The sequence below is a fragment of the Netta rufina genome (assembly GCF_964035555.1).
Source record: "Netta rufina genome assembly, chromosome: 4".
NCBI lineage: Eukaryota > Metazoa > Chordata > Aves > Anseriformes > Anatidae > Netta > Netta rufina.
In genome coordinates this window covers 16,089,215-16,636,491 of record NC_140127.1, presented here as the reverse complement: position 1 = coordinate 16,636,491, position 547,277 = coordinate 16,089,215, and the positions used below count along the sequence as shown (strand labels likewise).

The 547,277-nt window shown below is 48.0% G+C and overlaps 22 protein-coding genes and 1 long non-coding RNA gene across 36 annotated transcripts; 8 read left to right on the top strand and 15 right to left on the bottom strand.

The window, feature by feature from the left end:
- Positions 1 to 4,930: 4,930 nt before the first annotated feature.
- Positions 4,931 to 15,416, bottom strand: SH2D4A (SH2 domain containing 4A; the record flags this gene model as incomplete). The annotated part of the gene is made up of 9 exons (XM_084285848.1): positions 4,931 to 5,046; positions 6,759 to 6,979; positions 7,444 to 7,574; positions 8,522 to 8,738; positions 10,701 to 10,836; positions 11,245 to 11,310; positions 13,460 to 13,619; positions 14,238 to 14,397; positions 15,233 to 15,416. 9 exons carry the CDS (start codon positions 15,414 to 15,416, stop codon positions 4,954 to 4,956), a joined length of 1,368 nt encoding a protein of 455 aa, XP_084141974.1. The 3' UTR covers positions 4,931 to 4,953.
- A 4,234-nt stretch (positions 15,417 to 19,650) lies between these two features.
- Positions 19,651 to 33,083, top strand: CDKL2 (cyclin dependent kinase like 2). The gene is made up of 13 exons (XM_084286180.1): positions 19,651 to 20,048; positions 23,955 to 24,149; positions 24,934 to 25,112; positions 25,949 to 26,061; positions 26,373 to 26,512; positions 27,306 to 27,394; positions 27,931 to 28,057; positions 28,935 to 29,209; positions 29,673 to 29,763; positions 30,542 to 30,653; positions 30,775 to 30,881; positions 31,602 to 31,694; positions 32,794 to 33,083. Exons 1-12 carry the CDS (start codon positions 19,881 to 19,883, stop codon positions 31,659 to 31,661), a joined length of 1,656 nt encoding a protein of 551 aa, XP_084142306.1. The 5' UTR covers positions 19,651 to 19,880; the 3' UTR covers positions 31,662 to 31,694; positions 32,794 to 33,083.
- Positions 33,084 to 34,097: 1,014 nt separating this feature from the next.
- On the top strand, positions 34,098 to 39,707 carry RCHY1 (ring finger and CHY zinc finger domain containing 1). Its single transcript, XM_084285511.1, has 9 exons — positions 34,098 to 34,178; positions 34,280 to 34,399; positions 34,526 to 34,641; positions 34,739 to 34,817; positions 35,321 to 35,365; positions 35,463 to 35,521; positions 36,814 to 36,840; positions 37,117 to 37,237; positions 38,206 to 39,707. Exons 1-9 carry the CDS (start codon positions 34,116 to 34,118, stop codon positions 38,326 to 38,328), a joined length of 753 nt encoding a protein of 250 aa, XP_084141637.1. The 5' UTR covers positions 34,098 to 34,115; the 3' UTR covers positions 38,329 to 39,707.
- A 7,566-nt stretch (positions 39,708 to 47,273) lies between these two features.
- PARM1 (prostate androgen-regulated mucin-like protein 1) lies at positions 47,274 to 53,800 on the bottom strand. The gene is made up of 4 exons (XM_084286249.1): positions 53,716 to 53,800; positions 48,801 to 49,466; positions 47,988 to 48,066; positions 47,274 to 47,458 (listed from the first exon to the last, which is right to left on the bottom strand). Exons 1-4 carry the CDS (start codon positions 53,765 to 53,767, stop codon positions 47,374 to 47,376), a joined length of 882 nt encoding a protein of 293 aa, XP_084142375.1. The 5' UTR covers positions 53,768 to 53,800; the 3' UTR covers positions 47,274 to 47,373.
- Positions 53,801 to 55,074: 1,274 nt separating this feature from the next.
- BTC (betacellulin) lies at positions 55,075 to 58,283 on the top strand. The gene is made up of 5 exons (XM_084286245.1): positions 55,075 to 55,199; positions 57,170 to 57,241; positions 57,435 to 57,552; positions 57,644 to 57,790; positions 58,005 to 58,283. The coding sequence occupies exons 1-5, from the start codon at positions 55,127 to 55,129 to the stop codon at positions 58,108 to 58,110; spliced, it is 516 nt and encodes a 171-aa protein (XP_084142371.1). The 5' UTR covers positions 55,075 to 55,126; the 3' UTR covers positions 58,111 to 58,283.
- Positions 58,284 to 61,400: 3,117 nt separating this feature from the next.
- On the bottom strand, positions 61,401 to 65,817 carry GSR (glutathione-disulfide reductase). Its single transcript, XM_084285883.1, has 13 exons — positions 65,670 to 65,817; positions 65,196 to 65,222; positions 64,610 to 64,698; positions 64,265 to 64,334; positions 64,008 to 64,155; positions 63,852 to 63,906; positions 63,468 to 63,567; positions 62,960 to 63,046; positions 62,685 to 62,846; positions 62,376 to 62,487; positions 62,171 to 62,302; positions 61,929 to 62,062; positions 61,401 to 61,767 (listed from the first exon to the last, which is right to left on the bottom strand). Exons 1-13 carry the CDS (start codon positions 65,796 to 65,798, stop codon positions 61,618 to 61,620), a joined length of 1,395 nt encoding a protein of 464 aa, XP_084142009.1. The 5' UTR covers positions 65,799 to 65,817; the 3' UTR covers positions 61,401 to 61,617.
- A 159-nt stretch (positions 65,818 to 65,976) lies between these two features.
- On the bottom strand, positions 65,977 to 78,853 carry PPP2CB (protein phosphatase 2 catalytic subunit beta). Its single transcript, XM_084286580.1, has 7 exons — positions 78,669 to 78,853; positions 71,145 to 71,354; positions 70,707 to 70,880; positions 69,848 to 69,937; positions 68,124 to 68,285; positions 67,157 to 67,275; positions 65,977 to 66,563 (listed from the first exon to the last, which is right to left on the bottom strand). Exons 1-7 carry the CDS (start codon positions 78,765 to 78,767, stop codon positions 66,491 to 66,493), a joined length of 927 nt encoding a protein of 308 aa, XP_084142706.1. The 5' UTR covers positions 78,768 to 78,853; the 3' UTR covers positions 65,977 to 66,490.
- A 28,679-nt stretch (positions 78,854 to 107,532) lies between these two features.
- On the bottom strand, positions 107,533 to 108,817 carry PURG (purine rich element binding protein G; the record flags this gene model as incomplete). The annotated part of the gene is made up of 1 exon (XM_084286311.1): positions 107,533 to 108,817. One exon carries the CDS (start codon positions 108,815 to 108,817, stop codon positions 107,792 to 107,794), a length of 1,026 nt encoding a protein of 341 aa, XP_084142437.1. The 3' UTR covers positions 107,533 to 107,791.
- Positions 108,818 to 110,235: 1,418 nt separating this feature from the next.
- Positions 110,236 to 150,973, top strand: WRN (WRN RecQ like helicase). 2 transcript variants are annotated; one of them, XM_084286308.1, is made up of 34 exons: positions 110,236 to 110,359; positions 110,473 to 110,579; positions 111,093 to 111,238; positions 113,432 to 113,580; positions 115,764 to 115,913; positions 117,898 to 117,970; positions 119,847 to 119,955; positions 120,533 to 120,950; positions 121,630 to 121,710; positions 122,506 to 122,653; positions 123,436 to 123,511; positions 124,082 to 124,149; positions 124,532 to 124,640; positions 126,306 to 126,374; positions 126,884 to 126,966; positions 127,867 to 127,973; positions 128,665 to 128,852; positions 129,956 to 130,133; positions 130,733 to 130,914; positions 132,167 to 132,268; positions 132,578 to 132,670; positions 133,977 to 134,118; positions 138,005 to 138,175; positions 138,264 to 138,358; positions 139,618 to 139,690; positions 139,858 to 139,931; positions 141,483 to 141,558; positions 141,842 to 141,954; positions 142,854 to 142,968; positions 144,149 to 144,262; positions 145,330 to 145,492; positions 146,547 to 146,761; positions 148,697 to 148,831; positions 150,814 to 150,973. In XM_084286308.1, exons 1-34 carry the CDS (start codon positions 110,279 to 110,281, stop codon positions 150,934 to 150,936), a joined length of 4,326 nt encoding a protein of 1,441 aa, XP_084142434.1. In that variant the 5' UTR covers positions 110,236 to 110,278; the 3' UTR covers positions 150,937 to 150,973. The 2 variants fall into 2 exon arrangements, with proteins under 2 accessions (XP_084142434.1, XP_084142435.1); XM_084286309.1 differs by lacking the exon at positions 126,306 to 126,374.
- A 278-nt stretch (positions 150,974 to 151,251) lies between these two features.
- Positions 151,252 to 175,101, top strand: GTF2E2 (general transcription factor IIE subunit 2). Of its 2 annotated transcripts, XM_084286316.1 has the most exons (8): positions 151,252 to 151,299; positions 151,500 to 151,666; positions 162,077 to 162,168; positions 162,705 to 162,812; positions 164,546 to 164,728; positions 165,188 to 165,281; positions 173,098 to 173,213; positions 174,242 to 175,101. In XM_084286316.1, exons 2-8 carry the CDS (start codon positions 151,504 to 151,506, stop codon positions 174,359 to 174,361), a joined length of 876 nt encoding a protein of 291 aa, XP_084142442.1. In that variant the 5' UTR covers positions 151,252 to 151,299; positions 151,500 to 151,503; the 3' UTR covers positions 174,362 to 175,101. The 2 variants fall into 2 exon arrangements, with proteins under 2 accessions (XP_084142442.1, XP_084142443.1); XM_084286317.1 differs by lacking the exon at positions 151,252 to 151,299 and having other exon boundaries at positions 151,419 to 151,666; positions 165,195 to 165,281; positions 174,242 to 174,378.
- Positions 156,105 to 156,398, bottom strand: SMIM18 (small integral membrane protein 18; the record flags this gene model as incomplete). The annotated part of the gene is made up of 1 exon (XM_084286321.1): positions 156,105 to 156,398. One exon carries the CDS (start codon positions 156,396 to 156,398, stop codon positions 156,105 to 156,107), a length of 294 nt encoding a protein of 97 aa, XP_084142447.1.
- Positions 175,102 to 181,989: 6,888 nt separating the features above from the next.
- Positions 181,990 to 186,905, bottom strand: RBPMS (RNA binding protein, mRNA processing factor). Of its 2 annotated transcripts, XM_084286318.1 has the most exons (9): positions 186,795 to 186,905; positions 184,303 to 184,380; positions 184,188 to 184,226; positions 183,997 to 184,059; positions 183,416 to 183,566; positions 183,178 to 183,308; positions 182,712 to 182,781; positions 182,466 to 182,567; positions 181,990 to 182,140 (listed from the first exon to the last, which is right to left on the bottom strand). In XM_084286318.1, the coding sequence occupies exons 1-7, from the start codon at positions 186,855 to 186,857 to the stop codon at positions 182,719 to 182,721; spliced, it is 588 nt and encodes a 195-aa protein (XP_084142444.1). In that variant the 5' UTR covers positions 186,858 to 186,905; the 3' UTR covers positions 181,990 to 182,140; positions 182,466 to 182,567; positions 182,712 to 182,718. The 2 variants fall into 2 exon arrangements, with proteins under 2 accessions (XP_084142444.1, XP_084142445.1); XM_084286319.1 differs by lacking the exons at positions 182,466 to 182,567; positions 182,712 to 182,781.
- A 518-nt stretch (positions 186,906 to 187,423) lies between these two features.
- Positions 187,424 to 189,763, bottom strand: DCTN6 (dynactin subunit 6). The gene is made up of 7 exons (XM_084286320.1): positions 189,721 to 189,763; positions 189,043 to 189,107; positions 188,850 to 188,955; positions 188,650 to 188,738; positions 188,463 to 188,510; positions 187,881 to 188,023; positions 187,424 to 187,773 (listed from the first exon to the last, which is right to left on the bottom strand). The coding sequence occupies exons 1-7, from the start codon at positions 189,741 to 189,743 to the stop codon at positions 187,675 to 187,677; spliced, it is 573 nt and encodes a 190-aa protein (XP_084142446.1). The 5' UTR covers positions 189,744 to 189,763; the 3' UTR covers positions 187,424 to 187,674.
- Positions 189,764 to 201,018: 11,255 nt separating this feature from the next.
- Positions 201,019 to 347,640, bottom strand: FRAS1 (Fraser extracellular matrix complex subunit 1; the record flags this gene model as incomplete). Its single annotated transcript, XM_084286307.1, has 73 exons — positions 201,019 to 202,098; positions 203,084 to 203,230; positions 203,886 to 204,091; positions 204,420 to 204,586; positions 205,027 to 205,143; positions 205,878 to 206,037; positions 206,381 to 206,488; positions 207,097 to 207,247; positions 208,961 to 209,175; positions 209,579 to 209,739; positions 210,078 to 210,310; positions 211,284 to 211,559; positions 211,745 to 211,932; positions 212,697 to 212,897; positions 213,085 to 213,241; positions 213,698 to 213,903; positions 214,792 to 214,939; positions 215,319 to 215,479; positions 215,776 to 216,120; positions 216,723 to 216,969; positions 218,249 to 218,411; positions 218,932 to 219,091; positions 220,002 to 220,152; positions 221,425 to 221,538; positions 221,827 to 222,054; positions 222,681 to 222,821; positions 223,497 to 223,621; positions 224,125 to 224,304; positions 224,751 to 224,870; positions 225,192 to 225,380; positions 226,208 to 226,471; positions 226,822 to 226,975; positions 227,394 to 227,584; positions 227,806 to 227,941; positions 228,718 to 228,880; positions 229,297 to 229,445; positions 230,764 to 231,011; positions 231,595 to 231,720; positions 232,412 to 232,543; positions 233,277 to 233,309; positions 234,088 to 234,225; positions 234,741 to 234,861; positions 238,072 to 238,188; positions 241,016 to 241,194; positions 244,913 to 245,066; positions 249,224 to 249,550; positions 251,670 to 251,754; positions 252,960 to 253,230; positions 253,532 to 253,672; positions 254,254 to 254,394; positions 254,616 to 254,756; positions 256,205 to 256,351; positions 259,756 to 259,902; positions 262,563 to 262,715; positions 269,120 to 269,263; positions 271,304 to 271,444; positions 273,964 to 274,137; positions 275,016 to 275,156; positions 275,588 to 275,728; positions 277,636 to 277,779; positions 284,272 to 284,406; positions 284,724 to 284,867; positions 287,634 to 287,781; positions 289,195 to 289,284; positions 292,776 to 292,967; positions 293,071 to 293,172; positions 293,813 to 293,896; positions 296,804 to 296,937; positions 297,523 to 297,682; positions 299,520 to 299,612; positions 302,574 to 302,681; positions 344,336 to 344,367; positions 347,574 to 347,640. 73 exons carry the CDS (start codon positions 347,638 to 347,640, stop codon positions 201,514 to 201,516), a joined length of 11,982 nt encoding a protein of 3,993 aa, XP_084142433.1. The 3' UTR covers positions 201,019 to 201,513.
- Positions 201,904 to 206,539, top strand: LOC311209141. Its single transcript, XR_014618375.1, has 4 exons — positions 201,904 to 202,005; positions 202,602 to 202,909; positions 204,509 to 204,613; positions 206,372 to 206,539. It is a non-coding gene; the product is annotated as an uncharacterized lncRNA (long non-coding RNA).
- Positions 347,641 to 356,311: 8,671 nt separating the features above from the next.
- Positions 356,312 to 376,329, bottom strand: MRPL1 (mitochondrial ribosomal protein L1). Of its 2 annotated transcripts, XR_014618374.1 has the most exons (10): positions 376,271 to 376,329; positions 376,037 to 376,121; positions 374,690 to 374,933; positions 372,870 to 372,953; positions 371,599 to 371,670; positions 371,261 to 371,372; positions 369,745 to 369,845; positions 362,951 to 363,032; positions 358,660 to 359,952; positions 356,312 to 356,685 (listed from the first exon to the last, which is right to left on the bottom strand). XR_014618374.1 is itself a non-coding variant. In XM_084286313.1 (9 exons), exons 1-9 carry the CDS (start codon positions 376,302 to 376,304, stop codon positions 359,789 to 359,791), a joined length of 978 nt encoding a protein of 325 aa, XP_084142439.1. In that variant the 5' UTR covers positions 376,305 to 376,329; the 3' UTR covers positions 356,312 to 359,788. The 2 variants fall into 2 exon arrangements, 1 of the variants encoding a protein (XP_084142439.1); XM_084286313.1 differs by having other exon boundaries at positions 356,312 to 359,952.
- Positions 376,330 to 380,339: 4,010 nt separating this feature from the next.
- On the top strand, positions 380,340 to 410,683 carry CNOT6L (CCR4-NOT transcription complex subunit 6 like). Its single transcript, XM_084286310.1, has 12 exons — positions 380,340 to 380,488; positions 399,099 to 399,220; positions 399,691 to 399,877; positions 400,426 to 400,511; positions 400,959 to 401,048; positions 402,001 to 402,069; positions 402,702 to 402,859; positions 403,860 to 404,014; positions 405,102 to 405,253; positions 406,609 to 406,833; positions 407,485 to 407,687; positions 408,048 to 410,683. Exons 2-12 carry the CDS (start codon positions 399,109 to 399,111, stop codon positions 408,258 to 408,260), a joined length of 1,650 nt encoding a protein of 549 aa, XP_084142436.1. The 5' UTR covers positions 380,340 to 380,488; positions 399,099 to 399,108; the 3' UTR covers positions 408,261 to 410,683.
- Positions 410,684 to 414,577: 3,894 nt separating this feature from the next.
- On the bottom strand, positions 414,578 to 415,632 carry LOC311208991 (C-X-C motif chemokine 2-like; the record flags this gene model as incomplete). Its single annotated transcript, XM_084286041.1, has 3 exons — positions 414,578 to 414,731; positions 414,943 to 415,078; positions 415,569 to 415,632. The coding sequence occupies 3 exons, from the start codon at positions 415,630 to 415,632 to the stop codon at positions 414,578 to 414,580; spliced, it is 354 nt and encodes a 117-aa protein (XP_084142167.1).
- A 519-nt stretch (positions 415,633 to 416,151) lies between these two features.
- On the bottom strand, positions 416,152 to 416,965 carry LOC311208990 (alveolar macrophage chemotactic factor-like; the record flags this gene model as incomplete). The annotated part of the gene is made up of 4 exons (XM_084286040.1): positions 416,152 to 416,176; positions 416,271 to 416,354; positions 416,513 to 416,642; positions 416,902 to 416,965. The coding sequence occupies 4 exons, from the start codon at positions 416,963 to 416,965 to the stop codon at positions 416,152 to 416,154; spliced, it is 303 nt and encodes a 100-aa protein (XP_084142166.1).
- Positions 416,966 to 418,556: 1,591 nt separating this feature from the next.
- Positions 418,557 to 419,618, bottom strand: LOC311208989 (growth-regulated alpha protein-like; the record flags this gene model as incomplete). The annotated part of the gene is made up of 3 exons (XM_084286039.1): positions 418,557 to 418,644; positions 419,195 to 419,324; positions 419,525 to 419,618. 3 exons carry the CDS (start codon positions 419,616 to 419,618, stop codon positions 418,557 to 418,559), a joined length of 312 nt encoding a protein of 103 aa, XP_084142165.1.
- Positions 419,619 to 446,197: 26,579 nt separating this feature from the next.
- Positions 446,198 to 452,866, bottom strand: CCNG2 (cyclin G2). The gene is made up of 7 exons (XM_084286312.1): positions 452,475 to 452,866; positions 451,767 to 451,904; positions 450,422 to 450,672; positions 450,169 to 450,247; positions 449,991 to 450,089; positions 448,827 to 449,032; positions 446,198 to 448,336 (listed from the first exon to the last, which is right to left on the bottom strand). The coding sequence occupies exons 1-7, from the start codon at positions 452,583 to 452,585 to the stop codon at positions 448,198 to 448,200; spliced, it is 1,023 nt and encodes a 340-aa protein (XP_084142438.1). The 5' UTR covers positions 452,586 to 452,866; the 3' UTR covers positions 446,198 to 448,197.
- Positions 452,867 to 467,766: 14,900 nt separating this feature from the next.
- On the top strand, positions 467,767 to 491,337 carry CCNI (cyclin I). The gene is made up of 7 exons (XM_084286433.1): positions 467,767 to 468,076; positions 476,743 to 476,899; positions 484,079 to 484,213; positions 487,857 to 487,931; positions 488,108 to 488,248; positions 489,054 to 489,284; positions 489,647 to 491,337. Exons 2-7 carry the CDS (start codon positions 476,786 to 476,788, stop codon positions 490,103 to 490,105), a joined length of 1,155 nt encoding a protein of 384 aa, XP_084142559.1. The 5' UTR covers positions 467,767 to 468,076; positions 476,743 to 476,785; the 3' UTR covers positions 490,106 to 491,337.
- A 2,915-nt stretch (positions 491,338 to 494,252) lies between these two features.
- On the bottom strand, positions 494,253 to 545,881 carry SEPTIN11 (septin 11). 10 transcript variants are annotated; one of them, XR_014618386.1, is made up of 11 exons: positions 545,792 to 545,881; positions 524,438 to 524,552; positions 520,697 to 520,892; positions 518,153 to 518,339; positions 516,000 to 516,161; positions 514,167 to 514,263; positions 512,342 to 512,510; positions 508,678 to 508,810; positions 507,483 to 507,670; positions 497,378 to 498,507; positions 494,253 to 495,523 (listed from the first exon to the last, which is right to left on the bottom strand). XR_014618386.1 is itself a non-coding variant. In XM_084286427.1 (11 exons), exons 1-10 carry the CDS (start codon positions 545,816 to 545,818, stop codon positions 497,421 to 497,423), a joined length of 1,299 nt encoding a protein of 432 aa, XP_084142553.1. In that variant the 5' UTR covers positions 545,819 to 545,881; the 3' UTR covers positions 494,253 to 495,523; positions 497,378 to 497,420. The 10 variants fall into 10 exon arrangements, 9 of the variants coding, with proteins under 9 accessions (XP_084142553.1, XP_084142556.1, XP_084142549.1 ...); XM_084286427.1 differs by having other exon boundaries at positions 497,378 to 497,445; XM_084286426.1 differs by lacking the exon at positions 494,253 to 495,523 and adding an exon at positions 495,979 to 496,506 and having other exon boundaries at positions 497,378 to 497,445.
- Between the last annotated feature and the right edge of the window lie 1,396 nt (positions 545,882 to 547,277).

Sequence of the window (547,277 nt, the reverse complement as noted above, 5' to 3'; positions counted from 1 at the left end):
CTTGCTCCTGGGGGAGACTTGAACACTTGATGAGATTCGAGGTCATGGAGACAATGAACATTACATGAATGCCAGTGTGCTACAATAACAAATGGATGTGCTTTTCTGTGGAAATGTTTGTAAGATGTGTGCAGTTGTTTAAAGGATTGACCCTTTGGTGAACCGATAATAACGAGTGATTTTCTACATGTCTGAAAAGGGCTGCTTTCAAAAAGAATGATTTTCTTTCCGAAAAGAAAGCCTGATTGTTAACGATGGTTAAGCTGGAGTGACCAAAAATCTTTTACCCTTACAGGGCTGGGATAGGGGAACAGCAGCAGTGCACTTACAGTTGATGCAGAGACAAGAAATCTCTCTGCTTTCTAAAATTCAGAAAGGGAAAGCCTTGCCAGTCAAGTGTGATGTTTCAAAAATGCTGCAGGTTAGCATTGATTCTATTTTGTGGGCAGGGAACCAAAAGCAACGAGCCATGTCTGTACCACGTGAATCAGATGGTGTATTCCTGAGTTACAGTGTTATAAGTATCTCAAGATTCATTTTTAAATGGAGTTGGTTTTGCTTGAGAATTATGTTGTTATACTTGCGGTTTTCTAATTCTAACCATACCAGGAAATAGTACAGCCTTCCAATGCTGGGAAAATGCTCTGCAGATCTGTTTTTCCTGTGAATGGGAGCTGGGTTCAGATAAGTGAGGTGATGTTACTACAGAACCTGAGTGCTGGACGAAGCTTTATGCTGGAGAAAAGGAAATGCGTCTCACCTTGCAGTACTGATTTAACAGGAGACTTTAAACTCTGAATGCCAGATACCAAAATTAATGAACGTTTTCTGCTTTTATACCAAAGTTTTCCTTCTAAACCAAATCTAGAATCTTGCCCAGGGCATAGCAAGGTTTTTTGTAATTAAGAAAATAAATTTTTTGGTGGATTACTGGACCCTGCAAATTATTTTATGGTAATTATAGGTGCATCCTAAAAATTAATTGTGTTAATAGATGTTTTTTTCAGTTGTCTAAAACTGTTGAAGGCATGAGTTATTGCTGTTGTCAAGCACTTTCTTTTAACGCTGTTTCTCATTTTAATATTTACTAGCCAACAAAAAAATGCATAGATTTGGCAATCCCATTTGGTTACCTAAATGCTGTTTCTCCCAGAGGTCTTTGTTTTATAGCTTCAGATTAATTCGGGGCAGTCTGAAACTAAGTTCTAATGTGTTCTTTGGCTTGTAAAAGCTGAGGGAGAAGGATACAAGATAACAATGAGCAATTAATAAAATGCCACTTGTCCTGCTGCTGAGCAGTAGGAAGAGTGTTTGTGAACCTCTCTAGAAAGCAGTGTGTGCAGAACCTGCAGAGAACGTGCCACTGTTAGTACTTCCTCCCTTGACGTATATTTACATGTCTTTGCCTTCTGTTAGATGCAAGTGATCTTCATTGCACTTCTCTTGCAAAACACCAAGCATGTCCCAAAACAGTGCAAAAATAGACAAGGGTCCGACGGAAAGAGAATTCTGTATGTTTACAAACAGCCCCCAGTGCATCACTTACCACAAAAACTTCAGCAATTACTCAAGCAGGTCCTCCAAAGAACAGTTTGGTCTCCAGCATGTATGACAAATTGTTTACAAATTAATCTGTTTTGATGGAGAAACCTTACAAATATTACTGTACTGGGAGGAGCCACATGTGGCTTGTTGAATGCATCTGAGAGCTGTGACAATGGAACTGTTGCAAGGTGACAGCTGTTCCTACACTCCCATTTAACCTGGATTTGAAACTGGATGATGCATATGGTAGAAATTTCATCGTAACTTGCCTTGAGCTTGGCCTTTCCTGTTTCCCATGACGTTTTCCGTTATCTTCCCTTAAGAAGAAGACCCCAAGACCTGAGCAATGTAGTGTAACTCTGTGGTAGGCCCCACTTGCAGAGCAGGGCTGGACCAGGTAATCTCCATAAGTCCCTTCAAACCTCTGTTAGTCTCTAATTCGAAGCACCGGGCGCCGATAAGTTCAGCACATCACTGCCCTGGATAGTTCATCGAACCCCTGTCAAAGTTTTACATTTTATGTTTCTAAGAGGTCTGTTGTGATTTTCTTGCGTGTCCTTTCCCACAGAGATGCCAGGAGTTAGACTGTCTGAGCAGTTCCTGTCCTTCGGCTGCAGAACCCAGTTTGGCAGGAGGCGGGATTGAGCCAGGGATGGAGAGAACCAGCCCCCAGTCATTGGCCACCCGAGTGAGAAGCACAGAAAAATCTAATCCCAGCAGAAGTCTGGTAGGGCTCACTTAAAGGTGGAGACTGCACTGACATGGGAAGGTGAAAAACAACAGGAGAAAGGGAGGAAGTTATTGTTATCCACACCTCTATGAGAAGTGTAGGAGCTGTGACGGATCTTTCAGGCCAGTTAGATGAAACAGAGTGTCCAACAGAATTGTTGTTTTTGTCAAGCAGCTCCCTACCTTCCTTGTCCTAGAAACAGACAGCTTGTGATCCTTCCCAGAATGGCAGCTTTGACTGAATGTGAGCTGGGGAGGGAACACAGGTCACCCTGCACAGTCAGAGAGGCCATGCGGGGGCTCCATGCTTTACTTTTGAAGACTGTGCATGCTCTGGCTACAGGCGCAGAGGTGTTGGGCAAAACAAATTGCCCCGTACTTCCAGGTGTCATGATTGCATGCACTCTTCAAATGCAATGACTCCTGGAATCCTTTCACAGTATCCCTTGAAGAAAGAGTCTGTAGAGAAGCACCCTAAGACGAGTAAAACCAGCATCCCTGATTCCTGACTGCTTCAAGTCATCCTGGCTCCACTCATTTTCAGGTTAACTAGCTTTCAGAACAGTGGAAGAGCCAGTCTTAGGGCACGTATTCTAGCAGGGATTGCTGCCCTTGCTGTCAGTACAATAATCTAAAGATGTGGGTATCAAACTTCAGGTTTCTTCCCTCACAGCAGACAAGTGAAGCTGTGAGTTAAAAGCTGAGGCATGATTTCTTCAAATGTGTAGGACGGATATGAACACTGATGGTGGCTTTTCTTGGGCCCTGCTGAGCCAGCACTTGCAAACAAGCAGTTAGAATATAAAAGTACACGAAGCTACTGGTCCACTAATCAGCTGTTCAAACACAGAGCTGGCCCACTGTAGATCTTATAGCTACAACTAGTGTCTGTAAGGTCCTGCTGTGTCTGTGCCAGATCAGCCTGCACCTGGTTTCTGCAGGTTAACACTGTGCCTCTCGAACTGTCTCTTTAAAGGAGACTCAGTCCCCTGTCTTTGCCAGCCCAGAGCTGTGCAAAACACTTCATGATTTGTCTCCAGCAGGACAACAGCTCTGCCATGCTCTTCACCTGAGAACATGAGAGAGCAGATGCTGACTTTTCTCGAGTGTTGCAGATCTCTGAATGACCTTTCATTTTGGCCATGTTTTTCAGAAGAAACACTTCATTAATGGGGAAGGAGGGCTTTTTTCCCCTATAAATAATCTAGTGTTCCTTCCCATGATCAATGCTGGTTATGTTGAAAATACCCATTTGATATATGGGATTACAGTGCTCAAGAAGCTCCATAAATCATTTGTCCTGCCACTGCCGTTGCTTTCAGAATCTCACTTTAAATTAAGACTTCATCTCTAGTTAAACATGCTGCAACTGGAGTGCAGGTTTTGCCCTCCATCCTTGCATGGAAATCACCATGCACAGCTGCAAATTTTAAGACCAGATGTTTACAAGAATTTCTTTTAATCTATGTTCTGCAAAATACAGGTTGATATAAGATGGAAGGTTTTGACTGCTGCTGCTTAGCAGAGTGGCCCTGATCCACCCAAAGGAAAGGAACAGGTAAACATCTGAGCACTTGCTCACTTGAGCGTCACATCTCTAACAAATGATGACGCTAGGAGATTTGCACAACCGTCAGCTGTACAGTTTGTCACATGCAGCAACTCAAATGGAGGCAGTCAGGGTAAGAATTAATTTGCTGTGTGATTCTGTCCAGTTTCTCCCCCAGTATTCTGAGTTGTGTTTTTCAAGAGCAGTTTAACAGATACGAAGAGAGAACATTATGTTGAAAGAAATAGTTCTGTGTTAAAGTTCACAACAGATGCAGTAATCCAGACACAACTTGTAATAAATAGCTCCACTTTGGAAAATAACATTCTTTACTGGCAAACATTTCTGTAAACTTTATTAATACTGATATGCCCTGTTTCTTACATTGTTTAGGCTCTGTGCATGTTTCTTGCAAACAAATTTCTGTATCCCTTCTCCTCTCTCCCTTTCAAAAGATTAGTCCCCCTCTATGCAGAAAGGCCAGCATGGGATATAGATACACATTAAAAGAGTGAGAGTCTATATTCAGAAGCTAAAGGAACTTTTAAAATGCATTTTTCATAAAAATCCCTCTACAGAGAACACGTCACTGAAAGGCACCAGGGGTTTGCTTGGATGTTTGGCTTGAACATCCTTGATTCCAAGGGCACAGCATTTTACAGGATTAAGCTTCACATTATACAAATTACTCTCAAGACCAATTCACTTCTCTGAGTTGTTTGCTGCCTTCAGGAAGCTATGATCTCATTCAATTGCAGATACCAATCTATTTCCCAGGCAGCACATAACCTTGCAGTCAAGAGCAAAAGGCAGCTTGAACATAGATGTCCCCGAGGAAATCTGCAGAAACCCAATGAAAATACATGGCAGTATCTCCCCGTGCAGCTGATACTTCATCATCCAATTCACTCCAATGTGCGTGATATTTCTGGGTGCTTTGTAGCTTGCTGGGCTGATGCATCCTGTTGAAATGAGAAGCCCACGACAGCACTTATCCTCCTACTGCTTTGTTGTGAAGGATTTAAAATAGAGGCACTTGAGGCAAGTTTCAGGTAAGCGTCAGCCAGCTCCAGTTTGAAGTGCGGTCTTTGTGAAAACAGGCTCGGGGCTACGTGATGAGACTGGGAGGTTCACTTAAAGAGGGAGATGTAATCTGGTTCGTGGTCCTCTTGACCACACGGGTAAAGCAACAGCTCCTTCCCCATGGAAGTGATGGCTTCTTCCTGTTGGCAGAGGATAAAGTTAAAACACTTTTCAAACAGACCAGGATACACCCGACCTATCACAGAGTCATGGAGTGAACAGCAGTCTCCCTGCCTCCGTTACTGCATGGACCTGTTTGTTCTGCTGTGCAGTACGACTCAGAGCCCTGGGAATTCAGGGGACAGATCCACAGGGCTGCCCTCTGCCTTCACAAAGCAATGTCAGTGCTTGATGCAATAACCCAGTGGTGTGATTCTGGTAGTTCTTGGAAACAGCACTGCTTGTCTCGTAGGTGACCACAGCTCCTACAGCATGCAGTGCTGTCCTGCCTGGAAAGAGCTGGAGCGAGGACTGTGCAGCATGCAGGTAAGCGGGACTACAAGCTCACTGCAGTCGTTCTAGTGCAGGCAGAGGTGCCCACGAGTGGGATCTGAGCTTCTGGCTCTGTTTGTGGGAGGGACAAGGGTGGATCCTGAAGTGAGCACGTGCCGTCTGCTTTGGCAAGCCCTTTTCTAACGAGAATTCCCTCGAAGCAGGGTTTCTGCTTCCTATCTTGTTCCCAACCCCAGCAACAGATGCGTGGTGGGAACTTGCCTTCTTTCATGGTCCCCCAGTGGAAGATAAGCAGAACCCACCAGAGCATTTCACCAGGGTAGATTCACCCTACTCCCACACACATCTGCTGTAGTGCAGTGGAGTCTGTAGGATTCTTTGCAGACTGTGGGTGTGATTCTAATATAGACATGCACAGCCAGGCTTTAAATTCTCCAGCTTTGGTACCAGTAGCTGTCTAGCTCCTGCTTTCAACAGATTCAGCCTGGACTGTGAAATCCACACAAAAGAAGCAGGTTGAAGCAGTCCAGAAAGAGCTCTAGCAAATAAGCATAGATATTTTCCCCATGTTCAATTTGGTTTAGCCATGTATGCATTATACTAGGCACTTACTGAAAAGAAACACAAAAAATAAATGAACCTTTAGGCAAAAAGATTGTCGTGTCCCTAGGCAGATCTTAAAATACATGAGTGCAGGCTTTGGTTGTTCTTGGAGCCTATGCAAGTGCAGTCAATGCTAGCAAACACTTGGTGTTACTGTTGCAAGAAGTCCTTCTTCCTTCCCTTCCCTTCCCTTCCCTTCCCTTCCCTTCCCTTCCCTTCCCTTCCCTTCCCTTCCCTTCCCTTCCCTTCCCTTCCCTTCCCTTCCCTTCCCTTCCCTTCCCTTCCCTTCCCTTCCCTTCCCTTCCCTTCCCTTCCCTTCCCTTCCCTTCCCTATTTGCTACTTTTGCTTAGTACAGCCCTTTGTCTGCTTGGAGATTATAAAGATACCTTGTTCTCTTTCTTTCCAGAGCTAGAGACCAGCAATTTTTCTGCTTACCTGACCTGTTGGGACTCTACAACAACGGACAAAATCAAAAATGCCTGAGTAAGTATGCTGCCTATCACCTTATCAGTATTTCTACTAAATAATATGTAGGACCTTGAGCTTTGTGCAAGGTCCTCTGCCCACTGCAGGAAGAGCAATTCAGGTCTAAGACATTTGAGACGTATTAGGTTGTCTGAGACATCCCTATGAGGCTGGCAAACCCTTCTGGAGCATCACAAAGGATACTCAATGGTAGCAAAAATGGGCCTACTTACCTACATTATGACAACTAAATCTGTTCCTTCTTATTTTGAAATGCCCTGAGGCAGCTACACAAACAAATAGCTAACGAGTGCCTTGCTAGAATTTCACCTTGTGGTAGTCGACAAGGTCAGCCAGTGTTGAATGTTGTAGCTGGTCCACTCCGAGGAAGCTGTAGGAATCGTTGGAGGCATCAATAAGGAAATGTTTACATCCCTCCACAGACCGATAGGAAAGCACGTAGCCTTTGATTTTCTCGCTGACCCGGACCAGAAAACTCCCTGGCACCATTTTGCTCAGAAGCTCCTCTGCTTTCTGAGAAGTCAGGATACCTGTTGGAAACCGAAACACAGAGCTGAAGAGAAAATAGCATTTGCAGAGGAGGGGATGGAACAATTTTCACAAGAAGTGTGCTTTGCCATTCTGAAACTAATTCACAGTGCTTCCATACCTGCATGTTTTCTTACTCACTAGTCCAGGAGCTGTATTGCCATTGCCAGTAGCTGGCCATGGTCTCATGCTAACTGTACTTCATGCTGTTTAATTCCTGGCATAGTAAGCTTGTTATCAACAGGCTATGAGAATTTGAGAAGATCTGGCCTCTGTTCTGAGACTTTAGCCTAGACTTTGTTGTAATACTAGAGGAATTTAAAGGAATCTAAGCTATTATACACATTTAAAATTGATAACTTAGCTATGCACCTTTGAAAAGCTCCTGGACCCAGCCTCTTGCAGCAGCCATGTTAGCAGTACCAGCTTAAAAGTTTGGGTGGGGGCAGAAATGCTCAGAACTCACCATGGAACCACGGTGCTATCGTGTCTGTGGTTTTCTGATAGCCAGCTCGGAGTGGGAATTGCTCCTCTTTGAACCACTTGATGATGCTTTCTTCAGTGGAACTGGAGATTGTCCTCTGGATTCCCTCTTTCCTGTTACAAAAGAAAGCGAATTTGTGCAAGTTCAAACAGCTTTTGAGTCCTTAGCAGAATTACCTTTTGTTCATTGTATTATGAACAGCCCTAAACAGCAGGCTTACGATAACAAAGCTGTCAGCATTATTGTGTGGTTTTCAGTGGACACCCAGCAAAGATGTACGTCCTCTGGGCTTTAGGATGTTCTGCTATATAAACCTGTCACTGAGTCTGACTTCACACATGGCAGGTAAGAGAACTTGACTCTGTCAGAAGAGGGTCTTTTTATGTCCAAAAGCTCCGTATAATGCAGAGGTTGGGCATTCTGGGAGGGGCAGAGACGAGAGAATGGGGGCCAGGAACAGGAGGCTGAGGGTTTGAACCTGAGGACACGCTGGTTAGCAGCTCCAGTGGCATTTCCCTCAGCTGGGCGAAAACACACAGTGCAACTTTTACACCATGACATGGATGCTGATCCTCAGCTGCTAAGCCCTCATCTTTGTTTTTAATAGTCCAAACCTGGATTTCTAGTGTTTTCAGTGGAGGTGGATCCCTTTGCAGTAAGCCACCACCTGTTCTTGTCTGTTACAACATGACAGAAGCAACTCCTGTCCAAGGAGCCTTGGGTGAACTGGAGTCACTGAAAATCACTTGAAGACTGAACAGAACTGTATGAGTGTCACAGGAACAAGGCTTCTGGTGTGGGAGCTTATCTAGGGAACAGGAATGTTGATGAGAATCCCAATCGGACAGTAAACCTCCCAGAGTGAACAAATACACCTCATCACTGTAATCAACAGCTCTGCCCCAATCCTCACACCCCAGGCTGGAATATTTTCTAGCCTGTTTTTCACAGTGGAGTGTCTCCTCCACACAAGGAGGACAGGTAACATTTCTCATCTCAGCCAGCCCTTGCCAGAGCAGAAGAATCTCATCCCTCAAGAGTGCAGAGGGATGTTTCTTACCTAACTGCTTTCCCGTTTGCCATCACAGAAGGTAGAAGTTTAGGCTTGGGTGGGAGAGGCGGGTACTGGAGCGGTCGTCGATCTCCTGCTGTGGCATTCTTGGATATATCTGCCTGCTTCCCTCTGCGGACACCCTGCAGCGAAAGCCTCCTGTAGTCGTCCCTGGCCTGTTGCGCAAGGGAGCGTCTCTTCTCGTCTGCCGCCTTGGCTTTCCGCACTGGAACAAAAAATGAGTCCTACAGGAGCGAACAAGCAGGCAAGTTTTAAGCTTGCTGCCCCTTGGTCATCTCCCTGCTTGCTGAAATTGCAGAATAACTCATTTCAGAGCATTTGGGTTCTCTCTGTGCTCCAGCCCTGGGCATAGGCAGTGTTACCATGGAGGGAGGGGTCTGTGGGACTAAGGTTCTCCCCATCCTGTGTTCTCAAGGAGGCGCTTGAGGTTGCCTAAGTTGGAAGCCATTCATCTTCCACAGAAGCTTGTAGTGGCTCAGCTACTCTGGCCACTGTCTGAAAGATGCACTCATTTGTAAGAACAAAAACAACTGCTGAAATGACCCCCAAATCAATCTTTTGAAGGATTTGAAAATCCTGATGGACTTTGAGGAGGGAAGGAAGTCTTGCTGTGATTGTTATGGGAAGTAGAGAACTTGGCTGGATTTTTAATTTTTTTTTCTGAAATACTGCTTTGATTCTGCAGGTTATAAGCATCCAGTAGCACATCCTGGAGTCTGCAGGAGTAACTGGCTCTCCAGTCTGAGATAGGCTAGTTTTCTCCTTGCTTTTGTAATCAACTGCATATTTATTTTATTAGTAAGAAAAATAGAACCCTTGGCCTGAAGTGAAAACAATTGGTAGTACTGCATTGCCATCTACTGAACAGCAGGGGAGGAATTGAGGAAAAAGAAAAAAAAAACACATCAAGTTCTCCGATATTCCTTCTTCCCAGGAGAGGAAGTATGAGGGGTAGAATTTGAAGCTGGGTGGAAACAAAGGCAAGCAGAGTGTGAGGATATTTCGTATATAACAAGCTTGTAACCCTTTGTTTCAGTCTCTGAGGAAGCTGGACAGCAAGACTCCATGAAAAGGAATCGAGTCAAAATGTCTCTTTAACTCTTTAGCTATTTTACAAAAATCACCCTTGAAGTATGCAGCTACTCTGGGAGATCTCTGAAGGAAATGTAGCTGTCATAGTGACTAAAGCAGAGAGTTCAGGAAGTACTTGGCAGCACAGACAGATGTCACTAGAAGTCTCATACTGTTTTGTCATTTTCCTTTCTATTGTTTGGATTTGTTATGTTAGAAGGTGCTCTGCTTAGATGGGATTTAAAAAAATTTTTTTTTTTTGCATGGTAAGGAAGCAGATGGGAGGACTGTGCCTTGAAGAAATGGTAAAAAGCAAGGAGATTTGGCCCCTTGTTCATATTTTATGTGGCCTTTTTTTTCAAGTTTTATATTATTTCCAAGGTCTTGGATCAGCCCACATCTCCACATTGTGGCTCAGTTGTGCACAAAGGAGTTTTGCTTTGGCCTTGTGCTGACCTTCTGCACAGAAATAAATTTTATGGAGCAGCAAAAGCCCTCCTTGCTCCCTTCTGAAGTCCAAAAAGGGCTCCTTTCACTCAGTGAAAGCAGTTTGCCATGAATAAAGTGCTTATGAAATTGCCCTCTTTAGTTTTTCCTCGCCACCCATTATCCTAGTCCACATGAGCAATGGTTACTGCAAAGTTCTACCAAAGGCAATCTCTGGTTTAAAATCAATTATCTTGGCTACACCTACGTGGCTGCTGTTTGTTGATTATTTTAATCAACAAATTTAAATTTATCTGAGCACTACCACATGCCAGCAGGACCCACTCTGCTTGGCACTGTTAGTGTTCAAAGCTATCAGATTTCAACTAAAAAGAAAATCAGCTTAAAATACAGAAAAGACTGAAATGAGGAAATGGTTCCAAATGGTGATTTTTCTGTAGGATACGTTTTCCATTTCCTGCCCAATTCTAGTCTCAGTGCTGTGTGGACTCAGAAAAATTTCTGATAATGCAGCAGCGTAGTTTCTGGCAGTACTCTCCAGCCGCTGACTGAGAAATACTCAGTTCCAGTTTTGCAGGAGAATGAGATGACCACATAGAGCCCTAAGATTTCTCAAGCCCCATAGGAAAAGGCCATCCTAAGATCTTACAGGATTCCTGCCATTCAGGCTCATTCTCATCAGGTTTCTGCAGCGTACTCTGGCTCTCTGAGCTTGTGTGGCTTTGTGGTATTGCCTTCAGTGGGGCTGCGGTTTCTTCTGAATTTCTCTTTGGTGCTTCCTTCGTCTGTGAAAGAAATAGTATGCTTAGTGCCTTGTCCCAGGCTCATTTTAGCCCTGCTTTTTAGCTAGCCTTGAACTACTGAGAACTCCATTCTTTTTTGTGAATCCCTTGTTTCAACAACATGCAGACCCTCTTCCTTTACTGCAGGTCACAACAGAGAAAATAGGGGAAAACAGTCTACCAGAAATCATCAGGAACATCGTCCCATGGTGTTGCCCAGTCTGCCAGGCTGGCCTGCCTTTTGGCCAGTCCGAATTGTAACACCACATTTGAGGAATATGGCAATGTTGGGTAAAACTGGTCCAAGAGGTGGGCATTTGTGGGTCAGGTGAGTCTCTGAGGCTGACTGGAACTCTAGGGTAAAGTCTGGGCCTGCCTCAATGTGTTTTTAGGTCCTAGATTGCAACTTACCTGCGGGAAGCCACCCTTCCTCATGTGGCAGTCCGCCAGCATCTGGTGAACATCCCTGGCTTCCTTCTGGACAGAGAAAAAGAGCAGTGAAAAATTAATGCAGCATCAGGACCTTTACTCTTTTGTAGAGTACGTGCTTGCAAATTTGGAGAATTTGCAGGTGGAGAGTACGGGTGCCGTGTAGCAGTGCTGGGCTGCCACAGCTGGAAAGCTGTGGGTGGGGGAGTGCCACGCGTTGTGCTCTGCAGGCTGCCCTCCTCTCACAGCCCTCCCCAGAGGCCCCAACAGGGCAGGCTGGAGCATTCTGCATTTTTAGAGCTGGTGCCAAGGAGAAGCTGCTCACTCCTTCTCACTTTTACGTGATACATGCCACAGGAGAAAGAGTCAGGGGTGTCGGGATTGTCCCAAGCCTGCCTGGATTTGCTAAGTGATGATCCCGAGTGGTCCCGGGAAGTGGACAACTTCCTTTCCTTCCCTCTCAAAATCTGCTAGAGCTTTACCTGCCTGTGCTCAGCTGCTGCTGTGTGCTGCAAACTGCTGCTTGTCAGACTGACCCAACAAGCTGCGTGTCTCTTCCCTAAAACCAGTCCAGCTACACTGGCAGAGGTTGGTATCCGAGACCTGTCTTTTGAGAAAAAGTTAGCCTTGTCTTTGAGCAAACACCCACCCACCTCCCTGTTTGACTCAGCCTGCCTCCCACAGCACAATGAGTAACGAGTTAACTGCGCTGCGCGGCTTACCAAGGACACGCTTTATCTTCTACAACGCTTAGTATGAACCTGTGCTTCCAACTTCCCTGTCCTAGACAGAAAGCTAGGAAGTTAAAATGTGAGCGAAGCAGCTCGTTTTCTTAGATCAAACCCCTCTCCCCTGCAGCAGGCAGAGCAGAATGCCCAGTTCCCTCAGGTACAGTTAAGTGGGAACTACATCGCAGGGGAAAAAAAAACGCTTTCTCCCCTCCCTTTCCACACCTAGAAAAGGAAACACTCTGCCGTCTGTATTCCTCCTACTAGCAAAAACATCAGAAACCTGGGAAAATTACCCATAACATAATGTCAGAAAACAAAAAGTAATATATATATATTAAAAAAAAAAAAAGAAGAAGAAGAAGAAGAAGAAAAAAGGAAGAAAAAAAAAAGAAGCCTCAGTTTCTTTTGAAACTTTGAAAGGGTTTTCCATTTTTTTGTGGTGGTGGGATTTTTGGTTGGCTGGATTTTGTTTTATTTATTTAGATAGCTCTGACTAATAACTTCCTTTAAAAGGGGGAGGGAAAAAAATCTCCCACATAGAGTTGCTCAACTTCAGCAAACAGTGCTGAGAAAAACCCAGTGTGATTCAGAGCCTTTTGATAAAGGAGTCAGCCACTGGATTCCCTTCAGTATTTTGGCAGCAGTGGGAGAGGCACTCTACCCAAATCCAGCTTTCAGTTATCATGCTTTTATACTGAGACATGGCATGGCTGGGTAATAAAAGAATATGCAGTCACACAAGTTAGCAGCAAAAGGCTGAATAAAAACTCGCTGAATGAGATTGGACTTTTCCCAGTGAGTCAACATGACATTTCCGTTCAACTTTGGTTGCACTGGTAGTTAATTGAATTTGCCCTCTTCTGTTTTCTGCAAATGGCTTTTTTTGGTAGCCAATTAAAAAGTAGAATGTATTTACTACTGGAGAAAAATATTACCTCAGTAAAGCTGTAGGTACTGGCACTGCTTACTTGCATTTGATGCTTTCCTATGTTGTAAAGGTCATAAGCTATTTTACCTGAAAATATGCATGTTAGAGGATACTGGTAAAACTATGCATCTGATCTCTTGTAAAAGTAGATCATTTGTCTGCACATGCAAGTTTATAGCCCTCAAATCCTGGGATGGGCTCTCTGGTCTTGCCCAGAAAGCAGTCCAGACTAGCCACTAAGCAGGAGGGAGAATACTCTGACCCTCATTTTATCCACAATGAACAGAAGCAGAGGATTTGAGAGTAGCTTGTCCAGTGCTACAGAGCAGATCTATCCCAGATGAGAATAGCACTCGGACCTCCCAAGTCCTAAGGAAGGATGTAACAGCACGGCTTCTTCTAGGAGTACAGCAAAGCCTTTCACAGGCAGCTGGCTTTCCTCTCACTCAAATTTGTGTCAATAGCAATCAGGATTTGCTGCATTTCCTAGATCTCAGGCAAATGAGGTTCGTTAGTATGGAGAAAAGGGTGGAAGTACCTTTTCTAGCTCCTTGCTTTTCCCCATTGTAGCAGCAGCAGTTTTTCTACCATCTTCTTTCTGCTCCTCCACAGTGCCTTTGTTGTTCCCCTGAACATCTGTCCCACCAAGGACTCCCAGCTGGGGATGCAGGGACGGCGTTACAGAACAGTTGGTGTCTCTGAAACAGGAGAGACAGGTCTTAGGAATCCCAGGGAGTCACTTTCTGCTCTCCAAGCATCTGAGAGGAAGTTACACATGAGCAGAACAGCACCACGATGGAGCACGTGCGTGCAGCTATCATATCTCCAGATCAGGTAGATGGAATAATTAATTTAATTACTCATTGGGAGCACCTGCTGCTGAATCGGTGCAAGCCAAACGCATCACCTGCTGCGGTGACAGAGCTGCCATTTCCTATGAACTGCTGCGGTGACCACAGCAGGGACATCACGGGAGGCTCCATGAGCTGGGGAGGGCTGGAGATGGTGTCCACCAGCACCATGCATACCCACAGAAAGCCGACCTTCACCTGAGCCTTTTGTCTGCAAGTAGAGTGTGACAGTCACACCCAGCCCAGCCCCAAGGTGGAAATCAAAGGAAAGAAAAAAGAGGTTTTATAAAGGGCTTGTGCTGCTTCCTGGTGGTGATGCTGGACTTGCCCGCCCACTTCCTTGCGAGAAGGAAAATTCACAAAACAGGGGGGGAGAGTCCCCAGAGAAGTGTCCAGCCTCCAATTTCTAGGAATGTCTTTTTCTCTGTGTCTGCCCACCAAGTCCCCCAGGTGAAGGGTGCTTACCTCACTTCCTTGCCTTGCTCGCTTGCTAACTGCTTTGCCCTTTGTGCCTGGATCTCTTCACAGATGGCTGCATACGATTTATCTGAAGGATGCTCGCCCATCACCCAGACCCAGACATCATTGTCAGCTCCCAGCTTCCATTTCACTGACTTCCCGCTGGCTGGAAGAGAAGTAGCTCTTTCGCAAACACTGTTTGCTCAGCGCTCTGTGCAGGGCCTGTGTCCCACGTGCTGCGTCCCCCGGCTGCTGCCGTTGGCAGAGCCTTTCCAAAAGTGGCTGGACATGGGGAAAGCTCGGCTGGGACACAGGACACACCTCCCATTTCATTTCACAATACTGCAGCCGGGACAGAGAAGGGGACATTTCTGAATGTGGGGACAAGGGATGCCAATATTTCCTTTCTTTCTCTAATTCCTCCCAACCCCCTTGACCAAGGCGTGGGTGAGGGTGAACTATCTGCAAATAGAGCAGGTGGGAGAGCGGTGATACCATGCTAGCATATAACATGCTGTGTAATCCAGGCAAAAAAAACTTCAGGTCTAAAAGCACAAGGGAAACTCCTGCAGATCTGGTGCCTCAGACAAGGTAAAGGGACTTTTTGAGCTCCCCTATGTTCCTGGCACCCCAGGACAGGTGTTTGAGTCCACGGTTATCTTATGGACAGGTTCAGAGGCTCCCATTCAGTGGGATACTTGATGAGCTGCATCTCCTGCTGCCGTGAGTAAGGAAGCCACAGCTTCCCAGGAAAGGGGGTTTAGGAACTTGGCAAAGGGCAAAGTATCTGGGTGAGGGAGTAAAACCATTGTATGCCAGGCCAAATTAAGCTTGGGAAGTGAGGTTAGTTACAGTTTGGCAATGCAGCTCTGATGCTTTTTTGCTCCCAGTCCCTGGAAGAAGAAATTGCCCTAGGGACACGCTACCTTCCGTTTGTGGGGAGCAGTTGAGTTGGTCTGGTCTGTGCCAGAGGGGGAAGCAGCTGGCAGGCCGAGACTTACCTTTTCTCAGCGGTGGCTTCTTTTGCTGCTTCTTTTCTTCCTTTTCTGCGTTAGCTTCTCTTTCTTTCCACCGTCTGATCTGCTCCTGCCTCATCTTGAAAAAGAGGATCTGTTTCTGCTCCTCGTTGAGTTCTGCCAGCAGGTCAGGATCAATGTACATGTCCGATAATATCTGTTTCAGCATGGCTGGAGGTTTCAGTTACGCGCGTTTGTGGCGATGATCTCCAGGGATCCGGTCCTCTTCCTGGCTCAAATGTGCCTGCACCGACAAGAAAGACGCCCTCCCCGCCTGAGCCCGGAGCAGGAATGCAGGCGTGCCAGGGTAATTATACTTCTATCTTTTTTTTTTTTTTTTAGCTCAGACTTCCTGCACAGACCAAAAAAAGTAAATAAGTAGCTTAAAACCTGCTATTAAAATTCCTTGAAATAGCAGGTGAGCTCAGCTCGGTCGCAGCCCCCGCACGCTCCACAGGGACTGCTGGCCAGAAGAGGGAGAGTTCTGGAGCGGGGAGGTTTTGTTTATATACCTTGATAAACCCAGCTGATAGTATATCAAAACAGAGAGCGCTCTGCCTGTTACAGTCATCAGAGGTGTGGCTTGTCCGTGCCGAGCAAACATTCCTGCTGGGCAGGGAATCAATGAACCCGTGAGCAGACGGCTCCTCCTTTGAAAAGGAAAACTTTGAGATGGGGCGGCTTGATTGTAACAAGTCCAGCCAGCCTCGCTTCACCAGTGAAAGATTGGGAGGGCTTTAGGCTCTGCTTCTGAGGTAGGGGCGGGAGACGCCCGGTGAGAATTCTGGTGTGCTCCCATCCATCAAAGGCAGCAGCGCAGCAAGTCGAGGAGTACAGGTAGCGCGGCTGGTTTCTCCAAAGCCAGGTCGTCAGCAGCGTACGAGCTGAGGCAGCTCCCGGTCTGACAGTTCTTGCTGAGGTGCCTTTCCCACGTGGCCAGCCTGACACCACGAATCCATGTTTATCTGGATGAAGGGGACAGGGAGAATCAGTGCCCCTCGTCCTGCCCAGGATCACGTCAACATACCTAACGCCCACACAGCTGTGCTTTGTGCCCATATATTTACACTTAAAGCAAAGTGTGGTTTTTTGTTTTTTGTTTTTTTGTTTTTTTTTTTTCTGAAAAAATTAGGAGCGCTCTGCTGGCAGGGGAGCAAGGAAATAGAAATGTGGACTAAAGACTTTGAAACCAGTTCTTTTCCCTATCTTATCTGGATAACCTCATGGATATCAGGAGGTTGGTTGATAGCACGTGCGATGACACTTGTACAACTCAGGTGTTGCTGAGGGAGGAGGAAGAGGACAGAGGAAGGCTGATAGCTATAGATGAAGTACTCCCAAGCGGGCTGCACGGCCAGGGGCAGCAAGGGGCTTCTGGGCAAGCTTTTGAGATATGAAGCCAGCAGGCTACAGAGAAAAGGCCAGCAGGGTTACTCATGTCCTTCTACACAAATCCTGGGAGTCTGAGGAACGAGCACACCAGGGCACAGTGCGGTAGGTGGGAGGGAGGTGGTTGGTGGGCCACAAACTGACAGAATGACCTGTGCCAGGGTGAAGCAGCAGTAAGTACTAAATCCTGCTGTCAAATCAATAAAGTTTCTTACAGTACAGGGTGTAGATCCCTAGGGACCCAAATTTGGGGTTGAGACAGGAAAAAAAGGTGTTGGAGCACCTTCAGATTCAAAGCATGACTGCTCAGATTCAGCCCAGAGTCTGCCTTTTTTTTTAATTATTATTTTTATTTTCATTTTGGAAAGGAGTAAAAGAATAGAGAAGGGAGTGTCAGAGAAACATAATACTGAAGTTTTCCAAAGGAACATGAACGCGATGCATTTAATTAGAGGAAATGGGGCAGCAAAACAGCAGCCTTTGTAAAGTCCAACTGGCAGGACAGTATCTGCTGGGTTTGTTCTGCTGCACTGGTGTTCCACCTTCCTCCATCTCACCCCCAGGCAGGCTTTTGGGGCAGGTCAGGGGGAGGTGTTCTTATCTGGGTAAGGTTTTTTAGTATCCCCCCAATAACAGAACGGTTCCAGCTCAGCGGACAAAGAAAGGAGCTCAGGCTGTCTGAGAGCCATGGAGGACTGCAGCTGCAGAGAATGAGCAGCTTTTTGTGGGGAGGGTGTTGGTGGGCAGTCCCCAATCCCTGGAGAAACCTGAGCTGTGTGTTAGGCTGCAAAACTGGAGCACGCTGCTGGGGGATTATTGTTTAAGATTCACTGCCTCCTGCTCCAAAGCACTGTCTGAAAGAGAAGCTATTTGCAAACAGGTCAGTGTCAGGACAGCACCCTTAGCCAGGATTGGGACCCTTAAGCTTTGGTTTGTTTGCTTGTTTTTAAAAGACCATTTCAACACAGTACAAATTGGAGTATGCAAAGTTTGAGGTTTATTTTAGCAAAAGTCACGTCTTCAGAGGGTACTTGATGTTGCTCTGATGTTAGAGAAAGTGACAAAACTTTTGTTTAAGCCCAAGGTGTTTTTTCTTTGGAGAAACAGCAACGGTTGAGTCCTCTGTGGATCTGAAACAGTAGCTGAAGCAGATGATAGCTTTGAGCGTGGTCTGAACCTGACGGTTGGGCCAACAGAAATCAATCACAAGGTCTAAAATTGAAGAGGCTTTTAATGTAACAGTCTCATTGCATGAAGAGAGGTGAAACGCTTTTATTCCCTTCAGGTGAGAAGGTATCATTTGTGGTTTGTGTGGGCCAAATGCTAAGTGGTTTGCTAAACAGAGGGCACTCAATATCTTGCCCGGGGGGACCGGGGGAAGGCATCCAGCTGGTCAGGTCTCCCAGCAGCTCTGCCTTCTGGCTCTGGGTCAGCAGAATTACTCTTCCCTGGAAGCTGTTCAGTAAAGGCACAGCTCACTAGCCAGCAGGGTGCTTGGAAAAGAGGATGGCCAAAAATGTTCCTGGAAAGGACGTCCTTGCTACAACTGAGACCCGTTCGTCTGTGACTGGACCTGACTGGAAGCACGAGCCCTGAGCTCAATTCCCCAGCTGGCTGCTGTCCTGCACCCTGCCTCTTTGTACAGCACTCTGCGTCACCTCTGTGTGGGCCCTTCTCACCACCTGGCTGCACAGGAGGCATCTGGTTTATGTTGCAGAATTAAAATGTGCAGCGAGCAGAGCTGCAGGGGCTGCAGTGCTGCTTTCCCCTTCCCTCCCAGTACTGCCCCCTGGTGCTGCAGGTGACCTTCCTCACTGGGATGTGCTTCTCTCTTCAGGTTCCTCACGCTCTGTGTCTAACCTGGCTCATTCTGCCCGCCTGGGTTATCTCCCCACGTGGGAGACAGCCCCTCACACATCTGTGACAGTCCAAATACCAGGTTTTACCTGGGACGCTTGCACAGATGGGTGAAGAATTCGGATGTTTGGTGGCGCCCATGTGAAGGAAGGTACTCTTCCCCTCTGCTGCCACAAAGTCTGCCTGAAGACAACCTGGAAATTCTCTCTGTTGTATTTAAGCAGCAGCTTGCTACTGTGTCTCACCTTGACTCAGGCTGAACTGCCACTGAAAGTACTGGAAACTTTCACTGCTTGAGGGAAACATACAACCCTTGAAAGAGCAAGGTCACGCAGCATTTAAGCTGCCTGCTGGAGTGCAGTCTCTTCCGTGCACCTGTAAATTATCTACCATGAATGGGGGAAATGTAAGTACATGAACACACAGATCACTCCATGTCACCCCCTGGCAGGCTCTTGGGACACCCCCTTCTGGCATCCTGTTGTTCCCTATTGTCACTGCCACGAAGGGAAAAGTTCTCCAGAAAAGCAGTAGGCAAACATACATAGATACACATTGGATATTCTCTAAAAATGAACTAGTGAACATATTGAATGGTGATCGTTGTACTGATTTTCTGAGGCAGCTTCTTCAAACTGCTGCATGTACCTCTACTGAAAATGTGACAGGAACTTTAAATTAAAAGTGACCCCAAGAGGCTCAAACACTGTGAGGGAAAAAAAAAAAAAAAAAAAAAAAAAGCTGTTACTGCTGATTTTTTATCAAAAAAACACTCTTTAGGAATGATAAGGAGATGACAGTTTCAAGGATCATAATGTAGCTGAACCTTAACTTTCAATGCAAGACATGACAGGGTCACATACTCTTCTGAATCACATCAGAAAACAATGCTACTTTTCTCGATGAGACCAGTAGTTAAGATGGTTTATCTCTGAGAAGGGCTTGCTGTCTTTGCTTTTTTGTGTTGTTGCCTTAGCTTTCCCAAGAGGTAAATTAGTGTATCTAAGACCTCAGCGAGGATTTGAAGACCTTGAAAAGCAGAGAAGAACAGACTGTCATTTCCTATCTTTGCTTCAAGGTGCTGGAGGTCTGTTCAGGACACCTTTCATCCGGGCACACCGTAAACACACTACAAGCTTGGGAAGGGGAAAAAAAAAAAAAAAAAAAAAAAAAAAAAAAAAAAAAAAAAAAAAAACACATTGCGGAGAAGGGCGGGAGGGGGCGCCCGCGGCAGCGGCCGTTGGCGGCCGTTGGGCGCTGCGGCAGGTGGCTGCCGTTGCCCCGGTGCCGCTGGGCCTTCGGGCCGTGCCCTGCGGGCAGCGTGAGGCGCCGGGCGGGGAGCCGCAGCGCTGCCCGGGGGCTGTGAAGGAAGGGGTGGGGGGTGGAGATGGAGAAGTACCAGGTCCTCGGCTTCCTCGGGAAAGGCAGCTACGGGGTGGTGACCAGGTGCCGGCACAAAGAGAGCGGGCGGGTGGTGGCCGTCAAGAAGTTCCTGGAGAGCGAGGATGACGCGATGGTGAGGAAGATCGCCGTGAGGGAAATCAAGCTGCTGAAGGTGAGCGGGGGGGAGCCCCGGGCGGCGAAGCTGCGTTTTAAAGAGGCGTCTTTTTGGTAGCTTTGGGGGTATATTCCTCATTAATGAATGCTGAGACGGGTGTTGAAGCGTTGTCGGGCTGAGTGCCTGCGATCAGGGCTCCCCTTGTGTTACGGGTGTTAGAGCTGACGAATGTGGGTGAGATCTTCCCATTGAGGCTACGTGGGGAAAAAATGCCTCTTGAGACTCCCTAATGTAAAGAGTGGTGTTTACCCAGGGAAGCTGGAGGGTGGGTGTGAATTTAAGGCACTCTGTCAGTTTCGACAGCTTTTTTAGAAGGGGTACACGGCACCACTGTACATCAGCTTATAAAGCACAAACAACAAAGCCAGGCTTGGTCGGGTCCTGCTCGTGCTCCCACGAGCAGCCAAGCCATGGTGGATTCATTTACCCCTTGAACCTTTCCCTCTGGCTAGCCCCGACTCGGTCAGAAGCTTGTTTATGTGCCCAGTATTCAGCAGGTAAAGGTAAAACGAAGGGACCCCAAGGTCTCCATATGCCTTCCTGGAAATAATTGCGTCCTCTCTGCCTTGGGTACCAAAAGACAGTACCTTCCTGCCATTGATTTGCTGAAAACAAGGCAAATGTCGAGCTTATAAAATCTGCAGGTAAATGGTGACCTGGATGTGTGACAGGGAGCCTGGCCAGGCTGGGTGCTAACATTATCTGATATGGAAATCTGCTGCTAGGAACACGGTGGGGTTTTTATGGCACTTTCCTGGCAGGCTTGAACTGCCTGCAAGAGGCTGCAGGAGGGCAAGCAGCAAACTCCTGAACCTTATCGGTCAACGGGTAGCCCCTAGGCTGAAGCCAGCTGGCACTGTGGCTCTTGCTGCCTGAGTGTGTGATTTGTCTGTTATCAACTGTGGACTCTTTATCCTCACATAAATGTCCATCTGCCTGTTGGCTTCTTATCAGCAGCGTTACGTGCTGGCAAGCTCTGTAGTCTCATTGTGTGGGTTAGTTCATTAAGGGTTCTCCATGGGCTGTAGATACTCCGGAAAAATACCCAGGAGCTTTAGATAAACAAGGGGTTTTTGTTTGCATGCTCTTCAGTGTTTCATCATGTGGTCTTCCTGCTCCCTGTTCTGGCTTTGTTCTTTATATGAAAGCTTTTGCAAGTTCCTAAGCTGCTTCACTGCAAGGTTTTTCTGCTGTGGTCCTTCATGAGTAGGCTGATAAGGATGCAGGTGGGATGCAGTGCCAGGACACACATCTGTTCCAGTTGTTTTTTTTACCACCTTCAGGCCCTGTATTCTCCACTGTAACCTCCAGCAGCAGTAGCAGCATTTTCCTTCTTCCCTGAGCTCCAGTGAAAGTGTGTGCTGCCCTGCCTTACTCCCCCCAGAGGTGTTAGGTACCTTGGTGTGTCTCAAAGGGGTGTGTACAGAAAAGTGTCTGTCCCTGTGCAAGGGCACACGTGGAAGTGTTAAGTGTTGGGATGTGGCTGAAGAAATTCTTTTGGTGAAGAAAGGAGAGTCTGATTAGAGTCGGGGTTTTCTAGGCTTCTCCTCAGAATGTGGGGTGTGCTGGAGGTGGGGATGTGTGCCAGCCTGCCACCTCTCCACTTGGCTTCCACAAGTCTCTTCCCAAGTCTGCCAGACTCAAGTCCCTGTGCTGAGGAGGGGAGAAAGTCATCTCTGCCATTGCTGCAAGAGCTGTAGGCACTTAGAGTTAATGGGAGTGTACTTGCTGAAGCTTGAGATGCAGCCAGCAGCTCAAAGCATTGTCCCTCAAACGCTTACAGCAAGTTTGCATGAGTCTGGATTGTACCTGGTCTGCTGGCACGCCTCGCTTAGTTACTGAGTCAAAGCACGTAGCACCTCCCAGGTGTGTTGGAAATTAACTTGTTTTCCTGGGTAAATGGGAACTTAGCAAGGGGGACTTTTCCATAAATAGCTCAGTAAACGGCCTCTCACAGTGAGAACAAATATCAAGAGATCTAATCTTGTAGTTTCTTCACTTGCTCATTCCCTGTGAACCTTTTATTTTATTTATTTATTTGTTTCTGTTCTGGTGTTTGGGCAGAAATGTAATTTTTACTGAAAGCAGCAAAATCTGTTCAGATCCCCTGTGCAGGGAGTAAATTATTCTGGAGAAAAGAGCTTGAGGAAACAGCTGAGAGGATTGAATTGCTGCAGCTTCTTCCAATTTGATTCTGAAATACAGTATTAAGAGTGTGACAGCACCAGTACAAACAGTCCACCTGCTGATGGCCTGTGCAGCGGTCCTCCCCAGCACAGCACCCCTCTACGTGGACATGGATGTGACCACAAAGGGCATAGAGGAACCCGTCGCTGCTGAGCCCTAGGATGGGAGCTACAGTCTCTCCCTCTTATTGTTAAGTTGCTCCACTGAGCCTACATTTTACTAGTCTTTTAAATCAGAAGTGTTTGCCAGATCTTAGCCCCTCAGCTGTTATTTGCCCCTGGCAAAGCCAGTAGCGTTTTGCCCTACCTCCAGTCATGTCGATGACACTGCGGAGAAGTGCCCACAGGACAGCACTCGATCTTGCAGCTGCCAGAGTCCAAGTCTTGGTGCTGGAAAAACTGACCTGAGGATGCTGGCCAGGGAGGGCAGAGCCTGGCTGGGTTTGGCTCAGCATTCAGGGCAGTGCTCATGCAGAGCAGCCCAGCTCCTGCACCCAGATGTCCTCCTGCATCTTCAGCCATGCAGACCTGCCTAGGCAGGGATGCTGGGCCAGGAGGTGTCAATACATAACAAGCAAATTCAGGTGCTGCCTTCAGATCAAAAAGATACGAAAAACAGCCCCCCACTCTCAATTTCTAACTGAGCATCATTTTACAAAATCTTCAGAAATTGGTCTGCGGTCCTTTTGCATCTTCCTTGGTCGTGGTCCCTGAGATCTGCAGCTTTCCCCTCTGCATAATAATAAATAAAGGACAAAAATCTTCAAATCCTTGGCTTGTCACTTTTCACTCAGAACCCACTAGAGACAGTTTAATCAAAGCTGTTTAATTGTTAACTGGAGTGTTTTAGGTAAGAATGCTGAACTTTATCCATTCGGTGTACTTGTATTCTGTCACCTTGCTTATTGTAAATGTGCTGGCAGTGCCAACAGAAATGCTTTGGGTATGGTAGGAGTGAAAAAGAAAAGTCTATGATCAGATCTGTAAGAAAAAATAAGATACAGATATTAAGTAGTTGGTGATGAACTGGCAGCTAGGTAGAACAGAGGTACTGCATCTGGTTTGGGAACTATTTGAAATGGGGATTTAAGAGATTTTTAAAAGGAAGTCCTAGAGAAAGGAATGAAAGAGAAGAAAAGTAAAATTGGAAATATGGGAGAAAAGAGATGAATCTGCTTTGGGTTATTGAGAGAGGCAAAGTTTTCTAAAATAAAACATTGAGAACTGTCTTCATCAATTCTTTGGGTGCTTTGAATCCTATCTGGAAGGAGTAGCTGGTGTTGAACCTTGTACTCTGCTTTGAGGGAGCTGGCAGGGTAGCGTAGAGTTACTTGGCCACCTGTATGAGAATGTCTCATAAATAAGCCTGAGTCTCAGACACAGCCCAACATTACAGCAACAAGCTGTGTTTATTGCTCCTTGAGCTGTTTGCAGCGGAAAGCAACGCCCTTAGTATTTTATTTATTTCTGGGTTCCAAATACAGGTATCTGCATATAGGGGGTGGTGGAAGTCCTCCAATTTACCTTAAAAAGTGGCAAAATAAAGCCTGTCTGAAATATCACTGAGCTGATTTTAAGAACAAATGAATGTGGGTGCTATGACAGGAAGAGCACTCTAGGGCAATGCATCTGCTGGGCTGTAGTTAAAAGTGTCTGGTCTTAGTTTACTCGTTAAATGTTTTCATGCTCTCACGAAATATTTCCTGTTTTATAACAGCAACTCAGGCATGAGAATCTCGTGAACCTGCTGGAAGTGTGTAAAAAGAAGAAACGGTGGTATCTGGTATTTGAATTCGTGGATCACACAGTGCTTGATGATCTTGAGGCATTTCCAAACGGACTAGACTACAGCAGGGTTCGGAAATACTTATTTCAGATTTTAAGAGGAGTAGCATTTTGTCACAGCCATAACGTAAGTATGCATGTGAAGTGCGCTCTGCACTTAACTTTGAATGGATAGATACAGAGATGTATATTTGGTTCTTACTAAAGCTTAGAGAAATAGAGCTTGGGCTGGAAGATGGAAGTTGAGCAGAAGGGCCTGACTGAGTTTCGCACTAAATGTCAGAGCTTGACATCAGCTAATCCAGTAGTCTGTCTGTGACTGACCTGTGACAGTTCTTCAAAGGAAGGCTCCAGAGGTCCAGAGGGTTCAAATGCTGGTGTTACCTCACTGAAAACTGACTTTCCTCTGGCAGAGGGATATCGTCTCTCTTCCAGAAGCTTTTTTTTTTTTCCTTCAACATTTTTAGGTTTTTCTTTTTGACTGATTTGTAACACAGGTTTGCCAATTTAATGGTGTTCTTGTAACTATGATGTATATATGTATATATTTCTTCTTATGCTTGGAGAAGCTGTCTCACATGTATTCCTAAAATACTCTTCATGTTTAACTGCAGGGTATGCGATGCTTACAACTTTTAAACTTGTGATTTTAAAGTATAATAAATTGTGCCGGTAAAATAGCTATGGTAAATACACACAGAGAGGTGCATAAAATTAACAATTCTGTACAAAACCTGGAGGTTTTATGCTCACCTGTGCACGTGAGTTGGCGCTTGATAAATAAACTGTGCATTTCCCATGCCTGCAGAAATGTAATTTTTTACCTGAACGTGATAAAGCTACTGTTTCTGGTGGGTCAGTCATTTTAGCATGGGGAAATAATTTGTCTTGACTTGCTTTTCTCTGTGCAGATAATACATCGGGATATTAAGCCAGAGAACATCCTAGTCTCCCAGTCGGGAGTTGTAAAACTGTGTGACTTTGGTTTTGCTCGCACATTGGCAGCTTCTGGGGAAGCTTACACGGACTATGTGGCAACCCGGTGGTACCGAGCCCCAGAGCTGCTGGTGGGAGATACCAAGTACGGCAGGTAGGAGACGGGCAGGGAGGCCGCAGAAGGGCTGCGGGACTGCGGGGTGCTCTGTTCTGGGGGGAGGCAGGGGGCTCTTGCTTGGCAAACAGGTTAAAGGAATGCTGGTTACTCGCTTGTAGATGCTGAAGCTTTTCTCTTTTCTCCTCCTCTCTGGAGCTAACTGCTGCCAGTGTTAGGCTTTCCTGGCTCAGAAGGAGAGGAGAAGGAGACACTGAGCCAGCCACGTTCCTAGTCTGTTGTCTGCAGGAACTTGTTGGTTGCCAGAGCTAGTAGCAGAGGAGGCTGCTTCCCCCCTGCACAGCTGGAGTGCTGGATGGGAGGCAGAGAAGGCCCTCTAGGCAATATGAGACAGACATTTCAGGAGGGAAGGGGTGGAAGGAATGAGATTTTTCTTACCTGGTTCTCCAGTGCTGCAAAAACATGTCAGAAGTTAAACTACCTTTCACAGGCCTGTTTGTCCAGCTCTTTACGTCCCTAACGTTCATTTCTGGTAAGTGCCCTGGCAGAAAGAAAATGGGCTTACTTTTGTGGTCTCCAAAGGGCAAAAATCTTCTTATGTATTACATTGCACTAGAATGTTTAAAGCGTTGGGGTTTGGAAATTGATTTCAGATTGGTCAGGCTTCTTCTAGTGTTTGCCTGCTTCAGGAGCTGAATCCTTGGCATTCGTCAGAGCACTTGTAAGCTTGGAAAACAGCCATCTTGCTGTTTATGGGGCCAAAGCTGCCCCTGGGGCTCATAACCTGCTTAAGACTTGCTGGGTGCTGGCCCAGCTCAGCCTTTAGCTCCAAGAGAGGAATGAAGCCATGCTGAGCTGGGATGTTTTTCTTGCAGGGCTGTGGATGTGTGGGCCATTGGCTGTCTGGTCACGGAAATGCTCACAGGAGAGCCCCTGTTCCCCGGAGATTCAGACATTGACCAGCTCTACCATATCACCAAGTGCCTGGGTGAGAACAGCCTGTCGGGCTGCTAGTGCCTGCTCACTAACAAAGGGGTTCAATAAGTCCTGATGGGAGAAGAGAGTGTGGGAAGAGACTTTGGTGTATGCTGAACTGTTTCTGAGAGCGTGATTTCTTAGTGTCTTTTATGAAGGGGGGCTAGGAGCTTGTGAGTACAGATGGCATCAAGTCATGGTGCATGAGCGGAAAGAGAGTGACCCACATTGTAGCCCTCTAATGCTGATCCAGTATTTTGGCCTCTTGAACATTCTGCAGGACTGCATTTCTTCCATGTGGTTGCTTTGGTTGTTTGATTCCAGGTAATTTAATTCTAAGACACCAAGAGTTATTCTATAAAAACCCCCACTTTGCTGGCATGAGGTTGCCTGAAGTGAAGGAGGTTGAATCTCTGGACAGACGATACCCCAAGCTCTCTGCTGCAGTGCTGAATTTAGCCAAGGTACGTAACTGATCATTTTGGAAGTTCCTTGGAGAGGTTCTGTCTAGAGTTTAGCACAAACGTTTCTCTGTTTACTTGTCCCTTGCCTTGGGGAACTGAATACAGCCTGCCAAAAGGACTTGTTAATCTGGCTTGCTTTCAACTACCCATGCAACGACGAACTGCTTGGGTTGGCAGGTCAGTGAGGACCATAAAGATGCTTCAGCTGCTGTCCTGCATGATGGGGGAGACTGAGCCAGTCATCCCAGAGCCAAAAGGATCACTGCATACCCTCTGAGGGAGGCTTGTAGCGTGCCTTGCACCTCTTCTGTGGATCATACACAGCTCCTTACGTTTTCCTTGCTCTCAGAGCTGTGCGTCTATTGTGTGGGATCTAGGAAGCATACAGCTTGTAACTGATCCTGAAGATTTTTTTCTTCCTTCACACGATAAACTGGAGCATTGATATGCTGGGTAACTAAAATAACCTAAAAAACCCTTGGTTGTGCTTGAAATGCCTCGTGAGCAAAACGGTTTCTAAAGCCTCGGCCAAGCAAATGTAGTTGAAAACAAGAGAGTTTTACTGGGATCTGTTTGTGTGGCAGGTATTACCTATGCAATCAGTCTTTGTGAGCCCTAGTGATTAGAATGGATGTAGCTGGCAAGAAGTGTATGTCTCTTGGGCCTATCTCAGCATAAGAGACCCCAGAAGTGGGAGCTTTGCAGCTGTTTTTTTTTACTTCATTTGGAAATGTTAATGCCTTTGTTTCATTTCTGAAGTATCTGCCTTCTAATGTTTACGTTGGTTTGACAGAGGTGTTTGCAGATTGACCCAGACAAAAGACCGTCTTGTGCTGAACTCTTGCAGTGCAATTTCTTTAACGAGGATGGATTTGCTGAAAGGTAAACAGTTCACCTCTTGCTCAAAATAGGACAAGATTAAAAGGAAATTAAGCAGTTGTGCTTGAAGACCGCATGCTGATTTTGCAGAGCTGATGGTTGCCAAGTGTTTTGGTTTTGTTTGGTTTTAGCCTTCCTGAAAAATGGGAGAACAGTTGAATGGGAGCACAGTGCAGTGGCATGTTTACCACATTACCTTGTCACAACATTAATTCATCAGTGTGCGCCCAGTGTCACAGCACTTTGGTTAGTGGGTAGTATTGTCTGACAGTGTATTTATTTAGTGTCCGCATCTATGCCAGACTGGGATACAACCTCCTTTATTACTGTGATGTGGAAAGTGTGCATGTGTAAGACTTTACTTATTTTAATGAATAAATTGTATTCAGTTGGCTTCTCGTTACTTAAAAAGACAAGGTTTGTTTGATTACTTGGATAGCTATAACAACAGCCTGGGCTGAGCACTAACTAATGATATTTAGAATAACAGAAGCCTTTTCTCTCCCCCTCCCTTCCTCTTTATGTGATATGTAATATAGATTTGCTCAGGAGCTTAAACTAAAGATTCAGAAAGATGCCAGAGACCATCAGTTACAAAAAAAATCAAAAACCAGCAGAAAGGATAAAGATGATGCTTTAGAAGAAAGAAAGATGCTTGGTGTCCAGGTTAGTTGATCTTTATTTTCCAAACCTGTATTTTTTTTGTTTTTTAAAATCACTATATAAGTAAGTATGTGCTGCAGTTTAATTGCATAGCAAAGATATAAGCATAATTTTACATTTCATTAAAAAAAAGACTAGATAACTGATGTGCCAGAGAAGCTCACCTCTTTAAGTCACTGCAAGTCTAAACAGTGCTGAAGATTTAGTCATTCAGTTCAAGGCATTACAGCAGTCCTGTGCCCCCGTAGCTCTGATACTCGGTGCAGTACAGCCTTCAGGCTGTTGCGTAGAAATTCTGTGCCTTTGGTGCTGACTGGCTGCTACAAGTTGCTCTGGTGCTTAGCTGGACAGTCTCCAGGTGGCTATTTGCTCAGTCCCTTGTCAGCGAAATGCATCGCGATGCAGTTCCTGGCAAATACAGAGCTGAAGGGAGAATCAGAAAGTGTAAGTCATGTTGGATGAGCAAAGCATATTTGTATGCATCTGTTTACCAGTGTTAAAGTCCCGTCTCCAAAACTGCATATTTTGCTTTCAATCAGATACAAAGGACTAGAGGCTTCAGAGTGACATTGAGGTGACATTGGGCTTGGTTCTTATTTCTTTGGAAGTGACACATGATACGGCTGTTCTTCCTCCATCACTTCCGATTACATTCCAAGGTGACTTATTTACAGAGGGTGCTGGAACCCTGACAAGTTTCCTCCTTCCAATTTTAATGGCAAACATGTTTTCTATCTCGCTACTAAAAACAATGACATCTCCATCAGATCCTTGCAGAGTTGTGCGGGTTTAGGCTTTTGACTTTTTCCTGCATGCGCAGCTCTAAGTTTCTTTTTAAACATAACTGTAAAAGAAGTATGATGCTTATCTTCCCAAACAGGATTTCAACATTGACCCAAAGAGCAGTGATGCAAAGCTGTTCAAAGCAAAGTGCTCTAAAGCTGATGGAGAGAAAGCAGAGCGATCTTCCAACCACAGCTCCCTGTATGACAGTGCAATCAACCCATTTAAAATAGGCCCTCAAACCAGCCTAAAAGATTCCAGCAGCAGCTTGGACTATGCCAAGAACACAGGCATAGTTATTCCTCCCATCAACCAGAACATTTCTCCCACTATTGTTGGGATGGGGCCTCTGCCTGGAAACCATAGCTACAGGTATGGGAACAGAGCTGGAGAAGCTTGTGTCTATTGACTCTGCTGCTGAGAAGCTGCAGTGTGCTGATGGAGGTGAAGGAGATGATGTGGGAGTGCGAGAAGGGGGTTTGGGACAGGATGCAGCTAGGAGCAGCTCTTGGGAGGAGGATTGTACATGAGTTAGAAAGCCTGGCTTCATCTCAAGCAGCTGTGAGGGTCCACGCAGCCAGGGGGTCTCTGTGTTTCTGCATTTGGCAAAGCACTGCTGCACAGCAACAGCTCACCAGCTGCTGTGATACTGGCCTTTCTCTGAGTCCTTTGGATGAAACTTTTTTTGTTAGCTGGGTCCGTGGAGAGTGTTATCCCTTTAAGCCTTTTTGCTTACTGTTTAATGTCAGTGGTTCTGGGTTTCTTACATTTGTTTGTATTTATATTTACCAGGTTACCCTGGTTAGTACAAAGTTTAGGTCATTTTTCATTACAGAGTTGATGAAAAGAGCAAAAAATACTTGAACCCATTTCTAAAGCAAAGGAAGCGTTCTCCAGCAGGCCATTATAGTGTAAGCCTGACATCGGTAAGTTGTGTCTTTCCCCCTTGACTAAGTAAAAAATAAAATTCTGAAGTATGTGCTTTATTGTCAAGAATCCCTTCTGTTGCAGCCTTCACCATAACTCTCAGCTAGAAATACTGTATTCTTCAGCCCTTTTTTCCAACAGTTGTGTCATTTGCTATTCTTTGTTAGTATTATCTTATATGAAACACATTTTGTGTTAGAGGACTTTTTAAAGGAAGCGAGGGAGCGGATACCTGGATTATATACCTGGTGCCATGGAATATACCCATGACATCTTGCCTGGACAGAAAGAGTGGACCTCTTTGTGTGTGCTGCACTGCTGAAGCAGAGCTTAGGATTTTGATTTAACTTTTTCAGGGCTTCATTTAGTCAGGTCACAAATGCATGTGAAGTTGCTAATGAAAACAAGTGAAATACAAAGTTCTCCATTGCACTCACTACCTAGATAATATTTTTCCATATTAGCAGGAATATCTGACTGTTTCCAGAGAACTAATCTGAGCCATTCTCAATTGTATTTTGTCTCTTTGAAAGCAGTCTCATTTAGATGATCAACATTGTTTTTGTTGGTGGTGGTTGTTTGTTTGTTCATTCTGTTGTGGCCATTCTGTTGTTTTTCAGTGTATAAACATAGAGCACACTCTTTTATTTTACTACTGTGCAAGTTCCAACTACAGCAGAACATAGCTGTGTTGATAAATTTTAAGTTTGAAACTTGAAAATAGCTTTGTTTTTTATATTCTGCACAAGCTGGCACTTATAATTCACTTCATTTCAGGTTTCTAATGACAAGAACATCCTTCAGGCAAACAAGAAAAAATGGGAGTTCTCCAAGACAGATGTGCGTTTGCCAGAACTAAATCCTCTCCCTGAACTGAGAGGAGTGGACGGTATGAGCTTTAATGTCCTCTACGTAAAACCTTGATCCTAAATCAGTGGCAGAAAGCAGTCTGCATGACAGCAGTCAGCTCTGGTTTCTTTAACACTGTATGCATTGGTTGTATTTTGCAGCATGGCATCCCAGATATCCCAAAAAGGAAAATAAAACAATTTCAGAGTCACGGGTCCCCTACCTTGCTGCTATTGATCTCCATAACCCAAGTCTGGCCTCACAGCAGGTAAAAAAGGAATAAAATAATTCTGGGTGCTGTGTTTTTCTTCGGTTCAGGATTTTCTGAACAGTGTGACCCACAAGGTTTCTGCCTGGCTCTTAACAGAAGAAAAACTTGTCTTGGTTTCTCAAGTGTCTAAGTAGAAACATCGGAGGCCTTGAGCTGGGGGGGAAGGAGAAGGGTCACAGATGAAACATAGGGCTCTGCTTTTCTCTCTGAGGTTAGCTAAATACTATGTTTTTTACTGGCAGTATGAATTGTTGCAATTTCATCTGGCTGGATTGAGGTAGAAGTAAACCCAATTTTCCAAAATTGAAGAAAAAACAGGAAGAACACATGTTTTGAGCAGAATTGTTCTGACTGTCCTATACATGGAGGGGAGGAGTGCAGTAGGGAGGGAGAAAGTGTAGGAGTCAGGCACAGGGAGAGAAAGAAGGGAAATATTTGCAACTCCTAGAGGTTCCTTCCCCAGTAACGCTGAAATACTGTGGGAGTTGTGTAATTCCCTAGGCTGCTGCCACTTTGGCAACCTTGCTTCCAGTTGAGGTTTGGCAGACTGTACTGGAGGGAGAAAAGGTGTATTCTTGGCACAATTTTTTGAAGCCAGATTTGATCAGAGAACAGTTGTGTGTTGGCATCGCATATGTACCTAGAAGGTGGTTTCTCGTTGTTCTCCCTATGTGATACTACACATGGAATTTGAAAAATTTCTTTCCCAATTGACAGATGTCAGGGAACTCGATGCCTGATGCATCAGAAGCCGGTTTCCCTAGAGTTGAGCACTAGCATTACAGAGAAGATCACACTTGCCTTTAAAAGGTAGGCTTTAATTTTTACAGGAGAGCCTCCTGGTGTCTTTCAAATGGGTTGTTTCATAAACACTTAACTAGCTGGGAGGTGTGATGGGAAAATCCTTTTACATTTCACACTCTGGGTGTGGAGACTGCTTACTGAGGACCGCATGCAGCTTTCTTTACAGATATTGAAATGGGCTGGGGCAGGTAAATCATTTCTTGGGCTGAAGTGCTGGGCGGTGGTGTTGGAAATTAATTCACTTGTTAATCTGGGAGTTGAAGCTGGTAGAGTAACAAAAAGGGAAATAGCAGCTTAATAATGATGTCATGCAATTTAACTTAATCTAAGTCTATTACTGTAGCTGTTGAGCAGTTCTCAAAGTGGTTCTGTCTGAAAAAAAAAAATAAAAGGTCGTGTTTTGTTTTGTTTACTTTTCTGTTTGTTTGTTGAGATATTGTTACCTCTTGTTGCTCAGCTTCTTCCTTGTATATAACAAAGTTTCTTTCATGTCTCTTGAAAGCAAGAACTCCAGCGGTTTGTGGAGGATTTTTACTCCTGGTGATCTCACTGAGGCTGGATGGAACAATTGCACCTTGCAAAGGGAGCAGAAGTTGGGGAGGAGAAAGGGGGGGAAGGAGGCAAGGTGCTCTGAAAGGCTCCTCAGAGGCTGTGCTCCAAAATCTTGCTGGCTTCATTGGAACCTTATGTCCTGCATAGACGGGCTTGTCATGGCAAGACTGTTAATGTGAGGGTGCAATCTGTGCATCTTAATTTTATAGTTTGGGCTCTGGTGTTTCCTTTTTGAGGCAGAGGAGCAACTGCTGACTCTGAAATGGGTTTTTAGTCTTGTGCACAAGTACTGCACGTGCTCTTAATCTAGGTGAGTGTATTTGGCACATACATGCATGCGATGTGATGGCTTAATGCCACTAGGAAGAAAGAAGAAGCAATCCTGATAATGTAAGTGGGGAAGAAGGAACCTTACTAAAGCTGTCTCATCTGTGAAACACAAAGGTGTAAGTGCACAGCTTGTAATGAATAAAAGTAAAGGAAGCCTGTCACCAGGGAATACCTCTGTGATGTTGTTTGCCTGCATCATCCTGCTTTTCTCCTCTTGATGCAGGTGGCTGACACAGTGGGAACAACCCACCCGAGTCTCCAGGTGCTAACACCAGGCGGTCTCTGGAGAAGAAAGGAGGACCTCTTACTCTCATGTTAGCCACTGGACTGCGATGGGAAGTGGCTTGGGTCCAGCCCGAGGACAGAGCTCTCACAGCCATTGCTGCTGGATTTCTTGCATGTGAAACAGCTCTCAAAATGCTGACTTCCTGGCTTAGAGCCAGGCTGCTCAGAAAGAAATAGTGGTTGTCAGTGTGTGATGGGCAGAAGCTGCTCTGGAGTATTTCAGAAGAGGCTGGGCTTGCTTTTGTCTTAACTACTGCCCTCACAATGTGGGGGGTTCTTTTTAAATGAGTGGTGACGAAAGCAGATACCTGCTGAATTTGGTATGTTTTGGTGGGCTACCTGCTCTGTACTGGAAAGCACCTTTGCCTTGGTAAAAATATCCACGAAAAAATTGTGCAAGAAATGTAAATGTGTAAATGTCCTAACTGTTCCTTTGAAACCCTCACTCTGCTCAGCAGCATGTGTGAAGCTGTGTTAGGTTCCTTTTCCCTCCGTGCTCTCTTCCCCCAGACTTCTGGGTGTTAAACTGGGCCTGTTGTCTGGCTGCACTGGATGAGCGTGTGTCTCCTGTTAATGGTGAAGGGAGAATATCGGCAAAAAATACTGAACTGCGATGCAGATGGCCTGTGGAAAGGTTGTTGTGAGTGCTCAGCAAATCACTTAGTCCTTTAGTCATAGTCCCTTAGGTCCCTTGGGGTAATGGGACTTGGAAGTATAAACCTCAGCAGCGGCTTGTGGGGAGGAAAAGAAGATCGCTTTTATCTTTGGACTGTTACGCACCCACTTTTGCTTTACCTGCTCCCAGCTGGCTTCGGGCAGTTCTGTGCTCTCCTCATGCTGCCCTCAGCCCATCACAGCTGTCGGTATTTTGGAGCTTGTTGCCCCTCCACAGAACAGGCTCAGTGATGTATCCCGGCAGGACGCACCGTGACCGTCATCATTCTTAGAGCTCTGTTGCTACGCAGTTTTGACAGGCGCGTTACACCTTTCCAATAAAAGGACAGTAAAAATCCAAACCTCTTGTCTCGAGTGTGTGACTGCACACGTAAAAGCTGCTTCACTGGGTGTAAACCTGGCGGTGTAGCTGTTCACGTACCTCGGTGGCACTGCCTGTGTTATAAAAACAAGACTCGGGGGGTGCTTATTAACAGCGCAAACCCCGTTTTGTGCCAGTTGCCTACCCGCACAGCCTCCTGCCCGGCCTCCCCCGGCGGAAGGGGCGGCGCAGCGCGGTGCCGGGCGTGGTGCCGGGCCGGGGCCATGGCGGCGGGCGGCGAGCAGGAGGGCGGCTGCGAGCACTACCGGCGGGGCTGCCTGCTCAGGGTCAGCTGGCGGCGGCGGCGGCGGGGTGGGCGCGGGGCCGGGGGGCTCGGGGCCGGGCACTGAGCCCTGAGCCGAGCCGAGCCGTGCTGTGCTGCTTGCAGGCGCCGTGCTGCGGGAAGCTCTACCCCTGCCGCCTGTGCCACGACGGCGCCGAGGAGCACCGGCTCGACCGCTTCCGCGTGGCCGAGGTGCAGTGCAGCCGCTGCCGCCTGCTGCAGAAGGTGGGCGCCGGGGCGGCATGGCGGGGGATGGGGATGGGGCTGGGGCTGGGGATGGGGGCGGCGGCGCCATCTTGAGCCGCGCACCTCACCCCCGCTCCCCCTCTCCCCGTGTGGCGGCCCCCGCAGGCCCAGCAGCGCTGCGAGGGCTGCCAGAGCCTCTTCGGCGAGTACTACTGCGGCGTGTGCCACCTCTTCGACCGCGACAAGAAGCAGTACCACTGCGACGACTGCGGCATCTGCAGGTGCGCGCCCCTCGGGATCGGCTTCTCGGCTCGGCTCGGGTCGGGGTGGGGTGGGGGGCGGCTGCTGCTGCTGCTGACCCGCCGCTCGTCTCCTCAGGATCGGCCCGAAGGAGGATTTCTTCCACTGCTCGAAATGCAACTTGTGTCTGAGCCTCAGCCTCCGAGGGAAGCACAAGGTGAGCGTGCAGCAGGTTGTGCCTTCCTTTGGGGAACAGCGCGGTTTCGCTGACAGGAGCTGGCTGCCAGGGCTTGGCCCCAGCACTCGCAAGCAGCAGGCTCAAGCCTTGCTCTGAGTGCACCTATCCCAAACAACACGCCTCTGGGCTGGCTTCGCCCACGGCTGAAGGAAAACACCCGTAGGAAACACGCCTTGGTCTCCTTCCACCCCTCTTCTGCAAGTTGCTGCTGAGTGCAGTCCCTGACGGTGTTTAAATCGGAGCTGCTGTCCCTGCTGCAGCACGGGGAGAGCTAGGCAAGGTTTGGAAGCCACTTCCCTGTGTATACTTCCAAGCTGTGTTTTATTATTGTTATGCTAAACCACCTGTTAATCTTCAGAACATCAAGCGTAAATGAAAACAATAGTGTTTCATACATCCTTATCTGTCTCTAGGAATTTCCATGTTTAAACCAATGTAAATAACCATATAGTAGATTAACCTTTTTCTTTGTCTTCACAAAGTGCATCGAAAATGTCTCCAGACAGGATTGTCCAATATGCTTGGAGGTGAGCTACTTCTTTTTGACTCTTGCAATTGGATGTATTGTTGGCTGTCCTTGAATTTAATACTTTTTTCTTTTGTCTAATACTTGTCTCAAAACAGGATATTCACACATCCCGTGTTGAAGCTCGTGTTCTGCCATGTGGTCATCTTCTGCACAAGTAAAGCACTGCAAATATTTGAGCATTAGAAATAACCTGCTGCCTAGTGTGCACTGCTTATTGCAGCGTGCCCAGAGAAGGGCAACGAAGCTGGTGAAGGGCCTGGAGCACAAGTCCTATGAGGAGCAGCTGAGGGAACTGGGGTTGTTTAGTCTGGAGAAGGGGAGGCTCAGGGAAGACCTCATTGCTCTCTACAAATGAAAGGAAAATGTGGGGAGCTGGGAGTCAGCCTTTTCTTGCAGATAACTAGTGATAGGACTAGGGAGAGTGGCCTCAAGTTGTGCCAGGGGAGGTTCGGGTTGGAAATGAGACATTTGTGCTCAGAAGGAGCAGTCAGGTGTTGGGACGGGTTGCCCAGGGAGGTGGTGGAGTCACCGTCCCCGGGGGTGTTCAAGGAAAGGTTGGATGTGGTGCTTGGGGACATGGCTTAGTGGGTGACATTGGCGGTAGGGGGATGGTTGGACCAGATGATCCTGGAGGGCTTTTCCAACCATAATTATTCTGTCATTCTGTTTAGCAGCACTACAGACCTTGTTGATGTACATGCCTGGTTTTGAAGGGAGTCGTGGTAGAGTGGCATTTTATCAGGAAGCACTTTCTTCAGAAAAGATGTCTTCCACAATCCACTGGATCTTGGTGGTGGTGGAGGATTCATTCTGTTATTTTTTTCCTCTGCTGAGTTTCCTTGGGCACATCCAAGGCATTGGAGTGCTTTGTTACACTACAAAGCCTGTCCACTCTATCGGGCATAATAAAAATTAGGTGTCCTTAGAAGAATGATTACAGCAGGGCCACCTGTTTCCTTCCCATCCTCGTAACCTTGAGATAGACACTTTCCCTTCCACATTTTTCTCTGTGTGTACAGTTAATGGCCTTCATGTTTGACAGAGGCCTCTCCAGATTGAATCTTCCCTCAGGTCCCATCTACCTTAAATTTACCTTGTGGTATGTCAGTCTGTTGGTTTTTTTTTGTTTTTTTTTTTAATTTTTTAGCAAAATCAAATGACGCAACCCGTGACATATTTTTGAATCTGTTCACTCATGTTACTTTAGAAGACCTTAGAATGGAATCACGTGTGCTTTATCTCTGCTTGTCTAGCTAAGTACCAAATGGTTTTGTGGGAGATCTTTCTTTTCACTTGGACTGAGGATATTTTTAATTTACAGTCTGGGGATAGCTGTGTGCCTTTTCCCTTTGTTCAGTCCAAACGTGTTGGGTTAGTAACCCAGATGTGTTACTGGTCAGTAGCTGCGTTCTTCTTACCAAGCCTCTCATTCTGTTTTCTTTTCAGAACATGTTATGAGGAGATGTTAAAGGAGTAAGTATTTATAAACCTCTCTTGTCTGTGCATGGCTTAATCCAAGCAGATGACTTGAAGGGGCAAAGATCATGGTGCCAGTACTCAGTAATTTCAGGGCAACTCCTAAAGGGAAAAGGGGCTTTTAATTTCCAGCTCTGTTTGCAAGAACTTTCAGTTTGTGGAGTTTCTCTCTGTAGAGTTTCTCTCTGACTTGTATGATGAGAAACTTGACCTTTTGTTGTTCCATGGCCCTTCTCCATCTTCTGAATTAGACTTTTTTCCCTTCTTTGCCAGAGGTTACAGGTGTCCTTTGTGCATGCACTCGGCTTTAGATATGAGGAGGTACTGGCGGCAGCTGGATGATGAAGTAGCACAGACACCTATGCCCACAGAGTATCAGAACATGATGGTGGAGGTAAGAGACCGGTGCATGCCTCTGCCTTTGGCAGATCTGCATCTCTCCCGTACTGGCGGTAGAGGGCAGTAGGAACTTGTCCTGGATCAGAAGCCAACCTGACTCAGGGAATGATAAAGAACTGTCGTGTGTCAGCTTACGGTGTGATCTATTGGGTTTATAAACAAAGGCACCCTCCGTGCCACTAGCAAAACAAACAAAAGAAAAAAAACCAACACATAACAACAACATAAAAACAGAAAATGCCATAATATCACACAGTGGAGAAATAGCTTGGTCTTCGGAAGTATCTTACTTTCTTCTGTAGCATTAGGTGCTGTCAAAGCAAAAAGCAGAAATATTTCATTTTTTTGTACATTGGAGCTTCATGTTCCATGTTTTTTGGTTTTTTGTTTGTTTGTTTTTTGTTCTTGCAAAAACACTCAGCTCTTGATTTGTGCAAGGCTGGCAAATACAAATTTCTGTTTCCTTTCAGTTACCTCAGAACTGTGAAACTGGGTGCTGCTTGCTAGTAAGACTGAATTAAACCACTCAGATCATTGATGTTCTGCTTGTGTCTGTTCTGGTTTAGGCAGCACATCTTACTGACTCTCTGAGTCAGAGCGTTATGGAAAATCTCCTCACTGCTCGTTTTGAGAAGAGCATTCACTTTGACTTATGTCTTACACAGCAGAGAAGCTAATGTTGGTAGCTGTTGTTAATCTGCTCTCATTTTGACTTGAGGTTTTCTCCGGTGTTCTGCTACATAAAGAGAAGAAGCTAAGGCATGTCTGTCCCTGTAGCTGCAAACTGAGAAGTTAAATCAGCCCAGTCTATTCTGCTGCTGCCCTTAACAAGAAAATATTTTTGGCATTGTGCCCTGACGGCAAGCCAGTTCTGTAGTTGCTAAAAGCATAGTTGTACTATGTTGCTGAGTGTCCTGTTGATGCTACAGCCTCTCTCTCTCTTCTTCTTTCCTATATACGTAGATCCTTTGTAATGATTGCAATGCCCGCTCTACAGTGCAGTTCCATCTCCTAGGCATGAAGTGTACAAACTGTGAATCGTATAATACTGCCCAAGATGGAAAATGCAAGCAGCCCGCGGAGTAGCGGTGACTAAGATACGTGCTGCATATGGCTGGACACAGAAGACCTTGCTGTGGAAGAGGCTATCTATCAAAAAATAATAATAATAAAATTTCAGTAAAAGTTAACTCAGAGTCGTCACACCGATGGTGAAGATTTTGTGCTGGTGCAAAGGAGTCCTGCAAGCAGCGTCCCCCTCCCTAACACCTGGGGCAGCAGGTGGTTGGGAAGCTCCCTGTCGAGCAGAGCGATAGCAGCGAGGGTCAGTCTCTGGAGGGAGTGGTTTACCCTGCCAGGGAGGAGGCAGCTCGGGAGCATGACCAGTGAGGTGCGGAATGGGAAGCTGCTGCGAGCAGCAGCTGTCGGAGCAGAGCGTGTTCTGGGGCAGCCGAAGGTTGTGAGCGTAGCGCGGGGTGGAGGTATAGCTGTTCTGGCTGCAGCTGCTGGGGGAAATTGAGAGCTTTAAGAGTGGCCTTTTACATAATGCTGACATCTGCAAAGCTTTGCATGAGAACATTTTGTTCTTTGAAATGATGTGTTTGTTCTAGGGCTTCAGAGCAATCGGTGCGAGCGGATGGAGGCTTGCAGAAATTGCATCCCTTTGATTTGTCGACGTGCACACATGCACAGTACAATCTTCATTTTAAAAGCAGCGCTGCTCTGTGTGGGTACACATGATGAATGGCCTAAAAATCATGCAGGGCTGCCCCTCTCCCAAGGGTCCACCCCACCTGGTGTCTCTTCATGCAGATTCCTTTGCCAGCTGCAGTTACATTCACACGGCTTTTGATCCTCAGTTGTTTTGTTCTCTTACAAAGCGCTTCAGGCAGGCAGGTAGCTGGATGTTTTGCTGGTTAGGTAACATTAAATGGAGCACATACCATTGTCTTGTCAGACTAACACTGGGCTGACTAATCCGTCTGAGCCTGGGCTGTTTGCTAAAGTAACAGCAGTTCAGAGAGGGGCTCTAGCACAGGCACCAGGTTTGTGATTTATTATTACTATTTTTTTTATGTGGCATCTTCATTGTGGTCAGAGAAGGTATGGTAGAGAAATGCTTTCTTCTGAAAAACAAAACCTCCCCCCCTTCTCTTCTGTGTGATATCCTGCCCGAAGTGTTTTGCAAACCAAGTATTACAGAAAGCTCTTCGTTTCTGAGAACTTCAGGCTGTGCAGTGTCCCAGTTGCATGAAATGCGCAGGGGAAAGTGACAACAGTTTGTCTTCACAGTACAACTACTCGTCTTTAACTTGCTCTATTGTAAAGCGACAGACTTGATCTGTCAGTGCCCCGTTATGTCTGAAGTATTAGGAATCGGATGATAGCATTACCATAGCTTGCTTACGTATCTCTTTCTGAAGCACTTTTCTCACTGCTATAAATGTAAAACAATGTCTATTAAACAAATTATGCCGTGTGCTGTGGTCTTTTACGTGCGTGCATTCTAGAAATTGCTGGGTAAACCAAGATCCAGTACCCTTCACCTGAGGGTGGTCGGGTAGTTTGGCAGGAGCATTTCTACATCGATGAAGTTTTTCACAGGGGAAAGCTGCCTCGCTCTTGCAGGTGGGTGTTTGCAGACAGCAGGCGTTTCACATCTCCGGAGTGGCGCTGCCTGCAGCCTGCCAGGGGAAAACTAAGTGAAATCACCCAGCAGCATCGCGGGAGGCCGCGGCAAGCAGATGTGGAGGGAGCGAGCGTCACCTCCTGAGTCATGGTGACTCCATCAAAACAAGCAGCAGCTGCTGCCAGGCGAGCAGCAAATTAACTGTGCCCTGCTTGGGGGAGATCTGATTAAAATGGAAACGAGAGCAGCTCGTGTCATCTGGCCAGCTGCAGCCGAGTTTGTGTGGGGCTGAGCCTGGTGTCCTTGCTTTCCTGCCCCAATCCTGGCCGTCCCCTCCCCTGTCCAAGCTAGGGTACGAGTGACGCTGTTGGACAACGCAGGTAATCCACGGGGTGGGATTTGGGTGGCGAGGGGAACAGGAGAGAGAGCGTGGAGAAGTGCTTGCGTGCTCAGGGCAGGCAGCATAGCTGGAAACGGAATAAAGAATGAATTCCTCATGCTGGTCAAAACCCAGTGACTGGAGCGAAGAGATATTTCACACCAAGGCAGGCTGCCACAGCAACTTGTCCCGTACACATCTTGAAGGGTTTGTGCTGGTGGGTGAGGAAAGGAGACCACGAGGGCTGGGCTTGCCCAAGCAAACCAGAGGCTGCTGCCTCCACCCATGTGCCTGTGAGAACGGGGACAAGGATGCTTCCACCCCACAGCTGCTGGAGATGGCTGGAAGCACCAATCCAGCCTTAACTCATAAAAAATCAACAACACCAAAGAACAGAAAGAATTAACCCTGCAAGCAACTGCCAGGAAGAAACAGATGCAGCAGCTTCTTCACTCACTCAGCGAAATGTGTATTTAAAGAGCTGCAGCGCGCCAGGGCTGCTGCTGGCTGAAGGAGGTGCAGAGGAAAGGGGGCACCGAAGGCGGAGGGCTTGGGCTGGGGCCGAAGGCTGCACTGCCTGCACCGCTACTGGCGAGCGCCGCGCGGGGGAAACGCGGGGTTGTGGCTTGCAAAGGTCAAGGCTGAATTTCCGTGCGTCTTCCAGCCATCATTTCCATAGCACTGTGCTCATTACCAGCAAATTGTTTCCTGTTTGTCTCTTTTTTTCTTTTTTTTTTCCCCTGCAAAAATTAGGAGGTAAATGAGCTGTCAGTATATCACAGCGCGGCTGCGAGGCGAGCATCAGGAAGCTCGGTCGCTACGTAGCCTTTGACTGTGTTGCTAAATCTAAAACCGTGCTGGTCAAGTCCACAAGCAGGCAGATTTTATGCTAAATTCTATGCTAATTTTGTCGCAGCTGGAAATATTCCTGTTCGGGTTTCAGTCACAAGACTGGGCTGAAAGAAAACCCTTAGTTCAGCTGAGCATTGGAGGAGCAGCTCCCTCCCCAGCTGTACGTTTGCATATGGCTGAGAACGAAAATGATAGAGGGGGTGGGCTCCAGCTGACTTTGACCTTTTCCTCTCTTGCTCTTGGTATTTGCTGCTCCTCTAGCGAGGGGTTTCTCTCTTTTTTAAGTCGGGCTGAGCCGTAAATGTGTTGCATTGGCACTGCTTTTTCCAGCAGGCAACGCACCTGCAGCAGCTCAGCGCCAAGGTGGAGGAGGTGAGGTGGAAAGCTGAAAGCTGGGGGAAAGCCCATCTCACACGGCTGCTGCTGGATGATGGGGCCGGGCTAAATCCCCCACCGGAGCTGGCCAGAGCGAGGGGCAGCAGCTGGGAAACCCGATAACAGGAGCTGGACTCCCGCGGTGCGCATCGGGCTTGGCACAGAGCCCTCGCTGCCTCCCACAGGGCCACGAAGTGCACGGCGCAGCAGAAAATGAATGGCTGGGAGATGGAGATAAATGCGGCGGATAAAGATGGGCAAGGAGCGCGTCTGGGACGGCAGGTGCTGCAGAGAGAGCTGCCCTCGCCTGTGGAGGTGCTGGATGCTGCCCTTTTTGGGGGGCAAGGAGAGCGGAGGCCTGGTGCACACGTGGTGGTGCAAAGCCTGCTTTGTTCCCACAGCCTTGGGTTCATCCCTTCCTCCCAGGGAAACTGAGGAAAGCAGGGGCAGGGTGATGGGCAAGGGCTTTGCATTGAAGCAGCCTCAGCAGCAATGCCCAAACCCGCTGCCCACCACCCGAGCCCAAGCCCCCTCTCTGGTGCACAGCAAGATGAGGAGCGGATGGGCTCGTTGCTGCCTGGTGGGAAAATCTCTGCATTCCAGCAGGCTGTGGATGCAAACAAGGTCAGAGGAGCTATTAATAAAGCCAAGGCTTGCTGAGGAATGCAAAACCCGGGGGGGGGGAGAGATGGCCCACAAGCAGAGGAGCACGGGGCTGTGGGCTTCTCCTGGAGCTGGCTGCTGGCAGCAACACTGCCCTGCCTGCACGAAGCCCTCTGCCTTCCTCCCCAGCTGGAACGAGCACAATTAGTGCAGTGCTCCTGGTGCCTTCCTCGGCTGGGCTCTATTTATAGCCGAGCCCTAGCAGAGCCTCTGCCTGTCCAGCTTGCAGCAGGGCTGGTGCAGGACCTCTGCACCCTCCCCCGATGGTGCAAAAAAAAAAAAAAAAAAAAAATGCTAAAAATAACAACGCACAAATACTTCTCTGACATCCAGGAGCGCAAGTTGGTTGGGCTGGAGGCCAAGGGTTTTTGTTGGAGGTGCTTGTGAGCGGTGAGAGCTGACGGAGAGGGCTTTCCTGGGCTTCCTCTTGCGTGTCAGCACCAGCGTGCTGCCAGTGGCCGTGCTCACGTGGGGACGGCTTGAGAAATGACCTTTAAAAATGAGTGGCAGCTGGGGATGACAGCACTCCAGTGGCACGTGCTAGACGGGCTGTGGGAAAAAGTTGGTGAGGCATGGTCCTTGTGTTGTGTATTTTCTAGTGTTTTGGGTTTTTTTTTGTTTTGTTTTGTTTTGTTTTGTTTTTGCGGGGGGTAGGAGTTAAAGTAACAGATGCTGGAGCTGTAGATCATTTAGCTATGAGTTGTAGAGATCGTTTTGGTGGCTGAACTTGATGGTCTCGATGGTCTTTTCCAACCCAGGTGATTCTATGCTTCTACACGTGGCAAAGTCGAGTCCTTCTCCCCAGGGAAGGCGAGGCAGGAGACCTGGAGCAGGACCGTGGCCTCGGCAGTGCTGCAGCCACGCTGTGCCACCAGCCCGGGGAACATGCTGTGCTGGGCACAGCTATGCGAGCTATGTTTTCTAATAAATAAAGTATCCCAGAGATGGGGGAATCTGGCCAAAAAGGGGGAGGGGAGGAGCTTTTGGAACAATCAGGAGGCTACCGCTCTTTTCTGTAAATAAAGCAAGCTTGTGGCATAGATATCCTGCTTCATTTATTTATTTGGGGTCGGGGGGGTGAGGAGGAGGCTTTTTAACATGCTTTTATTTTTAGTTTTGTCTTTTTCCCCCTTTGCATTGCCATCCTGCTGTGGGAGGAGGGAGATCCTTGGGAAAGCTGGAAGGACAGGGAGGGGTATGGGGCATCAGGGCGGAGGCAAGCGGCGCTGGAGGCCCCGGCCTCTACAGCAGCCCCTTGCAGAGGCTGTTCCCTGTGATGCACTCCCATCATCGAGTGCTTCTGCTGTGTCAGCCCGGGCCCCCATGGGTGTATAGCACCCTCGACGTGGCAGGTCACAGCCCCTGCTGCCTCCTCCAGGGAACCTTGCAGGGTTTGGCTGTGCTGAGCTGCTCTGGCGAGGCCAGAGGAAATGAAATAACGCGAAGACGGTAATTACCTTTCCTGTACATCATCGCCAAATCGAATCAATGCGGTCGCTGTTGAGTCATTTCTTTTATAGGGCCTTTATAACTGTGTGTAAAATATATATGAACATCTGAGTTAATGGGAGTCATTGGCGTGCCCGGTGGAAGCTCTGGGAGAGCTCTGGGCTTTACCTATGGACAGATGCGATAACTTGCAGCTACCTTTTCTTTGAAAAGAGGTGAATTTGACATCCTTGCACGGGCTGTTCAAGATGCCTCATGCAGCCCTTGCTTTTCCAAAGGGTGGGCAGAACAGGGACCCCAAAAGCCTTCATCCCAGAGCTGGGGGCACTCCACCATCACCACCACATCCTCCTTTGATAAGTGGACCCATCGGATGGCAAAGCTTGCTGTTAGCCCACTGCTTGTACCATCCCTCCGCCTGCTTTCTGGCAGGTGTAGCAGGCTGAGGTTGAGCTGGAACACCTGCCCTTCAGGAGGTGGCCACCGTCACCACACTGTGGTCCTGCAGTGCAGGTGGGTCTCCAGACCCACATCACCCAAGGGTTTTCACCAGCAGCACTGTTCCAGTTTGCTGCACCTGCTTCTGGTTTGGGTTTCTATCGATGCTACTGTTATTATTACTGCAAGGTGGTTTCGAGGCATGCAATATGCCTGGATGTATAGAGCCCAAGCCTGTGGCTAAAGGAAAGAATTATTTTAAGAAAATACAGGGCAGTAGTAATGAATGATATCCAAAGAGCAAGTCAGTGGTCCCTCTGTATCAGGGGTCAGAAATGTGCCATACTCACTGTTACGTACCCACCCCCTGAGCTGGAAGACAGTGACAGGGAGCAAGATGAAGCACCTATAACCCAGTGGGAAACTGCAGGTGACCTACTACAACATTTGAATGTTCACAAGCCTATGGGGCCAGATGGGATTTATCCATGAGTGCTGGTGGAAGCCACTTTCAATAATTTACCAGCAGTCTGGGCTAACTGGGGAGGTCCCAGCTGACTGGAGGTTGGCAGAAGTGACACTCATCTACAAGAAGGGCAGGAAGGAGGCCAGGGGAAAGCTGTCAGTCTGACCTTGGTGCTGGGGAAGGTTGTGAAGCACATCGTCCTGAGCACCATCACACCACATATATGGGACAGCCGAGTGATCAGACACAACTAACATGGGTTTGTGAAAGACAGGTCCTGCCTGACTAACCTGATCTCTTTCTGTGACAAGATGACCCGCTTAGGAGGTGAGGGAGAGCCTGTGGATGTTGCCTACCTGCATTTCGGCAAAGCATTTGAGGCCATTCCCCACAGCTTTCCCCAGGAGGAACTGGCTGCTCATGGTCTGGCTCACTGTTTAGTCCAGAGAAGAGGAGGCTGAGGGGAGACCTCACTGTGCTCCACAACCTGAAAGGAGGCTGCAGGGAGGAGGGTGACAGTGTTTTCTCAGGTGACAACTGGACACAAGGAAATGTCCTTGGTGTCCTCTCCCCTCCCTTCCCCAGCCTCCCCAAGCAGCTCGCTGGGGCCGATCGGGGATGCCGCAGGCTGCCCTCGTGCTTTCGGTCACAACCTGAAGCGAAACCATAAAACTTCTGTTCCACAATGTCTCTGCAGGAAACGATAACTCGGTGGCTGAGAAAGCTCCCTCGAGACATCTGTTTTCATCCGCGCATTGGTTTTTCACATCCTGACATGACGTGAGCAAGTTTTATCTCACACTGGCTGCTTTGCAAGCGTCCCCTCATCCTCAGGGCTGCTGGGGAAAAAGAAGGGAACCCTCATACTAAATACTGGGGAGCTTCAGCATCCCAGGAGGTATTTTGGTTTTCCACAGGTGGCCTCAGGTTCTGCCCCCTATCACTCGGTATGGGAAAGGAGTGCTCCCTCCTGGGGTATGCCTGCTAGGATGTATTTAAGCCCATAAACATAAGCCCAGAAGAGTCCTGGGGCCCACTGAAGCGTCATCAGTATAAGTAAATATATTATGTAAGAATAATAAAAGGAAATACAAGAAGAGAGATACCCTATCATAAAACTTGCCCTGTATATGCTGAAAACTTGTCTTTCCTCAGCTGGATAGGTGTGAAGGTGCTGTTATCAGTGCGTTTTTCTCCCATTAACCTGGTTTGTCCTAGAGCTGGCATGCTCCACCAAGGAGCCATAGGATTGACATGGACCCATTTCCCACCAGCCACAACAATGCTGGAAAAAGCAATATATGGGCAGTGCCCTCCCTGCACTGGTTGTGGTTTTAATTATCACATTTTCCTCTTCGCCCCTTGGTCATTCCCAGCACCTTGATTGCTTTTCTTGCCTGCTGTCACACCTGCTCCAAATCTGCAGTGCCCTTCAGCACAGGGCAGAGGAGACCCAGGTGCACACAGTATTTCAGATAAGGGCAAACCTTACGGCTGTGCAGTGCTTTAGCAGCATTCTCTTCTTTATTCACAGTTTCTACCTGGTTTGGACTAAAAGAGATTAAACAACCACTTGGTACCTGCAGCTCAGCCTTAGTGCCACCAAGCCCAGCAGTGGGATCTCCGCATTGAGGTGAACCTCAGCCACCCAGTGACAGCTCCCAAAAAACGATAAAGTTTTCTCCATGGGCCCACTGGTTTGGGGCTGCAAAGGTGCTGGAGGGACCCTGTTGTAGGGGCAGTGACCGGCCCCTTCCCAAAATAACCCCCTGCTCCAGTGCTCACCCAGTGTCACCCAGATGCTTGCACATCATGGCTAGAGGAGGGCTGGAGCTCCTGGTTTCAGGACACATGGGGCTTGCTCTGCCACAGCAGAGATGCAGTCCTGCACATCATAGCTGTCCCCTGAATGGGCAGCTTCAAGGTGCTGGTTCCACAAAAGTGACAAAAAGACCTTGCCAGCACACCTGCTCTGGTAGAAGCATGCATCTGCATTACAGCTTGTAAAGATGAGAACAGCCATAAATCACCCCTTTTTTTTTTTGTTGTTTTTTGTTTTTTGTCCAAGCAGGTATATGCATAAACTGGGGATTAAAGCAGCTTCAGTGTATTTTAGAGGAGAGGTATTTCAAGGATTAAAAGTAATGTTGTGAAGCAGATAGCTATGGGTGCAACAGTGAGTTGCTTCTCATCCCAGAAGTGCAGGTGGGAAGCACAGCTTTCCTGGGGGCTTCCACATGATATTTGGGAATATAAACATAAAAATTAAAAAGTAGGATTAAAAAGGAAATAAGTTTCTGTGCACACACACACACAAAAAGAAAAAAAGAAAAAAGAAAAAACAGGCAAAGGAGCAGTTGTAATGTCCTGTGACCCATGGCAAGCTACCACAGGTGAGGGAAGGCAGAGGATTTTGCAGTGGGGCAATGCAGGAAGGTGATTTGGGAGGGAGGGATGCACAAAGCAGTGGGACCCTCTTAGCTTCCCCCATGTTCCTTCCGAGGGCACCACGATGCAGTGTAAGCCTCCATCCTTCCCCCTCTCCTCCCCCAGGGAATTCGGGTTTATTGGGCTAAAAGCAAAGCTGCCAACCCCTCCCCTCCCCAGGACCCACTCGGCTGCTGAAGCCGAGGTGCGGCGGCATCCATCCCATATTATCAGAGAGCTTCCCACGCAAAGGGCCAACGCTCAGGTTTATTGTGGGTGCCACGCACCCGCCCTCCGGCCGCCTGTCCTCTGCTGGACCTGCCGTGGTCCTGCTCACGGTGGCTGCGGCTCGGTGCCCAGGCGCCTGCTCTGGCCGCGGCCCAGCACACACGGTGGGGGGGAAGCAGTGGGTGCCGTGCTGCAGAAGCGCTGATAAATAAGGATCTTCTCCTGCTAGGAGTCGTCGTAGAGGGGGTTGTTGTAGTTCCCCCAGGAGCCGTAGTCGTGGTCATCCAGCAGCCGGCCGTAGGAGGAGTGCCTGTGGGGAAGCATGCAGCGGGTCAGCCTGCAGAAGGCAAACGCGGCCAGGGAGGCCCACAGAGCAGCAAGCACACCGGCTGCCCTCCGGCACCTTGAAGCCCAAATTTATCCCTCATTTCCCTGTGGAAAGGCACCGGGACCTGCAGTGTGCAGTGACTCCCACCTCCCCATGGCCCACACAGTGTCCCACCCACACTGAGCCACGCCAGGGCATGGCCAGGAGTTAACACAAGACATTTGCTCATCCTGGCTGCCAGCAAAGCCTCGTGAGAGATGCTCAGTGCCTGGCCATGCTGCTGTTTATTGCAGGCGTCACGGAAAGCCCCGAGGCGAACACTTGCCCTGGGGATACATGGTGTGTATGGCTGTATGCTGAGCAGCAGCCCCGGCATTTAAGCGAGGGTGTTGTGAGGTGTTGAAGAAAGCTCTGCCTTTCGGTAGGGGCATGATACACAAGGCTGGGACTCGAAGCCTTGCCCCAAGGCATGGCCCTCATGGTTATCCCCGCTGCAAGCTGCTGGCCTTACCTGATCTTGAGGTACGCCGCCGCTGCGAAGACCAGCACCACCAGCACGATGACCGTCACTGTTATGGCCACGATGCTCCCTGCGGGCAGCAGCAGAGAGAGCAGTGCTCAGCCCTCAGCCCCATTGTCCACAGCAGCTCTGGGATGCAACCCTGCCGGCCATCTCCAGCACGGACACCCCCGTGGGGCTTCCCAAAGCCCCTTCTGAAGGCTGCTGGGCCATGCAGCAGTGCCAGGCACCCATATACTTTTGGGATCTCCACCTTCCCGTAACACAGTGCAGGTAGATTCAGGCTAAAACAAAACTGGGTTTCTCTCCAGGGCCCACAGGTCACAAAGTAATCACGGTGGGAGGCTTCTGCAGCCAGGTGATGGGTGGTTTCTCCATGGCTGTCGAGACAGAGGCCCCATTTCTTCCTTGACCAGGGTCTATTAAACAGCTAGCTCCAGCTTCATGGTGGCTCCAGATGGAGCATGTTTCTCCTCTCCCTTACTCCTAGCCCATCGTCAGGAAACTTCTTTCCTCCCCTCCGTGAGCTTTTAAGGACAACCATGAGGCTAAGGATTTTGCTCACAACTGAGCACCTAAGTTTGGGTATCTACAACCCCCTCCCTCCACAGGTGGAGCAGATGACACGGGCTCCTCCAGGGAGCACATCAAGAAAGCTCAGCCTTGCTCTCAGGGTTGACAACCAGGCTCTTGTGTCACTTCTGGGTGGAAAAACAACTAGAAAGGGAAGCCATAAATGGCAAGGGCAGGAAAAAAAAGTGGTGTGTGTGCCTGCATATGTGCACGGGGAGAGGAGCTGCTCACCTGCGCTCAAGGCACGTGGGACCTCTTCCATGGTGACTCCGGTGGAGGGGGTGCTTTTGCCGTCGGCTGTGTCCTCGGTGTGGCTGGCCACAGTCACTGAGGGGGACGTTGGCTCCGTGGCCAGGCTCGATGCCACGGCCATCGTCCCTGGGGAAGGGACAGCCTTCATCGGCATCGGTGACTGGGTGGTGCTGCTGGGGACGGTCGGTGGGGACAACACCGTCCCAGGGGATGAGTATGGGGTGCTGCTGCTTGGGGAGGAAGAGAAGGGTGCAGGTGTGCCCGTGGGGCTGGGAGGTGTCCCCAAATCCGTCGTCCCTCCCTCCACGCTGGCATTATACACTGTCCGAGAACCTGGGGCTGTCTCCGAGGCAGGTGGCACCGAGCTGAAGGCTACAGGGGGGTTGTCCGCTGCAGCGACAGTGCTCGTGGGGATGGAAGCAGGGGACAACATGGCCACAGTGCCCCCATTGGGGTCATCCACCTCAGCTGGCCCGGAGGACACCTCATCTCTGGTGGGTCCCGTGGCAGTCGGTGGTGCAGTCTGGTGGGGAGCTGCTGAAGGGACAGCTGTGCCCCCCGAGCCCGGCCCTGCTGCTGTCCCCACCACTTCTGGGGGGGTGCTGGCGGGGGCAAGGGGTGAAGCTGTGGGGTCATCACCAAGTCCTGGGAGGGAGAAAAATGAAGGTTAGTAAGGGAGACATCCTTGTGGCAGGTGGCATCTTGTGCGCTTGTCACAACTCCCAGGAACCCGAAGCCAGCTGAAATCCCCCATTAGGAGCAGACAGGGAGGAAAAGGAGGATTTCTTCCTGCTCTTGTTCCTGGGCCATGGGGTAGAGGGTCCCAGCACGCTGGGACTCCCCATCCCGTGCATCCCAACCCACCCCCCTGCAGGGCTCAGCACCCCCTAGCCCAGGCTGGCAGCCCCATCCCCACCACCCCTCCGGCAGGCACCACGCAGCTGGGAGCGATAACACAGGGCAGCTTTCTTCTCCCCCATTTCCTTGTGCATTCATTCATCACCATTTCTTCGCATGAAGATGAGTCATTCTTTCCCCTGTCCCCATCAGTGACTGCTATTTTTTCTCCCTCCTGCTCTCTCCAGAGAGAAGCTCAGCTCCAGGCTGTCCCCAGCAGCTCCCCGGGCACAGCCAGGCTGCGGGAAGGGCATGCCAACAACAAGTGACGTCGGGAGGAATTTCTATTCCCATGCACTCTTATGTACACCCCTGAGCACCTTGTCATGGGGCTATGTGAGAAAGGAGGAAAACAATCTCAGGCAACACCGATTTTCATTGCTGCCCTGAAAGTCACTTCCCCCAAAGCCCCTCGCTGGTGGCACCCAGGAGGGCAGGCTCCAAATCCCAGTGCTGAAGGGGAGGTGGGAGCACTTGGAGGCATGCTGAGGATTGATGTTGATTTTCCCTTTATAGCCTTTTTTTTTTCTTTTTTTTTTCTTTTTTTTTTTTTTTTTGGTTTGTTTTTGGTACAGGAACACTGCTATCCTCCATTTCTCCTCCCTTGACCAGGTTCAAGCACTCCCGCAGTCTTCCCAAGATTCACTTGGCGGGAGGAACATGAAGGAGATCAAAGGCGAGGGAAAGGAGGTGTTTTGGGGTGGCCTTTTCCTTATTTAACGGGAAGCAGGCACAGGTTCCAGGCAGGGGGCACCCGCAGCCCCCCGCTGCCTCCATGGGGAGCACTGAGCACCTCTCCCAGGCAGGCAGCAGGATGGCACCAGGAACTGTGCCACCACCAGGCCTCACCCCCCCAGTGCAGGCAGCGTTAACTCCAAACACAAAATCACACCAGCAGGCACCTAAACCTCTGCAAAGGGAAGTGCAGAGCTCGCACCCAGCATTTTGGGGGCCCAGGACGTAGAGGTGGCCACGCCAGGGCAGTAAGCAGCTCCGGGTGGACGTGCTGATGGCCTGCACCACGCGTCCTCCAGCCCTGGGGCTCTCGAGGTCAGGCTTGGCCCTGCACCTCAGTGGCTTTGAAGTAAGGCTGCCCTCGGACGTCCCGGGGCACGTCAGCCGGGTGTGACTGGCCCAGCAGGTTACAGGCCGTCACCACAGCCTTTAGCAGGGCGTCTTGCTGCTCCACCAGGTGTGGCAGGACCCCAGAGGGCTGCCAGACCTCTGCAAGACCTTGCTGACCCTCTGCGAAACCTCCCTGAGATCCCGTGCTGCCTGCTTGAAGCCTCACCCTAAATGTCCCAGCCCTGCACCACCATCGCCATGGGACCCTGAGCTCCAGCCTGGCCACTACCACCTCAAGTCACAACACATCAGGCTGTCCTCTCCTCCAGCCTAGAAAAGGGATCCCACCAGCAATACAGGCTGCTCCTGAGCCTCGGGTCCTGCGGGGACCCCGCAGAGCATCCCTGGCTGAGGGCCCCACGTGCCACCACGTCCTGCTCAGGACAGCCCATACCCACAGGTCTGGGAGGTCACCAGCAAGCCGGGTCCTCTACGAGCACATCTGAAAAGGTGAAGGACTGCTGAGGCAGTGGGTCCCTTGTCCTCACAGCACCTGGGCTGCGGCTGGGAGCAGTAGCCAGAAGAGTGCACTGGAACAAAAGATAGAAAAACACTAGAAATCTGCCTTCACGACCACATGACTTCAGGAGCTAGGAGGCAGGCAGGGTTGTCAAAGCAACTGAAGGACATCAGTTATCAAAGGATACCGAGCATAGTTCAGCACTGAAGAATGTGCCCATCTGATTCCCTTAGGGCCATCCTGCCCTGCTGGACCCGGCTGGGAGCAGGGCTAGATGCGGAGCTGCCGGGAGGAGGCACATCGCCTGGTGCCATCCCTTCTGCCCAGTTTACAGCCCCGTGGGGCCTTTGCACAGGTTGAAGATGGAAATGGGAGAGAAAAATCCAAATCCCTGTAGCACAGATATTCTCCCCTTCAAGAACATCAGACCCAGTCATCTGGGAAACCACGGGAACACCACCTAGTGCACGGAGCAGCTCCCTCTCCTGCAGGCATGCTGTTGTCCTGGTTCCTGCACGTCACATGAAGGTGACGTCTCACTTCCATGCCCTGCTTTGGGAACACATACCTGGCCTGGGCTGGGAGCTTCATTAGCAGCACATTGCTCAGAGCCACTCCAGAGGCAAGCGTGGCAAGCTGTTCGGCTGTTACGCCGGCTGAGAGGCAGCTCAAAAGAGAGGAGCTCTAGCCCAGGAAAACAGAGCTGGATGTGGCAGCTGTGCCACGGCAAGCAGGTAGACCTCACCTACGTGGGGAATACAGCAGTGCTCTCACCCTGGGTTAACCCCAGCGGTCCCCAGCCATCGCGTTTGCTGCGCGTCTCCTTCAGGAGACAAGTGAGAGCAGCGTAGGGAATGGTGCACCTTATCCTGACTCTGCCACCCTCCACATTTAACCTAGCCACCCCTTCTGAAGCCAGGAAACGCAGCAGTGAATGCTGGCCAGGTCAGCCCAGAGGAGAACCCGTGGCCGCTCAGCAAAGCTGGGTGCTGCTTCCCACCCCAGCCCAGCAGCTGCCTCTAGAAGCAGCATAGAGGTAAGAGCCATTTTCATGTCACGGGTCTGGGTTTTTGGAAGCAAAACCAAAGGGCAGCCTCATCTTCTGCCCAAAGGATCTACCCAGGGTGGTACCCAGCCTGGTGCCCAAGCTGCCCGAGGGGCCTGAGCACGGGGTGGAAGCCTCTGGGGCTGCTGCTGGTCTGCAGGTCCCCATCCCCTCGTGAGTCCCTTTGGCGGCATCACCTGGGTGCTGAGCCTCGCCTCGTTCGCAGACCTTGCCCTCTGCGTCAGCTGGGCCGTCAAGGCTGCGAGCACTCTAATTTGCCTCCTGAGCAAGAAGTCAGAGGTATGACAAACTTCCTCCTTCCTCTCAAACGCCGTGCAAGGGATGCTATTATTTCATTACAGGGCCAAGAAAAGCACGGAGTTATTCCTGCCAAGCTGCATCCTCTCTGTCATGAAGCCCTGAAGAATGAACATTTAAATCGTACATTTAAATGAATGTTTAAATCATTTAAATGCACATTTAAATCATACATTGATGCCAAAAGACTTTTTCTTGTAAATGCTGCTCCAGTGGAGAAAAATTATAGAAAACACCCAAAAGATCCAAGCCCTTGATGGAAGCATCCCAAAAGCTGCGGGGCCAAAATCCTAGGAAATATTCCTGGGTTCTTCCACGGGGGCCCTGCCGGTGCTGCAGAGCTGGGTGCTGGTGGGAATGGTGCCGGATCTGTCCTGGGCACTGGGAGAAACAGCTCCCAGTGGGCACGGGAGGGATGCTTGGCTGGGGGGAGATGTCCCAGGAGCAGCTGATGTGCTCTGAGCCCTCTGGTCCCCTCGCAGGTCTCCCTTTGCCGGGGATGCACGGCGCGCACAAATGGCTGAGAGCGCTCCTGTGCTTGTTTCCTCCCCCCTCACTTCCCAGCCATAAAAATAAACTAAAAGCCGGGCAAGCTGAACGCTTCTGAGGCTGAACCGGGGGCGATGTGCCCAAAACCTTGCACAGTGGGGTCCCCTCGTGCAGTGGGTGACTGCCCCGGATCCCACCGAGCGCGGCACAGCCTTTGGCCGCCTTTCTCCCTGCGTGGGGCTTGCCCACCGCACACCCTACACACACCCGGCTGCTTTTGGGCTGCCCCCAAATCTCCCCAGGAGGGCTTAGGGGCGCACCTGTGCCATGCAAGTGACAGGAGCGGCCAAACACCTTTGCTCACCCCACTGGCGGCCGCGGACACGCGTGGCTCCAGGCTGGGCGCATCCCCCCCATCCCGAGGACGCGCGGGTGGTGGTTTTATTTTTATTTTTTTTGGGGGGGGGGGAGGAGGTGTTATTTCCCACGGGGCCCCCCACCCCCACGGCAGAGGGGTACCCCCCCGCCTGCCCTTCCCACGCGTGTCCCCGGCCTCTCACCTGCCGGGAGGAGGAGGAGGAGGGCGAGGAGGAGGCGGCAGCAGCAGCCCATGGTCCCGGCGGCGCGGGCAGCCGCGGAGGGAGGGAGGGAAGCAGGGCAGGAGGAGGCGGGATGGGGAAGGCACCGCCAGCCCCGCTCCCCGCCCCGCTCCCCGCCCGCAGCAGCCCCGGGAGCGCAGCGGCACCTGCTGGCACCGGGACGGGGCCGGGAACCGGGACGGGAATAGGGTTGGGGTTGGGGTTGGGGCAGGGGGGCGGCTCCATCGCCCCCCTCCCCGGCCGGCTGCCCGCACACCCCCCGGCCGGGCGCAGCTCGGGGGGCCCGCTTTATATCCCCCCTGCTTAAGGGGTTCTCCGGCTCTGCTCCCAGCCCTCTCGCATCCTCCGCCGTTGTCCTGATGTTTTTGGGGTCTGGGAAAAGCTCCCCGGCGGAAAGCCCTTCCTGCTGCGGCAGGCGGGGGACAGCGACGCAGATTTTAGCCAGGCGGGGAGCGAGGACAGGGCTGGTTCTCGGACTCAACGAGGTGAAAGCAGACAGAAGGGGAAGAAGGCATCGAGGGGGCAAAGGACAAAGCGAGAGCGAGTTTGCTGAGCAGGAAGGGCAGCTGGGTTTGGGGCGTGCTGGAGGTAGCGGTGCACAAAAAGGGGGCGGGTGGGCAGAGCCGGGAGTCGCCCCAAGAGCGGTGCGGGGTCTGCTGCGACACCCGGGAGCGGGGTCTGGGACACCACGAGGGTCACGACACGGGGCAGACACGGGCACTTTTCCATACAGGTGGATGGGATTCTCCTAACGGAGCGGGGGCTGCGAGCTGACACCGGAGGATTTGGGGCGAGCAGGACGCTGAGTGGGGGGGCGCCTGGCGGGCTGCAGCATTGGGGTGACTTCAGCCTCACCCATCCCAGCGTGGCCAGGGGACAACCCACGGCCACCAGGGCCCCACGCGTGGGGTTTTGCTCTCCGGGGCTGCTGCAGGAGCTCGCTCAGCCCCGGCCGGCGGCCAAATGGGGCGGCTGCCAGGGCGCGCATCCATCGCTGCCATCCTGCGGTTTGAGGTCACCGCTCCCTTTCCAGCCCCTCTTTCCTCCGCCCGCAGGGACAGCGAGTGCAGGGGGGGGCCCACATTTGGGAGGACATTTGGGAGGGTGCGAAGGGTCCCGTCCCCTCTCCACCTTTCCGCAGCCCCCGATCATGGGGCCGGCGGGGAAACCCTCGCCGATGGGACCCCACCCGTGGGTTTCCACCCGCGGGGGGGAAGAAGAGGAGCAGGAGGAGGAGGAGGAGGAGGAGGAGGAGGGCAGAGGCAATGGGTGGCGGTGCTGGCAGCGGCCGCCCCCGTCCCGCCCCGTCCCGTCCCCGCCCCGCCGCGGCCGCCGGGCACCGGGCACCGGGCAGGCGGAGGCTGCGGCGCCCATGGAAGCGGCGGCGGCCCCGGTGCCGGGCGGCGGCCCCGGTCCCCTGCTGCTCTGCCTGGCCCTCGCCTCCGGTAAGCGGCGGCACCGGGGCGGCGAGGGGGGGGCCTGTCCCGTTACGGGGCTCGCACGGTCCTGGAGAGGGGTCCCCGCACCCTGAGCCCGCCCGGGGTGCTCCCGTCCCGCCCCGTCCCGTCCCGTCCCGGTGCTCGCCGTGCTCAGCCCGGTGTCCCGCACCTCTGTCCCGGTGCCACCTCTGGTCCCGTCCCCGGTGCCCCGCGGTGTCCCCCTGTCCCCTCCTGGTGGCCCCCGGTTGTGCCTGGCCGTGGGCGAGGGCTGCGCTCGGCTCTGAGCCCCTCGGGACTGAGCGGGGCTCTTCTGTCACCTGCACCGGGACCCTGCCCGCGGGTGGCCTTGGAGACAGTGGACGTGTGGACAGACGTGTGGACAGATTGTGGACAGACATGTGGATGTGTTTCGCTGTCCCAGACAGCACCCGGGATGGAGGATGCGGGCACAGCGAGCACCTCTCCAACAGGTGCACGCGTTGGCACAGGGACGGGGCACAACTTCGCGCTGTGGGGTGATCTCCTTGAGCACTAAAAGTGCACAAAAGGGGAAGGTCCCACCTCGGAGTGCTCCTTCCCACCTCCAGATGGGAGCAGCTGGGGCTCAGCCCTTTGGTGGGGCTGCTGCCGCGCTCTGCCCAACCCGCACCCACCCGGAGAATGGTGCCCGACCTGTTTTGGGGCTGCGGTGCCCGGCATGGGGCAGATGGAGAGCATCAGACCGGAGCCGCCGATGGGCAGGCTGAGACCCAGCTCCTGGGGACCCCGCGGTGCCACCAGCACCCGCAGCATCCCCGGTGCCACCACCCCGCGGAGGGGAGGCTGCCGGAGGGAGGCCTCGCGGAGGGCGGCTGCGGCAGCTGTTTGCAATAAGGCCGGGGGCACTGCCCTGCTTGGGGAGCTTCCCGAGCCGAGCCGAGCCGCACGCTTGGGGTGAAGTCAGCCCGCAGCTGGTGCCGGGGGGCCCGCCCTGGCCTCGTCCCTTCTGCTGGAGGCAGCGCAGGCTGAGCCCCGCTCTCTTGGCACCCGGTGGCTCGAGGCGTGCTGCTGCGGCGGCGGTGCCTATATATAGCCAGGAGGGACGCGGTGCTGGGAAAGGCCCCGCCACCAGCCAGGGGACACGGGAGGCTGCCCAAGCTGCCACCCCACTCGCTGGTGGCCCTGCCAGGCTTGCCCCTCGTGGGGAGGCCGTGCTGGCCTAGCAGGACGTCGCGCCCACCCCAGCTCTTCCCCGTGGCACGGGGACGTGCCCTGCTGTGCTGTGAGGCACCGTGCCGTGCCACCCCAGGGGAGACACCCGGCCCCGCTGGCAGGACCCGTCCCCAGCTCGGCCCCACGCCGCGGAGCCGTGCTGAGTCAGTGCTGGTATGCCGGCGATCCGGTTACCGCGCCGCTGCCTGCGAACGTCCCAGGGCGGCCGCCCCTTTCCTGGCTGAATCCCCGCAAAGTGCCAAACCCGGGGCGCTCGCCTCGGCTGGGCTCCCTGGCGGGCATCCCACGTCCTGCTGCGGCAGCAGGGTCACAGCAGGGGCTCGGCGTGGTGGCACTTGAAGCCTCCAGGAGGCTCTTCCAAAGGGTCCGCTTGGCTGCTGCATCCATCCCTGCCTGGGGCTCTACCGGCTGCCCCTGTGTCCCCCAAGCCCATGCCGACAGCACAAAAGGGATGGGGTGGTGGAGGAGGGTGGCTGGTGGCATGTGGGGCCAGGATGCCACCTGGCCAGGCACCTGCAGACAGGGAGCAGCTTCCCTTCCCTTCCCTTCCCTTCCCTTCCCTTCCCTTCCCTTCCCTTCCCTTCCCTTCCCTTCCCTTCCCTTCCCTTCCCTTCCCTTCCCTTCCCTTCCCTTCCCTTCCCTTCCCTTCCCTTCCCTTCCCTTCCCTTCCCTTCCCGCCCAGGGAAAAGCTGACGATGATGCTGCCAAGGGAAGGGGGTCCCCTCCCTGTGCCGCTCCCCTGAGCCATGCCTCCTCCTCTCCAGGCCTGGCTCTTTTCAGCTGCGTGGGCGCCGACACCAACGTGACCGAGGGGCTGCCCTGCGAGGGCTGTGCAGGTAACAGGGGGGCACCCAGCGGTGCGGGTGCCGGGGGTGTTTTGTCTGGCGCACTGCTTATCAGCGCCGTGTCCCCGAGCCGGCAGTAGCCAAGGACGCGTGCTGGCAGCCTGCCTGGCTTGGGCTCGCCACGGTTTGGGGAGCATCTCGGGGCGCTGCCACCCCCGGGGCCACCCTGTGCTCGTCCCCACAGGTAATGTGACGCAGCTGCGGCGGCGGGGCCACTTCTCGCGGTGCCCCGAGGAGTACCGGCACTACTGTGTCAAGGGCAGGTGCCGCTTCCTCGTGGCCGAGGCAGCGCCGGCGTGCGTGTAAGTCCTGGTGGAGAGGGCCCGGTGGCACAGGGGGATGGTGTGAGGTGGTGCCTGGACTCCTACCCTTGTCCCCTGTGCCGCGGGGCAGGTGCGAGCGGGGCTACACGGGGGCGCGGTGCGAGCTGGTGGACATCTTCCCCCTGCGGGGCGACCAGGGCCAGATCGTGGTCATCTCCCTCATCGCCGGCATCGTCGTCCTCATCATCTTCGTCGTCTGCACCTGCCTCTGCATACAGTACGTGGGGACGGGGTGCGGGGACGGGAGGTGTGGGAGTGGTGTTTGAGGGTGCTGTGGCATCGCCACGGGGCTGGGAGCCGTCCGCAGCCTCCGTGGGGTGGGATGAGAGGAGGGGGAAGGGGCAACAGTGTGGCAGCCTCCTTGGTGATGCCTCATCCTGATTATTTTTTTAATTATTATCCCCCCTACCCCAAAAAAAAAAAAAAAAAAGCCACTGTCGGAAGCAGCGCAGGAAGAGGAAGGAAGAGGAGATGGAGACGCTGAGCAAGAACCTGCCCTCCAAAAGCGAGGACGTGCTGGAGACGGACGTTGCGTGAAGGTGTAGGGGGCTGCAGGGAGTCGATGGGGACCTCCCCACCCCCTTTTGGGGGGGCTCTGACAGCTCCCCTGCTCTCCTCTCCCCGCAGCAGCTGCAGGAACCTGCAGGCGGGTCCCAGCGCCGGCTGGAGGGGTGAGGGGTCACGCTTGTCACGGTGCTAATAAAAGGGTGACCGCATGCCTGTGCCTGTCTGCGTGTTGCAAAGGGGACATGCTCCCTACCAGTGACCCCCACTCCACCCCAGCTACCCGTGACCCTGTTAATTACCTGTGACACCCCTTCTCCCACCCCAACACAACCCCATTTTCTGGGAGTTTCAGCTCAAACTCCTCCTTTTAAGTAAAAAACTGCTCCTGCAGGCACAGGGGCCCTGCACATCTGGCCACTTCAGGGTTTGCACCCTGGCTCCTGCCATCCTCCGAGTCCCATCGTTGGCACCAGCTGGACACAGGCAGCTCCTGCAGCCTCTTTGCTGATGGTTCCTCGCCAGGGATTTGCCTGTGCCAGCAGTGCCACAGGGCTGTGCTTGCTGGCACATGGAAGTGCTCGACCCTGGGAAGGAGCAGGGTCCTGGGGGAGGCTGGTGGGGAGGAGACACGTGGTGAGTGCCAGGGACAGCTGCGGGTGGCAGCAGGGCCCTTGGCTCCTGGTGGCAGTGCTGGGTCTGGTCTGGGTGCCACAGTCCCTGTGGGCACCACCTGCCCCGTGCCTCGTGGCTCCACTTGTGGCTGGGGACAGCCTGGCTCTGCACCTCAGGGGACGCAGCTCCTGCCCTGACATGTCCAGCTCCAGGTAACTGCAGCCCGTGGCTGTTGAAGCAGCCCAGGCTTTAGGCGAGGTCATAAACTACTTGCTGTTGTAATATGAACATTGGAAGTCACCGTTGTATGCTGTATGGATACTGTCTAACTAGTTTGCAATTACTGATTAGTTAGCCCTGGACTTCTCCAGCTCACTTGCAGCTCCAGCTTGTGGATGTCTCCAGACCTGGAAGTCTTCTGGACATCTCCAGCTCATTGTATCTCCAGTTTATTTGCACCTCTGGCTCTGTTTTGTCTCCAGCTCATGACAGTGTCCTTGTAAAAACAACCTGGGCTTTAGACAAGGTTGCAAAACATCACCGACAGAACTTGAATGTTAATATTGAATGTCATAGTTGTACATTGCATAGATACTAATTAGTTTGTACATACTAATTAAATGGCCCTGGACACCTCATACCTCATGGGGATCCCCAGCCCTGGATGCCTCCAGAGACACCTCCTGCTCATGGTGGCGTCGACTCATTCACACCTCCAGCTCGCGACAGCTTATGCTTGTTGTAACAGTCTGGGGTTTAGACAAGGCTGTACATCAATCACTGTCATAACTTCAATGCTGCATGTTGTGGTCGTGCAGCGTGAATTGGAGTATGGAGTAGTTTGTGTTTCTGGATCCCTGCCCCCTGTGTCTGCGATCCATGGATGCCTGCAGCCCCCAGTGTCTCCTGCATGTTTCCAGCTCACCACAGCTCCAGCTCATTTCTGACCCCAGGTAATTAAGGCTCATGCTTGTCCAGACAGCCTGGACTTTTCACAAGGTTGTAAATCAATTGCTGTTGCAATTTGAATATTAATACTGAATGTCACTGCTGTGCATTGTATAGATATTGGCTAATTTAGTTTGCATTTATTGACTAATTAGCCCTGGACATCTCCAGCTTGCCACCTCTCCGGTTCATGCACAGCTGGTGGACGTCTCCAGCGCTTAAAGCTCTGGGTAGTTAGAGCTGGTGCTTGTGAAAGCGATCTGAGCTTCAGACAAGGTCAGCAATCAATCATTGTCATAGCTTGAGTATTATTATTGAATGCTGTATAGTCGTGCATTGTAAAAATATTGACTAATTTAGTTTGCATTTATTTATTTATTAGTTCTGGCTGTCTCAAACTCATTATAGCACGTAATTGTTGCCGCGATCTGTGCTTTATACAAGGTCATAAATCAATCACATGTCATAACTCGACTACTGCATGCTGTGGTTGTGTGTTTTAATGCATAGACTATTCACTTTGTATTTCTCACTTCGTCAGCCCCGGGCATCCCCGGCTCCCTCTGCCTGCAGCTCGCGGCTCCCTCCAGCTGCAGTTACCCAAACACCGCACCAGTATCGCACAGCCCAGCCCACCCAGTGCCCCCCGGCCCCACACAGCCGCCACGGCCCCGGCTCCATCCCCCGGTCCCCCCCGGTCCCCCCCGGCACCGGGGCACCGTGAGGGAGGAGGGAAGATGGCGGCCGCGGGGCCCCGCCCCGCGCGGGCGTCCTGGGCTGTGGCCGTGTAATGGCGGCGCCGTGCGGGGCAGGTCCCCGCAGGGAGCTGAGCTCCGTGGGCTAGGCCCCGGTGGGCTTCACCGGGCTGTCCCCGTCCCTCTGCCGGTAGCCCTTCCTGGCGTCATCTGCCAGGTTGCAGAAGGTGTGCTCAGTCCCGCTGCCCACACTGTTAACAGAGATAACAAACAGCACTGGTCCCAGCACACCCAAGGGACAGCGCTCGTCCTTGGTCTCCACCGTGACACTAAGCCATGGACAGTGACTCTCTGGATGCAGCCATCCTGCCGATTCCCTGTCCACTGAATAGTCCATCTGTTAAATTTGTCTCTCTCCAGAGCAGGGATGGTGGGTGGGACCATGCCAAAGAGCTCACAGAAGGACAGGTATGTGATACCAGTAGCTCTTCCCATGTCCACCAGCACGGTCACTCCATGATTGAACGTCACCAGGCTGGTCAGGCACCACTGTCCTTGCTGAAGCCATGCTGGCTGGCTCAGGGCAGTGGTACAGTCCCCATCTCTGGAGGGATTTAAGAGATGTGGATGTGGCACTAAGGGACCGGGCTCAGTAGGTCAGGCTGATGGTTGGACTTGATGTTTTTGGAGGTCTTTTCCAACCTAGATGATTCTATGATTCTAATCTCCACTCTGCCCTCCATACATTTCCACATGGCTTCCAGGAGGATCCGCACCATGGTGTCATTGGGCGGAGAGGTGAGTGTGACTGCCCGGTGGTTTCCAGGGTCTTCCATTTCACCCTTTTCAACAACACGTGTGATGTTTCCCTATTATGGGCTTGGGTCATCATCCCCTTTCTGTGCCCCATGGACATGGTTCTGGCTCCCTGCCCTTATCCCCTGGGGTTGGGACAATGCCCCAGAGCCTACTCCTGCCTCGTGCAGCTCAGCAGGGCATGGGACCATAACTACTATGCACAAGGCAGCAGCTTTCCAGCATCACCGCATTTATTTTCCACTTTAAATCATACCACGCTGATTCTACTGATGCATTGCTCTCTGAGCACCTGGCTGAGATTTAGGCAATGTTTAAGACATTAAAAAAAAATCCCTACTACCCAGGAGAATTTCTGAGAGAAGGAGATGGCATTTGCTCATGTGATTGGCTTGCACAGAAGAGGTAGTGCCAAGAGGTGGCAGCTGACTCCTTTGCCTCAGCTGCCACCAGTCAGTCCCATGTTTCAGCGCATCGTCACCAGCTCCTCTGCTGAAGTAGGGTGAATGGCAACCGTGTTGTCAAAGTCGGCCTTGGTGGCTCCCATTTTGATAGCCACGGCGAAACCCTGCAGCATTTCATCGCAGCCCAGGCCTTGCATGTGCAGCCCCACCACCTTGCAGTAAGAAGCAAGAGGTCAGGCTCATGGCAAGGACACATGCCACCGCCACTGGTGGCCCACCGTGTGGACAGCCAGTGGTGTTCCCAGCAGTGAGGTCCTCACCAGGGGCCCCCACATCCCCCTAGGCAAGGACACCCAAGTCCCCCTCCACACACCTTCTCCTCCTTGCCGGCACACACCAGCTTCATCACACACTTCACCTTCCTCTGGGTGACTGCATGGTACAAGGGGGTGAAGGACGTGGTGTAGATCTTCACATTGTCCTTCCCATGTGCAGAGATGGCTTCATCTGCCAACAAAAGGCACCGTGCGTTGGTTTCCCCAGCCTGTTTCTCCACACAAGCACTGGAAGTGACTTAATGCCTGCAGGCCTCCCAGCAGCTCATCCCACCCTTACCTTCGGTGAGGCCCACAGTCCCGATGGGTGGGTGGCTGAAGACAACAGTGGGGATGTTGCTGTAGTCCAGATGGGCATCCTGCTGGCCCCCAAAGAGCCGGTGCGCCAGCTTCCTCCCAGCCGCGATGGCCACTGTGGAGAGGAACAGGGAGCCTGAGACCTGGCCTGGCTGGAGAACAAGGGGATGGGGGGCACCAGCACGCACCTGGGGTGAGGAGGGCTCTGCCGCAGACATCTCCAACAGCATAGACTCCCTTCCTGGAGGTGTTCTGGAACTTGTCCACCACCACATGGCCCTGAGCATCCACCTCCACGCCCTGCCAGAAGAACACCATCTGTGTTGGCACTTGGGACCCTGTGGTCCTCACAGCAACCTGAAGGTCTCCTGATGGAGGAACCAAGTCCAGCAGAGACGTGCAATGCTTTTCACGGTTCCACATGGCTCCGAGAAGCTCTGCCCACGCAGCCCAAGGACGGTGATGCCCAAGGGGAAGGACACACGTTCCCATCTCACCACACGGTCCAGGCACAGGTCCTTTGAGTTTGGCTCCCGCCCGACGGCCCATAGTAGGCAGTCCACATCCCGGATCACCTCCATCGTTGGCTTGTGGCCAGGCGCTGAGGATATCACCGTCACATCCAGCAAGCCACTGGGGGACTTGGTGACAGCCTGGACCTGCGGAAGCAACCCGAGGCCATGGTGAGAAGGTGCTGACAGGTTCGGTGAGCAGACACCCTCACTTGGGGTGCTGCCCTGCTGGCCCGCATTTCCCCGGCAAGCGTCCATACCCGTGAGTGCTTCCAGACATCGACCCCGGTGTTCTCCAGCTCCTGCGTGCAGTTTGTGCTGACCAGCGAGTCAAACGTCCTCAGGACCTGGGCAGGGACCACGCAGCCCTCTGAGATGATGGACCGCATGCTGGGGCACTGCCCCACAGCCCCCTCCACCCACATCCCCCTTCTGCCAGCACTCTTGCCCCACTCAGCCACAGATAAGTGATGCTTCCGCTTGATAACAAAGCTCTCCTTTGTTTACTTTTTTTTTTTTTTTTTTTAATATCATAATTATCTTTCTTTCTTCAGGCCATGACTCAGCACAAGGCTCAGGGAAGCAGGTGCCCTGGCATGCACTGCTGCAGAACCTCTCTGCACGCACTGTGGCTGCCGGGATGGGCTCGGCAGCACGCCTCCGCTCTGCCTTCTGCCCCGAGCCTTCCTGGCTGCCCCACCGCAGATCTGCAGCTGGCCAGGATGTAGCAACAACGGGAGGCACCGTGGGGCTGGCCAACAGTAGTACCTTATCCCGACGGATCAGCAAGGAGGACTTGGATCCCAGCGTGGAAAGGATCCCCGCGATTTCCACCGCGATGTACCCCGCGCCAACAATCACGCTGCGCCTGCGGAGAAGCAACGATGCCATAGGTGTGTATTTGGAGCCCAACAAGCACGTGCATCCAAAGGCTGGCAGCTTCTCCTGTGCCCAGACTAAGGATAGAGGTCCTGAGCAGCTCGTTTTGGGTGCCACAGCAGCGGAAGCCTTGCGAAACAGCAGCCTGCGCAACATCTGAGCACAGCCAAGGAGCTCTGGGTGACCACCAGCAGGAGTTCTGAATAAGCCACCGAGCACCAGTTCCACCTCCCTGCTCCATCCCCGGGCAGGCCGGGGGACGCCCCACCTTACCTGGGCAGCTCCTCCAGCTCGAAGAACCCATCGCTGGTTATGCCCAAGCTGGCTCCTGCAAAGCAGAGCAGTAGTTTTACCACAGAGGGGCTCTCCACAGCCCCGCAGCTGCATCATTTGCTTTCACAGCACCACCCGGGCCGTGCTGGGACTCACCGGGAACCTCGCTGTCTGGGGGCACCGAGGGGAACCCACCCGTGGCGATGAGGATGTGAGGAGCTGTGTATTTTTTACCATTGACCTCGATGGTGGGCTCCGGATCGGCGGTGAACTTGCCGTAGCCGTGGATGATGTCAATGTGAGCCTGTGGGGGGAACAGCAGGGAGCCCCATTGGTGCACAAGTAGCAGATATATACAGAAGACACACAGAAGGGACTGCGTCCAGGCCAGCAGGGAATACAGGTGCCCCCACCTTGTTTAAGTTATTTTCATAGATCTCGTTCAGGCGTCTCACGTAAGCATCACGCTTCTCTTTAATGGTTCTGGAACAAAGTGGAAGTTCATCACGGCTGCCAGCTAACAAAGCCACTGAGCTCAGCTGAAACGCTCTATCCCCTCAGTACGTGGCAAACGAGCCACAAAATAAACCAGCCTCGAGTTACACAGCAGGCAGTCACCTTCCCGCTGACACCCATGCTGTTCCCCGCCTTCCCTGCTGGGGCTGGCAGCCCCCTCCCGTCTTTTGGGGAGCCGTTCCCCGAGCCCCAGCCCCTTGTCCCCCTCCAGGTAACCGTGGGTGAAGCCACCGCCACCTCACCTCCAGTTAAACCTGACGCCGGACGTCTCGAAGCCGTAGTCGGGGTGGTCGTGGATGAACTCTGCGTGCACGGCGGCGTTCCACATCACCTGCTCGCACAGAGCCAGGCCCCGCTCAGCGCCCCTGCCCCGGGACGTGCCCGTTGCGCCAGGCAGGCTGGCGAGGTTTCAGGAAAACCACAAACACCGTGGGGCCCCCGAGGCCTGTCGCAGCAAGTGCCCAGCCTCTGCATGAAGGTAACGCAGCTCCCGCTGCCTCCCGAGCAGCCCTTTGCATGTGGGGTGATAAACCCTGGCTGTGCTGGCTTCATGCCACCAGGATTTTATCCCAGCTGCACATGTGCTGTGCTTCCTGATGCCTTGCCTCTGCCCGGGCCAGCCCACAGGACACAGGTCTGGGTGCCCCAGTTGCTCAACACTTTCCAAGCCCTGCTTCCTCCCCACGCCCTCCTCCCCGCCAGCTGTGCCCCAGCAATTCCTGGCATTTCCCTCAGGGAGAAACCCCAGGCACCGGGGGCTGTGCCCGGACCCGCAACAAACCCAGGGCAGGTAACACGTTACAAACAACCGCAAAAGCACTCGCTCACCTTTTTTGGCACACATCCAACGTTGACCTGCGAGGGAAGAAGAGCGAGTCTTAGTGCAGCACCTAATTTCTGTGAGGTGATGCTCCGGAGAGCACCTGCCCGGGGCCAGCAGCAAACACGGCACGGCTCCGTGCCCTGCCAGGCAGAGGCAGGCAGGGCAGCAGGCAGGGCAGCGCATTCCCGTCCGCAGCCACGAGCGGAGCCTTGAGGCCTCGTGGTTTATTCGTAGCCCTTCACTTCCTTGAGGGAGAATACGGAAGGTGCGCGCTGCTCGCCTGTAAGGTAGCGGCTCAGAGCGGATCCACCGGGAGCTCACCGCTCGCTGCCGCTTCCCCGCATTCGGGGAGGGGGAAGCCTGAGGCTGGCGTCACCCTGACAGGGGCACCTCATCCTCCCCACCACCCAAGTTAGCCCGTGCGAGGGATGGCGTGAGCTCCCCCCAGCCCCACAGGGGTCCCCCGGTCCCCAACTCACGCAGGTGCCCCCCAGGCGGCGCGGCTCCACCAGGGCGACGCGGGCACCCAGCTCTGCGGCTCGGCGAGCCCCAGCCAGCCCTCCTGATCCACCTCCCAGCACCAGCAGCTCGTAGGCGGCCGCCGCCATGGCTTGGCTCAGCTCTGCTCAGCTCAGCCCAGCGCCGCCCCTGGCCCGCCCCCCAGGAGCGCAGCACCACGGGTCAGGCTGAGTTTATTGCTCGGGTACAGGGAGCGGGTGGCAAAGGGCTTCCGTGATGAGCAAGGCGGAGCGGGGGCAGAGAAACGGGAGCGACACAGAACGGGAATCGAGCTAAAAAGGGAACGCTTTATTCCGGGTTATGACAACGTACTCCCAAAAGCAGGAATTGCTTCCTTTCTCCAGTTCGGCCCATCGTCTTTCAATAAAATAGAGTGGGGGGGAGGGGGTAAGAAGTTAGTGTGCATTTCCCTTAAAAATAAAACTCCAAAACGCTAATTCATGCCAGTTAAACACTAGAACTAAAAATTTACAAATAAGCATAAAAGGAGATGGAAGTGTTAGAGTTACCTTCTCTTCTCTGAACAGTCCAGAAAAAAAAAAAAAAGACTACAAATACAGCAGGCAAACTGACTGTTGGACTGATTGGTACAGGATATATAGAGTTGTAAGGAATTCAGTCTCAAGTTGTGCTAAATGCTCTTCATCCACAGTATGGCACATTTTGGTCCATGATAGGGATTGTAAATTGAGACGAACCCCGATTTCGTACAGAAACACGTAAATATTGTTGCTTTTTTAAAATGCCAGGTGTATTTCCTTCTACAAAGGTTAGGAGAGGTTTACAGGAAGTAGTCTGGGGTACGACGGGTAACATGAGGCTCTCCACGACGAGGTGCTGGGTCAAACTGAAGGCTGTGGAAAAGAAAAAGGGGTCACTTCCCTGCCTCCGCACAAGGCAGTTTTCAATACCACAAACACAAGACTCGCCCTCCTGCTGCTATCATTTTATTTTCCCAGTGGCTTCTGCATGAGGTGTCCCAGACCTCCCGCCACCCCAAATCTAAAGCTGAAGGACACATGAGGTCCTAAAACAAATGACCAGCAGGAGGCAAGCTCAGCCACCAGTAGAAATGGTGCTTGCAGAGTGAACATCACCAGGCCAGCAGTGCTTCAGCAGCCTGCTGCTGCTTTCATGGGAGGCTAGCCAAATGCAGAATCTCACCAACCTTTACAAAGGTTAGTGCTAACAAAAAAAAAAGAAAAAGCCATAGGTCCAAAGTTTCAGAGCCAGAAAAGAGAGAAAAAGAAGCACCTGAGAAAAGCTTTTAAGAGCCCAACTTGCTAGTTCCCCCCCATGCCTTCTTGCAGGTAGCGCATACCCTGTTAAAACCAGGGTGGTTTAAGCTTGCTTTTCATGAAAGAACCCCTTTGGAAAGGATCAGACTTTGCTCACAGTCCACACGGGTTAGGCAGGAAGAGAGAACAGTTCAAGACAGTTTACTCACAAGGAATATTTTAAAGTGTCATCTAGTTCCATGATAGCAGCCTGGTTCCCACAACGGTAACAGTAATTGGGTGCACTGAAAATGGTAACCACGTTTCGGTCGTGGCACCAGTTATAACCCTGCCAGAGAAAGAGAAGAGAGGTCTCTGTTAAACCTCCACCCTCAGTCCATCTGAATTTCCTCTTACCACCTGAAACGTTTTGAGGCATTTGTGAAACACTGTTTCTTCCATGTGTTTTCAATGGACTTGACTTTCATCTTAAAATTCCATTTCCAAAAAGCACTCCTCAGCATGAACAAGCTGCGTTTACCTGGATTTAACAGTTTCAGCCATTCAGAGAGAAGATAGCTGCGTGCCACTTGTGGATTTATTCATTTTGCATGCCAGTTACGGCTCATACAAGAAGGAAAGCTAGAGATTTTTAGAGAAGCCCTCAGCCTTCGTTCACCACGAACGAGAATTTGCCGGTTCACCTGCGAGGGACACGGCTACCTCCAGGATCTGCTTGAACTGGATTTAAAAATAAGCCTGCTCCACTGACCCACCTGGCGTTTTTCCACCAAGACATACCGGAATAGCCTATCAACAGCCAAAATTAGGGCTTAATCCCTGCTATATCTGAGTGCTGTGTGTTACAGGACAGTGTGTTTAACATACCAGCAGTCTAAGTAGAGCAGTCAGTGTGTAAGGAGATTATTGCTTCCACAAATGGGGTATGGCGGGGTCTCTTCGGCAATGTGTTCACAGAAGGGGAGGGAGAACACTCCCCTATTTACACAGCAGGTCAAAGTTCATCGGTTTACATTGCTTGTTGCCTTCACATGATTAAAATCCCTCTTAGGTGTTTACCTGCTTAGCCTTCAGATGTCAGCTCATGCAAACCCATCAGCAGATCTCGCAACATGGATAAGAATTTTCATCTACCTTCATTTTTTAGCTCCGTCTACCAGAAAGTGCTTGCCCTACCTCCATGACGAGTTGATGAGCACGGGAAACCAGTGTAAGACCATTGGCATGGTTAAATGTTTCGGAAATGTCTTGCCCAAATGTGTAGCCAGCACCACGTGGAGATATACCCCAGCCACCACGATCATCTGGATCCGACCATAACAGATCACACATTGGACCCTTGAAAGAGATAAGCTTCTTCGTTAGCTTTCCTTTCGCTAGCAAGATGGTTATAAAAACACACTTGTAAAACATAGTTTATTTACAGTAAAAAGACTGCCTGCGTGTTTTTCTCTGCACAAGCCACACACTTTTATCTGACATACCTCACATCATCACACTCACTGAATCAGACAACATCCTCTCACTCACAAGACAGGAACATGCCCACAGCTGAGAAAGGAACCCATGCTACCAGAAAACCGTTTCACCTCCTCCTCCATGCACACCGTTTACCATCTCAGACCTGCAAAGGCACGGAGAGCATCTGATACTCGCTCCTGACTCGTGGTGTAATAAAGGCCACATGAGAAGGTACGTGTGTCCAAGGACGCACAAAGGGTTCGTTAATGCCAGCCACTTTGCAATAAATTAAAGGAATGGAAATGACCCATGTGAGGTTGTGAACTGTTCAAGAGATTGATGGTAAATCTTCATCAGCCCTTCTGGCAGGGTACTAAGCATTTCATTTCCTCTCCTGAACTGTTGATTGTTGGACTTTACAAATTCAGAAGCACCCTGGAATACATCTAACAGGCACAAATGAAGCTCAGGGGCTTTTCTTGCTGAGCTATTTAGAAGCTGTGGGGCAGAAAGAACTCCCCAGTCCTTACCCAAGCCCGCTGCTGTCTCCCACCCACTGATCCCAGCTCTGTGGTAGGGATCACACATGGAGGTGCTCAGGAAAGTCAGATTTCAGCACACATATGCAGCATAAGACTATGGAAGCCCCAGAACAAGAAAACAATCATTTTAGCTCTCTACAGTCAGAAGCCCCAGCAGGCAGCATCCTAATTCTGGGAGTAATTTAAACAGCTTATTTCAGGTTTTTTGAAGGCTTAGGCAGACCTTGCTGCATTGTTCTTGCTCCTGTACCCACAACATTTCAGGATGAGTGATGTTGTTTTTTTTAAATCAGAAAGTAAATAAGACCATTTGCAAGCTCCAACCACCCAGACAACACAGTTATTTGCAAGCCTAGGAGCTCAGAAGGTGGTTCCTTTGGTCCAGCTGGCACCCCCTGGCTGCTCCATGCAGGACTCCTGTACATCAGCATATCCCACAGGCCCCCTCCAACTTTGTCAGGTCCCCAGAAAAACAGGGTAACAACAACCAAGGTGAAACAACACAGGAAGAGCTGGCTGGGAAGGAGGGGTGGTGACATGACACAGTTTCACATGGCGGTGGTTGGTTCACAAGGAAGTCTGCAACGAGGCTGAAGGCAGCAGGCACTTTCCCTTGCCAATACAACTCTGAGTCAGCATGACAGTCGAGAAAATCTGTGTTTCTGCAAAAAAACAGCTGTGAAAACCCCACAGCTCTCCTTTTACAGACTGCTACAATCAAAGCATATTGACTTGGGTGTGTTTTGCCCAAATGAATGTTCATCTGCTCTAGCTCTTATGGAGGCAATAATCTGCTGTGTAACAGCATCTCACTGTGCAAATGGATTTCCACATGACTACGTATTTGCATTTCCAGCAAACATATCTAAAATTACAATGGATCTCCTTTCCTGTTACCTCATGTGGCACTTCCTGCAGGCGGTCCAAAGCCCTGATATGATCCAGTGTATCTATGGATGGAGAAAGGCCACCGTGGAGACAGAATATCTACGGCAGGAAAAAAAGGAATAATCCGTTCAGTGCATCCATGCTGTGAAGCCTCATCTCAGAAATAGCTGGTTTTAACTTTATCATTCTTTTGCAATTACAGTGGCCTCACCCTCGCAGCAGGGAAACCAGATTTAATTCCCACAGACGGAAACAAAACCAAAAGGGTGCACATTGCATATAAATATCAGAGCTACAGAGATAACATGCCTTCAGTTTCAAGACTAGCTTGACTCATAGCAATACCTCGACTCACACAGCACATCACAAGATGACTCCCAGCTGTCAGGGAGTCCTTTCAGATAAACCCTACCTGCATTCCTTCAGCAGCAGGTACCAAGGCATTGCTGCTCCATCAACCTGTGTTACTACCATACCAAATTCTTCCCCAAATCCACAGTAAATCCACTGGCTTTAAAATAATTCTGGACACATGTTAAGAGAGCTTGTTTGAGACCGTTTGTGTACAGGTCAGACCACACAGCCTGTGCTGCACTAATGTGAGAGAAATCTCAAATAATTTTCTTCAGACAGGACCTTCTGTGAAGCTATTTTATTCACGATTGCAATGGCAGGCGTCCTGTCAGTCAGGAGCACATTTTAGTAAACAAATCAAAACTTTTTATTCCCTATTACCCAACGCCTGACTTTACTATGACTACACAACTGCCTTGGAATACAACAAATTTGTTCTCTACTGCAAAAACACAATCTTGTTCCTCACACTACAAAATGGGCAGTTTTCCTTATTCAAGGCACAAAAGCTTACCTGGCCATCTACTAGAGCTGTAAGTGGGAGATAATCAAACAGATCTGTGAAATACTTCCAGACATTGGCATTGCCGTACTTTCGCAGACATTCATCGTAAAAGCCATACACCTGTGTAATTTGTCTGCTTTCGTGGTTTCCCCTCAGTATCGTAATGCGTTTTGGGTAACGCACCTATTGAGAACAACAAAAAAATAACACAACCAACTTTTAACACAAGAATTGGACGATGAGTATGGAAAGAAATACTAAGAAGAGGTTTTGAGCAGCAGGTAAGCACTGAGCTCTGTTACATAAAGCGTTTTCCATTAACACATTCAACTTGCATCCATCGAGCTCTAGCCAACCGCAATGTCAATGAGGGGAGCAATTCTTCCACATCTCCCCAAAACCACAAGTTTGTCCAAGGTTACCGTAAAAAACGCTATCCAGCCATACCTTTAATGTTACTAGGAGAGTCACTGTTTCCACTGAGTAGTAGCCTCTGTCCACATAGTCTCCCATGAACAGGTAATTTGTGTCTGGCGACTTCCCACCGATTCGAAAGAGTTCCATAAGATCGTGGAATTGGCCATGGACATCCCCACAGACGGTGACCGGGCAGCATACCTCTTGCACATTTGATTCTTTTGTAAGAATTTCTTTTGCCTAGCAAGGAAAAAAAAATAAAATATACAGATCAAAAACAAAGGAAGTTCTTTCACAGGCAGGTGCAGAAGTTATTCCACTGCATTTGCATGGGAAATTCAATTTCCCTCTGGTGGCTCCCTTCCAGATGACCACCGGAAAAGCAGCTTGTTGAGTAAGCAAAGACAAAGGGCACGTTACAAATCACTGCGCAAGATGAGCAATTTTGCTCCTTCGAGGTCAGGTCATGTAGATTTTATTGTTTATTGGCACACTGAGGTACAAAGTCAAAGAAATACATTTTCTTCTTTCTCAGCCTGAAATTCAGGAGTGTGAACTTCAAGGCACGTGCTGCATATGACTTCCATCACTGACAGGGTTCATGCACAAATCCTCTCCAATTGTTTCTGAAGACTAATTGTCTTCTGAACACAGCAAGATGAAGCGTTATTCCAGTAACTTCCATCAGCATCACAGGCAGACAGCACCCTGAACACAACTCTTTTTTTAGAAACATACCGGTCCTGTGACAGATTTCTCCATCTACACCATCAAGAGAGCTCAGGTCAGCTCATTTCAACCACGTGAGCTACAGCAGCACTTGGCACTCTCGTCTGACTGCCAACGTCAAGCGCTGCTCAGCCTCATGACGCCTAAAAGTTTTTACCTCGAGAACCACAGCTGAATCACTGGCCAGCTCCCATCCTGTCAGCACGGGTTCAGTGTGAGAGCTGCGTGAAGAGGGGTCAGTCAATAATCTTGCTGTCTGGGCAGAAATACCAGAGGAGACCGTGCAGATCACCACCCAGGCAGCTATTATGTATTTTTTTTGAGCAACTTGATTTGCAAAAGCACACATAAAGCTAGATGCTATCTTATCCCTGCACTTGTTATAAAATCATGACCCCCTAGGCGTCCTCGAGATGCCAGCTGACTTACCACGACGTGCTCATGCTTGGGCTCCCTCCTGCCACCCCTCAGGCTGGCTACCACCCCGGCTGCTCAGCCGATCGCTCTCCGCCCCACACAGCCACCTGGAACCCCGCGCGTCGCCGCCTTCACTGGCAGCACAGCAGCAGGCTCCCGCAGCTCCTCTGCCAGCACTGCCAGCTGCTCCTCACTGCCCTCCTCCTCTGGCATCCCTCACGCTTCCCCCCGTCGCTGCACACCCAGAAACCCAGCGTGCTGTCCCAGGGCCAGGATTTCGCAGAGGCAGGTCTGCGCCATGGAAACAACACTGCAAGCAGCAGTGCCCCAGCGCCCCCAAAAACTCCATCTCCGTTGAAAGGGGCTGATGTCTTCTTGCTGAAGCCACCGAGGAAAGCGAGTGTTCCTGAAGTTACCTTTGCTACCCTGGCACAGAACCTCACGGCATAAGCGAGAGGCACTTCTCTAGCCCAGGGGGCTTTCTGCCTGCCAGGCTTGCCATCCTCTTCCAAGCACAACAGTTTAACAAATTTTTCTGACAGCAGGTCACATACAAGTGGAAGAGCAAACTCAGAGGCAATTGAAACCTACGGAGCTACCATCAGCTTCCCCAGCCACAACCAGCTGGCAACAAAATGACCACAGATGGAGGGAAGGCATCCCTGGATTTAGTCATCTCTTTCCCTGCATCCAGCAGTTCCGAGGCTAAATTACACGGCTGTAATTAGCAGATCTGCATTACCTTATTACGGTTACCAAATACCACATTTGTTTTGCTGCCTCCAGGCTCATCAGCTGATGTAGATCAGAGCTCCAGGCACAAGGGAGGCACAAGGAGCACCCGCAGGCAGGCTCCCTCAGATCTGGAGCAGAGGGATGAGGGATGAGCGTGCAGAACAGTCACCTGCAGGCGATGATCAGACCATTCCCCAAGTCCCTGCACTCAGGCTGATGTGGGTCCCACCAGCCGCTACCAGGAAGGAGCTGATTACTGAGGACATCCCCCACGAGCTCCCGAAGCACGCCTGTCCTCACACTGTTGCTCTTCACGGCCAGCTGCCTAGCCTCCTCTAAGAAAAGTGTATATTCACAAAGAGTCACTACATCCCAGGCAGTCAAGGGCTCTAGCAGCACCCAGCATGCCACCTGCATGGAAAGTAACCTGAAGGATGTGACCCTGACCCTGGAGTTTACCTTGCAGCTCTACCAGGACTGGAAACTGCTTAACGTGTTGCAGCCCTACTGGAATTCTCCCTGTTCACGTCTTTAAAAGCATCTTCAATGCCTCCCGAGAGCTTCTACCCTCTGTGAGAGAAGGATGCAAAACACAGTGACAAAACATTTGCTCAGCGTGTTCAGACATATGTTGCATGAAGCAGGAGATGGGGTTTCACTGCAAACTGGAGTGAACTTCACCACAAAAGGTGTTAGGGGTTTTCTGCCTTTTCGTATCACGCGTGCTGCTCCTTTCCTGGCTGCGTAAGAGCAAGCAGCCTTCCTTGAGGCTTCTGGGAACGAGATGCGGGTCACAACACAGACACAAAGCACACTCACCAGTGTCTCAACCCACATGTCCCAACCACACAGAGGTAAAGCAGCATGCAGGGAGCAGAGAAGAGCTCCTCTCGCACAGTACTGCGTCAAACAGGCTCCCGTTAAATGCGTTTTAGGAAGGTGGGCTAGCACATCTCCTGAAACATTGGTTACTAGGAGCATCTAGAAGTTTCCCTTCAGGGCAGAGGAGGAGCTGTTAGCTGAAGAGCAGCAGCTCCTTAAGCTGCCTACCAGCTGTTACTGGTTAGCCCGTTTTAGCTTACTCTGTGGACGTACACACGCATGAAAAATGAAGTTTGTCATTTTAATGCTGCAGAGATGGTTCAAATCAGGCTTGGGAACTGAGCTGACCACATGAGATCGTCCTCACGTGACTGTCTAAGGCAGAACAAGACCTTTAAAATCTTAAGCATCGTTAAAAACATCCCAGAAAAGCTGCAATTAATCAGCGCGCTCTGCTCGCACATTTCGCCATGCAGGGCTAAGACTACAGCAAAAAGGCTTAAAATAATAAGAGCACATTACAAAGCAAGGAAAGGAAGAAGCTTATGCGAGGAGAGCTGCCCTGCTCGACTGTTGTTTACTGACTTCCGATGGCTGTTCAGTAATTATTAAAGTCATATTTTAGCTACGTTTCTTTTAGACAACGGCGATTAACACATCGACTTCCTAAGCACGTTGCCTGTGTTTTGGATGGAAAACACCCCCCAGGTCACAATGAAAAGGAGGAGCTTTTAGCTATTCTTATCAAGTACGCCTCCATTAAGCACAACATTTACAAGGTCCACGCTCAGAATTACTCTGAAGAGTCCATTATTTTTGTGAGGAGTGCGCCTGTCAATCACCTTAGCCCCACTCCTGCCCAGCTTCAGACTCTGGGGGCAGGAACATGAGCCTGCACGCTGTCCCACCCTCAACCTGCACGGAGGGAGCCCCCGTATGTTACTGCATCATCATCCGTCCCCACAAGAGGAAACCGAGCGGTTTCAGGGCTTGGGCACAACCCCTTAATGCGCTGCTCCGAAAGCAGCGATGCTACGCGGGCTCTGAGACTACCAGCAGGATCACCAGGAGGCTAATCCCTCGGTGAGAGACTTAACAATCAAATCCACATCAAGCACTTGGCTGCTCAGATCTGTCTACGAGGCTGTGCAGGCCGACTCCATCGGTGAGGGGATTAACATCCAACCAGGAGGCAGATTTTCAGCTTCAGGCTTTCCCTAGAGAACAACAGACACCCCAGGCACCCGATCAGCACGTGAGATCCTTCGCGAGCACAGAGACTCGGCTCCTTCTGGAAGATTCATCGCCTGCATCACCACCTCAGCTTGATTTTTAAGAGGCTCTTACTTCAAGAAAGAGAGAAACCAGCTACGGAGTTCCACGTCGAAAATTCGTCAGCTGTGATCGATCAAACTACCGTGTCAACAGGCATGCTGAGGATGGAGAGTCTCGCAGGGTTTGCCCCAGGAGGCTGGCCTGCACGAGAAGCAGTCAGATTCTCCCCAGGCGGGGGAGCTGCCCTCCAGCAGCAAGGCAGCAGAGGACACCCCAAGAGTGACAGCGAGCACCAACGGGAGGCACACTCCTGGAGCCATCTGGGCCAGCGTACCCTAGGATGAACTCCGTTGCTGAAGAGATGAAATGCTGCTGGCCACGGCTCAACGCAACGCTCAGATGGCTTGAACAGCCGCCAGGATGCTACTTGGCTTCATCTCTCGCACTAATTCCACCAATTAGTGCAGAAGAGCCTACGAGCTCGCTCTAGCGAGATTATTCTTGGGTGAAATGATCTCGAAGGGCAGAAACATCACAGATACGTGCCAGTATCAGCAGTGCTCCCCGGAGCACCAACTGGCTCCTGCTGCCTGAAGAACCGGTGTACAGTCACCGTTCAACAACCGGATGAGAAGCGCAAGTCTTCGTTAGTGATCAGAGTCCTTCTCCTCCCACCCCTTCACAACACAAAGCTCCCAATCTGCTCACTGCAACGAGTCCGCAGCCCCCTCTTGAACATACAAAGACCAAGGATGCAAGAAAAAGGAAGCTAAGGAGAGGGTTGTTTGCCTGTGGTTAATTTAAGAAACAGCCTTTTACTTGCTTTCCTTTATGCCCCATCTTATTACTTCACTGAAAAACTGTTTTATTTCATTGTAAGTCGGGTGTCTCTCACCTCTTTGCTGACTTGAACCCTAAATCCAAAGAATTTAAAGCTTACTGTTTCCAAACTTGGAAGTGCTTCCTATGGAGCAAATCCACCTCCCTGGCCCTTCAGCCTGGCTCTAGGGGCCCAAAGTGCAGGTTCCGAGGGGCAGCAGTACCCGTGCCAGTTCACAGGCAGCTCAGCAAGCGCTACTCTCCCACCAGGGCCCAAGGGCAGGAGCTCAAAGCTAGCAGCACGGACACAAACCTGCCATTGCACCCGATGAAGCACCCAAGGCAGAGCTCAACAGATTTTTCACTGCCTATTTAATAGGAGCTGGAAAGGGTTTTTAACAACCTTCTTCTGCAAGGAGTCTACCACGATGAAGTTAAGCAGCGTGAGATGCAAGACATCTGATTCCCATATTCCCCCAACATGCTGGAACACTTCTCATGCCTACAAGCTCCAGTGGTGATAATTGTTTGTCCTTCTATCATCATTTAAAGTTTCAGAATGATTTTAGTTAGTTTTCACTTCAAAGAGGAGCAGAACAGCAAACAAGTGTTTTCATGTTGTCTTCAGATGACACCTTGCTTATCTGCATACGGGATATATGATGGATCAGTTGCCAAAATTATGTCGTAATCAGGCAGGTGGATTTACAGGTGCAAATTTCAAGAACTTCCTAACTTTCATACCCTCCATGAGCCTGGCTGTCTCCAATCTTTTCCTCAATTACTGTCCGTTAGGCCAGCAATTACACCAGGAACAAGCCACACAAGCAAGTCTGGGACATCCCCAGCCCGCCCCCACTTTCACATAAACCTTTCAGTTTTGTTTTGATATTACCAAAGCCTTTCACAGATTTAAACCCAAGGCAAGAGGTACCACTGTGTTTAACCTCTTCGAAATCAGTCGTGTGAAAGGGAGTACTTAAAAGTGAGAAAGTTGGTAAAGGTTTCTCCGATCGTTATCTCAGGGGCACCAAATAAGCTCTCAGGCAGAGCTGCTTCACACCAACAGCAAGACCACAAAACCCAGAGCTCCCTTCCCCTACCACCTAAACCATACAACCAGTCCTCAAAAGCTTAAGAACAAGCCAAGTATGACCACTGCATTTAATTCACATCCAAGCTATTTTGAACAGCTATCAGTATCCTTCCCGAAAAGCCAGGTGCTGTGATAGCTTGCATCTGTATCAAAGAAATCCCACCCTGCCCAAAGGCTCAGGCTCCTACCTGCTATTTGGATGGCTGACACCCCCTCACCTGCAACTCTCAACGTGCCATGCCAAGCTCCCTGCTTTTTGTGTGACCACTGACATGCAGCCAGTCTGCTAGCAGTATCCTCCAGCTTTGGAAAACACAGCAGCCACAGCTCCTTAATCAACCACACTACCTGAGAAGGGAAATGTGCAGTTCCGAACCAGCAAAGCTGGGAGCAAGGCACAGAACACACTAATAAATTCTTTCAGGCTTATTAGCTAGGCTTGACACAAGAGACAGCACAGCCACAACGAGCTCTTGCTCGCTCTTCAAGACATCTACTCCTCACGCAACTGCTGTTGCTCCCTGCTGCAGCACCAGCCCTCCTCACCACAGTCCCTCAGAGCTGACACAGCTCTGCAAGCAGAGAAAAAGCCTTTAAAGCAAATGGACAGTCCCAGCATGGGTAAAAAAGAAAAAAGGGAACAGGATAAAGGAAACAGAGGCTGGGAGGGCCAGCTAGAAGTCAGGACTGCTGGCAAAAGCATTTGCCAGGAAGCCACAGCCTGGAGTCCTACAGCATCTCTCTGCCTGTGACATTCAAACTGATCCCGCCTTTCCAAAGGGTACCCTGGTATGTTACCGGGTGGCGGCGTGGACCCTTTCTGCTGAGAAAGACCTGAGAAAAAGAAATACCTGCGTCTTCTGAAAGCTGGCACCAAGGTGTTCAGTCACTGGGCAAAGCGCATTGCCAAGAAGGAGCATCAGAAAAGATGATTTGCTTCTGAGAAAGCTGAACAAGATGCACAAGTAATGGCATGACAACACCAACCTCGCCATAAGCAACGTGATGCTAAAGGGAGCACTGAACTCACTGCTCTACCTCCTGCGCCTGACAGCTATTAGCTGGCCTGGGAAAGGCAGCAAAGAGGTTCTCTGGACCGCCGGGTGCGTGGCAGCAGTCTCTGTTGGTTGCTGCGACAGGAAGCAAACAGAAAGCACAATCTTTGCTCCCATATTGTGAAGAAGCCCACTTCACCTCTTCAGTCTTGCCACATTACCTAAGCCCAAAGAAAACCCTAACTTTGCCACGGACTGCAGCCCTGAGGGAGCGCACTCACACACGGGCATTTAACTTCTGAAGCTAAACCCATCGTGACCTGCCTCCTGACGGGCAAAATCACCTCCTGACAGCGTGCACCCCACCAGCAACCCGCCCAAAGCCTGTCCCAACCCGAACCACGTCCCTCTCCCCCCCCCAACACCGTGTTAGCCCGGCCAGCCCAGCAGCACGGCTCCGCTGCCCCCCCAGCCCCCCGCCAGGTGCCCGCAGCCCTCCTCCCGCCGTCAGGGGCTTCATGGCCGCCTCCTCAGCGCCCCTCCCGCCCCCATTTTCGGCCCCTTCGGCCTCGGCTGCCCCCTCCCTCCTCCTCCTCCTCCTCCTCCTCCTCCTCCTCCCCCTCCTTCCCGCCCCAACCCCCCTCCGCAGCCCTGCCCCCCGCTCACCTCCTCGCAGAGGCTGCGGACCTGGCTCTCGCTCAGCTGCCGGCACTCGTTGAGCTGGTCGATCCACTGGTCCAGCTCCTTGGTGAAGCTCCTCTCCATGGCGGCGCCGCTGCCCGCCGGGGGCCGGGGCCGGGGCCGCGGCCTGCTCGGCTCCCCGTAATGGCGGCCCCCCCGGCGCTGCGCACTTCCGGCCCACCGCCCCCTAATGGCACCGCCCCGTCATGGTGCCCGCCCTGTCATGGTGCCCGCCCCGTCATGGCGGCCGCCCGCATGACCAGAGGCCCCGGGGGGAGCCCCAGGGCTGTGGCCCCCGAGGGATAGCGAGCACCGTTGTCAGGGCTTCGTCCCTGTGCGCGGTGCCTGAGGAGCATGGCAGGTGCCCTCACGCTGTCACAAAGCCTTGGTGGCACTTGGGGTGTAATAAAAGCTTTCTGTAGTCCTGGCTCTGTGCGTTATTAATCTGCCTCACCGTGCTGAAATGTTGTGGAGTAGCGCGTTAAGCCTCCCATCTGCAGGCTGGCCCCAGTAAGGATTTAACCGCTCCGTGTATGCTACAGCAGCTGTATGTTGCGTCATACCATACGAGGGCATTTAAAACTAGCATGCATGTGCTATGATGTACCTAAAAGTCTTCTCCCAACATCTGCCTGTAGGCTGGGGCTTTATTTATCCATCTCACAGCCAGCCCTAAGTTGCTACCAAAGTGTGAACATTTCTATGTACTGCAACATACCAAAATCCTTCCCGGGTCTTCGGCATTTTTTAGGCACAAGTTTCTGCATTTTCATCCTGCCCCACAATGCTGATATATAATTTCCTGTGTTCCCACAGGATAAAACAACCAGGCTTGCTAGACTTCTCTTTCCCTTAGGTGAATTTGGAAATCAAAGGGTTCAAAACATCTTGTACCTTTAGTGAACTTTCCAACCCAAAACACATCGAGCAAAGCAAAAGGGAGCAATATATAAAAAATATTATTTTTTAATTACTCTTAAAGATCCTTTGCCATTTCTGTATCCACAAAAGACACCTTCCGGGAGCTGTTCACATCACCCATTCAGAGCAAAGAGCTTTTAGCTTGGAAAACCCAGCCAAGAGACTGCTTGGGGACTTGTTCTCCATCTCAACAGGTCACTACACAGAAATGGAAACCTCAGTGTGGTGTGAAGGTACACACTGACACACTGGCAGCTAGGTGACCTCTTTGCCCTGAGACAATGCCCAAAAGTGACAAAGAGAAAAACTCTGTAATTTTGTAAGTATTTGAGGCTGTAGCGTTAAGCTCTGTGCTCTTAATCCTGCAGTTATTTCACAGCATCCTTACAGAACTCAGGTTTCCTGATTTTCCAATTTTCATACACTTGGGTGTTTTGCTTGGTCATATCTTTTCAGAAGGTTATTTTTAACAGGATTGCCCGCATCTGTGGCACTGCAGAGGAGAACTTGCCAGTCCTATGATGAAGTTAAACCATCAGCCTGGAAGTGGGCTCCTGGGCTGCTGCACCACGACACTTTCCGTCTGAGAGCTACGTAGGGATAACATGAACTGCATGCACTCCAGAATAAAAGTGATGCCTATGTTAAAAATGGTGAAAGGGGCTTTTCCAAAGTGATAGAAAATAAAAAAAATAAATCACATTTTAGATCTCAGGTGACACAGCACTAAAGCGAATGCTGAGTCATTTTTATTTATGTCTCCTTAGTTGGCCAAGTTTTCAAGGTTTCCTCATCTTTTAATAAAAGGAAACAAAATCAGAAGACATAAAGAGTGTCAAATATCTCCCTGTGAGAAACAGCGGGTATTCTGGGGCTTGCAGTATAGTCAGATAACAAATTCACTGGTTGCTACCAAGGTGTGGTACGTAAAGTACATCATTATCCTGTTTTAGAGTATAAACAACCACTGGTAACTGTTTGCCAACCCCCTTTTCTCCCTCTAAATTAAGACATACATTTACATACCCATATGTATTTACACCTGCTCCCACCTGGTCCTGGGAAATGACACTGGGGCAGTTTAACTTGGCACCACTCCTACATGTGCAGTTCACCCCCAGCGTGATGCCCACCTCAAAGTCAAGGATGTTTTCAACCCAGGTGCACTGGCTTCATGCGGAATTGAGGGCAACGTTGATGTGCCAGAAGAGATACACCCCCGTGAGGAGGCTGCCCAGCTCCCCCATGGGGTCCTGCTGTTGCACGTCCCCCCTCAGCACACCCATATTCCCCCCGTACCCTCATGGCCTCACGGCATCACCCCCACACCCCATGTTGCACCAGTACCCCACCAGCAACCCCAGCACCCTGCCGCAACCCCAAGCACCTCTTCTGTGTTGTCTGCACCGAGTCCAGGCACCTTCATTGCAACAGTGGGAGAGGTGGCAACAGCAGGCTGCCAAAATTCAGCTGAGAAAGCAAATGCATGTTATTTGGGGCAATGGGAGGATGCTTGGCACTCCTGGGGACAAACCAGAGCCTACTTCCCCCCACTTGAGGCTAAAGGGAGGCAAAGGAGCATTTTGAGGTGCAGGATCAGTTCCCATGCAAACATTTAAGGAAGAATTAAATGCTCTGTCAGCACCCTGTTGATGCAGCTGCAGCCCTGGGGGGAGTAGGGTTTTCTGGCCAGCTCCCAAGGGCCTGCAGTTGCTTTGTGGGGGCACCTGGGCACTGGCAGCATCAGAGACCCGGCCCCAGGCTGCTCTGGGGGTGCCTGCGAGAAAGGGGGTGGCCAGAGCCACTGGGGTCACTGGTGGAGGATGAGAGGCACACGTTCCTGGCCGCACCACCAAAACACTGGCGTCGTCATTCACAGCTCCATTTTGAAGGGAATATAATTGACCGATGCAAACGTCCTGTTAATGCATTCAGTGCCTGTGGCACTGAAAGACCGAGGTGGTGTTGTGTCTGCCTCTCTGAGGAGAAAAGGTTTTGCTACTTCTCCCCTCACTAATGATGTCCACAGCTTTTGGTTGCTATTGCTTTCAGTGAACTCATTACAATAGATTGTTTCCTTCTCAAATGCAAAACACTGACATCAGAAATTACTTAACTTCAATAAATGTGTTAATAATAATTTAATCTCTTAACTGGTAAGTGGACTGAAACGCAGGAATTCCTCTGTCATGCACTTACCGTATAGAAGTGTCTAATGAGGAAAGACTGGCAAAAGAAGACGTAAAATTGAAAAGCCGCAGGGAGATGAATGTGAGATAACCAAGAGAGGAACATTTATATTCTGAGTCTTGGCTGAAGTTATTGCCCCTTCCAGGCAGATGCATTTCCCTCTTGCGCTCATGGAAAGCGCCCAAATGGGAGGTGCTGTAAGGGCAGATCTGAGTGACCGGGCCCCGAAACAGCCGCATGGTGAATCAGGCGACAAGAATCAGACCAGACAGTTCAGACTACACAAGTAAGCAAATTTATTTTAAGACAGAACAAATATTGTGGCAAACAACAATATGCAAATTCGGTTGGTAACAGGGGTAAATATCAGACTTTGTTTTCAAATAGATATAAAATATATTCAGATTCATATGTTTAGTCCAAAAAGCAGCTCACGTAGGGGGATTGGGATGGGTCTGTCCACACCATCCGACAGCCCACGGAGCCTCAGGACTGAGGGCGACTCCTCTGCCAGCCGGGCTGCGTGTGCTGGCTCTGCAGAGGAGCTCCAGCTCCCCTTCATTAATTCCCTCCTTTGCTTCTGCACCCCTCCTGGTAAAAAGCCAATTCTTGCCAGAAACCCCAGCTCTTGGTGGTGGAAGAGCTCGGGCAGCAGCTGTGGTGCTCACCTACCACCTACCTACAGATGGGGTGGTCCCCAAGGTGTCTTTTTTAGGCCTGGACAAGGTCCTGGAGAACCGGCAGGGGAGCAGCTCGCTGCAGAGGAGTCGCACCAAGTCCTGGCCCCGTGCTTGCCATGGAGAAAAGGGGACGGGATTGCACACCGGAGTATAGGGGCGCCCGCGAGCCAAGGGGGAGAGAGCTGCTTTCTGGAGAAGCCATCCCAAATAAAAGCACACATAGAAAACATTAGATTGTCAATGATGCTTTGAAACAAATTCAAGTTTATCATTTAGTGTGTGTGTGTTCACGTTGTACAAACAGAGGAGAAAGACTGTGAAACTTCAAGCTCTGGACAGCATGTCCTCAGTTAGTGTCCCCAGAAGCACCATCAGGTATGGGAGAGTTTAGCACCACAGAGTTGTAGGACCTAACTGATAACATGCGTCATTGGAAAACCTGGGGACATGGAGATCTGTGGGGGACATGGTACAGTCCATTAGAAACAATACAAGGCAATTTATGCGTCGTCATACAGTACAATACAGTCACTGACCCACCAACCCTTTCAGTACAGTACGGGACATGTAACACTTTGAACCATGTTAACACTAGGGGACTAGAGGCGCTCACCTTTTCCTTTCCTTCTGGCCAATCCTGGTACCAAAACACTGAAACACGCAGGAAGGTGTAAGAGGTTTGACCCCTTCCTGACACCTGAAGCCCTGACGTGCTTCACAGGGTCTGCACGTCAGGAGAGACAGGGTCCTGAAGGCCCCCAAAGCACTCCTTACCTCTGGCATAGTGAGAACAGGGTCCATTGGAAAAGTGCTAAATTACAGTACATTTGCATTTTTATATGTCAACTATTGAACAGCAAAACAGATCGTTTGAAAACAGAATCAGTATCGTACAGTAAGTTCACACTTAATTCTTCACCGTTTCTACACTTGTAACACATGCATTTTATTTCCATTAGTTTGATGCCAGTAGGACCAACATCCTTCAGAACAATGATCTAACATTAAACAAAACTCCCTAAGAAAAATATTAAGCATCACAGAAGTTCCAGAAAAACCTGTTAATCAGCATCACAATGTACTCAGATTTACATTTAGGGTTTCTCATGCCATGACTTTAAAACACCTTTTGGTTCGTATCCTGAAAATGAAACAAAATAACCCCCCCAAAATAAAAATTAAAAACAAAACAAAACAAAACAAACATAAAGAACAGTCAGGGAAAATAAATTCTCTACCTGTATGTATATGCACACACACACACACACATGCACATACCCGTGGAGAGGTGCATGGGTGTGTGTGCATTTGGAGACTGCTTCCTGCAATGCACGGTTTGTTTGATAAACTTGACTCATTTCAAGGTCATTCGCGTGGGTCGGGAGACACTTTTGGGAAAGAGCTCTAAACTATGGAAGGAAATTAAAAAGTCTCTGTTGGGGAGAAAGAAAAAGTCAGTAAAGCATCGTCCGCGTGCCATTATGATGCGCTTCCCTTGAGCTACCTCAAACCCAAACAACTAAAAACCCCTAAAAAGAACTGTCTTCCGCTTAAAAGGTCCTTCCCAAGAACGAGGTGCTGTGCTAGGGTTTACATTCGGGCCTCATGTGTGCCGTGCAGCAGAAAAAAGCTTAACTTTACCTTCCCGAAGGACAAGGTGCCAACACGGAGGGGCAAAAAACTACTCCTGCAGGAAAAAAAACACAGAGACCCGTTCCACATCCCCCTTCCTTGCCAGCTTCCTTTCCCAAAAAGGAAGGAGAGCGCTCAGCTCCCCAAGTTTTAAAGCTAGATTTGTGGGGTTCATTTGGCTGGGGGAGGAAAAGGTCTGGAATGTACGTACGTTCCCACTTCAAATCACACGATGGAGAATAGAAGAGCATAACACTGCTCAGGGCTCAGGGCTTGTTGCTTCTTAACCACCTTTGGTTCTGACTGAATACCCAAACCCATAAAGCTCTATCAGAGATGAAAGCTTAGACTGAACCCAGGCAAAGGCAGCCCCTAAAACCAGAGCTGGTCAGGACAATACTTCACCTGCTGAAACAAGCAAAACCAATATGCTTTTTTATTATTATTATTTTATTATTATCCTCTAGAGGTTATTTCCACCAAGAGCCGCTTGCTGGCAGTGAAGGAGAAGACCTAACTCGCTTCTCTCCATCCAAATCATGCAATTGACTGCTCTGGCAGTGGGGCTTATCCACCCCATATCCACGGGGAGAAAGTCCCATCAGGAAGCACTGCCAAGGAGGGACTCGGATGGACTCCCAGCTCGTCATCAGGGATGACTGGGGCTCCAGGGGTGGATACCTCCTGGGAGGGAACGGCAGCATCCTTGCCAGCACCATGGTTTATTGGTGGCTGTGGAAAACCTGTGAGGGCTTTCTGAGAAGCAAAATGCCGTCACTGGGTTGAGAGGGTGTGGTTTGGGATTTCAAGGCCTGGAATGTTCTGCATCCTGAGGATCATCAACCAGGTTGAGATCCTAGTGAATTATGACAGTCTTTGCCTTTTGGGACTAACTCTATCCCGGTGATTTCTTGCTGGAGAGGGAGCTCAGGTCCCACACCAGCCATACTGAAATATTGCAGGAATTTTACAAGGATAGGGAAGCACGTCGACATGGCTTCCTACCACGCGACCTGCTAAACTCCTAACAACACCCTAGAAACCCAACAAAAAGCCCAGTGGTTATTATGTTCCATCTTCTAAATCATCTGCAAGTCTTTCACTTAAGAACACCCTTTGTAGTTTCAGCCCACAATCAATCCCAACAGCACTCTCAGTACAGGCACAATGATGGCTTTTATTGCAATGGCTTGAGCGCCGTCACTATTGATACCCGCACCTGCGGGCAGATTTAACTTCGCTTCCTCACGGACCCAACCTGCCAGTGCAGATCAGGTTCTCGTGCCAAACCCGAGATTATCTCCCATACACTCCTAACTCCGGTTCCGCTTCACACCCTGCCGTCCACGCAAATCCAAGTGTAAATTACATCACCTTGCACTATCCCAATCCCTTTTGAGACTTCTCCTATATCTTTGGTGTTTTTAAAAGCCATGCGCTTGGTTCTCCGGATGACCTCAAAGTTTACAACAACCACGTCTGCCTGGGTGTCAGTGATTTAGATGTTCGGTCTATTAGGTACAAAAAGCTTTGACAGTTTCATTTCCCTAACTTACAAAATCGCTAAGAGATATGCAATGGAAATCAGGCACCAGACAGCGGTCACATACACCTCGAAATTATCTTCTGATGGCCCCTAAGTAATTAACACCGCGCGTGAGAGGCTAAATGGACTGGGGAAAATAAACGTTTCGAAACTCGGTGCTAATAGTACTTACAAAAGTGCAGTGCTCAGTATAGTCAGGAACAAAGTGACTACTAGTACTTAAAGTGCTAGCTTTAAAGTTGGTTTGGTTCGGTGTCCGAAACGTGGGTAGCATGTGTGTGTGAGAGCTGGGGATGAAATCAAAACCAGACGGCACTGCGACTGTACATGCCACACCAAAAGTGCTTCAAATCACACCATCTCAGAGATGCATAATGCTACTGGTCAGCTTGTGAACACAGACAGGCAAACGACTGACACCTTTTAGGTTACGATAAAGAACAGCTCCATTAACTCCATCACCACGAACCGATTCAGAAAGCAAATGGCCACAGCTTACAAAAAAAGAAAACCAAGAGTCTCTTAGAACATTTACGAGTCTTTGCAACTATGATACTCAAAGTCTAGCAAAAGCAACCCTGGGAAGCCTGCCGAGCGGCTGCAGCAGGCCTCGCCAACGCGATCATGCAGTTTACAGAGGAGTCACGCTGCAGACTGCCTCCTTTTACACGCTATCTTACAGTTAGCCTATTTACGTATTTCTCGGTGGGTCTGTTTTTGTTTTTGAGCTTTCTGACTGTGCATCAAGCCGTCTTTTTCTCCTAACCACCCTAGCAGTGAAAGGACAAGTAGTGCAAGGACAAGACAATGAAAGCCGCCTAGTGAATGCCGACGTTCCTAACGTCCCGTCTTCATTTCCATGAAGCAACCCCCCCGAGGAGGACTGTGCACAAGCAGGTATCACCTTCATACATCCAGCACGTCCTACCACAGAGCTGTGAGGATACGAGACATGCAGGAAGGAGCCTGGGCAAGCAGGGCTCTCCCTGACTGAGGTCAGGTGCTGCCCTTTCTTCTCTCGAGACACCCAAGACATGCTTTGTGCTGGCTGCTGCTTCTTCCCTTGCAGCTGTTGGCTTTTTTGTTCCCTGCGAATGACAGTGTGGGGCTGAAAGCCCAGACAACCTAGGGCAGACCGACAAGGACCCTCGGTAAAGCGAGGGAGGTAAGAGAGGAGGAGTGGGGAGCTGGAGCAGCAGGACCTCGGGAACATAAAGGATCTGCCAGCTTGGAGGATGCTGGAGGAGAGGGGAAGCTGTGGCAGCTCCGTGTCACCGTTGTCTGGCTCATCCTTGGGGTGGATAAGGAAGACTCGCAGGAGGACTCGGGCTAGGAGGGACACCTGGGGGTCTCCAGCCCAACCTCCTGCTCACAGGACCCGAGCTGCTCACCTCAGTATGGAATCGTCCTGATACACTTAATATCTTTGCAACAGGGAAAAAATCCTTACATGTATACTGTTAATAAGGAGGCAACAGCCCTACTCACTGGAGGCAAGCTCCCAGCTCAGCCCACGAGGTCTGCTTTGGTCCCAGTCTGTGCCATGGACTGGAGGTAGCTCCCAGTGAGCTGGGAAATGCTCACACAGTGCCCAATGCTCACAAAGTGCACAGCTTTTTATGGAGAAAGCTCTTTTGGAAGCAGAAGTATCCACTTTGCAGCCAGAAGCTACTGCCTGTGTCTGGCAGTACTTTCTGTGTTTTGCAAAACACTCCTGGGTCGTGAAAATGAGGGGAAACACAGCTTGCATCCATGGTGAGATGTTTCAGGTACAGCTGCAAACCTGTGATACTGTTTTCTGTACGTAGGTAGATGGATAATTTGCTTTCAGTAATGTTGATCTCAATGCTGGGACCAAAACTAAACATCATACGTACTGAAAATTTGCCAGCATGAAAAGTACAGTACCGAAATTGCTCCTTTGCTCCCTCTGAATTTCTTCTCTCTTCTGACTGTAAGGATTTTTGGCAGATGATGATCACTGGATAATAAATCTAAAGCAAGGAAACTGTGTCAAATCGGAGGGCAGTTTCCCACACTGCTCTCCCAAGGTTTTCATACCGTGTTGTATTGTTACTGCCTGGGAGAGAGATCCTTACCTAGGACTGTGACTCCTGGTGATTTCGCCTGCACTGGGATGGCAGCTGCATCTGATTTCTGACAAGCAAAGCTATTCCCTGTTTTCCCCGAGACAAGCAGCAGGCGGGCTGCCTGCTGGGCCCAGCTCACCGCTAACCTGACAGAGCAGCACCGCCGTCCTTCTGGGATCTCTGCAGGCAGGCAGGAAAGCAAACAGACTGCTGGGGCTTTTGGCACCGAGCTGGGGTGGCACAGGAGATTACGGCAGCCCACGGCCTTACCTGAGCCCAGACCTGGATGTTAAAGGCTTGAGCAGAATCATGCTATAGCCGGCGCGCTAGATTTTCATGCAAATTTTCTTGGCAACTTTTCCAGCCTCCAAAAACAACTCATTTGAAAGTTTATGAGAGGCAACGTTTTATTTTTGGAGGCAGAGGCTTTCGCTGCATCAAAGCCTGCAGATATCCGTATGCCACAATTAAATGCTGATTTTCAGCGGTGAATAAAGTGATTCCCAGACACAGCACACTGCAGAGCAAAACGCGATCCAAGATTGCTCAGTACCACAGGCATAATGCAGACCGAAGACATGGGGCCATTTTTAATTATATGCAAATTATCACAACAAAAAACAGATCCCGCAGCGGAAAACCAATTCCGGGAAGAAATAATCATCCATCTTTTGTAGTCCTAGTGGTGGTGCTCGCGAAGGAGCTTATTTACAAAATGGCATTCTCCATAAAAAGGCTGCGTTATCACCTCCCAAAAAAAAACACAGATGCAGATATGTACTACTACAGCTCCCTGGATCCTGTGCCTGGAAAATTCCCGGAGGCTCTGGGATGGTGCCCGAGGAACGAGATGTGCTGAAATGAGCCCGCACCAACCTGCATGGAAGTAACCTGATTCCAGCCCAAACGCTCTCTACCTTCACACCGGTGCTTGGAAAGCAAATGTTACAAGCCTCAGCTACAGGAAGCTGTGTCCAGTTCAACTCATACCAGCTGTGGGTCTAATGCAACCCACTGGACCATAAAAACACTTCCAAACTCATGCTTTGAAATGCATGCTTTTCAGCAGGAGAATCACACAACCTTTAAATTCTGTGCAAGTGAAAAAATGCTTTCAATAAAAGCATCGGTGATGTGTAAAACGAAACGATATTCCCAAACTGCAGCTGGCTTTTACACTTCCTGCTTTTTGCAGAAATTTTACTTAAATGTGGATGAGAAGCATCTTTTTCTTTCTCTGCATGAAAATACCCACTATGTGGGATGACAACAAACGTGCCCTTTTTTTGTGTACAGTGAAAGAAAAAAAAAACAAAACACAACGTATGTATGGAGCCATGAACGTTCAGTCGTTCAGAAAGGGGTGAAGAAAACCAAGCAGCAGGCATGCAGAGCAGTGGGAAACAAAGAACCTGTAGCCAAAATTTCATGGTGAGACAGTTGCACAGGGACAGGGACAAATTCAGGTCACTGCCAAGAAAGCCAGTCCTGCCCTGGCAGCGGCTGCTCCTCGACCACCAGGATGCTATCCTGACCACAGCCAAGGCTGGATGTGCACCCAGGGGAACGATACGTACGGGATAAATTCATTCACGGGGACCTCGTGGCCACAGCTGCTGTGGCTGGTACCTGGGTCCAGCACTATGAAACATGTTCCTGAGAAGCTGGGGGCAGCAGGAGACCGCTGGCATGCTGTGCTGGTGTAACCACGTGCCTGCCAGCAGGAACATTGCACCACCGGGACCGCACCATGAAAGCAAAGGGTTTTATTACCACCAGTTCAGGTCCGTAATGCATGCTTACGAGTAAGGTGGAGGTTGTATGGAAATTGCTTTGCTTGTTGGGCGGTGCGGAACTGCCAGGGGAAAAGAAAGGAGGATAAGGTACAGCTGGAACAGCGTGGGGTCAGTTGGCAGAGAATCCTTTTACTTGAAATTCAACCAGGAACCAATATTTATGTATATTTTGGTTTTTGTACAAAATGCCACAGCAGCTCTGACAACAGCTGGTGACCGAGGACTGCATCAAGAGCCAAGGACCCCCAAAACTCAGGTTCTCACCTAGTACCGACGTCGCAGCGCTGGCAGGATGCAGGAGAGCGCGAGGAGGTCCGGGGGTCTCTCCAGGCACGGACCGAGCCCCGGGGTGGCCAGGAAGGCAGCTTACAGCTCACACCTAACCCCAACGCTGTGTGCCTGCCTGGCTCCGCAAATGCTCGCCCGGTGTTGATTCAGATGTGTTTTGTTTTCCTTAGGTTTCCATGCAATATTTTTGGCATTAAATGTCATCCCAGGATGGTTACTAAAGAACGTAAATTTCTTCCAGCAAAAATCACACCTTCAATCTAAGACCAAAAATCTGTTTATCTTTCCTGGATGTCAGAGGTGACAAAAAAGCTATTCTGGACCATCTACTAAAGCATCCTTAATATAGTTTAATGGCACTAGCTTTTTCAGCCCAAATCAGTTTACCTTCCCAGCCAATCTTCTACAAGCAGCTTAAAATTGCATCAAAGTCTATCCAGAGGAACGCTTTGTTCTGATCTCTCCTTTCCTGATATTACAACTCTTTTTTCACATTAGTATCTGCATTCATACAAAATTCAAGGGAGAGGGAGAAAATTCCTACACTGCTAAAAGAGAACTCTAGGATTTGCTAGCACCCAACTATTGATTTTTCTTCTTAAAAAATAAAAATAAATTTTTAAAAAATCAGCTGTTTGGCTAGAAAGCTGGGATACCTTTGGTGGAAGGTCGAAGTACTGGCAAGCATGACAGCAGAACAGGTTCCTGGAAGACTAAAGTCCAGGAGAAGGCTGGTGCCTAAGCCTGAAGCAAGTGAAAAATACCCATGCTGTAGCCTCCTGCTTGTCCTCTCGTGCACAGCACCTTCAGCCTTGGCTTTGTGGAGGGGAAGAGGTTGGCACAGGGGTTGAACAGCTGCAGAGAGCAGCCCTGGGGCATGTGGCAACAGCTCAAGGGCTGCTGCAGGGTCTCAGCCTGGACAAAGAGCCAGGCTGTCACTGCATCTGCTGTGCTCACCTCAATGCCCAAATGCTGCAGTGGCAAACCCGCCTTCAGGTGTTAACCTGGTGCACCTCTCAGGCTCTGAAAGCAAGCGTGGCCATTTTTGCTAAGTTTTTCTGCATTTTTTCCCTCCATTTTAAGAGGAAGAGGAACCTCTAGTGAGCAGGTAAAAAAAGTCCATTGCGGTAAAAAACTAAAATTAATAGAGTCTAAAAAAACCATGACACACAGACAAGTTTGTGCTTTCTGTGTCACAGAAACTTGTGGACATAGAGTGTAATGTAGCAGCACAGAGGAGGGTGAACTTCACACTGTCGAGAGCCTACGAGGGCGAGGAGGGTGAGAGGATGCCCCGGGTCATGGTTTCTCTTCCTCATCCTGCGGCACTGAAGGGCCAGAAGAGCTGTGTCTCTCTTACCTCTTACCAATATTTCAAGAGCCTGCTCCTCTAGCTTTTCTGTTCCCCTTTGTGGGGCTAACACTTTGGACATGATGACATCTCCTTTATAGCTTAGCCTGCAAAAAATGACTGTTTCTATTTCCAGGTTTGGAGTTGCATTCCCTGCAGCACCTTCTCTCTCTTTTTTTTTTTTTTTTTTTTTTTTCTCCTTCTTTTTTTTAGTAAGACAGCCAGAAGAAACCTATCTCTTGTTAACTCAAAGGGTCACCCTCCATGGTGCTGAGGGATACCTGTGCCGGTGTAAGCAGGAAATGTTGTTACTGAGCACAGGGGATGCAGGAAGCCCATGCACTGGCTGCGTGCTGGCACACTCCAGTCCCAAGGACAGAAATATTCGTATGCTCTCCAGAGTGGCCGCCTTGACACAACCTTGTGTTTCAGGAGCACTTGCCTCCTGCTTTTTGTCCTGGTCACCAGCAGCAGGGCTGTTGGCAGAGGAGCTCACAAAATGCTGTGGTGAAGGGGCAGTCTCCTGTGAACGTACAGTGCAGCTCCTCCTTTGGTCCATTCTCACCTTTTATGCTCTTGAGCCCGGCCAGAACGCCTTCCCCTTGCTGCCATCTCGCCCCAGGTCCCACATGCAGGCTCTGAAGGTCCCTCATCCTGGTGGCTCCTTGCCTTGCCACCCGCTGCAGCAGCCAGAGCCAGAGCAGGACCAGGAGAGAGTGGACAGAAGGTTGGCAGATGCTCAGCTCTTATCTCGACGTCTTCACGCCCACTTTTCTGTGTGCTCATCCCACCTACCTGAATTTATTAACCCACACCAAACCTTCTGGCTGCTTCCCAAGCTGACGTGGAAGTGACTTGCTGTTCGGCACAGAGAAAGAAACAACTCCAGTGAGTCTGCGACCAATTTGAACGTCCAGGGGAGGACAAAATCCTGGCAATGTTCAGCTCAAAACACGTACTTCCAGACTGCAGCTACCTCTGCGTTCAGGGAAACAAAATTGTGGTTACGTATAACAGAGGATCGAGGTACAACATCAAGTTGTGGCAAGAAGCAATAGTTGAAGCTCACAGCAATACTTGTAGTAGACGCAGAAAGGCGCGTCCCTGGGGAAGCTGTTATATGCTGACTACAAGCAAGCTTCTGCAGGCTGGCAGTTGGGGAAGCAGGTAGTCTACAGCGAGTGCGTGATCAGATCTGCTGTAGGTAACTGCTCCGTGCAACCCTCCTCGAGATGGGAACAGTCACAGAGGGAATGTGCAAGGGTTGCTGTATGCCTAAGTAACCATTGCTTTGCTGCAGCATGGCCAAAAAGAAGAAAATGTCAGTGTAAAGGTTGTGCTCGGAGATGAGAGGAGCAAGGTTTGGTTCACCTTGTCACACGCAGTGCCTGTTCTCGGCGCCCTAAGCACAGGGTTGAGCCAAAAAGCCTTTTTCCTAATTCTGCCAGGTTGGGGGCCTTATGGGGCCTTCGGTATTTGGAGGTTAACATAAAAACCTGGCCTATAGTCTCTGGGCTGGCAGGAAATGGGACTTCCCCCACATGCAGCAGGTCACTACCACCCGCAGCAAGGGGCATGCAGTGCCCGGGATGGGCCCCGCAAAAGGCTTTCTCTCGGCAGCCTTTCATGTCTCAGAGAGAAAGCAAAGCGATCGCACGACAGGAGACACGCTGCGGCTTCAGAGGACTTGAAAATAAAATCACTTTTGATGATTAGGGGGGGAATGGGAGATGGATGTGCTAAATTCACACTGATTGACAACATTCACTTGCCAGAGAGTAGAAAATAAGCTAAAAACACCTAAGTGGTGCAGCTGAACACAGTTTTAGAGCTAGGCCTTGCGTTTCGCTCTTCCCCTGGCGTTTAGCACTGTAAATGTGCTCCTTTTGGAGCTCACAGGACCACGGCCATCAGCCCCAAACCCCTGCTGAGGAGTGCTGTGACGTGCAGCCTCCGGCCACACGGTACACACCGTGTGTCTGCCACCCACCTGTGTGGGAAGTCTAAAGGATAGCCTACAAACGGGGCCGCTCAGCACCTCCAGCTCAACCACACTAGCGTGCTGGGAACTGCAGGCACCGCCGTGTTGGTGCCATCAGCACGGTGACCGCAACTGTTAGGTGACATCCCGAGGCATGCGGTGTGGTGGCAGTTATGCAGAGGCATTAACGAATGCTGTTGGCTTTCAAGGTGCTCAGTAGTGGGAACTCACCAAACACAGGATATTCCTACTCACCTCGAGCACTGTGTGCGGTTCTGGGCACCACAGCACAAAAAGGACGTGAAACTGCTGGGGAGTGTCCAGAGAAGGGCTACAAAGATGATGAAGGGCCTAGTGGGGAAGGTGTACGAGGACACTGAGGTCACTTGGCCTGTTCAGCCTGGAAAAGAGGCTGAGGGGAGGCCTCATGGTGGCCTGCAGCTTCCTCACGAGGGGCAGGCGCCGATCTGTTCTCTGTAGTGCTATCCAGTGACAGGACCCGAGGGCATGGTGTCAGGCTGTGACAGGGCAGGGTCAGGCTGGACAGCAGGAAGAGGTTCTTCACTGAGAGGGTGGTCGAGCACTGGAACAGGCTCCCCAGGGACACAGTCACGGCACTGAGCCTGTTGGAGTTCAAGAAGCATTTGGACTGTGCTCTTAGTCTGAATTTTTGGGCAGACCTGTGTGGAGCCAGGAGTTGGACTCGATAATCCTCGTGGGTCCCTTCCAACTTGGGATATTCTGTGATTCTACTGCCTGCACCCGGGTAAGACTGTGGCAGAGGACACAGCATGGCTATGTGAGACCTGTCCCTTCAAAAAGCTCTTCACAGAGTTTTCCAGATGGGTCTATCTGAAAACCCGTAACTTCATGAGAACCCGAGCCAAACTGTTGTCTGGACCATGACAGCTCATCCCCACCACAAACTCTAGCTGGGAAAAACCCTTTGAAAGATGGCAGCAGCGCAATGCTACAGCTTTCAAACTCTTGAGTTTATCAGCACCTCACCAAACAGACTGTCCGCAGAGGCAGCTCAGTTCTGCTGCAAATATCTGTTCTGATCAGTGCTACAAATATCCTGGGAGTGTTCAAAAATCTGGAAGAAAAAAAATGTAACTATCGTGAATGCCTCTCCGCCAGAAATACATCTGTTGACTACGCAGTGAGTTTCATTTAATCCAGAGCAACTGTAAATGCTTGCTTCTGTCTATTTTTACCGCAGCAGTCCATAATTTTACTACCAAGCATTTTACACAAGGCTTCAAAATCTATTCCCTATTCCCTCTGGGCCCCAGGCAGCTCTTCTGGCTAACAACGCATGGGGCCGGGCTGAACGTTTAGATTTGCCCAAACAAAAAAAGTAAGATAGGAGTGGGTGAGGCACTGCCTTTCTGGATCTGAAAGGCTTCTCCGTGTTCCTGCTGCTAGGGGGACAAACTGCATCCCGCAACCATGTGGGAATGAGATCGCAAATCTTTACAGGAGCAATTCCAGTCTGACTCCACCTGCCTGAAAGGTGCATCCTTTTCTTGTCCCACCGTAAGAATCAGCGACACAAGGACTGACTCTCAGTTACCTCCATGGCTGGAAGATGGAGCGTGGCCCAAGAGATGGGCTAAGAAACCCATGCCCTTCACAGGGGAAAGCTCAGGGACTGGGATTCCCAGCAGCACGTTGCCCACGGACATCAGGACGTCTTTCCAGCCTGGCAGATGCCAGGACAAGGGGAAGTCTAGGAATTATTTCAAGCCCTCATCATAGATTATTTCCACGTTACGCACTGCAGCACAACATCACAACATCATAACTACATAATTATTGTCTAACAGGGTTTGCTGTCTGCTCTCTTGACTTCTTATATATGTCTCACATATACCACCACGTACGTACGATGTACTTACATGACAGTGGCAGGGCTGACTACAGATCACAACACGCAATTTTAAAAACTTTTCCGCTTGTCACATTCATCAACACAAGCGCAGTACTTGAAAACTCCTTAAAACTTCATGAGATGTGTGGGACAAAATGATGTTGCTACTCCTGGCAGAGATCAAGAAGCCACCAGTAAAGGTCAGGCCAGGAGACCAGAGGTGACTGAAAATGTATTTGGTGTGAGTGTAGAATAAAATGTCAAGAAAATGATAGGATGCCACCTGTCCCGCCTGCTAGAGCTGGTTTGTGGTATTAAGGTCTTATAAGGGAAGGGCAGCAAAAGTTGGGAGCTACTCTGACTTTATGGGCAAACATATAGGAAACAGCCTGTGAAATTTCAGGAAAGAATGAAGCCAGATTACATTTTAGACCACATTTATCAACAGAAACTTTCTCTAGAAGCACCAGGAGAAATGACCGTGACAACTTGAGCTGTGTATTCCAAACCCCAGGCTGGGGGCTCTGTGCCTGGCGGCTGGGAAAGGCTATTGCAGCACTAACTGCAACCAGGTTACAGTCCTAATAAATAAAACAAATAATACATAAAACAATAAAACAAGCCCTAACTAAACCAAGCCTAATAAAACAAGCCCTGCAAAATATTCAGCACCACCATCTGGGGTGGGCTGAGGCTGCTGCTCAACCTGCCAGCCTCCATCACCCCTCCTCTGCCTGAACCCACGGGCTGCCTCGGGCTCTGCATTTGCACTCAAAGCCCTCGGGAGGCGAGATGACCTTTCTGCATCAGATAGTTCCGAAACACAGAGCAACATAGCTAAATCCTCGACATTCCTTGACCTCCCTCAGCATTTAAAGCTGGTTGAAGACTGGTGAGGAAAGCTCTCCTCTGGTGCAACACAAGCCTTCGGTGCCAATGTCAAACGTGGCCACCCGGGAGCCCGAGAGTCCTCTGGTTTGCTCCCGGCCGCGATGCCATCAGGGCTGCTGCTGCTGGTGTGAGACGTGCTTCGGCTCACCCTGTAGGACATCATCGCCGAACAGCATGGATAATTAATTTATGTTCAAAATACCAGGGCTGCACTGGCAAATTCAGCCTTTCCCATAGGAAGAGGATGAAAGAAAGAACAACTGCGGTGTGACAGATGTTAGTCATATGCTTAAACGCGCTTCTGGAAGGCGCTCAGATACGTGTGTCAAGTGATTAGAGCAGTGCGGGAGCCTGCACGGAATGGGAGGCACTGCTTTATGGCTATACCTGCACCGAACTGTCAGATCACCTTGCAATAAAAACGTTACGAAGGAAAATCCAATTAACTTTCAACACAGATGAAGCTTCTGGGAGTTGGGAGAAAAAATTAAAACCCAGCACTTTTCAAGCAGTTATCTCGCATCGCTGGATGGGCACTGCTCGAAGCGCAGCTTGGAAAGAGGTGGCTGCACAACCACATTACAACAAGCTCGTGGAAAGGCTTTCTGAGCAGCCTGACACGTAGCCACTGCCCAAGAAATAAGAAAAGGTGCCTAAAACCGGTATGGAGAAAGCAGAAACAGCCCAGGTAGGAGACAGAGCTGTCTGAGAGTGAACATCAACATTGAATATCTTGCTAAATTCAAAAAAAAACAAACAAGTATTTCACCCATGGGGTACAAGATATTTCCATTGCCTACTCAAAGCAGTCGCAGTTGTTTGACACTCCTGACAATGCAAGGTGATTTGCAGCCAGATTTTCAAACACCTCGAAAGACAAAAACCCCATGGTCACACCTTTTCCATTAGAAACACTGATATAACATTGGTTTCTTTTTCAGATCCCGACGACGAACTGATGCTCCAAATCTGTTTAAAGCAGAACGAGTTCTTTGTGTGTTGAGTCTTTAACTGCTGAAAGGATCAGGGAAAACAGAAATTTGTGTTGTTGGCCGGTTTTGCTTTGAGACCCCAATTTTTAGGAAACAAATAGCAGCAATGCTAACATTACAGAAAACCAGAAGTCCCATCGATGTAAGGTGAGGAGGGAATGAGAGGACACAAGCGCAAACAAAAAATGGCAGGAGAAGCAGAAGGATCACAGATGAATGCCAATTTAAAACCAAATTTTCTTAAAATTGGCAGAATTCAGGTAAATATGTTGGTAACTATTTAAATTATTGCATGATGAAAATAATGTTTTACACTGTTATGCAACAATCCCTGGGAGGTTTGGGACGCAACACAAAGCCTGTATCTCAAACTAAATTGGCACAGGCAGCCACTAGGTGCATTTTTTAGTTTTGTGCCTAAACAGGTACCTTGTTAGTGCTGGAGGAGACCCTTACACCTTTAGTACCCCGGTTTATTCAGTATAATTTCTCCTTACAGTTAGACCACGAGCAGCTTCTGAGGCTGGTTTGCAGGAACACGTTTTTTCCTCTCCCTCACATACTCCTAGTTAACCCAAGCCTGTGGGTGCCTATGAGAAAGCCTACAGACAGGAACATATCTTGAGCTCGTGACCACTGAAGCAATCCAAATATAAATATTGTGAAGATGGGGAGGGTGTCAATGAAAATAACTTTTATATTTCGGAGGAAGCCTGTTGACAGGCTATTTTTTCTATGTCCTATTCAGAAATAAGCAAAGGCATGACTGTTAGCTGGTGTTCTGCCACCCTACCATGCACAAAAAAAAAAGATTGATATTGCAATGCTTTGTGGAAAATGTGTACTGTAGTATCTGGATTTTCTAGAGCTATTAAAGAAGGGCAAGAACTATTGTTTAGACTCTGTATAGCCTACTCAGGCTCAGAAAAAGCAGGGAGAAACAAAAGTCAGCAGCTGGAAAAAATCACAGCCTCGAGGAGGAGCAGGTTATGATTTCTACAATTAGCCTGTTTAATTAGTAACACAGTCAATCTGGTGGGATGTATCAACAGAGGTCCTGATGAGTTCTGCCTGCCCTAGGTACTGCTCTCTTCCACACGTGGATGGATGATTTGATGATGGGTAAGAACCAGTTAACCTGCAAACGGTGCGTCCCTGGGAAGGACCGTGAGCTCCAGGAGGAATGGGATTAGAACTGAAACTGATCTTGACAAGGTCACGAAATAATCTGAAAAGAAACGAAATGCAACTTGGTCAAGGCAAATGCAAGCTTCAGTGTTACAGCAGAAAAAAAGCTTCTGTACAGACGAAGGGTGAGAAATGAGTGCTTTTGTCTTAGCTCTGCGACCTGGGAGGACGCAGACTTACAAACAGGGCTCGAGTCAGCAAGTATGTTGTTGCAAAACCCAGCATGCTGGGTGTATAAAACCTTAAATTGTTTGTGCTCCTTCTGCTCGAGGCTGGTAAGATGGCAGCACGTGTATTTCTCCTGATTTTGGATTCTCTAATTCTGGGTTCAAGAAAGACAGACTAATCAGAAGGAGTTTAGAGAAAGCAGCAAAAATATGACAAGGGCTACAAACTACCCTTGCTGGAAGGCTCTGAATGTGCTTAGAAGAGGATGCAAAAGAGACCGGACAAGTCTTTAACTATGTAAAAGAGCTGCAAGTAAGGAAGGGAATGACCTGCTTCAATAACTCTTCTTGAGAATGTGGCCTGTAAGACAGACAGGGTCAGAGGAAGATGGTAGCACAGGAAACACAGGCTAGACAGGAGGGAAAGTATCTAAGAGCAAGCAGTGTGAACCATGGAAACCATGTCTAGGGAGGATGGTGAATATCCAGCACTGGAAGTTTAAGAGAGCAGATTTTTCCACATTGTTTAACTTGGAAGAAATACAGGTGGTTTTTGCTGCGTAGACCCTGAAACATACCATCAGAGGCAGCCCCACAACAGCAAAATTAAAGTTTAACGTCAGATCGATGCCATTCGGGACCAAAAAAAACCCCAAATCTATTTAACTACCAAGTGTCTTTTGCAAGAAGACAGTATACCGGTGTAGTTTCACACAAAACAGCAGAGGAAAAAAAAGTTGGAAAACTGAGCAGAAGTCAGGAAGTGCCAGAATTAAGGATTTTCTGAATAACCTTAATTCTGACCTTCAGACATGCATAGAGAGTTTAAATCTGCAATCTCTTACGACTGTCCCTTCTCCTCTAGATTATGGATTTCTTTTTGATTCACCGTTCTGCATGTACCCCAAGCCTTACCTACATGCACCTTCCAAACACTGCAGAGGTATCTACTCAGTGTGTTGCACCCAGAATTTCGTCTTTGCTTTTGGAGATCATCACTATTGACCACAAAAACTGCAATGCCAAATGAACTCAACTTTCTCATACCCTGGTGAGGTAGGGAGGTATCGTTCACCCCGTTTTATCAGTGGGGAACACAGGCACAGGCAGAATAAAGCCGAAGCTACCCAGTCTCACTACCAGGAGGCCAGCTTGCAATGCTGATAGATTTTGCGGAGTACCTGCAGTTATTGCAGCACGTCACTTGTTCAAAGCACAGCTCTCAACAGCCACAAACACTGCCTGCTCCTGTAGAGCAGACCTCTGAGTACCTACAGCAGTGTCTGGGAACAGAAAGTCTACACCGGTGGCAATCACCTGCAAAGAGCCTTGCTAAAAATGACACAAACCCTTTCACAAAGATGGAGCAGAACGCATTTCTGGAAAGCTGTTTTCTCAACAGGGCCATCCTTTCTTTCCCTCTTGTTCCCTCCAATCTTCCCCGCACCTTTCTTAGGCAGCGTGAACAAGCAGCTGCCCTAAAGGCAGCACCACGCTCCCTCACACAGCTCCCGCTGGCTCCTGCAGTGAGAAAAGCACACGCGATGCTGCAAAAACTGAGATGGCACGAGCAACCTTTGCAGGCAACCAACGCCTGTCTGTTCCCCTACGCTTCTGCATGTACTCCTGGCCGAGCCCAGGCTCCCTCCAGCATGGTAAAAATGAAGTTACCTGAGTCTGCAAACTGGGAAAGCAGCAATGTCCTCAGCTGGATCCGCTTGGCCCTGATGGGGTCTGTCGGTGAGACTCAGCGCTTCAAGTCCACAGTGCTGCATGGTCTTGGGCTGGCAGGTGACCCAGTGGCAGGCTGTTACTGCCGGACAGACATGCCCGAAGAGGAGCAAGACAGGGCCAAGGAGACCCAGCCTTGCCCCTGAGAGCAGAGACAGGGCTTGGGCTCCCTGCCTCTCCCCGAGTCGCTGCAGGAACACAGGCACTGGCACTACCACCTCTTCCCCTACTGCAGGCAGCACTCGTTGTGCTCTGTGACTCCCCGGAGCACGAATCCTGTCCCTGCTTCCCTCCACCCCCTCCTGCCTACTCATTCCTCTACCTTGGTGGGAAGCGCTCGTCTCTGCTCTCACTCCCCCTCTCCTGCTGCTTCTTGCCAACAAAATGTGCTGAGAACAACGACCAGATGGGAATACTTGCAGGAGCCTGAGGTTAACCCGTGCCTTTTATCCCACATCATCTCTGCTGTTCTGAAATGGAGATTCTATTGCATGCAATTTGTAGCGTAAAGATCTACCGTTAAGAGTGTGTTATGCTGATATTGCTTGCGAAATCTATCTCCCTGCTTGTATTGCACGTTGAACATATCGGATACTGATAACAGAACAGACGACAGCTGAAGTTTTAACATACCAAAAGTGAAGGACCTATTGGAAACAGGAAAAAAAATACTATTTTATATATTTATGCATATATATATATATATATAAAACACTCACCTCTCCCTTGCCTCTATGTTAAACAGTGTGTCACGTATATAAACTCACAGCACTGCGCCTGGTGGGGCTAGGCAGAGAGCCTTAGCTCCCACTGTCTTCCAGCAGCTGCCATGAAGGGTGATCGTTTCCTCAAATTAAATCTGTGCAGGGCAAATTATCAAGATTATAAAACAGCTAGACACAGAGTCCTTCTGCCTGCGGGAGGGACTTGCCCTGCAGTGTCTGAGCAACCTATCTAACTAGCACATCTCTGCCCAAGAGCTCGGATGCAGGAGCTGTTGCTCCTTCCTGTTCGATACCAGTGTGTAGCACAGGGCTGAACACCTGAAAGGCAGTGTAGGTCTCTGTAAAGAATTTACAGCAGCCACTTTCTAAAGAGCTACTGATTTCCACGTGCCGGGTGAAGCATTTCAAGGTAGCCTGTCGAGCAGGGAGATGAGCAGAAAGTCATTAGTGAGAGCTTCGTTGGGGTGGCAGGCAGGCGCCTCGACATGGGGTCAGTACTGCTGGAGACGGTACAAACACAAAACACGCACAGCACACACAGAAATATCAGAATGTAACACCAGCGTATGGATTTCTAGAAGTTAATGGCAAGAGAAGGCCCCCCGAGGCTGCGGGTTTACATTTCGCAGGGCACCTCGACAGGTGGCAGGAACAACCTAACCACATTCATCGCAGAAACGTCAACGCGCTGTCCAAGGCCTGAAACCTTGGCACATGCTTTGACATTTCTAGAAAACCAATTCTTAATCAATGCCTCCTATGACTTTCATTAACGTTATTAAAGAAAGAAAGAAAAAAGACCTAAGATTTCTCTGCGGAAGAAGCCAGAGGTCTGGCTTCTCCCGAAGCGCCGGCAAGAAAAGCTACCTGATAATTCCTGCCATTTGTTCCCCTGCCACGTCTCGTTAGGGGCACAGTGGTGGAAACGCGCCGCCGTGCTCTGCACGCTGCCTGCAACCATCGGGAATCCTCCCAGCTCTCTGTACCCACCGACGGCACCCCAGGGAGCTCCCGGCGTCTGATTTCAACATGATGCTTTAAAATAGTGTTGCCTTTGTGGAGATACAGGTGGGGAACCCGGCACGGGTGTGCCGAAATATCAGGAAGAACAACTCCGTTACAGTGACAACTGGTAGCACCAGGATTATCGTGTAAAAATTGGCGTCAGCTGATTAAAGCTTCCGTGGATTTTGGAGAAACAGAGCAGCAGCAGATGTGGCTTCAGTTGTTGTTTTTTTTTTTCCAAAATGCCCGAGCCCAGAAGCACCTCGTACTCTGTCAGGGCTGCTTTCTTGTTATCCTACAGATTTCAGCTGTTTTTAGGCAAGGCCGAACTACCATGAATGCCCACTGCTGTGTGTGCACAGCCCTGGCAGGCCGAGAGATGAGAAGCTACAAGCGTCTCGGGCACGGAGGGAAGCTGCAAAGCTACATGAGAACCAGGCCCCGTGTGGGTCTCGTGTCGGACTCCCACAAAAGAGAGCAAAGCATGTCTTGCTTCTCCAGCTACTCCCACCTGCTTGGTTTTGCAGCCACGCAATGGAAATTTCATGGCTCTGGATGAAAACACCAGGACAGTGGGGTCGACAAAAGACATCGCTAATGGTAGCGTGAATAATGTACAGGAGACAAAGCCACTACTGAACGGAGACGAGGCCCTACAGCCCTATCGGCAGAGAAACCATGAGGAAACGCCACGTGCACAGGTGACAAGGAGCACAGCTTCAGCCTGGGGACACTTCAGGCCTCTGCCAGTGTCCTTGTCCAAGGGGACACAGCCCCAGGTCCCAGCCCACAGCTAGGAAAGCATACCAGGCCCGCAGTGGTCTGGGTGCTGGATGTACTCACTACCATGTGCATGTAGCTCTGCCACTATGATATTTGCAAGATTTCTGCCAAAAGCATCCGTACAGAGGACTAAAAAGCAAGGAGCTTGTGCTATGGTCAGTGTAGCCTTTACTTCCAGTCTTACTTGGGTAAAGCAGGCATCTGAGATACAAGCTTTGTTTAAAAGAAGTGGACAGGCAAGAGGGGAAAGGCAGATTTTAGACAACACAACTTGTTAAATAATTAAAAATAAAGGACATTTTAATTTTGGAGGAAATAGCATAGAAAATTAAATGGAAAGTACATTTTTCTTTAAGAATTACTTTATAAATTGTATATATATACCTTATGTACAGCAAAAAGTATGAATGCAATGAAACTAAAACCTGCTTATTAATTAATTTTTCACAGGGTGCAAAGTCCGCACAATAAAAATACACGCTAATAACCCCTTTTCTGCTAGAAAAACTACTACACTTGGCTAAAAGGGCTGCAAGTCTAGCCAGCAGCAGGCTTCCTAGCGACTACCAGACACCTTCCCCACGAGCTCAGGTCACCCCAACAGGCCACGGGAGACAAATGGCATCACCGTTAGACAACAACATCAGGAAAAAAACAGATGCCAAAGCTGATTTTGGTAATTGCTTGGTGATTTTTGAGTCTTATAAGGGATGTTTTTTGAATACTTCCAACGGCCTATTTTATGAACACGATGATAATAATGGTTTGCGGTGGGTTTTAAAATGGCGCGACGTGGCCCGCAGCGCAGCAGCTGGCTGTTACCTGCAGCCCTTGCTCTGCCTGCACAAGGCCCCGCAGGAAGAGTTTTGCCTCCTTCAGCCTACGTTTCCCCTTGCAGCCTTGCTGGAAACCTAAGAGATGAGATGAGTGCTTAAGAGCAGAAATCTTAAAAGGGCCGTGATAAGCAGCAAAGAGCTCTCAGTGAAATAACGCGTTTATCCAAACCGCTAGTAGGAGACACTGCCTCTTGAGCCCCATCTTTTTAGTCTGTGTACTTCAGATAAATAGATTATTTCGCTACGAGCTACTACAGGCTAGGATATACTCACATAAATATATTAATGCCTACACGTGAATATGAACTTTTATATATCGGATACATATAAGGAACACGACGAAGAGCAGATTGCCGCCACCGCTGCCTCTCTCAGGGCGAAGTTCACGAGAGGTGATGCAGGGAGGCTGGGCCGGCTGCCTGGGTTTTTGTCACCTCCTCTGTAGTGCCACACAGGGAACCTGGCCACAGAAAGCCTTTCAGCCTCTGGCCAGCACGCTTGCCTGCTAGTCCTTCACTGAGAAAGGCCGCGGGCTGAGGCCAGCGGTGCAGGGGAAGCCCCCGCAGCCCCTTCCACCCAAAACAAACCCGTGAGGGACAGCACGAGTGTCTGCTCTGATGGAGGGGAAAGCCGAGCATGACAACTCGGCTTTGTAAAACTATCTCCATGAAAAGCTCCTTTTTTTAAGCCTTGGCATCAACGTTCAGGGCCAGGTTCAGAGCCGCCGGAGAGCCGCAGCAAGCGGCGGGGCCGCCACCAGCTGAGGATGCTCTGGAGCTCTGCAAACTGCACCTCAACGTCCCGCCTCGAGGGGCCGGGAGGGTCCGCACCGCCGTGCCTGTCCCTCTAACACGGGAACGGAGCTGGGCCAAGCGAGTACAACAGGTCCGTCCTAGACATGGGCATGTGGGGTGCGACCTCTTCCAGAATCAGACTACGCTGCTGAAGCACCCCCTGCCAGGCCAGTGGCAGAGACGCGCCCCTAGTATTTACACAATATAAAGTGCATTATGATTTCGTTATTGAACTGACAGACTTTCTGCCCGGACCACACAATTTTGAAACAGAGGTGAGGGCTTTAATAGGAAATTCTCTTGTGAGAAAAGAGGTGCAGACTGGTGCTCTTCACCCTGTCCTCCTAGAATTGTTTTTGGCCGTTCTTTCTAGTGCAAATAAGCTTGTGTTTTCTCAAGTTTAAGGGACATGGCAGTTTTAGGGCACAGAGCACAAGCACTTCAAATGCATGAGGAATTCAGCATTCCCAGCACTGCAATGGGCCCTTCGGCGCACAAGCAGCCTACGTTACTGCTGCTCTCGGAGGTCGAAAGCACACTGCCAAAAATAATGAGGAACCCGTTTCCAAATCTGACCGGTACAATCTTGCATTGCTACATTTTGAGTGAGTCTGTATTATCCTCCAATGACAATATCTGCAAGCATCAGTGCTATACATTTCCGTGGAAACCCGTCGTTAGTGGTTTACCCATTGGTAGTCGGCTGTGAACTTGGAGATCCCGATCCAGTTTCGGATACTAAGGTGCATCCCGCGCGGGGAGTACATGCATTAGTGAATCCCATGGGACCCAGCCCTGCCCCACAGCCAGCAGGCACCGAGTTCCTGGGTGCTATTCACAATACACTAATGCAATCAGAAGGCCAATTAATTAACACAGGAAAAAGGTTTAAAAAAAGAATGGTTTAAACACACGCTGATACCAGCCTAACTAAGACACAGCCAGCTGCACTTAGTTACCCTTTTGTCAAAGTGCCAAGTGGGCAGCAATAAGGAAAACCATTTTGCATCTTGCCATTATTTTTTTTTGTTTAACAGTGAAGAAAACAGGCCTTTTCAATCGCTTTGCCCGTTGTGACTCTTCTCCTCACTAACAGTAAAGGAACAGAAGGAATGCATGACCATCTACAACACACACCTAACCGAGGCAGATTCCAACACAGGAGCTTTCACGATGCGTGGAGGCAAACGGGGGCGCGGGCTGGAAGATGTCAAGCACGTAGGGGAGGAACGCCACACGGGCACGGGAAGGTGAGCGTAAAAGGGTTGTACATTCATAGCTCCAGGTGGCTGCAACCTGCGGCAAGTTCCTCCTTACTCCAGGCACTGTGACGGGCAGCAGCAGCCAGGGATGAGCTCATTTGCGCATCCGTGACTCTTTTGCTAAATTCTGGTTTCACACCAACACTAGGACATGAAGTTATTGTAATTTTTTTTTTTTTTTTTTAATGGGCCTGTTAAAAACATTGTGAGCAAAACCCTAAAAGCAAAGATGAACCAGCACCCCACATTGCCTCGAGCTGGTTCATCGTGGTCCACTAGCAGTTCCAGTGGTGGAATGAGAAAATCCCTTACAGACTTGAAAAAGTACCTGAAAGAGCAATCTGTGCAGAAACGGATGGTCACTGTGACACTAAGCCAAATGTTTGCTTGCTGTAACTGCAATATGTAGTTTACGTACAGGGGGAATCACCTAAAACAGTGAAATTAACTTTCTTACTTCCTGTCACAACTGTAACATTTCCTAAAGGTTCTTTGGTGACTTTGGTGCAAGCTTTTTTTTTTTTTTCTTTTTTTTTTCCTTTTCTTTTTTTTTAAAGTTAAAACAGATCAACTGTCGTTAGTACCCAAAGTAAAGTCCAGATTATCCTCTTAGTTCCCACCCCCACCTCCCCAGCTTTTCTTGCTATGGTTAATGTTGTAACAGGCAATAGCTTTTGGATTTAGCGCAGCCATGCAGCGTGCAGGTGGGTCCAGACGAAGAGTGAAAACGGTCTGGTTGCAGATAAATACCTTTCTGAACAAATTAAAAAAAAAAAAAAAAAAGAATAGTTGGGTTAGGAAACAGCTGGCCCACATGCACACTAGGCCACTCTGCAAAAAAAAAACAACAATTCAAATGATTACAAATATCTGACTAGTCAGAGCGACGCATTCTTCAAAAAAACCTTAAAGGTGGGCAATTTAAAGGACCTGGAGCTCAACCAAACACCCACTGCCTTCAGGAGGGAAGGAACCGGTCACCCAAGGGCTGAAAAAGACCCTAAAGTTACACGTGTTTTGAAGAAGTGACCAAGAATTTTCAAAGTCTTTCTTCAAGCCTGCTAAAGTGGTAACTCTGCGCACTTTCCCTCCAGGCAGAGGAGTACTCTTGCAGGGACTGCAAGGGTCAGGCCACAGGGCCACCAGTAGGACTTTGTGCTGCAAGGTGAGCAGCCAGACACCGAATTAACCCAGCTGTGACACGGGGTGGGAAGCGGGTGACGGGAGGGCACGGGTATTATCTTACGGTAATAACATCTGCAAAACCGAACTGACAGAAAACCTGACGCAGCCTTAACCACGGCTTTGAAAACGCGCTACAGATCAATATGACAGAGATGCATTTTTATAGGAATCAAGCGGTGCACCAAACCCCCCAAAGGCCTTTCTCTCGGCAGGAGGAGAGAAACGCCCAGCTGTCGTCCTCGTGCGTGTAACACCGACCGCGTTAATCTCACTTTTGGGAGGGAACCCTGGAACCTCGATCACAGCAGCCACCCAGCCTCAGAAAACCCGCTCCGCAGCCGCCTGCTGGAACCCACAACACCCCGCATACAAAAATAGCTCTCGAAATTTTGAGAAACGCGTTAAAAAAAAAAAAATCATCAGCCTCGCGTGGGCAGAGCACGTAGATGAAGAGTGGGTTATTACTCGTTGCCGTTAATTCGGAAGGCTTAGCACTCAAGCACAGCTTCGCTGTCCTGGGATACTCGGGTCACTTGGTTAGCACAGGACTATGAGGTTATGGACAAATCTTCCGCTCTCCACCAGCACATCATAAAGGTCTGACTGGTTATCGAGATTTCACCCATATCCTTTCAAACTCAGCAACCTGCAGGTCCCAATTTTCAAACGTCTACCTCTCCTCATACATGTATGAGCAATTAAAAGGGGGTTGGTTTTTGTACGAGGTGCCCTGTAGCTAAGCTGCTCAGCCTTTTGACTGAGTACGGACAGAACTCAGTTCCAGAAAACCTGTCATAAGCAGAAACTGATACATTTCAGCATGAGGGTGTTGTGTTTTTTTTTGCACCATGCTGAAGTGCAATACAAGCCTTATCTAGACTATTTAAAGGTCAGAATGCCGTTTTTTTTTTTTTTTTTTTTTTTGTGCTGATACGCATACTTCCATAGTCTTCCACACTCGAAGAAGCTGACTCATACAGACTCGGGAGGTTGTTACTTTCATGAGAAATACAGAGATGTTTTGGGCGTAATTTAGCACGATAACCAGACTCCCGCAATATTATGTACTGGAGTTAGTACGAGCTACCGGAAAGGGCTTTACAAAACAACGGGGCAACTTCAAATGACTACAGATCAGTCCCTCTCGCCAATTTCTGCTTTTTGTTTTGTTTATTTTGCCAGACGGCCAGTCCAATGCACTCTATTCGAGACCCTCTTGCTCTTCACCACTGTCCCCTCTGACATCCATCCTCTTTTCTTTATGGCTGTTGTAAATTCTCCTCATCTCCTCTTCATACTTGATAAAATTTTCCCCAAACCTTGTCCATGCTTTGTACGGGACCGTGATGGTGTTACGGTAGGGCGGCCTCACCTCACTTACCTTCAGAAAGATGCCATACCTGTTGGATCCCACATCAAAGTAGAACCGCTTGTTGTCCACCCGGAACGAGGTGCCCTCGGGGAGCTCGGGGGGGTCGTCGCCCCCGCCCCTGCGCTCGTCGATGTCCCCCTCGCCGTACTCTTCAATCAGCTGGACCAAAGCATCCCTGAACTCAATCATCCCTTGCGCCGGGAGGACAATAGTCTGCTCCTGTCCCAGGCCGTGGCCGAAATAACCGATCATGCCCGGTCCCCTGCTCATGGTTTGCCTAATCCGCAAGAAGCGCCCCCGCTGGTTCTCCTTCAGGTCGAGGTAATACTTTCTGTTGTCCCTCTCGATGTACTCCGTTTTGAGGACGCTGTGAGGGGGCTCTTCCGAGCCCACGGACCCCGGGGGCGAGGGCGGCGGGTGCTGCTGGCGCCGCCTCGAGTGCTGCTCCTTGCCATTGCTGTGCTCGTGCCTGTGGCCGCCCTTCAGGCCCAGGTGGGCGTAGTGCTCGATGAAGTCCCCCAGGCAGTCCTTCAGCTCGGCGGCCACCGACAGGGAGAGGGTCAGCTTGCTTTTCCTGATGTTGTCCTGCCGGCCTCGCCCTATCCACACCTCCGCGATCTTCAGGAAGCGGCCCCGGGAGCTCTGCTTCACGTCCAGGTAAAACCGCTTCTTCTGGATGTCCACCCTCTTGGAGGCCAGCTCCTGGATCTCCATGCAGCCCCCCTGCGAGGGGGCCGGGTAATGGTACTGCTGCTGGGACTGGGAGTACACGCTCCTGTGCAAGCTGGAGCCCCCCAGGTTCCTTCCTCCTCCTCCGCTGCCTCCTCCTCCTCCTCCTCCTCTCCCTCTTTCCATCTTTCCCAATCAGCTGGAAATAACACACAACAGACACACGGATGACAACAGCAGCACCAGGGGCCTGCTACGCTCCTCGCCGCCGCTCCGCTCACCGCTGCTCCCCCTACCAAGCCTCCCTCCCGGCACCCCCACCCTGCTCAGCCCCGTGCCCAGTGTCGGCGTCCCCCCGGAGCCCCGTCCCCACCAGGCTGCGTGTCCCCCCCCAGCGGCACCGAGCGCCCCGGGTCGGCCTCCCGGCACCTCCCGTGACCTCTCCACCTTGGTGCTGACGGGCACCCATAGGGGAGCCCCCACCCCGCTGCCCTGCGGACCCCCAGCCCACGCACAGCCTCCCCCCACGGACCCCACATCCCGCTCCCAGCCCATGCCCTCTGTGGGTGCCCCCGGGAGCCCCCCCAGCACCCCGTGGACCCCCTCCCTACCCCCCCGTGGGTGCTGCACCTCCTGCCCCCCCAGTGCTCCCCAGCACGGCCCCTTGCCCCCAGCACCGCATCTCCCCCCCTTAACCCCCCCACTGCCTCGCAGCGGAGCCTCTCTGCCCCCAGCACCCCAAATCCCCCCCAGGAGACCATCCCCAGCCCTCCGGCCCCACATTTCCCCCCGCGGTGCCCCCAGCAGAGCCTCCCACGACCCCCCAGTGCCCCCCAGCACCCCATTTCCCCCCCAGCATCCCCAATAAAGCTTCCCCTGCCCCCCCAGCACCCCATTTCCCCCCCTAGTACCCCCGGGGCTGCCCCCAGTACCCCCAGTACCCCCTCTCCTGCCCCTCCAGTGCCCCCCAGCACCGCATCTCCCCCGGGGCGGCTCTTCCCGTGCCCCCCAGCACCCCATTTCCCCCCCCAGTACCCCCAGCACAGCCTCCCCTGACCCCCCCCGCCCCCAGTTCCCCCCCAGTTCCCCCCCAGTGCTCCCAGTACCCCCCCCATTACCCCATTCCCCCCCCCCAGTGCCCCCAGCGCCCACCCCCACTCACCCCATAGCGCCCATCGCCGGCGCTGCCCTTCACCCGGCGGCCCCGCCGCCCCCCCCGCCGCGCCGAGCCCGGGGCTGCCGCACCCCCGCGGCCCCGCCCCGCCCCGACACGGCCCCGCCCGGCGGCGGGCGGCGAGCGGCGAACGGCGGCGGAGACACAGCGGTGGGCGCCGCCGGCCCGCCCGGCCGGCCCCCGGGACTACATTACCCACAGCGCCCCGCGCCCGCCGCCGCGACGCGCATGCGCGTCACCTCGGGTAACCCCCGAATGGGCCGAGGGAGGGGGGACGCGGGGATGGGGGGTTCGTGATGTGTGAGGCGCGCGCCGCGGCGTGACGTCACTGGGTGAGCCGGCAGTGGCGGGTGGTGGGGCTGAGGGTTGGGGGGTGCTCGCTGCGCGCTGGTTCGGGCCGTGAGGGGTTTTTGTCCTTTTTTTTGTCCTTTTTTTTTTTTTTTTTAAAGTGAAATGCGGGAGGAGTGAGCGCCATGGAGCCGCGGGGCGCCGCCGGGCGGGAGAAGTACCCGCAGTGGATGCATGCGCCCAGCAGCCAGGCGGGCGGCGCGGAGGTAGGCGGTGCGGGGCGAGCAGCCGGGGCGGGGGGCAGCAAAACCCCGCAGCACGGGCACGCAGCGCCCTCACAGCGCCTCTGCCAAAACCTCTGTGCAATTCTGTCGTGCAGCAGCACAGGAGCCTCCTGGAGGACGGGCTGCCCTTCCTGGAGTTCTGCGGCTCCATCGTGTACAGCCACGAGGCCAGCGACTGCTCCCTGCTCTCGGAGGATATCAGGTGCCAGCTCGTCCCCCTGTTTCCTTGGGGTGCCCCTTTCCTTGCTGGAAGGGAGCTGTGCTCCTCTGCCCGCTGCTCCTTGCTGGGTGCGTGCTGCGGCCTGATAAAACAGCCGGCCTGTTGTACGCGTCCTCCTTATCAGCTGCGAGCACAAAGCTATAATAAAACAAGCGAATTAAGTTAATTCGTAATTGGGAGTGTAAATTTGGGGGGGAGGAAGTAGTATTTTATCATGCAAATACATATATTTCTGCCCCATTCTTATTTAGCATTGCTCGTGTTACTGGGGGGGGGAAGAGCTCTGTACGGAACTTGCAGCGTAGCACCAGAAAGAAAGCAGCAGGAATTTCAAGCCTTAATATTAAAATGTTTTTTGTGCCTTATGCATATGAAAGGAAAAAAATGTGCTGGCTGCCATTCCCTTAATTATCCTTATGTGAGGTGACTCAATGCTGATATTCCAAGTGCTGGTAGGAGAGCAGTTAAACGTGAGGAATGTTGGTGTCTTTTCAGGCAAACTTTATCATGTGGGGCTGCTGTTGGATTTGATATTGAATGGCCACCGTCATACACCAAAGGAAAGATGGCAAAAATAGCTGTCATACAGCTGTGTGTAACGGAGGAAAAATGCTACTTGTTCCACATCTCTTCCATGTCAGGTACTGTACTTCTGCTCCTGCCAGGGCATGACCTGTCTTCTGTTTCTTGTGATTTGGTCTGAACTTTAGCCTTGAGCTGCAGCCTATTTCACTCTGATAGTTGGAAAAAAATGCATCCATCTTCTTCCCTGTGATGCTTACAATACAGGGGTTTATTTTATTCACTGAGCACTCCTCAGGTATTAAGGGGTCCTTAGGCCAAGGTTCGGGCGGTGTTCTAGCATGTGGCCCTGTGGCTTCTGAACAGGGTAAGAGAATTTTACCTAAGGATTATTATTATTTTTTGTTCTGGGAAAAAGTCTTAATACTGTTTTGAAAACTGCTCAGATAATGAGCTTTCTTCTTTTTGCTGCCAAAATAAACACCAAACCTAAATTTAGCTGGCTGTGTCTCTTCTTGATTTGACTCGAGTAACAAAATCCCTCAAAAACGATGGCCATCACACTTTCTTTCCTAATTTTGTGCATTTAGTTTTCAGGAAGAATACTGAATACATGTGTGATGCAGCTGTGCGGAGAGGGGGATGCATGTTCAACAGCATCTGAATTCATTGTGGATGTGAATAAAAGCTTCCAAATAAGAAAAATAAGAGGGGGGGGGGGGGGGAAGGAGGTTGCAATTTTATAACCTTTGGTTTGAATGCTGGGTTGAAACTATGCCTGTGAGATGCCTCTGATTTCCCTGGGGTGTGCATGCTGAGGTGTAATAGGGATAATTTAAATGTTGGTGTTCAGTCCTTTGTCATTTATAGCAAATGAGGTGGAAAATTTAATTGCCAGAGGCTATTCAATCCATGAGGCAGATATTTTCAACCTCACAAAGGTAAGATTTAAGAAAAAGAAGCCAGGGAAAGAAGAGACGTGAGGAGGAGCTGAAACACTTTTGGTTTTAGGGTGAAGCTGTGTGTTTGGATGTCGATCCCAGGCATGGTTGTATAGGTGCTACTGCTAACTATGAGCCTAACAGCAGAAGATGGTGTTTCTGCCTGAATTGTTTTCTAAAGCTTTTGTTCATGCCAAAGGGAGATGCACTTTGAACTGGGTAAGATGTCAGCACTCTGCCAAGAACCACAGCCAATTTTTGCTTATTCTGAATATTTGACTTTTTTAAAAAAAAAAAAAAAAAAAAGACTGCAGAATCATTGAGTTGGACAAGGCTTATTCTGTTGTTTTTGTTTTTGTTTAAAAAGAAACAAACTTTCTCCTGCGGGAAAACGAGAATGAAGAGTTGCTGGACTGTGTATAAACACATCCCGTAAAGGATGAAGTTTCAATATGTTTTGATCATGAAGGTTCTTGATAACTCTCCATTTTTTACCCTTTTTCCTTCTATGGAACATGTCCTACTTCTCACGTTGTAGCCTCTGGATAGTCTAGACCTAGACCGCTTAGGTTTATACAGTATTTTTTTTCTAGAAATGAGGTGGAAGAAATAGAGCAAAAGTCATCTACTGGGAAGTTGCCACCTTTTCAAGGTCTTCCTGATATTTTTAGGTAGGGGAAATCCCTCCTTCAGTAAGTCAGCTGCATATCTGGTGTGCCTGTGTTCAGGTCAGCTGGATTTTTCTCCTCTTCAGACGAATCTCCCCGTGTTTTTTTGAGGTGAAGCATCTCTGTATGTTTGCTCCTGTAGCAGACCAGGTAGTAGAGCTATGTGCCTTACTTGAGCCTGTGAAGTTGAAAATACCCTTTTATCCAGCGTTGCTGTGCAGTCAGCTTGGGCTGAATCAAAATATAATAAGTAAGCATGCACACAGATGCTAAGTAACTTCTTTCACTTACAAGACTGACCTGTCTGGCCTTGGTGGAGGATGTGGTTGGTTAATTCTGTTTTCCAAGTGCTAGGAAATAAAATCCTGTGGAAAACAGTAAGATAGCACTGCATTTGGTGTGAAAAGCATCCAGTTCTAAGGATTGAAATATTTTTTTCCTCTGCTAAAGGAGTTGCCTTTTTGTTGTTATGTAGTTTTAGGATCAGTAAGACGAGTGGAATAAGGTTGTCTCTTTTTTTTTTTTTTTCTTTCTCTAATTTGTTTTCAGATACAGAATGAATTTGCCTAGCAAGTTTTTGAGCTTTTCCTCCAAAAGCACAGGTTTCTGCAGGTGGCCTCTGTGCTAGATTTTGTCATTTCCGTTAGACTATCTGGCATCTTCCAGTATCTAGTTTCTCATGTTTGGGCTTAATCTATTTTAGGTTTTCCCAAGGGACTCAAAAGACTGCTCGAAGATGAAACAATTAAAAAGGTTGGCGTAGGAATTGAGGGAGATCAATGGAAGCTGATGAGTGACTTTGAAATCAAGCTGAAGAGCTTTGTGGAGCTGGCTGACGTTGCTAATGAGAAAGTAAAGCTTAAAACCTTTTTGTTGTGGGAGGGAATCTTGTTAATGTGCTGTATGAGAGATTTCCTTGTCTTCGCAGGAGTTAAATTCTGATACAAGCCTGTTCTGTAGAATAATGCGGAGAGGTGATGCAGCTTTAAAAAAATAAATAAATAAATCACGTTTCCAGAGAACTCAGCCTGCAGATTTAAGTATTGTATTTCAGTAAGCCAGAATGTTCTTAGTATTTTTCCTCTCCCAGGTCTGTTCGCTGTTTGCATTTCAGAGGCACAGCTCATTACATCCAGCTGCGGGTGCGTTTTTCTTACTTCTTAGTGACAGAGATCAGCAGGCTGTGTCAAACTGGGGGTGTGTTAGCGATGGCATATGTGTTCCAGTAGAGGCTGAACCCCTAGAACTGTGAAGGTCTGATGCCTGTTTGGAAGGAGGCTTCTGGAAGGAAGCCAGGTCTTCCATGAAGTCCTCCATCTGGAAGTGGAGCTCCAGAAGTATTTTCCTTTCTGTGCCTCAGAAGCTGGTGCTACCTCTGCTAACCTGGGGCCAGCTTCTGCTGTCTGACAACCCCCTGTTCAGAAGTAGCGTTGTGCCTGGCGTATCTCACATCATGCTGTAGCTAGGTGCTGCTTAGGTACCACCTGATGCAGGTAAATCTGCACTCGTGTTGGGGAAGGGAATGAAAAGTTCATTATCACCCAAATCATCCTGCCATTCTTCTTACTTTCATAGCCCTCAAAGTGTTTTTTTTTTGTCTTTTTTTTCTGTCTACAGTGTTTTTCTTCACCTGTAGTCTGCCTCTCCATGCCCTTCTATTTGCTTCTGTGTATTTTTTTGCACAGTAGGATAGCAGCCACAGTCACGGTTTCCTGGTGGAGCACAGATTTATGCCAAGGAATAGTCCTTCCACTACCTTTCTCTGATGCTGTGTATTCAAATCGTGGTGGAAGAGAGGGGCGTGTGATGTACCTTCAGCATTCAGGGCTGCGTTGCCTTGAGCTTTAGCTCCTTGTGGGCTGGAAGCTACGCAGAGTAAATTGTTTTGCTCAAGCGATAAAAGGAGCTGTTCCTTTTCAGATTTTGAGTTTCCAGAATTCATCCCCACACCTTATTCCCCACCCCCAGCACCCAGCCGTAGGATATTTTGTTATGAAGATAAGTGATGTGATCTTTAATAGCAGCTTTAAAGTCTTTTGCTGAAGAGAAAACAGTCCAAAAATAAATTTGAAAATGAAGCCTGAGAGAACAAAGAATAGCAGCTTATGTAATGGCACAGCACAAGGGGGAGAGGAGGGGGCACCTAAAATCAGCACTGGGTAGGCTTTTGATACCTGATTGAAGGGGTTGAACTGATAATGCCACGCTGCTGCAGGCACTGCTAGGCTCTGCAGGCTGCGTGCAAGGACTCTCAGTTAGCATAGCACGAGGCTGTGCCTGCAAGCCCTGGCTCCTTGGAGTCAGAAGGAAAGCTTCCCGAGCTCCCAGAGCCCGGCGAGGCAATGGGATGTAGCAGCTGTGACTGACAGCTAACATTATGGAAGCAATTGGAGACAGCAGCATGGCGGGCTGGTTTCTGGAGTCTTCCAGGAACTGCTTCACAGTGCAGTGAATAATGGCTAGCGTGGCATATCACTGCTCTTTGGCTCGCACTTGGTTTCTCAGGCTTGCAAAAGATGACAGAACAGTTACAAGCTGCCCCTGATACTCCCACGTTTCCATTAAATATATCCTGATCACTATTATTTTCAATAGCAAAATATTGTTGCCAAAATCCTGGGGGAGAGCGGGGCTGACAACTAAGTCTCTGGCTCTTGTCTCAGCCTGGTGACCGTTGTACAAGTTTCTCTTTTTTTTTTCTTTTTCTCCATAGTGTGACAGCACTGCCTCACAGTGCGTGGACTCACCCAGCCCTAATGCCTTCCCAGCTTGACAATGTAGGGATGTCCTACAGCAGTACAGGTTTAGGGGAGGAAAATAGGTGTTTCTAATGGCCAAATTATCTTTTAATATGATGACAGCAGAATTAGGCCTGAAGAACAATCGGTGCTTTGAGGAAGATAGTTTATTCTGCCTAATCTAGATCTCTGCTTCTAATGAAGTATTAAGTACGCTTTGCTGTTTCTGCAAATGCGTTTTGACAAGTGCAGTTGCTTTCTCCTTTAAACGAGTTTATTTTATTTATTTTTTTCCAGCTGAAGTGTAAGGAGTTATGGAGCCTAAATGGGCTGGTAAAACACCTTTTTGGGAAGCAGCTTCTGAAAGATAAGACTGTCCGCTGCAGCAACTGGGAAAAGTTTCCACTCAATGAGGAGCAGAAACTGTATGCAGCCACAGATGCATACGTACGTACAAGAAAAGATCTATAAATACCTCTTCTAATGTGCTGTTTGGTTTTAGCACCTTTCTGCGACAGAACTTGGTCAGCATTGGAAGACTTCATGGTCCAGTGTGGATATGGGGTGTTTCGAGGTGGAAATACCGCCATGCTGTTTACTCTCCTATTCCTTGTCTGTATTAAATTGCTTTTTGAGCTGCAGCATTCATGACAGATGGCACTGTCATGCCATCTATTTCTGCTGAAGGTGGTGCTGCTTGGACCTGACTCAGCATCGAGACAGGCAACTGAGGTCACTCGAAGAGCATGCTGCATTGGATGTTTCATGCAGAAAATTGAATGTAGACAGGAAAAAGAAACCAAATTTCACAGCATCCTTGAACCTCCTGTGAGGTCTTCACTTTTTTTTTTTTTTTAATGATGTTGCAAAATCTGCCTTTTCATTGAAGCCTGTTGCTGAAGCAGTTCTGGAAGCTCTGCCATGCTTTCAATGTGCCAAGTACTATGGGCATCGAGAAGTATGCCAGAGGAATCTCTATCCATTTGGACTGGCTTCAAGCTGTCACCTGAGGAAAGTGAATTTTGATGGAGCAATCATGTTGATTTTATCTTTATCTGTGTGAAGTCTTTCAGAGTTACTGTCCCACGTGTGGCACAGCTGATGCATAGTTCTTATGTGCAATAACCACTTATAGAAGTGAACCGTGGGTAATTTTTCCTGGGTTCCCTTGTTTGCAGGTATTTGCTGTAGCTTGGTAGTGTTTTCAACTGATTTTTTTTTGTTGTTGGGGGCTTTTTAGTCATCTTTGCTGAGCTGCTTATTGAGCAAAATCCAGTTTTCTCAGCTCCTGCAGAATATGATACACGAGTTAAAGTTAATGAGCAGCTCTGAAGAAGTGTAATCTTCTCTAGTGGCTAATGCAACTTGGTTCTGCTGTATATCAATTATTGTAGCTCTGGAGAAGTCTGTTTTTGTTGTGTGGGTTTTTTTTTTTTTTTTTTTTTTTTTCCATTTTGAAAGGAGAGAGCTTTTCCCTTGGTTCTGGATTCTGGCTTAGCCATGTGCAACTGGGTGCTACCTGCTTCCTGGGAGAAAATTCTTTTTTTTGGTGCTGCTTGAATATTGCACTTAATCTCTTCACCCCTCAGGATTGTAGTTCTGTGACTAGGTCGGATAGAGGAAGGGAAGCAGGACAGCACTCCCTGTTTTCTGATTTAGAAACATTGCATATTTTCTAGTTAATAATTAAGTTTTCTAGTTAATTATTAAGCTGTGGAGTGTTTAGCTCCTGTGGAGGTGCAGAACACAAAAAGGGGCTCTATTTTTGGTCCTCAGAGCTGCCTGGTGCGGCAGCTGTAACCAGCGTTTTCTAGGCAAAACCTCTTCCTTGCTGTGCTGCCTTCACCTGGCCTGCCTTTTGGAGCATCACAGGGAAACACGAGGGAGTAACTTGTTTCTTTCTTCTTTGAGATGCCTTGATTAACACGTGTAGCCTAATTAGCTCATTGCTGGCTTTAGGCTGCATTCTTCTGCTAGAACTTATTCACATCAAGGGAAATATAAAGCACGCAGAATCTTAGTAGATTGATAACTATTCTCTTGGAGCATTACATAAAATCTGAATGAGGTGGAGCAGATGGTGAGACTGGGAATGATGTACTTAGAGCTCTCTATCTGCAGCTAACTTTATAGAATAACTACACTGGGATCTAGTCACAAGTGTCCACTCTGATGCAGACCAAAGTCAGGACTCTGCCTTTTGTGAAACATTCTGTAAGCTGTAATGTGGTTGTGATTAACAAGGCAGTAAGGGAGACCATTGACTGTTGTATGACATGGCCTGAGAAGTCAGAATTTACAATGCTTGCAATGAATTAATGCCATGGCGTGCCAAACTAGTTCTTGGCAATTTTGTTTAGATAAAACGTGGTTTAAAATGTGGTTTCTCTGTGGAGTACTAAGTATTACTCTTTTTCCCTTTCCTTTGCAGGCTGGCTTCATCATTTATCAAAAACTGAAAAATATGAATAGCAACGACAGGAAATTATTTGGAGAAAGAAGAGGTAAATTACATGTTTCAGCATAAAGAATGTATTCCATTTCCCAATGGCTTTTTTTCATAGTATTTTAGTGTCACAATTTTCTGGCTTCTTGGAGGTTAGAGACAGCTTCCAGAGAGTGCAGATTGTAAAGGTTCTTCGGTGACCTGTGTTACCATACTCATACTATTCCACGCTGACGTGGGAGTGCAGCCTGGGTATGTCATTTGTTTCTGCAGCATGAGGAGATGCTAAGAATTCCTGCTGTCATTCCAGTTTGGTTTTGGAAACACTTCAGTGAGTTGCTGTCAATTCTGCTGACCCACGGAGGAAAATCTAATTTAAGAAGAAAAAAGACCACAAAATAAATACGTGTTATTAAGTAACACTTTTCTTGATGTATATAAATAGGGCCCTTTTTTTTTTTTTTTTTTCAGAACAACTCAGCTCTATTTACTTGATCAGAAAAATGATTCTAAAATCTTGGTTTTCCTTCAGTTATGTGATTCATAAGGAAGACTGAATATTGCATATAGTTTATGGCATAAAAAGGGAAAAAATTGTTTCCTTATTGTACTGTCTGAGTTCTTGTCTCTCAAAGACAGCAGTACTATTCCTTTTACGAGGTGCAATTTTTGGCTTCAGTTTAGTCAGCATGTCAGTGTTAGCTGCTTTAGTGGGACTGATATCTGAAACCTATGGGAAAAACTTTTCCATGAGAAAAGGGCCCAGGAGTGATGTTATACTAAACATCTGGATTCTTTTGTTACTGATATTGCAAGTCCTAAAATGCTCATGCAAAGGAAATAGCTATCTGTTCAACACAGATGCATCGCTTTTGTGAAAACAAAAGTGAACAAAAGCCCACAGGTGAACAACAAGAACACCAAACAAATTTATTTATGAGTCTCTGCTGATTTATGTGAGTAATGGTCTCTGACGCAATGTGACTGAGCTGCTCCCAGCTGCCTGATAGTGAAGGTCTAGTTGGGAGAAAAGGGGAGACTCGTGCAGTTTGTGTGTGAAAAATAGTGGCCCATGACTAGAGGGGTTGTACTGAGTTAATGTCTGTGCAAAAAAGTTGAGTTTCTTCATTTGAGAAGCTGTTAAGAGCTAGACTGTTATCTTATGTTAGCAGTCCTGAGGGTTGTCCACGCAGTCCAATTATTAAATTTCTGTCAGTAGGACAGTAGTTTCCAGCTGTGGAAAAGATGCATATTGAATAATTTGAACTGTGTCTTAAAAACACACCTAGTAGCCCTGTGCATTTCTGTGAACGCTGGCAGTCAGTAAGCAGAATGTGTCTGTGCATCCAGGGTTTGGCTGGGGGTGGAGAGAGGAGACTGAAGGTCTTCAACCAACCAACCAAAAACTCACCACAGTGAGTGATCTGTGGCTGATGGATGTGGTACGCTGAGTTACAGTTCCTTACAACTCCAACAGCCAAGAGGTTTCAGGTGAAAGTGCAGCTCAGGCGTGAGGAGTGTATCTCACATGCATACGCCGTGCTGTGGAAGTTGCAAAAGCGAAGAGTGCAAGCAGGTTCAGGAAGCAGCTAGCAGCTTTCGTGGAAGAAAGTTCAGACAGACTGATTCTTCCCCAGTGTGCCCTCCAGCTTCCAGAAAGCAGCAGCCAAGTGGGATGGAGCCTGAACAGTGATCAATTTATACGAGTCCTGTTCTGTGTCCTCTTTCCATCAGCATGTGTAGCAGGCTGCTGGAAGGGGCGTGCTGCTGAAGGACGTGGAAGCTTTGCCATGCCTCACTATACTACACTTTTAAGCACAGGAAACAGCTGTCTTGTTAGCTTGTGGAAGTACAGATGAGTTTGTTTGAGTACCTGTGTGTGTAGCTGTTAAACCTGAGTGACTGTGGACTAACTGTGCTGGTGCTTCCTGTAGGTAACGTGTCAGATGACGTGAAGGAGCACCTGGGCTCACTAGCTGAAGAGATGGTGTACCTGGCTTCTCGGATCCCTGACTCATCCGGACAACCTGGAAGCTTGCAGAGGTCAGGCTTCTGTCACCCCGACAGCTGTTTTGGGCTTGTATGCTGATGTTCAGTAAAACAAAATGTGTTGGCAGCTGTAGCTGTTAACTTTGCATCCTTTTTCAAGAAAAGAATGCAAAGCACAGTTCACTTGGTGGGAACATTTGCCTTTACATATAGACACAGCAGAGCACAGATGCTCCCTGATGTTTATTGCAATAGATTTGACATTGAACTTTGCTAATATGTTTATTTTCTTGCTGAAATGCACAGCAAGACATTTTTAATAGAAACTACAGCCTCTCACATGACTAATTATAAGTCTGAAGCCTTACTGCATGGCGATACTACAAACACTATGCGTAGAGAATTTTGTAGGCTTTCTTCTGTGTAAAGAAATTAGATCTTTCCTCTGAAAGTTGGATACCAGTTGCAGTTGTACGATGAGCTTTTGTAAGTGAAATTTTGGACATAATTTACCTGGAGAAACAATACTTTGGAATCTTCAGTTTTATTTGGTGGCTAGCATGTATTTTACCTCTTACCGTTTACCATTATCTTTACAATTTTGGTTTAATTTTCTTGTTTTAACTTCCAGGGCTGCGGAAATACTAGCTGACATTTCAGAGAACGTAAAAGCCTTACGAAGCACTCTGCTTGCTGCTTCATGTTCCCCTTCTGTACTGGAGAGGAACTGTGGTGAAGCTCCAACAAAACTTGAAGTGGAATCAGCAAGCGTTGAAGCACAAAAAGTTGAAATGCATGAACTTGCTAAAAAACTTGAAGGTGACATCAACATCTGCTCTGATGCTACGCTAGCTGGCCTCTGGGAGGGAGATATTGATGAAGGAGAAGCAGAGAGAGGTAACGCTGCTGTGGGAGACGGGGAGGAAGCAGCTGGCTCTATGGACAGAGCAGACAGAAATGACTTCATGTCGCTGGACATTACTGAGCAAGAACTTCAGATGTTGGAACATCAGGCTGCAGAAGAGTATCTCAGCAAAGCCATGCCTGAGGTAATGAGAGAGGACCTTGTTAATCATGGACACTCACCAGAGGAAGTGATCTCACTCTTCCTTTCCCACAAGACTTTTAAAAGTTCTTGCTGAGATGAGAGAAGATTAAAGTGGGCTAGTGGAAAGAAAATGTTTGTGGAGGTAGTCAAGCACCGAGCTCCCCTTTAGGCATGCAGTTGGGAGGATTAGTGCTGAATGCAGGAACTCTAGATGTTCTGATTAGCTTTCCTCTTGCTGGTGCCAGTAAAATATGATATGAAGTTCCTGCTGAGTGGGGACAGATTCTGCACTTCAACATCCCCACCTTGGTCATAAATAAAAAGCAGATCTTTAAGGGCCCTCTGAATGGCAGTCTTTCTAGTGACTGCTTAATGTGGATCGATGCCTCTTAATCTGATTACAATTTCGTTATGTTCCAAGTGTTCCCCACATCTGGTGATACTTCTGTTGCTTTTGTCTCTTACTACAGGGCCTTGTAGCATTCTAACACTTTTTTTCCAGACGTGCTTTATATAGACTGGGCTTCACAGCTAAAGATCAAGCTTATTTATTTTGTTAGTAAGAAGTAACAGCATACAGAGGAAGCTTGTAGTGTGTACAGAAGGTTGAGAAGATGTAGGTAAAAATAGCAATAACTTCGCTGATAGGAAAAAAAATAATACACGTGTTTTCTTCTTAGGAGGAATGTGCCACAGATAACAAACATAATATTTCCTGTGTCATTGAAAGTGATGAAGAACTGGAAATGGAGATGCTTAAGGTGAGTGCCTCAGCGTTTTGGGTTTTCCTTTCTTTTGTAATGATGATACTATGTCAGGTCATGGTGGAACATAGCATCAGTGAGGTGAGGGAATGAAGCAAATAGATACTGCTCAAAAAATTTGGGCAGAAGAATGTGTGGAAACCTGAAGAATTCAGTTTACCAGTGTAGGATCTCAGTATCCCATATATCCTGCTACAGCTTTGCTGTACCAGCTTCAATTTGACCCAACTGTTTCCCACACCTTTGTAGATCATCATTCATCACCTGTTTTGCTGTTGTGTTCAAACCCTCGTCTGAGAGTCTGATCTGAGAGAGTGGTTTGTGCTCTATAGATACTGCTAATCTGGGTAGTCAGACAGGCTGCTTCATCTCTGTATGTTTTGTAGGCCTCTTAAGTGTTTTACTTGTGTAATGTTGTTGTTTGTTTTTTTTTTTTTTTTTTTTCCTGAGATGGTGATTTAGGTATTTTGTCTCTTTCCACTGTTTCTTGTCCGCATCCCAAAGAGTTCATGTATTTCAAGTGAATTGATGAATTTCGTTAGAGCAGTCACAGGTGTTCATGAACTTAACACACATGCTAAGTAAGAAGAAAGATTCAAAGATATGGGGACAAAAATCATGAATTTCCATGTAGGGAAGGACTGAGTCTCTTTTAGATGTGTCTGTGCTGCATGTCCATCTTCTGTGCTGTAATTAGATTACAGTTCATGTGCCCCAATGTCTTATTACCTCAGGCACGCGTTGTGTCTTCCCTTTTGTGTACTGAATTAACTTATTCTTCCGAACTCTCAGTCTTTAGAAGATGTAGACAAATCTAAAGGGATTTTGACTGAAAATGAATCCAGCAGAGCCAGGAAAACTCCAGATGACCCAGAATTGAATGTTGCACCAGATGGAGATGAAGATGAAGGCATTGAAGAAGAGGAGGAGGAATGTTGGGGTATGTTTTAAATCACGGTGCGGGATTGAAGGGAGGAAAGAAAAAAAATCACTAGAGTCAGGTGTGTAATATTTTGTGCTTGATTTCTTGAAACAGAAAGTAAAAGCTGACCTGGATTATTAAAGGAATACTTGATGATGTTTCAAGATGAAAACTTAAAGGCATCCTTGTCGAAGCATAGATTTGTGCCGTGATCTGTAGGCTGTCTCTTCATCTCTCTAAACAATTGCCTGACAGACTGTTACAGGGGATGTGTGCCTGCCCAGCAAACAAATATGAGGTGGAAGAGTAATGCCTTCTACTGCTGAATATTAACCATAAATTCCAATGGACATTTTGAACATGTTTCTTCTCTGTTTGCTGTAAGATTAGGTTCTTCCCCATCTGACATCTTCAGACCATGACTTTGTTAGCAAATTGCAGCATCAGGTATTAAATAGCATGACTTCAGTGAGGTCTTAAAAGGGATGCCTAATAAAACATCTCTGTTACATCTTCGGAACACATTCCGAGTAATGTAGCAATGCCTTACAGTGTCTATTGCTTTATTATCTCATTAATAAAGCCGTATGCTCTCCTTCATGCCGGGTCTCTGAGCAATCTGTCTGTTTCTCTTTCAATCCTCTATTTTAGCCTGTAAATATCTTCAAACTTGCTATCTCTTTCTACTGGAATTTTCCAAATCTTAGGCCCTGGGCTCACTAACTGTGACCGTCTGTCAAGATAAAGTTTTGTCTCTTTAAAAGACAATCACATACAAGTCTTTGTTTCTCTCACTAAAGATCCGTTGCTGCCCGTACCTAGTGAAATCCAGGTCACATGTCTGAAGACTTATTTTGGGCATTCTTCTTTTAAACCGTAAGTATGTTTTCAATTTGCTTTCTTTCCTCTCTTTCAATTCAGAATAGCTTTTATTACTAATTTAAGAACCATTATCAAACTTGGACCTGTGCAAAATTCCTAGGAAAAGCAGTGTTTGCCACAGTGAAATATCAAACCAAGCTCATGGAATGCTAACTGAAGCACTGTACTTTCACAATAGGGGATGAGTTTCTTGACTATGCTGTTGGCAAACCTCTAGTGATCAAATGTTTTTGTACCAGGTCTAGCTCAGGTATTTCAAAGAACAAACACTGTAAGCTTGCACAGATGTTGTTCTCTGTATGATAAACATACTAAGGAAGTTTATCTTTGTGCGGTTCTAGTTAAGGAGGGATGGGTTTCTGTCTGTCTCTAATGCTGATTGTCCAAGTCTTATTAGAGATCCCCATTGTAACACTGGTGGAACCACCTGCAGTAGAATAAACACTGGTTGCAGCATGCAAAGAGGAAACTATCAGGCAGCTAAAAGGGTTTCTTCAACACAATTTACATGTAATGTAATGTGTGGTGGCAAAAGTAAAATATTCTTCTTCCATTAATTCAAAGGGTCCAGTGGAAAGTGATCAGTTCTGTTTTAGAAGACAAAAGAGATAATCTTGTTGTAATGGCAACTGGTAAGTTACTTCTGTGTCCTAAAAAGCAGTGAGAAATCTTTTTCTTTTAGGGGAGAATAGGACATTGGAACTTGGGGACTGTCCATGTGGCTCTTAGGAGCAGAGTGCCCAGGACTTGTGTGAGACTGCAAACTTTGGCCAGCTGTGCTGGCTGCTTGTAGTTGTCTATTTTTTTTCCCTGCTGGCCTTGAAGTAGAGAGGGACATTGAATGGATGCCAATAATATATATCTTGCATCTTTGTTTGTCTGCTAGGGGGACAAACATCAGCTTCATTTTTAGGGCTCAGGAAGGTGTCAGAGTTGTTTTATACTTTCTATACTGCTATAAAACATAGCTATGCGTTGTTTCACTTCTGCCTGTGTTTTTCTTTTTTCTTCAAGGATATGGGAAAAGTTTGTGCTACCAGTTCCCTCCTGTTTACACTGGATGTACTGGAATCGTCATCTGTCCTCTTATTTCCTTGATGGAAGACCAGGTACTGCAGCTGACGTAAGTAATTGCTGTATTTTCTGTGGAAACCCGTGGATTCTGCTCGTGGCATTTCTCAGTGTTTAAGGCTGCAGCTTTGTACAGCAAGCTGTTTGTGTTTCAGCTGTAAAACGTACGTTTCTCCAGGAATGCATGTAAACTAAATTAATTCAGGGATCTAAAGATCACTGGATTTGGCGACTACAGGATTTGGAGGCTGAATTTGCAAAGGACCTGTGCTGGTGGGTGGTTTCTGAAGGTAGATCCTTCTCAATTATTTCTGTATTCAGAGGCTCTGTTTATGCAGAACAAATGAATGGAGGAACTTCACGTATTGTCTGAGCCCATGAGAGCTCTGTCAGAATTTCACAGGGCTTCCTTTGGGTCCAAACAGTAAGAGCTGAACAATACAGAGCTGGAAGATGAAGGCCATTCAGATCAAGGTTATGACATAGATTTCTAAGATGGATGGTGAGATAGGTCTAACACCTGTTGTCTTCACTTTTAAATCCTGCCACAGACCTTTTAAGTAGGCAACACTGAGTCACTCTTACATGAACAGTTATAGGTGTGGGCAAAATCTTTGATTTTAATACCTGCTTTTTATACTTATTTGCTGTTATAACAGCTATTCACTGTTGATACCTTTATTTTAGCTACTGCCTGGGAGAGTCTGTTGGAATCACGCTGAGTTATCTAGTTCATTCCTGCCTTGTCACGCTTAGAAAGGGCATGTCTTTTGTGACAGAGGGGATATGAAGATTTTGAAGAAAGGAACATCAATTACGTGTGGTATTTTCTGCGGCAAATTCTGGCTTTGTGCAAATGAATAGCTGGAGAGCCTCAGCTGGCTGTATAGCCAGCTTCTGGCCCAAGTATTAATCAGCAGGGTGTCTATATGTATTCAGCCACTTCTTTGGCTTTTGTACTGTTTTCCTCAGTGTAAAGCGTTTATTCACTACCTTCTCAGTAGGTCATTGATTTTTTGAAGGCTGAAGAGAGTGAATTTCTGCAGCCTAATGCAATTCAGTGATTTGGCTGTCAGTCTGGGTGCAGTTCTACCAGGGAATGAAGAATGAGAGGGGGGAAAAAGCTATCAAAACATACTGCTGTATTAAAATGCAGCACATCACCAAGTTAAGGAGATGGGTTGCATTGTCCTGGAAGAGCTCAAATATAAATTAGCTGAGTTAGTAAGCATCATTATTGTATTAAACACTAAAAAGCAGCCACCTGATTGAAAACTAGCAGATGTAGCACCAGTAGCCTAGAAGAAATCATAGGGTGGGGCAAAAAATTAGCAGCTAGCAAGCTTTTATCTAAGTCTGATGAACTGCATAAGGTAATGAGAAAATGTACCTGCTATATTTTGTTCTTTTGGATGCTTTATTAGGGAACTTAACTCATGTGAAAGCAAATGATTTTAATCTGATTGCACTAGTGAAGTCTGTGTCTAGAGGGGACAACTGGACAGGGAATGGACAAGGATGTGGGTGTCAGGAATAGTGACTGTAGTGACTGATTGCTACTGTTTTCTGAAAGGCTTTTCCCATAAAGGGCCTTGGAAGGAAGTAGTCTCTGACCCCACAGCTTGAGCTTCCTTTACCAAGCGCTGGCATAGGCTGAAAACTGAGGTGGGAAGTGTTCATGAGTAAATCGATATGTGACTGTGCTTTTTTGCTGCAGCATGTCAGGGATTCCAGCATGCTTGCTTGGTTCGGCTCAGTCGAAAAACGTCAGAGATGGCATCAAAGCGTAAGTCCTGTTTATGCTGTTTGGGACTGCAGGCCCTAATGCATCTGTATTTGAGAGAGGTGAATTTGTCATCTTACAAACTCTCAGTCCTGGCTCAGGCCTTGAACCTGCAGTCAGTAATAGTGCTTACGTTTACCCACAATGAGCGTTTGGGAGGCATAGAGCCACCCTCCTGTGCCCTCTGCCTGGAGAGGGGGGTTATTGATTCAGCTTTGTGCCGTGGTTTGTACGGGAATCACAGGTCTTAAACCTGTATTTGTCGCAGAGTCAACACAGCAGCCCTTTCCAGCCCTGAAGGCTGGTAAATCTCTCTCCTGTCGCACTGTTTACTGCTTTGTTTTCCTACTGATCTGGAATGCTTTACACTATCTTCATTTCCTTCCTTCTGTTGCCCACTCAGAAGTCTGTCCGTGTTCTCATTTACATCTAGATAGCCACGATTTCATTTTGGTTGGTTGGGTTGTCTGGGGGGTCTCCTTCTGTGACCAAGTATTTTCTTGGTGTTGCAGGGGTCAATACAGAGTCATATACATGACACCCGAGTTCTGCTCAGGGAATTTGGACCTACTTCAGGATCTTGACCAAACTATTGGTAAGTTGGGGGTAAGGTTGAGGGGGCAGGCAGCTTCATTTCATGATTAACTTTTTTAATGGTGTGACAACTTCATGCCTGTTTCTCACCACTAGTGAGCTTGGAGGCTAGTGTATTGGCTGCCAACAGGCAGTGTCAGAAGATCCATTATAGTGTCTTAACTTGTCAGATTTTCTCAAAATACAGCAATAAAATTCTGTTTTGAAACACTATTGCATCTTGGTAAGTTCTGTCGAACAGAATGTTGCAGCTCGTGCATCATCATAACAGTGTAAATCCTAGGTAGATAACACAGAAAAAAAAAAGTCTTTGTTTAGGGAACTGAGTTTGTAGACCTGCAGACAAGTAATACTGTTCAGGAAGATGGTGAACAATCTGAATGTCTGGAGTTCTGGGAAGCTTACGCTTATGCTTGGCCTCTCTGACACCAGGGCACTTTGAACGTGTCGATTAGAATGCCGTATCTGGACTCAAGTAAAGGAGTTTTTTGATTTAGAAATGGCAAGGGTATTTTCCAGGCACGTCTTTTAACACTTCTCATCTGGTATTTTTCTGAACTTATATTTGGTTCCTCAATACAGTCCTGAGATTCTCAGGCTTTGTTTTACAATCCAGGAAACTGGTGATGTCTGTAAACAGTATTTTTGACAAGTAGTAAGGCAGTTTGGAAAGGGGGGGGAAAAAAAGGGCATAACCATCAGTAATGGTTTACAAATTTGACCCTTTGTAGGTGATGTGTTGGAGATTTGAAGCTTGGATAAGGAAGGAGAAGTGTATGGGGGGGGGGAGGATCTGTTAGAGCTGTTTCATCTAATTTGTACCAAAAAAAAGCCTATATAAAAATGGTGGTTTATTTGCCATGTAAGTATTGCATCCGTGCTGTGGTTCTGTCCCCACCAGGTATTGCCCTTATAGCTGTTGATGAAGCTCACTGCATTTCTGAATGGGGCCACGACTTCAGAAATTCCTTCAGAACCTTAGGCTCACTAAAGAAGACTCTGCCAATGGTAAGGTTTTCAGAGGTGTTTGATTTCCAATGTAAGAGGATACAACTTAATTTCACACAATAGCTTGACATTTTATCACTTTATGTTACTCTTTGGGAGTGCTTACCGTGCTGTTTTTGGGAGCTTGTGCAAGTCCTTGCTAGAGAGTGAACTTCATTGTGGTTTTGATCTTTTTTCCAAATCTTTAAATAGAGGATATTCTGAACCTGGACTGCCAAAACTTCTGAAAAATAATTACTTTTGTTGGATCCCTGTGTGCTGAAAGGTGTTGATCCTAAGCTCCTGGTTTACTTGCAAGGACAAACAGTTAAAACTTCCAAATGCGTTCCAAAAGCATTTATTGGATAAACTTCAAAACTTAGACCTGAACTTCAGATCCTATTCTTGAAAATTTTCCCTATGTGTTCCCTAACCTTAGCCAATCGCATCAGAAAATTGCTGCAGACTCACAGAGATGCAACTAAAGATAGGAATTAAGAAGATTCTGTACATTAAATGTTCTGTCAATGTCTACCCTCCTTAACAGTGCAGACCAGAGCTCCAGGAGGCGAAATATTAACTGTTTTCCAAATAGCTGAGCTGATCCAGTGAGCATAATCAGATTAAAGTGCCTGTTTACATGCTAATCAGTTTTGACTTATGATCTTAAATCACTGAGAGGTATTGGACTTTTGCTGTCTTTTTATTTCAGGTTCCCATTGTTGCTTTAACTGCCACTGCAAGTCCCTCGATTAGAGAGGACATAGTGAATTGCCTGAATCTGAAGAATCCCCTGGTCACATGTACAAGCTTTGACAGACCGAACCTGTACTTAGAAGTTGGACGACAGAGTGGAAATGTGATTAGGGATTTGAAGCAATTCCTTACTAGGAAAGGAAGGTAAGGATTTAAGCCTGTTTTGTGTTGTTCTGTCAGATATTAAAGTATTAAATACCAAGGTATCAGTAGGGTGTACTAAAAACTGTCACCAGTCTTCAAATGATCTGGTGAAGAGGTGCCTGGACTCTCTCCCTAGTCATTCATCATGTTCTCCCCCCTGCCCTTTATCTTCCTTCCCTAGTTTAAAAAAGGTTTTGAGGCAAAGAATTGTGGTATCCCACTGTTTGCATGTTGTTCACTGTAGGGTTTTCAGGATTGTTTTGTGCTCAGGAGACCTGCCAGCACTCCAGCGATTTGACTGAGAGTGATGTATTAGCTGGTGGGTTCCTTCCTAAACGATAGCGTGGGTTGATAACTAATCTAAAATATTTTTTTTTGTGGTATTTTTTTCTGAGAAGGCTGATCTAGCAGTCCTTTTCTGTTAGCAGACCCACCAGTATACCCACAAGAGTGGGTTTCCTGCCACTTTCATCTCCTTGTCACAAGCTACAGTGTGTGACTCTACAGCAATATAAATAAATCTCGTAGCTCATTTGTATGCTATTACATAAACGTAGACCTTTTAAGTGGCATCTGTAAAAGTTTGTTTCCAGATGACTTTCAGGGAACTGGGAGGCCTTATGCTGCTACTTCTCCAGCATGGACCAAAATAATCTGTGTTTTGCAAGACACAAGACTGCCAAGTCTGCTTTTCCAAAGGACAGACAACTTGTAAACAAGTACTACCTTTTTGTAAAAGGGGCGAAATGCCTCCTTTTTCTTGCTTTGCAAAGGGCTCTTCACATGCTGTGAAGTCTGGAGATCAGTCTCAAGCACTGAAAGCTGTGTGCAAGCAACCTAGGAGCACAAATATATTTGATCCAATAGCTCCGTGGGAAGATGCTAAGCTGGCTTTAATCTATGGTACTTCTGTATGTAGTGATGACATTTCATGCTAATCGTGGTATTATCTCTGCATAACATATTATCTGATCTGTTTAAATCTCCAAGATGATGAGTTGCTGCAGAAAGCTGTGTTGCTTTTTCAATTAGGGTCAAGCGGAGTTTTTGCCAAAGGGTCACTTCATCTGTTCTGCGTTTTAACATGTTGCTACTACTTTTAGCAGTTCTGAGTATGAGTTTGAAGGCCCTACCATCATCTACTGCCCTTCAAAAAAGACCACAGAAAAAGTTGTGTCTGAGCTGGCTAAACTGAATGTGCCCTGTGGCGCGTACCATGCTGGAATGGGAATTCAGAAAAGGAGAGAGACCCACCACCAGTTCATGCGGGATGAAATTCAGGTATCTAGAAAACTAAGTCTGTGTTTTCTTATTTATAATTGCAGGGTTTCCAGTAGGGGAAAGAATTTGGGAAGATCATTGTTTCCAATTTACTTTGTATATTCTCTGTTCTGGGCAAGAAATTGCTGGCCTGTGCTGCCAGCAGTATGTTTCCTGGCTTATGTTTCGAATTCCTCTAGTAAATCTCTTAAAATGCATAGCATGTAAGGAAGCTGGTGGTAACTGGAACAATGTCCTCCAACATCCTGTGAGCTGCTTTCATCCTGTAGCTGAGCAGGCAGAGAGCTATCCTGGGGCTTCTGTTGTTCTTCAGGACAAGTTTTGTCACCAGTTTGAGGATAACTACCTGAAAACACTCAGGCATTTGCCATCATGTAGCATTACTCACGACTGTAATCCAGTGCTCATGCTGTGACCCAGATCAGGCTCCTTGTTACCAGTGAAGTAGAAGTCAAATGAGAATTTGAAGCTGCTGTATTTTAGGCTGAATTTTGAGTCATGGCAAGAAGTTTTCACCAACAGTGCAAGCACTAGTAGCAACCCAAACATATTTTTGATGTTCTTTTCAAAACTTATGCTGTGTGGCTCCTGTTTTGTAGTGTGTTGTGGCTACAGTGGCATTTGGAATGGGCATCAATAAAGCAGATATCCGGATGGTTATTCATTACGGTGCCCCTAAGGAAATGGAATCCTATTATCAAGAAATTGGGAGAGCTGGTCGCGATGGGCTTCCTGCTTCTTGTCATGTCTTGTGGGCTGCAGCAGACTTGACTTTTAACAGGTAAGTGACTGAAGACAGCTGCTTCGGCATAGATAGCCAAAAAGTATCCAAAGAAAGAAGCAGGAGGGGTTTAGTTGAAATCATCATGAACTTGTTAGCATAATTCCAAGTATTTTTCTGCATACACTCAGTACTGGATACTAAGTATGTTGTATTTATTCTAGATAATGTTAACATTACCATACTTGTCTATTGAGTGTCCTTGTTCCCGTTCTGCTTCCTGAAGATGTATTGCAAGGCAGACAGTGATGAAACTTGGTCACTTGTTCTGTAAATCCTCTGCCTTGTTTATAGACCTCTCAGTGCCCGTTAGGAGTTTGGGAGCTGTAGAATTTTTTCCTTCTCTCCTCTCTCTCAGGAAATCCTGATAGTAGAGGTCTCTTGTTGATGTTGTTAGGCAGTGTAGGATTGCAGAAATGTCTTAGCTCAGTCTTTGGAACTTGTGTGACCAGACTGCCAGGCTGTGAAGCCATGTACTTCTCTGTTCTTCCTTTTCCAGGCAGGCAGAAGCTTGCCTCTTCCCAAGTTGAGCTGGAAGTGGTGTTGCTGCATTAATGTGAAGCCCAACGCCTGCAGTACTGGTTTGTTTTCCATGCCTTGTGTGACAGAGAGCATGGTGCAGGTGGTAGCTCAGGTTTGGCTCATGCAGCAGCTCAGAGCATGGGCAGAGTGAGTTCTCCATATGCCTATAAAGTACTCCCATGCTATTTTTTTTTCAGTTGGATGCTTCCAGTGACTATTGTAAAGGCTATTACTTTAGGCATTAGGTAGATGTGCCCTAGCATACTGCCACAGAATCCCTTAAAAGGAAGGTGGCTAATATACTAGCATGGCTTCTAATCTGGCAGTAGCATCAATTGCATCAATCAGAACTTAACAGATCTTATCTGGAAAATGAGAGGCTGAGTGAAATTGCCCTCTGCCTCTTCCTCCCTGCTCTGTGGCTTTCAACATGGATTTCTGAAGCTTAGTAGTTTGTGGTGCTATAAGAAGCTCAGTCTCTCCTTCTGCACAGTTTAGAATAATTGTCCTTGTAGAAAAGCATGAGCATGGTGTTCTGACTGTGCCCCATGCTGTAAGGATCCAGATTATAGAGAAACAGGCGGGTAGCTCGGGTCTGGCTTCAGGAGGATATTTTCTCCAGCTGTTTCCAGTGAACCTGGCTGAGACAGTCTGTGATACTTCATTGTTGGTATGGCAGGGGGGTAGTTGTCAATACTTACGGTTCTTCACTTTTTATTTTGACCGACAGACATCTTCTAACTGATATACGCAGTGAAAAGTTCCGATTGTATAAACTGAAGATGTTGGAAAAAATGGAGAAGTACCTTACCTCAAACAGCTGCAGGAGGAAGTGAGTACTGCACTTCATTGCATGTTTTGTATAGCTTCAGTCATTGTGACTCGGTCACAAGGGTAAACTGTGGCCATGAGGCCTCTTCAATATCAAGAAATACAGCCTTTGGCGTATTTATACAGATGTATCAAGTGTTCCTTATTTACTTCTCAAGGAAAAGAAATTCCTTTTCTTTAGAGGAATCAGGGCCAAGTAATTGGCTCCCCAGTGAATTAATTAATGATGCTGATTTCAGCTCTGTTTTCTGCGATGAATTTAATGTAAATTCTTGTTCTTTTATTTAATTCCCTACTTTCCCTTGGGTAGAATCATTCTGTCTCATTTTGAAGACAAACAGCTCCGAAAGGTCTCCTCCGGCATCATGGGCACGGATGACTGCTGTGATAACTGCAGGTGCAGGTAAGCATTCTTCCCTTAAGACTGATACAAGAGGTTATGTTCTCTCAGGCTGACTTACAAGGCAAATTACCTGAAAGAATTGACTTTTTATGCATTTGGTTTTGCAGATGTTCAGCCTGAAGCTTATCTTTGTTTGAACAGCTGTCCCTAACTTGCTACACAATAATTGAAGAAGCTGTGAGGCAGGTTATAAGCAATAAGTTATGCTGTGGGAAAGCCTGTAAATAAACTGTGGCCACAGTTCCCCAAGTGGTTTAAAGCAACTTTCTCAGGCTGTGAAATACACAGTGGTTCATCGCTTTGTAAGTCCTGTTGAGTAATTAATCCCAAAAGAAACGCCTTGAAAGCGGGATGTGGTGCCATGTGTCTAAGGTTAAATGGCCAGAGTGTTAAGGGAGCTGCTCTCCTCTTAACAGTGTGTGCTGACACACGTTCTTTCTGGTGCTGGTAATAATCTCGGATGTGCTGAAGGGAAGCCAGGGGGTCAGGAGTCAGTAGTCACACAGCTATGAGCAGAAACACTTTCCTCCAGCTGTGGTGTGTGTATACATGCTCGCTTTCCCTGAAGCTGTAATAAGTGATTCCTTGTTCTTACTGATAGCATAGTCCTTTATGATCAGAGATGAGATGTTACAGTGTGTTGCTCCTGGCAAAAAAAAGTTACAAGCTTGCTTACACTTCCTATATGCTCTAGGATTAAGGAAGTTTTGTCTGAGCCCTGCCAAAACTAACCAGTTTTGGACTAACCAGTAACACAGTGAATTTGTTACATAACTGAAATTATTTGGAATATAGAACATTGTCCTTCTCCATTTTTTGTAGTGATTTGTGCCAATAATTTTTTTTCCAGTCAGTAACACATGCAGTAACAAGCCATAGAAAAAAAAAAAGAGTTGCTGTTTCCTTCAGTTGTTTCCATTTTGTGTGTGTTTACTGGGGAGAGGAAAAAAATCTCTTGGCTATTAGATGCAACTAAACAAAGTCTGATGCCAAAGACAGTCCAAATATTTAAACACTGAATTTGGAAGATTGCTGAGATGACACTGTTCTGTTGCAGCAAGTACCATGAAGAACTGTTTAGTGTTTGGACATGCAATTGGGTTAACTGTGTGTGATCTTGGTTTTGGCTTCATCTCGCACTTTCAATCTTAGTTCTTTATGCTTAAAGGCATCTTTAGTTGCTCACATAAACGTAAACTGAGGTGTGTATTTTATTTGGTTACCACTTGCTAAATGATCTTTGAAAGAAAGGAGGGAGGACTTGGTTTGTATATGTATATATGTATATTTCCCTTGTGCCTTTCAGAACCTCCCGTCTTGTGACCTCCAGTGACTCAGAAGGAGGCTTACAGGACTTTGGACAGCAGGCCTATCAGCTGCTGTCTGCAGTGTGCGCCCTGGAAGAGAAGTTTGGAACTAAAGTTCCCATTTTGTTTCTACGAGGATCTGTAAGTGATATTAACAATCATGGTTTGTGCTCTGAGAGCAGAGAGGCCATTAAGGTGTCCAGACCATTTATTGATACACCAAACATCACATTGATGCACATTTATATTTTTAGTACCTTTTTCTCACAGTAGATAGATAACTGGAGAGAGGTAGGATAAATTTCCTGAAGCTGTCCAGCACCACTTCCCATGTAGCCTTTAAATGCAACAGGAATAAAAAAGCTGCAAACCTCCTAAGCATGTTGTACTTTCCTCTTGTGCAGCTACAACGAAGGAACGGCTGCTGTCTCCAAGCTTTTGCTGTCTTGGCTCTTTTTCTAAAAGGTATAACGTGCACCCTCATATGGCCCAAGAGCTTAGCTTAGAAACAGTGTGTTACTTGCACTGGACAGAGCTGTCCTGTGTTTTGTGGATTACTTGGAGTAGGTTATTGGCAGTTGACTATTAACCCAAACATTGGCAGAGGTTCTGAAGCTCTTCCTGTAAGTCTTCAGCCCTTATGCTCTTTATGGTGAGTTTAATGTCTTTGCAGAGACACTTAAGTGGCTTTTCTGTGGAGAATCATCCCTTCTGTTGTCCTGGAAGGAGTAACCTCTTCAGAGTTAGACCAAACAGGTCTCTGCTTGGTAATCTGTTGGTTTATGTTTGAATAAAGCACGCGCTGGCTTGTGTTCTGGCTTTGTACTGCTGACTGACTTGCAGCAGTGAAACAGGAAGTAGCGTATTAGAGGAGTATAAGTATAAATTATCTATGAATATCTTCACATGCAAAGCTTTTAAAATACTGGGGAAGAATGCACCAGACATGAAACATGGGCATAAGAACAAAATCACTTCAAATGTTTACAGCCCAGAAAAAAATCACCTGCAGTACCTGATAACACTCAGGGAATGATGTCACAGCAGCTTTTTTAATAAAAGTAATTGTCACGTAAGTGTGGCTAGGATAAAAATACATTGTTAACCATTTATAGTGGTTATATATATATATATATATATATATATATATATATATCACAGAATCACAGAATTTCTAGGTTGGAAGAGACCTCAAGATCATCGAGTCCAACCTCTGACCTAACGCTAACAGTCCCCACTAAACCATATCCCTAAGCTCTACATCTAAACGTCTTTTAAAGACCTCCAGGGATGGTGACTCCACCACTTCCCTGGGCAGCCTGTTCCTATGTCTAACAACCATTTCGGTTATATGTATATATATATAAAAACATAATATATATGTTAGTCATTTATAACACAGACTTTAACAATCCAAGCAACTTTAAATTATTAGACATTACTGGCAGAATTGACACTCATGCCAAATCGGCACTGCAAATATGGAATAACTTCTTATTGCTTACAAGAATACATTTTTTCTGGGCTAATATACATTTTTTAAGTGTTTTTCTTTGCTCTATTGCCTCAGTTTGGCCTCTAGAAGAAATGTATGAAATATTCTCTCAGTGCCACCATAAGTTAAACAGATCTGTCTGAAGATAATGGGTGTATTATTTTAAGAGATCACATAGCTTCTGGAGAATTGATGTGTTTTTTTGTTGTTTGTGTTTGTTGTTTTTTTTTGTTATAAGTTAGTGGTATCTTTTTCTACCAAATAAGTCCAGGTGACCTCCAACAGACTTCAGGTGGACCACAGGGGAGGCCAAGTTTCACTTAATATTTGAAAGCTGAGTAAGACTGAACAAGGTTTCCCCATGGGAAACCTTGAACTAGAAATACATTAATAGAAATATTATACTACCATTCTAAACCAAGAAGAATGTGATATTTAAAATGTGCATCATTTATCAGTGACCAGGAATTTATAGTTACGTCAGCAATGATTTTATTGTTATTAATAGGCTTCATGACTCATTGCAAATGGCTTTTAGTAGTAACTCTAACATTTAGTAATTTCTAAGTAGTTAAAATTGCAAGTGTGGCGTAGGACTGACTTGTCAGAAGCCAGAACACTATGACATTTGTCCCAAATATGGAAAAACGTTTATTGTTCTGCATCTTATTCCTTTTATAGAAATTTCTATTGTTAACTTGCTCTTAAAGTCAAAACTCCGTTCTGAAAACATGCAGCCATTGGAGTAATTAATGTAGCTGGCATAACTGAAAGGAACGTTTCCAGCTTTAAAATAATGCTTGTAATGAGTTGAATGAGGGCTGTCTAGACACGAGGATGCAGGACTTGGCTTTTTCTGCCTGCGGAGGAGGTGACTCCCTTGAGTTCAGTCAGGGCTTAGTGCCCTGGTCCCATGCAGCAGTGAGGTGAGTCTCTCTTCCACGTAGTTCCCATGCCCTGCTGCCAAAGGGGTGCCACAAGCCCTTCTTCCTGCTGGTCCACTCCTGCATGTGCTGGACAGGAGCTCCCTGGCTGCCTGAAATTCTCAAGAGTGCTCTTCCCTGCGGTCCCTGGAGATGTTAGGAAGCTCAGCAGGCCTTCCTTTTCTAACCACTGCCTTTCCTGCATCTCAGATTTGTCTTTCTCTGCTCCTCTGCATCAGCCTGTTCTGTTCTCCTTTGTAAAGCAAAATGGGCTCTTGAGGGTAGGAGACCTGTGTTTGTATGGCAGCTAACACAAAGATGATTCCAGAAAAAGTGCCAACAGGCATTTGGAAAGCCTACAAGAACGAGTCCTGTAAATGCAGAAGGCAAGCCTCCACACCACTGTCCCCTGTTGTCTGAGATTATAACGTAGTCATCTTGCATATCACAGTACACTTACTTGTAGCATACGTTTTTAAATCTTATGTGTGTTAGAAATAGCATGCTATATAATGTATGCAAATATTCGAGTCTTTGTATACACTAGAGCATATGTTTAGTGTAAATATATTTGTGTAATCCAAAAAATGTAGTTCTGTAGACCATGTATTCCTCCCTAGGGGAGGAGACACTCAGCAAAACTTCTTTGAGACTCTTTGACCTGCTATCACTTGATCCTCTGTTACTTCCTTCTTTCAGAAATGTTCTCAGCTTTTCAGACTGTCAGAGTTTCCCTTCCTCTGAAAGGGGCTTTAAGCCCTCTGCAGTCTGTTTGGGTCTTTGAGATCATGGGATGAGAACCTATTACAGAGGACCTCATTGGCTTTTTTCCCCCCAGTGTGGACCACTAGTAAGGGATGAGGAAATAGGCAACTTTGTCAAAACAAAAAAATCCTTGAAGTGAAGGCCAAAACATTACAACAGGGAGCTGAAGTAGAGGAGGAGCCATAGAGCAGTTATCTGTAGTCAGCTTGTTGCGGGCTCTTCACCCTCGTCACATCCTGGGATTTAAACAGGCTTTTTTTTTTTGTTGTTGTTGACCTATTTGCTTTTTCTTTAAGTTTTTAAATTAAAAATACAGGTAATAGCTTCTACTCAAACTCAATTCTTAGATATTCAAACATAGTGATGTATTAAATGGATCTGAGATTGCCCTGAACAGATTAAATATAAACTGCACTAATGTGTTGTTTTTTTTTCTTTGGTGCCTTGAGTGGCTGGGTTGTTCCTGTAACTTCCTCTATGTGCAGAAGTGGAGATATTTTAATAGTGTTATAACCTCAGTGTAGTTCTGTCTGGGGGCTTGCTTCAAAATGAGCTCACTGGTTGTGATCTTTTTCACAGCACAGAAGTGGGTTAGGTTAGCAAAGGTGAGAACGCTCTTCAAGCAAGATGGACAAGGCAATAGGAGCTGTTGTAAATGTGGTTACTGTGGGGAGTGTTATATAAACTTGAATAAATGTTTTTGGCTTGTGACTTCACAGGGAAGTTCTTCTGTGAAGGTATGTTCTTGGAGACACCGTCATATCTCAGGATATATCTCACTGGGTATATTGGAAACTTCCTTTCACAAAGGCTGGAGAAGCCTGACCAGTTCTCTCAATTTCAGAGTTCCCAGCGTCTGCCAGAGAGGTACCGAAAGCATCCTCTGTACGGTAGTGGGAAGGACTGGACAGAAAACTGGTGGAAGTCACTCTGCCAACAGTTGATAATGGAAGGATTCCTCAAAGAAGTCTCTGGGCATAACAAGTATATGACCACGTGTGGGCTTACCCAGAAGGTACTTCTTGGTGTGAGACTACCCATCAAAGACTTTTGAGAAATCTATAGCTAAGCCATACGTTTTTTTGTTTGTTTGTTTCTTACAGGGAAGAAATTGGCTTTTGAAATCTGGATCTACCTCAAATCCAAGTCTTCTGTTACAGTCCAATGAAGACTTAAACCTACAAAGACCTCCCAAAAGGTACTTACAGTATGCATGTCCTCTTGAGCACCTTACATTATTTTAACATCAGACTGGTCTCTGAAGCCTGCTTCTCAAGATGGCAAGTTTGACAGGAAATTGCTGCATTAGACTTTGCAGCCAAACCTTTTCCCATACGCAGTAACATAATATTTTAAAGTCAGTAAATCAGGTGAAGATAAGAAACATCAGAGGAAAATCTGCCAAGATTTACCTTTTTTTTAATGCTGATGAGTTATACCATGAGTCTTTAACTAGAGCAGCTAAGAGTTTTTTCTCTGTTTTGCACTTAACCTACATTTTCATAAAAGTTAGCTTTTCTGCTTCACATTCTTAGCCTAGGTAAGAATTGCTTCAACGTAAATGTGTAAGGGTTTGTCTGACTTTGTGTATTTTCTGAAATTTTAACTTTCAAAAATCTTGGTGAGTATATCTGCAAAAGCGCTGTGTGTTGTCAGTGGTGGTCAGCCGATTTGTCATCGGAGCGTATGGCTTCATGAAAATGGCATGTGAAGTTTTGCTTGTGATCTTCCACTTCACTGTGAAGTATAACTCATTTTGTTGGTCTTCTTAAATATGAATTTAGGCCAACTCTCTTTGAAGTGAAAGGTAAAGAACTGAAGGCAGCGGAGGCTTTGCTGTGACAACAAATACTGTTAGAATGAAGCTCTTCAGTGTTGGCCTTTGGACACGTCTTCAGATGTCTAGATTGTAATTACCTGATTGATTTACTTTTAAGCGACACATTGTCAAAGTGCCAGTTTTCTTTTGCCTTCTCTAATTTTCTATTGTGACTTTTTAGCTAGTCTACGGGTCTTTTAGAAGTATAGAAGCACTTGTTTGTTCATAAACAGTAAGAAGTGGCTAAAAGTATATGCTTAGTGCAAACCAGAAAGTTGATACTTGTATGTTTTCTCCAGAAATGGGATTTTTAAAATTGAATCTTTCTATCAAGACAGCATTGTCACAGAACTTTGATTTCTGCCATCAGAAATCCTTGTCTCTTCTGTAAGACAAGATTCTTGCTCCACATTAAAGTTTTAGTATTTTGCGCAGGCTTTGAGGTCCTTGGTGTTTCCCTGGAAATGATGTTTCTAATACCTTTAATAATGATAAGGAAGTGTGATCTATCAAAAAATTTAGCTGTACAAAGTTCCATTCAGTTTGCGTAGCAAAATAATAACTTTTTTCAAATGGCAGCATACAAACAATTCAGTCTGATTTGAGTAAGATAGAATTCTTTGTTTTTATTACAACAGTAAATCTTCACCTGTGGCATCGGCGCAGGTCTCCCAGAGCACAAAAGGAACAAAGCAGTCACCAGGCAAGCAGGTCAGTATGGGTACAACTCCTCTTGTGTTTTTACCCATCCTTGTTCATATTAAAAACCTTGCAAGTGTATCATGGCATCACAAATGTACACTTTGCTGCTTACAGCAACTTCATTTGAAATACTGTTAAATTAGCATTTGTCTGTCTTCTTCTTCTGTGTTTTATAGATGTCTTTGTATGAAATGTTTTCATATGAGAAAAAAGATGGAATGTCCCCAAGAAGGAATACCGTGCTTAACAGGTACACTATTCTAAACTAAAACAGAATTATGAAGTTCTGACTACATAATAGAAGTATTGTTGGTGATACGATCCTTAAAACCAGTACACTGCTTTGAAGTGACCATCAAAATGTTTTGACTGCAAGTAACTAGTATTTAAAAACAAACAAACAGGACTTTAAAAATGTCATTGTTTCAAAACATTGAGCTGCAACATGTAACGAGCTTTGCAGAATTTGTCAAGATGTGTTAAGCTTAAATACTTCTAGTGTGTCATAGGCAAAGCAAGTTTTATTAACTGTGAAATGTAAACTTTAACTGGTTTTACTTCAAATCCAATAGCAAGAAAAATAGAAAAATGTTAATTAAAATGGAGTGATTGCAGCTTTATATTAGATACTTTTACTGTGGCCATTTATTTTCAGTCAGTATTTTCTACGTGGTGGTTGAAACTGTAATTGATTTTAAATTGTGATTTAGACAAACTGAGAATAATTGGTTTCAATTAAATGCAATTAAGCTAAAACATGACAAGTTGTGGCACTGTCTTAAAACTGGCAGAACGGAACATGTGCCCTGTGCAGTCATTGTGAGCGAGCATATAGGTTTAGGTTTCTGCCCTTTTATTCACTTCTGAGATCAAGTTGAGGCTTTGTGAGGTTAAAGAATAAAACAAGCTTTTGCAAAGGGCAGACAAAGTAATTTGTTCTTGAGGATTGTGTAGCGCTTCAGGTCACACTGACCTTGCATTTTGGAGCAGTTCTGTTCTTTCAGACAAGCAGCCTGATGCTGGCAGAAAATGGGAGAACCAGATGTCATTTACGCTGAGAAACTGCCACTGTAGCCACATGGAGAAAAGTTTTCTAGGGACAGCTACAAACTAAAACAGGTTATTTTGCACTTTGCTTAGCAAAGCAAGGAAAAGACACTCTTGTTCTAGTTTGTCTACTTGCAGATACTGCACTGCAATGATGGCAGTCTAATTGGAGGTAATATTCCCCAAACACATGAGTCTGCTAGCTGTGATGCTGCTCTCTACACAGACATACCTAGTAGTAACAGTAGCTTATTTTGCTTACAGTATGGCAGCTGTGAGCTTGTCACTGATGCTTTTAAAGTTATTAGCTCTTTCTAGCAAAGATCAATATTACTGGGCGTGGGTAGAAATTCAAGTTACTTTGATGGGATGTGGTCAGAACAGTGTTATGAATGGACTGTAAGAATACACTTTTGCTAATAATACAGAAACCCAGGTGCAGGTCGGGACATAGGTAGCTTGCTCACTATTTGATTTTTGTGCAGCAAAAGATTATTTTTAAGTTATAGGACTAGCCGCTGAGGAATTCCGTTAAATTTGGCCTTGGGGTACTGCTAATTCTGCCCAAATTAGCTCAAGTCCTTTATCAGTGCACCTGCTAGCTTGAGGAGCTGGGCCACAGTCTGACTGTGCTGTCAAAGGGCAGGCCAAAAAAAAGTCAGGCTGCTGCTCTCTTACAGCCCAACATGCAAAGTTCATGAATAAATTAATAGAACACAAGGTCTGACTGCTCACTTCGTTATCTTTCTTTTAGTTTCCCAGAACACTCGCCTGTGAGATCTCCTTTGAAGTCCCGAGAACCTGTTTCATCTCCAGAAAAAGAACTACAGGTAAGTCTTTGGAAGAGAGGATATCTGTGAATTGCAATCAGCCTGAAGAGCACAGTCCCACTGAATTGAAGTAACTGGCTTGGGCAGCTTGTAATAGTACAAAAATGTCTTGAAAAGGAGCCCTGAAAGAGAATTTTCAGTAAGAAGATTGTTAATGGATTGTAGGCTTTTTGTGTATTAGTGGAAAGATGAGGGAAGCTTTAATTTTACCTCTCGTATTTGAACTATTCCTACGTGCCTGATCACAAGCTTCTTTCTGAGAATTTGTCTCTCTTCTTCACAGACTGCTCTGTATGGCAAGCTGTTGACTGCTAGACAGAAGGTGGCTAATGAGAAGGCAGTTCCGCCAGCTGTCTTGGCAACCAACAAGATCCTGGTGGAGATGGCCCGAATAAGGTAAAGCCAGCATGCACGCCTTTTAGATAAACTCAAAAAACAATTGCAAGCCAAATCACAATTTCTCTTTCTGCTTTTGGGAGTTTGCCTCATTGGTAAATGAGCAGCATTTTTCCTGAGAACTTTATCATAATACCCTTGTAAAACACTTACAGGTATAAGTTAAATAGCCATTAATGTTAAACTCTTCTCTTCATGATAGTTCTTATTTAAAAAAAAAAAAAAAGCCAACTTTGCATATGTCTCTGTAACTAAGCCTTCTGTCAGCTTGACGGTCATGGAGGGAAAGGTGCATGTTGTCTGATTGTTACTTGTCCAACTGCTCTCCAGTGTGTTTTAATCATTCTGCTGTGTTCATACCTGGTAAGGGTTACAAGAGTATTCAGGTCAGGAGCTGTCCCTTACTTTGCACAGGTAGCTCTGTAGCACAAAAGAAGAACCAAAATTTTGTGTTGCTCTTGACTACTGAAAGGAAAAGAAAGAAAAACACTTTCTTCATTGCAAGAGAGGGTATTGTGGGGCAGCTCGGTGTTTAATGCATCTGAAGAGCCCTCCCCAGCTGCTAAAAAGCATTAGGTAAACTGTTTGGAAGGGATATGTTCTTCCACGCATCTCTAGGCTTATATATTTTTAGGAGGTAAAAGCAAATAAATAACAGATGTAACTAACATCCTCTGAGGTATTAGGCAGCAAACCTGAAATTTTTGCTGTGGTCAAGCTTCAAGATACAGAAGTGCAAACAGTGAAACGAATTAGTTCCAGAGATGATAGTACAGTAAAAATATTTTTAAGTAGTGATTATTAGAGCTGCAGCTCTAGCACATATCATTCAGGCACTTAATGTTTCAAAGCATCAACATAGGATGGTTCCATGGCTTTTATTATTCATCCTGAACCAGGCCTACAACTGTTGAGAATGTGAAGAGGATTGAAGGTGTATCTGAAGCAAAATCAACCATGTTGGTCCCTCTCCTGGCTGAAATTAAGGACTTCTGCCAAGCGAATGGTTTGCAGGTATGATTTACTAAAGCGTCTCCTACCATGCAAGAGCACTAAAAGACAATTTGGTCTGCAGCTGTCAGATTTCTCCTTCAGGGTTTGTCCTTGTCACAGCTTTCCCATCCAAACAGAGCAGCCAAACTGTTAGCCTTGTTTGCAAATAGGCCTTCTACATCTGAACGTCCTACGTGGTGATAACGTGAGGATCTGGATGATAAGTGTAGTCATCTTGAAAGTCCAGGGTGTACTTGTAAAGACCACCCACCTAGCAGGGATGAATATCCAACCAGTGCCGTATTACTGAGAGCTTGCAGCTAGTTTAACGATTTTTGGGCTGGAGTCCAAAGGTTTAGGAAATGTTCCCTCACCAGTTTATTGCTTCAGTAGACTCTGAGGGCAGGACTCAAGTTTGCTTCTGTAAATTTCTCCTTAGGAGACTGACAGAGATAAGAAGCCTTCTGGCTTTCATGAATACTCTGCTCTGTTTTCATAGTTGGTTTTACTTCTGTCTGAGATTTTCTGTAAAGTGGCTCCTCATTGCTCTTGCCCTTGCAATGGCAAGAGACTCCGCTAGGAAGGGGCAGTGGAGCACAGGACTGGAGGAGCTGTGCAGCTGTTTAACTTTGGGGGGGTTGAATTTCCCTGTAAATCTACAGGTACGGGAATTTAGATGTCTAGAAAGCAGATAGAGCAGTAATACTGCTTCTCTGTGATGTGTGAGATAACTCCTTAGTACGCTAAACACCAACTCATCTTTTTCCTCAACAGCAAACTATTGGGTATGGGGACTGCAAGCATTCCTGTTTTTCATGAAATCTGTGATAAGCAAAAATTTAAAATAAATGGAGAAACTTCCTACACAAAACAGCAGACAGAATACTGTAGCTTGTCCTGATGGAATAATTTTACATATGTCGTAAGAACTAAGAAGTTTTGTGTTGATCTGGACACTTTTTGGGGGCTTTTTTGCACGTCTCTTGACCAGTTCCATGCTTTTTATTAAGATGGAGTATGTGGGTGTCCATCCTGATTCCATCTCTGCTTTCTTTTTGTGGAACATGGAATTGGGGTCAAAACCAACCTGCTCAGAGATGAAATTCTGAAGAAATAACAGAGTTATTCTTCAGAAAATGGCAGGGTAATTCATTGGTTGTTACTGAGATATAATCCTTTTACTCTTCTTTATCTTACTCAGATGGACGCGTTCCCTACAGATCAGAAAGAGGCATCTCACCGGAAGCATGCTAGAGCCCTTTCTCCCTCAGAACATGTCACATATGTCTTGTTCCAAGAAAAAAATCTCTCCGTGGTAAGTTTCTCCCTGTGGAGGTCTCTTCCTTTCTGAGAACTAATGGTGGGGATATTTTGTTGAGGTAAGGATTTTGCAAATGTTTTCTCTTAAATCCTCTGCTAGGTTTTAGTTCCACCTAGTTCTGTATCTTTGCCCTTAATACTTTGAGAAGAAAAAAAAGAACTTCCTGATCAGGTAGCCTGCTGGAAAGGGTAGTCATCAGCTTAAAGGGTGCCTAAGGACTAATTAACAAGAAGCAGTTGTATAATTCTTAATGGGTAACTTGATGCTCCTTATCCACCAATCCTCATGATAGTATATGTAGTGTCTGTATTGTCTGGGGGAGAAATCAGTAGACACATGAAACCTGTTCTTTCAAGGAAGACAAGTAACCAGTTTCAATTCTGTCATTGAAAAGTGCAAGTTTAGGTGGAGTAAATGTGAGATGTTTCTCTTTGCAAGTCTTGTAAGAGAATTCATTTAATATATTTGAAAAACGAGGGAATTTGTCTTGGTGCTGTTAAACATGTTCTGCTCTGATGTTGTAAATCATATGGATTACTGGGAGGTCAAGTGCATCCTAGCTACTGAACAGGAGATGTGTGAAGCTTTATCAGAGTACCACCTCATGAAGTTGGAGCTGGGTTGATGCTTAACTATGAGGCAAAAGCCTCCACTTCCCTTGTAGTAGAACATTCTGGGATTCAGCTGCCACAGGGTGGGAAGAGGGTGGTAGTGAGCCGTGACACAGGAACATGAGCTATAAAGCAGGTTGCAGTGAGCCTTCAAGGTGGCCACACAGCACCCTTGCTGACTAGGGCCTCTCCTCATCTGACATACAAGGTAAGACATTGCACTCAAGCTAAGAAGTAGCAGCCTTGAGAGAAAAATGCTTTTTACAGATGGAAAAGAAATGAGGGAAGCATTAGAAGTGATAAAGCGCTTGTGGGGTGAGGGGTTGTTGCACAGCTATGTGACAGTTCCCCTGTTGCTTTTTGGACATGGGACATTGCCAGGCTTTGAGCTTTCAGTTATATTTCAGAATGCTTCTGCCACCTTAATTCCTTCTGCCTTTGTTTCCTTAGAGGACTATAAGTGAGACCAGATCTCTTCCTCTCTCTGAGATTGGCACTCACCTGCTCCAGGCGATGAAAGCTGGCTATCCTGTCAACCTGGAGCGAGCAGGTTTGACTCCTGAAGTTAAAAAGATCATTTCTGATGTTATCCATAATCCTCCTATTGACTCAGGTGAGCATTACAGCCCTCATCTGAAGCTTCTCACAGCAGTGGTGTACTAATGAAGAGAATGCAAAATATCACAACTCTGGTACTCCTTTCACTAGCATCTATCACTTTTTTGGAAGACCCATGACAAAGCAGAGCATGGCAATGACAGTTGTTGCTTTCCTTCCAAGGTTGTGTTTCAAAATAGGGCAGTCAGGCCTCATTAAATATCAGAAGAGGGTATCACTCCACAGCATAGTGGAAGGATTTGTATTGCTCTTGAAAAGACCCAGGCACTGCTCTTAAATGTGTACTTACTCAAGTGGAAGTCAGGCAAGCTGAAAGAAATCAGCCTGGTGGTGTCTTCCCATGAGCAATGGCATCTGTGAACAATATGCTGAATAAGAGTAGTAGAATTTCCTTGGGGAAACAAGATGATGCTTATTTACGAGGATAAGGTTGGAAAATCACAGCGCCGTGAGCTGGTGCTGTTGGCTAATTCAGGGGCTCAAGACAGCCACGTACTTATGGCTCTGCTCGTGGGGGACTTAAAGTTCAGCCTTGCCCTCAGAGCTGAACTTGTTAAGCTGGCTGAACTTTCTGACTTTCTAGCTTTGTGACTCCTGTCCTATTGTGGGTGATCGTATTCTTTCAGCAGCAGTTACAGGCCCAGCCAGACTCTCTGCTTACTTTGTTAAACCTACTGCTCTGCAAGTTGTCGATTCCAGTATAACAGAAGATGGGAGGCCTGAGTTAAAACAGCCTTCCTCTCAAGAGAAAATAGTTGATAGGAGATGCAGGTTAGAAGCAGGCTGATTATAACATTTTAGACTAAATTTGAGGGTGGTAAGTTTGTGCAAATGTTAGGTCATGGGATAAATCTCCCCCTCATTCTGGTTTCTTATGATACAAACCTATGGATTAAGTTTCACTTCTTCTAGGGCTTTCCATGCCTTAATCTGTTTGTGCTTTTATGAGGGAAAACTGATACTTTACAACATAAAACTATGAATGAGAGAAAGGACAATTCTTTTTTTTTTTTTTTTAATAAATAAATTATATTTATATTTTTTCCAAGACACCACCAAAATTCAAGCAATTAGAACACTTGTTCCTGCAAATATTGAACTGTATCTCATCCAGATGGCTATTGCATTATTGGAGAAAGAGAATGGAAATAAGGCTCAGCGTGGTTCAGGTGCCAAAAGGGTGTTGGTGTGGTCGGATGGGCAGCAGGAAAAAAGAGGAGCAGATCAAGCATGCAAGGAAGATGCTTTGTGGAGTGAAAGAAAGGTTAGTAAAAGAAGCTACAAAAGCAGTTTTGTTTTTTTTAAAAAAAAAAAAGTTTTCCTTTCCATTGTAGGAGCAGGCCAAAAGCTGTTTGTTGCTGTTTGCAGTAGTGTTTGGCATTTGCATCTTCCCAATTCACCTTTTCCTGAGCTCTGGATAAGAGTCTTGCTCCCCTCTGAGACAGGACCAGAAAGTTCCTCCTGCAAAGTGTTGGCCTAGGAAGAGGGCTGTCTCTGTGCATCCCAGCTGTGGTCTGCTCAATGTCACTTCAGTTGATCTCTTCCTGTGTGGTACTCTTAGCTCACATCTGCTCTAGTAGGTACTGCATGTGCAACCTGAGAAAGATCAGATACCCGGTGGTCCCACTGCTGTAGACTGCCACAAGTGCAGCTTAATAATGGCCTCAGAATAAGGATGAACACTTCCTGCTATTGTTCAGCCCTTCAGAAAGTAGATACAAAAGGTTCCCTATAGAAACAAAGGATTTCTCAGTAGCTGGGACAGTGGAAGAAAACTAAATTCATATTTCTGCCTGGTATGAGAAACTTTGGTAATCTTGACCCTTTATAGACAGAGTCTATGTTCTGCTCTCACCTTGCTTCTAATGAATGACCCAATACCCAATGACTGATGTGATGTGGGAAAAGTGATCATTTGTTTAGAAAGCTCAAAGATACCAGGGGAGCTGAAACAGGAAAAAGCCAGGGGCAACACCTGCCAGAGTGGTTTGACAGCCCTTCATGGGCGCCTCTGTGTAGCTGTGATAACATGAAAAGTGTTGTGCCCTATGTCTGAGTCTTTGGGAGGAGTTTTCTCTAGGAGAAGGAAATACAGAGCTCTCTACTGCAGTTTGAAGAAGGCTAGACAAGCCTTCTCAGCCGTAGGGTGGTCTCTCAGCATTCCCACAAATCTCTGAAAGTCCAGCTCAGCACCTTGTACAAAAAGCTGCCCTCCACTGAGTAGCTCAAGGTGGGAACAGTAGAAAGAAATTCCTAACTGTAAATCCTCTTGCTGCTTGTACTAGGATTTCACGTCTGTTCCTTACAGGGTTTTGGGATGCCTTCTTTAACTTGGGCTCAAATAATTTTTGGAGCCTTGCCATTTTGCTGAATTGATTGCTTCTTGCCTTCCTGAGCACTATTTTGTTCCTAAAATACTAGTGTCTGAGCCTTTTTTTCCTCTGAAATTGATCTGGCAGTCCATTTGCATTAGCTGTAACTATACTTCATTTTCTGTTGCTGTTGGAGCTAATAACAGGAATGACATGCTATTAGAGATCAAATTAATATTGTGCCAATGAGTAGACTGCAAATCTAAATGCTAATCAAAACAGACTTCATTCCCTTCTCTTACAGAAGATATCCGTGTTCAGACGATATCCTTGTTCCAATAACTGTAGCAAACAGCTTTTAAAACTGCTAATGGGAGACAGATGTGCACTTGATGCAAAAATCTAAGCTTTAGCTTTTTTCAACCAGTGACCAACAGGTATTACAGAGAAATCAGGAGTTAATACTTCTGTGCCTTCAACCCCATTTTCACCTATCACCTTTGCTTGAAAACATATCTGAAAATACAGTACTTGAAATGGAAGTCCTTGGAGCCACTGGGACAGAGGAAGAATTCTTTTCCACTACAAGTGTCCTGGTCAAACCACAACAGGGAAAAAAAAAAAAACACCTAAGTAAAACTTCCAGTTCCTATAATTGAAATTAATGCATTTCACTTTTTCAAGTTTTATTTTGGTTAAATGGATAAATGGATAAGAAATAGTTACAGATCTCATTCAACAGAGGTGTTGAACTCCTGTTTATAATTACAGGCTAACTTATTTCCCCTTTAAAAAAAAAAAAAAAAAAAAAGACCCAGCCTTTCTATTGAATGTAGTTATTGCTTTAATGCATGTAACAGCCTGCTTCATTCCTATCGTATGCAAAGGCACAGAGCACAGATGACACCCAGCCAGGTGACAGGGGTGCAGCAGGCCACACGAAGCCCATCGCATTGGCCTCTTGGAACCAGCCAGCCCTCAATCCTGAGGAGGAGGAACTGTTTTCTGACTCTCAGCCAAAGGTGAGGTTGCTTTGTGCCAGAAACAAAGTCCAGATTTGGTAATTTTGTTGATTATCTTAAACCAAAATCCTGGCTTCTGTTTGGGTTCTTTCCTGTGCCTAGAACTGCAAACTTTTTTCTGCTAATATGCTTGACTTGGATGCTCCTTGAGTTGCCCTCGATGTGCCTGAATCCGATGTGCCTATGCACTTCTACAGCAGCAGTCTGCTTTAGGAATTTTTTTCCCTAGAAGATCTTGCTAGCCCTCTAGTGGCAGGTGCTCCCAATACCTCAGGAGGACATCTGGCTCCCTTTCTTCTACTAGGGTGCATGAGATGGGTTTCTGGCCACACTGACGATTTGTGTTGATGTTCATATGAACAAGCTTTATGATCATACAACTGCTGTTTCTCTGAAGGAAGGTCACATGGCTCTGAGCAGCACCACTTGCTGTACAATTTGCCTCAGTTTCTGGTCTGAGGCTGGAAAGTGGATGTGAACACACAACATGACGCAGAGAAATCCATTGTTGGTGGTCTGGTCAGTTTATCTCCATCTATGAGCTAAATTGTTAGGTAATTTGTAACAGTACAGCAGCATCTTATCTGAAGCACTAAACATATTAGAACATTATTTCTGTTTCCTGATCATGGCTTCAGAGAGCTTCAGGAACATCAATTCTGAGTAAATTGCCTTTGTTCTCAAGCAGGAACAGTGTAATGGTGTGTGTACCCTTCATTCTTCACCTGAGTGTGTGCTGAGAGCTCTGGTGTTGTGCATGCACCTCTTGTTCTAGGCTCTGCAGCAGCCTGTCTTCTGGCTGTAGATCAGTCCTCCTGGTGCATTTCCCAAGGGCAGCTCAGCAGCAGTCTTGAGATGAACATCTCAACAGTTTGGTCCTTCCATTATTTAAAAAATGAAGGGTGAGCAGAAACACATTTATCTCTTGGCTGAGAGCTATTACTGGAATTCATGCTTTATGTTGCTGTGGCATCTTTCCCATCACTGCAAGATGCCTCCTGCAGTCACAAAGTGCAGCGTGTTCACGCTGTCCTCCACGAGTTCTGTGGAGCTGATGACTTTCTTGTGGAGGAAAAGGAACCTTGCACAGCTAGTGGTGTTATAAATTAGACCACACAATTTACTGGTCTATTGAAATTATTTTATTAATCAAGTAAGCAGACACAAGCAAAACAGCGCTGGGCGGCTGGGGAGTCTCCGCTCCGCAACAGCACGCAACTTCCCCTTTCCAGTGTCGCTGTTTTATAGCATTGAAGTTCCGGCTTGTCGAGACTTGTCGAGACCTGTCGAGACCTGTTGACTTGTCGACTTGTCGAGACCTGTCCTGAGACTGCGCAGTCTGTTGTTGGGGGTCGTTATTCTTCCTCCAGTGATCATGCGTTGTGCTTGTGTTCAGGTGGGGGCAAAACAGGATGTCTTGCTTTGTCCCCTTGTTACAATGCCGTGAGTTGTGAAACCTTATCTCCTCAGTAGATTCTTTAAATTCTCAAGGACAATGAACAAACCCCTACTAATTTATCACAGTGGCAGGTGCCCACAGTGCCACTGGTGGCTTTCAGCCCCTTTTTCTCAAGCAGTCATTAGGGGAGGTAGCTGATACTGCTGATCTATCACCAATTTGGGGCACCCAGGTTTGTCGTCTTGGGTGTGTTTGACAGATTTTTGTTTAAAGGCAATTCCTGAGGATCAGGATAAACGTTCTACAGCTGTGCCAGCATGCTTTGGTCCAGGCCCAGTGGTTTTCTTGGGCCTGCCTAACATTTCCATGGCATGACTTGATTTATGACAAAGTTGAATATACACTTGAAAAAGGCTCTGGACATCAGGGCTACAGACATAAGCTGTCCTGGGCCAGGGTTAGGTGTTAATGTCTCCTGAATAGCATGGTTTGGGGTGCAGAACTGTAAGTTAGAATGACATGTAAAAAAAAAAAAAAAAAAAAGCTTTTTAATTTTTTTTTAACACCTTTTCCTTTTTTGCAGGGTTCACAGCCCCCTTGTAAGAGGAAAGTGCCTGCATGGTTTGAAGCCCCAGCAGCCCCGGTTGTGCCTGTGCCCCAGATCAAGAAACCCAAAGCGGACACAAGAAAAGGAATCTTTAACTGAAGCTTTTATTTTCTGTAACAAGTGTACGTGTACGAACGGTAGATGCACTGTGACAGAAATGACTCTATATGGAGCAATACTTTATATGTAGCACTTGGATCTATGCCTTTTTTTCACTGTGTGAAAGTCCTTTATTAAAAAAAAAAAAAGATTAAAAATAAAAGTCACGTGTGGGATACGAAGTAAAAAAAAAAAAAAAAAAAGGGAGGGGAAGGGGCCCGGTAATGGCCGCCACCGCGCGTGCGTCGCCATAGCAACGGGCGGCCGCCCCGCTTCCGGGGGGGGGTTGGCGCGGGGGCCGCCGGGAGGGCGGCGATGCCCAATAGGCGGCGAGCGGCCTGCGCCTCGCGCCGCGGCGGGCGGGTGAGGGAGCGCGCGGGGCGGCGGTGGGGCGGGGGGACAAAATGGCGGCTCCCCGCTGAGGGGGGCCTGAGGGGAGCGTGAGGGGAGCGGGGGCGAAGCCGGGGCACGGGGAGCGCGCTCGGGGCCGCCGGCAGCTGGCCGTGCCCCTGAACGCCGCGCTGAGCCCGCTGCCCGCGCCCCTTCCTCTCCCCGCCGAGCAGAGCGATGGATCCGAGCCTGCTGAGGGAGCGGGAGCTGTTCAAGAAGCGTGCCCTCTCCACGCCGGCGGTAGAGAAGCGCCCAGCGCCATCTTCCGACTCCGCGGCCTCCAAGAAGAAGAAGGCGAAGGTAGAGCAGAGCGGCTCGTCCAGCTCCAAGCAGAGCGCAGGTCGGTGCGAGTGGCCTGCGCCGCGCTGCTCTTGTGCTTTCGGCCTTTGTGCTGAGCGTCCTGACGGCTGTAATCAGCTTTTCTCCTAAATTGTCGCTTTTTTTTACCAAGAAATGCGGTTTCACGATGTGAAAAACAAACTTTGGCTGCGCGGGTCAGGCCTCCTCCTGCCAGCTGCTGTTCCAGAGCGTCGCTTTGTGCCACGCTGCGGGTGGCAGCGAATGCCAGGCCCCTGGGGCCTTCTGGCAAGGGGTCCTCCTGAAAACGTAATTCTGCCAGCCCCGAGTCAGGCTGCTGTGATGGGTCTTGTAATTTGCGCCGTGCCTGGCTGGCGTGCTGCGGCTAGCAGCCCGTCTCGTTTTACTCGGGAACTAATCTCGGCTCGCAAACACGGCTGTAGGTATCTGACTGCCCGAGGAGTTGGCTCGTTTCCCTGGGGTGGAGGTGCTGACAAAGTGCCTCTCGAAACCAAACGAGTTCATAAAGCAGCACCCAAAGAGTGTGAGCAACTGAGAGGCACAGCAGGGAGAGGGCTTGTGTTTGATTTTTTGGTGTGAGAAGAGTAATTTGGGGGGCTTGTGGATATTCCCTGCAAGCCCTGGCACAGTTCTCTGATGCACCCTATTGGGCAAAGGGGAGGTCGGGAGTTACTAAGATACAAAGTAATGCTGTTGTGTAACCCCCATTGCAGGCTTGTGTTTTGAGTGCCACCTGTGGCTCACTTATAAACTTTAAATGAAACAATACAACTAAAAAGAGCAGTGAAGAATGTCACTGAGAGGAGGAGTGGAGCATCTTCTGTCCAAGGGGAAGAGTAGCGAATTTTTCTGACTTTGGTTTTCAGAGCCCCTCAGGGCACCAAATAAAGTAATCAGCCAGACATTTAAAATAAATCAGAGCAGGCCAGGTTTCCACTGCCTCTTTGCCACACTGTCCTCTCCAAATAAAATCAAACTGTACGTTGGGATATCCTAAAGTGTGCATCCAGAGGGAGGGGGGTTTACTGGGAAAGAGTGATGGGCAGGCAGTCCAAGTGTGGCTCGTCTGGAGGATTTGGGTAGCTGTGTGACCAAGCAGCAGCACAAATAGAGAAAGTGTCGTTTTGTTTCTGTGGTTTTGTGGGGTGGGTATTTCTGAGAGTGCTTTTGCAGCTGTCAGATGATGAGCTTACACAGATAAGAACGTGTGGCTGTGAGGAAATGCACTTTGTTTTCATGGTGCTGGCTTCGTTCCAAACAGTATCAGAAAGCTTTCAAGATTTTTCTAACGTCTTTATGCACAATGAGTTCAGTCTCCTTTCAGTTTTCCCTGTGGAGTATTTACTAGCTGCTGCAGAAGCAACAAGGGTGGAAGAAAAGTACTGGAGAGTGAGCAAACCAGCTCTCTCCCTTCTGTTCTTAGGAGCTGGTTTAGAACAAGCATGCTGAAGGGCAAATGACAGAATGGGCCAGGCAGCCACAGGCAACACACGCGTTGCTCTGTGATGCTGCAAAGTCCTTTGCCTAAAACCCCATTTTTTATTTGAATTGCCAGAATGCTAGGGGCCTGTCGCGATATGCGTGTGGCAGAGGGGGGCCTTGGAGAGGTGGAGTAAAAAGTGATGTTGGAGAATCCCTGAACCCCTGAAGAAATTAAAATTAAGAGGGTCGTTTCCAGTTTTGTTGTGTGGTGGCCACAGAGATGATAAATAATGTTCCAGTGGTTGTGTGTGAGCATCGATAGCCCCTGGGTAGCAGAGCCTGCAAGTTCTCCATCATTCTATCATTCTAGGACTCAGAGAACCTGCCCTTGACTCTTTTTTGGGATGGAGGGGCACTGAGAGACCATGCTAATCCTTGAGTGACCACATGTGTAAATCTAGCACGTGTCTGTGGATTTGTTGTGAGCTTTCCAGTGAGAACAGTTGTTACCATAGTTGTCTGAAATTATGCGAACGAGTTACTTGACAAATTCAAAGCTGCCTTGTTTATTCAGTTCAGAATCGTAACAGGAAAATAAAGGAAATAGATCACATCTGTTTATTTCTTTTTATTGATCAACAGTTAAGTCTTTCTCTTGAGACCTTTGTGGCAGTGATCCTGGCCATCAAGAGCTGAAACCTCCGGGAGCTGTTTCGCAGCCTTGCCTCTCTGCCTTAGTTCGCGTGAGGGGAGGAATTCTCCTGAGGCTGGAGGGCTGCGCAAGGGGAGATCCTTGTCTTCTGCTCCTTGTGCAGACACCCAGCTTCCTGTGAAAACGCTTAGCTGGAGCAGGTCCTGAGACTTCTCCCCGTGTGTGCCTCCTGGGAGGGCACGAGGACACGAAGCCGGTGCAACCAGCTGCATGCAGGGCACTGGGCAGGGGAGCTGCCGGTGGAAAGCGGTCCTGTTGTGTTTGGAGCGGGTGCCTTCAGGAAAGAGGCGCGTTAGTCCAGCGTGTCCCAGCGGCTCCCCTTGCCTCTCGTGAGCAGGACAGCAGTCTGCCAAATGCGCAGCTCCCCGGTCCAGAGGACATCACGAACGGGACCTTCGGCGCGTGTCTGGGGGTGACTCCTCGATTGTCTCGTAGCTGGGGCATCAGCTTCTCTTAATTGTGCTTGTAGTTTGATCGTAGCTAGAAGCATTCTCTGCGTACGGGGCTGACGCCGTTCGGTCTTGCCAGTAGTTAGCGTGTGGGAGGTGAACGTTTGCAGTGGTAGTGGTGTCGTTTGTGACTGAGGAAGGGAGAGTGCTCTTCCAGATGAATCAACAGAGCTTCTCGGTCAGCAGTGGTCTGGGTACCCTCTGATGTGGGTCAAATCAGCAAGTCCTCTAGCGTGTGTGCCCACATCTTCTGTTGCTGAGGCATGTGAAACCTGAGAGGGATTTCATCAAAAAAAACTTTATCAGAAAAGTTTATCGTTACAGGTACTGGCCGTGGCACGGAGGTATTTCTGGCAGGGATAAAACTGCAGGACTGGTGTTGTAGCTTACTCGTTCATCTGGCCGTTAGGTGGGCTTTGTTTCCCTAATGCCAGGAGCATTATTTGGGTTTTATATAGTTCAATATCTTGTCCCACACCTAGCTTCGGTCTGGTTGGGACATTTCTCACTGGCTTGCTTTTCTCTGTGTGTCCAGCAGTGAGAGATTCGGGTCATACCGAGGGCTACGCATTTGGGTGTCATCATTACAGCTGTAATTTGTAAAGGCAAAACTTTCCTCTTTTAAAAGCTATAGGTGCCACGCAGCACAGAAGGATGATGTGGTGAACTAGAGGCAAAAGCCGATGGTGCAGGTTTTCTGTGGTCGGTTTGTGAGAAAGAGAGGCGTGAGGGGTCCAACTCTGGGATGCATCCGCAGGCTGATGGACTTCTCTGAGGGTCTCTTGTGCAAAACAAAGCCACGTCTTGCTGCTCATCCACCCCACCATCTCTAGTGCAGGGGTTATCGTGACGTGGCCTCCTCTGTGAAGCGTGTGGCCACCTGCAAGCTGCGTGCTGGCTGGGAGGGAATGTCCTCAGTGAGGGGAGATCTGCAGCCTGCGTTGCGTTGTGGCAAGAGCTCGGTCAGCTGCAGTTCAGCTTTGAAAAGTTGAGGTGGGACTGACACGTCCAGCACTTCTGGTTCCCTGTAGCGTCACAGGTGGCACAGCAGCCTGGGGACAGAAAGGTGACCCTGTTTCTTCTAGACCACAGTCCTAATTCAGTGTGCTTTTGGGGAAATAATGGGAGTTAGGGTAGTGCAGTGTCTTGACACCCAGAAGCTGTTAAACAGAATATGAAGGAAGAGGAGAGCACTTCTCTGGAACTGGAGAAGGGAGGGAGAAGGGGTCAAATTGTACCACAGGAGGCTAGCAAAGGCTATTTTAGGGATGGTTTTCATGCTGGCTTGATTTCCCCCCACCATCCTATTTTTTTTAGAGCAAGGAACCTGTAGTAAAAGCTGCCAAAGGCAAGAACTCACATGAGCCCCCCCTGTCTCATGGGATCTCTTGCCTTTAAACCCTGATGCCTCCTATCTCTCTTCCCCTCATCGCTTACATGTCTGTCTTGTCCCTGTATGGCTGGCCTCAGGGGGAGGCCAGTGCTGTGCCGTTGTGCTCTGTCTGATCACATTGCTGAGCATTTCTACAAATGATTTTTTCCAGTTAAGCAACATCGCTTTATGCGTGTTAAGCAGCATTTGTTCGTTCAGGTAGACAAGGACCTACTCTAGTAACTCAACATGAACAACAGAAATGCATTTAAAAACAAAGACATTTTCTTCCACCATTACATCGCAACAGATCATCCTTTTGCTAAGCACTCAGAACGCCTTTGCTAATTATTCAAGTTCACATCCAGAGATGAAATGGGAGCTGCTGCTATTACATTTAAGTCCAAAAGAAACGAAAAAACACATGGGACTTGCTCGTTGGTAAGGTACAAGAGGATTTGTTCAAGGTGTTAAACGTTGTTCAAGTGCTGATGATCAGTCCTTCCTACACCACCTCTGTTTCGCGCTTTCTGAAGCTGTTCATCATCGCTCTAACAGGGTTGGGCTCGTTCTCCAAGTCTTTCATAGTTTTGTTTTTCACACAGCAGCAACAGTCTAGCAGTTCGTAGAGGAATGCCAGCACCACCAGAGAGACGACAGTAAAGATGAATATGATCAGAATAACAAAGCAGGCAGTGTTCCAGTTATCGTGGAAGGGGTAAATTTTTTGCACTTGGAAGCCCAGGTACTGGTAGATGGAGGTGGTCTCGTTCCAGTGAGTGGCGTTGAGGGTTGCCATTTTCGCAGAGTTGCCTTAACGTATTCCCTGTCACAGATTTGGGGGCTGAAACAGAAAACAAAGCTGTTGAGGACTCTGTTGATCAAGAATATACTGTGATTTTTATGGCAAACTGGAAGAACTTTGTCTCAGACTGCGTCTCACACCGCCTACAATACATGGATTGTTGAATGGGCTTATTTGCTCACAAAAGTATCAGACCAAAATGTAAACTTTGTGACTTGTCTGGAACATTTGGTTCTGTGTTTCTGTTCCCCACATGCACAAAGTATGTAAGTTACTCTGAACTTAAACAGTGTTGTTGCTTTATTTCAAGTACCGACAAAGAGGTTACAAAGAGAATTTGAAGGTGTATAGTGGTTTCAACAACCTGTCTGCCCTTACTTCTGAGGCTTAGTACTTCATGCCATGAAAGCCTGCAGCCTTCTTTTGGCATTCCTGGAAAAACAGGAGATCCTTTTGCCATCTGCCATAGCTGAGTGCTTCGGGCAACTTTCTATATGTTAATATTGTTTGAGTTTGTCTGCTTGTTTTGTTGTTTGTTGTTGGTTGGTGGGTTCCCTATTTTGCATAGAGAAAGAAAGCTTTTTAAAGAACAGATATATGTAACTATCTTGGAGGATTTTTCCAGAGAACGGGGCTGAGCTGTCCCTTGTCCTTCTAGTTCACAAATACAATCCTGGTTTCTGAAAACTCAGTTTGGATTTGCCTGTTAGTGCAGACTCATTAACACTGCAAAACCTTTTTGACCTAAGAAGGCTGGCCTTGCTGAGGTGTTCATTCCCCAGCTGTGCCTGCTGTTGGTTATCTGGAAATCTCAGTCCATTCGTGGCCATTAGGAGAGGCAGAAGGAACGCCCAACCCAACCCTTCCTGAGCTCTGCCTTCTTATTCTCAGCTGCCTTCTCTGCTTAGCCACAAGGACAGGATCCTGTCTTTTGCCCAGCGCTGTGTGCTTGGACCAGGAGAAGACAAGGCTGCGTTATGGTGTGGGGGAGAGAAAGTGAGAAGTTGGTTTCAGCAAATACAGCTTTGGCATGAGTGGTATTGCCGTCAAGGCACGCAGTTTGGGAAGGGCCATTGCGTGGAAGTGTGGAAGCAAGCTGTGTCGCAGTAACCCGTGTGGTATTTCTAGAACACAACAAGCATTTGGTCTGTCTCTGGATTTCTCTGTGGGTTATGGCAGATGAGGTGTTTGGCAATATGAGCTTCACAGTTGTGTGTCTCTTTTTTGGTTTCCTTCTTTCTCTGGCTCTGTCTCCCAAAACAGAAGGAGCTTACACTACTTCTGGTGTATAGCCTGTGACGTAATAAAAAATATACCTGAGGAGCTACAGTAACTCCTGGTTATCTGGCCTAGCATACTGGGGGATGCTGTAGTGATCTTTGGGTCCCTCAGGCAACTATTTATTTCCAGAATCTTATTTCCATGCATCAATGAAAGATTTTTGCTTTGAACAGAAAGCAAAAAGTAAAAATTTTTCTATATTCGTTACAAAATAGTCCTGGCTACCCACATTTAGTTCAATTTCATTCAGTAATTAAAGCTACAGAACCAAGGGGCAACACCAGTGTTTTGTTTATTAAGCTGTGCTCACAGATAATGCTTTAATGAACCTTGCATAGCCCAGAAATAATTCTGCAATCAGCCTGTTTAGCAAGTGACAACCAGAAAATGCCTAAATAAACAAGAAGCAGCAAAGGAGAAGTGTTGATGGAGTCTGCTGAAAAAGGTTGCTTAAAGCAGTTCAATCACCTCTCCTTATTTAATAATAAAATAAATGGTGTTAATGAAAACCAGAACGATGCAGCCAAGCCAGCTTGCCATGCACATCTTATTTTAATCATTCAACTGCTGTACATTTTGCTCTTTATCCTTCCATCTCTTTATCCTTCCATCTTTGCTGGAGTTAATTGAAACAGACCAGCTTTGTCAGTGAAACTAGCATTTGATGTTTACTGGAGGAGTTGCAGCAATTTATCGTTTCTTCTGTTACATTTGTAATTGAATGCACAAATTTGTAAATGAGTGCACAAAGACTGAAATGGATAGAATGAATTAATCTTATTTTATATATATACACATGAAAGTTTGTAGAGCAAATGCAAGCTAAAAATATCAGTGAGTTGAGTTGGGTCTGGCTTTGAGAGGCAGGTTTGGTTTGGCCATGGCCTAGGCAGGATGCTCAGCTGGCATGTTTCACAGGGGATGGAGCTAAATTCAAGAGAGTTCTTGGATCAATGTATATTTTAAATGGCATGAGGATATCCTTGGAAGAATGGAGGGGATTTTTGTTTTGATCCTTTTGAACAGATATCTGAGATGGGATTTTGTTGGCATCATTACTGATAAATTCGCTCACTCTGTAAACACCAGGTACAACAATTATCTTTTTCTATTGATAAGAAATACCGTATTTTCAGCAGTATCAATGGAAATCAAGCTCTGGGACCACCGGAGGGGCTGGGCATGATGCCCAGCCACCGGCCCTGGAGGCGGGAGGAGAGGAGCTGCTCCTGCAGGGCTGGCTGCTGCCACCATTAGGGCTCTGCCTGTGTACCTGGGGAGGCTGCGCTGAACTGAACGGCTGAGCTGGTGCTCCTCCAGGATGGTGGTCAGCTCAGGCTTGGCTGGGGTGAGGCAGGCACGGAGCAGCTCCTGGCTGTCATCGCTGCTGCGCCAGACCGGAGTAGCGCGATTTAAATTCGTACTGTAAGCCAGGCTGATCTGCATGCGGTCGGGCTACCCAGAATTGAGTGAGTTAAATGTTTGATCAACTGGGTTCTCTAATATCTAGGTGAGGATTTAATGTAAAAGTATCCTCCTTCCCAGGTGCTGCAGGAAAGCAGCTTTATTTGAAATCATATTCATGGAGCAGAGGGAAATGACTGGCAAAAAATCATTTCAGTGCAGTACAGGGGAAGTCCTGTTCGAGAAACCACCAAATAGACATCTTGGGGTTATGGCATGTACAAATCAGCCGGATTATAACCTCTTTGTGTTGGATTGATCAGTGCTGTGATATTTACAATGCTAATAATACGCAAAGGGGTTTTCTTCCTACCCTAACAGAGCGGTTTCTGGAACACGTTTTTAGCACATCCATGCACACGCATCTGTTTTAGCCGGTGTAATTGATGAGGTTTACAGAATACCCTCCTGGGAGGTACATTCTCAGATTTCAGCTTTAACAGGCTATTTTAATTTTTTAAGGAACATCCTTTCTCTGTCGTTTCTGCAAGACCACACGGAATCAGTTATAAGGAAGTGAGGCTGCAGAAAACAAGCGGCCTCCCCAGTAAGCATCAAATCCATTTTGTTTACTGAATCTTGGCTCGTTGTGTTAGCTTTTCCGTAAGATGGAGCGGTCATCAATTTTCCATTAGCACACAGATGGTGAAAGTGCCTGCCTGATAGTGCAAGACGAGAGCTTCTCTGTGTTCAGCAGAATAAAATCCTGCTACATCTAGAGAAAAATCACCCTGATCCTAGGAAGCTTTTTACAGCCTTGCATGTTACAGGCATATTTTCCTGCAGTCATCAAGACAAACCGAAGACAACGTTAGAAAATGATGCACACCTACCTCTTGTCTGAAAGGATGCTGAAAGAGCGCCGTGCCGTTCCCTGTTTTAACGCAGCCTATGGCACAGCTAAGATGGAGCTTCCCTGCGATTGGCCAGCGCATGGTGCTGCTGACAACTTCCTTTGTGCTCATTTGCATCAAGCCCTCAACCCCGGGAGGAAATCATTCACAAATCCCACTTTTGCTGCCCAGATGAGGAAGCTGCCTCTCCCCGACTCGTTATTTTCGGGATGTTTTTGTGCGTGTCAGGCTCAGTAGCTGAGGAGCGCACGGGGGCGCGCTGCTGGCCGTGCCCCGCGCTGCTCTGCGCTGGAAGGCAGCCGGTCAGAGCGTGACGTTGGAAGTGCTCACATCCGCAGGCTCCAGCCTCGCAGCGTGCTGGACTGACTTGTCAGGAGCTGTGGCGTGCCGTAGCCAGGCCGATTAAACGGGATAATCTCCTTGATGCAATTGACAGAACAAATACGTGCTAAGTCGCCTTAGCTGTTTGTTCTGGCTCTTGATTTTTATTTTAGTTGCTTCAGACCTCCCGTTACACGTTGCAAAATTTCCTTCAGATGAATTTTTAATGTTAAAAGGGGATCCTGTGGGGAAAAATCCCCAAAGGCTAGACTTCTCGGGGAGCTGGCTTTTGTTCTTCTCATTTAATTTGGTAACCAGAATAAAATGTTCTTATGGAGCTGGAGTTATGCTGATTGTCCTGTGTTAATTTTAGAATTGCTACATGGCAGTGTAATGCCTCTAATACAGCGTCGTGTAATCACTTGGGAATTAGCAGTTGCCAAGTTTTAGATTTGACATGCTTTGCTTCTGCATTAGCCTTTTACTACACTAGCACCAGTTTCCATCTGAGCTTTCACCAAAATTACCAGAAGTAGACTTGTTTGAAAGCTGACTACATCCAAAATTCCCACTTCATGCTGCCTTATATTAACAGCTTACAGATCAACAAAGAAGAAGGCAGACATGCTGTGGGAGAGACATTAACAAAATTCAGCTGAACCATAGTGACTTTGGAAACCTAATTTGCAATTTCCTTGTAACTTAACAAGGGCATCTGCATTTAACCACAGCAAACAGCATGGCAAAGACTTTGCTTAGCAGCTCTGCCTGGCACCCACTGCAGCCTCTGTCTCAGCTAAGGCACTTCTACTGTTCTTCCTGTCCCTCAACCTATTTTTCACAGAAGTAACAGGAAATCAGTGTCTCAGAGATCTCTACTGTCCAGTCAAATTTAATTTGAAATCAACATGGATTTTAAAAACTCCTGTGGTGACAAAGAGGGGATTTTCCTTTTTCTGGAATAGTTGAAATTCTGAAAGGCTGTTGCTCTTAAGTTTGAGCAACATTATGCTGGTAATGGACCTGTGGCTTTTGGTAGTGGTTTGTGGATATTCCTATTTAATGTACCATGTTATGCAGTTAATAAAACTCATTAACTCTGCCTTGCAAGAATTTTTGAAACTTTATGCAGTAACAGATATGTTCGTGACATGTTCAGATCGAGCCAGACCTGGCAGCAGAGGGGATGCTGAATTGTTGTTTCAGTGGTGCAGCACACCAAGTGAAGCAATTGGAATTTATGATTTTTTGATAAGATCTCCCCTAGAGCTGCTTTCAAAATAAACAAACTGAAAACCAAGCCCATGACAGCAAACACAACCTTACTTTACTTGGGGTGTGCTAACTGAAATAAGTGAAGCTTTCTGCTCCTACTCAGCATTATGAAGCTATCAGCAGTGATAATTGTGGGGCACAGATGAAGTGCGTTACTTCAGCATGAATTAAGGTAGCATAAATGATTATGGTATGTTAAACCACAGAATTAAACGTGTGCTCTTAGGGTATTAACGCTGCTGTTGCTTGCTGTTTTCTTAAAGCTCAAGTCCCAGTACCTTCGTGTTTATGGAGGTCTGCTCAGAAGTGTTCCACACCCAGCGTGCTTACAACACTGAGCCCTCCACGGGTGACTGTGCCTGGAACATGTGTTTCTGTTCATTGCCGTGCTCCTGAGGGGCTGTGGAACTAGAGGGGGTCAGGGTGTTGTTGAAACCATCATTTTTATTTATTTATTTATTTATTCTCCTGTTGCAGATCACAGCAATGGATCATTTAACCTGAAAGCTCTTTCGGGAGGCTCTGGCTACAAGTTTGGAGTCCTTGCTAAGATAGTGAATTACATGAAGGTACAGCGGTTTGGTGTAAAACTATAATGTTTGGAAATGCTTTAGTTACTTATTCTCCTCTGGTAGCTAAATGATGCTGAATGTTTCAGTCCAAAATTCTTTTACTGAATTTCAAGAAACTAGTTTGTTAAATTTAAAACGCTCTCTGTAAAGAAAGTGTCCAGTATATTGTTTCCTTACTGGAATCCCAATTATTCCAGGTCAACTTAGAACCAGCAGTAAGGTTTTTATTTGCATTAGAAATAGGAATTGGAAGATGTTGCCAGCTTTTAGGAATCATGAGCTATTTATCAAAGTAACTTGTAATTTGGTGCTTGACAAATGATTTTGTCCTTGATCTCAGCTGGTACTAACAATCTTTTTCCTCATTCTCAAAAACCCTGCGTTATCCCACTTTTACAAAAGTTGTAAATTATACTTTTTATGTTTTTTAATGCCTTTTTAATGCTTTTTATGCCATTTTTTGTTACTTTATGATAGTTGAATTGCTGAATAAAGGAGTACAAATCACTGATAGAGGCTGTTGACTTTTCCAGACTCGGCACCAGCGTGGTGATACGCATCCATTAACCCTAGAAGAGATTTTGGATGAAACACAGCATTTAGATATTGGACTCAAACAGAAGCAATGGTTAATGAGCGAGGTAAAGAAAAGTTTAGATTTTAATGAGAGATCAAAGGATAATGATAAACCTGAACCATACAGATTTATTTAATTACAGACTGTATAAATATAGAAGTTCTTTTTTGAGAAACTGCATTGATTCACATTTCTGTCTTGTGCCTCCTGCTATTGAAATAACTTTGAAATGAAAGCTCTTCTGACATTTTTAATGAGCAGTTAGAATTACTGCACAAAGAGTAAGTTTTATGTCCAGTGATTTTATTCATTACTAATTTTATATACTCAAATTGCTTTTCTCAAGGAATTTCTTCATAACAAATCAAAGCAGAGAGTTCTTCCAGTGTCCAGGATGTTAAATTAACTGAACAAAAGGAGTTTGGCACAAAATTCATAGACTTTCAGTTCTTTGTGATTTACTGAAATGAAGAATTCTGATGTGAAATCCATGTTTGCAATTGAGGGATCGCAAAGTTCATTAGTCTCACAGTATATGCTAGGTGTCCTTCCTACAGAGTTGTAACGTGGCACTATGTCCTTCTTCATGCTTAATTGATCTGAATGTCTTCATGGGATTTCAAGACAAATAAATCAACAAAAATTACCATATTTGGCATTTATACTTAATTGGTGTATCTGGCTTTGCTTGTATATTTAAAATCCTTGCAACAAAGTAGTAAAGGCTGTTGGTACATGGGGAAGAAATTTCTGTGTATTGAAACTAGGCTGGTTTTAACTAATACAGCCTGTAGTGTTCCTTTGGTACCAGTGCTAATACTCTGGGGTACAGAAATCACCAATCCAGCAATGCTGTTACCATGAAAACTAGGCTTCGTCGTAAACTTTGAAGGGTAGCTCCAGGTTATTTCTGTAATTAATCAGGATATCAAGTCTGTACCAAAAAGCTCTTCCCAGGAAGTTTACATAAAATTACCACTGAGTTGCTACTGGGTAAGAAAAGGTGAACGAATATCCTGCAGTGCCATAGTTACCTTTTCTGTTACAGGCATTTTCTCCCTCCTTTCTTCTTTCTGTGTCTCTTCTCTTTCTCCTTTCAGGGTCAGGCTGGCATCTGCAGAAGAAACTAAGTAGAGTTGCCCTCTGTTACAGGTGAACTTCCATTATGGTACTGGCTGCACAGCAAAACTGATTCGGAGCATATCTTAAATCATTTCAATTGTCCATGAGCTTCTGGTCAGCTTCACTCAAGCTGGCATCATAAGTAAAATCCTGCTGTGCAGGAGGTCTGCTCTTCTCAATTTCTTCTACAGCTGCTGGTGCCAATTGACAGCAGTTGGGGAAGACTGACTCCTGTTTTGTTCATCCCAGGGTAATGCCTTTCACATTCATAACATGCATATGACATGATTCTGACATGCTGAGTTGTCTGTTTGCACTCTATATTCAGCCAAAGCACTTTTTTTTTTTGCATTCCATCCTTTTTTTTTTATTGTCCTTCCTTTCTCAAAAAGGAACACGTGCGGCTTTCTGCCATAAGAGGCTTCATGGACCTTCAATCCCAAGGGCACTAAGTGAATGATGCTAAGCCTCCTTTGGTGCTTTGTGCTTTACATTGCAGTGAATTACGCCTGGGCTGGATCTAAGATCCAGGGGTTTAAAATGTGTTTCAAACTCAAACCTCCGAACTGGCAGCTCTAACGTGACTGATGTGTTTGTAGCTGTTGAAAATCACACTAGAAAAATGTACTAGTGTGCACGCTTTCTCAGGTTTTAAAATTGATGTTCCTATTACAGGCTCTAGTCAACAATCCGAAAATAGAAGTTGTAGATGGGAAGTATGCTTTCAAACCCAAGTACAACTTGAAAGATAAAAAGGCTCTGCTCAGGCTCCTGGACAAGCATGACCAGCGAGGGCTGGGAGGAATCCTTTTAGAAGATATTGAGGAAGGGCTACCCAATGCACAGAAAGCCATAAAGGTGAGTGAACCTGCTCTACTTAGGTTCTCAGAGAGGACATGGAGGCTAAGAGAGAATTTTGTCACGAGTTATTTCTGTTCTTTAGATAACTCAAAACCTTTTTCAGAAGGTCGAATATTGTAGCTTTTTCTGGACATCATTCTTTACTTTCAGATTTGGCCTGATGTCTCAGCACAGCTGTCAAAGTTCTTTCCCCCAAAAGACGCTTGATCTCCCACAGTGCAACTGAAAGCATTTAGTGGTGCTTTTATCCCTTGATCTCAGCCCCCTGTATCTCATCTTTGCTTTATTAGTGCACTTATTGACAATGTCCCCTTTGGATGCTTTTTGTTGCAGGTTACTTTGCTGCTTCTCTGGTTGATCTTTTTGTAGCACAAATCTGGGTCTGTTGTTCATGCTGGAATCCCTGTGCTTAGAAATGAAGTGATTTTGAGTTCTTCTTTTGTGTTTGTTTTCGAGGCTTTAGGGGACCAGATCATCTTTGTTAATCGCCCCGATAAGAAGAAAATTCTCTTCTACAATGATAAGAGTTGTCAGTTTACTGTGGATGAAGGTAGGTGTTTATTTACATCTGTTTCCATGATAGTTGATTTGCATTCATCTTAGGCAGCTGTATGTATGTATAAGCAGTCTTTTAATGTCATAATCAAATCTTAGGTCTATCCAGATTCAGTCAGTAAAAGCGTTTATATTAACACAAGGCTAGCAAGACTAATGAGCAAGTGAGTTCAGAGGTAATAGCCTCTGTTTTATATTGGATCCATGGCAGCAGGAACCCAGCAATTCAAGTGTAAGTATGACAGAAAAGACCAAAAGTCACCTGCCTCTGACTTAAATGGCATCTAACATCTTGCTGTGTAAAGGGCAGCCAAAAAACAAAGGAATTCCTTCTGGGTTTGAGTTTGCTCTTTTTTTTAGCTTATAAATCATGTGTCTTTCGTTGGTGAATGCAGTGAGTTACCAGGAATGGAACAGAAGGAAAAAGCAGACGGGGAGGGGATGTGAGCAGAAGTACTGAGAAGGGGCAGCTGACAACTGGGAGGGCAGTGTAGGTGTGGGGTACTGCTGCTTCCTAGAGCTCGGAGTGGAAATTAATTACGCAAATTGGGATGTGTTGCAATAATGACATCAGATAGCTGTAAGTACAGAAGGGAGAAGGCAATCCCTGGTAAAAGACCAGGGATTTTAAATTTTAAACAATTCAAGGACACTGAACACTTACTGTTTTTCACTTGGACACATGCCACACAAAGCCATCTTATCGTAGAAGGAAAAAGAGTTGTAGAGACTTCGGCTGCTCTACTTGCAGGACCGTAGGAATGGAACATATAGGGACATATAGGAACAAAATATAAAGCTCTTCGTCTTTGAATAGCTCAGAGAGACCCTATTTTAACTAGAGTTAAGCAACTTATTTGTTACGTACCACATTTATACGCTCAGTAAGAATAGCTTTCTTCCACAAAGATAATTTAGTAGATGTCACCTACAGCACCTAAAAGTATAAAAATAGTTTCAAAATATTTAATTGAGTTTCTTTTAAACCATAATTTCTGGCATTTCTTCCTATTGGGAGTCCAAACTATATGTGAAATGCAGAATCGTAAGCCTCAATCTGCCTTTAGTGGGGGGAATTTGTAACCTGCCAAATGCCTGCAATTTTACCATTAACGCTGTCATCTTGTTCAGATTGGGTTTCTTCAGTCCAACAGCCCATGGCTTTTAGGGATCTTAGCTTTGCCAAAACCTTTAGAAATCAGTTCTATTGCAGTAGACAAAGCTTTTAAGTTTTTAGCAGCTACTGGTTGTATCACAGTCACAATTGCTGATCATTTCTTCTTTTGTACCTTTTCCAGATAATTGGCACCCAGCCAGTCTAAAAGGGTTAGCAGAGCAGATCTCTATTCTATTGCTCTTAGTTTGTAATAACTCCAAGATTAACTGTGAAATTTAATAAAAGAACCCGTTTTATTAAGAAGGAGCAAAGGAAATCTGCCAAACTCTGTCAGGGAGCCAGTAAAAATCCAAGGCTGTTTCTATACAATGTATTATATTTTAGCACATCCAGCACTGATCGATCGGTGGTTAGGAACAAGTGGTGCAGCCCATTGCTGAGAAAGAGAAGGAAAGGTTAAAAAGAAAAAAAAAAAAACACACGGCCAAAAAAATGAAACTCAATGTTTAAGCTGGCTGGCTCAGTCTCCCAGCGAGGATGGCATTAAAGTCTCTAGTGTCTAATGAAGGGACCACTAGTGTGCAATGTGCTCGTAGTTCAAGGTGGCCTTGCTTTCTTTCATCCGCAGGTGGCAGCATGTTCCCATCTGATCAGAAAGTGATTTTTTTTTGTTCTGTTCCTGCTGTTTTCTTGCTTTTCTTGTCACGCAGAAGATAATGCTTTGTTCTGAGAGGGGCAAAATCCTTTTTCTTTTGTGAACGTTGTGATCTGCCTGCGTATGCCACAACTCTTGAAACATCCCTGAGTGGGTTCACTTACTGACTGCAGCTGGAATGGGTCTTTTTTCCAACCATGTTATCCTGTGATGAGGAAGACCCATCCTTCCTGAGCAATTTCTCCCGGAGATTCTCTCCAGGGCACTACAGGCATGTCACTTAGGGAGTCCTTGGCAGAATTGCCTGCGTACGGGATGAGTTATGACATGTTCCCGCGCTAGCAGTGCTATTTCAGCTCATTATCTCCAGCAACGTTAAAACTGAGATTTTAGAAGACTGCGATATAAGCCTTGAAGTGTTGTCAAGGCTCTTTGATCTAGCAACTGATGACAGTTCAAAATATGTTTCTAGTTTAATGTTTATCCTTAGAAATAAGGCCTCTGCAGTGCTCAGTGCACGATTGTGCTGTGTGGCACACTCCAGTTTTGAATGCATGCTGGCTGCGATTACTGTCCTCTAAAAGTTCCTCTCCCCTCGCTGTCTGAGCTCCACCAGCCGTCAGCAGAGAAAAAGGAGCTGCTGGGGTAGTTTGGAGGTTGCTGTCTAAAGTAGTGAGAGAAACTATTTCCTGGCAGTGCTTGCCTCTGTCCTGACTGCAGTCATTTTAATGGCTGAACGAGCTTTTCTTTCTCCCCTTTGGGAAATAAATGCCAGTGTACTTCAGCAGCGGTGCAACACCTATATCGTGATCTCCAGGCTACTGGAGAAGGTATGTGTAGTGAGGAACAGCTTTTCTTCTTCCTTTTCTGTGATTAGCCAAAGAAGGTTCAGATTGCATGTGTTCCTCCATCGTGACTTCCTGACTAATTAATCTTCTGTCAGTAATGTGTAGCTGAACGGGTTTATAAAAGCCAGGCTGGATTTCAGGTGCTTCAGCCAAGTAAAGCACTGCCTTTTTGTGCTGGGGCTAAGCAAGCACTTTGCGTGTGAACCAAGCTTTTACCGTGGGGCTGACTACTGAAATGCCAGTCCGATTGCTTCACTGCTAGAGAGGATGTCTTTCACGTCTGAAGGCAATATAGGAAATACTGTAATGCCTGAAAATGTGGATACTTGGTAATTACACGTGTTGTTCTTCCTACGTGCCTTTGAGGAGATTTAAAGAGTGGCCAGAGCCTCTTCAATTTGACAGTACAGAAATTGCTGAGGATCAGCAAGGACTTATGGTTCTGGCTTTGGATTCCAAGACGGTCGATGGGCACCTCTTCTGCCTGGTACAGATCTAGTCCTGTACTCCCTGGGACTGCTGTGGAGCAGGACTCCATCTTCCCTGCTGCTCTTTGTTTCTTCCCTTCTGCCCTCTCCACAGAAATGTTGTCTGTTCTCATCCTGTGCTCAGGTTTGAGTTCAGCTCAGTGAAGACTTTCAAGCTGTTTCTGATCTCTGACAGATTTTATTACCGGTATGGTACAGAAGTTTATCTCCAGGAGCCATCTCAGCCTTTTTGCGAGAGCAGGTGAAGCAGTCAGAGCTGCAGGATAAACTACGCTGAAGTCACGGTGCAGCCACTTACCCATGACCCTGTTTCCCATATGTAAGCATTTATAGAGTGTTGGAGCAGAGTTGCTCAGGGAATGTTGGTGCAAACTGCTTTCATATACGAGGCCCCCGTACAGTAAAGTTGCAGGAACATCCTTACCCCTCAGGTATCTTTGCTTTGTGCTTGTTACACTGGTCCAAGCTCTTTGTTTTAAGCCTGTGTGTGCACACAGCTCCATGATAGAGATGTTAGCAAGCATCTGAATTGGCCTTTCAGTCAGCCTGCTGTGGTGCTTCAGGTCTCAGTCCCTCTTCTCCTTACTCAAAAGACCAGGAGTTAGTGACCTGGAGGAGCAAGGGAGCAGCCTGTGAGCTGTTCCCTTATATATTTTAGCGGTCAAATTGCAAGGTACTGCGTACAGGGTTTGTTCGTTCAGGGTACGGTGACCACAGCTTGCTGCCTGTGCTGGAAAAGTCTGCATTTCCATCAGGACTTAAGAGCTCTCTGCAGAAAACACATGTCTCCTTTAGGGATCACAGCACCTGCGTAGCTTTGGCCAGAAACTCTTTGGAAATTTCTCTCTAGGGGATTTTTTCTGGGCTCTGTCTTGTCATAACAGCCCAAGCGGCAGGAGGAATTGTCAGGCTGTCTTAATGCAGCCTGCTGTGGTCAGATGAAGCCTTACTGTCTCGACTGCTGGACAGCTTTGTCTTTCCATAGCTGTTACAGTCTTGTTCTGGCTCTAGCTGTAAAATGGTTTAGTGGATCCGAGTGACGAGTCTCCCGCTTCCATCATGCTCTGATGGTGTAAAGATCGCCTTGCGGTTCAGAGGATGTGGAGAAGGAATTGGATGTGCTCTGGGACTGGAATGGCTGTGTGCAGCTGATCCTGCTCTCCGTGCCTGGCCGAAGCAGGCCAGCGTGTGGTGAGCCTTCTGCTCCAGCAGTCCCTCCCTGCTCTCACACTGCGCCTTGTCACAGAGAGAAGAAAGTCATCGTGAAAAATGGATCTGGTGTTTTGAGGTCACCCTTCCATCACCGTTACGTTGCCTGCTCTTCAGGCACATCAGCTGAGCACAGCAGTTCTCTTTCTGCCTTCTGTCCTCCTAGAGACAGGCCAGCCCCCTGTGTCCTCCTGCCTGGCCAGCCATAAGCTCGGAGATGTGCTCCAAAGGCGGTGGAGGGCAGTAATCAGGTCCTTGGGTGCCATTTCCTCGTCACTGACCCCCCTCATGAGCTGCTGATTTTACAAGCTAGGAGCCGCAGGAAAGGCCAGGGGTGTGGTTTTTCAGATTCTCCTCAAAGAACGTGGAGAAACCTCATTCTCTCATGGGTTAAGGGTATGAATGCTTGGCCGGGAGGTGCAGAAATACCACAGCCACAATCGTGGAGCACTGTTTGCCGAGAGCTGTAGCTACTGCCAGCTTTTCCCATAGATTCTCGCATTTCAGAGAGGATGTCAACAATAATTCAGATAGTGTATTCCCAAGGTCTAAACTTTCACTAGCTGATAGGGGCACGGTCCTTGGAGACTTCTGAAGAAATCTGACAGGTAATGTGGAAATGGTTCAGCGCCAGCCAGCCAGCTGCTCACTCTCTTCAGTTCCTGCGTTTGGCTCAGTATCTGGTGTTACACTGAAACGGTTCTGTGATTAGATGAGGGACAGGTTTCCATTTCTCCTCAGATGGCACCCTAAATACACACCCCTAGTACGCGCAGCCGCCTGAACACTGCTCCACCTTCATCCTGTGCTTTTAGTTCCGAACCAACCCTCTGACACCGAGTGTTGCCAGGGGACAGCGTGATTGCGATTTCCCACTTTCCCCCGCATTAAAGTACTTCAGTGCTGTACACGGAGCTTCTGCATTGAAGTTATTTTGCAATTACCAGAGTCAAAACTACAGCACTGAAAGCAGCCTGATTTATGGAGGAGTTATTAAGTGGCGTTGCTGAATACTTTGTAGTGATTCTGGTGGGGCCAATTAGTAAATTAAACTGTCTGTACTTAAAGTCCATTTTAGCGTTGCGGTCTGGGTTCTTGGTGACTGTTCCATTCATATTTCTTGGACAAGTTTGAAAGGCAAATGTGAGGCTGTAATGATGGTATAACATCATTATGTTGCGTTACAAGAAATGCAAAATGCTGGGGTTAGGTATTAACTGTGCTCTGCGCTTCTGTACATTTTGATCCTTGAAGAGCTGGCCATTTATTTTCTACTGTTTAATTTTTCACTTCTGTTCTCCAGAAGAATGCAGGCTGGTTACCCTTAAGTAGCTATCCTCAGCTTTTTTTTTTTTTTTTTTTTTTTGCACCAAAGCATATTTGTCAGTGTATCGTGAGCTCTAATAAGAAGACAGATCGTTTGTGTTTGTAGCAGAACGTCTCAAGAAAAAGGCCACTGTCATATAAAAGCTGCTACCAGTTCTCTCTTCTGCTCCATCCGCTGTACACGTGCCTGTCACATACGTCTTAGAGAACTGCCGTGCATCTCTTCAGGTCTCACAGGACTCGGCTGTGCAGAGCCAAAGGCCGTATAGTGCAACGCAACCTGAAAGTATCTCTAAGTGGGATCTCTTTAATATTCATCTGTTTATGGGCAGCACTTCATGAATGAATCACATAAATGGGTGGTTTGGAGCACGGTTTCTCGCAGCGTGCGATACAGCATTTGCACAGCTAGCGTGGGATCGCTCTTTCCAACCACCACCAGGTCTCAGGGTCCTGCTCTGGCCTGTTTGGGTGCTCAAGACAAAGAGAGGGCACGAACAGAAGGGAAAAAGCTTGAAAGAGCTCGTGCTGCTCAGTACAGAGGACACACTGGGACCCTTGCTCAAGCTGCTGCTAAGGCTTTCATCTGAGAGCTCATCTCTGAGAAATGTCTCTTGTGTGTTCAGCTTTGATCACAACACAACCTTTTCCACCTGCTGCAACAGGATTAGGTGAGAGATGATCTGTGATAGCAGGCACCACAAGATATGCCAAAAGCCTGGAATCACACCCAAAACGGATGAGGAGACAGAGAATGTCTTGACTACAGCGTCGTCACTCCCTGCATTAAGTTATCTGAAGGTTGCTGTCTCAATGCTCCTGTTGTGCAGCCCAAATGGGAAAACACTATCTCCATGAAACCAAAAGCGGTGTTTTGACAGGATTCAGCTCTCTTCGAAAGCACTGGGTTACCAAAAATGAACGTTGTTGTTCTCCACTGGCAAAATTCCTTTCTTTTGTTTCCTGGGAAGCTTGAACAGCCCCTTGCTGTTGGTAATGGGAAGGGAAAGAACGAGCTGAGGCTAAAAGCATGTGCTTTCCTAGAAAAACAAGACGTGTTAGGAAGGGAACAGGTCCAAGCGCAGGAAGGAATTCTGTCGCTTACGCCTTCTTCACGGTGCTGTTCTGTTGCTGTGTGGCTAGAGCCAGTCTATCTGTGGCAGATCGTCGCTGGAGTGTTTCATTGCCTGCTGCACAGGACAACTTCTTACGCATGCAGAAGTTGTGGTTGTTTTGACAACTGTATACTAAATTTGTCTGGAAATAAAGGGAAAAATTTAGTCTTGCGTTGCTATGTGTGCCTCGTGTTTTATTTATAGTTTGTTAGCCAAACCTGCTGACAGGATATATCTAACTTACTGCCTGGGGAATGAGGGGAGGTAGGATTGTACCAGCCGCTGCCTGGAGAAGGCATTCCAGAGACTCTCTGAAACTTTACATGAGGCAGAGAGCGTTCAGGCAGATGGCAGCTGCTCTAATTAAGACTTACTGTCTCTGTCTTTTTTCCTGCTGCTGTGGTTTTTAAGGTATCTCTCTTCTTTTAACACCAGAGGAATTCTAGTAATTTATTATCTGTACGGCATGGTACGTATTAGATTACAGCGATAAAGGAGCTTAAAACCGCTGAAGTAAACGTCTTGAATCCTCAGTAAATTGGACTAGGAGATGTCAAGTCTCCCATGACAATGGCAGCGGAAAATGTGTCAATGGAGTTGCCGTTTATGGTTAGTTATTACCCTTCACCAAGACCGTTTGAACCGGGGCTTATAAAACATGCTGACAGTCTGCACGGCTACAGAGGTGCTGGGCAAAAAGGTAGAGGCTGCAGCGAATTACCATGAAAAGCATGCACTGCCAGTGGGTGCTCTGGATGCCGGCACGCTGGAGTGCAGTTAGCACAGACAAGAATTAGCTCATCTCCTTCCCTTAAGTGTCGGGGGCTTCTCTTTTTGTGCGTGTGTTGGCTTTTTTTGGAAGCGCATCCGGCATTTGGAGAGGGTAAAGGGCTGTGCTAATTGGGTGCCTGCTGGCAGCGACCGCTGCATCACAGGCTGATAGATCAGAGTCCTTCAATGTTTGAGCTCAAGTGTATTTCCCCCGCTTCGTGCAGGGCTTTGCCCAAGGTTTATTCACTGGGATATGAAATGAGGCTGTGTTTGGTCTTGCAGAGTTTCAGAAGCTGTGGAGGAGCATTCCCGTGGATTCTATGGATGAGGAGAAAATCGAAGAGTACCTGAAACGACAGGGTATTTCTTCCATGCAAGAAGCTGGACCAAAGAAAATAGTAAGAGATGCGAATTATAGATCTTCCTGAGACCCCCCCTTCCTGACCCTGCAGTGTTAATTCCAAAACACGTTGCTGAGCCTATGCACAGCTGCTTTGTGTAGCTCAGGGAATTGCGACCCGTTTTAAGAAGCTGCAAAACAACAATGCTGTAGCCAGCAGCCAGTGTTTTTATAACTTGTTTCAGCCAGCGTAATCCAAGCAGCATCAAGAAGAGGGCAAATGCCAAAAATCCCTCTGAGCTCCAAAGTGGAAGCTTCTGCTTAAAGCCGTACGATGCATTAGGAGCAAAAGAATAGCTACTCTTTGGGGAGAAGGTTTTCTCTTGCCTTTTCTTTTTCTTTTCTGCTAAGTAGCCTTGAAACCCCAATAGAAATAATCTAACCTGCCTCCCACCTCACATAATGCTGTTCCACAAAATGGGTGCAACATGCCCATGTTTTGCTGGGAGGCCAAAATGGCAACAAGGTCTCCAGAGATGCTTTCTTCCTAGCTTTTAACAAGCTTATTTTATTTTATTTTTTACATTTATTTGTATGTGACACACCGTATCTTTTCTCTTCTGCACTTGGCTTCGAGCTGTCCTTTCACAAGAGCCCTTCCACACAGGATTTGTTCTTGGTTTCTGCCAGTCACCGCAGTAGATGTTTTAATGCCTGCTGTCACGCAGGCATTTCTCGTGGATCTCTTGTATGCTAAATGGGTCTTTGAGCACGTAATATGGGCTCTGTATCCTTCTGTAGCTGCCTGAGAGTGTTTGGAAATCTCACTTAGAAACAAATGCCAGCTCTCCTACAGTGCATGAGATACCGGGAGGCTCTGCTATGTACCCTTTGCCAATTCCCTGCCTGGATTTGGACCGATTGCTGTTGTTTCTTCCTGCATAAAAAACCACCTTCCCCTCCTGCCCACCCCTTCTTCATGCACAGCTCTCCTTCACAGCAAGGCAGAGCCTGTGGACAGCACAACAGGTCAGGTGTCGCGGCTGGAGGGCAGATCTCTTGACTACTGTTTATTTCTTCTTGCAGGTTCCTATTCAGAGGAGAAAGAAACCCGCTTCTCAGAAGAAACGCCGATTTAAGACTCACAATGACCATTTGGCTGGAGTATTAAAAGATTACTCTGATGTCGTTCCTGGCAAACAGTGACCAGCTGAGTTCTGGAGCAAACAAGCGTTTTTATACAGGCTTTTTGCCACTCAGGCTCAGTGTCTGCTCGCAGAAAGACTGACTGTATATAGTAATGTGATGTGTTTCCCCATCCCAGCAACTGCCAAGATGGAACAGGTCAGTTTAAGAGCAAGTACGAACTACTAAATTTAGAGTTTAATTTAATTAGCTAATGGGAAATGTGTCTTTAAATGAGAGGTTCTCACAAGTTGCCTGTTGGCATGGAGTGATAAATGGTGCTCAGCATGTAATGCAGGAGTTCCTGTTCAGTGCTTAACTCTGTTTTTACATTGCTTAATGGGTATTTACCTGGAATTACTTAAGAGGGGCTTTCTAGTAGAATTGAATACAGTATTTGTTGTACCTATTTCAGGGAAACCTCCTAAAATCACTGCAAGCTAGTTTCTTTTCCCATCAAATACACCTACGGTTTTTCTGTTCCTTCCTATTGTGGGATTGAGCTTTACTGAACTGATACCTGAGGCTCAGACTCAGGAAAAATCCCTCTCCCGAGCTCCGAGCAGGCTGCAGGGCGGCAACGCAGCGGCTGCTCCCTAATGCTACCCAGAAATTGCTCTCGGCAATTTCTCTTCACTGTAATGGGTGCACCCGTGTTGCACAGTTCTATACTGTGGACTGGAGGGAAATAAAATGACAGTGTAATACTGAAACTTTTTTTTTTTTTTTTTTTTTTAAGTAATAAACTCACAATGCTGGTTTCCAGTGTTGCTTCCTTAAAGAACGAGAGAGCTTTCGTCTTTCACTCCAGTTGTGTTTTCCTTTTCGAGGAGGTAAAGGACTCTTTGCTGTGTTTTAATCTTCTCAATGACTTATTGTTCTGGGCTAACACTGTCATCTTTTATCATTCTTGTTTGGGGGAGGGGGAAAACCACCTTAAATGAAAGCTCCCTGTGGCTGCCTGATGTTCGTTGCCATACAGACTGCCTAACATGGAATGTGGCCAAATTACGTCCTCTTGATAGCTCATTTTGATGTACTGAACCGGAGTCAGTCAATGCTGATATTGTTTTCGCGGCACCGCAGCAGAGGGGCTGTTCCTCGGCCCTTCTGGGGTTAGGATCAAAGATAAACTAGGTGAGCCTGAGAGCCCGCCAGCAGCAGATTGCTGCCGCGCGCACAGGAGCTCTGCTCTTGCCTGACCTATCAGGGATCGAAGCAGAGGCTGCCTGATCTGGACCCAGGAGCAGATGAAGAATAAGGCTTTGTTGCTGGAGCACCAAACAAGTGACGTCTGCTTGGGAAAGTGCAGGAGGAGAAATAAACTTCTGTAAGTGTAGCATTGATCCTTCTGTATAATACACCTGGTTTTAAAGAGGGCTCTTTTGAGAAACAGACAATGCTTCGAGCATTACACGTGTCAGTCCCGTGTAAAGAGCTGCTGAACACCAGTAGGAGGTTTCTTTTCTATTTTTATGTATATAAATACATACATAAAAGCGTCACGCTGGCTTTGAAACTGTTTTTCTCTCCTGTATCTTCCAGGCCGGCACAAGCGATTCCTTTTGGAGCTTTTTACTTTTCTGTTACAGGTCTGCTATAAAGCACCCATGGCACACTTGCAAAACTGTTCTCTTCTGCCATTTCACTCAAAGACAAAGGTTCCCTTCCGTCTGCTGCGCTTTGAGCAGTGCCTTTTTTGGTGGTGGTGCTTGGACAAAAGCAGAGCTCAGAGCTCTGCATTGCCTCTCATACCTTTTGGGGTCTTACTGGGGTACCTTCCCATCATCTCACCTAGCACGAACCCCTGAAGCTTGCAAGGCAGACCGTAAGGCAGCTTAGCGTCTCTGCTGAAGTGATTAAGGTAGTAAGGAGACTAAAGAATATGTCTGGCTACTTTCAAAGACGAAAATTACATTAGGTCAAAAAATAAGGGAGCAGCAAAGGAAGATTAACTACCAGCTCTGCGCGCTGTGGTAGTGTTGTCAGGCTCCAGTGTGCAGAGGAACAAAATGGTCCAGCTGATGTCCGGTAGGAAGGACTGGGCTGGAAAGCTTTGTCTTGCTGGTGGAAGTCATCTCCTCTGTGCTAGCAGAGAGGGCAAAACAAGGCAGATTTTGCAGCTTGTTAGGGTACAGTCACAAAGCTTGAAAGTAGCTGAAAGGGTTCCCTCATTGGCCTCATTGGCCCCCTTGAGGCTACACAGTCATGAAGAAAACAAGCCCAGAAGATAAGAATGAGCTCCTCTCTTCAGTGTGGGTTTGAGGAGCCGGGTTTTGTTTCTCTATCTGCTCCCAGTGGCCCTTACGGTTGTTCTTTCTTTTTTTTTTTCTTCCCCAAGACCTCTTGAAAATCAAAAAACTTAAAAACATCTCAGATGGTATCAACGGGAGCCTGCTGAAAGCTTTTAGTAGCACTCCAGCCTGCTTCAGTCTCTTCATGGCACAACGTCCAAATTTTTTTTTTATTTTGCTGAAATTTAATGTAAGAGTTCACAGCTGCTAAAACCTTAAACTTCCTTTATCTTCCTCCAGGGTGTTCTCAACTATCCTGTGCCTGGCGAGATGGTTCTCACGGTGGCCAAAACCATCATGCCCTCAGCTTGCTTTCTTTGGCAAAATCTTTACTCCCTCAGTCTGGCAGCATGAAGGGCTGCTGAGAGGCATTGCGCTCTCTCTCGAGGACCATGGGAGCCTCTTCCTCTGCTTTTCTTTGCCTTCCCTGGCCACGTGTGCAGCTGACCAGCGAGGTGAGGGCACCTGGGCTGCCCTCGGCAGCGGGGAGAGGATCCGTTACCTCATGCATTGCAGGAGGGCTCCTTGGCAAGTCATTGAGATGAGTTTTTGCACAGTCTCTGCTTGTCCCTGCCAGGTGAGGACTCCTCCAATGTGCACAGGACAGAGCTTGCCACACAGCATCCAGCGTGCGTGTCCCTTTGGGAGTCCAGAGGCCTGGCAAGCTCCACACGGGTGCTTTCCGAGCGGGCCATGAGCTGCCCACACCCATGGGATGCAGCCTCAGCTGGGGCAGCCCCGCTGCAGCTGAAGGTGGCGTGTGTCCGCGCTGCTGCTGAAGGACTTGTGCACGCAGGGTGCTGGCCGAGCTGCTGCCTGACCTTGTCCGGGTTGGCCAGGCGCAGAGAGGCGTTCAGCCTCCCCTCCGTGATGCTGATGGACATATGGACAGGGCCCCGGGGGAGAGCGAGCTGTCTGGCAGTGACAGGAGCTCTCTGAGGTATGTCACTGCTGTCTGCCGTGTCCTTTTGCTCACACCGTGGCATCCTGAGCCTGTGGCTGTGAGGGAGCAGAGGGGAAGGAAGGAGGTGTTTCACCCTCTGTGCACACAGCTGAGAGCAGAAGTGGGTCAGAAGAGGCATGAGCTGAACCCGTCGGTGCGCACGAGCGAGGCTCCAGGTTTGAGGTGCTTGCTGGATGTGTGCCTGCTCCTCCTCGCCCCAAAGTAAAAGCACTTTGGGTGTTTTTTTTTCAAGATAGATAGCCCAGGGGTGTCACAGCTCTGAACACGGGTGTGTACTGGCTTCAGTTGTAAAAGTTGCTGTGGCTGAGGAGCTGTTCCTCCTCCTCCTCCATCACGGTGATCCTTCTGGAAGGGGCTGGAAAACAGCAGGGCTTTGCATGGTCGACTGAGAAAACTGACATGAGGCGGTTTGTGCCGGAGCTAATCTATAATTCATCGTGATCATTCCAGGCTTTTAGTGTGTGGGGCAGAGGGAGACTGGGGAGCCCTGAGGAGCGCTGTGAAGCCCCGGCACGCGGCCGTAGCCAGCGAGCGCTGTCACTTCGATGAGCACGGGCAGGTGCTGCTGGGCCACTGGGGAGAGCCGGGCCCCCGCTACCTGCTGACGAGGGGGGACGGCGAGCTGCGGATGGCTAGAAGCAGCCCCGGCGATGACATCTCATTATTTCCAGCTTTCTTGCTTGCTTTCCGGTCGCTGCTAATGCACCAGGCCCGAATTCCTGCCTGCGTTGCTGCCTCGGGGACCCCTGGAGGCTGCTTTGTCTGGGAAAGCGTGCCCGGGGGCTGGTTGAGATGGGCAAGGTGAGCGGCCGATAGCTGTCACTGGGAGAGGGGTCAGCCCCAAAACAGCCTTCCTGGCCGTGTCCCAGCATGAGGGCAGCTTCCACCTTGTGTAGCTCCACCTGCAGCAGTTTGGGTGTCCCCCTGCCCTGCTCAGGAGCGATGTGGGGACGCTGGGGAGGGCCTGGTTTGGGGCTGCTGGGATGGCTGGGGGCATGGGACTGAGGAGTACAGCCTGGTGGAGGGGAGAGAGGGGACAAAGGTGGCCCCTCCACCCCTGTGAGTCTGAGCCCTTACAGCTTGATCTAAGAGCAACTCTCCCGGCTTCTCGCTGGCCCCATCCTTGCTGTGGTGTGTGGCGTGTGCGGCGGGCCGGCAGCAAGCAGCCCTGACTGAAAACTGCGGTTGGGAGCCACGTGTTGGGCCCCGGCCGCCTCGTGGGTTGGTGTTGCGCAGAGCAGGGGAAAAGGCTGGTGAGGGCAGGAGGCCGTTCGTCCATTAAGTTAATTTTTTGGCTCTACCTGCGCTTCTGGGCTCACGTCCAAGGCCCGAAGTACTTGTGCGATTTCCTCCTGCCTCCATCGGTTACGTTGTCTTCTCGATTCCCTCCCGAGCTAGTTATTAATTATGGAGACCGCGGAGATGAAGTCCAGGCTCTGCTAATGGTTGACTTACCCATGTTTCAGAGGCAGCGTTTCGGGGCTCTGCTAATGGCATCTCTCGGCTTCACTTTCTACCCTCCACCATCGCCTCGGTTCCTAACCCGTGCCTGGCAGCGAGGCAGACAGCAGCGCTCAGGTGATCTCTGGGATTTGGGGTGCCCCTGCCTGCATCCCTCCCAGGGGGGATGCCTCTTTGTGGACATCTGCCTGGCCAGACCCTGGTGCCGCCTCATCTTTCCTCTCCCAGCCCTGTTTTTTTCCTTCCCCCCCTCTCCCAACCAGCACCGGCCCCGTCTGCCCTTTGCTCCCGGTGCCCCCGGTGCTGTGTTGCGTCTCTCCACTTTGGGATCCTGCTGGCCCCATCCCCACCTCGGGAAGGAGCTGCTCGCATCCCCCCACCCCGGCTCAGCCTTGCCGTGGGGGCTGGGGAGGGGAGGACTTGGGAGAAGCAGAAGCAAGGAGAGCACCTCTGCTGCTTCTGCTGCTTCCAGCTCCGCCTCTTCGTGCCCCCAGGACTCGCCTGGCACCGGCTGCCAGCCTTGTCCCGGGGCTCCCCGGCCGTGTTTTGCAACCGTCTGGTGTCCGCCAGCGGCGGGGCCTTCCCGACAGCCACAGGAGAGGAACGTGTCCCCGGCCCGCGTGGGGAAAGGTCAGCACGGGCAAAGGGGATGCTTGCTGCTCCCGCCCCGCCAGCACAGCGCCCAGCACGTTTGGCCTGGAGGAAACGAGCAGGCCAAGAGGTGACGCGTTCCCAGCTTCCTCTCGCGGGGTGGATGTCGCCCAGTCCGGCAGGAGGCGAGTGCTGGCGGTGGCTTTTGTCACTTCCTTGGCTGCAGGATGCTCGCGGTGTTGAACCCGCTCCCGAGAGTGCCTGTGTTCCTGGCCAACGGCGGTGTCAGCCAGGTACCGCGGTGCTCGCAGCAGTCGGGCCGAGCGATGTGTTCCTGCCCTGTCGCTGCCTTCCCCTCCGCGGCCCTGCCAGCAAACCTCCGGAGGTGGCTGGGAAAGAAAGCTGTGACTCGCAGCGGCCGCAGGAGGATTAGCAGCCGACCTTAGGGGCTTAACTCCGCTGCTCCGCCCTGCCAGCCGGGCATTTCGAGTGACACCGTGCCCCCTCCTTGCACCCCGAGCCGCTCGCAGCCTGTGCTCCTGCCCTTTAGCCGTGATTCTGGCACCTGGAGCGGTGTCGTAGGAGTGCGGCTGCTGGCGGGGGCTTGGGAAGCTGGCAGCGTTTGTTGGGGCAGGGGCAGAGCAGAGGAAGGAGGAGGAATTTGTAAGTTGGGCCGACGGGCCGGTTTTAGAAAACTCTCCGCATGTTAAAAAATAATAATCTGGCCCGTCGTCTCTAGGCTACATTTGCCTCTTCTGTGGCTGAGCTCATGGAAAATCGCAGCTTAGCTTCTGCGCTCGGTGCCAAGACGAGGAGGTTTAAAAACTAACTGATAACATCTTTGTAAACTTGGAGTCGTTTCTCCGAGCCTGCTGCTCCTTCCAGCCGGGGCTTTGCAGCTTTCCTAGAGGTCGAAGCGAGCCAGGCAGCCGGCAGCTGCGCGGCGGCAGTCGGGAGCATCGCTGCGAGCACCCCCAGGACGCCCGCAGGCTGCCTCGTCCCTGCTCCCCACCAGGTACACAGCACGCCACGCTCTGCCCGTAACTTATCGTAATCACTGGCTTTATTTTTAAAAAATTACAATAGAAAAGTACCTTTAAACATATTTCCAAAAGCGGAGTAGACAACGTGGGAAGCTCCTTTCCTCTCTTCTCCCCAGACCAAAGTACAGGAAACGGTTTGCTGCAGGAGCTACCAGGCCCTCGCCCGGGACCGCGGGCGCCGTTCCTCACGGAGCCGCCTGGCTCTCAAGTCCCAGCCCCAGCGCTCGCAGACAGCCCCAGCAGCAGTTTCCCATTTCCCCCCCATCTCGCCCCCACCCCGGACGGCTCCAGCAGCCGAATTCCCAGCCGTGGTGCTGCAGCCCGCCCACGAAACCCGAGGAAGGAGGAAAAGAGGCTGGGAATCCCACTCGGGGAGCAGGCGGTCTGAGGAGACGGGGCTTGCGCCTCCTTTTGCAAGAAACCGAAATCTGGTGGAGTTCTTGTTTTGTTTTGCTTTGCTCTTTCTTATCCAAATTCCTGCTGGAGCAAGGAGGAGGAGAGGCTAGCACGCCAAGCAGTCTCTTTGCTGGCTGGCTCGCCGTCCCGCGCGCTGCCTCCCTTCTTCTCTCTGCTCCTGCACGGACACACGGACGCTGAAGGCCCGGAGCAGCCCGGCGCCGTGGCACAACGGCAGGCACGTGCAGTCAGCTGGGGGAACGGAGAGTTCGGTGTCTCATACAGCAGTTTACGTTGCCCGTAACAACTTCAAGCAGCCGTGGCAGGAGGAGGAGAAGGAGGCGAATTCTCACCTTGCTCCACGTGTGGGCTCTCTCTGCCCATCCCTGATGCGAGCATTGTACCGTGCTCCCGGAGCTTTGCGCAGCGAGCTAGTAACACAGCCCTACGATAAAAAAAACGCCGTCGGAAGTTCCCGATTGTCCTGCCTGGTGGTGTTTGGTACGGCCGGGAGGAAAACCCTAATACTGTCAGTGCACACGGGGGCCGTGCTGACACAGCTGGAGCACGCCGATCCCCGGTGGGCCGCACCACGAGCCCCAGCGCCTCGAGCCACGCGCCTCGGCGCCCGCACGGGCCGCAACGTCACGCCTGCGCCGTGCAGCTGGCGGCGGGGGGCACGCTGCGAAGGACGCCGAGTCGGGAGTCGAGCACAAGAAGACGTGGTCCAACCCAGTGTAAGATTGTCCTGTTCGGAAGGTTTGGTACAAAAATACTTGCTCTCTCGCTTTCCTTTTTCGTAGTCTGCTTTCCTATGGTTGTTTGAAAATACTTTTCAAACGCTACAGCACTGCCTGTCAAACCATGCTTTCAGAAATAACACACTCTTTCTTACAAATATACAGTGTAAAAGAGGGAAATATTATTACTAGGTATGCTTTTCGCTTTCTTCTAGGAGAGCAGATGTGTGATAGAGGCTGTGGGAAAGTCTTGGAGGAATCCAAACTTGTGCGAGGATTTTTTTTTTGTCTTTCTTTTTCTTTTTTCAAGCCTGCAACAAGAGAGGCGGAGAGGTTACAAAAGCAGCCGGCCGGGAGGCGAAGCTGCGAAGAGGCAGCGGCGACTCTGCCCCGGGCTGCGGGCGCTGTCTAGGGGGCGAGGGGCGGCCGCTGGGCAGGGCAGAGTTAAGTCAAGTCTCTGCGCTTAGGAGGAATTCGGCCAGTGTTGATCCAAGGCAGGAAGCCGGAATGGCAGCGAGGGGAGATTACGGGGTGATTTAAAGCCGAGAGGCATTCCTGGGCTGCCCAAACTCCTACCCCGGACGAAAATGAGAGGTGCGGGAAGGGCCCCCCCGAGCCAAGCACCGCGTCCCTTACCAGCACACTGCGGTCGTGTGGAGAGCGCGCCCAGCAGCCGCGGCGGCAGGCTCCGTTCATACCCACAAGACTGACTGTCGGCCGCCATCACACACCTGAGACCTGCGGGAGGGCACGGCGGGGATGGGGCCCGGGCACGCGCGCTTTCGCACCCCTTTTCTTTTGGGGCCAGCCGAGCGGATTTGGCTCCCTGGGTCTCGCCGGCGCGGGTTGGGGATGCCCCGAGAGGAGCGAGGTGGCACTCACATGGCATTCAGCAGAACTGACGGGACTTCCAGCCCTGAGAACCAGCCTCGGAGGGAGGGAGCCAGCGCATCTGCAAGGCACGTGGGGCCAGGGCTGAGTGGGCGGCGTGGGGAGCGTCCCCACCTGCCCCGAGCCCGCGTGGGGAGGAAACACCGCGCCTAACGGGAGCGGGGCCGTGCCCAGGGGACAGCCGGGAGCGACGCCACGGCCGCTCGCGAGGAGCGCAGGTGCTGCCTGTCAGCGCTGCCTTGACAAGGGAAGTATGTGGCTGCAATAATATTTACCGCCGCTCTTCCTCCCGGCAGCTGGCGCTTGGTCCCAGCCGCTCAGAGCCCCCAGCGCTGCTCCCCCCCGGCGCCCTCCCTCGGGGCCCTGACCATGCCGAGGCGCTGCGGGGCGGCGGGGGGTGGTTTTGGGGTGCCGCGAGCCGGGCAGCGTGAGCGGTGCCGGGGCCGCGCCGCGTTACCTGGGCGTGCAGCGAAGCGGGGTAGGTGAAAGCAGGAGGAGGTAGAGCGGGCGCTAACTCCGCCGGGTACAGGGGGTACGGCCCCCACACTTCAGGGCTACTGGGGTAAAGTGCAGGCACTGTGAGCTCGTCTGCAAGAGAAGAAGAAGGAGAGTTAATCCCTCGTTCTCCCCCACAAGCAGCGGGGAGCGGGCGCAAGCAGTGGGGCCGGCACTGCCCCGAGCCGTGGCGCACTTACAGGGCTCTCTGGCGATGAACTGAGGTACGGCGTTGGGGAGGGGTGTGCTGGGGTTGGGGGTGCCCACCAGCTTGCTCTTGGCCATCTTGGTGTTGGCCTTGGCGAACTCCAGCCGCAGCGTCTGGGGGATCTCAGGGTCGAAGCGGATGCCCTGTGGGAGGGGAGAAGGCAGCGGGGTCGGCGGGCACCGGGCGAGCGCCGCGGGACCCCAAACCCCAGCGGGGACGGGTGCCGGTGGCATCGGGGCTGGCTGCTCGCTGAGGGGCCAGGCATCCCACGCTCCCCCCTCTCCGCCTCGGAAAGAGCCCTTTGGGGAAAAAAAAAAAAAAAAAAAAAAGAAAAAAAAACACTATTCCCAGCATCCCCGCAGGCCGCCGGGGCTGCCGTGACCTCATGCGCTTGGCAGCGAGCGCCGCGCGGCCCCGCGGCTCGCATTCCTGCGGCGTCCTCGGGCTCGGCACCATATTAGGCAGTCGGCGTCCCGCTCGGCCACGCTGCGCTCCGGGGGGACCCGCGAGGACGGGGAGCCGCCAGCCTTGCCCCCGCAGCCCCCCCAAAGGGACGCGCCCCCCGGCACTCACGTTCAGCGCGTTCTTGGCAGCCTCGGCCTCCGAGCGGCTGTCGAAGCTGACGAACCCCACGGGCTGCGGGGAGAGGAGGCGAAGGGGTGAGGGGTGCCCCCAGCCTTCCTTTTTTTTTTTTTTTTTCTTTTTTACAGGGATCCCTCCCTCCCCGTTCCCCGAGCCGTGGGGCGCGCCCCGCAGCCTCCTACCTGCTTGGAGGTGAGCTTTATGAGCGAGCCCTCGTAGCCCTGCGAGAGAAGAGAAAAGCGCCCGTCGCACCGGCCTCGCACCGGCCGCCCCTCGCCGCCCCGTGTCCCGCGGTACCTTGAAGGGCCTGAAGAGCAGGTAGAGCTCCCGGGGCTTGATGTCCAGGGGCAGGCCGCTGACGAAGAGGGTCCTCACCTGCAAGAGCAGAGCCTCAGCCACCCCCGAGGCTGCGGACGCCGCCCGAGAGGAGGCCTCCGGAGGCCTCCAGCCCACGCTGAGCCCCGAGTGAGCGGGGCCATGCTTGCAGGGAAGGGGAAAAACGCTTCCTGCAAGGGTCAAGGGCTTTCAGCGAGCGTGACGTCCCCTTGTTCCGGGACACGCAGTGAGGGAGGGGTGTCCGTCCGTCCGTCCGTCCCAAGGCCTCGCCTGCATTTTGTGCGCGGCCTCGAGAGAAAGCGCCCGCCGCCACTTCGCTGCCTTCCTGAAATCCAAACCCGCCCGAGCCTGACTTTCCGGATAATTTAGCCCCATGGCTGCACAGCAGATAGGAGAGATAAAGGCCCCGGAAAAAAAAAAAAAAAAAAAGAAAAAAAAGAAAAACTCCGAAATTAGGCCTCACAAAGACGCAGCTTCTCCGCGGTAATGACTTGTTTTCTTTGAAAGTTCAAACGCGGGTCGGCCAAGTCTCGAGCCGCAGAATTGCAGCGCGGCGCTCGCCGAGGACGGCGAAAAGCGCGGATTATGGAGAGGAAAAAAAAAATACAGCAAGGAAAAAAAAAAGAAAACATGCCTTTTCGGCTTTCCAGCCCCGAAAGGAGGGCACGGTTGGAGGCCTGTGGGGGAGGCCAGGCTGGGAGGGAGGACGCGGCGTCCCCAGAGCCATGGGGCAGAAGGAGAGGCTGCGTGGGGAGCTGCTGCCCGGCCCTCACGGGGAGTGGGAGCTGCTCCCGCAGGGCCTCGGGGCGGAGGCAGCCCGGAGCACTCAGCCTCCATCCTCTGCTCCTGGTGGCACTCCCGGGGCCGCATGGGGCAGGAGGTGGCAAAATCCCTTCCCAAAGGGTCTGGGGTGACTCGTGCAGGAAACCTGTCAGTGGCCACGGGGACTTGGAGTCCCTGTTGAGGCTGTGGGGAGGCTCCTGCAGCCCAAGCAGGACAGGCGAGGCATTTTGCCCCGATCCCGCTGCACCAACATCTGTTCAGCACCTCCACCGCCTGCAATCCGGGTCAGGAACAGCGACGCCGGCACCCCGCTCCACGGGCACGTGGTGGCAGATGCCCCCCACCTCTCCCCACAGGGACAGGGGCTGCGGGACCACCCAAAGCCCTTCTGCTCCTCCTGCTGCACCCCACAGCCGCTGGACAGACCAGGGCCACCACCACGCTCCCACTTTGTCCCCTCCAGGCTGTTGGTGTCCCGCAGAAGGTTTTCTCCTGGTCGCTGCTCCTCGCCCTGGGAAGCCAGCTCCAACCCAACTCCAGCACACCTCTCCCTGCGTCTGCGTCCCACCGCCGCCCCCTGCTTCTCCTAACACCCCGGCAATGCTTCGAGGGGCACCAGAGGGGACCCGATGGGCACCGCACGCACGCCCAGGGTGGATTTCATCACGCAAGCAGCGACCGGAGGCAGCCAGGCGACGTGCACGGCCAGCGCTCACCTCCCGGAGCACGGCGGCAGCGAGGGCAGCGCTGCCATCCTCGTCCGCCCCCGAGGGCACCGAGCGCCCCACGCGATGTCCGGCGCGGTCACGGTCCCCTGCCCCTGCGCAAACCTCCTCCGGTAAACTTTAACAGGAAGGGGAACGGCGGGGAGAGGCAGGAGGAGCCGGGTGACTCATTCACCAGGCATTTAATCACCTACTTCAACCCCGGCCGCCTCGCAGCCCCGCTCGCTTTAATTTTCTACCAGCGGATTAGCCGCTTGGCTGCCCGCTGTCGTGGGGGGACCTCCGCCACGCCGGACCCTCGCCCATGGGGTCGGACCCTCGCCCATGGGGCTGACCATGTGCCCGGGTGCCGTCCCCACGCTGGTTTGGTGCCGGCGGTGGGGCAGCGATGGGCGAGGAGTTGGCGCTGGGAAGGGTCCCACCGTGGCCGCCCTCCGTGTCCCCACTTCCCACCCTGGCTGTCCCCAGCCGGGGTCGAGCTGGCGAGGGCTGGGGACAAGGGCCACGAGCGGGGTGCACGGAGGCGCCGTGCTACCAAATAAGGCCTCCGTCCCCGTCCCTGTCCCTGTCCCTGTCCCTGCCCGCGCGTGCTGCTCTGCCCCGAGGATGCTCGGGGCGTCCCGTGGGGTGCTGCATCCCAGTGCCCCAGTGTCCCAGTGCCCCAATGTCCCAATGTCCCGGTGTCCCGGCATCCCTCACCACCCCTGCTCGCGGCTCGCCGGGCTGTGGGGTGCCCGTGCCCTGACCCGACACCCACCCCGCAGCTGGGATGTGCCGCCCCACTCTCCTGCTGCCCCTCTCCCTGCTGCCCCCCTCTCCCTGCTCAAGGTCACAGCCCCCGGGGGACCCCCAGGGGACCCCAAGGGGACCCCCAGGGAACCCCCAACCCCCTCCATTCCCGACCCCCTCCCCGGGCTGCCGGCCCCAAGACCCCGCTGCCGCTACCTCCTCCTCGGGCAGGCCGGGCTCGCCGGGGCCGCCCTCCCGCTCGCCGGGGCCGCCGCTCATGGTGCTGGGGCCGCTCCGGCACCCGCCCGCGGCACCTCCGCTGCGAGCGGCCGGCGGGGGGACGGGGAGGGGACGGGGAGGGACCGGGAGGGACCGGGGAGGGACCGGGGAGGGACTGGGAGGGACTGGGGAGGGACTGGGGAGGGAGGGGACGCGGGGCGGGGCGCGGGGAGGGAGGACAAACGGCTGGGGTTCGTGCGGAGGGGGTGGAGCAGCAGGGGGGGGAGCGGGGTGTGAGTTTGGGGACGTGGGGTTGGGGATCTCCGGTGGTGGAGACGCAGGACACAGGGCTGAGGAGGTGGGGTGAGGGACGGGTGTCTCAGGTTTGGGGACATGGCACCGCCAGGGCTGCCCACGGCAGGCAGAAGGTGACATCCCCACGGGGACCCACCGCCAGGCTGGCAGCAGGGCCGCACAGCACTGTCCCTGTCCCTGTCCCTGTCCCGCTGCCTCGGCCCTCACCCAGCTGCGGGGCTCGGTTGTCTTCCCAGCAGCTTTGATACAGCCCCCCAGGACTTTTATTAGCACCCCCCCAGCCAGGAAGGATCACAAAGCACGCTGCGAGGTGAGCCGGTTCTGGTTTATTCCCCAAGCAGCACGTGTGATGCTTGAGTTAGCGCGCGGGACAGACAACAGATCCACAGTGGGGCTGAGACGCTTAGCAGGCTATAAATAAAGGACACAAATAAGCGAGAAAAAAACATTTTTGTTTTCCAGAAGGGAATAAAGGACGCAGAGATCAGCGGCTTCCTGCGGTTGCGCAGTGCTCAAAAGGACGGGATGAAATCCCCGGTCAATGACCAACCACGGGAGGCTCTCAGCTCTTGACAGGTGTGGACGCGGTCTTCACGGTCTTCTTCAGGTGATGGTAATTGGGCAAGATCTTCATCAGGAAATCCAGCTGCAGCGTTTGGGGCTGGAAAGAAGTGGGCTGCGAATTAAGGCTCGGCCTCACTGCTGCCACGAGGGGAGCTGCGGGGGACAGGAGGCGGCGCTCGGCCTGGCTCCCCACGCGGCACCCACCTGCGGCCGCTCGGTCTGCACGCGGCGAAGGCAGTCGGCCCCGTAGATGACGGTGTTCTCGGGGATCACCTCGTAGGTGTTGACGTTGCAGCAGGCCCCGATGATGCAGCCGCTCGTCAGAATCACGTTCCTGCCGACAAATGCTGCAAGAGAGAGAACAAGAGAGGAGTCCCTGAAAGGGCTGAGCGCGGGCAGCCCCACTTGGAGCCACTCGGTGCTTCCCAACCCCTTGTCTCTGCCCTGCTTCCGTCAGCTTTTCGAACTCTGCCTCAGGCTTCTGGGCGCAGATCACAGCTGAGGTGACTCTGGAGCACTTCCTCAAGCAGCAGCACCACCGTGCCCACACACAAACCGCCCAGCGCTGCCAGCCAGACCCAGCTCCAGCCTAGGCGGCTTCTGCAGGCGCTCGTCAGTGCAAGTATAACTTCTGCAATGCAATCAGCTGCAGCATGGGCACATCTACCGCCAGGTGATTGATCCCCTCCTGCTCCCAGCACCGACAGGAGCAAAAATCTAAGCAGGGTGAGGACAGTGAGCCTAAACTCACCTTGACCGGGGCAAGGACAGTGAGCCTAAACTCACCTTTCGACTCAATGACATTGTTATCTCCCACTTTCATGGCCTGCGAATCTACAGGTTAGCGTTAAAGGAAAACGTAAAACATTTTGTTTTGATTTCACTAGGCAAGCCTCAACACCACTTTCAGAGCACGCCCCTGCCCCTTGCACAACACTGGGCTGGTGAACCCCCGGGAGCACGGCAAGGATACAGCACCCGACTTCAAAAACATTGTTGGTACCGATGACCATGGGCTTGGGCTCCATCTGTTCAGTTTCTGGCGTAATATTTTCTGGGTACCTGTGAGGTAACGTGAACAGATTTTAACTACCAGGCAGCTCAGTTTAGCCAGGGGCTGACGTCGGACCTGTCCCACCCGACCCCAGCCGGACTGGTGGGGTTGTCACTGACCCATTGATGATGAGCGCCTGCTCCTCTATCAGGTTGCCTTCCCCGATCACAATCGGTCCTGCCTCCGCGATGATCCTGGCCTTGGGGTGGATCACTGTCCTGGGCCCTGCGGGAACCACCCGGTGTCACCGGCGCCCTGGGACGCTGAGGTACCAGGGGCTGCCGGCCACGTCCTTACGTGTCCTGTCCTTACCGATGGTGACGTCCCCGCGGATCTCGCTCTCCACGCACACCACGGCCCCCGGCGCGATCTTCACGCTGTGAGGGGGACGCAGGGCTCAGGGGGTGCCTGCAGTGCCTGGGGGTGGCACCGACGGGGACAGTGCGGGGTGGTGGCCATGAGGGGAGCCCTTGGAGCATGGGGGGGGACATGGGGGGTGCTGGGGGACATGAGGGGGAGCATTGGGGGGCATAGGGGGGCTGCTGGGGGACATGGGGGCATGGGGGTGCTGTTACGGGACATGGGGGGGAGCACTGGGGGACATAGGGGGGCTGTTAGGGGACATGAGGAGACCATTGTAGATGGGGGGAGCATTGAGGGATGTGAGGGGTTTGTTGAGGGACGGGGGGGTCCAGTGGGACACGGGGAGGCTGTTGGGGGAGATGGGGGGACCACTGGGAGATGTGGGGAGCCACTGGGGGACACGGAGGGACCGTTGAGGGACACGGCGGGACCGTTGGGAGTTATGAGGGGGCTGTGGGGGACATGCGGCGACCGTTGGGAGCCGTTGGGATACGGGGGGGCACTGAGGCGCGGGGCTGAGGGCTGAGGCGCGCGGGGCGGGGCGGGGCCGTTGTGGCCGTTAGGACCGTTGGGGCGCGCGGGCTCTCGCCCTGAGGGGAGGCGCGGGGGGCAGCGGGCGGCGCTCACCTCTTCTGCGCCTTCTCCGCCATGTCGGCACCGCCTGCGCAGGCGCTGGGCTGGGGCTGGGGCTGGGCGGGCCCCGCTCGGCTCCTCCCGGCGGCCGGGGCCCTGCGACGGGTGAGCGGTGCCCGGGGGGTGGGAGCAGGGCGGGGAGCGGGTGTGTGGAGCCCCCCCGGGGGGGTGGGTCCGGTTGCGGTGGATCACCAAGGCCGGGACGCCGGCACGCACCAGGCCGAACAAAGTGAAGTGTTGGAGATGGTCTCTGGGAGAAAGGGTGCTCCTGCCCTTCCGCTGCTCCCTCGGTGTACCCGGTGCAGAATGGTCACCCCCGTAAGTGTGCAATATTTGGGCAATTGTGGCAGTTCGTATTAGTATTCGAGTTATGGCAGTGATTGATTTATAGCCTCGTCAAAAGAGCACTTTATTTTTTTATACAAGCGCAAGCTCTAAGGAGCTTGAGCCAGAAACAAGCTGGAGATAACCAGGAGACATCAAGGGCTGGAAACTGGAACAAGCTGGAGACAGCCAGGAGGTAACCAGGGCTGGAGCCCTCAGTGAACTGTAGGCACAAAGAGCTCATTAAGGAAATGAGCTCTCAACCAGCCTATGCTTTACACCATGCAAACACAACACGTGCAGTGTTACCGCTGTGACAGGGATTGATTTACAACCTTGTCTAAAGCCCACGTTGTTGCAACAAGCACAAGCTGGACGTGTCAAGGGCTGGACATGTCCACCAGCTATAGCGGTGTCCAGGACTAAGAGATCAGTACTGTTATAAGTTGCCCCCTTAATTAATTTTCAGAGAGCATTGCATTAACCATAGAAAGGAATTTATTGAGTAAGCAACAGCAAGCAAAACAGCGCTGGGTGGCTGGGGAGTCTCGGCTCCGCCAACAGCGCGCACCTCACCCTCGCCAGGGTCCCTTTTTATATCTTGGTAATTCTGGGATTACGCAGCACATCCTGGTATATTCTGTGGCTGCGCGCACTGTTGCTAGGGAGTCGTCTCTGTCCCTCTGGTGGTCGTGAAGATGAAGGCCGTAGTCTTCCTCAGCGTTGTGGTTCAGCTTCTTTTTTTATTTGGTCATGTTGGCCCAGCGTGAGGCAGGAAGGCAGGATGTTGATACACTAGGTTAGCAACTTATCAGGAGATGGTTACATGATCTTTGCAGCAGGGTCTTTGAACAAAAGAGGCAACTGAGATGCAGAAGGAGAGAAGGGGAGGGGATTCTCTTTTTTGTTACATTAAGCAAAAGAAGTTTCATAGTCTCTAGCCAAGCATTATACAGCTCCTTACTTCAGCAGGGAGCTTTCGCAACTCCTGCTCCTCAAACAGAACTCCTTGTTTTTATAATACAAAAGACAATGAGCAAACATTTATTGTATATTACAATCCCTCCTTTTTCTTTTAGTTACTCATTTTGTTCATTGAAGCTCTGCAATGCCTGGCTACTAAGAACTAATGTTTCCTCGATTCCTTCGCTGGTACTTATTGACTCGTATTTGGCATGTATGAGCATTAAATGTGCCGCTTCTAAACGTCCCTTTACAATCGCAATCAATTTATTAAAAATACATGGTCCAAAAGTTAGTGCTATTATTAATAACAACAAAGGTCCTGTTATTGTTGATAATAAAGTAGTAAGCCAAGGTGAATAATTAAACCAAGATTCATACCAGCTCTGTCGGGCTTCATTCTCCTGTTTCCTTTTTTTTTTTCAACCCTTCCCTGGGTCTTGCCATTGTAATCTCTTACCTCTCCAGTGTGATCAGCATACACACAGCATTCCTCTTTCAGGGCTGCACAGAGCCCGTCCTGTTGTAAAAAATACCAAATCTAATCCCCTACGATTTTGTAACACTACCTCTGAAAGCGACGTGATAGATTTTCCAGGGCCGAGATGGGTTGTTCAGTTTGGGTCAGGTCCTCGTCCACAGCAATGCGTAAGGAAGTAAATTCTTGATTTTGTTTAACCAATGAGGCTACCTTGGTCCCCACTCCAGCTCCTCCCAGGATTATTAGGGTGGCCAAAGTTAGAGCCATGAATGGTTCCCAGCTTTCCAGATGATGACTTGCCACTGTGTGCTGGGTATACGTACAATCCTCAGGGTGGTATAGAATCCTTGGTATAATTATCACCTGTATACAAAAATCATGAGACGCATTAAAGAGTTTTAGTGATAGACAAGGAGTTATGCCCACTGATGAACAAACCCACCTAGCGTTGTTTGCTGGGATTAGCCACTCGGTTGATTGTTTTCCATTCTCCATGGTATTACATAGGTGATGCTTCCCACTAGGAACTGTGCCCACACACCTACCACCTCCAGTGACTTGTGTTAGTGTTACCCTTATGTCTTTTCCCCAACTGCAATGTAGAAGGCTGTTCTCGTTTGTGCGGGTGGGCTCCCCAGGATTCCCGATAGCATCATAATATGAAGGCCTTATACTAAAGCATAATCAGCAGTGTTTTGTTACATTTGGGTTTGTTTTGTTTAATAATTGGTAGCTGGCATTCATGACCCCCCCATATGTTATTCTCAGCTATGTTATTCTCGGCTTTACCTGAGCTCGTAGGGCTGCCGAGGGTTGGCACTGTAGTATTTTCCACAGGCTGGATTCCCTGGACACTTTCTGACAATACCTCATTTGGTCCTACTGCCTGGGGCCTATCAGCATCCTCCTTTTTATTAGTATGAGTCCTCCCCTATCTGTTCTGTGTTTGTAAAATCTGACACCTCACATTTTTCCTAGTACCCAGCTAGTATCGTCCAAGTTTGTTATATTTATATATAGAACCTTGCAAATTTCTTTATTTCTGTGGAAGGTTCCTGTATACCCTATACCATGCCCTCGCCACCTGTAACGGGGATCTGCTTGTCAGTTACAACCTTGCGGCCCATATTCCACTTGTAAAAATTTATCCTGACCAGCCCCGAGTGTCCAGTCTGTAGCAATGGTTTCACACCCCCAGTATGCACAGTAATACGTGTTCTGGTAATTACAGTACACCTTTCCTGGGTTAGAACTTGGGCAGAAATAAAATCCTGATCGGTTAAAGCATGGCTGCACTGACACCAGGTCACATAATGTGATGCGGAAACAACAAAGCTGTTGTTGTTTGCTGGATGATGAATTGATCCTTCCATCTGATCAAGCTCCATTTAAAAGGCTGGTGGGAATGCGCAGACCCATAGCTGACCAAAACGATGATACTGACTCCCATGTATCGTAGGAGGTGGTCGGAGCCCATCTCTCCAGGGTGTTTTTAAATTGTCGGCCCCTCAGTCCCCCACCGTTTTCACTTCTCTGCCTTGCTTGTCAGTTCGGTTGCAGCGAACTACAAGGTATCGGTTCTTCTTGGCAGCAGCAGTGTTCTGCAGGGGAACCTACTAGGGAGCCTTCGAAACAGGGCCTCCTCCCCTTCCCACGATACACTGATAATACACAATACTTATTGAGTCCGTCTTAGTGTCAGCTTCAAGTCGTCAGGGCCTGGAGCTGCCTCCCATTTACCTTCCCGGATTGGTCCTTTCACTCGGCTGGCATGCGTCCATCCTTTCTCCGCAGTTCAAATAGCCGTTTCTGTGGTAAGCAAAACAACATAGGGGCCTTCCCCAGCGTGGTGTTAAAGAAGTCTCTTTCCAAGTCATAATTAGAATTGAGGGTGGTCAAGTGGCAATTCCAAGTCATAGGGCATACCATGTAGCATTTCAAAAGGAGAAATTCCTACATCGGTTCTGGGCTATGTCCATATGTTTAACAGTGCAAGAGGTAAGCATTTTACCCAAGAAGCCTTAGTTTCCAGCATAAGTTTTGTTAGTTGTTTCTTAATTTCACCATTCATTCGCTCTACCTTTCCAGCACTTTGGGGATGCCACAGAGTGTTGTATTCCCAACTTGTTCTTAGAGCTTTCATAGTCTCTTGAGACACTTTGGAGACAAAATGAGGGCCTCGGTCAGAGTCAATTGTTTCTATAATTCCATATCTAGGAATAATATTCTCAATTCCCAATTCAACCAGATTTTAGTATTTACTCAACCGATCATAATTTTCGGGATGATTAGGATCTCAGTGGGGTCGGTCAGGGGAATGCAATTGTCCACAGTTCCCTGAGCGGTCCAATCAGCAATCTGAGCTCGCACATGAACTCAGGTTGTTTTAAGAGTTAACTGCTTTTCTGTTTCCATAACAACTCTCTCTCGGTCCATCACGATCCCTTTGCCCCAGAGGGCTAACATCCCTGATTTTAGGATCTCAGCCTCGGGCTGAGGCGGAACTATTAACGTTCCTACATGCTCTTTCCCTGCTCATTCAACTTCGAATACCTTTAACACTTTCAACAAACCTTTTAACACTTCCTTTATCTTTCTCTAGCCTTTACTTTTCTAATGCCAACATCAAAGGCTCAGTCAGGGACCAACTTAATTCCGTACCTTTTCCCTCCAAGATGCTGAAACAACATCAATATACAACATTTCATCCTGTTTTCCTTCTCTCCACAAAAACAACATTGACTGTAATATGGCGTTATAATTAATAGTTCCATTTAGGGGCCACTCCTCTCCATCCTCTAGTTTATAAAGTGGCCACCACTGATTACAATATTTGATAAGAGTTCCATTACTTTCTGTACCCTCTCACCCCACTATATCCCTCCAATGTGTTAGTATACATCCTAGGGGGCTTTTCCTCGGGATTTCTTTGCTTTGAACTTTTCCTATTGTAATCTACAGTGGTTAATATTCCACCGTTTTCCTAGAAGCTCTTTACTAGTCAATCCCAATCCCCCCAAAATCCACAATATATAGATACACAAGTAAAATCAGACCACTGTAAATTAACTGCCTGTAGACAATTACACTGAGGACATTTAAACCTGATGAGCCGATAATATGCCTGGGCAAATTTTGTTCCCTTAGACATACACCTCAATGGCAGTTCTTTTATACATATGTTAATATGTAAATATGTAAATATAAGAAGTACAAACTAGGTTGATCCATGTCTGCACAATGTGCAACTGTGACATTCAATATTAATATTCAATGTATTGAATAATAATAATAATCATCATCATCATCAATTGAATATTAATATTCAAGGTACAAAAGTGATTGATGTATGACCTTGCTTAAAGCCCAGATTGGGTTAACAAGCACGAGCTGTGGTTATTTACCTGGAGCAGAAATCCAGCTGGAACCATCCACAAGGGGGAGACACAGATGTCCAGGGCTAATTAACCACTGAATACAATGCAAACCAATTAGTCAATACCTAGGCAATGTGCCACGGTGACATTAAATTCTCACATTTGCATTACTGATTGTTTATTCCTACGGTGCATAACTAGGACATTCAATATTAATACCTGGGTTATGACAGCAATAAATGAAAGACATAAATCAGGTTGCAAATTAACTGCCACCACCTGAAGCTGCCAAGCAGTGAACGCCCAACGACATAGCACAGGTGGAACCCACAGGGGTGTCCTCACCCCTCAGAGGGTCTCCAGGTGCTGCCCATTTCTGGCCTTGAACTTTTGTCAAGGTGTGTACTAACTAAGGGAGAACAGGACACAGCCCTCAGAGAAGCATGTCTCCGTTCTGCAAATGAGACAAAGATGTACAACCAACAGACTAGCATTGGTCTGCCTGAAGTGGGGTTAAGTGTAGAAACAATGTGGTTGCTCCCCTCTGAGCCTTGGTGAGCAAATAAAGCATCTTTCATTGTAAGACACAAAGGCAGGAACGAATGAACACCAAACAGCCGCTCCAGCCGCACTTCCAGTAGCAGCAGTCCTTCGTCTGTGCAGACCTGACAGCCTGGCTGCTTTTTTAATATGCTCCATTTTGACACATGATTAGAAGCATCGAGGACTTCCACGCCACTGAGACAGTCTCCCTGTAGCTGAAATCTCCTTTTCCAGGCTGTCCAGCATAATGTCACAACAGGGTAATGAAGGTCTAAAGGCTCTCAGATCGAAGTCGGCTGTTCTGAAATAGCCCCACGTCTGACATCCTGAACACACGCGTACACACACTGCTGAACTACCTGAACTTCTGGACTCACTTTGCTACATGTACCGCGTCCCCCCTTGCAGTTTCCTTTCAAAGTCTCATCTAATAAAAGATGGAGAGAAAGGGCAGTGAGGCCATGCAGAGTTTAAGAGCCGGCTGGTCCAGGTTTTGAAATGTCACTCACACAAACCTTTCCACTATGGGCTTTTTTTCTCACCTGCACGGCTCAGAGTCTATTTGCTGACACCCACTGAATATTCCTGTGCCACAATGGCTTCCTAAGAGTCTCACTTCGGGGTACTTTTGGCTTCTGTTCTTCCTACGGAAAAAACTAATTTCCTACTAAATTTGCTCATCGCCAGCTTATGCCTAACATGTACTTTTTCAATATTTTCTTGTAGGTAAATATCTTCGCTGTGTTTCCCACTATTTCCTTCTGAGACTGAAGAACACAGAAAACTGGGGTCGCGCCTCGGCACGTGCTGTACAGTCTGCACAACAGGGAGCTCCTTACAGTTTCTCTCCTACAAAGAGTGTCCTCATTCAGTCCTTCAGCTGTACCTCCGTGAGTTTGTTTGATTTCAAATTCACCTTTCCTGGATGTGTGGGTTGTCTTGGGGTGTTTTAGGTTGGATATTAGGAAGAACTTCTTTACTGAGAGGGTTGTTAGGCATTGGAACGGGCTGCCCAGGGAAGTGGTGGAGTCACCATCCCTGGAGGTCTTTAAAAGATGTTTAGATGTAGAGCTTAGGGATATGGTTTAGTGGGGACTGCTAGCGTTAGGTCAGGGGTTGGACTCGATGATCTTGAGGTCTCTTTCAACTTAGACAATTCTGTGATTCTGTGGTTTTGACTAAGACACACTATCCCACCTCAAGTCTTTCTGATATCCTGGGGAACTCTCAAAGCCACCACTTCCATCAGAAATACTGCCGGTCGTGCTGGTCTAAGATCCTGCTGAGTTAATAATCACTCCTGCTTTTGATGGGTCTGTAATCCCTGAGCTTCCTTAATCCCTGACATTTACCAAGTTAGGTGCATGTGTCGATCTGCTCGAGGGTAGGAAGGCTCTGCAGGAGGATCTGGATAGGCTGCACCGATGGGCTGAGGTCAACTGTATGAAGTTCAACAAGGCCAGGTGCCGGGTCTTCCACCTGGGATGCAATAACCTCAAGCAGAGCTACAGGCTGGGGGATGAGTGGTTGGAAAGCTGCCAGGCAGAGAAGGACCTGGGAGTATAGGTTGATAGTCGGCTGAATATGAGCCAGCAGTGTGCTCAGGTGGCCAAGAAGGCCAACGGCATCCTGGCTTGCATAAGAAGCAGTGTGGCCAGCAGGGCTAGGGAGGTGATCGTCCCCTTGTACTCAGCTCTGGTGAGGCTGCACCTCGAGTACTGTGTTCAGTTTTGGGCCCCTCGCTACAAGAAGGACATCGAGGTGCTTGAGCGGGTGCAGAGAAGGGCGACGAAGCTGGTGAGGGGCCTGGAGAACAAGTCCTACGAGGAGCGGCTGAGGGAGCTGGGCTTGTTCAGCCTGGAGAAGAGGAGGCTCAGGGGCGACCTTATCGCTCTTTACGGGTACCTTAAAGGAGGCTGTAGCGAGGTGGGGGTTGGTCTGTTCTCCCACGTGCCTGGTGACGGGACGAGGGGGAATGGGCTAAAGTTGCGGCAGGGGAGTTTTAGGTTGGATGTTAGGAAGAACTTCTTTACTGAAAGGGTTGTGAGGCATTGGAACAGGCTGCCCAGGGAAGTGGTGGAGTCACCATCCCTGGAGGTCTTTAAAAGACGTTTAGATGTTGAACTTAGTGACATGGTTTAGTGGAGGACTGGTTAATGTTAGGTCAGAGGTTGGACTCGATGATCTTGAGGTCTCTTCCAACCTAGACAATTCTGTGATTTCTCCCTGATGAGCACCCAGGCTAAGCAGTCACAAGTCACTGCTATAACTTAAATTATGGCCTCACATTCAGTATGAAGTTGGAAACCATTTTAATGATTTCATCTGCCAGCAACATCCCATCCTCTCAGCCATCCCTCACACAACATGTGCTGACTGCACACGTACCTGGGATGCTGTGCTGGAGGGGACGGGCAACCCCCTCTAACGGGTCTGGTGGCAGACAGAAAGCACTGAAGCTGAAGTGTGTGTGCACACAGTGGTATTGGGGGGAAAAAAAAAAGTACATACCCTTACTAAGTACTCAGGGAGATGTCAGAGCTGCTGGGCTGTGGCAGCTGATCCAGCCCTCACCCTGACGGCCTCACCTGGGGCCCCGCTGCCCACACACCTCCCCATTGGTCCCAGTGCTGTATTTAAGCTCTGGCTGGGGGTCTGGTGTCTCACTGCAGTAGGGAGTGTGCTGTGAGTGCTCTCTGCCTTGTCAGCAGGTATGTTGTGGTGCTGCTCTTCTCTTCTGCCTTAGTCTGAGCAACGTTGTTGGGCTGCCTTGAGTCCTTGTGTGGGTGCTACCCCTGGTGGTGGGAGCACTGCTTTTCTTTTGTCTTTAGGTTTAACCTCACTTTATTTTTGTCTTTTTGCAAACCGGTTTTGGTGTGTTCTGTCTTTGTTGGCTGAGTTTGTATTAGTATGTCACTGAATGCTCCCTTCCTTTCTTTCTCCTTGCTTGTCTCTGGGGGGCTTGCTCTAGGTGCTGTAGCTCAGCATGTAGAACAGGAGCCTGTGTGGTGCTGTGCTGGGGGGCGCTCAGTGCCTTGGGGATGGCTCTGGATTGCTGCTGCCCCCTCAGGTGTGATGGCTGGGCGTGGTAGAGTTAGGTCTGCTACCTGGGGAGATAACTGTTGGCCTCAGCTCTGCTAAAGAGCTTCCCGAAGGGAAAAGATGCTTAAAAAGAACAGCAGGAGGCTCTATAAGGAAGCATGTGCAAGAAGCACAGCCCTGAAGCAGGCACCCCCTCTGCCCCGGGGTAGCGATGGCTGCAGGTGACAGCCCCCTGGCCCCAGGACTCAGCAGCCTTGCTTTGGGCTGTTCCCTTCAGTCCCTCCTTCTCTCTCTGCCTCCTCCCTGCATCTACTGCTGGGGCTGTTCCCCTCTGCTCAGCTGGGGGCCGAGGTGGAGCTGCCAGTGCTGTGTTAGCAACAGGTCATGTGTGTGTGTGCAGGGGATCACTGATCCTGCTGCCTGAGGTGGGGACAGGGCTGTGTGGGGCTGCTGGTGGTGCCTGCCTGAGCTGGTCCCAGAGAAGGCAACGCAGCCATTCTGACCAGTCTGTACTGGTCAGCACTGGGACGCTGGGGTACAGGGCTTGGCGGTGGGTGTCTGACACCAACACCTCTGTGGCTCAAAAGGGAGGTGGGGGGCGCCCACACCACCCCCAGCAGGGATGGCTGGGCAGGGGGACATCGGTGTAGCTGCTGCTGGGGGTGTACACCTACGTGTGGCAGCTACTTAACCCTTGGGGTTAAGCACCCCTGTATTGGCAGCACCCCTGGGGAAGAAGGGCAGCAGCTGGAGCCATTTGTCTCACTGGACATGTTATTTTCCCTGCCTGTATATGACTGTCGGTTCTGAAGGGCTGAGAATATTTCACAGGGTGATTGTCAGTGCTGCTAGCTAACAATTGATGTGCCGAGTCTCGTCACTCTGGATACCAGGAATAAGAGGTACACTTCTTTTGCTGTGAATGAAGGTGTTGCATGCTTGCTATAATATATCAGAGCAAGCCTTCTGGTTGTTCTACTTGCATTTGTCCATGCTGCACTGCTGTCAGTGCTACTAGTGTAACTGCATTCAGAGTGAGTATCAGGTGTGCACAAGGATATGGAAAACTCGGTCTTTTTTGGGGGAGAAAAAACATTCTTTAACTCTGCCTTTTTACAGGTACAGATACTTTATTGTTTCGTAAAGCAGGAGCAGTTGTTGTCCTTCAGTTTCAGCTATCACTTCTTGAACAGAATTGCTTTAAGAGGTAGAGAGGACTCTTCCGGTATGGGAACTCCAGGTAATTCTGACAGGGCCCTCAGTGTACAGCTGCAAAACACAATCTACAAATGTAGAGCTTGAAAGGAGAACTCCAATCACCTGCATGATTAACTTGGGTTAGGTGTTTGTGGTGGTTTCCAGCATGGATTTTCACGGAGGTCTGATTTGTGGTCGTGTTCCAGAACAATGCTACATGTTAATTGGAGACAGGAGCATTAGGAAAGCAGGACATCTCACCTAACCACTGAAACTGTTGGGTGCATTCATGTCACTGGTGCTGTGTGCTGTTCTCCTCTAAGGTTGCAGCATAAGCAGCACAGGAAAGGGACACGGAGAAGTATGTGGGGAACAGTTTGTTAGGACAGAAAACCAACTCAAAATCCAGGGTTTGAACCCCACAGATTACTGAGGGGAAGTTAGGGTGTGAGTGTGAACTGCTTTCAGGACTGGATGGTGTAAACAAGTCTCACTTCAGAGACAATGCGCACCACTGAGCCAGCCAGGTGTCCCCACCAGGGTCTGGTTGGTCTGGGAGAGCTCACACCGAGTTCTTGCAGAGAAACTCTAAAGAGATGCTCCCTTCAGGTCGATCTTGTTACTTAGCTGTACCTTTCTGGTGTAGCTAAGTAACCGGGTGCACAGCAGCAGTTCCTGGCTCTGTTCATCGTCAGGGCCTCCACTGAGCTCTCCTGGCACATCTCTGATGTCCACAGAGCTCGGAGGCACCTGGCCAAGGAGATGGCCGCCTCTGCCAGGATTTTGCCTGAAATCACCTTCCTGGCTGCTCCCTGGGCAGGGACATGTGGCGGCCTTGTCACTGGCACAGCTGCAGCAGCTCCCAGCTCTGGGCATGGCTGGGGAGTGGCTTGGGGCAGGAAAGGGCCAAGGACACCCCCCCCCAGGTACCCATCACAGCCCCACCACCCCCCGGGATCCCCAGGGAGCTCCCCACCGACCACTCTGCTGCCACAGCCCTGTTGGACTGGATGCCATGGGCAGGGGTCTCCCCTGTGTGCTGCAGTGGGGAAAAGCGGAGGCCTAAGGCAGGGAGGCGCAGGGAAAGGACACCCCCGTCACGCTCTGAGAGGTTCATACTCAAACTTTACTCTGCAGTGCGGTGAGATGTGACAATTAACACCCCGTGTGACAATTCATGTCCCTGCCACCCCCCACACCCCCCGCCATGAGCACCACTGCTGCAAAACCTCCACAGGGCTGCAGCCAAGCTGCCAGTGCCTGAGGCTTAGGCAACACGAATCCCCAAATCCCAAAATACTGAGCACCATGTTTGCAAGTGGGTTTTCTGTCTAGTTTTGCCTCATTTTAAGAAGCAAAGCGAGTCACCTTGCCCCTGCTATTACACAAGGATAAGTTGCTTTTCTTGTTTTCGCCCCGAGGAAGGTGGAAACTGCTCCCATGTACTGGGATGCTTAAGGCTCAGCAACACAGTGCCACAAATGCATCAAGTTTCCCAGTGATAGCTGAAAGCGCCCCCAGGTCCCGCGTGGAACCACGGTCTCTTCCTTGTGAGGGCTGAACGAGGCCCTGCTGCAGATACAGGCCTCCTTCCCGGGGGTCTTCTGCCATGGCAGCATTTTCCCCTGCTCAGATACCAGCACAAACGAGCTGTGTGCGATGAGGAAGCTTGGTCGCAGGCAGAGGAGTGGGAGCCTGGACTGCTGCTCATCACACAGAGCCAGAGCCACTCCTTTTCTCACGAGAGTATAAAAATATCAGCATAGTTTTACTTACCTTTTGTTTTTCATTTTTGTGTTTGTCTTTTTTTTTTTTTTACAAGTTATAAAAAGCTTTTAGAAAACAAAAGTATGTGCTCCATTAAACTTCTGTTCCGTCGTGCAAGTTGTTGTGGACTTTGACTTCTAAGTTCACCTGCTTCACCTTCCTACCTTTCAGGCTGGAGACGCCCCCCGTTTCCCTCAATATGTTGATGTTCCTCACGGTGCAGTACTGGCTGTTCACCGCCTTCTCCGTGCCCTTGGGCAGCTCCACCTTGGTGTTCAGGGGATGCTCCTCCGGGGCAGCTCGGGCAGCCTCTCGCTTCCTCCGCAGCTTCCGACACCTCCTGGTGACGAGGCAGACTCCCAGAAGCACCAGCACCAGCAGCATGACGGCAGCGAACGCGCTCCCCAGGGACGCGCCCGTCTGCGATAAGGAGGCTGCGACCACGGCCTCCTCCATCTCCAGGACCAGTGACTTCATGTTGGTGCCGTTCTTGACCTGGTCGCCCTCGTTGTCGTAGATCAAGGAGTCATCCAGCACCAGCCTCCCGTCGCCGTCCACCACGTCTCTGCGGCTGCGCCTCACGCGGTGAGTGAGGGAGCGCTGAACGCGAGGCCCTGCGATGCTCTCCGGGCCGATGATGTAGATGACCTGAAGGTACCACTGGTGCCCAGCTTCCACCTGTGAGAAAGGGGAGATGCACACAGGAAGCCTTCGCTACAGGCTTTAGATGAAGCGATCTGGTTTGGTAAACATAGAACTTGATGTGTTCTTTCCCCATTTTTTTGATTCATGCAAATAGCTGCAAAAAATCTCAGTGTGCTTTAATAAGCACCAGCAATAATATTTATTGCCAGGTGAGGCATTCAGTCTTCTTGCCTGCTTTTGGCAACTACAGCAATTAATTCGGGAACATTTCTAAGGTGCCTTTTATGATCTTTTTTCCTGAGTCCTTTGAAAAAAGTCCTAACCACCAGAACAAACTCCCCATCTCCATTTTGAGCGTGGGAGTTTGCTTCTTAATTGGCTCCACTGTTAACTTACGGTGTGATCCTAGGAATGCCACAAAGTCGCTTAAGCTGACAATGGTCACCAGGTTAAAAAGAGGGCTGCTCTGGGGAGGGACCAAAAAGCCTCCATCTAGAATTCTGCTCTCTGTGGAGAGCTCCCTTTGTGTCCCACAGGTTTCTGCCCTGATCAGCCCGGATCCTCCGAGCCTTGTGCTAGGGCCAGCGTCCATGCACAGACCGGAATCGTGCCAGAGGTCACCTGCCCTCGTGAATCGGAAGGGGAACTGCGAGCTCGGAGCTCTGCCTGTCTCCAGAGACACGGACAGCACAGCTTATGTGCCCTGCAGCTGGGAGGAACTCTGATTTCTCACCTCATGTTTTGACTGAGGCAAATCAAGGAGAGGCCTACCACAATATGATCTATAAATGCAGATCACAACAAGTACGTGAGTCCGCATCGCTTCAGGGAGACCTTGCTGCAGGTGAGTGTGAGAGGAGAGCCAAGGCACTGTGTTGCAGGAGGCTGCCAGACCCACCCTAGCATTAATTTGGTTCTTCTAGATAGTGTCATGCCCTGAGCCTGTAATTCCCAAAGCATTTGGAAAGTCCTGGAGAGAGCAGTTAATTTTGGTGTCCCACCATCACTCAGTACATACCTTGTAGAGAGCATCCACCTTCAGAGTAAATCCGTCGACTCCGGGCATGCTGCTCACTGACTGAAACTCGGGCAGCTCAGAAGCGAAGTGGGCATCGAAAGGCACATCGTGGAAATACTTATCTGTCACCTCGGGCTGGTTGCGGTCCTGGGAAGCAGAGCGGGAGCACGTGCTGTCAGCATCACGCACTGAGACAGCCTTCAGGGGCTGCTTCAGTGGCAGTGTGAAGGAAAGCGATGTTAATTTGAAAGCATGCAATTAGAGCTGCATGCAGGCTGGGAGGGAGCTGTAGCTTTATGCAGTGGAGGAGAATTTCTGTGTAGCTGATAAATAGATCCTCTATATGCTGCCAGTCCTGTCAGTTCCAAGCCATGGTATAAACAGATCATGAGAATTTTTAAAAGCTTGGTATACCCATTTTTTCCTTCCTCATTTGTTTTTTCTTTAGACTAAGAAATACTCAGGGATAAAGACTGAGGAGAAGTTACCCAGTCTGTAAAGATAAGGTCATGTCTGCCTGGTACTACAAAAAAGCCACCTCATTTCCCTTATCATCCCTTTTTAGTCAGAATTTGTTTGTGATAGGGAAAAAAAAACACAAAGCAGAAGCAGAGGAGAGCTCTGCAAGCAAATTGTTTCAGTACGGACCCCTCACAGTGCTCCCTGCTGTGCAGCCCGTCCCCACAAGCCAGGCATGTCATTTTGCTCTCAGGTCCCTTAGGTGAGTGAGAGACAAGACTTATCCAGACACAATCACATGTAACGCTCCATGGTGTGGCTTTGTCCAGGGCAGAAAACTTACCAAGAGGAGAAATCTGTGTTTCAGGTGCTTGTTGGGTTGAATGCAGCCATACTGTGGCCCCTCGTTGTAGACGGTTCCCGTTGGGTCAAAGAAAGGCACGTAGCCATCCTTGCCCGTGCACAGGTAGACCTTCTCCAGCTGCAGCTTGTAAGCGGCGTTCAGGTTTTGTTCGGGGTTCCAGAGCACGCGGCCATACAGGATTTGCCCTGGGGAGGTTGGGAGAACAAGTCAGGTTAAACTCTCTAAGGGACATCAAGAAGGCGGTGACAAGAAGCTCCATGAGAGAAGCACTGTGACAGCCACACACATTGGGCTGCAGGTGGCTGTGGTTTTGCACATGTGCGTGTGCAGATGACAGAAGGCTCTGCCATGAGCACATTCTGGTCCTGGTATCACAGGGCTGTGGATGTGCCCAAATACCATCTGGTGCTGTAAAAGAGGCAAAGCCAAATCGGAGCTTTACCCTCCTCTGCCAGAGGAATGGAAGTTCTGAAAACAGCACCATGCCAGGAACAGGAATGAAAAAAATCCTACCCTTTGAAAAAGCCCCCTTGTAATCCATTTCCGCCAGAGACATTTCGGATTTGGTGGGATCCATCAGAAACACCTTCTCATTGTTACAGAGCTGAAACTCCGTGTTTAGGGAGTAGACGACAGGAACGGGGCGGTTCGTCTGCTGGAAGGCAATCGGGATCAAAAATCTGAAATTGGGACAGGAGAGGAAAAAGGTGAGGTTTGGTTTGGACACATCTGAAGTTATGTACTGGCGACTTGAAGTTACACCTACTTTACCTTTTTTCCATCCTGCTTTTACTCTTTATAGCCCAGCAGCCCATATGACACTGGTTTTCAACGCAAGCTTACCTGTTTCCCCTCACCCTGCCCCATTTCCCAGTGCCAGGCCCTGCCCAACCAGCTGAAGCCTTCTGACAATAGGTTTTGGTTGTAATTCCACCTAGAACAACCGAAGGCTACACAGGCTTCCGCAGCCCCATGGCTGAAAACCGCAGGCTGAGATGTGTGACAGTCCAAAGGGGAGGTTCCTGCCCTTGCCGTCCTGCTGTGACAGGCTGCCTGGGACCATGCCAACAACCCAAACCAGCTGCGACTGGGTCTGGAGGTGGCAATGGTGCCTCCTTACCTCTCAGGGGCATGAGCCGTGCAGGGCAGGGGCTTATCTCCGGGCTCTATCCACGGCTGCGTGGGCTGCACAGTACAGGGGATCAAGAATATTGTGTACTCTCCAGAGTAGTCCTTCCTGAGAACAGAGAGGAGACACTGCGGTTACCAAACCACAGACCAGGCTCCAAACCATTCACCCAGCTGATCTGTTTGCCCAACACCCATGGGTTTTGAATTAGGGAAAGTACGCAGGACATAACCCAACCCCAGAAACATTTGTGTATTCCAGCAAGTGTAGGAGGGATGAATTTGACTGACAGTGTTTAGTTTGACTCTCTGTGCAAGGAGCACAGATGAAAGAAGAAACAGTCACAGACAGAAATAATAACAAAAACAATTATTTTTTTTTTTAAAGTGAACCAACTATTTCTAGTTCTGGACATACCTCTCTCCTCCAAGGAGGTTAAGTTGGTTGGCACTAACGGTTAATTGGGTTGTGAATGTGAATCTGCTTTAACTTGCAGACTGCAAAAACAACCTTGAATATACTGTCACCCTGGTATTTACTTACACATTAGCTAATTCCTAGAAAAATGCCTTTACAAGATGCTTTTTTTCCCACTACTCACACAACTGACAGAGCAGCGTTTCCAGCCGTGACAGCAGCACCCTGTGTGCTCTAGCTCTGAACCCCTGCATAAAGCTGGCTCCTGGGCACTCCATGCTTGCTGTGTCTGTGGCTGCTGAAAGGGCAACAGGGATTGTGCTCTCCAGCCAGGATTTGAGATTGCTCTGCTGCTGCTAATTATGTGCATGCTGATTACTTAGGAAGAGTGTTAGGATTTGGGAAGCTGAGCCCGCTGTCCTCACCTGTTATAGGAGCTGGTTGCTCTCCAGAGCTGGTAGGGAGAGTCGAAAGTCTGAGCGCTCCACAGCAGCTGCAGGTCAAATTCGATTCCTCCCAGGTGGTCTGGAGTCACTAGAGACGACTTCACATCGGGCAGGCTGTGGTGCTCCATCACAAAGAGCCCTGTGGCGAGGACAAGGAGGTGACAGCTCAGGTGGGGCACTGGCAGACCTCATGCTGCGCACCTCAGCACAGGGGAACCCCAAGTGTCTCTCCAGGAGCGACTTTACAGCCTGCTCAGAGCAGCAGCTGCTGGTGCCTCCCTCCCATCCAGGTGCAGTTTTTAGCTTTCAGTAGTAGCAGACTGGCTAGAGGAAGTATTTCTAGGTCAAGAGGCTCCTACGAGGAACAGCAAACTGGCTCTTGGGCAGAAATACTCCCTTTGAACATGAACGCTGTCCTTAGTCGTGGCTTGTTTTCCTGCCTGAGTCTTCAGAACTGATCTGTATTTTCACAGTGCTCTCACCTCTGAACTTGGCCTGGGTCTTGAACTCGATAACCAGCCGGCCATCCTCGCGGATGTAGATCCTGATTATCTGCAGCCGGGCTGAAAGGACGCTGTCCGTCTGAATCCCTGTGTGGTGCAGCAAGAACAGAGTCACTGGAGAGGCCACGTGGCACAGCAAGTCCCCAGGTGAGGTCTGTCAGCCCTAGGTAGCTCCAGAAGCATTTGAGAGAGCTCCAGAAAAGCTCAGCTTGACTGGGAGCACCCCGCAGCGTGCCAGCTGTAATTTCCTCCATTGTCCGTGTTTCACTCAAGCCTTAAGGAAGCAAATTCATGAACTTCCCCTTACATGCCTTCAATGTGCCTTGTTTTACACCAGCTATACCCTGAGGTGGCTGTTGGGAATGACTGCTTCTGGGTGCTCCTGGCCATAGCCCCTGAGCGTCCCACCAGGACCAAATCCCTGCGTGTCCCTCCTCTGGGATACTCGGCATCACCACTGCCAGGGTGAAACCCAAGGTGCCAACAGGAGCAGCAATACCCCTCAGGGCTGCAGACACGGGTTCACAGCTCACAAGCTCCAGATATTGTGAGAAAGATAAATAAATTAATTCGGTATAGGGTATTGGGTATATTTGTAAATAAATCGGGACTGCAGTGGCCGTGCAGAAACTAAGAAAATGGAAAAACAGAACAAAGAAATTCTCCTGTGCTCCCCTCCAAAGCCTGGGACCTACCTGTCCTCCAGAGAACAGTGTCGTAGAAAAAGGAGAACTCCATCTCTGTGTGATGCTCAAGAGAAGCCCAACCTCTCGGTGCCGTCACATAAATATAGGACACGTAGAGAGGGACGTGGACGGTTAAGAAGGACTGAGCAGAGTCCCGTACCTGTCAGTAAAACCCAGTAAGTGGCTATACACTTTGCAAAGGAGAGACGCTGGCCTGGACTTACAGCACCCACTTCATTCATGTTCTGCTCTGCAAATAGGGAAAGCACGTAGATACAAGTTGTTTTGCGCCTTCCCCTTGGTGCCTAAACTATTCACTGCAGGAATAAAACACCTGCATCCACATTGCAGACTGCAGTGTACTGGGGTGAGACATGCATGGAGGAGAGCAGCACGGGTCACTGCATGCTGTTGCACCTCCAAGCATCCTCAGTACCCCTGCATCACACAGGCTTTGTGGCACAGGCACGAGCAGGCTGGGGAATGCTACTCTCCCATATCACACAACAGGAATAGATTTGTTAAAGGATGTTTTGAAAAACGAGTGACTTTTGTTTGCATTAACTGGATGATAAACAAGTAAGTAACATCCCTGACCAACAGAGAGCAGAATTTTGGAAAGGGCTCAAAGCAGCCCTCTTCTCCCTGCAGTAAAGAAAGTTCGCTGTGCCCACTGTGAACCTGAAGCTCAGTAAGTGATGGTGAAAGCCCCCACCGGGCTTCTCCAAAGAGGCAAGAAAGCTCAAGTTTGAGTCCAGGATCAGGTAAGAGTGTATGCATCACTCTAGACCCCTTAGCGTGTGGGTTTGAGTACCTGCAATGGACATAAATGAAGCTGCCTGCAGTCTCCTGGGGCATCCCAAACTCACCATAATGCAGCAATTTGCACTTTTCAGTAAGCTGATACACAAAAAGGTTATCACTGGCCTGTCATTAACACACCTGACAAAAGGAGCTGTGGTCACAACTTTAGCTCAAAATTTTTCCCCCTTAAAAATCAGCGATTCTGCTTGCTCAGAACCGCCCCTAGGAGCACCTGGAACGCCACAGCTCTCCAGCTGTGCATACAGCATTTATCTGTGGAGTGCAGCTGCACTCTGCAAGCCCCCGAGACAGCTCAAGAAGAGACATGCCAGAGGGGCTGGTGCCAGTCTCCACATACTAAATTATGCAGCTGCTTGGTTCAAGGAGCTTCTCTGGATCTGTGCAAATAATTGGAGCTATAAAGGGAAAGTTAGCAAACTATTTCAGACCGGCAGGAATTAAAATAGATTATGTTGGCCATAACATTCTGACTGGGAATTCAGTACAAGTATCTAATGCAGATGAGATGCTCGCTTGAGAGAGATGTACGCGCATAATCCAGCCACGAGAGGGCAGTGAGACACATCTTAGTAGCAAAAGCCACTGTTCATTACAAGAGAGCATTTCTGGCTTTTGGTCTGTCAGTTAGTTAATTAAGACATTACCTAAAAACTCCTATGACCGCTGGAACCCCACTGAGGAGTACAAACTGCTGGGCCTCTGCTCTGCTCTTTGCTCATTCATATTGGCTAAGGATACGGTCGAAGTTGTAAAAGAATAGAGCGCAGGTGTGAACGTTTTGTATTTCTAGCATACCCTTATGCTAACAAAAAATATTTTACAGGCTCTCTAAGAATAAAGCCCACATCACCCCAACCAAAACAAATTAATTAAGTGCATTTCACAGAGCAATGTTTTTCTCTTGCTAAAAGGGGAAAAACGTGCTTCAGTTGTACAGAGCAGAGCAGCAAATATACCCAGTAAATGTTCATGAACACGCAGTGGAGCTTTGCCTGAGAATGGACAAAGATCTGGATGACGTGAAAGAGCTGTGAATGTGCCATCTCACCTGGAAGTCAGCTGTCACAGAGCCTCCGCAGACATCAATTAATTCAGTCATGTCGTAATAAGCATCGAAGGTCCAAATGCAGCTCTTCAGGTTGAGGTGCTTGTAGAGCTGGATTGTCTTTGGCTCTCTCACCGTGGGGTCGAACTGGTAAGGGCGGTCATAGCCAGGGCCGAGAACGATGCTATCGTACGTTACTTCATCCAGGAACCCTGCCTCTGGGATTAAGAGACATCAGGACACCAATCAGTCCAGATTTTGAAGAGTTTGAGGCCATGTACTGAAGTCCCATTTTCAGTCTCAGGTCGTGTTGATGACTTTTAACACACTGGGGACTTCCTGGCTCCTCTCCATGACCCCCGTGGTCAAACAGAACACGTAGAGGTCTTCACAGCAATGCTGTTTAACCCCACTGTAATGTAACCATTCCTACGCACTGCATCTCATCTTCAGCAGGACAACTCTGCTCACTGCTGTTAGTACAGGAAGATTATTTGCTACAGGAAATATTATTTGCATCATGTCAGGAGAGCTCAGACGAAGACAGAGCCTACTCTGCGTTTCTTTACTGGTTCCTCCTCCTCCCCAGTTCAGAAAACAAAAGCCGGCTTTAAAACTTACCGGAGATGCCTTTAAGGTCTCTGATGGTGACCAGGTTCGAGCAGACGTGCTGGTGTCTGTAGATGGACTCAGAGAGCAGGAAATGCAGATTGTGCAGCGGCAGGGTGGAGATGAGGGGCAGCATGCCGTCCTGATGAGGGATCTGCACCGAGATGTGGATCCTGGAACAAACATCAAACATCATCCTGGATGAGGCAGCAGAAAGGACGGCCTGGGAGGCACGGGAGCCTCAGGCACTACCCCACGCCAGGCAGCAGCGCAGCACAGACAGCGCAAGCCTGGTACCGGCCATCTCATATTTAGGTACAGCCAGATTCCCCCATCTACACACCCGCCCCTCACGCTGTCCCACCAACTCCCATTTTCCCAGAGGAAGGGCACCCCTGTGGCAGGGCAGGGTGCATGGAAGAGAGCGGGAGCGCTTCCCTCAGCCCCTGCGCTGTTCGGGGGGCGCGCGAGGGACGTGGGGTCTCCTCGCTCCCCTTCTCCAGGTGCACACCTGTTGGGATGCTCCTTGTGTTTGACATCCAGGTACTTCAGAGTGGCAATGAACGACTGGGCCTGGAAACCTCGGGCTGTCCCCGCGACTACGGGAGTGTGGCAGATGGCACTGTCCGTCCCTATAGTGACCACGTTGCTCCTCAGGGGGGTGCCCACATGGCCGGCTTTGTCCACAGCCTTGGCCACGCAGCGCACGTGGAAGCGCCGGCTGAAATAAATGCTGTCCAGCACCTGCAGGGAGCAAGGGGAGAGAAAGGTGCACGTGGGTCAAACGCACCAGCATTACTGCTCTCAGCGTGGCAAAATCACGTTGTCCTGGTGTTTTGAGGCAAGGCAGACAACTGCACGTGCAAAATGGGAGCATGTGAGTGCCGGTGTCTGCCTGGCCAGAGGTTGCAGGTGTGACTGTCACCCGTGCTGAAAAAGATGCTCGAATCTGTTGGGTGCTTTACAGCTACTTAAGTCTGCCCACGTACTGATGGAAGGGGAAGAGGGAGCCTGAGCTCTTTATGACCTGCCAAGCTCCATCTGTCCCTTGCCACCAGGGATTTACTCAAGTGTCTGAGTGCTCACAGCTGCTTCCCACAGCGACAGAAGTAGTGCTTTCAGCAGGCTCAGTGAAACAGCACTAAGTTTTTGGAAGCCAAAAGAAAATAAATTTCCCCAAAGAGGCCCCCATGTCTTGTGCTCACTCCCAAATCTGAGGAGACTTTAGGTCTCAATCTCCGTGTAACCAAATTGTGCACCATCTGTTAGACATGGCTCAGACTCCTGCATGAGTGTGCATGGTGTAGAAACAGAGCTGGATGCCTGAGAAGAGCTGAGATGCCACAGCTGGGAGCACCTAGAGGAAAATAGCAGTTCCGATTGTGGGGCAGGACGTGAACATCCAGGGCCCAGGCCACACATGGAGCAAAGCAGCAAAATGACTGCCTGAAGGAACAGTGGCTCCTAAGTCGAGCGCAGCCCCTCCTGCAACCTGAGCAGGATGGAAAGGAAGCAGCCAACAGCACCGCCAAAAGCTGGCACTACAGCTCACAGCAGCATGTTGGGCTCCCCTTCAGGCACAGCCACTTTTTTTCAGTGCCAAATTTCCCATATGAGTGATCACACAACGCACAGCCCGACAGAGCTGCCCCAAGCCCTCTGCTGACTTTTGCCACGTGCTTCTGCAGCCTTTCCGTGCCAACACCCAGCCACGCACCTTATGGTTGACGCTGGTGAACGGCGTGTTGTCGGTGATTGTTTCAAAGGGTGACCTGGCCCCGTTCCCATCCGTGGGGGTTGCTACTTCCCAGCTGAACTGTATGGACGACTGGTTGATGCCAGCCTCGCCGCAGCGCTCCTTCGTGACTGTGTACTTGGGGAAGTGAGGGTCACAGGGAGTGACACAGATGAGCGGGTAGCCCGGGGAAGGGGACTTCTTGGCACCATCCTTGGTCGCTTCTTCCACGCGGTCATAATCAGCCAGGGTGACGACCTGGATAGAGGCAAGACAGCAGCACTCGCTCGGTGCTGAGGAGAGGAGCAGGAAACACAATCTTTCCCACATGCTCTAAGCCTGCCACATGATTGCAGCTCTTAGTTTTACTTTAGAAACCCACTGGAGTTTTCAGTCTGTACTCAAAGGGTACTAAACCATATCCACTGCAACAGGCAGCTTACCACTGGAGGTGCTGGTAGGATCAGGCTCCCCGACGCCTCTTGATCCAGAATAGTCACCGTGGCAGTGCTGGTGTCTCCAAGAACAGCTTCCACTGGGTCATCTGGACCCAGCACTAGAGAAAAGGACTCGTGCCATTCTCGGTCTTCATTGGACATGATCTCCACCTTAAATATGATGTGGTCCACACCTGTGAGAGGAAATGCAAGAGAAACAGAGAGAACTTGAACTTGATTCATCACTGGAAATTGCTCTGAAGTTCTCATTAAAAAAATGCACAGCTGGTCTATGCCACAACCACTGAAACATTATGATAAAATACACATTATAAATTTTATTTCCACTCATTGCTACTAATAATTCAGCCCTTTCCACACAGGAGTCTATACATAAAACTCCAACTATGACAACGGATCTGATTGATCAGGTGATAGATTTACTAGCAGATGCCATCTGGGGATTAATAATGCCTGTCTTATATTAGCTGTCTGTAGTAAAAATCTATGATCCGAAGTATATCCCACCTCTGCTGTGAGCAACAATGCTCTCTCTCACCAGCAGGCAGAACTGTTTTGTGATGGCTTCATGGTCTCAGCAGCATGGTGTACGCTCTTACAGGATCCTGAAAGATCTCTGCTGAATCTCTGAGGACCACCTTTCCCTCACCTGCCAAATACCAGGGCTTCTTCCTCTGTTCTGGGCACCCTTCACCTAGCTGTTCAGCCTCTTTGCCTCACAAAGTTATAGCTGGAGCAGAGCGTGCGGCTACAGCCCAAGGGAAAGTCACACTTAAAAAATACCACGTGGTAAGGCCTCGTGTAGTACATTTGAAAGACGTTACTAAAACAAAAAAAAAACAAAAACAAACAAACAAACAAAAAAAAAAAACCAACAACAACAAACGGAGGAAATACCACAAACAAAATAACTCTCTCCCCTCCAGGGACCCTTTACCTGGGCTGAATTTGAGCACTCGGCTCTTGGGGTAGTAATCCACTCCAGCCTGAGCTGAGCCATCCCGGGTGCTGCAGCGGACTTTCGAGGTCCTGTTCTGATCCCCTCTGCGGACCACCTTGATATTTAGAACAGCAACACCCTCCGGGCCCGGCGGCTCCCGCACTTGGTAGGCAGCTTCTTCGAACTCAATGGTGGGTGCTAGAGAGACAGCGGTGAAGAAAGAGCCCCAGGTTTGCACACCAGCTGACTGTTTGCACATGAACAGCATTCAGCAAGCGGGGTGAGCCAAGCCCAGCTCCTTTTAGACTGTATCTACACATCTGCAGAGCAAGGGGCTCGCAAGCAGGGGACAAAAGCTCCATCCTCATTGAGCTTCCTCGCTTACCATCTTCGTCGTTGGTGACGGTTATGGTTGCCACGTCCATCTTCCCAATCCTAGCTCCACTCCAATGGTTTCCAAGCGGGCTACCAAGGTAGACCTGGAACTGCTCCTCTGGTTCAAAGGCAGAGTCATCACTGATGTAAACACTGCAGTTTTTCACCTAGAGCCAAGCAAATGAGAGAACAGCAGACACTGATAAATTCCCTGGAGCTACCTTGTTTCCTCCCTGTCTAGGGTTGTTTGTCTGAGTACTGCCTGTCCTGGAAGAAGAGCCCTTCTGTTGTTAAGGCTACTTCTTCGGTGTGGTCAAATCACACGGTTACACAATGAAAGACAGCAGTGAAGACATCAGCTTGCACAAGCCCTTAGCTCTCTGCTACACCAATCCTGAGTCCTTCTGACACAGAGGATTGGCATTTTATGTTTTAACCAGTTTTATCATGAAACAAAGACCTCCACAGTCACGTCCTATTTCCAAGGATTTGTGACCTTGCGCATCTACGAACCCAGCTCTGACAGCCTCCGTCAGCTCCCCTGACAATGCAGAGTCAGGCAGGAGATCTGAACCTCTCCCACCAGTACTCCGCTCTCCCTATAAGCCAGGTTCACAGCTCACCTTCTCCCCTTTCAAGAAAGTGATGCGGGACTCCTCTGCATTTCTCCTCTCTGCAAAGTCCTCCATGACCTCTGCAGTCTGGCTCTGGGTGTAGCACCTGACAGAGGACTCGTAGCTCAGGTCACCAGTGCGGAAGATGGGGATGTGCAGAGTTCCCTCCTTCTCCTTCACCGTGAACGCATCCTTGGTGAACTGCATGCTTGGCACTGCAGAAGGCAATGAAGGGCGTCAGGCAGCATTGAATTTGCAGTGAGAAGAGCTGATCAAAGCACATACACCCTTGGAGAACTGCTGCATGGAGCCTGACAGCCAGAGAATGAAGCGGCAGTTTTGCTGTGCCTCAGAAGAGGATTTTGTTTCAGATAAACCAGCAATCGTGACTGCTATCAGCCCTCCAAAGAGCACAGGACTGGCAGACCCTGCAGCCCTGCAGAAGGAAGCTCTCTCTCTTCATCACCTCTTCGTCACCTGCTTTCAATGGCTGCTGAAACTTGTTCCTTCCCTGACATTTTGGTGCTGTTCCGATGTGCTGAAGAACAAGACAGGGCTGGTGGTGCAGGGAACGTGTGTTTGTGAGGCCTGGCGAGCAGGGACTGTGTGAGGACTCTACTGAAGTATGGGCTAGGTCTCAAAGCATTATCCTACTGTTTGTGGACAGACATGGAAGAAATTACTAGCTGCAAAGAGGACTACTACAAAGTTAAGATTACACAGTGTGTGCTTTCCTTAAGCAAGCAAACATGAGAGAGGTTAAAACACAACAGAAAGGCAACATGAGGTGAAACAATCTCACGTAGTAAGGGGAGTTCAGCCCACAAAAATCATGAATGGGGACTGAGCTCTGAGCAGAGGCCAAGAATGGCTAGAGGGGAGTGAACACTACAGGAGAGTTCATTCTGCACTTCCAAAGACTCCAGGGTCTTGTGGGCCGTGATGCATGGACAGAAACAGGGCAGCCAAATGCAATGGGAGAAACACAGGAAAACAGACTAAATCCAGCCTAGAATAACCTCACCTGGATGAGCCTCCTCCTGTGTGCAAGTGTTAAGGAAGAGGCTAGCACAGACTAGGCAGAGCCGCTGTGGATAACTTACCGTCCTGGAAGATGTCATTAATGGCTACAATTGCTTGGAAGGGTTTTGTTAGCTCTGCTCCATGGGGTGAGCTGAGATAAACAACAAATGTCTCCAGCCCTTCTATCACAGGGTACTGAGCATCGTCCAGGATTGTCAGAGTGCAGAACTAGGAGGAAAACAGAAGACCCTCTTTTAAAGATGGAAAGCTGTCATCCTTCCTAGCAATCACTTCTGGGTTTCTTATGTAAAGTCATTATGTCAGGTCTGTTCTAAGTTCACTGATCGATGGCAGCAATGCTGTAGATAAGTCCAGCATATCGTTTCACAGAAAAGGCAACAACCTTCATCTCAGGAGAGGTGGCCTGGCTGAATCTTCTCTGGCTGGAGCACTGATCTGATGCAAATGTGTGCCTAGCAGATTCATTAACAATTGGCCCTGAGAGGATTTTCAAAATACTCAAATAGCAAATACAGAGCGTGCACGTATATGAGCAAGAAATGTCCTCAGATGGGCAGACTCATCAGGAGACAAAGTGGGTCCTCACCTCTTCTGTCTTGCCTGGCCTGAATTCTATTTTTCTGGAGCTGGGGATATAATCGATTCCCGGGCTGGCAGACGGAGGGTCTGATGTCCGAGTGGCACACCACACTGAGACGGGGGTTGAGAGATCGGGTCCTTGCCGGAGGACTGGAATTTCAATGTTTCCTGCATCACCCATTGCACACAAATGAGAACCAAGATTAGAAAGCAGGCGCATATCACAAAACCATTTCTCTCCCTTCATTGCCGCACCTCACTGAGCACAGGCTGTTGAGGAGAACACCCTCACCCTCCCCCTCAGGGACAGAGGAAAGATTATAAACTCTCTGCAGATCTCCTGTGTTTCTGCTGTCGTGCCCTCAATCAGCCTTTCTAATACTTCAACCTGTTAGAAGCACGCTTCCACAGTAAGCACCCACGCGATGCAGAGCAGCCCTGGGGGAGCCCCTGCCACTCCTTACCTGCAGCCTCACTGACAGCAAAGGTAGCGTTCCCCAGGGACACCGTGGAGGCATCGTTGGGACCCGCGATGAAGACGCTGGCTGAAGCCCGGCTGCCAATGCGCGCGTTGTCCGAAGCATCGGCCAGCACGATCTCGAACTCCTCCTCCTCCTCGTATTCACTGTCATCGATCAGCGTGACATCACACGTCGACACGCTAACGCCCGGTCCAAAAACTATGCGGCTCTCATCCGTCATCCCCCTGGACTTGAAGTCGGAGCCGGATTCCAGCATATAGGGGCTGCTTCCCTTGGCGGATTTGGGGACGGTGTAGCAGACAGCAGACACGGTGCTGCCCGTATCCCCTAAGATGCAACAGGAAAAAAAACATGGCTTTATGGAAGTATTATTACTCCATCTGAAGTAATTATATGGAGACATTATACACCATTCACTTAGGCAATAACACAGCACTCACTAGAGAACCTGGGAAGAAACCATCCCTACTCCTAAACTTCCACCAAACTTGGCTTTGGTCTAACTTCTAACTTGAAAGAATATCTGGCACAGTGATGGGGTCCTCACAAAACACAGTATCTCGATCACAGAGAAGCAGCAAATAAATACAGGCTCATGCTGGGAGGAGAAACAGATCCAAAGACATGAAGCTTTAACATGTTTGGTGAATCTTAATGGCAGAGCTGAGGAAGAAAAAAAAATTAAGCCACCTTCCCTTGTTTCTTGTCATCTCAATTGTACCACAAAACTACTTCTGAAAAATCAAAGAATCGTCCCCAAAATCATGAACAAACAATCCCCCAGGGAACACCACTTGTTTTTTTTTGCGGGGGGCACTGTTTGCTTGCTGACAGGAAACTGTCACTTGCCTGAGCTTGGCAAGGGTATAATATGCTACTGCTGGCTCCTCATCCAGCCCCATGGCAGGGCGGGTTCGGACTCAACCCACCTTTTCTTTCAACAGGAGCAGAGAGAACGCCGGCACTCTCACTGACGTGGTACATCTTCCTGTCGAACTGCAGGGTGGGCTCATCCTCCACGTCAGTGATGGTGACCGTGGCCCGGGTGACGCTCCCCAGCAGCGCGTAGGCTGGCATGCTGAGCTCCACGGTGAAGCTCTCCGCGCTCTCAAAGACCTCGTCATCGTTAATGACGATGGTGCAGGCCTTGGTGTCCTCCCGCTCCTCAAACTGCACCTGCAAGGCAGAAAGCGGGCTGCTCTCTCTGGACCGGGGTCTGAAACTTTCTGTCCTTCCCGCACCACTCTGGCCTCAGTCACACCCTGTGCGTAGGCAGCTCCGTACACCGACCTTAACCAAGGACAAATGGCTAGCAGAGGCCAAAGGCAGCAGCAAATGCAGCGTGCAGGCCCCCACCCTTCTCATCTCAGTCATGTTTTAGGCTTTCACATGGTTGTGAGTGACATTCCTATCCAGGCAAGCCTGCCAAGCTTGTAATCTGTCACAACACTGCTGCAAAACATATCTGCCAACATGAAATCCTGATGGAAAAAGGGACCCTCTTCTGAAGGCAAATAAAACACATTTTTTTTAGAAAGGAAATAGTCTCCTGTTTTTATCAGCTTTACTGAGACTCTAAAATCACAGGCATCATACACTTTACCAGGCAACAGCGTTGCTAGCTCTTGTGCATGAACATTGTACTTTGCTCAAGGTCATAGGATCACAAAACCTACTTAAATTGAAAGAATTATTGCTCGAAGAAGAAGAAATATGCACCAAGTCATGTCAATACTTCTATCACATCAGCAACAGTTAGAAAAATCAGGGGTTAACACAGTACAGGTCAAGGCAGAAAAAGGGTTGATCACCATTAAAAGTGAGCTTTCTGGAAAAGTGTCAAGAGAGCCTTTGGGGAAAAAGATGTCACTGTGAATTCCCAGTGCTTTGTCGAGGACGATTAACACAGTCCTCAACTGCAGAGAGAAGGAAAGAAATGGAAGGATGGAGGTACCCAGATCCCATGCACAGTGCTGGGGAGACAGTGAAATTCTTCAGGAACTGCTGGTGTCTCTATGCTAAGGACTCTAAAGGAAGAAATGGCCAGGAACAGGGGAAAATCCTAACAATTACTTGTGCAACTACTGTGCAGTCAAATCTTCAAATAAAGGCAAAACGAGAGTAAGTTACTGCCTAAGAGTACCCTTCCTCTTGTGGACTTAAAAATTCCAGCTCAGATGCTTTTTATTGTAGACGTCACTATGTTTACATGCAGCCTAGCAATTTAGTTCTCTTGGCTGCACCACTTCTCAGCCTTCTAAGAAGCACAGAGGCCGTTCACTCTGCAGCATGCTCTGGCTCGGAGGTGCTGAGCCCTGCCTCCCCACCCTTCTCACCCTCAGGATGCATCAACCGCTCAACACGAGGGAGCTGCCAGGCCAGAAGAACACAACAGCAGCGCCCAGGCATCCCAGGTGAAAGCGTAACCTTCTGTCCCACGGCGCCCCCAGCCTACCTGCCCCGCGTACTCCACGTAGTCCTGCCCTCCAGGCTGCGACCCGGAGCTGGCGGTGGCCGTTCCCTGCTCGGTGCGGCACAGGACGATGGCGTACTGGTTGAGGTTCCCGAGCCGCCGCACAGCGACGCTCACGGAGCCCGCGCTCTCGCTGACGTTGTAGCTGGAAGCGCAGCAAGCAGAGACAAGTAACTGGCACCACTTAACCCGCAAGCCAAAGGCGCTGGAGTCCTACAGGGAACACGGGGATCAGGTCCTTCGGGCTGGGCAGCAAACCCCGTGTGTTTATATGGACACCAATAGACTCATGCTGGCTGCTGCCCCCACGGAAAATCTGAGGCATGCGAATAACCAGGGGCTCAGGCAGGCGTCAGCTATTCACAACCCTGCTCCACAGTTAACCCGGCAGGCAGCCCTCCTCACTCGCACACACGAGTTCCCAACTCCTGCTGCTGTTGGCTCCCTGGCACAGGCAGAAATCAGCAGCGTGACTGCTGGGTGTGCTGCTGAACCAAGACATCAGTCCTGAGGGGGTGCCAGGGAAACACAGGCACAAACAATGGCAATTGCCCCAGAATTTCATTTCTAAGTTGTAGGTCTATCACACGTGAGAGGGCTCAGCCTGCCTCGCTCCAGACCAGACCCATCTATTAGAGGAGTGCTGTAAGCCCCACGCCATTTACCTGGTGGAGGTGAAGCTGAGGAGGGACCACTGGATGTGGAAGACATTGCCACCGACCACGTTGGGTTTGCTGTCCTTCACTAGGAACTGAAAGCTGTCCATGGTCTCCTGAACCTTCTCCTCGTGCATCACGTACCGAACGAGGCCCTGGTTCACATCCTCTGCCGGGAGGAGACACCCAGTGAGCTACTGCAGAAGGTCAGCAGTACTTTTACAGGCGAGCAGTGCAGACACACACAGATCTGCACAGCCACAGGGATCAGGGCTGTGCAGCTCTGATGAGCATTTCAGCTCTGTTCTATCAGGTGGCACGTCCTAGCAGGGCTCCTTCTCGTTGCTGAGATTCAAATAATTTCGGTCTTTTCCATTTTTTTTCTGAGCACACAGGACGCCAGGCTTGGCTGGCAAGGCCTGATGCAAAGGGACAGGCAGAACTGCTGACTGCATTTGTACAGGACCTAACGGTGCGGTGCGAGGCTCTGCACACTGCAGCAGCAGAAATGCTGAAGACTGTGCTCCCACCTCACTCTCAGCCTGCCTGGGGCAATCTGGAGGCAGCAAGCAGAAAGAGCAGAGGGGCACCGGAAGCAGAGTTGCTGCCTCACCTCGTGTTGCTAATAGAGGGCCCCATGGTCCTGGAGGATTGAAGTTTCTACATGCTGATTACTCTGTGGTACTGGAGAAACATCTCCCAGACCTTAGGATTATTAGATCCACATGCAAAATCTGCACTGCTCTGTATTGTCCCAAGCCAAATCTCTAGCTCTAACAAGTCTGGAGAAACAGGGCACACAACAGGACACAGGTCGGCATCAAAAAAAGCCCTACAGGCTTTCTGCAATCAACAGTGAAGTTCACTTCTTACTTTGGGATGCACATTTGAGATTCCAAAAGAGCAACGCTCTCCTGACTGGGCAGTATAAGACTCCCCTGAAGTTAGGGAAGTTCTGGATAAGATTTTGCCCCTTGTCTTTGCTCCTCCCACCATTTTTCCCCCCTTCACACAGGCTACCTTAACACCATGAAGCAGCTGAAGGCAAAAAGCAACAAAATAAAGCTCATCTTCCGTACCCTGCGTAAAGGTGGTCACCGCTGTTCCTGGCTTCAGCTTGTTCTCCACATACCCATTTCTGGGACCGTTCATTATCTCATAGATCAGCTGTTTGTCCTCTGTGTCGGGATCTGTCGTTAATAATTCCTTCTTGGTGATCAGATTGGTGGCCTGGATTAAAGCCAAAATGAGGGAGTTAAACTCTGGAGATCCAGCGGTGCAAATCTGATTGATTATTCATCCCTAAACCCAACCACTCCTCTGCCACAGTCCCACGAGGGAGAAGCTGGGCTGTTGAAGAGCACGTGGCACAGAGTGGCCCTGTGAACACCCAGAGGCTGCGGGGACCGAGGTATGTCCCTCATCATGTTTGACAGCACGGGAAGGATTCAAATGCTGTCTCAGATATGGTTTAATTAAAAAAAGGGGGGGAGGAGAGGGGCTAAAAGAAAAGCAAATTCAGAGCACAGTGCTGAGCCCTACTTAGGTGGGGCAAGAAGATACGACAAACCTTTCAGTTTCACCTGGAAACCACTCCATGAACTGGGCTGATGCTCAGGTGAGCCCTGGCTTTGCCAAAATTTTTTGCAAACAGCCTGAAGTTTACGGTTGCACTCACAACAGTTCATGCTGCTTTAGTGAGCTTGTACTAATCCTCTTTCAAATGACCTCACACAGATGTGCCTCATTTCCACCCCATTTTTGCTTTCTCTCTAAAAAGAAAACATCTTTAAAAGTGGCAGAAAACGAGAAAAAGAATTAAACTGCCTGAGGCTGCAGGAGTGCTTTTTCCAAAGTCAGGAATTTGAGCTGAGGTAGCTACTTCTTAATACAATTTCTTAATACCGTGCTTTCCAAATCCTTTTTCTGGGGAAGAACCAAAGTACTTCTTTGCTGTTACTGCTGGGTCCTCAAAAATGAGCATGAGATATCACTCCCTGGGGTTTTGTTTAGACTTCAGCAAAACAAAGGCCTATCATGGCAAGAAAACCCTGTACCATGTTTCTTCGGGAGCCGTACATCTCTCCTGTGGCTGCTGCAGCACATAAGCAAGGCTTCTCTGCCATCAGCAAATCTGAAAACGCACTGCCTGGGGAAGGAGGGCAAGGGGCAGGACACCACTGTCCCACGAGGTGGGCAGGAGCTGTACTGAGCTGGAGAGCTCACTCAAGAGCCAAAAAGAGCCAGAATGGTGGTCCTGCTGATGGAAGGGAAGGAAGCAATTTTGTGCCCGGGAACCACGCTGCCTGGATTAGCTGAGCTGCAGTGCAGGCATCCCTGCACACCTCTGTCTTTTCCAAGATGCTCCATGAGCTCAAAGGGGCACCTGCGGTCTATTACAGAACTAAAAATGCTGAAGGATCACCCAGATTCATCCTATGAAGCCACTTCTTCTGAAACAGCCTGAGAAACAACCTAATCCAAACCCAGACAGCCAGTTACCTTGCCGTCCATGTACTCCAGCCACTGCAAACCCAGGTTGGTGACAACCCTGGGTGTCCCGTCATCCACAGGAAGAATGTCCACTTTGAAGCGCTGCGGTGCGGCTGTCACAACCTGAGCAAAGGTCAGAGAGATGGACGCTACTTTGGGAGTCAGAGCCTTGGCCACCACATTATCAGCCTTGCTCCTGTCAGATCTGTTAGGATCGAGGTCCTGGGGCAAGTTTGTAGGCATGAAGTTTGCCGTTACACCACTGACCAAGCACGTGGCATCACACAGCCAAGAATACTGAGCCCCTATCTTCAGTGGAGTGACAGCAGCCAAGTCTCCCTCCTCTGAGAGGAGGCAGCCTCCAACCACCTGGTTCCGTGGTCTCTCTCGCCTCCCTCTCTGTCCGCTTACCTTCTTCCCTCCTTCTTCCACAACGAAGAAGGGGTTGGTCCCGTCGGACACGGTGAAAGCGAAGCGATCCTTCAGCGAGTTGCTGCCGTCGTGACTGTAGCTGATGCGGCTCTGGTAGACGTCCTCCATGGTGAAGGTGGTGGTGGGGTGGTAGCGCTGCCCACTGCTGCTGCGCTCGATCAGGCCGTGGCGAGGGGGGTGCACGACCGTGAACGTAATTGACTCAGCCTGCACCAAGGAGACAGGGTGGCACAAGCTACAACTTCAGGACCAGGTCAGGAAGGTCCCTACAGCTTGAGAGCCCTGGGGAAGGACTCTCTGCACCCAGTCTTCCTAGCACTATGTTTCCAGTCAGGGGCTGGCAGGCAGCACTGCACACTGGATTGATTCACCATGAGCCCTGCCTGTCCTCGTCTCTCAAAAAAGCCAGACCCAGGAGGAGTAGGAGGAAATGCCATTTTCATCTGTGCCAAGCATAAACGCAGTATCAAGACCTCTGCTCAGGTCAAATCCAGTGTTCAGAGGGAAGGTGGGACGGGGCAAAGGTTTGCTCTGATGACAACTTCTAACCATTTTTCATGCAGATTTGTTGTTTGTGTGTCTCAGAGACATCCCAGATGAAGTACGTGTTTCTCAAGCCAGGGCTTTGCTTTGCTCAAACATTCGTTCATCTATTTATATACAAGCCAGGCCTCCCACAAGCGGTTTGTTTGAAGCTGTGATCAGACAGGGTATGTGCAGGGGGGGATGACACTCAGTATAATCTCTGTCTTTGAACACAAGCCCGTTTTTCTGATAGGCCAGATGTGCAACAGAAAAAGGGAGAGAGGAGACAAAGGGGAGTCCTGCCTTACCTCTGTGTCAGCATCTGTTGCTTTAAGCTCAAACTCTGTGATGGTTTTTCTCACACCTTCCTGTACTCTCATCCCCAGGCTTTGCACTACAGGTAAGGAGTCATCCACGGGGTTTATGGTGATGTCAAACGTCTGGCTCACCTGGGACAGGAGAAAAAGCCTCTCTCAGTGAATTCAGCCTACCAGAAGCACAACTCCACTGAAATGGTAACACTATAAGGAGACCACAGTGATCCGCTAAGCTTAGGTCACTTCATTTTGGACTTGTTTAGTAAATCAACAAGAGCTTCTAAGCTCAGATCCTGTAAATACGGCTCTTCTATCCTTCTGCACGAATTTCTTCTTCCTCTTTCTGGCACATTTATGGAAACGCACTTCTACCTCCACTGCTCACTCTACCTTGTTGTTACCTCTCTATTTGTAGCCATGATTTCTCCCTTTCAGAAGGCAGGAAGGAGACATTTCTGAAGGGTCTAACTGTACTCCTGGCACTGTATCAGTGCAGTGAATCAAAGCTGATCTCCAGGACCAATTAGTAAACAGATAAAAAACAAACACTGAAATCTTGGTAAACCAATCCCATGAGCCTACACCTCAGGTAGCTCCCCCTTCCCTGTGGTACATAACATCCCTGGCAGCAGGGGAAGTACAGGGTAACCACCTTCCAAATTACAAGCTGATATATGGCTTTTTTTCCTTTCCTTTGCTACATGTAGCTCTCCCTCGAAAGCAAAACTGAAGAAAACTGATTCCCAGCATATCCTATGGAATCAATAGCCTGCTCTGACTCAGGGGAAAAAACGTGCTGCGACCTACCTCGTTTGTCCCATCAGACACAGAAAAGGTGAAGGCATCTGCATGCTTTTCAACATCACTTGTGTGGACGTACTGGATGCTGCGAGAGGCCAAGTCTGCCTGGCTGAAAGAACTAATTCTTGTCCCTGGAAAAAAAGAACAGTAGGGGAAAATGGGTTACAGAAAGAAGAAAAATACAGGGAGCTGGACATGGCGAGCATAATCTAAATAAGAGGAGCATATGACATGGCAGTATAGAGTTAGACCAACTCAGAAGGGAGGAGTGCGACACTCATACTGCTAGTGGATAATGGGGCGTTCAAGGCAACTCTAAAAGTCAGATCACGTTTGCATGGAATTCTTTTCTGAATTTCACAGGATTGACCAAAAACCTTCTGAACTACCAGACTTCATCATCTAGCATATCCATCACACCACCACGTAGCTTCATTCTGTAACAACTCACTGGTTAGTCCCCTTCCTTTCTGCAAAGCCCAGCTGCGAGATAAGGCCGGAGTTTATCGATCAAGGGACACGGTGGCCAAGAGGGGGACTAGAAGTAACTCTTTACCAGGGTGGGTGGCTCAAAAGCCCTGCTGGAGCTTTGCTGCTAGGAGCACCCAGCCAAGCAAAATGCTCTCCTGCTAACCTGGGGAGGCCGCGTGCTCCAGGTGCCCCAGCTGCGGCTGCTTGGTGAGCCTGTACTGGAGCTGGGCCGGCTCGCTGTCCTGGTCGGTGGCAGAGAGCTGCAGGGTTGTGATCTTCTTTGCTGAGTTCTCATCCAAGACCAGCCCTTTGTTAGCAGTGATGGAAGGGGGGAATCTGTCCTCTGAAAGGGTTAAATGCAAAGCAGGCTGAGTTAGGAGATGGTCCCCCTCCTTCCCTTCGTGTTATTCCCACTGGGTATTTGTGCTCGAGCAAAAGACAACAGGTACACGAACGCCCTCCTCTGAAGGGAACCGTCCCAGACTGGAAATTCCAAAATGAGTATGCTGGGTCTTGTGATCAATGGAGAGGGCAGAAATGTCTTAAGACAATCTAGACAGTATGGGGGAATTTTTCTGTCTTTTTCAGCAAGTTTGTCAGAAGCCAAAGAGCTAATCTTTACAACCTCAAACTCTCCCCATACCCCAAGTTTCAAAGGCCTTGGAATTAACAGAGAGTAAATACCTTATCTCAAGAATTACATCTTAACTTGCTGTACATGTGGGATGGAAATCTACGAAGGCCTGAGCTTTGCAGCAATAATAACATAACTTCAGCACTATAATTTACCTAAAATATGAATATAAAAAACCTGGTCCATCAGTTTGTTGCCATCTGCATCGATCACATCAAAGGTGAAGGCAAAATTTCCACCAGGATCTCCCTTCTTGTGACTGTATACCACTTGCCCTGGAGAGAGAGACAGGAGAAAAGAGGTGGTTATTACAGGCAACTTCATTTAATTCCTAGTTTGGAACCAGGCTGGCACTGTAAGTCAAGAGACTTGCAGCTCCTGGACTTGGGTTTCATTACTTTTTCTCTTTATTTTTTTCTCTCCTGCTGAGAGAGATTTTTTAACACTTCCTTAGTGACGTGTTTCTCCTCTACCATAACAACTTTATCTTCTTACTTCTTGCCCTCTCCCTTCCCTGCTTCAAATCATCCTTCCCCTCTCAAGAAGATATGGCCACTTTTTACTTGCCATGATTATCTGAAGGCAGGCATCCTCACCTTTATTTATATCAGCCTGGGTGAAACTTTTGACAGGTCCTTTGACAGAGATCTGGACTGGATTATCAGTATTAGTCAGCTGCAGACGGCCCACGCTGGGGTCCTTCTTCATGACAAATCTGATCATTGTGTCATCTGGATAAGGAGCTGCTGCTTTCAAGTGCTGAGCTGTGAGGTGTGCTGCAGAGCCTGGGCCAGAGAAAGAAAAAGCTCACAAACAGCTCCAGCCAACCCAGCCGAGTGACTTGTCTAGACTGGACTAGATAGCCTATAAATAGTAGGTGAGGTCCTGTTTTACACAACCAAGGAAGTTGCACTTCCAGGGGGGAAAGGAGAACTCCACCACAAGTAAAAGAAGCAGTGGGCTCATCTCTGAGGATGTGGCTTGTCCAGAGTCTCCATCAGGGTGCTCAGTGTGGCACAGCAGCATTCAAGGCATGTGCCTTGCTCGTGCCTCCACTGCCTGCACACTAGGCATGCTGGGGAGTGCAGGACTAAAACCTGTGTGGGCATTTTACTGGCATGGCAGAGTGGTTTTCAACCTCGCATACTTCTTAACAGCCCTGCACAGAGCCATCACAGCTTACCTAGAGCTGCCACATTTTCAGAAATGTGAAATCAAGCTGAGTGCAGGGCAAGTTTCTGAGAGGTGAGCAGGCTCGGACAGCAGCTGTCTGTCAGGGCTGCGGTTAGGTGCTCTAACACGTGTCCCTTCCCAACTAACAGACAGAAAACCCTAGACTGTACATTTGTTTTGGGGAGGCAGTGCTTAACTACAGCATCCCCTCCTGCAATAACATGAAAATATCTCTGCCTATGATTATTTTTCCCCTGCCCACTTCCCTTGCAACAGACCATTGATCCTACGAGGAGAAGAACATTTTTAAAAGACCTTCCCAGTCAAATCAGAGGTAAAAGCACACACCTCCACCTTGAAATTACACTCAGTGGGAGATGACAAGTGTCTCCCAGGGGGCTGCCTGAACAAGCGATACCATTCTCCCCCCTCCCCATACCAGCAGGGAGCTGCAGGCCCCTGTTGACAGCCAGCGTGGGTAGCTGCTGCTTTGGCAGCTCCATGGAGAACTGCAGCCTCCCCGTCTGCGTGTAGAGGCCATCCGTGATGGAGAAGCCAAACTCGTCTGTCTGCGCTGCCGCACCGCTCTGAGTATAAACGATCAGCTCATCCAGAATGTCCTGGTAGGTGAAGGACGAGCCCAGAGGCAGCACACGGCCGTGCTCTGGGGGCTCTGTGGCAGTCTCCCTCCTGCGAAGATGACCTGACAAATGAGAGATGCACGAAAATCATGGAAGTGGATGTGGCCTTGCTGGAAGAACTGAGGAAACTGCTAAGAACTTGACTACATACGTGAGATCTGAAAAATGGCACACAGCCCCTGCTAGTTTAGCAAACAGGGTAACACAAAAGGGAACTTCCCAAGGAAATGGGTGCAGTCCCCCTTTTCCCTCTCAAATAGGAAAAACCCTCAAAGAACAGGTCTGCCCTGAAGCACTGACTAAACGTGCCTTATACAAACATGCCAGGCTTCTGTCTCACATCAGGGGTATTAGACACACACACAGATGCACAGACACGTCCCTGCTCCAACCCCACTGTGTCAGGACTTACCATGGTCAGGACTTTTGGTAACCACGATGACGAGCTCACTGTTCTGGGTGTCCAAGTCCTGCAGGTTGAGGGAGGCGTTGGTAACGACCACACCTGAGCTCTCGTGCACCCTGACAGGCTCCAGCACCATCTTTGGGGGCTCGTCGTTCTGCCGCTGCATAGATCCCAAGGGGACACAGTCAGAAAAGGGAAAGGGCCCAGGGGAAATGACTGCTGCCTACCTGAATGAAATACAAGCTCCTAAATGACAGTACTGCTGCTGGTACCAATGCGTGAACTACATAGGTCTTTCTGTATCTCTCCAGCACTGTGGAGGCTTCTAAGAGGGAGAAGGAAGCCGAGAAATAAGCCCTGGGGAAGAGGCTGCAATGCACAACTACTCTGTGGTGTGACAGGGGAATTATGGCCCTGTACTAGAGGAAGGAAACAGACAGGAGGAAGGAAACTCTCTTTAATCCACTTCCCATGCATTACAAAGGTGTGAGGAAAGCTCGCGGTTCGAGGGAGCTGCACTTTAAGAGACAAGTGTCTGTGTCAGAGAGGGCTCTGACGGCCAGAGAGCACGGGCACACCTGGATGGTGATGTTCATGCTGTGCACTTCAGACTGGCTGAAGCCATCGCTCACGTAGAAGCTGAAAACATCACTTGTCGGCTCGATGCTCTCATGGACGCTCTGGAAGTAGTAAATGCTGCTCTCTAGGACGTCTTGAACAGAAAAGGAGGCGTCTGTGGTCACAGCGCCCTGCGGCCCGAAACTCTCACCTGCACAACAGAATGCCTCTGGTGAAAGGACGTTCAGCTCACGGACAAACTAAAAATAAAAGCAGCAGCATTAAGAGAGGAGTGGCACACTGAAGGATGCAGAAGGTTCACTCCTATAACATGGTTTCCACTCATCTTGTGACCTTTGTAGCAGCAGTAGGTCCACCTGCTGCATTAGAGCAGACATTAGGAAAGCTGCAGTCCTCGGTGCCCCTGTTTACCTGTCTTGGTGTTTTCAATGTAGCCATACATGGGCAGAGTGATAACCGTGACCCTCAGGTCTTCCTTGGCAGCAGTATCATAATCTGCAGCTAAGTGGTGATGAGCCAGCAGCGGGACCCTGCCTCCCTCATCCACCTGGAAAACAAAAAGATACAACAGAAGTACAGCCACTGCGCACAGCACCACGCGAATCGTTACTGAACAAGCCTGCAGCATCACTCCGTGGAGGAGGCTTCCCTGGTCCTCACAGTGCTCTCGTTTCTCTGAAGTCTTGTCCCACCCTCCCCCAAATCTGTTAAGTATGAAATCTGCTGGGAGGTAAAGTGGGATGCGAAGAACAAAGCCTGCCTGGCCCTAAAGAGGAGCCTGTGAGTGCTTTATCAGGGGAAGAAGAGAACTGGCAGAGTCACGCTGACCTCTTGGAAGGCAAAATCTGCTTTTCTTGTTGAGAGGAACCTTTTGAAGGCAAGGGAGGTTGAATGCAAAGCTGAAAAAAGAGGGAAATGACTTCAAAAGGCTTTGATAAGGAGTCTGAAATGTTTTGCATCAGCCCAAAGCACCAGATGCTTTCAGACTCATCTTCTGCTCATCTTTTAAATACAAGCTGGTGAAAGAAGGGGCCAAATATTAAACAAGAGTAAGTCAGACTTGTTCCACTGTCATCAATAGGACACCCCAGGGAGAAGCTAGCTCCTGACTAGAACAGATGTGAGCAGGTGAGGTGCAGGGACACAGCAGTACTGTCAGTCCCCTCCAGCCTCCAGGTAATTTATTGACTCTTAGCACTCAAAGGACTGTGCGTGTAACACCACGTTTCTACAGTGATTTGCCTTCAGTCCAGGAGAACCGTTCAATTCCCCCCACAGAAGACATTCTTGTCACTGTTCCCAGTCCCCTGGGTGGCCACTTACAGTGATATGGTCAGCGAAGGCAATGAGCGACGGCACTGTCTGGGCTGAGGTGATAGTGATGGTAAACATCTGCCTGTCGAGCCGGTTATTGTCAGCATCAAAAACAACGAAGTGGAAGGTGTCGGTAACTGGCTGATTGCTGGTCTCAAATATGGTGGAGTAACTGGAAGCCAAAGCACAAGCTGTGTCAGGGCGTCTCGCTGACAGCCAGGTAAAAACGCCTCCTCCCTGCCTTTAGAGACGAATTCAAGAAGAGGCGGTAATCCAGTTCCCAACTTCACTCATTCCCTGAGCACTTTTAAACCACCATTTTTCATGTTGCCTACCCTAATTATCTCCATGACATTGAGACAAAAAAAAAATCCTAATTTAAAGGCACACCAACTACTGGCATTTCAGCCACACATAAATACCTAACTCTGTACACGAAAAGCTCTCATCTGGAGTCTCACAGGACACAATAGCCAAGAAGAAAAATCTTTGATATATTTTACTAGCATAACACAGCCCTGAGCTCCCTGTGAAAAGCCCATTGAGCTTTTAACTGGCGTGGCTTGAAGGACAATAGCTATTTGATACCTGATCCTCTGGTTGTTGATGTCTTCCATGGTGAAATTATAAACCTTAGACAGCTCTTCATCATGAGAGCCAGACGTCCGTAAGAGGGTGCCATATGTGGGCAGAGATATTAACTGGATTCTTATCGCTGAGTCAGGAGAATTGCTGTCCTAAAGATGAAGGAAAAATAACAAAGCCAACACAGAACTGGATTAGCTTTTGTTTCCCTCCACTAAAAACAGAAAGAAAATGGTTTTTAGGAAAATATATCAAGCAGTTTCCCAGAGATAAGCCCGATATTTTTATTTTCAAATTACCCTCCTAGTGGACTGGACCCTCTATGTAATATGCTTTCCCTGACTCCAGAAAAAGTGAGCCAGGATTTATCTGATACCTGGCAGAGGGAGTAACTGTTGCCCATCAATGCTTCAGACAGAGACACAGCTAAATTCAGTTCTTAGTAAAACAAAGGTTAACATGAAGTGACGTTGCAAAGGCCAATTTTGTATTAAACTAAAAGCTATTCTTGGCTCTTTCTAACTACACAGGATACAACCTCTCTATGATCTCATGGCTCAGGTGTCATCTTTCTTATCAAAGTTTTTTGTGGTTGCCTGAAAGAGAAGACCCAAGGCAGAAATGGTTTTCTCAGTATATGGATCAGGAATGAAATCCTCTTGCTTGTGACTGTTCTCTTCCGCAGATTAAACCTGAACAGCTCCCTTGTCAGCCTTCTGCCTACTAAGGAGAACAGGACAGACACCTGGCTTATACCCAGACACATCCTTTGGAAGAAAAGCATTCATTTGCCTTCTTATCCTACCTGACTCCCTGCAGATCCCTAACCATCTGGCTGACAGCCACTACATGAGGTCTCTCCAGCTTCACACGTGCACTGTCATCTCTCCAGCCTCCTCCGTAAGGAGAGCACATCTGCATACCCCAAATCCACTGCTGGTGTCTCTGCAGCTGCATCAGCCACAAGGAGAACACCTTTCCCTGAATTGCACCAGCAGGACGACTCTCGTACAACACACAAACACTGACTCAAACTCCAAGCTAACAAGGAGCACAGCATCTGGGGTTGCTCAAAAAAAACAAACCCTCAAGTGTGTGCAGAAAAAGCAGCAGGCAATTTCTGAAGGGGGTGAGAGGGCAGAAATTTTCAAGGGATTATCAACTAGCAAATCCATGTGTGTTGTTAGCAAGTCTGTTTGATACAAAAATCTGGGATTAACTCAGTTTTCATGTTAGCATGGCAGTTCACCTCTGTTCCAGTCAAACAGGGATAGTCTTAAAACCCTGATGGAAGAAAGAGTCTATTATCCCCGTTTTGGCAGCTGTAGTCAGGAGACAGTCAAAAACTTCAGCTCTTTGCCAAGAATCCACACTAAGGGCAGGGAGGTGTGGGTAGCAAGGGGTCTGTGGGGGGATTAGGAATGGGACGCTGCCAGCATTCACTGTGTTTAGAAATAGATGACAGCTTACAACATAAGCAAGGTGCGATCGAGAGAGAATCACGGAGCTTTTGCTAGCCACGGTGATTGCCAACAAGCAGCCCGGGGCCAGCTGCGGGCCGTTGTTATCTGGCAGGGACACTTCCACCCGCAGCACTGTGGTCACTGTGGTGACACCATCGGTGACAGAGATCTCCATGCTGTCCTCTGCGGCCGACGAGCCATCGTGCACGTACTGCAGAGCATTTCGAGTGACGTCCTCGTAGGTGAAGGTGTTGCCTTCCCAAAAAGAAATGCATGCGTCAGGAAGACCGTTCAGAGCACCAATCCAATTCAAATGGCGGAAGGCCCCAGTTCAGCAAAAGACTTAATCACGTGCTTACCTGGCATTTAATGCCAAACTTACTGAGCTGTGAGTTATGGAGACATCTATTAAGGACTTAGTATGTATGTAGGGCAGAGCAAAAGCTGTAACCTTAACTGTTTTCCAGACACTGTCACTCTTTGGGACTCTTTCAGTGACAGTTCCTCTGGAAGTGCACAGATCCTCCTTTCTTCCCAGCTGCTTTGTAAGCTCATGCCTGTCATAACTAGATAAGGCTTCCCTCTCCACATCTCTGTTTGCACTCCTTTCTTATAGACAATATTTGTTCATCTGATCACACACTGGAAAACTGCTGCCACCAAAATCAACAGTAAAACTCCACAGAAGTATTTGACTGCTTGAGCAGCGCAGCTGAACAACTGACACACTGAATTCTGTCAGAGGCACCCGTCTCCTCCTGCCCAACTGAACCAGCTGTGTGGACGGGCCCATGCTCACCTCCTCCCCTGCACTGAGGGGTATTTCTTCTCCACTCACCTGCTCCCATGTGCTCCTGCACACCTGCGCCCTGCTTGAGCAGAATGCCATGACGGGGAGGCTTCACCAGCTCAAAGAAGAGCCCCTCAGGAGCTGTATCTGTGTCGCTCACAGCCAACTGGATCCCTGTGCCAGGGAAAGAGAACACAGGCTTCAGCACCCTCAGATACTGCGCTGGCAATATTCCTTAGGTTTGGTGATCAGTTTTTGTGAATGGAGCCCAAAAGCTTTAATTTAATCAGTACCTGGAAAGTCAAGTAATTCTGGAGCACCTGTAGCCCAAGGGTTTACTGACTTCATGGAAAAAAGTAGTTCCCTGATAATGTTTAGATCAGGTGTTGTATCAAAGAACTTACTGCACACCTGAGTCACAGTATTGCCAGCATGACAGCTATAAAAACCCTCAGTTTATGAGATGTGCATGCATTCACATAGAAGGGAGCTATCTGTAAAAGCCTCAGAAAACCCCCTGACACCACAAGAAAGTGGCTTTTGACAAAGAAATCAGTGCAACAGCACTTAAGAGGGGAAAAATAAGGAAGCAGTATGTCCCTGATCATGCTCTCCAAGACTCAGCCGCAGAACGGACACACCACACACCAAGGAGCACTGCCTCATGCTCAGACACTTGTCTGAGGCACCACTGCACAGTTTTCTCAGTGGCTCCTGTCACACCTGCACTAGCACAGCTCCTTAGCTGAATGCACGGAGGTGCGTGAGACCAAAGCTCTCCCTTGCTCCATCCACGTGGCCTCCTGGAAGAAAATAGCGTGCCTCAGGCAGAGCTCTGCCACCTCACCCTTTCCACCCTACTCACCGATGGTGGCCTTGCCCCCCTGGCTGACCTCCAGGAACGGAGCTGTGATCTGGAAGACTGGAGGCTGCTGCTCTGCAGAGACCAAATGAATGACAAACACCATCTCCGGGGTCGTGTGTTCTCCATCAGACACTAGGCACAGACAGAAACCACGCCCGAGTGTAGGGATGTTCTTTCAGGGACTCACACTGGAAACTGACTGTTCTCTACACATCACCACCCCACATTGCTGACTTTCTTCCCATCCTGTCAATTCACACCTTTGTCTATGGACATAAAACATAATCCACACATATCCAGAAGTATTTTTTTTTATCTTTGTCCCTAACTCATCTTAGTATGATGATCGTAACTTGAATAAGCCTGTGCATGTGTACATACTATCTTCCATGTATGTATCAGGTGCACTTGTAAGTCAGAGCATGCACTTTTCTTTGCTAGTGGATCACTGCAAACCTGTGATAGGTAGTACATGGAAAGGGGAATATGTATTAAGTAAGCAAGCAGCTTATTAGTAGCAATTTAATTGTGGAAATGTTTCCATAGTACATTAAAGAAAAAAAAAAAAGCAGAGCAAACCACTGGGTGTTCACACTGGAGGAAAAATAGGAATGCATGAGGCTTTTAGGACACATTTGAGACAACTACTGAAAAAGGTTTGTCTACTGAACTGCATCTTGGCTTCTATAAAACACTTGGGGACATAGATAAGTGAGTATTCTCCAGGCACATGCACTTCCAGAAATTCCTACGGAGTGCCCATAGATGTGCCTGCAGGAGAGGAAAGGCCAAGGACTAACAGGCAATGTGAAGGGCACAAGGAGGAAAACTGCTGTGGCCAGGAAAGAACCACTGGTTTGCATACCTGTGAATCTGAAGTTCACCGACTCTGGAAGACCTGGCAGGATAAATATAGACACAGAGTAATTATGGCTAGAACATACCGATGTGAATTTAGACAACATTTGGAGAAAGCAAGTGCTGTTGTTCAACCAGACAGGAATCTTTCCTTACCAAGGGAAGCGCTCTTTTCCACTGCCTTCTCTCCAGGTACTGAGAGAAGGTGTTGTACGTTGCCCTCCTTCAGTCTGTGAAAAACCCTCTTGGTGCCAGTGGAGGGCATGGTGATGCATCGAACTGCATCATACAATCCTAGGTATCAACTGGTCAAACATGCTTGAGGTTTGTCACACTGTTTGCCCCTCTATCTCCTGCTCCAGGTTGTTATCCCTTTGATGGCAGAAATCTAATATCCTGGCTAAACTGATTCAGTTTGTATTCATCATTTCCTGTCTCAATCTCAAGAACTAAACACGCAGTGCAGCACAGATCTCAAGCACGGGAGGAGCAGTAATTCCAAACCACAAAGCACCAGATCAGCAGTTTGACCAGGGCAGCATCCAGTAGTAGTGTCAACAGTGCTAAATGCTGTAGTGAACACAGCCATATTCCAACAATTCACTGCATGTTTCTATACCGAACAAGAGGGAAAATCATGCTGAAGTCACAAGAATTGGGTGAACTTTTGGAATGTTCCCACAAAGCAGATTCCCATGTTCTTTATATCGTTCATGCCACAAGCCCTAGCGAGTATGGAAATAACCACAAAGTCATGCCAGGACTGAAGGAGGACCAGCAGCCTGACTTGGTGCTGCAAAGAACGTTCAACTCCTTACCTGCAAATGAGAAGGCAATGATCTCTCTCAAGTGTGGAGCTGCAGTGGGCGGACGATAAGCAATCTTGCCACGGTTTATATCTGCCTGAGTGAAATACCTGACTGGGGAGAGAGGCCTGTCTCTGTGCTCCACAATACCTACAGAAACAGAGGACTCAGTATTAATAGAAGGAATCAATTTTAATTTTAAAACCAAATACCAAAGGTTGTGGCTTCTATTTTTCTCCCTGATACTTCTTTTTACATCTTCAGTTGTTGCTGAATGAATTGGATGGCTGTGACTGCACCCAGTACGGGTTCTACCGACCAATACAGGACATAAGAAATTAAAACAGATTCCTCAGCCATTTCCTCAAATACCTCTCACTAGAGAGTCTAGAAGCAGAAAGCTATGGAGCGCAACATTCAATATATTCCAGACAATAGTAAGAAAAATGTCTCTGTGCTGCAGCTTACTCCTAAACAAGCTGGAGAAACTGGGTTAAGAAACAAGATGTTTGAAAGCTAATGAAGGAGGCTGAACAGCTTAGCAGATGCCTCCACAGAATGATACTCCAGGAAAAACAAAAACAACAACAACAAAAAAACATTAGACGTGCTCAGAAAGTATAACAATTAATTCAGCAGCAATCTGTCATGTTCTGAACAGCTACACTTGCCTTGTCCAGGAAGGAGAGGGACAGTCACGTTGAACAGGATTTTTTCACTGGGAATCTCCGGGTCTACAAAGGAGAGGTGATGGGGCTCAATCACTGTCACACGGTCCTCCAGCACCTCGATAAACACATTAGACCAAGAGCATCAGTGCCAGAGACATGAGAAGACTCAGCAAGAACTGCAACAAGTGAGAATTTGCTTTGCTATACTTCAATGTAAGACAGCCTTTGAATGTAAAGGTGTAGTTCTTAGACCTAAAACTGACAAGGAACAGATGGGCTGAACCTTTACCAAGTTTTCCAAACTCCTACAGGATAGGAACTAATTGGGATGAGATTGCAGAGGATAATAAAGCTTAATAATGAGTAAAATTTGCTTTTAGGAACCATCTAATCTCGCTTTCAACTCATCTATAAGCCAAACTGAATGTGCAGTGCAGAAGCTGAGCAGAGTACTATCATGCTCAACAGAAGACACCACTATACAGGCTCACCTCTGTTAAGTTCTTTTTGGAGAATTAGAAAGGGTCCATAACCTTTTGGAAAAAAAAAAAAAGAGACAAACAAGAACCTTCCTTGTTTGTCCCTCCTCCTCCTTCCTGTAACTCTGAGCTTACCCCCACACCTTCAGGCTGTCTGGAAAACTGGCGGTGTTATTAGCGCGCTCCGTACCCCGCAGATGCAGAACCTCCGCAGGTGGAGGAGTTTCATTATTCTGCCTACAGCAACTAAGAACAGATGAGGAAAAATCTGTTTTAATCAAAAACTCCCTGGCCCAGGATATAACTCATTGTCTAGCTAGTTCTCTGGTATAGTCTGAGGTAGCCAGACTGGATTCGCTTTTTAAAAAAGTCCTGAAAGCATCTTGGCCCTCTCCACAGGAATACAGAGGAACCAAAGCTTTCCCTTTATTTTTAATTCTGCCTAAAAATGTCCTGATCCTTCCATTATAAGGTTGTCATTAGTTGATGGTGGGCAATTTGTTACAAGAATTATGTTGCTGCATGAACAGACTTAAGTGGACACTGGTAATTTACTTGCATGGATTCGTGAACCTTCATCCTGGGGAATTAACAGCTAGGAGAAGTCACTGAATTAAACAGTTCAGCTGAATATGAAAAATATCCTAATCACTAACAAAATATGGGGAGTACAAGCTAAATTAGGGGTAAGGGCAATTAATTCATCAGGTTCAGAAGCAAATGGCAGGTTTCCACCCAGCACATCAGGCACAGCCCTCTGAATCCTGACGCCTTCACGCCTGTATGGCCACCCTGCCAAACCTGCGTCCCATCCTGCTGCTCCTGAGGCCCGGTCTGGCCACCAGAGGAAGGTTCCCCAACCACAGCTCGGTGCATCACAAGTGGCACCAAACCCTTCTTAGGTGTGCAAGAGTCACATATCTAACTGGAGTCAAGATACCAGCACCACTATATACAGCCTCTGTACAAAAAAGGCTTAAAATTAACAGTGGTGTTCCTTTCATGCAGCCACCTTGGGAAGGGAAGGGAGAAGAACTTTTTCCTGTGCTTACAACGTTGTCTCCTTCACAAACCCAGTCTCTTCGCATTCATCAAGTGCAAAAGCTCAGGCTCCTGCCATCAGTTGTATCACTATGGGGGAAACAGGTCACTTGAGGGAAGGAAAACCAGCACAGGTGTCTGCCCAGATTAACCACTGAAGCGTCACCAAACTTTCTCTGACCTTTCTTGGTAGGACACTCAAAGGCAGCGTTTAGAGGTGTGGGGAGGCTGCACATTTTGTGCTTGCTCTTCAGCTGAGAAGACAGTCTCGTTCTGAAGGAGTCTGAAGATGGATGAGCAGAACTCAATCACGCTGACGCCAGGAAAAGATTTAAGGTTATGGTTGCCTCACAGCTGCCTCCAAGGCCGATCTGTCTCTCCCAGAGGTAGGACCTGCAGGTTGTGAGGCGCCCCTCACTAAAACGTATTTTATGGCGCTATTGAATTTTGTGGTGTCTAATTAGCCATAAAATCCAGCACTACATGGCTTAGCCAGACACCTCTACCATCAATTCTGTCAATAATAGCAACAACAAAAAGTCAAGAGAAAGAAGACACATTGCTGCCTACTGCTCCAAGTAGCAGCCTGAGCATGTTTTATTACTGCCTGTGAAAGGTCACCACTATTTTAAACCCCGACAAGGCCCTTGTGTCAGGACTTTTCACTAAACTTTCTCACACTGCTTCCTTCAGTCTTTCCTGGCCCCACGCCTGGCAGGCTGTCCTGGCTTTGAGGTCCTTTGCGTCCCCTTAGGAGGCTTCTCCTGGGGACCCGTTGCCCCTGGGACACCCTCCTGCATCTCACAGGCCTCGCAGCGTGCTTTTGTCTGTCAGGGAGCGCCCGCGGGCACAGGCTTTCTGCTTGACAGTGCTGAGCGTACTGCTGGCACCTCACACGCTCTAAATAAATCACCAGGAGTGAGCGGTGCCAAAGATGACTGCATGCTCCAGTCAAGCCTGTAGCCCCAGCTCTGCCAGCACGCAGCTCCTGCCTGAAGGGTTGGCCTCAGCTCCGCACCCATTTCCTGCAGGTGCTTCTCTCTGCTTTCTCATCACAGCCTCCTCCGCCTCACTGAGGACGCACAGACAAGGCACGCACCAAAACTGGAGGGCTCACAAAACCAACTTCAAACTTTGAGGTCATCTTTTAAATTAACACAATCGGGGATGTAACTACGTTAGAGAGACCGCTGTTACCAACATGGCTGTTCCCAGAATCGATGCTGCAAGAAAAAATAGTTCAGTTTGTAACCTGTGTTCCTGGTGTTACAGTGATTGATGAAAGCTTCCTGATGTGGGCGGGCTACTGTTCCAATAAATAAAGTTTGCAGTGGAATTACTGGCAAGATGTCTCCTTAATCCAGTTTTTCTCTCTTGCCATTCCTAATGGCTTCACAGAAATCAGTATTTTGAAACTGCTAGGAATTCCATAAAAAATGTTTGAAGTTTTTCCCCATCCCTTCCAGTCTGTATATTCAGCACTTCTAATACTGATTTTTTTTTTTTTACCTTTTAATGTTTTTTATTTCTTGGTGTTTTTTTTTTCTTTTTTCTTCAACCACTTCCTCTTCCAAGCTATCTAGCTTTTCAAATTTTTTTTTTTTATTATTATTCTTTGTATTCTAGTTATCTATCTGGTGCATACACCCTGTTCCTTGGATTCTATCTTGAATGAAGCACAACTGCACAGACTACAGCAAGCAGAGAAATCAACATTTGGTGGTTACAGCTCAATGTGAGGCTTTGGTCAATGAGCACTGCAGAAGGAACACTGAAACCAGCAGTCAGTGATGTTTCACACTTACAGCCATGTGCAAAGAGGAGCCAAGGGAAAGCTGAGGAGCTCTGGGTGTCTGCGGGAGAACAGCAACATTGAAGACGTGGCTTTCCAGGCTGGCTTGCGGACTGGCAGAGCTGGACACCTGAGAACAGAAGGTCACATGAATAGAAACCTGACAGAGGACATCACTGCATTTCAAGACCAGTTTCATACTTTTCCTCGTCTCTTCTCCTAGCCTGTGAAGGCAAAGACACGTACCATTCCAGCAGACACCAACCCAATACACGTGTGGATGCCAACTGCTGGGCACTGAGGCCTCGAAACAGTAACCAGCTTCTCCATAATTGCCTGTACAGTCCATAAGCGGTTCACTTCTTTATTACCAATATGAAGGACGTCTGTCTGACAGTTCTCTACCCTCATGTATTCGTTCCCACCTCTGCCAGTCGCTGCCTCAGTTTTACTTCAATTGTCTGTATATTTTAGTGGAACTCTTCATCAAAAGAACAGAAAAGATAACTTGTCTTTAAACCTTCTTCTCACCCTTAAATGACAACCCATTATGCTGATAAGGTAAAAACAACTGGTTTTCTAACAACGGCAGCGACTCCCCGTGATCCCAACATCTCCCAAGACAGCCTGTGCTTCTATTTCAGAGAGACCCATAAAAGTTTCCCACATGGCACTCCAGCAGCAAAATTAAGTCAGCTGTATCTAAATTATAGCAGCAAACTCATATTAATGATATGTAAAGCAAGTACTATTCCACTGGCAAAAATTCAAAGGACCAAAACCATTCCATAGAGATACGCCTCCAAGTGTTCCCAGCAATCCTGAGAGGCAAGCCCCCACAGAAATACAGCCTCCTTCTTCGTTAGACTTGGTTACAGCTTCATCTGTCAGCAGAGATGAAAGTCCACACCTGACTTCAACGGGGAGAGCCCTCTGTCAGCCAGAACGGATTTCAGCCCACAATTTCAAGAAAATGCATTAAAAACGCTCTGCTGAACTGAATGGAATTATTTTAGCCATTTGCCGGACCGCTTCAGAGTTCCTGTCATCCAAACAGTGATTGTCAAAGTGATGGAAAACAACTTGTCAGCTTTTTCTGATGTGCCCCAAGCCACAGTTCAAGACTCAGACAGATGTGCTACGGTCTCCTGATGTCACCCGGCTAATCACAGCTTCCTTTCTCAGCAGGGCTCTCCGTACAATTAGCGCTACCTACTAAAACCAAACATTTAACTCATGCAAAATGCATACTCTATAAGAGGAACATGGCAATTAAGCTAAAGATTAGCTTGTTCAACATCAACACTCACAACTTCCTCATTATCACTTATGTTAATTACTTTAGAAATTACCTTAATTGCCTCACCGGTGCTACAGTTAACAGCTTCTGAGTTTTAAACCAGATGTAACAAACACTGCAAGCAAGTGTTCGTGTTGCCTTAGCATTATGGGATGCTGTTAAACCTTCCACTCAAACAGCGAGGACCTGTCTAAGGAATTTTATGGCCATTAAACCTGTGGGGAGGTGGGATTCATTTTAGTGTTACATCTGCTGGAGAATACTTGTACCTTTTTGTCTGCCTGCAAGAAGAACTACTCTACACCAAAAATTTAATTATTAGCTGAGAGACTGCAGAAATCAAGAGGGCTGTTTGGTTTTGGAGCTTGCAAAACAAACCACTTAAAAAAAGGCACTTAGAACACTTTCCACTTGGAGTAAATGTTACGGGTTTTAGGAAAGGGAGATGTATTTGCTGTGTAGTACCAAGGGGTGAAACCTACTGTCTGAAAAGGGACATCAAAACTGCCAGGATATGAGCTGCAGTAACACACTCTGCCTTTTCACTCAGGTCTGGATTTGCAGGGATGTCCTAGGAAAGTGTGAACCAGAGGACTTCAAGGATCTCCTCGAGCAGATTTTCTACCCAGCTGGAGGATCCCTGGGACAGCCACACACATGGCCGTCTGGACCCACATCCTGGCTTTTCCCTCGTCTCCTGCGATAAGCCTTATCTCAGAGGAAGCTAGGGGAAAGGGGACAGCAGCTGACAAGAAGGATGGGAGTTCTCTTGTTACCTGCTCTGTTACCTCTTCTAATGATTGGCAGGCAGAAAACTTTTCCTGTTCCCGTTTCTTCCCCAAAAGATGGTTCCTTTCACACCAACCCCAAGCATATCAATAGAGCAGGCATAGGACCATTGGAGAAGTGATCAACATCACAGAAACCATCAGTCTCTGGTTACACTGTCCCTCTGACAGGCTGCTATGAGCCTGCAGGTTTCCTCTCATGGTCAGTAGAAGTGCTCACCTGCTTGCTCATTCTCTCTGGGGACTCCTGCTCTGAGATCACCGTCCTGCCTACGAAAGCTAGTGGGTGCTAGGATAACAACACTCTTTTTCTACAAAACCCTTTTCTTCCTGAAATAGGATTATTCTATGGAAAGTCAGACCAGCTATTAGTTTAATATGTCAAATGTTAGATGCTATCTGAAAGACAGTTTTCTCCACATTTGCAATATGGCCTGTGACTTGACATCCAGAAGGTTAATGCCAGCGCACGAGGCTCAACACTGTGGGTAGCTGGCTGGCTCCACTGCTACAGATCAAACGTGGCGATTCACACAGTAAAAGCTTTCTTGGACATGAATGACAGTCTCCCAGGAATACAAAAAAGGAGTGCATCCACCCTGAGACATCAACACGTGGACATTCATTTACAGACAAAGTGCAACTACATACACATAAGTCTGCATGTAAATATGTATATATGTTATATTTAACTGGTCTGCGTGTAAATATGTATATATATTTACAGGCATATTTGTGTGTGTGTTTGTGTATACATGCACATATACATAAAAAGCTCATGTCAAAAGGCAGTGGGAATGGCAGACTAAATAATCTCAGAGACAAATGCCTCCAGAACTGCTCTGTGGGAATACGAAGGGGAGGAGTACCTGGAACTGGAAGGAGTCACTCTCTACTTGGGTTCCAGAGTGCCTGTACCACACAATGCCTTCGTTGATGTCCTGCTGGGTAAAAGAAGTTGTAGGAGAGGCTGCTCTTCCATCAGGCAAAAGCTGCCAGGAGTCTGCTGGGCCATCTGCTGGCATTGGGACCAGAAGCACCACTTCACCTGGGGAATGCAAGGATGAACAGCCAGGGCACAACTTGTGAGAAAACAAGGAAAAGATACTGCCTTTTCAACAACTAATGAGCATCCAAAGACAAATGCCCACCAGCTCTACATCTTTTTCCACCTAGTGAGCCAAGCAGATTCAGCGGTAGAGCTCCTATACACCACCAAAGGACCTCGTAACACCCCAGTGACACAGAGAAATTTTATTTCCCGTGTGCCAAGGCAAAGGGCAGATCAAACAGCTTGTACAAGGACACAGAAGAAATACATGGCCAAGCAAAAAAACAGGATCTGTGACTTCAAACGCCCAAAATGTATTTCTGCCCACCGACCAGCACACTGAAATTGTGCTGAAACCTTGAAATTTGCCCATCTGACAAACTGAGCAGAAGAGCAGGCACAAAGGACGTGCCTCGCTTTTTGCAGCTCCCATGGAAGGACAAGAGAGAAGTGAGACACAATCAGGGTTAAAGGCACTGCAGCAGACTATCCATCTTCCCCTCAAGGGTACAACTTAACTATCAGAATACAGCGCACTAATTTTTCAAGGTCAGCTATTTTCTAGCTCTTTTGGGCACTTATTACACCAAGAAGTATCCTCAACCGATTTCTCTGAACAGAAATCTTCAATTGAAGAAGAGCTCTTGAACAGACAGAGTAAAAACACCTCTGTATCATAGGTTGTACAGAAAGCCTGTATGCCCTGGCTCATAGCTCCTACTCCTAAGGGTATGTAACTTCTGTATCTCTAACATTTAGCTTATTCCTGGTTTTTGTACTGAGAAACAGGCTCTCAGCTGGACTGAAACGTCACTGGCTCCACTGCAGATGTGAGAGAGAAGAGCAGGATGCGAGCACGTCCCACTGTTTTTCAGCTTTCCTCATGTATGCCTGCAAGGTCTGAATTTAGATGTCACTAGTGATATTCAACAGACTTTATTCTAAAACCATTATTTCGACACAATTAATCAAAGAGCCACATGCTACCCACCAAGAGAAGGGTATCAAAACCTTGGTCATCAGTTTCCCCGAGACACACAAAATGTGAACATTTTTCCATCCACATACACAAAGGAAATAAAAACCTGACAAAGAACTATATTATCAAAATAAATGGCATATTTTTTTTCTATTTTACAATGTAATTTAATTGCTTGGGAGTTAACACAATCTGTGGAAAAAAAATATGTTTCCCCAATCTTTCCTACTCTTGGCTATATATAATTCAGCTGCTCTCTACGTAACTCGTTGGTTGTATATTGTACGTTTTTTACCCATCTTTGAACGTACCCCTCATGGCTACCAATTCAGAAGCCATATTTATTATAACTCACTCCAGCTCTCCCTACAGCATTAATCATTCTGTTATGCAAAATATCCAGCAGAAGTTCTCGCAGTTCGTTTCCCAAACCACCCTCCAATGGTGTAGTAAAAAGATAATTCAAACTGAAATCTCACACTTGTGTTTTATAATCCTCCTGTCTGCTAATATTCCCTTATCGGTGAAATCCACTGCCCTAATTACATTCCCAGTCTGATGCTTTTGCTCACGGGAGTTTCCCACCTGAATCTTTTGTGTGATTTATAAGCTGCTAATCACATACCCAAAGGAGTTAGGACCTGCAAGTTGTTTGCCCCTCCCAGAGGAAGAGAAGACAGGATGAGAACATACAGCAGCTTTAAGCAAGATGAACGCCTACATGTCTTATAAATCAGTATTTCACTCACTGAAAAGCACCTGCTGATGTGTTACACACATGAACGTACAGCTTGTGTACACGCAGGCAATTTCTTGAAATCCACTGAGACAGCTGCATTCCCAGGGCTGCCTAGAGGCTTCAGGCACGGAGGTCTCTTCTTTTAGGAGTGGACAAGTATCACTTTTCACTGGCTTTAAAAATTTCATCCTCTAAGAACGTACGCCACATGGAGCAGCTTAGGGTATTACAATGCCTACTCAGAGAAATAAGTATTTTTCAACTCACAGAGCTACGCTGAGGCATCCTGTGGGCTGGGAGAAGAGCCAGGGAGGACACCGGTTCTATTTCTATGGACAAAATGATGTTCAGCATAAAGAGATCCTTAGAAAGAGCAACTGTGCTCTGGCAAGCAACTGAGAAGTAACAAATCAAGCCCTGCAGATGGAGGAGGTCACATCCCTTCTGTTGGGTTTCTGGGTCTCAAAATAAAGGGCAGGAAGCATTCTTTGTACACGCACTTGTGCTACGGAAATGTGGGAGCTAACTCTGAAGTGGTTTATTTCCTACCTGAAAGCACGTGATACATTTCCTACAGGTATGAATTCCTGAATTTCCTACAGGTATGAATGATAAGCAGATAGGCCCTCCTTAATTAAGGACCCATTTTCAACATTTCTCTTATTTTTTTCCTCCCTTTCTGTGAAATAGCATTTTAGATAAAACTTTGAAGATCGTTGATTCCTACTGCATATTCCTCACTCGAAGCTACAAACCCATTTATGTTATTGCAATTAATTACAGCAGAGATAATTATGGTGATACAAATACAGGGTTATAAATTTTGGTTAGGGTTAGGCAGCGGGAGACAAACTCCTCAGGGAAAAAATCTAGTTTTCATGTAAATGCTTATTAAAAATGAGAAGATAGCTCTCCATCTGCAGAAAATGAAAGAGGGAATACAAATTAATTAGTTCTCTACTAAATTGCAAAAATAACATAATCTGTGTCTCTGTCAGGTACCAGCAGCTGTTATGGAAACCAGTCTATCCTTACAGCAAAAGGCAAAACCACAGCACTTACATTGCTGAAGTGACCCTTTCATTTTAGCTGGCCCAGCAAATTAAAATTCACTGTACCATTTCACTGAAGTACAAAATATGCTACTTAAAGACATGGTCCTAATGAAGAAAATGGGGATGCTGATGGTGAAAATAGTATTTTTCTTGTCTGTTCTCATTTTCTTCTCCTCCATGTACGACATCTTCTCTTTTCTATCCAGCTCCTTTGAATTTCTACCTCAGTCACAAATCCCAGCACCTTCCAGACTCCTCAGCCTGGGTCTGAAGGATGTTCTGAGAGCTGCAGTCCTTCCTACGCAAGGGGTCCTTTGAAAAGCCATTGCTGTGAGAGGTGAGATCAAAGCCTCTCAAAAGGAATTTGGAAACAAGAATTATAAATAGATGCAAATGTCACTGATTTCTGTTTGAGTCAACAACCTCTTCCATTAGTAGAAATTAAATGTCGTGGAGTTTAGGGAGTTCTCCAATTCTTCAAGGTAAACTTTTGCTCAGCAGTTTCTAGAGGCAGATATTACTCCGTGCTGCTCTGAAACCAGACATTAATTACGGGCTATTATCTTTTGGCAGTGAGTGAGATTCAGCTCTCGCAAAGCTGTAAATCCACCAGGATTTCACTACCCTTAGAGAAAAACAGCAGCAGAAGTTCAGGTAGACCAACAGTGCTTCATTGCTTCGCACACCCATCTGAACTAGAAAAAGATGAGGTTAGTGGCACTTCTTCAGCATAGTATTACAAAGAAATATTCCCTCAAATACTACTTCTTGTGGGCAAAATACCATAGAAGAATCGGCTCCGGGAAGTCTAAGAACATACTTTTCCCTGGAAGCAACCAGAAGCCTGCACGTTTATTTACTGGTTGAAGACTTTGAGACATGCAGGGTGAAAAGCAAGACCCTACAGCTGGTTTCTGATAATAAAACTCCAAAGAAATTTACCGTGTCTTGGCTGGTCCTTGATGATGTTGTAGGTTATCTCAGAGTCACGGGCACCGGGTACCTCAGCGTGCAGAATCGTCTTGGAGATCTGCAGCATGCCTCCCTGGGGCACCCAGACCAGGGAATTTGTCACCAGCCGAGGGCTTCTGTCACTCTGCATGTGAGGGGGACAGCAAGAAGAGGCTTTCCTGAACATCAGCAATGCCAGTGCAAACAGATTTTCAAGTGAAAAGGATGACACCGAGTATGTTGTAGTTTCCTAGCCGTTCAACCCTCGTCATCTTCTTCAAGGAAAGGACGTGCATCTTTCACCCGTAGCCCTCAGACACAATTCTCCCCCTGCAGAACCGACCTGGCCTTACAGTGTTTCTAATTGCTTGTCTCCAACTCTAAACCTTCCTGATGTCAGTCTCCCTCCATAATTCTGTCTTTCACCACCATCCTCACTTGACTTTTGACAAGTCTAGACAGAATTTATCTCCTTGGCACAGTGGAAAATTCACTGCCGTCGCCATTGGAAAAAAAATGTGTCCACTCAACTACAGCAGCTTTTGGATCCACCTTTCCTGTTACCTCTCCTCATTTTATTTCTAAAAATACATGCCTGTCAAGGGTGCTTATAGAACCACAGCTTCTTACCTGTTCAAATGAATCTCTTGGTGGCACCCTCCAGTATCTTTACACACACCCTTAACTGTTACTCTCTGCAAGCAAACCCAGCTTTTCTAACACCTCATTTTCTAAAACACCTCATTTTCTAAAACCTTATGCTTTTCTAACAGAAGGTGAGGAAAAATTAGTATCATTCAGCTTAAGAGTCTTCATTCAAGCTTTTTGAAACCTGGATGTCACAACTGGATGCAGTAATGGTTTCACTGCTGGCATATACTTCAGTAATACTGCTCTGGCTTTCAAGGACTGTATTAGCCCTTACTGGCTCTACATTACTTCGTTAGCTCATGCTTTGTTAGACAGGTCACCAAAATCCTTGTGACCTCTTCAGTGTCACAACTCTTTCTTATAAGCCCACTTGCTGTAAATGTGATTTCTGTTCTTGATGTCTGAGGATTCATCTTGAAACTGGCTATGGTGAATTGCATAATCAGTCAAAATGACAGCTCCATGTAAGCAATCATCTTCCTCCTCATTACTATTCCACATAATAATGGCTGACCCCAAGAACCGATAAAAAGCCTTTTTATTATTCTCTTCCAAATAAGCAGTGGAGACGCCAGAGAGGGCTAAAAGGATGCTTTCAAAAAAGAACCACATTGCAGGGGTCATTACCCATCTCCATTTTGACATCTGTCTGCTGAGCATTTTTCATCCATTTAATTTGTACTTCTTTTGAGGTGTTAATTTTTAAATTCCACATGATCTGGGACCAACAATTTCCCAGCGTGATGGTTGCTTTATTTTTACAGAGAACAGTGAAGAAGTACACCAGGCCCAGTGCCAGCCTAGAGAACCCTGCCAATACGTACGATAACTTTCCTCCGACCTTATTGATGCGACCACATCATGGCTCGTATAGGCCCAGCAAAGCCTAACTTTGGAAATGGAAACAAACAAGCTAGAAAGGCCAGAAAGGTCCCTGGATTTATTGTGTGAGGAGAGAAAAAAGGAACTGGCCACACTTCAAAGCATGACATGTGAAATGCACTGTTTGAAAATAAAATATTTTTAAGTAAATGCTAACTCAATACGAGGTGACAGTTTTGCTATAAACTTGGAACCCTTTGGCTTTTGGGGAACTAAATGATTGAGTGCTTCTTCGCTGGCCACATTAAACTAGTCAGGCATTTTGTAAAACCTTTTCCAGCTGGCTTTGATGTTGTGGATCTGCTGATTAATAAAAACACAGTCGTGAGACAGCTCTTTTTGCTTGGTAAGCTTTAAAAAAACATATCCAGTGACAAACTACTGCCTGATCACAGTGCTCACCTCACTCTGTGTTCAGCAAAACAGCTAAAATCACATTAGATTTTTTTTTTTTGCTGGTGCCTGCGTGGCAAAGTTTTATGAAGTGAACAGAGGCAGCGCATTCAACAAGTCCTAACATACACTCCTGTCCTTTTCCTGCATCCAGAAAGGAAAGGCTTCCATATCCCAGCAGCAGCAGGCAGACGACAAGAGCGTTGGTCTGACCTCGTCTGACTTACAGGACACAGCCTGCGGTCGCGTTGTGTAGGGCAGGGGCTCAGTGTTCCCCACTGGAGCACCACTGGTGGTGCTCTGCCAGAGATGCAGCACCAGCAGGTCTCCAATTAACTTCACAGAAGCTGTAACTGTTAAAGAACATCAACAGAAATACACAGCAGTGCAAATCATTACTAAGAGCTCTCAAAATAGAGGCCAGCTGCTCAGCCTGCAGTAGATGAAGTGCTGGGATAGGGGCAAATTAGGAAAAGCAGGCTGTTAGTAACCACAGGGACTGAAAAAAAGACCTTGCAGCAAACAAGGCACACCCGTTGTGAAGAAACAAAAGCCTCCAATTCATAACACTTTGAAGGTTATGTTGTCCTTTTATGTTTTCACATTTTCATCGCAGTGCTTCTATGGATTAATGTCTGAAAATTATACTGTCTGAGCCCATTGAATGGGAATCCTAGAAATGTCCTTTCACACCAGGACTTAGCATATAAAACCACCCAGCAGTATATTCTAATAAGCTCCATGTACTTAGACAAGTAGCGGGGCTTAAAAACCACCCCTCGAACTCCCACCCCTCCAGCCAGGGCCCTACCAGGCTCTTCAGCAATCTTTGGGTGTAAACCAAGGAAAGAGAGAAGTGTCTCTGCATGCCCGTCCTGACAGCACCTCAGCAACAAACCCTGCATCCCTCTCAGCTCCCAAGGCTACTCGACAAAGACAACAATTAGGATGAGGCAGGTGCTGGGTGTCTGCCAGCTCTCCCCTCCTACTAAAAGCTGCTCCACTCTCACCTCTGTCACCACCTTCATTCTTCTCTGCAGCCAAGTGCTGCATGGAGACTTGGAAAGATAATGAGAGACAAAGGAGCACAAAATCAGCTAATGAAAGAAACTGGAACTCAGCGATTCACCCTCACTGGCATTTACAACAAGGCCCCACTGAATCAATAGCAAAACAAAAACAAGAATAAAAAAAGTTACAAAAAACAGAGTGCTATCCAAGCATTTCACAGTCCTGATCTTCTGTGGCCTCTTCAGGGCCACGTAAGAGTAAAGAAAACACAGGCAGGGCTGCTCTTATGCTGGAAGTCTAAAAAGCCAGCACCAGCCTCGTAAGCAACCTTTTCTGATTTCCAGACTGATGTGTGAGTCGTGTCACTAATTACCATTAATTACTGCTTCAGACTTAGAAGCACCCGCAGGGTCCAAATGGGTTTGGTTCCTCCTCGTGCTAACTGCACACAGACACAAGTAGTGCTTGTAGACCTTCCTTGAAATTTGCATGCCCAAGGTGCTACCAGAGATGAGAGACGTCTAGTACAGCAGAGAGGAGGACAAAGGAAGGGTAACAGCATCTCCTCCTTGCTCCCTTTTATGGAGCACAAGCACAGAAAGATTGTGCAATTCTCGGATCCATACATAAAAAGACTGCAAACAGTAGACTTTTTTTTATTACTCTTTCACATTAACTAAGGGATAAGGAAGTTCTCAGCTTTTTTTTTTTTTACAGCACCACAATACCAGAACTGAAATGCTTGCGAGCCCTTCAGCAACTTTATTTTTAAAAGCCTTCACCCTACAAACGGTATACATTTCATGCTTTGGCTGAGGTTAATTTCAAAACCAAACAGATTAAAGCATGACTGTTTCTAATTTTACTGCCATAATCCCTGTAAAATTTAATACCCAGTGCCACTTCATGTCCAAACACGGAAGAGACAAACAGCTGTTTTTTTAATTATGAACCGCAATAAAAGTAAGAAACAAAAATACTTATGAATGTTTTCTGAATTTAGGTATCTATGTCTTCTCATTACAGAAGGATCAGATGAAAGATTTCAATGGAGAGAAGAGCAGAGATCCTGACACCACCACCACCAAAGTACCAAAGCCACACCCAGTTATCCAAGTCATTAAATTAACACATTTGTCGCTCCCATCAGCCCAGTGAGTGATCTGACTATCTCACCAGCCCTCTCTCCCTCCATCCACTCTAATTTATTGCCCTCACCATGGCAAAACTCTCACCTGTGACTCCAGATCTATTTACTTTCTCCTGTCTCTGAGCACAGCCTGACGGTAACGCAGGATTAGTGACACCTCGGGGACGCAGTACTACTTCTTATTTGCCTGGGAGATGTTATGTCACAGCACATACCTTGGGAGCAATCTTAATGAGGAACAGGATGTTCTGGAAGTGGTACCCATCATTCACTTGGAAAAGAACTGCATCATCCTGGCTGTCAGAGCCATCGTGAGCGTAGCGCAGCAGTCCACCAGCAAGGTCATCGAGGTGAAATATGTGGATTGCAGAATCTGACTTCCCAGAAGGTTTGATCAGCTGCCCGTGACGTGGAGGCTCTAAAACCATCAGCACAACGTCCTGAGGATTGTCACCATCTCTCATGCCAAGCAACAGGTCTGTTATGGTTCCAATCTCCCCTCTGCGGACCAAGAGAGCCTCATTTCTAAGCACGTATGGGGCCTGAAACATAAAAGCAGCTCTTAGCTGTTTGTTTCATCTTAGTGACTTGAAGGAAAGGAAAAAAAAAATGCAAAAGGTAAAAAACAGGGGGTTAAGGAAGTTAGCTTGCTTCACCTCTGGAAGCCTCCTGTATCTAAGCAGCAGAGGATCTCTCTCCACACTTTCCCCCTAGTGGGAAGATAGAATAATATCTAGCAATTTAGACTGATTTAATTACATTAAAATTGGATTCTCATGCCACAGCAAGCTTAGCAAGGAAAAATACTCGGGACATTTACATAGAAAGCAATTTAGTTATCAGCCAGAGTCTGTACTCCCTTGCTGCCTGCACGGATAGGAGACAAGGGACACAGCTTTGCTTTACTACCATCCATGGCAATTCAAAAGGAAACTTGGACCCCAACTATTTTGGAAGAGCTACACTTTATATGTACGTCAGCAGGCCCAACTGGAACACAGACACCTCGGATGCTGAAGATTTACATACGTGACTGAGAAGTTCAGGGTAGGAATGGAGACGTACCACATTTTTCCTGTGTATAACCTACAGCTTTGATAACTTTAATGTCTTTCAGAGTGCTAATGCTTGAAAATAAGACCCTGCACAATCTGTGTGCCCAGGTTAGCTGTTTAAAATGAGTAGCAGACAGGGAAAAAAAGAAAGAAGAATACCAACAGTGAGCCAAACTGACAGGCAGAGGCTTGAATTAACACTTCTAAGTAGAAATACATCCACCAGCTAACACTTAAGGATGTGCTTTTGCTTGTCTTGGACTGACTAAGTCCATCTCAAAGATAGCAAATCTGGGTGTCATCAGCATCATTACTTGTCTTTGAAGACCACACACAGCCTTATTCCTGCTAGAACGAAGACCAGCTAGAGCTCACATTCCTGCTGGTTCAAATTAGTTCCCTAGTTCTTCGCCATCAAGAAAGTTCAGATCTCTATTGATCACAATAAACAACATTTGCCATCAGTAATACCCTGCCTCGGGATGCGGGTGATCCTGCAGAGACAAAGTCAAAGCCTAGGCAATGCTCATCAGAGAGCTAACTGCTGCCATCTCACCTGAATACAACTTATCAGGGTTATTAACGATTGACAGGCAAAATTCCTATTATTAAACCTCACTTATGTATTCCGGGGCAGTGACTGCAGCTCTTATTTAGCTGGATTTCCTACTGAGGCAAACAAGAGATTAGACTGAGAAAAGATTTCAGCGCCAGCCAGAATCAATATACATGCAACAGGATCAAAATCCGCAGTTTTTCTTACACTAAAAGTCAAACTAGAACATTTCAGAAGTTATGGAATGACTCGTATGGAATGTGACGATTAAAAGCACCAAAATGCAATTTTTTATATATAGATAAATTCCTGACCATGAAGCTACCTTACAGGAAACAACTCAAGACATTTTGTGTTGAAACCTGGATCCCCCTGTAGCAAATGAGCCCCTGGGGAACTTCTGGCTCCCGTGACTAGCATCTCGCACACCTCTTCGTGCCTTGCCTTTTAGAGGGCCTACCTTTAGAAAACGAGTCATGCATATACTGCCTGTTCAGCACCTCTTGGGTGATGCCCCTCCACAATATCATGCTACAGATTTTAAACAGCAATAACGAGAGACCTGGACAGCTGACAGTACCATCAGCTTGAGCAGAAATGGAGAGTAGTTTAAGAGACACACTGTAAAAAGCTTATGCTCATTTAATTCCCACTGCTTTTAAGTAAATGCTCTTGACTGTCAAGACATCCCTACCATAGGGATCAATCATCATTCAATTGCCCTGCAGTAAGAGACTGAACTAGACCATCCGCAGATCCAAAGAATAATTTAAACAGTAGGGACTCCTTCGCCCTCCCTGATAATTGCTCTGTGACTGCTCTGCTGCAATTCCCTGCACAAACAAAACTAGATGGGCCAACTCCTTCGATCACTTACCCCTAAGTCCACTTCTTGTGTATAACTGTCTGCCTCTCAGCTGAGGGCTGTGTTTAATCTGCTTGACCTGAACACCAGCTTAAGTCCTGCCTAGCTGCTTCGTTATCACTGCCAGAAGCTAAGGCTCCAATTGGTACAAAAATTGAGGTTGCTTCCAAGCTTTGTTACATTACCTGTGTTGAAAATGCTTGAACGTTGACCACCAAGGGATGGGCAAAGAACTGTTGATTGTTGACCTTCAAGGAAAATTGTCCTTTCCTAAACAAGTCCCCAGAAAGCCAAAATACAGATAATATAAATGAAGTGATCTCGCAGGCCTCAATAATGGTATAAATATTACATATTCAGTAAAAATGATTAACCTAGCAACAGATACTTTATCTCAAGTTTTTCCAATTATGTTTTTATAGGACTTTTTCCTGAAGAGTCACAATAGTCACAGCATGTAATAAATACCTTTAACTATGTAATAATATCCCCTCATTTCCCATTAACTAATGTTCCCCACGTAGGGTGGTGCTTCCAAGATTAAGTACTGATTCTAAATGTCAGCTATTCCCTGCTGAAGAAAAATGTCACTTATCTGGCTCTGAGACAGAAGCTCCCACTCTTCAGCATTTTTGCTTCCTATTTACTCTTCAATAGTGCCACCCCACAGCCTTGTACATCAAGTAGCTACATTTCTCATGACAAGAACTTGATGTTTCATTGTGACTACCAAGTAGAAAAACAAAGTGTGATGCAGAAACTCATGCTGCTGCCTTGAAGGTGGGTGAACACGAGCTAACCCTTGGCATGGGAAGGACACCCCAAGAATCTTACTGTAAACAGCGGATCACAGAACACCCTGATATATACAGGCAGAAATTTCAAGCAACTCCACTGGTATCAGTCTGGGCCAAGGCTTTATGGTGATGTAAATCAAGTGTGAAATTTGGCAGGATGACTGGCTCACTGCCTGGCAGCAGGAGAAATCTGCCTCCTTGCAACATGCTTGCAGCGTGAGCATTGCCAGACGCTAATCACTGCTAATTGTGCCCGAACACTAACAGGGCTCATGTTGCAAGCAAAGTTTTAATGGATAAATGCCGTATACGCTGCAGAGCATGGTCAGTGGTGACATCATTTCAGCATCTTCCTGAGAGAAATTGTTGTAAGAGCCAGCACAGTACACCAGTTTTAAATACACATCAGAGTATGCTAAAAATCAGACAGACTCCTGCACCCCCAGAGCGCAGGAGGTTTGGCAAATGGATCACAGTGATCTCTTATACCACGAACAAAGGTTTTACACCATTTACAGTATGGCACAATATCGCCAAAACACAATGATAGTTTGTTTAGTAGCAGTGAGAAGCATGCTTCACTGTAAGAATGTTTCCAAGGGCCAAAGGATTCCCTGTTCTCAAGATATGTAAATTTTCTTCAGGCAAGAGCTAAGAAAAAAGTATCAGTGCAGTCACCTGGATTTCTCTTTGCTGTGCACAAAGCGAACTCTATTCTCCTGCACATCCTTGAAGCTGAAGTGGTCGCCTTTGCTCAGCTGCACTTCTTTCCCATTCACCACCATCACTAGCCGGCCGTTGGAAGGAGTGCTGTCGATATGGAACAACAGCTCTCCTGCGTCACCATCCAGATCACGCACACCCAGTAAGGAGAGGTCCAGGGGTTTTACCCCACCAATCCCTACTGTGAGGGTACTGTTCAGATGAAAGCTTGACGGATGCTTGCTAGCTAAAAAAACAACGAAAACAAACAAACAAAACAAAACAGTAAAAAAAAAAAAAAAAGAGAGAAGGTAAAAGTTTTACCAAATGAATGCTTTAAGTGAAAAAAAAAACTCACTTAGAAAACGACGTACATGCACATTTTATGAAAGAACATGTTGGAGAAAAACTAGCTGCCAACTTTCAACAGCCAACACAAAACTGCACAAAACTAAGCTCCAAATGTGCCACTCAATGAACATTACTTCTGACCTCAAAATCCGCTGGAAGCCTGCCAGCTCAGTTGCTTTCTCAGGAGAGACACTCACCTTCACACTCTCTGGTCCACTTGTTGCCAAAGAATCCCTGACCACAGGCAGGAACGCAGATCTTGTTCTTCAGAAAGGTGGTGCTGTCACAGAGGTGGCACAGGCCGTCACTTTCACAGTCCAAGCAACCAGGAGGACAAGCTGCATTGGAGGGAAAGCACAACTCCATTCAGACACTGCAAAAACAAAGCAGCTACTGGTGTGCAGAGCTGTCCCTCAGGTCAGGATGGAAACACCAGTGCTATTACTGTCTTACCTACTTGACAAAATCAAACAGAGAAGGCAAACAGTTCAGATAAAAGAGCTGTTAAGAAATTCCTTTCTAATTTAACCAGTGTTTTTCATACAGAGAACCTGACACAATCTTACAAGTGGAAGCTTTCAAGTAACTGTTGTACCTCTTTGAAAAAAAAAAAAACACTTTCAAATATAAATTGAAGTCCTACACAGCTTTTTAACCCACAAATACAACTGAAACATTTTTAACAATGTGTTTTTAATGCTGATTTTTTATGTACAGTGTGTTTACATTGAATCTCGTTCCTCCTGAATTAGACTTGTGTAAATGCAGATGAAGCCTGTTATTTAATTCTCAAGTTGCATGCACTACCTCAACAGTGAGTTTAACACGTCATCAAAGTGCCTTGCAGAGCACTATCAGTGTACAGAACACAGACAGCAACCCTGATCCCTCTCCACCACATCACGCTCACTTTGCTTACCTGTGCATTTTCGCTGTGCCTGGTCTGCGTGGTACCCCTTCCCACACCTGTGAACGCACTGAGTATCCAAGAGGAAAAACGGGGCTTCACAAAGGCTGCACTCGTTTGGTTGGTGACACTGAAGGCAGTGTTGATCACACCCTAAAAGTCACACGTAAAGAGTTGAGCTCAACACCACTTCCTATGGCTTCCTGCACGGTGCTGTAACACCCCAAGAACCCCAAGCTCTTGTGTGTGTGTGCTGGAGGGCAGTGAGACCTGCTGCTGTAGCGTGTTTTCTGAATGCAAGATGTGCTCAAACTGGAGACAGGCAGGGAATCACTGGTAGAAGTGATTAGAGGTACCACACAAGAAGGACTCACTCTGACATGTGTCTGATTCCTTGTAGAAGGCTGCAGGGCACTGTTCCACACAAGCTCCTTCATGGAGAACGTAGCCCTCCATACACTGCAGGCAGTCGGTCCTCCGGGGGCCTTTACAGGCATTGCAGCTCCAGTCACACTCTGGAAGAAAAAAAGTCCAGGTAGGGCAGCTCTCCCCAAGGTGAACAGCTCACCCTGTACAAGAGCTTAGCACAGTGGGATCTGTGAGCTGTGGGAATGTAAGTCCTAGGAGCAGAGAGCAAAGTAAAAACTTTTAGAGAGATGCTTTAAAAAAAACAAACAAGTACTGTCTTACTACAACATAAGATGTGTATTTTTTTGCCCTTCTTGGACCTGACATGTTCTAACTATGTCACATTTCAGCAGGCTTAGCCTCTTGCTCAGCATTCAGACCTGCTAACACTGGCATGGTTTTCTTGCCCATGAAGGATAAAGTCCAACTCTATCCTTTAAGTATCCAGGCTCTTCCTCTGCCAACAAGTTTGTTGCTCATAATTATCCACCCTGCTTCATCAGCCTCATCCTTTCAAGTGACTCTGACCAAAGGAAAATGCAATTGTTGTCCCTCACAGTCCAAATGCCCCACTGGAAAGCAGAAACACAGCAGATCCAGCTGGGATGAGATCTGCCCTCAGATGCCCTTGCATTATCTCTCTTTGGTCTTAAGCAGAGACCCAGCTGTGCAGCTGTGCTAAAGGACTGCTCGGGCTGCCAGCACTGCTGTTTGTACCCTGGTGGCAGTCAGGGGGCTCGTATCAGTAATTAATGACAGACAAACCCAGCTGATGAGACAGACAGACAGACAGGAAGCAGATATGAACAAAGACTCACCGAGGTGAGCCAATGCAGCATGCCCAAGGCAAAGCCAGCACAAGCTTCCTGCCTCACTCCAACCCGCTCAACACTAGGCAATGTCACCCCTCTGAAGAACTGCAGTGCTAAAGGGAGTGGCACCACTTAGTTAGGGCACATTCAGGTGTTGACAGAGCCAGTTAGAAATGGACACTGAGCTGCTGTTTGTGTTATATCTTCACGCGGTGGTGGTGGCACGCAATAAAGCCACGTTATCCTCACTTATTCCCATTATGGAATACTCTCCTTGGAAGTTTTGGAGATCTGTCATGCTATGTGTCTTTTAAATCACTCCAAAGTCTTGTTTCTGCAGTCAGCCAGTGATGCAGTATTTAATAAGACAGAGAGAAGCAGGTAAGCACACAAGGCCCTGTAAGCACTCTAAAAAAGATTTAGAGCAGCAAGCTCACTCGTTATTCAGCTGACCCATGACTAAATGAATTCCAGGACCTGACCTTTGAGAAGTTTGCTGGCTCACTTACTAAATCGTTTACAAGAGAAGGATTTGCAATAATCTTGTTTTTCACTGAAAGGCTGAAGTATGTGACAGATGACTGCTGAAAAAGAGGAAAACTGGAAAAACCTCACTGAGCATCTCCCCTCCCATACACACGTTTTAAAGCAGGCTACCTGTACAGATGGTGCTGCAATATAACGGATTATTGGTCAAGCTACTTGCGATTTTTTTTTCTTTAAGCCAGCAATGTGTTTTTCACCTCTGCAAGTCTTGGTGGAAAAATCCAGATAATACTGCTGAGCACAGCTCTCATACTGGCATTCTCCAAATAACAGGACCTTAGCTGGATCCCGGCAAGACGTACAGCCTGCAGCTGACTCACAGTTCAGGCACTGGCGATCGCAAGCTGTGGAAAGACAAAGGCAAAGAAAATAACTGCAATTACTGATGCACCAGCCAACTGTGCAAGTAAAAATGATACTATCCTGTAGCCTCTCTACTCAAGGTCCTCTTTGAGAGACACCTGTGGAGACCGAAAAACCTGGAGTTTTTTCTTATGTTCTTGCCCACAGCCTTCACAATGCAAAAAGCCCCCTTCTATTTGAAAAAAACTGGTATGTCCCCTCACAGAACTTCGCACTGTTTCGTTCTCTCCTCTGGGAAGGTCAGGGTAAAACAATGCCCTTGAATTCAAATCCCTAAATAAGAGCTTTCCCTGCCACTGTTTTACTTAGTCTCTTTCAGTAACCTTGTGTTTCACATAATTCCAGACTTAATTCATAAATGCACAAATTTAGAGACCATAATAGGTTCCTAGAGTTAGTTAGTAAACCAGGGTGGGACCAAAAACCTCTGTAATTTCATTTATTGCTTCCTACTTTTTATTTGAACAGTTTAAGATTTGGGAGCTCTAGGTTGCAAATGAAGACAACAGGAAAAAATAATTCAGGGATTTACTGAATCCAGGATCAAAGGTCAGAGGTTTAGAGTACTTTAGCTCACCTCTTTGATGTCCAGGGTCTAAACTTCTCAGGAGGTTGTACTAACAGCCAAGTGCACTCAACGCTGATATCACAGCTCCTAGCTAATTTACAGCAGAAGGTTTAACAGCAATGGACTCATGAACACCGACAAATATTTCCTACCCCTGGGCCTATACACAGAAAACCTTCTTGGATTCTGGTTAAGATCAAACTTTGCAAAAATAAGATGCAGAAAACTCATGGAGGTTCACGTGCCTGCTTTATACAAAGAACCGTAACTCCCCCTTAGCAAGTACAATGACAGCTTATGCAAAAGGCACTCTTAGGTTCCCAACCAACTACCCACGAGTGTCCCTAAACACATATGGAGTCAGGATCTTTGCCAAAGCTCAGTTCTGCACTTAAGATAAATCCAAAAAAAGCTCTGAAAACACAGCCCCAACTGTTTGAACTAAAGAAAAAAGCTTAGGTGATCATGTCTTAATGCCAAGAAGAAAAATACCCTCTCATAGGATTTAGGGCAATTACAGTTCAGGTGTCAAATACCAACTTGCTACTTGTGAAAATCCATTTTCATTTGCTTTTCAATCAAGGTGGATTTTTACAGCCACAAAAATTCAAGATACAGAAGCATATGTAAAAATATCCACATTGCTCTCATCGAAACGAGATCCAACATCCTTCAAAATAATTGCTTGTTCCATCTCATCTCAAAAATGTCACAAAAGGTCTCTATTTTGTCAAGGTGCAAATGAATTTCCAACAAAATGTTTATCTAAAGAATCCAGCAGCTATTTTCAGGTGCTCTGGTGCCAGTGCCATTTCACTTAATTTACGAACAATACATGGAATAATAATTATTTGTGAAGTGCTATGAAAAGCCAACTATTAAAAGTACAGCAAAACATTCCACACGAGGTCAAAATCTATTAAAAATCAGACTTTCCAAGTAAGCAAAAGTACATTAGAATGCAATTCTGCCTGTTGGTTGTATCAGAATTATTTTGCATCTGCATTTCTAAAGCCATGAAGAACTTGCTAAGCTTTGCACTGTTCTTTGGGCAGTATGTCACCGGGCTTAAGAGCATGTCAGAGAGCACATGCATGCATTCAGCATTTCTCTCAACTTCATTCCAAACCTGAGTTCCTCAAAAGTGCAATGCGACTAAAATAAACTTTGAAGAGAGACCAATTTTTCCCTGCCTAACTGCCAACCTCTGATTAAACAGTTTTCTTCACCTCTAAGTGTTAGTTTTGCAGCAGCCTGGGATAGTTGGTATCTACACGGCTTATCAGCAGCACTGCACTTGAAAAGGCACAAGTGACACTTGGAATGAAAAAAATCCAGTGCACCAACACACTGTGCCTTGAGTTTCCCGCCACAGGGATTACTTACACTTCTTAAAAAGCCCTTTGTAAGTGAAGAGATTAGAAATGTCTCATTGTAGCTGACTTTCCTTGCAAAAATCTATTTGCATTTGAGCAACTGAACCAAATTGAGGAAAGGCTCAGGCCTCAGGAACTTTCCACTTCTACCAAGGTGTCCAAAGTGAGGGGCCGCCAGCAGTAGGTAAGTTTTCATTAGGAAAGGACAGACCGTGAGAATCCCATCATTCCTTTTTTATTCCTCTTTTTTATTCCTTTCCTTTTTAAAAGAATTATTATGATTACTGAATAGCCTTTTTTTCTGTCAACTGAAGAATGGTACAAACTCTTCCAGCTATTTCTTTGAACTTATGTAAGGCATCTCCATTCCTGCTGGTAAGATGGAAATCATAGATTCAGGAGGAGCAGATATTTCAACAAAAGGCAGGTAAAACTGACAACCTTATCAGCTTCCTGCTACATGGCCTCATCAGTAAAGAAATTGGGTCTAGATAGGATGACACTGATACCTACGCTCATTGCAGTGCAAACAGAGTTATTCTATCACAAATCAGGATAATTTAAATCAAGGTGATAGAGGACTTAACAGATCTGAGTGTTCGGGTTCAGAGCAAACAAAACACTTAAGCACTCACTCATTTTGGTTTGTGTATATAGGGGGTCAATTCAGGTGGGGGTTTTAAACTATTTTTTTTTTTTATGTCTGTGGGCCATGTAATCTGGCATTTTGGAACATCAAGCCAATAGTTATGTGAGGAATAACTCAACTGACGTCAAGGCCAGAGTAAGCACAGAATAATAAAAAGAGAGAGGGGCCCTGAGAGATTCACGAGGGACAGCATGAGTAGAATAGAATATTACTGGACTTAACATCAGATCAGTTGCATCAGATCATCAGGAGGTACAAACGTCACGGCTCAACTAAGTCAGCTGGGGATTGCCTACAAAGCTGTACCTTGTTTCTGCTAAGGCTTCACATGTGGGGAAATGGGGCGTAAATGCTAAGGCTGTAACACAGATCCCAAGGCAGGTATTGGCAGATAGGGCATTGAGGAGGGGGTTGCCTTAGTAAGAACTGATTAGAAGTGGTCTAACCTTGCCAAGTTTTCACAATGCCCATAATCCACCAGCATGCCTGGCCACTTCTCTGTGTACCACCTAGAAAGCTTACCAAGGAAGCCTACATGAGCTCTGCTGGAGCTTTTTACCGTGGGACCCAAGAGCCTCCTGTCCTTGAAGTCAGTAACAAAACTGCGACTGATGTTCAAATTTAAACCATGCTGTAGGCTCTGTTTCTAAGGCAGCGAATCACTTTTGTCAACTCACATCTCATTTTTAGGCACTTGCAATCTTTTCCTGGCAATAGGAACAGTAACCAAAGGAGCAAGAAAAGACATGTCAGTGAACACACTGTGGAAAGGAGTTGAAGAGAGGCACTCACGTTTGCAGGTGTGGCTCTCATCCCTGTAGTATCCTGGGGAACAGGCAGGAACACACATGTTGGTGTGGGACAGAACCAGGCTGGCGTTGCAGGAAGAGCAGGAAAAAGGGCCCCCACCTCTGCAGGTTTTACACGAGGGGTGACACCCTGCAGGGACAGCAAGAGCAAACGTTTCTGTTCAGTGAAAGGCAGATCTCTGAGCAAGTTTCAAAACACTGAGGGCCAAACGCCCCTTCTGAGGCCTAAGCCCCTGCTGGTGCTCAGTGCTCAGGAGCAGAACCATAAACATCACAACTAGCTTGTGAAAGTTGGCTTAAATGGTTTTATTTTCGTTCTTAGCCATATACACTAGCTTTCTCCTCTCCTCTCAGTTCTTTCTCGTTTTACCCATTCCTCTTTTTTTCAGTCTTCCCTTCCCTTTCAGAACAACCCTATCATATCTGGCTAAGTCTTGCCTATCAGAGAACAGCAGGAACAGGGCAAGCACGTGTCAGTACACCCTGCTCATGCTTTTTCTCAACTACTTTCAGGTCAGATCCTCCTGAGCCTGATGTATTTTGTCTGTTTAGAATCCTCCCCCAGAAACCAAAAGTACTTTTCCGCCAGCTCCCTGAGGATTTATATCCATCCTTCAGCAGGAGTTGCACAGCCACTGCCAATTCCAAGCAGCGACACCGACAGAGCAAGAACAGTTCATTTCCATGCAATCCTCCTCCGTTTCACTAACAACTTTGTAGGCCTCTATCATATTCTCTCCTCCTAAGGTCTCCAGTTTCCCCAGTTGAAGTGCTGTGGTCTACATGGTTGTTCACGGCACCGAAGTCATCCAATCCCCGCACTCAGCCTTCCTGCCCTTCTATTTTGGGATGGGCAGAACTGCTCGCAGCACGCAGCAGCTACAGACAGCAGCAGAATGAATTCTAGCTCTTCCTTCCCTTCATGCTAGCTCCTATCATTTGATTTACTTTTTCAATATTGCTGAACATTGAGAGGGCATTTGCACAGACTTATTGATCATCGCTTCAAGGTCACAGCAAGGATGCCATCATTTTGTATGTGAGGCTAGAACCAGCCATCCCTCTGTGCATCATTACAACCCACCAAGCTTCCACCTCTTGCTTTACTGCCCAGACACTCAGCCTTACATGATCCTTCTGCTCCACAGCCAGCAAATCCACTGACTGTCTCGGGTATGGAAGTACATTACTACTTTTCTCCTTCCCTGCATTTTCAAAGAGATTTTATGTCACATTTGTTTTCTTGTTTCCTTCTCTTCCCTTCTTGTCCCACTTCTGCTTCTCACAGTCTGACTGAAGAGATTTAAAATACCATAGTGGAGGAGGCCAACAAATCCCACCAATTTCTCAGAAGGGTTACACATGCACAAAATTACATGTATTAGTCTGTTTCATTTCTTCATAGACCTTTACCTAAAGATCGATGCCACCATTAGAGCTATCAGGAAAAATTAATCACGAGTGAGAGCTGGCAAAAAAATCAGATTCACACCATGATGGAGATCTTAAATGCTAGCACAACCTGCAATATGAGCTTCGACACAGTTGGAATAATGCAAAACTTCTTTTAAATAAAACCTTTCTACCAAAGGGAAGAAATACTATCCCTGGACGTAAATTTCCAGGAAGGCAAAATATGTCTCTCAGGGGTTTTTCCCCATTAAATGATACCGAGTATATTTCATACCTCTCTGAAATTTCATTTGTCAAAAACCAAATAAATAAACACACAGCTCCCAGTGCGCTTGACAGGAGCATCAAAACATTAATCATGAATAGTTAGACTGGATTAGGAAATGCCACTTCCTGCAGAGGGAATAAGCTTGGCATCTACATCTTAGTTCTAATGTGCAGAATTTCTTATTTGATTTTTTTTCTCTTAAAATAAACTGCAATACTCTTTGCTCATTGTGTGACGCTTTAACATGTCTCTGTTGGCCACGTAGCAAGAAAAGCAGCCTACTTCCTTCTCAGAGTCCAAGAAATGTAAAGCAGCTCAAAGCCTGGAACATGAGAGCACAAACAACAAAATCTGGAGGAGATGCAGGGATAAGGTGAAGACACAGGAGGCTGGAGAACAAAATGTGCTATCAGTGCAGCTTCACCCACACAGCTGAGATGTTTCATCTGCCATGCCAGGCTAGGAGGCTGAACGAGACTGGCTTTCTGTGTCAGAGGCTGCTAGGCATGTTCACCTTTCAACCATTACATTTTTTTTCTTTTTGGCAGATTTGCGTGGTCCTTTGCAGCACACATCCACAAAGTATTTTCAAGTGTCGGTATCCCGTACCAATGCTGCTACCACACAAATTGGAGACTTGGTGACAGGCACGTGAAAGGTCTCTGAAGTTACCCCTGATTATGGCCAAGTAGCCCATCTTTTCACAGCAGCTACCTCAGGGCAGCTACCTCTACTATCTCAGGAAGGCCCTAGTGTCCTGTCACCCTGTTTCTGTGCCACTGCCTTGGAGAGGTGGAATTTCCCTGAGAGAAAAACTCACCTTCACCTCCTCCTCACAAACATACTGCTGCCTGGTACTCGTTACACTTACTAACCGTGTAATAGTGGGCTAGGTCCCACTAGCCTCAGTATGTGCTCAGGACAGCAGGGCACTGCCTGCCTCACGTAACTCACCCTGAAAACTTGAAGGAAACCCCCAGCTCCACGTGTGGTGTCCTGCCTGCTGGCTGGACCAAGCTCCCCTAGTGCAGAGGCGGCATTTCATGGCACACCTCGCGAGGATCCCTGCCACCTCGCTGCTGCTGGAGGTGTCTGGAGGGGCTACTCACTTTTGCAGGCACCGCTCTCGGCGTAGTATCCCCCCGGGCAGTCAGGAAGGCAGTGATCCCTCAGGAGCAAGTGCCGGGCGTTCTGGCACCTCACACAGATGCTGCCGGTGTCCCACAGGTTGGCCACGCACTGACGGCACAAAGGATGGCAGTCTGAAGGAAGTAGGGAATAACGGAGACCGTCAGCACAGCTGGACAAAGCAGAGCTGCTACGGGGAAACATCAATGAGAACTCAAGGAAGATATTGGGGCCTTCGTTTTCAGAGCCTCTTACTGTTATCTGGTGCACAAAGGCAGGGCTCGGATGCTAAATGCTGCACTCCCAGATGTTTGCAAGAGAGGTGAGCAGAAATTAGCATATTCAAGGAGCTCTCCGCTCCTCCTGCCCTCATCCCCACCTTGTGCTCTTCCCGAGCACCACAACATTTCCATTTTCCCACAGCAAACACATTCTCTGCATCTCTCCTCTCCCATCCGAGTACCCTCCATCCCACTAGGTGAGCTTAAGAAAGCTTTGTACAAAGCCAGATTAAAGCCCTTTGCTTCTCCCAAACCTTTCTCTTGATTTTAGGTGCTCCTATCGACAGATTCTTCTTTAACAACTCCCCCTGCTCCCACCCTCCAAGAAGGAAAAGCACGACCTGCACAGCTGCACGGCCTTCTCCCACAGTTCATCCCGTTCAGCCTTTCCCACACACACGAGGCATTTCTCCCACAAACGAGGTATTTCTCCCACACCCTGAGGAGGCCACCACAGGCCTCCAAGCCAAGCCAAGAGCAGCATTTAGAGTTTGCATGAGAACTCCTCAAAACCTTTCCCTTTTCTTCTTTTTCCCTCAGCAGCACACAAACCTGTGTCTCCTGACCTCTGCCTGAACTTGGGCGCTTCAAAAGGTTTTACAAGAGGCCTTCTGTGCGCACAATGGGGCAGTGTAAGGTAACCTGGAGGCCAAATTAATCCTCATCATGGTAATTCAGAAAATTATAAAGGAAATGACAATTGTCTTGAAAGAAATGTAATAACGAGGCTTGAGTCGAGTACCTGGCCTCCTGTCAGCTTTCTGCTGCAGGTTCAGCTTTCTGCCTTTTGTCTCCCGTGACAGCAGCACTACAGATCGTCGGGCAATCCAATTTTACAAGCTGAAGACAGGCTCACATGGGAATCCTGGAGATTGCTGCCTGCATACCTGCAAGTGTCTAATTGCAACTGGAAGCTAAGCCTAGCCCAATTTCTTCCCATACGTTGTGCACACACATGACTGTCACCAAGCACTGGTGGGAAAGCAGCGGTGCAGCACGGAATTGAACACAATCCTGCGTGCAAGCAGGATTCAAGCCCCTTAAAGCAGCTGCCTCTTTCCTCCTGACCTTGCACAGGGTGTACAGCCCCTCTGTCCTCTGCCCCGCGCTCCCGATTTGTAGATAGGAAGGGAGAGCCAGAGGGGAGGTCAGGGTGGCTGGGAAGAAAGAGTATGTTTAAGACAGTGACCCTTAAACTCTCAATCCACCCCCGGCAGGGCAGTGGTAAGAATCGCACCCCTCTAGCTTCATCTCTTGCTGGAAGCGCTGCTCTCTGTTAGAGAGCTTTGGCTGGGTGCGATACGTACCTCAACTCTGCAACAGTTTGTCAGGGATAGAGAACAAGAGACACCCGTGCACGGTCAAACAGGATCCAGACACAGGGAATAAAAATGAGACAGGAAAATCTTAGGGTGCCCAAAGAACCCGCATCCACTGTAAATAGGCAGACTCTCCCAAACTTATGCTTACAAAGCTGTGTGTCTACAAAACTAGGTGCTGCTGAAGCACAGTTTTCTCTTTATGGCCTCTGCTTGCTCCTGCCTGTTGAAAGAGATCTTTTTCTCAGCTACGGTTTTATGAGAAACCATCCTCATTACTCTCCTGTTCCTCTGTAAGCCTGGAGATGAAAGAGCACAAAACACCGAAGAAAAAAACACCGCCAACAAAAAAACCCCTGACGCTCGTGGTGAATTGGGGGACGCTGGAGAACCAGTGACAGAGTAAAGGAAGGAGTGAAGTCCTTGGCTTTGGAAAAGATTATTTAAATTTTTCACAGCAGGCTCCCTTAGAAATGAAGATGAAAAGAAGCAGAGCGTTTTCTTTATGCTTCTCAATAACACCTTGCATGAGACTGTATGTGTTTCTGCTGATTCTGCTTTCTCCTTGCTCACCCTCAGTCCCGCTCAGTTACAGGCAGGTTGTCCGAGTGCTTTGGGCTCCCAGAGGCTTCAGCTATCAGTGATCTTCTTATCGAGCAACATTCAATGTGAAGTGTAACACAGTTACTTACACAGGCTTCAATTTCCAGAGATGCTCTATTTCCACATCCTCTTTAGCTTTCTCTCAGCATGCAAACAAACCAAACAAACTAAACGCTGTCCTCCTCCTAGATGGAAAAGTGTCTGTTATGTACTGCTCCCTTGCCTGTAAACACACAGCCAAAGCATCTGAGGAGAAAAAAATGATCTCTGAAGTGTTTCTGAAGGCTCGTAAAGGAAAGCAGAGACATTTCTACCTCTCAGTTCCCTAATTTGCTAAGCAATCAACCACTTGTATTGTTTAAATATGCCTCCCCTCTTAAGGGCTCTTCAGAAAAAAAAAAAAAATCTCTGATGCAGGTTTAGTATTATACTCGAAGGGAAGGCATGAGGTTCACAACGGAGCACTGCCTTAAATCAGCACCTCAAACACCAGGTCACTTACAGGAGGGTCAGCACGCAAACCTTCTCTGGCACCTCAGAGTAAAGCCAGGAAGCCAATCGGTACGGTTGGTCCAGAAGGACACTCAGCAGTGACCAGGGGGGTTGGCTTGGTTTGTGGAAGGGTTTGCCTCTCCCATCGAAGACCTGAAGAGGGCTTTGTCACTGGGTGGTGGGAACTCCTGAAGTGCCACCAGGTCTGCAGGGAGCAGCCTGCATCTTCTGAGAGGGGTGGGAGCTGCTTTAGGCAGCATCACGTGGGGAAATCCAGCTGAAAGGTGCCTGGCACAAACAGACCCAGACCCGAGCAGGGAAACGATCTTCCATTTCCCTCGACTGCCAGCTCAGCTGCAAATTTCTATGGGAGGTTGCATGCCAGCGACTAAATGGAGCTAAGCTCCTCATTTCCCTCTTGCTTTGCTCAGAGAACCTGCAGCTCTTTGTGATGACATCAATGCCTCTCTCAGCGTACAGCTCATTAATTTTACAAGTAGCTGAGAGTATTTCTTGTTGTCAGTGTGTCCTTTCTGGAATTTTAAGAGCAAGGCAGGAAGGCTTGTTATAGGCACCCCCCCTGAGCAAGCTCTTTGGCTGATTCTTGTACATTTTCACAACTGTGCCCAACCTAAGCAATAAGGGCCTGAGGAGCTGAGCAAAGGAATTGGGAGCTGCATGGCAAGGAAGGTGCATTCAGAAGTTAAGCTAGGAGCTCGGAGGATGCTGTATCAGTGGGTGTTTTGACTTGCATTTCACACCAGCTGCCCTCTGCGCTAATTCTTGCAGGGAGCCCTTTCATCTGGTTCCATGTGAGCTGCGCAGGAGTCTGACAGCTCGCAGCCCTGGCTGTGAGCTCCTCGCTTTGGCCTCGGCACGGTCCCGCTGCCTTCTAACTGCCCTCGCACCGAGTCAGGAAAAGATCGATGAGGAAGCCTGAAGAGTGATGAGGAAGCCCCAAGACAGGCACGTAACTTATTCAAATCGGAAAAGTAACTGCGGGGTTTTATGAGCGGGCCAACAGCTTTAGCAATGGTGTTATTTTTTAGATTGGTGACTGCAACATTCCCAGAAGCTCAATCTGTCTTGGATAAGCAGCTGAGAGAGGGAGAGAAATCAAAGAGCATGTTCAAAGCAGGAAAACACAAAACACAAAAGCCCTGAGACTCAGTAGGGGACCGCAAAAGACACAAACATGTTTCTATACAACCACTTCAGCTATGAAATAAAATTTATGAATTGAGCATTCTTAAAGAAAATTAACACAAATTCAGTGTGCTCCAAGCAGAGCTTGGAAACTCACTGATCCTTTGAAACTTGAGGCCATTTTGTCTTTCCTCTGCTTACATTTGTAATGTTTATTTGGTAAACTGCTGAAAACAAGGTTCTGCTCCTATTAACGAGGCAAATATTCCAGTCCTCGCTTAGGTAACACGTACAATAATGACAGTAATTCACAGGCAATGGTTTCAAGTGACAGTTAGTTTTCTTCGTCCTCTATGAAAGATTTTCCCCTGCACGTCCATAAAGTATGACAAGTGGCTGTAATGCACAGCAGTCCCTGTACATCGTGCCACAGTTCTGCCTGGAGGGTCAGGAATTAGACAGAAATGGGAAGATAATAGTAAAAAAAAATACTGCTTTGGGAAGCAAAGAGAACAGCTTTGTTAGAGTCTGATGCAAATTATATATTATGCAAGTGTCATGGGTTTTAATGTTTTCTTTTATGGGACAGCTGCTCTTTAGCTGGTAATTAATAACTTGCAAGGGCAAATTTAGCATTTCAATCAGTGCTGAATGAGGAGAACAAGTGAAATTTAACAACCTGGATGTGCAGCTCTTTATTTGTAGCAGAACTGGCAACGTATATCTTTTGCTTAAACATCAGACACAAATTTGGCACAAAGAGCAACACACCTAGGACTGCAGATCCAAGACCAAAGCACAGCTTGGTTGTTTTTTTTTTAAGACAACAAATAACTGTGCTCCTCTACAAGCATTTTTAAAACTTCAGTTAGCTAAAGAAGCACCACTGCATCTACCTGCAAGACCGCATGGACATTAAGGGTCCACGTGTTGCAAAGACCAATGAGAACATGCAGTGGCCTCGTCAAGGCAGGAGTGACATTGGGGAGTCACAGAGCAAGACTCAAATCAGAGCTAGGAGGGAGAACGGTATCTCCTTACACTCTTACTATGTTGTACCTGCAAAGCCTTCAATCCTGTTTTGGGGGCACAGACCCAACCACTGCTGACACTCCATGATGCCAGGCACTACGAACCAAGTCTTGAAAACACCTTTCTCCTTTGAGAAGACAGCTCTCCAAGCAGGGGACCACTTTGAGGGCCTACAGAGCTCCAAAGCAAAGCTTGCTAGTTTGTAGGGAACAAACACATCACCGACTGCAATTGCTCTGGAGCCCAGGAAGCCAAGCGAGGTTCTCTGCAGATGATTCATCACTGTCAGTGTAATGAGGCTGGAGGTCAAACGATGCCCTGCACATTGCCTGAGCGACCCCACTGTTTCCAATTTCTTCTCCTCATTGTTGCCAGGCACCGTGATGTCTACCTAATCGTCTGGGAGCATGCTTATTGCTCCATGACACCAAACTTTCAGGAAGCAGTAGTCTAAAAGGGATAATTAAAGCACACAGCATGCATCAAGCAGCAGAAACCCTCCTCAGAAAGAATCCTGGTGTATGATAAATGGCACTATTTTGCAAATAAAACTGACATCTGGAAGACTACATTTCCAGTGGCTTTTTCCACAGGAAGCATAATGCAAATTAATGGGAAAATAAGGTGGAATATGCAAGGTGCACACAACTATAATGTTACATGACGTTAATGAGTATTGTTGCAGGGCCTGAAATTTTACAGGGCAGAAACAGCTTTTTACACTGAAATGCTAAATTATTTCAATACTGTAACTACTCGACTGTCTGAAACACCGTGACTCCCCAACCTAACTTCCGATATACCTAGAAGCTTTTGGGATCTTTTCCTAATCCTCAGATATTTTGTTCCCCCCTCCCTGTTCCCCCGTGCAGACTAAACAGTAACTGTTGTTTACAAGGCAGGTGAAGAAACAGTTTATAAAAGTAATCTGCTGAGAGGAAAGAAACAAGCCTGCCATTAAAAGCAAAACAAAAAACAAACACATATATCGTAAGCAAAAAGAAGTCCCTGGGAAAGGGAGCCATCTAGATTAAATTGAGAATGATAGCCTCTCAGTGGATGTATTTATTACATTTATTGCATTTTTCTCTTTTCTTAGGATTCTTTATATCATATGGAACTGTTCAACCTAGCTTAAGCCCCACACACTGTACCATTTTTTGATAACAAAAAAAAAAGACTTGATAAAGTTTAGAAATTGTTGGAGCTCTTCCCAGGATATGTTTATACATGTCTGCATGATGGATTAAAAATGATTTTTCTTTTTAAACAGGTAAATGCAATCAGTGGCTTCTGATGATAGGCTTAAGTGCAGGCACTTGAGCACCCAAGTATAACCCCTGTGTATAAATCCTAATATCTCTCAGAAATGCACACAGCAATCCGAGCTGTGCCAATTTTAATTTAGGGCCCCACAAATTGCTTCTCTGAATGACAAATGTTTCCTTATCTCACTTTGCTGAAGCTCTTTGCAGGACCCGAGCAGCTTTCCTGGCTGATCTCAAGTGATCTCAAGTCTCGGCACCAAACTAAGCAGCAACAAGCCTGGCCGAAGTGTGCCTTATCTCCCCCTCCCTTCTACCAACCTTACACAATTTGCAATTCACTTCAGGCAGCTCTGTGGAAGCTCTGTATGACCCCCTTCTGCCATTGCCTCTTACTTACCCACACAATATCCCACCATGTTGAGATACTGCTCTTCCTTGCAGCTAGTCCTGCACCTTCCCCCAGCCAGGGCTGCGTGGGGATGGCAGGTCAAGCACTCCGACTCAGAAGGGCCGTGGCACGTCTTGCATGATGGGTGACAGGCTGGGTAAGAAAATCAACACTCGTTATGCTCTCATTGCAGTCCAGCTTACACCCCTCCCTCCCCTGAAAAACAGCCCCTATCATCATCATTTACTCCTACAAAACGTGGACATAAATTGATGCTAATAGCACCAGCGGCTGGTGAGCTGTGGTTTGGAAGGCTCTTCCATCCTCACTTTGAATAAACAAGATGAAAAAAAGAGTTGAAGATTAAAGCAGTTGCATTTGTTCTCTGCATTCATCAAGGTAGAGATCTACACAAAATATAAACAGATTGAACCTTTTATTCTTCCCTCCAGCACATGCGGGTGCATATAAGAAGAGAGGGGGATTGTATAAAACCACAGTGGCATGAGCTTGATATTCATGAGTGAGGAATCAAGGAAATTATTTCTGCACAAACACCTTCTAAACTGAAACGAATAAAACCTGAGTGCTGTGCCAGCGCATTAGCTATTCTGTCTCCCAAAAGCTCAACAAAAGGATTGCAGAAGAAGCGATTAAGATTGCTCAAAACAATTTCACTCAGGCTGCTTTTGTTTCCTTCTACCTTTACAGCCAGATGCCATATTTCCATGAGTTCCAGGCTAGAACTGAGGGAGACAGAAATACTACAGCTAATGATCTGTAAAAACCTCTTAAAAACTACTTTAAAAACTCTTCCATGAATAAAAGCACACAACTTCAAAGTCTCCCACCTCAGGACTCCCCCAGGCAACATACAATTGCTCGCTCCCCACGTGGAAGCTGGGCTTTTCACAGCTGCCACAGCATAAGGCTCCAGTGTTTAAGATCCAATGCGTCGAGTCCCGCTTCCTTCCCAGCTTCTCAGAAATCACGCCCGTGAAATCAGTGTTCAAAAGGAAAAATCAATTTTCTAGATGCACCTATATTAACTGAGCCTCGCCGTTCAAAAACTGCAGGAGATCTAAGCTGGCAGCATACAGAAAGATGCCACTTCCCTGACACTGAAATTTTGTTTTTTAAGACATTTACATAAGGCTGGGGTATGGAACTGCGTAATGCAGCATTCAGCAGTTACCTCGGCTCGAAGGTGGCAGAGCACAACCTCAGAATTGATGAATCTTTACAATAGCCTGCCAACTAAAAGTATTTATAGAGTTGTTCCTTGGACGAATACATTGCATAAGCAGAGTGACAGACTGGGGAAGGGGTTCCTCTCTCTAAACCTGAGCCCTCGCAGGGAAGTGACTAATACAACTTCAGCAAATTTATCCTGCTGCCAGAACAGATGCAGGGACGCCTGTCCCAATGAATCTATTATAAACCACCAGACACCTTTCAGATGACCTTGAAGGGACTAACCAGCTTTCAAACGCCAGTATTTCCTCACCCATTGTACTCAGCCATTAATAATGAAAGACACACCCCAAAGGCTGGAATTTTCTGCGAGTGGCATACAGGAGTTAATTGATACAGTCACTTGGGAGGTCAGTAGTCACAGTCATCTGCTTAGATGGGATCAAACAACGTGACCACGAAAGCCACTTGCTGACCAGTGGGCAAAGCTGAGACACAAACAATGCTGTCCCCTCCACCAGTGAGGCATATCTGTAGAGGTAATGGCTTTTCTCCTGTATCTGCAGAATTCCTTCTTTCTAAGCCCAGCCCTATAGCCAGCAGTGGATTAAAAATAAAGCTGAAGCAAATTCAATATGCTTATCTAGTCTAATAAAAGCAGACCATGTTTCAGTGCTGTCCAATAAGACCTCTTTTGCCACAGTGCACTGGCTAAGAACATCATCCAAGCCTAGTGAAATGAAAAGCAAAATATTTTCAGGGAAGCTGTCCAGGGAAGCAAAACTGATTATAATTTATGATTCAGTGTGTGTGCCTCTCTCCCATTAGGAGGAGATTCCATTTTCTGAAATTGGACTATACTATTCTCCCCTGAAAATACTTAAATAGCCTCATATAAATCTGACAGCATCTCTAATTACATTGAGAAATGCTTTAGAAAACGTGCATGCAATGAAATTCAAACAGCATAAGCTGCAGGTGCCCGCACTGTGCACTCACGGGAGCAGCGATCTTCGTGGCTGAACAGCCCCTCTGGGCACTCGGAGAGGCAGCTGCCTTCCAGCAGGACTTGGGAAGACAGGCACGACGTACAGTCCCGGGAAGTGTTCCCCATGCAGCCTGCACAGGAGGAGTGGCACTCTGCAGGGAAGGGAAAAACAAGAAGATAGAGAGAAGGAAATTGGTTTCGAGCTTATCTGTGTTGTTACTGTCCTAGAGCACAGCTAGATTGCTTTGTCCCCCAAGACAACAGGAAGGCATTTCCTTTACAGATTTGTTTGCTCGTGAAAGGTAGAAAGGGCAGGAGTGCAAAAAGGCTGCACAGCACACTTCTTGAAGATAAGGGGCAACCACAGATAGCTGCATATTGAATGTCATTGCACCCACCCAATTCATTTCTGAAATTGCAAGCCAAGATGCACGACGGCGTGTAATACCCTTCTCCTCTGTAAGAGCCCCGAGTCTTGCAGACTTACAGAGTCTGAAATCATCCTCTGCTATCACCCCACAGTTATCCTAGGAAGGATTTTCTATCCAACACCAGTGCACGGTTTTCATCAGCCATTCTGGAGCAGTGAGAGCACGTGGACAGAGCTGGGCTGGCCACCGGACTTTCCAAGCTAGTGAAGTGCACGCTCATTAAAAGGACAATCCAGCAAGAATAAAGAGAGTGCAGTTAAAATGTCAGGCTTCTTCACCTTGGCCTTTAGTGGTACTGATCCTAAACAAGCAGCTTAAACTAAATAATCTGATCAAAGTAATATTTTAAAAACCACCACCTCTAGTCTTTATAAGAACAGGGACTTGAGGCCACGGGTTCCACTGTGTTAGCCCCTGTTAAGATACAAAGAGAGACTTCCTGCCCTCTGGGGAGACAAAACAGACGCAGGGCTGGAGAGAAGAAATGAAATACAAAGATTTATGCAAGTACGCTTAGCTGCCTGACTGTCAGAGAGCCAGAGAGAGAAATCAGGGATCCTCATCACAGATGTAATGTCTCCAGGACTATCTCCGGCTCAACTGACTCAAATCACATCAGAGAGAAATCCCGTACAGTTTCATCAGGGAAATCTCAAAGTATTCAAAGTCTGGGGAAAAGGAATATTTCTGTGCATTGATGAGAAATTTGCAACTACAGAGGTAAAACTTTCAAAATCAGCATTTTAACCTACATATGAACATGTTTTTTTTTCTGCACAGACAACGCAGACATACTCTATATCTATTGAGGGCTTACATTCTCAAAAAGGTGCCTCTATAAATTTTACATCAATATTTTAGACGGGTAGCTCAAAATCTCAGATTGTGAACATTCACAGCCTCCTGCAATAAATCAGAGGACTGTTCTAATGCCACCACTAATACGGCAGCGTTAATAAAGCGGGGCCGTGCCGGCATTCTTGCCCAGTGACATAACTCAGCACTGTCACCAAACTCTGCTCAGGCCTGTTTGTGCAGGTCTGCTCACCCACTTCAGGCAGGAGTATAGGGATTTCTTCATTTCGCTTTGATTCCATAACCTGGACTCAGCCAAGACAAGCCATTCCCTGCCAAGAGATGGACCCTGCTTGGATTGGAGGCTCTGCACTAATGCCTTCAGGAGCCAGCCCAAAGCACCAGGCCCTTTACAGCCTGTATATGTCACTGCTAAAGACAGAACCATTCTGTAAAAAAAAAGATTTCTTCCTTTTTAAAGAGCCCCTAAGGCAAAAAATGAGCCCACGGTCTCCTGTCAAGTTGCCATGAAGAGGCACAAGCAATATAAATTTATTTTAAATTATGTCCACCTCCAGCAAATATTTTGACCAGGAAGAAACAGCCATCACGAGCACTGCTGCTGCTGCTGGTTTTATTACTATTACATTACTTGAGTGCTGTAGAGGCACTGTCTCCGTGACTGCTCTTTCCACATAGGGAAAACATTTCCCTCTATGAAAGTATTGCTCCTTAGGATTAGCGTGGGCTGTGCTGCCACGAGACCTTCCAAATCCTTCAGCCTGTATCTCCATGCATTGTTTTCAAGACACTGCAGGCTGTTTGTTACACGGACATCCAGACTGGCTGCCACAAGCGCTGTACAACCCAACTGACTGACCTGCTGATCCGCCCAGAAGACATTCTTAGCTGAAGTCCACAGCAGCTTTGTCTCAGAGCAGTGGGAAACCATATAAATCCCCCAGGTACACTATCTAAGTCTCTCTTCCAAACCTTTTTGGGAATGCTTCCTGCTTGGTATTTCAGGAGCAGTGATCGCACTCGGGCTGCAGGGCATGTATCAGAAGAGCTTCCTCAAAAGAAAAGCCTGCTGTGGGATGTCTTGACCTGCTCCAGGGGCTAAATAAAGAAAAAGCTCAGTCTTTTCTGAAAAGGATTTAAGGATTGATCCTGCTTCAAAATAAGTCAGTGCTAAAAACTGTATGCTCAACTTCAATGAACAGAAAGCTAAGCTAAGATGGCCAGACTTGAACCCAGTCACTTAAAAAAAAAAAGAAGTAACTAAATCCTTTACTTACAAATTGTATATAGAGCATATTTTCCTCCAGAAGCATTACAGAGGAGCTCAAAGCACGTTACAAGCAAACACAGTACAAAGTCAGTACGAACACATCAAATCCAGCGCAGCCCTGTACCTCAAACAACTGCTCCCCTTCTCTACTCACGTTTGCAGACTCCTGTGACATCCAGGTAGAACCGGGCTTGGCAGCGAAAGAGGCAAAGTCCGTGCACGGCTCCTTCTGCGGGCTGTTGAGGCTGCAGCACCTCCTCTGGTGCCCAGCACCGCAGGCACTGCGAGGGCGCTGGGCCCAGACAGGTGCGGCAGGACGGGTGGCAACCTGCGAGCAGGTGAGGAGAGCATCAGAGCCGCAGCCTGAGGACAGCTGTCTCCCAGGGACAGGCAAGGCCCAATAACCACGCAAACCCGGGCATCTCATGAACATGAGAGGGGAGAATCACTGGGCTGAGCCCTCCTGTTCATCCCTCTTTGCGGTTTTGTATTGCTGTAGAAGGTCTGAAGCTCCAAGAGCAGACACCTTGAAGCAACTCGTGTGCTAAGGAATCTATTCCAGGAAGGGATGGAGTGCTGTGCTTCCTATCATGGAACAGCCACTTTGGAAAAAGGTATTGTTCACACCCCAAAATAACAGCTCTTTTCTCAAATAAAGTTGATGAAGTTGGAAGAAAACCGTGATACCGTGCTACAGGCACTCAAATTTCATTTAATTTCTGGAATTGCAGAGATGACCATAACCTCACTAGGACGGACAGCAGAAAAGGAAATTTGAAGGGCTTGTAGGAAGCTTAAATTAATCTCCTGAATTTTCAGGTTTTCCATCATTGCAAAACTGACCACAAGTCTTTGCAAGTGTACTAGGTGTGTGTACAACTCCATCCAGCTCTTAACCTGGCTCAAGAAAAATTTGGAAGTGCTAGCAATGGACATTTATTTCAATAGCACAGAGCAAATAAAAGTTCCCAATATCAGTAAATCCTGAGGACATGAAACCACAAAGTACTTGAAAAAATTTGATTTTTCTCAAAACGGGAAGCAATCAGTAGGCAAACATGGGAATTATTCATTCCTTGACCAGTTTCGCATAGAATAAAGGATCAGTGTCGTAACCGGGTGCACTCTGAGCGCCTTCCGACAAAAGCCAAGATAGATACGGTGACTTACAGCAGCTGAGGAACTGAACCAAAGTACATTGCTTACCCCTGCAGACGTCGTGATCCTGATAAAAACCCTCTCCACAGCCTCGCAGGCACTGGCCCTGGCGCAATGCCAGAGGAAGGGAACAGGAGGTACAGTGCGTGGCCAGAGGTCCCTCACAGGTGGAGCATGAATCGTGACAAGCTGATAAAGAAAGAGAGCACACTCAACTGAAAAATCCTCATTTTCCTCCTTGCAAACTGTGTTGCTGACTACAGTATCCTCCAGGCAACAATGAGAACTCCCAGCTGGCACGATATTCAGCTCTGTGAACTAATGAGAGCAGAAGTGCACAAGCATTAATAACCAGGAACACAATAATAATAACTCCCACTCACGCAGTGCTTTGAACATGTATCTCAGTATGTCTTCATATGCTTCACAAAGCAAAAAGGGTAATTTAAAATAATCCATCAAAAATGAACCAAAGAAAATGAAAAAATCAAATTCCCTATCCCCACTCGCAATTCTGCGCTCTTAAAATTCCTTCCCCAGAGGTAAACATTTGAGGAAAAGAAGACAACGTGTGGACAGTGCCTGGAGAGACTTAAGGTCCATGCATATATGTCTCTCACCTCTGCATCTTCCATGGCTGCCTGGGAAATATCCATCTGGGCACTCTGAAACGCATTTCCCGTTGTGTAACAGCTTATCTGAAGCACAGGTTAAACACTCGGGTTGGTCTGAATAGCATGTTTCACAGGCCTGGTCGCACACTGCCAAAGAAGGATAGCTTGTTAATGAAACTCACTCAATACGCAGACAAAATAAAGGAAAACAAACCGTGCCTTGTCCTTTCTTTGTCAGAAAGGCATCTTTTAAACGTTCCTCTCCAGCACAAGCAACCTTTCACACTTCCCTGGAATAAGCAGTGACATTCACAGGGGTAGACGTGTGAGTGCAGACACGTACTCACTGACCCGTATCATGTCCGGGACTCCTACGTACAAAAAGCCGGAACGGGGCTACAGCCACGCTACCTCCTCACATACGCAGCCCCCACGGGGCAAGGAAGACTCTCACAAATCCCACCAGTCTTCTGCTCTCCATAAGCAGCCATTTGGAGCAAAAGGTTTGCATCTCCATGCCTGACCCAACTGCTACCACTGCTGGTGCATGCAGACCAGACACTCTTCCATCTATCTTTTTGTTTCCTGATGAAAAGCTCAAACACCTATCCACTGAATCCAGAGACAGGTATACATGTCCCAGGACATACAACTGTAAAAAAACTTCCAGCTAATGTTTTCTGTTTGTTTGTTTTCCCATTCGCCAATGGTCTCACAAATAATCCATCTACACAGCTTTGTACAACAAACATCAGTGCTCAGACTGTGCAGGAAGTAAAAGGTGGGAGAAAAGTTGAGCTGAAAAAATTATTTCTCCCCCCTCTTTCCTTTTTCTTCAAATTAAAGTTGTAAGTGTGAAGATGCATCTAAAGTCGAGCATGATATCGTTTCTAATCAATTCCTGTGGTCTGTATTCTCCCAGGCAATCGGTTTTGAAGTTAAGTGACCTGTTGTTTAGGAGGAGCGCATGAAACTCCGCCTTCCCTAAGCCAGCAGAACTGCTGCTGTGTATTCAGAGGGGCCAAGCATTTTACTTAACCAGTTTTTGTTTCTTTTCACCAGTCAGCCTCTCTTAGAGCAGCTTACAGGTCTCCAGCTGGGTATCAAAATCAATGCACTTGGTGGAAGATGAAAGGCCTGAATCCTGGCGAGTGTGAGGAACAGCTATGCAGTTTTGAGGAATCACTGGCACTAAAATCACGAATATGGCCAAGCTGCACCAGAGTAAAATTTCACTTTAGGCTTACATGATTTCTAGCTACAGATGTAAGATTTCAGTTCTGCACACTGCAAAACACGGGTGTGTCAAATTTACTGGTGTAGACATCAACCAAACTGAAGGGGAACCCGGTCAAAGTGTGACTCATCCAGAAGTGGCCAGAATAGCAGCAATTTTGTCAACATGCTCCAGGTTTTAGGCTTTCTAGCTAGCTGTGTCTCAGGTAGGGCTGCATCAAGACAACCGACCCCTGCATCAACACTACCAGCTGTTCTGGAGAGTCCTTCAAAGCAGCTGGAGGTGGCTGCCACCAGAAACACAAGGAGGGCCTGAATGGTTGCAGGACATTTTAAAATCTTTGATTTTTTTCCCCTTCACGATCCGTTTGACTTAGGTCTTTAATTCCCTCCAGCCTTCTCTTCCCCTTCTTCTGAGAAAACCTTTCCAGCTCTCAAGCCTCATCTGTTGTGTAGGTATTAGTTACTGTGATGCTGAATTATAATCAAATTTATAGAAACCTGCTGGCAAGGGCCATTTTTCTTTCCGCAGACAAATGGATTTGTCAAGCCCCCAGAAACAACTCAGTCAGGCTTTCAAGCTGTTCAATGAAGGGAAAAAAACCTTAAACCTTTCAGCATCTGATTATCTTAAATGAATTAATAATCTTACAAACAAACATCAGCTTTCCTCATCCGATATTTATGCACGAGGTGCATCTGGCTTCTTAGACGTGAATAAAATCACAGCTGCTGCATGGCTAAATGAAATATTGATTTCTGTTTTGCAGAGCATTTCTCAAGCTTCTTGCAATTAGAGGAAGAAAACAGGCATTTACCACTACAGACTCCATCCTTCAGATAAAATCCCTGTCCACAGCTGGCCACACAGAGCCCTGCTTTTAGCACGTGTGACGTGTCTTTGCAGGACAAACAATTGTTGTCAGCAGGTCCCCAGCACGAGGAGCAGGACTCGTGACAAGCTGCAGGAAAGAAAGGTGAAAGATTAATGAACAATCGACTTCCAATCATCTTTTTAAGATGAAGAATTTGCAGCAATTCACTTATTTGCAATTTTGTACCTTAAATTCAGAGGCACTCACTGCTTCAGAAAAGGAAAAGAAGGCAAAGGATAACTGCTTTAGCTATGTTAGTATTTTCATCCAGGTCAACTCATCTCAGGGGTACGATTCACACCTTAGTTTTGTACACACAGTGTGACGTGTAACATGCATCAGCGCTGTCTCTGGAGCTGTAGTCAGACTGGGAGAACACTGGTAACACTGTCCAGTCCTGCTCGTCATGGTGCTGGGTGTTGCTTGAGCCCAAACGGAAGGGAAGTGGGAAGAGTCCCTGTCACATGCTACTGAGAAAACATTCCTGCAATCAAATCCTTGCAGCAACTACTGACGTTAAGCCAACTTCATGAGCAAACAGAATCAGACGGCAGGGCTGCAATGAAGATCCCACAAAATTAGAAACAAGATGGCCTGCATCTAAAAACAACTCCTCCTGCCCTGCCAGGACTCTGCACCCGTGCAGGAATAACTCAGTTCTGGCTGTTGGCTGACCCTTCTTGGGCAGGGCAGAAATTGTTGTGTGATCAGACTAAGTAATTCCTGGGGACATGGGGGCAGTGGGTCCCTGGTCCAGGCCAGTGTGCACTGCCTGTCTTTTCTCTGACACCACATACCTGAAGTACAGCACACGCCGGCAGTACAGGCAGTTAAAATGCCCCTTCAGGAACCTGGGCACAGGAACACGTAGGCAGAACAGTCATCCTCAACCCATGATGATGTCTTACAATTCAACTAATAGCTGTAGGGAGATCAATTCCGCCTCCCAAAGCAGCTGTTGAACGAGCTTTATTGAAATTTTTATTTGAATGAGTTTTATTTAAAGCTGTCCAAATTCAACTGTGAGGAAAATGCAGCGCACTGTGCTCCCCATTTATGGGATCTGTGCAGAAGATGCACACTAAATCCTGTCCTACCAGTGCTTGCACTAACAGTACAAATCACAGTTCCTTTAACCATTACTTTTTTTTCTCGATTACGCACAAATATGTACTGAAGATGTTCTTCAGTTTAGTCTTTCACAATGAGGCAGGTACGTGCTTGTGCTCCCAGACCACAGCAGGTGGAATAAAACTGCACCTTATGACACTTGCCCCATATCTAGGAACATGCCTGAAGTTGCAGCCACTCAAGAAAAGCTCGCCTATGAGTAAGCGTAAGGCAGGGACCAGCAGATGCAGCAGCAGCCGGTCAGCAAAAAATCTGGCACTCTCAGGGAAGTTTAATCCACACATCTAAGAGCACACGTATGTACAGAACAGTGACAAAAGCAAACACCTTCCTGCCAAAATAAACCCCTAAATGAGAGGCAATTCTTCCTGTCCCCAGGAGCAGGCGAGAGTGAAGTGTTTCCAGTCCAGGACCACATCTGATATTTCAGGGCAAGTGCAGAACGGCGAAGGAATGACTATGCAGCACAGCATGTAGCTGTAAATAAGTTTACGGCAAACAAGCAATCACCAACACTCCCCTCTCACTCCTGTTTTGCATGGGTTTTTTGCTTCTTCTGTCTGCTTGAGGCCATAATTGCTCTTGTGGCTTGTTAATTAACGAGCTGGAGCACCTATGTTTGTGCTTATATGAGTCACACTGCGCAGAAGACAAACACCCCATCTGCGTGGGTCTCATCGCTCCCCAAGGCAGGGAAGCGTTATCCTCTCCATCTCATAGGCAGGCAACCGGAGCCCAGAGAGCTGTGATGTGACATGTCTGGGGTTAGACAAAGGAGTACTTACGGGGCCAAGACACAGGACATTTGAGTACATGCCCAGCACTTGGTCCTTTGACCTTCTTGATTTTCTTTCTCCCTAATTCCACCTTTATTTATTTCACCTTTTCTCATCTTCCTCTTCTATTGCCCTGCAACTGGCTGCTCACTTTTCTCTCCTGCATTATTCCTCATCTCTCCAGAGCACCGTGGCTCTTCTATCTCCTGAATACTTCCATGTGAGGCGTCTCTCACAAGGATGCCGATCATCCTGCACCCGACAGGCTCTCCACCACTGACTCCTACGGCAAGGTAAACCAGCACATATGGCACGGCTATCACGTGCATCGAATCGTGGCTGAATCACAACACGACAAATAGCAGGCATCCTATCTCAAGGTAAAGATTGTGCACACTTCTCTGCTCCAGTTGCTAATTTCCCTTGCTGATAGAAAGCTGCATCTCATTCCAGCTTGGCTGATTCTCAGGGCACGTCTACACTTGCAAGTTAACTGCAGAGTATGAGTTCATGCTGTAAATTCCTACGGACTGAAATGTCCTCGCTTCACCTTCCAGCCACAACTGCTTTGCTCCTCTCTGAGCTCTCTCTAATTTTCAACATCTTTTGGAAAGGTTGGACAGCAGGACTCGAGCTCCTAATAATACATTTCCCACTGTGCAGCTTGACCTCCTCACTGTTGACCTGCCTAAATACATTGACACATCCCAAGTTACCCAGTTATTTCCAAAAATTCTCAAGTCCTATTTGTAGATACTGTCCCTTTCCAGGAAAGGCTTTTCCCTCATAGTTGCCTGGCCTCCAGACTCCATTCCAAACCAGACATCCTTGTGTACAGCTCTATTCAGAATGCCCTTTAATGAAAGCCAGGTCAGCTGGGCAACCGTGCTTGGGCTCTAAGTCCTCTCAGTGCTGCCTCGCTGCCCCCGTCTGCACGCAGCCATTCTTCAGGGCTGTCCTCACCCACGCCTGATTGTGGTTCCAACAACCCTCTCTCCCAGCTCACCTGCGCTGCTGGCTCTGGCCCTCGCAAGCCTTTTTGGCAGGGTATCAGAGCAGCTTTCAAGTGAGGCAGCTGTTGTGTTGAAATTGCAGGTCTTCCCAGGTGGAGGGTGACTTCTGTGGTGCTTCAGCTACAGTGAAAGAAATGAACTAGAACCTGCCAGAGGTCGTCAGACCCTCGGAGAAGGTGCAGTGAATTTGGCACAAAGCTAAGAAACGGATCCTCTGCATCCAGACTACTGGACAGAGTATCTTTCTCTGACATGCATCTTCTTTCAGCCAGAAAGGAAGGGGATTTAAGCAGTGGATTTGGAAGAAGGGAGGAAAAGGAAAGGACGCAACCTGATTTGTAGCAAGACAGGCCCATTTAGCATTTGGAAGCAGAGCAAATGACTCAAAGTACAAGATCAGTGACAATCTCCTCAAGGTGGGACAACAGACAAGTCTCTGGAGCAAGAGACCAAGCTCTGACACAATGCCCCAGATCCCAGCTCTGCTTTGCCAGCCCTCCCTGAGAACAAACCCCACAGAATCCTCCGACACACCCTGCCTGGAGAAGCTTTGGCTCTTTGTAGCACTGGATCACTTCCAGCCTTGACAGCTGCTCCTTGCCCCAGCAGCCAGTCTTCAGCTTCACTGAAAAAGCAGGGGGAAAATGGAAGCATTCAATGAGCCGCTGTCAGCTAAGGCATCTTTGCCTGCAGCAAGTGGCTGTGTGAAAACACATCAACAGGAGTGATGGCATTGCCAGGAAACTGTTTTCACCCTTCCTCGCTGTTTTCAGATCAGACTTGGTAGGAGCAACTTTGTGTTCCCTGTTGCCTTCAGTGTGGATATTGGACACACATGCGAAGTCCTGCACCGTAACCAGGTGCTGCTGCTGAAGGAAAGACATTGAGAAGAAGGTATTGGACCTTCCTCTTGCAGCATGATGCACAGCTCTCTGCCTTAGTTGATGCAATGGCATTCATGAAGCTGCAGTTCAGTATCCTCCCAGAAAATCAGTAGTAACCAGACAAAACTTCAGGGGTCAAATGGCACCCCAGCAACAGCACAAGGCAAAATTATCGTCTGGCTTTGGGAAAGTGCAGAAGGGTCCAGGCTCTGTGCTGCGTGGTACCAGCAACCACCTCTAGCCTGCCATCCTTCCTGTGGGCTGGGCAAGCTCAGCTGAGTCCCATCCGGTCACTTCCCCTCCAGGTGAGCCTCTGCAGGCAGGAAGCAGCAGAGGAAAACAACAGGTTGGGAACACAAATCCACGCGCTTTGCTGCAGAGAGAGCTGGGTCTGTTAGTGTCAAGTTACACGTTTCAACATCGGCTCTTTGGGAGATCAAAGCAGGAACATTTGTGTTCTGCCTTGGCTTTTGAATAATCTTGAAAACATAAATAATTAAGTTAGAAAAATGCAATGAGAGCACTGAGCACTGCAAGTCCTCTGAGCCCTTCTGTTCTACCAGGCAAACATCTTTTCTTTTTGCTTCCCTTTGCTTTGCCTTTGGTGGGGGGGGTTCTTAACTGTTTCCACAGCCTGTTTCTGACAGGGAAGACTGCATCTATTGCTCCACCACAAGCCCCATTCAAAGCGACCCATGACCTTTAAATACACCACTGCATATCTGAATCTACCACTTCTAACTCTCTACTTTCTCTTCCTGGTTTTAATACTTTACAGAAGCAGGTGTAGGAAGGGAGGCAGGAAACAAGCCTGGTGTAAGACTAAAACTGGGAAGAGATCAAACAACTGCTCTGCAAAATTTCAAATGGATTCAGTTAAACCAGATGTGATAAAACGTGAATAAAAGGAAAGACTAATTCCTTGTCTTTTGTTGCAACTCTGACAGCAGTGTGTCAGCAGCTGGACGGAGTAAGAAACCTGTTTTTACAGGCATTTTTCATCTCCAGAGTGAATTCCTCAAGAGAGAGTTTACTGGAGCCGTAACCATTAACAGAGGCCGGTTCATCCTTGTTACACTTTTGGAACGTGCTTATCGCCGATGGTAGAACGATTACGAGAAAATTATTCCTCAACAGCCTACGGCCTGTCTGGACAATCAGATCACAGACTGGTAAAAATGAAGAGGTTACAAAGAAAGAGTGAATGGAAACAAATTACTGACCGTATCTGAAACTTAAGACTTTCTCCACTGGTTTTACTTTATGCAGAAAATGCAGCCAGGCAGAACTAAAGCAAATTGGTTTAATTCCTCTGAGGAAACAGGAACAAATTTTCCCAGCAACTTTCAGCTACAAGCATGCGTGACTGCAAATTTGGATGGAATGTACAATCAGTAATCTACAAACCAGTAATAAAATGAAACATTAGCCTTTCCCTACTGCTCCAGCAGTACATGGGCACTGCCAATTAAAACACTGGGAGCAGGTGGAAAGGAAATGGTAAAATAAAACCAAATGAAGTAGAAGATTATTTGGTACTTAAGACTGTAAATTCTTTTGGACTGGGTCTCTCTTTTCTATTTATACATGCACAATGGGGTCCTAGTCTTCCAGTCTCTGCTGAAAGACACAGGTTTCTCAAATTTTCAGAACCTGAAACAAATAATCAGCTCTTCGAGGCAAACCACTTTAGAAAAGGAAGCTGAACTTGGAATCAAAAGCGTTTTCCCTTGAAACCTGCCCTAAGTCCTAAGCCTGTATTTAATTTTATGCAGTTGGGCCAGTCCCAAAGAAATTAAAATGATGGCTCAAGAAGTTAAGCATGTGCTTCACACTTCTGCTGAATTAGAGCTGTAGAAATTACAAGCTTTCTAAAAAGGCCAACGCCAAGAGGAAAAAAGCGTTAACTTAAGAGAAAACAAACTGTCATGATGAAAAAGCAACTGCTTTACAGTTTGGGAAAAACACAAATATTTAAAGGAGTGGAGAAAGCTCATAAAAACACTATCACAGATCTATCAAAGAGAAAACTGTAACATGCCAATCTTAATCTCAGTCTTCCTAATAATTAAGATGTAGGATTTAGACGTATCTCAGTGTTTTCTGGAATTACTAATTTACTTTGTAAATATTCTTCCCAAGAACAGCTAGCCCAAGAAACTTTCAGGAAGAGAGAGCACCATATGAAAGGAATAATTGTAACACAGGGTAAAACTTTTCCAAGAAGTGTTTTCTGTGTGTTTTTCTGGGTCCTATTGATCCCTCATTCCTCCAAGTAATTTTCCACCTCAGAGTACTGCCTCCTGAGAGGTTTGGCATCAGCAGCTGCAGCTTAGTCCACACTGAACTCAGAGAAAACCCTTATGGTGACCAGGTTGTCTGGCACGGTTCAGGGTGTTATATCCTCTGTAAAATTAATGTGTACACCTTGCTCTGAACCCTCAACACCACCAGTAACATTTCCAAAAGAGAATTCTGAATTGAAAGAGGACAGCGCTGAAAATCAGGAACTGACCTGTACAAAAGCACTGAGTTTTAGACCAACCAAACTCATCAGCCGAGGATTTTTAATGAGTAAACCACCCAGTAATCAATTTTACACTGTATGGCTTTGGTTCCTCTGTTCACTCCTGGCTTAACTCTAGGGTGAATATTAACACCTATGTCAACAGTACGTCCCTCAACAGAGAGTCTGTCTATCTGATAGTTTGGGTACAGCTTTTGTCTGCCGCTTTGCTATCACAAAGCACTGCAGTCTTTTTTGCTTTGGGTTACCTGCACAGAGAAGCTGCTCCTGGAAGTAGCCCTTCCCACACGAGGTCACGCACTGCCCGTTCTTCATTAGCAGGGACGTCCGGCACGAGGAGCACTCGAATCCGTTGGTGCAGGCTGCGCATGTTTCATTGCAGGCTTCCAAGGGAAAGCAAAGGAAAAGAAAGATGTATTAATTCTAAATGTCTTGATGCAGCAAGACACCCCTGCTCTGATTAAGAGATGATTTTGTCTCACGTTGGCAAAAGAATTTGAGAATTCACATTTTTCAGGGGCTTCCACCTGAAACCTTTGAAAGCCTTAAGCTCATGGGTACTGTTCAGGATGTGCCTGACTGCTTTGCCAAGCAGAGCCAGACAATCTGTTTATAGTAAGCCTGGGGGATCCTGCAGACAAAAGCACAGCGAGCCCCAGAAGAGTCATCTGACAGGGTATGTAACTCTGGCAGAGGTTACCTAAGCAAGCGCCCCCATCCTGGTAGAAGCCCGGTGCACAGCTCTCCACACAGCGCCCGTTCTGCAGCTGCTTCCTTGCATCACGGCAGGCGTTGCAGTGATCAAAGGAGTGAGAGCAGGTCAAACAGTCCGGGTGGCACTCAGCTAGCACAAGGAAAAGACACAAAGGCCAAAAAAAAAAAGTGTTTTCAGTCAGGAAGACACAACGCAATGCACACTGCAAAATCCAAGTAAAACTCTTCATTAGCTTCTGTTGTTGGTTCAAGGTGCGTTAGTTTTGGAGTGGTTTTCTTCCAAAAAGGCATGCAAGGGGCTAAATATGATATTTATTTATTTATTCTGATATGTGGGAGGTATTGTTGAGACTCTGGTTTCCTAGAATATCGATAAAAACAATGTTCATTGTCCACATTGTTGCTCAACAGTAAAAATCCCAGGTCACCAGGAATTAATGGCTCAAAACAACCTAAATCTGAATTTCCTTCAGCCAGACCCTGCAATAAGTCAAGACTGCACCCACGCCTGGTCAAAGTACAGGTGGCAGAGCACATCCCCTCCAGGGAAAAGCTTTGTGTCCCAGCACTGTAGCAAACACTGTTTGACGACAGGTTATTTTCTCAAAGGGCACGGCTGATCTCCCTGCAGAAGCCAGGAGGAAGACTATTTTTTCTTTACTACTGAGCTTCTTTTGCTCATTGGAAGAAAAGCTGTCTGCTCCTTCCTGACAGGTCAGCACAAAGGGACTCAATGCTGAAAACTCTCCTTCATTTACACTCAACAAACTGCAAGTTGCCAGGCAGCTGTACCTAAGGAAAGAATTGGGACTCAGGAGCTGCAGAAGGCAGACAGATGCAAGGTGAGGAGGAATCCAAAGTCAAAAAGCAAGAGAAATGAATGGAAAGCTCTGTCTCTATCTATTTCTTACCAGTAACTTCCCGAAGGTACATGCTGCCCCATCCTGACAGGCTGACAATGAACTGACTGCTCGGCGAGCCACAGAACAGGCAATTTTTCTCTAAGTACAAAAAATTCCCTCTGCTCCAACACCAATGTTCTCAGTAAGCTGGCATATTTGCTGTTTTTCACCAAACTATCATTGTGCTTAGGGCTAGATGCTCTACAGTGGCTGAAAACGAATAGCTTCTGCCTGCCTGCTTCCCCCAGCACATCTGTGAGGAGCAGCCATGAATTTTTACTGGCTTTAAAGATGCAGATGTGTTAGGAGCTGGTGCTCCTGGCTCACAGGTTGAACTGCTGCAGGCTGGGTTTTGCATTTGTTTCTCATCCGCTCCGATGCAAAAACAGAAAGAAAAAAAAAATGTAGGCTTTGGTAAGGGGAATTTCCATTTGCCTATCAGGACACAAAAATGCAGGTTCATCCAATGCCATGACTTCAAAGGATGCCTTTTCCAGAGCACTACCAGTGCAGAAGCTGAAGGAAGAGGCCTGATTTTCAAGGGTAACCAGCACACAGCGATACCTCTTGATAAGAAGCAGAACAGATGGGTGCTGAGAGCACTTTATAATCTGTCCTCTCCTTCATAGGAGTCTATGCAAGCGCTGTTCCCTTTTGAAAATCCAGGACAATTGTATCTGAACTGCCCAAAACCCATTTTCCTCACTTTTCAATTTGTAGTGCTTTGCATTTTTATTAGCATGCAGTAAATAACAAGCTTTAAAACATTAATATGGCAAATGTGCCAAGCCACTCCTGGAAATGACAGCATAATTAAACTGTGAAGCTATTTTCTTTTTACTCAGATAAACCATTAACTGGAGCACTCTGATAAAACCCAAGTTAGATGAATACAACAAGAACAGCTACCAATATGAAAAATTAGCAAACCACAGATAAAGCCTACCAACTAGGAAATGTAAAGCATACTAACTGTGAAGTGTAAATGAAGGGGAATGACAACATCCTGGAGAAAAATGAATTTATATGCAAAATGAACACATAGCTAAGGCTATTTTGATTTTTCCAAACAATTATTAACTGGCAGCCATCCAGCTCCAGGTGAGCTTGTGGCTTAACAGTGCAGGCAGGTTCCTTCTCCTTCCCACTCCTGAGAAATACTCAGGAGCCCATTAGCTCCAAAACACTTGCTAAGAGTTGCAAAGGTTCAGACCTCTGCCTTACAAAAATTGCTGTCTTGAAAATAAAGGAATAGACAAAACATTTTCAAAACACCATCCCATCTTTTGTCAGTGGAAAGCCATCATTTAAGGGAAGGGAAGTCAGCAGGATTGTCCGCCATCCTTTGGATGGAGCCCTAAGTCTCTCCAGAAACCCTAATTATGGAATCATTGAATCATAAAATGGCTGGAGTTGGACGGGACCTTAAAGATCATCTTACTCCAACCCCCCCGCCATGGGGAGGGATGCCACCCACTAGATCAGGTTGGTCATCCAGCCTGGCCTTCAACACCCCCGGGGATGGGGCATCCACAGGTTCTCTTGGCAACCTGTTCCAGTTCCTCATCATCTTTACAGTGAAGAAATTTCTCCTAATGTCTAATCTAAAAAAGTAAAGATTCCTTCTCCATCCCTTTTATAAGACCCCTTTAAATACTGAAAAGCCTCAATGAGGTTTCCCTGGAGCCTTCTCTTCTCCAGGCTGAACAGCCCCGGCTCTTTCTTCCAAGGAGAGGTGCTCCAAGCCCTCTGATCACCTTTGTGGTTCTCCTCTGGCCTCGCTCTAACAGGTCCAGAAACACGTGGAAAGCAGTCAATTTATGATTGCAAACTGAAGATAAGTTAAAATTCACTGCAGGTGCCAGACCAGCACGGGGGATGCAAGGGCAACCGGGATGCCAGGATATGCCCCGTCCTGCGTCCGAGGGGTGTGCGATGAGCGTGCTCCCCCCAACACGAGCGGCGGCGAGACCTGTGTGGTGCTGGCTGGGTACCTGGCTCGCAGCGCGGGCAGCAGTCGTCCTCCAGCCCAGCAGGCAGGCTGCCCGGCGGGCAGGGCGGGCAGGAGCGCCGCAAGCAGATCACCTCCGCGGCCCGGCACTCGCACTCGCTGCACGGCCCTTCTGCCCATTTCTCTCCATCCTGCAAAAGGTGACACCGAAGGGGCAGGGTTAGGACGAGCACCCCGCACCACGGGCACAGCTGCCGAGCTCTGCAGTCTGTAGCCTATTTCAAGGCTGCATCAGTGCTAGCAGTGAATTTAACATCTCAGGGGCTGCTTCAGGGGATGTGGGACTGTGCACCTCTGTAATGTTCACCCTCCAGATCAAGGCAATCTGCAAAGTGCTCACAAATTCCTAATTGCATTTCCTCTCAGCACTCCCACCCAAATCAGTGTTTTTTGCAGCTAGCAGTCTTCTCTGCGTCTGCACCTACCTTCATTTGCTCTAACTGAAGGCATTTTCTTGTGTTCCCACATCTTGCTGTCTCGCTTGTCCCCTTCTTTCTCACATCCTTTGAACCTGCTCTTTCTCTGAACAGACACCTGTAGTCTGTTCTGGGTGTGAATCTCTTCATTTACATAATGACCTTTTTGCCACAAGGTAAATTTCTAACTTCGGCACCATTTGACTTCCTCTCCTCCTCTCTTCTGTTGCCTTGTTCTCCTTTGCCCGCCTGCCGCTGCCTACTTTTACAAGTCAACAGAGGGGAGAGATCTCACACCCTCTGCAATCCCTGGGTCTGCTCAGAAGGTCACTGAAGCTGCCCTCGATGGCTGGGGCTCTGCTGGTACCAGGTGAGGAAGCCAAGAGGCAGAAAAGAGTCAGCAAGCCGCCTGCCCGTGAAGCTTTTGTGCCAGTTCCTCTCTTGAAAGGGATAAAGCAAAAATTGGAATAAACCTGGCATCTGAATATGCTTTACCTCACTTGGGTCAGAGAGAGAGATGTGACGAAGGAAAGGGATGGGTTACATTAAAAAAAAAAGAAAGAGCAGCATTAAACTTCTAATTTCTCACATCTGTTGGCAAACAGCAGCCGTTAGCTGCGGCCCTTGTCTGCCAGAGCAATGAAAAGCCCATTGCCGGTAAATTGCAACAAAGATCCTTAACCTGCTCCTTCCATCCAACTTCAGAAAGAACATTCCTTGAAAATATCAGAAAACAATGGACTCTTACAGAGAAAATCCTAACTGATGGAATAGGCAGAACGCTATACATTGCCTCTACTATGCAGCCTGTGCCAGATGGAAGTCAGGCATCTTTAACTCCACGAGATGTACAGGAAAGCAATGAGGATGTGTATTAAATATTAACAGGAGATGATTGATTATACCGCACAGAGGAAAGCAAGGCAAACTTAAACTCTGCAGCAGACGCACACATTATAAACAAGTGTTCTGTAAATTATAAAAGCAATCTGCAGATAGCATTAATGGATTATTTTTCTGCTATACTTGCAAATAATATCCTTCTTGGAACTGGAGAGGGAGAGTCAGTTCTCCAAAGCTCTAAAGCAGAATCCTCTATGATGTGCTCCGAAGTACCAGGATACTTACAGCTTTTCTATGTTCTTTGTAAACACAATAACTATTACTCGGAATACATTCAGGACAGCACTTCCCATCTAAGTGAATTAATTCTTCACCCTGTGAAGAGAAAGGTTGCAGCAATTCAAACAAAATCAGCAATACCAAAAATACTGTGGAATGCAGAGGCAGAACAGCTCTTGCCCTGGAATGCAATCTTCAGTATCTAATTTCACGTTATCTTCTCTCTATCCTACTTCATCTCTGTAGGTACAGTCTGAAAAATGTGCTTAATGAATATTGCAGTCACAGAAGAAACCTCGGAAAAGGCCAGGGAACTCAGTGATAAGGGTATTGCTTCATCCCTAAATCCTGCGAAGAGCCCCCCAGTAGAACCCAGTGCAAACACAGAGAAGAGGAATGCCATTATTCACCGTCCATCTCCAGCATTTTACTGGACCACTGTCAAGATTCAAATGCACAGAAGCTTACCTTCATTTTCAATGTGTTGTTTTTCTTTTTTTCCCCAAGAGAATTTCAAAGCACATGCTCTATTTATCCCAGATGGAAAAAGCCTGTTCTTTGTTACAAATGTGTAACTCCGCAGGGTTCACTTAAACAGCTCTGGTTTGAAGGTAAGAATTTAGCAGCAGGAGAAAGGAATGACATGCCCGGATTGGGCACAAGCCCTCGTGGAAGCTGAATATTTAATAAAGAGGGAGACTCCATCTTAAGGAACCAGGCCATGGATCAAAAGAAACAGCTTCGATTTCCTCTTCGAGGACCACCCACAGCCTGAATCTCCCCTGGTTCTATACATTTTTGCTGCTTAAATCATTATTTCAAATTGCCGGTGGCGATGGTTGCCTCTCATGTCACTGTTATGTGTTGTAAACCCTCCCAGCCCCAGCCCTACCCACATCCCCACCCACACGCAAACACAAACCACAGGAAAGCCGACAACAACCCAGCAGGGAACATGGCTCCCCTACACATCCCAAAAAACGCAACCCCACTGCTCTGCCAGAAAAGGGAGAGGATACGGAGATTTCTAGGCCACACATGGCTTTGCTGAAGAGATCGCTGAATATTTCAGGTTGGGAATGTTGAAAGGCTGTGTCGGGCTGGGAGGCAAGGAAGGGAACCTCCACCTCTACTTCTTCTAAATAGCAGGGTGCTGCTGGCAGCTTGCTGGCTGGGTTAGGCACACAGCACCCTGCAAGCTCTGCCTTACTGATCCTGTAGTTCTGGGGCTGCTAGGGCTGTTGGAAGTAACACTGAAGGTGGGCAACCCAGGCACCACCACCTCAGGTGGGCTGCAGCATCCCTGTGAGCACCTCAGGCACGTACCTGAACCTCCTCACCAAGTGTGCTTACTTAGCAGGGTGCTGGGAAGTGCTCCAGTGGGATTTTGTGATGCTGACAGCCTAAGTAGTTTTGGTTGAGTGCATCCACTTCAAGGTCCAAAGCTATCCCAGCCTGCCACATAACTTGTACCCACAGCTCGTCCGTAACCTGCTGAAAATGGCTTTTTGAAGATTAGGTCAGAACCACCGCAGACGCTTTCATTCGGCAGTTCTGCACAGGTTTATTTGAAAGGGTTTAAAAGCTAAGCCTCCACCCTACCTTCACATAATGCTGCTATACTACGTTGAGCTGTCTAGGATTTGCAGTTCATGTCTGTGGCCTCATTATGTTTTAAACAGAACGATGTGACCAGAAAATTAATAGTGCCTTAATGAAGAGACAAATCCAAATGCTCCTAGCTTCACATCAGCTCTGATTTATTAATGCAGGTGCCTAAAATCCAAACCTGTACCTCAAAAAAAAAAAAAAAGGAAAAAGGAAATAAAATATTTTATGTGCTTTTTGAGATAATATTTTATTGCAGTTAATTAATGGGCACCTTGCACTATTGAGATAAACTATGACTGCGCATAACTTGGGGAAGCTAGTTTATCTTGAGGGAAGCTATGCTGGATAGTAAATCCTTGGGCAAATATCTTTTATCAAGTGGGAACACAACTCTTGTCTACAACAAAGGACATTGCCTTCCTCCTTGCCATTGTCCTCCTCGCAATCATGCTTCATTCAATTTGAAAATGCAGCAGTTCACACTGATAAATTATATCATTTTTACTTGCTCTGGCTTTGAGCTCGGTAGTTACCTTTGAGAGCCTCCGTCTGAAATAGAGCTGCATGAGTGATAATGCTGCACACTTTTGAACCCTCCCTTTTGAAGCTCGTGTGTTAACAGCTCCAGCTATCGTCCTGTAAAATAGCCCCGGCTTTTCTGAATAATGGATTCTTTGTCAGAACCCAAGGTATGAGAATGAATATTAAATCATTTCCCTATTGAGCCATGACAGCATGCCATCATCATTAGTGTAAATGATCCAATTTACAGCCATAAGCATGCAGGAAGCTGTCTGAAACAGATGCAAGTGCTCAAGATTTTATGACAATCACGACTTTCCATCCAGAAAAATCTCTCCATGCAGTTTGAGGTCAGATGTTAATCATCAGCACTGCACCAGCAACAAGAGTTTGGGTCCCACACTCAGTGCAGTTTTGCTATTTAAAGGGCTGATCTCAGATGCAGAAGCGTACACTTTTATTCCTAGATGCATTCTCTCTGTGTGATGCATCGTTTGGGACCCTGTGTGTGGATCTAACTTTACTTTGAGCACACGTTAAAAAGATCTAATCTAGTGAACCCACTGTGTGCACTGTGCAGATTTTGTCTGGACTTCAAGCACAACACAAGGGTGCTACTACTCAAAATTTATTGTGCATGCGGAATCATCAGAAAAGCTTTGCCACTGCAAGAAACATCTCAGAAGGCCACAGTTCCTTTCCTTCTCTCCTCTTCCCCGACTCTGTGGAGTAGTTGGCATAATCAGGTATTAACCCACTGATTAAAACAGACGCAGTGAGAACAAACACAGAAGTCTTGCCGCAGTGCACGAAGGCAATCCAAAAAGGTGCGTGCGTGCACACGTGTATAAAAGACATTGAACTCTACCTAATGCATTTTCCACATCCATTATAGAGCAACTATAACATAACCTGTCGAGGCATTTAGACTAAACAACATTTGGAATAAAACATCTTTGAGCTTATGTGCTCAGAATGGCACGGACAAAATGGAGAAAAGTAGAACACAGTCTTCCATTTCCAACCACCTTACCAAAATCCACAGTTGCATAGAGAATGAAGACAAAAGGAACATTTCTTCAGCCGTTAACTATCTCTGACCTGTACATCTCTCCCCACGTTCAGCTCCTGGTAAAGCCAGTTTTTACTGAAACCAGATGTCTCTGACCCTCTATTAGCAGGCAGACAGCAGTGGTGAAGAAAATTCAAGTTAAATGAGCCACTGACTCAGACTAGCTAGCTTCACAGTGCAAGCCCCTCTGAGTAGTCAGCCTTGCATGGAAAATCCTAGGTTTTTACTCGCCTTTTCTGTGAAGTGCTTTCAAGGTAATTGCACCAAACAAGCCCAAAAGAAGGGCAACTTCTTTGTCTCAAAATGGCAGTTGAGAAAAAAGGGGGCAAAAAAATTCATAGGACTTGATGGATACCTTGTGAAAGAACAAAACCTTTCTTACCTTGGCACACTCCACTTTAGCACACTCTGCTTCGTGACATGTGACTTGACCTTCATCACACAGGCAGAATTCACAGCGAGTAATATTCCACATCTCCCTGTGGTACCTGATTGTGCCATCATACAAACAGCTTCCCTTGGAAGACACACACTCCTCACAGCACTTCCCAGCACGCTGCACTTTGTTCTCCCCCTACAAAACATCAACAACCATTGAGCAGGACTTTCTGAACCCTTTCACATGGGCAAAGTGACACCTGAAGTCTGGGCATCAGAGCTGAATGATTTTCAACTACCTTCTGACACGTAATGGAGTCACAGATCTCTCTCAGACATCTGACTTCTCCTCTGTGACAAGCACATGCAGTGCAGGCATTTTTTTTCCACTGTTCACCATGCTGTTTGAAAAGAACACAAGAGATGTACACAATTGTTAGAACACCCTTCATAAATAACCAAATTATTTCCAGAAATCTGTGTTGCCTATTAAATATGACAGCTTCTTCTGCATATCTGTATCCTATACCAATTTTTTTCTTTAGAGATGCTTATTTCTACATGAGCAGCAAACAGCAAGAAGAGGTATGAGGCTTAAATAAGGCTGGTGTGCACTTCTTGTTAATTGCAAGCTAGTGACACTGGGAGGCCTTCACAATCACTGTTAGCAAAAAAGTATTGTTAAAAGAAAACCCCACATATGTACATTCATTAAACAATGCATTGAATTAATTCTATACGATACAGTGAAAGCTATGAATACTTTTGACCTTCACTGGTGCGTTTTGCTTTCCTCCTTCAAGAAAGCGTGAAAAGAAAGTACCTAATCTGCTTCACCCTGCAAACTTTCTTCCTGCTTGCCAGCAAATTCTTATCTAGTTCTAATTTCTTTCAACTCTTCTGGCTTTCCAGGAAGAAAAAAAGCAATGGTTGTACTAAGCTATTAGTGCTGGCAGAAAGTCAGACGCAAGGGAGAAGGGAAAGAGGGATGTGCCAGAACTTGTGAACAGCTGGCTTTTGGCGTGGCTCATCAGCGCTTACCTGGTACACTCTTCCTGACACCGAGCAGGGCTTTGGAACACATTCTGGGCAACACTTTCCAGGAGACATAACCATAGCTTCATCCTAAATAGGAAGCAGGAGAGACAAGTAAAATAAGCGCAGGAATAGTTACCATGCAACTTCACATCACTGCCCGGAATTCCTGGCATGTCGTATCTGTGCGATAAGCCACAGTCACTCAAGGCTTGGTTTTGGCTCCAAACTCTGGGGCCCATCTTTGCAGTAGGAGATCAATGGAGAAGGCTAGAAATAAAAATATTTCCCCCTTCCCATTTTCTGGGCTTCTTTGGATAGCAATCAAAATCCAGATATCTAGATAGGTGTATAGGTACAGATAAAGATACATGCACAGTAGAAAAAAGTACTGACACATGCTCAGGTATATAGATAGAGAAAAAAACGTATATATGAAGTCATAGAGAAGCACACTGAAGTATGAGATGGAGGGATTTTTTTCTGGCACTGCTGTATTATTAGGCTCCGTGTGTGTGATTTATACTCCCCATCTCAGGAGTGCTGTACAGAGGCATTTTCTATGCTTTAGTTAAACTCATGCAGCCCAACTGACTGTGGAGTTGTAAAATTATGCTTAAAACTTAGAGTATTCTAACTTAATCTTTGTCATGACTGATTTAAATGATGTTGGGATAAGCTGGCACTTCACATCAATATAACAATTCCTTCAGGCCTCAAATTCCACCTGTTCAAAACGTGAAATCCCCCTGCTACAATGCCACGTACATGCAATGATTGGGAATGGGCACAGTACTGTTCACCAACACCTCCCTCCAGCCACATAGGACTTATTAAACCTTAGCAACCACAGGTTTGCCAGCAGAGTTAAAAGAACTCATTCATCGTGGGTTTTGTTGGGATAGCATAACGAAGGCCTTCTGTTTGGCTCTTCTTGGTGGCTTATCGGCCGGAGATAACTAGTGGCAAAGCTCCCTGCAGACAAGTACAGGCAGTGAGCTCAATCTGCCAGACATTCATTTTGCACTGGAAGCAAGAAGCGAGCTGGGTTGCACGTTCAGGGAGAACACATGCCCAGAAAGCATGTTCTTCACTCCTGACTTTTTTCATGTTGTCTTAGCACTGAGCTTAAAAGTTCGGGCTTGCCCTGCCCCACAAATCCTCTTCTCCTATGGTGGGACATACTCAGGTGCACACAGCAAGCATTTTTGAAGTTTCTCTCACTCAGCACTAAGGCACAACTTCTATCCCAACGATGCAAAATCAGTTTAATAACAGTCTCACCCTGTGGGGTGAAGTTATTTTTTCACTTTTGACAAGGAGTTGAGAAGGAAGAAAGGGAGAGGGATAAAAAACACATGCAAGAAAATGTTAGGCGTGATCGAGACCAGAACAGAACCCCCACACATTCTGTCAACGCTCCTTCCACTAGGCACGTTTCCTTGGCTGGAAACAACTGGAGCCCCATCAGAATTGGCTTTCTGCTACATTAACTTGTATGCTTTCAGCTGATTATTCTCAGATACATCACGGCAACAACACAGTAATTTCTGTTTCCACTAATTAAATCCTAATGATTAGCTGATTAAACATTAGTGCAATCAGTCAGCAGGCAACATCAGTCCATTTGGGGTGGGAAAGGGAGGAATGTAAAGCAGGCATAAATCTGTTTTAATGCACAGTACTTAGTCAACTAATAGTAATTGAATATCTCCAGACAAAGCAAAACAATTAGCATGCAGAGAAACAGGTGGGTTTTCCTTCTATCAAAAAAAAAAGTTAATTGCACAAACATCTGGTCCAGTAATAGTAATCTGGGTAAGCATCAATAGGAAAAAAAGGTTTATGACTACTGCTTTTTATTTTTTCCTTGGTGCTGTAAGGAAGTGCACTCAGCTGAAGCACACATTTGAAGGGAGCTTAACTTCTGGATTCAGCATTTAAGCGTGGCAATAGATAAAAACATTCGTGGGAAATGGCAGCCCCTATAAAACACAGTGAAGGTCAGAAGGAGGCACTCCCAGGGAGCCAGTTCCTACGTTTCCAAGAGGTTCTTAGCCTGGCATACTGTTGTAAGGGAGCACGCTGAGGTGCCCTAAAAGCCTGCTACAATGGGCTCAATGAAAAAGAAATCCAAAGAGCGTAACACGTCCTCAAGCACTTTCACTACGTAATATAATAAATGGAATTTAGAAAAAATCAAGGCAGTTTTATAGAGTGTATTGTGCTGTCTTTACTGACCACTGTGTTGGCACTGTGTATAATCCTGTGGTGTTTCAGTTGCTTTTATCATTGCCTAAGCGCTAAGAACTCATCATTTGTCCACAGCAAAGACCTCAGAGACAGAAATGTCCCAATTCTCTCATTTGGCCTAAAACAGAGAGTCACTATTTGAGCTTGGGTAAGTCATCTTACAGGTTTTAGTGGTTTTTTTAAGCACAAGCAGATGTAAGGAATAGTGCTCTAAGACTTCTGTTTCAGCTGAAATTGTCTTATTTCTAAGGGGAATTTTACCAGCATTTGACTTGTGAAATTTGACTGATGTTTTCAACTGTATTTCTACAGTTCTTGTAAAAAATAAAAGTCCAAAGCTGCAAGCCAAATACTAAAGTTTATGAAGATAAACTCCCGTTAAAATCTTGTGCTTTCATTCCTTCCCCCAGAGAAATAAAAACATTTTCTGATCCTTCCTACATCATTTTTTAATTATAAAACCAAAAGTGCAGTTTCTTTAGAGAGTATTTGTGCTCATTCAGCCAGCAAATGCGTGATAAGAGTAAATTGGTGGGGAAAGAATGTACAGGGGAGGAGATGGACAGCACATTTACACCGACAGATTATCCATCACTGCGCACACCAAAACTCCCTTTTTCAAATCTCCCACTTGTCACGCAGAAGATCTGCCCGCTAACTTGTACACCGGTGTGAGAAATGGATCTTGCCAAGGGAAGGAAGGCAGCCAGGAGCAGCGTCCCTGGAAGGCTGACCAGCCCTGACCTGGTTGCACAGCACAGGCTGGCAGGAAGCTGTGAAGCACTGCGTCGCGCCGTCCCTGCAGACACATTTGGAGCACTGACCGAGGCGCCAGTCCTCACCGTCCCGGAACAAGCGGCCATCAAAGTAGCAGGGCTCTAAGAGATAATAATAAAACATCGGGTCATTTTCTTTTTCAGTGTCCCTTAATCCCCTTCCATCACCCACAGTCAAAACACAGACTTTATGCAGCTCAGAATTCAAAGTTCTGTTCTGTCAAAGCAGAAAATAGAAGCAACAATTTCAACAGTTTCCAAGGGTTTTAGACTTGAGAATTAAGAGCTCTGGATGCACTTTGGCCACTGGATTTTAGCAAGAAGAGGTATCCAATAGCTCAGACATTTCTGGAACTTGCAGTCCAAGTCTGTAAGTGCCTGAAGTACCCTCCCTACATGGGAAATATCTGCATTCTTCTCCCTCAAACTGCAATAGCCATAATGAAGAGCTATTAGGCACATCTGCTCACTGCTGAAATCTTATCATTTGCTACTGGCCTGGGGGTGAAGCTGTTAAAAATGTAAACATGGTAGAAGAACAGAATGAGAATTAAGCGAAACACTTGACCCCGGTGTCTTCCCAACAGAATCGAATGCAAAAAGAAAAGCTTTCCCAATTTCCCAGCCAGGGAGATACTACTCGGGTCATTGCAGCCAGAGAGTGCCCTGCTCAGACGCGATACTCACCGCCAAGGCCCACACAGGTGGGACAGCAGGCTCCCTGAGCAGTGTACTGCAGCTCCCCTCTTCCACAAGCCAGGGCTGGGCAGCCCGTGCGGGTGCAGTTCACCTTCCCGTGGGCACAGGAGCACAGGACACATCCCGAGCTGGCCCACTGCGTGCCGTGCTGCAGCGCAGAACACAACCAAAGGCAGAGAAAATACCTCCATGAATCCAGCTGCCAACCAGACCTGTGAATACACCTCCTTTCTGAGCCCCCCCGTAATAGTATTTAGCTTCACTCTTCTGCCAGCCCAGTCAAGCTTTGTACATCGTAACCCTCACTTCTGGCAGCACTACCGGGGCAAAAAGTAGGTCAAAATTGGTGAAGTAGCAGCCCTGCAGACCAGCCTAAGCCCCAGAAGGGCAGAAGCATCCAGCAATAACCCCCTGCCTGTATCTCCTCTCCACTACAGCTTCTACAGGGTGGACTCTAAGTTTAGAGATGTTCTCTTTAGGAAAACATTCAGGAGATGCCCCAACACACACCTGACAACACTGAGCACCCCCTGCCCCATATACTTAAGCTCTTCACTACGAGTGAAATCTCATTAGCTTTGCTTATTCATTAATGCAGCAACAAAAACCTCTGCCCTGAGGCAGGGTGAGGAAAAACTGGCCCTAAGAAGAAAGATGTCAGCGTATTGTAATGCTCTCCAACAGGGAATGTTAATTTTTACAAAACACACAATATTAAATTAGGCAGGGAGAAAAAAGCTCTCGTTAGATAAAGGATACAGCTTTCCTTCGATGCAGCTTCCATCAGGGCCAGTGCTGCTAGCTAGACACATGCAGGATGAAGTCATAAGGCACTACGCTGGGCTAATGACAAAAGAGAAAACTTCTTCCTTCAGGCAATCCGTGCCAAACATCAGGACGAGACTTTGTACTGCCAAAAAACGTTGTGTGATGTTCCCCTCACACAGGAATTTGGGTGTGACATGTGGCATACATACAAATGTGCTGGCTGGGGTCCCCACGGGCATGCCTACTTGTTCTCCTGACTTGAGTCCCAAATGACAGACTTAAAAAGAGCCAAATGGTAAAAGCTGTATCTAGACTACAACAGAACAAAATGCAGCACCAGCAACAAGAAATACAGTGTAATATAACACATCATCACCCAAATCAGGGGCACAAAGAACTACGAGAAAAGGATGGGTGTGCTGAGTATTCCAGTCTTTGACTGGATTGCAACAGGTCCGTGCTGGTTGTGCCAGGTGCTGAAATAGTGTTCCGACTTCCATCTGAAACACAGACTGTAAGGTCCAGATACTCACATATATCTGGGCATTTCAGCATATTTCTTAAGATTTGGACCTGAAGTGCCTCTTATCAAACAAAAAGGTTTGTAAGAGACCAGACACAGAACTTGGGTTCACTGTCAAACAATTTTTTTTCTGTATGCCTATTGTTTAGCACAATTCATTAACTACTACCCACAAATCTTTATTTTTTTATTCTCTGTAGACACTTACTCTTATTGGTTTGGCCTTCCCGATCCCCTAGGTGAAACCACATGCTGCAAGCTGCTTCTTGAATAAGTTGGGATTACGAAATACATAAACCCAAGTTGCACGACAGTGATCAATCTTTATCAGCATACTTGGCTGCTAATAGAAAAGCCTTCCTTCAAGCTAGCTAATACACCAAGTTCAACATGTTTTCCTTCTCCTAACATAACTAATTTGTCTAAGTCATCCACAGAAACAGCAAAGGGAATGAACAAATGGGAAACTTTCTCCCGTTAAGCCAAGCAGGACACAATATTGCTCAGAGACACATCCCCTTCTTGCAAACCCTGCAGACCAAGCTCCTGTTTTATTACGTTATCTGATAGTAACAGAACACAGCCCAATAACCCATCCTTCATGTCGCCTAAGCATCCTTTGCTGTCATGAAACAGACTGAGAGCTGGAAACTGGGAAGAGTTTCCCTGCTGAGGAACGTGACAGAGCACTCACACTGTGGATCTGTCCTTCATGCTGGCAAAATCCTTCGGCTCTTGAGGCACAATCAGGGCAGCACTTGTTGGGGGCTATTTGAAGCACTTCTCCCTGAAAAGATCCAAGAATCCAATAAGCCATGCATGTAAAACAGAGTTCCAGATGAAGTGAAAGATATGGGGCCTGGCTGGACCCAATGCTCTCAGTTTAAAGAGGAAATACATTACTAGAGAAGACCCCTCATTGAGAGCCATCACATCATTTTGTGGTATTTGACATTCTGCCTTTAAAACAACAGGAGCAGAACTTACACTCCTAACAGTACAATTGGAAAATCCCCAGCAGGACTAGTTTTCAGATCAGAACAAAGAATAATAACTGGAAAGCACTTATCCAAGACAACAAATAGGATTATTCACCGACTGTTCTCTGAGAAACGTGGCGTAACCATAATTTTTTCAATAGACAGAAGTTTTCTAAATGTACAGAATGGATCTCAGGCTAACATTTTGCCATGCTGGAAGCTCAGCTGGCAGGCAGATCGACTAGGCATCCATCACCTGAACTTCTCTGGCTTACTAAGCACCACTCTTTTTATTAACACCATCTGAAAATGAACTGCAAACTACTGAGCACTTCCACGTCCAGCACAGCCCAGTGACACTGCTGCCACTCTGCTTTGCAAGCTTCAGGGGCTTAGCAAGCTGGCTGCCGGCTGCCCCCTGTTCAGCAGCAGGGAAAGAGATGATGCTGATGGAAGCAACTCATTGAACAAAGGGAACAACACATCAGTGAAGGCATCAGCCAGCATGAGGAAAGATCTTGGCTTCCTGTCCTTGAAACATTTCCACGGACTCTCCAAAGCAACGCTTTCATGTTCCTCCCAGCTGCACATTAAACCTTACTGAGCCACGGTGTCTGTCACTGATGGCAGCAGCATCTGAGGGCCCTGACACCGCCTTAGAGGTACTGCAGATCACAGCATTTTTCTCCCACAGCTAATAAAAAAAAAATCAAAGCAGCAGACAAGTCTACTGATGTGAGCACAGCAGCTGGAGAGGAAGAAAGCAAAACCAGAAACTAGAGAAGGTTCAGAAAGAGAACTGCAGAAATTTTTTTACCAATAAGACTGCCTCCTTCAAAATACTGCCAAAGTGTTTCCCAGGGCACAATCTCCATCATTCTTTCCCCAAGGTTAAGGCCACCCTTTAAGGGATTGCTTGTGCTCAGGAGGGATTCATTGTTTGCTTTGTTTTAACGAAAAACGAAGGCTGTGCAATGCCTCAAATTGTCTTACTTGTTACCTCCTCAGCTGTTTGATAAACACGAGCAGAATGATTTGAAATGTCCCAAGTTTTCACTGTTTTCTAAAAGAAACATTTGGATTTTTCTAACTGAGAAAAGTTTCTTAGTTCAAGATTTCCTTCAATGCCGTATCTCTAGGAGGTGGAACACAAAATTAAATACTTCATTTACCTTAAACCATTAACCATATTCAGCTGTGATCCTGGTGAGGGGAAACTGTTCTGGGTTGTTGGGGTGGTTTGGGTTCACAAAATGGAAATCGTTTTTGCTGCTTTTACGTCTGTTTGGAACATTCATTCTTTCAGCCTGCCCATGCGCAAAGAAGGTCGTACCCCCAGCAGAAGGCTGTACCTACACGTGTGTAGAACTCCACTTGGGTGTGCTCTTTGGAAATTTCCTTTTTTGTTTGTTTGTGGTTTTTTTTTGTTGTTGTTGTTGTTGGTTTTTTTGTATTACGCCTCGTTACAATATGAGCATAAATCTCATAATAAGCAGATAAGAAATAAACCACGGAGAGGGATGGCGATTTCTGACCTTGTTGATCAGTGGCCAGAATTTTCAAGGGTGATCAAGACTTCTGAGGGTTGATCCAATTCTTCTCCCGATTTAAGAGGCCAGACCTTTACCTAAGACTTAAAATTCTTCATCTTTAAGCTTACCAATATCGAGGAGTCTCAGAGATTCATTTCACACTGTAAATCAATTTCCCATTATCAGCACTACAGTTCCTACCTTTTCATTCATCTGTGTTGTTGTTTTTTTTTAAATGAACATCATCCTCTCTAGCCCACTCATTATTACCATGACAGCTTTCTTCTTTTTATTTCTCTGTTCTTTAGCAGAAAAATTCTTAAAACGTCAGTCTTGCCTTGATCACCACACAGTGATAATAATGGGGGAAAACAGTAAGGATGAAAATTATTTCCCCGTTAACGCTGTCATATTGAAAAACATTTCAACTAGGTTCGTAAAGCAATGCAATTATTATATTGGCAGTGCCTCTTTAAAACACTAATTTTTATTGTCATTCATGCGTGCTACCCCAGCCATCCAGATGCTAATGCAACACCAATTCCATGGCCAATTAGCTACAACCATTAATGAAGGCTCAGACAGAGGCAGATAAACAGGAGACAATGAAAGCTCAACAAGCAGCACAGGGCGCAAGAAGAGGGAAGACAATCTCAGCTCTGTTGTTGCTCATCAGAGTGGAAAGCGTCCGTCTGCCTGGGTGACAGCGACCCAGCTCGGCGTTCAAATGAAGGTGAGTGGAAGCTGGGCTCCTGCCGGGGGGTCCGAGCCCGCTTCAGGGGCTCCCTGCAGGGACCAGACCACCCCAAGCCTCTGGCTGGAGCGTGGTGATGCAGACAAAAGCTTCGCAGGCTGGATTTGCCTTCCATCGGGCTGTCCTCGATGAGGAGTGAACATGCACAAAGGCTGAGCCTGACCCTGCGCAGTCACACACACCCTGGGAGGGAAAGCATGATTTCACTGCTCCCTCTTGCTTCCCCTAAACCCTGCTGGGAATCAGATCCTCAGGCTCAAGGGAAGCTGCATGGAGGCAGCTGAGCACGAGTTGGATGCAGAAGTCCGATTGCCCCCGCCATACCTTTATGTGTAACACCCCGTGTGTGTGCCCACGTGAACATTTTAACATACAACTGTGCCAGGAGCTGAAAGCAGAAGGCTGGGAGCTCCAGAGTGAGCTGGCAGTGCTCCTACCAGCCAGAAGAGATCAGCTGGCAGCAGGATGGCTGCAGCCCTTACCTTCTGGAAGTCACACTGGGGGTGTCTGCAGACTGTAGGCTCACAGGTGATGACATTAGTACGGCAGCGGCACTCTTGGCACGAATCTGGCTTCCAAATGGTGTTATTCTGCAAACAAACATAGAGTTTTAAGTTAGACCCTCACTGCAGAAGGTGTGCATTACTTTCGGTGACAGCACAAGGCTCACGTAGCTCAAAACAGACGGGCTGGCAGAGTAAAGTCCGCAGTGGGCCACCCTCTCTCCTGCACGCTTATCAGTCACAACTTTGGTACCCGAGGTACCGGCCCCATGCTGCCACCAGGCTGTCATCAGCCCCCTCAGGCCCTTGCCCAGCTGTGTTGGCGCTTGCCAGACTTCTCCTCCCCTCCCATCAGTCTCTCCAAGGCCTGAGCAGCCTCTCGGGACTCGTTACTTCTGCTGAGAGGCTCGGAAAGCAAAGCTCGCCTTCCCCGTTCTCCTGAACGCTGGCTGCCAGCTCTCCTGACACCGCACGGCAACGCCAGCAGCCCACGTCTGCCTGCTCCTGCTTTCCTGTGAAAATGAGCCTGATGAAGAAGAAAACCTGCCTTGAGAGCCGGAGAAGCTTCCAGCATGCCCCGCGCCAGCTTTGGCAGAGAAAGGGGCTGCGGCTGGATTTGTGACAGAGGGAAAACAGCAGCACATCCTGGCACCGCCTCGGAGAGAGTGGGCTCCCTGCTGGCACGTGGGGCTCTCTGCTAGAGGAGACCACAGCTCCCGAGGCAGAAGGCTGAAGGCTGGCACCCTGGGCACCTCCAGAGCTGGCTGCAGAGAAGCAGAGCAGAATGACGTGCAGGCAGGGGCTCTGCTGGGCCTCCTCCCTCCTAGGCAGCAGTGGGTATCCCAGGGGAGGCAGGCAGCTGGGCCAGGTATTTCTGGCAAGGTTCAGCCTAGCAGAGCAGTGGAAGTCAGTCAGTGAGCACAACGGGAGGATCTCCCCGCCAGGAGTGCCGTGCCTTGCTACGGACAGCCAGCTGCTGGCATTCACATCGCTCTCAGGCCTCCTCAAAAGGTAATGACGATGGAAAAGAGCCCCTCGATCCTGCAGTGAGAAGGAGAGAAGCGAGGGCAGGAGCCTCTCTTCCACTTACCATCAGCAAGCCTTGAAGTTCCACGGCTAAATTTGCCTGTTCTTACTTACGGAGTCTCAGTGCCTCAGTAAGACATCTCCCAAAAGCAAGGGTTTGCTGTCGGGATGCTTACGGGGTAACCCACAGGGTGAGAGCTTTGCTGCCTTGGTTTCAGAGAGCTCTCCTCTTGCCTGCACTCAGCTCCTCCATGCCAGACACCCTTTCTCCAGCAGTTTACAAAAGCAGCTGGTAGCTACACACGAGGTATTACCAATGATGTGCTCTATCCGTATTTTATTACCTGCTTTTAAAAGCCTTAAGAAAACAGAAAGGGGAAGATCGGTTTCCTATACGAACAGCTCTTTTACGTTAGACAGCCCCTGTGTGCGTATCACACGATGCTCCCAAATGCTCCCAAAGGAACAGGGTGAGGAATTTTGGGAGATGCTCTGCTGAGGAAGGCGGCAGCACTCTCCCCAGGCACAGCAAGGATGGCAGCAAGCGTGCAGCCCCTCGGGGCAGGCTATCCACAGGCAGAGAGGAGGTTGGTTCTGCTCGGGTGATACAGCCGGGTGTCTCCTCCCCTAACGCAGCTGGGGCTGTAGGGCAGCCATCTAGAAGCCAGCTCTGCCAGCAGACTTACAGCACAGCTACAGAATAAATTCAGGTTAAGCTATGGACGTGCAAAACTCGGGCTAGCACACGCTGTGGTTAACTCTTCCAGCTCACTTTAGCAAACCCTCACCACGCTCAGATCCCCTTTAACACGACGATCACACTCATGACCCCTAACATCTTCCCACTGGCAAAAAGTGGCATTTAATCACCAAACGCGTGCAACAGACCGATGGATTTATCCATGCTCATTTGCTTCCAGCTGGAGGGGGAATCCGAGAACGGTGGGTGGCGAGGGAGAACATCTGTGCACGGAGGATGCCAGCGTTGAGAAGCAGTTTGCATTTCAGAACTGGCAGCTCGCTGCGGGGTGAGGCTGCTGGCACGCCACGGGGCTGGTGCTGGCCACAGGGGGAGGAAAGGGGGAGAGCAGGGGGAGCACCTCGTCACCTGGGGTGCACGTACCGCTGCTCACAAGGGGCAGCTGGGGCTCCAAGCCTTCACCCTGTAGCCTCTCGGTTTTCCTTTAAAAAAATAAGTAGTATTTCTGTGGAGGAACGGTGGCCAAAGGACTCATATGGCAAGTGATCAGCGTGGAGCCAGCCTTACACACAGTGAGATGCAAATGCTCAGGTTTCTGCTAAAAACAACTTATTCCTCTGACCTCTCCCTCCCTCATTTTCTATTGTTTCTATATTGCAATAGATTTCTATCTCTCTATTTCTACCCAGCAGGCTGGGTCTCCCTGGGGGCTCAATCAGCTTTTTCCCAAACCCACCGCAGGGGAGAACCTGAACTGGACCCTGGGGTACCCAGTACACGCCTGCAGCCACCCGCAGGTGTCAGTGACTTCCACTTGCTGGTGGCAGACCTACACCTGCACATCACCGCAGGGTTTTCAGGAATTTGGAGAACTACTGCCTGATTTTCCAGATATGAGCCTTCCCAGCAGCTCACAGATCTCACCGTTCAACGCTCAGCTTCGGATTGCTGGCTGCGGAGCACCAGACCTGAAATCAAATCTGAAAACCTGACTGCTGGCGACAATCCTCTGTGGGGAGGCAGGGGGTGTAATGCTACCAAATGTCTGAACGTTGCACCCATGGCAAACTGAGCACAACGCCACGTCCCAGCTACGAGCCACGTGAGGTGCAAGCCATGGCATCCTCTGGGATGGTTCAGAAGAGCAAGACGCCTCCTTCATATACTTCAATACAGAGAGGAGCTGGGAGGTTACTGCAAAGGTTGCTTTTGGGTGCTGGGGCTGGGTACTGACTGTTTTAGGACCACGTTTGAAGCTATTTTAACACGCTCCCTGCACACACCCAAGGGTGTTGCTAACAGCTGCTAATGCAGAGAAGCATAACACGATTTATTGGTGCCTACGCACAACTCTCCTGACCTGCAGACGCAGACTGTAACCTTCCACTGCCAGTATTCCCATTATTCTTTGTTTTTTTTCCCATTTCAAACATGCCTCGATGGTTAAGACGACCAAAGAGGGGCCAGCAACTTGTGTACGTTCTCCCCATTTTTGCCCCCAGCTAACCACGAGCGCCTGGCGAGCCCAGCCTGGATAATGTGCTCCGAGGGACACAAAGAAACTGGGAAGTTCCTAGATATTATCCACTTACAACAGGCAGCAAAACTTCATTCTGCAGACACTTACAGAAGAGCTGTAAATCCACGTTACATCTTCTCTAAGGCACCGAGCCTCAGTGGATAAAGGATGTGCTACAACTTCAGCACCACATCCCTATCCTGTTAGGAGTGTGCTTTTATCAGCGACAATTTAAGGGGCTTTTTCCTTACAAGTGCTAATATAATTAACAGTATAAATAATGAAACACTGTGCACAGAACACTTTGAAGATGGAAAGCGCTCCTTAAGCGCCGAGCAGTGCCATTAGGATTAATTAATTCTCTGGCTTTCCCTACATCAAAAGAAGAAGGGATCCCGACTCAGGCGGCCTTTCCACGCCAGGCTGCAAGGAGAGGGATGCGCGCTACCGGCTCGCTGTGCACAGCAGGGAGCACAACACGAGGTGTGCTCCCACGCCTCTAGAGCTGCAGGCACCCGGACACAACACAAATCAAACCCCGAGGCACTGGAGCACAGCACGAGCCCTCGGTGGCTTCGGAGAATACTGATGAGGAGAAAAAGGCTGGAGGGAAAGCCAAACAGCTGCACACGGAGGGAAGACTGAGAAGAGAGGGTGTCTCTTCCGAGAAGAGGGGGTAGGAGAAGCCATCAGCCTGGGCGAAGAGAGCAGCAGGTATCAGATGTCTCGGAGGAGGAATCCTGGGCTGCTTTGTTGAAACCTTGGGCAGAGCCCGGAGCAATTACACTTGTGGTAACAATTACCAGCATCAGCCACCAGCTGCCAAGTGAGGAGGCTTGGCAGCTCCATAATGCTGCTTTCATTTCTCATTTCCACTCCAATTAGCTGACAATGCCGGGCAATTGGCAGAAGAAACCCAGCCGGGGTGGATCCGTGAACGGAGCGATGAGGAGATGAAAGCAGCTCAGGCACATAAAGGATTCCTGGTGCCCGGTGAGGCTTAGACTTTGTGTTTTACCCTGTGTAACAGGCAGCAGTTGCCAATGCTGAGTGTGTTTGCAAATCTGGTACCTGATCATGTATAAAACCCCCTCACAATGGTCTTGCAGTGGGCTTATTACAGCATGCTCCTAGGGAGGAGGACGTGGACATGGCTTGGTCTCTAGAACCAAAAGGCAATTTGGCTGATCTCACTGAAGATCCCACTGCACCCCTAGGAGAGAACAGAGCAGTGAAGGCAGAGCCCACAGCTGGATTATCAACACGGCAGCAGGAGCACAAAGCTTCAGGAACTGGGACCTCTTTTCCCCTTCTCCCACTCAGGGAGTTCAAAAGCTACGCATTAAAGCAAGGCACTGTTTCCAAACACGGTTTCTACACCTTGTGGTCGAGGGTTACGTCTTTTACCAGATGCCCTGGCCTTCTAAAGATCAAGAGCCTACAAATACAACTTCCCAACAATCCCAAGTAGCTTCAGAGACAGGAGGAGGATGGAGCAGGTATTCTTCTATCACCCAGGTGCTGCTGCAGGCTCCATCCCGTCTTTCCTATGGACACAAAAGCTGTCACTTAGCTCTCAAGCCAACCGAATTCCCCGTGACCAAACAGCGTACGTGCATTAAAGCAAATTTTGTAAGTCGTCAGCTCTAATCATGATTTACATCTTTGTTCAGACCAACAAGCCAATTGTTTTTCTGCAGCAGTGCTCCTATGCAAAGGTTAATGCATTCTGATTGCTAACCATTACAGTATATTCATCCGCAGTCAAACACAGCCTTTATAACAAATACTGTGTATTTTTCCTCCCGTCTGGCAGAAACACTGCCGCCTTATTAATAATCACTTACCTGACTGAAGTTTACCCCACTTTTACTCTGATCCTTACACATTCATTCCCTGTTATCATCAATTCACGGCCGTACTTCTAAAATGACAAGTTAACAGCAGTGCTATTTCTAAAATGCTCTCTCTGAGTTCAACGATTTCCTCGGCGTTGAGGATGTAAGAAAAATAATTTTAGGGGAACTTTTTGCTTCTAAAAGCATTTAATCAGAAGTAACAGATGCATCCCACTGAGTTTTTAAGAACTGGTGGATCTCGGCCCAGATTTTAATGCTGAAAGGTATTTTTCCCCTGTGCTTTTTAACAGCCCAAGCCAGACAGGTGAGAACACGAAGCCAGACACTTGTGTTTCTTCCAAAAATGCCCTCCATGCAGTTCACAGTTCAGAGGCTTCCTAAGCCAGAAGTCGTGCTGCTGCATTTAACCACGCTTACGGCTTTCTCCCCTGTGCATTTGGCCACTCTCCCCTTGAATCCAGGCAAACTTTAAGCATCGACATTTCACAGCAAGGCTTTAGTGCTTAACCGCACAGGGAGCCAAAACAGCACCTCCCTGGTGGAGGGGCACAGCCTGCACCGAGCTGCTGTGAAGCTGGGGCAAAAACAGGGGTCAAGCAAATAAGTGACAGGATGATGCACTGGATCCTCGCAGACAGCAGGCATTTTCCCAGGACGGCAGCTGAGAATAGCTATGGGCAGGTAGGGAGCAACAAGGGGAATGAAGAGGAAAGCCTGGAAGACTCACACTGCAGTCCTACTTCTGCAGGTGGCTCCGGAGCTCTCAGGCAAGATCTTTCTCTCCACCCTTCCCATCCCGTGTCTATGCCCTATTTCCAGGTGCTTGGAGCAGTCTTTCTTATCCCTTCTCCAGCATTTGGCACTGCGTGCCCTGATCTCAAGGCCTGGAAAGGAGCCGGTGCCACGGTGTCTGAACCGGCCCAGCACAGAACTGGCAGTGCTGCCGATCCTTGCCTGCCCCCGGGGATGCCATGGGGCCCTGAACAAACCCCTCGCACACACACCTTCACCGCAGAGAGCTCGGAAAAGGCCCGTGGAGATACGACCACTAAGCAAGAAAGGCTTTTTCCATTTACTTTCCTCTTCTGCAACCTTTTTCCACGCCCAGTTGGGCGTTAGGTTTGATGAAGCACATGCCCCAGCAATTCTGCCCAGCATCCAGAAAAACATCTGGGCTCCTCCTGTTGTGGTTCCCCCTCCTCCTCTACTCCATATTTCTTAGCCTGCTGCCTGACAAATTTGGGACATCCTCCTACAGATGAGTTCTGAATGGATACCAAACCCAGAATATTGGATTGGGAAAAAAAAAAAAAGAGGTAAAGGACTGATTGAACCTAAGCTTGATCAGAGCTTTCATTACAGCATTTATTCGGGTATGATGGCTACCTCAGGAGCAGCAGAAGTCACATTCTCTGGCATATGTGCACAGCACAGGTGCACCTAAAGGCAAAGCGCAGCTTTACCTGTCCAAAAGCACGGAGGAGGTTTTATTCTACCCCCTAAAAATGCTGCTGCTTGTCTGAGAGCTGAACGCTGAAGGCCACAGAACCGCAGTCAGCTACTGCGCACAAAACCGCAACTCGCACAGAAAGGAAAAAAATCCCACGTTTGGAAATGGGCATTAAACCTCCTTAATCCAGTGCAGATATCACCAGAGATTCCGCACAGAGCACAGCCTTCCTATACTCTAGGAAACACTGCTGGCCTTTGGAGCACTTTTTTTTTTTAATGTTTTCAAAGGGAGGACTCTGTAGACCCAACAAAGCTGTGTCAAACGACGAAGTGATACTGCTGGCAGGATGCATAATTTCACATCCATCCTGTCGTGCTGCTGAAATGCAGGTGGTGCTGGGCCACATGCTGCAGTGTGAGCTGTACCTAGGCACGGCAGAATGAACGAGATAGAAGGATAAAAGGCTAAGCCTTTTATCCCATTTCTAACAAAAAAAACCATCAGGGTACAAAAATCGTTGCAGCTCAGCCAGCTGATTCAGCAGAGGAAGAAAATATCCTTCAGTAAAAGTCACCTGCAATCGGCCCTCGAAGTCCTGTACTGGGTATTTATTAATCTCCTGTACAGGAGATTAATAAACCACTTCTCTCTTTCCTTGAAAGGGGGCAGGGGACCCCCGCGACAGTCCTACAGCGCCATGGATCTGCCAACAGAGGTTTGGTTGCTGAACACAAGTGATTGGGGAAGGCCTGTAGGAAAAAGAGATTCCTTAGGCAGCCTTCATGTCCTCTCGGATTGTTTCAAGAGCCCCTGGTTCACCGGGAGCTGCCAAGGTTTAACGAGGTGGTAATTTTATGACTAAAGAAATTGAAATTAATGGCAGCAAAAGGTATGTAGCAGCGAACACCTAGGCTCCGTGGTGCCTATTGCTACCAATGATTAAACTAACTGACTTCAGCACGCAGAAGCTGCAGGCTCAGAAACAAAATCAGGCTTAAAATACCCTAAAAAAGGCAAAGATGATGTAAGTATTTGCGTGCTTCTTATAAGAAGGAAAGGGGTCTCTGTGCTAAGAGAGGCTAGTTTTGCAATGCTTCACACCACCCGTCCTTTGCCTCATTTCCTTTGTTTCATGCCAGGCTTTCTGCAGAGCAGTGTTTGGTGTTCCTCCACACCACTGCCCCGTGTCTTCACGGAAAAGCCCTGTCTGTTGCCAGCTCTGTGGAGGTCCAAGGGATGCACCAACAGCAGCTGTGCGATGAGCTGCTTGCTAGCTCCCTCGCACAGATACGGCCTGCACGAAAACCAGACCCCAAACCCACCGACTGGCACCTGCTAAAGCTGGGACTGAGGTGGAGGAAGGGCTGGAGATTTCTGGAAGGGAACACCGGGGTGGATGTGGGTGCTGTCTTACGGCACGTTGCTATCAGCACTCTCCACACACGCCGGGGAACCAGCAGCTCCTCCAGCAGTGCGTTTTTTTCTTACTGTTTGATTTAGGGATTATATCTGTCCAGTCGCTATCTGCATTATCAGCACATTCAACCGCCTGGAGAGCGTGCAGAAAAGCGTAACACGCAACCCATTTCACCTTGAGATATGCCAGAACTGGCTTCCTTCCCTGGCCGACTTATAAAAAACAAATCAGGTAGTGCTGAATATATATACGCATTAAAAATAAATAGAAAAAAAAATAAAAAGCCAACTCCCACTGTAATTTGAGATTGCAACTCCTGGCACAATTATCACTGGAAAGGAAGGGAAGACACAAAGAAAACTTTTCCTGTGCTTCTCCTTCTGCCTCTGTACCACAAAAGCACACACACCACCTAAAGGAAAAATCACATGTGCTATAACTGCAGCTCCAACTATTCCAGACGCTCCTTTGGCACTGGGGTGGTGAACGATTGCCGGGACAGATGAAGAGTGACAGGTCCTCTTACAGCACGGGAGGAAGGAAAGAAGAAGCTGTTGAGTTGAGCAGCATCATCCCTACCGTTCACCAGGTCACACGTGCCTGAGAATCATGATTCCTTGCAGTGACAGCTGAGTGCACCCCACGTGAAACAAGCTGCGGAGAGTTACAGTCAGTTACCTCTGGTTCGACAAGCAGAAATTCCATGGGTATAAGGCTACCCCGTCATTTGGTTGTCTTCATTTCTTCCACATACCCTCTGCTAATAGGAGGTTTTCCTGCTGAACCATAATGACAGGCAACCAGGCCCTGCTTGGGGAATTAACACGTTTTATTTCTCCATAGACTCTTTCCTTTTTCATAAATTACTCACTTTTCATGAACTTTTCTTTCTCTATTGCACCATGAATTAACAGGAGCACAGCCTCACACTCATGGCTGGTTGGAGCTAGAGAGAAAGCTGACCTCTGGGTGGCAAACTGCCGCCAGCAGTGGCAGCCTGAAAACAAACAAGATGCCTCTTACCCTCACGGACACCACTGCCGAGCACAAACTCTTTCATTCAGGCTAATATTAACCCGAAGTGAACCAGCTGGTTTTCAAGGAGGGCACGTTCAGCAGCAGAGAAGACACGACAGGCTCACAAGTCGGCAAGAAGCAGCTGAAGATGGGAGACGGTGAAGGCAAAATAGAAGAGGGGTGGGGAATGACAAAGATATCCTTAAAGAACTAAGAAGCAGAAGCAATACTACTGGTACTTTGTACGTGGCTTTAGATCAAATACCAACAGCACTGACAAGACCCTGCCAGGTCTATGTCCTCAGCTTCGGGCTGGCACCAGGAAAAGCAACGAGGGTTCAAGAGGAGGAGCACAGGCAAAAAGTTGTTCAGGATGCCTGCAAGGGATCAGTTTTGACAGCAGAGGGAAGAAATACTGACAGTCAGCTGAACCACGAGCCATTGCTTTTTGGGGAGGCAGGGACAAGAACCAGTCCTGTAAGGCGCTGAAGCCCTTAGCTCACGAGTCAGCTAAGGCAGAAGCAAAAATCAGGTCAGAGTTGGTGTTTGCAGGAGAAGCACCGTCGTGGCAACGAGCATGACTGGTTATTAGCCAGAAATAAATCACATTATGCATTGGTAAGCGGCAGCATTCAGCGAGAAGTGAATTGCAGATGTCTTTGGGCTCGTGCTGGAACGATTTGTTTTGCTTTTGTTATTCAGAAGCACTGCACAAAAGGCCATGGCAAAAAAAAATATTTCTTTAAAGTTAAAGCCCTATAATCCCACCTAAAGTACACTTATTTTTTCAATGCATAAGAATGAGTAACGCCACGATTCTGCGAATCGCTCTTCCCATATATCATGCCAGGCATATCAGGAGCTGCTCTGGCAATAAACACAATCAGTACTGCGCACATCTCCCCAGTTTGCTCACTTTACTACAGGTTTTCTGCTACTGAAAAGCCAATTTTACAAAACTTGACTGTCCAGAAGCGAAGCAAGCTAAGGGACAAAGATTACCATAACCTCCAAGGCTCATGCACATGAATTTTTCTCTCTTGCTCTCTTCTCAGTGCTTAAGATCTTGCTCAGAATAAATCTGCAGTAAAAGCCAAGGAACAGTTTATAGGGTGACCGGAGCAGTCAGGGTAAGAAAGAGCACAGGCATAAACACTTATTTAGACTCCTGAAAACAGACCAGGTGGTCCCTAAATCCCTTTGATGTTCACAGTTTGAAGAAGGGGCGGTTCTAGACCGAATCACTTCATTCCTTCAGCATAGTGCTGTCTTAATCTAGAGGAGCTGTTCTGCGGAGTATTTAGCAGGGGCAAAACCTTTGCATCCTTCCAGTACAGGCTGCAGCAAATGCATCTCCCCTCCATCCTCAAGTGTGCAAGACTGGGCTGAACATCATTGAAAATAACACCTGAAAATTTGGTTTCGTTAAACTTCTAGAAGCATTTTAATGCTGTTTCCTGAATAAGCTTCAATGAACGCTCGCTAATGTGCTTTTTCAAAGCGCATCTCTTGGGTAGAGGAAGCCCCAGGCTTCAATGTCCACATGCGTTCGGGGTCGAGAGACTACCAAAAGCTTTCACCACATCACTCTCGGCGCTGCCGGGGATATTCGCCAGCCTGAGGACCGCTCGCTGACACGGTGTGAGCTAATTCTTGTCGTGCTACTTCACGCTTGGCTAGGAGTAATTGCTGCCTCATTACAAATTTAATAATGACACTGTGATATGGGATCACTCTGCAATTTCCTTCTCTTCCAGTTTTTCTTTTTTCTTCTTCTTCTTCGAGAAGATATGAAACACCAACTGCTACAGAACTCCATTGATTTTAATTAATTTTTCTCCCCTCAAAAAAAAAAATAATAGCCCATTTGTCAAGGTTTTGCTCAGGTAGCGCTTACAGAGCTTTGGAAACATCTCCACAATGCTTTTAACCCCTGGTTCCTGCAGGACCCTGAAAAGGTTTCTAGTTCTCCTTCACCTGCGTCTACTCTGAGCAAGCGCACTGCCTGCCTGTACCCTTAAGGATGCACCGCTTCCCACGGGAACAAAGAGATTTAGGAAAAGGTGCACCAGAAAGCCTCTTTCAGGCCCTTTCCACCCAATGGGTTAGGAACAACAAGCGCAGCATTTCCCGTTTTGCTCTCACCTTACCCCCTCTAGGGAGAGCTGGATCTGAAATCCACCTTGTACCTCTATCCCAGGCAACTCCAGGCTGTAAAAGGGGCCCAAAGCAGAACAGCGATCACACTCACCCTCTTCTCGCTGCCAAAATGACAGCCTGCTGAGCACAGGCTGTGGGAGGGGGATGCTTCACTGCCGTCTCTTCCAAGCACATGCATGTGTAACACCATTTCAAGAGTCACAAGAAAAACTAAGCTTATTCCCACAGCCTCAGCATTGCATTCACCTTGCCATGACTCAGAATAAAAACTCTGGAAGTTTTGATTCACCCCAACACGCATCAAAAAATGATCTGCATTTACTTTGTCCCTCTTTCCAGCTTCCACCCAGCAGTAAGTGATACCCAGCGGGTGGATGTGGCATCGTTCCTTTGTAATCTGGGGACAATTATTTTCTGGAAGCTCTTAAATACTCTCTGAACAAAGCGCACCATGGAGACCACTCTCACTACAGTGAGAGGTTCCTCAGACACGCAGCGATGTCTGGAGAGATTATTTCACACCCTCACCTCCCCACCTTCCTCTCACCTGTTTTGCACTGTGCCATAAATGTAGCTGATGTAATCAGCAGCCTGCAGGCTCCCCAGAGCTATGGGAATCCCACATTCTCTGGAAGGGGAGAAACAAAGCCCTGCCACACCAGTAAGTGCTGATTTGAAGACCCAAGCCTGCTGGACTGAACAATGTCAAAACAAAAACTTACTCCAGGTTTCACTAAGGTGCACTGTAAAGGCAAAATAAGAAAGCACAGGCGAGAATGCGCAGAGCCCTAGAAGGAAAGAAACATATAATCAATGACCTCTACTATCACGAGGCACCTGGAAGCACATGCTGGGGACTGCAATTAAGACAGGCGAAGTGCTGCAGGGACAGCACAGGGCACGTGCGGATGCAGCGCTGCTCAAGCCCCTGGTACTGTGAAGGGAATAGCTGATGGGACTCCGGGGAGGAAGCCACACGATATTTATGATGATAGGGTTAGCTCAGGAGAAATAACTCTGTTTTACTGCAAATATCAGAGACAAGGAAGAAGACAAACTATCCTCTCCAGCACTGCTCTTCCACTCCTCTGCGCTGCAGGACTTTCAAGGAGGTCTGTGCACAACAGCGCGAGGGGGTTTCCAACCTGCTGCAAACACCGGCAGGCACCAGCTACCTCGTACAGGTGTAAGGACACGAGCTGTCCCTATAAACAGTCTCCCTCCTGAGCAGAACTCTCAGGGTTGCCATCTTTTGCCCAAGTCCAAGGAACTTTGCTTCTCTTGAGCTGCCCAGAGTAATCGGAGAGACTGTGGAAAGTGTATCCCAAGTCACAAGTTGTGCCTGATGCTTCCTCGTTGGATCCCTGAGGAAGGTTGTCTGAGGCTTTGGAGAGAAAGTGCCGTAACACAGGCACGGCCAGGCAGCCTGTTCTTCACTGGCTTGGGGCCATTAAGCATTTCAGTGCTCTGTTCTATGCTGCAGTAAATACTGTGCTTTAAATCCACCTGATAGGTGTTTAAGTCCTGTTGTTAATCTTACTTTCAGGTTCTGGGACCCAAAGTACAGGTTTATGGGTTTATTCCACAAGCTGGGAAAGCCTGAAAGAAGCTTCCATAGCTGCAACCCTCACCAACTGCTGAGCAGCAGCCTAAACATGAACATTCCTGTGTAGGGCACCCATATATGCGGTGTCCTTGCCATCATCTCCTTGCCAGAGTCCAAGCAAGCCGGAAAGCTGGAAAAAAACACAACTCACCACATCATACCTGAGAGTTGGATTTATGTTCAGTGCCTAGGGCTGCATACAACACAAGTTTGGAACCAGCAGGGTTTGGCATGAACGCTACGTGCACATCTGACAGCGTGGACTCACCACCTTCACCTCAGGAACATCTCCTATCTGCAGGAATGCCTGGTGCTCCTCGCACAAGCTCTGAAGTACTGAGCAGAGGTAGAGCAGTGAGACATGAGTGGAGAGCGGCTGCATTATCACCTTCCAGGACAAACATGTTAAAATAGCAGCTACAGCAAGTGGGAATTGCGCCTGTGAAGCCTGAAGGCAGCCATCTAGCATCTTCCCCCTGAAAAAAACACACCAGGCAGCTTCAAACCGGGAGAAGCTGCTCAAAATACAAAGGGTTACAAAAGCAAACCTGCCCACTAAAAATTCTTCAGCTTCCCCTCACCTTCAAAGGGACATCAGGCTTTTTGAAGCCTGCAAAGCGCAGCGTGTGGCTGAGGGAGGACGCCTGCCTGCAACACCACTTCTTGCAGTCGATGAAAGATGCCCAAGGAGGGCCTCGAGGAAGCCGGGGCTCTCCCTTCAAAAGCAGGCTGCACAGGGGAAAAGCCAAGTGCTCCACGCTCCTCTCCCCATCCCTTGCCAACCCTCATCAGGCTGAGATACTGAGGCAGCCAAGCCACCCTGTGCTTGAAAATGGAGATACAAACCTGCTCCTTGTCCCATTATTACTCTGCAGAGCTCTCCCATCCCCTCCAGACAAACAAAGAATACAAAACGTCAGAGTCTAGCTCAGTCTTGGCTCCAAAGCAAGCCAACGCAATGATTTTGTACCACCCTTACCTGAATGTTTAATCTCGTTAGCACTCCCACATCTGCAGACACAGTGTGCACCGAGAGCCAAGTGCCCATGAACTACGTGCACAAGTCAAATCGCATCCCCCACCCAGCTCCCTTCCCACCCCCCAGTTTGCACTGCGGTACCAGAGCTGTATAACACAGAGAGGCTCCCCTCTGCTTTTTCTTCCACAGCAGGCAGCCACACGTTATTACAGTTGTGTTCACACGCTGTACCTCCAAAATGAAAAATATGCCATCCAGGATGCCAGGAAAAGCTGGATTTTTGCTCTCATTGCCATGCTGAAGTGGGCACATCCAGCCCCAAGAACCTCCCCAGCCGAAGGGCAGAAGGACTGGGCAGAAGGAGAGCAGCCAGGCGCCCAGGTTCCCTGCTGGGCTGAAGAAAAGGGACTGCCACCTCTGATAATCTCCTCCAGCTGCTTCGCCTGCTAGGAATCATCACCACATGGTCCCCACCACACGCTCCGGGATAAGAAAGGTCACGGAGACTGTCCAAAACTGAGACCTGCCAGCAAGCCCTGCTGTGCATGCAGGAAGCAAACCCTAACTCAGATGCCTGACAAGGTGCTGCTTTGGAAAAAGGGATAATGTCCAAAATTATTGCAAATGCTTGGAGCCAGAATCTCCTAATTTGTATGTTTTTAAACTTTCCCAGAAAGCAAGATCACTCTAAAAGGAGAAGACATTTTAGCAGTGATTTGAAATACTTCTGAGGACAAGGAGAGTGAAGTATTCCACCAAAACATCCAGTTTCTTGAAAGTGATGTTTTTTTTCCCAAAACCTAACTGCTCAAAGGAAAATCATTTTGGACACTGCCACCGCATGACCTGACACTACTGGCAGCCGGTGACACTTAAAAGACCCAAGTGTAAGGCAGATCCAAGCCTGGCAGCTTTGCTGGCCTTAAACCCAAGGACTGCAAGCAGTCGTCTCTCTCAAGGAAGAGTCAGCAACCAGTGTAACACTAGAGGAAAAACTAAAGCTCAACCACTTAGGGCAAAAAAAAAAATAATATTACCTTTTCTCTCCAAAATGTCTCCTGTGGATGTTGAGCCCTGATTTTCAGCTGGACACATGCCCCATCCCAAGAGCTGAGATTCTGATTTGAGCAATGCCCATGTAATGTAAAACAACTTTAATATTTCAGGTGGCTGGGTCTGGCAAGTCCTTCTCAATGTCATTTAAATTTTATAGAGGCATATGAAAAGGGATTTATGCCAGATGGGAGCCCTAGCAGTGGCCCATCACACACAATTCTCATACTATGACCACTGTTCCAGTGTCACTGCAAATTGCACGAAGTAAGTGTCCCTTACATGACAGTTTCACCAAAATGGACAAAATCAGGTAAAATCTTAGAACGTGAACTGATCTTGGACCCCCACAAAGCACTTCCCTCAGAACTAAGCTATCCACAGGTGTTTTGTGCCCCCTGAAAGCATCTTTCTAAAGCCCAAAATACTAGGCAGCCATGACTTACTAGCACCCTGTTCCACATCTTGCTTGCTCTCTCCAGAATCTCCGAACTCTGTCTCCAGAGTTTGCACTCTTCTGCACAGTTTGCACAGTTTCTGGAGCAATCCAGAAATAAAGCCATCACTCCTCATTTTTTAACTAATGGAGTCCAACAAAGCCAGCAGAAAGGCATCCTTTGCTCCACTGGTTGATTTTTTCCTTCTCCCAGCCAAGCAATTATTTCATGTTGGTGTTCATCCAGGCAAGCTCTCCACCCTCAGCTTCCAGCTAATGAATCAAAAACAAAAGCTGCACTTAACCAAACCCACGTTTGACCCTGCATCAAAGCTGTACCTTGACCTGCTTTGATTCTCCCACAGATAAACAAAATTAAACAAGTCCCTGGCCTACAATTAGCTCATTTCATCCTGTCCTCCAGGCAAACTGAACTTCAGTCCTGCTAAGGATGGGGGCACCAGAAATACCCTTGTGCAAACACTTGGCTTGTCTTAATTACTTGATCTTTGTGCATTCAGCATTGTGCAGACACAGCAGCAAGTACAGGCTTCCCATCTTTTTTTTTTTTTTTGGTTTGTTTTTTCCCTTTTTTTTTCTCTACTCTTTCTCTCTTTGTATCTTGTTAAATTCAGGAAAATGAATCCTTCAGTTAAAAGCTGAGTTAAAGCACAATTGCAGGAAAAATGTGCAAAGTGTCTGCCCACGTCTCCAGCAAATGAGGGCACCGTTATCATCCATCCAGTTGTCACCAGGATTTGCATCATACGGTTAGGCCATTATGATTTAATTCTTTCCTATGGTATCTCACAGTCATTTACTCGCAAGAGCTTGCAGTTAAATGGACCACATCAGCCACGGCTGCACAAGGTGCAACACCCTTTATCACACCCCTCAGTACTGAAACAGGCGCCCGTCAACGTATTTGAGGAGGTGCTCAGCAGCTTATGCTGCAGAAAGGCACAGATCAGTTTGACCTGAAGTTGGTCAAACACCCATCAGGCAGCTGTGATCAGTAAGCCTCTGTGCAGCACCATCTCCTACTGACAGAAGCCTACCGAATATTTCTACCCAGCCTCTCCCCTGATGAGCTCCCTGTACTAACTGCAAAGTCCCCAAAATAACCTGGCTCTCCTTCTCCTGACAACTCCCGTGGTTCCGGGTGAGGAGTTATCTCACATGAGGCTGCAGTGGAGGGGCTTGCTCTGCAGCCACTGCTTTATTTCAAGTGGAATGGCAATTCCTGGGACTCCGGGGCTGCTTTCCTCTCCGTTCATGTGCAGCAGATACGGCTTGTGACCTCCCACCGAGAGGAGCTGTAAAAAAGGAAGACACAGCCAACAACAATTTCGCTGTTGCCCAAAGCAGCAAAATGTGTTCCAGTGGCTAACCGCATCCATCAGCCCCCTCCAGTTAGTCAGCCCCATGGAGCACGCATATAACAACCTCCACAGAAGTGCTAGTGTCAACACTGCACCAGAAAAAAAAAAAACAAAAAACTTCAACTGTTTCCTTTTTTTTTTAAACGTTCCCCTAATTAGAGACATTTTGAAGCTTCCCATAAACAAAGGCTTTTAAGAGGAATGCAAATAAAGACAAGGTTTACCAAGAAGACCAGAAAACCTTGACTACTTGAGTCTTCTTAAAGCAAGAAGAAAAGAACCTCCAAAATACCAGAGCGTCCTTTTGAGACTTTTTAGAGACCCTCCTGACGAATGCCATGTTTTACAGTTCTGTGGGGGCAGTGAGGCAGGGAGTATTTTGTCCTGTCCAGGATCTCATTTTCAGGCAGGATTCCTCCCAGCACCTTCCCCACTACCAGCACGTAAAGCTCTGCAAGCCGCCGTCTCCCCTCCTCTGTGTCTGTGAAATGAGGATCGCCATTTACTGCTGTCCTCCCCCTTCCAAACTTCAGCAGGACTTCTCGGATCAAAGCAAAGACAAATACTGGTGCTCATGCTCAGCACCACGTTGTGTTCCCTGTATATCCTCTGCGGTCAAAATAAAAGGCAAGACCTTAAGTGTCACAGCAGGCTTCCCTCTGGCGAGGAGCTGTAAGGTGTTTTTAACTGACAGAGCCACTGAACATCGCTGACTTCAGAGGAAGGATCTTTACAGACCTGTTTCTGGTAGGATTATAGATTTGAAGGTTCCTTGGCACTCGTCCATCTGAAAAGCATCGTGCAATAACATTACCTGGTTCGTCTAGGAGACTTCAGTACCATGCAGCACCTGCCTGTGCGTGGTACCAACAGCTACTCTGTAGAAGGATCTGTCCTTAAAAAAAAGAATAGCTGGAGAAAAATACGAAGTGGAAACACCAGCTGCAGGTGCAGAGACATCCAAGTCACAGCTGGTCACTACGTGTAACCTCTGCTACCATCTACTTCTTGCTACAGAACCACGCAAATTCCTTTTCTGCACAAAAGAGCCAAACATGAGGAAGGGGGCACCCCTTCTCCAGCCGAAATCCACCCCCGCACATTCCAGCTCCCATCTCACTTGCAACAGCTTTGTCTCATCTCACACTGTCAATTCAGGAGGATGGCTTCCAAAATGGAAGCTGATCTGGGTATTTGGGTTTGGAGCCTGCATACGAGGAGATCTGCACTTCTCCACTGAGAATCCCTAGAAACTCCAGGGAGAAAGAAACAGTTCCCAGCAGCACACCACGACACGACTGGATGCAGCTCTACAAAGACTCGAGAAACGGAAAGCAAAATAAGATATTTAACAGACACTTCGGGAAGAAAGAAATTTGAAAATACAGATACTCTAATGTAAAAAGCGCCTCTCAAGAAGCAAAGCAGCACGTGTAAGGTCTGCTAACAAAACAAGCCAGGAAACAAAGACTAACGACAAGAAAAGTGGAGTTTATTGCTACCAACTAAGATGATCTTTCAAGTGATGGCTTTGCCAAAGAAAAAGGCATACAGCAGTACCCAAATACACAAAACGGCTGCCCAGTGAGCAGAATGAATCCAACTCTCCTTGCAGGTTACTCCTACAGATGGTGGCCATGAAATATAGAGGCTTTCTGAAAACACCTCAGGACAGATATACAGACGTAGATGGACAGACAGATATCAATATATCCGTATCTGAGATGCTCTCCTGCTTTCTGCCCAGTCAAAACTGCAAAGGAGGCACAGGAACCTTAAAACAAACCTGACGAACAAAAATGTTGGTGAGTCCGATCTGCCCTTCAGGCACACAACATGAAAGTTTCCTTGATGATAAGGAGAACTTTAGATGTTGCGCTTCACAATCAGGCACATCCATTCTTTCAGCTAGGTTTCCTTTCAGTGCTCAGAGGGTTAGCTGTTGCAGGGAAATGTGGCAAGTCATGACTGAAAAAATAAGGCAAGCTATCCTGGATGCCTCAGTGCAAGCAGCTGTGCGTGGCAGCCTGCCCTTTTGGGTATGTTTGCCTGGATGAGAGAGCTGTACCTGTGCTCCCATTCACATTCTCAGTAAGAGCACGCTGCAGTCTGACCCAGAGCACAGTTTATGTCTCAGCTTGCCACTGAAGAGATGCCAATATCCGAAAGCTGACCCTCCGCCCTTCATTTCCTTCTGTCATCTGTTATTGCAGCAGACATTTTACACGTAAAGCACCTCCACGAAGAGCCAGCAACGCGCTGAACTTATCAGACACAAAGGCTCTGCACAAAGAGGAGTCTCCAAAAACATTCCTTGCTGCTCCTTCACCTAATCAAAGAACCAGATCTCCACACACACCAAATGGGCTGCTCGTATTGCACAGGACGCAGCTACTTCACACTTGGAGGGAAAAGGCCACATAGAGCAACTGGAAAAACCTAAGCGAGGTCTCTGCAAGAATCTTCTTTTACCCCAAATTCTCCTGAGATGAAGAAGCACTTGATAGGAGAATAAAAAGTTCTGCAATTCTTGTGAATAATTAACTTCAGTACAAGAAAATGTTCTTCTTGGAGACTGCTTTCCCGAGCAAGCACAATTCGCAGCGACGGAGATGAAGTAACAGGAAGGAGAAGGTGTTAAACAGGTGATGATAAACCAAAGATTTCTCCAGGAACGTTCCTTTCCAGTGCATCTGCAAAAAAAGTAAGTACTGGGACCTCGCATGCAAAACAAATACCTTGGCGAATGGGAAGACACCAGCGCTACTGCACGAGGCACCAGATCCAAGACTTGCAGCCCAAGGCAGCCCAGCCCTGGTCAGAACAAGCCCTTGATCTTGCAGCCCTACACGTGCCTGAACTTCATGAACAGGGCATATCAATAGGAACAGCGAAACGAGCTTGATCTTCGCAGGATGTAGCATGGGTTAATGTAATGTAGTTCTGCAAAAGCGTGCAGTAGACATAATTGTGCCTTTGCATACCATTAAAAAACTAGTTAATATAAAAATCTGCTTTTGGCACATGTTCAAGATTCCTAACAGTATGTGTAACACCGCACATTTTTAGTTTGTAATCGAGAGGTGGCTTACAAACACAGAGAAAAAGGCTAAGTGCAGAGCCACTTGCTGGCCCAGGTAGGAAACAAGGTGCCCTGAATATCAGGTAAGCCTGACACAGCTCAGCTGTCCTGATTTCATTTTGACAGATGTGAAACCGACTCAGGTTTGCGAATCCCCTCTGAGGACCTTGTGCAATTTAAAGAAATCTAACCAATGTTTTTGTTCTGAAAATATTTCTACAACTCACGGGACAGCTGGATTGACAGGGTTGGATTCTCTTCTACGGGCACAGCACAGAAGAAACACAGAAATTATGGCAGGTCTTGCACACGAGGGCTAATTCTGAGCTAGAGCTGCTGCTGAAAATCTATGGCTTGCTTTTGCAATGGAGCATGGGGGGGAGAGGCAAGGGAAGCAGTCTGGGGAAACCATGACACCTTGGTTACACATTCAGGATTATTCCTCTCAAAGGAGTTTGGGCTTTTTGACCAGCCCTGGAATTTTATACTCTTACTCCCCAGGTGCCGTGTATTTTTGGCCAGCCCTTACCTCTGGCACACTCAAGTGTTTCCAGGCACCAAAGCAAACGGCTGTTTTCTCCAGCAGCCACAGACACGGGCACAAATTCCACAAATCCCACAATAAATCACGCCACAGGGCTGAGACACGGGCCCACATTCAGAAAACTGAGATAAAACGCGCTTAGCTGACAGCAGGCGGGATGCAGGGAGAACATCTCCAGGCGGGCTGAACAACCCCGGACAGGGCTGGCACTCCTGAACTGTGAGAACAGTGTCCTTGTTTCCCTCATCTCTGCACCTTTTAGAAGTTCAGCTTTCTGTATCTGTTTCCTAAAGCTCCTAAAACAGAACCTGAAACTGCACCTAACTGGAAATCTGGAAAGCAATTCATTTGCCCATGTGCATGTAAAATGCTATGGCTTTTCCCCATAATGGCTTTAAGCACGTTTTAATTGCCTTCAGCTTTGCAATCCCATCTCTGGGATCTGCACCAGAGAACAGCTGGGTTTCAAAATCCCCCAACTTGTAAATAACGCGTGCCTCCCCCTGTGGGAGGTCAAGCTTCTTTATCTTTCTCCTACCAATTCACGCCCATAGCTTGACCCAGAAGATCTCCCTGTCCAGGAACCCTTCTGCCTTTCCCAGACCTACCCTGCCTGCTCACAGCGAGATGCAGCGCGGACTGCAGGCTGCAACAGGAAAGAATTAGCAAGGCCATTTTTAAATGGCAACAAAACAAAGTCCTGTTTGGGGACGCTTCTTTCCTGGGCAATCATGTTTCATGCTACTCCAATACAAAGGGCGATTTATTTGCTGAGACTTCATCAAACAACGCCACCGGCCCTGTAGGGAACAGAAAAACGTGCTCCTTTGAAAAAAAAAAAAAAAAAGAAATGGAATAAAGACCTTTCCCTCACTGCAGCCTCTGCAGAAACAGCTTAGAATTTTAAAGCAACACATTCAGAAAGCACAGCCAGAGTTTAAAAGTATTACTGTATTTACTGGAGCAGGAGTCTTGCTGTGAAAACACACGTCTTCCTGCAATTTGTGATTTTAGGTCCATTTAAAATTATTTTCCTCCCATAAAACAGCTTCTGCCCTTGATGCTTATTGAAGTCAAGTGCTAGCTGGTGTTTATATGGAAGAGAAAATATTTCAAGGCACTATTATCTCCTGCACTTGCAAACGAGGATTTTATTGTTTCTTAACCTCAGCAATGTACCATTTTATTTCAGCTTCGGAAGAAGTAATGATTACAAAGGGACAATCTCCGCCAGGCGAGAGCCTCGTTTAAGAGCAATCTGTCCTCCAGTTGTGCCTGGGGACCGCAGGCTAACACTGCAGAAGGCCCCTGTGCCGTGTGCCATAAAAACAAACAGAAGGTTTTGTAACCCCGCCAGCAGCCCACAAGACAGGAGGAAGGTAAAATCCCTCATTCCTTTGGGAAAAGAGCCCCCAGACTTTATCATTTCACGTGTGCGTGCAGAGAAACGACACGGCCATAAAAAGTCAGAGAGGAAAAGGCGAAGGAGATGTGCGTGAGGGCTGCAGAGCAGAGCAGATGTTGGAGGAGACGGGCTGGCAGCTCTGTCCCAGACCATAGCTCAGCAGCGCAGCACGGCTAAAACAGGGTGAGTGCCACCTTCGTACCGTGGTGGCAAACTGAGCGCAGACCACAGGGCTACCTGATTTTATAGGAAGGGCAAACGCCTTAACTTCCCATCTGCAAAAAGGCTCTGCCTGTCTGCAAGGGGAAATTCCTGCCCAACTGTGAGCACCTGTCCCAAAGCAGGCTCTGCAGGCGGTGTGTCACAGCAACGGCCACGGGATAAAAAAGCTAAAATCCTGGAAAGAAACAAACATCTTCACTTTGGCTAGAGCTCAAGACCAAAGCTGTTTGCAATTCGGCTGGGTTTGGACTTGCACTGCATTATTTTTTTTGGTACTCAACATGATTGGCAGCTTGCCTGCCTCACAGCCATGTCTCTGGCTGCCGAAAACCAGGCTAAGAGAGATGCCATTGATACGCCGCTCATCAGCTTTGCAGAACCGTGGAGTTTAATCACACGCAGGGAACAAAACACACACGGGCTTCCTGGGCTGCACCTGAGGAGAGGAGAACAAGGGAGGGAAGGAACAGGCACCGTGCAGTTGCTCCAACACCCAGGGTGCTGTACAAGCACAGCGCTGTTTCCTGCTGAAGGGATCAAGTGTAGCGGAACACTTTTAGAGCAGGACAGAAGATTTCCCCTCCGTGGAAGAGTTTCCAGAGGAAAAAGGAATTTTGCAGCATTTAACAACAGATTATTAAAATGCCAACACTTCCCCTTAAAACATGTGCTTGGCCTGCTGAGCACAGACACGGTACCAGGCTGATGGGGCCCAAAGGCCAAAATCTCTCTCCAGCTGCATCTAATCCGTGGGGAACCAGAACTGACTCCCATCAAGCACTTACACAGGCCTGTGCAGGGGCAGCCTTCTAGTCCTGGCTACATTAAAGGAAATTTTAAGGACAAAATTGCATTAATAAAAAAAAAAAAAAAAAAGATTTAACACCAATATGAAGGAATTTCATTGCCCCAAATTTACCTTTATTAAATGGTGCATCTTTTTTACTTGCTTCCAACATGGAAATAAACATTACGTGAGATCAGTTTCTCTTTCAAGCCCTCCCAAATTACAATTATGGTTTTAAAATCAGTGTTTTCCAAAACAGGTGTTTAAAGCCCACAGTCATGCAGCAAAATATTCAGTGCTGTTCTCCAAAAATATTGTATTCAGTTGGGCCTCCAGAAGCCAAGGGGAGCCACCACACAGTTAAAAAAGCAGCGAGAAGAATCAATACACGATCAGGGTTCCTAAATCTACCGCCTGGCTTCTGCCTCCTGATTTTGAAAGAGCTACACAAGTCATGATTTAAAGAGATGTCCACAGGCAAGGATTTGGGAGAGGAGGGAGAGAAGGCAGGGCAATTTGGGGGGAACATTTGGGAAAAAAATACCCCCTTTGGGTATTAGATATACTATAGCTCCTTAAGGACAAGCCATTATTAAGGACATTAAGGACAAGCACGTAATTCTTCAGAAGAGGCGAAGGGGCACAGCTCTGAGCATATATACTCAGAGAAGTCCAATACAGCGTCACTTTCTGACTTCAAAATAGGCAAAACACACCAAGACACAGCAGACTACAAGGAGAAGCAGCACTCTGAAATACAAGCTTGGCTTTTCCTCCTCGGTCAATCCTCCCTGCCTGGGAAGGGAAAGCCCAGTTAATTTCATCGGCCTTTTAATCGGCCCCTTACCACTGCAATGGGCAGCTTGCTCGGGGAGAGCTCAGGAGTTACAGCTGAACTAACCCAACGGGGGCCTCCATCGGGAACTCAAAGCCTCCTAAAACCCCTGCATTGTCATCAAACCCAGCAGCCAAGGGAAGTCGGCCTCCTGCGCTTTTTCCTCTCAGACTTCAACCAGCAAGAAAGAATTGACCAAACACATTTGGTTGCAGCATATCAGGAAGGATTTAGCACATCAGATACCACAGGACTTGCTGACTAACAGGAACTCAGCAGGCACTAGCAGAGTTTTCTTAACTCTTGCCGCATAAGAAGTTTAAAAGCTTGTGGTTTGAAACTCACCGCTGTAGGGTAAAAGGCAGAAGAAATTGCATCAGTGGATTTAGACACTGGAGAGATTTTTAAACGTCCCACAGAGTATTTTTGTTTTCTTCCCTCACCGTCCTATCCCATTTCTCAGAGATTCTAGCACCGCTACCGAGTTTGCTTAATGAGGTTTACACAACATTACAGGTACCTGATTTAGCTGTCACAGCTACCATCTGTAATTAATCCTCCCAGGAGCTAGATCGCTGCACAGCTTGTTCCTGCAAGATGCGTTTCTGATGCGGTGCAAGCTTACAACTCCCTAACTCTGCTCTCGCACCAGTTTTCTGCCATCGTAACTTCTCTGCATTCATTTGGCCACTCGCACCAGCCAGCGCAGAGCGAGACCCCCAGGAACAGGCTGTGCAGGAGCTGGATGTTAACAGTAACAGGACGAGGAGGGAGCCCTTTCCCTTCTTCCTTTCTCCTCCCTTTTCAGAGTGAGAACTAAAGGAGCACACAAGTGATTCGACCATCCACGTTTGGAGGCTATTTCTGCACAACATTCTGCACACAGCAAGTGTGATCAAGGCAGATCCTTTAAAGCTGAAACAGGTGCAGCTTACACACAAGAATTACCATAGTAAAAAGGCAAAGAGGTTATGGCACGTCAGCCTCCCCTTCACTGCTACATGAGAAAGCAGGGAGACCGATACTACACCTTCTCCACGACACCATCTCCGCTCCTGTACTTCCACAGACCTCGCCCCAAGATGGAGCTTGCCTTGTTTTAAGGCAAGGAGACCTGTGCTCATTGCCTTCACGGAATAAATGAATTCCTGATTCTGGTCCAAAAGCTGCAATTTAAGCATAGCGTATCTTTAAGGGAAAAAAGCCAACTATGATTTAAAGATTTCTAGCGATACAGAGTAATTCATAGCACACCTCAGGGAATTGTTCCAATCATTCCCTCCCTTCACAGTTAAAAGTCTACTTCATTTCTAAACCAAATTTATCTGGCTTTCAGCGTCTGGCTCCTCCAGTTCCTCATGGGTGGAAGAGTTTTATTTCTTAGAATTCCTGTTCCCTCTGTAGTCTTTCCACCCAGTGCCCAAATTACCGCTCAGCCTGCCCTTTGAGAAAGGAAAGGGCACCTTCTTGTCTGAGCATAGCAATCCTGCCGTGCCTCCCCACATCCCCATCAGGCAGTGCCCTCGTCCAAGTTACCAGCAAAACACCCAGCACACTTCAACTCCGTCAACAAGACCTGTAAATGAAGGCATCCCTGAAGCGTGTTACCTTCCCTTACTGGGGAAGAAATAAAGGAAAACAGATGGAGCAGTTTGTTCTTTGAGAAAAGTGAAGACTGACCAGATAGGAAATGGGCCAAACCCCAAATGCCTGAAGACCCCCTCAAGGTTTGTCCTCTCTATCCAATTTATCTCTGCCTGAAGCCAATTCTTCCGCAACAGAAACAAAAATGTGCAACTGGTCCTGGCTGCTGCTGCAAGGTAAGAAGAAATGAATGCTTCTGTGGTAGATTGTGCAGATAACCTGTTCTATGTGCCCGAAGGAGTCACGTGCAAATGCATCAATAAACACATGCAAAGTTCCTGCTTTCCAAGACAAACCCCACTCTGCATTTCCAGTTTGCAAGCTTGGTTCAGACAGTGAGTGGTGAGTGAGGAGCAACCCTTATGCTTCTGAACCTCTCTGTCATTCATTTGCTGCAATGAATTGGATTTCCTCTGCTTGGGGCTATCAAATGATCCCGTCCTGGACACGTGCTTGTTGTGAATGGCACACGGAGGCTTGGAGGCAAGCTGCTTTCAGCTATGTGGTCATTTCCAAACAGCTGAGCAGGTCTCGACAGCCACCCCAAAAGGAGCAGCTACTGCCCTCTGGAACCACTACGGGATGCCAAAACAGCAGCAAGCATGCGGGTAAGGGGCTTTGCCAGATCACACGGGGACAGGTGCATAAAAAAGCTTAAATGGGGAAAAAAAGAAGAAAAAACAACACGTTGTTTTGTGTCCCAGTCTAAAGGAACTAAGAAATGTCTAGAAAGACTTCCGTTCTGATAAAACTATCAAGGTGAGAAGGACAAAAATAAGCACCTCTGCTCACAACGAGCCCCTCAGCAACTTCTACAAATAATTCTTACAGGTTACAAACCAAGTCTGGGGGCCCAAACTGGCTCGGGGTCCCCAGCCTACGCGACCTGCACCAGCAGCCAGTGGCAGTTCACATGAGCACTGCAGAGATGAGCTAATGCTGAGAGAAAGAAAGGCAGTCCAGCTGGGAGAGGGGCAGGAACTTGTCCTGAGTTACTGGGGGGGGCAGTGACAGAGCCACAGCGCTGGCAGAAGCATTTGCTGCTCTCTACAGCACCTGCAGGCACAGCCCCAGTAAAAGCTGCCAATATGTTTACCAGAGCTGGTCAAAATACTGAACCAAAAGCTTTCCAATTAAAACCATTTTGAACACAAACAAAAAAATCTTTACACACAGCCTCTTTCATGTCAAAAAATCTGTGGGATTTTTTTTAAATGTTATTCCACAGAACTATCCGAAGTGTGAGTTTACCAACAAGCACATCTCAGACTTGGTATGCACAAACTAAGCTCGGCAAAAGCTCCGGTCAACAACAGATCTCTAGGAAACCCAAAGGCACAGAAATCCAATCACCCACCTTTTTGATCAGCTTCCAAGTTGCGCTTTTAAAGGGTACACACACCCCGCTCAGGAACCTGGCACCGGACGCACATACCTGCTTTTAACACATCAAAGGGTCGGGGTACTTGCCCCGACACAAGCCAGCTGCTCTGGATATCCCTGGGCGCTGGCTTTTGTCCACAGCAGAGCCGACCCACCCTCGTGGGAGCAGGGAGGACAAGAAACCTTTCAGCCCTTTGGATATCTGCAGAATGGGATTCGGGACCTGAGTGACAGGCACACCTTCGGCATCAGCAAGGCGCAGCAGAACAGCTTTACTGTCAAAATACTCCCCAGAAGCAGAAAATAAGAGCTGGATTAAAAACAAAGCAACAACAAAAAGAACATGCAGCAAAACTTGGCTTGGCCCCCCTAAAGGTTTCAACCTGCCTTGGTGGAAATACACTCTGAATTGAGTGGGATCTGGCATATAAATTACTTCAATTAATAGCCTTGGTTCAAAACAACAAATCAGGTAAATGCTTAAAAGAAATCCCCATCAGGAAAGATATCAAATATTTGCTTAATTTAAAAAACATTAAACAAAAACCTGTTCTTGCAATCTCTGAACTTCCTAACAGCACCAAAATCATAGCAGAGCTCTCAGAAACTTTTCAAAAAATGATGAGCTGCGGGTCCACAGATCACTCAGCAACGTGCAGCACACCATAAACCCTCGCTGGCTGTCCCCTGCTCGACAGCTCCTCTCTGTCAGTACTTTTCCCTGCCAATTACTTCCTTTCACCCCTCTTCCTGACCTGAAATAAACCTGAACATCATAAACTTGGACGTGGTGAAGTCCCTCACCTTAACCAATTTTTAGTATCCCACAACTACTATATTTTATTTTATTTTTAAGCTATCTGTCTTTCTGCCTACACACCAAAATCTCCCCCAGCAGCACATCCCATGAGGGATCTTGTGCTTTATCCTCCCGGCCCACTTTCACACGTTTGCACAATTCACACCCTTGGCTTAAAAATACCGCCGTGTTCTCTGCCGAATAAACCTCTGGGACATTTTTCTCAGTTTCCCCTGAGCAGGAAGGTCACAAGCGAGCAGTTCGGTCATCCAAGTACTCGCCACCCTGGCTGTTCATTTCCATCCTACCTGCAGAAACAGAGCCGGGACTCTGCAGAGGAACTCCTCCCACCTTCCCAGAGGAATTCAGAGCAAGCACTGCTACCGTGCTCTCTTGTTGGCCCAGCTTCTCTTAAACTCTGGCCTCCATCATCTAAGGCCCACAGCTAACGATGGAGAGGCTTTTTGCTGCCCTAAATCAGATAGAATTGGAAAGAGGCTCCTGTAAGTGCAGTTATTTAAATGTATTGTGCGAAAACACAGTGATGTCCACAGGAACTTTCATTTATTCACATACACACTCCTATTAAGAGGCCAGTGAGAAAGAGAGAGGGAGATGGAAAGGGTCCCAGGAACCTCCCTATGAACAAAACCTTGCCTGTGATCAATTTTTACATTCTCCTATGTGCTAAAGATAGCGAGAGGTTCCAGCACAACAGTTGTGCTGCACTGCTTTCATTTCAAGGTCAGAGTATGGACACTGTAGGCAATAAACTAGCAACTGGAACACAAGGAGGCCAAAAGTTGGTCAGAAAATCCTCTGGAAGTCTACATAAAAGGATGATTAAGAGTAAGGGGTGGGGAGAGGGAAATGCAGTTTTCGTTGGATTCCTAAAACAGCATCTCCCAATTCCTTCAGACACAAGGGGGTTGTCACTTCCTAGTGACCAAACCAGCTGTGCCAAGGAAAGAAACACACGGGGGCCAAGATGAGGAAAGAATATGGGCCAGAGAAGCCCAAATCTCTTACCAGTAAAGTTAGAAGGCAACCCCATGCTTACTAAACACGAACTGATAAACTGGTTCCCATTTCGCAGCCTTACTTCAAGTGCTAAATAAACTCGGTGGCTTGAAGGCTGACTGCCAGCGTTAGGGTCAAATGCTCAGCTGGTGAAACGTCCGGCTCCACGGACATCAAAGCAGCTGAAGCCAGTTACAGTAGCAGAGCACCCAGCCCTGTAGAGCAGAACAGTAGGGGAATTTGGGCTCACCAAAATAGAAATACTGATCGCGTTTCTGTAAGGCAATTCTGGCCTCACCTCTGGATTCCCTGCAGCACTGCAAAGTGGCAAGTCTGTAGTCACCACCTCCATCACACCGGCACCACCTTCCAGGGACTGAAAGATTAAGAAGGAGGTCAACTCTCCGGGCAGATAGGTCCTGGCTTTCCGACCAGCAATCCTCACACAACCCCCCCGCTCTGCCACACCACTCAGACGTTGCTGTCAGCACAGTTGCAGCGAGCTCAGAGAGCTTTCCGAACACAGATGCCAACAAATCCCAGCTGTGCCACTTCCACATTGTTTTGCAGTCAAGGGTCAGGGTAAGCCCTAACAAACACAGCCCAATTTCACACCGGGAGAGTCAGGATCAGAAAGCATCCCCCGCACACAACACTACAATGCCCTGAGGAGGAAAAAGAGCAATGGCCCACAAAGCTGAAGGGGAGAACCAAGCAAAGAACCACCCAGCCGTGCTGAACCCAGCCCACTTGTGGATTTACAAGAGGTTATAAGCAGAGCTGCCTGGAACTAGGTGTAAGCCGAACCGTGGCTCTGTTTTTCCAGCTCTCATAGCTGACTGCTGCTGTCTCCATCACAGAAAAGCACAGCAGTGACACTTATGGCACTCTAATTATATTAAATATCTAAAGCCTTTAAAATATTGGTGTATCATCTAAAGGGGGAAAGGCTCAATTACCGAGAGTATTTTTTCTATTTCATCTAACCGAGAATAACTGCTAAGAGGTTGTTGTACAAGATGTGATGGATTTAGCCAGATGCTCTCATCATTTCTACTGCAGAGCTTGAAAAAAATAGCTTCTATAAATATACTAAAAAGCCAATGAATTACAGAGGCATGAAATGACTTCAGCGAGGTTAAAAAATTGTTGGCATCATCCAGAAAGCACTGAAAATATTATGTTTAGAGACCTCGGCGTAGCTCTTCGAGACAGCACTGCTGATTTTAACAAGGAGGTTACTTATCGAAGCTGCACTATGAGCAACGCTCATCTCCTCGGCCTGAACGTGTGCATTTCTCAGCTTCTTCTAGAGGCTAAAGAAGGCATCTGGGTAAACAGGTCGCTGAGTGAAGGAAACGACCTCGAAGATCGGATCAGCCCCTTGCTGGTACCTGCAGAACATATCACAGCAGTGGCATGGCTCTAAGACGAAACACCTCTCGTAGCACAGAGGCTGGGTCCAGTTTCCAAATCAGAGCTGCCTGCACCCTGCGTATCCATAACAGAGCCACGAGCTCAAAAGCACCAAGTGTTACTCCATGCTGTCACTGGACAAGCCAGAGGATGCTAATCCTAGCAGAAAAAGCTGTTTAACTGCACAGCCCCCTCCTAGGATGCCAAATAGCCGGGATGATACCTTTTCCTAGGGATTTCAAGAGGCTTGTCTCTGATCTCTGATATTTCCTGCCCGAAGCTAGGAGAGGTGATACTCGTAGATCTTGACAGCTTAGATCTTGCCCTCAAAAAGAAAAGTATCTACGATAAGTCCAGCACACTGCTCTCCAACACCTGAGATCCTGAGGTCTCATGGTTCTTCTACAGTCAGCAAATCCTTCTGAAACTCACAGCAAAGGATCCCATGGTCTTGTGGGGTCAGGCTGTTGCTGTAATGACAAAGCGGGCTGGACAGGACAAATAGAAACCCTATGCTGCAATACCAAAGGACAGACCCGGGGCTGTCAAGCTGTCTGTTCAGCCATGTCTTCAAAAAGAAAAGGTCGATCAGTGCTGTGTTAAGTTGTACCTGATAAATCAAAATATTAACAGACCAGACAGACAGGAAAAAAGGAGCATTACAGAGGTGAATGCTGTTAAACTCAGTTCTACTTCTACCACGCCAATGTGTCACAGCTATCCCAGGCCACCATGGGTATGCCCTTAGTTTACCTGGTCAGTCACATGCTGTGCGCACGGGATCGCTTACTGGATTACAGTCAAACATTGGAAAACCTGCTAGGAAGTAGAATTACACTTCGTTTTTTATATACATATAGTAAAACAATACGTTGCAGTCATGCCCAAACCTCTGCAGTGGCAAGCTCTACTACTGCCTGATAACGGGGCTGATAGCTGCATTCATTGGGGCTACAACCACAGGGTCTTGACAGGAAACCTCCATCCATGTGATGTTACGCAGCGTGCTGCCACCTTCAACTTGCCCAGAGTATGCAGGAGCATGATGAGAGCTCTCTGCTTAGCCAGATACAGTGCAGACCGGTGCCAGGACACAGCAATCAAGTACAGAACATGCCTTTGATGAAACACTGCACAAAGAGACAAAGGTCTGCAGCTCTCCAGGACCACCCTTGCCTTCTCCCTCTCACTCAATTTCCTAACAGCAAAGCCAAGATGTCCCTGATAACGTTCACATTCTCAGAAGCCTGCAATGTAAGATCCCCCACTACCTCAGTCTGACACCACCAAGCTTTCCTGATGCCAACACAGCCCACGTGTGACGACAGACAAGTCACCTGCACTAAAGACACAAGCAAAGTGCTCGTGGGCAGAGGGAGCACATCCCAGGCCTGAAGGTTTCAGTCCCTCTTGCTCTGTAACACTGCATTTCGGTATTTCTCTGGACTGTAAGCAAGCTTTGTTGGTAGTAAGCACATAAAGAAATTTCACTTCATCTGCCTAGGCAATGTAAACTGAAAGTCTGGGACAAATTCTGTTCAATTTGTATTTGATTCTAACTCAATTATCTCATATTATCTCATAGGATGTCTCCAGATGTCTCTGAAAATAACGTGTTCGTCTTTGTTTTGTCCTAAGGATTTCATTACATTGTAAACAGATTCTCATTAGATTTCCTGTTTCATTCTAGGGAATCTGTGTAGTAAACAAAGTATTGAAAAGAGACTTAAGAATTACTCCTTGGTCACTCAAAGGAAGCACATAATTCACTTTTGTTTTGGAAAGTTTCCCACAGGAGGAGACTGGGGCACCGTCAGCTTCACTGAGGAGCTCAGGCAGAAAGGACTGAGCACAATTTCCAAGTGCATCTCAGTTAAGGTCCAACCCAGGTTTTCAAAATGGAGCATTTCTCAAATTCTGGTCCTTTAAATCACTTTAAAACACCCGGTAGAATAAAAATGTAGCAACTGATGTCTACTCTGTAATATGGAGAACTGTAAATTAACTCCTTAAATATTAAAGAAAATCAGGTCTTTACATATAGAGAAGAATCCATAAAACTGCTAGCAATGCGGAAAAGAGACTGCTAACAAGTTTGCTCATGTTTTCACTTGAAGCCGCTCTACCAGACCCAGTGCATGCCAGGATTTACTGCATCCACCAGCTCAGAACCGGCCATTAGCGCGTCAGTGGTGACAGCTCTGTCTAAATCAGGGCAGGCCTGAAGTTCCTAACGAAACAACTGACCCTGTACTTCCTCCGATATCCAGGAACCACAAAGACACAACCTACACCGTATGTGGTAGGTTACAACTTTGGTCTGGTGCTGGCTAAGCACCCAAAACCAACCCTTCCCACATGACTGCAACCACATCCATTAATGCAGAGCAGCAGCTGAGTTCTCAGAAAACAAAAAGGTTTTATTTTTCAGGGACACCACATTCCCATTAGAAATCTCCAGATTTCGAGTTTGATAACTAAGATAAATGGGCATGCATATAGCTGCAAGGTCCAAAAATCCTTATCTTTGTCATCTCGCTACAGTGCCTTAACTTCAGCTCCCACCAATGTCACTGGAAATTTATGTTCAATGTGAACTTCTATGGGTGAAAGAAATTACAATTTTCTAACGTTGAGCTTGCACGTGGTTTAATATTCACCTCTGGAACACACACAGAAAGCACATTATGAAACTTTTGGTTTCTCTTGAGCAAGGAAACACCTGATGCAAAATTCTTCAAATTAATACAGGAAGAAATATGTTTTTTGTTATTTTTCATCTGAGAGAGGAGGAGGGGCTTTTTTTTTTCTCACAGATCCTCAGAAATAGCTAAGCATCTCTGAAAATGCTGAGGCCTCTCCTTTAGGCACAGCACTCCAGCTGGTAATACCAAGATAGTTCTGATGCCAAGGCTCACAGGGAGAGAGGATTAATTACCGAATGATTCTGAAGTAGCTGTAATGATTGCAGAATAGAGTAAGCACTGAGTATTTTATTCTAATGGGCCGCCCTAATCTATGGCTCAACAATAAATCACAGCGTTAGGAGAACTACAGTGGTCTTCCAATGGAAGTTGGCTGCGTGTATTTGCAGGAGAAGCTATTTAATATGCATGGTAGAAATACAGACGTCCTAGCACCATAAACTTCAGTGCATTGTAGCATCACGTGGCTCTCTAAAGGTGTTTTCAAGGGTGACAGATCTAGATGTTGTTTAAGAAGAGTTCTCCATCTATTATATGGCCTCCTGAAAGCACCAAGGAATATCCTGGACTCCTTGTGAAACTCATCAGTTACAACAGCAACAGCTGGAGCACAACTGAAACGTTTCAGAGAATGTTTCATCCTGGACAGCTTGGAATTGATTTAACAAGCCTGCGGAACGACTACAATGACAAAGGGATCTCATACTGGCATTTCAGATGGAGACATGAGTTATTCACGGGGAGGAAGAGGAAATGGAGAAAACCAATGTGGAAGATAAAAAATTCAACACAGGACCACTGTCCAGACACAGCAGTCTGATTCTGCTTTAAGACTGATTAAGACACTAACAACTTATTTCCAACCACGGAGCAGACTTCACCAGTTCCTCGGAATTTCTTTGCCAAGGATGTTTTGAGTTTGAAGCACAAGGTCTCAAACCCAGCCTGAGCTGGCAAATGTGCAAGCACAGCCTGGCATCGGCACAGTGCAAAGCTGCCCGTCCCAGGAGCAATTTGACACGTGGCATGTAGGAGCAGACACAACTCCCACAAATTCCCCTATCAGCAGCCTTCCTCAACAGCTGTTTCTCTCAGCTGTCTCCCCAAAAGGACTAAGATATAGGATAAACATCTCCATGCTGTGCCAGGGCAAGTAGCTCTGATCTGACCCCCAAACTACAGAGAGCCAAATCTTGTTTTTCAGTACTGAACACCGATTTTTGCTCCCTACATGACTCGAGCGACCCAGGTGCAAACCTTGGCCTTAAATGATATGCGCAGCATTTTGGGAGTCAGTCAAAAAGATCACATCCCAACTACTTTTTATGTATTTGCTGTTACGTGGTGAAATACAGACACATCTAAACTGGGCTGGTCCATTTGTCTGACTCGCTCTTGTGCCAGCAGACAGATATCCTACTGCACAGCCGCAGAAACCTGTTTATACAGGAGAAATTCACTCTATACTAAGTTTCTTTTTCATTTATAAACAGTTCATTTTCAGTACATAAGGAGAAAGTTTCTTGCTGATATATATTAGTGGCTCCAACATTTCTACATTCTAAACTAAAACCAGGATTTTCCTATACTCTTGCAAGAGAAAGGTGCTCAACATCCACTCACCTTTCATCAGCTGTCTCACAGATTTCATCCAGCAGTTCTTTGGGGGTCACCAAAAACGTACAGCGCATTTCTGTTAGTTGGTGGCACTCATATCAAGTGCCAATTATTTTTCAAACTCCTAAAGAAATCCTAGCCCAAAAGAAAGTATGATGTTCAATGTCATTTAATAGAAAACTTTGGCCGTTGAGATACAAACCTGTGGTAACCAGTATTAAATAGAAATTAAAAGCATTACTGAATCCATGGCTGCTGGGGAAGAAGCACTCAGAGCTTTGAAAAATTGTGGTGGTGTTTCCAGCACTTTTTCCAGATTCTGGATCTGACAAGTCCCTCCGGCAGAAAACCACCATTAGAAGGAAGCAGCCCAAGTTCCCAGATCACGACAGCATTCAACGAGATTTGCCCACACGTATGGATACAGATATTTCCCTCCAATACAGGGCCTTTGTGTTTCTAACACAAACTCTTCCGATTTTTTTGCCCCAGCCTCACGCCTTCATTTCATCTCTCCTAAAGCTGCTGGTGCACGCACACACTCGTAGTGTCAACTCCGCCTCCGTAAAACCTTCCCTGGGAATAATCAAAACTATATTGACTTTCTAGTTAAGATCAAAGACCCCAACAAGTCATCTGATGAACATCAGCCTTGCGTCCCAGGGGAATGATTACAGACTCTTCAGTAGTCCATAAAACTGACGAGACGACTGCCTCCAGCACTGCGCCCCGCTGGGCTGGTGTCTGCAGCTCGGTCACTGCGCCGAAGAGAGGGGAAATCAGTTTTTCAGTGAGTTGTCCTTTATGATTCAGGGCAGAAAGATGAATATCAAGTGCTGATTGTTTAAAGTCACATTGCGGCCTGTTTGCCCACCGAATGATACAACAAAATCCTTTCTGGAGAAGCTACAACTCCTGACCTGAGCAGCCTCTGGTGTCTTCTGCCTGTGCCACACCTACCCCTGCTAACCCCAGCGAGCAGAAGCGCCCTGCTCCCACACCTCAGCCGCACACCGACAGCAAGCTGCCACCTTTCTGTAGCTACACTGCTGCGCACTGCCCACAGGCTTCCCCTTGTAATGCATTATGGCCTCATTCCACTGGCAGAAACTGATCTCTAGCATTTCTTGTACCAATTAACTGGAATCACAGCCCCCATCCTCTAAGGAAAAAAAGCACAGGAATCCTGACTGAGGTTTTGACAGGGTTGAGGAGAGAGAAGGAATGAGGAAACACAACCTGAATCAGTGACCTAGCAAAGAAAAACAGATTCTTTTCGCACGGGGAACTTAGGAAGGAAAAGTAAATGACAAATTACAAGGAATTACTTCCTAACCAAGGCTCTTGCGGTGCATACAGAGAGCTGGAGGACACAATGCTTTGTAAAATGTATAAATGCTGGGTAATTGTTGAATTGGTGTACTAGTGAACAAATCCACGAGCAACCCAATGCCTCCTGCCAAGGCTTTGGCGTACAGCTCCTGTAACTGTGACATTAAATGTTAATCATCTACTTGGGGCAGTGTTCGTGGACGAACAGCCGCTGTGCAGGAAGGGCACTGAGGTGGAAAACATGGAAGAGGGCAGCTCTGGTGAGGACCCCACTCTCCAAACCCAGCTGAGATCTCCTCCCACAACGTGGCACAGGGAGAGGAGCCCGGGTGGAGATGACAACAGGCAGCAGAGCCTCAGAGCTTCAAGGGAAAAAAAGACAAGCTGCAGAGAGTCACCGAGCCCCAGGACAACTCCCATGCAGCTGGTATCAAGGCTCACAGCCTCCAGGTTGCCATTTATTCACGTTGTGAAAGGACCTCCAGGTACAACTGGGGGCAGTTGCTGGTTTCTCTGCTGTTAGAAACCCAACGCCCAGCACGTCCCCAGCAGAGGTGTTTTTAATTGAGGGGATAATGATGGGAGAGGGTTGAGGCTCCACCTGATTTCTTCACAGAAATAAAAAAGAAAAAGCAACTGGAAAAGGAACTGATGGGCCAGCTATGCTGCTTGTCTTTATGCATGATGTACAACCCAATATATTGAGAGAAAAGTGATGTACGCCCAGTGTGAGGCTTTTCCTGTGTGGTGCTTAGTATTCAGAACGAGTTGAGTTTCAAGTGCCTACAAAAACAAACACAAAACATGATAATGCTGGAAGATAGCAGGGCTCAGCTATGCTGCTCGTGTTCGTTCCTTGTAAAATTGGTGTTTGCAGTCTTAGTCCCAAAAAAATGACTTTTACATGCCTTCTGAATGAGAACCACTACAATAGAAAAGAGTTATTACATAATACTAAGATGCGAGCCTTGATCCACCAAGTAATAACTCTTTACTGATTAAAAGACAAGATTTCACTACATCCTCAGGAGAATAATCATCTTTCATAAAAGCTTCTTTTACCTCGTGCCATAAAAGAGGAGCCTGCCCCCCTCCCCCCGCCTTATGCTATTATTTTAAGGAACACAGAGAACACAAACAGCATCTGTTTTATTCAAAAAAAAAAATCATGCAAATATTTGCCTTTTATTTTTGATCTTCAGTTGATCTCAGCTTTCTGGAAGTCATTTCCTATGTGCAAAGTGTCTCATCAATAAGCCTTAACGACGTACAAGTCATGTAAATCAAGAGGCTTATTTGCTATCACCTTGCACGCCCATTTGCAGCCATACAATGGGAGCACAAATTGGCATTAAGCACTACGCATAGGACATTGTGTTACGTGGTTGCACTAAGATGTGAGGCTGCACAATGGCACTGCAGGATCTGGCCCCTGCTACACCAAATTCACCCCCAAATTCCCCTGGCCTTTCCTTGGGTACCTGGGAGAGTCGCAATACTTTACTGTACCTGTTCAATAAACAAAACTCCTCATACAAGGGATGTCAGTCAGCTCTCAGAGCTACGTTTCCACCCTGCAACAGCAGGAAAAAGCTAGCTCAGTCTTGCAAGCCTCCACCACGTAGCTCATTACCTCCTGAACACCTTCCTCCTCCTTTGCAGAAGAGCAAAGCGAGCGCAGGCTGCTCAGAGGCACCCCCAGCAAAGTGGTCACGGGAACATTACACAGAAGGGAGATTCGTGCTGCGGTAAACTCGAGCTTACAGACACAAAATGTTATATGCCTGTTATAAAGAGGAGTTTATAGTTTGCTCCCTGGAGGAGCTGAGGGTGTAACCCCCAGGCTAAGTGGTAGCAATTAAATCACATTATTTATAGAAGACATTTTCACTATCTTGAAGGTAAGCAAAACCTTCACCTGAAATCATTCTGATCCCATTTTTTTTCAGTATTCTCTTTTATAACAAGATAACAAGAGATTGCTACTTCTTTGCCTCATTGTTACCCTAAGGTGTTATTTTCCCTATCCAGAAGTGCTCTGCACCTGCCAAGAATTAATTTTAATAGTCACTTAATTCATTTAAAATAGAAGCTATCCAGAGCAGGAACGTTTACTTCAAGTTTGAAGAAACATTACTTTTTATATTTCCCCATTCATTTTTGACTCAAAGTGCAGATGGAAACAGAAGAATTAAATTTAGAATGCATACAATGAGACCTCCTTTAGAGTTGAAACAATATACTCACATAACCTTGAGATTTCTAAGTCTGTAATTTTTTTTTAAATGATAAAAGAATAGTGTTTATTAACAAAGCAGATGTTATATGCAATCGGTCGTGCCAGATTTCTTCAAATTGTTTTATTGTCACAAACTTCCAAACTTTTCGCATTAACACCTTCATGAGCATTCCTTCCTTCAGCCACTAGCAGGTGAGAAAACACCAAGCAACAAGCCCCTCCCCTCCTCCAAACTTGAAAGCAGCACTTTGTTTCTCTACTCTGACTACACTAGCCACTGAAATGAATTAAATAACCCAAACATAATCCAGTTTCAAAAAAAAAAAAAAAAAAAAAAAAGCGCATACACTGGAGCTGAGCAAGAAGTGACCTCTTGCACAATACATCTCTACACCTCCACTTTTCTTTTTTTGATTCCCTCAACTTTTGCTAGTGTCCTCGCCTGTTGGTCCAGCTCCTTGAACACGTTTCCAGAAAGTTACAACTAAAGCATACATTGATCCCATGGTTTGATTTGAAATGCAGCTGATGGAAGTTGTATTTATACAACAGATTTTTTCTTTTTGTGACCTCTTCCATGACTGATTGCAGAGCAGAATTAGGAAGACGAAAAGCGTAGTTATCAGAAGAGATACAACATGGGGTTTTTAGCTTCGTGATACGGTTTAGTGGAGGACTTGTTAGTGTTAAGTCAGAGGCTGGACTGGGTGATTTGGAGGTCTCTTCCAACCTAGATGATTATGATTTTCTCTTTTCCAGAAGGGCCTGTTGCTCTTCTGACTGCTAAACCTAGGTCTCTTCTCTGCAGACATTCAAGTCAATTAAGCACTGGATTCTTTTTTCAGACAGTTCCAAAAGGAAAAAGGGAAGATAAATTTTTGGTAGAAGCACAAGTACAGTACATGTGAGGGTAAGGGTAGGGCTTTGTATTCCATCTAGCTTCATCCAAACTCCAAGATTAGAAACCTATTCTATTTCAAGAAGAGTTGCTTAGCTTCACTGCTGCTTTGTAACATTATAAAGCCATTGTATGCATCTCCAGATATTTCCAAACGAGCCTGTCACTCCCCAGATTCATTCCTGCATCTGTTACCACAAGTGTTGGAACAGACCACACCTGTGTTTTAACACAACCAAAAGAGAGTTTAGTGGAGATCACTCAGCTGGACTTGTCCTTCCCTCTTGCAAAGTCTATCAGACAGATAGTGTCATTTACCGAACCACACTTTCCATTTAATCCAACTCCCACCTTAACTCACAGCCCCATTCTTCTCCCATCCTCCCAGGGCTGAGAACTACTCTTGGTACAAGGCAGCTGGAAGAAAGATGCAGACACAGACTTTGCCAATACCTCCCCCGACCATTTACCTTCACTGGGGCGTGAAAGTCTCCCCACCCCACCTACGCTACCCTCCAGCTAAGAAAAGCAAGGAACATGCATTTTCTTCTTTGCTAAATAAAAGCAGCAGCCCTGGCTGTATGGACCTGAAAACTCCCTCAAAGGTGAAGGAAGAGGGAATAACACAAGCCTCCCCAGCACAGCTGGAAACGAAACAGAGATGTTTTCCCTCAGAGGAACTGCACGAACAGAAGCTGACCCTTGATACACAATCAGCTAAGTCAGCCAAGCAAGATGCAGAACGCTCTCCCCTGTGTCAACGATTCACGCAGCTCTGCAGCACTTGCATTCGCTGTTCTTGAGTGCCTGATTTATGCCCAGAGGATTTTTCAAGGGACTGAAGAGTTGGGGTTTGCAGCAGAAGCAAGGCAGCCAAGTGCCATAAAGCAAGACTCGCAGCAGCTAGCGTTCCTACAACACCCTAGGAACAGCTCACCTACAACTACTTGCACCCAACACACCAAGAAAAGCCCTGAATAGCACGAGACTGAAAAGAAAAGAAAAAAAAAAGCATGTCTAACCATAATTTTGGATGTAAGGAAATTTCTACAGACGTATTTGCAGGGAGGGGATGAACAGCTCTTTTAGAGCCAAGGACACATTGCAACGACAGCCATCAGGAGAGGCTGCAGAGTTTGGCCCGATGCCTTCTTGTCATTCAGAAAAGCTGCCTTCCCCGGGAGTAAATGGTTTGTACGCACAGGTACCCAGAAGGCACATTCCTCCTCTGCAACAGATTCTGTCGAGATAAGATCCCTGTCTGCAGGTCTGCCCTGCCACTGGGGTTTCTCCACTCAACATGTTTTTATATGCAGCTCCCCACAGTCATACACAAACACTAAAACCACAGAGTTATCCCCCAGCCTGCTCCTCCACTCCCCTCGGGGCATGCAGCAGCATCACCAGCGAGGAACCCCACAGCCACATTCTGCTGTCAGCCCCACCTGTGCTCTCACAAGTCAGCCCCCACTGGTGTAAGATTTGCTTTAACCCCTGATGCAGACAGCTCAGCTCCCCTCCAGCTGGGACACGGCCTGCCCTTGCTTTCCTCTGGCTTTCCAGAGCACAGGTGAAGGCACAGAGAGCTCCTCGGGTACAGACAAAGTCACTCGGGTCTACTCCTGCCACCCACACGCAGCTCAGCCACGAGGCAAATCCCTCACACGCTGCTCTGGCAGCGCTGCTCCTTCTAGAGGATAGGAGCTTGTTCTAAGAATGATAAGCTTGGGTCGTTCCAGTTTTACTCTATTATAAATGTCAGAGCCAAAATACTAATGCAGGTACCGAGCTGAGTTTTACTGCAGAGCAATTCTCTTGTGCAGCTAATGAAAACTTGTAATGGTTTCCTAATAAAAAATACTAACTTATTAAACAGAGATAAAGATGAAGTCAAGGATACGGGGAGCAAGTTCTTTAAACGGGACAGGTAATGTGAAATATCCCCACACGCAAAATTTATGTCAAGATATTGCCAAGACCTGTGCTAGCATTTCAGACGCAGCTGCAGGGGAAGCAGAGAAACAACAGCAAGGAAACAGAGAAAGCAAAAACAAATTGCAACTGGCATCAGTGAGAAGTGGTAACAGATTAAAACCCCTCATTTACCAACCTTTCAGCTCACTGAGCTGCAATGCTCAGAAGAGCGCAACCTGCCATACAACTCCTTCAAGTTGGAGCCCAGGCAAACTTCCCAATGGCTCCTAAAACACCGACTCTCCACAGTGCATTACGGAGAGAAGCAAACCCGTTCAGCCTGACGCAGCTTCTCCCCAAGCCACCCACCGGCAACATTCACCTCCAGCAATCTGCGCTACATTTCCCTCTTGGGGCAAAAAAACTTCCAAGAGCGAGGGTCCAGGTCAGAAGGCCAAAAGCTACAGGGGTGCCATGCTTCTCTCGCACACCACAAGCTTGGCTAAATTGCTGGAAGAGCAATGAACACCCAGGTTTTCCCTGGCTGCTGCGTGCTGCTTGCCAGACCACAGCAACAGATCCCTGAGCAAGTTGGCTGTGGGGTCAGAGGCAGGTACAGGAGCACTCCAGGACAGCAAGCTGCTCGGCCTTTCCCTCTCAGCCCAAAGCACCTAAGCAGTGCTACCAAGTGTTACAGAACAGAGCAGTTTGTACAAGAATCACAGATTTGGACTATTTATGAAGTTATTTGTGGAATACGTACACGTAAAGAGGAAGACACTAAAACAAAATACTTTGGATCAAGAAAGAAGCATCAAGGCACCCAGTACTTACCATAATCAATTGAGAAAATGTGTTCACTTTCTGCCACTAATACCTTATAAATTTAGGGGGAAAAAAAACAACACAGAACGTACCTAGCATCACTGAGACATTTTACAAAAGACTATTTTGTCCTGCCCAGGACTGCATATTTATGATTTCTATCTTCCAAGCTGTAAAATCTCACACATCTTTCACACGCTGGACAAATAAGGAGTCCCAATTAGAAGCAGGCAGAGCTGTACTGAGATGGAGAGTGGTTGGGTTCACAAAGGCCCAGGGAGAGTTGCTGACCTCCCTGAGGGCAATATTTATTTTGCTGCTGTTTTCCCCGCGGGCTGAAGGCTGCTCTGCAACCTGCTGGAAGATCAGCCATCTCCAGCAGAGGTGACAAAATCAGCAGTGAAAGTAAAGTCCAACAGCACCTCCTCGAACATTTTCCCCAACATAATACACTGAAGCTCACCTACCTCAAAAACCAAGCCTTGGTAGACACAGGCACCTGTGGGACAAAAAAAAAGGATGAATTAGAAGCAAAATAAAATAAAATAAAATAAATATATATATATATATACACACACAAACACACACACAATCACCAGTCACCTGCCTTATTTTATTTTGAACAGGCCAACCCATTCCCAGAAGCACCTTATACCCCCTTATGCCCCCTCAGATGGGTGACAGATTCCTGTGTTTGGTGCCTCCCATGCAAGGGGCACATCTTCTCTCCCTCCACTGCCACAGCTGTCTCCTCCAAGGAAAAAGGGCTCACAATATACACTTAAGATGAAGCTTACAACTCTATTTCTACTTTGATTCATGGCCCGATCTCTTGCTGAAATACAGGCAAGCCACTGCTATTCAATGGCAAAATACAACCCTTAAAAATGCAAGGTTACACAGCACTCAAATTGCATGCTAAAGAGCAGGCTCTTCTCTGTGCTCCTATAAATCCTTTTACCATTTACAGGAGAAACAAATAAGCACAGGAATATACACATAAAAATGCGATCACTGTGAGAAGAGCAACCATGAATTCCTGCCCCTAACTCACTCCACAGACAACATGTCACATCTCACATCTCCCCCGCTGACGGGCTCGTCAGCCTTCAGGCTTCCCACCTGATGCTGCTGGGAGAGGGAAAGCTTCTCCAGGCAAGTGACAGAGAGATGCGCACCCATTCAAGCACACTTGATATATTCTGCTTCAATAAGTCAAATAAGAGGTTAGAAAATAAAGCCATGAATAAGCTCAGTGACACTTCTTCCATTGATTTTCTGGGAAACAGCCCTTCTCAAACAACAGCACGTATCTGTCTACTGTGACAAGAATGTGAAATCAAAAGCAACCCAAGAAGCCCAAAGATTAAAAGCAAAGAACGGGAGAAAAGCTGCCTCGAGGGACCACCCAGAGAACTAAGAATTTCCTTGTCAAAGAGTGGTTTTTCCCATAAAAAGCAGATTAGACAAATTTGTACAGAAAACCTTGGAGCCGCACTGCTTGAGACTAAGAGCTCCTCCTTCAAGCTGGTCCTCAGCTCGGCTACAAGAGGCTGCAGAGGCACCAGCAGGAATCATTTTCCCCTGCCAAAAAGATGAGCCTTAAGAGCCCAGTTGTGTTTCTTTCATACTCTGTAGGTTCCTTTCTACTCATGCTGGCACTAGGACGATGACACGTGCAGACTGAGCATGGGAGAGGACAACATGCTGAAACGCCGGGTTTCACTCACATCCACACTGCATTTTCATGGTGGTGCCAAGGCACCCGAGTGCCACTAAGACTCAGGCTCTCAGCAATTACCTGATCATTAGTTTACTTGACTTCCATAGCAACCCAGGAAGGAAAAAAAAAAAAAAAAAAAAGATATTACTGTATCTAGACTTCATGATAGTGCATTTATTTTCATCAAATACCACTTATTCTCCTGCCCCTCACAACCCTTTCCTCCCCCCATACTCTTCTTTTGAGAGGAGAGAATAATTTCAAGGTTTCTCATTCTCCTGCTCCTCAAAATTCTGTACAAAACACTACAAGGTCATATATGGTTGGAAGGCACATGAAAAAATAATACTTAACACCAATTATTTAAAGCTGATACAGCTTGACCATTCACAGCTTGACCATTTTAATCCTGAAAAGGGCTCACTGCCCTTCCTTCTTTACTTAATGACTATAGTCCCTTAAAAGTACGGAAAAAATGACTTAACATCATAGAAGATGAATTATTGTGTCACAGCCTTCACTAAAGACTCGAAGCCCTTAAGAAAGGGGTGTGAGGGGGACACAAAAAAAATCAGCACCATTTCCTACCTCTGCTTCAAAGGGCTGTAATTACATCTGGGGCCCTTTGTGCCAGGCACTGTAAATACCTCGCGAGAGAGCGGTCGTGTGCCAAGGAACTCATCGCCAGGCAGGCATCGGCGGGGATGGGAGAGGCCTCTGAGTCTCTCTCAGCGCTACAGCCTGCACCTTGTGCACACAGGCTCACCCCAGGAGCAGCTACAAAGCAAACAGAGCTTTGCAGCACCCTGGCTTTCCACACAGCTCCAGGTCACCGGAGCGATAGGGGGCTGTTTGCAAAGCTCACCTGGAAGGGCTCCCTCCAAAGAGCACGGCACCTTGCATGCGCTGAGCGATCTGTGGAAGAACCCCCCTGGCTTTCTGTCTAGTTATTACTTGTGCCAGGCATACCCCATACAGGTGGTTGGTAGGGTGGCTGTCGGATTTTGTTCTTTTGGAAATGAATCCCTCTGCTCACCAGGTTAATATCCCCGTTCACACCCAGACACAGCCTCTAACTCCTGCTGTTCGTTAAGATGGCTAAAGCAAACGTGACACTTTACACTGGGCGCTGTACGTGGGGAGCCTGTCACTTCAGGAACCAACAGCCCACAGCCAAAGAGAAAGCCAGAAAACCACCTCAGAGCACAAGCGCAGCCCCGCTACGTTCCCAAAATCAAGCTATCGATAACCTTAGCCCCTGCACTGACAGCTGTAGTAAGATCACACAGAGCTTTAAGTCTCTCCAGAACACTTTTTTTTTTTTTTTTTTCCAATTCGAGTGACAGAAGCAGTCACTGGTCAATGCCTTCGCCGCACTCACAGCAACATCCCCACAACGTTAAGTTTACCTCAGAAATCTCTTAAATCGGTGCAAGGTGACGATTTAAGATCCTGCGCGTTTCCCAAAGACCCCGTTATCGCTGTTTTAGCACACCGCACAAGCAGAAACCCCATGGGCAATGATCTCTGCCCTCCCCACCGCCACCAACAGCGGTGACACGCGGGATGGGACGGGGGCACGAGGCTCTGCTCAGCCCCTTTCGCACCCAGGCACTGGCAACACACAATTTCTTAAAATAAAAAGGACCCTGGCTTCGGAAACCCCCACCCTCTTAGTGGATTTCAGCTGTCCCAAGCCCCCTGCTCACCCTCCCTCGCCCCAGGTGCCGTGCCTGAGGTGAAGCCCCCCGCCGGGCACCCCCCGCCCCTCAGCCGCCCGCGGTCCCCCCCGCGCCCATTTTGGGAGCGGGCACAGCCGGCCCGAGGCGGGGGGCAGCCAAAATGGCGGGGGGCGCCAGACGGACCCCCGGCCGGGGAGGGAGGGAGAGGAGGCGCCCCAAAACCTACAGGGACCGCCTGGGGGGGGCTTCTCCTCAGGGCACCGACCCTCCTCCTCCCCCCCTCGGGGCAGCTCCCGGGACGGGACTCACCTGAGGCGGCAGCAGCCAGCGCCGCGCTGAGGAGGCAGAGCGGCGCCCAGGCGCCCATGGCCCCGCGGCGGGCGCAGAGGAGCCCCGGCAGCCCTCGGCAGGTGCCGGGGCAGCTCCTCGGCCCCCGACCCCCCGCCAAAGTTTCCCCGCAGACAAAGCGGCCCCGCTCCGCGCCGCCAAAAATGCGCCGCAAGCCGCCCTCCCTCCGCCCGGCCCGGCCCCCGGCCGCGCCTCGCTACCCCCGCCCCCGGCAGCCGCGGCTGAGGAGGCAGAGCTGAGCCTCTCCTCCTCCTCCTCCTCCTCCTCTTCTTCCTCCTCCTCCTGCCTGCCCGCAGCTGAGCCCAGGGGCAGGGGGAGCTTTGGGGGCTGCTTGGGCGGCTCAGAAGGCGGCCCCGGGTGCAGGAGGCTTCTCCTTCATGCTGTTCGCGGCTCGCTTTTGCAGGGTCAAAGCCCAAGGGGCAGGTTGGCTGCTGAAGGGAGCGAGCCCTGACAGAGGTCCACGCTCAAAACATCTTCCCACCACCGAGTCCAGAGCTCAATACGCTTTGCTCCCCACCCGTTATATAATTTCCTCTAAAAAGGAGTAATTAACATCAGTGATTACAAACCAAGCAGTCAGAACTTCACAGAACCCACCAAGTGCACCATACGCCTCGAGTTCAACTCTTCCCCGTATATTTTCTTCTTTTAGGCACTTTCCCAACCTCCTGCCCACTCATTACAAACTCACTACTTCACATCTCCAGTGCCACATGCAATAGAAGAGACTGGTGCTAATTTCCCCACATGCTTTTGCAATATGAACATTGCTTTCTGCAATAAGTCATGGGATAAAACCTTGTGGCTGGTTTTCTTTAAACCATGGCCATTCAATAACTCTAAGCAAAAACTTAAAAAAGGTATGAGATATAAAATTGATCCTAGTTTTGTTAGGGTATGAACGTACTCCAGTTCGTGTCAATGGACATGCTTCATGGCAGTATCCTAATTAGCAGGTAGCAGATCCATCATTTGTACAACGCTGCACTGACAAAGTCTTTTCCTCTTGCTTGCTTTAAACAAAGCTTGTTTGATTAAATGCAAGTATGCCAGCAAATTTAATAGCAATTCCTCATAGTAATTCAATCTATTCAATTTTGATCACTTTCTAATGAACACTACTCTCCTGAACTCAGAGTTGGAGGTCATTTTTTTTCAGGACTGGATGCCATTAATTTCTGTAACAACTCTAGCAACAAATGGGAGAAATAAGATGTACAGCATGGCACCGATCCAAGTTTCAAACTGTAATTTGCATGATGAGTTTGTCACTGCTTTACCAAGTTATTACTCATTAGCTATTAGCAGGAGGTACTTTTTAAAAAAAAAAAAAAAAAAAAAACAGGAGCAGAGAGACATCGTAAGCACTGGTACACACACAAAAACACTAACCAAACAAATATTTCATGTTAATTTAGAATAGTGTAGAAATTATTAAGGGAATAAACACATGCGCCTTAATTCCCTCTTAGTTACTCAAATGAAAAATCAGGACAGCTCGACTGAACTCGAAGGAGCACTAGCTAGGCAAAGCAGGTGGAAGTCGTAAGCAGAACCAGGCATTCAGCATTCATTAACTTGATAGATGTGCAAAGCCCTAGAGATGCCTGCCATGTGGAGGCACTTTTATACCAGGTGCATGTTCAACAAAACAACCAAGTGGAACACTTCTGGTTGCTCGCTGGCCTTCTTTTTCTGTTAACCTGTGATATAAACTAGGCAACCAAAGATAATGCTGCCAATGTTTGCTCTCCCTACAACCATCTTCCCAAAATGCACAGCTTTTTTCAAATTACTGCTGTGGAGCAATCTAGTTGTTACCTTCAGATCATCCAAAGCCCTGCAGAAACACAGCCTTTGACATACAAGCATTTCAGTCAGTGCAGGAGAAAAGCACCAAGATGCAGTAGACTCTAGAAATAAGTCATTTTTGACTGGTACCACTCCACCTACCAGTTGAAAACAACACTTCATCACCTGCTCATGCCCTTGATGAGATTTTGATTCATACCAATCCATTAACGTGAGCAAAATGGGCCCATCCTTACTACATAATACAGAAAGAAATGGACAGAAAATAAGTGATTACTGAGGAATGGCAAAAGTATTTGAGAGATCAGTCTTGCTAGTCTTCTGATTTCACAACTATTTTTTCACTGCTGTGCTCAACTACATGCAAGACTTCTGTTCTGTTGTGTCCAGGGGGAAGATGGAGGGTATGCATACAAATGGAACAGAGAACAAGTTACTTACCTGCAGATTCTTCGATTATTGCATGTTGCCATCTGTCTTCCTCAATCATCCTCTGTCTTTTTACAGTTTGTTGCCCTTTTTCAGCTGCAGCCTCCCCTTCTCTATTTCTCCTACCTTCCTTTGTGCTGTTCTCAGTTTGATTCTCTTTCCCTCTTCCTTCTCTCCCCATCTCCAGTGCTGACCTGCTCATTGTTCCCATGCCACTATCTTGCTTTTGTTATTTCTCCAGCTTCCTTCCAACAGATCCTACAGGACAGCTCACAGTTGCTGACATCTGTGAAGTGACAAGTTTTTGCTCCTTTGGTAAAAAGGCTGTGGCTGTTCTCCATGCCCAAACTGTCACAGAAAAGAAATCAGGTGTAGGAAGGTCAGATCTGCCATGCTCCCTTGCACGCCATGTGTTACTAGTCATATCTGCCCATTCAACGGGGTCTCTCTGCTATCAGTGATGTCATCCCCTCTCTAAAACTCTCTCTTCCAGCTCTGACAAATTCCCACAATCTCCAGCCCTCCTCCTGTGAAGCATTTCGCTCCCTGCTATATCCTGGGTCCTCCTACTATATTAGAACCCTAAATCCTTAAAAAAAAAAAAAAAAAAATAAGAAGGAAATTCAGAATTCAAAGCCAACCAAGGCAGCTCTTTAAGGTGTGTAAGACCAGTCAGCAGGCAAGAGGAGCCAAAGATGCAAGCTGAGCAACAGAAGAAACGTGGTCCTTCAGGGAGTCCATTTCTACATAACACTACTTCACACTCTCTTACAAACTCTGGTACAACACAGAGGAACAGCAAAGATTCAAGGCAATTCCTTTTCATCACACCAATGTATCCAGAGTGAAGGAATACACTTTTTCGGCCAGTATCCATACCTTTCCAGCCACACCAGATCCAAATAACTGGATTTTCTACCACGTTATTTCACAATTCAGCTGTCAAGGCAGATAAGAGTTACAGGTTTTAACTCACTCAAGATTACCATGAAAGTAACTTACTTTAATATTAACACCATTCCAAAGAAGCTGTTAAAGTCAGTCACAGAACTCAAGATGCATAATTGACATGATTTCAAAAATTTAACCATTCCAGAGGGGAATATTCTTCATTAGTATCCTGGAAAAGACAACATATTTAAAAGAAAATGTACCAAATTTTGCACCAAGGCCTCAAACTGAAAGTTTTGTAAAGCCTTCTCCTTGACATCTTGTTTTTCAAGCCCTAATTCAATATAAAACCAGCATTTTTGAGTCTGTTTATGAGTTAACAGCAAACTAAATTACGGAATGAACTTCAGACTATCTAGAGAAATATGAGATTGCACTAAGACTGGAAGTATGCATCTTGCAAAGCAATAACTCAACTGTCAACCGCAGCCACATCTCAGAAATGGCAGGACAGAAAGTCATTGAGGTTGAAGGATTTTTATTTTTTTTAAAGCATACTATATCAAATCTCTAGGCTGAGGTCAATTCCCTGTGCATTTGTGTTTGGGCACTGTTTCTCGATTTGGCATGCAAGTCACTGGCTCAAGTGATTCGGATCAGTCATAACTTATGTCCACGGAAAGCTGGGCATGTGCTGGCACATACACACAGAATAGCTTAAGAAACACGTTTCTGAAAAGGATCCATCTCAATCCAGCACTGTTGGCTGAGGTCTCTTTTCAGGGTTTTTTTAAATTGCTTGGAATTTAGCCCACGTTGTCCAGACTAAGAAACCTACAGGCAAGGCTTTCCAACATTTGTGACCTCCATCTAGGAGCTCGTTAAATTGAATCAGACTCAGATGCAGTCTGAATCAAGTCTTCTAACAAGCCAGGTGCTTTCAGGAACAACTCAAGAAGACAATCATGAAGTGGATTTTTTTGTGAATTCCCCAATAACAGAAACCCTGGCACCAGTTCTTACAGTTAAAACTTCTCCCAAATGTTACCTAATATAACTACACATTCCTTCCTGTAAGGGTGCTAAATCTTACTGTCTCAGCAACTGCCTCAGTCTCATAAAAAGTTCCACAGAAATAAACATGTTATATATAAACATATTTGTATATTAATTACATTTAACCACATTGATTTTGTAACTTCTAGTCAAAACTAGTCAATGCTCGTGTGGAAAAAAATGAAAAGGCCAAGATCTACCCTCTGCACACCTTTTCCTTTCTCCTGCTGCTAAGACTTCCAGCCTGCCCTCTGAGCACAGTTTTGCCATACCTGATTTTTTTTTTTTTTTTGGCATCTTGGTCTATTTTTGCTCTGTCTTCTCTGAAGATACATTGACCTGATGAAGTCAGAGGTTGGTGTAATGAAGTGACCTTCTTCAACGAAGAACAGTCTCACTACTGCACTTGCACAGATCAGAACTTTTTAACATCTCCAGAAAAAAAAAGCAGCTGGCTTTCTCTGTATAGAAAATTGAGGAGATTTTTTTTTTTTTTTTTAACAGGTACAAACAACCCACAAACAATTAAATTACCTTGTACCTCCTTCCCTTCCCTGGAGTGAAACAACGCACATTGGATGCAACTCTCCTAACAAATATTAAATAGCAGACAATTCAGCTCTGATAACAGTGCTTTGCTGAATTCCAGGCAAACCCTGTCAAAACGGAATGAACATCTCAAGAAGTAGATATTTTTCTTGGCATAGAACAATAATGTGCCAGAGGCTGCATCTGTGCCCTAAGTAATTCACAGTTCTCATATGAAAAATAAACAAAAGTGGTATTATGTGGCATAAGCTTTTGGGGAGAGGACTTAAACTCATTCCCTAACATGTCAAGACACTGTCATTGACTAGAAGCTTTGCCTGACTTTAATGTGTTCAGGGTTGTTTACTGATGGTATTTTTTTTTACCCAGAAGGATGAAGGATTTACTACTTTAATTTAACAAAAAAGAAATAAAAAAAAAAATAAAATCTAACCTAAGCTTGAGATAAAGCACTGAAAGTGTTTTATCTGACCAAAGAGAAAACAACTTCCTTTCGTAATATTCTGATGCTGTAATAAAGCTAGGAGATGGAGCTTGCTGTCATGCAGCACGAAGCCTGATACACCCTCGCCATCTTTGACTCCTCTGTCTTGCATTTCAAGTCCCTCTCTTCTCAAAGGTCAGTAATATTGTTTAGTTGTCATTTTGCTTTTAATAAATACGTATATTTAGAGAGGACGGATGTAATTTTAACATGATGACTAAGTCTGTAGCCCACTACACTAGGATACAACGCCTATCCTTGGTTTTAGTTCTAAGATTACCAACTTCTTCTAGGTAGCACCTTTTCCCTTCAAAGACCTTTGGGAAATGATAGCTTGAAGGCCACTGTGACATGCTTTAAGAAGAATCCCTGATCCTGACAGCTGTATGTTTAGTGCACATTTCACCTCTTCACAGAATATCCAAGACCACAAATCACTACTGGAATAAAGAAAAATCCAGTCTTTTCCCAGTGTCCCTACATGGACAAGGAGTAAGAGGCTACCTCTGTGCACTATGCATAGCATAAAAGGTTTTATTAGTGAATATTTTAAAAATACATTGAGATTAGGTTATTAAAAGATAAAGTATGCATCTCAAACCGCTATTGATGCTGGATTTTTGAAGGGATTTACAAATATACTTTTAAAATATGTCTTTAAATAATGAAGAACTCGGGCTTTCATCGCCTCCTCATCTACACGCAGCCCTGTTACTGAAAGCAGAAAAAAGCATTTCCCAAACTGTGCACCCAGCAGAGTTTCCTCCCTTCTCTTTATAGAGCGACTGCATTTCAGTTTGGGACAGCCAGTGCAAACATGCACATATACTGGCTACACACAGCACGTGCACACCCGGACCTTAGTTTTGGGGAAGCGTATGACTGACCATGCTCACGCAGTACAGCTTTCCAGCAGAGCTGCAGTCAGCCCAGCAGCACCCAGCTGGCAAAGCAGAGACGTCACCAGGCAGCACCCTGGAAATCAATCCAGCAGGCTCTTTCCACAAACCTCAGTGTTAAACATCTTTTTACTGCCCAGCACACGTGAGTACTTACTGCCAACCAGGATTCTGTTTTTATCTCACTGTTCCAGTCCCCCAAATCCACTCCCGTCCCCAACAAACCCTGAAAGATGGGAACAAGTACGCTTGGGAAAGCCCTGTGAAAGGAAGTGTGTTTGCAATGGTTCAGATCCCCTGAAATATTTTTCTTTTCTTCCCCACAGGGCACCTTTGGTGTAAAGTCACAACCCACCTTGTTAACATGCCATCTTTTCTTCAGGCTTTGAGTAGTAGTTAGCCTGCATACAGGTCATTTACAATTTTGTTTTGTCACAACCAGATTTCACTAATGCTGGGAAACGAGGCTTAACTGCCTTCCTACAAGGAGTGTCTTAAAGAAAAGAAACTGAAGTACCATTTGCCTTGCTGCTCTCATTTCCACTCCAGTCAGTTTCCTCCTAGCGACCGGCTCAGAGGCCTTGCAGCTAGCACTGTAATCACAGGACTCCTCCTGCTGGAAAGATGAAGCTTTCAGGAGAGAAGAAAGTATTTGTTAATCGCTACCCTTTTCACTTAAAAAAGTAAAATTAGGCTTCAGTGGGGTTTTGTTTGTTTTCAACTAAGTTTTCTTTAAGCTGAAGGAAAAGTCACCCAAATGTTTCTCCACTTCAACAAAACCCACAAAGACCACTACACCTCCAGCTGCAAAGAAATGCAATCATCACGGGTTTGTGATATAGAGGTATAAAGATCCCCTAGCACAACATATTGGGCCCTTAAGAGTCCTGCTGCCCCACTGAGGATCTGCAGAACATGAACGTAGCCGCGTCAGCCAGGTCTCTGTTCCACTACTCCCTCCCTCCTCGTTTCTAAAGGTGTTTTTCTCACCTTTCTGCACGAAGGAGGAACTTCTGGAACAGAAAGCGCTCAGAACACCACTCTTACTGCCCCACGCTGTCCCCTTCTGCACTGTCGTTACGGATTTCACTAATGACATTTCCTTCACCTTCTCATTTCCACGCATTGTGTGGTACAGATAAAGCCTGTCTCTGCGTTTAGAATGACCTTACTCATTGTGGGACATTTAACCAAGACTTCATCAGTGACACCACCCGGACAAGCACCGTGCTGAGCCCAGATTTTCCAAGTTTTGTTTGCTCCAAACGAAGCGCTCAGCCCGACTCCTTAGGCCAGCCTAACTCCCAGAGCAGGGGCAGCACGCAGCAGGACTTGGCAGCTCTGGGAAAATTAACAAGGGAGCCCGGACCTGACAAGTTCAATCAGGATGTGTACAAGGCTGATGTTACTTGACGTTTTGGAGGCAGCGCTCTGTTACAGTACAGCAGAATGGCAACTGTGGGACTAGTGCTAATGCCACCAGTGAGCAACCCAGGAAACCCCCAGCCAGTCTTTCTTGCATCAGTTTTGAACGCTGCATCTGCAACATCCCTATCCTGCTCTAGCGTTACCTCTGTGCCACAGTTTGCAGCAAAAGCTCTGTGAACTCAGTTTGACCTGCCCAGATTGAAGTTTTTTGGAGTGCAACTAATTTCCATACAAGTCCAGGTTTAGGCTGACAGCCTAAACCCTTCATTCCCCACAACTGCACACACGCTTCCATTGTAATTTCTTCCTTGTTTGGGCACATTTTTCTCTAAGTATCAACCGTGAATTTCAGTCCATTGCCTGCTTCCCCTTAGTTATACAGCAGTTTCATATGGGATAATTTTAAAAGCAATCATACATCATCTGCATTACAAAGTACACTGCAGCACTCCCTCCTTTTCACAAGGAGACAGCCCTGGGTTAATGGAGTTTTGCTTTTGATGGAAGATCTGTGCTCTATTTACCTACCGAAGGAGCATTAAGCATTCATTAACAGAAACGCTGGCAAAGGGCTGCCTCTTATCATACAGGACTTACAAGAGCTTAACGTTCAGGACAGATAACCAATTTATGTACTGCCATAACTAAATCAGAAACCACAAAAGCGTTACAAAACCACACCTGGCAAAAAGTACAGTCGTATTCATATCTAGATGCAAGCAACACCATCTTAGCTATGCTTACGTGACAATTAAACAGGTTTCCAAGGCACAGTGGCACAAAACCCACATGTACAGCAGTTCCCACTCTGCATGTTTTGGGACTAAGATTATTACAGGAGAACAATCCCATGTTGTCTTTCTCCTTTTCATCCCTCCTCTATCTCAATCAAGCATTTCAGGATAAAATCACAATATACCCATTTTGTATAATCCCATTGCAGTGTTATAAAGGCCAGGAACATTATCCCTACATCAATTAGTAACACAGCATACTCAAAACTGTAAGATTTTCAGCTGCAGTTGTTCAGGTACAGTTTGCTGAGTCCATTAGCCATTTTTTTCCTCACCTGACCTCTAGAGATTCAGATCTACAGTACTGCCAGTGTTCAAATTTTTAAAGTATGCATTTCTGCAGGAATATACAGTACTCCACATTTTTATTCTCTGAAAATACATTCGGCAGTCAGCCTGAGATACGTTCATCTGTGTATTTACACTTAAGCATCACTAAAAAAAAAAGAACACCCATCTTCTAAACAACAGGCCTGCAACAACGGATAGTAAAATCTGAAATAAGTCAAGAAAATTACAGGAGACCAAGAAACCTAGGCAAATAACATCATAAGCCTAACTTATCTGTATCAGCAGGTATCTTACCTTCATGTTCCATTACAGGCACAAACAGCACATAACGTTACAATATCTCACAGCATTACTCGTATATACAATTTGTTAGTGCTAAAGATGCTGTTTGCTTGCATGCACACATAAAATGTTCTCTGCAGAGTGGAACCCTGTAAAAAAATAATAATACTTTTTGCTAAGATTCAAAGTGTTAATCAATTCCTCGTGCACTATTCAAGTTGCACAGAAGCTTAAGAGACATCCTCAAACCAAGGCACACCTCTCATGGCTTGATCTTCTCTGTTCACACCTGTGTACAAACTCCAAAACAACAAAAAAAAACTTGCTGTGTAAGTGATGTACCTTTAGAGGATGCTGTACTTGAACTAATGAAGCTAGACATCATACAGGCAAGGAACTTGTGGAACATGATCATTTTTTTCATTAGAAGAAGTCATCTAAGTAAAGCTCGTCAAAAGCAATCAAGCCTTTTGTTGCAGAGTAAGTTGCTCCTCTGCTCTACGCTGGCATAAACCAGACTTGCCTGCACACAGCCAGTAATCAGCAGAGCCAGCTATTTAAGACACTCTGTATCTTAAATGTATTTTAAAATTAAACCTAAACTTCAATGCTAATGCTTTGGAATCTAATGCTTCAAAAAAAAAATAAATTCCCTTGATTATGTATCTTTCTATATCTTCCAAAAGCTGCCAATTCTATCTCAGCTGATCATGGATACAAACGTTTTTATAGGGTAACACCTCCCCCTGTAATACCTCTTTCCTTGATCTAGGTAGAATTGGACCAAATTTGATGTTTAGGTCAGTTAACTTCACTGAATATATCTGACACACTGTTTCTGCCAGTCACACCAACTCACTCCCACAAACATTGGTTGAAATTTCTTCTTTCCACAAGGCACAAGCACAGCCCATAGCCAAGACTGTTTATGCAGCTATTTATACAGCTATTCAGAAGTACTGACATTGCTATTTTGCAAATACTACATAGGAAGTCTACAGCGCAAAGCTTTCCTTTACCCGTAAGACAATTTTCTGATGAACCTGCATAAAGCACTCCACATATTTAAAGAAACAGCAGTGTGGCCTAGCAGCAAGCTGTCAGGCACCCTGACTGACAGCAGCCAAATGCTTCAGATGGAGGTGCAAGGATTTCTAAGCAGATATGGATAACCTCCTCAAACACAAAACAACACCTCATCTCCAATAAAAAGAATGATTTAAAGCCCCAAACACAGGCTACCCTTCCAGGTTTGGATAACCTCATCCCCTTTTATAGGGCCTATCCTTTCTGGAATCATCTTAATTTTTTTGATTCATTTCTACTAGCATATGTCTAGCAACGAAACAAAAATATCAGCAAGAAACTTTCCCTAACAATCCTACAGAGGGGAACAAGAATGCCACCTGCTGGAAACAACGTGCAGAAAGCTGAGATAAATTCTGCAGCAAGGTGGCAAACACCTGTTTTTTAGCCAGCCAGTTAAAAGACGCATGGATATTTTCTCTGGTCTCCAGTTAATATGTAAGAACTACGCTGGAAAAGAAAATAAAGTAGACAAAGTAACAGGTCATTGCCATATAAACTGAATTAAATTGAGCAGAATGACAGGATTACACTACAAGCACACTCATTACTACCTGTTGCAAAAAAAAACGGTTGGTGTTTTGTTTTTAATTGGTTTGACCCACACCAGCTAGCCCTCACGAACAAAAAGCTAACTGTGTAAAAAGTTGAAACATCGCCAAGTCAAGCCTCTGGTGTGTGTAAGAGCTCAAACCCCGACAAGAGCTTAATTCATTTGTCAAACTGTGCTATTCCTAAAAGAGACCTTCATTTCAACTAAGAAGCCTTTACCTTCAAGATTTTCCACCAAAGCTAAGTGGTATTCATAGCTACCAAGAGTCAAAGGAACAAGCTAAGCTAATACATAGCCAAAAGGGATCCCACAGCCTTTTTTTCTTCTCCCTGTACACTGGCAGAGGAGTTGGGGAGCCTATGCCCAATGAGCAAATCAATATTTTCTAAGCTAAATCTAGTGGTCCGTGCACTCTCAAGTTAACTAACCCAGCACAGGACCACGGCCCTATATATCCTAGGTACTCACTGCTGCTCTTACGTACGTGTTCTTCATTCCCAGCTGGTAACACATGAAATCCTCCTAAGGCATCAGCCAGTATTTTGAGGCAAAGTCTCAACACAAAGCATACCACAGGAGCCTTCTTCTTAGAGTCACCTGTATAGAAGCAAGACCTCCTGCTGCTTGTTGTGAAGACGCCTTTTGTCCCCCTTCAAAACACACCCACTTATCCCTTGTGGTTATTTGGAAGCCCATCAAAAGGAACCTCCATTGCCAAACAGAAAGGGATACTTAAATTTTTGTAGCTTCACTCAGGTCTCATCTCAAACTAGTTTACAATCAATTCTTTCCAGGGTAGTACAAACAAGCTACTAATTGGGCTCGCTGAGGAGCATACTATCAATTATGCATTGATGAAGTGGTATTAGAAAAAGAAGGTGCACAATCACTCCTCTCGCAGAAGATAACCCGTTCTTTCTGTAGAAAAAAAAATCAACTATTACAGTTTGTCACAAAGACAATCCCGCATTCAGAAGTAGTTTCAGAGTGCCAAGTGGAACAGAAATCCATACATCACACCTCTATGTATGTACATTAAATGAAAATGAAGTGGGATACCATAAGCATCATGCAGGTGTGGCTTCCACCAACTCAAAAGCGAACCCAACCTCTGATTTTGTAGAAAACAGGATGGTAAATTAAAATCTAGCTTTTCTCTTGGCAAGTCATACAGCAGCTTTCCAGAAATAACTGTGTTAGCTTCTCTATGTGAGCTTGGGTGTAACAGACAAAAGCATTGAACAATTTTGCAATTTCCACAGAGTAGAAAACCCAGCATTATAGATGTAACATGTGTTGGTCTTTCAGCTGTAACTATGTTAATTGGATGGCAATACCTCAAGCTTATAGTACTACATTTATTAGACTAAGAACGATTATGTGCGAAGAAAAAGAAAAAAAAAAACACACACAAATTAGGGAGCTTTCAGCTACCAAAAGAAGAAACTTAGTGTCTTCAGTTTTGACAACAGGCTCCTGTTTGTGACATAGTTTCCTGTTAACACAGAATTTAAAAATGAAACGTGTGTATTTATTTTTCCTTTTCACAGAATATGATTTGAAATCCACCATTTGCTTTCCAAGCCTGATCATCAGACCTACAAGGAAAGGCATCAGGTACTAACAGATTCTTGAACAGGTTTTTCTTCATCGTCTTCTTCCATCGTTTCTTCTTCTTTTTCTTCTACTTTCTCTACCTCTGGAAGAAGTCCATCAAGGTTCAAAAGCAAGCCTTCACTGGTTGAAGATCTAATAACCAACTTCCGCACAAAGGGACCTACAAAACAAAGGACACCACCAATTCAGTTACTTCAACAGTTTTGTCTCCAGGCTGACTTATCTTAGTACTGATCTAGATCGTGTCAGGTATATTGTGTCAGGTAACAGACCGATACAGGTAGACAAATCATTTCAGTGCAGACAGTTTAACATGCACCCTGCCAGACAGGGCTCAAAATGTACTTCACACGCTGGTGCTACAAAAAGGTAGTAACACGATGGCTACCTTATTCCTTCAGTACCTCGCCAGCAGTTGAGGTAATTATTATTCCAGGGCCTTGGAACATACAAATCAAGCTACACACACATACACACTCTCCTCTAAAGTATAGAAAAAAATATCAAGTCAATTTGGAATCTAGTCTGACTGGCAAATTACAGATGGGAAGTTCCTGACAACCTAACAGCTTTTCTTCCAGCAGTCAAACACACCAGTCTAGGATCCAGTTTTCTGAAGAGTGACTTGGGAAGCACATAAGCATAAGTGAAAAGCCTACTTTTTAAAGGTAGCAGGCATGCCATTCCACAAACAAAACCCTACCTAGATTCATTTTTATCTACCACAACGTGTAGCACCCATAGCTTCTGCATGGGATAAGAATGGTGCTCTGCTATCCCGTGCTCTCCAAGAAATTATTGGGGTATTACAAAGCAGTGGAAATAATAGCGAGCTCAAGGCAGAAAGTCCAAAACATGTTTCCTCCAGAGCAGCAGAGGGGGCAATGCAGGAAAGCTCTGTGAAGTGCAGTCTGATTATCTGTCAATCACACCTGCATTTTGGATTGAAGCTGCACAGGTTGCAAAGGTAAAGACGACAGCATGCATTTGAGGAAGGGGCTGCTGAGGTAGGCAGTGGTTTTCAAGTCCCCTTTGGATTTGGAAAGAAACTGAATAAAACCCAGATGGTGGAGGAAAAGGCTAAAATGTTGTGGTTATTTGTAACACACACACAGCTGATGAAGGTGACTAGGAAGCACTAGAGATGATACATGTCTGATAGCTAAAATAGAGCCCCTAGTAGAAAGAAAAAAAAGGCAAACCAATGCCATAGAGCAGGAAGAATACATTTCAAGCTGAAAAACCTAATAAGTCAAAAGACTGAAATAAAATAAATGATGATAGATACACTAACACAACACACTCTTCCCACACACAGCAAACAACATTCTCTTAGGTCAACTCCAATCATCCTTTCATCTTCATGATGTCAATGCCATCCCTACATAGCTTGAGTGTTCACAGTTCCTTATATATGCAATAATCACGACCTCTTTCTAACATATTAATCCTAGTAAAGATGACCACATGGGCACTGAGTTCATTTCCAACCCTCCCACTCCACCCCTGAGTGGTCAGGTCAGAACAACCACGTCAAAAAAAAAAAAAAAAGCTGCTGTAGGCTCCAAAACACATTACAATTGGCTTTCCCCTATTTGCAGCTTCACAAAAATTAACTAGGCACTTGTTGATCACACAAATATTCACACGTAATAGAGTGCACCAAAATAGCCCAAACAATCTTATTTCAGGATCCTACCAACAAATGCTGAAGGAGTCTTTTGACAAGAGGCACTACAGAAATAACCCAATTTCTTTGGGGAGGATTAATTAGAACTACATTATACTCTGAGAACATATGGCTGGTGGTATTTTTAGCCTTGCATTAGATCAAGTGACTTGCAGAGGAATGCCTTTTTAGTGATAACTGCATAGTTGCACGAAGATACGCTACTACGCATGGAAAACCTAAAACGAACAGAAATCTGGAATGAAGCAACTGACAGTTAGCAAGCCTACCTAGGTTCCCTTCCTGTAAAGATATGCTGAGGACCACACTTGCTTCCTACAAATGGCAAATATTTTTGACCAAGCAAGTAAGAACACACCACAGTAATCAAGCTTGATACCACCAAACGAACAGAAACGTTACTAAGTCCAGAATGGCTGACCCTAACTTAACCAAGTTGGTGTAGTCTACATATGAACCTCATCACTAAAAAAAAAAAAAAAAGCCTCCTGACTTTCTGCTTTTATTTAGTTTTATTTCTAGTCAACTAACCCCTTATACTTTTATTTGGGATGAAATGCTTCCAAATGCTTGTTTAGTTTGCTTTTCACAGTCCGTTCTGTCCGTACAGTCAGAGCATCAGTAGAAGAGACGCAATTTGATTCTTTTTGCAGACATTAAACCAATATTAATATAAAAATTGGTTGGTTAGATTACAGAAGGCTAGAACACAGAATTATGTTCTTAAATCACTGTTTCCACTCCAGTAATACAGATGACATCTGTTTTACATTTACTTCAATATGAAAAAGAACAGCTAGCGTATTAGCTGGTCAAATTCTTTACAAAGGAACAGTGAGCAGAACCCAGAGCAACAGCATGCCGAACTCCTGCTTTTGCTCCTTTGTAACCTCATCATTCAGTTAGGGAAGAAAAAGAAAAGATTAATAGTGTTGCACCAGGAACAGCAGAAATTTAAAAAACATCTTGGCAACAGAAAAAAAATGGTTGCATATATTCAAACGGATAGTTAGCATCAGACTAGATGTCAGCTAGATGAAGCACTGGCATTGTCTTAAGTAACTGCAGGTGGATTCTTGGTTTGGATTCTTTGTATTCAGCTTTAAGCGGGGTAAACCAATCCACCCGTATGCTGAAGACCCCCATGTCTCACAAGGATTCCAATGTATTGTTATAATCCATTTAAGCATCAACCTGCCAACTCAGTTTTGTACATCATCTCACTTCTTTCCTCACACAGACACTTCTGCAGTGCAATGAGAGTTCACGTCAAGAAGAGCAGACACTATTCATGCCCTTATGGGCTGTCAAGCTGTCAAGCCTTAATTCACTGAGTAGCCTAACAGCTCCCTCCTCCCGTCCCAAGTAGACAAAGCAACGAGGTCATTTAATGACACCCTGCTTAACAATCATTTCTTTATTTTGTTTCTAGAGCTTCAACTAATAGATTGGAAGAACAGCTACTTACCAGAACTTGATGGCTTGAATTTGCAGATATCCTCTAAAATTGTTTTTAGATTGGCAACTATCTGCTCAGAAGGCATATCCAGCTGAAAAAGGATAATACAGAATTAGCCACGGTGATACTTAAAGCCTTAGATTAATAAATCAGTACGTGCTGGATATGAACATATATTTGAATATGTCTTGTTTCTCTGTATCCCTGTTAAAAGAGTTACAAATCCCATTAACGGTCTTACCAAAATGACTCAGAAGTATACGGGGTTGTATTTTTATTGTTATTTTCCTTTTCTCTACTCATGACATTCAATTATTCCATTCCCATGACTGTGTATATATGTAGCTTCAAAGGTGTTTTTAAAAACAACCCACATACAAGTGCTTTTGCGAAATAGTACTGAAATTAAGTACTAAATATTGGCCGCCAGCATAAGAAGGATGTAGGGATCTGTTAGAACAGGTCCACAGGAGGGCCACAAAATTGATCAGAAGGCTTGAGCACCTCTCCTACAAGGAAGGACTGAGAGAGCTGGGGATATTCAGCCTGAAGAAGAGAAGGCTCCAGGGTAACCTCACTGCAGCTTTTCAATACTTAAAGGGGACTTAAAAAAAAGAGATGGAGAAGGACTTTTTGCTCAGGCAGATAGTAACAGGACAAGGGGGAATGGTGTTAAATTGAATGAAGGAGATTTAGATTAGATGTTAGGAGGAATTTCTTCACTCAGAGGGTTGTGAGGCACTGAACAGGTTGCCCAGAGAAGCTGTGGCTACCCCATCCCTGGAGGTTCAAGGCCAGGCTGGATGGGGCATCCACCGTAGACTGGTGGCTCCTGGTTCTGCCCGACGTGCTCACATAACAAAGTCCTTACACCCCACTTCAGGCACATAAGCAGTCCTTGCTGAACAGATCACAAATACTTGGGAGTAAACCAACACTGCTGCCAAAAAATGAGTATCTCCATCTTTCCTCATCTGTTAATCACCTTAAACCACAACTGCGACTCATCTCACCTGGAGTCTCTTCAACAATGAGCAACTCACGAGGAAGAGATGCACAAACCTGAACACCCTCAGGTCAAATCCAGGGCTGACTTCTCTCAGCTCCTGGAGAGCTTAGTGCACATTTCTCAGAGTTAATGTTCTGCTAGCGTTAACGCCCTGCTATGCCTTATTTAATCTCCCTGGTCTCACCCGTATCATCCAGACATCTTTATGAAGTCTTTTTCTAGAAGTTTCAGGAGTGGAATTAAGAAAAATGATCTTTTTTTTTTTTTTTTTTTTTAAAAAACAGAATTAGCTTTGTTTCAGTGGAGCGTACAGACATCGCTGGGTCCCGTCTTCTCCACTCCCTCTCAACGTAGCACAAGCAGGTTTTAACATTTCCCTTATCCATAAAGGTATGCATTACAATAGAAATCTTGTTATACTTCACTAGTCTCCTCCCAGATTTGGTCCATTAATTTCTTTTCACGCTCCTCTGGCAGACTTCTGATCCAAATGCCATTCTTCTGTTACACAGGCCAGTAAGCATTCATCTTTATTACGGTTAGGCTGACTGTGAAGTGCTTCATCTTTCATACATTAACAGCTGTAAAAATTTGTTTGCTAATGCTGAGCAGTTCGCTTCACTGACAGGCTCACCATGCTGTACAGAATTCAAAATAAAGGAACACTTGCAACAACTTCAACAATTACTGTAACTAATTAGAAGCTATATATAAAGGTTTGAACAGTGTTTGCTTCCAAATCTTGCACTAGGTTCAAGCCTCAAGCAAGGCTCCAATTCTGCAACTTGAGTGAGCTACTTAATATTCATCATCTGTCACCAAGCCTGCAAGAACACAAAACATAGAGAAGCAGCAAGCTGCTCTAAACAGTAAGTTACAATTTCTTCTAAGAACTGTAACACATTATGAGAGAAGACAAACATGTCAACATATGAAGACATCAGTTAATATCCCCTGTTTGATACTACAGGAAAATAGGGCAAAGTGAGTTACATTCCATCACGCAACGTGACACATCCCAAGAGATCGTGTACCACAATTTTCTTGAGATGCAGATGGCTCCATAATGAAGACAGGTAATGCCCAAAGGGTTTTAAGTATTTCAAAATAGCTTCCACATCACCAAAGTATCCCACAGTAACTCTTGGTGTGCGCACAGTCACTGTGTATCAGCACTTAGATATTTAGGTTAATTCTAGCCTTCCCCAGACTGACAGAATGCTCTGGACCAGATCTCCAGAGCTGCGCACACTGCTCTGCTCAGATCAATTCCAGTGGGACCTCAGCATCTAAGTCCTGAGCCACCCTGATGAATAACAATGCCTACAGAGGGAGCAACTGTAAATCTATTTCTAGTCCACTTGGTATAAATACAACCTAACCACAATGGAGCTTGAAAAGATGACAGTATGTGCTAAAACCAGAGCACAGAACTGAAGCATTACCTAACTTTATAGTTGAGGTCGCTTATCTCTAGAGCAGCACAAGGTGCTGTAAGGAGGTACAGGGAAGTTATTTGTTCTTTTTCTGGGGGAAGAAACAAGTTTCTGCAACAGGGCCTCTCCCTACCTCTGCTGCCTAGGCGGAAGTTAGTTATAAATATCCAGCACCATACAAGTTTAACCAAAAGAGATGATGTTTAAAGCTCCATTCATGAAGTCCCAAATCTTCCAATCTTCTAGAGGATCTTTAGAAGGCTGCAACTGAACACACAGAAGAGCCGCTCGGCTGTTTGGTGGATACATCTGCAATTGAAGAAACTAGAAGATGTCCCGCTCTCAAAATACTAGCTTCAGGCTCCAGCTGAGGGCTTCCCACCTGCAGTCACGAGGACTTGGGCTCCCACAGTGAAGGTTGCAATCAGCCAGAAATGCAGAGTTTTGGCACCTCCACTCAGAACTCAGGGTCCAGCCTTTCTGAAGACTTATGGGGCAATACAGTCATTAAAAACTAGCCGTTTCAAAAGGGAACTGGAATTTTTATGGCTTTATCTCACGGAATGTCAGAGACCTGTGCTGCCCAGCAGCCATTCAGCCAGCAAGCTAAATCAGGTCTCAAGGCACTTAAACTGGCCTTACAGTTGTGGCATCTGACATGGGAGAAATCTACTCCAAGACCCCTACTACAGCTCTTATAAGACAATCTAACATGACCAGAAAACCCACAGACCCCCAGCACTTCACGGTTTAGTTCCATCAACTGCAGGATCTGGAGTTCCAACTACCAACGATACTTTTTTTTGTTTCAGTCAAATGTGAAACAAGTTCATGAAGAGAGACGTGAGTTCACAGCTCTGTTTTCTGAGCAAGTACATTCTGTCTCCTGGTGCTAATAAGAGAGGAACAGAGCCCTGTTTTACCTTTTAGCTTATAGCAATAGTGAGGCATTTCTGGAGCACAGTAAGCTGCCAAGCAATTAACAACGGTACTGTAACCAGCATCCCGTAACAATATGTAACCTCTGCATGTCTCTGCATTATTCAAGTAAAACCAGATATCCTCTTAATTTCAAGAGAAACACTTGACTCGGCTGAACTCCAAGAACTTGTCCTCAGATGCCTCTATATAAAATGTGAACTAAATCTCTTTCGAGCAGGTTTAGAGCAACTCCTAACAATTTTTACTTTGCACTGCACCAGCATAATAAAACGACTCCATTTTGCCATAATTCAGGGAAGTCAAATGCCTCTCATGACAGCAAAGGCGGGAACTGGAACATCTCTGCTTTCAGGAACAAAAAATAAAAGCTCCCAAAGCAAGAGCTAAGTGCTGACAAATGTGGCAGATGAACATTTCCACAGAATTGGAGAAAACATTTGGAGGACAAACAGTATCAGTTAAAGAGCACTGACCCATTTTGTGTTGCCTTGCTTTCACTGGCTTCAGCTCAGTTATGAACCTTCCCAAGAAAAAAAAAAAAAAAAACAAACACTTCTCTGTAAGAGCCTGGGGACCCTGCAGATATCCTTTTCTCATCCTGGCACTGAAGCTGGCTGCACTTCTGAGATACTAGCAGTGTACAGGAAAGACAAATGCAGGCACAGAATACCCCTTACTGAGGCTGTGCCCTTGGTCCTCGCTGTTGTAAAGTGCTGTTTCCAGTTCGAGTTTACTTCGCTATGTTTTTTGCCATCCTCAGTCCCTGTTTTGTTCCAAATTCAAGCCTTTTGCCACATAGGATTACTAGGAAGACATTACTTCGGTGCAGCACATACCATCAAGAGCTCCACAAGACCTTCAGCTCTATTATTGTAAGGCCCCATGTCCCTCACAGCCTGCAAGGACACTTCTGGCCCTCCTGACACTGACAGACAAGGGAGGTAGGTGCTACTGCCAGTGCAAATTGCCATTTCCAGCCTTAACTCATGTTTTCCACTCCCCAAGTTTGAGAGGCCTCTGGTTAGGTACACCTCTCTCCACACTTCTAACCCTCTAAAGGAAATGGTGCTCCTGTGCATGTCCCTTCCCAAAATGTATACCCTTCCAAACAAACTCTTAAGTCCCAACTCAAAATAACCTTCCTGCATTTCACAAGAGAGCCAATTCCCAGGCAGCTCCCTGCACATACACAAAAACAAACCAAAAACTCCTTCCTGGTGTCACCTTTACATTTTCTAAAGACAACACCTCCAACGTGGGAGAAAGAATACTTCATAGCAGTCAACAGCAGCCTATCCCAATTCAAAAGCTATGTCAAACCCTCAACAGAAATGACTTCAAGCTGCCCTCTTCAGATAGCATGGTTCTGAAGTAGACACCCCAAGTGCCTCAGTTTTCTCTCTCCTGCTCTAAGCTCTGTGCCTTAAAAGCAGACTTGATGTTCTTGGTTTCACAACTTCAGATCTACTAATTAGACTTAACTATTGCCAACTCCCGGGCTTTTCAAAGACATCTCAATTACTCACTACATAAGAAAACACCACTGAGGCTGCTGACTTATGTGGGAGGGCGGCGTTACTTCAAGCTATGGGCCATGACTGAGCTAACAGGCAACATGAGACAGCAAGCAGCACTAAAGAGAAAAGCTCTCTGAGAAACACCGGCTTGGCAGAGTCCCAGAAACATCCACGCCACTGCCTGGAACACAGCAATAGATCTTTACGCTTCTGTGTAATTCACAAATGATTATTTTCTCACTGACAAGGTTTAAATTTAAAGAGCTCTTGATTTAGTGGTGAGCAGACACGCATAACCACTCCAGGCTTCCACCGCCTCCCAGAGCCTTGCCCGTGCCAGACTTCCTCCCGGCGGCGCTGCACAACCAGCAGCACAACTAGGTCAGGCGCAGGAGAGCAGCTTCTGAGGGTGGAGACCTTTTACACGAGCCGTAACCACAGTCATCCTCCGGCGTCCAACTCCCCAAACACGTCACGTCCACTGCGGTGGAGTCACCTCTGCCACAGAGCTGATGTTACCTTACCACAGCTCAACTGCACACAAGCAAACCCCCAGCACGCTATTTCCGATCCAAGATTAAGAGCTCATTCACAAGAACCTGCTATTTACTAATTATAATTAAAAAAAGGTGACATCTCTGGCTGCACCATAGCTTCAGAAGTGCTTAAGGAAATGCAGAGCCTGAGCCGCCCAGACAAAGAACCTAAGGTGCCCTGTAACAGCAGCAGCTCATGGCAGTAACAGGACGTGGTTTAAGTCTCAAAAACTCTAACCACAGCAGTAAAGAGCTATACCAAGCACAACCAACTGCAATTGCATGGAATGCTGTCAAACTATCCAAGCTTTGATTGTTGTTATTAAAAAAAAATTTTTTTTTTAATTAAGTGTGAAAAAAACTTTAAAAGATATTTAATTTGCAGGTATTTTAAAGGCTGATCAAGAGGATTAAAATTAAAGTAGTCCAAAGCAAAAAAATAAAGCTATAGAACACACACAAAACACTTGAAAATATTTTTTTTTCTTTCTCCATTTTATCTACGGATTTGAAGTGTTTTATATAGTCACATCAGACTTAGAGACAGCTAAAGATACCTCCTGTCTCTATGAGAATCTTATACATAACATATTTTAGGAAAATAGTCCCAAATACCTCAGTTTTGAGATATTGTACAGAAGAACAAGTCCTTTAAATTCATATGCACAACTCACAGGAGCTAGCCAAAATCAACAAACTTGCTTATCTAATATCACCAGACAGAACTGCAGAGAACAGAAGTCCTGTGAACTTCCTTTCTGTACCAGTATCAGTTAAAGTTAAAAACGGGTAGGATTACAAATAGACAAAACGGAATGGAAGTAAAACAATTTGGAAGAGGGGAAAAAAAAAAAAAAAAAAAAGGAAAAAAGCTCAAGAGCCTATAACAAGAGATAAGATACATCCCTTCAATAACCCAGTTTCTTATGACAGTAGTCAAAGCTCAGATTAATTTTATATTTCAGGTGTGATGCAAACAGTTGATTTGTTTCCTCCCCTGAACCAGAACTAAAAGTTCTTAAAATCAAACCACAACTAAAAATTCCCTAAATTAAACCAGCCTTCAATTATTAGGTTCACGTGAATACAGCTTGATCCAGAGATCCCACTCTTGGCATCCTTAACTTCTCAGCATTATATATATCTTGCTCTCTTCCATCACCAGCTTCCATCACCATACTTCAGTGACACACAAGGCTCACATCAGCTGAGCACGTTGCGCAATAAACAGTAACGTTCTTTTTAGTCAGTGAAACAACACTTAAAATCTTGAAAATGCACAGGTCAAAAACCTTTCTTACCTGTTTTAATACTAATTTCAACTCTGCTCAGTAGAGAACACTTAAGAACTCTCCATACTTACTCTTGCTATTCTTGTCTTGATTATGCGCTCGTCTTCTACCGTGTACTCTAGACCTTCTCTAAAGAGTTGCAGCATTTTGGGGATATCGTGGCCCAGGGAATCTAAGTAAAAAAAAAAAATCCGGTTAATGTTTATGAGCAGGGCATAATATACTACTAGAAAAGGGAAAATTCAATGTTTCAGCTAAAGCAGTTAAACTCCAAACAAAAATGTAGTTTCATGAACTGCATCCTCACACATCTCCTATGAAAATCTCTCTCCGTATTCCTTCCTTCCTCATTAATCAGCAGACATTAATAGGTGATAGAGTAAAAAAATAAAAAATAAAAATAAGGAAGATTTCACTCCAAATAAAGAACCTGTGAAGAGTGTACATAAGCAGACATTATTACCTAATTCCTAATATAATTAGTTTGGAAGAATAGAACCTACTGAGTTAAATTTAGAATAAGCCCCAAGCGTCTACCTTGAAAACAAACACTCCGCAACTGTGCAATACCAAAATTACACACTACCTGAAACATCCTGGCCCAGTCCAGCCATTGAACAAGTCAAGACAGCTGTTTTGTTATCTCAGCTGCAGCTCATTTGACAGATTTACAGCACCACTCAGTTGCTTCAACTACAAGTATTATTTCTCCCACATGCCTTTGAGTGGCTCCAAGAGAAAGCAGCCACCAGTAACCTACAAACCAAGCAAGTCTGTAATGGCATAATATAGCTTTTGTTTGTCCTCAGAACATCTGGAGTATCCTGTTGCAATGCTTTGGACAGGTTTATATGTTTGCCTCAAACATTTAGGAGGCTAAAAACACTGCCTGCAGCCTGTAAAAACATTGTTAGGGCAACAGGGAAAGGGAATTTGGTTCAAGATTTCGCATTTCATGCAACTGACACAGCTCATGTGAATAACTTTTTTCCTGTGCTAGGAAGACCCCCGAAATACAGCAAAAATAAATCAAGTCAGCAAGGCAGACAAAATATTCAGAGACATTTGATGCCGTGAGAACCTGATCTGAATAGGAAGTTCCTTGAGCATAATGAAAAGGGAGCGACCACACAGAGAAGTTAACAGGTTATACTAACAAGAAGCATAAATATTGTTATTAAGAAGCACAGACGAGTACATAGAGCAGTCATGTGGCTGGGATCCAAACAATTGCACAACAGTCAGACAGCGCAACTATCAGTGAACATTTTTTCCCCAGAGTTGTTTCTATTTTCCTACATAACTTCACTACATGAAGTTTGCAGTACAATTACAGTTGATTAGATATTAACTAGTTGACAAACTTACCTTGACTGTAATCCCAACATTTTTGTTGTAGGGGAAAGGCACAGTACTAGGTTCCTAAAACAACTTTCACATATAACAAAAGGAGTGGCTCAGTCATATGCAGTCAAATACTCAGTGTAATTATACGTCCTCATAAAAAAAAAAAAAAAAAAAAATCACCTCAAGAGTTAATCTTGTTCCAGTACTTAGATCTATTAAAAAAATAAAAATGCTTCTTACTTCTTTTTGTGCTGGGGTATTTTCGTCTTAGCTTGTTTCTTAACGGTATTAGTTTAGGCATTATTGCAGGAACAGCTACATAGGAGTCCACTTGGATTTCATCTTCCAAAATCTGCAATAAAATAAAATATATTTAGGAACACAATAAATTAACCAAGTACACAACTTCTATGTACAAAAACATCAGAGCACAGAAGCCAGTATCTTACTCTTTATATTGGCTGCTAACCTCAAGCTAGAGCTGGCTGGACATGAAGTTCCTTGTTCCCTCCCCACTTGGTCGCTGTTACAAGCTACAATGTTTAATTTAGATAATTCTTAAAAAAATAAATAAATACCCATTTGATTAATTCAACTCCTCCTACAACAGCAGCGCCATTCTCTCGAGCTATTTCAGCTTCTTGCTCATTCTGTTGAGAGAAAAAGAATTTGTTAGCATGTGTACTACCAAGTAGTCTATATCAACAGCACTGGATAGATTCTTTATCTTGACAACGCAATGTAAGAACAGACTATATACTACTTAAGAAAGGAAGAATGATTTAAGACAAACCAAAGATGAAAAAAATATATCTGACACTGGCGATTTAGTATTGTTCACTTCCAGTCTTAATATAAAGCAATATTCAAGCGTTCAATTTGTTTCTGGAGAAAAAAAAAGAAAAGAAAAAATCATCCCTTTGGGGAACTGCTCTGTTACAAGCCCTTTCTCTCTGATTGTCAGCCTATGGAAGCTTCAACCAAGCATCCACTAGGTGGAGTCAACATGTGCTGTTACTCAAAGCTAAAAGAAAAGCATGAAGCATGTTTCTTAAAACCACCATAAAACACGGCTATTTACTTCTGCAAGTGCTAGTAAACTTTTGCTTCAAATAGCATTTAGAAGTTAACTTTGTTTTTCTCGTTTTCAAAGGTTCATCAACTAAAGCCAGGGCACTTCTCTAGAGTCATCTCATAGAGGTTATTTTGTTAGAAAGATTAACAGGCAAAGGACAGCAGCAAAGAGGCTGAACTAGCCTCACACAGATGCTACAGAGGCTCTCCACACCATTTCACGTCAGTGATCTCCTAGCATGGCAGATGAAAGGTTTGGGGGTGAGGTGGGGTAGGGTTGCTGCATTATTTAGATTGGTTGTCTGTGTTTTGTATTAGAGAAGTTACTGAACACCACCACTACTCAATGGCAAGCCGTTACAGCATAAGCCACTGTGAGTAACTCACAATTTGCACTGCCTACTAAGGCTTCAGACAGCAAGGTTAGGCACGACTGCTAAACCAAACCGTCCACCTTTATTACAGGATAATCCAAGTTTTTACTCTGCAAACAGACTTTAATCATTTCTCTCCCTCAGTCACACCTATTCAGATGTTCACTCCCTGAGTGCATTGCTAGAATTAATTACGTGTATGTAGACAAATCAACATGAAGGAAACTCAAGGTGCTTGTTAACACATTAAGGCACTGCTGAAGATGAATCCCCAACAGGCTTGAGAATCCATTTAGAAAGCCTTCCCAACACAAGGTACAACGCATACAACACAACTAGGTCCCATGCAAGAGCACGCTAGGCTCGTAACACACATAACTAAGTAACTCGTGCTTACCCACCTCTGTGAAAACCAGGACCTTATTCACTTCATCTGTAAAGCGATACGGAAGAAGAACAGTGCTTGCAAACGGATCTACTTTTTTCTAAAAATAAAGGAAAAGATTGAAACAAAAAAGAAATCACGACTTCAGCGCAAGTTATACTAAATAATTTTGCACCCACACAAATGCACGGATGCAAGCATCTCTGACTAAAACTTTTTTACCCACAATATACTTGCACATAATAATCACAATAAACCAGCACAATGCACAGGGTTAATCCAGTATTAATCATGGACATAAAAATCCATGATTTATGTACGCTGATACTCGCCCAAGAGAAAGGGGCTGGGGTCAGTGACTCCCACACGTGGAACTGCTGCCGTGCTCAGGTGCTGTCAGTAACACAGCAGGGTTCTGCAGTCACAGCTCATTTAAATTAAGTTTCTGAGGAGGTAGTGACCAGTGCATAGCATCAGCAAGAAACGTGTCTCTCACCAAGGCTTAAGAATGCCTCAATGCTACTGGAAGCAGGAACAAGAGGTCTGTGTAAGCATAAACTTACCTAGCTCTAAGTGACCCTGGTATACCAGAGGGATATTTAGTTACATGCACAAAGAAATAAACTTTAAAGAGACCAAACTATTTTCTAGCTCTGAGGGAAGGAGAAAGTTTCAGGGAAAATCTAAACTGGGCTAGGTGCCTTTGAACTGACAAAAGGGAAGACTGGCAATAAGAGCTAAAAAACTCCACCAAGACAACACTCAGGCCAGACTCCTAACAACCTCCTCTGAAGCTGAGAGTGTGTGAAATGTCACCTAGGAAAAATTTGTTCATACTTTTTTCTCATTTCTTAACCAGCGTCCTCTGAAGAGCTGCAAGGACACCATCCACTTCCAGTGTCATGAAAAGTGCTCACATTGACATTTCCACTTAACATGAACTTGTCATTAATCCAAGCCAGAAAAAAACAAATAGCTGCAAGAAACTCCTCCAGAAATGACGGTCTCAGCAGCCTAACAGGAATCCTGGCTCTCTTGCGCTTCATCAAGGTAACAGAGCAAGTCCTTCTGCTCTGGATTCAAGTCCAGTCTGTTAAACTGACTAGAAACTGGTACCAACTGTGGTCAAGGGAAGTGAAACTACCTCCCATTAATTGCTGAGGATACCAGCAGCTCTTTGACATGCAGCAATGTAATAGGGCTTATGTGTGAACCCCAAAGATCCCACGGAAATAAATGATGAAATAAGGTTCTTCAAAACAACAACAAAAAAAGGCTTCCCTTTCACTGCCTCTTGGTAAAGAAGAGCTGTGTATGCGTAAGTGCCTTCACTCCAACAGTACCCACAAAAAACACCATAAACAAACAATACCCTACTTTTAAGGTGCACGACTGAAAAACAAAAATAAAAACACGGCAGGGGACAGAGATGGGAAGAAGCTAATCTACACTTCTCCCTATAACAATGAATCCAGAACAAAATACAAGCATGATTTTGGTAACACACCTTCAATTGGAAAGCCTAAACAAATGTGAAGTTCAGTTTGATCTGTTCTGCCTGGACCTGATTTTCAGCCACGTAATAGCCCATCTTTGAAATTCTTGAAGGTGCCTACCTTGACCCCAAGAATTTGAGCCATACTTAATAAGCACACACGCAATAAAGGCATAAAGCCACCTGCAAAAGCAGACTGTACTCTGACAGTAAACAGAGCAGTTGGAAGAAGCAGCTGAGAAGGCCAACAGAACCATCTACTCTACATTTAAAACACAGCCTTCCCACGTTGAAAAAAAAAAAAAAAAATCAAAACACCTCCTTATCCTTTTCAAACTTACCTTCTTCTGCAGCACCGTATCTAGAAACACATTAATATACACATACTGTTTGGGGTGCGTGAAGTCTAGTTCCTGAAATTTCTTTAGCATACCAACAGCCTCTTCTACATTATAGGATGGCCGCTTGTAAAGCCACGTCAGGTACACGTCATCCACTGGCTTGCTCATCAGAGGCCGCCTGATAATTCCTTTTTTCTTTTTTGCTTCTTCCTGCTTGGCCTTTTGTGAACCTTTTTTTGCATTTCTGAGACAAGAAGAAAACAAACACCATTGTTAGATCATCAGCAGAAGAGTCTGGCACTTGCTTCAAGAAAAAGAAGTAAACACTATCATATGTCAGTTAATTAACGAGTAGTTACTAAGGTAGGCTCTACACCTAAGAGCAAGTAAGTCCTTAAATTCACTCCAATCACTTGTCTCAAATGGCGAAGACAAATCAAGCTTCAAGTGGAGTTAACAAACACAAGCCCCAGTCTTTAACTCTGCTATTTTGAAAGGCTTTCAAAACGAGCGGAAAAAATAGAGGTAGAAAAGGATACTCCATTCCTCTATTAAAATGAAGGTTAAAATTGAAAAAGTTAACTATATGCCAACGCTCCTGGTGTACAGCATGCTCCGCTCTTCTGTGCGCAGAACCCATTTTTCTTCTCCCACTTACGCAGCGGTATCAGATTTTAAGAAACATCAAAGCAAGGTAGGTGTCTAGCTGAGGTCACTTGGTTTGTTCACTTGGGTTCCACACAAGGGGCAGGCGCTGAGCTCTGCTCTCTGGGGACAGCGACAGGACCCGAGGGAACGGCATGGAGCTGGGACAGGGGAGGGTCAGGCTGGGGGTTAGGGAAAGGGTCTGCACCCAGAGGGGGGCCGGGCACTGGGACAGGCTGCCCAGGGCAGTGGTCACAGCACTGAGCCTGCTGGAATTTGAGAAGTGTTTGGACAATGCTCTCAGACATCTGGTCTGATTTTTGGGTGGTCCTCTGCAGAGCCAGCATTTGGGCTCTATGATCACTGCGCATCCCTGCCAGCTCACGATACTCTGTGCTTCTGTGATTTTATGATAACGTGAGGCAAGAAGGGGAACGGTCTGAACCCAATTCCATAAGCTCAGCAGCTTCCACACCAACACGACTCCTCCAGCTGTCACCCATCCATCCTTTTCCCGACCACCCACCAAACCCCACCGCGTTTCCTCCCACAACCGCTGCACTTCTCACCTGAACCACCACCAAAAACCCTCCCTGCGGGCCCAGCCTCGACCTCCCCTCCCCGCGCTGCTTCCCTGGGACCCCCTCGCTGTTTAAGCCCCTGAGAGCAGCTGGGGGCGAGGCCAACACCTCAGGCACTCACTTGGCGGCCGCGGCGTAGCAGCAGGCGGGCTGCGGGGGGCGAGGCGAGACGGCGGCCAAAGCCCATCGGCAGTGCGGAGCCAGAACTGAGGGGAAAAAACACAAACAGCGCCTCAGCCGGCCGCCAGACCGCTTCCTCAGGCTCCCTTCATCCCCATCGGGATGAGGGCGAGGAGCACAGCGGCCGGCTGCACACACACGAGCCCCTGGAGCCGCCCCCCCCCCCCCCCTTCACCTCTCCACACGCAGCGGCCGCCGGCGGCCGCCATCTTGCGCGCCCGCCCCGCCGAGCCCTTGGCGGCGCCCCCGCCCCGCCGTCCCCCCCGCGCCGCTGCCGGCGCCCGGCGTTCCCCCTGCTCAAAGGTTCCTCCCCCCCCCCCCCCCGCTTCGCTCTTTCCCTTAAAGCCGGGGAAAACGGAGCTGTTCCCGCTTGGTCTAAAGGCAGAGCAGCAAAAAACGCCCCTCGGTGCTTGCAGGGGGCTGGGTGGTGCGATGTGTGTGAAGGGAGGGCGGTATGAAGGGGATCGTGAGGCACCGCCGCCATGCCCAAGTCCTGTCAGGCCCCGCGTCGCTTTGCCACAGCCCGCAGCAGTCCGCGGCGGCCAGGGGAAAGGGTTTAAACCATCGTGGTTTAAGCTGGGAGCAGCCAAAAACCTGAAACGTGCCACACAGAGCTCACCGTAAACATAATAAAACAGAAACGAGGCAGAAGGAGTCGCGGGAGAAATGCAGCGCGTGTGCCGCTGCCAGCCTGCCGCGGCTGCTCCCTGGTCTCCTCCCGCTTCCTCTGCCTCAGTGCCCACACACGGGGACGTCTCCGTGTGGAAGAAGCTCCCCTGTGGGTTAACATCGGCTGCTCTGCTCCAAAATGATGCGCTGCGAGTCCCTAACAAAGCTCTGCCTGCCCCAGACGTCAGCTGCCTACAAACCCACCTGTGGAGCACGTAAACTGGATGCTGAGCTGCTCCAGTACACACCATGAGCTGTATTCCAGTCTCCTGCTCACTAAAGGGGCCCACTTATCACACTGACATGCTCTTGGCTATAAATACGCTAACTTCTGCGGTTTCATTCCCTCCCTGATGAACCTGGGACCAAGAATATTCTCCAAATTCTTTTTTTTTTTTTTTTTTTTCTTAGAACTTGGAAAAGAGGTTTATCTATCTCACCTATTGGTTTGCTCTGAAGTGTTTGTGAAACATCTGGCTCACACTGACACCAGACGTTTCTCTTCTGAACAGTGTGTTCTCCAGTAGCACGAGTCCAATTTTTCCCTGTAAGCTTCTTACAGACTTTAGCAGACTTTGATGTGGGTCTGACCCAGTCTGCCATATTCTCTTGCTGTTTCAGTGCCTTTGTGCTCCCTTACTTCTGACTGCGAGGCTGCCACACTCACTGGATGTCAGAGCGGGAAGGGGTCTCAACCCAGATCACCGTGCCCCTTTGGTGAAGAAAGAAACACAGCTTTAGTCTCTACAGGGACCACGGGGAATGGGTAGTGACCCTGCTGAAGGCCTGGCAGTTGTTTTGCAGGCAGCTGTTTGATGTTTACATCTCCTCGTGCATTCCCAAATACGGCAGGGAGCCTCTCGAACTAGAATTGTTATTTTTAAATCAGAGTAGCTGATGTTATGTGCATATGCAAAACATGGCATAGCAAACCCGATACAGGTTCCTCCAGTGTAACTGTTCACTCTATATCCCAGGAAAGGATCCAGGAAGATGGGAAGGTACAAGGGAGACAGGAGGAAGAAAGCCTCCTCAGTTAAAAAGTCTTAACAACAAGTGAAAAAGCACAAAATCCAAGCACGGAGGCAGATCAGGTTTGGGCAATGGGGTTTCTTTTTGGATGGGCAATAAGCACCTACATATCCTATAGTGGTGGCAAACGTAATACAAGACTTACCATGCGAGCCTGCTTACTATGCACGTGTGATCGGGTAACAACCCGCATCATTCACCCTGTTCCTCCACGACTTCTGAATCCCCTCATGAGCTTCCCATTTGTTCAACAGAAGGTCACTGCTGCAGATCGTGGGGTTTGGCTCTGTGGGGAAACACAGGCTCACGGTTAACTTGTTAATGATTCTTCCGTATCACCTGTACGGATACTCTGAATACCTCCTGTGCACAGCGCGGCGAGGAACCCAGACATAACAAATTTATTCTGCGAAGGAAGCAGGGCCTTGGGGAGGCTGCGGTTTGCTGTACAAGTGGTGGGGGAGCCCCCAGGAGATGCTGATCCTGCCGGCAGTGACCCCAGGCAGGCCACTGGCAGAACCTGGTTTCTCAGTTACGCTCCCTTTTGAGAAGGGAGGGAAACAGTACCTGAGGTGAGGGTGGCGAGGCCCTGGCCTGTAACGGGAGCTGGGAAACCTACAGAATGATTAACCCAGGCAGGGGAAAAAGGGAGGGCACAGTCCTCCTTCACTGCTCCGCTTGTATTTTTTCAGGGGAGAGGAGTAATGAGCGAAACAGTTAAAGGCACCAACATCAAAGAAGTCAGTACCAAAGCCTTTAACAGGCTGTATGTGATTTTTCTCTTAAGAAAGGCAGGCCATTAAACTTCTATTTGAAGAGGCTTTTTTCTTTCGCCCTCCTTTCTCTCTGCCCTGCTCTATATGTCTGTGCCTGCTCCCGCTTACTCATTTACTCCATTTGCTAACAGAACCCCTTGAAAAATTGTGGAGGCTCCCTCCACGCTTCTTGTTCTCTGAGCATAAACGAGTCCGGCACGAGTCTAGAGAGCTGCAGAAGAAATGAGTTTCAGTAAGAACTGCTTGTCCTACCCTACAGCTCCTCAGCTGCTCGCTGCGAGGTACCTCACAGGTACTTCCCAGCAGCTCTATGCCCCAGTTTTTCCCCCTCATCTCACAGATGAGCGCATGAAGACCTACACCCCTCTCCACCCCTGGTTTCTTCTTTTTTTTTTTTTTTTTCTATTTTGAATCCATGCTCTGTCCTCATGCAACACCCCTATTTTTCCTCTTTGAACTTGGCGGCAGCCCTGAGAAAAAGGCAACCTCCAACTTTGGTGTGCCCAACTGCAGAAAACGTGCTCTAACGTTGGCACGCCGTTTACCTGCGTCCCCGTGCTTCATCCGCCCTCAGACACGTACAGCCACATGTGTAGGTCTGTACAGCCACAGTGTGGGCGCCCAAAAGGTTTTGCAGCAGACAGACGCTTCCTTTGGAGAAACAGAGGTGACGAATGTCAGCTGAGGCACCACCTACACCCTCAGTGCTCAGCTTCTGCCTCACGCTCGGCGAGGGGCCCGCTCACCCCGACATCTGCCTCACTTCCTCAGCTCGGCAGGCCTTTGTGGGGAGCCCTCTTCACGTAGGCTCTGGAAAACACTCCTCACTGTAATTAATGGCAACAACTAGCTGTGGAGGGCTGTTTACCCTCACTGCATTGGGTGGCTCTTAATGAGTGCAGGGTGGCCTCGCTGGGGTTGTGGCACCATTTTGGGTTGGGGCACCACTTTGGGGTCCCATCACTATTTGAGGGTCCCTTCACCATTTTGTGGTCCAGCACCACTTCAGGGTCCTGTCACTGTTTGATGGTCCTGTCACCATTTTGGGGTCCCTTCACCAGTTGAAGGTCCCATCACCATGTGAGGGTCCTGTCACCATTTCGGGGTCCCATCACCATTTCGGGGTCCCATCACCATTTTGGGGTCCCATCACCCTTTCAGGGTCCTGTCACCATTTCGGGGTCCCATCACTGTTTGAGGGTCCCTTCACCATTTTGAGGTCCTGTTGCTATTTTGGGGTCCTGTCACCATTTTGGAGTCCCGTCACCATTTAAGGGTCCCATCACCATTCTGGGGTCCGTCACTATTTGAGGGTCCCTTCACCATTCTGGGGTCCGTCACTATTTGAGGGTCCCTTCACCATTTTGGGGTCCCACCACTGTTTGAGGGTCCCGTCACCACTTCAGGGTCCCTTCACCATGTGAGGGTCCAGCACCACTTCAGGGTCCTGTCATTATTTGAGAGTCCTGTCACCATTTCGGGGTCCCGTCACTATCTGAGGGTCCCATCACCATTTCAGGGTCCCTTCACTATTGAGGGTCCCTTCACCGTTTCAGGGTCCTGTCACCATTTCGGGGTCCCGTCACCAAATGAGGGTCCCTTCACCACTTTGGGGTCCCGTCACTATTTCGGGGTCCCTTCACATTTCGGGGTCCCGCCCCCGGCGCCCCGATTACCCCTCAGTCCCCAGCCCCGCCCGCTCCCTCCTCCTCCTCCTCCTCCTCCTCCTCCTCCCCCCGCCCTCCGCGCCGCCCGCTCCTCCCCGCCGCCACCGTCCCCGGCTCCCCGTCCCCTTCCCGTCCCCTTCCCGTCCCGGTCCCCGTCCCCGGCGGGCCGCCGCCCGCATGTCGTTGCTGCCGGCCGCCCCGCCGCCTCCTCCTCCTCCTCCGCCCCGCCGCCAGCCGCGCCGGATGCAGGTGAGCGCCGCCGGGGCCTGCCCGGGGAGCGGGGCCGCCATGTCGGGGCCTGCGCCGCCCGCCCGGCCGCGGGCAGCGGGGAGCGGGGAGCGGGGAGCGGGGGCACGGCCCCGGGCTCGGGGTGAGGGGGGCGGCGGGGGGCACAGGGCGAAGCTGAGGGGGAGACAGCTCGGCTCCAGGGCGCTGCTGGCCGCGGGCGATAAGGAAAGGGACGATAAGGCGGGTATTTTTAGCCGCTGCCGTTCCTCCGGGATGGTTGTGCTGCACGATTTGTAACAAAAAACAAACAAACAAAAAAAACCCCACAAAGTGCGTTTCTTTGCGTGACGCCTGCCCTGCGACAAAAGCCCAGGAATTCCTAGAAGCTGCAGCCGAGTGTGCAGGGCCAGCTCTGACAGGGGAGGAGCGTGGCCTCTACACGGCCAGCGCCTTCATTCCTCCCTTCTCCCCGTAACCACACCGAGCTGGGCTGGAATTGGCACAGAAATTGGTGACTTTATCCTGTAACGCTGCTCCGTGCCCTGGGACAGCTCCGTGCCTCACCGTGTGCGTGACCCGCGCTGCCGTGTCGGTTCATCCGCACACAACTTGTGCTCGAGCATCTGCCGGGGCGTGAAATCTCCTGGCCCGCTGTCTTCAGAGCTGGTTGTGGGTGATACAAGGCCTCCTGCAGCCGGCCGGTTCGGTGTAACTCAACCAGGGGGATTTTGCAGTGCTTTGCTGCCTGCCTCTCGCTGTCTGCTAAACGCATCCCGTCAAACGCTTTCGGTTTTGTTCTCGCTATTAAAAGCGAGAACTTTTTAGCACCACGAGTGCCAACGTACAGCAGAACTTAATTTATTCGCTTTCGCCTTTTCTTCCTGCAGGGGCTCCTGCTTTCTAATTTAGTTTGTGAATTTAAAGTACGATGTCAGTGGATGAAAGGTATTGCCACGTTCCTGGGCTAAGTTTAGGTTTCTTCTCCCCTCGGAAGCCAGGATGCTAACGTGCCCACGACACAGGAGCAAGAATGCCGATCGTCAGGCTGTTGGTTGGAAAAAGTTCATGTGGCAGCGGCCTGAAAAACGCGAAACTTTGCAGATTCACTTTGATGGCTGTTGAGCTTCACACCAGGTCTATATGGCAAACTTCTGCTGGCACAGCTCTGTCTGCGAGCGCGGTGACAAAGTGTGACCCGTGACTGACATAGCTGTGCCAGCAGAAGCCCCAGCTGTAGATGCAGTTATCTGCACAAGTGGACTTTTACTGATAGAGCTTGTTTTCGCTTGTAAGGATGTTTTTTTTCCCTGTGCTGGTAGCAGTGGCGTTGTCAGGAAAGCACAAGTCCTGCAGGGCTGAGGGGACCTGGTGTAATCAGCCGTTCTGCTGCCTGCCTCGGAAGGCAGGAGGGGTCAGTCTGAGTTTGGTGTGCGTGGCTCTCCTCTCCCCGCCTGCTGTCACTAGGAGCTGGGTAACTTCTGCAGTGGGAGTTCTCCACAAGTAAGTGGTGTTATGACTGCTACTTGTTTTCTTGCCTTGCAAGGGTATTTATAAAACTCCGTTTCGTGTGATAAGCTGGGATTTTTTTATTGTTCAGACTCTGGTTGTTTTTCATTACTGGTCTTATTTTTACAAAAAGCAAGGCAGGCTTGTCTCTGGGTTCGCCAAGCACAGCAATATTTAGCTCTCACACCAGTCTGGCCAGAAGTAAGCCAGAACGTGATCCCAACAAGGTGTGTGTGGACTCTGGAAGTGAAATGAAAGGGAATCAGTGGAGAAAAAATAATTAATCTGCACACCCGGGTGAGTCTTTACTTAATTTACATCCAAAACATTGCAAAGAAAAACTTACAGTTAGGTAGCTCGCAGCAGCTGCTGCCTTTTGTGTTCAGAGTCAGCGTGCACAAACGGGGAGGCGCGTCTCTCTTCTTCCTTCTGCAAACATTTTGTTTTAAGTGGTAACATGCATAATTCTAGAGCAAATTTCCTTTAACCACACAAACCCACTGCTTAGCTCAGCCTCAGTCTGCTGGAGGCTTTCAGGTTACATAAGTTTAAGAGGGGGGCTAAATGCAAATGAACGGTTTGCTTTTTCTGTACCAGAAGGAGATTCCTGAGCCGCAGAGGGGTGTGTGAGGCGCTGGGTGCCATCTGATTTGCGGGGCACTGAGAAAGCCGACATCAAGGTGGAGATCAGTTGTTGGGGAGCCTCAGGTGGCACCTCAGAAAACTTTAAAAAACAAGTTAAAATACATTTTACTCATACTTCCTGGATCTAATTCAGGAGGATTTGCTGTGGATTTACTACTTAAGGCGTTAAATACTAAGCCTCTGCTAATATTTTTTTTTAATTCAGTGCTTAATGTTGACGATGGCCTGTGACAAAGCTTACGTGCTAGGTACTTGCCTCCCTCCATCTAACAGGGTGTTTCTTCTGCCTCAAGTACACGTGTTAGAGCTGGTGAAACATCGACAGATCTTAAGCAGACAGAGACTCTCCTCTGCACTTGTCTGGGTGCAGTGTCCCACCGGTGGCTCGAGCTAGCAAGCTGCCTGGGCTGCTGCTTGCCCAACACTTGCCCTGCTCGTTGGCGTTGTCATCGGGTCTTCCGTCACCCTAGCCAGCCGTGTAGAAACTGCGAGTGGATCCGAGAGCTGCGCCTTCCCCCCCATTCACCAGGTTGTAAATTCGCGTGTCGGAACGTGCAGCAGGGGCCCTGTGCTGAGCCGGTTTCGCTCCCTCACCTGGCGGTAAACAAACAAAGCAGGAGACGGAGGCTGCAGGGTGCTCATGTTTTTGAGAAGTGGTGGCGGTTGGATCACCAGAAGGCAGCGTGTAACTTCACCTTCGGAGCAGTCCTGTGGCTTTTAGTGGTTCGTCTGCACAGCCCCTGCCTCTCACCTGTGATGGTAAAAGCAGAGAGGGTTTTAGGACGTTTCTTCATGGCTGCCTTTATCTGATGACAGCATTTCTGCACGTTAAAAGGCTCACACTTCCAGGTCTGTGTCAGTAAACTTCACACGTGCACTTCCAGCCACTGGACACCCCTCCAAAAAATGAACAGACAGCTCAGAGGGGACAAAGAAAACTTTGAAGGAACCCACAGGAGGTGGCAAAAGGAGTCTATATGCAGAGGATTTGCTGGGCCTCTTTGTGCCTCTTTCAGGAGGAGACCTCAGAGAGTGAGGTGCAGAGGGGACTGCAGGCTTTTAGCAGAGCATGCTGGCTGGTTTTGCTGTAAGCTTGATACACTCACAAAAGGGCAAAGTGACAGCTACCTGTGCTGGCATGGTACTGGACGTGACTCAGTTCCCACTATTTAGGAGAGGACTTACCTCCCAGGTCAGCACTGAAAACCAAAAAGCCTGACCTGGAATTGTTCTGAAGGAAAAAAGGAGTACACTGGAGGGAGATCTCAGCAGAAGAGCTGCTCCGGAGTCCTGGTCAGCAGAGTAACTTTTGCAGCCACTTGCACATCTCCGTACGGAGGATCAAGAAGTGATTTAACAGCGTTCAGACGCTACCAGAAAGCTTTCCCTCTGGGGCTGAAAAGGCGCTCGTTTAAAATACGATTAAAGCCAGGCAGAAATGCCTTATGTGATGTTCTACAAGAAACAGTTTTTATACCTTTCGAGGGAAGACATTAAATCAGCACTGATAAAAATTCCACAAGATGAAGCAGCAGCAGCTGCAGGCAGTTTTAGACACCGCTCGTGCAGGCAGCGAGCACGGCGATTTTGGATTTTGGAGACACAAAGTCGGCAGCCAGGGCCAAGGAGCAGAGCCCCATTTAGCTGCTGCGTGTCCTGCGAACGACTGGTTTAACCACAGCCTGGAACCTGCGTGTGTACACAAGGAGCAGATAAGGCTGTGTGCTCTCCCTTCCTTTGGCATTTCCTGATGTAAATGATTAATGGCATTTTTGGTTGCACGGCGTTGCAGCTGGTTATGCTCAGCAGTTCGCTGGAGGGCTTTATCGTCTCTCTGCCTGCTGGTAAGGGGGCTTTCTACGTGATATTTGCCCCGAGAAGGGTGTATGAAATAGGATTAGAAGGGCTGTAGGACTGTCTGCAGGTTTCCTAGGATGTGTATTTCAAATAAAGGTAACTGTGTGTGTGTTGTCTGCAGGCAGGTTTCACGGATCTACAGCACTTGTACGCAGTCATGTTAACAAAGGTGTTCAGACAGTCACACACCAGGAGAGAAATGAAATACTTCTCCCTTTTTTGTCCAAGTAAACACGTTGGGGAACGCGAAATGCTGCCACCTTGAGCACAGCGGTGTGAGTAGGGCCAGGGGAGAGAGGAAGAGGAGGGCTTTTTGCTCATCACCTTGCTGCTGAAAGCAAGGTGAGGCTTGCTTATGACGTTGGTAAAGGCGGTGGGGTCAAAACTGGTTACCTGAGGATCAAAGCAGCAGCAGGCTGCCTCCCATTGCACTGGGTCCATGGGAACTCTCGTACAGCTTTACTTTGTCCTCCACATTGTCTGTCTTGCCTACAACCATCAGCAGTGCTTGTTCCAGAGAGAAAAGTTGCTGGAGGTGGCGGGGCTGACACGGGAATAAAGGTGGCAGCCCTCTGGAGGAGACATATGCTTCCTGGATCCACGTGGCGATGAACCTTTAGATGGGATTTTAGGTTTTTCTTTTTTTTTTTTTTCCCCCATTTGCAGCTTGGGGGTTGGTAAATCTTTGCTGGTGTACAGGCCTGAACTGACCCATCCTTCAGAGCACCCTGCAGCCATCCCTCCCTGCTGATGAGTAGGGTCTCTGGGGGCCCACGTGGGCGATGGGAATGCCACCCAAAGCTCCTGCCTGCCTGTCCTTCATCCTCACCACCAGCTCTTCCACAGACGCTACTGCAGGTCAGCACCTCTCCGGTCCCTTCTTGCAGCCAGCTGAAACTCAAAACCAATGTGAATATTTTAAATGCTTTTTAAAGGCAAAAGAATATTTATTCACAGGTTGAGGCAGCTCTGCAGGTCATGGAATAGAGACGAACGGTTAGTAGGCTGTTGCCACAGAGAGAGTTTTGTTGTGAGCTTTTGGGGGAGGCAGGGAGGGAGACGGTTTCCTCAGGAAGCAAGGAGAAAGGGGAATCGCCTTCTTTCAGCGATAAACGAGCCGTGTCACACAGCTACACACAGAAGGGATGCTTGGCCTGCACCTTGCAGAGTCACAGGATTGGAGGGGGAGCTTTATCCCTGCCTAAAACAGTCTCCTGGTTTTAAGGACATTTTAAGGCAACTCCAGGAATCTGCATTACTGACGGGTCATCTTAAATAAGAGGCTTTTATGGGCTGCTAGGCCAAGTTCTGTAAGTGCTGAGATGTTGGGAATTGGCACAAAGGGCGTGGACATGAGTCCGTGGAACAATTGTTCGATCTGAGCTTGCTTTAAGCAACCAGGAGTAGGCCTCAGCAAATCCCATGGCCTGCTGTAGCTGAGCAAACCAAGCTACCAGGGCAACTATGAGAAGTTCCCACATCGCCCAATTGAGGAATTCAGAAAAATATTGTTACCAGCAGCTGGCTTCAAGGACAAGGTCTACATGACTGCTAATCACAAGGGGCTTGTTTTCTTGTAGTTGTTTGTCTGAGTGCTCTTGACCAATAATCTTGTGCGAAACACTGTCCGCCCCTGTTAAGTTCACTATAAAAGTTAGGCTATTCGGGCAATACAATGGAGCATGATCTGACTCTACTGGTGTCTGTCGTGCTTTCGGCCGTGTGTCCTCTAACACTGAGAAGTGTGCCTTCCGGGTCAGTTGGAAGCCTAGAAGATATTTGGAGCAATTGTGTAAAGTGAACCCTTCTTCTTTTCTTTTTTATTTTTTTGGCTTTGCTTTGGTGGCAGGGTCAATCCAACATACTTTTTTTAATTCAACAACTTTTACTTACAAGTATGAAGAGAACTACAAAAACATCCACTGTTGGTAATAGTCAGGATCTGTAGATTGTGCTCAGGTTTGCTGTTTACCCTCTAAGGCAGCTGACTGAATTTGTTAGCTAGTTTTCCCCTTGCTTTTCAGGAATGCTTCCACCTGACTGAGCATCTTTGTGACTTCTAATCACAGATTAGTTTTGCTTTTTTTTTTCTTCCTGAGAAATCAATCAAAAAGCTCTTTCAAAAGGCTCTGAGTGCTGAGAGAAGCACGTGGAGGAAGACTTCCTTCTCCAGAATTGTAGCTATTTATTTTTTTTTTTTTGTGGCAGGAGAACTGTGAAAGGGGGAGAGCAGACAAGCTGCTCTGTGTGCTTGGCTCAGTGCTGTGGTCCTGTCTTCTGTGAACAACAGGGTGGAGAGGTCTCACAGGTTTTGAAGCTTTCGGTTATGTGGCCTGCAGCTGTTCCAGCTTCTGGTGCTCAGCACGAAGGCTTCACAGCCTGAAGAGGTGTTTGAGAGTTTCCGAGGGGAGTTTCCTTTGCCTTTCTCGGTGCTTTGGGCACAGAGAGCAGGAGCAGAGTTGCAATGCTCGGGGAGAGCGTGGCGTTATCACCCGGCCATCTGCAGGCAGAACCGTGGGCAGGAACTGCTGCCAGCGCTGCGAGACTGCGAGCTAGCCTGGCTCTTCGGAGAGGGCTGGTTGGCGTGCTTCTTGTCGGAGCACGTAGTGGCTCAGCTTGTACCCAAACGACACAGGCTGCTGCTAAACAGAGCTTCCTGCTGATAAAGAGAAATGTGAAACTTAAAACTGATTGTCACGGGGCACAAAGGCAGAGTATTTGTCCAAAAAGTTCTCTCCGGGCAAGGGAAAACACTTCTCTCTGGCGTTTTCGTAGAGGAGAGGAACTGACCAGCCCAGGGCAGGAAAAGGCAGGCTGGGGCAGTGGTGGACGTAATTCCAGAGAACTGGGGACTTCTCTTTACTGGCTTCCTCTATTCCTTAAAACTCAGTTTGTATTTACCCTGGTAGATGAATTTACAACCGGCCTTGGAAATGGGAGAGAGCTACCACAGGATGAATTATCCACCCAGCAGAAATTTCCACTTGTGAACGCCTTTCCTCTAATCCCTTTTTGTTGTGGAAAGTTAAGAAAGCAAAAAGAAAACAGGGCTAGGCAACTTCTCACACGCCAGAATAGTCAGAAGTGCCAGGAAGAGCTGGGTTCAGACCATCAGGTTACCCTTGGCTTGCGTTTTTTCCTCCAGACAAATTAAGTCTTACCATTGGGAGCAGTTAAATCTGTAGGCTTTTTGTTTGTTTTTGCCTGTGCAATAACCCTCATCCTTCTCCCTCTTAGTCTGGAGGAAAAGATTGGGAAGGAGGGAAGCTTGTCAGACAAATGAGGAATATTTTGAGTGGATGAGAGAAGCACACATCAAGTATTTGAGACCTGCTAACATTGTATGGGCCTTAGGATACACATTTCATTCTTTGATGCATTTTTTGGTGTACGGTTTGACTTGAAGACAGTAAACAGTCCTGTAATGCCTGCGAGGTGTTTTTCTGCCTGTTGCAGTAACCCCTGAGTGCTGCAGAACTGAGCTCCCCTCGCATTTGAAGGTGCTGCAGTTCAGGTTTAAATTGATGCCATTCCTCTCCTGGTAGGTGCAGGTACAGCCAAAGTAGCCCTGGATGTGTACACAGGGAGATGAGTACAACTTTACAGTGTTTTCTACTTAAAAAATTACGTGTTTTAAAACCTAGACAGTATTCCTAAACCCGTACCTGTCTCCTCTGTGTACCCACTGTGTCTGTGCTCTTGCCTTAGATGCTGTCTCTGCGAAGCAGTGGCGTGTGTGCAGCCCGGAGGTGAGTGCCGCTTGGTAGGACCGCTGTCTGAGCTCGGGCTCTTCTGTCGCTCCTTTCAGAGACCATCTTCTTCTTCGCAGGCTCACGTAGCACTCGGATGCCCCCACGTCTCAGGGCACTGCCCCCCTTGAAAGGCAGCGCGTGCTGCAGCTCTTCCAGCAGCAGCCGATGGCTCGTGTAACTCCAGATCCGCTGCGAAGGACTGCAACCAAAACTCGGTGTGGTGGGGAGGGAAAGGGGACTGCAGGGAGGCCGTTCCGAAAACAAACGTCAGGGAACTCTTGAATCATCCTGCGTGCTCACGGAGAACCGAAAACTGATCTGTTTGTGGAATGTCATAAAAAATTGCCAAGGGTATTCCCTGGTGAGGCAGTGAGCGCGCCTTAGATGCAATCCCTTCCAGCGGCGAGCGGGGGAACCACCCAAGCCTAACTTACCTTTTGGCAGAGGAACGGGCCGCGTTGGGCAGCTCCTGGCCGTGCCGCTTGCTAGCCAGCATACGCAGCAGGCTTCCCTCACGTTTCACTCTAATGGAGTAAGAGTGAGCATTAATCTTCATTCAGGGCAGCAGAATTAGCCTTACACTAACTCATATTTAGAGACAAGCATACCTTCACCTACCAGGGTCACAGCTCGTGTGCCTCCTTGTTGCAGGCAGGTTTTATGGGTGCTTGGAGCAGGTTAACCTTCAGATGTCCAGGGCTGGTTCTTCTGTTAGATGGGAATTCCTTGGTCCCTACAGAGACCGTCTTGGGCTGTTATTGGCATCATTTCTCACTTGCCATCATCCTGGAAGGCAGCTAGGAGTACACATTAATCGTTAACATTGATTTTAAAACTAAACCTAGCATTTAGAGCTTAAGTTTGGTATAAGCGCACAAGGGAGGAGTTGGATTATCAAATACAGGAGAAGCTGAACTAATTTTTGATACCTAACAGCTTTTTTCTGGCAATCAGGCAAGCTTTCTTACTTCTTTGACTAAAAAAAAAAGTAAAGTACATTTAAATATACCCTACCAAGAAAGGGATTTATGCCTAGAAAGTACTTCATTTTTTAAATAATCCCTTTTATTTCTCCTCCACTTTCAGGCACGCAAGCCTAGTGCGGCATCGCGTGGCCTGGTTAAACTGGACTCTAATATGAAAGGGCTATTTTTTTGTGCCAGTGATTGCAAAACACTTTCCACTATCGGTGTGCTATTATTCTTTGACTTTATTTTGACTAGTCCAAATCTCCCCATATCTGAACAGGGCAGGCTTTGTAACTTTAAAGCTGTTCGAAGCAAGTTTCATGGTGGCACACTTCCACATTGTTAATTATTGCTGCAAGGACCAGATTGCGAGAGATAAGCTGGCTGTTATCTCCCTATCAGGCAGGGAGAGTAGCTGAAGTGCTGCTGGGCTCTGCTTGTGTTGTTAGAGCGCTGGCAGCCTAGCGCGGAAAGGTTCAGATAGCATTGTAGCCACGGAAGTAATCGCATTCATTCTTTTCTCCCAACACAAACTTTCTTTGAAGGATGAAAGGTTATTGATGATTGGCATTGTGCTTTAAAGAAAGGAAGCAGCGTTCATCGAGCAGGCCCCTTCAGAGCTGCTGCAGCGGAGTGCGCGAATTAATAATTCTGGGGAGGTTCTGCTCAAAAGACGGATCGATCGCCGGCCTCTCTCCAGCTATTGATCCCAAGGAGCTGAATGAGCCAAGGTGTTGGCTCGGGGCAGCCTGAACAGGCTCTTTGTTTCCAAGCGAGTGGCTGAATGAAGTGAGGTGTAGGATTAGGTTTGTCAATACAACAGTCCCTTCCCTAGAGGCTGGGAGCGATGCTAGTAAGCTCCACTTTGAACCTACTCACTGCTCAGCGTTGGAAGTTTTCCATCTCCTTGGTCCTATCAATGTCAAGCAGGTAGCAAGAAAAGCTCCTGCTCTCAGCTGCAGCCACGCAGCACTGCTTTTCTTCTGTGCTCACAGCCCAGGACAGCGTTTTGTCTCGATGTTTGCCATGCATCAGGCAGCTGCAGTGGCTGCTTCCCTCTCCAGACCCCCAGTGGCTTTAGTTCTTAATCCTTTAAGCCACGCTGCCCCATCTCATTAACAGACCTGTGCTCTCCAGGGATGGGGAGGCACTGCAAGTGGGTCACTTCTTTGAACTGGTGTGGGACACTCGTGTAAACAAACACGCTGCTTAAACCATCCCTCTGGGGGCTCCTGGTGAGATTTAGCAGGCTGGCTGTTGGAACTGTCTTCTCTCCTTGCCCCATAAGAGCCTGGTATGCACGTCTGGTAAACGGAGCTTTGCTTTTGAGCAGGTACCTACCACATATTTGCATGTAAACTAGTCCCTAAGAGCCCTCCTTAAGGTGACAGCTATAAAACACCTGCACACAAAGGCAGGCATTACTTACTGGGACGGGACGCAGATGTTGAGGAGAGGTCGTGCACACACCAAGAGGTAACAGACCATTTCGAACAGAGCAGAAGCTGCTCTTCCTAAGAGAAACTGAAACGTTAACTCAATCCAGAAATTAAAGTAACTACTTAATGCTGTGTAGTATTTCCACGCAGTAAAAGGCTCAGCTGTTCTTGTAAACGGGGCTGTGACATAGAGGAAAAGGAAGGGTGGCAGCCTGGATTTTCTTGCATTACCTGCAATTTAAGGAAAGCCTCACTACTTCATTTAAAGGAGATGAGGGAACAGGGGGAAATGACTCGTGGGTGTATGTTAGTAGGGCAATTAGCATTTCAGTCAAGTGCCAGTTGGCTCTGAAATTAACAGAATACAGCTAGTTCCCTCCCTTCCCACTCCTCCCTTTGGCTTTTGCTCCTTTTTGGTGACTTTCCTGTGCTTCTCTTGGCTTTTATGATCATCGCTCAAGTGATAATGTAAAGCCTTCTGGGACCTCACCACCACTCAGGTTGCTATCAGCTGCAGCATCCTGGCTACCTGTTGCATTGCATGATTCCCCCTGCAGACGAATTTCTCTGTGCTCAGGCTCGCACTCCGTGTCAAGGCAGCGACGCCAGAGATGAGCAGGAGGTGGGAAGCCTCGCAGGATGTGGTTGCTGAACGTCGCTGCACCCAGCTGAACATCTTGTTTTGCTTGCCTTGCAGGGGCTTGACAGCACGTGGGTGAGCAGAGACAGTGCTCTAATCAGCGTGCCAGGCACAGGCAATTTTGTACTGAAAACGAAGCAAGTTAGGGTGACAGGGAACGTGTCCTCAGCCCTGAGCACAGCTGCTTCACGGGGATTTGCCAGACACTGGTACGAACTGCTGCACCTCTTGCATGACGGGGAGCTCGCTGATGAACAAAGAGGGGATTGAGCATATGAAACTTAACTTAACAGAGCATATGAAACTTAAATGGCCTCCTCTTGCTGAACCTAATCTAAGTACCATGTGGAATAAAAACTAGGGTAAGATTTGGACAAGTTCCACGTATTGTCGCCGTGCTTGTTGTTGACGTGGCCTTGTCACCACGCTGCTGGGCTTGCTAGCGGGAGCGGGTGGGTGCATGGCCAAAATCCTGCAGTCAGTTTCTCACTTGCCACCACTGATAAAGGCTGCAGCACTCCCTGAATCGTCAGCCCAAGGCAGCAGTTGCTCCACGAAGACTCCTCCTGCCTGCGTGAGCTTCTTTGAAGCCTGGTGGATGTCTGAGTCTCTGCTGATGCCCAAAGAGGTGACACTGCCAGGCAGCACTGTAGTAACAATCTGCTCCCTTCTGCTTTTCAGGGGAGAGATGCCTCTTGCCTGATTAGAGGTGGGAATAACAGCTTCTCATTCTCTCAGCATCAGTACAGAGATCCTACAACTTAAATCTTCCTAGTCTTCTACTTATTTCACTTCCCTGACCCAACCCCCATTATGTGGTATCACAGAATCACAGAATTTCTAGGTAGGAGAAGATTGTATCAATCGTGATATAAAGCTACACTCTGGGCCTTGAAGGAGCTCTGCCAGAGGAGGTTTTGATAGTTGCAAGTAAGGCCAAAGCAAGCTGCTTCGGAAGCTTTTGTTGAAATATTTTCTACGTCTAATATTTACCTTGATGATGGAGCAGAGCGGGGTTTTAACAAAGCATTCAGCTTGCAATGTGTGTAGACTCAAGAGCTTCAAGTTAAGGAATTGAAATCCTGGAGCTAGACCAAACAAAGATATCTTAACTCCCAGTAAAGCAAGTTTGTTTTCAGATGCATGACTGATGTGGTTCAAAACCACCTCCATGTTACCTTGCTGTATTTTTAAATACATCAGGAGCTAAGAACACAAGTGGATGTAATTTGCTAACAGCATTCCCCAAGCAAGGTCCTGTCTTTTCCACTTGGAGCACAGATTTTTATGTTTTAAAAAAAGCAAACAGTGCTGAGGCTTTGTCTACAGGTTACAGAAGAGCCAAAGTTTGTTGCTACAGCCTCAAAAAAAGATAAAAGTAAATGATCCTAAATGCAGCAGATTTCCAAAATTCCCCTACCTATGTGGTTTGGGGCTCTTTCTGCTAAAGAAAAGATTGCTAATGAGTGGAGATCAATCCTACAACAGTCCTACGGAGTTCATGTAGAGAAACCCTCTGTATTGCAGAGTCAGTGTGCCATCAAGAGAAAGTTTTCTTGAATGGATCATAGGAAAAGAAATACATCTTTTTACAGGTTTATAAAACAAAGGATTTTTTTCAGTTGCATTTGTGGACTGCATAGGTTGTTGCTAGCTCCATGGTAGTAAGCTTGAAATTGTAGCTGTTATTTCTAAGACTTAATATTAACTTCAAATTTGGTCTTCTGCCTTGTGGTATTTTCCACTTTGTTGTTTTTTTTTTTTTGAGCTATCCTCCTGTTGGTAGGACATTTACATGTGCTCAAGTAACCTCTATTTATTTTAACTGCACTTCCAAAGATTGTTTGAAACCTCAGTTTTGGGAAATGACCATAACAGAAGGCCTATTTTCTCTTACTCATTAAAAAAAAAAAAAACCACTATGAAGAGGTATTTTCATTCTTTTCACTGATAATCTCTATTTCTTATCACATCGCTCAGCATAAGAAATTGAAGAGAGACAGTACCTTCGTTGACAGCGCTCACTGAGCTCCTGGTAGATGCAGTGGCTAGAGAGGTGGTTGAACACGTTCCTGCAGGAATGCACGAGGAAAAAAATCAGATCCTAGCAAAGACTATCACAGTTCTCCATACATACTGTCTTGCTAGTATATACACTAGCTACTGTATATACACTAACATACCCTAAGCTAATACATCTCTGCATATATTATCAGTTATGTTTTAAACCCCCATAATGTACCATTGAACAATCACTGTATTTTATTATTTTTTTTTGCTCTTCAGCTCAAAGCACTCCAAAAGCCAGTTTTTGTATTTGTGGGCATTGGCTGTACTTTCTCTTCTCCTTGGGGAGCCTGAGATGAGACTTGTCTGACACTCGTATGAAAATGGAGCCTGCTTATTGCAGAGCAGTAGCCTTCCTCTCCACCCTTTGCAACCCTTTAGCCTTGTTTACAAGATGCATAGATTAAAAATGGTTCTGTTTTCCAGCCTGGAGTCCAACTTTCCAACGTTAAATAACACATGCCTCTGTGTGTATGTATGCACATATAATACATATATAAACAAACACGTGCTCTGGCCTTGTCAGCTGGCAAGGTTTTTAAACCCCGGTGAGGCATTACTGCATGGAAGTGGATGGACAGTAAGCTGTTACTGCGCAGAGGAAGGAGGAATGATTCAGGGCTGTCTGCTGGATAGTTTTCAAGATGCTTTGGCAGTTTGACTCATGTATACACAGAGGCTGAAAATCACAAAGAATGTCACTCTGCTGGAGGCCAGGATTTTGAGTTGTACCAACACATCCAGAAATATAGGGCAGAAAGGAGATGAAGCTGTAGCTCTCTCTCCATTATTTTTTTCTCTCAATTTCTGCCCTTGTTACAAATAGACAACTTGTTTACACATTGAGTTCTAGAAGAACTTACAGGGAACAACATTAGAGTAGTTGTTGTTTAAGAAACGCATCTTTTAAGCTCCCTGGGGAAGGGACTGGTCATTATTTTGGAACAGTACATAGCTCTAAGGGACTTTGACCTATCTGGCTTCAAAGTCCTTCTGCAACATAGATGCCAAATAACCAGGACAGCTTTGAGCAGTGTTTCTCTTTCTACTGAATATACATTAATCCTTTGGCTATATGGTGTATTTACCTTCAGAGTAAGAGACCCAACTTTATTAGACATGGTAGAGCTGCTCATCTCTCATAACAACCCCCAGGTACTTACTTTGGTTTGTCTGGATGTGCTGTATAATGGAAGAGATTTTCCATATCCTCAGCTGCTGTTGGTTTCCCCCTACCCATACAAACCACCCCCACAGCGTAGTTTAGGAAATTTCTTGTCCCTAGCACAGTGTCCTCATTTCTCCTCTTGAGTTGATGTGATTTGTAGGGCCGCCTTCAGCTTCTCACTAAGAGGAGTCATGGTCTATAATTCACACTGCTAACTATATCCTGCTTATCTCATGCTCTCCACACCTACACAACTTGAGGAGATCTCAGATAGTTAGATACAGAAGAGCATTGCTCTTTTCTGTTGTTACCTGTTTGGGTTTCTCAAAACTCCAAGCATGCAGAAGCTCCTGGTGTTCTTTGCCCAAAACATCTCTTCAGAGTAAGAGCCTGATAGCTTGATACTTCTCTCCTCAATAGACCACACTCCTTTTTTTTTTTTTTTTTTGTCCTAGTTGATAGTCAATAAGCCCTATACAGAAGAAATAATAATAAAAAAAAATCCTACAATAGCATTTAAAAGTAAGAAGAGAGAAGAAAAAGTGAGAAAACCCCCACCAAAGGGGACACAGACCTGCTGCTTATAACACTCCAAAATCAAGCAACCTCCTTCTAGCCCCTTTTATATACATTTGAGCTAGAGCTGCTTAGGTTCACCTGGGACCATGTTTGGTTTCAGCTGGGTAACATTGCTCTGCCAGTCAGCTCCTGGCCTCAGAGGAAGAGTTAGCACATAAGCATGAAACTATGGTTAGGAACCCGCAGGTTTCAAAGTTTGTTTGGAGCTTAAATATCATTTTTGTAACGCACTCGTGTTCTCAGATCCAGATTTTCTTTGCTTTATACAATATCAGGGTCATACTGTTGAAGTTTACATATTTAGGTTTTTAGCAGAGAGCGAGTTTTAATAGCTTCATAAATTTCTCAAGGGAACTCTTTGGAAGAAAAGATGCCGGGAATTGTCTTTTTTGTCCCACTTGAAACGAAAAGAAGCAGCACGCACGTTCTGCTCATCTCACACCACGTTAGCTGAGCATTAGCAGAGGCCCCACAAAACTCGCAAGAACAGCTGAAGCTGCCCCAAACCTGTGCTGCTTCGGTCCCCGTGCCCCTGGCTGCTTTGCTCCTTGTGATGCCACTACTGCTTGAAAAATTTGGGGGTTAATGGATTCGAGGGACTTGCTGTAGCTCCCTGAAGACTGAGCAAAAATAGGTTGGGATTTTTTGGTATTGGCTTAGCGCCAGGACAAGCGGAGGGGGAGAGGGAACTGTAGGAGCTGGGAACTCAGGCAGAATTCGGGTTTGCTTCAAAAAAATACACGCAGTGGCTTTTGAGTCTTGCTTAATGTCGCTGTTACGCCGAAGAAACAAGTATATGTGATTTGGGTTTGTTTTCCCTTTTTCTGTAACTCTGTAGATCACATTGATCTTTGACTCACAACTATTTCAAAATAACCCTACGGTGACTAACATCTGAAAAATGCGCGTGCCGTTCCACTCGCCGTCTCGCTGGAGGGCCCCTGATTGCCACAAATTGCTTTAAATTGGCGGAGCCCTCCTCATAAGAGGCGATATTTCACCAGAACGTAATTGGGTTCCCTCCCAGGGAGGAAGCAGCCATCCTGAAGCTTTGCGAAGGTGTCACCCTGTCAGCGGGTGACACGGCGGCGGGCAGGGCTGCCTGAGCGCGGGGTGACTCAGGCCGCAGCCACCTCGGCACGAAGGCCGTCATCAGCGGGCCCTGCGATGTTTTTCGGCCTTCTGCCGGGCGGAGAGGAGCTGTGGGGAGCTGGCGGCCTGAGCCCCGCTCTGGTTCGCAGCGGGGGCAGGCCCGTGCCGCTCGCAGGCCTGGAGTCGCCGTGCGTGTGGCAGCACGGCCCCCGGGCTGGGCCGGGCCATAGCTGGGAGCCATCTGCGCCTGGCTCGCGATGAAACAGCGAGCAGGAGTACAAATGGTTTCCCACTTGCCTTTTTTAACTGGAAGTGCGCCCCGAGAAGCCGTAGGAAGCGGCCGCGGCCAAGCCTTTCGCCGGCAGTACGCAGCAGGAGGGGGGGGGGGAGTGCTCGGCCCGCAGAAACTGAACTTTCAGTCTGTCTGGGTCTGATACGCCGGTAACGTTACGCTGACGAAACGAGCAGAAAAGCCGTGTGAGCACAGCCCGTCTCACCCAGCACTGACCCGAGCGCTTTTGGGAAGCAAAGTTTGTGCTGCTGCAGCTGTCCTGGGCCCAGATGTGGTGGCAGCACAGATTGGTTTCAGATACGGCAGATTAAAAAGCAAAATTAAGACCCGTCCTGGTTCGGTTAAAATGCTTGATGATTACGACTTAAAGATCCAAAAAGCTCTCTCCTACCATAAGCCCTTAATCCTCTGTGGGCATTCTGCTTGGTTTTTACCACATAGCCTTTCAGTTTCCCCCATATAATCTGCAGTGTGCCTTACGGAGGAAATAAACACTGCCAGGTAATGAAACCTCATTTTCTATTAAGAGATCACTGCAGGCAATCCCATGGCAGTGACGTGACGGTGACACAACAGGTACATGCTACACAGCTGGCTGCTTTTTGGCACGGACAAGCACTAGGACATGATTTGGGGGCATCTCCTGTCAGATCTGTACCGAGCAGCACCGAGATCACGCAGGCAGTTAGGCTGGGACAGGAGGTAGGGTGGCAGTGAGATGTGCGTCCTCGCAGGTGTTGGGACTGGAGCCGTGCCCGCCAGGTTGCTGGGACCTGCAGGGATTCACAGCCCAGCTCTGGTCGGCTCCAGGGGTCTAGCAAAATCCAGGAAGAGCTGTGTCGAGACATGCTGGAACGTGGATTTGCTTTGTACATGTCTAAGGGCAAGGATGCCCAGGAGGAGATGTGAAATAGGGCTGCTGTGACCCTCAGCAGGGGCCGTGAGGGTCTCCTTATGAGGCCAGGGGCTGCTGCTCCCTGCTCCTGCACATGCACACATTTAACAGTGAGAATAAGTGCAGCAAAACACCAGAAGCAGAGAACTAGCAGCTCTGAAGCGTAGCCCGTACCTGGGGCTGTGTTGGGCAGTACCGTTCCTGGTGTTGGGACCTGAGCTTTTCGGGTCTAATCCCATGTCCTTAACTAATCTGTCTCATTCATCTCCCAGAACTGGATCGCTGCGGCTGAGCAGCGTGAGCGCAGAATCCTCTTAGGCCGTAGCTTTCCTTGCCATCTGACTGCACCTGCAAATAGCAGGGCGCTATAATTAGCGCCACGGCTTGCCTCTGCCCCCTGCTTGAAGCCGGCGGTCGTAATTCAGCATGAATGGGATTCCCTCGTGTGCTCGTCGGGGGGTGAAGACGCAGACCCGTAACCGAGAGCGATCACAAAGGACAGCCCTGGTACCTTGTCTCGCTGCACCGTGCCATGGGGACGCATGAGCTTTGCGCAGCTGGGCTGGCTGAAAAAAGCTGAGCGAGCTTCCTCAAATTCTTCATAGGTTTCTGTCTTGTCAGTTGAGCAAACGGCACCAATTAGAGTTATTTTAGGAGCTTCACAGCTATTGGAGCCCCTTGGAAAAGAGACATATGTATGAGGAAAAAAATGCATCCTGGAGACCAGCTGCTTTGGATTTGTGTAAAATCAAGGTCTGTGTATTTTGTGTGTCTGAAGAACAGGGCAGGGTTGACAGGACCAGTGACCAGAAAATTCAGCTGATCTCGTGCTTTTAAATCAAACAACTCCTCTCCCCCCCACGTGCTTCTTAGCCCAGTGGCCTGGCGAGGAATGGAAGGAAACCTCCCTCCGCGTCGTCGTCTGCAAAGCGCATGGTTTTTGGGTGGGATGCCAGAGCTCTCTTCTGACAAGAATCTGGAGAATGATGAGATCATTTGCGTTTGTGTGAAGCCCCATATGTGGTAGAACCACAAAAGTGAATTTTACCTGGACTTCCTTTGTGGCTCCTTGGCCATTAGGAGTCAATACGTCTCGGCTGATACTGGGCTCGAAAAACCACAAAGCACGAAAGCTAGACTGCTAATGGAAAAAAAAAAAAAAAAAAAAAGAGCCAATTCCCCTTTAAATTGCAATTTCCAGTTTTGTATAAGTGGAGTGCAAAAGGCAGACTTTGCCTGTTGAAAATAATTGCTGTAAAAAAAAAAAAGGAAGACTCTTCCCTTCAGTTGTTTCCTTTGAAAACTACAGGAGGGAGCAATCTGTAAGCTTCTTCTCAGTGAATGAGCAAAATGCTGCTGTCCTGTCTACTTGCACAGCAAGTAACCTAATGGTGATGGAGGTTATGCCTCGGTCTGGGCTATCAATGAGGAAATCCAGAAATTTTGTGTTGGAACAGTACAAGGGAACATTGCAGAAGACCGCAGAAAAACAAACTTTAGGGGGAAAAATGCCTTTTTCTGTTGCAGGCCTGTATTTCTGCAAAGGTCTGAGCACCTGCTTAGCTCCACGGGCTGTGAGCAGCCGGGCTGATGTCAGTGTAATATTTCTTGTCCATAAACTCCAGGGTGTGTGGTTCTGCAGGCTGGCACTGGGGATGTGATCTCCCGGTGGGGTGGAAATGAAGAAATGTTGTTAAGCGGCAGATGGTAATGGCTGTGATGTTCTTTCAGACTAACAGGGATGCCAAAGGAAAAATATGATCCTCCCGATCCTCGCAGGATTTACACCATCATGTCAGCAGAAGAGGTAGCCAATGGGAAGAAGTCTCACTGGGCCGAATTAGAGATCTCGGGTGAGTCGATTTGCCTTCAAATTTTGGTTCGGCAGAGATGTTGGACGGAATTGCACCATCTGCTTTCAGGGAGGGGATCCTGCTAGTGAAAACAGTTTTTGTGTGGTGGGGGGAGCATTAATTAACTTACCAGATCACCTTCCAGCTTTGCTGACTCACTTGCAGCCCAGTTGATGTAAAACACCAACTGAGAACGGACATGAGTTGTTGGATAGCGCTTCTCCTTCCCTAGAACCATCCCTCTGTCTCTGTCCTCTTAACTGGGAGGGTTAGGGAACTGTTCAAGAGATAACACACAAAAAAAGATAACACACAATTATCTTCTGCAGGCCTCACTGATGCTGGGTTTTCATCCTGGGACCCCCACCCAGCTCTCCCAGGGGGCATTCTGACGTTCCCCATGGTTTGTGTCTAATGGTTTGAGAGGGTAAAGCTGCCTGAGGATGTGGTTTGTCACTTTTCTTTTTTAGGTAGAGTGCGGAGCTTAAGTACGTCGCTTTGGTCGCTGACGCACTTGACTGCTCTACACCTCAATGACAACAATCTGACTCGCATTCCACCTGATATTGCCAAGCTTCATAATCTGGTTTACCTGGATCTGTCATCCAACAAACTCAGAAGTTTACCAGCAGAACTAGGAAACATGGTATCTCTCAGGTGAGAGGAAGTATGCTGGTTACATTTTCAAGAAAAGTCTATATTCTGGGATTGGAATTGGTTTTGTTTTGTTTTGTTTTTAACTTTGATTCATTCTTCTTTGACTTAAAACCATTCTTAGATTTAAGATAATTCTGAAAAATTCAAGATTGATATAAAGGTTCAGTTCTAGCAATTACTTTTGGTTATATTCTTTTTTTTTTTTTTTTCTTCTAATCTCTACAGATACATGGCCATAAGCTGTGTAGTCTTCTGCTTTAAAACATTCTCACTTTGAGACTTTGTGATTGCCTGCTGTTTATATTTCCCTGATATGATTTTGTTGGATGGTTTGTTGTTGTTGCTTTGGCTTTAGTTTTGTTTTGGTTTGGTTTTTCCTAATGAGTATATTTCAGTTGTGCTTTGAAATGGGAAGATTGGCATATCTTTCCGTAATACAAAAAATTCAGCGTGAAAAGTGCCATCTTTGAAGATGAGCAGCACAGAGTGCTGTAAGAGCTTTCTTCTGAAGTGATAACTCATCAAAAGTGTTTTTGCATTTGCTGCAGGGAATTGCTTTTAAATAACAATCTGTTACGGGTTTTGCCTTATGAACTTGGACGGCTCTTCCAGCTACAAACCCTAGGTTTGAAAGGTGAGTGAGTTCTTTACGGTTAAGTATTCCGTGGAGTACTCTGGGATTAATGAGGCAGTTGGGCTCAAAAGCTTTGTGTGTTACCCCTACGTTTTCTTACAGTTCCAGATATTGAGCTTAGAGCAGCAATGACTAGCTAGTTTGGAAAACAGTCCTTATTTTTAATGCTATTAAGCTTCATTATGAACCTATTTCTAATCTATAAATAGGTAAATAAACCCCGTAATTTACTCCATTTATTGATTGAGGTGAGCCGAAGGAAGAAAGTCTGCATGTGTTAGCTGTTCCTAAAGCATCTGTTACTGTGGTGTTCTAGAGTTACGAGTTAAGCAATCTAAATACCTTCTGGGTCAATTTGTCTGTTCTCATTATGGGAGATTTTCTTTTATTGGAAAGCCTCAAGAAAGTCAGGCAGCTAATCACTGGGTTGTTTTCTGTTGTTGGCAGGCAATCCTTTATCACAAGATATTCTCAGCCTCTACCAAGATCCAGACGGAACTCGAAAGCTACTGAACTACATGCTTGACAATCTAGCAGGTGACAGACCTACAAATCTTGATTGACAGAAGAGGTTTAAAAGCAAGCATGGCTGACAGTATTTGCCACTAAAACAAGAAAGTGAACCACTGCGGGGGAACATTTTTCTAACTACTTTTATGTTTCTGCCAAGTGGTTCCACTCATAGGCACACACTTGCACACAGGGAGGGAAGTTCACATATTTCATCCAAGCTTCGCCCGTGTTACCCAGACGGTTATTCCCAAAATAACCCTTTAGTTTCCAACAAGGCCTAAAGCCTTCCTCGATAAAGCCACTGTGATACTTCCCACTAGAAATTATAATCCAAATGCAAGCAGGATGTCAGATTTAGATCTAGAAATACCACTGTGATTAAGAATATCAAGGACCTGCCTCATGGTTCTGTAACTGAGCTTTCCGTTTTGCCATAGAAACTGTGGTAAAACAAAACAAACCTCCGCCTCCACACTAAGTTTCCACAGATGGTCTCAGGGTCAGCTCACAGCTAACTTGACTGTGTTGTAAAGTGGCCAGGGTTTGACACGGCCCTTCTCTTGTGCCACCTCGGAGCAATCCCTAGCTGCGTAAGTGGAGAGCATGCGTTGCAGGACTGACGGATGTGGGGTGAGGATAGGATGTCTGAACCGCTGCAAGATGTATCCGTTATTCCTCAGCAATTTATTCAAGGTGCAGGACTCTTTCAGTGGTTCTAGCTTTGCAAGAAAGAGACAAAAATAGTGAATCTTAGAACTGACAGGCTTGTTCTTAGCTGTAATTAACCGTTTCTGGCATTTAAATACTTTTTGTGCATCCTTGCCTCCCGTGGAGCTTAAAAAGGCTTGGGGAGTTGGGGTTGCAAATACAGTATGGAACATTATTGTTCAGTCATCAGTTTGATTTAGAAATTGTAACTTACAATGATAAACCCCACATTAATCACTGTTATGTTTTTTTTTTCTTGCTTTTTTAGTTCATCCAGAGCAGCTGCCTCCAAGGCCATGGATTACTTTAAAAGAACGAGACCAAATTCTGCCCTCAGGTAAAACTGGTTCTTTTCCCTGCATTCAAACAATGATGTGCTGAAGGACTGTTCTTGGGCTTTATTCACAGAGAATTCTTCTGGCTTACATGGCTCAGATTGAAAACAGCAATTTGTGTTAAACTTGTATTAAATAATAAATAAATAAATATAAATTATTTATTTTTATTTATTAATAAATATATTAAATAAAAATAAAATAAAATAATTAATAAATAAATTTGTATTAAATAATTAGCACATGGCTGTGGCGTAAATAAAATTTTTGTAACTCAGATGGAATGCTGGTCAGTTCTTCTCTCTGTTAGACTTTTTCATAACCATTCCAGCCACTAATGCCCAAGGAAAAGAGCTCCTTTTTTAAAGCCTTTTCACAGAAATAATAAGAACTGAAATAACTGCATACAATTCCCTATCGATACATAAACTGTGAGTGAGACTTCGAGAAGTCCTATGTGCAAGAGAACACCCTGGTACCGAGTGGTACTGAAGTTAGTTTAATGCCCTCTATTGTTGATTTTGGTGAAGTGCAAGAGGCAGCAAGTGCAAGAACCAGTATTTTGACTTGAACACATTCATCATTTGCTATCTTCAGAGCTTGGTAACATTTTCCTGTCTTTGTTTCCTTCTAGCTTCATTCACAGTTATGTGCTACAATGTGTTGTGTGATAAGTACGCCACTCGGCAGCTCTATGGCTACTGCCCGTCTTGGGCGCTGAACTGGGAGTATAGAAAAAAGGGAATCATGGAAGAAATCGTCAACTGTGATGCAGATATCATTAGTCTTCAGGTAACTGGAACATTATTTTTCATCAGAAGCAGAAAATACTAACTTCCACCATTAGAATGAAATGCTCCCTTAAAAAAAATTCTCCAGCTCACTATTAAATTCCAGGGCCTACCAATACAAGCTGTGTGCACAGCTCCTTGTTCACATATTGTCTCGTGGTTTCTGAAACAAGATAAAGTGAGTGAGATAAACTTACCAAAATTAGTATGTAATGTGCACTGCAAGATACAGGGTTTTCCCCCTCAGCTACATGTCCTCAGCACTCTCCCTCTGGGTGTCTGAGATTTCCTACAAAAGGGGAGACTGCAGAATACTATATCCCCAGATGCCACTGTTCCTGCGTGGTAAAGAAGTTGAAGTCTCAAAAATAATCTCACTGGAAAACGAGGGCATTGGCCTGTCAAAGTTAAATATTGATTGTCATTGGTACACGTATACTGTCATGCTATTAGAAATCTATCACCAGTGTTTAGAACAGCTGAGCACTTCTGCCTTTAGACTGGTATTTTGTTTTCTAAGCAAGCTCTGGTAAGTAAATATTCCACACAAGAAGAGAATAGCTATCTTGGTCTGAAACCTCAAGAGAATCCGCTCAGAGATCAAATGCTATTACAAAGAAAATAGATGGTTAGACTACAGTGAGAGACCCTTCTGTGTCAGAGTTCTCAAGGTTAAATATTAACTGCTGCTGGATATCTATCGACCTCTAAGAAGTTTTAACCTAGGACAGTATCTGCATTCATATGTCAAAAGCAGCAGGTGGAATTTCTCGCTATTCAAAATTCACCCATCACTTTCCCTTTTGAGGGCATTCCAGGTTATCCAGGAATGCAAATCTGTTTCCATCAGGCCATTAATCTAGGAAGTGACATGATTTGTGCAAACAGAAGCTTTTGACTTCGGTAAGAGCTTCTGATTGCAAGCCAAGACAAGCACTAGTTGTCACATAGGAAGAGTTTACTCGACTTTGTTAGCCTAAAGTATTTGTGTTCAATTCCAGGAAGTGGAAACAGAGCAATACTTCACCCTTTTTCTGCCAGCATTGAAAGAACGAGGATATGACGGATTCTTTTCTCCAAAGTCACGTGCCAAAATCATGTCTGAGCAGGAGAAAAAGCATGTGGATGGCTGTGCAATATTCTTCAAAACTGAGAAGTAAGGAGCAGAAGCACTTTTTCTTACATACATTTTAAAAAGTTTGATTTTGGTCTGAAAGTGTCCCTCTTTCAGGGTGCACAGTAACCAAATTACTGTGCTAAAACACAAAAAAATAAAGTTCACTATAAGGAATGATCCTCCCTCCCCTTGCTGCCCTGATTATGTGCAACAGAGTCTTTCCCTTTCTTTCAGACTAAAGATATCTCTTAAGAAGATATCTCAAAGATATCTGAAGAAACATGAAAGTTGAAGGAGGGCTAGTATGAGTAAAAACAAACATGCTTCATGTGTGCATTTTTTGGCTGATCTAATAAATAGCTCACCTTCTTTACAAACCTTTGCCGTGCTTGACAAGTTTCAGCTCTCTAAGATTAATCTTAAAGTCTTTAAAGCTGTGCTGGCTTAATCTTCAGGTATTAAAAGGTGTACTGCTGCCACAGGATAACAGAACACTCTTGGCTTTAACGTGGGTGTATTACTGAATATCTTTTCCAAAAAGTTCTGCTACACTAAAAGCATCAAACCATTGGGAAGGCAGGAGAAGTGCTGGCATTCACGCTTCTCATTTGTGTGAACTGCACAAACTGAAGCAAGGCATTTTGGGGCATCCTATGGCTGTAAAGGAAAGAAAAAAAAAGTCACAAAACTAATGGTGGTAGCTAGGGGTTAGAAGGAAGCTGTTTTTAATAATGCATTTGCCCAAAGTAAAAGAGAAGCCTTTAGTTACCGTCTCATCTTGATTTTTTTGCCTAGAACAGTTGTGGGGAGGTGCAGTAACCTGTCAGCATTGCTCTGAGTAGTCCTCTCAGAGTGCTCTGCTGAAGCAGATAAAACACTTCCTAAACCCCAGAAATCTATTCCAGGAGAGTCTATATCTTGTTAGGCAGAAAGCTCTGCCCTGACTGGTAGACTGCTTCCTAGAACTGTTTTTGCTTTATGAAGTGAGAGGCCAAAAGAAACGTGCCTCACCCTGTCCTTCGGACTCTGTCCCTGGATGTTGCAGACTGGCGGTCAGGCAGGAACCACGCCTTTCATGCAGCTCGATGCCACACGTGTTCATGTGTGATCCTGCTTGTTTCACCAGGTTTACGCTGGTGCAGAAGCACACCGTGGAGTTCAACCAGGTGGCGATGGCCAACTCGGAAGGTTCGGAAGCGATGTTAAACAGAGTGATGACGAAGGACAACATCGGAGTTGCTGTGGTGTTAGAGGTGCATAAGGAATTATTTGGAGCAAGTGAGTATGACCGTGGCTATCTCACGGACTGACTGCTCAGTTCCCCTTGAAGGTACCACATTCCTTTGGCAACACGTCCCCACGTGATAGCACTGCTGTTGGTGGTGGTAGCCGAGTACTTGCAAATAAGCCAGCACTGCTCACTTTGCTAAACTGAGGAGTGGAAGCCCATCGGTGGCTGAGGCAGGACACAGGTGACGTGATTTCCAGTTCTAGCTGCACTTTCATCCAGATGCCCAGCGTTCGGCTTTCTCCTGTGAGGCTTTTGTCCTTGTTTAGTTAGACTGCTAAATTTTACTTGATGAATTAAGCTTTTCCAAGGTCACTGTGTCTGCATGCATATGCTCTTACCAGTAGCTGTTGGTAATATTCAACTTCTATTTTCAAGTCTCTTTTTTTTTCCCATGATTGAATCCTTCTGTCCTCCCCCAGTGATTACATGACAGTGCTGATGTATTGATGTGGAAGAATGAGATTATCAGGTGTCTTTTGATGCCACTTGATTGACTGACTGTCACGCTTTCATTATGTTTGATCAGACGCAGTAGACAATTTCAAGATACTTAAAATTGCCACCCTGCTCTGTCTGCGTGTCTGGATTTTTGATCACTGCTTTCTAATGCGTATTCTTCAAAGGAGCAGGGTGTCCGGATTGCAGGCCAGGGAGAAATTGTGTGCAACTTCATGCCCCACCAAATACTGCTTCTCAGATATATAGTAAAAGCAGCTGTAGTGTTTTCCAGCAGCTAGGTTCATACTGCATTTATTTAAGCAGATGCCTTTTTTTCCCCAAGGGAGTAATTAATAAGCTAAACTAATCTATTGATAATAATAATCTTAGCTGTGGCAACTAAGAGTCAGGAAATTCGCTTGTGCCTTAACCATTGAAGAGTGGTGCGTAGTTTATAAGAGTTTATAAGAGTTTATAAGTCAAGTGATGGCCACCTTCACCTTTGAGTTCATTATGTCCTTTAGTGACAGGGCATTGGAGAAGATTCTTGAGAAAATCTGTCCTTGAGATGTGGAAAGGAAGAGAAAGGGAGAGCATTCAGAAGATGTTAAGAAAAGCAGTTGACCAGTAGAGAAGGAATGCAACTGCAATTGTATCAGCTTATGCTGATTATTTCGTTCTTATGTTGGTGAGATTTAGTGAAGTGGTATCACGTATGAGCTGCTGATTTTGAAAGGAGACACAGGTTAAGTAGTGCCTTTTTCTCAGCAGTGCAAGTATATCCATTTTCTGGTGTGTGTCCCTTCAAGTCCTTAGTAGCTAGACCCTGATCATAACGAGGGATAAATCTGCTGTGTTCACACAACCAGCCCTTTCACTGAAAAAAATGTATTTATCTATCTAGGTATAAAATCTCTTCATGTGGACAAACAGCTGCTTATTGTGGCCAATGCCCACATGCACTGGGACCCTGAATACTCGGATGTGAAACTCATTCAGACTATGATGTTTGTCTCAGAACTGAAAAATATCCTTGAGAAAGCCTCAAGCAGGCCTGGTAGCCCAACAGCAGATCCCAATTCTATCCCACTGGTGCTGTGTGCAGATCTTAACTCATTGCCTGATTCAGGTAAGACTGATTGTGTCTTAATTTTTCACGTACCTTTTTAGAGTCCTTTTTTCCTCTGTGGGTGATTAAGTAGCTCGTACTTCCCTGGGTATCTGTTCTGGAAAGCTTTCTTAGAAGCAGCGGTCCTCCAAAATTTGAATGAAGAAAATGCAAGTCCTCCAGCTGAGCAGATTGCTTTTTATGATCAGTCGTGCTCTCTAGAAAAGTTGGTCATGCCTCAAAAGATACATAGACAAGCACAAATAGATCTTAAATAAATGGTTAAATAAATACCTGGACAGGAGGTTCATGACATAACACGAAAACTTCCTAAGGAGATTCACTTGCTTTAGTAATTGTGATTTTTGATACCATTTTATCAGGCATATGTAAAAAAGCTGCCTCTCTAACACCCCTTGTGTCACATACATACAGCAGTATGCACACTGTGGGTTTACTGTCATCCTCAAGAAATTGTGTCAGGACTGCTGGAGAGCTCCTGTTCCTTGGCTGCCTCTCAAAAAGGGGTAAACGTATCAGGCATTGGGCATCAATCATTTTTCCTGATTCTGTGAGGTCTCTTATCAATGGTCTGGTTTTTAACTCTGAGGACAAAATTCCTCAGATCTTGTATTTTAAAGCAACTGCCTGAACCCTTTCCTTTGCAAACAGGTGTAGTGGAATACTTAAGCAATGGCATAGTAGCTGACAACCACAAGGACTTCAAGGAGTTGCGTTACAACGAGTGTCTCATGAACTTCAGCGGCAATGGGAAAAACGGGGCTTCTGAAGGAAGAATTACACATGGCTTCCAACTCAAGAGCGCCTATGAAAACAACTTGATGCCTTACACCAATTACACTTTTGATTTCAAAGTAAGCAGCGATTTTTCTGAAATGGCAGGCATTGACCTGGTCTCCCCAGGATGCTGTCTTAACTTTCTGACCGTTTCTCTCTGTTCCTGTAAGTGCTTCTTCACTGGCTCCTACACTTGCTGGACGCTTTCCTACCACACAAAAGTCCTTGATTTCTTGGCGTTTTTAAGCTTCTGCCCTGGCTCTGGCCAGTGACTTAACGAAAACGGATGCAGTGCTTTGAGCGCGAAGTGGCGTGCGCTTTGATTTCCCTGATTCCAGGGCCGTGCGTCTTCCCGTGACTCGCAGCGAGCAGCCAGTCGAGTTGAGGTTGCCAGAACCGAGGCCTGTTCTCACTGTCATGTTTCTCTTTCTCCCTAGGGTGTGATTGACTACATTTTCTATTCCAACACTCACATGAACGTGCTTGGTGTCCTGGGGCCTTTGGACCCTCAGTGGCTGGTTGAGAACAACATCACTGGGTGTCCACACCCTCACATCCCTTCAGACCACTTCTCACTGTTAACACAACTCGAACTCCATCCTCCGCTCCTGCCTCTTGTCAACGGTGTGCACTTGCCGAACAGGAGGTAGTGGAGCCCTGCCCCTTTGAGGGCAAGGACCTGTTGTTATGGACCTGTACAGTTGTAAATCAAAGTATATAGGAGTGAAGTATGGCCAACCTTAAGCTGCTTCTTCAAGCTCCTTTCCTTATGTGTTTGATATGAGATTTTGCACATTTTGGTGCATATTGGTATCATTTGGCACTAGGGCTGGAACCAAAGTATTATTCCCTTTCCAGGTTTTTAATTTAATTCTGTTTTTTAAACTGGCAAGCTTTTTCTTTTCAGTAGGAAGCTGCACTTATAAATGGACAAATGAGATTAAAAAGTTACATATTAATGTATTTAAACATAAAGCTTTTTTTTTTTTTTTTTTTCCCAGAATGGGGCAAAATGCTCCAACCTTTTAGGAGAAAGAAAAACAAAAACAGAAGTGACTGGTTTGCAGGAAGAATATTAGAAAATCTGTTTGTTTGAACCCAAAATGGAGACTGAGCTCCGCATCCAAAATAAAATTTGCACATTAGCAAAGCACTTAGTACCCGACTCTAAGTCATTAGCAGTGTGGCCCTGCCCATTATTTAACTAATAGTAGAAAACCAAAGATGGCTTAATACCCGTGATAAAACTTGAGGTCTAAATTCTCATGACATAAGTCTGCTTACCACAGAAATTCCGATGATCATACGTCTCACAAAGATTGAGTTTGAGCATTTGATGCCACGGTAGATCGCCTGCTCGGCAGACGTGACGGTAGCTTCTGTTTTTTGGAGCTCCGAAGAACTTGGTCCCTTCTGGGCAAGATATTCAGGAATCCAAACGGCCTCTGTGAAACAGAGCTGCCCCTCTGCTTCGGCAGGCCAGGACGACCCGCTGCTCAGCAGCATGGCTTGGGAGCAGGGTTTGGGGGTGGGAAGGAATTGCACTTAAAGCAAGCAGTTACAAGCAGCTGAGAACAAAGAAGTTCCAATTCCCTTCTAGGTTCCTTTTGCTGAAGTTCAGTTGCAAAGATGAGGAACTTTGGATGAGCTGGTTGAGCTTAGGGTACAGGAAAAAGCCACTGGAAATGATCTTACTTCCGTCTCCGAAGTGCACGTGAGGCAGCTATCGGGACGCTTTTGTCACTGGGGGAGAGAGCAGTAGCCACAATCATTCCTTGGATTATTTTTCCTGACCCTAGTTGCCAAATAGCCATCATATGTTTTTAATAATCTTTCTTTTCTGTCGTCGGTCAGGGTTGAATTCAAAAGCTGCTGGTTCATTCCCAACTGTTAATGCTCTTTAGATGTGTTGGAAATCCTTTTTTTTTTTTTTCTTCCTTTTTTATGCTCTAGGTGGCCAGTTCAAAACCTTGTGCCTCGAGAGGCATTAAACCTAATGCAATTTTCTGCAAGAATTGGTTGGCTGCTTAATGTTAAAAAAAAAAAATGGCACAGTAATAGAAAAAGGTTGTGTCTGTGTTTTTAAGTTTTTCTTTATTCTGCTTTTTTGCTGCTATAAGATTTTCTTGAACTTATATTTTAAACTTTTCATGCACTTTACTGTTTCTAGTCTCAAAATGTGATATTTTTAATAAATGAAAAAATTTTCCATTACGTGAATGAAATTTTTAAACAGATTGATAGCCTATATTTATGTCTCATTCGTATACTTAAAGAAGTCAAATTGAAATTGTTAAATCAGTTTTAAATGCTAAGGAGCCATCTTCTGTCTTGCAAAACTGATAAGTCAGGCTGTTCCTCTACTCTTTAAATATGCATTTCCTTTGTCGTTTTATACATAGGAAATTATCAATAGCAAAAAACAATTGGACCTAGAGTAGAAAATATTCCCTGACTTCTGCTGGGGGGCCGGGGAGGGGGATGGTGTGGGACAAATACAAAAAATCAGTTCAACGAAATGACAACTCCCTCTTTAAAAAAAAAAAAAAAAAAAGTGCCTAAAAATGGAGGCGTCATCTATTGCCTAACATAAATTGGAAGCTATCATAGCTGGGTAAAATTAATGTACATAAATTGCTTTGTGCAGCACCAAAAAAAAGCCCTTTTGAAAGACGGATTTTCCTCTAGGTGCAGGTATCTCTTTTTTAATATACCTCAGCGCTCGACACCTAGCCATGCAGATAAATCGAGAACGTGACTGAGAGTATAGTACTGGAAAGTAGAATAGCATGAAAAACTTAATTTTGTGGACATTACCTTTCTGTAATCAGCTACTGTATCTTTTTTGGACGGGGGGTTCTCTGCTCTGGAGGTATGCACTAACAACCCATTCTCCTCCTTTCGTACACGCATGTGAACTAGCAACGTGAGCAATATTTCCTACCATACTTCACTCCCAATATTTTTTGAGATGTTTGTATAAAATGGAATTTAAAGTTCACCTATGATTGTATATGAACTGCAGAGGAGCCCGTTTATTAATAAAAACAAAAACCAACAACAATCTTTTGTAATACCAGGGTGGGAGAGGGGGGGATGAGGACACCACCGAGCGGTGAGCATTGTAAGCTGCGCAGGGTCTGCTTGCCTTGGGTTTGTAACTGACTGAAGTGTTCTGTTGCAGGAAGGTGTTCAATTGGATTTTCTCTGCTTCAAAATGCACCTTGCAAAGCCCATTACGCTGTGCAATTTTTAAGAAGTTCTCTTCCCAGACGTTGCAAAAAACCTCTGGATTTTAAAAAAATCTGTTTAAAATAACCAACCATCTGTTTAAAGCTCCGTTCATGTTTCAGTTGATGCGCCTGGGGGCATGCTTGTGTGCCGTTCACACGTCTGGCTCCCTCCCTGTTCCTCTGCTGGATTTTCCTCTTCCCTGCAGAAGGAGCAGTAAGGGGGTCGTGCTTTTTCCTCTAGCTGAGCAGATTTTCTGCTCCCAGACGAGAGGGAACACAGAGCCCTCGGCACGCCTCGTGTAGGGCCGTAAGCTGTTCCGAAACACATCCTCCACATGGTGATGCTCCTTTTCTTTTGACCCAGAAGGATGCTGACAGCGTCCTGCAGGGTATTTTCTAAGGGGGAGGGAGGGAAGTCATACACGAACCCAAATATCCCCAACTATAAACAGTTTTTCTTCATCGCTGCCCCTTGGTTCTCATCCTTGAACAGATTGCATTGCCCTCACAACCAAAAGCCTGGAAAAAAAAAGCTCGAAGCCTTTTACTGCTCCTCGCTGTCTTGGTTTGGTTTCAAAACTACTGTGCCTGGTGTCAACTTCTAAGCAACAGCACTGCCTAAAGCAAGCAGAGAAAAAAAAATCCAACACCGTTCTACAGGCAACTTTTTAAAATTCAATATGGTAAATCTGTTAGCTATGGGGTTTTGTGTGTACATATATATATATAAAAAGAGAATTTTGTACAATGTAGCTGAATATTTTTGTTTCCTTATTTTGGTGTAAGGAGTGCGAACGTTTGCGTACCACTCGCTGAAGTCAGGTATGGCACAATGGGTTCTGAGACCAGCTTTTCTTCCCATTTGCCTCGTTAAAAGCTTTTTTCTGTCATTTTCTGGCATTCACTGAGAAAATACGTCATTTTGTCAGCAAGCTGTCTCTGTGTGTTCGAAGCCACTCCTGTTTAGTCTGCAGAAGCCTTCAGAAAAGCTCTTGTTAATCTCAGCTCCTTGCTATCCTGTTTTATGGACTATAAAGCCAAAATCTTTGAACCCTTACCTTTTCAGAAGCTCTTAGCACCTACCGCAGGTCTCCCACCTTACCAGCTTTGCTGCCAGGACTCCTAACTCCATGCTTCCGTGCTTGAACTGGAGGCCAGGCTTACAAAGGTGCTGAGCAGCTGCAGCTCCCAAACCCTGACCCTGGTGCATCAGCTTGGCTTTTGGAGGCCAGCCAGGCTGGGAAAACACCATCAAGGTTCCCAGCTGGAGGGTTCCTCGTAGTGAGCAGCAGCTGAGAGCCCTTAGCACTGAAGACAAGATTTAATCCCAGCAAGGCAGGGGCAGCTTTCATTTTTCACAAGGTGTTTTAAGCTTCTAGCATCCAAGCCTTCCTTTGGTGTGAAATTCGGCATAGCGGGGTTGATGGAAAGGTTTTTTTTCATCCTATCCAAGCCAAATCACTTGCCTGCACTAGAAGTAGCCCAACAGTGCAATGCCCACCAAGCACGTCCCCATCTGGCACTTCCCTCAGCCTCCTGAGACAATACCAGGGTGTTAGGGTGCAAAATGCCATCCCTCCCTCCCTCCCTCATCATTTTACACCAGAGTTTATTACACTTTCGCAATGGATCTGTATGTTTTTTTTTTCCCTAATAACTAAAGAATCCCTTTCCTCGCTGCCAGTGAAGCAGGTGGTGTTGCCCGTGGGTGGATTTGAGGGGTTCCTGAGGCTGTGCAAGCTCCGGAGCCTGCCTGTGCCCTGGCGTGCCCAGCAGCAGGAGGTTGCTGCACTGAAGCCAGGCTGTTGGAAGAGCAGTGGGACAATCCCCTACACAGCCTAGCCGGCTCAATAAGCTCAAAAACAATGTATAGAGGAGATGATAAAGCTGCAGACACAGCTGTGAGTGGTGCGGGACCTTCTCCTGTGACCACTGGGTTTGCTTTTCTCCTGGGAGATGAGCGCAGGGACGTTCAAACCGCAGGGCTGACGAGGTAGGCACAGGTACTGCACACACAGCAAAGGGGCAAAACCAGCAGCTTCAAAGAGCTCTCAGCAGGAGAGAAGTGGGTGTGTGGAGGCAGCAGTTCGCTGCTTCGGCTGTGTGAGGACGAAGGGTTCCAGGAGCAGCTCCTGGGAGCGCAGCTGAAGGTAACCAGCAGGGTGGCGAAATGCTCGTGCACGGCGGTGCGGGGTTTTTAACACAGCACTGCTGGCAACGCACGCCAAGTGATGTGGCTCTTTCTCTCTGCCCTCCCCTGCAGTAGCACGGTGTATTTGGCCTGCACGAGCTCTCCCCGTTTTAGCGGCGAGGTTCGGAGTGATTCTGGTCCGTGCTCTCATCCTCTTTGTTCAACAGTTCCTAAAACTGAGGCGTTTTTCCAAGTTTGCATTTGTCTGTATTATGTCTTTGTTCCAAAGCAAAAATAATTAAAAAAAAAAAAAAAAAATCCTGGTGGCTGTCTTTACAAGTGACGTTACATGGCTTTGTTTCCAGTTTTTAATTACCGCATCGTGTGTTACCGCGTGAGCTGCTTCTGCCCTCAGCCCCTACCCTCCGGGGCCTGAGCTGCCCCCCTGCAGCTCTTGGTTCGGGAGGGTGCCTTTGCTCAGCCTCCTGTCTTTCTTTCTCATTTTTTTCCCCTTTTGTCTGCGACACAACATCCTCTCCCCCCGCACGTGGGACTGCCCGCAGATGGAGAAGCAGGAAGGGGCAGTGCCACTCCGGGGCGCGCTGAAGTTTTAAGGGGCTTTACGGGGCGCTTTGTGGAAACAGCAGCCCGGCCTGAAATCAGGAGCACGCAGGAGAGGGTCTCTCCCCCTCTCTCTTTCCCTCCTCGCAGTAATTTGTGTTTTCCATCCTTGTGCACTATGTAAAAGCCAGCTCCACTGGTACAAAAAGATCTATTTTGGCACTCTCTCAGAAAAACCCTTTTCTGCAGGATGTGCCATGCCCCCTGAGCCCTGTACCCCACTGCTCAGGGAGGAGCTCACAGGGCAGGAGAACAGACGGAGGTCCCAGGAGCCGGGGGGACAGCAGGGACATGGCAGGGCCAGGGCTGGGCCTGGGGGGGACTCGCTCTGCGCAGGGACCAGCCAGAGAGAAGGAGACACCCGAGCCAAGCAGCCCTGCCTGCTTTAACCTTACGACAGCCTGGAGAAGGGACTCAAAGCCCCAGACTGTCCCTTTTTTTCTCCACCCCTCCTTTTTTATTTTTTATTTGTACCATTGGAAACCGGGTACCGCTCACATGCGATGTATAGGGCTGAATATCTGCTTGTTTCCTCGCACCTGTGCATTTTTGCTTCCATCTGTAGGCAATAAATGGCCCTTTTGCAACCCCTCTGGTCTCCTGCTGCAGTTCCTGGGAGGCACGGGGCGGGAGGGAGCCCATCGGGACCGGCAGCAGGCTTTGCACCTCAGCCACCACCCCGGGGTGGTAATTTTTGTGATGTCCTGGTGATTTTTGTGCAAATCCACACAGACAGAGCTGCCACAAGGAGGGAGAGCGCGTTCATGCATTTATTGAGTGGCCCCCGGGGCGGGCTGGCAGCACGCAGGGGAGCAGCGGGGGCACTGGAACAAGGTGGGAAGCAGCAGGGGCGCGGGGCGCTGACACCACTGCTGTCCCCATGGGTGGATAAATAACCACGGCTGGTTATTGCTCATCTATTTCTCATCGTAGCGGGGCAGGGGCAGAGGCAGGGGGTGCTGGGGAAGGCGTCCGGGCCCTGTCAGGGGGCCAGCGGCCGCCTCTCCGCATCCCTCCGCGACCGCGCCGCCGCCTCCTTCCTGCTGCCATTCCTCTGCGTCAGCTTGTGGATGAGCAGCTGGATCCAGGGCGCCTCGGGGGCCACGCACACCTTCCTGCTCCTCGTCAGGGACAGGCTGCAAGGCGACCGGACCCGCTCAGCCCCCCGCCAGGAGCCTCTTCCCCTAAAGATTTCCCAACCGCGCCGCCACCTGCAGGGAAAACCCCTCCAGCCCCCCGGCGGGGTCGCAGGGCAGCTGGGACGGGGTTTGTCCGAGCACAGCCCGGGTACCGAGAGGGGCAGCTTTGGGGTTTTTGCACCGCCCGGGCCCTGGGCTCGGCACTTACATGATCTCCTTCCTCCTGCAGTGGATGCCCGGCGGCGTAACGTCGATGGCGAGGATCAGCCCCAAGCTGATGACCTGGGCGGTCGATTTGACGCACTTGCACCTCTTGTTGGTCAGCAGGCTCTCCAGCGACAGCCCTGCGCCGCAGCAGCCCACGTCCCAGGCTCAGTCCCCAGCTGGGGGGGGACAAACTGGGACACCCCCCCCCTGCTGTCCCCAGTCCCCGTCCCGTCCCCCCGCGGTGCCATTTAGCGGGGCTCACAGCAGAGAAGGGCAAAAGCAGGCGGCGTGGGAAGGCGCAAGGCTGAAGCAAGGCTCATCCCTCCCCAGAGAGCTTCCATCTCTCTTTCCACGCATCTAGCAGGGTTTAGCTTCAACTCGGCTGATGTTTTCAGAACTAAACCTGCTCCCTGCCCACCCGCCGAGCGCTCAGCCTTCCAGGGCCTTGAAGAGAAGCAGCTTAACCCCACCATGCGAATCCCACCCCGGGCACGCCCTCGGTTCAGCCGGCGGGTCAGGAAGATGAAATTTTGAGTTCAGTGATTGCCAGAAGGTGAAGGAAGAATCCGAAAGCTTGGAGAAGCCCCACACATCCAACAGCACCGCCCGGGCCCCACACTCACTCACCGTCCCCCGGCACCAGGCTGCTCAGGAGCAGGGCCAGGGCCAGCGCCACCGGCAGCAGCCGCATCCTCGCCGCCCGCCCCGAGCCGCGGGCAGGACGCTTTATAGCCAGGCCCGGTGGGGATTTTGCGGGTAGGGAAACGCAGGGGGAAAAGGATCTGCCCCGCGCCCCCGGCGTCGACTTCCCTGCCATCGCTTCCCCCTTCGGCACGTGGCCCGAGGCGCCTCCCTGCCCCGCAGCGCCACCGAGAAATGCAGAACCCAGCACGGCCGCGGCCCGCAGCCCGGCTCAACAAACACCCAGCGAAGCTGCAGGGACGCCAGGGACGGTAACGGGGGTGGTAAATCCAACCTTTATTGGATGCTTGTGCTGGAGGGGACATCGCGCTTCTTGCTGGTGTCGAGGGGCGGCGGGGAACGGCACCGTGGGGTGGGGGCAAGGGAAGCACGTGTGGGCATTTGCAGGGGTTTAGGTGCATGAAACGGGGGAAAACAGCCTCGGGGCATCACACGGCAGCGCCTCCGGGCTGGGGGCTGCCCGGATTTGGGCAGGACCCATCTGTGTGTCCCGGCGGCGGCAGCTTCCTCAGGGAGGAGCAGCTTTCTTCCTCCTGCCGACAGCAGAAGGGGAAAACGTGTGAAGAGCGCACCCCGGGAGGGCTCCCAGAGCTCCCGGGGACCCCCATCCGCGCCGGGGCTGCTTACAGCTTCGGGAGGTCCTGCAGGAGTTTCTTCACCCAGGGGGCGTTGGGATCCACGCAGACCCTCTCGAGGGATTTTAGCTTAATCCTAGAAAACACATGGGGTTTCGGCACCGCCACCGCCAGCCCCCCAGGGGGAGGCTCAGGGAACTGAGCCCCCTCCCGGCGCTTCCCGTGGCCAGGGGAGGTGTGGGAGGGCAGGAGCTGCCGGAGGGGAGCAGCACCTCGCCCCCCGCAGCCACTTACACCACCTCCAGGCGCCGGCAGCTGCTCCCCACCGGCCGGACCTCGACGCTCTCGTACTTGGAGGGGTGGATGAAGGTGGCCGTGGTCTTGGCGCAGCGGCAGCTCAGGTTGCCGTTGGCTTCCAGGAGGGCTGGATGGGCACAGGGCTCATACACCGCCCCAAAACGCACCCCCGGCCGCTTCCCCCATCCCATTCCTCTCCAAAACCCCTTCCGGGAAACGCGGCTCCCCCCCGCCCCAACCCTCCCAGGGCCGGCACCTCTTTGCCAAAAAGCCTCAAAAACATTTCAGCCCCTGGAAAAGGAGCACAACGCCCCTCCAAAAACCTTCCCCCGCCTCCCGGCAGCCCCGCAGACGGAAGGGGGGCACGGGGAGCCCCCCGGCCTCACCTGCACCCCCAGGGCGGTGGGTCGCCAGCAGCACCCCCAGCAGCAGGGCCGCCCACGCTGCCATGCCGGCCCCATCCCCGGCCCCGCCGGCACCCCCCTATTTGAGCCGGAAAATAGGAGAAGTGCGGCGGCGCAGGCGGGAGGCCCCGGGGTCGGGTGGTTTTCGCCCGCCGCCCTTCCCCGCTGAGGGTGCTCGCCGAGGTCGCGGCGCTGCTGGGGGGTGTGGGGTTCCCGAAACCGGCGCTGTTTTCCCTTTCCTGAGAAGCTGGGTCTGGTGCAAACGTTCGTCGTTTCCCCCCTCGCTTGTTCTTAGTTCACACAGCCACGCCAAGCTGGAGTTCCCTGGGGTGTTTTAACCTTCTGCACAGGCACTATTGGTGTGCCAGCTGTAGCACTTAAAAAATATTCCCCACTGACTTTGGGACAGTCAGAATTGGCAGGAGGCGAGCTAACGAAGCACCTCAGAATGGCAGCAGGGCCATGAGATCCGTGCCCCACAAGCTGATTTTCCCCCCACCAGGCACATCCTGGCCTGAGCTCTGGGAACACTCGTTTTGGCTCTTCCCCCCCAGCACCCATCCCAGCTGACGCTGCTGCCCGGCACAAGCCTCTGTGTGTCTCCATCCTGGTGCCAAAGGGGTTTTCACCCCCTGACCTGCAGTGGAAGTGCTCCACCTGCAGCCTGCCAGCCACGGATCCGTCAGAGAGCACCCCGGGTGCAGAACGAAAGCAAGCTCGGGTCTAAGTTCCAACAGCTTTTACCAAAGCCCCACGGAGCATCTCCAAAACTAGGCTCAGGGCAAGACCCAGGGGAAATACAACAGAAGAAAAACCCAGATTTTATTTGACTCGAGAGACAAGACGCACGCTCTGTCGGTGAGTGCTCTCAAAGTTGCTCCGAGAGAGGTGGGAACAGCCCCCGAACAGCACAGACTTCAAAGTGCAGGGGCAGGGGACCCAACGCGGGGTTCCCTCTCAGCACTCGCCCACCTGTGAGCGCAGGGAGCAGCCCGGCTGCCACAGGGCCGGACACGGGGCTCGGGCTTTCGGGAAAGGGGGAAGCAGGGGCAGAGCGAGGAGCCGCCAGGTTTCCACGCCTGTGCATCATCTGGCAGGCTGCCTCGGGGCTCTGAGCATCAACTTCCTCAGCAGGAAACTTATTTTTTCTTCCTGCAGAAAGCAGAAGGAGGAGAAATGTGTGAAGGCAGAAGAAAACGGGTCCTAGGGGAGGAAGCTCCGGCCCGAGCTGGAGGAGGTCACCGCCGTTTCCCCCGGGGCTGGTGTCCCCAGCAGGAACAGCCACCTCCTGCCACCCCCCTGCTCTGCCTCGGACCTGGCACACTGCAGGAGGAAATTTTCCCAGCCCAGCACTGAAGCACCATTGCACTCTCACAACAGCTCCTGCCGCAATTTTTTTCCCCAAAAAACATTCTTTCCCCCACCCCGAGATGGTTTTGGAGGCACAGCACTGCACACAAACTGCAGTGAGCACAGCCTAGGGATGGCAGCACCGCGAGGCTCACCCCGCTGGGTGACCCCATGGGATGGGGTCCCTCAGCCCCACAGAGAGCCCCAGCAGCCCCCCGGGAGCCCTCGTTCCTCCCAGCTCTTCCCAGGACTGCAGGCACGAGCCAAAGGGGCTTCAGCAAAGCAACTTACGTGCTCACAATGCGCTTCAGTAGTTTCTTTACCCAAGGGGCCTCGGGGTTCACGCACACTTTTGATGAGGTTCTTAATTTAATGCTGAAACACAAGGAGTGTCTATGAGCGTTATGCTCCCTCCAGAGGCAGGGATCTGAACAGCCGGAGCTGATCTGCAAGAAGCAGCTTCCATTCACAGCTCTCGGACCTGGTGTAGGTCAGCGGAGGAAAAGCCTTGCTGTGGCTCACCCCACAACCCACAAGCACACCCCACCTGCTCAGCACCAGTGCTAGGAAATCACGCTTTCCCCTGCTTGGAAAGGCTCATTTAAAGCTTCAGCACCTCATTTCTGGGAGGTAATTCTGCAGAAGCTGAAGCGGTGGGAAGGTGAGCAGTGCTCCCTGCAGCTGCTCGTGTCCCAGGGACCTCTGGCACACTGGCTGTGATACATTTCCCTCGCCAGAGGTGACCCGAAGTTTTCCAGCCCTGAAGCACTGGGAGTTTTGGAAGGATTTAGCTTTCAGAAAGGAAGCTGAGAAGCACAGTGGTTGCAGAAGACGGCGCTCAGTGCTGGCCCTGCATCTCTGCGCGAGCAGAGGAGAAAGCAGCTTTCTGCCCCCACGGCTACGGCAAGCAGCTCGCAGCACTTACATGATCTCTGTACGCCTGCAGGTGCTTCCCACGGGTCTTATTTCAATGCTTTCGTATCTCTTTGGGCTGATGTAGTCTGAAGTTGTCTTTACGCACCTACAGCTCAGGTTCCCGTTCACTTCCAGGATGGCTGAGAAAGAGAGAAGGGAGCAGCTTACAGAGACAAAGCGTTACGGAGAGAGGCTGCATCTCTGGAGCTCCCGGAGAGCCTGGGGTCTCCTGTGGTGCAGGACGAGGATTTGGCACCTTTCCCTGCTAAAAGCAGCGAGGACTGAGGCGGGCTGACCGCTCCCAGCTGCGGGTATCTCTGCGAGGACGCCAGAAGCTCACCTGCATGGGCCGAGTGGGACATCATCACCATCACCAGCAGCAGCAGCCCCAGGAGCAGGGTGGCTCCGGTTCCCCGCCGGGCTGACGGGTGCATCGTGGCAGTGTGAGGAGCCGGCGGCACAAACCCCTCTATTTATCGGCGGGGGGCATGCTCCGATACGCGGCGGCCGGGGCCGGGGCCGTCACACGCGGCAGGCAGAGCGTGAAGGAGAGGTGAGATCATTTCTCGGAGGCTCACCGCAGGCAGGCCAGGAGCCAAATTTGCAATGTTATCGATAAAAGGCAGCTTCGGGGGTGGAAGGCCCGCTTGGTTTCCCCACGTAATCTCCACCTCCCGCCCCCCGACCCTTTCTCCTTAGCTGGGGCTGTACAAACGACATCAGCATTCGTTCCCTTCAGCATTTACTCAACCACGAAAGGAGCCCAAAATACAGTCAGAGCCCCAGCCCCGTGTAAGCAGGGTTTTTTGTTTTGTTTTGAGGCGGCCAGATATTTACATATTTCTTTCTGAGGGCTATAATCCCCCACGCTAATGTTTGCGCTCTCTTACATCAGCAAAAAAAAAAAAGCTCAGCGCCGTACAGTGGAAAAAGAACAAAGAGCTTGGCAGCTCGTTTCCACCCAGCCCTTCGCTGTGCCAGCAAAAGCACCTAGGAAATGCAAGAGATGACTGGCACAGCGGCACCAGCAGAAGGGAAACCGTTCCTACCCCTCTGCATGCCTCAATTGGTGCTGAGGTGAGCATTTATCGGCAGCTTTTCTCACACCAGCGGCCTGGGAGCAAAGCACAAGAGGGAGCCAGGCAACGGCAGCTGGAACAGCAGCGGGGCACTCGAAACGGGGTTCCCTCAAAACCCAGGGATCAAAGCACCGCGTGTTGGTGTGCAGGGGCTGGTCCCATGAAGCCAGCATCACTGGCACTGACACAGGACGTGCAAGGCCTGTTTTCAGCCCCTGTGGCCCCAAAATCCATCTTCATGGGGCACCACGGGGCTGCGGGGGGACGGGGGCTGCCCTCCGGGCAAAGTCACCAGGCGGGAAGGAAAAGGGGAAGGGGACACACAGCCACGAGAGGGAAGCGAGGAGGAAGGAAGAGGGCAGCAGAAAGATGATGTGGTTGGGTGGTAATGCTGTAATTTGGAGCTTTCAAATCACGTCTGCGTTTTATATAGTAATATGACAGTAAACTAAAAAAAAAACAACAAACCACATGAGTCTTCTACTTAGAGCATAAGCCACTCTCCTTTCTCTTAGAGGCTTGATTTTCCCTGAGACAGGTGCAAAAATCTGGCAGAGATCTCGTTCAAAAGACCAAAGCCAAAAACGGGGAGTTGAACTCAGAGCCCAGGGACAATTTCCAGGATCTGTTCACAAAGTCCTGCAGAGGGAACGACACCGCCCTGCTGCAAGGCCAGGGGAAAAGGAGATGGCTTCAAGTTAGCCAGGAGAGAATCATCCACCTACATGAAGTACTACAGAGACTCCAGAGCTTCAAAACCTTTCTGAAGTTTATGACTTTGACCCAGGCCTGCTGGGGGAAACTGAGAGAAGTGGAGATGACTTTCCCTGCAGCAGCACGGAAGAGAGGAGGGGGCAAAACGAGGAGCTGGGACAAAACGAGGAGCTCACCCCCAGGCTGCAGGGACGCCACAGTTGTTGCCCTGTCCCTAGGCCAAGGGCATCCCTGGCCCTGCTCCTGGAAACTTTACTATGGGGAGAAAAAACAGCCAGAGCCTGCATGGCACGACCTGTCCTGAATGGCTCAGTAGCAAAACCAAGCCCCGCGGTGATTTCAGGCCCCGGAGTCAAGTGGCAGTCACTGCCCCTGTGGCTGGGAAGACAAACCCAGCAGAGCCAGCAGCTCCTGCTCAGACACGTCCTCTTGATTCATACCCAGATGCGGATTTTCACAGCGAAGCCCAGCTCTCGCTCAGTCACCGCTGGGTTTCCCCCGTTGGGCCGTGCAGTTGGGTGAATCCCCGCACACATTTGCCTAGCTGCCGGGCCCCGAGCTGCTGGAAGTTTCTGCTTTGGGTAGGAAAAGTGAAATAGACGTTGACGCGGCAAGAAAGGAGAACTTGAGGGAGATACTGTAATCCCAGGGCGCTCAAACTGCCTTGGTAGTAGTGGTGGTGGTTTTCATGCATGACTAACGCGTACATTGACAAACATCGTGGAAGAAAAGCTTGCAGTCACTGCTGAGCGCTAGGATCTGTGCATGCTGAGCGGTAATTCTGAAAAGGCAGAAGGAGGGTGAGGATCTAGCCCACGACTGTGCTCAAACCAACCACATCCTGGCTGCCAGTAATTCAGCAAAGCGGCCCTGGCACCTCGAGCAGTGCGTTTGTCCGTGCCATCACCAACTGAAACTCGTCAGAAATATCCCAGCAGCTTCTGCATTTTCTGCAGCAGCTGCACCTTTGATTCAAATCAAAGCCTCGCCTGCATTTATGGGTTCTGTTATTATTATTATTTTCAATCCAGTGGATCCTCCCGAAATCCTTCCTATGGCACCTACACAGACGTGGTGCAGACACCTCCCTGAGGACATGAGTGTGGCAGAAGAGCAGTGCTCTGCTCGGTGGCTTTGCTGTGCTTCTGCAGCCACCAAACAGCTTCACACACACAATTTGGTGACAGAGACAGAGAAGGCCTCAGGTTGGTTCTCCAAGGTCAACGATTTCCTTGAAGGCACTGAAAGATAGATGGCGTGAAATGAGAGGGGAAGCAGGTGAGGTGTTTATGGCAAGGAGAAGAAAGCTGTCTTCTTGGCAGAGGGAGGCTGGAGACTTCACACGCTGTACGAGACGAGGGAGAAGAACCTGTCACAGCACTCCCACAACCATGAGCCAGGGGCAGAGCAAGGATTTGGTCTGCAGTAAGGGGGTAACTTTGGAGATGGCGAGAAAGCAACCTGAGCTAAGAAAACCAGGAGGAAAAAAAAAAAAAAAAAAGAAAAAAATCGCCTTGTGCAACAGAAGCCCAACCCTGATGGAAATGAGGTGGGGACACCGGGCATCCTGCCCCACGGACAGCAGGTAAGGGTCCCTTAGAGACTGTGTTGAAAACGTCTGTGGTGAGTGAAGCCGTGCTGGAGCCTCTCGGCTGCACTGAAACCCGCTGCACTTGTGGGGAGTGAAAGTGTGCTTCCAGCACGGCCCTCCCATCCCAGCACCCCTCGCGCGAGGCACCAAAACTGCTTCAAAGAAGGAAAAAAAAGTACCCCTAAGAAAACCCCAACGGCAGCGAATTGCCACCGCTGCGGTTTGCGGTCCATCACCTGCTTCAGAGGGAGATGTAGAGATACCTTCAGCTGAAACGTGAGGGAGTCGCACACGCACCTGTTTCAATTCCCATTTATCATGGTTAGAAAACTCGCGGGCATTTCCACCCTAACTGGGAGCAAAGCAGAAAAATCAGGAGCTTGAATCTACCCCCAAATAACACCGACCCAACGGCACAGCCCAGGGGAAGGGAACAACTGAGCTCCCCCAAAGCACTGGGTGAGCCTGGCCCTCTGCAAGCCAGCCCCAAAGGCTGGCAGAGCTTTATTTATGCTCAGATGCAAAATAGTCAGCAGAAATGAAATTTCAACATGAGAGCACCAAAACTAGAGAAATTCTAACAAAAGCAGCCCAAAGCTAGGTCGTTCAACCACATACCAAGCCGACGCTTGCTGTCCTAGAGTGAAGGTACGTGGATGTGCTAATGAACAAGGTCTCATTTTCTGCTCTGTTCTCCTGAAAGCCAGAGGTGCAATCACACCTGCCAGCAGGTGAAAAACCTACCTAAAATTAGAGGTATCTTTCCAAGTAGGGCTTCACTATTTGGCCTGCTTGAGGACTTTGCTGAAGGGAAAGCACAGGACGCGTTCAGCAGTGCACCAGGGCACGCCGCCCAGCCTGAGCGCAGGGGCAGTCTCTGGGGCTGTCCGTCCACCCCGGGGATGCAAATAGCACCGGGCAAGTGCAGCAGAAAACCCCCAGACTGCCTGCTAATTTGCACTTGTAGCCAGAAAAGGGTGCAGGAGAAATACCCAGCACCCCCGCGCTTCAGCGCCCAAAGCCCTACACCCGAGTTAACCTGAAGTTAACCCAAGGTCGAGCAGAGGAGAAGTGCCATTCCTCAAAGACACGCTGGGAAAGCACAGCGGGCTGCCTTGCACGCAGTGGGAGCAGACCCCGAGGGCTCTACCAGTGACCCTGGGTGGCCGCAGCCCCGCCGAGGGGCCGAGCATCCCCCGTGCACATTTGCATGCGACGGGCGCGGAGGAAGCGGTGCAGACGCCGCAGGTGCAGGGCGCACCCGTTAGCGGTCTGTGCGGGGGCACCGGGCTGACCCCGACCCCAGCAGGGTAATGGAGAGCTGAAACGAAGTCAGAGCGCGACACGGAGGGACCAATGGAGTGCCAGCCCAGGTGTTATAAGCGAGGCTTGCCTGGTGGCACCCCTGGAACAGAGGAAGGTGCTGAACGTGGTGAGGGTGCTCCAGAACCTGAGGCTGGCACGGTGCGCCAGGGGAGCGGCTGGAAACTCAGAGCGGAGGGATTACGTGGCTCGCTTGTCCTGTTTCAGGGAAAGCTGAAGACGTACGGAGGAGTACTGAGAGGCACCTCGCACGAAGAGGAGCACCACTTGCTTCCTAGCCCCGTAAAAGCCTCTTCAGCCACAACAGGAGGCCTGCCCCCCGCATCTAGTGGCACATCTCTGCCTCACATTTGCACCCATGACTCATTTCCCTACAGATGTCAGCCGTTTCTTTCCAGACTATCCGGGGCTGACTGCCACAGCACATATGACATTTGTTTCTCCTGTTTTCCACCTGTTCAAAGCAGCGTTTACACGTCTGGTGCTTGCAGCAGCTCAGCATTTCCAGTCCCACCAAGCTACGCTGCATTTACCCATCCTGCCCGTAAAGTTCACAAAGCACACAGCTGGTTTTCACTGAGGTCCACTTAGTGTCTCAGGGTCTTTCCTTACCTTCTCTTTGCCAGGTGTCTCCCTACCTCTTCTCCCAGGGGAAGATCCTTCCCCACCTTTCACCTGCAAACCCCCACTGAAGTACTTTTAAAAAAAAACCTAGCCAGTGAGAGCGACGGTTCTCTGGCAGCAAGTAAAAATGGCAAGGAGGGGAAATCCAAGTCTCCACAGAGAAGGAACCACACTGCTGCTATACAAATGTCTTTTTGGGGGACAAGCACCCCCCCGGCCCTGGAAAGCCCCTTCTCAACACTTTCTGGCTGGACCCAGCACCCCTGAATCAGCACTTCAGGCCCCGTGAGCCGACACGGCCACCTCGAGCTGCTCTCAGCAGAGAAGGAGAAATCTGAGGCCAACTTCTGCAAGGGACTTAAAACCTTCCCAGCTGAGAGAAACGATACCGAAAGGGTCATCTCGCAGCTAAAATAACCCAACATTGCTTCAGGGCGGTGGGGTGCAGGCTGCCCCAAGCAGTGCCTCCCGAGGTGGGTGAGAGGGCAGCTCGCACGCAGAGAGGAAAGGCTGAGGGAGATACTGGAAAGTGAAAACAAGAAGCACGAGCCCATGAAACCATGAAATCAGCTTTGATCTTTCCTCAGCTTTTATCTCAGCCGTTGCGTGCTAAACACGCCCTGAGAACCGATATGGCCTGAAAAGTCTCAGCTGTGGCAGGGCACGGCCTTGGGCTGGATCCAGGACGTCCCTGAAGCTATCTGCACGTCTCCTCTGCCTCTCGTACCCCACCTGCTCGTGGCTCGGGTGGCTGCCTGTCACAGCCAGGGCACAGAGCATCTCCTGGCTTGGGGTTTTGCTGCGCCACAAAGGTTTCCCAGCCTGAGCCCACGGCTGTCTGGCCCCGTTAGCCAAGCAAGTGGAAAATAGATGAAAAGCAAGTTTTTATCCAACCAGACTGATTTTTTTCATGCATGTGTAGCAAGGAGGCAAGCACCCTGTTTCATCTCAGCCTTCAGAAGACAGGGATTTCAGTTTTTGTCTTGCTATTTGTGGACACGCAAACTCGAATCGCAGCCACAGGTGGATTCCTTACTTTGTCACCATCATCACCCAGAAAGTCCAGTTCTGACAAGCGTTAAATTTAATGCTACCAGGTTCCTGGCACAGCTTTTTATTCCTGACTTGTTCTGCTCTGGCCCTGTGGACTGACCTGGCCCAGACTTGGTGAGCTTCATGGTTTATTTTCACTGGAAGGCAACTGAGTTCATGCTCTTGAGGGAAGCAGGAATGCTGAGGATATTTGGTCCAAAAAAACATATCTGGTGATCCAGACTGAAACACTAGTGTCCCTGGGCTGGGGTAGAAGGCACTAAGCTAGGCAATAGCTATACGTGTTGGTGTACCTATGCTGCTTGCCACCAGCCTGCTGTAGCACTCAGCTCTCTATACAATCAGCACATCAATCCCACACGTGCATGCAGATGTATTTTTAGAACAGGAAGGAAGGTACATTGCTATTAGAGAGTACAAGAAGCCCACAAAGGACAGGATTAGCTTCCCAGGAGAGGCACGAGGACCTGTTGTGAAATGCCTGGTAGCAAAACCAAGCCCGCTCTGGCTACTTGGAGGAAAATCACCCAGCCTGTGGTAAGGGACCCAGGCCACCAGCTGTGTCGGTGCAGCTGTATGGGCTGCTCGAACAGGAGCAGTACACGGGGCATGCTCTGGGCTTTCTGAGGTTCATTCCCACCTTAGAAATGTTTACAAGTAAGAAGGAACCCAGTATCTTGCCATGTGGTTTTGCCTTGAGCCTCTGCAAGACATCATCCATGGTCAAAATATTTGAGTCAGTACAGGCATCTGTGTGACAGACGTTGTGCCTCGCTCAGTGCTGGGCAGCCTCAGGCCATGAAAGGCCAGGGACACTGGTAACAAGTGGCTTTATATCGTAGAGTCACACATAAATGCAGATGGTGTTCCAAAACCAAGCTGCTGATGGAGCTGGTACGAAGAGAAAGGCTTATCTGGAGGCTGAGCAATAGAAAGGGGAAAGAGGTGCAGTGTCTGCTGAGCGCTGGAGATGTGGAGTTCAATCACATTCTTTACACCATTATAGATAGACCTGCTGCCTGCTTGCAGATTTAACAGGGCACTGAGATGTGTCGTGTTTCTCCACTCTGATAAACTTAACCATGCAAAACGGTCACCAAAGGTGCGCTCATAAAGGCCTGGAGCCAAAGGCAAGTGCTGAAAGCGAAGTCATTTGGAAACTCTTCTGCCTACAGTGGTACTTGCTCGGGTGATTTCCAGGGCCCCAAAGGGAGAAAGCCATCTCCAAATACCTTCGTTAAAGGAGTGACCAAGTTCAGTCACTTGAATCAATCTTTTTTTTGTCCAAAGCAAAAAAAAAAAAAAAAAAAAAAAAAAAGTCAAGCACTTCAGAGGCTGAACTGGGTGCAGGGAGGGAGCAGAGATGTGAGCAGCAAGCGAGCGTGCACACCCCGACACCTCCTGGTGCCTTCGGGCATAACGAGATACTCAGAGCATTGCAGAGAGCTCCCCAACTGGGAAATAGCCTTTCTTGAAGCAGAAATACTAAATAACTATAATCACCATGATAAACTATTAATAATTAAACATTAAATCTTACTCATTTCCTAATTGAGGCAACATCGGTGTTTCCGACAGTCTGACATAATTGATATCCAAGGGAAATTTATTTCATCTGTCTCAATAAATATTTTATCGCCTTCTCCTGTTAAAGGCACTCTACAGGTCATCCACAAGATAAGCTCCTGCCCTCGCCTGCACCTGGATTTGTCAGAAAACAACCTTTTCTTTCCCTTTATGTGCTAAGGAAAGACGGAGATGCACACATGGCTTGGAAGAAAAGTAGAAATACCATCCTACAGAAAACCTGGATTCTTTGACAATTCAATTATTCTGATGTAGAGGCTAAAAAAAAAAATAATAATAATAAAGTTATTTTCCTTGTTCAAACAACAATATAAAAAAAAAATCTTCTGAGGATCTGTAACATCTGTGCTTCAAATGAAGTAAGTTTCAGAGAGGAGGGGTACCATGGCGTGACCCAAGCTGAGCTGAAAAAGCAAATCTTTCTGATTATGGTCTGATATCAAAGTAGGTTTTCCAATAACGAGAGGCAGCTGTTGCACGTTGCTGTGACAAATGGGACTGTTACATGGACAGGGTTTGGAGTTGTATTTGGGATTTGTATTTTAGATCTGTGCTTACGAGAGGATTACTATTTGCTAGCAGATTGGTCTGAACTCACATTTCATCTCCTCTCTCTGCGGGCTGCCTGGTTGTCCTTACTGACTTTTCTAACGAGTTGCTGGCTGTATTCCACTTTCATCTCTGAAGCTGACTTCTCTTTTGCCGTTTCTCAGTTGCTTTGCCCTGTAAATAACATCTCAGCACTGCGACCTTTCTCCTTGACGTATACATCCGCTGCGTGCAGGGGCTATGGGGGCCACGCGAGGACACGAAGGGACTGAATCTCAGTAAACCAAAGTTTGACATTTGAAACACAGGCTAGCGGATAATGTAATTCTTTCCTGTGCTCACTGGATAACTAGTTTTTGTCCCCAAAAAAAGTCTGAACACAGCAGAGAAGTGTCCACACTACAGAAACTGGAAAGGGCGAACCAGGGCAGAAGGATTTTAAAGCTAGAAAAGGGTTTTCCTTTCCAGGACAGGGCATTTTCTTTTCCACAGTCCTTTCTGAGGACATTTGACTGGGTATTAACAGCCTCTGTGGCACGCAGATGTGGGTATTTCACACAGCAGCAGTTTTGGCTGTGTGGGAGGTTGAAGCGGTGTACAAGGGAGGCGTGTAGAAAGGCATTTCTCCCACATGAAACAAGGTGGCCACATAACACAAGACTTCAGCATAAAACAAGGGACTTTCCTTCTCCCAGGGGAACGCAGGCAGCTTCAGTGCCCACATCGTGTAGATACAGGATTGAGACTTGCAAGGGCAGAAGTGAGCTCTGTTAAACAAGCCAACAACAACAACAAAAAAAGGACCAGCTGGGTTCTCACTTTGCAGTGACCCCACTGGATTGATGCTGCCTTTCAAAAAACCCCAAATCCTACGTGTCAGAGCCACGGTCACCATTTCAGCCCATGGCACCAGTCTTCAGGCACACCTACTGCAGCTGAGCAGTTTGTGAAACGCATGTGTTGATGGCCAGAAAGTTTTGTCCTTCTTATATGAAGGCATTTAAGCTTTTTTTGAGGAAAGTCCGTAAGAACGGCTGCATGGAGTGAGATGCACAGCCCAGTAACTCATGGAGGGCAGGGGCCTGTGGTGGATGCCAGGAGAGGGGACAAACAGAGGAGCACACCCCAATACTTGCCCCTTGGCTGTGTGTCCAGCGTTATGTGCAAAGCTGCTGGAAAGCAAGGTCCCTGCGAGGCTGGGGGCTCGGTGCCGCTAGGGAGCAGCAGACACTCGCAGTGTAGCTGCCAGAAAGAAAAATAAAAAATAAAGGAATAGAAAGTGAGGCTTTCATACCGTCTGTGATGTACGGAGGTACCTGGATGATGAGCAGATTACAGCCAACGCAGACTGAGTGTATGTAAAAAGATTTAACATTATTTTAGGTGTTAGGTTGGACTTCAAGGAGGACTTTTTCACTGCCCCCTTAAGAAAGGGGATTGCCAGAAGTAGTCCTGACCCACCAGCTTTAAGGTGTTTCCCAGTTCCTCCTTTCTGTCACGATGCAAACGGGCTGGAGGTGGCCAATGCCACGGCATCACCTGGTGCTGTCAGACCTCAGTGCAGGTGGGATCTGCACCACATCCAGGGTGCACGGGGATGGGAGGCTGCTGAGGACAAGGAAACCGGCTGCCAGGGCAGGAATGAACAGAGGAAACAGGCCTGGGGAAGGAAAAGGGAGCTAGGAAGCAGCAGCCCTCCTTTTGCAGAGCACACAGGTCAGAGATCTTTGCTCTGTTCCCAGGCGAGAGCAGTGGCAACCTGTGGAACTGGCTCGTCTTGATGCTCTGCAGCAAAACACTGTTCAGGGGAGGTTTTCGGGTGGGGAGAGGCAGAGAGGCATCCTGGAAATCTAGAAATGCCTGTTAGACCCTACAGCCCCTGCGGCAATGTAAAGGGACCATCTGCTGGAAGACTGCTATGCGGAGCAGCAACCACCCTGAAAGACCAGGAGAAGGAGATGTAGGCAGCAAAGCCCTCTATCCCCCGCACTGCTGTGGGGCTGGCTGCAGGGTAATGAAGCAGAAGAGGAAAATAACCTGCAGCCACCACCTCATTTAGGGCTGTCCCTCAGTTACTGAGAATGACAGCAAGCTGGGTGAGGAAACTCAAGTTGCATGTTGCTGTGCAAAGTGCTCTGCGACTGGAAACACAGGGCTGGAAGGGCAGCAGGCAGGAGAGCAGCTCTTGCACTGCCCTTCAAAAGCTTGCACCATCCTCCAGACACATTGTTATCCACAAATCAAGCTGCAGCAGGCTTGTGGATGACCACGGGGATGCCTGTCCTTATGAAAGGCACCTCTGTGCAGAACCCCCTTTGTTAGTCTGACAAGCTGCACGTGTTGTATGCTGCCAGGCTTTTTTTTTTTTTTTGTATTTATTTATTTTCCCAGTCCAGCTAGATTTATTAGGAATTCTGCTAGAAGTACAAAAAAGCTAGTCCACGTGTAATGACTGTTCAATATGTATACAATGGCTGTGTTCCTCACTGGAAAGTCTGTAGGCTAGGCTTAAGCTGAGACAGGAGCGTTACTGTTCAGCCGCACACCTGGGAACAGCTGGAACCCGTTAGTGTCACTGGAAGCCAGTGTGCAGCACAGAGAAGTAGAGAAATCCCATGTCTGAGGCTTCCCCTGGGAGCAGCTGGAGCACCAGACTGCCTGCTTGGATCCTTTGAGCGTGCATTTGTGCTTACCTGTCCGGTGAGCACACGCTGGGGATCCCTGCTTTCATGATTCCTAAAGCTCTTGTTCAGGATTAGGAGCAGGACTGAAGTTTACAGGAGCTCAAAGTGAACTTCATCACTATTTTGCCTGGGTTTTTGCTTGGAAGGGAGCTTTGCATCCAATAGACACACTTTGTGTGATTTACTGAACAGGAACACAGCCAGAAGCCTGCAGCGTAACACTTTGGAGATGAGAGAAAGGAGGCAGAGGAGCAGTGCTATTACCCTGACATCCAGCTAGGCCCGTAAACCTCACGAGAAGAAGCCACCAAGTTACTCCAGCCCCCAATTTACCCCTGTAAAGTGCAAAAAAAGCAGGTAGTGACACATCATGAGCTAATAGTTTTGCACAGTGTTTGTTTTGCAACAGTCAGGACTTCTGAGTAAGTGATACAGGTGGAGGCTTACTGAGTAAACCAAACAAACACTTCAGCAGGAAGACGAGCTGTGATACAGGAGCACGTAACCACTTCTCTCTGGCCAGCCACAGGAGGGCAATGAGGAGCTGGGGCAGCATTTCCCCAGGCTTTGTGCAAACCATCAGCTGGGCAGCGTGATGCTCAGTCCCAGCTGCCGGTTGCTGTAACCACCAGGCTTATGGCTGAGCATCACCTGGTCCTGGCTCTCCCTGCTCCAGGGAGATCCTCCAGCCAGCGACAAGAGGAAAGCAAAGGCATTGGAGAGTGATGCAGCCTTACAGGGAGGGCGGGTAAAACGCATTTCTATGCCAAATGCCTTCAGAAGCTAGGATTTTTAGCACCTTGGGAAAACAAAACATAAAAAACTAATAGCTAAACAATGTTTAATGCTTAACCTATCGCACAGGAAGCCTTATCTGCTCCAGCACTCACTGAGCACTTGCACACAAGCGCAGCGGACTCTCCCAACTGTTCCATGTGTCACGCTAAGGCCGATGACGCGTGCCTGCCCCCAGCCCGGCGTGTGGGACCGGCAGGCCACGTAATGCAGCAGACAGCACCACAGGTGTGATTCATAACAGATTTACACCGAGCCTTGCCTCGCCCAGAGTGCCTTCTGTGCCCAAGCTGAATAAGCCTGGGGAAGAGTTTAAAGGTCACGGTGCTGAATGCCATGCCAAGGACTCCTTCCTGCCTCAGCCCCAGGACTGCATCCGAGAGCATTTCTCCTTGGCTCTCCGAGGAAGGCATCCCTGGGAAGTGTCTCCCAAGTCAAAGCCAGCCAGGCAGCACGACTGTCTCTCAGCCACTGACACGCTGGGAACATATTTTGTCCCAACAAAAGGCCAGGATTCACCAGGACGGGTCCAACACCAGCCTGGCCTGAGGACAGACTGCTCTCCTGAGCAGGAGGACAGGCTTTGCAGCCTGCTTAGCCAGCATAAGTGTTTGGGAGGCAAGAAGTGAGTCCGAGACAGTGCATAAAGCCCGATCACACACCTGGGCCCCGCTCCCAAGCTGTCAGACAGAGACTGAGGCTGTCACCAGTTTCTCATCGACAAGGTCACAGCTGTTTTTCCTACTCAGCTGATATTTCCTGGTGGTATTGCCTCACTTTCTGAGACCCGGAGGTATTTTCTGAATGGTTTGAGGGTGTTCACAGAAATAGCAGCACACTCACACCCTGCTCCCCCAGCCTCTCCTAGGTTAGTCATCATCCTGCCTAACCTCGGACTAACCTGCAGGCAGGGAGCCCACGTTTCCACCACACCTATGGAAAAATCCTCCTCTTCAGTGGTAGCTGCCCTGTGTTACCTGGAACCAGAATAAGCAATTGTACTTCAGGGTTGCTACCAAACCTGGCAAAGGGCCTCCTGACGTCTTCCAACACACAAGATCTGAAAGATGGAACAATTAAAGCTCATTATTCTCTCCTGAATGATGGACATTGGTCACGGGACATGCAGCGAGCGTCCTGCACCTCTGTAACTGGGTACCTGACAAAGCAGTCCCTTCAGAGCTCTGCTGAAACGCCAGTCGTGTGCCATTGCATACCCCAAACCTACCACTACGGTGTCAAAACTTCCTCCCCACCTTGCATTGCAAACACACTCTGGGCATTTCCACCTCCTCTGCAGTACCTTGCAGCAGTTCATGGAAGCAACAGGTCTTTACATGAGCCTGAGTGAGTTTGCTGTCAACAAAATCCCTGCTCCTCACCGGTTTTGCTTCTGAGATGCGGTAGCTTTTTCCGAAAGGCTAGTTACGTCGCTGCACCCTAAAGGAAATGGGACCTTCGCAGTTCATTTATGTTTTGAAACGCACGGAGGAAGCTGTGGTTTATTCTAGAATTAGTCACAAAGAAGAGCCAAACATCCTTCCCTTTTTCACTCTGGAAGGAGCCTGGGACCCATCAGCAGCTTTGTGCGCATCACGCTTCTCACTGAGAGGGTATGTACCCACCAGCTGTCTTACGTGTTTGTGAATTTACTTCAAGTTATGAGTACTTACAGTGGAAGTAAGAACATCCACTGTCCCAACCCCAAACCCCCATTCTCTATGCACCTCGTTCACCAAGACAGGTTGGTTCAAAGATACTATGGTAAAGTTTCAGATGGAAAGCCACGGACACTTTTAGGGTCATTCCTTCTCTCCACAGCGAACGTGAGGGCACAACACAATTCTCATGAAGTGTTCTCAGCAGATTCTCTGCTCCCAGGGGCTGTTTGCAAAGGGTGCATCTGCTACAAGCCAGTAGCAGTGGTGCGTCAGTGCGCTAGTGTCTGGGCTACTGTGTTCTGTGCCAGGCAGATAATTTGCAGGCAGGCTAACTTGACAGCTTACAGAGGAGGGAATTGGGAAAAAACTGCCCAACTGTGGAAAGTTTAGGAGTTACCAAAGGAGCACATCAAGCTGACGAGTTGTTATTTTAACAGGATGCAGTTTCAAGCCCTTGAAGTGGTTATATTTCCTCTACAAATCTTCTAAAACATGAAGAGACTCCTGCAATTCGTAGGGACCTTGGAACCAGAAATTCAGCAAGTCTTTGGGGGCACAGATGTGGAGAGGCCCAAAGACCACACCATCAACGTGAGGCTCTCCACTGTCTGGCCATTCATTTCCTGAGGCATACTGGCTCTCCTCCTTCCTTCATCCCTTCCCTTCTTACTCCTCTGCTCTCATCTCTAAGCCAAGCCTTGTTTGACGTACAAAATACGTTACAGCACATCTGTGCCCAGAAAAAAACAAGCCAAAAGCAACCCCAAAGATTATTGCTGTGGGTTCAAAACCAGCACAAGTTGCTCTCCCCAGTGTGTGCTTCTCGTGTCGACTTAATTAGAGAAAACAGACCCTTTGCTGCTTTTCCCTGAAGTGCCTTTTCAAACATTTTGAGAGCTGTATCATCACAACACTTTTTCACAGATGGTGAATTTCAGTTCAACTGCTTCTGAACTGAGTTGTACTGACACCAACAAGTCCATGTTCTTCCAAGGACAGCGTGCACCACCTCACACCTCGTACCTCAGAACACCTACCTGAAAGAAAAGCCCCCTACCATGCAAAGAGACACTTCTACTTGCATCTGAAAGAAGACAGAGCTAAGGCATGTCAATAAAGAAGTTCTTAGTCAAGTTAAACAGCAACGACCAGCAAAAACTACTTGTAAAACAATGGGAAAAACTGCATGTACTCACATATTGAAGTCTAACGCCCATCAGGAGCTGTAAAAGCAAGAGGCCTGCTTCCTCTGCAACTCAGCTGTGCTTTGCAGCTCTGCTCCTGGAAGCCTCTCTGCTAAGAAACATGGCCGCAGCTTTCTTGCAATCAGCAGGGACTCGCTACACCTGGGTCAGGTAGGATCTGGTAGGCTGCCCGGGCACTGGTGAGGCACTTCCACCTAGGAGTCAAGGCAGGTGAGGTGAGCACGTGCAGGCTTTGGTGCCTCTCTCAGCTGCCTGGTGATTGGCACCAAGGGGGAAGGCTGAGCCAAGCTAATCAGAAGAAGACAGAAGCAAGTTTAGGACATTTACCCCCTGACTACTTCCCTCCAAATCTTGTCATCCCTTCTCCGCAGTAATTTCCAAGCCTAAGTTTTCCAAGTTCTGTGAGTTTGCAGAAGTGGCAGACCTGTGAGGAGAGCACGTTTTTTCTTTACCGTAGAACCCACCGCATCGTCCCAAATGCTGGGACAGCAGAGTTGTGCTGTACCTTCCCAGCCAGGGGCAAGGTCATCCCGGGCACTTCCTCTGCAGACAAGGGACAGGATGCTAGGGGAACTCTACATGTGCACGATGAGTTTTCTTCACCATGTAGAAAATTGCTTCCGTAAAGTGGTAGTAAAGTGAGAACACGTTTCCCCAAATTCCCAAATGTAATAGCAGATCACTGTTTCTTTCAGAAGCATGCAGTGTCCCTTTGTGCTCTGCTGTTCTCTCCCTTCTTTTTAGCATGTGCCAATCCCTCAAGTGAGAAAGTAGTTTAACACTAAATGTGTGCTCAAGGAATTGAAACAACATAAATGGCAGGTTCTCCTCTCTCCTTTTACATGTACTTTGCTTACACATTGCCAGTGACCCATTTTACACGGCCTTTAGTGCTGACGGGGCTCTGCAGACAGATTTCCCCTACTCGGTAATATTTCAGCAGATATGCAGCCTTGAGCTTGCTTTTCCCTGCCAGTGATTAAGAGGCTGCAGGCTGCAAAAGAGGTCGTTTCTCACTATTTCTGCTGCTTTGTGGCAGGCTATGCAGAAAAGCCCTACAATAAAGCGGTGGGAAAGAGAGTTCAGGTAAGTGATTAGGACTGACACCTAGTACAAAAAGAAAAGCAAACTGCCTTTAATATTTCCTTTTTTTTTTTTTTTTTTTTTTTTTTGTGTTGAAGCCTAACTCCCTGAGAAAGCTAATGAAACCACAGGATACAGCATATGACTTTCATGAGATTATTTTCCTTCCAAGCCTCCGAAGGCTTTGTTTCCTCTTAGTACAGGTAACACTCATGCCTAAAGAAAGCTTTAGGAAGTCCTTGCTAGGAAAGCCCTATGTCGGGGCAGTCACGTTCACAGACACCCAGGCTTGGATCACATAAAACTCACCCGCAGTGCGATACCCCACAGAAACGCAATGCCTTTGTTTAAAAAATCCCCTTATGGGCTGCAAGCAGAGGCCTGTTGAGCTGCAAGTGCCCTGCAGGCTGCAATTTAAACACCTCTGTCCTGGATGATTTATCTGTCAGGTACGTTCTTTTCCCTCCCGGCTCTCCCTATGTGCAGGTTATTTTCATCTGAGGAAGTTTCATTTCTGTTGATGCTAATGAAGCTGAACGCAAGGAGAAGACTCTGATTTCCATCAAGCCCTCCACTCCCCAGAGAGTCAGTGTGAAGTCAGCTAAGAAATCATTTCCCTCAACATCTATTATCTTCCCACAATTTCTTCTCAACAGACTTCTCCATATGAAAGCATTTCCCTGCCATTTCCCATCAACTGCAGATAGCAGAAAAGAAAAAGAAAATGAAGAAAAACTTTCTCTAATCTTTGTCTTGCCTCTGCATTTCCACCCAGCCTTGCAACAAGATTAGCCCCCACCATTTAAAAGTGACAGACAGCCAAAGGACCCTTTTTATATAGTAAACCACACCTCCCTCTCCTGAATTTAAACAAACCTTGCCTTGAAGACTTTTTGCCCCTTTCTCCTCCCCCAGGCTATTTCATAGGCTGGTGACAGCTGTGACATTTCGAGTCGCAGGGTCGTCTGCGCCTGTAAGGACAGGATTTGGATTTTATCTTTTGATTTTATCAACACAACTAGCAAGGGGCAGGGACAGGTGAAAGAGGCAAATGGTCAACAAAAGCCTGAGGGAGGTTTGGGTGGGTTGTGGGTCCGAACTTGGAAGCAGTGCAGAAATGAAAGGCCTCCAAGATCCGTAGCACCCTCTGAATAAGGAGCCGACTCTGCTTTACAAAATCTGAGTTATCAAGTGTGCTTTAAAGAAGGATACCCAGCTACAATGGCACTGGATCTTTCCCAGCGGTCAGCATCCATTTCACAGAAAGACTGTAAGCAATTTCTGGACAAAGGGAAACAAGCTGGAGAAAGACAATACCAGTTCCTCCATGAGGCTTGTATCTAAATTGCAAAAAAAATTACAGCAGAGGTAAAAGGAAAGTGAAAAAACACTTGCCATCACTGTGCTATTAGGACACAGGCAGTGTGTTGCAACACAGCCCACTGGCCTTCACAAAAAAAAGCTCACAGGACAGACACCAAGCAAAGAGCTGGCAGCCAGGCTCACGCCTGTTCCAGGCGGGTAGTAAGTGGGCTTGTGCAGCCTGAGCGACTTCGTGTTTTGCAAGGTCAGGGTTTTTGGAAACCAGATGCTGGTGTAATGGATGCTGCCTGTCACCACTTTGTGGTGTGGAGGGCTGTGTCGCAAGGACGAGCTTGGCGGTGTGCCGGAGGGGAGAAGAATCACCTCTTGCATCATTCTCTGATTTTTTCCTATGTCACTCAGAATAGCGTATGCTGAATTTTTCAATGACTGTGCCTAATGCCCCCTGCTTGATGTTCTTTCTTTGGCCCTGATGGCAAGGTAAATGATTTCTCCTAAGCCCCCCAACCCTGCTTGGGAGATTATGCTTCCCTACCTGCACACAAAACAGTCAGCATCACTATGCAGCTCTAAGAAGTGCTTGTGACTACAGATAAAACTGCAGAATGGCTGTTCCCCATTATGCTCTGTGTGATCTTCACTTAGATTGACCTGCTTAAAACTTTTAAATGCTAGGTTTGGCCAATCACTCCTGGCTCAACCTACTGCCAGGTATTTCCTCTTCTGAAATTAAAATGAAAAGACTGGCCTGGTCTCGCAGTGCAGATTTGAATTTCAGACTTCCTGAAGTTCAGGAGCATTCTGCCTTTGTTTTAATCCAGCCCACAGTAACACGGGACAGTTTTGCTTGCTTGCTTGTTTTCAAGAACCTGTTACTAAGATAAGACCTTACTCACATAAGCATTTGCAAAGCTCAGGTCCCTCCGGCCTAACCCTAGGGTGTACACGACATGAATTGTGGAGCTCATGAATCTCCTCAACTCCTTCGGAAAGTATTGGCAGCTGGAGGTGTTCCGCTGCTGGGAAAATCACACTCTGTGCATTGCATCGGTGGAAGAATGCTGTTCCTGTTTCGCATCCAAATGGGCTCTGTAAATCTCCTCTGGAGATCTCTCTTCAACAGCAAGCTCCCTGAAAGTGATTTCGACCCTGCCCATTAGTGCTGGAGGAGACAGGTGATGTGCCAGCCTGAGGGAGGTGTCGCAGGATCCCAGGTAGGTCAGCAGCCAGCACGCAGGGGCAGTACTGGCTGTGCTCCAGGCTTCAAGGATTGTGACTGCTACACAAACCATCGCAGGAACAATTCCCTCACACTACTTACCTCCTCTCTTCTCCAGAAGCAGTGAATCCACACAAGGATTAGCCCAGTCCTGGAGCTACTTTGCAGCCCCGATGACACCACCAGACCGAGCCTGACGCATGCAGTGCTGGCAGCAGCAGCCTGGGGACGTGCAGCTTCTCTCATCCCCAACCAGTTGGCGAGGCGAAATCTGTGTGCAGATGCGAGGGGTTTTCCACCCAGCTGGGCCAGTGGCCTTACTCAGCTGGGTAAGTTTCCATGGCATAAGCGTGTTTCTCAAAATCCGCCTCCTGAGGTCGGGTTTGAAGCCTGGAGCAGGGGAAGTACAGAGAAACGTGTGCCGCTGTTAGCTACTTGACAGAGGACTTTGATCTCCAGAGCTGACAACCTAACACCTCCAAGAAGTAAGGCATTTCACAAGGCACTTTATTTGCCTTTTGTGAGACACGCATGGCGTTACTTGAGGGGTAAGTAGCAGTTACAGAGCACTGTCATCTACTACTGCTTATTGGAAAACAAAACAACGCATTATTTCCTGCTAACAGCTGAAAAAATACTCCCAAAAGACACAAACTGATCACAGAGCAGCAACATCAAGCCACAGCCAGCACAGACCTAAACGCTCCACACACTACAGAGTCTCAAAGATTGGACTGAAAAGATCTAAAGGAGGCAATAACATAAAAGCTTGAACCTCAGCAAAGCAGAAAATGATTTACGGCCAGAGCCAGTGTAGATTTAACCCTCTGAGGACTGAAAGCTCAGACTGAAAGAAAGGCTTTCCACATTGCTCTCGTTCTTGTCATATTCACACTGGTGGCTCCTGCTTCTCCCAGTGCTCCCAGCATGGTGCTGAGCTGTTCCCTCAGGCCCAGCTATGCCTTGATTGCCTCTAATAGCAGGGTATCCACTGTAACTTGCACATGTCCAGCTGCCTCTGCAGCCAAGCATCCCCTAAAGGAACTAATGGGACAAGGCTGAGCCATCTGCAGCCACCGTCTTGGGGAACCAGCCTCTCTTTTTGGAGAAACTGATGATATCCTGAAGAACTGTTTTCCAAAAGCAGACATTAAACAGCAATACTCTGTATGGGAATGGCAGGTCCCACTTCCTGCTTAATTGCACCCAATTCCCAAACATTTCTGCACATGTGCTGGCTGCATATGCAGCTGCCAGGGGCCTGTGTGACCAGGGAACTCGGAAGGAACAGGGCTCCGTAGCAGCATTCATTCCCTCACCAGCTGACAGGTTACTTGCCCGCTTTTTCTTTCACTGCACATCTAAGATCCAACGTCTTCTGCCTTGGAACTCTGGCCTGGCAAGGGCAAAGCAGGTTGTGAGACATCCCGGGCCAAATCCCCTGCCGGGGGAAGGCTGCTGGCTGCACCCTGAGGACAGAGCACTACCTTAAACGCTGGCTGAGCTGGGCAGCAGGCCTGGCCCCGTAAAGGCAGCAGCCTTTGAAGTGTTTCCATTTTAATCCCTCAGGCCCTGATGTCCTGGGAATGCTGAACTAGTCCCTGGGGAACAAAGGGAGCTGGGGACAAAGAACAGCACTGGCCACAGCTCCTGGTGCCTCTGGTGGCTGAAACCTTGCTGGAGTTGCTGGGCCAGTGACTGTGGCGTCGATCCAGATGGAGATTTTGCCTCCAGGACAACCTTGCTGGAAGAGCTGAACAGTGGAAGAGGCCAGTGCTGAGGAGCACATGATGGCACAGAGCCAGGAGCTGTGGGCTAAAAGCTGTGGTGCTAAATCAGTCCAGAAGAAAAGAAGCTGCAGGATTAGTAGGTGCTCAGGAGTCGAGCAGCGCTGCCAGGAGAAAGCAGAGGCACTGTCACAGAGATCAGACACCAGTGGAAATGAAAGCTGCTGTTATTTCCCCAGAAGGAATTGATCTGTATTCATCCCGGAGATCTGAGAAGAGTGCTAAGCTACCACCACAGGAGTTCTTGTTTATTAAACCAGCTAACAGACAAAAGGATAAGAAACCTGAGATCCTTAGAGCCAGCAAATCAGCCCTTAATTATAGTGCTCTTTTGTGTTTTAGGAGTACCTGAAGATGCCAGGTGAGACCTTTACTACTGCTAAACACAAATGGTAATCGGATTTGCTACAGGCACAAGTAAGCACACCTTCTCCAAACACCCACGGCCTTGGAAATTTACCTGCAAGCAGTTACTGTACACTGCTGGTATACAAGCAAATCTGTTCTAAGTACCGTGCTCAATGTTGGTCCTTTCTTGTTTTCTCCATCCCTCTGCCTTTTTCTGAAAGCAGAGATACAGAGCAGCAGAGCAGAAGGATGAATCAACCTCCCCTGCCACTAAGAACAGCCCCCAGGAAACTGCAAGAACCCCATAGGCTGCCAGAAGAAAGAAATTGTCTTGAGGATGAACACAGCGGTGTTCAACCCGTTGTCTGCACTGCCTCACTGCCAGACAGACAGCCTCAGTGTGTGCTCATCACTGGAAGAAGGAAAATAAGAGGAAGTAGTATTTATTTCTAACCATCCTTCTATGCAAATCGATGAGACACGCTCTGTTATACGTCTGGGTAAGGCAAGCTCAGGACCCGGAGCCCCAGCAGTCTCACTCCAAGTGTTCACAGCACAGATTGCTCTGAGAGCATCCCCCATGTAACGCACCCTGGGGAAAGGCATCTCCCATCCAAGTGTTAAAATACACAGTGAAGAGCTGTTGAGCACTCCTACCTAGGAACAAAAGTTCGATACGTTTGTGATCGTATGTTCTCTGCTGGGCTGGAAGAGGTGCACACTTCTTTCCCCTGAAAAACGAAAACCAGAAATTAAGAGGCACCAACAGCCCGAGAGCATACGTGCATAGAGATCTGAGCAACTCGGCACCATCACTGGGCACCATCACCCAAAGCACACATCCTGACAGGGCAGCAGGCTCCTGCTGGTGAGCCACGTGGGATTTCACAGCTGAGCTGAGGTAAGCTGCTGCCTCGTCATGCCATCAGAGCACTGAGAGCACGTGGCTCCGCTTGGCTGGCCAGAAGGGCAAAAGACAGCAGGGTTGCACTTAATGGAGCAACACGAGCCCAGAAAAGCAAAAGAGGTGAGGCAGATGACCTCTGGATGCACCAGCCAGTGATGCTAGCAAGAAAGCACAGCTCAGTTTGGGAAGTGGCAATTCAAGAAGGGGTTTGCCTCGAGTGGTACGCCCAAACGGCTTCTGACACCATGGCTGAAGTCAGGGACAGCACGCAGCAGCTGCAGGAGCCTAGAGTAGACTTGTAGCATTCCTTCTCTCCAGATACAGCCGGGGAAGAGTACACCACTCCTTTTTCTTGGACTCAGAACAGATTTCCCCTTCTGTGTGTCTGACAAAATGTGCCAGTGTCTTGGGCAAGGAGTTGGCATGCAAACTGCACCTCGCTTCTGATCACCCGCAGCACAAACAGGTTGTGGCGTCTACTTCTGTAACCTCGGCAGGACAAGAAGCTCGGAACAGGGATCACCTCAAGTCCTTCTGCTCCCTAGCAGTTAATATTCAAGCTCTGGATGAAAAACAGTTCCTAGATCCCTGGCTCAGTCAAGGAACACAAGGAAACTAACCTTCAGACCACAGTAATGTTTTCCAAAGTTCCTTGGAGACTTGGGATTATAAATTCAACTCTAACCTTTGCAAAACTCTACCCCCAGCCACATGAAATCCCCAAAGAGCAAGCAAACAGGCCCTCGCAAAGTAAACAGATGTTGCATTTCAGCTGTTGCATAACTTGAACAGCAACTCTCTTAGTTTGGTCCACAAATCCACATGAGTGCAGGGTGGGCACAGCTCTAGGTGCACACACAAGGCTGCTGAACCAAACCACGACTTGTGAAGGCACAGCACAGGGCCTGTCCTGCAGCCACGGGGCATCCGTCCTCACAAAATGCTGAACACCTCCTCCCGCAGGGATGGGGCCAACCAGGGAGGTTGGCAGTCAGCCTTGACGCTGGTCCTGCCAGGCAAAGCACAGGCAGGGTTACAGCTGTGTGACCCCCTGACCTGGTACGTTTTGATGTATTTTGATGTAGGAGCTTTACCTGAATCCCCCACTGGGAAGAGACCGGTGGCCTAGCTCCACTCCCACCAAGTCCACGAGCTGCTTTCTCAAGAGCCCCCATGCATGCAGCTTTCCCGCAACAGCTTTGTAGTTCTCTTTTCAGCTTATTTATCCTTGACAAGAGACACAGCGACGAGCTGTTCCTATCTTTGTGCTACTGAGGGGGGATAAGGGAAGGAAGAGAGATCAGCAATGCACAGAGGGTCAAGGAGGAAGCGTGAGAGAACGAGGAGATGAGTTTGCCTTTCTAGGTCCAGGACAAGACTTCTCACCATAGGGTAGTTCTTCTCCCACCGACTTCACTGGGTGGGAACGGAGCCAGCACTGAGTGCTCTGGAAATCCCATCACAAGCGCTTCCTTCATTTAGATATTTTAATAGTGTTTACATCTCTCTGATGAAGACATACTTGCTGCAGCCAAAAAAACCCACCAGCTCTCTTTGAAGAAGAAATGAAATGCTTCATTAATTCAAAAATTGTTGAGATCGCAAATCAGGAACAGAACATACAGGTCTAGAGGCAAGACTACTAATAATTCATGAGCAAAATGTTATGTTTATGCAACACCAAGGATGAGATTTTAATTGCTTATTACTCTAATTGATTTCATTCAGTTGTTATGGCAACTTTCTCCCCGTGGTACATGCACGACATCTCACTGTTGCAGGCGTAAGCCATAAAACAAGGCTATGTGACACAACGCAGTTGCAACACGTGTTGTAAAATAAATACTGATTATCTGCCCATGTGAAACAGAGGAGATGGACAAGAATCAAGGCTGTCTAGCACCTTCTACTCTAATGCTCCATTATTTCATGCTGATAAATCCCAGTTTCTCCCAGCTGTCCTTAGCTGATGTCTTGCCCTCTTACCTGCCCCACTAACTCCTCCTGGATTTCCCTACTTGCTCTGCTGGAGCAAAGCAGAGCTTGCTCTCTGAGCATGTACACTACTGAGCCACAGACTGCTGGTCTCAGCCATATGGGGACTCCATCTCTTAATCTTACATTCCCTTGTGACTCGTCAGTCCAACACACACTGAGCTTTAAGGGAGCTGAGTACAGCAACAACCCAGAGCTCATACAGAAGCTGTACAGCCAGCTGCTGTCCCGGGGGATCCCTTTCCCACAGAAACGTTCCCTTTCAGCCCCCTTTGCCCCCACTCAAATCTGTCTTAGTGACAGGGCAGAGCACACACTTGCCTTGAGACCGCAAGCATTCAAAGCTTACCTGGTGCAAGAAAGCCCAAAACAGCATTTAAAGAGCACGCAGGGCTCTGCTATTAAAAATAAGCCAACCCCCAAAAGCCCCATTCTTTGAACAAAGCCAGGCAAACCTCCTCTAAGGGATACACATCTACCTGACCCGGCAGAAATCAAAGATACGCCCAAATTACCAAACCACAGGAGTGAGCCTGACAGTGTTCCTGCAAGTTTCTTTTCATGCTGGGTCCGACTTGAAAGTGGCTGAATGGTGCACCTGAAGCTTTATTACCCAGAGCAATCTCACAAGCTGTTAGTTAACCCGAGGACACCGCCTGTGGCTTCCTGCACTCACAACAGCTCACCTACACAGCCACGCATCACCTGCCAGCTCCCGAGCAGGGTGGGTGCTGGACTGAAGTGACCCGAGTGAGCACCCATGAAGTAGAAGCTGAACGGCTTTGCTGCAGCAGCTTTAAAGTTCAAAGCGGTCGCAGCTGACAGCCAGGAAGCTTAAAACATTACACTGGGTGCTGCCAAGATGAGCGGTTCCGTGATACAACTGGCTCGTAGTGGTGCACTTGAGTTATGAGACACAGGAGGGAGTCTCATGGAGCTCTTTTAGAAATAGCTGATCCGTCGTATGTGGGAAGTGAGAAGCCTCAGTGTATTCCTGTGTTTAAAGAAGTAGCTATGAAGGCCATAAAGAACCTGAAAATTACCCCCGTTATTATTCTCAGTGGATTATTTTAACAGTAGCACTAGCCCTGTGCTTCCCACACACTGCCAACGAGCAGCAGTGCTCACTGCCAGCCTCACAGCACCCTATTCTTTCCCAAACCCTGCCCAGAGGGAGTCCAGCCCCAGCGCTCAACACCCAGTGGGCAGGGTTTCCCTTTCCCTCCACAGCAGCAGTACCAAGAGCAGGAAGACATGCTGCCTGGCAGAAAGAGCAGCTGTTCTCTCCATGCATAGGTCCTGGCTCCCTCTTTCAGTACTTCTCAGGCTGGGAACAGCTTGCCACCAGGAGCCATTGAGAATCACAGAATCTACTGCAGAATCATAGAATCTATCACAGAATCTATCACAGAATCATAGAATCTATCATGGAATCACAGAATTTATCACAGAATTATATTAATGATCATAGAATCACATTATCACTGGATCTATCAAAAATCTATTACAAAATCTATCATAGATTCATAGAATCCATCCTAGAATCATAGAATCTATCATAGAATAGAACCTACCAGAGAATCTATCATAGAATCAATCATAGAATCCATTCTTAGAGCCCACCATAGAATCATAGAATCCATCACAGAATCCACCATAGAACCAAAGAATCTATCATAAAATAACAGAATCTATCAGAGAATCATATTTATCATTACCTATCACACAATGTATCATAGAATCAGAGAATCCATCATGGAATCACAGAATCTACCATAGAATTCATCCGAGAATCCATCATAGAGCCCAACATAGAATCCATCATAGAATAGACCAGAGAATCATAGAACCTATCATAGAATGCATCATAGAATACTAGAATCCATCATAGAGCCCAACATAGAATCACAGAATCCTATTACTAATCATAGAATCACATTATCACAGAATCTATCAAAAATCTATCAATCTCATACAATCACAGAATCCGTCATAGAATCCATCACGGAACCTATCATAGAACCTATCAAAGGATCACAGAATCTATGATAGAATCAGAAATTCTATCGCAGAATCTATCACAAAATCACAGAACCTATCAGAGAATCTATCACAGAATCTATCAGTAAATCTATCGTAGTATCTATCAGAGGATCATAGAATCTCTCATAGAATCTGTCATAAAATCATAGAATCTATCACAGAATCTCTCAGCATCTATTACAGAATCATGGAATCTATCATAGGATGTGTCATAGGATAACAGAATCTGTCATAGAAACTGTTATGGAATCATAGAATCTCTCAGAGTCACAGAATCTGTCACAGAACCATGGAATCTATCATGGAATAATGAATTATTTCCTGGGATCTGTCTCAGGATCTATCAGGGATATCCCAGGATCTATCCCCACATCACGGAATCCATCCTGGCATCCATCCCAGCATCTACAAGGGATATCTTGACATCCATCCCAGAATGTAGATCAAAGAGAATCTGCTCTCTGATCTTGCCCCATACAAAGATGAAACTGACTGGCCTGTAGTTCTCCAGATCTAGCTTTTTTTCCTTTTTCAAAATAGGGGGTTATATTTCCCCATTTCAAGTCACCAGAAACTTCACTGGATCTCGGTAACTTCTCAGATATGACACAAAGTGGCTTAACAGTGTTATGTGCCAGTTCCCTCAGTACTTTCAGATACATTTCATCAGGTCCCATGGACTTGTCCACCTTCAGGTTCCTTAAATGGTCTCACACCTGATCCTCTCCTACAGTTGGCAGTAATTCTCCCAGTCCCCCCGTGCCTTTGTGACTTCCTTTGTGACTTGGTCAGTGAATCTTCTCTCACTTTTCCATGTTCATCCTGAGTAATTTTCAATGCCTTTCTTCCTATGCTATGAAAGCTCATTGAGGTCCTACAGTGAAAAGCCAGCTAGACATTTGGGGCCCCTTGTCCATTATTTTGAAACAGAGACCAGAAATATTTCCTAAGATGGCATGTTGACAGGAAGAGGGAACTGATTCAAGTGTTTTTTTTTTTTTTTTAATGACTTATTGTAGATCTGATTGCAATGACAGACACATCCAGTGATCAGATTTCACCCGGAAGACTGCAAACAGCAGCAAGCAGACAGCAAAACCCAAGGCGCTTGGTGCATGACCACCCCTAACTGTACCACTAGCGGGAGCTCTCCTTTGCCAGATGTGCAAACACCATCAGCAAAACTCATCCTGGCACGTAGCAGAGCGCAGCTGCAGCTGGGTGATAAGCAGAGGATGCCTCTCACCAGTTTTCCAAACCAAGAGCAAAGCTGAGAAGAGATTTACGTCCAGCATCAAGCCACGCACAAAAAGCTTTCTTTGCCAACAGCTTACCAAAACTTCCAGAGGACCCAGGAAGCAACTGGGATACCACACAAGCTAGAGAGCAGCAGAAGAAAGCAAGCCAAATGCTTCAAGTACAACCAACCGTGACTCACACCAGTTAGCAAATACAGCAATTGGTTTATTTTTGTTCTCAACTGAAACAGGACGCAGTAGGTTCATTACTTGCAACCAAGGTACTCTATTTCCAAAGTGAGCTTCCAGGTGCTGAGTCGCAGTAAGAAGTCTTCTAGTGTACAGTGCTCATATCATACAGAGTACACAATAAATTAATATCTACATGCAACATACCTACAAAAGTTACAAGGTAAAAAAATACAGTATTTTCTGCTCATTTTCTTGTTTTAAATTTTTTTTCTGTACATTTTTAATTTACATTTTTATTTACATTTTTTGTAAACTTTTTGTATTTTTATAAAACTGAAATCATGTAACAGTTATGAACTTACAGCACTGCTCATATTCTAAAACAACTCTTCCCCCTACAAAACGGCCTCTGGCTTCTTTGCTCCTTCATTCCTACTTTGGCACCACCACGCTTCTCACCGTTACTCTGAGTTAATGCCGCCTGCTCCCTGCCATACTCTCAGTACAGGGGAGTGCAAGCAGACTTCAGTTCATGTGCTTCGTTACAAAGTTCAGGAAAAACCATTACATTAACTACTTCATCAACATCACATTTACCTGATATTACTGCATAATATCAACGTTTCCTGCACTAACTGCTTTACATAAGCATGCAAACAAGTCTGATTATGACTCAATCAATAACATGAATATACTGAAATCAACTACAAGGGTTAAATATTCAAAGGAATGTAGACTTCAAGATTGACCGTGTCAATAAGCCTAGGCTAACAATATGGACTTACATGTTAACACTAAGATTTTAAACACACCGAAGCATACATCGGGAGTTTCAGTGTGAGCTCATCTGCATTAAAGAAAAACATGAAAGTAAGCCCTGTCACACTTTACGCTACCACTTTTAGTAAAAGCTCGTATTGACTAGAAATCTCTTACCATGCATACTCCTAATTTGAAACAGGGATTCCTGAAGTGTATGAAAAACTAAGCTTTAAATAAAAACTGCTTGAAAAAACACAAGATTCTGCTGAAAAGGAGCCCAGCACATGAAGTGTTAAAGCAGTTTCAGTATTAAGAAGGCCCATCTGACAGTAAATCACTTCAGCATGGTACTGTGTGCGCATCATGCCCCTTGAACCACTCAGCCAATTCGATCTCTGCAGAGCAGAGGGGCTCTCACAGGACTCCGTGCCAAGCCCCTGCCAGAGCAGCACCAATACTGAGTTCAGAGAAGCTGCTCAGGGTTTTGTCACACTGAAGCCTGAGAACCTCATAGGACAATGATTGTGCAGCCCCTCTTAGTCCATTCCCATGCTTGACTGTCCCCATGGAGCCCCAAGTCTTCTATTACTTTAACTGAAAACCTCCCATTTCAACCTATGTGGGACATCTCATTCTTACTCCATGAACTTCAGTCAAGGCCATGAAATAATCATCCCAGCAACCTTCTCTCACATACTGAAAGGCTGCTGTTCGACCCTACTCCCCCTCAAAGCCCTGTGTGCCAAGCTGAGTAACCCCATTTCCCCCAGCCTTTCCTCACAGGCCCTGTACCCCAGACCCCCTGACCACCTTGGCAGCTGTGTGACAGACTTGAACAAGCTGGGCCCAAACTGGACACTGCTCCAGGCAAGAACAAACGTCAAGTAAAGGGAAGAAAAACTTACTTCCCTCAACTTGCAGCCTGTTCATGCAGCCCAGTATGCTGTCAGCCTGCCGTGCTGCTTATGTTTAGCTGCTAAGTATCAGGGCCACCAGGTACAGGACTGCATTTATCCCTGTCGACATCAAAACTGGACATCAACTTTTTGGCTGAACTGGGACCTGAATGGGAGTTGTTTTGTTTTTTTCCTCTTTAAGAGTTAGAAAAGCAAAAACAAGGCAGGCATTCAAAGCATTGTTGTACCACAGCAACTCTTGCCTTAAACACAGACGGTTTACAGAACACCACCTCCTCTTATTATTGCCAAAACTATGGTGCATTAAAAAATCTTAACCTACTACAATCAAGACTTAATGCGAAGACTGAGAGTTAAGAGTTTGCCATTTTGTTTTAGTTTTGAGTTCAAAGAAGAAGGTGCCTTCCAGATCACTGGGAGGAGAACTGCTAAGGCTTTCTTCTCCGCTGCTCATATCTTCACAGGAGTCTTCACTGGAAGGAAGAGTAGGAAAGATTTTAAACACAGCACAACGCCATGAAAGAGGTAAAGCGTTCCTCAATCCTGGGTTTTCATGCAAACTGCTCTGCTCCTAGCTAACATTTCAGGACTAAACACTCCTCGGCACTAGGGCTTAAGTCATAACAAGGTACAGCTTCCTTTTTCCTAATGCCAAAAAAGTCCTACCAATCAAGACTCCAGTGCTCCACATTTCTGATGAAAATGATTTTTTAAGACTCTGTAAGCCTCCTTTACTATCTACAAGGAACACATCCCACCCCCCAAAGCATGCCTTGTGCTTCTTGAACATCGCAATGACAGTTCCACAGTTTTTCTTCTGCGAAGATCTATTTTTAAGTCCACTACTCTTTTCAAAGGTAACATTTTCTCAAAAGTTACTGAATAAGCCTCATTACTCAGTGTTACCATTAATATTTCCAGAAAATAAGAACCTCCCCCAGGGTAGCTGCCAGTTTTACCAACCTTTCGCTTTCATTGAAACAGCCACCCTCTGGTATCGTTGGCAACTCAGGAACACTGTAGTAACTGTTCTGTAGATTCTGGGCTGTCCGTCTTGAAACAATCCAAACGAGCTTTTTATGATCTGGCTTGCAACACTCAGGAGAAGAATAATCTGCCAGGCATTTCGAGACCAGTTCCCTCCAGTAAAGGAGGTCACTGTCACTTATCTGGAAAGTGAAAAAACAACTGAGTTATTATATTAGCAGGCAGAAAAGATAACCCCTCCCTCCACTTTACCTTAAAGGAAGTGACTGACTGAAACAATCAGTCAAGAGAAATGATATTCCTGTCACACCTTTGTCAAAGTTCTGCTGCTTTTGAAGGTGAACACCTATACACCTCCTAGAAACAACCATCTGGGTTGGAGTTGCCTGTCAGTGGCTATTAACATTTTTAATATTTCCACAGGAAAAATGCAATGGAGCATTTTTGAGGGCTTTACTTGTGTGAACACAGCACAGCAAGACTAACAGAAGGCAGTGTACGAGGGTCCTGCTGCCCTTGTGATAGTACCATCTTTTAAAGATGGTGTCATACTTTAAAAAACACTCCCACTCCTCAAGAAACTGGGGTAGTTCAGGTTGACTACAACAGTGCTAAGTCTGTTTTAGACTATCGCTTGCTACAACACGCAGCTAGAAGCTATAAATTTTATGAGAGCTATTTAGACAAAAAGAATAACTTGCCCTGCAGACAGTTTAGTCATCCTAACAGACAGAAGTCTTTAAAACATGCAGCTGGAACTGTACAAGTTACATCAGCTGCTTGTTAAAACATGTACCTTGTAGGTATTAGATCAGCAATTCTTCTCATTTTATACATTTAACCCAGTTTTTAAGCTATAATCATTTTGCATGTTGAGTAGGTGCCAAGATGTGCCACTGAGAAGTGACTACTCCATCCCATTCTGTACTAGGGAGTGGTTATTTGCATTTGGCATTCCATCAATGGAGCAGTGTAGGAATTTCAGACATGCTTAAAGGTGTGTTTCATGGCTCGTTTCAGCTGATGCCAAGCACTACCTGCGCAGACTGCTTGCTGACAGCAGGTGTCCCTTACATGTAAGGCTGCACACATCATTAGCTGTCCCAGCAACTGCAGAAATAACCTACCAAAAACACCTACCTTTGAATGCTTTTGAACACGCAGAAGTATCTCAAACAGCTCAACAGATTTCAAAGTCTGAACTTCAAGAGTGAGAAGGCACAAGGCCAGGACAGATGGCTAGAAGGACAAAAAACACTGCTCAGCATACACGAATCAAAGTGTACTCAGAAGTCAACAAAAAGCTACTTCGACTTACTTTTGCTTTAGAGAAGACTAGACGACAGTTGCAAGCTTTCAGTTGTGCTTCCAATTTGTCCAGATTCAGTACTTCTTTCCTGTAAGACACCCAAGAGAAGCAGCATTCATGTCAACAAGTATTAACACGTCAGGAAGTGAGACAAAAGGAGCAGCCTCCTCTCTAGCCAACCCCATAATCGTTTTAAGATGCAGCTGAAGAAAAAAAAAAAAAAAGGCCTTTGCAAACAGCATCAACATGCAACTCAACTCACCTTTCTGAGGTATGACAGAGTACAATTGTATGGTACAAGTGCAAGAAAGTTAAGGCAGTAGTAGCTTTAAATTCAAAGTGCAACTTCTCTGAAATTATCTTTTCCATCCGTTTCAGGTCGGACACAGTGCATTTACATTGGCTGATGCGGATAATCTCATGAGCAGATGGAATATTGCATTCTTCTTCAACTACTCGGGCAGCCAGCTGGAAACAACAAACTCCAATGCAGGACAAATGCTTCGGTTTCACCTAGAAGAGGAAACGCCATGAATACTTCCCACCTGTATATGTGGTGCTTGCCAAACAGGGAAAAAACAGCTCACCCAGCCTGAGTAGTTTTGAAATATTTACAGTTCAACAGAAAGACTGAACTTATCTCCATTAGACCTGACATCAGTCCACTCATACACCTGATGCAATCATGACTAGTTTCATCACTTCGGTTTCACCACAAGGCAGAGCCAATACAGCAGAACCAACCTGTCACTGCCAAGTTGAAGGACACCAAAGTTCAACAGCCGAGCACCCTCTGTTGAAGCCGTTCCACACCACTACGCTATGAAAACATGACAAAGCAGGAGCTGCACTACCTCCCTTCTCCAAGTGGCAGTGCTCACTTACTCTTTTAAAGCCCAACCAAATCCGGCCTGAGCTTGTTCTAGGCAGTCTTACCACTCAACAACTAGTCCCTCTCTCTGCTGTTCCCTGCCATATACCAGGAAAAATGTTTTTGTGCAACCCTGAGTCAGGCCAGAGAACTGATCCAACTCTAGACATTAATATTTCTGCCAGCTCAGTAATGTGGAAATGATTTAAGTTCAAGATCTGCCACAAAGCAGCACAAACACAAAAGAAAAACACCCAGAAGATGATCTTGTGGCATTAGTTCCAGCTCAAAACTAAGCTTCTATCACAGTACTTGTATTTCAGTACTACCACAGTACCTAGAAGTAGGTTTCAAATTTTTTTTTTATTTCTTTCTTTATTAAATCATACTTAGTTTTTTGTATCTGCCTGGTAAAGGCTACAGGCTTACTGTAAATAAAATAAACCATGCTGCTACTTGTCTTTAAAGGTAAGAAGAGGCCATAAAGTAGTGAATGTATCACCACAATATAAGCTAATATGTCATGCAAGAACTGTGCTCTACTTCCCAGCTTGCCTATAAGCACTTTAGCAACATCAGTAACCTAAGAACAGTAAATAGCTTTTTGAAATGATCTAGGAACAGTCCCAGATCACAATCTTCCCCCCCCCCCCCATTTGTCTGGAAAGAAAGTTCACAGGAAACCTGTATATTCCCAGCTGACACTACAGCAGGTCCCCTTTCCCCCCAGATTTACCTTCATAAGAGCCAGGAATCTGTCCAAAATGTTAACAGCCAAAACAAACGTCTCAGTTGAAAACCCAAAGAAGTTGGTCAGGCTCCAGAGATCTTCCACCTTGGCATTCCTTTGTCTGGGGCACAGGGTATTTTCATTCTGTGACAAGAAAAGCAGAGTCAGAACTGAACAACAGAGGACCGTCAACACTCCCAGACCAGTCTTACTTAGACTAAAGGGAAACAATTCTTTGTTTTCCTCCCCTTAAATACTTCCTGTTGCTGTCTTTTAACCTAGGAGGTTTTCAGTCACGTACTTGAGACTCAAAAGCCGCTCAGCAGTGCAATACCCAAATCTTTAAGTGCACACTTACCAGATGACAATTCTCATCAAGTGCACACACACACAGAGACTCCTAACCTCGGGGAATCTGAGGACCAAACCCAGCTAATCCTCTGTTTTGCCTGACTGCAAATAACTAGGCAACCACAAGTTCTGCTTTCAAAACAAGCAAGGGGACTGATTCCAAAGAGGTTCTTTCCATCAAATATTAAGGCAACAACAACAAAAACTGAAAACTACCTGACAGAAAGCCCCCCTGCGACAGCACAACGCCTTCTAAACACAGCAGCAGCTTGCGCAGGGAGGCAGAACACAAGCCCGGAGCCCCTCGGGGAGCACAAACACCCCCCCCCCGCAGCTCCGGGCCTCCCCCCGGCCCCCCCTCACCTCGGCCGCGCTCTCGATGAGGCTGAGCCCCTTCTCGCGGGGCTGGAAGCGCCCCTCCTGCTCCAGCTGCAGGTTCAGCTGCTTGAACAGCCGCAGCGCCTCGCTGCTCATCCTCGCTCCCCTCCTCCCCCCCCCCGGAGCCGGGGGCCGCCTCAGGGAGGGAAGGAGGCCGGGAGGCCGCCGGCCGCTGCCAGCTCTCGCCTCAGGCGCCGCCGAGGGGGCGCCGGGCCCCCCGCCCCGGCTCGCTTCCCCTCAGCGCTCGGAGGCCGGGCGGCTCTCCCGCGGGCCCCGCATCCAGGCAGGGCCGCCCGCGCCCCGCAGCGGGTCACTGCGATGCCCGCGGCGCCGCCACCATCCCGAGCCGCCGCCCCCCGCCCCGGCTCCGCCGCCGCCGCCGCCCCACAGCAAAATGGAGGCGGCACGGCCCCGCCCCCCCCCGGTTTTGTTCTCAGCGCGGAGTGATCCCAGCTAGGTCCGGCCGCAGGGCGTAAAGTAGTCCGCGCGCAGCCGCGCACCCTAGCGGAGCGCTGAGAGGCTTCGGCGCTCAGGACCCGCCGCAGCCACCGGGATAAGCCCCCGCCTAGCGGGCAGCGGGGCAAAACCGCGCTCCTCCTAACGAGAGCCAATCTCCGGCGGAGGAACACAGCGAAGTCACATCACTCCTTTAAAGGGCCCCGGCCCCTTTGTGGCGCCTCGCCCGTTTCAAACAGTCCGCCCGCTCCCTGCCGCGCCCTGATTGGCTGCCAGCGCTGCTCCCCCCCTCCCCTCGCCCCGCCCCGCGCGTTGTGTTGTTTACCGCCCGCGATTGGCTGCCGGGCCGGGGCGGGTCAGCGCTGATTGGCCGGCCGAGTTCTGCCTCTGCCCCGCCCACAGCCGCGGGCCTTAGCAACGGCTCACCGGTTGGGGGGGGGGGCTGCGCGCGCGGGCGGCGGGAGCGCGCGGAGGTGGCCGCCAACGGTCGCTGCCAACGGTCGGTCCCCGTCAGCGGCCCCACAGAAAATTTCAACAAACAGCAAATGTTTGTTAAATGGCGCTGTCTGGAAAAATAAGCCGCCCTCTCCACAACACAGTCAGCAATGTTGCTATGCCACTCGCTATTTCTAGGCGCAGTTACTGGCTGCCGTGCCAGCGACGATGGCCGACAATTTCTGCAAGATTATTTCGATGCTGGGCGCTCCTGGGCTCCCACACACACGCGCCAGGTCTCCTTGAGATATTCCTGACGGGACGGCGCTCCTGTGGTACCACCGAGAGAGGGGGGTGGGAGAATTTATCCAGCAGAGACAGAGCGCCGACAGCACTACACCAGGGTGCTACTTGGTGTCTTTGCTACCTATGGTGCGTTGTGCAAATTAACCAAAGCAAGAAGCCTTGGGCCCCTTACCAAGGTCAGTCTCTTAGTAAGAGTGTGAGCCTGTCTTAAGAAACTGGCCCTGCGGATGGACAAGAGCCAAGGAGCAACTGAGTCTGCGCAGAGACAAGAGGTCAACTGGCAGTGATGAGGAAGAGTCATCAGCCTTCATCCCCATGAGTCTTGACAACCACCACCAGGAGACACTGCGCAAGCACAGATGGGAGGAGTTTATGGAAATGACTCCTTGAACTAATCTTAATGCTAAGCAGGGACAGGTTATGGATATGTATAGGCGTAGTGTGAAACTTCAAGCATATACAACTCTTTGCTGCATATAACCAAGGCAAGTTGCTGCATCAGGTGCACGCGACTTTGGTGGGACTACCCCCATGCTGCCCAGCGCTGAATAAACTTACCAACTTTACAATCTTACTGATTGTGGAGTCCGTTTTCCACAAATCACCATCAGTTATCTCTGAACAGCCCGAGTTATAGCACCCCTGCGAGGTGAATGAACTGGCACGGCAGCTGACGACTTCTGACTGAAGCCAAGAGATAAAAGCAGTTTTAGGATCTGCAATAGCTGCAGCTCTGCTCCAGTCTGAACAGCAACGCTTGCTGTTAGCGGAGCTGGCTTCAAACCGCCTGCTTGCAGCGGCGCCGTGTACGTGGGGCGTGCGTGCTGAGGCTCTGCGCTGCAGCCTGACACCCAACCCCCTGGGCAGTTGTCACTTCTTTCCCCCACATCCCGCAGTGTCTTGCCCCCACCGAGCTGCAGCATGGATGTTCTCCCTCTGACCGCTGAACTGCTCGGCCCAGCAGCACATATGTTCCAGTTTACCTAAACGCCAAAAAAGGTTCGTTTGCTGAACACATGGCATGACAACCAAAAATACTAATTTGGCCGTCTACTTGCATCCTCTTTACTAATTTAAACTTAGTGGAGCACTCTGCACAATGATCATTCGTATCTCCAGTAAATGGAGGAGGGGGGGAAATCTGTTCCCAGCTCGGCTGTGCTTTTGTGCAGCTTGGCATCAGACGGGTGCGTTTTCTGTGCTAGGAGATGAGGATACCTGCCCCTCTTTCTTTCTCCAAAATTAACTGAGCTGTTGCAAAGAGCTGAGCTGGCCTGAAAAACACCACCAACAACAAAACACAAAGAAAACAGAAGGATCCTTAGTTTAAGCAATGTACTCATCAGCATCATATTTGGGATTATTAACAGGGAAACTTAGTCTGCTCCCTGTGCTGTCTGGACCTGGCACTACAATCAAGTGTTGCAGGCAAAGGAGGAGTCACGGTAAGGCCTAGAAATATAATCTGTATTTTTTTTTCCTTTGCAAGGAACAACAAATTTTCTTTCAATGTGCCATTTAATTGTGATTAAGGGAAGGGGGGGAAGATAAATGTTTCCAGTATCATGAGAAAACACAACTTATCTATGCTGTGACCTGCTGTGCTTTACAGAATAGCATTTCCTTCCTGACATTCTTTGGGAACCTAAAGATACAGTAAACAAAAAGTTTCAAAGTCCTCAGCTACAGATGCTAGAGCACTCATTAGGTAGAAACAGTGATGCTAGCCTTGGATGGAGGATTCTTGATTTAGGCTGCACTGGAAGGCTGGTGTGAAATCAGCAGAAAAAGGAATTAAACCTGGAGCAAAAACCATCCAAAATCTTTAGGGATACTAATAAAGGTGAGGATTTATACCAAAGCCTTAACTTAAAAGCTTTACATTCCATAAGACAAATTTTAAACTAAACAAGGAAATATTTATTGTTTTTTTTTTTTTGTTGTGATGTGAGTCTTTTAAAGCCATCAAATGGCATTAGTAATACCTTACAAAGATTGTATTTTATCTAGTCTTGCTAAACCATCTTCCAGTTGCTTGGCAAAATGTGCCCTGGCAGGTCTGCACAGCAATTCATCCAGAATAGTTATGGGTGGCTAACAGCTGTGTGTGGACTGGCAGATGATATCAGGGATGTTAATTGGGCCTTGTGGCACGAGCACTTCCAAACTGCAATAGGATTACAAACCTTCATGATTAAGGGACAGGCGGTAATTAACACTCCAGACACATGCACTCAGAGCTCAGCAATTGGTCACCCAGGTAAGAACAATAAGGGTCACTTTGGACAATAGCTTTATTTGAACCACTTAAACAAAGAGCTTCACAGCCACTAATTAAGCTAACTGCCCTATTGCAATCCCATTATACTGGTATGGAGGTTGGTGGCATCAGGAAAGCAGCAGAAATGCTAAAAACTGGGAGGCAGAAGGCACTGGAGTCATGACTACTTCTCTCTCTGAGACCAAACTGCTGCTATATGATGATTAGGGACTTAGCCTAATTCAAGGGAAAAAAACACGTGTCTGCTTTGGCCAACATCCATTTTTTCTGCAGTGATGCAGGAGACAACAGCTCATGCTGAACTAGCATTTTATTCAAGGATGATTCAAGCTCTTTTAAGAACATGGGTAAAGTATCACACAGCAGGAGAGCCTGCATCAAATGAGATTAGCCCTAGAATCTTTCCCCCCCTTAAGAGGCATCATATATATATATAAATCTCCATTTTAATTACACGGGGTGATTTGACATTTGTGTGGCTCGTGTTTAACTGAGGGGAGGAAAAGTAGGTGGTGCTTTAAGCAAACAAAATACCCTCCGTGTGTATGTTTTTATGCATGAAGGCTTTGTGTGTGTGTGTGTGCCCAAAATATTCTGACTCTTGTTTGTAGAAACACTGGGACCAGTCCCTGGTGATTAAAGCTTTCAAAACTGAACCCTTTTCGCAGGCTTCTCCTCACTAGGCCCGTTGTAAAGGAGCAAGTCTAGGAGATAAAACGATGCAGAAGTCTCCTGGAATTCAAAATTTGCCCGCCTGACAGCCCCTACGGGAGAGAGCCACTCGATCCTCTCTCTAGTAGCCATAGGAGTCAATGTCCCCACCGGTGCAGCTCCTGCCTTCAATACAGGGGTGTGTAATTTCACACACGTCACCTTGCGCTCATGCAACTCGGTCAGGTTCAGAATTCACAAATAAATGAATTTATTCAGATTTATGACGTGCTTCCTAAATGAAGGAAGGGGAGCAAGGCTTGCCAACCGAGGCTGAATGCCAATATGAGGCTGGTGCTGAGGAAAAGGTTCTCTGGCAACAAGAGCTCATCTAGAGACGAGCAATGACAGTGCATGCATGCCTGAGTGACCCCACCCCGAGTTCAAAATAGCTGTCAAAATTAGGAAGGGAGGGTGCAGAAAAAAGAAACCCAGCTTGTTTGCTCAGGAGAAGGGAGCTATACTTAGCAGAAAATATTTTGAGCAGACAAGAACCAAACACAAACCAATGGAGACATAATCAGTTTAGGACAGACTGTTCAGTTTTTAGAGATTGGGGTTTTGTTTTGCTGCTACAACATATGGCAGAACAGTGCAGAAATAACATCCAACAATATTAATGGCTGGATGAGAGGAATTTCCACAAGAGGAGGAAGCTTACCACCGAGGGAAACGCAAGTTAGTCTACACGAGAACATTTATAAGAGCACGGCTATGTTGTTTAGCTGCAATCGCTTTGTTTTGCAAAGGTCAGGCTTACCTATTTTTCTGATGTGTGTCCTGAAACGCTTTTCCTGCACATCCAGAGAGTAAACCTGGAGGTGCCGCTTGTTTGTTTGGACCTTTGCTAAGCTGCAAGGCCTGCCACGCGTGGCTGACTGCAGGGCACCTTCAGCAAAAACAGGCCAAAGGCAAAGAACCCTGGCTGTACACAGGACTGGTTGTATGTACCCTAGGACTCCAACTTTCTGTGTGTAGACAGAAAGCATTTATCAGTTGTTTATATATTACCGACATTCATGCACAGGTAAAATTAGAGATGCATTTAAGCTGGTATACAGCTGCCATGTGGTGATACTGCACACTTTGTGTCCTGAAAAAAGCTACCGTACTCATGCCATATAAAAGTACTCCTATACCAGCACGGCTGCACTGGAGTTCTGGGACAAGAGGAAGTGCTCCAGTGTAACTTAAATCACAAAACCTCCCCATACAAACAATGCCTGAGTAATATGCAGTGCTACAGCTCACAAGCAAGGCGGCGGCGGCAGACCTTCAGAGATGATGAAATGTTAAATGTGAAACACTGAAGGTGACTACTTTGGACCTCCATTTTCACTCCATTTTTAATCTGACTTCCAAGACAGGGTTACTGGAAGAGAGAGATTGAAAAGCCCATGAGAAACAGATCTTTGCTAGGAAGTGTTTGTACTCCCTGTCTGGTAGCTGGCATAACCCTTGCGAAACACAGCTAAAATCTGAATTGCTTGTAACTTGTGCCTAGTGCTAAAATCTTGATTCATGAAGAAAAACCAAGCCCTCATTGATGATTTTCACTGATGCAAAATGATTTTGTTTCAGCAACAACATCACAGCGAGATAGGCCCTTATGTATTCTTTCACAGCTCTGAGCATGCCAGTGTGTGGTATGCTGGTAACCACAGAAATCTATCATCCCTAATGCTGACAGAGCGCCAGGAAATGGCTGGAGAGGCAGCGAAGCTCGTCATTGAGCCTGATTCTCTCTGCCTGTGCTTTCGTGAAGGCATCTCTCTACACAGGGTTGAAAAGATCTGTGATGGTGTTAAGGAGCTAACTGCCAACCTCACATGCATGGTATCCAACGCAACCTACTTCTGCAATGTTATCAAAACTCATTTCCTGGGCCTCGAAAACAGCTCTGACACAAGAAGAGGAAGGTGGAACTGCACCCACACACCAGAGCAAACCCTCACGTAAAGGTGTGAAGAGGAAGGCACTCGTCAATGACCTCACCCGCTGTCATGCAGGCAGTATTTGCAGTTTTGCTGCTCCCAGGTTGTTGTTGCCCCACCTCGTTCAAATTCCACTCTCTGTGCAGCAACAGAAGGGAAGGAACCAGGAGAGACTCCAAAACTGTGACGTATTTCATCGCTTACCCAGTTAGTAAAATGTTCTTCATGATCCCTGTGCTGGGGGGGGTGAGGCGAGCTTTTCATTAGGCCCCTTGCAATTCCTTTGTGAGTCGGCTCAGTCTCACTGATTTCCATTACAGCCATTGTCAGAAATCTATATTGCATCTACAGGTCTATTAAAATATAGCTTCCTGTCTTTTTTAGATAATAATATCAAAAGCATACATCAATTTCCTGTGGGAAAACATTGCAGTGAGCATTTGTAACGGCAGCTGAAGATGCAGACCTGAATCTGATCCCGCTGACATTGCTGTGCAGCGAGGGTAATCTTTTAGGAGCAAACAATTACATCAAATGCCTGAGCAACGTGCTTCAGTGCTTTTATGGCAATAATTTGCCTTCAGTGCAAGTTAAATTGGCTGAAAGGAAGCTGTATGTTTCAATAACCTTGTGCTTGTCTAAGCATGACCAGGTAACTAGCAGTTTGCTTAAAGGTCTCTTTTAATAACGATTTGTAACTGGAAGGTGCGTTTCATTCACTGTATATTTTTGTCACTTATTTCAAGTGGGTTCTTTTATTTAATTGACAAGATAATTCTAGGCAATGTTGTACTTACGGCTTTTTAAAGTTTTTTTTTTTTTTTTTTAGAAAGGTAGTTGTGCATAATTTCAGAAGGCATTTTCAAAATCATATGGATTCTGCTTAAAAGGAATTTAAATGAGTCATTAAAAGTTAAGCCAAGAAAGAAAAAGAGCAGTCACCTTGCCAGCTGTACAACTGGGCAGCTGTTGAGTAAAATGATTTGCTAGGAGGCATTCAGTTCGAGGACTGGGAACGGATATTTTAAATTTATTTAGAGATTTAGCATGGTGCAAATCCACTTTTTATAATTCGGATTAAAGATGAAATGAAAGACCCTTTGCACAAAGCGTCCACAAAGCACTAGGAAGATATTTCCACCTTGATTTCTATTTTTTAATGATGCAATGCAGGTATCATGAGAGAAAATAGGTAAGACAGTGAAGCGTTCTGTGCCATGGAGCTCACACAAGGCTACTGGGAGGTGACACGGTGAGTCACGTATTGCAACTGACACCTCATCGGCTCTTTGCAGGAGCCCTGGCTCAGTAATAGTGACAAATTTCTGGCTACCAGATATCTTGTCTGGCTTCTCATCGTCCCACACTCAGCTGTGTTACTGAAGGCATTCTCCATTTCTCATGCCCTTGCTTTTCAAAGATCATCCGGTCTGAGTTCTTGAATACAATAGGCCATTAGAATTCACTTAAGCACATCTTCTAACGACCCAGGCTTAATTTGAAGGCCTAAAGAGATGACAAAATCCCTTAATTAACTAATGTGCTCTAAACAAAATACTTCTCAAAGTCCTTCCAGAGGGTTTCTTAAATATACCTTACTGTATGTCTTTGGCTAGAATTGAATTCTTCGGGGCGATGTCTTTTATGCTTTGCATAGGGCCAAGCATTAACCACAAACAACACATCATGTCAGCCTGGATATTCTCCCCTTTATCAGACTATGCAAACACAGACTGTCAGAGATTATCAAAGTCAGAAGCTTTTTTCAAGGCTAAGCGTAAAAAATGTCACGCCTCAAGGCTAGTGGATTGGTTATTTTTACTCAGATAACTAGCACTTGGAGTTCTGGAGGTGTCACAGAGTCTGCTGATCTTGCTCTTTACTGCTTGTGCCAGCAATGAAGCACTGGATTTTTTTTTTTTGCCCCTCTACTTCCAAACCACTACTGCCTGTATTCATTTTGTGTTCATTGGTGCAGAATGTCCTTCTCATATCTCCCAACAGTAATTTATATTTTGTTCCACAAGATCAATTGCTCCGTGCCAGTGTGAACAGAGATGTACAAATGCACAGTACCACAGATGTTTTCCAAGTAACAGCTGCAGGAACATTTCCAGCATAGCTCCATCTCAAGCTACTATATCCAGGCACATTTCACTAACATACTCTTGATACTTGCCAGAAGAAATAAGTCAGATGCACAGTCAGGACATAAATCAGAAATACAGTCAGAAATAATTCAGGATGTGCTTTCTCAGACGTACAGTCAGTAGGTAGCTTTGCTGGCCTGGAAATATCTGGGTTTAGCTCAAGAGTTCAAACTGCATAAGCTTGTATTTAGGATCACATACCACACGGTTCCCTAAATACCTACAGGGTGTGCAGAAAATCCTCCAACACCTTGCCTAATCTGTGTCTGCACTCCTGCTGTCGCTGCAGCCTGTGGCAAAGCTCCCATCCCCTTCAATGGAAGAAAAGATAGAGCCCAGCAGCAAGGATTCGGGAGCTAGGACGGGAAATGCAGAGTGCTGTTTCCAACAGAGTCACCAGGTGATGATGTCACTGTTGTAAAATCTGTAAAACCTTCTATCCAAACAAGCATCAGTGAATATACGTGATCCTGACCCAATCAGAGGAGCACAAGTCACTATGTTACTGGGGAGCAAATTGTCCATTTAAAAAAGTATGTGTGCAAGTGTCACAGAAATACTAAAGGTCTTGCAAGATGGTTGACAACATAAACTCCTGCAATGCTGACGTGAACTCTCCAGGACATAACATCTCCAAGTATAGATGATGATGTCTACAGTGAAGTATAACCACAGCCAGGGTAAATAACATGAACAGAGTTTAAGTTGTCACACGGAAAAGGATGGAAAATTGTATGTTCTGGAAGGGAAAATGTAAGAAAACGTGTGTTACATGAGCCAGAGAGAATGAATTTTTAAGTTATTGCTACTCACATTTTCTCCATTTCCAAAGGCCATGATGAAGTTGCTTTAACTGACGGCTTGTTTGGAGTGAGTATACTCAAGAGTATACAGTTGCTGTTGCAGCATCTGGAAGATGTAACAACGCCCTGAGACACGTGATGTTCTCTGCCTTATAAAAAGTTTTGTTTTTCTTTGCTTTTGCATGAACCTGAGAATTTCTTTGAATGCAGCAGGGATTCAGCCCAGGACTTACAAGACACATGAAATCAGGTCCAATCATAGAAAAATTGATAGATTCAGCTGTTGTTCTTAGGAATCTGTCAACTTTTGGAGTCAAAATCCTTTCTTCCTTCCTTTCTCTTTCTCTATTTTTAGGCAGTGTGGTGTGAAGGCAACATGCTTTCCTTATTGTATGAAATCCTAGGAGTCACAAGTCAATGTTTAAAGATGGCTCAATGGTTTATTTTTTTATAGGAATCGGGAAAATGGGGGGTAAAACAAAAAAAATAAGGAGAACCATGATGGTAAAGGTTTCTCCCACAATCATCTCTCAGAATGAAAAATACCAGGGAAATATGACAGGACTGCTTTTTATGAGAGGAGATTAGAAAACTGTTCTGTCCTCATTAATGGCAGTTATGTTATGAACTTCAGCAGCCATATTATGCATGAGAAAGCATTTTAGCCATTTTCAACTTCAGTCCAGCCTGACTCCAACAGAAGCTGGAAACTGAATGCTTCTCTAACAGGTATGCTGTCAAATTTAAATTATGGCGAAGATTGCCCAGTGATGAGTTGATTTACACTGAGGTCTGTTCCCATGCATTTAAACATTATCTGCATTACACACAATTTGGAAAACTATCAACCTGATTTAACTTTGAAATCAGTCCTGCTCTGAGCAGGAGTTTGGCCTAGAAAACCTCCACAGGTCTTTCCCACCCTCAGCTATTCTTTGATTTTATGACTATTTATTGCAGCTAACACCTTTGTGTTTATAATGCCCCTTACCTTATTGATCTTCGACTGTGAAAGTTGATTATCTTCTGCTTCTCCTGTATGGCTTCCAGCACTGTTACAAAAGGCTGTAAGAAATTATACTGTAGTTTAGAAAACAATTCAAGAAAATACATCTCTTCAAATCAAATGATGTAAGAATTAATCTTAATGTCAGATGAAGTTTATTTGAAAGGGTGTTTTCCAAAATCGGGCAGTGTTTTATCATGTACATGTAGAAACGTAGGTCAAAAAGGTTTGGATGCAGACAGTTAAGCTGAGAATTATTTTTTTCCATATGGTAGTTTGGATTCAGGCATGTTGATCATATACACAACACAAAATTAAGCAGAAATATACATGAAATATTACTGTCAGCTGGCTGTTCCACTATATCATTCATGCTACCAGTACTAAAAGAGTAAAATTGGAAGTACTGTAAAGGAAGACACATTCCTGTCTGCCACTGGCATTCTCACATGTTGCAGCAAGCGTTTCTGACTAGTCATCTATTTTCTAGGAAGAATGATTGATTTACAGGTGCAATCCCTAGGGTGACAGACACAGTCTGAAGGCTGTACAATTGCAGACTGAGTTAAATGGAATAGTTGAGAACATTTTCCAAATAGCAAAACAAACCGCAGAAAATAATCTGTTCTGAGTGAGAAAATTGCCTAATATGGGGCCGTTTATTTAGTAGAAGTAGCTCTGGTAAGAAGGTTAATTTAGTTCTTGCATTGCTCCCCCCCCAAGTACATCTCTGACTGTGAAAGAAGTACTTAATTTGCTAAACGTAAGCACTTATTTCACTGATCTGAATGAAAGCAGAAGTGTCCCTTGGCGTTTCAGAAGTTCTGTGGTGGAAACAGATAGCAAGAGACCCAATCGTTTTCAGCTCCAATCACAGGGTTTGTTTTTGTAGTAAAAAAACGTATATTCCTGCTGTTGGGAAGAAGTTATGTGAGACTGCAGGAAAACAGCTATGCAGTCCTGAGAGGCCAAAGAGATGTTACACTTCAGTCATCACTCCTGTGATTCAGCTTGCAATGATTTCTACTGTCAACAGACTTTTAAGCAAGCGAGCCTTGAGCCTAGGTCCTCCAGACCTGCAATCAAAACCAAGTGGCTACATCCCTGAGAGTCTGCCTCTCCCTGCCTGATAAGGGTGATAGCTTCTGATAAGGGAAGGCACTAAAACTGACAATTGGTCTAAAAGAGGCAAAACAGATTGCACAATTGCAGTGTTGACTGCATGTGCTCCACATAGCCATGGCTCTTCTTTCTGGGATCTTCATTAAAAAATGTCTTAGGTACCTGAGACACTTCCTGCACAAGACATTTTTTCTTATTTTTTTTTTCCCCCTGAAGCTGAAAAGACTTTGGACAAAACTTGTGGTGTTTTTTTTTCTCGTCCCTTTTAGAAAAAGTAAGCAGACTACATTAGAAAGGGGACTTGCTTGCTGCTAGTGTCTCTTAGTGGCCAGATGCTTCTTCTCCCTGTTCCATGCCAGGGCAACAATTTAGCTGCTGTTTCGTGCATGGAACAGCTTGATTCTTCTTGTGAAACTGGAGCCAGGGTTTGTCCAGCTGCAGTGGAAATCTACATTTTAAGCCGAAAGAAATGGATGAGCCCACATCTAGTTTCTTTTTTCCCTTGCCACATATTTCAGGAATATAACATTTAATTTTTTTTTTCAAAGGGCCATTCATTATTGCCTGTCAGAACAAGCGTAGCTGGTGTAATCATAAGACAGAACATAAGAATTGTGCATGCCCCATATTAGAATTTGTATGTACTGACTTCCATACTACTTGCTTGGAAAATTAGCATTCCATTGATTGACTTAATGCAGAGAAAGGATCACATTTACAAAAATACCTTTTTTTTTTTTTTTTTTTTTTTTTGGGATAGTTCAGTTTTCAGAGAGGTCAAAATCAGTTCAGTCAGTGTTTGAACCCATTTTATTCCTCTTTGAGAACTCCTATGTGCTCGTTGTTTTTGTTTGATGACCACCTACTCCCAGGGAGCTGGGCAAAGTCTGTCAGCTAATTTCACCATAAATCTTTTTTTAGGTTTCCCCTCATTTCCTTGCATTGCTTTTCCCAATGTTCCACGATATGTTTTGAAAACTGGGCCTCCAGACAAAGACAGCAGTGTAACTGTCTTCACAGTTTTTGAAAATCGCTTCCTGGGAGAATGTTCTGTTCCAGGCATTGAAAGGAGGAGTTTCCCCCTAGAAGAGAAGTCTTTCTGAGCCCCGAGTAAGCCTCGATGTGAGATTTCTACAGCACTATCAGCATACGTATCTCCTGATTGCTTTGATGAGCACTCAGATGCCTCTGCATGGGTTTCCTCCACCAAACAGCCCAAGCTCAGCCTGCCTGCTCCAGCCTCTTCCTCTTTCGTGAGGAACGTGACGTTAGACTCACCAAGCTTTGAGTCTGAGATCGGTTTGGAAAAGAACAATACGACTTTGTGCATTTTTCTTTAAGCGTTTGTGGGCTTTGTTCTTCAAACCAACATCACTACTGCCTTCTCTAGGCTGATCAAAACTTTTCTTTTTCAAGGACCTCAGGTTTGTGATAACTACAGAAAAGCTGTAGTCATTTAACAGCTGGAGTCAAAGCACAAACAGAGGAATTACTAGACTCATTATGCCGCGTTACACTGAGCTCATCCAGTTAAATCAAAAGAGTAATTATTATTAAAAGTTTGCATTTCTCTAGCCCCTCGGGATATTCAAATGCTTCACAAATACTTTAATTTTGCCTTACAACCAACCCAGCATGAAGGTAAATTTTCTGAAATTGTTGTCTGCACACATATTGGAGCTCATCAAACTTGCTTGCCCATGTTGGACTTTGTGTGCACGTAGCTTGGGTAGATATGAAAATTAGTATTAACCTTTGCATCTGTAGATTTAACTGACTGGTCAAAAGTCAGGCAGTAAATAGCACTTGGGTCTCCAAAGCAGAGCGCAGAGCCAAACCACAAGACCATCTGTTTTGCCTTCTGAGGGGTGTTTATAGAGCGCAGATAGAAGTGTCTGCTGCAAAGATGTATGGCTTTCCCCTTTCCACACAGTGGGATTTGGCTGCGAATCCAGCAGTGCCCTCCTCTTCCTCTCCATCCAGTGGTGGATAAACAGGTATTTTGTACGCAAACAAAGGTGCTACAGGAGATGCCTTATGCCTGTGATGTTCTTGTTCCGCTAGCATGGATCTCCCACTGGTCTTGTATTTACTGGTTTGTCACCTCCCTGGAGCCCAGTCTGCTCCAGCAGCAGCCACCTGTGCATCAATTCCTGCGTGCGGCCACGCTGCCTTGGCACCAGGCCGTGAGCTGGGGAGCTGAGCCCCCTGCATACCCAGACAGCGAGTCCACGGGGCGTGCTGCCGGTGCCAATGCCATAGTCCCATCAATCTCCTTAAAACAGACACGCCTTGTCTCCCCCTGAGGGATAAAAATGCCTTCTGCCCACCACCAAACTGCTCCTTTGGCTGACAGAGCACTTGGGGTCTTTTTGCTGTTCCAAGCAATCAGATTTCTGCACGACGCATCACGTCCCCGCATGCCGAACACCTGCTTGTAATGGCCTTCTTCCAGGTGTGCCTCGTTGCATGCACCAGGTTCCTTTTTTCTAAGCTTAATATTGCCTCTTTTACTTTCTCTCTTTCTGGGCCACAGGCCCAAACGCATAAAGTTCTTGCTGGTTGTCTCCGTCTCTTTCTCAGCGCTCTCCCTAAATCCCTGGGCCTTGGCAGCCACTTTGTCATGGCAGCCTGCCCACCCCAGCCCTCAGCTGCTCTGGGCACAAGCTGGGTCTTTCTTTTCGGAGGGCGTGCAGCAGTGCTGACACTTTGACCCTGGCGTGGCTGTGTCCTGGCTTCGGGCACCTCGTAGAGAGGCTGGAAATGTTTTTGGGAGCCCTCTCCTGTGGCTGGCCACCCCGCTAGGACAACCTGCTCTGAGGTCTGTCCAGTGCCGGTGGCTCACTGCTCAGGCTCCGGGGTTTCCCCCGCAAGAAATCCCAATCCGGTAGCTGGCTGCTTCACTGCGCTGCCTCCAGCTCGGCCGGGTGCCGCTTCAGCAGGCCCTTCCTACTGCCGCCGAGGACAAAGGACTGTAATCACACGTACCCAGCTGAGCATATCCAGCGCCAGAGGAATAAAAGGCGCTCTGTTGCGCTATGCGAGCACGAGAGGTTCCTGCCAAAACATCGATCCCACAGTCTGCTGGGCCGCGGATGTGCCGCACTGCCTCGGGCTCTCCGCGCTGGCACGCAAAATGTTCTGGAAAGGGCCCTGGAAGAAGCCCCCTGAGCAAATACTCACAATGCGCACAAATTGCTGGAGCTGTGGGAGGGGAACAAGCTTGGGACGGTGCCGGGCAGACCTCCGGCGAGAATTTCCCAGCTGGGAGCATCAGCTCAGTTAGCTTCCCTTGGCCACGGCCAGAAACTGCCCGCGGGCCGGGAGATTTTGGGAAGCCCTAGCAGCTTTACAGGCTCCTGAAACGCAGACAGCGAGGCTCTGAAAAATCAGAGCAAAACTGGACCAAAGCTAGGTAAAATTCCAGCGGCTCTCGCCATTTCTGCACTTCCCTATCCCATCACAAAGGGGAAAATGCAGCACAAGGGAGGGGAGCAGCGCGCAGCAGGCTTGGATTCGGCGAGCAGACTGCCTTGTGCAAAGGCAGCAAAATAGCTTTCATCAGTTACCAGGCTTAAAAAAAGCCTGGCACACATTTTTACCAAACCGATGCAGGATTCACTGGTGAGGAAGTAAATAGCAAAGGCGCTCGGCGCTCTCCCTCCGCACGATTGATGTCAGTGTCTGCGGAGGGAATCCTTTGTGTGCCATCTGCACAGCTCCTAGCCGCAGGCGCTGCAGGAGGCGCAGACACCGAGCTGCCTGTGCTCCAGCTCCTCGCAGTGCCCCCTCCATCCCAGCCCCCGTAGGCAGGGCAGGGCCTTACTGCTCGCCCTGGGGCCTGCAGGGGCTGTGCCCGGTGCCCGGTGCCCGCCGCGGCCCCGCTGCCCCCGGGGCCGTTTTGCCGGCGCCGGGACTCGAACCCGGGCCCCCGCCCCCAGCCAGCGCCGCGGCCCCGCCCGGGGGGCGGGCAGAGCCTGCGGGGAGCCGCCGCGCCGCCCCTTCCCCTGCTCCCCGCCTGGCTGCGGGCTGCCTCTCGCTCCCCTTCCCCTCCTTCCCTTTCCCCCCCCCGTTTTATTTTGTTTTCATTTTTCTTTTTCTTTTTCTTTTTTCCCCCCGACCCCCGCGCGGCGGCGGCGGCGGCCCGCCTCTCCCTTCGCAGCCCGTCGCCGCCGCCCCGCCATGGCGACATGAACCCGCCGGCCGCCGCCGCCGCCTCCTCCTCCTCCCTCCTCTTCCTCCTCTTCCTCCCGGCCCCGGCCCCGGCCATGGGGCCCGCCCGGAGCTGAAGAAGCCGCGGAGGAGCCCCCGGCGCCGCCGCCGCCCCGCCATGGGCTGCTGATGGCCGGGCCCCGCCGGGCACCCCGCCGCCGCGCAGGGGAGGTGAGGCCGGGGCGGGCAGGGGGGCGGGCAGGGAAGGGAAGGGGGGGGTGGGGGCTCCCCTCGCGTCCCCCTCAGGCCCCGGGGTGCCCCCCTCTTAGGGCCGGCTGGCTGGGCCCACCTCGCCCTGCTCACGGGCTGCGCCAGCTGGGCAGCGGTGGGGCTCCAGAAGCCAGCCCCGCCGTCACCTCATCCCAAGGGATTGCTGTGGGATCCCTGCGGATCACCCAGGTTTGCTTGGACAGAAGCTCGGCCACCTTGTGGGGCTGGCTCGCCCCCATCCCCAGGGTGTGGGGCTGCACGGACCCTGGTGTGGGATGCGGGGAGCCGATCTTTTGGCCTCGCCCCAGCAGGAGCTGAACTTCCCCCTGTATCTGTACTCCAACTTACCCTGCACCCCTCCTCGCAGCTCGCGTATAGTTTAGTATTCAACCAAACCCATCTCAGACGCTTTCAGCACGGCCCTCCTGCCTTCCTCCTGTTGTGTACGTTCTGGCCCAGACTGGAGCTTTGTTTGCTTATTGCCTGTCCTTATTTAAAGTTTCTCCAAGGTGGCGTCTGTCCTGGCGTCGTTGCAGGACTGACAGATGTTGCTCTGTCTTTGCACAAAAGGTGCTGCTCCGAGGATGCCTGCTGGGACCTGGCTTTCCCACTGTCCCAAGGGGCTGCAGCCAGCCCCCATGGATGCTCCCGAGGCTCTGCATGAGGGAAGTAGCTGTGGCTCACCCGTCCCTATTCCTGCACCCCACAGGCCTTGACACAGTTTTGTATGAGGAAACTGGCAAGCCAGGGGTTGGGACCTAGGTTTTTTGGGGCAGCACAGCACCCAGAGCTATGTGGCTGCCATCTTACACTAACACTGCGGTGCAGTCAACGTTTTTCTTCTGAGATGTGTCATCTCCCTGCTTTCAGATTATTTATCACAACACCCCAGACAGACCTACTGGTTTAAATACACATCAGTCCGAATGTGAGGCCACTTGATGTCTTTGCATATCATTGCCCTGGGATAAACTTTTCAAGTCCATAGCTGGACCCAGGCGTTTGCAGTTGTAGCATCACCCCTGTAGTTTGTCTCGTGTTTTCCCCTCTCCCCAGCTTACCTTGCACAGGCAAAGAAGCAAAAACACACACAGCGTTGGTGTGGTGCTTCTTCCAGCACACATACCCCCCCGGGCCCACACAAAGGATGCTTTCCTTTGCACACCCACAGCAGCACCCTGCTAAGAAGCCGTAGCTAAACATGACCTCCCACCCAACTGGATTTTCAGGAGCACCTGTATTTGCAGGTTTAATCTTTGTGTTTTTCATGTGGTGCTTTTTCGGAAGTGAGATTTGGTGCAGCTGTCACACGGGTGTAAATGAGATCTTCAACCTGGGTGACAGCGGAGGTGCACAGCCTGCCGTTTGTTTCACACTGCTCTGTAGCCTTCTGGAGAGGGACTCAGTACGGGCTGAGCAGGACTTGTGGGTCACCAGAGCTAGTCAGAGTGTTCTTGCTGCCGAATGACAGCCCTTAGGACTTGGTTGCTTGAGCAGGGAGCAAGTTCTGGTTAGAAATCATGTCTCCAGACAAAGTGAAACCCAGCCACGGGAGCCAAAGGTCCTCTCGTGCCCAGGAACAAACTGCGGTGCTCCCCGTAGCTCCCAGGGCTTCAGTGGGGCCGAGGATGCCGCACACCCAGCTGCTGTCACCTGCTGCTACAAAGCAGCAGGAAACCCCTTGAGGAGGTGGATTTTCAGGGGGAGTTCTGGTTCACTGACAATAGAAAGTAGTTTCTTTCACAATTCAGGACAATAATAGCTGTTTTTGAAGGCCAAAACAGCAAGATGAAGTCACTGAGATGTAAGGAAAATATCAGGTGTCTCCCCACTGAGTACACGGCAGATGCAGTCTCCAATTCTCCCTTCCCGTGTGCTTGCTAACTGTGACCATTACCAACGCCGTTTTGGTGGCCATAAAGGGGATCTGCACTCGGTGTGCAATGAACTCCCCTGTGAGCTCCCCGACAAACAACACGTTACTGCACAGCCTCTGTTTTGCTCAGCAGCCCGGACATCAAACATGCCCCGTGCCGGGATGAGGGAGGTGCTGCACGGCCCGTTGCCCAGAGGCTGTGCCTTTTGCTGCGCTGCTGCCCTGCGCAGATCCTGCTCGTTTGCAGGGGTAGCTCTTGGCTTGAGCACCCAAATCTTCAACGCTTACATCCCACTGTAATTTCGCCTATAAACCTTGGGGTTTAACTGCTCCTAACAGCTGCTGAGGAGCCGGCTTCCTTTAAGGGCACAGCCTCCCTTCAGGGAAGAGCCACAGACATGCCTGTACATGTGATAGCAGCAGAGGGGGGCTGCACAGCATGAGCCCTTGGACACACTTTTCTTCATCAATACCCAGGGTTTCTTCTCTGAGCTTGTTTTAGGCCAAGGATTCTTGCTTTTAGGCCCAGAACCAGGGATACTGAGGCTATTAAATTCATGCTGGTTGGGCGGGAGAGATGAGCCTGTGCCATCCCATTTTGTGGACAACTGGAATTAGGTCCTTTTCTATATTGTCTCAACAAGAAGCTAATTAGACAGCAAGCCTATGCTCCTGGAGGATAATTAAGCTTTATAACTGTGGGTTCTCTTTGGTTAATGAGAAAGAGGAGACAGTACCCTCAGAGCTTAAGAATGCTGCTCCGCAGCTACTGTGCTGTACCTCATAATTGATCTATTGTTTCTACAGCAGATAATTTCTCATTTCCTCATAATTACCTCTTTTTAGTGCCTCGCACTGTATCCTGGTATTAGCTGTAATCACTGATAATTTACCCTGAAGCCAATCAGAGTCTGCAGAGCAAAATATTGGCCTCAGCGAGCATTTATGCTTTCAGATAACATTTTCTTTTGTTGTTGTCGAGGGGAATCGAGCCATTGTAGTCCCATGTTTTTTTGGATGTGGGTGTTGAACTGGGTAAGAACTTGTTTGGTTTTGTTGCTGTTCATTTACGCTAATGACTGGTTCCCAAAGACAAAGCGCCGTCCCCGAGTCCCATTCCAGCCTTTTTGCCCACGGAGGCATCGTCTTTATTTGGTTTCAGGGGATTATGTTGTGCAAAAGGCGGTGCGTGATGCCTCGCATCCTGAAAGCCTGTTGGCCCTTGTCTGCAGAGAGTTAGCTTGTATAAGCAGGAAAGCCTCTGGCCCTGTTTTCTGAAGTTGCCGCTCGCTCTTAGAGACTTTGTGAGCTTGATTTTCCTCAGAGTGACTTCCTCCAGCCCGCAGTGATTTAGAAGAGGTTGCACTGGCGGTGGGAGAAGGCGATCGTGCTCTGCATGTGTTGCCTTTCCTTTGAGGAGGCTAGCAGCGAGACATTACATAATGCCAGCTCTGGTTTACCCCCCCCCCTTTTTTTTTTTTTTTAAGCTTCCTGCTCTGCTTTCAGCATTTGCAGAGGCTGCGTGTGCCTGCAGAACTGATGAGCCACTCCGGGCACACAGCTGCGCCCTCACCACTGCTCTGAGCCTGAAGCCTGTACAAAACCCAGGCTGGCTGGGGTGGGCAGGGATCTCTGGAGGCCCAGCTCCCTCTTTTCTCAGAGGAAGGATGCTCCAGTCCCTTCCTCACAGTGGTGGCCCTTGGCTGGAGATCCCTGAGTAGCTCTGGCTGTGGGGGTCGCAGACTTGGGGTACACCACTCATTATCACAGTGCCACAGCTTGAGGTCCCCTCAGCTTCCCACCCTGGCCTTCCCAAAGGAAGCTGGGGCACTCCAGCCGCCCCCACAGGATCACAGCCCCACAGCAGGGAGCAGGGCCCGCATCTCCAGCTCCTCACCTTTATCTCCCAAGCTCCATGCGTGGAGTACAGGCACCTCCAAGAGGCACCACAGCCTGCTGGTTTCCCACAGCTGCCGGGGAAGGGCCATACCTGAGCCCCTCCAGCAGTGCAGGGTGAGCAGCCCCCTTCTTCACACCCACCCCACAGAGTGGCTGTGCCCAGCAAGCCGCCCTCTTATATAGGCTTCTCCCGAGCACTGGCTAACGGGTGCTTCACCCTCCCTAATCAGGGGCAGCTCGTTACCCTCGTTAGAGCTTCCTCTAACCCACAGCCTCGTGGCTTCCCTCACCAGCAGCAGCCACCTCTGCCTTCCTTACGGGGTCCCTGGGCATTCCCCGATGAGCGGGGCCTCGTCCCCGTGAGGCCCCCCAGCTGGTGTCACTTGGTGCAGTCACAGCCCTGGCCTGGCAGCGCCTCTGCCAGGCTGGAGAGCTGCATGCCAGGCCGTAGCAGGGCCGATTCCTACCAAAACCTTCGCCTGAGCCCCATGGCTGACTTTAATAAGCCCTGTGAGGAGTTCATGTCTTCAAGAGGCATCTCGCGTGCCTGTCAGCAGCCAGAGGATGAGCCCGCAGCGCTGAAGGAATATAAAATATAAGCGGTTCTTCTGCAAGCGTTCATGAAATGGCATAGAGGGGGTTTGCTTTGCTAGGGTTTTGTTTTTGCTTAATTTAATCCATGCAGGCAAGGAGCCTCCGTCGGTTAATAACTTCTCCTTTGATTTTTAGGTTCAAATAAACCAAAATCTCAGAGCAGAGCTCATTAAAGTATATTGAGTTCCATCTCCTCTTTGCATCAAACACATGCGTTACGCAGCTGGAGCTGCTCTCCCAGGGCTGCAGCCTTCACCTCTCAGCCGCGACTGGCTTGGGACGTTGCCACGGGGTGCCTCAGAAGGGGAAGCAGCCTGGCTGGGGCAGCCTGTTTGCAGCCTAAGCCATTGGCTACCAAAGGCCTTTCTGGGCACACGCTGAGATAAAAAGGAGCTGCAAACCTCGTCCTGCGTTTTCAGCTTGTGCCACTGGAGAAGGGGTAGGGCAGGAGGGACATGGAAGCATGCTGGCCTCGACGGGGAAAGAATGGGGTCGTTGTCTGCGAGTTCGGGCAGGACTTCATCTCCTGCCTGGCTTTCCAGAAGTCCCTACCACGGGAAATGGCATTTCAGCCTCCCTTAAATAGGGAAACACTTGTATCAATCTCGAGTCCTCGAGATGTTTGGAGAAGTTCTTAAATTTGGAAAGCCAGCACTAAAATGAGGTCACATTTGTTTACACTCCCTGGAAAAAGCTGGTTGGAGGAAAAGAAGTGGCGAGTGTGTGATGTACGCGAGCTCGCCTGAAAGATGCTGCCAAAATATCTTACAGGCTTCCCTTTGTAGCAGGTTGTGGGAGTTAGCTCTGGGTGAGTCACGCCGACAAATGGCAAGGGCCCTTCACTGCCAGCCCGAATAAAATCGCCGCTTTGGGAATTTGGGTCTGTTGGCTGCTTCCACACAAGCCGACACGCCGCCTCGCTTGGTGGAGGTGCTCTCGTCTGCTTACCTGGGGGATGCCTACCCCTGAGATCCCCACATGTCTCTGGGGGGAATTAATTCCGATTTGACTTCATTCCACAGAAGTCAGCTCATTGCTGCCCAGCCCCTCGCTTATTGAGAGGGTGAAATTTGACACTGCATCCCCAAACATTTTTCCCCTGGTCACTTAGCTTGGAAACGCTCACATACATTGTCTCACATCTCCGGCCAGCTATTTCCACTCACCAGGCTACAGCACGCCTTACTTTCCACAAGGCAAACAGCCGAATGCTGCTCTTAACCCCTGCCTGTCCTCTGCAGCTAGCCCTTGTTGTGCTTGGTCAGGTGGAAAGGACGGAAAGCCGGGCAGTGATTTCCAGCAGTGAGGCGTTCACGGGAGCGCTGGCCTCTCAGGGTTGTTATCTGCAATGAAAAGATGTACAAAGCGTAAAGGACGTGTGTGCCCGCTGCTTTTTCCCTCTCAGACCTAGGCGTTGCTGTAGCTACCTCCTCCTGCCTGGAGCGAATTGTGAGGAAGGAGTTAAGCCGAGAGAAAGCCCCAGATGCTAAAATTAACATCCATCCCACCCCCCGCCCACAGCTTTGAAATTTCTAATCACAACGCGCAGGGAGATGGCTCCTCGGAGCAGTGCACGCGACGTTTCCATCGCTGGGAATCACAGATGGCCAGCTGGAGCTCGGAGGGGCTCAGTCTCCTTCCTCTCCTTCTGCTTCACCATCCTCCCCCACCCCGAAAAGTCTTGGTTTTGGGTCATCTGTGAGAGCGTGTTACTGCTCGCTGCAGCCGAGGCAGATGTGGCTGCAGAAAATACTGATGCGGTCTGCAGAAATGCCCGCGGTGCTTGAGCTCTGCTGGAATAACCCCTGCTGCCCAGAGTGCCCGCCTGGCCTCATGTGCGACGGAAAGGCAACAGCTCCTGGGCTGCCTCTAGTCCTAGAAATCTTGTCCTGTATCACTATTCTTTGTTTCTGAAATGATCTACGACCAAAAACCACTGCAAAACAAAAGAGGTTTTCATCATTGCCCTGAAGGATTTCGGCGATCCCGTTCGCAGAGCGTGGCCGTCACACCGGCACAGCAACGCTGCGGCGAGGCGGGGACGCTGAGGAGCCGGGATAATTCAGGGATAATTCAGGGTAACTCGTTCCTCCGCTGCGCCTTTTGTCTGCGAGAGCCGCCTGCTGTTGGCAGCGCAGGCGATCACAAAGCCCACAGACCAGCCACGCGTTGCCTCCTGCACAACCACCCCCTGCCCCAGACCAAAAAGCAGCCGGGTGGCCGCCTGCCCCAGTCTTGGGTTTTATTTGAAATCGGGGAAATGGAGGCAGAAAGCGGGGGCAAGTTGGTCTGTGGCGGCCTCATCTGACTCTCACAGCTTCTCCTTCTCCTGCAGCTGTGGGGCTCGGGAGCAGATAGTTGCAGAACTGCATGCACGTAGGGCATGCTGGATATTTTTTTTTTTTTTATTTTAATGGTGTGCATTTATCTGATTAAGAGCTATGTAAATTTAGATGCAAACAAGCTTCAGCCCTCGGGGTGCTTGGCGACTCGCCTGGTGTGCTCTCGGTGCTGGAAAAGTCTGCGCACCACTCTCGCTCCAAGGAAAACTTGAAGCGCGTCACTCTGCTTCTTTTTTTCCTTATAAAGGTTATTGTGCCTCAGCCCTCGCTGGTTTACCTCCCTGCTGCAGAAGGGAAAGGGTATTTTCTCCTCTTTTCCCATTGCTGTTGCTGCTCGTGACGCTGACCGGCCACTGCAGCCCAGAGAGAGCCTTGGAAGGGGTCGGGGTAGCAAAGGGATGTTTTCTGGAGAGGTCTCTGGAGCCAGCCCCGTGGCCCAAACTGGGAAAAAAAGGACAGGAGCAAGACCAGGATGGGCCCAGAGGACTGGGAAACCCATTTCTGCCATAATTATGGTGGGACCGTCTGTCTGTCACAGCAGAAGAAAGCACCTGAGGATGCTGGCTTTGGCCTGCAATTTTTCTTGTGGACCTTGAGGAGGGGTTACTTAGTCCGCAGGGATAATTAGCTCGCCATTTCGGGGCCGGTGGGGGCGGTTTTGAGACCCTGCAGAGCGTTTCCAGCTGGTCGGGACTCCTGATCCAAGGCATTCCCTCCAGCCATTCACCTTGGGCTCTTACACCAAGGGGCTAGAAAGCTTCTGAGGGCTGGGCCGAGCTAGTGCTGTCTCGCCCGTCCTCAAGGAGAAGCATTTTTTTCCTAAAAGCCAAGTGAAGAGGGGTTTGTGTTCAGTACCGAAGGCCTCGATGTTTATTTGCCACTTAAAACCTACAAGGCTGTGAGCAGGACTCGAGTGCTGCTCTGTGCAGGTTCCGTCTGAATGTTGGCTTCACCTTTGTGAAGTAACAGAGGTGGCAGCTGTGCTCTTAAACCCGCAACGACACCGGGCCTTCTTCTGTTCAGAGCTGCCGTTGTCATCTGCAGTGAGTGAAGTCTCTCTGTTTTCACGGCGAGCTTTGCTTGTTCTCTCTTTTTCAGCACATTGCCTTATTTCCTGTAAATGCGGCGTAAGCTGCTGGATTAACAGGCTGCTCTTTCTGAAATACCCTGGTTAGGATTTGGCCAATATCCACCTATTTCAGATTTCACAAGAGCTCACAAAAGGAATTGAAAGTTTAAATAACTTTCCCATGGATTTACCCTTCAGGGCAGAATTGTTTTGCCTAAGTGATTAAATGCTGTCAAGAAATGTGCAAACAGAGTAATGGTAGGAAATATTAGCCCAACTTGAATAACCTTTCCGATCGGATCTTCTCTCTGTTTAAAAGTACAAGGTGGAATCTCAGAAAAAAACTTCTTTGTGTTTTGTTTCTAATTTCAAAGCTGGAGGTTCTTGGTGCATTGTTAATGCTCAGGCAGGCCAGTGGGGGGCCAGGAGAGCCCCTTTACGGGCTCCTCTGTGAGAAACTACAAACCGTACTGCAGAGAGGGAAAACATTGCTCTTTTGGTTGTGCTTCAGCTCATAAATCACTTAAATTCCCAAACAAACGTCGCTCTGTTTTGCACAGGACTTGCCGTGGCTGAGGAAAGGAACGAGACTCCGGGGCCAGGATGTCGGACAAACGTGTGAACGGCAGTCACAGCTCCCTGGGCCGGCTGCTTTGAGCTTAGGGGGACTGGGCCAGGGCAGCCAACTCACTGACATCCCCTTTGGGTTTCCCTGCAGGCTCTGCCAAGTGCGTTACACACCAGCCTCTTCCAGTCCCTGCAGCTTCAGTCACCTTTGTGCTTTCTTTTGCTTCTTTTACCCGGTGGGCACGGCTCCGATCTCACCAGGCTGTCTTTGGTTTTGCAGGTAGCTGTATCCAGCTGGGTGGCAGGTGGATCCAAGGGTTACCATGAAGTTTTCAGGACCCCTGGAGAGCCAGAGGTTGTCTCTCCTTCTGGAGACGGCAATCTCTAGGGAAGCTCAAATGTGGAAAGCACATGTGCCGAAAATTCAGCCCAATCAGGTAACGTCTCTTCTTCTCACCCTTCATCTCGGTAAAGGCCTGAATGAGAGTGTCTGGTGTGTTTTTGGGGAACAACTCGGGCTGTTGCACGAGGGGTCACCTTCTGCCTGAGGCTGGGAAATTCGCCTCTGAAACGAGTGGGTGCTTTTCCTGCGAGGGACAGACCCGCAGTCGGGGTGCAGGACACGCGGCCTGTGAAAGCACGTATGTGTACCGCTGTAATTAAACTCATTTCACAAAGTGCCTGGATTAATTAACACACATCTCTAGCGGGCACCAGCTCTGCAACGGTTCTGAGAAGCGGCTTCATCCTCCTGGACCGAGTTCACTGCTAACGGTGCTGAAGTGCCGGTTGCTTTCCACGTGAAGCGACGCCTTGTCCCACGAAGCAGCACCGCTCGCCTGGCTCGCACCCTCCTGCAGCAGCACGGGCACGGGGCAGGCCCAGCTTTGGCACCTTTTCTTCCTCTGCTGCGAGTCAGCCCAGGTGTGCGGGGCAGGCTGTGGCTGTACTGACTCGGGCCGGATGAGGGCCTGACTCAGCACGGCGCTGCCTGCTTCAGGAAGAGCCCCGGTCTGTGGTTCAACCTCCTGCCCAAATTTTGGGGCAGGGCCAGCGAAGAGGTTGGGCCAGGTTGCCCACTGCTTCATCCAGCCTGAGTCGCGTTTGTGCTCATCGCTTAGCCAGCATCTGCCTGGCGCGTGCACTCGGAAACACCTGTGAGCTCCACGAGGTTTGCTTAAAACAGACTGCGAAATGAGAGGACAGTTGATGAGAAATGAGAGTTAACCTCCGTGTTCCTGCAGTGCTGCTGCTGCTGCGGCCAGAAGTAACCCCGCTGATCCCGGGTTGCTCCTATTGATTCACACGACATGTTCGCTCAAACAAGCACGTCAGCCAGTGCCTGTCAAAGCTAATCAGTGCCGGGGTCGGTTTTCTGGCCTGGCAAACTGCTGCAGTTCTGTAGGAACAAATGGGGTTTTAAAGGCTCAGCTTTAGTTTTGTTAGTCCACAGTTAGGTTTCTGAACGCCTGACCTGGTTGTCAGGGGTGTTGAGGACACTGTGTGGCTGTCTTCAGGCCCCATACGATGTCGGACCCTGGTTTATGGTAAACCAGTGGCTATCACGGAGGGAGATAAGATTACAGTACAACAAGACAGCTGGGACGCACAGAGCGTAACCGAAGCAGATTCTTGGGTGAAGATCTCACAGGGACAAAACCATCCTGCCCTGCTGACGTTGCTGCTGGTGGCCCAAAAGGCACCGCCGCCATCAGGCAGCCATCGCGGGGCCGTGCTGTCGCCCTCTGGGATGAGGTCCCGGCCCACGGCACGCTGAGGCCTTCGTGTCCCTGCAGCTGAGTTTCCCCTTGTGCAATTTCACACGACTCCCACCTCCAAAACTGTTGTTGCACCGCCTACATGTCAGTTCGGGTGTCCAGGTAATCAGCTAGAATGCCCCAGTACTGCGTGTCCCCTAGCAGTAAATAATCATTAAATCGCAGTGAAATTTCTGGGTGCACGTGTGTAAAATACGCGGAGGTCAGCTTTAAGGGAGAACATAAACACAGCCGTCAGCTCTGGGGAAATCCTGGCTTGCCACGCCAGTCGCTGAGAACCCAGCATCTGTAGTCACATAAAATGCTTCCTTCTGTTCCTCCAGTTCCTGACACCTGGCTTTCCAAATTGTCACGTGTGCCTTCCCTTCTGCAGTACACATCTGGGCAACGCTGCAATCGCTGAAGTTGTGTGAATTACCTGTTTTCTGCAGTAGCTGGAAGAAGGTCACACTCCCTAACATCTATTTCTCTTTTGAGGACCTCTGCAGTAGCCTAAAGCTGACTTGTACGAAGCTGTTGTTTATCTCCCATGACAGTCAGGAGATCCGCAGCCCTGCGCGTATCAGATCTGGCAGCCCGAGGCACGTGTAACTTTCCATTCCCTGCTGCAAAGGTAGACTGGCTACGGGCTGGGTTTTAACAGACTCATCTGGTTTGCAAATGAGAAAACGTGAGTGCCTGTGCAAATAAACCAGGGATCAGATTGGAGGTGCGCCACAAGTATGCTTTCAGGAGGAAACTTTCCGTTTTGACCCTTCGGGAGACATTTTTGGTTCTAGTGTTTAAAAACAAAAATTTGGTTTCTAAATACGTGTCAGAGCTGAGATCTTTGAAAGGAAGAAAGAAACTCTTGGGTACAGAAACAGGAAGACACTCTACATTTTTAGTACAGGATGCAGAATCCGTTGCGGACTTCTGTCTTGATAGTGCACATGATTTCTGTTGTTTAGTTTTCAGTTTTTGTCTGAAAGCTCCCATTCCCTAATGGTATGTACATTTCTTTTAGCTTTCCTCCTTTAGACGTACACTGCTGGCTCCAACTATTTGCAGCATATCCAAGCCAGATGTCACAGGGGCTTTTCAGCCTCAAAAGGCAGGTGGGCTGAGTTTGGAGCCCTCCCAGTGCTTCTGAATCTATTTTTTTTTTTTTTTTTTTTGGGTTATACAATGTGCAGATTGTGCAGATGACATTCAGAAGTTTTCATGTGATTAAAGCTTGAGAAATCAAGCAGTTAAGACTGGTCAAAGGTTGACTTCTGCATGTTACCAAGTAACTTTGCAGCAGAGAGGTGTGTAAGCCAAGATCTTTATTTTTATTTAGAAGTACACTTTTATCATTTCTCCTTTGTTGCTTGTTCTGTTTCTTTCTGTCCTCTTGTTTGCCCCTGTACACCCTGAGGAACCAGGAGACCTCAGTCTACTCAGTTTTTCCACCGCCTCACCACGTGCCCTTGGGTAGGTCTTTTAACCTTCTTTCTGGTGCCCGTTTGCCTGCGGGTGAATCGCAGACTGACCGACCCAGCAGTGTGGGAAAAAAACATGAGCTGAGTGCGGTCAGCTCTCCCGGTACGCTGCGTGGTCACCACTCCGCCCGGAGTCTGTGCGTGTCAGCACAGACCCTGCAGGTCGCCACTTCTGAAACCGGGCAGCAGGAGAGCACCTCGAATTCCCAGCTGGTACGAGCGGGCAGCGACCCAGCGGGCCTGGCTGGGGGTCACAGGTGTCAAACGGGCGCGCCCGAGACCCAAATAGGGACCGATTTGGCTGCGATGTTGGCTGCTGCCCTTTTCTGAAGCCTCCCAGTCCTGATAAAGGTCACCTGCGTGCTCCCAGATGGGCCTACAGCAGGAACAGGCAGAAACAAGTAGGGGAAAGAGCAAAACATCTCTGTTCGGGACAGCAGACAGTAAAGAAAAAAATTACCAGGTGAGGTGTTTTCCTTAGATTAGGCAGCAATAAAATTGAGTCATGTTTGAGTTCAGAGAGAATATTTTTGTAGACTGCATTTTCCAGAAGTCCTGAGGTGTTCTTACAGCTGCCTTGTGCTGTGCAAGCACAGTGGAGCCCGAGTCCCGGCCTCTGGCCCTCCTGTCCTGTACTGCAAGCGTGCGGCAGTGTTTGCAGGTGGAGGAGCAGAAGGAGCTGCAGAAACCTCGTCATTATTTGATGGAGGTGCCAAGCAGGGGGAAGCCGGATGGAGCCGGAGGAAAGGAGCGCAGTTAAAGGGCTGAATCCTGCTGCAGCAGCATTCAGCCTGCCACGTTATACAGCACTGTCAGTCCCCAGCACAGGGCAGGTGAAGAGAGAGCCGTGAGCTAACGGCTGTAATCGTGGCGGGCAGTTAGAAAGCGTCACTTTAAGGCAATGCAGCAGCAGCACTGCGCCTCTTCACTCTCAGCACAGCCCCGGCGGGCACTTGGCATGAAGGAGCCCTGCCTGTGCGCCACGGGGCTGTCCCTGCAGAGCAAACCGGCGCTGAAATCCCCTGTGCACCCTGCAGCTGCCTGCTGGCTTCCTGCTGGGGGTGAGCCAGGCGGCGCCTCTGCAAAGAGCTGCACGGATTTGGCCAGAGGAGAGCTCTTGGGCACCTGCAGGGCTCGGGCTGATCTGCGAGAGGGGCTCGTCGTGAGGCCTGGGCTCCTGCCATTTAATTTTCCCTAATTAAAACTTCTGCGTTAGGTCATCGTGCTCTTCTAGCCTGGAGATAAGATCTACAACGCAGACTTGTGGTGGCAAGACAAAGAGATGACCAGAGGCAGGCAGAGTGGCAGAAGCTGTCTGTCGGAAAGCACCTCAAAACAAAGAGGAACTTTTGCTTTCCAGCCCAGAGGGACTTTTTTTTTTTTTTACTTTCAACCACAGCCCTGTCTCATTTTTGCTTCTAATTTTGTATAACTCAAGGAACAGTGGCCTCGCAGCTTAATTAATTTTACAGTGCTGTATTTCTTGCTCATGGTGCTGGGATGACAGCTGTACACCTTTGGGTCAATGACTGACCCATCTGTCTAGGAAACTCTGTGGGAACAGTTCTCATTACCCTGCCTGTCTCCTAAATTGGGCCGTAATGAACCAGGGAATGGTGCTGGTGGGAGGAGGCTGGGCTTCACCCCAGCTTTCTGCAGGAAGGAATTCCATCCCCTCACCTTGAGCATGTAGAGACTGGAGCAGAGGAGGGTCCCGCTGGCTGGGCGTTACAGCACAACAGAGCTCAGGGCCCACCACTTCTCCTTTGCTCCCCCCCGACACCTTTTAAGAAGCCAGGTTTGGCTTTGAAGCCTTCCCTCTGTCGCGTGCACCTGGATGTGTTCACCCTGCAGTTGTTCCTTTCTGTTCAAGGAACGTGGTGCTCCGAGAGGGGCTGTTTGTTCTTTGGTTGCACTTTGTGCCTTGCTTAGAGCCGCCCTGTTATTCAGCGGTTTAGGCTAAACACCTTTTTTTCACAAGGAAAGGACAGTTGCTACCAGGGGCTGGGTGTACACTGCTGTTCTTTCCGTTGTGGCCTCACCACTTAAAGCTAACGCCCGAGTCCAAAATTTTGCCTTTTGGCCTCTCAGTGCCCACGAAGAGCGGGGAGACAGAAGGACGCCCCTGGGAGGACAGAGGACTGGGCAGCAGCACAGCAGGACGATCTGAGGCCAGCTGCCCCGCTTCACAGATGCTGTTTTTAGGAGGAGTGCACTGCTCCCCTTGTGGACAGAGGGCCCAAGCCCGCCCTTGCTGGCTCCACCAGTAAGCTGCTGGGCCGGGGCGGCGATTTAGGAGTCACGGGGAGGTTTTTCAACCACGTTTATTGTGTTCGATGGGATGGTTTCGGTTTGGCTTGTCAGCGACAGACACACAGAGCTTACCTCCTGGATTCACCCAGCTACCGCATTTCCAAAATAATCCCTTAAGCTGCTAGAAACCTTTGAAGTCTGCAGTACTGTCCCGACCTGGCTGGGGCTGCAAGCCCCTTTGTATGGCTTTGTCGCCTTCCTTTTAAAAATAGGTGCAGTGAATAGAGTGGTGGGGGATTTGATCATAGCCACCACTCCGCCCTTTCCTGACCGTGTCTCAGGTTCACCTGCTCAGATTCTGCCCGCGCTGCGCTCACGTTTCTGGACTCAGTGCTTGGAGCCGAGGACGCCGCTCCTCTCCCCTGACAAGTGCCGGGTGGGTCCAGAGGCCCCAGCTGAGACCGGGGGGCGTTCGGAGCAGGGCACAGTCCTGCTGACGCCGTCACAGTCGGGGCTCCAGGAGAGAAACAAGGCAGGGCTTTGTTCTCCGCGGGAGCACCTGAGGGAGCACTGAAGGCGCGTTGTGCAGGCAGAGGTAGTGTCTCTGAATTAGACCAGCCAGTACAGCTGGAAGAAACGGCTTTTGATTACACAACCCCGTGTCTTTAGCCCAGATCGCTGCTGCAGCAGCAGTGTTACCACTTCAGTTTTTCCAAGGGAATTGTTGTGACCGCCTGTCGGTGGGACCCATGCCCGTGCCCAGCAGTAACACGGCCAGGGCCTGAGCCTGGCCGCCTTCCCCCTTCTGTCCCCCGTGGTGGTGGAGGGGAGCTCAGCACCAGTGGGAAATGAAGCACAGCGTACGGATGGCGTGCTGCAGGCAGCCAGGTGCTCGCAGGGTGTGAAGCTGGCGTCCTGTTGGAGCCCCAGCTCTGCCTCCAGCGCCCTGCTTCCACGGTGTTCTGGGCCCTGAGGGAGCAGCTTCGGCAGAGCCGTGCAAGGCGTGTGGGGGGAGCTTGGTGATGGATGGGGCCTGGAGTACTTCCTCTGCGCCACTGCTGGGTGCTTCAGCTTCTAAAACTGTGCTGCTTTCCCCCCTGCTATTGCGGGGCGGACAGCGACAGCCTGGCCCAGCAGCGATCTCTGTTTGCGCAAGCCCTTCGCTTTCTTTTCCCCAGTAGCCTGGCAGCCAGCTCTTCACTCAGCTTCGTTCCTTAAGCCATGTCGGCAGCAGCCAAACCGCTGCAGAGAGCATAAGGACCCTGTCGGAGCACTGGAAATTGGTTTGGCTTCGCTCCTTGCTTCTGGACACATCCTGGCTAATCACCCCCATAATCCCGGCTGGAGGGAGCCCAGGCGTGCGCTCGGCTCTGCAGAAGCTGCAGATATTTCAGAGCACAAGCCGGAGAGCTTTGATGTCAGTGGCCAGTCTGTGGCTGTGGCTGGAATTCAGCTGTTGTCCAAAAAGATCCGTGATGGTGACTTAGGCCAAAAAGGAAAAAAAAAAACACAAACCCAACTGTTTTTAGCTGGAATTGTACCTGCTTTGCCCCAGCCCTCAGTTACCTGGACTGCTGAAGGTCTTTTGTGAACTCTGTTTAGAATTTTCTGTTCTTAACAGTTTCTGAGCTAAAAATATCCCCGTGGTATGAAGGAAAACAACCCTTTCCTCTCGAAAACACCAGCTCATTTCCCTCCCGTCTTCTGTCTGTCAGGAGCTGGGCACCTGCCTGGCTTCATGGCATATCTACTGTTGTTTGAGTTGGGCTTTTCTGTGCATCTGAGTGTTTCTAAGGAGGTTTAAAAAAAGAAACGTCCTAGAGCTGAGCTGCACAATACCCTCAGTACCCTAGAACCTACCAGATGCCCTTCCTCTTTTCCCCAGAGTAACATTTCTGAGCCATGGCTGAGGTTGCTCTAAGGAAAGTTGTCGGGCAGATTTCTCGGGGCGGGGGTAAGGAACAGTGAGAACAAAGCAGCAATTCAGGCTGCTTCAGGGCACCACCTTTCCAAAAGGCACTTCTGTTTCGGTGCTGAATAATGCCTGCAGAAATACAGGGTTTGCTCTTCTCTGCCTCGCTCAGCCTGTGTTTAAGAATAGTTTTGTTTTTCTCTCCAACAGGATGTAGCCATTTCTCCAAAGCAGAGGGATGAGGTCATTCAGTGGCTGGCCAAGCTCAAATACCAGTTCCACCTTTATCCAGAAACGCTCGCCCTGGCCATCAGCCTTTTGGACAGGTTTTTAGCTGTGGTAAAGGTAAATATTTGCAGAGACATAAACTGAAAGAGATTCCTAATACCCACTCGGCTATTTCTGTGTGCAGTCCCAGTGGCATGGCTGTATGGAAATGCTCCCTTCCCTGCTCTGCTCTCACGCCCTTTTTTTCTCACAGACGTACAGGATGCTGCCTGCCCTACTCCGGGCACCAAATTTTGGGTTATGAAACTGACAGCACACTGCCACAAGGCACTTCTGGAGGCTGACTGACAAGCACACGCAGTTCTTGGGGAACTGACCCAGCGCTTTTACCTGCCAAGGCCCTATTCCCTTTCTCCTCTGTTGTGCCCGTTTCCTTCATGTAATGCCCCTCATCGTTTAGGCATATCTTAACCTAAGGGAACAGACACGCCCTTCCCCTTCAACTCCATGCTCACTTTTAACCTGATTTGAAGGTTGAATTTGCCCTCCCACAGTACCCGTCTCCTACACTACAGCTAGCGATGGCTTATTCAGAAAGTCTGAACAGAGGTTATGCCTTAAATGAGAAGAGAAGTCTGTGCCTTACACTGAACTGACTCACGCAGCTAAAGGAAATGTCCACGAGCCTGCAGTCAGGAACGTAGGCCCAGTGCCCTCTCCTACAGATAAGTCGGGAAAGTCCCCGCTCCCATCTCTCAGCTCCTCTGGCGTTTGAACTGCATTCAGTCTCGTGTGGGTCACCTTGAACTGCTGCGAGCACGGGCTAGCAGCGAACTAGCTGGAGGGCACGTAGAAATGAGGGCAGGTTTGGGCCTGGCAAGCGTGCTAGTGCAGGACACTGAGGAGATGGGGGAAGATGCAGCCAGTGAGTGCTTTTTGGGGGAGCTGCTGTTCGACACTGAGGCGCTGTACAGCCACCCCGACAGGGAACCGAAGGCTGATGTCAGCTCACATGGGCAGAGGTGAAGGAGACGGGGAGGGAACAAGCGTGGGTGCCAGCCGTGGGAGTGAGGCTGTCCAACTGCCGTACTGAGTGGAGAATGGGCATGGCTGCTTGGTTTCAGATTGGGACGTCACGGAAACTGTTAAAAAAAGGTTAAAAATCAGCATTTGGGATACTGCACCTGGGGTCTGTTGCTCTTCTGCCTGTCAGCCAGTCGTGCTCTAAGCCTGCCATGGTGACAAACAGGAAGCGCTGAGCCTGGGCTGTGTTTTGCACCCATGCAAACGACTGAACTAACTTTGGGCCAACCCCAAACCCCTGGCCTTGAGCTGTGAAGTCAGGCTTTTTTTTTTTTTTTTGTCTCTCTTCCCATATTTTCTCAGTTACAGACTGTGCTTGGCAAATCTGCAGCCTCATCTGCATGTGTCTAATCTCATTACTAACGCTCGCAGGTAAGTAATGCAGCTTAGGAAATCTAAGCTGAAAAACACATTTGCAGCCTGCGTACTTAATTTCAACGTGACTTGTTTCAGTATAACGCAACATCATCCCTTATCCTACTCTTTAAATACCATTAAATATTGATAATGTGTAAGTTACAAGTCATGGAAGTATTTATTTTCAAGATCTTAAATTGGCTATTTACTGAAATACTGAGATGGGAAAAAGATACTTTAATTCCCCCAACAGTCAATGCCCATGAGTAGTTTTTCTTTCAGTTATTTGCAGCAGCCAAAGAGTGTACAAAGAGAGCATGAGCAAATGAGTAAGAGTTCACTGCATGCTTCAGGCAGTGAGCAGGAATGTGGGAAGGTGTTCTCTCAGCTCGTTCTGCGTCCCTTCTGGGTGAGCATTATTCAAACAGCTCAGGGCTTTACGCTCCCTGCCCGTTTTCTTCTCCCATAAAGTCATTATTCCACTGATCCACTGATGTAGCTCAACTCTTTTTTTCCTTTTTTTTTTTAAATCCAGGCACTACCATGCAGGATTTTATTATTAAGACAGCTTGTCCCTTCCCTTCACTGTGAGCATGCTTTGAAATTGCTCAGGCTGCTGCCCCATGGCTCTCACCATCCCGCCCTGGGGGCCCAGGCGCGTTTGCTGTAGCTGACTGCAGGCCCCAGTTAACGCGCAGCTGGGCGCAGCAGCACTCGCCCCACAGTGAGGAGCAAAGGAGGCAGACAGAGGCTCCTGCAGGAGACCAGGACGGGAGACAGGAGCTTTGGGAAATGACACCGTTATTCTAGAAGGGGCACACTTGGGAAAAGAGGGTCCATATTTACTGTTAATGGGAAGAATAAACTTGCCTGATGATAGGAACCTGCTCTAGACATCTGTTTCTTTCTCCCCTGAACACTGACCTGGAGCCCTTTATTGCTGTAGATTTTTTTATGCTCACTTGGTGATTTCCTTCTAACCTGTCTGTGTAGTGAGGAACAAGTTCCAGTCTTGCCCTGAGGGAGTTTATTCTCTTTGCTTTCAGACTCCTGAACGTACATGCAGACACGTGCACATGCACCACCCCCCAAGAGTGGGTTCCCTGCAAATATTTAAGTTCAAGTTTAAATGGCGGTAGGAAGCCACAGCTCCAGGCACAGCAAGGTCCCTTTAAGTAGCTGTGGCTAAATATTATTAAACATCTTCAATTTGGGAACAAGCCTGTGTCTTTCCCTTGTGGCTTCCTTGAAACAACCTTCTGGATTTCATGACAATAATGTGCAGGATCTCCTGAACTACCGCGCATCTCTGTTCTGGCTACTACAATGTACCCAGCAAGAACTAACCGTGGCAACAGTTCAGGTTCCACTTTTACATTCAGTGTAGGATTTTCACTTACCTTTGCTTCTGGCATCCTGTAAGCTGGACAGAAGAGGACGAGTTGCCAGCAGGCTGTAGGAGGTGGGGGCATGGCTCTGCAGCTGTCTGCCCACTCAGCTGTAACAGGGCTTAGAAGCAGCGCCTCTCCTTTCCCAGCCCCCCGCCACTAGGCACAGCGGTATTCTCACACTGGAAGCAGAGCCCTTTGGCAGAGGAGCCCACGGACAGATTGCTACTGAGCAAAACCTCCAGCGGTTATGCTGCATTCTGAGCACTTGCTCTGGTCCATCACAGGGACTACACAAATACCTACAAGCCCATGCACGCTGCTGGTTTTCTTTTTATTCTCCTACATCAAGGCCCATACATTATTTTTTTTTAATGCGTATTAAAAATCCCTTTTTCCCCTTAAAATCCAACTTACCTTGCCTAATGCAACTTACTGTAAAAGGGACCAGCTCTCCCTTAATAATTCCTGGGTCACGGTTTTGAGAACTAAAGTAAGAAACAGCATTAGTGGTATTTTATTTTTTTTTTAAACGGGTGCTTTAACTTCTATAGACAAAGACAGCATTTTAAAATTCTTTTAATTTTTTTTGTTCCTTTTGTGCCTGCCCCCCAGCAGCACTCAACGCTCTGCTGATAGGTGGGATGGCCATGGTTTCATGCCAGATGATAATCTGGCCCTTCTGCTTTTCTCCTTCCCGTTTCTACTCCAGTGCCTACGAACGAGCTCCTTCCACCCCACTGCTGCACCTCAGCGGGTGCCAACCCCGATCCTGGGGCTGGCAGATCTCTGTCCTGCCTGACGTCAGGGAGCGCGGCTTTGTGCTTGGCAGGCAGCTGGGACCCTGCTTCGTAGGGTGTCCGTGCAGAAAGGGCGTGCGTCATTTCTGCGTCACACTCACAGGGCGACTTTTCTGCTCTTCTGTGTTGTAGGCCCGTCCAAAGTACCTGAACTGTATTGCAATCAGCTGCTTCTTCCTTGCTGCAAAGACCATTGAGGAAGATGAGGTAACTTTTTTTTGGTTGCTCTTAGTACCTTAGCATTGTCTGAATATGTGCTCTTCGGGTCCTGTCTTTGCTTGCATGTTGCAGCTGGCGCTTGCCAGGGCAGGAATGAAGCATTTTCTGTGATTTTTATAGTAATGATGGGTTCTCTCTTTTCTTCTTTGTGTTGGCTTTTGCAGAGGATTCCAGTACTGAAGGTGTTGGCTCGGGATAGCTTCTGTGGTTGTTCTCCAGCTGAAATTCGCAGAATGGAGAAGATTATCCTGGATAAACTGAACTGGGATCTTCACATGGCAACGCCACTGGATTTCCTTCACATTGTAAATAAGGGGCTATTTGCATTTCTCTGGTGTCCGTGGGTGTAAATATTGTATCAAGAGGTATCTTGGAAAAAAAAACACCTTACCTGTAGGGTAGCGAGGACCTTGAGATGTGGTTGCAATTCCTCCATATAAGTAGTTTCTGAAGTAAAAATAAAAGCCTTGCCAGAAAGTTTCAGAGGAGACTTGTGCCGCTTCAGGGGCAGTGTTTGAAATGCAGGCCCTGCCTTGAGGCATGTCAAGCCGCACACTGTGACTCACTGCTCCTGAAAGCCTTGCCCCTGAATCTTCACTGCCAGTGGTTTTGCTCAAAGCTGAGTGCCAGGAGGAGAGAAAGGAACCAAGGAGAACGCACGGCTGCTGGGCAGTGGGTGTGCTCGGTGCCTGCTGCAGAGACATGGCCAGAGAACGAAATTCTTGGATGAAAGATAAAAGGAAGGAAAGTGACTTGAGGTTCGCTGTTGATTTTCATCCTCTTGGCTTACTTGAGGAGGATTTTCATTGGGGACAGCTGAACTGCCAAACCTGTGTTGTCGAGAAGGGTGGAGGGGGGTGGCCTTTTGCAGAGACCCAGGACAGACGGTGTGTAGGCTGGCAGGCCCTGCCAGAAGGGCTGCGCCAAGCTGTTGGTGGGTTCAGCACCCTGCTGCTTTTTCCACTGTCTGGAAATTGCCTCGAGGGTTAATCTGCAGGATCCCCACGCATCAGAGATGCATTAGTTATCGTTCTGGAGGTGTGACCTGACCTTGTGGGGGGCTGCCTGTCGGTGGCCCCAGCGGCCTCACGTGTCTGTTTTCCCTCTCAGTTCCACGCGGTTGCGGTGTCCAGCAGGCCTCAGCTTCTGACCATCCTCCGCAAGCTGAGCCCCTCTCAGCACGTGGCGGTGCTCACCAAGCAGCTGCTGCACTGCATGGCCTGCTACCAGCTGCTGCAGTTCAAGGGCTCCATGCTGGCGCTGGCCATCGTCAGCCTGGAGCTGGAGAAGCTGCTCCCTGACTGGCTGGCTCTCATCATCGAGCTGCTCCAGAAGGCACAGGTGAGGGCTGCTGGCAGCCGGTGTCGCAGCAGGGAGGGACTGGGTGCTCCAGGGACTGCACCGCACACAGTGCTCCAGGGGCACGGCCGGACAGGGCCGGGATCTGTAGCTGCTGACCCCAGCCTGCAGTAAGGTGCCCGTGAGGACGGCTGTGCTGCTGGTGCTGGGGTGGGTCTGCAAAAAGTTTGTCTCGGCTGCGGCCAGTATGTGACAGAGGCAGGAGCCGTGTCCTGATGCACGCGGCCTCGCCCTGCTCCGGGGAGAAAACGTCCCGGGGAGGAAGTCCTAGGTCCTGTTGCACAGCCGGGCCTCCCCACGGCAGCGGCCCTGCAGCGCCAATGTTTTTGCTTGTCTCATTCCAGATGGACAGCTCACAGCTGATCCACTGCCGGGAGCTGGTGGCACATCACCTTTCCACTCCGCAGCCTTCTCTGCTGCCCAATCCTGTATATGTCTACAGTCCCCTCCAGCACACCCTGGTGACCTGTAACAGAGGAGTGTTCAAATGCCAGCCCTCCTCTGTCCCAGGGCCAGGTTTCTCCAAGGACAACGGCAGGCCAGAAGTGCCCGTCACAGCTACAGCCGCGCTCTACCAGCGTCTGCCAGCTCCCAGCGGTTGCAAGCAAGCCTCTGCCAAGCGCAAAGTGGAGGAGATGGAAGTGGACGACTTCTACGACGGTATCAAGCGCCTCTACAACGAAGACACTGCTCCGGAGGTAGTGGCTCTTGAAAACATGGGCTCTGTTTGTAGCGCTGATGTCTCGAGGCAGGAGGGCAGCGTTTCCCCTTGTCCGCCTCTACAGCCAGTGTCTGTGATGTAGCTGCGAGCGCACAGCACCCGCTGCGCCGTAGCTGCTACTCTAGAAACCACGCAGAACCTGGCGTAGTGTTCGCAGTGGGGGGAGAAGGGGCCATACCTTCTCAGGCTGAACTGAAGGGAGCCAAAAACCAGAAAAAAATATCCCAGCCCTTTTTTTGAATTTTTTTTTCTTGTGCGGCTAATTATAGTTCCACTATTTAAGCACTTAAAAACACAAAAAAGTATAAAAAATTAAAAAAGACCCAAAAACTGAACAAAAAAAGTAGCAAAAAATTGTTTCCTTCTAGTGTTGTCAGCTCCACTGTTTTTCTGCTCCTGTGTATTGTAACCCATTCTCCATGTCCGAGAGCTCACATGAGTTGTGCAGAGTTGTTCCAGGTTTCCCAGCCAATTAACACCTCTCTGATCTGATTTCCATCCGCTCCTTGCTCTTCTTTCTGCTTGCTTCTCTTCTAATTCTTTGCAAGTCTTGTGCATGATGTTCTGTACTATCATGACAGGTTTCTTTTTTCTTTCTAAAGAAAAAGGCCTTTTTTGTTTTGTTAGCACTTTGGTGTTTAAATGTGAGAATATTTAAAAACTGGATTTAAATGAAAGGTTAGGAAAAACACAAAAACAATGCTTGCAAACTGTTCCACACTTAATAACCACAGGAGTGTGAACGTACTCTAGAAGAACACTAGGGCAGCCAGCCACCGAGCTCTGCACCTTGCAGTTAAGCAGTAACTGTTCCCAAACACAGAAAGCAGCTAACAGATTTTGTGTCACTTCAACAAAAACGGTATTTTTTCTTGTTTGCACCAGGAAATGTTGCACTCAGTGTGGATATTCACCAACACTTGACTCTCTAAATCAAGTGTAAACCTTAAATTCTGACAAGAAAATTCTGTTTGTTTTCCCATGTGTTTCTAAGCTTAGCATGTGCCCAGCGCTGTGTGGTGAAGTGCTGGGGCAGCCTGAGGTTTGAAAGGTGTGTAATTATCAGTCACAAAAAAAAAAAAAAAGAACAAAAAAAAAAACCAAGAGACCCTAACCCTGAGTTTTGTGTTCATGTAACTTCTAACCAAGAGTAAAACCTTTAAAAGCTTGTCTCTTTTAAATGTTACACCTCTGTTTCTCAGAATGACCTGTCCCAATTGTAAGCTCTCTCTCCACAGCCCTGAGGAAGGTATTGTATTGGAGCCATTGTACTGATGAAAGCCTTCTGGTAGCAATAAAGAAAGTTGTCCTGGATTCCGAGCCTCGTTTCATGCTTTTTACCCGGGTCCAGGACCAGTTTTACCTGGAGGCTGCAGGGGAGCAGCTCCGTGCCAGAGCCATCCTCTGTTGTGCTTGGGTCCGCTGTGAGAAGCTCGCCTGGGGTTTCAGCTCTCCTCCTGGCCGTGTTCTGGAAACCACCTCCCAGGTCTGTGTTTCTGAGCAGGGCGCGTGTCCCTGTCCTCCCTTTCCAGGCCTTCCTCTCATCCCCATGGTGGCCCGGTCGCTGACCTTTTCTCCTCCTCACAAGTTTTCTCCAGCTGGGCTGCTGGGCAGCCCGCGGGCTCCACCTGCACACCCCTAGCGAAATCCCCCACCGCTGTGGGATTTCAGTGCAGTTTAACTGGGGCTCATTGTGTCAAACAAAAAATAACCCGGACTGCCAGACAAAGCCACTTCCCACATCTCCTCCCCACCAAAACCCCCAGGAGATGAAGTTCGATGTGGCCCGTGCCTGTGCCATCGTCTCGCTCCCTCAGCAGCGTGCTGGCCCCACGGCCAGAGCACAGGACTGTCCCAGAGCCCTGCCCGGGCTCCCTGCACAGGAGAAAGCTGCCCGATGCTGCTGAGTCCTGGTGTGGTTCCCTCGCGAGCTTCAGGCACCCCAGTGCATCACGCCATGGATGCTGCTGAGGATGCTGAGCACAGAGCCTGCTCCGGCAGAGGCCTGCAGGAGCCCAGCAGAGTACGTGGCTCAGGTGAACAGGCAGCAGGAAGGGAAACAGCAGCTCCAAAACACTGCCCGATCTCCCTCAAAACCCCTGGGATAAAGCTTTTCTCTCCCAAAACCTCACGTCAGCACCCAGCACGGTGCCCCTGGATCCCAGGCAGCAGCCTGGAGCACACAGCAGCCACACATCCAGCCCCGTCTCACCAGAGCTCTGCCACTTGTTCCTGATGCCACCTGTACAATAATCCCAGCTCGCCCTCATCCTTCCTCTATGCCCAAGCGGTGCTTGCCTGGGAGATGTGCTAACAGTAACCTCCTGGCAATTTCCTCCACTCTGTCAGTGCTGCCTCAGAGAAGCACTGCCACACTTCCTCCACCCTGCTCAGCCTGGGACCGTTCATGAAGTGTTTTTGTGTCTGAAGTGAGACCTGCAGGTACCAAACATGGGGAAAATCCTCACTGCTCAAGTTGCTGGTGGGTTGACAACCCAGACCCCTCCTTTGGCACGCCGTGACCCAGCCTGTGGCAGCACAACACCACAAACCCCCACTGTGCCATGCAGCACGTCCAACCTGGGAGCTGTTCGCAGCTCTGGGTTTGGGGAGTTCCTTAAAACCCATTTTTATTCTCCAGCAGCGACAGAAGGGTTAAGCTCATAAGCGTGATTTTAAAGTTGGGCACCCGCTTGCTCTTGTGTGTGAAGAGCTTTCCAGCTCTGCTGGGGCCATTTTGTGACAGCGAGTGACAAATCCCAGCTCTGGGCTGTCCGACAACACGTTCCATGCTGCCATCCCCTCCCCACGCTGACACCTCCTCCCCTAGCAGCTGGGCGTGCGGGAGGAAGCGAGCCAAGCAGCACGGTGTCACCCCCGGTGTCACCCCCCAGCTCTGCTCCAGTCCCCTGTCCGCAAACCCTGCCCGTAGTGCCCCTGCGTGTCCTGCTGCTTGCTCCCTTCCTCCTGCCCCTGCATCCACCCCAACCAGATTGGGGATGTCAGGAATTTCATCCTGCTTCATCCCCCTAAAACTCCTCATAGATCTGCTCCTTATGCATTCACCTGTTTGTTTATTTATTGTTTGAACTCCTGTTGATACGATCTGCCTCCTTCACCCAAGGCAACAAATTCTGGAAATCTGCTCCCTGCTCTGCAAGAAAATTCCTCAATGTTTTGAGCAGATTCCCTCCTCCTTGACCGAGCGTCCCCCCCGGTTCTAGTCCCGCTGGTTTGGTTACCAGCAGGTAGGAACTGCTGCAGGCACAATTGTGTGGACTTTGTAATGCAAACTCTGAAAAATTTAGGCTGGAAGGGACCTCTAGAGGGCATCTGCTGCAACCTCCAGCTCACAGCGGGGCCGATCCTCTCTCATCTCAGCTTTACCCTCTCCGAGCTGAGGCCTCCTAGCCTACGTGGTCTCACCTGGCCAGCTGCTGCTCCATCCCATTTATCATTACAGTGCCCTTCGCTACCTCCACTATGTCCTTCTGGAGACACGAAGGCCAGAGCTGCATGCAGGACTCAAGGCACCAGCACAGCAAGACTAGGAGCTGTAAAATAAAGGCAGTTCATATAAGTGGTAGTTACTGGCTTTGTGCCTGTTTCTCTAATCATATAAAGCTTTTACATATTTTTATCTGGAGTTTAGAAGCCAACAAACAGAAGGGTTTTGTCCCTCTTCTGACCTTCCTGATGCTGCAGCACTCCCAGTGGGTCGCTGCCTGGAGCTGGACCTCCCTCCTGTCACACACAGGCTTTCGGAAGGTCACAGGGCACAGCTACATGGGTGAGGTGGTGGGGCCAGCAGCACTGGATGTCCTCTCCTTTGAGCTAAAACCCCCAAACCTGCCACCTTGTTTTTTCTTTTTGCTTGCTTGCAGTGAATGATGCCCAGCCACCCACGACTGCACAACACGGGTGAGCAGGCACAGGGCAGGGCTCAAAAAACAGCCCCACGCCCTGCTAAGAGCAAGAGCTACACAGTGAGTGACTACATTTCAGGAGAAAGGCTGTAACAGCAGTGGGGTTTCACAGGCTAGACTCCTACCACAAGATAAACCCAGACCACAAATCGTAAGTAAGAAAAAAGTCCAGGGACTCACAGAAAATTGAGGGGATTCCCTCCTCAAAGCAGAGACCCTGAGGAGGGCATCCCTTCAGATCAGGCAGCAGCATGCAATTGCGTTTGTAGAACAAATTGTTACAGCATCCACGCCAGGCCAATATTTAATAATCTTTCCCATTGTATCTATAAAGTCACCTGATTGCAGATGTTTCCAGGACAAACAGGTTTTCTATCGTGATAGAAAAATCTCCACCCCTGTGGAGGGAGCCTCAGGAGATGTAACCCTCAGCACTGAACAACATTGTGCTTCTGGACACAAGGCAGCTGAGTTCGGTGAACACCCCTGGCACCCTGCGCTTCTCGCACAAATTGGAAGAGGCAAAACTTAGACAATTTAATAGTACGTTTTCCTTGGCAGATTAGAGGAGGTTAACTCTTTGATTAAGGTTTGCAGATGAGGAAAATCACCAGTATTTGGTCAGAAGAAAAGCGCACAACCCCACACAAAGAACATCCGAAGGGGCAGGCTACCTCCTTCCATGCATCTCAGACCAGCTAGAGGTCACCACACACCAAGCCTGCAAGCTTTGTTTTTACACTGGAACAATGCTTTGGCACTCTTCAAGCCTTTTGAGTGTATTCACTTCCAAAGTAAACAAGTACCCCACATTCAGGGTAGGAAAAAAAAATCATCACTAATTAGACTTCGTAAAAATATAAAGAAGTCAATCTAAGCACAAGTCAGTGCAGCTCAATTGCACAAGTCACCTACTCTGCTCATACAGAGGCAGATCAACTAGAAAATAATAAAGCCTCGACTGCCCAGAACAGGTCCTTCAGTGCAGCAGGATGCAACAGCAGCCATCTCCGCTTCACGCAGCTTCATGCTAACAAGTCCCCCAGGTCTCCGGATGCATTTTCATCACACGTCAGAGCAGCACGGGACGTACTTGTGATGAAGTTGTGGCATCCGAAGCAGCCAGACTCAAGCTTCAGAGGCAGCCCTGAAGCCCTCTGGCTACGCACACTCACCAGCATCCCGTCTGCCGGTCTCTTCATCATCAGCAGCGTGTGCACGTTATGGCAGAAGGGAAGAAAACAGGGAGGGGAAAAAATCCCAGAGCAGCATCTCATGTTACAGCCAAGCTCCCTCCTCCAGCCGTTACCTCTGTCATTTTTGGTAGCCTCAATTCTGCTGGCAACGCGCCGGGAGCAGACCGAGCCCGCACAGAGACACACAGCACAGCGCACCCTCAGACGCACAGGTGGGAAACAAAAAGGGAAGGAGAGGAGGGCAGACGTGATGGAAGAATGAGATGGCTCTCCTCCCGGCGGGGGCCCACGCAGCCACAGGCTCTTCCAGTGCCCTACTGTCCGCTGGGAGAGAGGGTGTGGGGGCTTTGGCAAGATGACGGTTACATAAAGAAGAAGCTACAGGAAGAGAAAAAAAAAAAAGAAAAGAAAAGAAACAGAGGTTCAGAATTGAAATGAAAAACAGAAAGTGAGAGACAGAGAGAAAGAAAAAAAAGGAGGAACAACATTTTAGAGCAAGTAAGCCATGAATGAAAGGAGTGCGCTGGGGACGTGTCATACAAACCAGCTGCACGGGAGCAGCGGGGGCCCGCACCTCGCCAAGGCACCGCACCTGGTTCAGGGAACACACGAAGGCTCGTGGCAGCCACACAGAGCCACAAACACCAGCACAAGTCTACAGAGACAGCCCGATGGCACAAAACAGCCTGTTGGGGAACCTCGAATGTCCTCACATCCCTCCCATCACACCTGGGAAGCGGTAGCAGCAAACCAAAGTCACAAAGGCAACTCAAAGACCAACGCGTTTGGGTAAAAAATATATTTCCTCTCCCCACTTCAAGTGTTGGCACTATTTGTGTACGTAGCCTAAAGAATATACAAGAAATAACTGAGCTTATGCTATGAGGTTATTATTCAATTTGTAATTCAAAAAAAAAAAAAAAAAGAAATACTTTAACATCAAATAAAGTGACAATATCTAACAGATGCATACATATAATTTGCATTAACACTGTATGTAGGTTACACAATTATTTAGTTACAAACATGGGTTATTTTCAAATAGCAAGGTAATAAAGTTCTACATCTATAGTTTAAGGCAATCAGGATATTAAAAATGTATACAAATACAATATTTCTACCGCTGTTCACAGCTTTATTTTCCGTTAATTAAAAAACCCTTCATATTTGTATAGTCCCATGCTGATACACGCTGATGAGTGTCATGGATATCGTGTACTGCAAATGCAACCAGGGTCCTTGGAGAAGAGACAGAAACACACGCTTCTAACACCTTAGAAGGGCAAATGGTAACTGGAGTCAAATGGACACAGCTGATATGATCACACACAAAAAGACATTTCCATTCTCACTCGGATGTTCTAGGAGAAGCAGAATTACAACTACCTGGAGAAACACTGGTCATGTTAAATAAGGGCATGCTTAAAGAGACACAGAGATGTAACTCTCCTTGGCACGACTTCGAGCTGCCAGAAGCACACACAGCGAGGGTGCAACACGCATTGCAGGTTTTGGGCTGCAGAGGAGCTGGGGGCAGGTGCCTTTTGCTGCTTTCCCCGCTCCCCAGTGGCACCACATGCTGCAGCACAGCAAGGAGATGCAGTCAGTGACCCTGAGCTCGAAGGGCGCCTGCCTGCCTTCCCAGAGAGCTATGGGCAACATCCACCTTCTCAGTGGACTGCCAGACACGTGCATGCCCACCCCTACAGAGCAGTCGTGGCCCCTCTCAACAACCTGGATTTCGTTCCTTTTTCTCTTCAGGGGTTTGTCCCACACCTAGGGAACATCATCGTCCCAGAAACACGCGTGCCTGTGTGCTTTCCTGCTTGTTTGTGTTACTCTCAGGTTTGAAATCCACCTTATTAGGGACGTGCAGCATCATCAGCTCGTTATCATCGCTGTCTAACGGCACGTTAAAGCTTGCAGTGCTTCATGAGCAATGCAACCGTGCGGCTGTCCAGCCCCAGTTTCACCAGCCGATTTGCAAGATTGAGGCGTGCAGGGAAGCTATGCAGGGTAACTCAGACATTCAACAGCAGATGGATGTCATGTTCCTATGGCTATTTTTTTTTCCCAAAATCTCAGCAAAAGCAGGTTAAATAGGAAGTTTTAAAATAGTTTTAACAATGCCACTTGTACGTAAGCGGACTTAAAAGAAGTCCCCAGCAAAACACCTGGTTTACTCATGTTAGTAGTGAGCAGAAAGGGTGAGTCTCTTACTACTGTACTTACGTGCAAAGGTGAAAGCACATCCAAATAGATTTGAGAGTATCATTTACTCCATGCAGAACCAGGGACTACTGTGAAAAAAGGCATAAGTAAAGGAAAGAAGTGCAGCAATAACCAGCTAAACATGGCCCAGGGTTTTGAGGAGAAAAAAGTCATTATTAATTCCTCCTTTGGAGAAGAAAACAAAATGATACCTTTCACTTTTGCAAGTTTCTGGTTATTCCCAGTTCCTCTGAAACAGCTTGCTTTGTGCTGGAGGAAGAAACCCAACCAAAAATACATGAATGCACTTGGCCATGGCTTTCTGTCAGAAAAGAAAAATGGCTCGACTCAGCTGATCTCCCCTGCCAAACATCCCTTGGAAAGGCTGTTAAATGAAGCAGGACAAACACACGTTAAAGTTAAGATTTTACTTGGCACAAAATGCTGGTAATTAAAAAGAGGACATGCACAGAGACAGCTGAAACAAAACATATTGCCACAAGCATTCAGGCTTGAGACAGGAGCATATGATGGGATTGTAAAAAAAATCCATGCCAGCAAACAGATTTCTTCCTTGATAACTCAAGGTTTTAAAGTTAGGTTTGACAGAAGTCACGAGAACCATAGTTTTATTTTGCTAAATGACCTTTTAGAAAACCTACTTAACCTGACAGAAGCACATTGTGGTTGCCAAGACCAGGAGGTATGACTGGAAGGAAAAAAAAAAAAAAAAAAAGACAACTACTTTATTTCTAGCTTGCTCATCTCTGATTTTTGCCATCTATCCAAGACACTGCATTTAGATATCCTCTTCCCTAAGCCATGTTTAGGTAGTGAGGGTTAGAAAGCAGAAAGCCCCAAAAGCCAACCCCGAATGCATTTCTCCAACCAAAATTCAGGAAAAGTGATAATTTTTTTTTTAAAGAACATTCAGAGAGGCAAGAAATTTCATCCCAGAAACAAGCAAAGAACTGCAGTGTGTGAGACTTAAGTGGAGAGAGCTATTTTTAGGAGTGCTTTAAAGAAAGAAACAGGAGACTACCTAGCTAGGAGCAGTGGAAATGCTGGCAGTACATCAGCAGAAGAGAAAGAAATCCAGCAGTCATAGGGTAAGCATGGCTCGCCACTTCTTGGGTAGGAAGGGAAAGACTCTGTCCGAAAAGCAATGGCATAGAAAATAAAACATTAAACAGACCGATTTCCACACCGTGCTGGCCAAAGAGCGAAGCCTGGCTTACGTTAGATATCTCATTTGCTCTTTTCAGGGGATATGTGACCGTCCCCATGGCAGGAAGGGTGCACAAGGAGTGTGTCCAGGCACCCTCTCCCCCTCCTTAGCTGCTTTGTCCACCCCTCTGAGAAGGCCAAGTCACTTTCAGGTTTAACAAACCTCTGGCCTCTCCTCAACATGCTTTGACATGTTATCTTTCTGATGCTTTTCAGGCAATGGGGCAGTCACCCTAGGCATGCAGCTCATTTTCTGCCCTGGTTGCTCCAGGGATGGAGATCCTAATTCGAAACTTTCATGTTAACCAGCGTTTGGCCAGTAAAATGGGATTCCCTTGACTTGAAAACCTGGATGTTGTAAATATGTAGGTAAATAATGCTCCTGAAGGCAGCAAGAGGATGTTGAAGGGTACACGCCTTCCTCTGCCTGGGCATTTGATTCCCTCAGCACTGCTAAGTCTTGCCAAGATCATGCACACGGGAAACCTGGCACTATTTTAAGTGAGGTTTCAGAGGTTAAGGTCAGGGAAGTGATGCATGGGAAGCAGGAACGAGACACGGTCCCTGCTCCAGGCACCTGCAGCGCTGTTCGGTTCCCACCGCAGCATTCGGCGAGCAGACACTACCCTGACCTGGAAGGGTGGCTGTGAAAATATGCCAGCAGGTGACAACGAACCCCGGCCAACAAATATTATCTGGTCAGACAACAAAAACAGTAGCTAATAAAAAAAATAAATCATGCAAATGTAATGGCATGCAAGGTCAGTTAAACTTTTGTTACCTACACACACACACACCCCCCTCCCTCCCTCCCCAACAGCGGGACAAGTTTTGCTCTAACACACTCGCTCCTGAAGGGATATGGGTCGGACTGAACATCAGGGTTTAGCCACAGCAGGAAGCCAGCTGTAACCCTCAGACAGCAATAAATCCCTGAGGCTGGTTTCTGCAGACCAGGGGACCCCTTCAGCACAGGGCTGTGGCAGCCGGCCCTCCGAGAGCTGGGTAGGCACAGTGACACTCACCCGGAGCTGCCGACCTCCAGCCCTGACTCTCAGTTCAGATCTGGTGCCAAAAATGATTTATCGCTGCTGGTTTTGCCCAGGAAAATCCATGGTATCGTTTCGCTTCCACCCCCACCCACCTGGGATTTCCAGAGGCACACAGTCCTGCACCCAACCCTTCTTCCTTCTTGTTCCCACTATGTTATTAGATGAGTTAATAGTTATTCATGTTAAAAAACAAAAACAAAAACAAAAAACAGATGGCAGAGACACATTACTGCAAAAGCAGGTGAATGCAGGAACATCCTTGGCTGGACAGGCTTTATGTGAAGCTTGCACTGCAAGTTAAAAAAAAAAAAAAAAAAAAAAAAAAAGGACAAAAAGAAGTTAGCAATAACAGAAACCAAAATGGAAAAAAAAATAATCAAGGAAAGCTGGGAGAGCCAACACCAGCAACCTGCTACGGTGGGTGGGCATGCAGATGAATTACAGAACTAAAAAGAAATTGAACCTCCCAAATGAGCTCTACTCTAGCCTACGTGACAAGCAAAAGATCAAAAAAAAAATCTAAGGGGGAAGAAGTATGGAACAACCAACCCTGCAAGCACGTGGTTGGAGCCTTCATGTTTCACCTTAAAGCTTTTTTTCAGAAGCAGTACTGGGGGGACTTGACTGCAGATGTCCAGTTCTCGTCACGTGAACGTGGTCTCTGTTGCAGAAAGCTGTGCCTGGATGTTTCTGAAATGCAGACAGCTCAAAGCTGGGCACCATGAGGTCTCCCTGCACTTCAGCAAACATGGGTTTTCAAGCCCAAGTCAGATCCTTCAGACATCACGAAAGCCTTCTTTTAACAGGGTGTAGGGCCAGGCCCTGACATACACGCTACAGCTGTGTGGCAGATCAGGGATCGCTCTGGGACTAAGCACGGCCCATGACAGCCAGCCAGTCAACATTGGACTGGAAATTATTATATTCGAATGAAGCTGGAAAATAGTTTTTCCATCTGGTTTCCAGAAGAAAGAAACAGAGCCCAAACAGATGGTCCTGGCTCCTAGGCGGGCCGAGGATGAGCCAGTAACCCAACGACACATGTTGAGGCACGCACGTGGTGATCTACCAAACAACAGGCAAGAGGCCATTTGCTGCTCCTATTTTCAAAAGGTTTTGCCAGGAACCAGCTCCAGATTGTTTGGGTTCGAAGCGTGGTCCCATCCCGAAATTACGGCAGTATGCTCAGTCAGGAAAAGACTTGAGTACGTGTCTGTACTGCGGTCATGTGAGGGTCTGAGGCACACAGATGTGCTGCCCCGAAAACAGCACGCTTCTCTGTCATCAGGCCATATCGCCGACAATTTAGGATGAAAAAAGCATAAAAACAGAGGAATCTGAGAAATTGAGTAGAAAAAAAGTAAGGTAGAAGACAGCTTGTTCCTGCAGAGAGAGCTTGGAAGTCAACAGGGCCAAGTTCTCCCTCATGGGATCAGGCCAGCAGCAGATTTGGCCCCGAGCCTTCTCTCCAGCCTGTACAGCACGGTGGAAAGTCTCTGCTGTCCTAGCTGGAGAAATCAGATCCCACCTTGGGAAAGAAGCGTTCCCATGAAATGCTTCCTAAGGGAGGTGACAGCAACTGTGCGTGGCAAAGATTTCCTGCAGCAACTGCCTGAGCACCACCACGGTGCACCTCAGCACTCAGAAAGGGTTTTGTGAGCTTGGGATAGCAGGGCTGCATCTGTCCTCTTCTTTATGGGTGAAAAAGGGCTGTTAAGCCCTATGGCCAGTGATGATCAGATACAGTAAGGATATGGTCACTTACAAATACCAGGGATCGTGACAGGCAGGACATTACTGCACTATTCTGTCAGTGGTCATGTGCAGCAGTTTTAATACCATAAGCAGAACCTGCCAAATTACTACCAGCCCTCAGAAATTGGTGTACAATGCTATCAGTTCAGTGCAGCAGATAGGGATGGCTCGTGGCAATTCTGGGATCCAACCCAGGCAGGGTAGCAGTAACAAAAAGTACCCAAATGCAGCTTCTGAGAGGGGCAGGGGTGCCTGCTTCACTGAAACCTTCGATTATCAGCAGCACTCCTGACTGCTGGCGTAACGTAGGCACCCGAGCAACTTCCTTGTGGGAAACTGGGGCTGTAACTTCAGGACCATCTGTGCAGGTGGTGAATAAAGTAAAGGAGGCAAAACTGAAAGGAGTTGCATCACAGGTGATGAGGAAACAAACGTGGGATGATCTTGTGCAAGCTGGTCCCACCATCAGAAATAAACAGGATCACAGCATCAGAAACACTTCACTGATGGCAAAAGTTGATGTAAAAAAAAAAAGAAAAAAAAAGCCTCCCCCGCACTCTGCATTCCCCTGCTACCTCAAAGCAAAGCACTACTTGTCAAATGCCAAAATAGCAGAAATGAAGGTTTGGCAGGTCCCCCACAACTGCTGCTTCTAATGGTGAAGGGGACTGGCATCCCGATGTTCCTTTAACTACGAAGTGTGGGTCTGGAGGGGTTTTACATGTGGTAGCTCCAGGCAATACTGGAGCTGAAGTTCCTGTATTACACAGTAATACCAACAATAAAGAAGCCACATCACGGATCTGCATACTGGGGTGAAATCCCACCCCGTCCCTCTGACCTAATTTAACAACAGGATGAGACCCATTTGCAACAACGCTGCCAATTGCCCCAATGAAATAATGCAGTTTGGGTATTGATGGGGAGGGTGGGAGAGGGAACTACTCAAACCATTCAGGGGCACTTCAACAAGTGGAAATCATTAAAGAAACCATGCCTACTATTAATGTTCCTACATGGCCCATTTGAAAAATCAGATGGCACTTGGGGAGTGCCTGTAGGTTACAGAGAACTGACTAAAGCCATCCCTCTATGTGCAGTTACAAATCCAGATGTGGTTACTATCGTAGAAAGAGCAAAAATTCATAAACCTGCAAGTCGGTGATCAATGCTGCTGATGCTTTCTTTTCAACAGCCATTGCTTCAAACAGCCAAGACGTTATCCTTCACCTGGCAACAAAACCGATAGACTTCCTAAATCCTGCCTCAGGGGTATAAACACAGACCTGCCATTTGCTACTAAAGGACAGCAGCTGACGTAGCACTGTGGCTGGGTACCAGCACTGTTTACCATTACATTAATGATCTATTGATCGTGGCAGTCACAACCAGAAGCCAAAACAGCTGCTGAATCCCTGAAAGTGCACTTACAGGACCAAGGCTGGGCAATGAATCCAAAGAGAAGAATAGAGGACCCTAGAACTATGGTGCAATTTTGGGGACCAGTTTGGCAAGGACAGATTAGAGAACTACCAAACAAGGTACAGCAATAGTCCAGCAATTTCCTGTACCAACCACAGTAAAACAACTGCAGACTTCTCTGCGACTTTTACGGCAGAGAATTTTTATTCTGTGTCTTGCAGTATTAATGCGCCCTCTGCAGCAACTGACCAGGAAAAGAGTTGTTTGTTCTATCATCCTATTACAACACCTCAAGCACAAATTGTTTACACTGACAGATTGTCCAAATCTTGTGTCCAAAGAAGGACAACAAAGCTGGCAAAGGGTCTAGAGAACAAGTCTTACAAGGAGCGGCCAAGGGAGATGGGATTGTTTAGCTTGGAGAAAAGGCAGCTCAGGGGAGACCTCATTGTTTTGTAAAATTACCTTAAGGGAGGCTGTATCACGGTGGGAATCTGTCTCTTCTCCCAAGAGCCAAGTGATAAGGCGTGGGGAAATGGCCTCAAGTTGCACCAGGAGAGGTTTAGGTTGGATATTAGGAGAAATTTCTTTACTGAAAGGGTTGCGCAGCACTGGAACAGGCTGCCCAGAGAAGTCGTTGTGTCACCATCCCTGGAGGGCTTCAAGAAACGTGTAGATGTAGATGTACAGATGTAGGTGTTTGGTAGCATGGTTTACTGGTGGTCTTTAATACTAGGTTAAATATTGAACTAGATGATCTTAGAGGTCTTTTCCAACCTGAATGACTCTATGATTGTTTAGCAGGACTGCAACCTGTTAGTCTACACATAAAGACTCATATAATAAACCCTGAGAATGCAGTATGGGTCAGTACTCCAAATTCTCCCCTTTTTCTTCATCCTCTGTTTATATCAGATTCTTGAGTTCTTATATTTCAGGTACCTATGAGAAATACCCATGCCTTATCTAGGGTAGACAGCAATGAAACAATGTCATTGGTGTTGCAAAAAAACATTGAACTGAAGTTCAATCTGAAAAAGTAGAAGCCATAGCTCTGCAATCTGTGTGGGCAGTTACAGCATCTAAAGCCACCAAGGCTAGAGGAACATTGGCTGAAGAAGCTGGAGCAACCGTAAATGCATTACTGGAAGGAGATGACACCCCTATTTTCCTTTCCTGTCATGGTTTGGCTCAACATGCTTTATCGACTTGTACTACAAGCACCTACCCTGGATATATTTCCCCAAGATCAATAGGTAAATATTTGGGTTGGGTTGGCCTTTACTGTAACCAATTCCTCATTGTTACTCTTTCCAAGTAGTGAATAGAGAGCCTGGCATGTGCCCCCGCACCAGGTTTAAAATGGACAAGTCAATTGCCTTAAAATTGGAAGTATCTGCTGTATGCTAAGGAACCTCACAGCATCAACTGGTGATGGACTACCTCCTTCTTCAACGTCATTACAGCTGTCACAAGGCTGAAGGCACGTGCTGCTTCAACATAGCCAGCCAGTGTGCAGGATGACATTCAACAGCTCCAGGACTTACTGCATCCAGAGAAACCATCTGTTGGCGATGCCTGGCTAAGTCTCTGACAGGATGTGTGGTGCATCTCACTGAGAACACCGTACATTTATATGTTAATTCCTTTTCCTTTATGTTATTACATGACTCTGTAAGTTACCCTGCCCCACACTGCTAGCCCATTCTTGAGCAAAGGGGGTGGAACGTAGTAGGAAAAGTGTTAAAAGCAGAAGATTGTCGAGAAGGATTGTAAATAGGCTCAAGTGACCTTGCAGCTGGGAGTACGTAAAGCCTGGAGAGCAGTAGCATAGGAAAACACCTACCACAACTATTGCTGTTTATCCTCTACGCGTTTGACAAGTAGCACACCTATGCATAGCTAACATAGGCGTTTGGTAGACTTGGAGGTGCCCTCCGGGACACGCTTGAGCTCCCTGCATTGGTATGGAGAAGATCAAAGCACACTGAGGATGACAGCACAGTGGTAAACCCACACCTGTGTGGGCTCTCTATAAGCAGGTGTAAACAGCAGGCCAGCAGTCCTCTAGCATGGACCGAGCTCATCAGTGCCTGCGTGCCCACCTGCGTGCCCCTGCCTGGCTGCTGCTCTGGGTATCCCCTGTCTGGCCAGGTAAAGAAAAGAAATGCACTCCGAGCTTCTGCCCTGGGCCTGCAGTTCCTCTGCTGCCTGAGCTGACACACACACAGAAGCCTCAGAAAAACCAGGATGTGCTACAAGGCAGAAGCATCAGCATTTCCCTTTAGAGCTGCCGTTAGTAACTCAGACACTACAGAACCATTGAAGCAGTTGCTGCACCTGCTGTGGAGCGACACTGCAAGGGCACGCTGCTTATGGACGTGCATGTTCCTCATGACTGGACTTCTGTAAATGCATCAGCAAAGCAGAAACTGCGTTGTCACAGCCGCTAGAAACGTCAATGAATCACACCCACAACATTGTGCTTGTACCACCCAACTTCACAGAAGCAAACAGCAGCTAACCATGGCTACCAGAAGTTACAAAACTTCCCCAACCATTTCATACTACTCTCGTATCTCAGAGGTGCAAAAAAAAATGATTGCAATGCTCTTAAAAAATATTTAACTACTGACTCTGTTTGAGATAAGAAAATGGGTCTTGAAAATTTTCTGTTGTGTTTAGGAAATGGGCCACCACGTCAGGTGAGAGAAGACGGCGTTTCAACCTATCCAACTCACAGGCACCGTCGCGGAACGGCGTGTCAGCATGCTGGGACAACAGCTGCCAGACACTTATTTAGACAGTTCGGCACACCACTGGCCAGTCTGTAATGATTTCGTTACCCAAGCAGAGCATGCACCACACAATCGCTCCACGTATCTCAGTGGGAGCCGAAGGCCAAGTTCTCAGTTCGTGTAAAGCAGCACGGCTCCATAGGAGCTACATCAATTTACATCAGCTGAGGAACTAGCCCCAGGCCCACCCCTCCCTCCGCGGAGGAAGGCAGGGGCAGAAGCGATGAGTGATGGCCACCGACCCAGTAGTAGAGACAGGGGATGTACAGTAAGCATCTGCATAACTTCCCCAGCTATAAACGTATATTGGTATATATGCAATGCAGCAGAGCCTCACAGACACACCCCGTGAGACAGCTCCGGCCTGGCTGAAGTCCTCAGGTTAGCAAGGGAGACAGAAGTGTCTGTATCACATTCCTGCCAGCGTTTTGGTTCTTTCAATGGTTACAGCTTAGTGTTACTCGAGAAGGTTACTCTGCCAGCGTTGACTCAAACACACTTGGTCTCTTAAGAGAAGCGTGGAACTGTCATTTTTGTGTGTGGATTGAAGAAAGAAGCATTTCCCAGTGAGACTGGCTGTATTAGCATCTTTACAGCTCTCCTGATTGCAGTTATCAACTAGCGCCGTTATCACAAATAACCCAGAAAAGACTTGCACAAGTATCCCCTTATTGGGTACGGAAAAACTGGATGGAATTTACAACAGGAGGCTTCAAAACAGCCTCTGTACAGTAACCTGTTTTGCTTCGCTATACAAACAAGCTGTGCAGTCTACTTCACCTCTGCAATGCTTATCTGGCTTCACCATACATACCACATCCAAGTGGATGTTGCATTCCGCTTTTTAAAGGATGGTGAAGTAGCCAGTATCATGTAATAAATATGAGACTTTTGCACTAATAAGCAAACTAAACATAGCCATCTCCAAGTACAGGCTGCAAGAAAGAGATTACACCAGTTTGGGTCAATCGGGAGATTTTCAGCAAAGCTCTGCAGGGACTTAACTCCGAGCCCAAACCAATGGCAATGTTCCTCCAGTTTCAACAGAAGCAGAGTTAGGTCCACGCTGAGCACACCTGAAAATCCTGCCTCCCAGTGCTGACCACGGGAGGGACTGTCCACAGATACGCTTGGTTTCTACTGAAGTTGCAGAAACCTCAAAGTATCAGAGGGTAGAGGATTATACTCCTAGTATACAAATATAAAATAGTAGAAAACAGTGCTATTGTCTTTACTAAAAGGTAAGGGGGGGTTCTTAGCTTATAACGTCAACTCGATACAAGTACAAATGCCATTTACCTGCAATTACGGTACCATAGTAGTTGCTTGTTTTTTTAAAAAACAAAGAAAACTTCTCATCTTTAAAGCAAGCTCCCAAGTATTCACTTTTGGCACTAAGATTTCCACGTCAAAATAACATGGCGGTTTTGGTTTCTGATCTACTTCTACTTACAACTATAACCTTAAAGAATGGGAACTGGGGACTACTGTCGGGTGAGAGGAGGAATGGGTTAAGACCCCTTTTAAATTTTGGCTCAGGCAGATAAATCTGCATTCAGAACAACCCAGAGCTATTCCAGAAGATGCTGGACAGATCACGGGTCAAACCTCCACCATCTGATTGCTCTCCCATACCAGTCAGACTTCAGTCAGACTTCGACAAAATTTGAAGGTACTCTTCTGGAAAAAAATTAAGATCATGTCCCTGGCCCACCCTTTAGAAAAAAAAATATTTTATTTGATCAGGCTGATAAAAGCCCAGTTTCCAGTCTGGTAATGGGGAAAAGCAAATACAGACATGCAGCAAAAAAACAAAAACAACCCCCCAAACTGTAATAAGCCCTACAAAGGATGTGGGTGACATCCGCTTACTTTTTCTTGTCCTTGTCTTTCTTGGTTTGTTGAGAACCTGCCTGCTGAGCCTGTGACTGTAATAGCTGAGCTGCTGCCTTCTTCTTTTGGAAGTTGTTCAGCTCTTCCTCAAGCTCCTTCTTTTTGTCTTCCACCTTTTTCTTCTCTTCTTGGTGAGTCCTCTTTAGATGGTCAAACTTTTCATGGAGCTGCCGGGGCAGAGAAAATAAGAATTAGCGGGGAAGGGAAGAATGTTTTACCCCAATAACAGGAAACAATGCCTGAAGTGGTCCTGCTAGCACTGGGGCCTGACTGAGTCGATAAGTCACTGACCTGTCCCCCAAGAAAAATGTACCCTTGTGAAAAAAGCCCTGCAATGGACACAAGCACAGAGCAAGGAGTTAAATTGCCACAGGAATACAACAGGTTTCTCTCTGTTTCCAAGCCCCATGTTCCTACTGGACTCTCTCATGCTTATACAACGCCAAAAAAATACAGCCAGTCAAGGTGATGCTTTTTACTGGAGCACTTCTCTGTCCCTCCATGAGGCCCAAGAAACAGCTGCCTCCCCCAGCAAGATGTCAGTGTCTTCCCTGGCCCACAGCATCAGCTCGTACACACTGAGCAAATCAGAGCAGAGCAGCTCTCAGAGAGCTCTGTCCCATCCCTGCAGGACTGTGCTGAGCTGGACTTACTGCCCTCCGGGGAGTCTTCGCCTACATGCTGAAAGTCTCTAGATGGAGTGGCTGCTAGTGGGCAGCACTGGTTGCAGCACAACTGGAGATCTGTAAATCAATGTTACTTCAGGAAGCAAACATTCTCTCCTTTGGGTGGGAATGAAGAGATGAGGGAGCAGTGAGAACTATGTGGCAGCAAGGCTGGCATTTCTGTGGAATCACAGCCGCAGCAGTTGTTTCTATCACTGCAGCACCTCCCACAGGCTTTAAGGTACATATCCTCCTTCAGATGCTCAAAACCAGGGAACGCTCCTGCCCCATTTTATGGGCACAGTGCTTGTGTGATGAGGCCACAGCACAAGCCCATGGCAGGACTAGGAACCAAGTCCATATCTGCTCCCTCAAACTGTTTATGCCTGGCAAGCCCTTTTTCATTCAGGCTTGATGTTGGAATCCAGGTGCCCGCATCCTCAGGGCTCTCTTGGAAAAATCCCAGCTCAAACTCTCACACACAGCCCTCTGAGTTACAAGATACTCACATCTTTCTCAGCTTCTTTCAATTCTGCTTCCTTTTCCTTCACTCTCATGACAAACATCTGCCTCATTTCATCCTCCTTCTTCTGGAGTTCACCCAGGAACTCGTTCCTCTTTGCTTCGTAAGTCTCTTGGAGACTGTCAAAACACAGAAAAAAAAACAAAGAGTCAGAGCTATGTTTCATGCAGAGTCATGAGTTTCCAGCCTTTGGTGATCTTACCGCATCATCCTTCCACAAAACGTCACCAGAGGTCCCTGCCTTGCAAGCAATGCGTGAACCCCTCCCCAGAAACCTGTCCTATCTTGTTAGATGGCAGCAACAGGGGTGGCAGCGGGGGTACAAACCGGCAAGCAAAACTGAGCACACTGTTCAGGATCCTGTAAATCACTCAGCAGGCAGGATCCCTGTCCTCCAAAATATACAGCCACTGCATAAGGAACCTCTGGTGCTAGCAGAGCTTGTTACCTGCTTGATTCACACCTTCTTGCTTCTCACACTGTTTGTCCTGAATCTCTTCATTTGAAGTGCGAGGTTTGTCAAGCAGAGACAGGCATAGCAGAGAGCAAAATCTGGCTGTATGCAGTTCATTAAGCATGGTGTTGACACAAAGCAAAATTAACTTTCACTATTCACTGCTAATGGATTCAGACCAGGAGCTTTATTAAGATAAAGCCACCTTGGGAGACCTCTCTTTCTCCTTTAGCTCTCAAGGGAGACAGTCTTTGCAAATGACTGCCAGCATTCCCGCTCCGAATAACCACACCACCCGATTCTTTCATTCCTTTATTCCCCCCTCTACTTCTTCACATTCCTTTATTTCCCCAGCACTGAGATATCACAGCAAATATTCAGGACACAAACACGTTGTCCATGCACCTCTGAGATTTTCAGGGCCTCGCAGGAAATCTGGAGGCCAAATTCCTTTTCGTTTTATTCCTTACATGGATTTGGGTATTTCAGCTGTTACGATAGTGTGGGAATGATAACTGTTTCCCCAAGAAGCTTCTCTGAAACTGCATTTTTTAAAAGAAAATGCCACTGCTATCAGAGAGATGCGCTACATGCATGCACCTAAGGAACACGTTAACCACTGGGCCAGTGGGACATGTTAATCCCATTAAAATCAAGGTTTTGTCGTTCCTACTCTGTGGCTATATTTTTTTTTATTTGAACTTGGGAAGAAAACTGGACACACAGACTCAAGACCTGGGCTAACGCTGCTAACTGATGGGCACTTGGATTTCCTCTTAAGGTACTCCACCGAGGAGCCTCCTGAGCTGCTCTTACATTACACAGCACCCGGCACTGTGGAACAACCCCACGATTCCAGCTGACCACAGCAGCTTCCTGGACAACAAACCAAAAAGGCTCACTGTACAAATCGCAGAAATCTTTTCATGTGAGAACAGAGCGAGAGGCATCTTCGAACTCAGTTAAGACCCGCTCCAGCCACAGCAGATAGAGATTGGGCCACTCGAATCAAAGCCTCCCTAAAATTCAGTCTTGGACTTAATCCTCTGGCTGCGGACATTGAAACCCCCATTTACAAACCCTTCTGAAGGGACTGGCTGCAGCCTAGGAAAACTCTCAGTGCGGATTAGTCTCTGCTGCTCAGTGCCCAGAAATGCAATCTGCAGTTAGTGACATCCTGTCCTAGGGAGCAGCAGAGCCTTGCGGACTGAAAGGGAAAGCTGCACGCTGTGAGTTGTATCCTGCACTGCAAAACCTTTCCTTGCAAAGCTCACTTCCAACACTGCAGTGCCAGGCAAGCAGAAAAAGGCTTGTAGGAACTAGGGCAGAGGCTTGTGGTTAATTTTTCCCAGGTCCAATGCTAATCCCAGCTTCAGTCAAACATTTGCCACTAACCTAAAGCCAGAAAACCTAAATCTCTACTGAAGTGACTCTGATTTCCAAAGAAGCTAAATTCACAGAGAAACTGGCCCGGCAACTCCAGGCTGCATATGAAAAAACACTTCCAGCCCCAGGGAATAACAGTCCAAAGCTACTGGGATCCCTACAGCTTCTCACAGACACAGATGACAAGGGAATTTGCTTGTTAAGTACACAACAGTTTGCTGGGGTCTTTTGCCCAGCTCACCCCAAGAGTTACGAAGGGCTCCCTGGTGCAAACTGGCTGAAGAGCAGCGGTCTCCCAGTACCAGGAGGGAAAGCATGGCTTTGATTGCTGGTCTCAGGAAGAACAGAGAGAACCAAACCTCCCGTTCCCCTCATTTCAGACATACATCAGCCTCAGCCAAACAGCTCGGGTTCATGGGTTCTGTTTGTTTATGGGAGAGAGGGAGGGAGGAGGCAGCCAGAGCGAACTGTTCTGAACTAGCACGTACCAGATGGAGAAATTCTGTACGTTTTCATTTCCTTTCTACTTATAGCTTGGTCAAAAGAGGCCTCGTGCACAGGAAGCAATGGAAATTCCTCAGATTCCTGGAAGGGAAGGGCTGAGCCCATCTTAAGCCATTGCTCTCCAGAAAGGAAATCCAATAAAGCTTCACACTTGGGCTCAGTAACAGAGCTCAGCACAGTTTCTACACTGCAAAAGAAATGCAGCTGCATAGCCTCAGCAAGTCACAAATCAAACCCTGAACTGAAGCAAACTCTGTGTTGTGGCACAGACCTCGCTCTGCTCTCTGCGGACTGCTGTTTTCCAGAAACAGAAGCACGAGGCCCCCGCTCAGCCTTCTGCTCTGGAGCCCACCTGGTTTTCCCCTATTGAACATCTGAGATGAATTGCATCTGTGGTGATCTGCACAAGCCAGCTGCGTGTCTGCCATCTCAAGACTGGCACGTCCATTCCTGACATGCACAAGTGTTACAGAGATAAACCAGCGTCAGTGCAAAGATGCTGGAGTAATCCTGACTCCTTTCCCCTGGGGCAGAGAGGAGTGTGGGATGCTCCTAAAGCAGGGGGGGGCAATTATTAGGGAAAAGGTGGGGAGAAACAGGAAACGGAGGAAGAAAACAAACATTCACTCCCAAATTCCCACACAGCTGATGTTCCTGGCTAATGACTTGGGCTTTGGACCAATAAAGCTGTCAGAGGCAGCGTAAACTTTGTAGTTAGCATTAAGCCAAGCCTCACGCATCAGACCATAGCACTGTCTTCACACGGCACCTTGCACCAGCTGTGGAAAACCCTAGGAGAGCCAACAAGAACATTTATCTCAGGATCTCCCCGTGGGTGACCAACCTCCACGCATGGGTCGGCTTCATCTCAGCACGGACACAGCTGCACTGGATGCACTTTTTACAAACCCAGCTGTTGTACCTGGCAGAGTGAGCTGGCAGCCAAAACACATCACCTTATGATTGCAAAACCTGCCCTGTTCCAGGGGCAGAAAGCAGCTGAAGTTCCTGGGCAATTTGCTTTCCAAAAATCAGGTTTCCAACTCCAACACGAGCTTTATTCCTGAAGATCTGGCATTTTAAAGCTGGAGTGTTAACTAGCCAAACTTCTCCTGTGTTTTTCCTATACAAAGCATAAGCCCTGGGGGCAGGATTGCACTGCACAAAGTCTTACTGCCCAGCCACACATCAGATCTTGGCTGCTTTAAGCAACCATGGCTATTCCCTCCGTGGTCCAGGCAAATGCTGGCATCCTGAAGACCTCCCAGCTCTCTGGCTGTTCAAGGCCCAAGTTATCTTCTCCTACCTGAAAGGCTTGCTGTCTGGATCCGTGTCCTTGAATCCCATTTCCTCTAGCTTGCAGCGCCTGTACAGCTCGTAGTGTCGGGTGTGCGTCTGCTCCCTCAAGTCCTCCATATTCACTCGGATCAGCATCTCCCGCAGCTTCACAAAGTCACAGTGATTCTCATTTTCGACTGCAAACAAGACAAACCATCCACAAAGAGAACAAAGAAGGGTCCCCCATTTCCCTGGACCCAGGCCCCAGTTTGGCAAGCCTGAGAGGTTTTCAAGCTCGCAAGTGCAGCTCCAGGACAAGCTGCACCAAAACATCTTGCTGAACTGGGGGTGAAAGCACCCCACGCCAAACACAGGCATCAGCCCAAGGCCTTTCAGTGGAGTTGCAAGATTCCCGTGCTTCCCATCTGCACCAGCAAGGTGATGCTGACCCATTTGGACATGGGATTGCACGTCCCACTCCAATCCATTCTAAATGTAAGCCACCAACAGGGGCCCAGGCAGGCAGCAGAAACTCTGCTTGTGGCCACGGTGAAAACAAAGGGTATGAGAAGACCCTGGCAGAGATGCTGTATTCATGCTTTCATAACCATTTCTACGCAGAACACAGCTCGGTGTGCCCTGGTCAGCTCCTGGGAGAGCGAGCTGTTCAGGCCAGAGGGGTCTGTGGCCAGAAGGCTGCACACAGTTTGGGTATGCTTAAAAATAAGGGGTGGAAATTCTCTGTTTAGGATACAACCGCAAGCAGCAGGCAGCTCTGCTGCTAGCAGATAGCTCTGCAGCATGTCCCTGGGGACCCAGCAGAGCACTCCAGCTGCTCCCCCTCAGATCAGAGCAGCTGTCTCAGAGGAAAGGGACAATTCAGGGCCAGATCTTCAAAGTCCCTCCAGTACCCAACTAAATCTCTTTGACTATCTGGTCTTAGTTCCTGGGAACAGCCAGAACCCAGCAGGATACATGTCGAGCACAAGACTTAGCAAACATTAACTTCTTTCCTAACTGCAGTTATCCCCAGTATTACCCCATGGCGGACACAGAGAGAAAGTCTGAAGCTGCTTCAGGGCCAGATTGTATTACTGAGATAAACTGGGTGAGTTTTGCAGAATTGTCCTGTGGATGCTCCCCCGCAGCTTGCTGGGACGTTCTCCAATTGAACAGTGCAGCTGTCACCACAAGCAGCCCACCACGGTCTCAATGCTTTACTTCCCACTGCTGGTTGGGAAAGCGAGGACCAGCCTGTTCTTTGGGAGCTTTGGTACAGCCCGGGCTGCAAACAGAGCCCAAGCCAAACTCTGCTCTCCAAAGGTGCTTTTGGTTGACTTTTATGAGGGGGTTGCATACTCAAGCCACAGGTCCACATTTTAGGATGGCAGGAAGAGATACACCAAGCGGTCGGGGTTGAATTAGTTCTGCTCCCGCTTCAGGCTGGCAAGGCAGGGCACCTGCTCTCCTCCCCGGAAAAGTCCCCCAGCTACAGGGCTGTATGCTGGCTTTTGTGTCAACTCCAAAGCTGTTGGCTGCCCCAGCCTTCCCCATTGTTCACACTTTACAGCTGGCAGAAAAGCACATGGAACAGAGAAGGGTTATTATTTTTTAATTAGAGATACAACAGCTCCTAGTGAGCTCCACCACCCTGATCTTTCCCAAAGCAAGGGGCCACGTTGAGCCCCACTCACCCCCTCCAAAACTAGCGTGAGGTTGCAAAGCCCTGATTTCACGGAGAAAGACCTTGCTTTCTCAAGGCAGATTTTGATAAGGGGCATTCAGAGATCACTGCACCTTTCATGAGAAAGAGAGAAGACGACAAAGACTCATTTGTGATTTCAGTAACATACCCTGCACAACGCCCCAGGGGTACTGCCTGGCTTTGGCCATCTTATTGCCAATCTTCACTTCTTCGGTGCTGCCAACTACGGCGAATGGAAGGTGGACCTACAGAGCAAAGGGACAAGGAGGTTAGGGATTTCCTTTCTTGCCTTGCCAGGGACTGTTTCTGAAAAGAGCTGTTTATGTGGCAGCTGTGCTGGATTTAAGTTGCTTAAATGCCTTTCCAATTCAGCTGGTGTTTTAGGAAGACCAACAGGACAGCCTGGATTAAAAACCTTTGCAAAGTCCAAAATTCTGAAGTCCTAAAAATAAAAGAGATGCACAGATTTTACATGTAACTGCAATGCACGACTATGTTCAGCACAGAAAAAGGCTTACAAACTTGAGCACTGAGGAAAAATAACCGTCAAACAGCAAAAAAAGAAAAGAAAATACATGCTCGAAAGGAAGGTAGGCTAAAAAATCAGGGAGTTTCTGCTGCTAGAAATAACTGCTAATGTTTCCTCTTAAAAAGGGCAAAACTGCGAGCAAGGGGAAGAGCAGAGTCAACCCAGCCCAGGGCAGACGTGTCTGAGTCACCGAGCTCTGCTATGTCCCGGTCTCCCCGCGGGTGTGGCGGCAACAGTTTGGGATCTGCTCCCAGAACCGCAGCTGCTGCCAGGAGGGAGCTCGCCTCTCCTGCCAGCTCCCCCCCCGTGCTGTGCCCTGCCCAAACGGCACCCGAAAGGGCTGAGCTCAAGCCCTGGGAGTGCACGCCTTGGCCATCAGGTTGTGGTCGCAGGCTGGGCAGGAGGGAAAAAGCCTCAGAAAAAAGCTGCAGAGAGGGTGTGATTAAAACTGGCAAAGGTTCCCAGCAGCCAGGCTGCACCAGAGGAGGGCAAGGCACGCACCGCACATGCAACGCCCTGGCAGGAGCACATCCCTTCCCTGTGCCAGCTTCTCCCCGCTGAGAGCACAACACAGATGGAGAAAAGCAGGAGGCGATACAGAGGTTTGGAGAGGGTCTGATACCCAGCTGGGTCTGAAAGTTTCCTGCCTACGAGCAGCTGAGCAGGGAAACTCCCCCAAGTCTTCAAGTTGCAAGGAAATGGCTTGCAATGCCTCCACTCCCTGTAAAATGCAGATAACTCAATCTTCTGCTCATTTTACATGAGCTTTCTTTGGGACCAGCACATCCTCTTGGGCTACATGAATGGCTAAAGCCACCCAAGGGCCCTGAGGGCACCGCAGTGATGCAGGTCACTGCCAGAAATGGTGGGCTCGTGCTCTTCCCCTCGTGCTGCAAGTCAGGCCCATGGTGAATTGGTGTTACCCAGGGCAAGCTCCTGCTCTACCACAGCCTCATTTGCCCCTCCGTTCCTGCAGCTATTGCTAGAGGAAGGGGAAGGAGGGGAAAGGCAGAGCCCACGCTGCTGATGGCCGCTGGCCCTCCTGAGAGCTGGAACACACCGACAGCACCCCCGCTCTCGCCGGAAAGCAAAACAAAGACAGAAGTGATTCACCCCCACGAAGCAACAAGTGGTCATTTGGGACAGGAAAGCCAAACCCCAGCCCCCTGCCTGACCTGCTTCCCATCCTCTTCCTTTCCTGAGATGGGAATACTGCAAGAGGGGAAGGATATGAAAAATGCCCAGAGGAGAATTGTTTGTCAGACAATGAAGTGTATCAGGCCAGGCAGCCCACGTCCTACAGGTATCTCCAGCTCCAAAAGCCTTCTGGCCAGCCTGATCTCAGTGCTCAGACTGGGGTTTGAAAGCCAAAAGAAACATGGCACAACGTGCCCTGCCCTCAGGGATGGGCCCACAGAAACCATGGCAAGCAAAGCTCAAAGGGAAACATACGCTCATTGTGGCATTTATCTCGGCCACTGTCTCTTCATCTGTTGGGAACTGGTAGATCTGGACGCCGTTGCTGACCAGCTCGCTCATGATTTTACTCTTGAACTTGTGCAACTCGTTTTTGGCGATGGTGTCAGCCTTGGCAATGATGGGGATGATGTTCACCTGCAAGACAAGCACAGCACCCCATGAGAAGCACCGCCAGCCACCTCCCAGCCAGCGGAAGGCCTTTCCTGCGGCTGCTGCTGGCAGCACCCCTGCCACAGACAGGATGTTCAGGCAGCAGCAATGATGGCCTTAAAAAGAAGTCAAATGCAATTTGGCACCATGCTATTTCCTGTCGTATTCCCCTCCTCGTCGGAATTGGCTGGACAGGAAATGCTGTCAGAGACCATTGCGAGCTGCTCCAAAGAAAGGAAATCACTATCTAGGCACTGCTCTGAGCTGCACGGGCTGGGGGGCTGCAGGCAACACGCTCAGACAACAGCTTCCTGCGGGCGTTTGCTCGAGTGCTGGGACACCTGGGTTTATTCTTACATGGCTTGTAGATGACCAAAGAGAGCAGCGTGATGTGGCTAACATACAAATTAAGGGTAAGTTTCTGGTACTCTTCTGTACACACACAGTTCGCAGTGCTGGTAGCAGGATGGCAAACAGGGGCAGCATCTAAAGCCGGAGCAATATAGCATGGGACTCCCAGGGTAGCCGAATGGGTCCACGCTCAGCAAGTACCTGCTTTGCTGGGAGAAGGTAAGGACGTGTTAGGAGGAGGAAACCTGACTTCTTTTCCATCCCACTCTGGACAGACAATTTCTGCCTTTGATCTTGCAGGATTTGCTTCACCCTCACTCTCCTCCCTTGCAATGGTGGGCAATGCTGCTAGTGTGGGAGATGTTAACATTGACCCATACGAAGGGATTTTTTCTACAGTACTTGAAAATCCCCTTACATTACATCACTTAATTCTGTTTGGAGGATGTCCTGGAGTTATTAAACCCCCTTTTGCCAAAAGACAGAAGACAAATGCCAATTAGCTCATTTTAGGTTAATCTCCATAACCCTGCTTTAAGTTGACTAGAGCAGGGATCCTTCTCCATCACTGCACAAAGCCCCATCGATAGGCTGCTCTAGGAAGTACAGAACCGTTGTCATTTATCTTCTGCAGAATCAGGATCCAGCGAGCCACAGGTGCAAAGTGGACAGACTTAAATTGCTCAGTCATGGTGCAAAGAAGCACAGACACCTCATTTGAAATACTTGTTCATTTTACATTTGTACATCAGTTATTTTTCCTGGAAGAAGAGAGGTCAAAACTTCTTAGGTTATCTAGTAAGAAATCGGGCTTTAAACCACAAGTTTGGTTCCTGGTTTTGTTACTAAGGGGAACGCATTTACTCAGATTCTTGTTTATCAGATCATGGTTACAGTAACACTACAACTGCCTAGAAGATCAAATCCCTGTTTGTATTTAGAGCATGCAGACACAGCACTCTGATCTGTTTCTCATTGATTGGTAAGATGTCCTTAAGTGCTTTGGATGTACTTCTCCCCATCTCACACACACTTACACAAGGATTTGTACTGAAACCTAATTAATCATTGGACAAAGTGAAATAGAGATGGCAACCATATTTTTAAGTGCTAGACTAGCAGAGTTCAACTTAAACCTCTCATTTTATTTATGGATTGAAAGAGGAAAACACCCTTTTTTTTTTTTTTTTTTTTCCAGCAGCCAACTGGTCTTTCAGTTGTGAACAAATTTGCCACTTGTGAACGTGGCCAAGTTAAACCACAGCAAAGCAGCAAGAACAGTGGGCTCCTACAGCATCTTAGCACATAGTTTCATGCTCTCAGACTTTGTTTTACAGCATAGCTGTGGAGCAAAGCAGCCCAGTTTCCTAACCAGAGATGGGACTGGAAGAGGGTAACAGCCCACACTCTTACTAAGTCTCTGCAATGTATGAACCAGTGAATTATGACCCATCCCAGCAGCCAGCCCAAGGTAATAAAATTTTCACACCACATCTCTGCAATCCCCACTGCTAAAAACAGCTGGTGTTTCTCTGTGTAGGTTTAGCCAGGTCTGTGGCAAGGTCATAAACCCATAAAAACCAGTAGTGCCAAGCAGCAACGGTCATAACAGGGGCAGCAAGTACCTTACTGTCAAGCTTCTTCATGGTGACCAAGTCCAGAGACTTCAGCGAGTGTCCAGTTGGTGCAATGAAATACAGGCAGGCGTGAATCCTGGTGTCGTGGTAATTGAACAGGGATCGTTTGATCTTCAGCTCCTCTTGCAAGTAGGCTTCAAACTGTGCATCGATGTATTCTACTATGGGCTTGTAGCTGATGAGAGAGAAGACACAGCACTGAGCAAACCAGGGTGTTCACTGCTGGGACCACACAGGTCTCTGACCGGGAAGCTTCAGAGGTGCTCTGCACGTTAAGGGGATGAGTGTTGCTCACAGGACCCTCCCTGCCCAACTTACAGTCCCTTCTGACCAAGTCTGTGTTTCTGCTTGAGGCACAGAGAGGTTATTATGGATTTATTAGCAAGGAAGAGCAGCAGAAACCCTGGAATTTAGGTGCATGGAAACCACACAAGGCTGCTATCCAGAAGAGGAATGTATTTTGCAGTCTCTCCCATTAAAGCCTGAACGGCTGCTCTGCCAATGCCATTGAGAAATTTAACTATGAAGTCACCACCTACCCTAGCTTGTCCAAAAGCTTATTTGTGATCTAAAAAGAGGAAAGGGAGAATTGCATAAGGGAAAAAAGGGAACTTTTCAGGAATTGAAACTCGTGAGCAATGCTCATGAATCACTGCATGTTTAAGACTGTTTGGGGAGGGAGAGGATCATCTTGATGGAGAAAATTCGGTCATAATTTAACATTCCCTGATTTAATTTCTTGTCCTGCTGGAAAGGAAACTTTTCCTTTTGTCCCTTCCTACACCTCAGGGCCTCCAATACATGGAAGCCCTCTAAGGAGGGCACTGAGACCAGGACAATATTCCCACTGCCTCAAGTACTGGATTCACAGCAGCATTAATGCTCACAGAAAAGCAGCTGTGAGGAAGAAAGAGACAACCAGGTGTTTTCAGGTTCTCCAGAAACAACTTTCTGACAGGCAGTCAACAAGGTTTTGGTCCCTTTGCTCCACATGCCTGTGCAGCTGTTTGAGCAGTTGCTGAAAAGCCTGGGTAAAGTAAAAGACCCTTGCTGAATTAACCAAGCAAGAGCTACGGCAGAAGACAGCCAGTGCTGCACAATGGCCACAGCCACCAGAGACCCACAAGACACTACTGAGCACTGTTTGTTAATTTGCAGGCACAAAACGTTCACAAAATCTCACTAGGTTTGCAACATCACCTCAACATGGGGCAGATCGTGTTAGAGAAAGACCTGTAACAAAACCTAGTGGAAAAGGATGGGTAGGACTTGAGCCAGGAGCACAGAGAAACCCCAACTGTTGTGGTGTTGTGTAGGGACACAGCAAAAAGAAAGCTGTCCCTAAAAACTGCCCTGCTGCCCTGTAACTACCCCTGTCCCCAGTGGCCTGAGAGGGAAGCTGTAGGGGCTTCCCTACCAGTACTGCTGGCTCCTGTCTGCCAAATGAAGCAAATGCAAAGTGACCCGGCAGTAACAAACTGCAGAGCATCCGCACTCTGAGCACCTGCTCCTCTTGTGAGCAGCTTTTGTTCTCGCCTGAGAGCATATGGCAGTGTCAGACGCACAGAGCTTCCTCCAGCACACACGCCTGTCTCTCTGTGCTGGCTGGGAGCAGGAGAGCAAAACAGAGGCAACAGTTGCATTTTATTGTCAGGTCAGGAACAGAGGAAGCATTCCCGAAACAAGGCGTTGTAAAAATAATAATAATTCCTAAAAATTGAAGAAGTTTTCATTGTGGAACGAGAAACAGTCCTTGTTCCATCAGGTACCTGTTCAATTCCTGTTCTGCTAACAGGAGTCTTGGTGGGAGCTTTCATTTAAAGCTCGCATTGCCAAAGAGCTGATGTCACTGACCTACCAAGCACCCTAACAGCTTTTGCTCAGCGCACACGGTGCCAGACAGCATGCCCTCAATTTGTTAGGTGCAGGGAAGAGGGCTGTAAACAACCCTCCAGAGGGAGCTGGGATTACTGCAGTGAGGGAGTACATGGCTCTAAGATGTAGGAAACTCATTAATTAGCTTATTAGCCGTGATCACAGAACGAGTGGTTTTCACACAACAGAGAAGCCCATATGGATGCACACAAGGGATTGTGCAGGCTGCCCAGAATACAGGCTGCCCAGAGGATTTACTTCACGCGCACAACATGAAAACTCAGCACCTAGGCACAAGGTTAAAGTAAAACCCACCCAGACTTCGAGCACTGTGGGATGGTGCGAGCAGGAGCTACGATCTGAGTCCCAGCCCCCTAAGAAATGGTAATGCAATGGCAATTTGAGCACATGTTTTCAAATATTTATATGCTTCAATTCAAGCAAATACTTAAACTAAGCTGCACAGAGACAAGGAGGGCAGAAATGCAGAATCAGTTTTGAAGCCTTCTAGGTGATTCATTTGTTCCTCACTTCACTTTCTGGCCACTTCTACCTGTCTTTCAGGGCCAGCAATGCAGGAGCAGGAAACATCCCCAGAGGATCAAGCCCTTCTGACCTCAGAGCACCTCAGCAGAAGGATACCAGGAATAAATTTACCTGTCATCTTTGTTAATTTGATCACCAAATCCAACCGTGTCAACAATAGTCAGCTTCAGACGGACATTACTCTCCTGGAGCTCATAACTCCTGGCTTTTAATCTCACGCCAGGCTCGTTGTGTGTCGCAGGCTCACTTTCAAACTTGGTGTTGAACAGAGTGTCCATCAACGTTGACTTGCCGATACCAGTTTCACCTGGGCACACAAAGGCAGGGTCAGTACAATGCCACCCCTTGTCCCCAGCTCAGTCTCGGGCACACTCACCAGGTTAAGGAATTATTCCGCTTTGGTAGCGGTGGAATTAGGCTACACACCCACAGTTAAGCCAAGTAATCCCTACAGGAACACATCTTTTGAGAAGGTCCCCGTCTTTAGCAATCCCCCAGGACTGAACCAGGGACTTGGCAGACATCACAGGAGGTGACAGCAGCTCTGGCTTCTGCTGGGCTCTCACCCATTTCCCCTGCAGGTCACACCACACACCCTGCAGAGAACCCAAGCCAAAGCTCCACACGCCGGGGCTGTGAATCCAGAACAAACCCCTGCCAGGCAAAAACTGCTGCTCCCACAGACGCAGGGAGAAACCAAATGCCTTCAGAGCTAAAAGCCATCACCCGCAGGTGAAGAGCCTGGCTGCTGTGCTGGGAACAGCAAGGGGATTAAACAAAAAGATATAACAGTTCTAAGAACAGTTACTCAGACATTTACTGAGTGAGGCTCCCTGTGTGGAGAAGGGAAGGGACCCCGCCAGCGATGTATCAGCAAGTGCCTGCTGCTGCCAGAGGCTGGTTACTCGACTTGCTCTGCTGGCAGTGCAGGAAAGACAAACGATGATGCCTTTCCCAAGGAGCTATTTGCTCCCAGCAGTGCTCAGCTGTTACTTGTGGCTTTTACATTGGTATGACCTGACCGGTGCTGCAGGCTCCTTCCTGCTTGGTGGCATCAAGAGCCCCAACCCCCCCCTGTTTTGCAAGGGACATCTGTACTGAGGACAGCATGAAGCATTTCTACCCAAGAAATACTTAATTCTATTTTAGGAGTGTTGGCCAAGCTCTGACACAACTTTCTTTACAGAATCAAACTGGAAATTCTCTTAACCCTAAGTTTGATTCCTAAGGGAAGATCTGGCTCTCCACGCTTTTACATTTGTGTTTGTTTGTTTTTTAATCCCGAACTCAATTTTTCTTTTTTTCAAGGGAATTACAGAAAAGCCCGTAGGGAGACTCAGGCAATCAAAACTTGAGACAAGTACATCAAAAGTTTTTTCTTAAAAAAAAAAAAAAAGAAATAGCACACTACATAAATACCAACTTTTTAAACTATAACAGGTCAGCTAATCCCCTGATGCAATTAGTAACATTGATGAAAGCATTAGCCTAAATCCCATTTTGAAGTCAGAAGTGTCTGCTGAGCATTACCCTCTCCAGCTGCTGGGAGCAGGAGGGGGCTGAGGGGACACCCTGAGGTCGCTCCAGCCCGAGAGAGGTCAGGATTTGGGACAGGGCTCTGCACCGCAGCGCGCAGCTCTGGCATTTGCAGGTCAGGCTTGTGAGGGGATCCTACCCCAGCCTCTCTAGCGAGTTATGCTGCCATTCATCACCTCTGACACATGATGATTAGCCAAGATTTCAGAAGAATTTCCTCTCTGCATATTATTTCATGACAGAAATGCCAAGCTGCATCTCTCCCGGTCAACCGCAAACCACATTTGCTGTGGCACTACACTTAGCATTGAGGCAAACCACTCTCTTGTGAACAGGACCTCCCCTCCAGAAAATCTTAAATTCAATCGATTGATTAATCAGGGCAAAAACTAAGGTGGGAGAAGGGACCCTGCACCTGGGATGGTCTCCAAGCAGCTCTCTGGGTTGTAGGCAGCTTTCTTAGGATGAAAATCTCTCTCTCAAAATGTGCAACCCTCCACTTAGAAGACCTCAGCAGTGTTTGCATCCACAGAAATGAACTCTGCTATTCAGCAACTTTGCAATACTCAATAATTCACTTTGCTGGCTTTGACTTTGACCACTTTTGTGCTAGGCTCAGGGAGGTAAGGGATTCTTTACAGACCAATAAAACAAAATCTGCTGCACACATGCCTGTCACAGCTTTCCTGACCTGGGAAGCCACAGGATATAAAGCAAACTTCAAAAGAACAAACAAATGAAAGAAGAGAGGGGGAAGACAGCACCTATGCCCAAGATGTTAGCTCCAAATCCAGATAAAGTGCAAGCCACTTGAAAAGATCAGCCCTAAGCTGATGGCCCAGGCTGTTAAACTCGGCAGCTACACATTTGAGCGAGCTCCTGATGCAAAAAAACACTGCTGCATGCTGTGCCAGATGGACTTCACAGCATTTCAGCCATTCGCCCTACAATTAAAAGCTTCGCATTACCATGGCAAAGTTAATCGTGTCCCTTCCCAAAACACAATTTCTAAAGTTTCTTTTTAAAGGGGGAGGTTCCTCCTCTTTGGAGAACTGCAGCCATTTGTATGAAATCTTAATTTGGGGCTAAAAATGGTTGATCAGCACATTTTATAAGAGAAAGGAGTCGGAGCAAATTGCTATGTTAATGGAGACATATCAAGTCACACTAAGAGAGGAATATTTACTGCCAGAGAAAAAGGCAATTAATTTATGCCATTTTGATCAAAGAGCTGCCTGCTAATCGGGATGTTCCCTGCTGAATTTTAAATGGTTTCATGCTGCTAGAAGCATCACGTGGGGGCTGATAGCCTGAGTGTGCGCAAGCATCCTACTCTCTTATCTCGTTCTTCAACATGCAAGGCTACAGAGAAGAGTCAAGTTTGTTCACCAGATTGTTTCAGATGGCTTATCCAGCACTGCAGACAAAGTCTCAGCTTGCCACAGAAGAATCAGAGGGCTGTATTTTTTTCCTAGCTGATTAACGTAACTTGTTAGAAGGGACAATATTGCCTTCTTAAGGGCTTAAGTGAACAATGCCTGAACAGATGTTGTTTGTGGACTGCTCTGTCAGATTAGTAGTAAAAGCCAGCTCTTTTGCCTATTTTGTCTCATCACAGGGGACACCTTGAAGATGTCCACCACCAGCTCAATGCTGTTTTGGCACACAGCTCCCTAGGGCTGAGCGATGGACTTGTGTCTGCACAGAATGCAGAGACAGCCAGTAGCTTCCTGTACTCGCAAGAATCAGGTACCTTCCCATATTTCACCTCTGAAAAACTGAGGTAAAATAAGACAATAGCTCAGGCTACAAAACCAACTTGCAGCACCCTGATTAAATGCAGCAGAGAACAGGTGACAGGCTTTGTTCTCAACTACATCATTTGGAGACTAAAAATGGCATCGTTTCCAACTGGAAAAACTAAGAATATAACACGACAGGCAGACAAAGCCTGGAAGGGAAGGAATGCAATTTATTGAGAAGCAGCCTCTGCACCCAACCCCAGGAGAGACGGATTTAAGTTAACATTCTTTTAAAAATTCATTTAGTTCCCAGATCAACTTATTTTCCTTATGGCAGCCTTTGGGAAAAGCAAGATTGCAGAATCATCAAAAGGGCAGATTAACACCCAGAAACTCCAATATTTTAAGTCAAGGGACTGGAGGGGGAAATGGAAAGAAGAGTAGATTTTACCCTGGAGAAGCTCTGCACAGGAACAGTAACTTTCATGCTGCTATGGCCACAAATTGCTGAGGCCTCACCCCCTGGCCAAGGGAGAAGGGGCTAGCTTAGGGACGCGCGTGCAGTGAGACTTACCCACGCAGAGGATGTTGAAGCAGAAGCCCTGTGACGTTGACTTGTTGACCAGCTGATCAGGGAGGCTGTCGAAGCCCACGTGGCCGGAGAGGGACAGGTTCCTAAGGTCATCGTTCTGCAAAGCCAAGAAGAAAGGCAAGTAATGGGACGCTGAGCAGCACATTGCACCCAGCAGCCATCAGGAGTCTGCCAACACACGTGGGCTGCAAGGCTTCAGTATGGCCACAGCGGGACATGGCTGAGACTGCAACAACACCTCCGAGGCCAGCTACAGCTCTTCCCAGCTCTCACAGGCCTTGGCCAGACAGGGAAAAAAGCACACACGATGCTCTGCAGATGCCTTGGTTTACAAATAGCCTTGTCTGACACGAGGTGGGAAAGCAGGGCACCTTTCCCAGCGCTTCCCACATGATTTGTGAAGCCATGCCGCTGCTCGGCGCCTCCAGCAGCACGACACCAGCACAGGCACCCCGGGACCCCCAGCCGCAGGGTGCCCCCAGGACCCGTGGGGACCTGACTGCTCATGCCAAAGAGCCAGGGCTCTTTCATGGGCGGTAAGGTGTGGCAGAGGAGGGAGATGTGGAGCAGCTCCAAGATTATATTTAGGACTTCTCCACAACGGTTGTACAGTAATTCACAGACGGGCTTGGAAAAAGCAGCCAGCTGGGTTATCTCTTCCCCCAGCAAATCGCGGTTGTGCCAACATCCTGAGCACAAACAAACTCGGCAGCCCTGGAGCAGCTCTGCTGTTATTTCAGATCATCTTTCTCCACGCGTTTGTCCCTAACTTAAGGCCTTAACAACTCCCTAACTTCAGACCTTTCTCCAGTCCCAAACGCTTCCAGCAGTCACTCCACCTAAGCTCTGCTGCTCAGACAAATTCCAGCCTCAGCCTGGCTTAAAGGCTAAAGGCGCTGGCAGCACCAGCTCCTTTTCCCCCAAAATCAGTGTGCTTTAGAGCAAAGACACCCTCTGGTTGCTAAAATAAGGATCAAAAGCAGAGGAAGACTAGCTGCTTTCTGCACGATGGCTGAGCGTCCCCACTGCCCTCCTCAAAACACGCAGACTGGCCACTGGCTGCACTTACAACAGGGCTGGGCGCTGCTGAAAATAACAGACTAAAAAAAGATAAAATCTTTAAGAAAGACAACACATAGAATGAGAAAAATATCGGGTCTGTGCTGTTGCACCTGCACTGGACGCCTGAGCCCTCCCTTCTTTGGCACCCAAACCAGGCTCGTCTGAAGGTTTCTGGCCAACGTCCCGAGTGCTCACCTCCATCCCTCCCTGCACTGGAGGCTACTCAGCAGCACGGAACCGCAGGAGCTTAAAATGAGTAAGAGATGCCACCCCCTTGCTACGGCTGGAAAAAAACAGCACAAAACCCCCCTCACCTCGTGTACCCACCACAGGGATCTTCTGGGAAAAGCCGCAGGCAATGGAAGGACAGCCAGGGACTCAGCACGCTGCGAACGGGTTAAGCTGAATATTTGTAACAGGAGTATTTTTAAAACCCCAGTGGGCTTGGGTTTATGGTTAAGCGAAGGCAGTGGGAGCAGATCCCAGAAAGCAGTAGGTGCCCATGACTCACACGCTGCACAGAAAGCGGTGGGTGTTAAACACCCCTCAGCGCGGCACCAGCATCTCCTTCCCCGACGTATTTTGGGAAGGCAAGTACCGAAGTGCTGCCTCATCACCAGTTACTCAGCAGGAACAGGAGCTAGCCTCATCTCCTGCATCTGGGGCAGTTATTTTTTGCTCCCTGTTTTTATCACCGTTTGCTCCCCACCCCCCTTTCTTTTTCTGCAAGTGGCAAACGTCAACAGCGGGAGCACCGAGCGCCAGTATCTGCACGCTTTTCAATGCCAGGTATCTCTCCCAAGCCGTGCCACGTAATGGCAGGCAGAGGAGTAGCCTGATATCCGCCTGCAACAGCAAAACCCCAGGAAAAGCTCATTAGCCCAAGGCATGGGCAGAGGTGAAACGCAAGCCCACGTCTCCATCTCCCCGCAGCGGGCTCCAGTCTGCAGCACATCCCACTCAGCAGCGAGGCTATCGAAACACCTCCATTTCTGCTGGAGCGTTGCAGATCTGCGTTTTGAAGGAGGCAGGAGGACCACAAGGCGCTGGCGTTTATAAATATCCTGCTCCAAACACAAACAGCAGCACCCTGCAGCACAGCAGCCAGCTCCAGCACACGCACTTCCAGCGCTTTTGGGGGAAGGCTGAGCAAAAGCCTGCCCCTTTCTTGCCGCTCTCCCCACAGCAGGGCTTTGCCACGGGGCTGGCAGCTGCAGGACAATGATGGTCTTTAAGATGTTACACTGAGACCACTTGTCAGGACCCCATCTCCAAACACTTGTAATTTTAAGGAAAAATAAGAGTTCCTTGCAAAAAAGACATGAAAGGGTTTGCAGCCTCAGGGCCCCGCGAGCTGTACTTCAGATCTGGTTCCCTTCACACGGGGCTGCTGCTGGTAAGGTTTTTATAGGTCAGGCAGCGCTGTAAGGGATGCTCTGCAGCGAGCAGGGGGCCTGCCTGGAGGTACCTCAGCAGGGCTTTGTAAAACAATTTGGCTGACGAGGCACGTGCAAGGAGAGGATCAGCTCATTCCTCCTAAGCCGCGGTGGCTTGGCAGAGCTAGCAGGAATACAGGGAAACAAACTTATTTTTCCCCTCACTGGAGACAGCAGCAGGTCTGTGTGAGAAGGGGAGGTGCCCTCGCATCTCAGAAGGCGCCCAGTAAGAGATCTGGGAACCACCAAACCCCCTTCTCTCCTGGGTGGGAAGGAGCATCTCCCAAAGGCCGGCAGAGCAAGGAGCCAGGAAAAGAGCTGCATTTACTGCCCCGCTCTCCCCCCCAGCAGCTGGCCCCTCAGCCCAAGCAGCCTCCTGCCCGAGCCCCTCCTGCTTCAAGGCTGCTGGCAAAACGCTCCCCTTCAGCCCCTCCTGGCCCCCTGCTCCTGGCAGCTGGGGGTCACTTTCACACGGCCCCTGAAGAGTTAAAGAAAACAAAAACGAGCCTCGAATTCAAGAGGGGAAAAATGCCGGTATGCAAAATATTGAGCTAGACCACAAATATGAAGCAAGTGTTTAGTTATTTGAGACCACACGACTTCGGGGGAACCTTGAAGAAATTCTGAAAGCTTTTATTGTTGTCAGCAGCTCAGGCCAGCTACATTTTTGCCTGATTACTAGGCGCACGTTCCCGTGTTTCTCAAGCAGTCTCAGATGCTGCATCCAGAGCCAGGGACCTCAGAAATACCTTAATCTGCTCAGACAACAGGGTGGCTCAGGAGACAGCAGCGAGCAGGGCAGCAAGGAGCAGTCAGGATGAGGCAGATCCATCATTCCTCCTCCCCATGTTAATGCTGGGTGCCAGCGGGGCACGAAGTATTCCCAGTGATGGCCGAACCTCTAATTCTTGGGCGAGGGAACTCGAGTATAATAAAATCAGGGAAAACAAAAGGCAAGAACCACCCCCTCCCTGCCACGGCTCGGGCATTCGTGCCCTGAGCACACAGCCCGCAGCAATCACTCAGCTAATCAGGAGAGGAAGGACTGGTGTTGTTTCAGGCTAGGATAACCATCAGTGGCACCAGCAGAGAGGGGGAGTTCCTGTCTCCGTGCTTTGGCTGCAGACTCGGGCAGACATCTGCAAGCTACTGAAGTCTGGGAGGTCTCTTTTTTTTTTTTTTTTTCTTTTTGCACAAGGGAACGCAGCCCCTTCGGAAGGCACAGCCTTGCTCTAGGTGGAGTGAGCCCCGCAGATCCATGGAGGGGTAGGAGGCTGGGTGGCTAACACTCCCACCAGCCTGCTGGCTGACTCACCCTGCCCACTGCCCGGAGGGGCAGAGATCTCCGAAAACCATCCTCTTCTTTCTAGATAAGAGCTAGCACAGGCCACCACGCAGCAGGGAACTGCGTCCCGTGGCCGGCGGCGCTGCCGCTGCTCCCGCGCCTGCGAGGAGCTGCTTACATTGGCAGGCTGCAGCAGCGCCGCGGGAGGATGGAGAAAAAGGATCCGGTGGCATTCTGCTGGGAAGAGGGAAGTCAGCAAAATCCGACCATTCCGAAGTGGCTGCAGAGAGTGGGAAGGCACATTGATCTTCCAGGCAAAGTGCCTGGCTAAAGGGCAGCGCCGGCTCGCAGCAGGAACGGCCGCGCTTCTGCCAAGAGCTGCCATAAAAGACGTTTTCCTCCTTAGGTTTCCAAAAGCCACGAACCTTTCTATTTGGAGTAAAAGTGACTAATGCCTCTAATGGCCCCTGATGTCACAAACTGCTAACCAGGAAAAAAAAAAAAAAAGCTGGACTTTGGGGATGATAAGGACCATATGTGCATTCCAGCAGGACTTGTAAACTCACTGAGGGGAGAAAAAAGGGCTGAGGAAGGAAGGGAAGGAGGAAGGGAGGGGGAAGAGAGACAATGTGACAAACAAGAATGAAGACCATCCAACGGCAGAGCCCAACGAGAACCAGATGCTCTCGGCTCCTCTGGCCAATCTCCCCCGCCAGCAGGACAGCACAATCGCCTTTCTGAGAGCTTACACGAAGCAAAATGCCAGCTGGTACCAGCACCACGCTCCCCAGGCTGAAACGCCCCACGACTTACTGCAATTCCCCTGCCTTTTTGTTTTCCCAGATGCCACATGGAGAAAGGCAAGTAAGCCCCTTTTGGCATCCCCTGCCACCCTCCCGGAGCCAGGCACAGATGAAGTGGCAGCATCCTTCACCAGCCCCAAGCAAAGTGTTTTTGAGAGGGCTGCAGCCCAGCAGCTGCTGCACGGTGTGAGCGGCACCGTGCTGCTCCGTGCTGGCACCAGGAGAGGCCGAGCTTTTGTTAGACCTGAGAACATTTCGGCTTAGGAATTAAAACCGACTGGGAGTGGCAGGGCAGAAGCTAAGTGCAGATGGCAAGAAGGCACGGCACTGTATGGACATCAGAGAATTTTTTTTTTCCAGTTCTTTTCACACCCCCATGGCTACAGGATCCTGCAGCATCACAGATGTAGCTCGGCAAGACAGCAGAGAGGAAAAAAACCAACAGCCATTTCCTCCTGTGTTCCGCTGCCATGCACTTAAAATAGCCCCAACCAGCTGCTGCTAAATAAGTGGATTTAGACTTGACTAAAAGCCTTTAGCTGGAGGCGCGGCACAATGTGGGGCTCGACACAGGAAAGCGTGAGGTGTGAACCCGGAGAGACCCGCACTAACGCGGGAATGCTCGCAGGGAGCTCTCGGGACCCCGACCTCGGGCATGGCAGGGCAGAGCTAACAAACCTGGGCGCTCAGCACCCGATCCCATCGCCAGGCTTTCCTCAAGCCTTCCCCAGGTTTCCAGCAGCCCCAGCCTAGCTCGTGGTGGGAACGCAACCAGGGTGAAATGCAGAGCTTTTCAGGAAGGAGAGCAGCCCGCGGGGCTTTCTGACAGAGCTGTAACAAGGCAGCACTGTTCCTGTACCTGAATCACGTTCAGGTCTGCTCCAAACACAAAAAGCAGCAGTTCTCCTCGCGAGGTGCTGCAGGCACAGGCGAGCGGGGCTGCTTCAGCCAGTCCTTAGCCTGGTGTTTTCTTTCCTGAAAAAACGCAGCCGCACATCAAGGGCGCGTTTTGTCAGCTCCCATTCAGCAAGCTCCAGAACTGAAAGGTGCCCCACATCGTGCTCGGGATAATTAATTAGCTCTGGGACCTATTAGCAGGATCAGTATTAATACCGTGCCCTGCCGGCCTGCTCGGAGGCAGGGGGGGTGTCACAGCGCAGCACTGCCCTGCACAGACACCAGAAGTTGTGCTGCAGTTCCCTGCACAGCCCCAGTTTCCACGTGAGCCCTGCAGAGCTGGGTACATGCAGGCGCACAGCTTCAGAATATTTCTTTACTAGTGGTCCTGAGCCTCAGCTAAAGAGGTCTAACTTAGCACAGTAATTCTCCTCATGTTAAAATCTTACAAAAACACAACATACATCCGTGCGGCACGCTTTGTTCATCGTGCAGGTACTGCAGTGGTGAGCACCGATGGTCTTGGCTTCAAAGAAATGATCGTTCAGCTGCTTGAATTCACACAAAGGGCACTGACAACTTGTCTTGGGCTTGGACGTAAATGAAGCAGGCAAATGAGCTCTTTGTGAAATCCCTACCAGGGCTTCCAGGATCATGGCAAACGCTAGACAGAGGCTGGGATTCCTTGGTGACACTTCAGTGGCCCAGCACTGCCAAAACCCAGCATCATCTGGATTGAAAGAGAAGAAATTAAACACTTGAGTTTTCAACAAGGCCAGCTTTTGACACTCGCAGGCGATGGGCGTACTTGTACGTGGCTCTACCAAGGAATGGAGAGGACAATAACGAAGCAGCAAAACCAGATTTGAACCTGTTCATTCAAATCTAGAGGAAGGTGATTTTGGGGTATGAAGCCACAGCCCTTGCACCTGCTTTAGAAGAGGAAAACAAGAATGTGCAGCCCCTTAGGGCAAATCAAGCTATTTTAGGGCACCACGCAGGTCTTTCGCCATTAATAACAGGTTAGCAATCAAGGACTATGGGAGGCTGCAAACCCTGCTGTTCACCTTAGCATGCACTTTTCCTTTTTCACCAGGAGCGAGAGTGAAATTAAGTTGAACCAAACCTGCGTGCAGAGAAAAAGGTCAAGGCTTACTGAATTATTCAGCTGACAGTTTCGAAACATCAGTCTCCAAGCTCTCAGCTGACTCAACAGCAACCTTCCCCACTTGCCTTCAGTTGGTCTTTGCTCTCCCGTCTTTAGCAGGGGAAGCCTCCACAAAGCGTTTTATAAATAGGCCACAGCTTCAAGGAGCGGTTCCCCATCCTGGCTGAAGTACTTCCTTCCCTCCACTTCATTAATTCTGGATTTTTGTGGTTGCCTTGAAAGGCTGTGTTTTGTCTTTCCAAAAGCACGAGTTGGACGGAGCTCTCCCCCAGGAAAGCAGATCCCATCCTGCAGCACAGCCATAACACTGGTATCGCTCGGAGGAGACAGGACGCGAGGACACATCGCAGGCTCCTTATCCCCCTGCTGTCTGGCTGCGCTGACAGGCTGCTGCGGAGACCTCACATTTCTGGGCTCGATGGGAAGCACAAGACAAAACATTTTTCTCGCATGCGGACTGCAGACAGGAATGTTCCCACAGCCGTCTCCGCATCCATCACTCGCTAAGGGGCAGGACCACAAAGGCTCTGGATGACCACCGCGGTCCTGGTGACGCTCCAAGCCGTAAAGAATCCCCCGACAGGACAGCGGCAGCCGCCCAACACACACTTGAACGGCCTGAGCCCCATAAACGCGTTGTAAGAGAGAAGGCTAAACAAACATTCACGGCACCAGAAGGAAGGATTAACTCGCTGGTCACAAGGAATCCAAACACCAGCTTTACAGCCCCAGGTTTTGGGCTGTGGCTGAGAAAGGGTTTTTGTTCTGCAGACAGACACCGACTCCCATCCACGTGGAGAGCCCTGCTCTGCCCCACCTCTATTTCCTGCAAGGGATTTTATGCTGAACTCCCAGTAAAGGCCCCAGTAAAGGGAAAAAAAAAATCCTCTTTGCATTTTAGCTGATCACAGATGCTGAACACAGCGTGAAAGATGCTACAGAACTGCAGCACAGGCCACCAAAGCCTCTTACCAGCACAGCCAAGCTCTCAACCAAAGCTGAAATGTTTCTGCCCTCTCTGTAACGCACCCTCAGCCTTCACTGCAAGCAGATCAGCAATGAAAGCTGTGACAAAGCATGGCCTACGTGCTTCTTTTTCGCCTGGGCCAGAGAAGCCAGCTACAAAACCACGGAGCTGCCCCCAGCAAATGAATGTCTCAGAGAAGAGACTTGAAATCGCATCTCCCACGGGAGTCAGCCCAGGGAGCCCCTGCTAGGGCTGAAACAGAGAAACATCACGTTTCCCTCCAGCCCTCCAGGACTGCAGACAGCAAAGCCTGGGCACCACTCCACTAGAAACCTCTCAGCCCTTTCACAGAATACTGACAGCAATCTCCTCCCTCCTCTGCACCCTCCGCGTGCCCTCACCTCACCCCCAAAGGAGGCTCAGGCAGATGCCACCATCCCAAAGGGAGATTGGGGTTTTCCCCACGGGATGCGAGCCTGGGAATGCAGCCCAGCAGGGAGGGATCCTCCCCCCATTACAGCAACGACACCAACGTCAGGCTTGTCAGGCAAGTTCCTCCTGCAGGGATCTATTTTCCAAATACCTCTACTACTGCCACTGGAATTCCTGGGGGATAAAATAAATAGTGTCAGCAGTGCAGGTGGGAATACATTATAACATTATAAAGGCAATGAGGCCACACCGCAGCTCCCGAGCCTTTTGAGCACAGTTTCATCCCCAGCACTGGATGCAGGGTTTGTGGCACATCCCTGGCACAGCTCTGGTCCCTCACCTCCAGGACCCCCGGCCACCCCCTTCGCAAGGGCACGCAGTGTTTGCACAGCTCCGACCTGTACGTGAGCTTGCCGTGCCCGCTGTGCCACCAGGCCAAGCTCGGGACACATCAGCAGCTTCGGTTTCTGTAGCCACCTCACCTGTCCTTGCTCTTTTAAACAACCTGTGATGATTTCTTTAAATATTTAATAACTTCATGCAGCTTGCTTAGCAGCAAGGTGCTCCTCAGCAGGAAAAGCCATGTTTTTGGGCAGCCACAGAACTTCTGAGAGCTACAATTGCGTAAGCTTGAGTAAAAGCAACAACCTCGCCTTTTAAGACACGTCTAGGAGGTAAAAGCTGCAAAGGAGAAAGGACCTGGGAAAGCAGATATGTCTAAGGAGCTCAGGATAAACAGCTGCTCAATTTGCCTTCATTTTCCTGTGCCTTAGCAGCAGTCAGACAGGAACAGCTATTGAGGCAGCCGAAACAACGAAGCCTACCTGAGCTGGGAGGAAATTCAGGCCTTACCTTATCAGCAAAATGTGTAAGCACAGACAAACCTGTCCCTTTAAACTGTTGTGGCCATGCCGTGTGCTTGAGTGCTTGGCTGTGCCAGCATGGCATCCTCCAGCCCAGGCCCCAGCATATTCCTGCAGTCTCCAAGCAAGCACACACACGGGCTAGGACACCTGAAAACTGTCATCAAGCTCCTGATTAAGAAAATCCCACTGCCTTTGCTGTGGGATTGCACTTAAAACAAACAACAGCGTACAAAAACGCAAGCAAACAGAATAAACTTGCCACAGGAACCTGTGCAGGCTCCCAGCTACCACCCACTTTACGCCAGGCGCCGCAGTGCAGAGATCCCCACGGCCTGTAAGGAAGGCAGCTGTCAGCTAACATCAAAGGCCAGCACGGCTGCTAACTCACTCAGAGAGAGCAGCAGCACGCGAGCGTGCAGCACGAGCATTGCAAGCTGTCCTGCGGCCCGGGCAGCAGCCTGGAGGAAGCCTTCGCTTGGCAGTACAGAGCTAGCAAATATCAGTTCCCAGTTATCTAGAATTTCAAGCAGATTCATTAGTTTCATCTTAATACCACAAATAAAGCCAGATGCAGAAGTGGCAGAAGCTGCTACACGTGAAAGATCTGCCCGTGCCCCACACTGAATGGCTCTCAAAGCAGTCACCCCTTTCCTCCTTCCTCACCACCTCGCAGTGGAGTGTGGCCAAGCTGGGCACACCAAGGGGACAAGGCTGGCAGAGGTGCCATTTCAGGTGCTGGTTCCTCTTCTTTAAGGGCAACTCACAAAGCAGATGAAAGGACAACAGCTAGTGTCAGCTAAAGGATTCGGGGGGTTTGGCCTACGAAAGGAGAGAGCTCGCACAAATCTCAAGCTCCGCAGCGCTGCTGAACATCTACAGCAAGTTTTTCAGAAGCGCATCTGGATTTCAGGGGAGGAAGCTCATTCTTTCCGAGATGAGACTGAGCCCACGTTGAACTTCCCACCAACACCAGCCATGCTTCAGCAGTCCTTGAAAGGGAAAAAGCCACAGGGAATTCCCGGGGGAGGGAAGGGAAAGTCTCTTCAAGACTGTCCAACGTGAAATGAAAAATAAATAAGTAAAACCTCAAGGTCCCACACTTCCCCTCATGCAAGTTGCTTGAGATGCTAGCAGCCCCTGAATCTTCAGCCAACTGTATGTTTTCTTAAGCTCATTTTTTTTTCTTTTCCTCTTTTAAGCCAACAATTTTAATTTTTTGGTGTAGAGAAAGCCGCATATATCCCAAGGCACCAAGTCAGCACCCCAGAACAGGGAAGCCCAGTGGGAACAGTATATAAAGCATGAGGAAATAAGTGAGAGTAAAGTATTTAACTGTGAAGTTTTATGAACACGAGGTGTTATTTTGAACTACCAATTAAAAAAATGAAAAAGAAAAAGCTCCTAAACAAAAATATTAACAGTATTTCTATAAATTAACTCCTATTAGTGGCTAGATTCCAGACACTAATTAACTGTCCTGTAACCATTGAATCCTATTCTCATTTATAAATAATTCTGAGACCTTGATCCAAAGCTAACTAGCAACGTGGAAGGGCCTGATGCTCCAACAGCAAAGTTTCTTACACCAGGAAAAATGAACAAGAGGCAGTCCTTTAAACCACAGAAAACACATTGGACACTGAGCTGAAGGAAAGAAAAAATGAAACCAAAAACCAGCACAAAGGTCTTCAGGACTAAGAGCCCACGGTCCGTGTGTCTGCTCTCAAAAGACAGCTGCAGCCTCCGAGGTGCCTGTACCTATCTCGGCAACAGGATCATTATTATGGCCTATAACCCGATGGACTAGGTCGGAGATTTGGAGCCATTTTCCAGGTGCTAAGAGGAAGGGGTGGCGATGGCCGTGGGCAGTGTGGTTCAGCAGGCACAGCTCTCCTTCTGTAGCTCTCCACACTCTGGAAGTCCGCTGGAAGTCCCCTTAAAGTCACTTACATAAGGCTGCATGCAGTTCCAAGCCTTTGATCAAATTACGGGGACTTCCACCCCTAAAGAAGAGGAAGTGTACTTTCCAGCTCACGGGATGTTTTCCCATACCTCCTGCCATCAGTCAGGTGGGTTTTTTCCCCTCCCACACAACAGCTCCAGAAAGAGCCTTGCTACAGGGATCTTTTCTCCAGCTCTGTCCCAGCATGTTCCCTCGCAGAGCTGTGTTCACAGCCCTGCTGATCGAGCCAGATCACAAAACACAGCCCCAGAGCATCTGAGCATGACGGGCACTGCATCCTGCCCCCTAGGAAGCCACACGCAGGAGCGACACTCGGCTTGGAAAGCAGCAGGGGAGGATGCTGTGGTGCCAGGTGGAGGCACAAGCTCCAGCGAGCACCCCCAGGCTGCTGAAAGCACCAGCCAGCCGGCTCTGTGCAGCCCCTGGGAGGGGTAGTGCTCTCTGCTGAGCACGCCAGCTGTGGACCTGGCTTATTTTGCCAAAAACTCAGGGGGTGGCTACAAAGACAGCTCCCCTCTGCGCCCCCGAACCCTGCTGGTCGTTGACACTTCATCATGCTTCCCAGCACCACGGCTCTGCTGGGAAAGGACCCCAGTGAACCTGCTCTGCTTATCAGAAGGCCAAGGTGACCCCGTGCATTAGGACCGACACTTATTTAAAAGATGACATCTTGTGGGAACACGGGGTCTTGAACCAGAGGACAGCGGCCTCGCGCTGGGGCTGGTCACTGACCCTTGTGTGAGCACGCAGACAGCCCCGCTGCTCCAGCAGCCAGCTCACGGCACCGCATAGCTCCCACAGCCCTTGGGTTGGCCCGGGGTGGGTAATTCCTCCAGCTGACAGCTCCAGAACTGCTGGGTGCCCGCCCCCGGGGAATCTCCCAGGGAATTCAGAGCAGTTTCTGCTCGGGAGGTTCCCACAGCCGAGCTCCACCACCCAGGACAAGGCTGACACAGAGGATTTCACCCTCCTGCTTGGAGGCCACCCCCGTGTCGGCGCAGCACAGAGCGGGGCCGTGCTCTGGCACCGCAGACAAGCCCCCTGCAGGAGGCGGCCACCCCAGCTGCCCACGTCTGGAGCAGGCGACACCGACTGGCAGCAGCAAGTCGCCTTGTGGCCTCCTCTAATTACTGCCTAAGAGATGACGATTTTCTGAGCTGCACAAAGCTGCACAAAGAACCAGAGCATCCAGCAAAGGGGCTCCTATCATCTCTGCTGCTCCCTGGGAGTGAGGATGCGCTTTGTTATTAAAGCTGATATGAGGGGAAACCACCCGACTTCAATGGTGCGCTCAGCCCTGCCATGGAGCAAACAACCCCCAATTAGTGGCAGGCGGGCGCTGACCCTGCCCTGTGCCTTGCCCAAGGCCTCCCAGCCGCATACCAGGGCTCCCCGAGGCCTTTGTGAGCTGGACCTTTGGCCACCTGGCTCCTGCTCTGCCCGCGCTGTCGCGACAGTTTAATTAAAAGCAGGAGGCTCCAGAGCTGGAAACCGGCAGGCGAGTGCTGCTGGTTCACATCTGGCTCTCGAGCACGGTGCCGAGGCAAGGCTGCAGCTTCTGCAGCCACAGGAAAGGCGCCCAGCACCTCGCTGCGAGCCAGAGAGCAGCTCTGAGGTGGTACAAGACGCCTCGGAGCTGTGCTGTGAAGGAACCTGGCACTCGCTCAGGCAGCCCGAGTACTTGAAGGGAAGGGATTTGCCTTCCCAAGCAGCACAGGGATTGCAAGAGCTGCCTGGGAAGAGCCTGCAGCTCAAGATCTCTCCCTGTGCTGCTTCCCACAGCTTGTTTGATGCATGAGGAACACTTCCAGTCACTACACTTCCACTGCCTACAGCCCAGTGCTGCTGCACAGCAGGGACAGCCTTCAGGAGCTAAGTGCAATGCTTGCATGCCTCGCCCCGAGCTAACCCAATGCTGTTTGTCCTGCAGCACTCTCGCTGCTCACAAGACCCCTGGCAGAGCATTGCGAGGTGCTGGCATTCCCCCGTGTGCTCGCTGGAATCGTGCTCTCCCCAACTCATAAATTATTCCATGAACAGGCTGCTGCAACTTCCATTAGCTGTCAGTGCAGCCCTGCTAAAAGGTTACACTGGAGCCCGCACCCACCTCTGCAGATGAATTAACACTGGCCACCGTGCTCTCCTCCGACTGCCCACCCCAGTTTGTGCTTCAAAAGAAGGCAGAAGTGGTCAGCTCCATACCTGTAATCTCTGCCCTCCTGTCAGGACTTGTGCTGTAACAACCAAGGGCTGCTTGTATCAGAGCAGTGTTCGAATATGTACTTATAATGCTTTTTCTTTGATATACCCCAAACGAGAGGAAGTTGTGTCCAGCTGCTCACTCTTTCCCCAGGCAGTCAAGCTAAACACGTACCTGCTAGATTTCCAAGTCTCACAAACGTACAGAAACAGGCAATACATATTCCACTCCACCTCATTGAAATACGTTGCTCAAGGACAGCTTTTGGAAGGGGAGAACAGGATATTTTGTAGGGCTGTTGCTCAGAACGACAGCAATAATAAGCAAGAGGACTTGGCATGGCCATGCATCTCCTGCAGTTACTTTACGCTGTAGCTTTGTATCCCCACCTAACTCAAATATATCCCAAGACTTTATTTTCCTCTCAAAGGTAGGACGAGCACAGGTCCCACAGCTCCTCACAGGCTGCCCGTTCTAGATCCCAGTTTTCAGGACGGATCTCCATTCCCTTTTCTTCCCCTAAGTCACGGGGACACACAGCCGGGCACGTCGGGTCTCCCTGTTTGGCTGCGAGCTGCTCAGCTCAGCCGGCTAAGAGCCAGCACACAGCACGTAGCAGCCACAGCCGAGCAGGGGTGCTGCAGGGCGAGCAGCCCCCACCACCCTGAGCTCTGCCTCGCTGCAGCAGGCAGGATTTGGAGAGCTGACAGAGCAGGTAAATCCAGTCACAACCCCACGGAGCCGAAGCTCGGGATTTGGGAAGACAAACATGTCCTAAGGCAAACGGAGCCTGCTCCCAGCCAGCGTTTCCTGCGGAAGGCTGGGCAGGAGCAGTTCACACGAAGGAGCTCCCTGCTCCGACACGCTCAGCGACTCCAAGTGCCCGAGAGCTGCCTGTCCCAAAACGGGGGCACAGCTCCCGTGCGCAGCCATGCCACGCTTTGCATGGGTTGCTTATGCCCCAGCCCAGAGCAGCTGGGGTCTGACAGGTAAATAGCAGCCCTGGGGGTTTGGCAGGACTTCAGAGAGGCAGACTAACGCCCAGCTCTTTCTGCTGTCCTCTCAGGACCGTCCAGGAGAAGAGCTGGGTTTGTACTTGTAGCTCCTGGGCTCCCACCCTGTTTGGGCATGCCATGCAAGCCTGGCCCTGTGGCAGGCCCCAGGAGAAGCAGCAAAGCACCCTTCCATGGGTGGGTGCGTGATGCTCACACCTCCTTGGGCCACCCAGTACCCCCCAGAGGTGCAAAACAGAGCAGAAGCCTTGAGAGCAGGCTTCCAGTCGTCCTACTCACACAAAAAGCAGAAGGACAGCAGCCATCCACCCTCCTACCTGCCCAGCACCACTGAACCCAGGACTCTGGGCCACGGCCCTGCTGTCCAAGTCACCAGGTTGCTTGGTTAGGCTGTACAAAATACTGCTTTCCTTAGGTCACATCCCATGGAAAAACTGCTCTTCTGAGCTCCGCTCCTGGCGAGGCTGAGGCCTTGAATAACAGACGGTAGTCACGCACCAGGCTACGGTTTCAAATAATGTTTTTGTTTAAGCAACAAAACCAAAACACCTCCAGCTTTGATGCTTAAACGGTTCTAGCCTGCAACACAGAAACTCGCCGTGTCTGAGGAATGCTCTGTGTGAAAACTGCCCTCTGCTGCATTTACATAAACCCATAAAAACAAGGTCAGTGGAGTTACTCATATTGCTCACTTTTAATCCCCTCTTCCTTATTGAAATTAGCTGTTAAATCTCCCCGAAAACATAACTTGCATATTACCTCATTTGAATAGTTGTTTTCTTGAAAGCACTTTTAATTAAAAGCATTTAGTCTGGTAATGCCTCCGTGCCACAAGATCTCACTAGATTTGGTGCTAGGTTTATGAAGCAGCTGTGCTATTAATCCATTCATCATACCTACGCACCTTAAAAAAAAGGAGGAAGGGAATTATCATCTGCCTTACACATGGAGAAAACAAGGGCACAGCAAATTGAAGTGCCCAAGACCGCCCCGCAGATCAGGGGCCAAAGCACTTGCAGCGTGCCAGCCACATAAGCCCTAATCCCCAGTGCCTCTTGTAATTAAGGATCTAATGATGAATAGCTGCATAACTCCACATGCAGAACAGCACAGGTGATTTCCAGCAGGATGAATATTCAACTACCTGGAAACACAAAACCCAAGGCCCCCTTACACTACTACTTTCTGGCAATTACATACCAGAACCCAAGCTAAGTTATTCCTTCTTTGTCCCAGCTACCACCAGCCGGGCATCCCAGAAGGCAGCACACTTCCACAGGTTTGGTTTCAACTCCCAGCCCTGCTTCTTTGCGATTCGGGGCATCAGGAAGGCTTTACTGCTGCCCTACTGAAGAGCTGAGACTTACAGGCGGGTTTTCCCCAAGCATCATGCAGCTCTGAAGCCCTGATGACTAACCAACCTCTGAGGGCAGATTTGAGGGGGCAGCAGGAGAAAGAACCACAAATTAGGTCAAATGCTCCTGGAAAACGCCAATTACTTTATATAGAGCAGATTGCACTCACATGTCACTTAATCTCAGCTTGCTGTTGTCAGATATTAGCTGAAACTCCGTGCTTTGCTTCAGCTGCCATATTAGAGCGCCACGTATCCAATATTAATGAGAGAGATGAAACAGAATGAGACTAGGTTGGCATTTTCCAAGATAAAAGAGACTTTGTGACAGGAAAGCGTTCCTTTAAAAGCAATAAGGATTTTTCTTGGCTTGGATACTGCATGAAATATACAGGAAGTGAAAAACCATTTTCAAAAGTAATTAAAAATCCTAATCTCTGATTCTGTAAACTAACACAAGAGTATTCGTTGACTCATTGTTTCTTATGTTAAAAATAAGAAAAACAGCAAGTAGGCTGACTTGGCCACAGCCAGGGATAAGTTTACAACTTTAGAGATAAGTTGCTGACAGGGGATTTGAGAAGTGACTTGTTTTTTAAGAGTCTACATCCTTGTGCTTGCACAAAGGAGAAAAACAAAACAAAACAGAGCTCAGAGCTCAAATCTCTGAGACTGACCGGGACAGGAGAGACACGGTGAGACCTACCACTGCCTAAGCTGGGTGTGAAACAAATCTGGGGAAAAGAAGGAAGAAACAATGAACACGGTGGGTAGGAGGTGTGATTTGCTACCAGAACAAGCCACCAGAGGATCTGGCAAAATCTCTGCTCTTCTTGGGGGCTTGACACAGGTTTGAAGATGGTGCGCACTCAGTTCCAGCCAGCTGTGTTAAGCCTTGATCACTGCTGGTTTTTACAGCATGGCAACATACCTGCTCACAGCACGGCAACTCATCTTTTAGCCATAGAGGCTGCAATAAATGAGAATTGTTTCCAGTGACTTAATTCAGCAATTTCTGGAAAAAAATAAATCAGTCTTGACAACATCTCAAGTTATGAGCAAAACAAAACCAGAAGAGGCCACTGAAATCTCATCAGTCGTGCTGTTTCTAAGTACACTCATTGCACAGACATACATGAGATTTACTTCTACTGATTAACACAAGAGGAGACGATGATGAACAGAGAAACCTTCAGTCAAACGTAGAAGCAAGAGAAGGACGAGTAGCTACATTAATACACAACCTCCCGATTTGTAATTCTGTACATTTGCTGCACAGCTCAGGAGGATCCGGGGTGATGCACACCATTAAGGACACGTGCCAAGAACCAGCATCAATGATAACCAGACACCCTCACCTTTCCAGGCTGCAGATTCCTTATTTCCAAGCCAGGCTGCTGCCTGCTGGATTTTGTCCTGGAAAAAATCAAGCCAGGGCTGTCACCCTGGCATTCTCCACTCATCTGAAAGCTGCCAGAAGCTCCCGGGCTGACTCAGAGTGGAGGAGATGGGTTTTCATAGGGGTTAAAGGAGATGATTTGCACGCCTTGAAACACAAAGATTTGGCTGCGGCTACAGACCGGACCCTCTAGCTGAAAGCATAGAAGCAGGCTTGCAGTTTGACCTCTGGGGCAGCCTGGGCTCTCGCACTTCCCTGCAAATCACTCGCTGTGCTTCCTCGTGGGAGAGGGAAATGCAGCTTGTGCCGTCACTGGGCAATCCAAGCGAGCCCTCCACCAAGCCCAGGCCTCTCCCCGCACCTCAGTCTGTGCTCACAGACAGAACAGAGGCTGCCACCAGCTTCACTCAAGCCATACTAATGTGCTCAGGTGAAGCATTCGGCACACCCGCTGCATTTAACACGTGGCTGGCAAACAGATTGAGTCCCTCGTGTACAAAGCACGACCCGATTAGGGCTGCACCCCGCTCACCCCAGCACAGCACCAGATCTGAGATGGTCCCAAACGGGAGTCCTGCAACTCACCCACAAAGATGCCCCTCAGGGTTACAAGCGCTGTTTCTCCCCTTCCACTGCCATCACACCAGAGAGGTTACTGCAGTTTCTGGCTGAAATCGATGAGATGCATGCAGATCTCCAGAAACAATTCTCTTTGCAGCTACCGCTGTTCATGAAGCAATCAGTTTGCAGGAGCCGCAGGCAAAACCAAAACCTTCCTAAAACGAGCCTTTTCGGGTTAGCCTGTGGCAAGTGTTCATGACCAGATCTGCTAGGATATAACCTGCAATTAGGGCATTTCAATAAGCTAGACCCCATTTGAAAATAAAACTCAAATGTAGAAATGGTAGCAGAAGATTCACTTTATAATAGAAAAGATCTAAAGCAGCTATAAGCTCACATTAAAGTACAAAAAAAAAAAAAGCAGGTGATGGCTCCACTCACCAGAGGCCAAGTGGGCCTTGCCTGCTCTTGTGTTATGTCCCACTGGCCTGACCTGTGGGTGCAGATGGCAACTCCTGGCCCACCCACCTCCACACCAGAGCACGGATGAAGGTGCCCAGACAAGCAAGCAGCCGAGGGACAGCAGCTCTTATGGCTTCCTGCTGAGCACAACACACAGCAGCACCCAAACTAGCACTTACAGGGAAGGAGGGCCGTGTGGAGCAGTAGTTGGTTACCGCTGTTCTTCACTGAGACAGCGAGACCCCAACTTGATTCTCTTTTTTTTTTTTGCCTCCGATCTGGAGCACTCTCCAGCAGTATCAACGCTGACTGCTACCAGCGCCGTGGCGTTTGTCGGAGCCATCATCACGCACCGCTTACTGCAGCAGGCTGGAGAGCTGCTCACAGAGCTGGAAACGAATGGAGCTGGATGGCGTGCCTAAAAAAAGCTCGAGGAACTGCTGCGTTTTTGGTTTGTTTGTTTTTCAGTCACCTGGTGGGGCCAACTGTTCTGAGCTCAGGCTGCTCCACTGCCTTTTCCTACAAGAGCTGCTGCAGCCTGGAGCCAACAGCGAGGTCAGACAAGGCAGAAGCACTCGCAAAGCCAGCAGAAGACCCCCTTGTCCTTTGCGTCTCTCCTACAAGGCGAGCCACAAGCTGCTTAATCACTGTTTCAGGGCCTTATTCAAGCACTAAAATTGATTTCCCATGACCCCGTCTACCCAAGAGAAGGATTTTCTGAGGATCTCCATCAGGCCCTGCCTCCAGGTCAGCTCAAGTCATGCTGGAAGAGCTAGTGGCCCCGAGCTCATGGTGGGCTGGCCACAGCCTGCCCAAAATCTGTGGCCGTGTTAAAAACAAGGCGAGGAGGAGCCAGGTTCCCACCATTGTTAACATCAACAGGAGCGACACAAACAGTCTGAAAGCATTTCCTACCACAGACAAGGCACCGAGGTGAATAAAGGAAACGAAGGGTTCACAAACTACACACAATTTCAGGGGGTGCTGCTAGATCTGCTGTTCAGAGGGAGCCAAAAAAACGCCGATTCCTCAGCTCCGCTAGCCCCGCTCTACCTTCTTTCCTCTCTTCCCCTCCCTCCCCTCCATGGAAACTGGCAGTCTCTTGTTCTGAAGTATTTTTAAAACAGAGTGAAGAATGCAGTGTGCCGGTCTTGTCTCTCAGATAGCACATTTCGAGGCCCCCGTGTACGAGTCAGCGTTCCAGCTTCATTTTCCATCAATTGCTGTTTGACTGGCGGGGGGAGGAGGCGTAGTATCTGCGTGTGCATGCTGGTGTTGCCTTTAACTAGGCCAAGCTGTGATCCTGTAGCCGTTTAGGATAAACAAATAAAGAGCAGGGTAGGGAAGCCAGAGCCCCCTTCCATGCTCCGACCTCCTGCGGCACCACCCAGCGCTGGTCAAGGTGCTGGGGATGAGCCCAGCAGGAGCTGGGATCCCCGTCCAGGGCACCGCGAGCCTCCAGGCTGCAAGTGGCTCATCTCGGAGCCCAGGTACCGTCCCCATGCTTCCACCCAGACGCACGGTTAAGCACATGCATGGCTTTCATCAGCTGCGAGGTCCCATGGCAGCTCCCAGCGCTGCGAAAGCTTTGCTTATGCATGCCTTTGCATTTACATGCTGAGATCAGCCTCCATTAAGTCAAACGAAATTACAGGCAGTGCCTTACACGTGTGCCTTCCCATCTGCGGGACCGGGGCCTTGAAATGAAAGCCACCCATCCTACCAAAACACGCCCTGCTCGGCTACAATTAAACACAGACACTTCAGAGCAGCTCGCCGAGGTTCGTTTTTTATGCATGCTTTTCCAATTAGCATAATGTTGTATCCTGCCAGGATGTAAAAGGTTGTGACTCAGGAATGTTATCTTGGTTTTTAGAAATCAAACTCGCTCACTCCTAGCTTCATTCCTTCCCTTAATTCTCCCCCCCTCGCTCCTGCCAGCGACACACATCGCTCAGCACCCATACAAGACCTGGTGATCAGGCTGAGAGACGCACTCACCACTTTTGCCTCGCTCTCCCGTGTAATTAACTGTTTCCTCAGGTTCCCTGCCACCTCCCCAGCAGCAGAGGGGATCAGATACGGTAAAGGAGACGATATGCTCAGCACCTACTGAATGCCAGCCTGCTCTCCTTTATTTTGCTGTTATCCCAGGTCAAACAACTCTCTGAGAAGTACCCATTTGGTGCCTGGTCTGCCCACTGCAGAGTCCCCTCGCCCTCCCCTGTCCCACACACACACTTCCCACCCCGAGGGATGCTTTATTCTGGCCGGACTCAGCGGCACATGGTCTGAATTTAGCTGAACCACTACACAAGTCCCTGCAGATGCTGCCCCGGGATGGCGAGGGGACTGCTGTTCAGCAAAGCCAGGAGAGGCTCAGGGTAATACAACCAAGGAAGAAAAGCGGCGCACACGCGAACAAACAGCAAGCACGTCTCGCAATAAACTGGCAATAAACCACTCCCAAGCCCATTCACAGGCTGAGGTCGCTACTCCACACAAAGCAGAAGGGCTCCGCTTCGCAGTACCAGCCAGCCTGCCCTAAGCACCAGCCGAAGCAGGGATTTCCAGGCATCTTTTCCCACCGAAACACAAACTTCAGCTTCCAAGCGCATTTTGGAGCTTGCAATCAAGGGCTCATTTCAGACGCAGCTTTATAAGCAGCTGGGATAATTTGTAGGCATTCTGCTCACAAACATCAGCTCTCATCTCGCCTCGTAGCCTAACTTCCCCACCTACACCTTACCATCACCACCACCCTCACACACTCCCCGTGCCACATCAGAGGAGCCCCATAGCCGGGCAGCTCCCCAAGCACATCACCAGCCCTACAGGAACCCGTCTGGTCCCGGTCCCACCCTGAAGGCAGACCATTTGCTCTGCAAGGAGCCACATTCAAGTCCCCGGCTCGGGGGCAGCCCCTGCTTCACTCCCAAGCGCCGTGAAAGTTAGATGCGAGCCGCTCCGCTCTGTCTCCCTCCCCCGGCCGCCGAGGCGCAGCTCGCCCCGGAGCTCCCTCCACGTTCCTGCAGCCGGGTGCAGGACGCAGACTTTCCCCCACCCGCAGCAGCATCTGCTAGCTTCTGCGTGTGCATGGAGAGGGTCTTCTATTTTTTTTTTCCCCCTCTCTGCAAAGGGAAACCCTTTGTCCCTCTCGGCAGGGATGTAAAACAGCGAGCCTCCCCTTCCCTCCCCTCCCAGCCGCGCCGGAGGACGCGAGCCACGCGTGCCCCCGCAGCCCCCATACCGGGGGGTCCCCGAGCCCCCTCTCCCCCTTTCCCCTTTTCCCGGGGAGCCCCCGAGCGCAGCCCCGCCGGGAGCAGCCCGGGACCCCGCAGCCCCAAAGAGCCGCGGCCCCAAAAAGTTCGGCGCCGGGCGCGGGGCAGGGGCGCAGGCGGGGAGAGGGGACCCCGCGGCGAGCCCTCCCGGCCTCCCCTCCACCCCAAAACCCCGTCCCGCACCCACCGCCGGTCTGCCCACGGCCACGGCCATCGCTGCGCTCCCCGGCCCTCCTCCTGGCTGCCTGCTAGGGCTGCAACATGGCCACCCGGCGGGGAGGGCCCATGCGCAATGCGAAGGGGCCGGGCGGCGAGGCGGGCCCCCCCCGGCCCTCCCCCGGGGCCGGCCGCTGCCACCCCCCGAGGGGCTGCGGCCACCCCCGGGTAGGGGATCCCGGCCCCTTCGCCCCCTTTCTCCCCCCCCAGCGCGGCGGGGAGGCGCTGGAGGCAGAGCCCCCCCTGCTCCGGGGACCCCCGCCCCGGTGGCCGAGCCGGGGACCGGCCGGGACGCTGCTGGAGGTGGTTTCGCCAAGGCACGAAACCCCAAAAGGCAGAAGCCTGATTCTCTGCACATGCAAGGGGTGTTACAGCCCTACCCGCTGAAGGGAGCAGCCGAAGAGCTGAGGCAAAAAGACAAAAGGGTAAAAGCTGAAAGCAGCTCCCACGAGTAGACCAGCAGCCAGCAAACAGGCCTTGGTATTCATGCACCCTCTAACCTAAAGGCTTTGCCTTGGCACCCCAAAAGTCATCCCTGGACTGCTGCTACAAAGAAGCACAAGGCTGTTGGCAGAGGCTATGGAGTCCAAGAGTTCCCATCCCTCGGTTCTTCTGACCATGTTTTGAAGGATGTAGGGAAGTGATCATCCTCCTGGTGAGGCCGCACCTCGAGTACTGTGTTCAGTTTTGGGCCCCTCGCTACAAGAAGGACATGGAGGTGCTTGAGCGGGTGCAGAGAAGGGCGACGAAGCTGGTGAGGGGCCTGGAGAACAAGTCCTACGAGGAGAGGCTGAGGGAGCTGGGCTTGTTCAGCCTGGAGAAGAGGGGGCTCAGGGGCGACCTTATCGCTCTCTATAGGTACCTCAAGGGACCTATAAGGGCTGTAGCGAGGTGGGGGTTGGCCTGTTCTCCCATGTGCCTGGTGACAGGACGAGGGGGAATGGGCTTAAGTTGAGCCAGGGGAGTTTTAGGTTAGATGTTAGGAAGAACTTCTTCACTGAAAGGGTTGTGAGGCATTGGAACAGGCTGCCCAGGGAAGTGGTGGAGTCACCATCCCTGGAAGTCTTCAAAAGACGTTTAGATGTAGAGCTTAGGGAAATGGTTTAGTGGAGGGCTGTTAGCGTTAGGTCAGAGGTTGGACTCAGTGATCTTGGAGGTCTCTTCCAGCCTAGATGACACTGTGGTACCTGAGCCTGGTCCTGCTGCCTCAAACTGCCCAGCAAAGGAAGGGGGTGCAGCACCACCACGCAGCTCCTCTCCCTCCGTCCCGGGGGGGGTTTAAGGATCTGCTCCAAGTCACAGGTGTGCAGCTTTCATTAGTAAACCTGCTGCACAAAAAGCTGGTGGGCTTTCTCCCAGTAACAAGGGTTTGGGGAGCACAGCTGAATAACATTCATCCAGCTCATATCCTAAGCAGGCTGCTCTGTTCATCTCATCTTGCTCTTGTAGCAAGTTCC

What these genes read in the sequence shown, in the direction of transcription:
- CDKL2 (XM_084286180.1), top strand. Translation starts at nt 19,881, where the DNA reads ATGGAGAAGTACCAGGTCCTCGGCTTCCTCGGGAAAGGCAGCTACGGG. An exon ending in GAGGATGGATTTGCTGAAAG is followed by an intron (nt 27,395 to 27,930) that starts GTAAACAGTTCA and finishes TATGTAATATAG; the next exon opens with ATTTGCTCAGGAGCTTAAAC. An exon ending in ATAGTGTAAGCCTGACATCG is followed by an intron (nt 29,764 to 30,541) that starts GTAAGTTGTGTC and finishes ACTTCATTTCAG; the next exon opens with GTTTCTAATGACAAGAACAT.
- RCHY1 (XM_084285511.1), top strand. Translation starts at nt 34,116, where the DNA reads ATGGCGGCGGGCGGCGAGCAGGAGGGCGGCTGCGAGCACTACCGGCGG. An exon ending in GCTGCCGCCTGCTGCAGAAG is followed by an intron (nt 34,400 to 34,525) that starts GTGGGCGCCGGG and finishes CGGCCCCCGCAG; the next exon opens with GCCCAGCAGCGCTGCGAGGG. An exon ending in GACGACTGCGGCATCTGCAG is followed by an intron (nt 34,642 to 34,738) that starts GTGCGCGCCCCT and finishes TCGTCTCCTCAG; the next exon opens with GATCGGCCCGAAGGAGGATT.
- PARM1 (XM_084286249.1), bottom strand. Translation starts at nt 53,767, where the DNA reads ATGGGCTGCTGCTGCCGCCTCCTCCTCGCCCTCCTCCTCCTCCTCCCG. An exon ending in CCTCCTCCTCCTCCCGGCAG is followed by an intron (nt 49,467 to 53,715) that starts GTGAGAGGCCGG and finishes TCTCCCTCCCAG; the next exon opens with GACTTGGTGATGACCCCACA. An exon ending in CCCACGTGCCTTGAGCGCAG is followed by an intron (nt 48,067 to 48,800) that starts GTGAGCAGCTCC and finishes TGCTGCCCGCAG; the next exon opens with GGAGCATCGTGGCCATAACA.
- BTC (XM_084286245.1), top strand. Translation starts at nt 55,127, where the DNA reads ATGGAAGCGGCGGCGGCCCCGGTGCCGGGCGGCGGCCCCGGTCCCCTG. An exon ending in CTGCCTGGCCCTCGCCTCCG is followed by an intron (nt 55,200 to 57,169) that starts GTAAGCGGCGGC and finishes CCTCCTCTCCAG; the next exon opens with GCCTGGCTCTTTTCAGCTGC. An exon ending in GAGGCAGCGCCGGCGTGCGT is followed by an intron (nt 57,553 to 57,643) that starts GTAAGTCCTGGT and finishes GCCGCGGGGCAG; the next exon opens with GTGCGAGCGGGGCTACACGG.
- GSR (XM_084285883.1), bottom strand. Translation starts at nt 65,798, where the DNA reads ATGGCGGCGGCCGCCTACGAGCTGCTGGTGCTGGGAGGTGGATCAGGA. An exon ending in CCCAGACAGCGAGGTTCCCG is followed by an intron (nt 63,907 to 64,007) that starts GTGAGTCCCAGC and finishes TCTGCTTTGCAG; the next exon opens with GAGCCAGCTTGGGCATAACC. An exon ending in GAGCTGGAGGAGCTGCCCAG is followed by an intron (nt 63,568 to 63,851) that starts GTAAGGTGGGGC and finishes GCTTCTCCGCAG; the next exon opens with GCGCAGCGTGATTGTTGGCG.
- PPP2CB (XM_084286580.1), bottom strand. Translation starts at nt 78,767, where the DNA reads ATGGAGAGGAGCTTCACCAAGGAGCTGGACCAGTGGATCGACCAGCTC. An exon ending in TCCGCAGCCTCTGCGAGGAG is followed by an intron (nt 71,355 to 78,668) that starts GTGAGCGGGGGG and finishes TTTCCTTGCTAG; the next exon opens with GCAAAAGAAATTCTTACAAA. An exon ending in CAGCTCTAGTAGATGGCCAG is followed by an intron (nt 69,938 to 70,706) that starts GTAAGCTTTTGT and finishes TTCCTGCCGTAG; the next exon opens with ATATTCTGTCTCCACGGTGG.
- WRN (XM_084286308.1), top strand. Translation starts at nt 110,279, where the DNA reads ATGGAGCCGCGGGGCGCCGCCGGGCGGGAGAAGTACCCGCAGTGGATG. An exon ending in GGATCTTGACCAAACTATTG is followed by an intron (nt 126,967 to 127,866) that starts GTAAGTTGGGGG and finishes TGTCCCCACCAG; the next exon opens with GTATTGCCCTTATAGCTGTT. An exon ending in TCAAACAGCTGCAGGAGGAA is followed by an intron (nt 132,269 to 132,577) that starts GTGAGTACTGCA and finishes TCCCTTGGGTAG; the next exon opens with AATCATTCTGTCTCATTTTG.
- GTF2E2 (XM_084286316.1), top strand. Translation starts at nt 151,504, where the DNA reads ATGGATCCGAGCCTGCTGAGGGAGCGGGAGCTGTTCAAGAAGCGTGCC. An exon ending in AGCAATGGTTAATGAGCGAG is followed by an intron (nt 162,813 to 164,545) that starts GTAAAGAAAAGT and finishes TTCCTATTACAG; the next exon opens with GCTCTAGTCAACAATCCGAA. An exon ending in AAGCTGGACCAAAGAAAATA is followed by an intron (nt 173,214 to 174,241) that starts GTAAGAGATGCG and finishes TTCTTCTTGCAG; the next exon opens with GTTCCTATTCAGAGGAGAAA.
- RBPMS (XM_084286318.1), bottom strand. Translation starts at nt 186,857, where the DNA reads ATGAGCGGCGGCCCCGGCGAGCGGGAGGGCGGCCCCGGCGAGCCCGGC. An exon ending in TGCTCTTCAGGCCCTTCAAG is followed by an intron (nt 184,227 to 184,302) that starts GTACCGCGGGAC and finishes CTTCTCTCGCAG; the next exon opens with GGCTACGAGGGCTCGCTCAT. An exon ending in TAAAGCTCACCTCCAAGCAG is followed by an intron (nt 184,060 to 184,187) that starts GTAGGAGGCTGC and finishes CTCTCCCCGCAG; the next exon opens with CCCGTGGGGTTCGTCAGCTT.
- DCTN6 (XM_084286320.1), bottom strand. Translation starts at nt 189,743, where the DNA reads ATGGCGGAGAAGGCGCAGAAGAG. An exon ending in CAGGCGCTCATCATCAATGG is followed by an intron (nt 188,739 to 188,849) that starts GTCAGTGACAAC and finishes GTTACCTCACAG; the next exon opens with GTACCCAGAAAATATTACGC. An exon ending in TGCAGACCGAGCGGCCGCAG is followed by an intron (nt 187,774 to 187,880) that starts GTGGGTGCCGCG and finishes ACTTCTTTCCAG; the next exon opens with CCCCAAACGCTGCAGCTGGA.
- MRPL1 (XM_084286313.1), bottom strand. Translation starts at nt 376,304, where the DNA reads ATGGCGGCCGCCGGCGGCCGCTGCGTGTGGAGAG. An exon ending in AGGTCCTGGTTTTCACAGAG is followed by an intron (nt 371,671 to 372,869) that starts GTGGGTAAGCAC and finishes TTCTCTCAACAG; the next exon opens with AATGAGCAAGAAGCTGAAAT. An exon ending in GAGTTGAATTAATCAAATGG is followed by an intron (nt 371,373 to 371,598) that starts GTATTTATTTAT and finishes ATTTTATTGCAG; the next exon opens with ATTTTGGAAGATGAAATCCA.
- CNOT6L (XM_084286310.1), top strand. Translation starts at nt 399,109, where the DNA reads ATGCCAAAGGAAAAATATGATCCTCCCGATCCTCGCAGGATTTACACC. An exon ending in GGAAACATGGTATCTCTCAG is followed by an intron (nt 399,878 to 400,425) that starts GTGAGAGGAAGT and finishes CATTTGCTGCAG; the next exon opens with GGAATTGCTTTTAAATAACA. An exon ending in ACAAACCCTAGGTTTGAAAG is followed by an intron (nt 400,512 to 400,958) that starts GTGAGTGAGTTC and finishes TGTTGTTGGCAG; the next exon opens with GCAATCCTTTATCACAAGAT.
- CCNG2 (XM_084286312.1), bottom strand. Translation starts at nt 452,585, where the DNA reads ATGAGCAGCGAGGCGCTGCGGCTGTTCAAGCAGCTGAACCTGCAGCTG. An exon ending in GATTCCTGGCTCTTATGAAG is followed by an intron (nt 450,673 to 451,766) that starts GTAAATCTGGGG and finishes TTCCTCTTCTAG; the next exon opens with GTGAAACCGAAGCATTTGTC. An exon ending in TGTTTCAATGAAAGCGAAAG is followed by an intron (nt 448,337 to 448,826) that starts GTTGGTAAAACT and finishes TCTTCCTTCCAG; the next exon opens with TGAAGACTCCTGTGAAGATA.
- CCNI (XM_084286433.1), top strand. Translation starts at nt 476,786, where the DNA reads ATGAAGTTTTCAGGACCCCTGGAGAGCCAGAGGTTGTCTCTCCTTCTG. An exon ending in AGACCATTGAGGAAGATGAG is followed by an intron (nt 487,932 to 488,107) that starts GTAACTTTTTTT and finishes TGGCTTTTGCAG; the next exon opens with AGGATTCCAGTACTGAAGGT. An exon ending in CACTGGATTTCCTTCACATT is followed by an intron (nt 488,249 to 489,053) that starts GTAAATAAGGGG and finishes TTTCCCTCTCAG; the next exon opens with TTCCACGCGGTTGCGGTGTC.
- SEPTIN11 (XM_084286423.1), bottom strand. Translation starts at nt 545,818, where the DNA reads ATGGCCGTGGCCGTGGGCAGACCGGCG. An exon ending in CAAATTAACAAAGATGACAG is followed by an intron (nt 518,340 to 520,696) that starts GTAAATTTATTC and finishes CTCTCTCATCAG; the next exon opens with CTACAAGCCCATAGTAGAAT. An exon ending in CCAGACAGCAAGCCTTTCAG is followed by an intron (nt 508,811 to 512,341) that starts GTAGGAGAAGAT and finishes GTGTTTTGACAG; the next exon opens with TCTCCAAGAGACTTACGAAG.